Genomic DNA, 576,716 nt, shown 5'->3' with positions numbered 1-576,716 from the left:
AGGAATTTTGTTCAGCTCCAGATACAACTTTGATGAGCACTGCAACTGAAAGAATTGGTAATGGGTAGGGAAGAAAAGGGCCATCCCCAGGTATGAATAGCTGGGATTTTCTGAAGTCCCACTCCTGGGCAGGCATGTCTATTGTAGCAGCAAAAGAATAACAGAACTTTTGTTGCCACTGCACTTACATAGGTCCCTTGCATAAGTCACCCCTGCTTCTTGCCTGATCATGTACTACTGACAAGGCTGGTTGTGAAACAGAGAAAGTCCTATTATGCCTGCTTCCACTTCTCCCTATGAAGCCCCTGGATATGCATCAGTGTCTAATCAGAGAACAAGTGCTTCAGTCCCCTTGCCACTACAGGAGCAGCCAGTACCAGAGACCAATTCAAATAGCAGTGCCACTATCAAGCATGCCCAAGGAAACACCCATCACATAATAAGAAATAATATTGAATTGAATAACTGGATATGAATATAACCATCTTAATTATCCACTTAAAGACATAAACATAGACTGAAACTTGATAGACTGAATGGATTAAAAAACAAGACCTTGCTGCGCCCCTCCCCTGACTCAGGCAATGGCAAGGCCCTACTGAGGTGGATGGCGCAAGGCGTCCATCCTCTGGAGGAGCGCAGTATGTTTCTGGGAATGGGCTGATTTGTTTTTGTATTCCTTTAATAAGTATAGTTGCGACTTCTCATATGACCATTAAGTATGAAGGAAAAAACATGACTTTCCCAATTAATGCAACTACTTCTAAAGAATAGATCTATTTGCTCTAAATGCAATGATTCAGCTGTGGAGTGTAAATTGTTAATATCTAATGAAAAACTCCCTGTATTCCTGTCAAGGAAGTTTTTGAGAAATTAAATTAAAATCTAGAGAAGAAAAATTAATGTTAAGAAGACAGATTAGTGCTTAGTACCGGGCAAATTGTTTTTGTTCCTGTGCACAATGGTTTGTGCTCTTACTCTTGTTTGATTAAAATTAATAACAAGTTAATCACTTGCCGTAACCATGGCACCGGTTCCAGTCAGTAAGTCAAGAAAGAATAGTCAAGGTATAGGCCAATAGTTTGGGACATTTCTAACTATTATTAAAAGTTAACTAAGCAGAAAAAGCTCAAAGCAAAACGCAAACTGAAAGTACAAATGCTTGCTTATGCATAAGCCAAGATACATTCTTCTATTCTAATTGTAGCTACGTAATATTTTGTTTCTTTGAATAATGATTCCTGTTTTGTAACCATAAAGTACTGTGAGCCTGCCAAAATGAAAAGTATATATGATCAACTTCACAAGTAAAGATTGGGATCAACACCTTCACTTTGGTGTCTGTGTTGTTTCTCCACTCCCCTTTAGCCGACTCCTCACCATCCATTCGTCTCCTGAGACCCCCTGTTGGAGCTGGACTCTGACAAGACCTAACAATGGGTACCTAGAACAAACTTGCCATGAACAGAGACCGAAACTGAAAGAATAGAAAATAACATTCTAAGCAAATTGAATCCAAAAAACATGCAGCAGGAGCTATACCTACATCTGAAAGTAATAGACTTTAACACAAAAATTATAGGATTAGAAAAAAAGTCACTGCATAATGATCAAAGTTTAATGATAAAAGTTTCAATTTATCAAAAATATGATGATAAATCTATGTGTACCTAATACTAGAACACTCAATTTTATAAAACAAACATTATTAGAAAGTAAAAAGGTAGACTCAGTTAAAATAATAGTGGGGAACTTCAACACCCAACTTTTACCAATGACTAGATTATCCAGCCAAAAATATTAACATAGAAATATTAGATTTAAACTACACTATTGATCAAGTGGACTTGGCATTTACAGAACATTCCAATAGCTACAATAGCTACAGGATACATATTCATTTCATCAGCACATGCAATTTTCTCTAGTGTTCATCATTGACAATATACTAAGCCATGAAACAAGTCTTAACAAATTAAAAATTATTGGAATCATATCCTATATCTTTTCTGGTCATAAAAGAATGGAAGTAGAAATCAATAGCAAGAGAGACTTTACAAATTATACAAATACAAGAAACTTAATAACACGCTTTTGAATGAACAGTGGATCATTGAGGAAGTTGGAAGAGAAACTGAAAAATTCCTTGAAATAAATGAAAATGAAATATAACATATCAAAACTGTGGAATATAGAAAGAAAAATGGTATTAAGAGATTTATAGTAACAAGTGTTTACATAAAAGGAACATTCTAGCTGGGCATGGTGGTCACACCTGTAATCCCAATGGCTCAGGAGGCTAAGGCAGGATTGCAAGTTCAAAGCCAGCCTCAGCAACTTAGCAAGGCCCTAAGCAACTCAGTGAGACCCTGTTTCTAAATAAAATACGAAATAGGGCTAGGGCTGTGGCTGTGGCTCAGGGGGTAAGTACCCTGGGTTCAATCACTGGTACAAAAAAAAAAAAAAACATTCCAAATAAAGTAATGATGAATCTCAATTACTTAGAAAAGTAAGAACAAACTAAATCCCAAAGTAAAAAAAAATAATAATAAAGATCAGAGCATAAATGAAATAGAATCTAAAAGAATAAAAATGATCAATGAAACAGAGTTGGTTCTTTGAAAATATGAACAAAATTGACAAATGTTTATTAAAACTAACCAAGAGAGAAAAGATCCAAATAAATAAAATTTGAGATGAAAAGGGAGACATTACAACTGATACCACATAAATTCAAATAATTATTTAGGATTATTTTGAAAAACTATAGACTAAAAAAAAATAAAAAAGAAAAACTATAGACTAACAATGTAGAAAATCCAGAAGAAATAGAGAAATTTCTGGACATACATGACCTACCCAAATTGAACCAAGTGAATATAAAAAAAACCTGTATGGACCAATAACAAATATTGAGAATGAAACAGTGATAAAACAGTCTTCTAACAACCACCAAAAAAAAAGCCAAAAACTGAAGGGCTTCGCTGCAGAATTTTACCAAACTTTTACATATGAAGTAACATCAATGTTTTTCAAACTATTCCTCAGAATCGAGAGAGAGAGAACCCTTTTGAACTCATTTTATGAGGCCAGCATTACCTGTTATCAAAAGTACATACATACATAACAATAACTAAAAAATAAAACTATATACTAATATCCCTAACATACATAAATGCAAAAGTTCTCAACAAAATGTTGGCAAATTTAATTCAACAGCACATCAAAAAGTTGATACACCATGATCAAGTTGGTTTCATTCCAGGAATCAAAGGATGGTCAACATATGCAAATCAATAAATGTAACACATCATAAATATAGTGAAGGATAAAAATCATATGTTCACTTCAAAAGATGCCTAATAAGCCTTAATAAAATACAGCTTCCTTCATGATAAAAATCCCTGAACAAATTAAGTATTATACCTCAACATAATAAAGCTTGTTTATGGCAAACCCTTAAGCCAACATAATACTGAATGAGGAAAAATTGAAAGCATTTATCTAAAAGCAAGAACAAGACAAAGGCATCCACTCTCACTGCTCTTGTTCAATATAGTACTAGAAACTTTAACCATATCAAGTAGGCAAGACAAAGAAATAAAAGGCATATGATTAGGAAAGGAGGAAGTCAAATTGTTCCTGTTTGTGAAGTATATGATTCTCTACATAGCAAACCTAAAAATCTACCAGCAGATTATGAGAACTGATAAATGAGTTCAATAAGATGTCAGGATACAAAATGAACACATAAAAATCAGTAGCTTCTGTATACACCAATAATTAATTTTCTGGAAATGAAATCATAAAAACAATCCTATTAAAAATGGCCACAGAATAAACAAAATATCTAAGAATAAACTAAGAAAATGAAAGACATCTATATTTAAAATGATAAAATACTTAAAAAAGTAAATAAAAGAAGACACTAAAATATGGGAAGAATTCCCATGCTCATGAAGAATATTCCCATGCTTGGAAGAATCAATATTGTTAAAGTGTCCAAACAAAACAAAAGTGATGTACAAATTCAATCAATCCCTATTACAATGTCAATGACATTCTTCACAGGACTAGGAAAACCAATCCTAAAAATTCATCTGGGAACATAAAAGACCCCAGATAGACAAAGCAATCCTGAGCAAAATGAAAAGTTGGAGGCATCAAAATACCCGATTTTAAGACATACCACAGAGCCATAGTAACAAAAACAGTATGGTATCGGTATAAAATAGACACATAGACCAATGGAACATAATAGAATTCCAAAAAAATAAACCCACCCATCTATAGCCAACTGATTCTTAAGGAAGTTGTCAAAAACACACATTGTAGAAAGGGCAATCTCTAACAAATGGTATTGGAAAAGCAGGATATCCATGTGTAAAACGATTGAAATGTGACCTGTATCTCTCACCCTATACAAAAACTAACTCAAAAGGGATCAAAGATCATAATGTAAAACAAATGTAAAAAAAAAATGAAACAAATAAAGGAAAACAGGAGAAGCACTTAAAGACACTGGCATGGGAAGGATTTTCTGGATAGGACTCTAAAACCACAAGAAAAAAGATAAAAAATTGAATAAAGGGATTATATCAAGCTAAAAAGCTTCTGCACAGCAAAGGAAACAATCCACAGAGTGAAAAGACAGCCTACAGAATGGGAGAAAACGTTTCTAGCTCTTCTTCTGATAGAGAGTTAATATTCAGAATATATAAAGAACTTCAACAACTTAAGAAAAAGCCAAGTAATTGAATTTTAAAAATGGGCAAATAATCAGAATAGACATTTCTCAAAAGAAGAAATACTATGGCCACTAAATATAAGAATAAATGTTCCATATCATTAGGCATCAGGAAAATGAAAATTAAAACTATAATGAGTTACCATGTCACCCTAGTTACAATGGCTAATAGAAAAAAAAAAAGCAAGTTCTGGTAAGGATGTGGAGAAAAAGAACACTTATGTACATTCCCACACTGTTGGTGGGAATGTAAATTAGTGTAGCTACTATGGAAGATAGTATGGAGTTTTCTCAAAAAAATTAAAACAGCTAGGCATGATGGTACATGCCTGTAATCTCGAGGTTCAGGGAGGCTGAGACAGGAGGATCGCAAGTTCAAAGCCAGTCTCAGCAATTTAGTGAAGCCCTAAGCAACTTAGTGAGACCCTGTCTCAAAATAAAAATAAAGGGCTGGGATGTGGCTCAGTGGTTAAGTGCCCATGGGTTCAATTCCTGGTACCAAAAATTTTTAAAAATAATAAAAAAGAATAACTAAAACTTAGAACTATCTTACGATCCCAGTATACAACTTCTGGTTCTTTATCTAAAGGAAATGAAGGCAGCATTATAAAGAGATCCAGCACATCCATGTTTACATGAATTCACAATAACTAAGATATATATGGAATCAGCTTAGGTATCCATCAAAAAATAAATGGATAAAGATAATATGATTTATAAACACAATGGAGTATTATTCAGACATAAAGAATAGAATCCTGCCATTTGTAGCAAAATGGATAGAACTGGAGGCCGTAATATTAAGTGAAATAAAACAAAGATATGGAAGTATTGCATATTCTCTTTCATATGAGGAAACTAAAAAACAAATCAACAATAACAAGCCAAATGTAAAATATATATATATATATATAAATAAAAATATATACCTGAAAGTAGAAGGGAGATTACCAGGGAATGGAAAGGGTATCAGGCATGGGGGAATGGGATAGGAGGGTTCCATAAAAGAAGGGTGAATGGACATCATGAATGTGTGATGTATGAGTGTATGGAGCTATCACAGTGATTCCTATTAATTTGTTCAATCAATGTGTTAATAATACATAAAATAAAAACAAATGGCAAGAGACTTATGCTTCCTATCAAGATATGTTAACTGGATATACCCTTGCAAACAAAGCAACTAAAGAAAACTGACCAAAATATATGAAACATTTGCTTTGACAGCATTAAATTTCATGCAATAAGGTACAATAATCCCTGAGAGTTGGAAAAGGAACTAGTCAGCCTAAGTATTGTTATGATGGGGGTAATTATGATTTAAAAGTAGGACCAGATTTAAAGGTTTGAGAAATGGGATAGTTCACATGTTATCAAAATAAAAAGCACTTAGATATGCAAAACTGAAAAGAAAAATGAATGCTTTAGTTTAATTTTTCCTTTCTTTTTCTTTTTTTCCTTTTATCTTCTACATACACATTCTAATTTAGAGGTGAGATGGAGAGGCCATAAATGTGATGTAATTTGTAGCTGAAGATCAACAAATTTAGACCAAGAAAGATGAATTTTAAAAAACATACATTGCTGGCAAATGTACTTTTAAGTGATCTGAGTTCTGCAAGGGAGCTCAAACCAATAGAGTTGGACCTTAAAACTGACCCATTTTCTGCAGAGATTTGTGATGTAATTCATTTTATCTTATGTTAGATCTTTGTAGCTCAAACCATCATGAAGGAATGGCAATTGTCCACTGAGTTAAGGTAGCAAATAACTCAGCTTGAATCCTAGTATGCTTTCAATTTCTAAATAATAGAAGTAAAAAAAAAAAAAAACAGGTGTCCAAGAAATAGGTCTCATGTGTCTATTTGTGACATTTTCATCTTATCATTATCAGTGACCTAAGTAAGAAGAAATTTCAGAAGCTATAAAAATTATTTAAATAGCCACAAAATAACAAAGAAAACTCCTGTGGTTTTATCATAAACACTTAGGCACTCCTTCCCACTAAATGCTGTCCCCATTTTTATGGCATTCATTTGCTCATTTTTATCTGGGATATCTGCCAAGTGTCTAGTGAAATCAGACATGTTTATGACCAAGACTTACTTTCATAGCTTCAAAAAAACTTTCAACTAGATACTTTAGAAACTTGACATTATCTCCCTTCCCGAAGGTGACAGTAATTCATGGAGGTATCAATGTCAAGCAATTTGAATTTTCTTGTGGTTTCCAGAGTTACAATCAGGATTTTATGATTAGAGAATCTATTAGGAATGCCTTTAGTTCTCCTAAGTTGGCTAGAAGAGAAACCTGATTTCTTTGACATATTCTCATATGTTTCACCTTATGCTCTTGTGCCATGGGCTTTAGCATTACTTTGCCCAATGGAAAATATAAAAGGCTTTCCTAGGTGAGGGATAGTTCTTGCTTCAGAAGCTTTCTATCTGGCAATGAGTTACAGGACCGCACTGTCACTAACTATGAACGGTATTTAATTTTTCAAATTTGCTTCACTCACAAGGTTAATGAACATAGATAATATGTTTTGTTTCTGAGCATGTTATCAGCAGAATATTAATTCTTGGATAGTGGAATTCAAAGATGATTTCCTGAATAAATTTGGCAATATCCATGTGTTGTTCAGCTTCCCATGGCTATGATAAAATGCCTGTAAAAATCAACTTAAGAAAAATTTATTTTGGCTCATGGTTTCAGAGGTTTCATTTCATGGTTGGCTGGCTCCATTGCTGTGGGCCTGTGGCAAGGTAGAATATTATGAAGGGGAGTGTATGGTGGAATATAGTTGCTCATATCATGGATGCGAAGTGGAGGGGGGGGGAGAGAGAGAGAGAGAGAGAGAGAAGAAGAAGGAGGAGGAGGAGGAGGAGGAGGAGGAGGAGGAAAGAAGGAGGAGGAGGGAGAGAGAGGGCCCAAGGACAATGTATACCCTTCAGTATCACACCTTTAGTGACCTAACTCTTGCAACTAGGCCTCACTTGCTGAAGATTCCACCACCTTCCAATAGCCCATTTAATCATGAATTCATCAATGATTTAATCCAATTGTGAGGTCAGCGTTCTCATGATTTAGTCCCATTCCAAAGGCCCTGCTAATTAACACTGCCACACCAGGACAAAGCCTTCCATACAGGAGTTTTAGCGGACCTGTTAGATCTGAACCATGACAACTCACATGTGAATATAACAGATTATAATGAGAAACAAATATATTCCTCCCATAACCTCAAGCTTCAAGTGGTAGTTTAGATCAACAAGAAAGTAGAGTAGTAAAGAAAATAATGTTGTGTCCAGACATGGTAGCACATGCCTGTAATCCCAGGAGCTGAGGCTGCAGCAGGAGGATGATAAGTTTGAAGCCAGAATCAGGAACTTAAAGAGGTCCTAAGCAACTTAGCAAGACCCTGCTGCAAAATGTGAAGTAAATAAAACAGGCTAGGAATAAGGCTCAGTGATTAAGTACCCCTGGGCTCAATCTCTAGTACCAAATTAATAAATAAATAAGATGGGGTCTTGCTGTGTTGCCAACAAACTCCTGGCTTAGCCTCCCAAGTAGCTGGGACTATAGGTATGTATTGCTGTGCCTGGCTTTAAAAACAATTTTAATGAGTTCGTAATAATACATCCTATGCAGGTAATTCATACTTTATTTAATCACAAAGCTATAAGTAGGTATCTGCATTTAACATTTTAAAATATTGTAATGTGGTACCTGCTTTGGAACATAATCCTCTCACTCAGAAAAGACATGTGCTTTATTTATCTCTTTCTCATTTTTTAATCTTCTAGCAACCTTGTTTTGGCTAATTGGTACTCCATCCCATTCTCTTGGAACCAATGATTGGTCAGGCATGTTCACATGACCTAAGTACATCAGTTCAAAATCTTTTCAGTATTGATAGATGCTAAAAGAGGAGAAAGATTCTTTTACCTCTGGAGTTTCCAAGCAGATAAAATGGGGATCTGCAGCTACTGGGGGCCATATTTTCTTGTTGAAAGGAAAACTACATGAAGAATGAAATTAGGGCTGGGGATGTGGCTCAAGCAGTATCGTGCTCACCTGGCATGGGTCCGATCCTTAGCACCACATAAAAATAAAGATGTTGTGTCCACCGAAAACTAAAAAACAAATATTAAAAATTCTCTCTCTCTCAAAAAAAAAATGAACTTAATTGAAGTCCAAGGCAGGAGGATTGCAAGTTTGAGGTCAGCCTCAGTAACTTAGTGAATCCCTAAGCAACTTAGTGAGACCCTGTCTCTAAATAAAAAAATAATAAGAAGAAGAAGAAGAAGAAGGGGACTTGGGATATACCTTAGTGATTAAGTGCCCCTGGGTTCAATCCCTGGTACCAAAACAAACAATAACAAAAAACCAAATGAACTTAAGTGAAACTGCAGAATGATAGCAGTGATTAGGAGATCTCTGACAATACTGGCCCCTACTGTTTGACCTTGAACCCTGACTACTGCAACTCTTCCTTCAATTTTGTGAACTCACATAGTATTCTTTCTAGTTTTAACACTATGTACATGTCCACTTGTTTTTTTCAACTATTTTGGGTTGAGTATACATTAAATACAACTGAAAATCTTATTTTTCAAATTTTGGCATCTATGATTGCCTTTTGAGGGTTGCATTTTAGAAGTAGAATTTATGGCTCAAGGAACAGCAATATTTCAAGGCTTTTGATACATATTTGAAAACTGCATTCCAGAAAATTGACATCAGTATTCACTCTATTAGTAGTGAATGTTTGCCACAGATAAGTTTCTGAAAAACCTCCAAATGATGATGCATCTGTGTGCTTGAGTCTGTTTATAATTGTGAATCTTCATTTTGTTTATTTCACCAATATTTATAGAACAGATGCTACAGTGTTCCAGAAATTGGCCACGAATTAGAGTACAAAAATGAAAAAAGACATAGGCCTAGCTTAAAGAAGCTCACATTCAGTGAATAAGAAGTGTTTTCATCTAAATATATCATGGCCTGATCAGTGACATGACAATATGAGGAAAGGACTTACAAAGCTGGTTATAATTAATCTTGAATAGAATTTCAATGATGATAGAAACGAGAAAGGCAGGGAGAATTACAGGAAGAACAAAACCCAGAGGGGTAAAAAATTACTAGCCCACTATGAATAAATAATTTAGCTTATAAGTAGTAATGTCATAAAATGATACTTAGATTGAAATCTGGCATTGAGGCTCAAGGTGGGTCATACTATAGGATTGGTTTCTTCTATTGTAAACACTAGATAAATGAATGGTTATTAGAAGTGAATGGTTTTAAGTAGAAAAGCAATAATAACATACTTTTATTTTAGCAAATATAATGCATGAACGATATGAAAGATGAATTAAAGTAAAACTATCTCACATAGTAAGGCTAATTGGTGAAGAATTACAATAGTCCTGGGTAGACATGAAAAATATCTGAAAGATTTTTTAAAATAATAAAATTTAGGAGCAAAATTAAAGGAAGATATGTCAAGAATATTTCTATATTTATTTACTTATGAAAGCCTCTGTTGATTTAAACTGTGGTCTTCTTGTGCAGGTTAGAATATCATAACTCAGGCTATGGAAAAGGGGGAAGAATCCAGAGTTGTTCTAGTAGTAGAACATGATAGTAAATTGTTCTAGTTGAATGTACAAACTGGATGCGTCATATGTGCTATTTGCTGTGCATGTCGGAATACTCACATGTGGGCATAAATAAGGGACAGAACTAAAATGGGAAAAATAGCATAACAGGTTCTCCAGACTACAGTTGGTATTGAGTTCTATGATATGAGTTATGGGTCTCTAGGATTAAGAAAATTTAGATCTGTTTCCAGTCATTGAGATAAAGAATAAAGGAAAACTATACACAGAATATTTATCAGAATAGGTACCCAGGCTCAGCCTGACATGCCAGATTTTCTGCCTGGATGTTCTTTTTTTATTGAAACTTTAGTAGTGAGGTATCTATTGTCTTGCTGAACATTTTGCTTGTAGGTCTGTCAATATTTGCTTCATATATTTAGGTACTCTGAGGTTGGGTATACATACATTTATATCTTTCATATGTTCTTGATAAATTTCTCTTTTATCATCTGCAATATCTTTCCTCATTATAGGTTTTTTTCTTACTTGAAGTCTATTTTGCCTCATATAAATATAGCTACCTCTGCTCTCTTTTACTTGCCATTGAATGGAATATTTTTTACATCACTTCACTTTTGGGCTCTGTGCATCCTTAAATATAAAGCAAGGCTCTTGTAAAGAATATAACATTGGATTTTTAGAAAACATATATTCAGGAAGATAGAAGATGATGGAATGGAGGAAAGCTGTGTCCCAAAATGTGCCACTTAAAGTGAGTTTTTAATTTGATTGTGTCTTTCATTTCTAGGAGTTCCACTTGGCTTCTTTTCACTATTTCTATTTTTTATTGAAGTTATATTTTATCTCTTTGATATCTGAAGGAGGGGAAAATAGAAAAAGCAAGATATTAGGAAAGACGGAGTGAGAACAATGGAATTTGGCCATTAGCAGGAGAAGATGAGAGAGAAACAAGATAAATAAACAGATTATAGCATATAGAAAATAGAACCTCAGCCCTAGTAGACAGAATTTTCAGCCTTGAAGACAGGCTATACAGTCTTAGGTACACAGAAGACAGAAAAGGGAAAAAAATTACAGAACATGACCAGAATACACAAGAACTCTGGTACAATTTTAAAAGACCAAACCTGAGAATCATTGAGAAAAAAGAGAATATTGAGACACAAACTAAAGGCATAAAGATCATTTAAAAAATTTTTTAGTTGTGAATAGACCTTTATTTTATTTATATGTGGTGCTGAAAATCGAACCCAGTGCCTCACACATGCTAGGCAAGCGCTCTACCACTGAGCTATAACCCGAGCCCATAAAGATCATTTTTAGTGAGATAGTTAAAGAAAACTTTCCCATCTCAGAAATGAGATAGACATACATTACAGAAGGCTTACAAATAGACCTAGTCAAATATGAAGCTCATCATGACATTTCATAATCAAAATGCCTAACATAAAAATAAGAAAAGACTACTAAAATCCACAAGAGAGAAACATCAGGTCACATTTAGAGGCAAACCAACAAAGCTCACTTCTGATTTCTCAGCTGAGAACATAAAATTAAAGAGGACCTGGAATAAGATATTCCAAGTCCTAAAAGAAAACAACTGTTAGCCAAAGTTACTATACCCAGTAAAGCTCAGTTTCAAATTCAAGGGGGAAATAAAAACTTTCCATGATAAGAATAAACAAGAATTCATGAGCATCAAGCCAGCACAACAAGAAATACTCAAAAGATAAATTGTACACAAAGAAACTGGAAAACAATTCTGAAAGAGAGAAAGTTAAACAGAAGAATAAACCACTTAATGAGATTCAAGACAGGATAAAATATATCAAAAAATCAAACTGGCTTGAAACCACAAACACATATCTATATTAATTTTGAATGTTAATAGTCTCACCCCCCCAACTAAAAGACACAGATTAGCAGAATGGATTTTTAAAAAGATCTAGCAATATACTATTTATAAGAGACTCGTCTTATGGGCAAAGTCATCTACAGACTGGAATTAAAAGGATGGCAAAATATATTCGATGCATATAGCCCAAGAAAACAAGCAGGAATAGCTATTGTCAAATCTGCCAAAGCAGATTTCAAGCAAAAATTAATCAGAAGAGACAAAGAAGACCACTACATTCTAGTAAAGGGGAAAATCCAACAAGAAGATAAAACAATAGCAAACATTTATGCCCCAAGTATCAACACACCCAAATACATGGAAAAAATACCCCATGATATAAATTCCCACATAGACCCCAACACGATAATACTAGGTGATTTCAAAATACCCTTATTACCAATAGATAAGTCAACAAAACAAACTCAATAAAGACAGCTCCAACCTAAACAACACTATAAATCAAATGGACCTAAGGGACATCTACAGAATATTCCACCTCAAAGCACCTGAATTTACCTTCTTCTTAGCTGTGCATGGAAATTTTCCAAAATAGATCACAAAGCAAATCTTAGCAAATACAAAAAATATCAATATAATTATCTCAGATCATAATGGAATGAAGCTAGAAATCAACAGCAAGAAAATAATAGAAACCAAATAAACACATGGAGATTTAACAATACTCTCTTAAATGAGGGATAGATCAAAGAAAACATGAGAATAAAAATCAAGAAACTCTTAGAAAGGAACAAGAACAGAGATAAAAATAACAAAATCTCTGGGGCAGTATGAAAGCAGTCCTGAGAGGAAAAATCCAAAGCACTGAGTGCCTACATTAAAAAAAAAATAGATCCTCAAAAAATAAGTTTATGCTCCACCTCAAGGCCTTAGTAAAAGAAGAACAAACTAACCAGAAAACCCATAAAAGACAGGAAACAATTAAGATTAGTGTTGAAATCCATGAAATTGAGAATAAGAAAATAATACACAGGATCAATGCAGCAAACAGTTGGTACTTTGAAAAGACAAATAAGATCAAAAAACCCTTAGCCAAAATAACAAAAAGAAAGTAGAAGACCTAAATCAATAAGATCAGAGATAAAAAAGGAGATATCACCATAGACCCTTCTGAAATCCAGAAGATTATCAGAACCTATTTTTGAAAATTTACACTCCAATAAACTGAAAACTCTGGAAGACATTGACACATTTCTAGACACATGACCTGCCCAAATTGAATCAGGAAGATATAGAAAACCAAAACAGACCAATCTTAAGTAATGAAATTGAAACAGCAATTAAAAGCCTTCTAAGAAAGAAAAGCCTAGGACCTATGGATTCTCAGCTGAGTTCTACCAGACCTTTGGAGAAGAACTATACCAGGCTTTTATCAAATTATCCCACAAAATTGAAAGGAAGGAAATTCTCCCAAATATATTTTATGAAGCTAGTAGAATCCTGATACCAAAACCAGTCAAAGATGCATCAAGAAAACTTCAGATCAATACCCCTGATAAACATAGATGCAAAAATCCTTAATAAAATATTAGCAAACCACATTAAAAAACACATCAAAAAGATAATACACCATGATCAAGTGGGTTTCATTCCAAGGATGCAAGGTTGTTTCAACATATGCAAATCAACACGTATAATTCATCACTTAAACATATTAAGGACAAAGATCACATATTTATCCCAATAGATACAGAAAAAGCCTTTGATAAAATCCAACATCTATTCATGTTAAAAAATTCTGGAGAAGCTAGGGATCAAAGGAACTCCACATCATAGAGGTCACTTATGACAAACTCAAAGCCAACATAACACTAAATGGAGAAAAACTAAAAGCATTTCCTCTAAAATCAGAAACAAGAAAAGGCTGCCCATTTTCATCACTCCTATTCAATATAGTCCTTGAAACATCAGCCAGAACAATCAGGCAATCAAACAGATACAACTAGGAAAAAAAGAAGTCAAACTATCTCTGTTTGCAAAGGACAGGATCCTTTATCTAGAAGATCCCTGCCCCCCCCCAAAAAAAAAAGACAACCCTCCACCAGAAGATTTCTAGAGCTTATATAGGAGTTTAGAAAAATAGCAGAATACAAAATGAACACCCATAACTTATATACTCCAACAGTGATTCAGCCAAGGAGGAAATTAGAAAAACCATCCCATTCACAATGACCTAAAAAAATTAAATACTCAGGAATTAATCTAACCAAGGATGTAAAAGAGCTCTACAATGAAAGTTATAGAATACTGAAGATGGAAATTAAAGAAGACATTACAAATGGAAATACTGTACTTTTCCTTGGATAAACAGAATCAATATTGTCAAAATGGCTGTAATACCAAAAGCAATATACAGACAGATTCAAATTTCCATGAAAATACCAATGACATTCTTCAAAGAATTGGAAAAAACAATTCTTAAATTTATTTGAAAGAACGAGAGACTCAGAATAGCCAAAGCAATACTAAGCAAGAAAAGCAAAGTAGAAGGCATCACAATATCTGTTGGGAAATTATACTACAGAGCTGTAGCAACAAAAACAACAGGATATTAGCATCAAAACAGACATGAAGACCAATGGAAGAGAATAGAAAATACAGAGACAAACCCACATACATCAGTTGTCTGATATTTGACAAAGGTGCCAAAAACATCTTGGAGAAATCCTTTTAAACAAACGGTGCTGGGAAAACTGGATAGCTGGGAAAATTCTATATGCAGAAAAATGATATTTGACCCTAGTCTTTCACCCTGCACAAAACTCAAATCAAAATGTATCAAAGACTTAGGAATTAGACCAGAAACTTTACAACTTCTAGAAGAAAATGTAGGGTCAACATTCCATCATATAGGTGCTAGCACCAATTTCCTTAACAAGACCCCCAAAATGCAAGAAATAAAACCAAGAATCAATAAGTTGGATGCCATCAAACTGAAAAGCTCCTGCACAGCAAAGGAAATGATTAAGAGTGTGAAGAGAGAGTTTACAGAATGGGAAAATATTTTGGCAGGCTACTCCTCTGATAGCGAAATATACAATGAACTAAAAAAACTTAACATTAAAAAAAAGAAAAACACAATAAATGGGCAAAAGAACAAAACTTCTCAAAAGAAACACAAATGGCCAACAAATATATAATAAATGTTCAACATCTTTAGCAATATTAGGGAAACACAAATCAAAACTACACCAAGGTTTTGTCTCACTTCAGTTAGAATGGCAATGATCAAGAGTACAATTAATAATAAATGCTGGTGTGGATGTGTGTGTGGGGGGGAATGTCACACTTGTACACTGTTGGTGAAACTCCAGACTAGTACAACCACTCTGGAAAGCAATATGGAGATTCCTCAAAAAAATTAGGAATGGAATCATCATATGACCTAGCTATGTTTCTCTTTGGTATTTTTCCCAAAGATCTAAATTGGCATACTACAGCTATTTTACAGCCACATCATTCTTTATTGCAACACAATTCACAATAGCTAAATTATGGAATCAACCCAGATGCCTGTCAATAGACAAATGGAGTTCTATGTAGTCATAAAAAAGAATGAAATTATGGCATTTGCTGGTAAATGGATAGAAATGGAGAATATCATGCTAAGTGAAATTAACCAAACTCAGAAACTCAAATGTTAAATGTTTTCTCTCATTTGAAGAAGCTAGAGTAAAATAAAAGGGGGATAGAAGGATTGGATAACATAAAGAACCAATCAAATATAAATAGATAAGCAAAAGGAAGTCTAGTAGAGAAAGAAGAATGGGAGAGGGAAGGGAGGACAGCAGGGAAAATGGTGAGATCATGAATTGAAATCGATTTCTATGCATTATCAGTTTGTTGGGTTGGACCCAACTACTATATATAACTAGAAAGGACTTATTAAAAAATCTATTCAGCTACTACTCTATATATCTTGATTTAGGGAGTTTAAAACATTTATGTTTAAAGTATCTATTGAAATAGAAAAAAACTTATTGCCATTTTATACACTGGTTTATGTTTTATAATTGTTTTTGTGTTTTTCCTCTCTTGCTATGTTACTTTAAGATATTTTATACTGATGTGCTTTGGTTTGTCTCTCTTTTCTTTTGTGTATTTTCTGTAGATATTTTGTGGTTAACATTATACTTATATAAAATATCTTCTTGTTATAATAGTCTATTTTAAGTTAATAACAAGTTAAATCACATGCAAAACTTCTACACTTCTATCCCCTACACTCACTTTATGTTATTAATGCCATAGTTTACACCTTTGTGAATTACATATTCACATAGTTTATGTTTATAATTACTTTTAATACTTTTAACTTTTTTTGAGAGAGAGAGAGAGAGAGAATTTTAATATTTATTTTTCTTTAGTTTTCGGCAGACACAACATCTTTGTTTGTATGTGGTGCTGAGGATCGAACCCGGGCCGCACTCATGCCAGGCGAGCGCGCTACCGCTTGAGCCACATCCCCAGCCCAATACTTTTAACTTTTATACAGGAATTAAAATTGATTGACACCAAGTCATCACAATATTAAATATTCTGTTTGTCTATAAATTTACTTTTACGAGTGAGATTTACACTTCCATTTTGCTTTCTTGCATTCATTTGTTTTCCACTTGAAGGACTCCTGTTAGCGTTTCTTCTAGGGGCTTTATTTGGGAAAGTCTTATATTTTCTTCATTTTTGGAAAACTTTTTTTTTTTAGAACATAATACCATTTTTTTCTTTCATTTATTTGAATATATCATCCCAATCCCTTCTGGCTTGCAGGTTTCTGTTAAGAAATCCAATGAGAGTCTCACGGTGGCTTCCTTATATATAATAAATAACTTCTCTTGCTGCTTTCAAATCTCTTCTTTGATTTTTGACAATTTGCATTGCTAGTCAGTTCAGAATGATTTGTGTTCATTCTTTCTGAGATTCTTTGGGTTTTACGAATCTGGAAATTTCATTTCCCTCCCCAGATCCGTGATGTTTCTGGCAATCGTTCATTCTTATAAGCTTTTTGCCCCCTTTTCTGTTTTTACCTTTGGAACTCACACAGTGTCTGTGTTGGTTAGCTTGAATGAAATTCTATAATTTCATTAGGATTTATTCATTCTTTTAATTTTTTTCTTTTCGTTTCTCTGACTCAATATTTCAAATGATCTATCTTTGAGATTGCTCATTCTTTATTCTGCTTGAGCAGGTCTGTTATTGAAACCTTCCAGTGAATTTTTTCCATTTACTATATTCTTCAGTGTCATGATTTGTCTTTTTTAATAGGTGCTTTCTCTTGGTTGATATTCTCAATTTATCATTTTCCTGATTTCATTTAGTTATTTATCTGTGTTCTTTTGTGACTCTCTGACCATTTTTAAGATGATTATTTTGAATTTATCATCTGATATTGCATAGATCTCCATTTCCTTAGAGTCTATGTCTGGAGATTTATTTTGTACATTTGATTACATCATGTTTCTCTGATATTTTGTGTTCCTTACAGCTTTGATTTTTTAAATGCACAGATACAAAAATCAGCCACCTCTTTTAGTCTTTACAAACCGGTTGTAACCTGGAAAACCCTTGACCAATGAGCTGACTAGAGGTTATAGAGGCCTCTTAACCTTTTTCTATGGATTTATCTTCTTTGGAATCGATTACATTTTAAGTCAAAGGGATTTATTATTTTGAGCTCCTCTCTTTCTTCCTCGATGTCTGACTTCTGTACTTTGTGATGAGATGTTGGAAGCATACTCCTTGCTTTTACTGCTTTCCTTGTGGAGAAATTTTTCACATTCTCCCAATCTTACAGAGGAGTGCAAAAAGCCCCCTTTCAGTTGTTCTTAGCTGCCAGTCTTCAGCACTATGGGTGAGGCAAGAAAGAATCTGGTCCATGGCCAGCATACTGAAAGGATTGGGCACTGAAAATATGCTGCAATCCTCCTCCTTCTCATGACTCTGGTTCTGTGCTTTCTCTCAGTGTCACAGAACTTTTTTCAGTTGCAGCAAACCACCAGCTCATTGTCCGTTGTACTTAACTGCCCAAGCATTTCAACTGCCAATTCTGCCTGTGCTTCATAGGAGTCAAAAATAGAAAACAACTTCTCTGGAAGTGCAAGGAAACACTGGATGCTAGAGCTATGTACCACTGTCACTTTCCTCCCAATGGAAAATTTGTTGGTCAAGGCAATCTCTCTCCATGTTGAACTGTTCTATGCATGAGATAGGCTGGTATGAATAAACAGATATCACTCCTTTTACACTTTTCAATTCTCAGTATGGCTGTTTTCAGTTATGGTGCTCATCTGGAGTCTCAAAACTTCTTAGATTTATGACTTCCCATAAAAGTATTCTGACCCATCTATCATCAATAACTTAGTGTTTCTGTGGAAGAATGAGGGCTGGGGTATCGTATTCCTCCATCTTTCTCATGTCTGTGGATTTTATTTTATACATTTCTTCCACTTATACTTCTGCCAGTTCATGTCTGCCCTCTTCCCCCAAATGTGATTAAACCTGGTAGTTTATAAAATATTGACACCTAAGTGACATTACTTTTCCTTTTTAATTCAGAGAATTTATATATTAGGCCTCCTTAGAGTTACACTCTGATGAGTGCAAATACTATGATATATTGCAAACAATAAGTGAATAAACAATTTCTAGGTGTACTTTTTCATCTAGATAAGTATTTATATTCTCAACAGCCTCCTTCTGTCACCCTTCCACACATGCCATCCCCAAGACAGAGTAAAGTTTGTACTGGATGTTGCCATGTGTTATCTTTTCTGCTCATCCACCTAGATGTTAGCATGTCTCACTCCTTATTTTACTCAAGTCCCTACTCAATTGACCATTTCTCATTATTTCTACATACAACTTACAAAAATAGCTCCTACTCCCTCGTTATCTCTCTCCTTTTTAGTTATACTTTATTTTACATTATTTGTTTATTGTATTCTCCCAAAATTCTATGAGCTCCAATGTGTGAACATTATTTATCTTATTTACAACCATATTTGGCAATATTGCCTAAAATGGTGTCTGTCACTAGAAAACACTCATATTTGTTGAATAAATGCTCTGATTTACAAAAGAGTTTTAGAATGTAGTATATAAAAAAAGAGAAGATCCACCTTACCTCCATAATTGAATTAAATGAGTAGAAAACTGGAGTGAGTCTTTTTAATTTGGGCATCCAAAGGTACAGGGACTGTAGTCTCCATATTAGTTTTATAGGGCTGCTATAACAAAGTACCACAAACTAGGTCTTTAAACAACAAAAATATTTTTTTTTTCATGTATCTGGAGTCTAAGATCAATGTGTTGGCAAGACTGGCTCCTTGGAGAATCTTCCATGCTTTGCCTTTAAATCCTGGTGGTTGTTTGGCAATATTTGTCATCTCCCAGTTTATGGAAACATCACTCTGATATTTGCCTTTATTTTCATGTGGCTTTTTCCTAATATGCATGTCAATATTCAAATATGGATACCAGTCATATTAAAATAGGGCCCCAAATGAACTTTCTCTACATTATGCCCTTCCAAAGGTCACTTTTGTTTATTTTCTCATTAGGGCAAATCAGGTTACACCAGGAGTCATGACCACAGTCACCCTAAAATTCCTGTTCCATGTTCTTCATGTGAGTTGACTCAGAACAGTGTGAATTCTATCTGCCTTCTCTTAATTCCCTTCCAATTTATCTATAATCATTCCATTCCCACTTATTGGTAATATATTCCTTACTAACAATAGGAAATTTAGGTCTTCCTCTACAAAAAAAATCTTGTACACTCAAGTTTTATGTCTTTGATGGTTCTTACAATAACGTTTAAGAAAAAAAGAATGGTTTTCCAAACAAGCCACATGTTGCACAACATGCAGATATCACAGAGTATTGTTCCCTTCAATTTTCTTTCTTTTTTATATTCCTTCTATGATAATACCATCTTTTCCTTTTGGAAACATTACCTGCTCTTTGTGAGGATGAGACATACAAGGTTTCTAAGACTATCTCTTGATGCTCCATTTATGCTTCTTACACCAGTGCAGCACAAATCAAAGTCCCAATTAGTGAAAAAGTTTCCCCTTACTGATCACCAAGCTGGGCATACAATTTCAGAGCAACCCAAGAAATAAGAACATTCTTGATGCACAAGTCCAAGACCTTGGAAAACAGGAAGAAAAAGGCAAACAAGTCTCTCCCCCCCAATTTACAGTCCCCCAGTGAAGGAACCCACAGGTATGGAAGTAGATGAAACTGCAGAGAAAGAAACTGATTATTAAAATGTTCAATGAGTGAAGTGAATGAGGAGAGCAAATACAGGAAGTAAAAGATCATTTCAATAAAGAAATAGAGATACTGAAAACAAAATCATCAGAACTTCTGGAAATGAAAAATGCAATGAATCAAATTAAAATTACACTTGAAAGTATCACTAGCAGATTAGATTACGTAGAAAATAGAACTTCAGGCCTTGAAGACAGAATTTCATACCTTGAAGACAAGGTATATGAACTTGAATATTCAATAAACAGAAAAAAAGACCATGATCAGAATGTACAACAACACTGAGACAACGTAAGAGGCCAAACCTGAGAATCATAGGCATTATGGCATTTGTTGGTAAATGGATGGAAATGAAGAACATCATACAAATTTAAATATTATTATATCAAAATGAACTTCACTGTTATGTATAACTGTATTTCTTTTTAAAAATCACATTTGGCACTATGTGTGTGTGTATAATTTTAGTTTGTAAACTATACCTCAATAAAGCTGGGGGAAAAAAGAAAACATTAAAAAGGGAACAATCTTGATATCTTACTCTTTTGTTGATTGATCCTTTCTTCTAAGCCAATAGCCCTAATCAATTTAGTTCTTTAGTTTTCTTAGAATCAACACACAACCTTGAGGAATGCTTCCTTTCTGCCCTCATCTAATTTATGAGAATCTGTACACTTAATCATCCAACAAGATATACGACCCTCTCTTTTTAAGGACCTTTGTGTATTCTAATATTTAAAAACAAGAATGGGAACTTGTCCTGTTGCTTAGGACTTTTATAAAGGAACATATAGCCTGCATTTATGGAAATGATGGGTTTACTGAAGAGATCTGACATCAATTTGTGAGGGACAAAGAATGCTTTGGTTTTGCTTTTTTATTCTTGTTAAATAAAATGAGAAACAGCTCACAAGATATTTATGGCCATTGTACTGATCTAAGAAAGGAGTGGTCTATTACCAATAATTAATAATTATAGTTATCATTCATTCTGCCCTGTTATATAAATATCAATTTAAGTGTTTATGCACATTGTAAGATGAATTTTTAACTCCTCCAAAAAAGAGGCAGATTTTATAATGTGTTTTAATTTTATCTAGGGCACACAGCAAAGAGCTTTTCACATAGAGGAGCTTTCATATATATGAATTGTATGTGCATACACACATACACACATATATACTAAATATGTTAATATATTCATAGGCTATCTCATATTTATATCTTTAATGTTTTCTAAATTGGTGTGGTTGTTATTTTGAATAGGTTTCATAATTTTTTCCTAGGACGTGAAAAATAAAGAAAAATCATCTAGAATCTTACAAAGACTCATGTTAGATTTTAATCATTAATGATGCTATGAATTTTTAAGCTGTGTGCTAAACACATACACACAATTAAAAATGGCTCTGTTAAAATGTTGGGATATAGCTCAGTTGGTAGAGTGCTTGCCTTACATGCACAAGGCCCTGGGTTCAATCCCTGGTACCACAAAAAATAAAAATAAAATGTGAAACTCTTGATGAGAGAAAAAATAAGAACTATTGTTTGCAAAAAATCCCTCACTCTCAGGGCAGTAGGGTGAAGAGAGGATAATAGAACATAAGGTATGGCCATTTGAACAAGAAATTGTGCATTATTCTACTAATAATAAATGTTATAGTTCATTTTGCCTTGTCATGTAATTGTCAATTTAAGTGTCTGTGTGCATTAAAAATTTTAGGGTCTGGGGTTGTGGCTCAGTGGTAGAGTGCTCACCTAGCATGTGTGAGGCCCTGGGTTCGGTCCTCAGCACCACATAAAGATAAGTAAATAAAGATATTGTGTCCATCTACAACTAAAAAGTATTTTTTAAAAATTTTAAACTCCTCTAATAAAGGGATGGTATTTATTCTGGGTTCTATTTTCATCCAAAACCCTAGCAAAGGTGCATATATTTATATATGTATGTATATGCTAAATATATTGCAGATGTATAATGTATGCATATCTTATACACACACAAATTATCTCATATATTTTATAATATATCTTATATGTCTATAATATATGAATATAATATATCTCACACATAAATCCTATAATTAATATTTCCAGACTTGGTATGATTCTCATTCCTAACAATTTTTTTTTTGTTAGGAAGCTAAAACCAAAGAAAAATCATGTTAGACGTAATGATTCTATAAATTCTTAAGCTGTGTGCTAACCAAACACACAATTAAAATGTCCCATTAAAATACTGTGAAAACTATGGAAATCAGTATGGAGATTCCTCAGAAAACTTGGGAGGGACCCACCACTTGACCCAGGTATCCCACTCATCAGTTTATACCCAAAGGACTTAAAATATGCATGAGACAGTGATGAAGCTACATCAATGTTTATAGTAGCTCCATTCATAATAGCTACTATGGAACCAACATAGTTGCTCGTCAACAGATTAATGGATAAAGAAAATGTGGTATATATACATGGTGGAATATTACTCAGCCTTAAAGAATAAAAAATTATGGCATTTGCCAGTAAATGGATGGAGCTGAAGAATAAAATGCTAAGTGAAATAAGCCAAACTAAAAGAACCAAAGGCCAAATGTTTTCTTGATATGCAGATACTAATTTACAATAAGAGGGGAGGGCTAGGGAAGAATACTTCGGATTAGACAGAGGGTTGAGAAGGGAAGGGAGGGGGTACGGGGGTAGGAAGTATGGTAGAATGAATCAGACATTATTATCCTATGTATATATGATTACATGACTGGTGCAACCCTACATCATATACAATCACAAGAATAAGGAGTTACATTCCATTTATGTATCATGTGTCCAAATGCATTCTATTGTCATGTATACTAATTAGAACAAATAAAAAATGTAGGGACAGGGAAGTGCAGACTTATTACATAATTAGATGACATTACCTTGTCAAACTAAAAATGCATATTCAAAGGAAATGTGCAAATATGTATAAGAATGCAATGAAATATCCAAATATGGCTCAATTTTGAAATATGATTAAATATAGACATGATTCTTTTTGGGGGGTGGGTGCTGGGGATTGAACTGAGGGGCACTCAGCCTTATTTTGTGTTTTATTTAGAGACAGGGTCTCACTGAGTTGCTTAGGGTCTTGCTTTTGCCGAGGCTGGGTTTGAACTCGTGATCCTCCTGTCAGCCTCCCAAGCCGCTGGGATTACAGGTGTGCACCAGTACACCCAGCAACATGATTCTTTTTTAAAAATCATTCAAGTTCTCAAATGAGCAGAAAGTTATTATAGTTTGTGAACTTCTAAAATAAATATTATATAAGCATAAATATTTTCAGTATTAAAAAATAAAATCCTGTGAAAATACTTGGGAGAAAAATAAAGAACTATTGTTTGGGGAAAAAAACATTCTCAGGAGTGCAGGGTAAAAGAAGGATGATAGCACATAAGATGATTTGATGTAACTGTGAATTCTTCCTGGGGCAGGATTCAAACCCCTCCTGTTACATATTTTGATGCCCTCAATAGAGTTTATTTCCCCATAACTCAAAAATCCCTCATAATTCTTTCACATAATGGCAGACCAGTCTCTTGCAGTTTTATGTGGCGCTCTTAGTCTAGACAGGCGTGATTTGCTTTGATATGGAAAGGTGAAGGGGCAAACCCCAGAAGGCTCCCTCATGAATTTCTCAGACAGGCCTCTTTAACTACTTGCTTGTTGGACCTGCCAACACAAATAAGTGTGAGAGGAATAGAATCAGCTGTCCTGCAAGAGGCTAGAATGCTGGCTTAATCTCAGCCTAATATCAAGTGTGATTGTGTTTTAATGCAGTGGAAGCAATTCCAGAGGGAGATGGACCTGTAGCAACTTGTTTGGATCTAAAAATTAGGCTTCAAGGCATGCCTCAGAAGGCTTGAGCTGGGAATAGTCTCTGTGCCATGTCCTGTGGAGAGACTGCCTTGGCATGCTGTCTTTACATTTGCACGTTGTGGTTGTCAACCTGCCATCCTTGGCTGTAATTACCTCTTTCTAACTTATTCTCAAATCAGTATCACATACACTGTAAATTGCCTAGTTCCCATTGCACTTCCTCCACTGGATTCTTAGTGACTCCCATACCCAGTATGCTGTATTAAACAAACTCATCACCTCAGATTACTGGCAGTGCTTTCTGAAATGGGTATCCCTCATTACTATTTCCCTACCTCCCTCTTTCTCATTTAAATGAGAATCATTTATATGTTCTACTTAAGACCTAATACACTCATACATTGCTGGTGGGACTGCAAATTGGTGCAACCACTATGGAAAGCATAGTGATTCCTCAGAAAACTTGGAATGGAACCACCATTTGACCCAGTTATCCCACTCCTCAGCATATCCCACTCCTCAGCATATACCCCAAAGACTTAAAGTCAACATACTACAGTGACAAAGCCACATCAATTTTATAGCACCTCAATTCACAACAGCTAAACTATGGAACCAACCTAGGTGTCCTACAACAGACAGATGGATAAAGAAAATACGATATTTTTATATATATATATATATATATATATATATATATATATATATATATATATATATTATATATAAAATATACACACACATATACATACATACACACAATGGAAGATTACTTAGCCTTAAAGAATAATGAAATTATGGCATTTGCTGGGAAATGGTTGGAACTGGAGACTATCATGCTAAATAAGCCAATCCCAAAAACCCAAAGGCCAAATGTTCTCTCTGATATGCAGATGCTAACACATAATAAGGGGGCAAAGAATAGAAGAAGCTCAGTAGACTGGACAAAGGGGAATGAAGGGAAGTGAGGGGGACAGGAATTAGTAAAGACAGCAGAATGAATCTGTCTTGACTTATCTATGAACACCATAGGAAATATATGCCACAGTGAATCTCTACATCATGTGCAACCACAAGACTGAGATCTTAATTAGAATAAGGTATACTCCATGTTTGTATAAATATGTCAAATTATACTATACTGTCATGTATAACTGCAAAGAACTAACTTAAAAAAAGATCTAAAATTACCTTCCACCATACATGCTTTGGTCCCTTTAGAACCAGAAATGAATTATCTTTGCCTTATTTTTCCTCCTCTGGTGAGGATTTAGGAGAGATCTTGTAGGCAAACCAAGTAGAACAATAAACCAAATTCTTACCCACTGCAAATTTTAAAAACGTGGATTATTAAACACAAATTGCTAATTACATTTCTCTGTTTATGAGAGATGGTAAGGGGGGTGGTGAATAAAGATGTCATTAAGCACCACTAATTACCAATGAAATGATACCAGCGGGGAAAAAAATCCCACTGTACTAAAATAGTATAGGAAAAAATAAAGAAGCCTGATAATATTATTTGATGCATTCATCCAATAAAGAAAACACATTTTGAGCCTTTCTTCAGAAGACTCCTAGAGGTAATGATGGATGTTGACAATTCATTTTTTTAAACCAATGTTTAAACTGTATTATTAATACATATTTGAAATAAAAGGACTCATGGAATGGAAAAATCTTCCTGGTACAGACAAAAAAGAAAAAAGGTCTTAATAATTTCATAGCAATTTTTTAACCACTAAGATAGGAGAGATGCATATTGCTATCCTCAGTATAAATGGGTGCAATTTCTAGCTAAGAATACAATACCATCTCCCCCATTTTCATGGTGTTCAGAGTGACATTTTAATTCTCATTTCTTTCCTCCTCGATTTCTGCCCATTATTACTGCTTCTGTATAGTACTATTTCCTCATAATGTCTTAAACTTTATGCCATCTAAACATATTTCCTTGTCCAGTATAATTTTGAAACTTTATTAGTCATGCTAAATTAATTTTAGCCTACAGTATAAAATACATGTTCTCGTGCTTCTGAAATGTATTTGTTCATTTTTAGGTGTTTCAAAGAATAAATTATATTACTGGATAATGCAACATAACAATTTCATGCCTCATTGTGCTTTTTATACTGATTGAACTTGTATGCTAAGGGAGCGGTTTTGAAAGTTAACAGCCACAGAGCTTCAAACCCAATGAATTAATGTTATTTATCAAACAAACATGTTGTGGCCTGCAGAACTGACAAGAAAACACAACGTAAGACAATTCCAGAAAGCAAATTGCTTTCCAATTTCTCTAAATCTCCAAATCATTAAGGAATATAATTCTTTTCATTTAAGACCATAGTTTTTAATTAGATCAGGAGAAAATAAATTTTTCAAAAACAATGACATTGGCTTTATTTTTCCTTGCACATGAGGAGGAGCTAAGATCCTAAGGAAAACAAAATTATGTATGTATTTTCCTTTTTACTCCATTTCCCTTCATTCCAGCGAGGCTATGACTTTTGTCCCCACGAATCTGCTGCATGGTGCTTTGGGAAGAAAATGCCTTTCAGAGGTGAAAAAATAAAAATACTGTTTTCTGTCTGCCATCTTTGACAGGTTATGTAGCATTTCTTTTTTTTTATAGTTTTAGTAAGGTGAAATTGGCATGAAATACATAACATTTGTTTAAAATATATAGTTTGACATGTTTTGACAGCTGTATGTATACTCATATAGCCATCATCACAGTTCAGGTAATAAAAATATCAATAACCTCAAAATGCTTCCACATACCCGTTATGGTAGAAGTTAATAAAATATAGATAAAAATATTGATAAAAAGTATATGTATCAGTTAATGAGTTTGTGTTAGATCCTCACCCCCTGTTGCATTAAGTCAATATTAATGAATAGTTAAGTTCTCAGTGAATCTACTATTTTATGGCTTATTCTTTTCTACCAATAAGTCAAATCTTTTTTCATGACTGTAAGCCTTAAAGTCTCTGGTCTAAGAGACCGAGCTAGTTGGGGAGGAGAGAGCTGGACATTGTAATAAACATACAGACGCAAGCCCCAGTGAGCATGGGGCGAGGGGGCGGGTGTGTGCATCAAAGGCATTAATGTCATTATTGGAAGTGGACCTGAACTTCATCAACATATGATACCAAGGGATGGGGATTTGCAAAATTTTATTGCAAGGAAACCATTGTCTGATGGAACAAAATGGTGTACTGAGACCCTTAGCTCCCAAAAGGAAACTTTGTTTATGAGTCTCCATGGAGGCAGTTGGTATAATTGTGTACATGTTCTCAATCAAAATGTCTGAGATTCATCACTTGTAGGATAACAGACCATGCACAAGTACTTGTATAGAAAAAAAAAACACAAGAAATTTATAAACAATCTATTTGTGTGTGAGAAAAGGAATGGATGTGGAAAAGAAAAAGATAAGATTTATACTACATTTTTCAGAGTTAGAAAGAATTCCATGTCGACTGTAACTGTTCCCTGATTTAAAAATGCCATTCAGTGGTTAGATTGTTTTAAATTCAATCTCACTAGCTTTCTGTTAAAATGCATTTATATAAAGCTACTTTCTATTTTTTATGCTCATTACAGAGGTCTCAAGTCAAAACCTAGAATTTACCAACCTCCTTTGCCACTGTCCTTTTTCTTTTTTACAGTCTGACTTGCTCATTTTCACTCAATATTCTGCTGTCAATGACAAGAAAGTACTAAAACCACCATGTAAGGTTTAAGTCTACCAACAGTGTGGCAAAGAATGGTATGACCTAGGTAATACATATCATTCCACACAACCAGCAAGGTAACTGATGCTTTTTTTTTTTTTTTTTTAAACACAATATCTTTATTTGGTTTTTTTATGTGGTGCTGAGGATGGAACCCAGTGCCTCATGCATGGTAGGCGAGAGCTCTACCTCTGAGCCACAACCCCAGCCCCCTGATGCTTTTTGATTTTTGTTTAAAGATTTGAGTTTGAAAAAAAAATTGTGTTTGCTACACACAGGCTAAAACTATTGTAATCCATAATCTATATGTTCTATGACATTAAGTCTGAAATTAATGCAGAGCAATTCAACTTAAATGTGGTATTTCAATACCACCAAATGTTACATTATCTCTTTTAAAACCCTGGTTTACTAATCATTTTGTTAAAATTAAGGAATGATTTGCTCAGACAAATCACATTTGCTGAAGCTTTATGTTTCTTGGACTCCCGTCCTGAAAACCACAGGAATGTTATAGGAAAGACACAAAAATAATTTTTTAAAAAGAATTATATATTTTGATTTTTTTTTCAAGTTACCAACTACCTGCAAAATGAACCAGCACAATTTCAAAACAGTTTATAAAAAATGAGGTTGCTTATGAAGGCCATAGCTTTGGTGACAACTTAGAACCAAATTTTGGAACTGCAGTTGATCTAGACCTAAACTGTTTGCTCATGCCTGATGACCCCATTTATTTGCAGGGATTTATGGCTACAACATATTCTTCACTCACTGCACATGTGACAGATCCCTGAACATCTTCAACTGCATTGTACTTCGTTCTATTTCTTTGCCTAGTTCACCTTCTGGCAGTTTAAGATCCTCATGAACTTCACTAGTTTCTGTCAGCAGGGAAAGGTAACCATCCTGAATGCATATCAGTTGATAATCATTTCTCTTAATATTTGGAACATCCATATTGTGAGTAGAAGAGCAAACATCTTGGGCTGGGACTATAACTCAGTTGGTAGAGTGCTTGCCTTGCACGCACAAGGCTCTGGATTCAATCCCCAGCCACACACACACACACACACACACACAAAAGAGCAAATATCTTCATGTTTTTTGCCTGTGAAAATATCAATTCCAACAAGGTATACCTTGGCATGACCGTGTTTTCCACTTTGGGAATTTGACATCTCCACTATTTTGCATTGTCGTCCTTTGAGCACCACGAAGTCATTTTTGCTCAGGGCCAAACAATGCATAAGATAAGTGCTGGAAGCCCCAAAATCTCTGGTAGTGAAATCAATATCGTCCACCATGGTGGGCTGGGGAAATGATAAGTTTTTGAAAGAACCTCAGCAGGCACAGAACGCCTTCTTCTGCATACCCGCACTAGTTCCTTGTAGCTACCTAAAATGCATATATTTAAATAATGTTTAAATAACAGATGATTGAAAGTGGTATAAGTGGACTTTTGGAAATTTATTTTAAAATCACACTATTTTTTAATATTTATTTTTTGGTGTAGTTGGACACAATACCTTTACTTTATTTATTTTTATGTGGTGCTGAGGATCAAACCTAGGGCCTTGGACGTGCTACGCAAGCACTCTACCCCTGAGTCACAACCCCCGCCCCTACACTGTTATTGAAAGATCCACACTAGAACACTCACAGAGCTATAAAGTTATAATTATTTTTCAGCTGTGGATCTCATAGTTCTACCACAGTTCCTTTTATTGTGCTTTTAAAATAGTTTAATATGGAGCCAGGCATGGTGATGCACACCTGTCATTCCAGAGGCTTCGGAGACTGAGGCAGGAAAATTGCAAGTTCAAAGCTAGCCTCAGCAACTTAGCGAGACCCTAAAGAACTTGGTAAGCCCTTGTTTATAAATAAAATACAAAACTGGCTGGGGATGTGGCTCAGTGGTTAAGCACCTCTGGGTTCAACCCCCCCACCCCCCAAAAAAGTATAATAGGGAGCATTGGATAGAGTATAGCTGAAACAATTTAAAATTTATGAGAATAGTTGAAATGATATTAGGCCAAACCATAAAAAATGTCACTTCTATAGGTCAATATCATCTAAATATGGGTGATTTAATATAATTAAATGTAATTTACATTATATATTATATAATTTAATATAATTAATTTAATATAATTTACACTAATAGCCATTTGACTACTCTCAGGTTAGCTTTCCTAAAATATTGAAATGGTAACTGTGCATATTTATCTTATCTGTTCTTTTAAAATATATTACTTTACTTGTTTCTACCTCCTTGAGTGATGTGTCTTAATTATGAACTAAGTCTAAAGTTGCACAGGAAGCTTGTGTCATGTCCTAGTCATTGTGGATGTGGGAACAAAAAAATTGTCATTTAAAGACAATTTTAGAATGAATACTAAATGACTAATTTTTGAAGCCATATTATATGCTTATATATGTTTTACCAACAAAAATTTTGTAATAATTCTGTGAGGTTCATTAGACAATGAGTATTTTAAAGAGGAGGACCTAAAATCCACCAAGACTGAGGAATTTAAGAGAAGACTAAATATGTGATTTATCCCTCATGTTTCAAACTCGTTATGCTCTCACTAGTTTTTCTCTTTTTCATATATTTTGCACTTCAATTTAAGTAGAATAGCAGTAGTTTAATTGTATGAAGGTGAGAAAATATGGGTTATATGAAAAGAACGGTTGTGTTCTGGGAAAAATAAATATGATTAACAATTTTATGCATACGGCATACTGACAAGTCATAAAAAAGAACATACAAAAAGCCATTAGGAGAATTTTCTCTTCATCATGAAACTTTTTTAGTTACACATTTTTTGATGATAGAAAGACCATAATTTTTCTGTTTACAAAGGCTAAAGTACCCTGAACTTGAGCTTAATGTTATGTAATTTAGTGGACTCCAATTTATAAGCAATGTGGGGAAAACACCTGCTTCTCTAATGCAGAGGTAATGAGATTCACATTTTGTCAGCGAGTTCTTCCCCTCCTCAGATGCCAGTCACTGCTCTAGGAACAAGTCTGAGTTGGAAAAACTTTGTTGTCTTTTATGAATTACACCTCAACTGTATGTTCATTTTTCCCTGAGGAATTTGAAAGCCGTAATTGGAGGGAACTCTTTTTTTTCAGCTTCTCTGTAAGGCATATGTCTTTATTGATGGCACTCAGCTGCTGCAGGGCAAAACTCCAGCATCCAGCATGCTGAGAAATGAGCAATATACCAGACAAAAATGATTTGGCAATGTTGAAAATCCTCAGGGAAAATTTATGTAGTTCCACCAAAGACCATTAAATTCTACAATACAAATTGTGCTCTAACATCAAATTAGATTTAACATAGACCATGAATGTTTAATATAGCTCAGAACAACCATCATATAGAAATTTAGTGTGTAAAGGGGACAGAGAAGGGTCCCGAAGAGAAACATATTTATCAGAGGTAAAAGTTTGAATTTTGAAGGTGTAAAATATTACTACTGGCACATAAAGACCATTCTGTCTCCAAACTGCAGAATGCACATGGAATATTATTCAGAAAAGACCATATGTTCGGCCCCCAAACTAGGAGTAACAAATTTTAAAAGGCTAAAATCACATTTTTTTCCTGATCTCAAATAGAATTCACTAAAAGAAGATTGGAAAATTCACAAATACCTGGGACTTGAACATTATACTCTTAAACAACCAATGGTTTAAAAAGATATAATAGTGAAAATGAAAAATACCTTGAGACAAATGAATGGAAAACACAATAAACAAAAAGAGGAAGCAGTAAAAGTAGTTCTATGAGGGAAATTTGCAGCTATAAGCAAATCCTAACAGAAGAAAGATGTCTAATCAATACCTAACTTTACATCATAAGGAACTAGAAAAAGCAAACTAAAATAAAAAATACCATAAGAAAGAAAGAATAAAGATTCAAGGAAGGACATATAAAACCAACAAAATTAAAAGCTGATTCTTTGAAAATACCAACAAAATAAAAAATCTTTAGTTAGATTAAGAATGAAGTAGAGAAGACTCAAATTAATAAAAATCAAAAATGAATGAGGATAATACTATTAATTTTACAAAATTTTAAAAAGATTATAAAATAGTATGAGAAATTTTATGTCATCAAATTGGATAAAGTAGGTAAAATGGACAAATTCTAAAACACACAAGCTACCAAGAAAGAGTTATGAAAATCTAGAAAAATCTGTACAGACCTATAACCAGTAAGGAAATTAAATCAGCAATCAAAGCCTCAAAACAATTCATGGAGGGCTTTACTGGTGAATTCTATCAAACATTTAAAAAACTACCCATCTTTTATAAACACTTCCAAAAAAGGTAAGAGTATACTTAATTCATTCTAACAAAAAGACACCACAAGAAAGGAAAAACTACTAACCAATTCCCTTCAGAATATTGATGCAAAAATCTTAAAAAGAATACTAGCAAGCAGAATTCAGTAGCATATTAAAATAATTATGCATGATGACCAGTTGGTATTTATTCCTGAAATGCAAAGATGGTTCAATATGCAATCAGTATAAAACAAAAGAGGAAATTCATGTGTTTATCTCAATTGAATCAGAAAGTATTTGACAATATTCTATACCCTTTCATTATAAAAGCAATGAACAAACTAGGAATCAAGAGATACTTAATATGATAGAAACTATAGAAAACCTCATATCTATCATATCTAATGGTGAAAAACTGAAAGGTTTCTCCTAATACTGGGAACAAAACAAGGATGCCCACTTTGGCCACTTATATTCAACATGGAATTGAAAATTCTAGCCAGTGCAATAAGGCAATAAAAACAGATATAAACTGGTAATAAAAACTGGAATATAAACTGGAAATTAAGAAGTAATATCTCTCAGCAGGTGATATGATATTATATATAGAAAACCTTAAATATTTCACAAAAATATAGCTAAGAAATAAGTGCAGCAAAGTTGAGGAATACAAAATAAATATACAAAATTCAGTTGCATTTCTATATAATTAACAGTCCAATAGGAAAATAAGAAAACAATTCTTTTTATAATAACATCAAAATGAATGAAATACTTGAACTTAATCACAGAAGCAAAAGACTTGTATACTGAAAACTGGAGAATATTGTTGAAAGAAATTGAAGACATAAATAAGTAGAAAGCAATTTCTTATTTCACAAATATGTGGAGGCTAAATATTAAATAGCAACACTACCCAAATATATCTATAGATTCAACACAATTCCTATCAAAACCACAATGACTTTTTATTTTTTTGCCCAAACAAAAAAAAATCCATCCTAAAATTCATATGGAATTTTAAAGGAGCCTAAAGAGTCAAACCAATCCTAAAAAAGATTAAATAAGCCTCTCCCCTACAGCATATGAGCCTTTTCACACAGTCGGTTATTTCCCTGGCTTCTGTATATCAGTATGAAATTAGGCTATTAAATCCCCTGGAAATTGATCAGGTAGAAGGATTACCAGGGCCAGGAATTGATTGTTATAGTTCACATATGAGGTGCTCCAGAAGCTCAGACTTCCTAAATTAAAAACTTATCACAAGCTGTGCATGATGGTGCATGCCTATAATCCCAGTGACTCAAGAGGCTAAGACAGAGGATCACAAGTTCAAGGCCAGCCTCAGCAATTTAGTGAGGCCGTAAGCAACTTAGTGAGATCTTTTCTCAAATAAAAATTAAAAAGGGCTTCAGACGCCTTAAAGAAGAATGAAATTATGGCATTTTCAGGTAAATGGATGGACTGGAGAATATTATGCTAAGCAAAATAAGCCAATCCCAAAGAACCAAAGGCCAAATGTTTTATCTGATATGTGGATGCTAACTCTCAATAATTGAGGGGGAGGGGTTATGCTAGGGAAGAATAGAGGTACTTTGGATTAGACAAGGGGAGTGAAAGGAGGGGAGGGAATATGGGTGTAGGAACAATAATAGAATGAATTGGACATTATTACCCTATGTACATATATGATTATGTGACCTGTGTAACTTTACATCATATACAGCCAGACAAATGAGAAGTAATACTCCATTTATGTATGATGTGTCAACATGCATTCTACTGTCATATATAACTAATTAGTACAAATAAATTTTTTTTTAAAAAAAGGGCTGCAGATGTAGCTCAGTGGTAAAGCATCCCTGGGTTAAATCCCTAGTACCAAGAAAACAAAAACTTACTACAAAGCTACAGTAATCAACAGTAATCAATACAGTGTGGTATTGGCATACAGACAGGTGATATAGACCAATGGAAAATAATAAAGCATCCAAAATAGATCCTCTTATATATATCCAAATGAACTTTGACAAAAGTTCCAAGATCAATAAGTAAGAAAATGTAGTCTTTTAAGAAAATGATTCTGGAAAAAAATTGAATACTCACATGCAAAAAAAAAAATGCAGTTGTGTCCTTCCTTTAAACTATTCATAAAAATCAACTCAAAACGGATCAAAAACCTTAATCTCTAATACATAATCTCTAATACTCTTAGAAGAAAACAGGGGGAAGTTCAAATTTAGTTATAAAGCACCACAGAATAATACAATTAGATATTATTTAATTTTATTTTAATTGATATTTTATACTCCAAAATATATACATTTATCAGATAATTTTTTGCTTATAAAATTATCCAATATTTTGTTTGTGCTGAAATTTCTCATTTGCTCATTGTTGATGCAAACTCTCTGAAAGACAATTTAATGATGTATAACAAAATACTTAAAATATACCTACATTTTGATACATAAATTAGAAATATGGGAATATATTCTAAGTAGGTAACTAAGAATTGCTTCAATGCTCAGTACCAAAAATAAAAATAAAAAATATGAGCTTATGTTTATGATCATTTGCACTTTATAGATGAGGATACAAAAACATTGAAATTCAAGTAGCTAGTAAAGGACTGCCCTAGTATAACATTTTCAGAGTTTTTGAGGAGGTTAAATACAGAGCAGAGGCATGAGATATTTGTGTATCCAAATAAATCCAGGGAATGGGGATTCTGAATCCAATGTAGGCAAGTTTGGCCTATGAGCTTTAAGTGATGTATTGCTCTGAGACAAAACCGTTAGAAATTGGCATTTCGGTAAGCCAAAACCACGGGGAGAGTTTCAACCTTTATATATTGGTTATATGTTATTTCTAAAATTTAAAAATTTTAAATGTACCTTTAAGTGTGCTAACTAGGGATGGTGGTATCTGTGCAGTGGCAGGGAAGGGAATAACATATAGAAAAATAAGGGACTCTATAGAAAGAGCATCAGAGTCTTAGCATATTTTATATTATTTAATCCTCAAAAATAAAAACAAGAAATTATGAAATAAGAATTATTAGCATCATTGAGAGTTGAAGAGGTTTATTTTCTCAAAAATGATAAGAAATTTTTCCAGGGCCAAAGTGCTAGTAAATGATGGAGTCGGAATTTTTTTCTCAAAAAATAAACATCAGAATGAATAACAACTCAAAATGTCCATCAACTGATGAATGACTAAATAAAGTGTGGTATATCCATTATAAAGATATATCATTTGAGCCCAGGTGCGGTGGCACATGCCTGTCATCCCAGCAACTTGGGAGGCTGAGGCAGGAGGATCACGAGTTCAAAGCTAGCCTTAGTAGATTAGCAAGGCATTTAGCAACTCAGTGAGACTCTGTCTCTAAATACAAAAAAAGGGCTGGGATGTGGCACAGTGGTTAAGCACTCCTGGGTTATCCCTGATAAATCCTCTTTTTTTGTTGTTGTTGTTATCACTTGTTAATTAAAAGGAATAAAATACTAATAACTGAATTAACCTTGAAAACATTATGCTAAGTGAAAGAAGTCAGTCACAAAATAAAACATGCTATATGATTCCATTTATAACAAATGTCTAGAATAGAAAAATATGTGGACACAGAAACTAGATTCACCATGGCAGGGGCAGGGTAAGTAAAGAATGGGTAATGGTTGCTAAAGAGCATAGAGTTTCACTATACCCAATGTTCTGCAATCAGATACTGGTTTTGATTTCAAAACCTTATATACATACTTTCTACTAAAGTCCAATAAATTGTATTCTTTAAAATGATGAATTTCATTAGGTGTGAATTATAGCTCAATAATAAAAAAGAACCATGATAATGATGTTATGTTGTACTGGGTTCTTATGAATTAGTTAACCATAGCACAGAAATTTTGGAAAAGATAAAACTAACTTTTAAAATGAAAAGAAAAGAAAAAGTCAGACATTAGGTCTAAATAGAACCAGTAGTACTGGGGACAAATATATCATAACAAATTACCAGATGTGTTCTCAGCTAAAACTGGAAAGAAGGGATTATCACTCCACAGGAAATGAGTTTCTGAGCAGCTGCTCTCTGTCGCCATGACAACTCAGAGGTCCTGACCTCCTTAAGATGCAGTGCCAAGTAAAATCTACCAAATTCTTGCTAAAAAATGCATTCAGTCCTTCCACTTTTAATAGTCAGTCAACTAACCAGTTCACCCTAAGAGACTTATGTCTCACCCCTTTGATTATGTTGAGGACAATGGATAAGGTGGGATGTGCCTTGTATTTAGTGAGTTGGGCAATAGTGGAGCTTTAGATTCATGAACATTATCTTGGACTAGTGTTGGTGTGGGATCTTGGACAAATTATGTGACTTCTGAGCCTGAATCTCCTAACTTGTTACATGGAGATAATCCCTGTAGGGAAAGCTGTTACAGGGAATTATGGATAGGTTAGCATGCAAAGTGCTTAGCGCTTTGCCAGACTCCAAGGGAGTGCTTAAAGATATGGCTGGTTCCATTACAGAATTTTACCCTTTCTTCCATTCCCTTGACAAATATGCACTGGTTGCTAACTCTTTGCCAAGCATGATTCTTATCATTGGGAATGCAGCAAAGAACAAACACATAAAGTTTATGGTGCTTACATGTTGGTGGAGTAGACACGCAATTAAGATTAAAAAGTTATATATATATTATATATAGTGTATTAGGCAATGATTTAAGAGTTAAACAGAAAAAAATAAAAGAGGGAAGTATAAAGTTTTAGTACAGTGAGCTGAATTTTAGTTTAGAGACCAGGAAAGTCCTCACTGAAATGGGATTTTGAATAAACACATGAAGGAAGAAAGCAAGGAGCCATAAAGGTTTCTTGTGGAAAAGCATTTCAAAAGCAGCACAATATTTATATGAAAATAAGTTCAACATTTTTAGACATCAGAGAAAGGCAAATCAAACCACACTAAGAATGCATCTCACTTCAGTCAGAATGGCCATCATCAAGAATACAAATATAATAATAATAATAATAATAATAATAATAATAATAATAATAATAATAATAATAAAAATAATGCTGGTGAGGATGCCAGGGGGAAAAGGAACCCTTGTACACTGTTTGTAGGAATGTATATTAGTACAGCCACTATGGAAATCAGTATGGAGGACCCTTTAAAAACTAAAAATAGAACTACCATATTATCCAGATATACCACTCCTGAATGTGTACCCAAAGGGATTAAAATCAGCACACTATAGATATACTTTCATACTCGTATCTATCCCAGCATAATTCACAACAACCAAGTCATGGAACCAACCTAGGCGCCAGTCAATGAGTGAATGGATAAAGAAAATGTGGTACATGTCCAAAATGGAGTATTGTTCAGGTGTAAAAAAATGCAGTCGGGTCATTTGCAGGAAAAAGTGGATGGAACTGGAGATCATAATAGTAAGCAAAGTAAGTGAGATTCAAAAAGACAAGTATGTTTTTCCTCAGATGGATGGAAACTAGGGGGAAAAAGAGGATATGAAAGTAATAGGGAGACTATTAGAGAAAAGGATTGATGAAAGGAAAGGAAGTGCAATGGGGGGTGGAGATGATGAAAGTATGTTATTTGAATTACATATATGCCACAATGAAACCTATTATTCTGCATAATTAAAATGCACTAAAAAGAGATTATATCTGAAAATAATGATAAGCACTCTAAAAATATAACTCCCAACTAGGAACTGTTCTCCTTGAAACATTTCACCAACTTATGGCCTGGAATTATCCTTAAAAACATAAACTTGTTTTAAATTTTGTTTTTAAAAATCATGTCACTTGATGGGAGAAAACATAAGTAACATGAGATGAAGATATTTTCCCAAAGTCTATTATAACATGAGCCCATAACTTTTTCTTATTCTACTTCCTGCAAATATAATTCAGAAGTGATTTTTTTCCAGTATGTTTCTTTCTCAAGTCTCCATTTATTAGTCTTAGCTAAACTTATACTATTCTTTTGGTTTTACTCTTTTCTATTTGTGTTATTTGTCATTTTTTTCTGCACAAAATCTTGGAGATATGGGTCTTCTTTACATAACACTAATATCCCCCATCTCTTTGTTTTAAAGTAAAGCATACAACTTTCTAGGGGATGTGATTTGTGAAATTTCTTCTCTTAAAATTAATTTGAAATCCATACTGGCAACTTCAATTGTTTTAAAACAGATGAAGCTTTTATTTTGTAATTTTAGGATAGTCATCAAAATGGAAATAGTGTCAATATTTTTAGATTCAATATCCATCAACTATTAATGACTGATGAAATCCTTTTTATAAAAATCATAATTTGCTATTGAAAAAAAGAGAGGAGGTCACAATGCTGCCTAAAATGGTCAGACACCATGAAATTGCAAACTCTATAAAGTTAGACATCTTTATTTCTGTTATTTCTTTCTGGAAACCAGACACACTACCAACAACAGGATACCATAGTGTCTAATATTTAGTCGCACCAGCCTTACTGGTCCCAGCCATGTCCCCATCCTGGATCTTCAAACACTGATCTTGCTCTATAGCCACCCACCTTTTAGGAGAGGGCCTTCATTATGACTTAAACTAAGAATTTGAATATGTATCCTTTTACTAAGGAAATCTCCTCTATGCCATCTAACCAATGATTCATCTGAGATCTCTCTTCGGAAGGTGGAGGGATTGCAAATGATAAATAAGAAGGATAGTACCTTGCTTTTGCCTGGTTTCAGAGGACTCTCTGGCTGCCTTTATACTTCATAGGTGGTTTGAAGTATAGGTGCTGAGTTCTGTCTTTCATCACTACAATTTTCACTTAAGAGTAACACATTTTATATTTATAGGCCAATAGATTTCTGAGAAGTTTCAATGGGTGTATGGAAATATCTATAGCAAAGAATTTGGATGTAGACCACAAGATGGCTAAGGACATGAACATACATCATGTTTGCTTGAGAGTCTGGGTAAAATTGAAATTGATACTGGTCTTAGAGATCAGGAACAGGTCCTTGTTCCCCAATGTTGAAGATTAAGCACCTAAGAAACATTGAGGCAAGCACAGAAAGCAAGTTTTATTTAAGAAAAGGACAGAGATAGACTTTTCTGAAGAGATGAGTCCCCAGAGCCGGGTGTCCATGGAAGGGGGTATGTCTTGCTTTTTTTATAGACCCCAGAGACCCTCTCTTAATTATTGACTTCTCTTTTTTATATTTATTTTTTAGTTGTAGTTGGACACAATACCGTTGTTTTATCTATTTTTATGTGGTTCTGAGTATTGAACCCAGGGCCTTGCACATGCTAGGCGAGCACTCTGCTACTGAGCCCCAGCCCCAGCTTTTATTTTTTTCTCTGTGTATGTGCCTAAGAGCAGGGACACAAAGGTTAACTGTTAGCCCAGGAGCACAATTGCAGAGGTTAACAACCCAGTTTCCTTTGTTTGATAACCAGTGATAACCCGTCATCATCCTCTCTCAACCCCCATCATCCATTTAATCAACTATTGTGCTGCTGTGACTAAAAGATCTGACCAGAACAACTGTAGAAGAGGAAAAGTTTGAGGGCTCACGTTTTCAGAGATCTTAGTTCATAGAAGGCCAGGTCAATTCCTTGAGGCTTGAGGTGGGGCTGAGCATCATAGCAGGAGAGGGTGGAGGAGGGAAGCAGCCACATCAAGCAGAGAGACTCCCCCTCCAGATACAAACTATATACCCCATGGCCCCGCCCCCCAATTAACCACTTGCTCCAGCCACACCCCACCTGCTTTCAATGACTACTCAGTTAATCCCACCAGGGATCAATTAACTGATTAGGTTAATACTCTCACAACCCCATCATTTCTCCTCCAAACCTTCTTATATTATTAATTATACCAGCCATGGAATATAATTTGTAAACCTCACATCCAAACCATAACAATTACCTACACCAATTGCCTGACCTAGGCAAGGCGGGGCTGCAGGCAGATTACTTTTTGGCAAACAAAGCATGTGAGAGGTCAGCATAGTGGGCCCATTTTATAGAATTATTCTCTTAACTTCATGTTCCCACTATTCTCATCTAACTGTCCGCTTGCAAAATGATGGCCACTGTGAAAGGGAGCCTTCCTCAAATGTTCACTCAGTGACTGGTCCAGGCAATTCAAGGTGTCTTGAAAACAGAGGTTGGATGGTTACATGCTGATGATTCAACTTTAACAGGATTTCTGTGTAATTATACAATGTTCAAGTACTGTGGTGATTTGCTACACTGTCATTCCCTTCTTACTGGATACTCTGTTCAAGGACCTTCCTGCTCCTCCAAGTCTCCACTGATTTGTCCTTTTATTCCATTGCTTCTTTTATTCTTCAACCCCTAGGAATTTCTGTAAGCCTGAATATGAAGCCTCTTACCATTTCCAAATTCCAAATTCTCAAATGTAACTTTCCAGTCTGTATGGTTACTAGCTTTTAAATATAAAAGCCTGCATATGAATTTTCTGTTTTAGAATTAATGGATAGATGCTCTATTGTCTTTTTAGTTATTTTATTAGTGCATTAGTTATACATAATATTGGGGTTCATTTTGACATAATTATACTAGAATGGAATATAATTTGCCTCAATTCAGTCTTTGATTATATTCTATGACTAATGTCATTATGAAAATGAAAATGGATTTTCAACATTTTTCAAGTCTCAATAAATTTAGTGAAAATGCCTCAATTTAAGAAAACACACATTTTATTTCAGGGAAGAGTCAAAGATTGCCTTCCTTCATGCAAAATAGCAGTCTGTTGCTGCTAGAAACAGACTTTATAATGCTTTCTGTGGGAAAAATGACTTGTTTTCTATTTAGACCACTGCTTCTCAATCTGTCTGCTCAGATCTTAAAAAAACAAAACAAAACAAAAAAACAAACAAACAAACAAAAAAAAAACAACTGATGCCTAAGTCTCACCCTCAGATTGATTTAATGAATCTGAACTGAGGCCAGGATTTTTGAGTTTTTGTAAACTGTAATGTACAGCCAAGATATAAGCCACTGGTCTAATCCCTTTTTACCAAACTCTCTTGAGTTATGGAGAAACAGAGCTATTCATCTCATAACCTATATAGCCTGTATTTTAAGACAAACTCTACCCTATCATATGGCTACTCTTACTTTGATTGGATAATCCAAACAGCAATTTTTCAATGTCTCATTGACTTCTAACAGCAGATATTCAGAGAAATGCTTGAGGGCTCACATTTGTCTTAAGGGTTGGGGGGAGAGATACATATATGCTTCAGTATTTTTTTTTCTTCTATGGAACAGAAGGAAGGCAAAAGATAACTCAGCTAACCCATCCAGATTGTTCTCCAGAAAGGCTTAATTTATGCTTATGCAGCAGAAAAACTGCTACCAGATGGAACCACTTACTTACAGCACAATAACGCTACTGCTAGCTATTTATGAAACACCTATTTTAAAAATTAACTTTCAAATGTTCAAGAAACTAAGTGGGAAAATTATTTTTAGCAGTGCAACTTAAATCTTCCTAAAACAGTCCTGGCTCTAAATTTGAAATTTGTTCTTCTAACAGTCTCTGTAGGATATTCAGTGACAGAATTTCTTATAATCATAAATTTTAAAATTATATATCTTTTGACTCAAACATAGTATCACTCTTCCAATATTTGGTCCCCAGATTGGCAACATCAGAATCTTCTGGAATTTTTTTTTAATTTTGGATTTTCAGTACTGCCTCTAAGTACTAAATTAGAAACTGTGGATGCAGAGTCCAGCAAGCTAGGTTTTAATAAACTCTTAATTCCGATTCATAATAATGTTTGAGAATCAATGATATAGAAGATATAGGCATTTATACTTGTGCTCTGGCTCCAGAGAACTTTTAAACTTGTTACTGTCTCTAAGCCAAAATTCAAATAAACTTGAAAAGAAAACCCTTAAAGGGATATTTTGAATATTCTTTGACCTCAGTTTTTTTCTTCTCATTCACTTTTCAAGTAAATAGGCAAAGTCATGCTTCAGCTTTTGTTTTATCTCAACTTATAATATGTTGTTTTTGACATAAACATCTACATAGAATTCTTTTAAAAAATTACTATGGCAGAAAGGAAGAGAGATTCCTGATAGCCTGGCTCCTTCTGGGACTTTATATCTCTTTTTCTATCAACAATACTCTCCACTTTATATTCAAAATTTATTACCTTTCCTTTCTCTTAAGAAATATCTCAAGGGAAGTTTAATGCTCAAATCTGGTGAGTAATTTTCTCACTTCTTTCCACCCGTATTTGTTTTCTTTATCTTCTACTTCATGCATCTTGCACCACCTCCTTTCTTCCTGTGATTTTTCATATTATTGACTTCTTGTTCCTTTTTCTGACAAGAAGTTTTCCATATCTTCCCAGAATTTCCTTGTACAGACAACCTAAATTTATGCATGCACAAAGAATACCTTTACCTTAGTCCAGATTCCTTAGAAAACAGCTAATTTGCAGCAAAGCTTAAATTCTCATATTTCATTGAGAGTGAAGTGGAAGGAAGTGTGAAATATCATGGAAGAGGTGAGAGAGGGGAGGAATTGAGACAAAAAAGAAAACAGATGCAAAAGAAAAAGTGCAACACGCTGTATTATCACACTGAATACAGCTTCATAAGAAAAGTTAGCTATTTGATTGATCACATGGACTAACACCTGAGAATTATATGAGAATACTGCACCTCAAAAGAGTCTGTAGAAGAAGAAAATGAGCAAGATTTATCAAATTGAACCTTCTTGCTTATTGTATCATTCTAGTCCAAGCTTGCCCCACAGAATATTAACATCTGAAATCTTCAGGTTGTGTTACTGAGCTTCTCTAGGCAACCACTAGGAAAGTCAGACTCCCCTTTTAATGATGCAGGACTTCATCCAAATGAGGAAGGGGTGTGAGTAACAATAGCTTCCATAGATTATAGGACTTTGATGTCTGAGCTGTGGGGGTTCCTTCTCCGAGTCCTCATGCAGGCCTGGGGTCACCCTGGGAGGCTGTGTTAGGAAATATTTCCATGAAAGCATCTTATTAAGGTGGTAGTGGAGGCATCTAGGTCCAAGAGAGTCTGGAGAAGTACATAAACTTGGTTAGTCAATTGTACCTTTCTAATCTACTTGCACAATTTGCATAGCATTGTTTAGTAGCTAGTCAGCCATGAATGGATGAGCAGGGAAGGACAGTGAAGGGCAACAGAAAACCACAGGGAGCCTCATCTGACAGATAATCAAGCACCTGGAAGATGCAGACTTGTTATGTTAAAACCTCCCCTAGCCATAGTTTCTCCTTAAGAAAAACTTGCTTGGAAATAATGTCACACACTATCAGGTGGCCCTTCCTTATCATCAAAACTATCCCCCCCCCCAAAAAAAAAAAAAAAAAAAAAAAAACCCTGATACTAAAACATCAAAACCCTCACAAAGAAAACTTGGTGGGGGTGATTCAAAGGGTAATGAACTGATTAAGGGGGGCAAAAAACTGAGACAAAAACAGAGGAACTCAATTTCCTTAAACGTTAACTCTGAGCACCATACCATTCTCTCTTGGCGGCAGTCCATGCAATTCCTATGCTTTCAGTCAAAAGTCAGAAGGTAGACTTGGGGAGGATTCTGGAAATTTCCCTGGGACTCCCAATTAAACTAGAAGGCAGGAGGGACACACCATCCCCCTCCTCTATGAGAAGATCCACTCTTTCTTGTGAGAATATCCCCTTTCCCATTTCCTATCCTTTCTAGTAAACTCATACCTGTAATTCTGAGTAAAGGCCTAAAATCTTGCTGACCTCATTGCAAGAATTGGGATGAAGGGTGTGGCATGGGAATATGAGGAGTCATGCACTTCAGTTTCCCAGAAGGCCCCAGCCCTGTAAAAGCATTAATCCTTGACAATCCAATCCTTGACAATTGTAACCTCTTATGAAGTTCTAAATAATTTTACGACTGCTGTTTTACCTGACTTTGAAGGTGGAATATATTCACCACCTTCTGTTTTATCAGAACTCCAGATTTTCATCATCATGAACAAGCACTTAGCCTCTTGTTTGAATGGGAGAGTAAATCAGAACTTTATTTCTGAGGGATCTAAGTCCTTAAGTTTTTCAAGGTCTACAGATATTGAGAGTAAGAGAGAATTCTTGATATACCAAAGCCAACTGATGACTAAATGGGACTAGCCTAAGGTATTCTTTCCATTAAGGCACCTGGCTGCATTTAAAAGCAGAGAAAATAAATCAAATCTGAAGGCTCCATTTCATAAATCCAGCTACTTGGTTAAGGACAATATTCACATTTCAATTTAACATACCATTCAATACCTTCATATTGTTGCCAAGGAAGGTTTCAATGATGTCATAAAGCACACAACTATATAAAAATGAATGATCTTGCATCTTTGTGGAAGAATTGGTAGTTTCTTTTTGTGTCTAATATGAGTAAGAGCAAAAAAAAAATTGTAAATAAGGACGAGGAAGAAAGCTGGTCTAATTATCTATTTCATTTGGAAAAGCAATTGTATAGATCTTACTCTATCAGCGCTTCATAGAGTGTTTACAGTGTTTACTCATTTAAGATCATAATAAATTTACAAAGTAAGTTCCATTATCACTCTCTTTTTACAGATAAGAAAACTTTGTGACCTAGAACAATTGAGTTTATGTTTTTATGTCTTAGTTTTGTTATCTGAAGTTGTTAACTACATAGCACTGAAGCAATAAAATGTCCTTATTCTTTGGAAATCCTGTCAGGATGAAAACAGTGGGAAATATTTCATTTTCATTTTCATAGAACATACTAGGTACAATTAAAAAGTTTCAGTCAGGCACGGTGACTTACTCCTGTAATCCTAGCCACTTGGGAGGCTGGGGCAGGAGGATCACAAATTAAAGGCCAGCTTCAGCAACTTAGTGAGGCTCTAAGCAATTTTTACGACCCTATCTCAAAGCAAAAATAAAAAGGGATGGGGATATGGCTCATTGGTAAAGTACTTTGAGTTCAATCTCCAGTACCAAAAAAAAAAAAAAAAAAGTTTTAAAATTAGGGCTGGGGATGTAGCCTAGTGGTAGAGTACTTGCCCAGCATGTGTGAAACCCAGAGTTGGATCCCCAGCATTGCCCCCACAAAAATTTCAAAATTATCACAAATCAGAAAAAGAAATCCCTGCCAGAGTTTAGCTTTTATAAGATCTCAAATGATAAAGGAAGATCTATAACCCTGTCATGACATAATTAACTGTTTTTCATTCATAAAACAATGCTAAAATAAAACTCATGTTTTAGTAACTGAAATATTAGCAAATCTGTTGCAAAACTGTATGTCATTGCAAAACTATGTTCTCAAACTACAGAGAAAAATAAGTTTATAGATAATGCAAATGATACATATTTGCAGCAATAAGAATAAAGTGTTTTATCTGAGTTGAACTTGTTAATAACATCACCACTGAGATTCATTTCTTGGGGAAAAGCTAAAATCTATTTTTCTCCAAAGATCTAACTCTGATAGAAAATCAAGTTACAGAGACAATAATGATAATGTTGGGAAAGTATCTCATCTGAGAGACTCAGTGGGGAAGAAAACCATCCCTCTGGCTGTTGGCATATTGTGTTAAGCAGTGGACCATGACATAGAACAATAACCTTCTACCATGCACTAAGCATGCAGCTCAGAAATTGCCACACACTGAAAATTCCCAATGAGCCCAAGAGATATTAGTGGGAAACTTAATGAGCAGCAAGTTTCCTAAATAGGTGTCTGTCATACAGTGTAGAAATACTAGTATATTCTGCAAAATGTTGTATCTGGCCTCCAGCTCTATTCCATATGATAATCCCAGGGAAACTGTATTGGCTTGCTTAGTGGCCTTCTAAGAGGAGCTATTAAAGATTTCTGAATCAGGGGCTGGGGTTGTAGCTCAGTGGTAGAGCGCTTGCCTAGCATGTGTGAGGCACTGGGTTTGATTCTCAGCAACACATATAAATAAATAAAACAAAGATCCATCAACAACTAAAAACAAGAATTAAAAAAAAGATTTCTGAATCAGTGGTCTAGATTGTTCTAGGTAGGGATTAGAAGTTTTTCACCTTTGGTTTGAGCCCCTTAACTAATAATCTTGGTACCTGTTATGGTTTAAATATATGGTATCCCTCAAAAGTAGTATGTATAAGACAGTGCCTGAGAATTTAGGTTATGGTAGTCTTAACACAATCAGTGAATTAATCCCCTGATAGGGATTAATTGAGTGGTAACTGAAGGCTGGTAGGGTGTGGCTAGAGGAGGTGGGTCCCTAGGGGTGTGCCTTTTGAGTATATATTTTGTCCTTGTTGAGCTGAGCTCTCCCTCTCCCTCTCCCTCTCCCCCTCTCCTCCCAGCCTTCCTGGTGAGCAGCTTCCCTCTGCCACACTCTTCCACAATGATGTTCTGCCTGGCCTCAGACTCTGAGGAATAGAGCTGGATGTCTATGAACTGAGACCTCTAGAACCATGAGTCCCCAAATAAACTTTTCCTCTTTTTATTGTTCTTGTCATGTCTTTTGATCACAGTGATCAAAAAGCTGAGTAAAACAGTAACCTACCCCTTCACTCATCGTTTATCTCAATATGCTAAAGTCAGCTTACTGCACACTCCCTACTCTGACAGGGCTTTGTTGGAAGCTAACTTAGAGTCTATAAGGGGCAGGACAAAACACCCCAAGAGGTTAGTAACCTCAAGAAGCAATGGTCAACCAATGACAGCTAGGCCATAGGTCCCTGGTGGGATTGAGCACTAATTGCCCTCAGTAGTGACTACCTGATTAACATAGCCACCATGGCCTCCTCCCTTCCTTGTCTTACTTCCCTATTGCCTAAATGTTACCTTTCACTTGGTGCTTTGGGCATTGTGACTTCTCAGAGAAGATGAAACTAATTAGATATCCTTTCAAGGGAATTTAAGAAGTCCCCAAGTGTGATTCTTCAAGCCATTAATGCCATTCTATTCCATTTCTACAATTTTGTTTCCTCTATGAAATTATTACTCGGTGGCAGAGAAGAATGGCTCCCCTATGGTGTAGTGCATGTGATTTCAGGTAGAGATAGGGAAGTGGAAGATATCATTTACAAAGGATCCTCATAGAAAAGCCCTAATTAATTAAGCAATGACATCTGACTGGCCTCCTCTGTGTACTCTGCACGGGATGCCATGAGAAATAGCACTTCAAGTAGATATAATCCACAGGCTCTACCCTGCCCACGGCACTCAATTGCTGTTAGGAAATGGCATTCCTAAATAAAATTAAAAGAAAATGCCAGAACCTTTTTATTTCCTGGGCATTATTAATGTGAGCTTGATAATTACTGACAGGTAGTCAGAATATTGTTTATGTTTTTTGCTCTCTGGGCATTTCCTAATTATGAATAATAATTCCATTAATCATGCACTTGAAGCAAGCAAATTATCCAGCAGAGCATCACAATTAGTTGTATCAAAGAGCTTTTCCAAGAAGCCTCCATTTGGCTTTTTTTTTTTTTTTTTTTTTTTTTTTTTTAATCTTCCCCACTTGAAGCTCTCCTCAGTTACCTTCAGGAGATAAGAAGTGAATAATTTGGCTCCTAGAACTGAAAAGAATCTACTAGTAGATGCCTTTGTGAATAAATCCACATTCTTTGAAAGAATTGGATGTTGTTCATTATTTGGGTTTTATGTCAGCATTCTGACTTGGCAGACATACTCTGTAAATGACCAACAGGGAATGCTGACAGTGAGCATTTTCTCCCTTTTCTAAAGTTTGCAAAGGACAGGTCTTTCCTTAGCAGCTCCTTGGGGCTCCTGACATTCATGCTTTATCCCAGCTACCAGCTGGACCTCCTTGATGTATTTAGAAATCCTGATCCTGGAAATAAACATCTCACTATCAAAATTATCCTCAATCAACCAACCAAAAGAAAGTTGTTATTAAATTTACAAAGACAGGCCTCCCAACCTTCATATATTTGTAAATGATTCTTTTCTTTTTTTGTACCAGGGATTGGACCCAGGGGCACTTTATCACTGAACTACATTATGGTTCTTTTTATTTTTTATTTTGAGACAGGGTTTACCTAAGTTGCTTAGAGCCTCACTAAGTTGCTGAGGTTGGCCATCTTCCTGCTTCAGCCTCCCAAGTTGCTGGGATTACAGGTGTGCAACATGCCTTGCAACAATTATTATGTATAATTTCTGCCCTTCCTTCCTTCCCTCCCTCTTAAAACTTTTGTTAGCATATTATGAAAGTTATCAGTATCAAAATGGAGTCATTAATATCAAACCCTAAAAATAATGGAGGCAGAGGCCATGGAAGAGATGCTCTTAGAGGAGGGGTTCTTGCACCACATGCCTATGAGATAGGAACTATCCAAATAATTCCTTAAAATTTCAGTACTCCAGATAACTGCTTGGATAAGGACACTTGCCTAATAATGGCTGTATCCGCAATGAGCTCATGACAACTTTTGCAACAAGCCTTTGTAACCAATATTCTTTGTTTCCAGATAGCTTACCTGGATGCCTTATTTTTTCAAAGGTTCTCCTTTCTCCCAACCCCTTTGAAAGCATCTGTGGTCTGCCATGGTAGGCTTGTCCCAGATTGCAATTTCCTATTATTCTCAGAAAAAGTCTTTGCTTTGGAGAATCGGTCTTTATGTTATTCATTTCTTTGACTCCCTTGGTCTGTAACACACTTTGCTCCCAATTATTGTTGTGCTGTGCTGGACAGGAAGTTATCTTTTTGGAGATGTCACTGGAAACACAGGTCCCTGAAAATGGTTGTCTAATCCATTTTTCCCAAATGTAATGTTTCTTCTTCTTAATATCATTTTATTTATATTGTTTGTACAACTAGGGATTTTAATCCCTCTTTCATAAAGGAGAAAATAAACAAATGCATTGATTTCAAAACAAGTCAGAACTACCAGCAAGAGCAAGTGACAAAAAAGCTGTTTATGGGCTGGGGATGTAGCCCAGTTGGTAGAGTGCTTGCCTTGCATGCAAAAGGCCCTGGGTTCAATCCCCAATCTCCAATCCCCAGCAACACACACACACACATACACACAAAAAGCTGTTTATATTGACATGAAGTGAGGGCAAGAAGATAAGCCATTTTAATTATTCATTCTATTAAACACGACATTTACTGTGGCTCACTTGGGCAGCAGGTATTCTTCTACATTCTGTTCTTTTTGATGTGGGGCGAAAAGGTAATGGGAAGATACAACTAAGAATAAAGGTAGGTCCCTTTGTTAGGGAATTCATACACCATATGACCAAAAGGAAGCTGGGATGTGGATCAAAGACCTAGGAATTAGACCAGAGACCCTGGGCCTAAAAGAAGAAAAATTAAGCCCAAATCTTTGTCATGTTGGCTTAGGATCCGACTTCCTTAACGTGACTCCAAAAGCACAAGAAATAAATTCCAGAATCAATAAATGGGATGGACTCAAACTAAAACACTTCTTTTCAGCAAAGGAAAAAATAATGTGTAGAGAGAACCTACAGAACAGGAGAAAATCTTTACCACATGCACATCAGTTAGTGCACTAATCTCCAAGATATATAAAGAACGTAAAAAAACTCCAAAAAAACAAATAACCCAATCAATAAATGGGCTAAAGTATTAAACAGACATTTCACAGAAGAAGATATATAATCTATCATCAAATATATGAAAAAATGTTCAATTTCTCTAGCAATTAGAGAAATGCAAATCGAAACTACTCTAAGATTTTATCTCACTCCAGTCAGAATGGCAATTGTCCAGACTATAAGCAACAATAAATGTTGGAAAGGATGTGAAGAAAAAGGTACACTTGTACATTGCTAGTGGGATTTCAAATTGGTGCAACAATTATGGAAAGCAGTGTGGAGATTCCTCAGAAAACTAGGGATGGAACCACTATTTGATCCAGTTACCTCACTCCTTAGCATATACCCAAAGGACTTAAAATCAGCATACTAAAGCAATGCAGCCACATCAATGTTTACATCAGCTCAATTCACAATAGCCAAGTTATGGAACCAACCTAGGTGCCCATAGAAAGATGAATGGATAAAGAAAATATGGTATGTATACACAATGGAATATTACTTAGCCTTAAAGAAGAGTGAAATTATGGAATTTGCCAATAAATGGATGGAGGTGGAAAATATCATGCTAGGCTAAATAAGCCAATCCCCGAAACCCAAAGGCCAAATGTTTTTTTGTTTTTTTTTTTTTTTTTCTGATATGTGGATGCTAATTCACAATAAGGGGGTGGAGGCTAGGGAAGAATAGAGGTACTTTGGATTAGACAGAGGGGAGTGAAAGGAGGGGAGGGGGTATGAGGATAAGAATGATAGTAGAATGAATTGGACATTATTTCCCTATGTGCATATGTGGTTACATGACCTGTGTAACTCTACATCATGTACAACCAGAAGAATGAGAAGTTATACATGTATGATGTGTCAAAGTGCATTCCGCTGTCATATATAAATAATTAGAACAACAATAAAAGATGGTGTTCATACAAAGCCCTCGTGGGATTAAAAGGATTGCTAGGGTTTTGTTCTTGTCATTGTTTATCAATTGTTTTTCTTTGTAGTTAAGTCTGGACTAACAGAGGAAATCCCACTTGGTACCAAATTGCTCTAGTTTCTCACATATAAAATGGAAGATCAGAAAATAATGTCTAAAAGTTTATTTCATTTTCAATAATGCATGAATCAGGGATCTCTTACCCAAACCAGGATTAGATCACTTCATTTCTGTAAAACTCATTTATTTACCCATCAAACATTTATTAAATCCTCCCAATGGCTCTATATCTCATCTCTACATTATTTGTTTATATATTTTTTTTCCTATATTATACCATGAAAGCTTCAATGGCAGCAGGATTGTATTTATATTATTCTTATGTCCCTACCATGCAATAGACACCCAATAACTCTTGTTTGAAAGATGTTTTCAATGTAAATTTCAGGTAACTGACTGTAAGCAGTAGCTGTGGATAGAAAGAACAGTATCAATGAAAAAAACAATGTTTGTTATCCCCTTCCCCTGAGGCTGGCACTATGCCATGATTCTACAAGATCAAGGGGAAGCAGAAGACCAAGTTCTTGACCTAATGAAGCACAAACTCTAACTGGGAAAGCAAAATGAAACTAAGGAAGATAGAGACATGTCTTAACACACAAGCTGTAGAATATTTCCTAAGAAACATATAAGCAGAGATCAAAAAGAAAATATACTTCCAGCCACATGCTCTTACAACTAGTATAATATAATAGAAAGGAAAATAATTATCCTTTCACTGAAAACAAAAGAGTAAGCATTTATAGCTGAGTATTACATATATTATTAATATATAAAACTTAATAATATATTAACATATTACATATAACTGAGTATTTATATCAAAATTAAATAATTTCTACTCTGATGAGTATAAATTGTGAGTTGGTGCAGCTTGGTGAGGCACTAGACTTTGTACTTCAGGCCCAGAGTCTCTGACGCCAATACATACCTTATTTCCTTGGATAAGTTAATGCTCTCTGTATCTCAGCTTCTTCATATGTAAACTAGGGATAATACAATTTTCCTCATAGATTCATTGTGAACACCAAATATGTAGACACAAGTAAAGAATTTAGCTTTTTCACACATCTACTATCATTCTCTCCTGTCATTACTACCAAGCATATCACATTATTGAGGTTGTGAAAACACTAATGCAGAATTTGGGATAATCTTAAACAACTAATAATCAGTCACTGACAGCAGTCCAACATACCTGTATATATGTATATATTCACACACAACTTATAAGAACAGTGAAAATTTGTAACACGTGATCTTGAAGTAATCTGTGCTATAGCTCCTCGGGGTCCCTCAGTTAGATGGGATCTTGACAATGTCAGAATTTTCTGGGAGATACAGAGTATTCTGGGTGGGGAGAGGAAGTCAGGTTGTAAAAAAGGAAACCTATCTACATAAATATGGCCAACTAATTTTCTAAAGTTTCTCAGAGAAAGCAATCTGAATTTGAAAGACAATAGACAATTATTTCTTTTTTCATTTAAGATATATATTCAACTTCCTGCCTAACTTTGTATTCATAATCCTGTCTTATTTTTTTCTTAAAGGGCACCCACAAATTCTGTAAACTTTAAATTTCACAAAACCTGAACTTTCCCTTTGCTACTAACTACTTAGCTTTTTTGGCTAACTTTTACTTGCTTTCAGACCCTTTCTTCATGCTACTTTCCCTGTTTAATTTCTATTGGTTTCCCCAATTCTAAATAGCACATGAAAGGTAAATATTCCCAAACCATTATTATTACTATTATTGATACCAGGGATTGAACCCAGGGGCACTCAACCACTGAGCCACATCTTCCAACTTTTTAAAAATATATTTTTAGTTGTAGATAGACACAATACCTTTATTTTATTTATTTATTTTTATGTGTGCTGAGGATCGAACCGAGTACCTCATGCTAGGTGAGTGCTCTATCACAGAGCCACAATCCCAGCCCCAGTCCTTTTGATTTATTATTTTTTTTAAGAGAGAGAGAGAGAGAGAGAGAGAGAGAGAGAGAGAGAGAGAGAATTTTTTTAATATTTATTTTTCAGTTTTCGGTGGACACAACATCTTTATTTTATTGTTATGTGGTACTAAGGATTGAACCCAGCACCCTGCACATGCCAGGCAAGCGCGCTACCACCCAATTTCTTATTTTGAGACAGTGTTTTGCTAAGTAGCTGAGGCTGGCTTTGAACTTGTCCTCCTTCTGCTTCAATCTCCTGAGCCACTGGAATCACAAGCATGCCCCACTGCACCTGGCCCACATTATTTTCTTTTTAATAAATCAGTAAGACTTTATGTAAACCAAGCTGCTAATTTGATTTTAAATGTCAATGAAAGAAAGAGATATTGGTTTGTTTACAACAGCATTATATTAAAGTTGATGCTAAAGTAGATTTAGCTATGTATCTTTGTGTCTATCCAAAAACAAGTAATCTAGGTCACCAAGGCCATACCATGTGTAGATCAATAATAGTCTTTCCAACTGATTTTGGGGTAATTCAGTATATTAGTTTATACCATGCAATTCTCTTATATTTTTTTAATATTTATTTTTTTAGGTGTAGATGGACACAACACAATGCCTTTATTTTTATGTGGTGCTGAGGATCGAACCCGGGTCCCGCCTGTGCTATGTGAGCGCTCTACCACTGAGCCATAATCCCAGCCCCCCTCTTATATTTTATTAACATGTATTACTTTGCACCTTTGTGCCTGAGATTATACAAATTTGGTGGCAGTTTGCAAAGCTAACATTTGTGGACACTCAGAAGACAGTCAATGGCAAGGCAAACATAAATATATGACATGTATTGTGTGGTCAGAGACCTATAGAATAAATCCAGGGTGTAACTTATTTCTTAGATTTTCCAAATCAGTCTTAGAACCATAATTGTCCCTTTATTGAGTTAAGAAAATTAGTATTTGAGTAGAGAAATTGAACTACTTGGTTGAAATAAGGAGAATGCTATGGGATGAAGTAGGAGCCAGTCATCCTTGGGACTCCAATGTAGATAGCACAATACAATTAGAGTTTGGCTGACTTGCACTTTCAGGGAAATAGCAGTACCCAGAAATGCAGTGTAGGCAAAAATTGGGTCATCAAATTTCCTCCTTTTCCTGAAAGTTTTCCAGGAAAATATTTATTTTCAGACTGTAATCCTGACTCTTCAGTTCCTAGCCAGACTTAGCTGAAACTATTAAAAGGAGGAACCAGTGAAGAATTTCAGCCGTATTCCAGTGGCCTAGCTAGGAGACAATAAACATCCAAATTGACATTTACATATACTTAAGAACCCCCATATACAGGTACATTCTATTTATCTTAAACAAGCATCAGAAACATACTTATTCTTTCACTCTCCAAACACTTTACATTGCCACAAATCCCTTTACATTGTTTTTCAGCTTTGTGCTCTCAAATCACAACTAGCTGAAACAGACCTATCCAAGGGATTGGAAATTTTTACTCCTAGACTCAGGCACAACCATAGTCACTTTGAACCTTTCCTGGATGAAGACTAGCCCACAGAAATAGAGTATTTCTTTCTACTTCTTTTGATTACACAACTATTTACCCTAAAGAACTGATTTCTCAAAGTGGTCAGCCTAAAATACCTCATTATATGTACTGATGAAAAAATATGGATAACTCAGCTGTTGAAATATATAATGTTTGCATTTATCACCATCACCATCATTATCTATTATACATATAAAATAGCATGCATGGTATATATAACATGAAAAATAATGAAGCAAACAGTATGATCACTAATCAATAAAAGCCTCTGTATGGTTAGAGGAAGTTCTGCTTCAGACTGTGAGCCCAATTCATGTCTTCTGATATGTCTTGTTCTAGGGCACAGGTTGAAGGGGCTGTGTCTACCTGGGGCATATTCTTCTCATGGAAGACACCTAAATTTCCCTGAGGTGAGGTAGAAACACATAATGCCTCTTAAAACTTATATTTGAGGGCTGAGGATATAGCTCAATTGTAGAGTGCTTGCCTTGCATGCACAAGGCCTTGGGTTCAATCCCCACCACTACAAAACAAAAGCCAACAAACAAACAAACAAACAAAACACTTACGTTTAAGATTGGAAAACTGTCATTTCCATACAGTTTTGTGAGTCAAAACTAGTGTCTGATGGCCTGTGGGTGCTGTTTATAATTGCCTTTGGCAGAGCAATACATGTTTGGAAAAAGTCTTCCTAGGTTTCTGTGTACAGGCACCTGTCTCTGGCTTCACTGTGAGTTACTTGGTACCTGCTTCCAGTGCTGGATGCAGAATTACTTGACTTCTAGTTGTGTTTCAGCTCCAGACATGAGGTAGTTTTCACAAAATCCATATTCCAGCAAGTGTTCTCTGAGCAATGTACCAGTAGTGAGATGGTCTGGTGATGGGCTTTATGTGGGGAGGGGTGGATAGTCTTGTAGCTTTGATAGGAAAACTCACAGAAGTGTTGAATTGATTATTATAACCACAGTGACCTTTGTCTGTGCCCCTAGCATATGATGAGGTCTTTTTCTGTTATTGTTATAATTAGAAAACTTTCACTGCTGTCGGTTGTAGAAAAAAAAAAAAAAATTGATCATTATGGAGTATGCCCACATTTTGTTGCCAGAGAGAAATAGTTGTGCACATCCACAGTTTGCATGTCTACTTGACAGGGCTGTGATCTTCCACAGCTAATAAGTCCTCTGAAGCAGCACACAGATGTCTACAGGAGCTGACTTTTCTTCACTCAGAAAGAAACTGACCTTGAACATTGCCATCAGCTAGAAAAATAATGATCCCATTTCCTGTCTAGACAAGCTATTTATTTGCTGTATTATAGACTAGGAAATAAAATAAAAGTCAAAAGTGCTCTGAACTAAAAAGGCTTGAGTTTACAAATAACATAGTTTGTATCCTGCCTGATGGAGGTGCTGTTTCAGGCCAGCCCTTCTTGTTTTGTTTTGGTGGGCCTGCAAGGTTGCCAATCCTGTGGTTGAACAGTTGTGAGCCAATGATATCCTGAGAAACATCTGGCTGAAGTTCACTTTCATTTATATATCTTGCCAAAATAGTTTTAAAATATTTTTTAATTGTATAGGAACACATAGTATCTTTGTTTATTAATTTATTTTCTATGTGGTGCTGAGGATTGAACCAGTGCCTGACACATGCTAGGCAAGTGCTCTGCCACTGAGCCCCAGCCCCAGCCCCTCCCCAGAATTTCTTACTTGCATTTCTCCATAGCAATTGCAGGATATTCTTCTTTAGGCTCATTGTGCCTGAAGAAGATGTAACTTACAATAGAGCCTCAAATTGGAAGCTCACATCCTGGGTTGCACTTTCTGTAACCTAGACCAGGTCATAAATCCTTGACTTTGGGCCATGAAATATCTATCCTCATAGCACCAAACCATATGCTCATAACTCCATAGATGCTTAAGACTTCACTGACTTATTATGATGTATCACTTTTTGTCTTTGACCTCTGAGAATTTTGATATTAGTAGACATTATATATAACATAGAACTAGAAGTTGCGTCCTAGAATTTAAATTGCAGACATTCTGCTTTGCATTTTGAAAATATTCCCAGAACAGAAAGAAGAATTAGGTGGGTGTTTAAATAAGCAAGGGAGACCCAAATCTCAAATTTTCAGAATGAGATAGAAATTAATGCTACATTGAAATAATAAAGATGAAATAAACTGCTTTTATTGGTAAGGATTTGAACAAAAGTCCCCCAAAAGTCCCACAAATTCAAGAAAAAGTGATGCTGGAGTCTGTCTATGACAAAAGCCCCCAAGAATTACTATGTAAACAATTCTAGTTTACTGTAAACCAAAAGAACACTGGTTATATTCCAGGTTGTGTCTTCTCTACACATGTCATAGAGATGAGGCTCAGCAACATGTGTGCACATCTCAAATGAACTTCCAGAGAAGGCCAAGTGAACAAGAGTCCTATGCTATATTCTTGAGAAGAAAGTCAGAATGTGTCATGTACATTTGCATTTAGGGAACCAATTTCAAATGAAGGCCAATTAAATGGGAGTCTTAGGATTAACAAGACAGAAGTTCTTGGGTAGGTCTGCTAGGGCACATTCTAGGAATTAGTTCTCAGAGAGGGCTAAGAAAAAAAAGAATTCCTACTCTGGATTCCTAAGAGGATCAAACAGTAAGTGCCAGTTTGTGTACATAGGAATTATAGAAAAGACTAGAAAAGGAATGGCAAAATGGCATCCAATGCAGGATGGCTAAGATTATAGGCAGGAAGGGACCTGCATGTTTGCACTCAGGAATCAGACTCCAGAAAAACCAAGTGAGGGCTGGGGCTGGAGCTCAGTGGTAGAGCGCTTGCCTAGCATGTATAAGGTACTGGGTTTGATCCTCAGCACCACATAAAAATAAACAAATAAAATAAAGGCATTCTGTCCATCTACAACTACAAAAAAAGAAAGAAAGAAAGAAAAAGAAAAACCAAGTGAAAGGAATTTTATGTTGGGTAAGTGGACATTGGGGAAGGCACTCAGGACACTTAACCCTTGGAAAAATCCAAGTGAAAAGGGACCTAACATATTCCTAAGGAGTAAGTATGGAAGGTATTCTGCATGTGTACATTTCACAGAATCAGCCCCAAGGAAAGGTCTATTGAAAGTGAGTTCTAAACTTGATTCCTGAGAGAAAAAGACAAGAAAGGCCCCTGCATGCTTATACTCTGGAAGCAGCCCAGAGAGCAAGCCAAGTGAAAGAGGCCCAATGTGGAATTCCTAAGAAAGGGCAAGAAAGGCCTTGCATCTGTGTACCCAAGGAACCAACTTTCAGAAAAGACCAAGTGGAAAGGAATTTTACACACATTTCTAAATGGAAAAGGCCCGAAGAGGCTGCCTGTTTGCTGTCTGGGGGGAGAAAACCAAGAATAGTCCAAGAGAATGAAGTTGTTGCCTGGATGCTTTAAAAGTAAGGAAACAAAGTGTCCTTTGTGTGTGTGTGTGTACTCAGGGGATCAGCAAAGAGTGGGAAGAGGAGAGAGTATGATTATAGGTGCTCTTAGACACATCTGTTATTAACTAGAGAAGAGAATCTGTTTTAAATGTCATACAAAAGGAATAGGGTCATATATATATCACAAATGGTCAGAAACCATTTGCAGCTGGGTACAGTGGCACACACCTGTAATCCAAGCAGCTCAGAGGCTGAGGCAGGAGGATCATGAGTTCAAAGCCAGCCTCAGCAACTTGGTGAGGCCCTAAAAAACTCAGTAAATAAAATATAAAAAAGGGCTGGGGATGTGGTTTAGTGTTTGAGCACCCCTGAGTTGAAAGGAAGGAAGGAAGGAAGGAAGGAAGGAAGGAAGGAAGGAAGGAAGGAAGGAAGGAAGGAAAGGAAGGAAGGAAGAAAGAGAAAGGAATGAAGGAACTATTGGGATCCTAAGGGTTTTAGTTACAACTACATACAGTACAAAATAACATTTTTTTTACCACTGACCTTGGTAAGTCCTTTTTTACCCCACCTTCCCACTATCTTTGTGCAGGATAATTCTGTATCAAAACACTCAGGTTTACACGCATCTTTGTTCACATTTTTTAAGATTAATTTTCTATTACCATTCTTTATTCCCATTGCTTTAAAAATTAGCTGGCTCTATAAATGCATCACGAAGGTCATCCTCATGTTTTTAAATGCATTTCCAATAAGACCTCTAGGTTTCAAAGTTGACTGCATTTCAACTCCTCTATATGTGAAGGGTTTGGGAAGATTTTTTTTTTTAACTCAAATGTTATTAAGTCCCCATTGGCAAAATGAATACAATAATGCAATTTTCCTTTGTTATAATGATTAGAGAGATAATCTATAGAAAGGATTCTGGTGACTAATGAATGTTAAGTAAAGGCTAGCAATGTTGATGATGAAGATGATTGTGATGGGAGGTTGAGGTCAGATCATGAAGGGGCTTGAGAGTTCAAACAAAAAGGTTTTATCTAGATACAATGTACAAATATTGGAGATAGAAATTTTTACAGCTTCAAATACAGTAGAACATAGTACCATGAGCAAACAATGAGGTATCAGAGAAAAGGAATCAAGACCTGGACAATGAATGCCATGGATGTTGTCAATCTACTATGGTCAATACATAATACAGATCATTCTCAAGCAACATTGTAGAACCTGGAATTTTCATAGTCAACCAACAGTAATTGGATCTCACTCCCTATGATTTCTACTGAACTTCATCACAGAGACCTGTTTAAAATGTATAATTCATACCAGAAAAGAACAATAAGAATTTTGCAAATTGTTGGAAGGGCATATAACTGTAGCTCTCTCATATTGTTCAGATAACTAATTTAAGAGATCCATCTGTCTTTCCACGCTCTTTTAGCCCCCTGTCAGAAATCCATTCCTATGAAGATAAAGTCCTGTCTTGATTAGTATTAGTCCGTCCAATGCAGAGGGGTTTCGATTTTTCTAGTCACTGGAAAATAGAAGTCTTTTCTGTGTAGACTGCAACCATTTGATTTGGGCTTCTGTTTAAAGGGATTCTATCTACCAGACTTGGCCCTTAGCATTCCAAATAATCCTCTTCTCTGGCCTGGGCATGTGAGTTTCCAGTCAGCTTCCATCTCCATGCCAAATATCCTTTTGACTAACCTCATCTCTTCCCTTCTAGCCATCAGATTATGGAATCCATATAAGGTCCACCTTGGCCTCTATTTCAGTTTCCTGTCTTCTCCTAAGTCTTAACTCAACCCTCTCATCCAGTTTCCTACTGAGAAATTCTCAATATCCTTTCTGGGATATCACTTTGATTTCTACTCCTCTTTTAATACCTTTAGAACCAAGCTTCTTTGTTATAAAATAAGACAGAACATATGGCTACTACATATATCTCAGACTATGCAATACCCTAGCATCCCACAGTGAAGGAGAGGGAGATTATTATATGAGATAGGGGACATGAAGATTGCTATAGTTTATGGGGATCCATCTATCAAAAATCACTCTTAGTTCTTGTTCCACTCAGTCCTAGTTGAGACAGAGTTAACCAAGAACAACTCAGAAGAGGTTATAAAAGACCATTTTACTAAAAGACCACCACACACACACACACGTACACACACAAAGTGTGGGGTGGGTATGTGGAAGAGGTACCATAAATGTACCATAAAATGGTTTGGCAATTCTAAAATCCAAAGTGTACCTTCTAATAGAAAGGTAATTAGATATTTGAAACCCAACAGCAGTATCATTCTTAGAGGAAAATGGTAATAATTCACTTATGATTATAATTCTACATATAACATTCAGAATTCATTATCATGAAAAAATATTTGTGTATGTATTCTTCCTTCTGAAATGGGACTCAAAGGTTTTGTTTTTCAAATATTTTTTAGTTATTGATAAACCTTTATTTTATTTATTTATATATGGTGTTGAGAATCACACCCAAGTGCCTCACACATGCCACGCAAGTGCACTACTGCTGAGCCATAGCCCCAGCCCTCAAAGGTTTTTTAATGCAGTTATTAGGAGTCTAAACAACACCCTTACTGTTTTTATTTTCTCTACCTCTTTCAATATCTGAATAAACTTGAACCATTTACTTATTATTAAGCAAGGAAATAGCACTAAAACATCTTTCATAGCCTCTTTTTAGAGAGAAATGACAAAATTGTGGGCCAAAACACTTTTGAGGTAAAAATTAAAGATGATTTTGCAATAAAAGTTACACTTGTTCTTAATTATTCTAACTTCTGCAAAGTCTCACTTGACATGTTTGCCCAGAGTTGAGAGAAGAATGGAATAAAATTGCCCACACAGATATTTGTATAGCATCTGCCACTGGGCTCTTTGCTTTCGGCATTTCTTAGAAGACTAAGATAAGTGGGATTCACGATATGAATAAATGAACTCGAGGTGTTTTAGGTCCACTTGGCCATAGGACCATCATGACTCTATTCTTATGGTGTTTGATGATTTCCATACCCATACCAACAAGTAGCAAATGTTCCCTTTGACTAGCAGTTGTCATGGTAACCATCTAAATTCACTCTAAGCACACTTCAACACTTGACACTTGATATATATAATCTCTTCTTCCACATGTGCAGCTCCTTGGGGGAATCTAGCCTTTCGGCCATGCCATGCACTAAAGACTAAGAAAGTTCCCCCTCACCTACAGTTGCTATTGTCGAGTCACTGATACTGTCACAGCTGGTGCAAATGTAGTTTTCTCACTTATTAAAAGGAGTAAGTCTTGAGACTTGATTTTAGATCACACTTCTGACTGATGGTGCCATATCTGTCTTTTGTGATTTAATTTTCTCTTTGAATGGAATATAAAATATGATTTTTTTTTGTTATCTCCACTACAAAACATCATTGCTCCTTGTTTTAGAAGGGAAAAAGAATAGTTTCTTGGGCTAAGACCGATCAGGGAGAGCAAATGACTCTGACAGTTCTGCATCCAACAGCAGTGCTCTTTATTGCCTTTAGAACACATATCTGACAAGATTTTCCAATTCTTGGTGTCTATTACAATGAAAGCTGGGCAAGATATGTGAGAGACAAAGCCACAGTTTGTTCCCTTTATAAAAGTAAGTTTGTTGAGTGTGAGATTTGTGCTAGGGCCCCAAAATAACAAAAGAGGTAAAGAAGTTTTGGAGAGGAGCTATCTCCTTTCTTGCTTGATCATCTCTAGTTAATGATTTTGTAACCAAATGCAATGGGTTCACCTCTTGTTGAGTGCAAAGTCAACAGGCAGAACCAGGAGAAAAAGAGATCTATTATATCAAGTAGGGAATGCACTGGAGATAATTCTCAAATCAGTGTCTCCCCAAACAAAGAAAACAATGGGCAAATTTACACATTTTGGGAAACTTATACCTATTCATATAGAAAAGACTCATCATCACATGTAGAGGCTGGCACATTCCTGAACATGCTCAGTTTGAGGTCATGCTGTGCGTGTTCAAAAATGGCAGCCCATAATGCCTCCTGGGAGGACAATTTATGCTATAATGAACAAAGTTTACTCTAGGATACCTGAAAAGAGTGACCCAAGGTGAATTAGTGATTTTGACTGTTCATTGTTAGTTTATTTGGAAGGCCTTCGCTGAAAACAACCAAACAAAATGAAACAAAACTTTGAAGCAGTGTGAACAGTCATTTAAAGGAGCAGCAGTCCCCCACTACCACAAGCATAGGCGATCGTCCCTAAGAGCATCTGCTTAGCTGCTAACAGTATTTATTTTATTTTTAAAATTTTTATTTCTTTTGGTTTCCACTAATCTCCTGACTGTTTCCAGCATTGACCATCTGCTTTCATTATTCTGATTTACCTACTTACGAACACTTGAATGCATTGGTTTGGTCTTTGATTCATGGCTTCCCTTCTTCCTTGACCCCACATATGGTCCCACTCCCTGCCTGCCTGCCAGATTTCTGCCCTCCACCGTCCTCCTCTGCATCTGGACCACAAAATTTCCAGCTTTCATTTCTAAGTGCCCCATGCTGTGTCGGGTCCTCATTTCTCAGTTCAGGCCATTTATGGTCAGGCTCAGGGCAAAATCAGCAGCCCTTACTATGCTCATCTTTTCTAGTCCTTTGCTCCTTCATTCTACTCTGATGTTACCAATCCCCAGACACATTTATAGAGATTTTTTTCAAAGGTAAAACAAACCACAGAATAAAACATACATCCCTGGAACATATGATCATTGTGATGGCTGATATTGTGTGTTAACTTGACTAGGCCACAGAATTCCTAGAGAGCTGGTTAAACACTATTTCTGGGTAGGTTCTGAGGGTGTTTTCAGAATTAATTAGCATTTGAATTGGTGGACAAAGTAAAACAGATTGCCCTCCTTAAATGTGGGTGCACATCATTCAGTCTGCTAAGGGCCTGAATAGAACATAAAGGTAGAAGAAGGTTGGATATGTGTTTCCTCTGACTGGTTGGAACATAGATTATTTTGTTCATGGTGCTTCTGGTTCTTAGGTCTTCACATCCACACAGAATGTACACCATTGATTCTCCAGCTCTAGTCCTTCATGCTCTACAACTTTTTTTTTTTTTTTTAAGATCTCCAGCTTGCATACAGCAGGTTGTGGACCTTCTCAATCTCCATAATAATAATAAATCTCGTCTCTTTCTCTCTCTCTTCTGTTTCTCTGCAGAATCTTGGCTTACACAATTATGAATACCTACAGATAGGGTGAGACTTTCTTCACCTTACTTTAGGAAACGAAAGATGGACTTAATTGCTGATTAAATGTACATCTTAGTATTTACAAATTTTAGAAACTGATAACAACCTGCTATATAATCAATTGGGGATTTTGTCAAAGTTTAGTCAAATTACCTTTCCTCATAAAAATTATATATATGTGCATCATCAGTGATCAATAAAGAAGTGACACAAATTCAGGAATACAAAATGTGAGACATTTTAGTGAAATGTCATAAGATACATTATTTAATTTTCTGTCAGTGTCTGTTCTGTTTTTTCTTTGGAGAACATTGACTTAAAAGGCAAAAATAGAGTTATTTCTTGGAATTTAAATAATTTCTTCAAAAAATTTTAGGAAGGACAATTAGCATAATTCTATCGCTATATACCATCTCCTCCCCCCAAAATTTTAGACATTTCCCATTTCCTCTCAATAGTTACCCAGATGGAAGATATAAATATATGGTTGAGATAAAATGTTAATCACAGAATGCCAGAATTTGTGTTAATGGCAGAAATTGTACATGCTAACATATCATTTATCTGTGAGAATAATATTTTAGACAGGACTATTAAGTTCTTAAAATATGTTCCTTGCTATAAAAATACTAGGACCATATGGACTATAAGTAACCTGATATGGCATTTTAATGTCTGTTTTGGTTATCTGTTGTGGCATTACAAACCAGTCCAAAGTGTAGTGGCTTAAAAGACACTATAAAAGACATTTAAATGACGCTATAAAAGACTTAAAGACATTTTACTATTTCCGACAGTTTTGAGGGTTGACTAAGGCTCGCTTAGTTATTTATCTGTTTTAGTCAGCTTTTTTGCTGCTGTGACTGAAATACCCCACTAGCACAATTGTAGAGGACGAAAAGTTTATTTGGTAGCTCACAGTTTCAGAGGTCTCAGTCCATAGACAGCAGGCTCCATTCCACAGAGCTGGAGGCGAAGCAGGACATCATGGTGGAAGAGTGTGGCAGAGGGAAGCAGCTCACATGATGATCAGGAAGCAGAGAGAAACACCCCTGCCAGATACAGATATATACCCCAAAGCCACAGCCCCAATGCCTACCTCCTCCAGCCACAACCCATCTGCCTCTAATTACCACTCAATTAATCCCACACATGTGATTGATTCACTGATGGGCTAAGGCTCACCTAACCCAATCATTTCTCCTCCAAATCTTCTTGCTTTGTCTCACACATGAGCTTTTGGGGACACCTCACATCCAAACCATAACAATGGTTTTATTTAAGACCACTCATGCTGTTACGGTCACATGGTGACTGGGAACATTTAAGATGGTTCATTTATAGGTCTGGCTCCTTGTGAATACCTTGGAATGTTGGGCTCATCTGGTATATCAAGATGGCTGATTCTCTTTCTCATACAGTTCTGAGGAAAAAGTAAGAATACACCTCTTTCAATTTATTTCCAAACAAAGAAGGAAGTAAAGAAATATTTTCCTTCTTCAATACAAGTTTATTTATCAAGAAACAGATTTTCCCTGAAGCCTTGGAAAATAGTATCCCTCTGTGGAAACAAAGGCAGTTTCACTTACTAATTAATTCAGAAACACAATTTTTCCCTCTGGACCAAAGGGCAGAAATGCTTACTGCTCATTATATAATGATTAGGGTTCCCTAAACTCAGGGTTGTACTTCTGAAATGCAACCCACTTTTTGTGAAAGCATCCATATGGGCCTATTTTTTTTGTCCCTGTGGAACTTGGAATAGTGGCAACTGATGCAAATATTTTGATGAGCACAGTGCTTGTTCTGAGTAATAATTCTGATTACTTCTGACATAAGCATCTCATCTCATGTTTTCTGAGTGTATCTTTGAAACAGATCAACTTATTTGTTTGCAAGCAGAGGAAATTCTGAATCTCTTACAGTTCTCAACATAGCCTACATAGGAACTTGAGCTACTAGCTCAGATACACAAATATTAGTAAGCTAAAGTTTTCACTGTAGGGTACTTCTAGTGCTGTAAAAAGTTGATTACTCATCAAGAACTCAAGATCTATATCTCATATATAATTCTATTATAGATTTACTTATGACAAGTGTTGAATTGTTAATTTGAATGAAATTATGAAGTTGAGAATAAAAGACAAGTTGTAGGTTACACATCAAATTACCCGAGAAAAAATATTTGAGTCTAGTTTATAATATGCTCATACTGATATCTGAAAATAAATCAATGAAGGGGACAGATAGAAAAGAAAGTAGCAGAAGAAAGTTTGGTGCATATTTCATTTAAGTAAATTCAATGTTATGTTTAGAAGAAAAAGAGTAATAGTAATAATGAGAGTAACAAAAATTGTGAATTGGTAGACAGAGAGAGAGAAAGAATAAAAGTTAAAATATGTCTACCATTCTGATGAACACAAATCAAAGAAGGAAACTAATGTGAGACATGTGACTTTGCTATTAAATGGGTTGGTCCCAGGTCAAGCATATCTCCCAGAAAGTAAACAGCTATTTGTTTTGAGTGGGATTGTAGTTTTTAAGTGTGTGTTATTTTGTATGGTATAGCTTCTAAAAGCCAGCCAACCACTTTGGTGTTCAACAAATGAAGTAGCAACCTGCCTCCCTTGCTTTGGAAAAAAACATGTGCAGGACTTTTTAGGTAATTTTTATTCTCCTAATAGATCCCCTTCCTAGGGATTTTTCAAGTGTGTTTTTTTAATTTAATGTGATGACTTTTATTCCTAACTTTCCACATGATCTTTAGCATAAAAATATGGATATATGACTGTTTTAATTGAAATCAGTGAGTATGACAGATGACACTCTGAACATCTCAAGTAGAAGGGATTTTAAGACATGGAATTAGAGTATTAAATAATCATTGAAATACTGGAAAACTAAGTCAGAGAAATAGCACTGTTGGTTTTTAGGAAATCTGGAAGTACAATAATCAGAGCAGCACCTGATGTAATCTCAGCTGTGTGTAGGACTAAAGCAAGTGATTTAGAGGATCTCACCTAAGTCTGCTGCAAATTCATGTTAGAAATTTCTCAAGAGCCTGCCTATACTGCTTTTGAATAATAACAGCTTCTTCTATTTCTCTACCACCTTCAAAATCTGATATAGATATTTCTTATAGGAAAAGTTAAATGTGGAACTCCACTGGCAGTGGAGCCTCCATTGTGATTTAGAAGTGAATATAAATCGGGGTCTGTATCATGTTGATATCATGCAATCTGGCATGGTCTACCCCTTTGACAAGTCAATAATCATCCACATCCTTTTGTCCATATTTAATGTTCAAAAGACAAATATAGTAACATAATTCTTCCACCTAATGTGATGCTGCTATCTCTGATATAAATAAGACACCTTCACTTTCTATCCAAACTCTAAACTCCCAATAGTCCAACATTCATTATTGGATGAGATTTATTCATTTTCTACTTTGATATTCTGCATTCTTAAGATTAAATTTTAAGTTTAAACTCCTTGAATCCACATTATAAAAAATAGTAGGTGAAGACAAAATGAGAACATAAATTGTGTAATATATATAAATATAAGACAAAGCAGCAGGCAAAAGGCTTAAAATGTAAGATATTGATTCTACAGTTGGTCACAATATCATATTTGATGTTTATATTACCTTCTCTCACTACCCAGTCACTTGTTTCTAAACATGGTTGTTTACCTTTATATCTAAAATCTCAAAGTCCTTAAAAATTCTGTCTGCATTGGGTTGCTATATATTCCCTCAATTTGTATTATAATTATTAGCATATATGATTTATGCAGAATAATGTGTTTCATTGTGACAATTTCATACATGCAAAAAAATACATTATTATATCCACTCTCCCTAATACTCTCTTAATCCTCATGCCCCTCCCTGGTGTCCTCTCTCCCCTCCTAAATAGTCCCCTTTATACTTTCTTCTCATCTTTTCTCAGATTCCACATGGGAGAAAAACATGTGATACTTTTCTTCCTAAGTCAGGCTTATTTCTCTTAACACGATGATCTCTATTTTCATTCATTTTCCTGAAAATGACATGATTTTGTTTATATTTATGGATGAAAAACACTCCACTCTGTCTATATATGACATTTCCTTTATCTACTCATCCATTGATGGATATCCAGGCAGATTCTATAGTTTATCTATTGTGCATAGTACCATGATAAACATGGGTTAAGCAGGTACATTTATTGCATGCTGAGTTTCATTTCCATCATGTATATCCTCAAGAGTGGTATAGCTGCTTCATAGGGTAGTTCTATTTTTAGCCTTTTGAGGCACATCCATACTGATTTCCATAGTGGCTGTACTAATTTAGATTCCCCAACAGTGTTCAGAGTTTCCTCCCTCCCCATCCTTGCCAGCATTTTTTCTCTTGATAATAGGTCTCTTTTGAAAAATGTTTACTCAGCTAATTTGCCCATTTATTTTCTTATATTTTCCTTATTTTTTTAAGTCAACTTACCTTTAATTTCTTACATTTTTTGGTATCTGTTGTGGTTTGAGTTGCATCTCCCAAAAAGATGTATCAAAGTCCTCCTAATCCTTGTACTCAAGAAGGTGACCTTATTTGGAAATAGGATCCTTTTAATTCTAATGAAGTGAAGATGAGGTCATACCGGCCTACAGTAGGCCTTAAATACTTAGTCCTTATACTGTAGCTCTTAGAGTCATAGATTGGAGAGAAAGAAGGTCATGTGACAATGGAGGCAGAATTAGAGTCATATATCTACGACCCAAAGAATGACACTTGCTGACATCCACCAAAAGCAAGCAAGAGACAAAGAAGTGCCGCAGCCCGGCTGGCTGGGCAAACTAACCAGGGGGGTGACTGAGGAACTTGTGAAGGTTGATGCAGCAGGAGTGGGAGCCATTTATTGTAGGACAACAGAGGTATATATACATTACACACAGCTTATCTAATTAACATAAACTCGATACAGCAGTCAACCAATAAGAAATCTCCACACTTAATGGCTCGCCGAAGTTACTTCACAAACCACTCCCTCTGGCAAAATGCCAGGCGCCATCCAGACTTGTTTACAGACCTTAACATTTCCCCCTTTTGTTTAATTTAAATAACGATCATAGTGGTTTTTACACAAACACCATAAATAATCTGCTACAAGCAGAAGGGGAGAATACAAAATGTCACAATACCAAGCCACTTGATGGCTCCATGCAAGAAGCCCTTAGAAAAATTATACCAGCAATGACACCGTTAGCAAAGATACTGAGTTAAAATTTGTTGTAGATTACAGTTTGTTGTCTCAGTCCAGGTAAAGCAGTGTCTCAATAGATTAACTCACAGTCCAGGTAAATCACAGTCCAGGAAAGTTCACAGGCAGCTAGCTTAAATCACAGTCCAGGTAAATTCTGCAGGCAGCTAGCTTGATCTGAAGTCTCGTCCGGTTTTCAGCAACACTGGAAATTCTTCCATCCTCGTCCTCACCGGCACTGGGACAAAGCAGGAACTAGCTTCCAGGTGTGGGAGAACCATTGTAGTTACTGGCCTTGGAAATGAAGTACTGATATGCACAACAACATGGATTTCAAAAACATGATTATTGAGAGATGTCAATAGTACACACACACACACACACACTGATCTAGTGTCCTGGACTCAGACTCAAACTGCCACCGGGTCCAGGGAGCAAGAGCCTGTGAGACCGTGCCTCCGGGTCAGGTCTGGATTTGGGCTCTCCCAGTGGTGTCTGGCTCCCCGCTCCCCGCTCCCCGGTGTGGGGGGGGGCGGCAGGGAAGAGCCAGCTGCCACCGCTTGGAAAGTCCTGGCTCGCGCACGTGGCAGCTGCCGTGCCCATTCATGCACCCTCCGGTAACGAAAAGTATTTAGTAATAGCCTTTTGCTGCAACTTTTTTCTTGATAATCCTTCCTCCTCTGAACTTTCTTTTTCTTTCTGACTAGAGTTCCTGGGCTTCCATCAACACATGCCCTAACTATTCTTGGTTCCACTGGGGTGCCTCCTTCCCTTAGTAATTTACTTAACACCCCTTCCATATTTTCGTCACAAAGACAATACAATACACCAAGACAAAACAAGACACAAACATACTGTATCAATCTTCTCCATTTTCTCAAAATGGCCATTTTTCCTCTCGCCCTATCTGCCTAGGGACGAGCAGATTTGCTCCTGTCCTATCTATGGACAGGAAGCTTTTTTTTTCGTCACTTACCCCCGAGTGTCCCAGGGCTCCCCGTAACAGGCCACCATCTGCCAGAGTACGGCTGCAGCAAAATAACCAGGGGGTGACGAATAACTCGTGTACATTGATACAGCTGGAGTGGGAGCCATTTATTGTAGGACAACAGAGGTATTTATACATTCCACACAGCTTATCTAATTAACATAAACTCGATACAGCAGTCAACCAATCAGGAATCTCCAAACTTAATGGCTCACTGGAGCAAAAAGCCAGGCGCCATCCAAACTTGTTTACAGACCTTAACAAAGAAGGAATTTTTTCTAGAGCCTTCTTGGAAGCATAACCCATGGACATCTTGATTTTGAATTTCTAGCCTGCAAAACTGTGATAAACTTTTGTTGCTTTATGCCCGAAATAGCTGCTTTTATTTTGTTATGGCAGCTTTCAGAACCTTAAATTATTCTTTCTTTGTCTTATTCTTTAAATCTTCTTGTGAATGATTATAAAAACAGACACTGAGTTTATCTGATTCAATGTGGCCATAATCCAAGAAAAATTTATTTCATCTACTATAATTTGTGTTCTAATTTTATCTTACCCCAATATATTTTATCTATTCTTACAAATTTTATATTACTATAAAGAAAATTTCCAAATCAAAGTCATGCTTCTAATCTCAGCTGGGCTTTCACAACTATTCTTTGTGTGTGTGTGTGTATTTATATTTATATATACATTTTAATGTGCTACTTAATGATCATTGATATTGCTTTTTTCATCAGTTATACCAGACCTCTAATGTCATTTCTCAAGCATTCGATTCTATCTCTACAAAATTCTGATAATCATCTGATGCTAAAGTGCATGTTTTTTTAAGACTTAATTCCTTTAGAGTGATTTTAGGTTCACAATAAAATTGAAAAGAAAGTTCAGAGATTTTCCATATGCCCTCTTCCCCTCCCTGACATGCAGAGCCTCCTCTGTTATCACTACCCTCCACCAGGCAGTATATTTGTTACAGTCGATTAACCTATATTAACATATTAATATTATTTATTTATTTTTTGGTACCAGGGATTGAATTCAGGGGCACTCAACCACTGAGCCACAACCCCAGCCCTATTTTGTATTTTATTTCGAGACAGGGTCTCACTGAGTTGCTTAGCACCTTGCTCTTGCTGAGGCTGGCTTTGAACTCAAGATCTTCCTGTGTCAGCCTCCAGAGCCACTGGGATTTCAGGATTACTGGTGCCACAACCCCAGCCCAGCGTCCAGAGCCCAGCTTAACATATTATTATTGTTCACAGTCTACTTTAGGGTTCAACTCTTATTGCTTTACATTATATGGGTTCAGATAAACTATAGTGAAATATTTCCACCATTATAATATCCTACAGAGTATTTTCACTGCCCCCAAATTCTCTGTGCTTTACTTATTCATTCCTGTCAACCCCTAGCCCCTGGTCTTATTTCTGTCTCCATGATTTTGTACTTTCCATGTAGTTGGAATCTTAAAATGTGTAGCCTTTTCAGATTGACTTTGATGGGGTTTAGGGCATGTCACTCCAAAACATGATTATAGAAAACCAAGATGTGACACCCCAAATGTGCTTTTGTGCATAAAGATTATTTTGAGCTAGTTGTTTTGAGAAACTGCGGACACAGGAGGAGCTGTGCAAACAAGACTGGAGGTTGTTAGAGACACTTCCATCTATAAAGGAAATCTCCATTTGTTTGTCTCCTTCTTTGTGCCAGAAAGAGAGGGATTATTATGTCACTAGAGAATCTTAATCAATAGAGAAGACATGAACTTAAATCTACATAATAAAACTTACCTTTTTTATGGTACATTAACTGGACAGCTTCTCTTAACTGGGACTTTCCTCATATTCTTCTTTTCTTGCCTTCAGAGAAGAATATATTCAAACCTGAAATTGAAAACAGCTTTTTGAGAGCTAGCCTAGAATTTTCCTCATTTCTTTGGATTTTCTCAGGTATTCAGGATGTGTACATGTTATTGAATTTCTGCCTACTTTTCTCTCATTAATCTGTCTTTTGTTACAGGGAATTCAAGCTAAGAACACAAAAAGGGTGGAGGAGAAATTCTGAAAACAACAAATAAATGGGTTAAACAGAATATATTATATACTCATAGAAAACTATTCATCAATAAAAAGAAATGAAGTACTGATATGCACAACATGGATTTCAAAAACATGATTATTGAGAGATGTCAATAGTACACATACACACACACACACTGATCTAGTTTTATTTAGATATGTATTTTGAAAGGGAAAAATTAATTCATAGTTATAGAAATCACAGCAAATGTTATCAAGGGTTGATATGCATGGAACCAGAGTGAACTTTCTGGGATAATGGAAAGGGTTATATGTTGATTAGAGTGCTAGTCAATGTGATCTATGTTTTCCCAATTCCTAAAATCATGACCTTAAAAAGAGTGCATATACATTGGGCTGGGGATGTGGCTCAAGCGGTAGCGGCTTGCCTGGCATGCGTGCGGCCTGGGTTCGATCCTCAGCACCACATACAAACAAAGAAAACTAAAAGATAAAAAAATATATTAAAATTCTCTCTATCTATCTTTAAAAAAGAGTGCATATATGATATGCGAATAATACTGTAATAGAGTTTATTTTGTAAAATAAAGTAAAACAGTTATTTGGTGAACAACTGTTAGGTAGAATAACATTCATATTAACAACACTACACATAAAAGCTGTGGAAGAAATAGAAAAAATAAAAATGTGTTATATTTGTTTGGTAGGGCTGCTGTAATCAAGTACCACAGAGTGACTTAAGTAATAAAAACTTGTCATCACAGAATTCTGGAGACTAAAAATCTGAGAACAAGGTGTCCACAGGACCATACTCCCTCTGAAGATGCTAGGAGTAGGTCTATTCCAGGTTTCTCCCTGAGCTTCTAATAATCATTTGACTTGTGACAACATGATTCATATTTTCTCATGGTGGTGTCCCTGTGTACATGTATGTCTGTGTATTTTTAAAGAAAGGACACCAGTAATATTTGATTATGGGCTACCATCCACCACTTTAACTTCCTGTTGATGAGTTACACCTATAAAGCCTTAGTTCCAAATAATGTCACAATCTGAGGTACTGGTATTAGAATTTCAACAAATGCAATTCACCCCATGCTATATTTAAAATTATAGTGCACATATAAGTCCTATTATAAATCATATTCACAATTATAATTAAATATGGTGTAAAATACTGAGTTATGTTATTGAGTAAAATATAATTAATATATCTGCATATATGTGTATATGCATGTATAAATAAATATCAGTTCTTAAATCTACATGTGTATGTGTGATATATGTATTATGATTTTTTAATATTTATTTTTTAATTGTAGTTGGATGAAATACCTTTATTTTATTTATTTTTATGTGGTGCCAAGAATCGAACCCAGGGCCTCGCACATGCTAGGCAAGTGCTCCACTGCTGAGCTACAACCCCAGCCCCATGTATTATGATTTTTTGTAAGCACAATTCTATGCATAAGGTAAGCACCATAATATTAATATTTCTTATTTTTTGGTGACACAACTATAAACTTTTTGAATGATAAACTAACACATCATAGGGATGGGTTTATTTTTCAGAGACTTACTTATTCATCATTCATACACCTGCACATGGAATATGAATAGCTAACTACTTTAGATGACAGCTGGAAGCTCTTCCATTCTGTGGAAATAATCTGTGTCAATAAGCCTATTGTATTTCTGCTTGAAAGAAAGTTCTCTAAATGTCCATAGATGTTAGGAGAATAATAGAAACATTTGATTTTAGATATCAACAGATGAAAGTTTGTGTGATTGTTTCATTAAGTCCAAAAATTCAAATCCTGTAAATGACTCATTAAATTTCTTTAAAACTCAAGGCTAGCCATCTTTAATTCATAATATTATTTCCACTCAAAGCAAAGAATAGCAAGGTTTGACAGGAAAGCAGCAACTGAGACAGAAAACATTTAAAAAGTAAGATTTTCTGAGCATGGCAATAGCAGTTACTTGACCTTAAGTGTACTTTAGACACTTTACATTCATATACTGATGTAAGGTAAGAAAACAATCGAAACTTTGAGGTACAATTAGATGCAATAGAAAAAAGAATCTTTTTTCTTCTAACATTTAAAAAGCTCCAAGTGTATTTTTAGTAGACTAGTAAGTTTATTCAATTACTCCAACAAAACTGAGAAGATTAAGAGAGAAAAAAATTCCTAAAAGGTCAAGATTCATTTTGTACCTTCTGGATGAAGAGAAGTCTGATGGCATTAACACTACATTTAACAAACAATAACATAATAGCTCCAGCCCCTACATACATAACACTCTTTATCATTAATAACACAGATTTGGTAATCATTAATTATTTTGTTTCAACTTAAATAAAAATCACATCCATAGTTTTTCTGTGAAAATATGTTTTCATAATATATAAATATATAGACACTATTTTACACAAACACTGATTTTTGTGTGTGTATAATTTGCATATGGAACCTTGAATTGGACTGAACAGAGACCAAGAGAATAGCTAGGAATCCCTAGGAGTTATTGATTTAAAGCCTTGATTACTCCATTTGGACTAATAAAAATCATATCCTAGGTGGCCTATAAACAACAGAAATTTAGTTCTGACAGTTCCAAAGTTAGGCGATTCCAAGAAGGGTTTGGTTGCTGATGAGTGTCCACTTTCTGTTTTATAGACAGCAGCTTTTCTGTGTCCACACATGATGAAACATGGGTTAACCAGCTTTTTATCAAAGTGACCAAAATACCCGCCAAGAACAATTTCGAGGAGGAAATCTTTATCTTGGGCTTGTAGTTTCAGAGGTCTCTATTCTTAGTTGGCTGATTACATTGTTCTGAGCCTGAGGTGAGGAAGAACATCATGGTAGAAGGGCCTAGTGGAGAAAAGATGCTCAGTTCATGGTAGTCAGGAAGGAGGGAAGGACTGGGTTGGAGGGGTGGGGAGGCACCAGCAATAGATTCAGTTTAAGGCTACACTCCCAGTGACCTGCTTCCTCCAGCCACACCCCACCTGTCTATAGTTATCACCCATAGTACATTCAGCTATCAATGGTCAGAGCCCTAATCATTGCCTGAAGCCTCACCTCTGAACCTTACTATATTGGAAATAATGTTTTCAACACATGAACTCTGGGGGGGGGCATTCCAGAAATAAACCATAATAGAAGGGATACAGGGACTCTGGGGTCTTTTTTGTAGGGGTCTAATCACTTCCCAAAGTGATTAGTGCCTCCTAATACCATTACCTGTGGGTAGGATTCCAATATATGAAGTTTTGGGGACATAGACATTCAGAGCATAGCAAAGGCTGAAAATCTTTCTTGCATAACCTCTGCGTTTACATGTTTAGTTTCAGTGTTCATTATGGCCGCATAACATTGTCCTGGCGGTGTCAGAAATCTAAGTATTTTACTGAGATTGATTGCTAAATTTATTTTTACCAGACAAAATTTAGATGTGGAATTGCATAGTCCTTCAAATTACTGTGCTTAAAATATGCTGGCATTCCTCACCTGTGATAAGTTTATCTACATTTTATTTATCTTATCAGACAAAGGGATGACAATTAATTCATTGTGTTTATTTCTTCCTGCCATCATTCTAATGCATTTGAGATATTCTCTTGCAAGTATGGAATCTCATCAAAACTTTAGATTACTTTTTTTTCTGTTAGTGCTTTTGTGTGTGTGTGTGCATGTGCATTGGTGTATGGGTTCATTTATGAGTTTAATGTTGGATATGAGGAATTTGAGCTCTGCATACCTCTAGATGAAGATGAAAGAACTGAACGTGCAGAATTGAAACTCAAAAGAGAGCTCTTAGATACAAATCAAAGTGAGGGTTCATCAAATTCTAAGAATCAGGAGGAGATGAAGGACCAGAGTAGTGCAAGAGAAGATGGAATTTAATAAATAAAATAGCATTATAAATAAGTTTAACAAATAAAATGGCATTATAAATGTTCTTTGCTGAGGTATACATGCAGAAGATATTTTGGATAACAACTGCATCATGAAAGTACCAATCATCAGAAACTTTTCTACATTGAAGTATATTTCACCAAGGAATTATTTCCAAAATCGGTTACATATATCTATTAACTTTGTAGTATTTCTTATAAATAATTATAAGTTGTCAGGAGAGTATTTTTTCTTAAAAAGTTATAATGAGCAGATCAAGGAACATCCTTAAACTTTGAAGTAAATATAATGAATTGTTAGCCATCTGTCTCATTATATCTTTTCCAGGAATTGTAGCATGACCTGCCCATTTAGTTGGCTATATTCTTGCTTCAAGGGTTTGCAAGACTGCTCTTGTTTCTCTTTAATGTTGATTTAAAGAACAGATTTCATACAAAACCACTTAATATGTCCAAGAGCAAGTTACTAAATATCATTGCCAAATGGCATGGGCAGGACTAGCAAACTGAAGGTCATGTCAGTAGCAGATTTGGACTTACATTCCTCCACTAATACCTAGCCAAAACTGGAAATAAAGACTGTGTATTTTTACACCATGGAATTATAGACTATAAAAAAATGATGCTCCCTAGCTACTGTGGGTTTTCTGGCTTAGAACACAAAAGATTAAAAAGTGATACACAAAGTCATATGGCAAATGGACATTAGGAATTTGTTGGACTTTTCCATTAACACACTAGCTGCAATGGCTCACAAAAGCCAGAATATTCAAAGCTGACACTTTGGAGAGTGTGACTTTAACCAGATGGATGTAGTGCTGGGCTGATATGTTGGTTATTGCATTTCCTGGTTTTAACTATACCACTAAATGCATTAGGTGAGTGGCTTAAAGCTCTACAGGGACAAGACAAAACAGAAAATTACTTTAGCAACTCCCTGGCAACATAGCTAACTATGAATTTGGATTTAAATAGGGTCCTCAAGACAGCTTCTATTTTCAGGTGTGTAAGTCTAGCAATAGGTGTTACATTCATCACTGTTGACAATAATGAGACACCATCAGTGTTCCTGGCCTCCCGGTGCAGTTGCACATGGGTTGTAGGTAGAAGAGGCATACTTCCTGGAGAGAGGGAAGATCATCCTGGGTTCCTAGTTCAGGCCAGATCTTGACACAAAAATTCATGGTGGGAAGAACAACTCTTAGAACTTAACAGTTTTTATGAATAGAACACTGCTTATATTTGTCTCAGCAAAATTCTGAATAGGAATGAGAAAATTACGAATGACTCATAATAATGTCTTTAGATTTATGTCCTTAGTATAAGGATAGGGTATTTAGCTAGTTGATCATTAAAATACTCAAATTATCAAAGATATTTTAACTGAATTTGGCTTTGGTGTTCATTTCATATAATGCTGCTTTTAAATTTTTGGAAATAGTTCCTTTAAGAATTAGCACATGATAGGCAAAGTGGGGCACGCTTGTAATCCCAGTGACTTGGGAGGCTGAGGAAGGAGAATTGTAAGTTCAAGACCAACCTCAGCAGTTTAGTGAGGCCATAAGGACTTAGCAAGACCCTTTCTCCAAATAAAATATTAAAAAAAAGAACTGGGGATGTGTCGCAGTAGTTAAGAAACTTGGGTTCAATCCCCACTACCCCAAAATTTATTTTTGACATACTATTCTAGAGTAAGAGACAATCTGATTAAAATCTTGGTTTTTATCATTTACTAGCAGTGTAACTTTGGTTCTGAGTTAAGGGGTAGGGGTAGAGCAGTTGTTGATCAGATAAACATACACAATTCAATAAATATGATTCACCACATTATCAAAGTGAAGGATATAAATCATACGATCATTTCAATAGATGCATAAAAATAATTTGACAAAATTTGATAGCCTTTCATGATAAAAATTCAACAGTGTTATAATATTTATGGGGCAAATATGATATTTTGATATATTTATATGATATGTAATGATAGTGTATCTATAACCTTGCTTACCTATCATTTTTAATGGTGAAACATTTAAAAAATTCTTTTGGTGTGTTCTTTCTTTTTCTTTTTTCTTTTTTTTTTGTTGTTGTTTGAGTTATTTGTGGAGCTAGAAATCAAGCACAGGACCTCCTGCATGTTAGACAAGTACTCTACCACTGAGCTACATCCCCAGCCCTTAATGTGTACTTCAGTTTGCTAATATTTTTGAGGATCTTTTTCATATATGTTTATCAGGGATATTAACCTTTAGTTTTCTTTTGTAGTTTTATTTTTAGCTCTGGTATGAGGGTAATATTAGCTTTATAAAATTAGTTTGTAAGTGTTCCCTCTACTTTGATTTTTTGGAAGCATTTGAGAAGAAATAGTATTAGTTCTTTAAAATGTTTGTTTGAATTCATCAATGAAGCCATCTATTCCTGAGCCTGTCTTTAATTTTTAAACATTTTATTACTGATTTGATCTCCTTTTTAATTTTTTTATTATGGAAGTTTTTATTTCATCTTCAAATCTGAAGCTTAATTTTGCTGGATATAGGATTCTTGGTTGGCTCTTATATTTGATTTTCCATTTCATTTTTTAGATTTGGGAAATTTTCTGATATTATTTCATTGAAAAGATTATGCATTCTGTTGGTTTGGGTCTCCATGCCTTTATCTATCCAGATAAATCTTAAATTTGGTCTTTTCATGATATCTCATAATTCTTGGGAGTTCTGTTCATGGTTTCTTAACATTTTCTCTTTGTGGCCAACTCTATTTTCAAGGTTGTATATTTTGTCTTCATTGCCTGAGGTTCTGTTTTCCAAAGGGTCTAGTCTGTTGGTGATGCTTTCTTTTGAATTTTTAATTGGGTTTATTGTTTTATTTATTTCAAGGATTTCTGGTTGGTTTATTTTCAGAATCTCTCTTTGTTGAAGTGGTCTTTTGCTACCTGCATTTGCTCTCTTACATCATCCTTTACTTCACCGATCAGTTTAATTATGTACATTCTAAACTCCTTCTTCCTCTGCAGTGTCCATGGATTCTGTTATTGGAGTATCTTGATTTGCTTAGGTCAGTTTGTTCCCTTGCTTTTTCATGTTGTTTGTGTGTCTACCCATCTAACAGTATGGATCTGAGGCAGCAGAGTTTCTATCTTGTGGACTTATAGTGTCCCTGAAGGTTTTCAATACCTCACTGTTTAGGGGGAGACAAATAATAACAACCAATGCAAATAATTTACAGCATTAAACCAAATAGGTCCTATTGTGATGTCTACAATGTTAATTATCACAATTAACAGAAATTATATGATTAGTTATTGCCTATAATAAAAACAAGTTTGCAAAATTTTCAAATGGTAGATAGGGGGAGAACAGAAGTGATATAGGATGTGATGATTATGGGGGAGCATGACGAAAGACAGAAGTAAAAGATTAAAGTAAAAGTGAAGGACAGAACAATAGAATTTGGTTGTTAGCAGAAGAAAAGAGAAAATCAAGGGAAACAGGAGAAAAAATATATAAAGCAAAAATTTTTAAAAAGCTAAAAATAAGAGAATATAAAACACAACTAAAATATACTAATCAAACATCCTTGTTAACAAAAAACTAATCCATGTAAAATAACTGGCTTCAAAAATGCTAGAAATGAGAAAAAATATGAAACTGTATAAATGTCTATGTACCATTAATGTCAGAATTAAACAGTGAAAATAATTTTAAAAAATTGTGATGAAAAATTAAAGAATTCTTTCCATTGGAGTTCAAAATATTCTCAGCTTCTCTTCTCAGAAGTTTTAGGTAGGCTTGTCTGGAGTGTGATGCTCCACTTTCTAGATTGCTAGAATGAGAGGTAATCCTGTAGGTGGACTTTCTGGAGGCAGGGTTTAGGCTTAGACGGGCTCTAGGCTCTTTGCTGAAAGCTAATTGGCCTAGAGATTTTAAATCAGCACATCTCCAGCACCCAGTACTTGCTGGTCCACTCTGGAAGACTAAAGTCTCCAGGGATCTCCCCTGGGTTCCATTCGTGTGGTAAGGGAGCCAATTCTTAGTCCCCTATGTCACCTGTAGTCCCCTATGTCACCTGGAGACCCTGGTCTCAGGTTTAGTCTCCAAACAATTTCCTGGTCTTGGGTTCAGTCTCCATACAATCTCTCCCACCTCTGCTTTTCCAAGTTCCTGGCCAGATAGATGCCTCTCTCCCAGCAGGTCCTGAAAGCAGCCAAATTGAAGGGGGTGAGTAGAACTGGGTGAGTTTCTGAGACCAGTTGTCCCCTATGTAAACCTCTCTCCATGTTTGACCCTTTAAGCACACTTGGTCGCTTAAGCACCCTCTAAGTCATGCAGTGTGTGTTTAGTGGGCCTGAATTTCAGGCCAAACTCAGGTTTGCCAAGAATTGGCTCCCTCAGTTTCCAGCCTCCGTGCTGCATCTGCAAAATGCTTCCTTCCTTTGTCTTCTGCATGCTGCCTGAAGGGATGGAGGCTTTTTTCCCATACACAGATATCATGCAGCACATCCTTCAGTTTTGTTGGGCAATGTCCTTAATCTCAAAAAGCTACTTACCCAGACATGCCTCAGGCCTCCCCCAAATTCGGGTTCCTTTAATTCCCTTATCCCTCCTCTTTGCTCACAGAGGGACTCCTCTGGCTGGAGTTTCTGGCCTGGCTGTGGCAGTGACTCTGCTGCTGGGGATTCTTTTCTTTATTTTATTATATCCAACCTCCTGAGTCCGCAGTCTACTTTGAATGTCCAGTTTTGGGTTCCAGTAAAGTACCCCACCCCTTCTTTATGTTCACTCATCTTACAGAGAATCTTCCTGTCTGCTTTCTTGGTTTCATGTCATGGAGTAGCCAGGAACAAGACTGCCTCTATTCCACCATCTTGGATCTCTCCTACTGATGCGACCTCCTTATTCATTATTGGTCTGTTTAGATTTTTCTAGTTCTTTATATAATTCATTATTGGTAAGTTGTATGTGTCTAGCTTCAAGTTTATTAATTTTGAATAATAATAAATAGTTATAGTAAATTTTATGAATTAACAATTGCTTTTACATATGATTATGAAGAAAAGTAAAAAATATCTAATCCGTAATGTTTTTTTTTTTTTACTTTTTTAAATTAGAAGTTTGCTGCTAATTAAATTTTTAATTGATATAGGTAAATAAAAATATACTTAGTCATTATGAAATGCAAGTTTGAACTTCACTGAGGTATCAATAGAGTATTCTACAAGAATAGTGAAAATTAAAAGGACAAACAATACCACATGTTGGCAGTGGTATAGAGTGATAAGAACTTTTATACATTGCCAGTTAAGGGATATACTAGTAAAACTGCTTCGAAAAACACTTTCAGACCAAGTAGTAAAGCTAAAAGAAATACACTAGCATCCAGTATTTCTACTTTTGTCTATGGATACAACAGAAATGTGTACATGTGCACAACAGAAAAAAAAAATGGGTAAAAACGTTTTGGGTAGTTTTCTACATAATGGTCAAAAAGTGCAAACAACATAAATGTTCATTCATAAGTAAAAATATAAATATATGTATAAATGCATATATACTGAACTATAACAGAGCAATAAAAAGAACTAACTGTTGGAAGCTGCAAATGAACTGTGGGAATGCCTGAGTCATCTCTAAGGGGAAGTGAGCTTCATGGAGAACTCTTTGTATAATCTCACCTATCTAAGACTGTTTCATTGCCTTGGCAAATGTCCTGCTCAAAGAGAATTCTGTGATACCTCAGAATTTATTGGCTCAGACAGCCCTAGATTCAAACACAACTCCCTGGAAGTGGAGAGAGATACCAGTGCCCCAAATAGCCTTGAGGCACCAGCTGCCTGGAGGAGGAATTACTACACATGTGATAAGTCCCCAACCAGGCCAACTTCCCCACAGCCTCTTGCTTCTTGTTCACCTTGAAGAACCCGTCCTCACAATAAATTCCCTTGGTGTGTTTTACTATAAATAAAATGTTCCTGGGCTTTTTCCCTTTGTTAGGATCAGACCAATCAGGTCTTTTCCACCTGTCAAGCCCTTGCTTTAAATTACATTTCTTGTGTCCTTTGTTTCTTGATATTACTTTTTCAGACTTTTATCTCCAGCTGGCCCATAACTCCAAGGGTTACTTCTTCCCTCTCTGTGCAGGATGTGGGTGAGAATTAACTACTGGTATATGCAAAAACATTAATGAGTCTCACAGAAAAAAATTAAATTGGTCCTTGCCTTTGTCGGTTCTGCATCCGTGAATTCAACTCATTGTGGCTTGAAGATATTTTTAAAAAATTATGTAGAACTATGATTTCTACTTGGGCTAGACTACCCTACAAAGTCACACAAGACAGGAAAGTGAACTCAGTGAAGAAATTCAGATCACCAAGACATCCACTAAGGTGGTAAATTTTGCTTTTGCTAAAGTTTTGCTCAGTTCTCTGTGAATGACTGTCCCAGATACACAATCACACAGAGAATTGATTCCCAAGGATGAAAGTGAAGTCACAGGTTTTGTTTGTCTTTGGAAACCTCTTCTTCAGCACTGCCTTTCTGATCTTTGAATTGGAGCAAATCTTCATTCCCCAAGGATGATTTTTACACTAGAGACACTCTTGAATGTCATTTTTATTTTGAGGCCTGTCAGTCCCTTAAGGTAACCTTGACATATTACTAAATGTGTCACTTCTCCCATTAAAAGATCCTGTTACAAGCCGAGTGCCACTCTCAGCATTACCTTGGCTGAAACAAGGTAGAATATGGAAGATTTTTTCACATCAATAGAAGTGGTAGAGCCAGAGAATGAACTGAATTCCTTTCACATGAATCTCTTATGGGTCACCAGAATTATTCCCAGTTACTTAAAAAGCAGTTAACCTACCATTTGCAATAATCTGTGATCTGTGTCAGCAGTACACGACTTTCTTCAGTCATTTATTTTAGTGCAAGAAGTTATGGAAGGGGCCGGGATTGTGGCTTAGTGGCAGAGCACTTGCCTAGCATGCGTGAGGCACTGAGTTCGATCCCCAGCACCACATAAAAATAAACAAATAAAATAACGGTATTGTGCCCATCTACAATAAAAAAAAATATTTAAAAAAAAAGAAATTGTGGCAGAAAAGAAATGCAATTTAGCTGATTTATTTTGGTCAATAAGGTTATGATAAGGAAAGATGAAGTGTGTTTTTTAAAGAATACTAAAGTTAACATAATTTTACAAATTTCACAGCAATTTAAGTTACAATTGCTTAGAGCTATTATACAAACCAGATAGCAAATGTTTGTTAGGGTTTCCCCAAGCCTTTGTTTTGTTTTCCCTTTTTTATTTATTTGTTTTGGTGGGATTCTTTTTTGGGGGGGGGTCTTTTCTTTTTTGGAACCAGGGAGTAAACCCTGGGGTTTCTGTATGCAAGACAAGCACTTTGCCACTGAGCTACATCCCAGCCCTTTCCCAAGCCTTTGTGTGGGACAGAGGGACTATTAGGCATGAAGAAAATCCTGGTGTAAAATGCTGGGGAATCTTTGAAAAGATAGAATTCAGAAGCTCATAGCTTCAGATTATTCTTTACCTTGTGGTATTGGCCTAAATCTCAGGCTCCTACACTTTAGAAATTCTCTACATTGTAGAATTTACAGATTCCAGTACATACCAAAGGTATCATCTATGAATTCATGCTGAAAAGTGACTTCCAGAATGGAGCAGAGATTAATAGAAAAAAATCAGGGAGATACTTTCATGGCTGTGGAAAGAGAGGTGAATAAACTTATGAAAAGATGTTGAACAACATTTACCATTTATAAAATGCAAATGAAATCACAATGAGGTATCACTATCAGGATGATAGTGATCAAAATAGGGACAACTGCCATATTGATATACATAATTTTTATGTTTTTATGTACCTGTTAAAGTAAATTTAATTAAAAAATAGTGAAATACCAAATGCTGGTGGAAATGTAGAGAAATTGGATCACACATAAAATGCTGGTGGGAATTGAAAAGGATATAGCTGCTCTGGAGACAATTCACCAGTTATTTGTAAAACAAACATGAAAATACTACATGACTCACCAATTGCACTCTTGACCATTCGTCCCTGAAAAAAAAAAAAACATAGGTTCATGGAGAAATCTGTTCACCATACACATACACACACACAAACCACACAGAAATCTGCACGTGAAAGTTGAGTGTATATTTATTGATAATAGCCAAAAATATAAACAACACATATATCCTTCAATATTTGAGTGGGTTAAACATATTATGGTAGATTCATGCCACTGAGTACTACTGTAAAATAAAAAGGAACAAATTATTTATACTCACAAGTTGAAAAACTCTCCAGAGAATTACGTTAAATAAAAGAGTCAATCCCTAAATTGTACATACTGTATAATTCAATTTATCCTTGAAATGGCAAAATTATAGAAATGGAGAACTCATTATTGGTTGCTAGGGGTGAAAGAGTAGATTGAAATAGGATAGAAGGGAGCTTGGCTATGAAAGGACAATATTAAGGGATCCTTCTAATGGAACTGCTATGTATCTTAACTGTATCAATGTTAGTATCTTTTTGTGATAACATAAAGTTTTGCAAGGTACGATCATAGGGAAACTGGGTAAAGGGCATAAGAAATCTTTCTTTATATTTATAACTGCATGTAAATATAAAATTTCAACTAAGAAAAGAATATTTTAAAAACACACTTTTAAATTTAACTACTGAAAATTTCTGGTGGATGTGGGAAGCCGTTCTCGCACGTGATTGGGCACCTCCCTGACTGGGTGTGAGGTGTTCTGGCCAAGCTGTGTCGGAACTAATCCCCACCCTTTTTAGGTGCGAGAGCCCGTCCATGTGGGGGCATGACTGATCATTGACCCTGAGACCAATCACTGACCCTGACCTTGGAATGCTGTCCCCCTCGACCTTCACTGGATGGAATTTTCCCCTGAATTTCTTGTTCCCCAATAAAAGGCCACTCCCTGGCGTGCTCTCTCTCTCCTGCTAGTCTCTTTTTTTTAAATTTTTTATTGTTGGCTATTCAAAACATTACATAGTTCTTGATATATCATATTTCACACTTTGATTCAAGTGGGTTATGAGCTCCCATTTTTACCCCATATACAGATTGCAGAATCACATCAGTTACACATCCATTGATTTACATATTGCCATACTAGTGTCTGTTGTGTTCTGCTGCATTTCCTATCCTCTACTATCCCCCCTCCCCTCCCCTCCCCTCGCCTCTTCTCTCTCTGCCCCCTCGACTGACATTCATTTGTCCCCCTTGTATTATTTTTCCCTTTCCCCTCACTTCCTCTTGTATGTAGTTTTGTATAACTCTGAGGGTCTCCTTCCATTTCCATACAATTTCCCTTCTCTCTCCCTTTTCCTCCCACCTCTCATCCCTGTTTAATGTTAATCTTCTTCTCATGCTCTTCGACCCTACTCTGTTCTTAGTTACTCTCCTTATATCAATGAAGACATTTGGCATTTGTTTTTTAGGGATTGGCTAGCTTCACTTAGCATAATCTGCTCTAATGCCATCCATTTCCCTGTAAATTCTATGATTTTGTCATTTTTTAATGCAGAGTAATAATCCATTGTGTATAAATGTCACATTTTTTTTATCCATTCATCTATTGAAGGGCATCTAGGTTGGTTCCACAGTCTTGCTATTGTGAATTGTGCTGCTATGAACATCGATGTAGCAGTGTCCCTGTAGCATGCTCTTTTTAGGTCTTTAGGGAATAGACCGAGAAGGGGAATAGCTGGGTCAAATGGTGGCTCCATTCCCAGCTTTCCAAGAAATCTCCATACTGCTTTCCAAATTGGCTGCACCAATTTGCAGTCCCACCAGCAATGTACAAGTGTACCCTTTTCCCCACATCCTCGCCAGCACTTGTTGTTGTTTGACTTCATAATGGCTGCCAATCTTACTGGAGTGAGATGGTATCTTAGGGTGGTTTTGATTTGCATTTCTCTGACTGCTAGAGATGGTGAGCATTTTTTCATGTACTTGTTGATTGATTGTATGTCCTCCTCTGAGAAGTGTCTGTTCAGGTCCTTGGCCCATTTGTTGATTGGGTTGTTTGTTCTCTTATTGTGTAATTTTTTTGAGTTCTTTGTATACTCTGGATATTAGGGCTCAATCTGAAGTGTGAGGAGTAAAGATTTGTTCCCAGGATGTAGGCTCTCTATTTACCTCTCTTATTGTTTCTTTTGCTGAGAAAAAACTTTTTAGTTTGAGTAAGTCCCATTTGTTGATTCTAGTTATTAACTTTTGTGCTATGGGTGTCCTATTGAGGAATTTGGAGCCTGACCCCACAGTATGTAGATCGTAGCCAACTTTTTCTTCTATCAGACGGCGTGTCTCTGATTTGACATCAAGCTCCTTGATCCATTTTGAATTCACTTTTGTGCATGGCGAGAGAAAGGGATTCAGTTTCATTTTGTTGCATATGGATTTCCAGTTTTCCCAGCACCATTTGTTGAAGATGCTATCCTTCCTCCATTGCATGCTTTTAGCCCCTTTATCAAATATAAGGTAGTTGTAGTTTTGTGGATTGGTTTCTGTGTCCTCTATTCTGTACCATTGGTCCACCCGCCTGTTTTGGTACCAGTACCATGCTGTTTTTGTTACTATTGCTCTGTAGTATAGTTTGAAGTCTGGTATCGCTATACCGCCTGATTCACACTTCCTGCTTAGCATTGTTTTTGCTATTCTGGGTCGTTTATTTTTCCATATGAATTTCATGATTGCTTTCTCTATTTCTACAAGAAATGCCGTTGGGATTTTGATTGGCATTGCATTAAACCTACAGAGAACTTTTGGTAATATTGCCATTTTGATGATGTTAGTTCTGCCTATCCATGAACAGGGTATATTTTTCCATCTTCTAAGATCTTCTTCTATTTCTCTCTTTAGGGTTCTGTAGTTTTCATTGTATAAGTCTTTCACCACTTTTCTTAGGTTGATTCCCAAGTATTTTATTTTTTTTGAAGATATTGTGAATAGAGTAGTTGTCCTCATTTCCATTTCAGAGGATTTGTCGCTGATATACAGGAATGCCTTTGATTTATGCGTGTTGATTTTATATCCTACCACTTTGCTGAATTCATTTATTAGCTCTAATAGTTTCTTTGTAGACCCTTTTGGGTCTGCTAGGTATAGAATCATGTCATCTGCAAATAGTGATAATTTAAGTTCTTCTTTTCCTATTTTTATGCCTTTAATTTCTTTCATCTGTCTAATTGCTCTGGCCAGTGTTTCGAGAACTATATTGAACAGAAGTGGTGAGAGAGGGCATACCTGTCTTGTTCCAGATTTTAGAGGGAATGCCTTCAATTTTTCTCCATTCAGAATGATGCTAGCCTGAGGCTTAGCATAGATTGCGTTTACAATATTGAGTATGTTCCTGTTATCCCTAGTTTTTCTAGAGTTTTGAACATAAAGGGATGCTGTACTTTGTCGAATGCTTTTTCCGCATCTATCGAGATGATCATATGGTTCTTATTTTTAAGTCTATTGATGTGGTGAATAACATTTATTGATTTCCGTATATTGAACCAGCCTTGCATCCCAGGGATGAATCCTACTTGATCATGGTGCACAATTTTTTTGATATGTTTTTGTATCTGATTCGCCAGAATTTTATTGAGGATTTTTGCATCTAGGTTCATTAGAGATATTGGTCTGTAGTTTTTTTTCTTTGAAGTGTCTTTGTCTGGTTTAGGTATCAGGGTGATGTTGGCCTCGTAGAATGAATTTGGAAGTTCTCCCTCTTTTTCTATTTCCTGAAGTAGCTTGAAAAGTATTGGTATTAGTTCCTCTTTAAAGGTTTTGTAAAACTCTGCTGTATACCCATCCGGTCCTGGGCTTTTCTTAGTTGGTAGTCTTTTGATGGTTTCTTCTATTTCCTCAATTGATATTGGTCTGTTTAGGTTGTCTATATCCTCCTGACTCAATCTGGGCAGATCATATGACTTAAGAAATTTATCGATGCCTTCACTATCTTCTTTTTATTTTTATTTTTTTTTAATTTTTTTTTTTTAATTTTTTATTGTGGGTTGTTCAAAACATTACAAATTTCTTGACATATCATATTCCGCACTTTGATTCAAGTGGGTTATGAACTCCCACCTTCACCCCATACACAGATTGCAGAATCACATCAGTTACACATCCATTGATTTACAAATTGCCATACTAGTGTCTGTTGTGCTCCGCTGCCTTTCCCATCCTCCCCCCTCCCCCCTCCCAACCTCTCCCCTCCCCTCCCCTCCTCTCTCTCTACCTCCTCCACTGTATAACCCTGAGGGTCTCCTTCCATTACCATGCAATTTCCCTTGTCTCTCCCTTTCCCTCCCACCTCTCATCCCTGTTAAATGTTAATCTTCTTCTCCTGCTCTTCATCCCTACTCTGTTCTTAGTTACTTTCCTTACATCAAAGAAGACATTTAGCATTTGTTTTTTAGGGATTGGCTAGCTTCACTTAGCATAATCTGCTCTAATGCCATCCATTTCCCTGTAAATTCTATGATTTTGTCATTTTTTAATGCAGAGTAATACTCCATTGTGCATAAATGCCACATTTTTTTTATCCATTCATCTATTGAAGGGCATCTAGGTTGGTTCCACAGTCTTGCTATCGTGAACTGTGCTGCTATGAACATCGATGTAGCAGTGTCCCTGTAGCATGCTCTTTTTAGGTCTTTAGGGAATAGACCGAGAAGGGGAATAGCTGGGTCAAATGGTGGCTCCATTCCCAGCTTTCCAAGAAATCTCCATACTGCTTTCCAAATTGGCTGCACCAATTTGCAGTCCCACCAGCAATGTACAAGTGTACCCTTTTCCCCACATCCTCGCCAGCACTTGTTGTTGTTTGACTTCATAATGGCTGCCAATCTTACTGGAGTGAGATGGTATCTTAGGGTGGTTTTGATTTGCATTTCTCTGACAGCTAGAGATGTTGAGCATTTTTTCATGTACTTGTTGATTGACTGTATGTCCTCCTCTGAGAAGTGTCTGTTCAGGTCCTTGGCCCATTTGTTGATTGGGTTGTTTGTTCTCTTATTGTCTAATTTTTTGAGTTCTTTGTATACTCTGGATATTAGGGCTCTATCTGAAGTGTGAGGAGTAAAGAGTTGTTCCCAGGGTGTAGGCTCCCTATTTACCTCTCTTATTGTTTCTTTTGCTGAGAAAAAACTTTTAGTTTGAGTAAGTCCCATTTGTTGATTCTAGTTATTAACTTTTGTGCTATGGGTGTCCTATTGAGGAATTTGGAGCCTGACCCCACAGTATGTAGATCGTAGCCAACTTTTTCTTCTATCAGACGGCGTGTCTCTGATTTGATATCAAGCTCCTTGATCCATTTTGAATTCACTTTTGTGCATGGCGAGAGAAAGGGATTCAGTTTCATTTTGTTGCATATGGATTTCCAGTTTTCCCAGCACCATTTGTTGAAGATGCTATCCTTCCTCCATTGCATGCTTTTAGCCCCTTTATCAAATATAAGATAGTTGTAGTTTTGTGGATTGGTTTCTGTGTCCTCTATTCTGTACCATTGGTCCACCCGCCTGTTTTGGTACCAGTACCATGCTGTTTTTGTTACTATTGCTCTGTAGTATAGTTTGAAGTCTGGTATCGCTATACCGCCTGATTCACACTTCCTGCTTAGCATTGTTTTTGCTATTCTGGGTCGTTTATTTTTCCATATGAATTTCATGATTGCTTTCTCTATTTCTACAAGAAATGCCGTTGGGATTTTGATTGGCATTGCATTAAACCTATAGAGAACTTTTGGTAATATCGCCATTTTGATGATGTTAGTTCTGCCTATCCATGAACAGGGTATATTTTTCCATCTTCTAAGATCTTCTTCTATTTCTCTCTTTAGGGTTCTGTAGTTTTCATTGTATAAGTCTTTCACCTCTTTTGTTAGGTTGATTCCCAAGTATTTTATTTTTTTTGAAGATATTTTGAATGGAGTGGTTGTCCTCATTTCCATTTCAGAGGATTTGTCGCTGATATACAGGAATGCCTTTGATTTATGCGTGTTGATTTTAAATCCTGCCACTTTGCTGAATTCATTTATTAGCTCTAATAGTTTCTTTGTAGAGCCTTTTGGGTCTGCTAGATATAGAATCATGTCATCTGCAAATAGTGATAATTTAAGTTCTTCTTTTCCTATTTTTATGCCTTTAATTTCTTTTGTCTGTCTAATTGCTCTGGCCAGTGTTTCGAGAACTATGTTGAAGAGAAGTGGAGAGAGAGGGCATCCCTGTCTTGTTCCAGATTTTAGAGGGAATGCCTTCAGTTTTTCTCCATTCAGAATGATGCTAGCCTGAGGCTTGGCATAGATTGCTTTTACAATATTGAGGTATGTTCCTGTTATCCCTAGTTTTTCTAGAGTTTTGAACATAAAGGGATGCTGTACTTTGTCGAATGCTTTTTCCGCATCTATCGAGATGATCATATGGTTCTTATTTTTAAGTCTATTGATGTGGTGAATAACATTTATTGATTTCCGTATATTGAACCAGCCTTGCATCCCAGGGATGAATCCTACTTGATCATGGTGCACAATTTTTTTGATATGTTTTTGTATCCGATTCGCCAGAATTTTATTGAGGATTTTTGCATCTAGGTTCATTAGAGATATTGGTCTGTAGTTTTCTTTCTTTGAAGTGTCTTTGTCTGGTTTAGGTATCAGGGTGATGTTGGCGTCATAGAATGAATTTGGAAGTTCTCCCTCCTTTTCTATTTCCTGAAGTAGCTTGAAAAGTATTGGTATTAGTTCTTCTTTAAAGGTTTTGTACAATTCTGCTGTATACCCATCTGGACCTGGGCTTTTCTTAGTTGGTAGTCTTTTGATGGTTTCTTCTATTTCCTCAATTGATATTGGTCTGTTTAGGTTTTCTATATCCTCCTGACTCAATCTGGGCAGATCATATGACTTAAGAAATTTATCTATGCCTTCACTCTCTTCTAATTTATTGGAGTATAAGGATTCAAAATAGTTTTTGATTATCTTCTGTATTTCTGAAGTGTCTGTTGTGATATTGCCTTTTTCATCCCGTATGCTAGTAATTTGAGTTCTCTCTCTTCTTCTCTTCGCTAGCATCGCTAAGGGTCTGTTGATTTTGTTTATTTTTTCAAAGAACCAACTTTTAGTTTTGTCAATTTTTTCAATTGTTTCTTTTGTTTCGATTTCATTAATTTCAGCTCTGATTTTAATTATTTCTTGCCTTCTACTTCTTTTGCTGTTGTTTTGCTCTTCTTTTTCAAGGATTTTGAGATGAAGTATGAGATCATTTATTTGTTGTTTTTTTTTCTTTTTTTAAGGAATGAACTCCAAGCAATGAATTTTCCTCTTAGAACTGCTTTCAATGTGTCCCATAGATTCCGATATGTTGTATCTGTGTTTTCATTTATCTCTAAGAATTTTTTAATTTCCTCCTTGATGTCTTCTATAACCCATTGATCATTCAGTAACCTATTGTTCATTCTCCAAGTGATGTATGCTTTTTCCTTCCTTCTTTTATCGTTGATTTTCAGTTTCATTCCATTATGATCAGATACGATGCATGGTATTATCTCTACTCCTTTATATTGTCTAAGAGTTGCCCTGTGACATAATATATGATCTATTTTTGAGAAGGATCCATGTGCTGCTGAGAAAAAAGTGTAACTGCTTGATGTTGGGTGGTATACTCTATATATGTCAATTAGGTCTAGGTTATTAATAGTGTTATTGAGTTCTATAGTTTCCTTATTCAACTTTTGTTTGGAAGATCTGTCCAGTGGCGAGAGAGGTGTGTTGAAGTCTCCCATGATAATGGTGTGGTGGTCTATTAGACTCTTGAACTTGAGAAGAGTTTGTTTGACGAACATAGCTGCACCATTGTTTGGGGCTTAAATATTTATGATTGTTATGTCTAGTTGGTGTATGGTTCCCTTAAGCAGTATGTACTGTCCCTCTTTATCCCTTTTGATTAACTTTGGCTTGAAATCTATTTTATTTGATATGAGTATGGACACTCCTGCTTGTTTCCGAAGTCCATATGAGTGATATGATTTTTCCCAACCTTTCACCTTCAGCCTATGTATGTCTTTTCCTATCAAATGCATCTCCTGTAGGCAGCATATTGTTGGGTCTTGTTTTGTGATCCATTCTACTAGCCTGTGTCTCTTGATTGGTGAGTTTAAGCCATTAACATTTAGGGTTATTATTAAGATATGGGTTGTTCTTCCAGCCATATTTGTTTATTTATGTTACTAAACATGGTTTGTTTTCCTCTATGATTATCCCCCCCCCTTTACTGTCCTACCTCCCACTGTTGGTTTTCATTGTTATTTTCCATTTCCTCTTCCTGTAATGTTTTGCCAAGGATGTTTTGAAGAGATGGTTTTCTAGCTGCAAATTCTTTTAACTTTTGTTTATCGTGGAAGGTTTTAATTTCATCTTCCATCCTGAAGCTTAATTTCGCTGGATACACAATTCTTGGTTGGAACCCCTTTTCTTTCAGTGTTTGAAATATGTTATTCCAGGATCTTCTAGCTTTCAGAGTCTGTGTTGAAAGATCAGCTGTTATCCTGATTGGCTTACCCCTAAATGTGATCTGCTTCCTTTCTCTTGTAGCTTTTAAAATTCTCTCCTTATTCTGTATGTTGGGCATCTTCATTATAATGTGTCTAGGTGTGGGTCTCTTATGATTTTGCACATTCGGCGTCCTGTAGGCTTCTAGGATTTGGGATTCTGTCTCATTCTTCAAGTCTGGGAAGTTTTCTCATATTATTTCATTGAATAGGTTGCTCATTGCTTTGGTTTGAAACTCTGTCCCTTCCTGTATCCCAATGACTCTTAAATTTGGTCTCTTGATGTTATCCTATATTTCTTGGATGTTCTGCTCATGGTTTCTTAACAGTCTTGCTGAGCTGTCTATGTTCTTTTCAAGTTGAAATACTTTATCTTCATTGTCTGATGTTCTATCTTCTAAGTGTTCTACTCTGCTGGTAGTATTCTCCATTGAGTTTTTAAGTTGGTTTATTTCTTCCTGCATTTCTAGGATTTCTGTTTGTTTTTTATAACCTCTATCTCCCTGTATAGTTGATCTTTTGCTTCTTGGATTTGTTTATGTAATTCATTGTTGAAGTGATCTTTCATTGTCTGATTTTGCTGTCTGATGTCTTCCTTGAGACTCCAGATCATCTGAAGCATGTATATCCTGAATTCTTTATCTGACATTCCATCTGCTGCAGCTATTACCTCTTCTAACGTTGAGTTGACCTGCAATGCTTGTGGTCCTTTCTTTCCTTGTCTCTTCATACTGTTCGCGTTCCTTTCTACTTGGTGAAACTGTTGTGCTATTGTATTTTCCCCCTATATATTTATATTGGTCTTGTATAGTTGCAACGTCTCCCTCACAGGCGCAGGCGGCGGCTCTGCCCCTCCTCCAATTGGGGCAATGTGCCTACCACGCCGGCAGGCTGCTGGGCCTGCTCTGCTGGTCGGAAGCAGGTCCGCCTACCTTGCAGGCGCGGGCGGTGGCTCTGTCCCTCTGCTGGCCGCTAGGCTTGTTCTGTCGGTGGTCGCAGTTCTGCCTACTTTGCAGGCGCAGGCAGCGGCACTGCCCCTCTGCAGGCCTCTGGGGCTGTTCTGCCAGTGGGTCTCAGGTCCCCCTACCTTGCAGGCTCGGGGGGGGGGCGGCGGCTCTACCCTTCCTCAGGCCACTGGGCCTGTTCTGTCTGTCGGTTGCAGGTCTGGCCTGTTCTGTTGGTGGTCACAGTTCCATCTACCTTGCAGGTGCGGGGGGGGAGGGGGCGGCTTTGCCTCTCAGCAGGCCGCTGCTCCTCTTCTGCCGGTGGGTCGCAGGCTCGCCTACCTTGCAGGAGTGATTGGAAGCTCTGCCCCTCCGCGGGCCACTGGGCCTTTTCTGTAGGTGGTCACAGTTCCGCCTACCTGGCAGGCGCGGGGGGTGGGGGGGCGGCTCTGCCCCTCAGCAGGCCGCTGGGCCTGCTCTGTGGGTGGTCACAGTTCCGTCTACCTTGCTGGCGCATGGGGAGGGGGCGGCTCTGCCTCTCAGCAGGCCACTGCTCCTCTTCTGCCGGTGGGTCGCAGGCCTGCCTACCTTGCAGGAGTGATTGGAAGCTCTGCCCCTCCGCGGGCCACTGGGCCTTTTCTGTCGGTGGTCACAGTTCCGCCTACCTGGCAGGCGTGGGGGGTGGGGGGCGGCTCTGCCCCTCTCCTGCTAGTCTCTTGTGTAAACCTTGCTACCCCACCTGGTGGCTCCAGGCAGGAGCCAGAGGGAGGGCCATCTCAGACCTGGTCAAAGAAAAAGGTAAATTGAGTTTATGTGTGTTTATTTTGATCTCATTAGTTAACTTCTATGCTTAGAACCTCTAGTATGAAGCTAGTGTGCTTATCACACGGCAGAGGTGGAGGACTTTCTTTTGCCACTGTGTTAATATCATAAGAAAGTTAATGCCCCTAGGGAGTAGCCCTTAGCAATGACAACTGTGGACAGAAAAATAAGAATGTGTAACCCTAAACTTCTCTTCACTGAAGATACAATAAGTCTCCACTAAAAATCATTTGACTTACCTGACAAGGATATACTGATATTTATGCATTGCCAATGCTAATGTTAATTGGTGCAGGAACTTTGGAAAACAGTATGGCATTTCCTCAAAAAATTAGAAATAGAATTACCATATGGTCTATTAATTCCACTTCTGGGTATATACCCAAAAGAACTGAAAGAAAAAAAAAACTCAAATAGATATCCATACACCCATGTTCATAGCAGCATTATTCAAAATAACCAAATGATGCAAGCAACCCAAGTGTCCATCAGTGGATGAAAAGATAAACAAAATTTAGTATATATATATACACACACACACACACACACACACACACACAACAGATCATAATTTAGCATTAAAAAGGAGGGAATTCTGACTTATTTTCCAACATGAATTAACATTGAAGACATGCCAAGTGAAATAAACTAGTGTTTCCACTAAACTGAAATACCTACTGGTCAAATTAATTTATAGAAGTAGAAAATAGAATTTATGTAAAATTACTGTCAGTAAAACAAAAAAAATCCTTCTTCTATAAAAAAGAAAATAGAATGTTGTTTTCCTGTGGTTATAGGAAAGAGGAATGGATAATCAGTGTTTAATGAGTACAGAATTTCAACTTGGAAGGATGAAAAGAATTCTGGAGGCAGATAATAGTGATGGTTGTACAGCAATGTGAAGGCACCTAAAGCCACAGAACTGTATACCTAGAAGTGGTTAAAGGGTGAATTTTATGTTAAGTGTATTTTATCACAATAAAATGTTAAAATGAATGAATATACTCGATTCAGTTATGTTAACAAAGGAATCCACAGTATTTATTTCTTTCTGTACCTGGTTACATGCTTCATTTCTCTCACCTCAGCATGTTCTGACCCTTATAAAAAATGGAGGCCATCAAGCTCCTATCTCTATTATCCATATGCCAGTATTGTGCTTCCTCTTTAAACAGGCCCAGAAAGAAATCCATCTGCTAAGTACTTTCAGAGTAAAGAATTAGTGCTTGAAGTTGAAGGAAAAATTTAACATAGGTTCCAGGCATAATCCATGAATCTCAAGGATAAGCAATACGTAAGACTTCCTGAGAAATATAACAAGCTATTGGGTTGTTGTCAGTAAATGTATATCTCCAATTTGTCTCTATATATTCACCTCATTTCTTTATCTGAACTTAGGTCTTATTGGTGTTTTCCTGCTGCATACATTGCTACCCCTTAGTCCCACAATTTTCCTAACTGAATAACTGAGACCAAATAGCTTCTCTAGTTCCAATGCCATGTTCCTAGAAAGATAATTTGATGATTTTGTCCCAGGTCAATTTCATGCTCTTTATACAACTAACTGTGGGGTCATGTGGGAAGATAAACATGGATGCTGAGGACAAATTCAGTGATATTTGCTTTTTGATAGAGATGATGTACAACATGAAAATTATTGATAGGAAATTAGTATAAGCATGGACAAAACAGAAACTTTGCATTATCCTTTCTTGATGTTATATAAATATCAATGCTGGATAATCTGTACCTGGAATGGGGATAGTCTTATCTCTCTGTTAAATATATGCCAAAAGTTTCTTTATCAATATCAGAGGACAAGAGTGTTTTATCAGCTCCTCTTAGTACCTACTCTATACCTTTTTTTCTTTTCTTTTTTTTGGTACTGGGGATTAAACCTAGATATGCTTAACCACTGAGCTACACCCCAAGCTTTTTTATTTACTATTTTGAGACAGGATCTCTTACTAAGTTGCTCAGGGCCTTGGGCCTACTAAGTTGCTGAGGCTGGCCTCAAACTTGCATTTTGTCTGTCTCAGTCTCCAGAACCTCTGGGATTATAGGCATGCACCACAGGTTTGGTACCTACTCTATACTTTCTAAACATTCCTACTGAAAATTTCTGCTTAAGGGCTTCTTTTACCCATGCATGGGTTAATGTCCCTTAGAAATTTAATGTTTTTAGGGAGCAGCTATTAGCAATGACAGATGGGAATTACAAAATAAATATGCACCCAACTTCTCCTGAGAAAAAAGGAGGATAGCTCTGAAGCATATTCTTTCCAAGATTCCAGAGATCTCCAGTAAAAGTGAGCTGAACTTGCCCATACCATTCACTCTATAATAGTACAATCTTTTGACTTCTTCCCTTTTTGCATTTTAGTTTTTACTCTTTTAATTTCCTAATATCAACTCTCAAACTATGTGACCTCAACTTCCTGTCTAAGGGTTTTCTTCTTTCAGAATGTAATGTAATATAAGAGCAAAGGAGATGAACAGCCAACTGACTTATATTCAGGGCTGAATGATGAAGTGGAACAGGAGAAGCCTGTAATTGACAAAGATAAAATAAATAAAAATGAGACATGAGAAAGCTTCAGTGCTAATGTGAATGTAGATGAGATAGGGTGCAGAGCTTGAATATGCCTGGATCACTGGAGAAAGATCTGATTTGTGCAGAGCAAGAGAGAAGAATCTTTGGAGAACAGAATAGTTGGAGAAAAAAGATCAAATTATTTCAGGTAGATCATGAAGCAAGACCAATAAGTGATAAACCCAGTAAGATTCATCCCTTAGAATTTTTTAAAATGTGTTCTTTTTAGATATACATGACATTAGTGTATATTTTGACATATCATGCATACATGAAGTAAACTTATTAGGATCCCATTCTTGTAGTTGTGTATGATGTGGAGTTTCACTGGTCATGTTTTCATATATGAACATAGGAAAGTTCTGTCCAATTCATTCTATTGTCTTTCATATTCCCATCCCCCATGCACTCTGAAAAGCAGTATGGAGATTCCTCAGAAAACTTGGAATAGAAACACCATTTGACCCAGTTATCCCTTAGAATCTTAGCCGATGGGAACTTAGAGGAAGAAGTGCCCTGGTAGCTGCCTGAAGACATAGTGGACCTGCAGTATAATAGGAAAATTTGTCAACAGAGGTCAAGGGGAGTAATTAAATACACTTAGTTTACTTAAATAATTGCTAACCTGTCTAGAAAGGAAGTTGCAGCCTTACAAATAAATTCATTGGCTTATGTCTCATTTCATATTTAATGAAGTGCTTTTTCTATATTTATTTTTTAGTTGTAATTGGACACAATACCTTTATTTTTTTATTATTTTTACATGGTGCTGATGATCGAACCCAGGGCCTTGCACATGGTAGGCAAGCGCTCTACTGCTGAGCCACAACCCCAGCTCTAATGAAGTGCTTCTTATAAGAGGAAATAATTCTTTCCTTATAGAGATAGATGATATAGATTGTTAGATAAATAGATGATTCTTTTAAATAAAGCATTCAGTTTTAAGCTCTATAAAAGACACTATTTTCAGGCTTAAAAACAGAGTACTCCAGGGGCTGCAGCTGTGTGGTTCAGTGGTAGAGTGCTGAGCTAGCACTTATGAGGCATTAGGTTCAATTCTCAGCACTACATTAAAACAAATAAATAAAAATAATAGATGGAGTAAAAAAAGAACAAAGTACTTTAGACTTTTACCTAGGCCCATCTTAATTTATAAACAAAGTTAAATACCTAACAATCTCATGTTCCATTAGATTCACTCACTCTGGTGGAAAAGGACATAAGAATTACATAAGCAGCCCTAAAATATAGCTAAGTCTCCTCTTAATGATAGTGAATGTGGAGGAGTCAGTATCAATGTTCTTAACTAGCTGATTGAATGGCAAAGTTTTACAAAAATCTTTGAATTCTAAGCACCTCCTGAAATGGAGCAAAAAAGAATTTAGTAACTCATTATACTCTGTATGTTTAGGTCTCTGAAAACTCCACAGCCATTTCCACTTGAAAGTGGTTGGGTTTATCTCTTTTTTTATGAATCACTGTGGCAAAAATCTAATGGAATGCGTAGCTAAAAATTGAGACACCAGTGAAAATAGTATAATGTGTTTCTTCTTTGATGTACATCCTCCTCCTTTACAAACATATCAAAGATGGAAACAATATAAAAATAAAGAATGAAAGACAAGGTAAATATCTTCATGAACAAGAGGAAAAACAGAAAGCTGGAGTGGTTAACATGGAGCTGAAGTTTCATATTCTAAAGCAGCCAGTGGGAGTTGCTATCGCTTTGCCTCCTATGAGTAAGAAGGACCAGAGGTCTTCTGTGTGAAATGAAGAAATAGAATTGGCCTCACTGCTTAAATCCAAGAGCTCTGATTCATAAAAGCAGGGTGAAAACTACTGACAACTGCTGCCTGAGGCAACAACTTACATGGAACTCCCAGGCAATGTTGGCCTGAGGATACTGACATAGCCTCAGGACAGGGCTGCCAGGCTCGAGGCTCCCTAACCAGTGTGTAAATCCTTCACATCCCTATACAGGAGGGAGGCCCAACTCTTGATGATGCAGGAGTTTCTGAACTTCTTATCAGGGAGGGAGGAGCCTAGAGGATTAAAGGAAGATAAAGCAATGCAAAGCCAAAATTATACCCCCTTTAAATACTCTGATTCACAATTCTAAAATGCATAAAGAATTCTAAAGCTAGGAAATACAATTCAAAATTTTAGATGTTCGCACCACATACACACACACACACACACACACACAAAGTATTTTTTTAAATGCATATGTTAATTAACTAGAATAAATAGTTAATTAAATAGTTCCTAAATTTAAAGAATAAATTAATTTAAAAATAAAAGGAATAGAAGCAACAAAATAAATATCAGAAGAGAGCAGAAATGATCTCTTCATGATGTCAAATTTATGAGTTAATTTGACAAAAGATTTTATAATAAGTATTATTAAGATACTCAGATAAAAATATAACATTCATGGATGTGCAAGAAAATGTTGAACAAGAACTTACATATAGGGGCTGGAGTAGTGGCTCAGCAGTAGAGCACTCGCCTAGCACATGCAGGGCCCTGGGTTAGACCCTCAGCACTATATAAAAGTAAATAAATAAAATGAAGGTATTGTGTCCAACTACAACTAAAAAATAAATATAAAAAAAAGAACTTACAGGGCTGGGCATGTAGCTCAAGTGGTAGTGTGCTCGCCTGGCATGCGCGCAGCGCTGGGTTCGATCCTCAGCACCACATAAAAAATATAAAATAAAATAAAGATGTGTGTCCATCGAAAACTAAAAAAATAAATATTAAAAAAATTCTCTCTTTCTTAAAAAAGAACTTACATATAAAAAGATGAATATGAAAAATAATCAAATTGAAATATGAGTAATAAAAATATCAAAATAAAAAAATAAAATCAATAGGATAAACTCAAAACAAAATATCCCTGAATAGATTGGTACTGACTAGAAAATAACAAAGGCACTCCAATTGCCTCACAATAAAGAAATAAAAGATTTAAAATATATGCAGGAGCAATTAAGATTGTCATACGATCTATTGAGATCATTTACACTTAAACTTCAGGAAGTAATCTCTTGGGACCTCTGTTCCAGAATATAGAAGAAGCAGGCAATAGCAGAGAAGAAATATTTAATAAGATATTAACTGACAATATTCTGACATAGATGAAAGATCCAAGTACTCAGTTAATACTGCACTTAATACCAACCAGAATAATGATCATGATGATGATGATAACAACATAATGAGATTCACTACTGTAGATATAATAGAGAAATTTCAGAAAATCAAGAAAAAAGCAAAAACCAAATGAGCTACAATATGTCAATTTATTTAAAAGTTAATAATTTGATATACAACAAATTTCTCATTATCAATAAGTAAAGCCAAAGAAACCGAGGTAATAACTTCAAAGTCTTGAGGAGCAAAATGATTATGAACTCAAAATTATACACCTAGCAAAGTGTAACTTGAAAGTATAGACAAATTGAAGACATTTTTAGGAATAAAAAGACTAAAAGAAGTTGGAACAAACCCTTAAAATATTTCTTTTTGAGCTGGGCATGTTGGCATACCTCTGTAATCTCAGTGGTTTGGGAGGCTGAGGCAGGAGGATCGAGAGTTCAAAGCCAGCCTCAGCAATTTAGCAAGCCCCTAGGCAACTCAGTGAGATGCTGTCTCTAAATAAAATACAAAATAGAGCTGGGGATGTGACTCAGTGTTAAGTGCCTCTGGGTTCAATCCCCAGTTCCCCAAAACAAACAAACAAAAAGCTCAACTGCTGTTCTAAGGAAGAACAAACATGAATGCCAGTTTTTGTTCCTGTAACTAAATTTCAATAATATGTTTATGGGGAGGTTAGTTTGGACTCAAAACTTTCCTCAGGCTTCTTAAAAATCCCCTTTACCTTTTCCTTTCCAGGAATATTGACCCACGTTGTCTAGTGTATTCTGTAGGATGTGTGCCTTGCTATGATTGGCTCAGTGGGGTCAGGACCCATGTTTAGAGATTCCCTCACTTCCCAAGCAGGATCTAGATGTTTCTCCTCAGTGAACACCAGCTCATCTTCTTTCTGCCTGCAGCTATTTCAATGTTTGTTTTTCTGAGTTGTATCTGTGTTCTCTCTTACACCATTTTTTGTCTTAATGTGTGAACCTTGGTATCACCTGGAGAGCTTGTTAACATTCTTGCTTCTAGCTCCAAAAGTGTGACAGAATACTGAGCTAGTTATAGGGAGAGAGATTTCAGAACTGTCTCTGCTGCTAGCTTCAGGCTTTTGATGAATATGCTAAGTTCACTTCAAATACAAAGACATGTAATGAAAGCCATATAAAAGGAACAGAATTAAATAATGTGGTAGATACAAAGATAATTCCTTTAAAATCCTTCTATTCTAAGAGCTCAGAAATCAAGTGGGAGAAACATCTCAAAGTGATAATGAGGCATAGTGTGACAAGCACTACAATAGTATAAAGCACTGAGAGAAAGAGTTGGGGAAAAATAAGTTAATTGAGATGGAAAACATGTTATATAACATTTTTTTTCTGTGGGAAAATTTTGAGCAGAGTTCAAAAGATGGAAAGTGTTTTGTTGGACAGGTATGAGAAAGAAATATACATTAAGCACAAAGCAGTCCAAGCAAAGGCACTGGGCAGGAGATCAGTGGGACCTAAGCTCTGGTGTTTGAATTTGAGGCAGATGAGGCCAAAATAGTGAAAAGATAATAAATTGAAGGGAGACAGATGATTGAACTCTTTATTGCCAGCTGAGGAAGTTAATTTACTCTGTAAGGAATAAGAAACCACTGGCAAGCTTATGAATATAATATGAATATTATGAATATAATATGAAAAAACTGTATTGTAACTGTATTGCAGAGTGACAGGCTACAGCAATCTAGACATGCCAATCTGAACAAGGCAGGTGCATTAGGTGCACAATGGAAAAATGGTTAAATGCCACTCTACAGAAGGTAAATAAATAGGGTTTGTGGGCTGGGGATGTGGCTCAAGTGGTAACGCGCTCGTCTGGCATGTGCGGGGCACTGGGTTCGATCCTCAGCACCACATCAAAATAAAATAAAGATGTTGTGTCCAATGAAAACTGAAAAATAAATATTAAAAAATTCTCTCTTTCTCTTTTCTCTTTCTCTAAAAAATAAATAGGGGTTGTAAAAAATTCTGAAGAGGGAAATGAAAATTTTGCAGACAACTTGTTAAATCTGTGACTTTTAACAAGACCCTGTCTCAACATAAAAATGACTGGGAATGCAGTTCAGTGGCTAAGCACCCCTGGGTCCAATCCCTGGTACAAAAAAAACCAAAAAACAAAAAACAAACAAAAAAAAACTCTGTGGAAGACTTGGTTCCATTGGGTCTCTCAAGAACCAAGTTGTGTTAAAGGAGTGGGTCATAAGTAAACTTGATTAACTCTGCATGTTGCTGGGTTTCTGTGTACAGCATTTTTTTTTTTTTTGGTACTGGGGATTGAACCCAGGGGTACTTAAACACTGAGCCACATCCCCATCCTTTTTTTAATTTTTTTTTTGTAGTTGAACAGAATGCCTTTATTCTATTTGTTTATTTTCATGTGGTGCTAAGGATTGAACCCAGTGCCTCACACAGGCGAAACAAGTGCTCTGCCACTGACTGAGCTACAGCCCCAGCCCATCCCCAGCCCTTTTTATTTAGAGAATGGGTCTTGCTAAGTTGCTCAGGACCTCACTAAGTTGCTGAGGCTGGCTTTGAATTCATGATCGTCCTGTCTCAGGCTCCTGAGATGCTGGGATTACAGGTGTGCACCACCATGCCCAGCTTGGTTTGTGTACAACTTTCTTTGATAGAAGTTTTCTGCCAAATGCAAACTATAATTTGTAAATTTCTATGGTAAATTAAGGATGTAGACCATGAACTTTAAGGATGTTTTCAATGCAAATATGCTAAACATCTGCTTTATCTTCATGTTATGTAAGAAATCACTGAAAATATGTCCCTCAGCTGTTCCAAAGGTACCTTAAACATGTGGCAACCTTAAAGCACTTAATTATATCTGGCATTTCCTGGTTGTCTTATTTGATCTGATACTACAGCAATCAAACTTGTAGTATTGAATAAACAGAAGTGATGAGACATTTTGAAATTGGGAAATGTTGGATAAACGCATAATATGAAAAATGTCTTTCCCTGAAAAACTACTATCATCAATATTAACAAATGTGTATTGAGCCTTTGCTATTCTGAGTGCAGCTAAAAAAAAGAAAAGAGAGAAATAAATAATTCTGAGTACATTAGGTTGTCTTTGGGATATTTGCAGAAAGTACAAGTAGACACTGGTTCAGACTACTTGTATCAACTTTAAAAGATGATTATGGCCCTTATAGCACCAACATGTATTACCTCCCCCTCAACATTTTTAGATTTCATGTATAAGCAATTACAGTTGTTCATATTATCATATTCATATTTTAATTTTTATCAACTATTCATGATGTTCTGTTGATTTAGTTACTGCTGAGTCTTTAGGTTCAAAGAAAAACTCCTTTGGGATTTAGGAACACAATATAGTGGAGTGAGAAGGTTACTGCAAATCAATTAATTATAGATCTGGAGCTCATCCTGCCACTAGTTTTGTAGGAGAGAGGCTAATCTATATTGATTTTTAATGTTTTTATTAGTGCAATATAATTATACATAATAGTGAGGTTCCATTTTGACATAATCATACATGCATGGAATATTCAGTCTCCCACACTTCCTCTTTCCCTTTCCTCCTCCCTCCCCATACTGTATATTGGTCTTCCAATTTTTTTTTTTTTAATTTGGGTTATGGTTTAGATATGAAGTATTCCCTACTTTAGAGGTGAAATGATTTGGTTAGGAGAACTTTAACCTAATCTGTGAATTAATCCACTGATAGGAATAAACTGGGCAGTCACCGTAGGCAGGTGGGGAGTAACTGGAGGAGGCAGACCACTGGGAGTGTAACTTTGGGGTTTATATTTTGTACCTGGTGAGTACAGCTCTCTGTTTCCTGATTGCCATGTTCTGAGCTGCAATCCTCCTCCACACCATTCTGCCATGATGTTCAGCCTGCACTCTGACCCACAGCAATGGAGTCAGCTGTCAGTGAACTGAGACCTCAAAAACTGTGAGGCCCAAATAAGCTTTTCCTCCCCTAAAATTGTTCTTGTCAGGTCTTTTGGTCACAGTAATGAAAAAGCTGACTAAAACACTGTGCTTCATAAGTTACACTTAAAGGTGGCATTCATGATGGTGTGTGTATATATATATATACACACACACACACACACACACACACACACACACACACATAGCATAACTTGGTAAATTTCATTCCAAATTTCCTCCCTTTCCTCTCTTCTCCTTCCCCCTCAGTCCCTTCCTCTATTTCATTGAGATCCCTTCTGTTTTCATGGGGTCTCCCTCCTCTTTTCCCCTTAATTTGCTCTAGCTTCTGTGTATGAGAGACAACACAGAACCCTTGACTTTGAGTCTGGTTTATTTCACTTATCATGATGTTCTTTAGTTCCATGCATTTTCTTGCAAATGCCATAATTTTATTCCTCTTTATAGCTGAGTAGAACTCCATTGTGCACATTTTCTTTATTCATCTGTTGACAGGCATCTACGTTGTTTTTGAATGTTAAGTTTCAGGAGTCTCTTAGATTGGTATCTTACAAATTAGACATTGATGAAAAGTTTTAGTGTGGATAGTTTATTTGGGAGGTGACTACAGGAAACACCATAAAGGAATGAGGAAGGGAAGATAGCTAATTCAGCATGTGTCCTTGACAAAGTTACCACTGCAGGCAATGAAAGCTCAATCCTGTTGTAAACTTTGAGAACCTAGAGAAAACACCTCAGAGTTGTCCCACTCAGAGGGCTAGGATACAGTAGTATTGTTAAGCTCCCCTTGTCATTATTGATTCATTACTGATCAAGGTCACGTCCCAAGGGCATTAACTCTCTGGCACTTTTAGCTGAACTCTGCCCTTTCAGGTAAAGCATGCTCATGTGATCAGAGAAAGAACAGAGACAGTCACTGGTGCTCACAGAAGCCTTCAATCTATCCTAAAACAGTGACTGCCATGGGGAAGTGGGCAGGACCCCTACCCTCTGTGTCCTTCTTGCAGTCCAAAACATATTTAAGCAAAGATTATGCTCTCATGGATCTTAGGATGTTATTGACTATTAAATTTGATCTACTGGAGTTGTCCCCACCCAACTTTCCTTTGGACATATAACAGTTTGCACTGATATTTCAAATTAAGATCCTTATTTTAAGAAGATAACATCCAGGTTAAAATTTGAAACATGACAATTTAGTATTACAATTTGGAGTATTTTTGAAACAGTTCCAACATGAAATAAATTGATAGCATGTTTCTCATGATCTCATCCTCACTTCCTACTCTTAGAAAAGTCAAATTCAAATGCATTCCATGCTGGGCACCTTAATTTAAAATTTTGGAGCTTTTCAGTTAACAGAGCAATTGTGGTTTTTAGAATGTCAAAGATAAAAGGTTTATGTTTATAGCACCTGAATTCACAATAGCTAAACTATTGAACCAACCTAGGTGCCCTTCAGTAAGTGAATAGATAAAGAAAATGTGGTATATGTATTTGATGGAATATTACTCAGCTTTAAAGAAGAATGAAATTATGGCATTTGCTGGTACATGGATGGAGTTGGACAATATCATGCTAAGTGAAATAAGCCAATTCCAAAAAACCAAAGACTGAATGTTTTCTCTGATATATGGATGTTAATTCACAATAAGCAGGGCTGCTAGGGAAGAATAGAGTTATTTTAGATTAGGTAGAGGGGAGTGAAGGGAGGGGAGGGGATATGGGGATAGGAAGGGTGGTAGAATGAAACAGACATTATTACCTTACTTCCATATATGATTGCATGACCAATGTGATTCTAGAACATGTATAATCAGAAAAATGAGAAATTATACCTCATTTATGTATGATATATTAAGTGCATAAGTTCATTCTACTGTCCTGTATAACTAATTGAAACAAATTAAAAAATTATAAAAGAAAAAATAATTCACCAAGTGAAATAAAAGATAAAAGGTTTAAAATTACTTAATATTATTCATCATTATAAAAACCAAAACATAATACAATTAGATTTCTAAGTACATTCACAGCAAAGGCAATTTTACTTTCTGAAGGGATTTGAGAGATTTCACAAAAGCTTTGTTAGAAATATATTCAGACATTGACCATCTCCCTACCTTTCCCCCACAGCATAGTTGTGGGAAGAACAAAATACCTTTAGGAGGACAGAGAATGAGAAAGTCTTTTGAAAATTCACAGAATTTTAGTTCTTATTTCTTCAGGAAGAGCAAACCCAAAGTCTATGGGCTTTCACTCCACTCTACCCCAATTGCTGCAGATAATACTAATTAATTAATCCCATAGATGTGTTTCCAGAATTCTGCTTAACACAATGCAAGAAAATTACAATTTGTAGATTCACAGTAGTTCCTAAAGTTGATTTGTAGCCTAATACAGGTTGTGTGGGCAACATATAAAGAAATGACTGTGCTGTTTCAATAAAACTTGATTTATAGAAAATGAAATATGAATTTTCTGCAACTTTTTTCTGTCACACAATTCTTCTATTGAATTTTTCCACCATTTAAAAATGTAAAAATTACTTCTAGCTAGGGGGCTATACAAAAACAGGTGATAGGCTAGATTTTTCCCACAGACCATAGATTGCAAACCCCCATCCTAGTACAATTCCTTCATTTTGTATACAATGAAATTAAGTACGAAAAGGATAAGCAGCAAATTCTTACATAAAAATTATGTAAATAGTTTGTAGCAGAGCCAAACATTTTGTGTGAAAAATGTCTTAAAACTGGTCCATTATGGCTATTTTCTATTATATTTCCCCTCATTTATAGTTCCCAAACAACATATTATTTTTCACTTTGATTAATGACTCATTCTCAAGGATTAGATGCGCATCAAAATAAACTTTACCCTGAATCATTTTGAGGTATGCCCATGTTTTCAAAAAACTGCAGTATAGGAACATATGGTCTACACATATGTATTTTTAAATTAATTACTTATTAAATAGTACATAATATTCCAAATAACATATATAAGAAATGGTGACTTCTATCTTATATGCTAATTTTATTATTAATATTTTAAAGACTTGTAAGGACCATCTACATGAAAAAATTGAGTTTGATAGCAACACCGGTATTTAAAGTATAATAGAATAGTATTCAACCTTAAAAAAGAAGGAATTCCTGTTATTTATGCCAACATGGATGAACTTGGAGGATATTATGCTAAATGGAAGAAGCCAAGCACAGAAATTTAGTTCTTGTTCTTTCAGGAACAGCAAATATTCTCACTTGTATTTGGAGTATTATAAAAGTGAACTCATAGAAACAGAAAGAATATTGATTATCAGGGGTGAGAGTGGGCAGGGATAACTGAGGAGATGTTGGTAAAAGGATATAAAGATAGAAGGAATAAATTCAAGAGATCTACAGTTAAAGATGGTGACTAGGATAAATAACAATATATTGTATACTGGAAAATCACTAAGAATGTACATTTTAAATGTGTCTACCACAAAAGAATAACAAATATGTGAAAGAATACATAAATTAATTAGCTTAAGTTAGCCATTCTGCAATGTATATTTCAAAACATAGTTGCATATAATAAATATATACACCTTTTAGTTGTCAATTTAAAAAAATAAAGACTCATAAGCAACATCTACATGAGTAATTGAGCTTTAATAGCAACACTAATATTTGAAATATTGTAATCACTGAAATCATGTTCCAGTTTTACTACAAATGTACTCCTGCACTTACAAAAGTAAACCAACTCCAAAATTTGCAACCCAAGTCCATTTAAAAAAACATAGACAACTCAGAAATGAAGTATGACATATTCAGAGAACAGATTAAGTCAGTATTTTAAAAGACAAGAAAATATAGAAGGCCTACTATAATTAAACCATTATTCCTCAGAAATATTCCTGAAGATGAAATATCATGAAAATATTCAATTCTACTTGAGACCAAGAAATGTTTTGAAAAAAGATTTTATTTATTCTTCATCATCAAAGGAGCACCCTTGATTGTAGAAGATACTCCTGTTCTTATGAGTTTAGTATTTTCACGGACAAAATTGTGCTGACGAATTGGCATGTTGTCATATCTCTTGTTAGTAGAATCGATTTTGGCTTTTACATTTATCAGTGATGTACTTGCTGGGGGCAATCCATTGATTTCATACAACCAGTACATATCTTCTGTCTGGAAATAAAGAGGGAGATATTTTATGTACAATATCTGGGGATTCTGAAAAATGCAGGGAAGTGAAAGGAAAAATGAAGTATATTGCAATTAATACCTTCTCTTTGCCACAAAGGGTATGGGGAAGTTATAAAAATGAAACTGCATGTATAATGACAGATATTTAATGTAAAAATAAATTAAGAAGAGCTTTGGCTTTTCTTTCTTTTCTTTTCTTTTTTTTTTTTTTGGTACTGGGGATTGAACTCAGGGGTACTCAACCACTGATCCAAGTCCCCATTCCTATTTTTTTATCTAGTGGTTGCAGTATTATGTATTCAGAGTCAGTGATTCAAAAGTGGACCAAGCCAAACATCATAATATAACTGAGTTAAGTACTCCTTTACTTTGTATAAGGATGCTCAATTTGAAAAACAGATCCAGATTTTGGTGATTGTGCATATATCATTGTGAATTTTTCTCCAGTAAAAGTAACTCACTTCATGGGTCCAAATGAATGAGCTAAATGAAGAGACACACACACCCATATATCTGGTACTTGGTACTAATATGTGAGCTATAAGAAGTGACTGGTACTCATGTCCAGCACTTCGTGAATTCACATGAGTGAGCCACATGACAACATCTACATTCACACCTGGTACCTAATGTGTACAAATAGGAGCTACAAGTAGGTAGGGGCTTTCATCTTCATCTGACACTTAGTTCTAGACTCCCTCAAAAATTATTACATATAAAGACATTATTTTAAAAGTCCCATTATATTACAGGTAAGATTCCAACAATTTTATAATGTGACAGAGAGAGAGAGAGAGAGAGAGAGAGAGAGAGAGAGAGAGAGAGAGAATGTATGAATTTTTAATTTTTTGTAGTTGTAGATGGAAAGGATGCCTTTATTTTATTTGTTTATTTTTATGTGGTGCTGAGGATTGAACCCAGTGCCTCATGCATACTAGGCAAGCACTTTACCACTGAGCTACAGCCCCAGCCCTATATGTGCACTTTTTAAAGAAGTTATCCATGCCCTTTTCCCAATATGTTATATAACAGTAAGAACAATACGCTTATTTTACAAAATAGTGATTAAACATTAGTTTTTTAACCTATTGTTAAGTTTCTCCAACCCAGTTATGAATATAAACAATTATCCATTTATATTTTCAAAAACATTTTAAAGATATAGCTCTATATCTTCTTCCCAAAACTCTCTTTGAAAATATAAATAAAAAGCAAAAGTTAAAATAATATAAGAATAAACTAATATCTCCATACCACTACTACCTCATAGAATCTGTGTTGATTTTTTTTACTTTCTATCATTTTTCTACCCTTTCAACCATATACTTTTTTTTTTTTTCGTATCAGGGATTGAACCCAGGGCCCTTTACCACTGAGCCACATCCCCAGACCTTTTTTTTTTTGTATTTTATTTAGAGGCAGGGTCTTGCTGAGTTGCTTAGGGTCTCACTAAGTTACTGAGGCTAACTTTGAACTTGTGATTCTCCTGCCTCAGCCTCCCAAGGTGCTGGAATTACAGGCATGAGCCACCACGCCCAACTTTGGGTTAATTTTTACAATGAATATTAAATTGATCATTGTACTTTACAACTATTTTTTAAAGAAATAAAAGTAGTACTTTTCTAAGTTGAAAAGTTCACTTTTAAGTAGTGACTCCATATTCTGAAAAGAGATCAGGCAAAGCCTTATAGAATGAATGACCAAGGCTATATTTTTAAGTGCATATTTCTTTCTGTGAATGGAGACAATTGATAATTATTCATTAGTAGATGTGGTCTGTGGCCACCCACATCCCTCAGGAGTTTCCATTTCTCTGTTCGCTCCAACTTTACATTGTCAGTACCTGCAACTCCATGATTAAGAGTTTTTCAGAAACTCCAGAAGGATTCTCTCTTGGCATCAAAGTATTAATTGTCCCTGGAAGCATTCCTCAATCAATGATTAGAATGGTATCAAGAAGTGCATAAATACCCTAACTTCCTGGCCCTGTTGGGTGTGAAAATTCTGAGGTGTGCATGCTACACTATTTCCCAGAGGTCTCTCATGGGATTAATTTCTAGTTGCTCACTGTGGCAGATGCCTTGATAAAGCACCCTTTACTGATTTTTCTTCCTTCTGTACATCAAATCCTGGCTTTCCTATACCCATTTCTTGAGATCACAGAGCAACTATGGTACTTGAATTTGAATTCTTATTTGAGAATACTCTTCTAAGGGAATACAAACCAAGACATATATTTACACTAACATTTTCTACTGCTTTATGCTAATGGTAGATTCCTTTAAAAGCAATGAACATTTACCTATAGTACCTATGCGTGGTTATGTTTCTAATTATAACATGGGCATTTACATATAAATATGACATATTATATATTCCTATATATATGTATAATATTATATAAACAAGATGAAGCATCATATGTTTCATCTTGGAGAAATCTGATAGTTCTCACATTTTTGTAAACTACTTAAAATTTACTATGTACACTATGGAAAACTCAACAGACTTATTACTCTCTGAGTAACACAGATTTTTGTAAAACATTTTGAATTGGTCCCTCAAAGCTAATGCTATTTGCCTTATTTACTAATTGGGAAAGATAGCTTTTAATCATTCTAAACGCGATTTAATTACATGAGAAATTATGAAGCTTGCTAATATGATTGTTGAGATTTGTTTGGGCTAAGATTTAATTAAGCTATCCCTTAAAATCATTTTTATTTCCAAGAGAAGCACAATGAACATCATATTGCTGCAAATATTGACTCGATGCTTAAAATCAATAATTTAAAAATGATGATAATGTAAACAATAATTTTCATTTAGATAATGATTTAACTTTTTAAATTGTCTTCACATTTATTATGGGAGTCATTGTGGTGTTGAAATTAAGAACTGGGATTTGGAGTCAAATAGACTGAACCATGATTTTAAGATCATTGATTTGATATACACAATTATTCTTATGAATCTCCAGGGCATTATACTTAGAATAAAAAGCCAGTTTCAAAAGGTCATGGAGTGTACTATTCCATTTGTATAATATTCTATCAGTGACAGAACCATAGATATAGAGAAAAGATTAGCATATGTCAGGGTTATGGCAGGAATTTCAGTGTTGGACACAACTATAAAGGATTAGCACAAGGTAGTTCCTCTGTGGTGGTGGAAAAGCTCTATATCTCAGCTTTGGTTGTACTTATATTCACCTTATACTTGGGTTGTAATGGCCTAGAATCACACACAAATGCATAAATGTAAAAAAAATATGCTAAAAATAGAATAAGGTCTCTACTCTAATTAACAGTGTTTTTACCAATATCAATCAGTTTTCTTGTTTTGATATTTTACTGTAGATATTAAGATGTCACCATTGGAGGAAATTCAAGGAAGGCTTCACAAGACTCTGTACTTTTGCAACTTCTTGTAAGTCTGTACATTTTTAAAGTTAAAAATATATGAGATTTAGAAGTCACCTGAAAACTTGAAAACTAAATGGATATTTGACATGTATTAATACTATGGAATCATTGTTAATTTTTAGTTCCTGATAATGGTAGCATGGTTATGATTTTTATCATTTAGAGAATAGTAGGAAGTATTTACAAATAATACAATGTTTTGGATTTTCTTTAATGTGGAAGGTGAGAAAGGCCGTGGGTGTGAAGGTGAAGCAGAAGTGGCTATGAGTTTATAATTGTTCATACTGTATGATGAGTGTATGGAGGTTATTCTATTTCTGCAAATATTTGGAATTTTCCATAATAAAAACTGAATCAACAAAAGTACTAATTTCTTAAACATATTTCAATCTCAATTTGATTCTCAGGTAAGCTTTATCAAATTGTGCCATTTCAAACTAACTAAAAATGACAAGAGTCTCAGTTGATTCCATATACCATCACATAAAACCTTTAATTATGCCACCAATAATTTAATTATCAAATCACAAGGAAACTAGGCACCTATTTTGTTCATAAAACTTGATAAATAGTTAATTTAAGAAACTGCCCATTGTATGCTAGATAAAATGAGTACCGTTTTAATTTGCAAATCTTTTTAAGGATACCATTTAATCCCCTTAGAGTATGTAAGCAAGTACAACATGATCATCTTAAGTACCAATGCAGGCAATGGGATATGCAGTGCAAGGCAAAAGAGGCTTTATCTTCTTTATTATTTAGGTTGTACATACTCTTCAAAAGATGAAAAACAGAAATAACTTTTTCAAATACTATTCAACATTTTCTCTTTTTCATTAAAATAAAAAGAGTATTTTTCTGATTATAGCCCTACATAATAATTGTTTGATATAAAAGTTTAGAAATCCCTTTGGCATTAGGATTTGTGTATTATAAGATGACAACATATCTTTTGAGTCTGTGCTACTGAAAGTAAACTGTGGTAATAAGTATCTTTTCCAAAATAATACGAAAATATCTTTGGCCTAAAAGTTCTTACTATAAAATGCATATGAAATCTTATAGAGAAATTTTCCTTACTGGATAAAATTTTAAAATTGTATTTGCCTTGACTATTAATAAAATGGCCACCTTAACAGAATCCTTTATAAATAGTACATTTTATACCATGTTTTTCGATTCTAAATAAAATTTACCTTCATATTCTTCATTTTAGTTTCAACATTTGACAGTACTGTATGCCTTAATCAAAGGTTCCAAAATTTCTATCTCAAATAATCTAAAGTTAATGTTTTTAACAGCTATATTACACAAAATGATACATAGCTATACATATCACTTCACAGTTGTTATTTGTTTCTTCCACATTTCCTTAGTATGAAGGAGAAGTGATTTCTTACTTTCCCCTGGTATTGACAACCTTTATGTTATATTCAATATTTAAGTTCTTTTACTACACAAAAGAAAAGTAAAATAATACACAGCAGTTGAAATAAGTTCACTTTTGCAAGGTTGCTATTCTCTCTGATCAATGGTAAAACACTTTCTTCTTCATATAATGCTTTTAGTGATATCACACATTCTTGATTATTGTCATTATAGAACTCACCTCTATTACTAATGTTGCTTTGTATTTCTTACTGTACATTCGGGGTTTAAATCCTACAATGACGAGGATTCCTTTAGTGTTATAAGGAGGAAGTTCTCCAGTCTGAGGTTTTACAAAAAACTCCGGATCACTGCCAGGTAGGAAGTATGCAGTGAATGGCTCAGAATATCTGGAATAAAAGTATAGATATCAACCTGTCAAATTAGATTGTGATCTAATTCTTTTTGTGAGTATTGATGTATAAAGTTTGAATCCTGCTGCAAAAGGCATACATTTAAATATGAATGCTGAATACTAATAGAGTAAGAGTGAGAAGGCATTTTTATAATGAAGTGTCATTCTTCCCAGGGTGACAAAATAGAATCCTAAAGCGTTTTTTTTTTTTTTTTTTTCATTCACGTTGCATTCATAGTGTACAAATAAAATATACTATCTCTATAAAAATTGTCAGAATTTATGTCCCAAGTGAAAAGTTAGCCAATTGCAAATACGTTCATATGTAAAATAACTAACCCCTAAAGCTATGATAAAGTCTTTTGTTTCCAGTAATATTTCATTATGGATCCAACATGGCGGCGAGAGGGGAGGCAGCGCTTTCAGTACCTCCTCAACAACGGGGTCAGAGAGACGCATGGATACGCTTAGATTCGACCTGCTGAGGAACTCCTAGCAAAATTCCACTAAAGAGAGACCGGCCGGGAATCAGTAGGATTTTTGGAGGTGACAGTTTGCGCTAGACGAGTGAATCTCCGCCACGCAGTGCAGAGGTCCAGACCCGTCAGCTGCTGCCAGCGCGACTCGGCGACTGTCAGCTGCCTGCACCGGCCCCCTCGTCAGGGCGGATAGCCTCCGAGGCGCAGCGCAGCAGGAGCGGTGCAGGGACTCTAGGAAGAGGTCTCTCGCCAAGCCTTCATGAAATAGCAAACCGAGAGCTTAAACCAACCAGAAACAGACCAGTCCCACCCCTCCCTTTGGACACTCCGGCAAGGAGCCTGGGGCCTGCCATAGCAGAGAGGTGACATCACCAAAGTTCCGCCGACAGAATTCCTTCCCAGCGGAATCCACGTTAGCAGGTGTGTGACTCCCACCCCCTCCAGATACAAGCAGCCAGGAAACCTCGGGAATCTCTCCGGGGGCGTGTCTGTAGGGAAGCAGAGGGGATTCCAGATCCCCACCTCCCCTTAACACCAGCGGTGACACCCAAGATCTTAGCCGCCAGTTTCTGGGGGCGTGCCCACCAAAGGGGTCCGGAAAAATTAAACTGTTGGTTCCCAGATCACCCCACCACAGCACTGGGGCTTAGATGAATGACAGAGAGGGTGTTCATTGTTCAGGATATAGGACACGCGGTGGGGCTGCAAGTGTAATCAGATCCTTGGGGAACCGCCTCTGGTGAACAGGACCTGGCTGGCTGGCTGGGAGGAGGAACAGGGGGAGGGGACGGATAAGTGAAAGGGCTCTGGACTAACAGGATTGAGAGACTCCCAGGAGCCACCTTACAGGGATTTCTGTCAGCACATAGAGGGCAGAAGCTCGGCTCAGAGGGCACAGCTCCACCTATTGGAAGAGAAGAAAATGGGATTCAGCCATAGAACAGGGGATGCCAGCATGGCAGAGATCTGATGTCATCGGAGAGCGGCCGAGGAGAGAACTTCATTGGTGCCACCGGAGACGGAAACAGTTGGTCCCCTGGTAGGGAGGGTGAGTCACAGATACCCGAGTCTCTCTCGCTTTGTCGTGGAGCCAGAGGGGAGGAGCGGGGCCACCGCCCGCGCCTGCAAGGTAGGCAGACCTGCGACCAACCTGCAGATCAGGCCCAGCGGTCTGCAGGCGTGGTAGGAGGGGCAGGGCAGAGCCACCGCCCGCGCCGACAAGGTAAGCAGACCTGCGACAGACCGGCGGAACAGGCCCAGCGGCCTGCCAGCGTGGTACACACTTCACCCCAACTGGAGTAGGGGCAGAGCAGAGCCTTCGCCCGCACCCAGATCAGGCCCAGCGGCCCGCCTGTGTGGTGGTCAAGTGACCCCAATTGGAGTGGGGGCGGAGCAGAACTGACACCCATGCCCGCAAGGTGGGCAGACAGGCGACCAACCTGCAGATCAGGCCTAGCGGTCCCCGGGCATGGTAGGAGGGGCAGGGCAGAGCCTTCGCCCCCACCTGCAAGGTAGGCAGACCTGCGACAGAACGGTGGATCAGGCCCAGGGGTCCGCGGGCGTGGTAGACACCTCACACCAATTGGAAGAGGTGCAGAGCAGAGCCCCCGCCCGCACCTGCAAGGGAGACTTTTCAACTATACAAGAGCAATATAAATATATAGGGGAGGAAAAAATTTCAAAAACACAACAGTTTCACCAAGAAGAAAGAAACGCAAGCAGTATGAAAAGACAAGGAAAGAAAGGACCACAAGCAATGCAGGTCAACTCAACTTTAGAAGAGGTAACAGCTGCAGCAGATGGAATGTCAGATAAAGAATTCAGGATATATATGCTTCCGATGATCTGGAGTATCAAGGAAGACATTAGACAGCAAAATCAGACAATGAAAGATCACTTCGACAAGGAATTACACAAACAAATCCAGGAAGCAAAGGATCAACTATACAGGGAGATAGAGGTTATAAAAAACAAACAAACAGAAATCCTAGAAATGCAGGAAGCAATAAACCAACTTAAAAACTCAATGGAGAATACTACCAGCAGAGTAGAACACTTAGAAGATAGAACATCAGACAATGAAGACAAAGTATTTCAACTTGAAAAGAACATAGACAGCTCAGCAAGACTGTTAAGAAACCATGAGCAGAACATCCAAGAAATATGGGATAACATTAAGAGACCAAACTTAAGAGTCATTGGGATACAGGAAGGTATAGAACTCCATACCAAAGGAATGAGCAATTTATTCAATGAAATAATATGAGAAAACTTCCCAGACTTGAAGAATGAGAGAGAATCCCAAATCCTAGAAGCCTACAGGACGCCGAATGTGCAAAATTATAAGAGATCCACACCTAGACACATTATAATGAAGATGCCCAACATACAGAATAAGGAGAGAATTTTAAAAGCTACAAGAGAAAGGAAGCAGATTACATTTAGGGTCAAGCCAATCAGGATAACAGCTGATCTTTCAACACAGACTCTGAAAGCTAGAAGATCCTGGAATAACATATTTCAAACACTGAAAGAAAATGGGTTCCAACCAAGAATTGTGTTTCCAGCGAAATTAAGCTTCAGGATGGAAGATGAAATTAAAACCTTCCACGACAAACAAAAGTTAAAAGAATATGCAGCTAGAAAACCATCTCTTCAAAACATCCTCGGCAAAACATTACAGGAAGAGGAAATGGAAAATAACAATGAAAACCTACAGTGGGAGGTAGGACAGTAAAGGGGGGGGGGATAATCATAGAGGAAAACAAACCATGTTTAGTAACATAAATAAACAAATATGGCTGGAACAACAACCCATATCTCAATAATAACCCTAAATGTTAATGGCTTAAACTCACCAATTAAGAGACACAGGCTAGTAGAATGGATCACAAAACAAGACCCAACAATATGGTGCCTACAGGAGACGCATTTGATAGGAAAAGACATACATAGGCTGAAGGTGAAAGGTTGGGAAAAATCATATCACTCATATGGACTTCGGAAACAAGCAGGAGTGTCCATACTCATATCAAATAAAATAGATTTCAAGCCAAAGTTAATCAAAAGGGATAAAGAGGGACACTACATACTGCTTAAGGGAACCATACACCGACAAGACATAACAATCATAAATATATATGCCCCAAACAATGGTGCAGCTATGTTCATCAAACAAACTCTTCACAAGTTCAAGAGTCTAATAGACCAGCATACAATAATCATGGGAGACTTCAACACACCTCTCTCTCCACTGGACAGATCTTCCAAACAAAAGTTGAATAAGGAAACTATAGAACTCAATAACACAATTAATAACCTAGACTTAATTGACATATATAGAATATACCACCCAACATCAAGCAGTTACACTTTTTTCTCAGCAGCACATGGATCCTTCTCAAAAATAGATCATATATTATGTCACAGGGCAACTCTTAGACAATATAAAGGAGTAGAGATAATACCATGCATCCTATCTGATCATAATGGAATGGAACTGAAAATCAACGATAAAAGAAGGAAGGAAAAAGCATACATCACTTGGAGAATGAACAATAGGTTACTGAATGATCAATGGGTTATAGAAGACATCAAGGAGGAAATTAAAAAATTCTTAGAGATAAATGAAAACACAGACACAACATATCGGAATCTATGGGACACATTGAAAGCAGTTCTAAGAGGAAAATTCATTGCTTGGAGTTCATTCCTTAAAAAAAGAAAAAACCAACAAATAAATGATCTCATACTTCATCTCAAAATCCTAGAAAAAGAAGAGCAAAACAACAGCAAAAGAAGTAGAAGGCAAGAAATAATTAAAATCAGAGCTGAAATTAATGAAATCGAAACAAAAGAAACAATTGAAAAAATTGACAAAACTAAAAGTTGGTTCTTTGAAAAAATAAACAAAATCGACAGACCCTTAGCGATGCTAGCGAAGAGAAGAAGAGAGAGAACTCAAATTACTAGCATACGGGATGAAAAAGGCAATATCACAACAGACACTTCAGAAATACAGAAGATAATCAAAAATTATTTTGAATCCTTATACTCCAATAAATTAGAAGATAGTGAAAGCATAGATAAATTTCTTAAGTCATATGATCTGCCCAGATTGAGTCAGGAGGATATAGACAACCTAAACAGACCAATATCAATCGAGGAAACAGAAGAAACCATCAAAAGACTACCAACTAAGAAAAGCCCAGGACCGGATGGGTATACAGCAGAATTTTACAAAACCTTTAAAGAGGAACTAATACCAATACTTTTCAAGCTACTTCAGGAAATAGAAAAAGAGGGAGAACTTCCAAATTCATTCTACGAGGCCAACATCACCCTGATACCTAAACCAGACAAAGACACTTCAAAGAAAGAAAACTTCAGACCAATATCTCTAATGAACCTAGATGCAAAAATCCTCAATAAAATTCTGGCAAATCGGATACAAAAACATATCAAAAAAATTGTGCACCATGATCAAGTAGGATTCATCCCTGGGATGCAAGGCTGGTTCAATATATGGAAATCAATAAATGTTATTCACCACATCAATAGACTTAAAAATAAGAACCATATGATCATCTCGATAGATGCGGAAAAAGCATTCGACAAAGTACAGCATCCCTTTATGTTCAGAACTCTAGAAAAACTAGGGATAACAGGAACATACCTCAATATTGTAAAAGCAATCTATGCCAAGCCTCAGGCTAACATCATTCTGAATGGAGAAAAATTGAAGGCATTCCCTCTAAAATCTGGAACAAGACAGGGATGCCCTCTTTCACCACTTCTGTTCAACATAGTTCTCGAAATGCTGGCCAGAGCAATTAGACAGATGAAAGAAATTAAAGGCATAAAAATAGGAAAAGAAGAACTTAAATTATCACTATTTGCAGATGATATGATTCTATACCTAGCAGACCCAAAAGGCTCTACAAAGAAACTATTAGAGCTAATAAATGAATTCAGCAAAGTGGCAGGATATAAAATCAACACGCATAAATCAAAGGCATTCCTGTATATCAGTGACAAATCCTCTGAAATGGAAATGAGGACAACCACTCCATTCACAATATCTTCAAAAAAAATAAAATACTTGGGAATCAACCTAAGAAAAGAGGTGAAAGACTTATACAATGAAAACTACAGAATCCTAAAGAGAGAAATAGAAGAAGATCTTAGAAGATGGAAGAATATACCCTGTTCATGGATAGGCAGAACTAACATCATCAAAATGGCGATATTACCAAAAGTTCTCTATAGGTTTAATGCAATGCCAATCAAAATCCCAACGGCATTTCTTGTAGAAATAGAGAAAGCAATCATGAAATTCATATGGAAAAATAAAAGACCCAGAATAGCAAAAACAATGCTAAGCAGGAAGTGTGAATCAGGCGGTATAGCGATACCAGACTTCAAACTATACTACAGAGCAATAGTAACAAAAACAGCATGGTACTGGTACCAAAACAGGCAGGTGGACCAATGGTACAGAATAGAGGACACAGAAACCAATCCACAAAACTACAACTATCTTATATTTGATAAAGGGGCTAAAAGCATGCAATGGAGGAAGGATAGCATCTTCAACAAATGGTGCTGGGAAAACTGGAAATCCATATGCAACAAAATGAAACTGAATCCCTTTCTCTTGCCATGCACAAAAGTTAATTCATAATGGATCAAGGAGCTTGATATCAAATCAGAGACACGCCATCTGATAGAAGAAAAAGTTGGCTACGATCTACATACTGTGGGGTCGGGCTCCAAATTCCTCAATAGGACACCCATAGCACAAAAGTTAATAACTAGAATCAACAAATGGGACTTACTCAAACTAAAAAGTTTTTTCTCAGCTAAAGAAACAATAAGAGAGGTAAATAGAGAGCCTACATCCTGGGAACAAATCTTTACTCCTCACACTTCAGATAGAGCCCTAATATCCAGAGTATACAAAGTATTCCAAAAATTAGACAATAAGAGAACAAACAACCCAATCAACAAATGGGCCAAGGACCTGAACAGACACTTCTCAGAGGAGGACATACAATCAATCAACAAGTACATGAAAAAATGCTCACCATCTCTAGCAGTCAGAGAAATGCAAATCTAAACCACCCTAAGATACCATCTCACTCCAGTAAGATTGGCAGCCATTAGGAAGTCAAACAACAACAAGTGCTGGCGAGGATGTGGGGAAAAGGGTACACTTGTACATTGCTGGTGGGACTGCTAATTGGTGCGGCCAATTTGGAAAGCAGTATGGAGATTTCTTGGAAAGCTGGGAATAGAGCCACCATTTGACCCAGCTATTCCCCTTCTTGGTCTATTCCCTAAAGACCTAAAAAGAGCATGTTACAGGGACACTGCTACATCGATGTTCATAGCAGCTCAATTCACAATTGCAAGACTGTGGAACCAACCCAGATGCCCTTCAATAGACGAATGGATTAAAAAAAATGTGGCATTTATACACAATGGAGTATTACTCTGCATTAAGATATGACAAAATCATAGAATTTGCAGGGAAATGGATGTCATTAGAGCAGATTATGCTAAGTGAAGCTAGCCAATCCCTAAAAAACAAATGCCAAACGTCTTCTTTGATATAAGGAGAGTAACTAAGTACAGAGTAGGGACGAAGAGCATGAGAAGAAGATTAACATTAAACAGAGATGAGAGGTGGGAGGGAAAGGGAGAGAAAAGGGAAATTGCATGGAAATGGAAGGAGACCCTCAGGGTTATACAAAAGAACATACAAGAGGAAATGAGGGGAAAGGGAAAAATAATACAAGGGGGAGAAATGAATGACAGTAGAGGGGGTAGAGAGAGAAGAGGGGAGGGGAGGGGAGGGGAGGGGAGGGGAGGGGGGATAGTAGAGGATAGGAAAGGCAGCAGAACACGACAGTCACTAGTATGGCAATATGTAAATCAATGGATGTGTAACTGATGTGATTCTGCAATCTGTATATGGGCTAAAAATGGGAGTTCATAACCCACTTGAAGCAAAGTGTGAAAGATGATATATCAAGAACTATGTAATGTTTTGAACAACCAACAATAATAAAAAAAGGAAAAAAAATATTTCATTATGATATTTGCTTACTTTCTTTCAGCTCTCCACTTGTTAAGTGAGGTGAAAACCCTTTAGAGTCTCATTAAAGTTTTTTGGTCCTGAAGATGGTCTATGATCTGAAGTGAACTGAATGACATTTTGGATTCCAGTGACTATCTATCTTCATGTCAAGGTTGGCTACATTTGAGGTGAAGACTGTGAAAGAAGTTTAAGGATTTCCTGGTAGAATAAAGCAGGGCAGCCACACACTGCATAAGAGGTTGTAAGTGAGGAATTTAAAATTCAAATTGACAGGGAAAGTGCATGTAACATGTCAGGTATGGCTTCTGAAAACAATTTCAATAGTGAAACATAGAAGAAAACACAGGAAAAATTCAGGTTGGAACTCACTGATCCATTCAACAAATATGTACTGAGTATCATGATGGAATATCGAGAACGTGGTCTGTGGATATGGATGGCTTAGATTGGAATCATAGCTCTATTTTGGTCCATGAGTTTAGAAAATATACTTAATCTTTATGTTTCTCAGTTTCGTCACCTGTTAAATTAATAACCATAGTAAATTGACTTTATCAATGCCTGGCACATGGAAATTGGTAAGGATTAGCCAGTGTTACTTTAATCACTGCTATTGTTTTTAAATATTTTTTAAACAGTGCTGGAAAATGATGAATGATCCAATAAATAAAGTCTATGAAGATTATATCAGGAAGATGGCAGAAAAGGAACTCACAAATTCTCCTACCCCTCAGTGGAGACACCAATTCAAAATAATATATGGAAAATTTCCCTTGTTGGAATACAAAAGTCAATTACAAGTCTTTGTGCCATAATAGAGCAAGAAACAAGCCACACAAAATTCAAGGAATTTCTTGGTACCTTTTTGACATACTTCCTTCCCCTGGCACAGTGCAGCTACATGATAGGAGAAAAAAGCCAGCTGGCTCCTGGATTTTTCCTGAAGAGGAAAATGGGAGACTGCACCTGGGCATCCAAAGTTCTAATTTTACACTGAGGTGGGGCTGTATAAGGAATTGGCTTATGACTTGCCTATCTCTTAAGGCTCATGGAACTCAGCATGCTCTAGATTTCTGGGGGCTATCAAGAACCAAACAGAAAGTCTGGAGCTGAAGAAAACAATTGATGAAAAGAAAAAATGTAACAAGAAGAATCAACAACAAACTTGATCAAGCCAAAGAAAGAACCTGTGTACTTGAAGAAAGATCAATTTGAAGAGAAATCAGCTCTAAACATCTAGTCAAAGGATGAATGGGAAAAGAGTAAAAAGGGATGAATAAAGCCTTTGGAATTTGTAGGACACTATCAAGAGAGCTAACCTTTGGGAAGGTGACATCAGCAAGATGGTGTAGTAGGAGATCCCAGCCTTATTTCCTTCCACAAAGAATGATTTGTCAGATCTATGATTTGCCTGATGCTATGGTTTGACTGCTCCAAAACACATGTTAAAATTTAATCCCTGATGCAATAGTGTTGGTGGTGGGGCCTAATGAGAGGTGATTGGATCATGAGAGTGGCGCCCTCAGGAATGGATTAGTGCCACTGTCATTGGAGTAGGGAAAATCAGTTGTTATAAAAGTGACCTGATCTCATCCTTGCTCTTCTTGCTATCTCATTCTAACCCTTTCACCTTCTACTGCAAAAATATACAGTACAAGATCACTGCCAGATGCTTGTGCCATGTTCTCGTACTTTCTAGTCTCCAGAATCAGGTCTGTGGTATTCTGTTATAGCAGCAGAAAATGGACTAAGACACCTGACAAAGAGCTCAAAATAATTGTTTTAAGGAAGCTCAGCAAACTATGAAGACAGATAGACAACTCAACAAAATTAGAGAAGCTCAATAAAGAGAAAGAAATTATTTTAAAAGAATAATATAGTAGCTATTCATGAATCAAAATAAGCCTGAAAGAGTTCAAGAGCCCATTTAAGATGCAGCAGCAATACAGTAGAAGAAAAAAAAGCAATGAATAATTATACATTTTGACTGTACCACCCATCCTCTAGATAGCACACAGAGGGAACTCCTTGGTTTGCAAGTCCCCCTAACAGGGAAAAAAAGTGGGTTGAATAACTAACTTCCTTAATCCTTTGGGGGTACTTTCTGGGATAGTAGTTTCAATTTCATTCTCCCTAGGTCACTGTAGAGATTAGCATAATTGTTAAGTCTAAAGACAGCTGGAAATAAAGATGGAAGATATCAATAGCAGCCATGGGGCAGGAGACATCATGATCCTCAATGTCCTGTTTTTGCACAAGACTTCATCAGTCTTCTTTACTGAAGATCACCAAAGTCCTTTTGGTGGTTATGTATCATTCACATTTTCATGGCCAAGGACCCCACAGTGTTTGCTATCAAAGACCACCAGGTGGCTTGCTCTCTCGGGCTTTCTGTATATTTCACTGCTGAGGAAGCAAACAGCCAGCACAGACACCACAGATTTCCTGAATATTTCACCACTGAAGGCCCCACAGAGTTTTGCCTTCATGGTCTCCCAGTGCTGAGCCAAATCTACCCTTCCCCATCTACAACCATTTCAGCTGCTGCTGTTGTGGATGTTCTGGCTTAGTACCCACACAACAGCCACATGTGTACTTGCAAATGGGCTCAAGCTCTCTGCTGCAAACCCCAGCATACATTTAAATATGAATGCTGAATGCTAATAGAGTAAGAGTGAGAAGGTATTTTTATAATTAAATGTCATTCTTCCCAGGGTGACAAAATAGAATCCTAAAGGGTTTTTTTTTTTTTTTTCACTCCCATAGCATTCATAGTGTACCAATAAAATATACCGTCTGTATAAAAATTGTCAGAATTTATGTCCCAAGTGAAAATTTAGCCAATTGCAAATACGTTCATATGTAAAATAACTAAATTCCCACTCTTGTGCACTGATAGCTAACACCTGCCAACTGGGCTGGTGCACAATGCTAGCTCCAAGTACTGCAATTGCAAGTGCACTAGCAGCTACCCTTGCCCCTTGGAGGCTGCTTCTTGCCACTGTGTTGAACATACAGCTGGTTCCTATAGCTGCACTCACATGTATGCCTCCAGCTGGGGCCTGTGTCTGCCCTTTCACATGCAACTGGCTACACTCCATTCCACAGCTGACCCATACAAATTGCTCAAGTACACACTGACAGCCTAACTACCCCGTATGTGTCTGCAGTTAGCTTCATCCGTTATCTGGATTTATCATCTGAGCATGGGCTTCCAACTGCCGCCTGTCTTGGCCACTTGGCAGTGGACCCAGTGTTACCACTAAAGAATCCAAGAGCCTTCAAAGATACCTGGACCTCTCATAGCTCTTGTGTCCATGGGCCACACCGTTGCTGATGTTACAGACCTCAACTGTCCAAGCCCATGAGACATCATTTCCTCAAAGACTTGAAAATACTGTATGCCACCAAACATGGCACCCTCTGCCATTAGACATAGTGCTATAGCATACACCCACCCACGTGTCCTGTTCCCCCTTTCTGAAGGTGAAAGTTTTTTTACTGATGCCAATCTATAAAAAGTCTGTAAGAGGTGACTACTTTTTCAAATGAACTGACACCTGTGCAAGGTTATAATGATTATGAAGAATCATGGAAACATGACACCACCAGAGCAACAAAATAAACTTCTAGCACAGACCCCAAAGAACTGAAGGTCACTGAATTGCCTGAGAAAGAAGTAAAAATAATTATTTAAAAGAAGTTCCATAAACTAAAAGAGAAAAAAGATAAACAGTTTAATAAAATCATGAAAACACACAAGACAAAAATAAACAGCTCAACCAAAAGATTGAAAATAAATAAAGGAACCAAACAGGAATATTAGTGATGAAATATATGATTGCTGAATTTAAAAATTCAGTTGATAGCTTCTAAAGCAGACTAGATCAACAGAAGAAAGAATAAACAAACTGGAACAGAAATTTGAAATGAACCATTTAGAGGAGAAAACAGAAAGAATGAAAACTTGTGTGGGATCTGAGAAAACATGAAGAAAGCTAATACTTGTATATAAGGATGGAAATAAGAAAAAGACAGAGAAAAAGGAACAGAAAACTTATTAAAATGGCTAAAAACTATCCCAATCCTAGGAAAAATATGAGCATCTGGCACATAAATTTCAAAGGTCTACAATAAGTTTTAATCCAAAATAGTTCACCAAGGCACATTATATTGAAACTGTCAAAAATTAAAGGCAAATACATAATCTTAAAATCACAAAGAGAAAAGGAACCTTAACACAAACAAAGGAATTCTAATAAGTCTACCTGTGGTCTTCTTAGTTGCAACTATGCAGATCAGAAGAGCGTGAGGATGATATATTTAAAGTGTTGAGGGAAAAAACTAAACCTGACAACCAAAAATTCTCAGCAAAGCTGTCTTTCAGAGAGAAGGGGGGGGGAAATAAAGAATTTAATTCAAAATCTGCCACAAGAAATAAATTGCCACATTATTGTACAAAGATAAAGGGGTCAACTTACTAAGAGGATTAAACCATTGTAAATATATATTAAACCCAATACTAGAGCCCATAAATATATAAAGCAAATATTAATAGATCTTAAGGGAGATAGAGACAGCAATGCAATAATATCATGGTATATTTATGCCCTACTTTCAACAATGGACAGATCATTTAGACTGAAAATTGATAAAGAAACATTAGGTTTGAACTGTACTTTAGGTCGACTGAACTTAATGGATAAATATAGAACATTTCATTTAACAGCAGCAGAATATACATGTTTCTCAAAAGTATATAGAACTCTCCAGGATAGATAGTGTGTTAGGTCACAAGTCAAGTCAGCATATTTAAGAACATGGAAATCATATCAAGAATGTTTTCCAACCACAGTGCCATGAAACTAGAAATCAATAACAGGAAGAATTTAGAAAAGTTCACAAATGTGGCAAATTAAGCATGCTCCCGAACAACAATTTCTTTGTCAAAAAAGGAAATCAAAAGGAAAATTTTTAAAATCTTAAGTCAAATGAAAATGGAAACAATATATGAAATATTAATGGATGCTATAAATGTAGTTTACAAGTAAAATTTATAGAGGTAAATGCTCAAGTAAAGAAGAAAGCTCTCAAATAAACAAACTAACATTATGCTTCACTTATCTATAAGAAAAACCTAAACCAAAAGTTGATAGAAAGAAGGAAATAGTAAAAATAAAAAATAAGGTTCATACCCATAGGAAAAAATATCAACAAAACTAAGTTCTTTGCTTTTAAATTAACAAATTCAAATAAATAAGAAAGAAAAATAGACATTACAGTGGATGCCTCAGAAATTAAAAGGAAAAATAAGAATTATTATAAACAATGCATGCAAGCAAATTGAAAAACTAAGATGTCAATTAATAAATTCCTAGAAGTATACAACCTATCAAAATTGGACCAAGAAGAAATAAACTAGTTGATGAAGTCAGTTAAAAAAATTGTAGTAGTAAGTAAAAAAATTTCCATTGAAGAAATTTCCAGCACCAGATGTCTTCACAGCTGAATTTTATCAAACATTCCAAGAAAAATTAACATCAGTCCTTATTAAACTCTTCTAAAAAATGAAAGTCCCAATATTATACCTCCACAAACTAGAAGAAAAAACTAAAGCCAAAGTTAGCTGAAGGCAGAATATAGAAATTAGAGCAGAAATAAATGAAATAAGGAACCAAAAAAAATTGATAAAAATCAACAAAACTGTGAGTGTTGAAAAGGTCAACAAAGTTGACAATGCTTTAACTAGACTAACTTAAAAAAGAAAATATTCAAATAAATAAAGAATGAAAGAGACATTATATATAATTGATTCTGTTGTTAAAAGGATTATAAGAAACCACTGTGAATAATTATAAGCCAAAATAATTGAGAAATGGATAAGTGCCTAGAATTACATAACCAATAAAGACTGACTCATAAAGAAATAGAAAATATGACTAGGAAGGATATTAAATCAGTAGCCAAAAAACTCCAATGAAAGAAAAGTACAGGGTCAGATGACTTTCACTAGTGAATTTTACCATTCTTTTAAAGGAGAATTTTGTGTGCCAATAAGGATCTAGCAATTTCTGTGATATCATGAAAATTTAAGAGAGATCAGTAGAATCGAGGAAAGGAACCAGGGGTAGGGAGGAAGGAAGGGAAAGCGGAAATACTGGGGAATGATATTGGCCAAATTATATTGTTATATTGTGTGCATGTACAAATATGAAACAATAAATCCCACAATTACATGCAACTATAATACACCAATAAAATATGTGGAAAAAAAATAAAGGAGAATTAACAATGATCCTTCTCAAACTCTTCCAAAAAATTGAGGAGAAGGGTACACTTCCAAACTCATTTTATGAGGCCAGAATCACCCTGATACCAAAAGCAGTAACAAGAAAATAAAACTAGGTTAATAGGCCTGATGAACATATATAAACAATTTTTTTTTTAACGAGCAAAATGAATTCAACATCACTTTCAATGAATCGTATGCCATAACCAAATGGGACTGTGGGAGGCAATAATTTTTGATATATAAAAAAATCAAACAATGTGATATGTTAATGCAATGAAGTATAAAAATAAACAATTATTGTAACAGATACAGAAAAATTATTTGACAAATGGAACACTATTTCATGATTCAAAGAGTCAACAAACTAGGAATACAAGGAATTTTCTATCATATCATGCAGGCCTATGCAAAAAGCCCACAACTAAAACTATACTCAACAGTGAAACATTGAAAGCTTTCTGTCCAAGATCAGGAACAAGACAAGGATGCCCATTCTTGCCACTTCTATTCAGTATTGGACAAGATGTTTTACCACAGCAATGATGTAAAAAATAAAAGACATTCAAATATGAAAGGAAAAAGTAAAAATTGTTCCTGGTCACAGATGACATAAACTTATGTGTAGAAAACCCTCACAGAATCCAAAGACTTTTGAAAGTCATAAGTAAATTCAGCAACAGTGCAGGACATTCAAAAACCAGTTGCAATTTTTTTTTTTTTTTTGGTACCAGGGATTGATTCCAGCCAGAGATGCTTAACCATTGAGCCATGTCCCCAGCCATTTTTAATATATTTTATTTAAAGACAGGATCTCACTAAGTTGCTTAGGACCTCACTAAGTTGCTGAGGCTAGCCTTGAACTTGTGATCCTCCTGCCTCAGACTCCTGAGTTGCTGGATTTACAGGAGTGAGTTACCATGCCCAGCTATGTTTAATCTGATTTAAACATTACATAGTATATACATGAAACCCATGAACATGTACAATTTTTGTTTTTATATATCAATTAAAAATAAATTTCACAAAATATCAGTTTCATTTGTACATAATGAATAAATGGAAAAGGAGAATAAAAAATCCCATTTACATTAGCATCATAAATAATAAAATACTTATATATAAACTTAACCAAGTAGATTAAAGACTTGTTCACTGAAAAATCTTATATATATATATATATATATATGTGTGTGTGTGTGTGTGTGTGTGTGTGTGTGTATATCTCCAGTTCACACTCAGGGAACCCTACATTGTGGTTTATTGGTTTATTTTCTCTATATATGATTTATTTGTTTTATATATAATATATATATATACCATATATATATACACACTATATATATATATATATATATATATATATATATATATATATATATATATATATATATATATCGTCTCTAAAAGAGTCAAAGTGAAAAAACAAAAAACATAGTAAAACAAAAACCCAAGAATACAATAGTGTTTGCCAGGAGCAGCTGATAATGAAGGGTTACTCTTGAATAGAAATGAAGTTTTAATCCTGCAAGATGAACATTCTGCTGTAAAAAATTGTGCTTATAATTAATAATATTGTACTGTAGCCTTAAATATTTGTTAAGAGAATTGATCTTATGCTATGTGTATCTTACTGCAATAGAAGAAAAAAAAGACGAAGTACCTATTATTAAGAAGATGAATATAATGCAGTGTTTTTAACTTGTTGATTCAAAAGAAGTAAACTCACGGTTAAAATGATTTATATATATTTCCAAAATATAAACAATATACATGATATATAAAATATTAATGAATTGCTTTAGTCAAAGTTGAAATGAGGAACCAGCCAGGATATGTTGTACAGTTACAACGTTTATTCTTCAGTTTCTAATCATTTGGTCATTAAGAATCGAGATTGTGTCCTTAGGTAACTCAGTGTTTCACAGTATTTTGCCAGCATCCTTACATAAATCACTACGTAGGGAGTTCCCTGAGTCTAAACTGGTTTCATTATCTTTTGATTTCTAACATCTTTAAGTTCCTACAAAACTATCTAAGAAGACCATACAAACAAAAAATTTGATCTTAACTAAAAACATTCAGAATAAGAAAAATCTTACAGCAAAATTCTTACTGACATAAGAATTATAGTTATTTGAAGTTTATTCAGATACTCATGGGGATGGTAGTTGGTGATCAATGCAGAACAACTATATAATCAGTTCATGAAATAATGAGGCTTCATTAGGAAAGGTTTAAAATATTAACTCACTAGTAAAGAAGCTTTATAGCAGAAGTTCAGAATTTAGTATATTTCTAAAGAACAACTGCTTATAGAATATTTTGACCCTCTTCTGTTCTTCTAAAGTCCATGCACAGGAATAAAGTCTGGAATCTTTGGGAGAAATGTTGATGGCCAGTGATGAGCTTTATAATTTATCCTTCTTCAATACATGCTGCTATATTTCTAAAACAAGATTTAAATAAAGCCATAAAGCTAGTCCTTGGACTGAGAAAATAAGTGTTGAATGGCTCAAAGTATTCAGTGCCCTGGAACCCAGAACTGTATTCCTGGTGGGAATGAGGAAAGAAGATCCTCTCTGGAGAAGGAAGATGCAAGGCCTGCTATCTTGATGTGGGAGAGATGGCCAGATGGATTGGGATATTTGGTCCTGGGTCTATGTTGTGGTTGTCTGCCCTTGATACACAACAGCACCTATTTATTGTGAACTCGGTCATCACTACTTTGGGGAAAGTCATGACCTATCCCTGTCTCCTCTGATGATAAATGTATACCAGCTTTTTCAGGCTCCCCTGGAAGCCTGGGCATTCAAGGAAGAAAAAGACTGAGAAGAGATGATATCAGTCTTGAGAAAGATGGAAACATGAGTGGACCAACAAGTCTTCAGGAAGCCATGGGGCCTGTGGTGAACTGATGTGAGTCAAGAAGGCAGCACCTTCCCTAATAAAGGCAGAGAAGAGAAATAGGAAGAGCCCAGATCAGATAAACAGATGTGTTCTAAATGTACATCTGGCCTGTAATCTATATTTCAGGCCCTGGGAAAATCCTGTCACACAGATGACCACCAGTATACTAGTTAAAATTGTAGTTTAGCCACTATGATAGTCAGATCTGATAGCCTATTAATATGATGATCTAGGTTTCCTTTGTAAGATAATTTAAAAAAAATAATGGCTTGTAAGCCGACTTCTCAATTACACAGCTTTGATCCCTGGTATTGACACATGTGACTTTTGTAGTCTCAAGTATTCATAAGAAGCACTGACATTGCACTACTAGAGAGATACTAATTTTACAGAGGCCCAGAATTAAATTACAGCAATTGGGGGTGAGGTTACAAGTCATTGTGCCTCTCCAACACTTGAGTTTCCTTAAGAAAAACACTTTTTTCCTGCATGAGTCCTCCCATATACAATAGTAAAAACAATGTTTTTGTTCTGAAAACTAAATACAAAATTAAAGATGCCAGCTACTGCTGATGAAGGGATAGGCTAAAAATCAAATAATCTATGAAAATGATTTTTATAACAAAAATATTGTTAACAATAGAGAATGCAATGTAGCAGCAATAGCTTCAACTTGTTATTTCTGATATGAATGGGTGTTCTATAGGTTATATGAGGAAACAAGACAAAGGGTTTGCTAAAATCACTTTAGTGGATGCTCTGACCTGTATAACTCTAAATCATCCAGTGGGGGAAATGGTTTAATGAAAAGTGAAGATTCATTTTGCTTGTAGTTCAGGAAATTTATGGGTTTCAAGAGAAATACAACTCAAGAGACAGCAAATATTACATCATCATCTTGCCAGGGTTAATGCAGGAAATAGTAACATTAGATTAGGTGTTGAAGGGGAGTTTCTAGGATGTGTTTAGAGACTGCATCAAGGAAGACTAGTAAAGGGGCATTTTCATGGCATGAGCTTTAATGCTGTTGTTTGGGGGAGGAAGAAAATGAATGACATGGAGTCTCAATAGTGAGGAGATACCTGTCCCAAAGATATATAGGTCTAGGTGGTCTGTAGAGTCCTAAGGATGACAGAAAGTTTAGTATCCTTTTTCTGAGGCTTTCAATGTTGACAGCACCCAGCCAACACTCCTTTATGAATTTTCAAATGTCACCTAAGGAGGTGTTATTACCTCTGGTTAAGGACTATTGGACCTACTTTCAAAACTCATTTTCTTGCCCTTATTTTCCATTGCCTGAACTATATGACCCTTTCAACTTGTAAAGCCCTATACACATTTACACAAAGATTTCTGTTACATAATCCCAGTAATCTCATTTTAAGTTGGCATGGCTTCCAGAAGGTTCTTCTTCATTCAGTTATTTCCAAGACTTCTGTTTTATTGATTCATATTTTTAACCATGGATTCTTTTGTTCAAACATTTACATTGAAGCACAGGTGAAGAAATGAAATGAAAATAGTGCTCCATTGTTTTAATACTAAGGGTTTGTGTGCATTTTGATGGAGAAGAGGGTTAGGGTTTGGAATAGTAAAGCACTATTTAAAAATGACCATCTTTGGGGGCTGGGGTTGTGGCTCAGTGGTAGAGTGCTTGCCTAGTATGTGTGAGGCACTGGGTTCGATTCTCAGCACCACATATAAATAAATAAATAAAATAAAGGTCCATGAAACTCTAAAAAAAGTTTAAAAAAATGATCATCTTGGAGCTGTAAGTCTAGCTCATTGTAAGAGCATATGCTGATCATGTCAAAGCCCTGAGCTTGATTTACAAAGCAAGAAAAAAAGAATGATCACTTATCTCCTCTGGAATGTGGCATTCCTAATTTATACTAGCCAATAGTGTGTGTGTGTGTGTGTATGTATGTATGTGTGTGCGTGTGTGTATATATATATACACTATAGCTGACAGAGCCAATGCTGGAGGTAGGAATAGGAATGTTTAACAGCTTTTTTAGAGCTGTTGGTATTGAATATGTATCTGAGCAAGTCTGACTTGTTTATTAGCCTAACAAAATTCAGAAGTCCCTGAATCTGAGGCTCACAAGACACCAGCCTGGAGTAGGGATGTGAACAAGAGTTTAGTCTCTACTGGGATGGGACTAGAGGGAGGGGAGGCAGGAGCTGAGGCATCTTACCTAAATGGCCACCCAGCTCACTAAGCACTGCCAAAGTCTAGTAACTTCCATCATTCTTCACTGTCATTGTGTAAACATGTATCTATGTGTGGGTATGCAAATGTTTTGGTAAATCAGAGACCATGATATCAATTTTGTAGTACTGTAAAATTTAAATTATATAATTTTACATATGCTAAATAGTAGGCATACAATGAACATTTATTATTATTATTGTGTTGTTCTTAGACAGGGCAGATAAGGGACTAAAGAAACTGTAACGATCATGAATAATCACTAAAGTGGGCTGATAGTGTCCTACATTTGACATAGCTCTGATCTTTATTGGAAAGAAATTATTTTCTGTTTTTTTCTTGATAATAACATCATTAACCATGATAGAAAACTGTATCTGGGGAAATATCCCTTTCTATATGTTTATGACAAAAATATGGCAATCATTCTCAAAGGTAAAAATAACTGTATTCGGAAAATTGAAATAGCTTCTCAGATAAATGCTGACTCTAGAGATATGATGTTAATGCATAGAGGAAAGAGAGAAGATTTCTGAAGGGGAAAAGTTGTCATTAAATTTTAAAGGGTTTCTAGAGGTTTTAAAATACTTTTTGCTTTCCATCTGGAGCATTTGAAAGCTATTTATTTCAGTCAGTGGAAAGTCCTTGAGAAAACTGCTTACAAAACAATTTCATCAGTTTTTTTTTATATGTCATCATTTTTTAAAGGATGGTAGTTTTATTGTTATTGTTGGGAATAAATGGATACTCAGCTGTGGTGTAAGATAGTTGATGAATTAAAGATGGTTTAAACAATGTAAGCAGTATGAGTCCCAAAAGATTTCTTAAATTACATGTATTTAATGTGTGTGTTTATAAAAAGGTACACATAAAACCCTATAATTTATTTTTGAAAATCAGAATCCTTGTCCACAATAGATATTAATTTTACAATATGAAAATTTCTATGTAGCATGATCCAAAATGACTCTTCAAAAACTGGTTAGTTCATACAATTAGGAATCGATTTCTAATTCCTATAGTTTAGCAGAACTGAGTTGTAATTAGTGTTTATGGTCAGAAGATGGCACACTACTATTTCTTAAGATTTACAACATAGACCTTTGTGTAATTCATGTTCTGTATTTTTAATGCTATCACAAATGACAGATGTGAGTGAAAAATAAGACAGAAAAAAAGAAAAGCAAATTTCTCAAAAGTTTTACTTATTACTAATCATTTATGTGCAAATAAAATTTTAAAAATAAGATTAGCAGGTAAGCTGTTTTGACACTTGGTAATGTTTTTATCCTTCAGAACACTTTGTAGCTCTAAAACATGCCTAAAATTGCTTGACAAACACTAGGCCTTTTAAATACTTAAAACATAAAAAGTGAAATGTATTCCTTAAAGTATCTTCTCTTTCCTATTGTCCTAGGGACATTGTGTTTTATATAATTAATTTAGGATACAGAGAAACCACCATGGGGAAGTGGTCAAATCTTGAATATGATTGCATAATTCTGTTTTCTTATCTCATCTTTTTTCTTTCTTCTATACTCCCTACTAGTTTTCTAGATGTTCAGAATGACCTGAGATTTTTAATACCTACTTAGGTATAGCCTACCCAGGATTGGATAATAAGCTAAATATATTCAGTAGCTTATTTACAGCATTGGATCTTTAAAATAAGTTCAAAAACAGATTTGACATAGGGAAGTGGGTAGTTTCCAATTATCCTAGAAAACTGACCTACAAAAAGAAAATAAACCCATCCTTTTCTGTGATTTGCACACCACTATCTGAGCCTTGACACTCAAAGACTACCAGGTGGTTACAATATTCAGGAAGAATCTAGGGAGAGTATACTGACTTAGGAGAAGCTTAAAATGTTCAAGTAAGCATTACTTGATTACCATAGCATGCTTGTATTTCCTTTAACAATTTCACATTGAAAAAAGTGGCCAGTGTTCCCTTTTTTATATCCATGTCAACATAGTGACTCTCTGGTAACCAATTGAATGTAACTAAAGTGACACTGTGGAACTTTTGGTATCTATGTCAGAAAATGCCAATCATCTCCTACCTGGTTCTCTTGGAATAAAAACTGTGGGAAACCAGTCAAGATGTACAATCCAATTATTGGGGACAAACACAGTAGAGAGTTTATGTATAGGTACTACTGCTGACAGCCCCAGTTCAGCTTTCTGACAACAACCAGTATGTACTGCCAGTTGTGAGAGTAAGCCATTTTGATCACCCAACTCTGTCAAGTCTTCAGATGACTGCAGACATGGTCAACATGTTATTACCATTTGCATGAGGGACCCTCAGTCATTAAAATATACCAAAAATGTTCCCCCAAATCTGCACACTAAATGCACTTATTGAAGATAATAATTCTATTTACTGTTTAATATTTTTTAAAAAACTCATTTTGATATCAATATTACAAGGGGTACGATATTACATCCTCAGAACCAAAATTGAACAAAATAAAAATCTATAGAAAATATTCTGATAGAATTTTTGGATTCTCTGTAATACTAAGCAGTTCACTCAATATAAAAGAGCTCAAAACAAAAAGTCAGTATTTTTCATTTTTGAATGCATTTGTCCTACATGACTTTATATACTAGAATTTCTGATAAATGCATTCATTCCCTAGGAAAATGTTTATGGAAATGTTTATTGAAACAAAGTAGGTCTATTTTTGGTTTCTATTGAGACTTTCTTTGAACTTAATGTTAGCAGAAATGCATCAGAATAAGAGATACATGCTACTTCTAATTCTAACAAAACATCTAAGAGAATGTTAGTAATATTAGTTATAATGAACCCAGAATGATTGTATTGTAATGAAGCAGAATGACTTTCTGTTTTGCTTCTTTCATAAATATATACTGTCATATTTTCCTTTTCAGTACATTTAAAAAATTACCAAGGCATAAGGAAGCAGATCTTACTGTTAGAGACTGAATCATATGTCATAAATTTTTTCATTTTTTCATAGTGCTCATAAAACAAACCTCAAAGACATTTAAAAAATCAAGACATCCAATGAAGATACAAAAATAAATTGAATAGCAATTTGATGAAATTGACTTTGTAACTGCCTCATGTTTCTCAAAAGGCCTACTGAAAGTATAAATTTATGCTCTGAGGGGAATCAAGAAAGCAAGAACTGATTGCTGTGATAAGACTGAGTGAGAAATAGATGCAATCTTGACCTTTCATTATAGGAAATAGGAAATAGTAGGTTCAGCATATCTGCAAAATATCTATTATAGTATAAATAGTATAAAATACTAAAAGTCTACCCAAATTAGGATGATATTCTCAAAATACTGGGAGTAAAAATCATAATGGCATCTAAATTAAATTATTCAGCAGGATATAACATGCTACTGTTCTGTCCTTTTTCTGATAGTAAACATGGTCCTTGGTCTGTGTCTCCAATTAATTCAATGCAGGCAATTTCCAATTAGATTTAGAGACAAAGCAGAATAATGAAAATAATTTTTCAATTTAGACACAAATAATCATGGTGAGATCTTTATTGGGAGTTTTCCTTTGTGAGTTCATACAAAAATTTGAGACTTTCCTTTTGATTGTAATCTTTTATAACTAATGATTGCATTATTTAATTGCATCTGTCAAGAGCAATCAGAAGTGAGGTGATGAAGGATGAAACTTTGATTATTTTCAATTCAAATAATTTAGTTCATATGCTTTCATTAAAATAAGTGCAGAATAATATTATAGAGTGATTAACAAGGATACAATATAACTCAATTATTATGAATTATGTGTATTATTTGCTTCCTACAATGACACAAAAGAAATATTTTACTCATTAAAGGTCCTTACAAGTTATGAAATGAATTCACATTCTCATGTATTAGATGGAAACTATCTTGCCTTTCTTTCTTTTTTTTTTTCATCTTTATACGAAATTTCTGTTGTAGAATATTTAAAACAAAACCCTAGTCCCAAAGACTATGGGAGAAGCCCAAGTGTGATGTAAGCTATGTGCATATATGGAACTGATGAAGAAATCTGATTTCCAGCCCAAGAGATAGGTTTCTCTGAGTAAACAGTATGGTATTAAAATATATGGCCCATCAAAAAAGTAGAAATTCATTTTTATACTCTGAAGTACACGGAAAATATGTTAAACCTGACCAAGCTAGGAAAATTGTACAGGCCAATGAGTAAAGAACATTTAAATTACTAGAAGAGCAGAGTTCTAACCATGTCCATAATGATGTTTACTTAGAACTAGTTAACTGATTAAACATTTCTGTGGATTACATTAGATAATTAACTTTGAAAAATTTCCAAATATATTGATATGATGCTTTGTTACAGTAAATAAGGACACAAATTGTCATATCCTTTTAAAAATATGACAGATATTTTAAAATGATTTTAGAAACTTTGCAACATCTCTGAATAGAAACAGCAAATTGTTTATGCCATTATTCTCTATAAATCTAATAAACACATTAAGTTTCTTTTTGGTCTTCAAGGCAAATTTATATTCAATAATCACCATGGATACTGCCCATTTATTTTTTTCTTATTATCATAGAAATGAAAGTATTTAGGGATTTCCTTCTTACATGGCAGAATTATTAAACATCCCTTACATGTCTAGCACTAAACTAAATAATCCCAGTCCCTTTCCTCATTTAATTCAGTTTAATGATGACCGCAAACAGTATAGACATTATGTGGCACAATACATCATCAACAAATTTCTGAAAATTAAAGTGAAAGAATCTTCTTGAAAGATACTGGAGAAAGACGAAATGTTACTTAATAGGGGAGCAACAATTTGAATGGCAGATTTCCTCTCATAAACCAAATGCCGGTAGGAAGTGCTAAAAGAAAAGAACTCTGAATCATGAATTCTGTATTAATGAATTACTAATTAAATTAATCAATTAATAATTAAATTATTATTAATTGTTGTGATTCTTCAATAATGAAGGGAAAATAAAAAATAACCTCAGATTAAGGAAAGCTAAGAGAACATATTATAAACAGAACTAACCTTAAAGAATAGTTAAGGGGTATTCTTGTATGTATAATATGTCAAAATACACTCTCATGTATATCTAAAAAGAACAAATAAAAATTAAAAATAAATTTAGAAAACAGTTTGAAGTAGAAAATAATTAAATGAAGATGGAAAGTAGATAGAACTTCAGAAGGAAAGAAAAGCAATGGAATGCATTAAAGAAAAGCATTTAAAAGCATTTGAAAACTGAAGGGAAAATTATAACATAATTGTGCATGGTGTTCGATGTATATAGTGGAAAAATTTAAGAGATTTACATTTAAAAAGTGGAAGGGTAGCAGGGTGCGGTGGCACATGCCTATAGTCCCAGTGGCTCTGGAAGCTGAGGCAGGAGGATCACGAGTTCAAAGCCAGCCTCAGCAACAGCAAGGTGCTAAGCAACCCAGTGAGACCCTGTCTCTAAATATAATACAAAATAGGGCTGAGGATGTGGCTCAGTGGTCGAGTGCCCCTGAGTTCAATTCCTGGTAACCCCTCTCCAAAAAATGTAGTAGGGCAGAGGGAAGAAAATGGAAGTGAGGTTTCCACATTTCTCTTAAAGCAGAAAAATGTTTATATCGGTAGACTGTGATTTGTTGATCATTAATATTGTAATACTGACAGCAACTGTTAAAAATACACAATGAAATACATTTAAAGCACATAAAAACAGTAGATTCTAAAAATTCTTCTGGTAACCAATAATAAGGAAAGAAAAGGAAAACAGCAATAAGAAAAAAAAATCAACAAGCAGAAAAAGAAAACTAAAGTGGTGAAAACAAGACCTAAAATATTAATAATCGCTTTAAATGTAAATGATGTAAATGGACACAAATACAAATTAAGAGATAAGTGGATTTAAAGATGATCACATTACAGGCTATTTATAAAAAGTAACCTAAAATATAATATCATAGGAAAACTGAAAATATAAGAATGAAAAATGTATACTGTACAAATATTTATTTCTAAAAGAACAGAAGTGGCTATATTTGCCGCAGTCCGGCTGCAGCAAAATAACTGGGGGGTGACGAGCAACTTGTGTACATTGATACAGCAGGAGTGGGAGCCGTTTATTGTAGGACAGGAGGGGTATTTATACATTCCACACAGCTTATCTAATTAACATAAACTCGATACAGCAGTCAACCAATAAGGAATCTCCACACTTAATGGCTCGCTGGCGCCACCTCATAAACCACTCCCTCTGGCAAAATGCCAGGCGCCATCCAGACTTGTTTACAGACTCTAACATATATTAATATCAGTTAAACTAGACTTCAATGCTGATATATTTGTCAGAGAAGGAGGGACATTATAAGATGATAAAAGAATAAATACACCAAAAAGACCCAGTAATCATATATTTTCATTCACCAAAAAATTAGAGCTTCAGACATGCTTATGGCAAAAAAGCACTGGAAAAATAAATAAATAAATTTACAATTACATCCATGAATATCAACACCCCTTTTTCATCAATTGATAGACTTATTAAACAGAAAATCAGTTAAGGAAGCATAAGAACTGAACAATACATCATCAATTAACAGCAGGCTCCAAGAGATACTTGTAGAACACTCCATCTTCTATTTTGTTTGTTTATACTTCTACCCATAGATCTGTCTGATGAAATAGGTTACTTAGAAACACGAATAATTAAATTTATGCAGAGTATGTTTTCTAACCACAATGAAATCAAACTAAAAATCAAGAGAAAGACAACAGAAATTTTAAGATTGTAAATTAAATGAAACTCTTCTAAATAACCCGTGTGTCAAAGAAGAAGTCTCAAAGAAAGTAAAAGGTACATTTAGAACTGAATGAATGTGAAAATACAACATACCAATGCCATAAAATTCAAGTAAAGCAGTACCCTAAGGGGAATAATAGACTAGTAAATACAGCAGGAAAAAGGAAAGTCCACAAATTAATAATCTAAACTACTTCAAGAAAGTAGAGAGATCAAAATAAATCCATAGCAAGTAAAAGAAAACAAAAATAAGCATAGAAATCTATTATAACCCTAACAGAAAAACAATAGGAAAAAATCAATGAAGCAAATAGCTAGTTTTTTAAAAAAAGGTCAATAAAATTGACAAACCTCTAAGATGACTAACAGTGATAAAAGAGAGAAGCTGTAAATGACCAATTTGAGAAATAAAAGAGATTGCATAGTCTCTGCAGATATCAACAGAAAAATAAGGGAGTATTATAAATAAGTCTTTACACAAACTACCAAACTCTCCCAATATTAAATTAAAAATCTATTAAAGTAATTACATCATAAATTTTAGAAAGCTTCTGAAAAAAATCTTCAGACCCAAATGATTTCACTGGCTAATTCTAACAAACATTTCTAGGAGAATCATATCCAATTATAAACATTATCTTCCATGGAATAGAAAAAGAGGGATTATTTCCTAACTATTTTTTTGAGGATAACATTACATAGATAACAAAATCAGACATAGAGATGATGATGATAATAATAATAATAATAATAATAACAACAACAAAGAACCACAGGCTAAAATCTCTCATGAGGTTAAGACACTAAAATCATGACCAAATTATAGCAAATGTGTATCAGTGTATAAAAGGTAATGTGTACCAAGAGCAAATAGGGTTTATGCCAGGAATACATATCTAGTTTAAGACATATTTGCAATTCAATCAGTGCAATCCACCACATCAACAGACTACAGAAGAAAAATGGAAGATATTATCAACTGGTGCAGAAGAAACATTTGGCAAAATTCACTAGTCATTCTTAATAAAGTCTTTCAGAAAATCAGAAATACTAAAACTGAAAACTGTGTTTCCCCAAATCCTAATCTCTTGTGCCTGAGAATATGACCTTATTTGAAAATAGGGTCATTGCAGAGGCAATCAATCAAGATGAAGTCATTCTGAATTAGGGTATGCCATAATTCAATATGACTGGTGTTTTTATAAAAAGAGAAGGGGCTCAGAGAGAAACACACAGTGAGAAAGTCATGTGACTATGCAGGCAGAGAGTACAGTGATGTGTGCACAAGCCAAGGAATCCTAAGGATCACCATCAACACTAGAAGCTAAAATAAAGGCATAGACCAGATTCTTCCCTAGAGTCTATAAAGAAAATGTGGCTCTGCCCAAGCCTAGATTTTTTACTTCTAGTTTCCATAACTGTGAGAAAAGAAATTTCTGTTGTTTTAAAGCCACTGATTTTGTGCTAATTTCTTACTTTAGCCCTAGGAACCCAACATGGAGAAAAACGTCCTTGACTTGATGAAAATCACCTTAAAAAAATCCTACAGCTAACAACTAATGGTGAAAGGCTGAATGCTTTCCACCTAAGTTGGAAAGAAGTAAGTGATGTCTACTCTCATCACTCTTGTTCAATATAGTACTGAAAGTCCTAGCCAGTACAATAGGCATAAAAGGAAAAACAGTCATACATATTGGAAAATCTGTGGGAGGCATGAATGTCTATGTAGGAAATGCCACAGAGCACAAAAACAATGCTTATAGAATATATGATTGCTTCACAAATTCTGAGGATATAAAGCAAATACAAAAATATCAATTGTATCCTCTCTGAACTAGCAATAAACATGTGAAGACTGAAATTAAAAACACAATGCCATTTACACCTACTCCAAAAATGAAATGTCTATCTATAAATATTGAAAACTTATACAGGATTTATAAGCTGAAAATTAGGAAACACTGATACAAAAAAGTCAAAGGTCTAAATAAATCAAGAACTGTACCATATATGGTATAGTTTCAGAAATATAGTAAATACATAATTTAGTGAACTAATATATTAAATACTATAGTGGAAATTATAGATATCAGTAATTTGATCTATGGGTTTAATACAGTCTTTTCAAAATAAAGAAGAAATTTTGTAGACAGACAAGCTTATGTTAAAATTTATATAGAAAGGTAATGGAAATAAATAAAATAAATAAATAAATATGAGAGGGAACCACACTACTTGAGTATAGCATTGGCAGAGGATAAGTGGAACAGAATTGAAAATCCAGAACCAGATCAATATAAATAATTTTTGACAAAGTAGCAAAATCAGTTTCATGGGAGGAAGGACAGTCTTTTTAACAAATACATTTTTAAAAATATTTATTTTATAGTTGTAGTTGGACACAATACCCTTATTTATCTATTTTTATGTGGTGCTGAGGATCTAATCCAGAGCCGCACATGTGTGAGGCGAGCGCTCTACCACTGAGCCACAACCCCAGCCCTTTAACAAATATTGCTGAACATTCATAGAAAAAATAGTAAGCTTCTACTTCAAACACAACCATACATATATGATAAATTCCATTATTGTTTTAAGTTTGAAATAATTTTTTAAGCAAATACAGAAGAAAGTTTTTGGTATTTAATGGTAAGAGTTCTTAGACAATGACTACAGAAGTATGTTACAAAAAGGGGAAAATGATAAATTGGACTTCATACAAGATTAAAATCTCTGGCATCCCCAAAATTCTGTTAAGAGGTTGATATCAAGAATTACAAAGAACTTTCAAAACAACAGTAAAAAAATCCAACTATGAAATGCAAAAAAGAAATGAGTAGATATTTCACTGAAGAGAAGATACAAATGGTGAGTAAGTACATGAAAGTGTGTTTGATGACTTAAAATTCCTTTTTTGATAAATAGCAAAGATCTTATTATGCTCTATAAAAACAGTAACAGTAAGAGCTGGTTTTGCTTAGATATGTCCCAGTTTATTTGCAGAGAGCCTAATTATGAATTGAGTGCTTGATAAATAAAATTTTCAAGAAAGTTCAAGTTCGGAAACAATGAATTTTATGGTCACTCTCCCTTGTGTCATTGGTCTCCAAATAAAACAGGTAACTATACATTTTGCTGTCATTCATTTTTGACCAAAATGTATAGAATGCTTGCCTGCACATCCAGTCCTTTTGGCAAATTCATTTTGGAGGCAAATACAGTGCACAGCTGTAGTCATCAAGAAATACAGACATTCAAGTGATCAGTTTTATAAAAAAGAGAAATAGTAACTTTAGTACTTTTTTCTCATATTCCTGCTTCTCAGGTTTTGTACAGATCACTATGACCCAGTAATATGAAACCCTTATTTCTCCTCTCACCAAAGTTTAGCTCTCTGTGTTGAGTGGACAATCTTACTCTTATTTAGAAAGGATCTGGCTCTTTGCTTTCTTATTGCTATATCCTGAGCTATTTTCTCTGCCATGCCCTTCTGCCGAGATATTCTGTGTCACCTTGGGCCCAGAACTATGGAATTGTCAGACCATGGACTGAACTCTGAAGCTATAAGCTAAAATAAACTTTTTTTCCTCTAAAGTTGTTCTTGTCAGGACATTTGGTCAGAGCAAAGAAAGAAGCAAATTGGTACTGAGACATGGGATTGTTGCTTTGACTAAAGTGACCATGTAGTTCAGAAGACTTTGGAGCTGGTCTGTGGGGTGGGGGTGGGGGATTTTGAAAAGTTTAGAGACGCAGGCTGAAGAAGCTTTAGAATGTTGTAGGCAGAGCTTAGTAAGTGATTCTGGTAGGAGCTCAGAAGACCAGAATGCCAAAACATATTACTGTGACAGGGAAAACTGGGCTCATGAGGTTTCAGAGGGGGAAGACTCTATTGCAAACAGGACTACAGCCATTCATGTTACGTTCTGGCAAAGAAATTGTGTATATTTTGCCTATATCCTGAAACTCTATGTGAGGCTGATTTTAAAGGTAATGGACTAATTAATTTGGTGGAGGAAATTTCAAGGGAGCACAGCATTCAGGGATGACATGAGAACTGCTAGTAGCTTTAGCCAAATTTACTGTCATAATCAGGAGCAGAAAGCACAACAGAAAAATTTGAAAAACTTGCAGTTTGGCCAGAAAAGTATAAGACTAGTGATTTGCTAAAGAACTTGTGGCTGTTAAAGAGATTACAGTCACTAACTTTGCCTAGCAACAATAGGAAAGATGGTTTGAGGGCATCTTGGCAAGACCACACCCATTTTAGGCTCAAAAGTGTAAAAGTAAATTCCTTTGATAAGAGCCCATATAGGCACTCTGCTTGCACAGGGGGTCATGGTTTCACTGTGATCAGCCACCCAGGTACTTGGAGGCAATTGCATCCGTGGTCCCAGAAGGTCTGGCAACTACTTGAGAAAGTGGCAGATCTTGGTGTGAACAACATGGTGCGAAGTCTGAAGGCATACAGAATGCTGAAAGTCATGAAGGCTTCCACCGAGATTTCAAAGGAAGGCCTGGGAGGCCAGGAAAAGTGCGGTAGAAATAGATTTCCTGTGGGCTGCCTGGGAGAGGGTAATATGTGAAGAAGTGAGAAGGAAGCCAAAGGTGCAACAGAGACCCCTGAGATTAAGAAAGGCCAGTAACATGTGACATCTGCTGAAGAAAGAAGTAGGAATGGAGCAGAAACAAGACAAGAGAGAGGCCATGTGGACTGCAACAAGCAAGGACATAGGGGCAGAGCTGCATAAACTCCTTGAACAGAATATCACAATGCCATTTGCCCTAGATACTTGAAATGGAGCTACAGAATTTGTTTGCCCAGCTGGATTTTGGTATTATTTTGGTCTCATCCCTTCTGTATGTGCTTCTATTTCTCATGTGGAATGGAAATGTTTATTTTGTGCCATTATGTATTGAATATATATAACTTGCTTTTTTAAAAAAATATTTTTTTAGTTGTAGATGGACACAATGCATTTATTTTATTTGCTTATTTTTATATGGTACCAAGGATCGAACCCAGTGCCTCATGCATGCTAGGCAAGCACTCTACCACTGAGCTATAACCCTGGCCCCTGTAACTTCCTTTTGATCTGTATAGTAGAAAAGAGCTAAGAGTTTCATTCATGTCTCAGAAGAGATTTTGGACTTGAAATTTTGGTAATGGTGTAACTTATGTTAAGACTATGGGTACTCTTGGAAATGGACTGAATATATTTTGCACTGTGAGATGGGCATCAGCTTTGGGAAACCAGGGGTGGAACATTATGGTTTAGATATGAGGCATCCTGTGAAAGCTCATGTGTGAGACTATGGAAAAATTTTCAGAGGTGAAACGATTAGATTATAAAAGTTGTAACCTAATCAGTGAATTGATCCTCTTAAATGGATTAGGTGGGCTGCAACTCCAGGTAGATAGGGTGTGACTGAAGGAGACTGGTATCTGGGGGTATGCTTTTTCTCTGCTTCCTTGGCACCACGCTCTGAGCTGCTTTCCTCTACCACGCCCTTCCACCATGATGCCATGCCTTGCCTTAGGCCCAAAGCTATGGAGTGAACTACCATGGACTGAACCCCTGAAACCATGAGTCAAAATAAATTTTCCTTAAAAAAAAGAAGGAATCTGACTTACATGAACGCTGTAGTAAAGTAAAATTAAAATAATTAGCAACAGATCTTAGTACTTTAAGTACAAAATCTCAGGGAGCATTCATATGAAACTCTAGTGTAATTTAAAATATACAGAATTCTCTTCCACTGGACTGGATGAGGTAAACAAATCCTCTCCCCCAGTAGTAACTGTAAGATGAACAACCATTAAAAACAACAATTTCAGTACTCTGGAAACTGACCAAATGCAAACAACAGACCGAGAGGTACTTTTTCATGAAAACTACTGAACTTCAGATAAAAACAATGTAAGAAATTATATGTGAAAGACCACATATTATGTGGTTTCATTGATATAAAATATCCAGAAAAGGCAATGCTGAAGAGATAGAAAAGAAATCAGTGTTTTCCTGAGACTAGGTTTGAGAACAAGAGTTGGCTACAAAGTGAATCTGTATAGGCTACTCAAGTATCTATACTTAGTTAAACCATTTGATTTCCTAATACCATTAAAATTTACTGAAAAATGATCCATCTATCTTTGAAATAATATATTGAAACATCTTTTGAAAACAAATAGAAATATTATCTTAAATTCAAATGTCTAAATATTTATCTTTGCTTCTCTTTTCTAATCTTCCCATTGTAGACTCTATATTCCAAGTTTTAAATAAATATTTATGAAATCTATAAAGCTTTGAATCACAGCAGCAATACCACTCAGGCTTAACCAGGAAAACATGACCTATAGGATTTTCTATCTTAAATTTTATTCCATAATTCAGCATAAATTACATTAATAAAACCAGTTACATATTTTTTGCTTGATACATTACCTTGTCTGACTTGTCAGTCTAAAGTCAGTGGTAGATTCCTTAAGTAAACCAATTCCTTCAATGTCAATGACATCATCCACTTCAGGCTTAGTAGCAATCAACAGCATGGGAAACTTCCAGATTCCATCTGTTAAGCACTCTATTTTCAGTGTAATATGAGACCTTGAATATAAAAGGAGATTTTAAAAGCTACTATAGAAACACAAGAGAACAAACATAGCAAATCAATATCTAAGATCAAAATGTAAGTAAACTTTGAGGTTTCAGCAAAAGCACTGGGTCATGTAATTCTTACATAATGCAGATGACTGTTAATTACATTTTAGAAATACTTTGTAGATAATGTTTAGATTGTCATTATCCCTTTGAGGCAATTATTTTGTAGCACATCTTATCTGGTATTTATTTATGTTCTAAAAATCAGTAGTTTATGCATAAAGAACTGTGCAAATTTTTATAACCACCATAGAATATCATAGTACTGAAGAATGTAAGGGTAGATTGGGCAAATGGTTTCAAGTTTTATAATAAAATTCCATTTGGGAATTTTCTGTCAAAATGAATCATTGTCAGAAATATGGTTTGTTAACATCTGAAAAGTTCCAAATTAATTGAATCTTTTTTAAAAGTAAACTAATTGGTAAAGATCACATACACCCTACTGAATAGCATATCATTGAAAGGCAGTTAAGTTAAGGAATAAAATCCAAAGGTAGACTTTGAAAGCATTTGGCTATGGTGAAGAATGGAGAGAGAGGATAGCAGTTGGAGTTGAACAATGGTTTTGTTTGTTTGCCTGCCTATAGTGGAAATGACTCAAATGTGCAAGAATGTGGTTTCAAATCCTAATTCAGGATTGAAAAATGAAATCTAAAACTGCTTACCTAAAAGTGTCAGAAAGGACAGCACTGGAAACTCTTTTCCTTTGTAAGTAGGTGTATAAAATTGGTTAGTCATTTGGGCAGCAATTAGTCAATATTTTACCAAATTTGAACACTACACACAGTAAACCAGCAATTCCACTCAGTAATTTCCCTAGAGATATGCTTCCAATAGTTCAAGTGATATGTATCATGTTTATTGCTGCATTTTTTATAGCATTGTTTATATTGCCAAAAAAGTGGGAGTGGCTGGGCATAGTGGTAGCATACACCTATAATTCCAATGATTCAGGAAGCTGAGGCAGGAGGATCACAAGTTCAAAGCCAGCTACAGCAATTTGGTGAGGCCCTAAGCAATTTAGTGGGACCCTGTCTCAAAATAAAAAATAAAAAGGGCTGGGGATGTGGCTCAGTGGTAAAGAACCCCTGGGTTCAATCCCTGGTGTCAAAAAAGAAAAAAGTGGGAGCAAAAATTTAAATTGTTCTTTCAATAGAGTGCTGGTTAAAAAAAGTGCATTATATAGAAAAAATGGAATACTACGCAGTATAACTTAGCCAATGTCTAGTGATATATCATTAAAGTTAAAATATCTAAAATATAAATCCTAAATGTATACTCTCTCATACACTCTTGTTATAGAAAGTAAAACTATATTCCTCTCTGTACTGTTTTCAAGACTTAATTTTCACACTTCTATTTTTTCTGTCTTACAAGGAAGAGAGAGAACTTCCATAATTTAGAGCTATTGTTTTATTTTGGTTTTTCATATTTTACTATGTCTCTTCCAGTGAACTGTCACAAATATATTTCAAACAGGGAATGGTAGAAATAAATGAACAGGTACTGATGTGTATAAAACACAATTGTTAAGTTACATCAGATTACCATCCAACATCATCCATTCATTTTATGAATGATGTATACATGTTTTCCTAAATCAATTCTCCAAATATTTGTCCTTCAATAGTTTCCTATTGTTTCTAGCATAAATATGGACCTATTGCATCAAAACCCTAAATGATAAGAACTCAACTACTCTTTCCAATCTTATTTCCTCCTTTGTTCAATATATTAGAGAAGCATTGGCCTTCTTACTATTCATTGCTCATGCCAAAAATTTCTCGTTTCATGTCTCTGCATTTATTCTTTCCTCACCTTAAATGCTCTTCCCAGCTGTTATCAGCCATAAGATTTTAATTCAGACATCACTTCATAGAAGCCTAACAATCCCCCTTGTCAGAAGCAGATCTTTCAATAGTTCTATTTACCCTATTTATTTCCTTCTCAGGACATTCTGAAATTTGCTTGCTTACTTATACATTTATTTCTGTTATCTGTCACTCTCACTGAGTGAAACACTCCAAAAGTGCAGGAATTTTGTTTCTTTGTAGAAATTAAATGATTTTTTAGTAAAGTAGTATACGTACTCAAATGACTATTGCTGAATACTTCCATTCAACAGGTCAATTCTTTGAGTTAGCATGAAATTACCATGTCAACATTTTAGGGCCATAGAGGGGAAGACTACTTAATTTCACAGATGGCACAGATTCATAGCAATGTATATATGTGATATCATCTATTCTAAATTATCTCCTCCAAACTGCATCAGAATTTGGGGTTCTCATTATGTTCAGCTCTTCAACAGGTAAAATTTTCCAGAAAAATGTCAAGCTAAGATAATTAGTGTTTCTGTAGATAAAACATGACGAATGATAAAAATTCTCAATTTAAAAAACTTGTTTAGACCTGTGTTACATATTCACCAATGATAATATTGTTCTCCTTCTAGCTGTTGCTGAATATTCCATATCATTAAACTAATGAAATTACATAACTAAATAAAAAATACTAGCAAATGAACATAGAAAACTACAAAAATGAAATGGAAAAGAGGGCAATGTCAGCATTTATAGTGCACTATTTTCTTGTAGCTTGCATTTATTACTGCTTCCTGAAAATGATTCTAGTATTATTTTGTTATTAGAATACATATTCATAGCCACTTCAAATATATGCATACCTATATCAAATACATAGTTGCAAAGTTTAGAGGCAATTAAAGCACAAGTAATATTTTCAGATGTTTTGTGCATTACCAAGTTTTATATTTTGTATATATTGATTCTGATCAGTATCTCTGCATTCAGACACAAATAAATCCCTATCTCAGATTTGACATACATATAATATTTATAAATGCTAAGTGTCAGTAGCCCAAAGAGTAAATATAAAGACATTGGATGAGATTTCCTAAAGGGGAAACATCCAAAGCCTACTATTCTTACACATCCACATACGTCTTAGTAACAGATGTGTAATGTTATGGTGTTAAGTGGTAAAGGGTAATGAAAGCAGTTGCAATGTAGAACATAATGTAGGCATTCTCATCATCTGAACTGGTTCTGTTCTGGAAAGCAGCATCAAGAAATATGTTGCCATTGTACATCCCTTGGTCAGTTTCTTTAAAAAAGATATTATAAAATAGGCAATTGTTATCTTTTGTTAAAAGGACACTCTAATGACTTAGGGAGGTCAGTTTCTGAAAAATAGCTTAGACTTCCAACCATTAGACATTAGAATATTTTTCATAGTTTATTAGCTGAAAATAATTGAGCCCCAAACATTTCCCTTAATAGCATCAAAGAAGTAATATGATCCAAATATTGAAAGATGGAAATAAAAACCAAACATTTAATTTAGTTAGATTGGTTTAGTTAGCAATATTAGATAATTTAGTTAGTTGAGAATAATAATATTATTTAAAGAAAAAGAGAAGTAAAGCAGGTTTACCTCAATGGTTTCTTTGGTGTAAATGTCAGATTGAAGACCAATGATATCATTTGGTGTTTGATATTATAACTTTTTTTGATCAAATATAAAGCCAAACAGGATTCCAAGTTAGACTTCATAACTTCATTTTCAAACTCTATTTCATATTCAAATTCACGTAGTTTAGGAATTGCTAGGAAAATCAAGATTAAAATATATTTCAATTTAATTAAATATGCAGAGATTGAACATCAATTTATATATCAACACAAGTCATGCATAGGTATTTAGTGGAAGGGAGAGGCCATAATTATCTAGCTCTGTGTTCATAATGTCTAGTACATTTTCAGCTATATAATACTATGTATATTTTATTAAAAGATAAATAAATAAATGAATGAATGTAAAAAGTAACATAGAAGACAATTCTTGCCCTTCGTAAATCCTTACAGTTCTGGATTATGGAGTAGGAAAAGCCCAATAGAAATTAATGGTCAATATTAACTATGAAATAAAAAATGACATGAGATGTACTCTATATTATAAATGTATATTAAAAGCTATAGATGTGAAATATATAAAAAGATTTAAATTTAATTCAATTTAAACAATTCCAAAACAGCATCTCAAATTATTAGATCAGAATTCTCAATTTCAGATATATTTCAATAAAAGAGTGTTCTTTATGTTTTAGTCTTAAAATTTAAAGACAATATGTTTAGCAACATTTTTTTTAACCAGCAGGTTACCAGAGGTAACTAATATTAGAGTTTTGTCCACTGCAGAAGAAGAATATCCTAAATTCAGGATTATAATGGAGATAAATGGCAAAAATCTGTATTAAATTTACTCTTCATTTACATGTAAGGGGCTCAAACCACAAATCAAGAAGTCTATTGAATGTGGTTAATAGAAGAAAGATCAAAGAATCATGACTTCACTTAATCCACAACTAAGCTCACTTCTAAAGTCTATCTCTGGTGTATAAAGCTATTCCTTATTATATTACTTTAATTCAGAATATATAGCACTTTCTAACCAATTTTAATAGACAACACCAGACCACTTTTTAGAAGTACTTAATGTTAAATTTTCTACTAAACTCTAAATGAAAGCTTGGCTATGACAGCACACATAAGAATAAATCTCTAATCTCCTAAATTTCTGATCTTCAAATGACCAAAATTATAAATTATTATCCCTGTCATAACCATCTCTGAAATAGCAAAATCAGTGTGTCTACATATAATGTGTCTACTTGTTCTGACACTGGAATATGGAAATGTTCCATAGGAATACATAATCCATGCAGAGAAAATAACGTTTAAGAATATTGAAGTGTTTTAGGAGAGATGAGCTTCCATTTTATTCAAATAACATAATAAAGATTTTTTTTAAAGTGCTGGAGCTTGAGAGCCAAGGCCTTCTGCATGATAAGAAAGTGTTCTACCATTGAGCTACACCCCCAGCTAAAGTTTTCTTTTTTTTTTTTAAAGCATGTCTTTTTTTTTTTTTTTTTTTTTTTTTTTTTTTTAGTAAATAATGCCAGGCTTAAAATTTTATTGCTCTTGGAATAGCTGCTAAAATCCACCAGGTGGTGGAATAAAATGAGGTAACAGTGCAATTTAGCTTACATATTTTCCTAGCCGGAGATGTAATTTTACAGAGAAAGCCACAATTACATATCCACATTTTTTAGTCTATTTATGAATTTTCTGTTATGTCTTTAATTCTTACAAATCAGAATGTATGTGTTGAAAGATCAAAGATTTTTAGCCACCTAATATTCTTTCTAGTGAGAGGCAGTATAATAAACAAACAAAAAAGAGGCCTAGTTTAAATAGATCCAAGAATACAATTTTTTTTTTTTTTTTTTAATTTTTTTTATTGGTTGTTCAAAACATTATAAAGCTCTTCACATATCATATTTCATACATTAGATTCAAGTTGGTTATGAACTCCCAATTTTACCCCAAATACAGATTGCAGAATCACATCGGTTACACATCCACATTTTTACATAATGCCCTATTAGTAACTGTTGTATTCTGCTACCTTTCCTATCCTCTACCATCCCCCCTCGCTCCCCTCCCATCTTCTCTCTCTACCCCATCCACTGTAATTCATATCTCTCCTTGTTTATTTTCCCATTCCCCTCACAACCTCTTATATGTAATTTTGTATAACAATGAGGGTCTCCCTCCATTACCATGCAATTTCCCTTTTCTCTCCCTTTCCATCCCACCTCATGTATCTGCTTTCGGCATCTGTTTCTGCTTAATTATTGAATCCTTTCTGGGAATGGTGGTTGCAGAATGAAACTAGGGAATGAGAAGTTAATTTTAGTTTCAGAAGCTTTGAACCACCTCTAGAGATCTGTTATTATGGATGTCATAATTAAATTCATAAAAAAGTTCTGTTAGTATAAGATACATTCATGCTTATTGGCTAGGAGACAAAAGGTGAGACAAGGAGGAATCAGTGTAAGAAAAGGTATAGTTCTTGCCCCTCCAGAGCTTATGATCAAGGGAAGGAACTGACAGTTGCTAATATGAACACTAATTTTAAATTATTTCTGTAGTAACTGCTACCACAGAGAAGTAAAGGAGGCTATGAGAGTAATACTGTCTTGGAGACTTGATTACTAAGGATTCCTGTGGAGGAGACCAATATACCAAAACTGAAGGGTGAGTGAGGGAGGAAACTTCTATTCATTGAAGAGATCTATGGGAATTGTTCATGGTGCATAAACCAGGAAGGCCCATTGAGGAAGAATTTATGTGGGTGGAGCAGACAGAGTGGGAGGACCTTGTACAAAAAATGCAGCTAACAAAATAAGCAAGAGCTAGACCATGTTGGGGTTTGGGAATGATTTCTAAGAATGATGAGAGGGAACTGGTGATTATCATCCAATTTCAGATCTTTTCCAACATTTAGGCATCATGTCTTTGCACTTTTTTCATAGATGATTCTTTTGTATACTTCTGAGAAAAATCATTGAATGCAATTGAGAGGATTAGGTTTTCATTTCAAAATGTCATTTGTCAGTTATTCAAAATGTACCTTCTAGTACATTCTATCCCATAATACCCAACCAGAGCTTTAAATTATAACAATGGTAGTATCTTATACTTATGGAGCACACATTGAGAACCAGGCATTTTCTAAAGATTTCACATGCGTTTATACATTTAATCCTCAAAAAACTCTATAAGAGGAATACTATTATTATTTCCACATTACAGCACTCAGATATTTATATTCTTGTCAGAGGATGACAGCAAACAACAGAGATGGAGAAAAGGGACCATTAGTAAGATAGTAAATTAATACCAAGAGCAAAACTCCTTCAATTTGCTGACAGACTAAGCTATGAGCACAAATTTGTCCATTATATTAGGTATACAGGAAAAGTAAGGCTGATGGTATTCTCTCTCTTGTTTTGTTTTTTTAGTACCGGGCATTGAACCCAGGGGCATTAACTACTGAGCCTTTTTACATTATATTTTGAGACAGGGTCTCACTACGTTTCTTAGGCTGGCTTTTTTAAAACAGTTTTTTAAAAATATTTATTTATTTATTATAATTAGGTATATATGACAGCAGAATGCATTTTGATTCATTGTACACAATTGCAGCACAACTTTTCATTTTTCTGGTTATACATATGTAGTGTTGCACCAAATGTGCAGTCATACATGTACCTAGGGTAATGATATCCATCTCATTCTATCATCTTTCCTGTCCCCATGCTCCCTCTTCTATCCTCCCTCCCCTTTGCCCAATTAAAGACCCCCCCCCCCGCATTATGGTTCAGCATCCACTTATCAGAGAGAACATTCACTTAGGCTGGTTTTGAACTCACAATCCTCCTGCCTCAGCCTCCCAAGCCTCTGGGATTACAAGTACGCACAACCATGCCTGAGAGGTTGACAGTATTCTTAAGGGTATTCTTATTAGAGCAGGTAGGACAGGAGTTGATCAGAGAAAATAAAGTGAAGAGGAGCAGAGAAAAGCTTTAAAGACTGGAGGCCAATGTGGGCTCACAAGAGTATCACTGAAAAGTTCCTCAAGATATATTTGTGATTATAGACCAAATCTGACATGGGAGTTTACATACAGCATTCAAAAAAGATAGCAAGGTGATTAGCCTAGGGTGAAATGAGACAATTGTGACACACAAATCAGCAAATCAGACAAAAATATAACAGCTTAATTTAAGAACAAAAGTTTTGAATTATAGAACACCTGGGAAATAAAAAGCATGATTCTGATGGACAATTACATAGTGAAACTACTCCTAGATTAAAAAGTCCTATAGAGAAAGTCACTGAACAAATCCCTAGAGAAGCACAAACAACACATGGGCCAAGAACTACTTAGGAAGAAGAAATACAATTACAGGGGATATCCTGCCCAGAGAGAATGATTTGTAATCTTCTAGAAGTGACATTACAAACTACAGTCTAAAAAGAGAAGTATGATAATATCCCAGTAGGGTAACATCAATTGATTTGTATAATATAGGCATACAAATCCAACATATTAAATAGGGTTTTTCTTAATCCCTTGACAACCGAGTCTGTGTCTTGTTAATTTTGGCATCTTTGGGACCGAGAATAATATCTAGTAGCAAAGATGCTTGCTAGAATGTTGTTCAATGATAAAGGTATAAAAGCAACCAATCCCAGTTAATTCAAAGATGAGTATGAGGAGTTCAGGTAGAGAGGTCACAGCATTTTTATTTAACATGGCTTAGTATTTTTCTTTGGTTTAAAAAATATATGATAAAGATAAAGGGTGGGTGATGGGAAGAGAATGCTGGGGATTCTTAACTACTCCTACTTATCACAGAGAGGCCTATTCACACACGAAAGGGTGAGGGGACATAGTAGGGGGAAAAAATCAGCTTCGACCTGTCTCTTCTATCATGACTTGCCCTTAGAGTAAAAGCAACATATCTGACTAGTGAATCCAGTCACTAATGAAAAATGGAAATGGAACATGAGCACATGAGCCAGCCTCTCTCTTTCTTCCCCAATGTTTTGAATCTAGGATTCATACTTTATTTTCCTCCCTCATGTGTAGATTGTTTGTCTCTGCAGGGAGTCTACAACTGGTCAGTTTGCTATGAATGCAATTGTTACTGTGGAAGGTACTAATAAGCTCAAATAAGTCCATAGAGCCATCTCACTTTCAAATTCATATTTATAATTAATAAAGCTAACACTTTGGTCTCCATCTGCCTTATTTCTACATCTGTTCCTCAGTTAGTTTTAAACTCAGATGAGAGAAGAAAAGGATGTGATTAAATTTCACTCCGAAAATCCAATCAGAGTCCAAGCCACAGAAGAGTGCTTTAATTTCCATCCTAAGAGACTTAAGAGATAACAGGAAGCAGAAAATGGCCTGGACAACATAACTCCTGGATATTATTTCATGTGTGGTATGCACTGTAATTAAATTACACAAGGGGGAAACAGTCAATTTGCTTTTGCATATACTAAAGACTAAAATAGCATTCAGACTTATCAGTCAGAATTGTCCCTTCAAAAAGAAAATAGGCGGGAAGGGAGGGCCAAAACAAATATAGAGTGCAAGCACGTTCATTATGTCCTTGAAATAGGGCAGGGAAAGAAAACAACTTATTGCCATATACCCTTAAGAAGAGGATGAGGTCAACTAATTTATCAAATATTTAGATACCATAGAGACAGAAAATATTAAATCGGGAGGGAACTGATTCATTTCTATACAGCAAAACACACTTCATGTAAACAATAAAAGAGATTTACAAATTAAAATGTAGAGAAAAACAGATGAGCTTGTTGAGTTTGGGGTATTGAACAGAGAAAAAGGATATTTTAGAGAGAATAATGGGTGGAGAAAAGCTTGCAAACCTTCCATGTAGTTATTTTCAATATTAGGTATTCTTTTTCATCATGAAAAGTAATGAAGCAGTAAAATGAGAGTCATATCAAAATATGTATTTTCAAGAGCTACTTGAGAGATTGTTTTCTTAATATGACTTTCAATGTTTCTGAAATGATGGAAGTAGCTTCCTGACAGACCTTGATTATTTTGGAGGATATGCTTTTTTTCTGGTAGTAAGCTTTAATCAATTTAATTAGCAGAATTAGGGATTCTATGGTTTACAACCTGACAAAGTACAACTTAGGCAATTTAAAGTAGTGAGACAAGCAGAAAAGGCCCCTAGGTCTATTTCTGTAGCTTCCTTTACACTTAGTGTAACATGATATTTGCACTCTTCATAAATTTTTTTAAAAGCACAATACACTATTGTTCACTGTAGGCACTATGCTGTACAATAGGTCTCTAGAACTTATTCATCTTGCACAACTGAAACTTTATACCCATTTCTCCCTCCTTACATACCCTGGCAACTACTGTTATACTCTGTTTCTATGAATTTGACTAATTTAAATTTATTATAAAGTAGTATGTCTTTCTGTAGTTGGCTATTTCAATTACTATAAAGTCCTCTAGTTTCACTCATGTTCTTACATACAATAGAATTTCCTTTAAAAAAAAAAAACTCAATATCATTCCATTGTATGTTTATACCACATTTTTTTCTATCTACTCATCTGTTGATGGACATTTAGGTTGTTTCTATATCTTAGTTACTGTGAATAATGTTTCAATGAATATGGAAATATGGATATCTCTTTGAGATCCTGATTTCAATTCTTTCGGTTAAGTATCCAGAGGTAGAATTGCTAGATCATACAATTGTTCTATTTTTATTTTTTTGAGGAGCCTTCATACTATTTTTAGTAGCAATTGCACCATTCTTTGTTCTTCACAGCAGTGTGTAAAGTTTAAAAAAGTTTCCCCACATCCTTGCCAACACTCATTTCTATTTGCATTTTAAAAAAGAATAATAGTCATGCTGATATGTCATGGTGGTTTTGATTTGTATTTCCCTGATGATTAGTAATGTTGCCTATTTTTCACATAGCCATTGTACATTCTTTGGAGAAATGTCTATCAAAGTTCTTTAGCATGTCTTAAAAACTGGTTTTAGGCCTTTTTTTATTGAGTTGTAGGAGTTCCTTATGTATTTTCCAGATTAACCCCTTACCAGATAGGTGATTTGTAAATATTTTCTCTCATTCTAGGCTGCTTGTTTTCATCATGTTCATTATTTACTTTAAAGAAGCTTTTGAGTTTGATTCAGTCCTATTTGTTGATGATTGTTTTGTCTACTGTGATTTTGGTTATATCTATGAAATCATTGCCAGGACCATCATCATGAGAAGTCCTTTGAAATGGACAAGATCTCTGAAAAGAGCATGTTCCAAATCTCCCTACAGGCTTTGATGAGTCTGGTTACACATTCCACTAAGGTGCAGGGAACCTTTAAAATCATTACTGCTTTCTTAAAAAGGAAATTTGTCCATGAATTGCTGCTGAATTCGTATGTGTGGATAGGAGGAGGGTCCAGATCTCCTTACTCCATCCTGTTGCTCTCACTCAGTGCCATGTGATATACCAATTATTTGCATCACATAGGTGCTCAAAAAGTTTCAGACTTTGGAGCAGTTTGGATTTGAGGTTTTAGATTAGGGATGCTCTACTTGTAACATATATTAAAGTAATTTGAGATTTTACATAAAAATATGGAATACAAAGTAAAAGCATACAATAAACTTAATTAACTTTATTATCTGAAAACCATTTGGGCATTGCATTTAATTTGTCCATTTTTCTATATTTTAAATAAGATACATTCATTCAAGATTTTGTTTCTAAATTTAAAACTGTAAGTTATAGCTTCAATCAGATTCCTTAAATCGGAAGACAGAGTTTTGGAACAAATTAAAGTTGAGAAGAAGTAGAAATTACAGTTACTATAGCTTTTTCCTTTCTCATCGTTGACAGAATCACAATCCATGTCTTATAAATCCAACAATAACATAACTATTGTCATTTTTGAGCTAACTGCTATGTGGAAACAACAAGCATAATAGAGCAGTCTTTAAGCACTAACTTAAATATTATATTGTAAATGAAAATTAAATGGGGGGCTGTAGTTGTAGCTTAGTGGTAGAGCACTTGTCTGGCATGTGTGAGGCACTGGGTTTGATCTTCAGCACCACATAAAAATAAAAAAAATTATAGGTATTGTATCCATCTATAACTTAAAAAAATTTAAAAACTATAAAATATTAAATAAAAAAATTAAATGGGCATGATTCTTTATAACTGAGCAGTCAGCAACCTATGATTCAAGATGAGCTTTAATTTATTTATTTTTTATATCCATAATTATGTTTCTCTTACCAATGAAATCTTCAAAAGCATTACTATATGAATTTCTTTTTGGAAGCACTAAAAATTCTGTCAATTCTGGGGCAGGACTTGGTCCAAAAAAATCACCAATAAGTGTGACTTCCATCTTCTCTTCTACTCGCTTCCTGGATTGACATTTTATGACAACTATAGGAGAGAAATATTTTCAGTTAAATTAACTATTAGGTTATATGATCATTCTTGACAGAATAAAATGAACCATGTCATGAAAAATAAAACTTATTTTGAAATACTTTAAATTCTCATTATCTGGCCTTAACAGACAGACAGACAGACACACACACACACACACAAACCACTGATGCAATATCTACATATATTGACATCTATGAAACAAGTATGAATATTAAAGAAATATTTAAAAACAGTATGACAAGAGGTAAATCTGTAATATATATATATATATATATATATATATATATATATATATATATATATATATATATATATATACTAGATTACAAAAGACTACATTAGAATGCAGAAATTTGATTCAGAAACTGAAATAGCCATATCAATAACTCAAACGGCAATTGTGGACATTTAAATTTGTATTTTTTTAAAAATCTGGATGTTCATTTGGTAATATCAAGTTCCATTTTTATATATTATATACTTTTATATATTATAGAAAATGGCTTCAAATGAGTTTAGTAACATTTATTTTGTAATAACCTTTAAAATATTTCTATTAGATTTATTTATAGGCATATTAAAATTCACATTTAAATTATTTAAGTAAAATATTTAAATTTTCTTTTTTTTTTCAGTACTGGGATTCAACCCAGGGTCAAGCTACCACTGAGCTATACCCCCATTCTTTTCTTTCTTATATTTTATTTTGACACAAAATCTTGTCATGTTGCCTAGGCTGACCTCAAATTGTGATTTTCCTGCCTCCGTCACTGGAGTAGCTGAGAGTACAGTTGTGCACCACCACACCCTGCTTAAATTTTCATTTGAATTACTTTTTTAAATTTACAAAATGTACCTTTTTTAGTAGTGAAAAACAAAATTATAATAAATTATTTAAAATCAATGTTAAAATTTAACTGCATATTTAAAATACAGCATTAAAGATTTATCTTATATTTAATTCTAATAATTTCATATAGAAAGTACAAGAAAAGCTTTCAATTATCTTATTAGAAATCAAAATATTATTTATATGTGCAATCACTAATTATAAAAAGAAGTATTAATATATTTTTTTGGCATTAACTCTATGGTACCATGAGGCCATGCCTACTAGAGTCCACATAAATAAGAATATCATTTCTTTCAAACATAATATATTCTACTTTTATTAAGTCAAATGCATGTAGAATCTAAATTGAATATAAGGGGAAAAGGGAATTAATATAAAAAAGCTTTGAAATGTATTATGGGATGGTTTATGGTATCAATAATAATACATTCATATAAACTGCAAAATTAATTGATGTCCTCAGATATATGTTTTCACAATACATATGATATTGCAATATAAAATACTGTAATAAGTTAATTTTTCATTAAATTTATGTAGATTTTTATTGAACAATATGGACTCACAATAAACAATGTGGATGTATAATAAGGGTAAAAAGTTAGATGTAATTTAAAGAAGATCATTGGTGAAATGGCTGGAAAAACTGTACAAGCTTTTCTAGTTATAATTAAGTTCAGTCTTAAAGCATTAAATTGGACATTTAAATTTGTGATCAAAGTTACAATTGGTATCATATACTGGTCTTTTCCTATAGTCCTTAGGAAATTAGTGCCCTGGCAATGCAAGGCTCACTCAATCACAGCAGGTTCATTTTCCATTGTCTTCACAGTGTGACAGGGAGTGGAGTCCTTTTCCAATTATCTGCCCCAATGGAGAGTAGTAGGCCAGAATGCACAAAGAGAAAAGGTGGCTCACAGAACAACAAAAGCATCTTGGGTTTGCAAATAATCTGAGTGATAGATACACGAAAAAGGAAAGAAATAATGAACTTTGACAGTGATAAAACTGAGCAAGGAAAGTAGTAGTTTATATCTGATTAGTTATTAAATGAAAAAGTGGAGAATGGACTGTACAAAAGCACAAATAATATGTATGTATAAAATTAAACCAACTTGCCTCTCAAGGGCATTTGTAGAGAAAAGTAATTGCCAACAGATTTTAGATTTTCAATAAAAAAAGATTTAGTAACTAATATGCAATCTTTTTGAGAACACTGATGTTGCTATTAGGTTGGGCTATTTACAGAACTCATATTTGATTTAAAAATCAAGTAATTACCAAGAAAAGTGACTCAAAGGAAAAATGCCCTGGAGCATGTTTAACTTTCTTTGAAGAAAATATGCAAGAAATTTATGTTGTTATGTTCTCATAGGCTTTGTTATAGACTGAAAAATTCTGCTTTATGTTTTTAATCTGGGAAAAACAAGACTGTTTCTGTAGTGGATACAAGCAACACTACTATTAGCATTCCAACAGCGTGATGTATAGGCTTTATTACATCACTTTTATCAGATGACTGCGTATTATAAATTTCAAATAGTACAGCTCTATGGAAAATATACAATGACCTATCTTATAGAATGAAATAAAAGACATTTGGACATGTATGTGAAATGTTCTGAAGATAATTTATTATATTTGAAACATTTATATATTTGTTGATAATTTTTTTAACTTGAATAAAAATATTTCAAGGGAAACAAATGACATGTATTGTTAAAGGTATTACTATGTATGTGGATTTTTTCCAGTTAAAATTAAACTGCCCAAGGAAATATGTCATCTTGGTCTTTCTTTTAAGCAATGTATCTTGGGAAATATTTTATTTACAAGCAAAACTTACTACTTTCTCCTTTTTCTAAGAGTGTGGACATAATTTATGTCAGCATAAGTCAAATTCTTTTTTGTTGTTGTTGCTGGGGATCAAACTCAGAGCCTCACAAAGGCTGGGTAAGCACTCTAACATGAAGCTATACCACCACCCTGGAAATCTGATTCTTTACATTTGCAATGATTAGTATTAGAAAGAGAAGAATAAAAGCAAAATTTCAAGACTTTTTAAAACATCTGTGTTTCTCAAGACAGAGATCTAAAACAGCCCTTTGCTTTGCAGATTAATTTAATGGATGTTAGATATAAGGAACTGTACCTAGAGACTGGTAAGGGCTGGGATACTAAATTTCTCTATATGAGTTATCTAAGTGGAATTTTATTTCTTAGTGTGATCCTGGGAAGAAAATGGGAAAATTAAGGAATATAGAAGAAATGAGCAAATTATGGGGAAAGAGAACACACAGAAACTTGAGAGAAGCCTAGAATATGTGGGAAAAAAACAAAGGTATTTAAGGGCAGGGATTTAATGTTGTATCTTGGCAAAGTACACCTCCCTGAAAACTTTGGTACATTCAAGAACATCATAAAGATTTGTTTTATATCTAGTATAACTAAGAGAAATGAATCAGCATCCTCACAGGAGAGTTTTTAGATGACTAAGATGACTGTCTTAGATGACGTCACAGAAACTGAAATATGATGATTAAAAGTGACCTGGTAAATGGACGGAATTGGAGAACATCATGCTCAGTGGAATAAGCCAGACTCAGAAAGTCAAGGGTCGAATGTTTCTCTCATAGGCGGAAGGTATCCCAAAATAAGGGCAAAAAGGTGGGTGGAGGGGAAGCCCATGAAAATAGAAGAGAGATCAGTGGAGCAGAGGAAGGGGATGGGAAGAAAGGAAGGAGGGACTGAAAAGACAGGAAGAGTGAAATGAAATTGACCAAACTATGCTTATGAATATACCACAGCAAACTCCACCTTTAAGTATATCTATAAAGCACTAATTTTAAAAAGTATAAATAAATACAAGGAAGACCAGTAGAGTAGAGGAAAGGGAACAGGGAAATTGAGGAGGAAAGGGCAAGAGGAAGGACTGAAATGGAGCAAATTATATTCTAAGCATGTGTGATTATGTTAAAATGAACCCCAATATTATGTATGAGTAAAAGGCACTAAAGAAATATAAAAAGTGACCTGAGAACAAAAGTACCCAGGAATCTTATAGGTCTAATGCAGAGTTCTATGGGCTGAAAGGGTGAGAATTTTATTTCAACTTCAACTGATATCTGGGTTTTACTAATGGGATGGCACCAACAAATGATTGGTTTTGTGAAAAGTTATCAGACTCTTTTTTGAGAGAGGGAGTTAGTTATATTCTAGCATTCCCACCAATTTCACTACTTATTTTCACTGGACCTTGAATTTCTTATCTGCATAAGGAAGAGGTGAGATTGGAAGATGGCTAAGGTCCCTTTGAATTCTGATGTATTTTGACTCCAAAATATACCTACCTGAAGGACTTTTAGGGAGTGGTGCCTGTGGGAGTCCAATAAAGGGGTATATCCACTGTATTGTTTGGATTTCTTGATTGTCTACTCCCATAGTTCTAAGTAGAAATTAAAATATTAAGAGTAAACAAAAATGCTTTCAATATTAGCACAAAAGAGCTTATTCTTTATTAACCTGATGGCATTTTAGTAACACTTGTAAATTTAAACTTAGGCAGAGAGAAACTGAAAAAAATAGAAAACATATCTTGCAAATATTAATTTTATAAACATCTCTGAGCAAACATTGGGAAATTATTACAAAGAAAACCATAATAAGATATAAGTTAAAGTTAAGGAGCTTCTGTTCTCTATTTTTACAGGATGCAAGTGGATACATCCATGTTACTAAATGATGATTAATAAAAGATAATACAGTTCTCATGGATTACATTCTAAATTGAACATATAAAACACAAAACACACACACAAAAAAATCTCATGAAGCATAGGACTTCAGAAAGTGATGAAGAATTTACTTTATAGAATTCCAGTCAAAAGAAAGGGGGGCCAGGCTCAGTGGCACATGCCTGTAATCCCAGCAGCTCTGGAGGCTGAGGCAGGAGGATTGTGAGTTCAAAGTCAGCCTCAGCAACTTATTGAGGCAGTTAGCAACTCAGTGAGACCCTGTCTCTAAAGAAAACACAAAATAGGGCTGGGGATGGGGCTTAGTGGTTGAGCATCCCTGGGTTCAATCTTCAGAACCAACCCCCCCCCCAAAAAAAAAAAAAAAAAAAACAAAGGGGCATATGTCTAAATATTCTAGGTCCATCATATATCATTAGGAGAATAGCAGTACTAGAAAATATTACTGATCATTGCTGAAGATGGAATTTTCTTGTTAAAATGAAAAGTAAAACACTGCAGTTATAAGACCAGTTGTGCAAGTGACTTGTGCAACTGTGTATGACCCCACATTTAGGACTATGCTTGTTTAGTGTACTACCAAAACTGTCTTGAAATTCTTGATCTTTTTTTAACAAGGATTTCCTTGTTTTCATTTTTCACTGAGGCCCACAAATTATGTAGTCAGCTAAGAGTGGTAAAATGCTTAGCAGAATGGATACTAATGGAACCAAAGTTAAAAAAAACTAATTATATGCAGGAAAAAATATTAAAATCGAGGAGAAAATGAGAATTTCTTTTTAATTAAGAATTCTACTATTATTTAAATAAACTATAATAGCAGAGAAAACATTTAAATTTCGCACCATTAGAAGAGTTTGCTTAAATTTCAGCTAAGAAAAGAGAATACAAATTATCTGCATTTTGGCAATGTTATATCAGAATGTCATACCCACCTGGCATAATGCCATCACTTGGTGAATGCTAGCATCAGAAGTCCTACACTGTGCCCAGATAAGCAGCTTCAGGTTGTCTTCAGAATATTTATTATTATTGTCCTAGCAGTTATTATTTTCCCAGTCAAAAGGGAGTACCTTTACATACCACTGACTAATTGATAATGGTATTTAAGACGGAACTTGTTCATTACTCTAAACTACAAATTAACAAATATATATATATATATATATATATATATATATATATATATCTCCATGTAACAAATGTATTTTCCTCCTCTGAACATATGGGTTTCAGCAGCTCAGAAAATATTAAATCATGAACTTTATAGCATTTATATATAACATGTAAAAAAAACCTATTACATCAATGCCAGTCAAAAAAAATCATTTTCCTGTCTTTAATTAAATGTTACCTTTTAATCTCTGTATCCAATTCATCAAAATTGTCAATATGCCATTTTTCTCCATTTGCTCTCATCATTTGAACAATGACCATTGTTTTGCATAATTTCATAATTTTGGGCATAAATAACACTGGGATATCTATATTTCCTTTAGGTGGTAATGCAATTCCTGAAAAATACACAAAAAAAATTTAAATATTATAAAAACTTACAGAATGTGAATTTAACAGTACAAAGTACTCATCTAATTCTTTCAGTAATTCTTTTAAGTTTTTCAAAATTGCTTCTGAACAAAAAAATATGTTATGTCAAATTCAATGTGTACTTCACTATTTTCCCTCAAATGTCATTGACACCGTACAAAACCACATTTTATCCTGAGGTGAGAAATTTATCTTGAAAAGTTTCGTTGTACTGAGGAAATGTTGAAAGTAAAGGCTGGGTTTTCCCAGAATGATAAGAGAACCATAAAACCCATGAGTCTTTTCAAGTTTTACCACATTTTCTAGGAGAAAGTGCAGCATTTTTACAGAGGAAAAAATACAGTGATTTTTGATCCTTTAATTTCTTGTGTATTTTTTTCTAGACTATAACATGATCATGTTTCTATTTGGAACCCCCAAATTGTGGCAAGTATATCTGTGTAATTATTTAATAGATCCACAGGGAAAGCCAAAGCTTATTTGGAAAAGAAAGGTGTCTTTGCTCCTAGTTATTAAAACAAGAAGGCAGACAAGCTGAAAGCATTTTCTTGTGCTCTGATTTGAATTGTTCAACCCTTTACAATTGCTAAGAAACATGTTATCCATGAAGCCTGCTGAGTCCCAACTCTAGAGATTCTGATTTATTACCTCTGAGCTGGGGCCCAGGAAACTGCTACTTAAGTAGCACCCATTGTATCTGGAAGCAGATGGTTATGAGACCATATTTTGAAAGAAAAAAGTCTTTTGGATAAGTATGAAGAGATTAGAGGAGTGGTGAGCTTCAGGCCATTTTCAACAATGAGGGTATCCATGTGATGAGTGTCTACCTTTATTTGATGAGTAAAGCTACTTCTTTACACCATAATAAAGAATTATTGAGTACACTGTTTTTTAAAAAAAATATTTGTTATAAGACCATTAATCAAAGCCATTTGACTCAGATAAAAATACTAAACTATTAAGAAGATAAAAAATGGAAATAGAAAATGACACCACTGCAAAATATCCAAATTCAAAATTTTAAAATTTTCATATTTTAATTGTATTTCCCAAGGAAAGGAAAATGTTCTAAGGTCTAATACCATAGTTAATAATCATGAATAATTAATAAGATTAATAGTTAATATCTACTGGATATTGACTATACTCTAGGATCTGTGCTGTTATTTATTCAATATTTTATTTAATTCTCAGAAAACCAACAAAAATTAAGCGTTATTATGTTTTTCATTGTAGATATGGCAAAACTGAGAGAATATGTTTAAATAACTTGTCGAAAATCTCACTGAAAGATTGTATTGTTTTCTAATAATGATAGACATCTAAAATGTCTATTATTTTCAACTCTGTCTTTATGAGCTTTATATTTTAATGAATCATTGTTGTGTGAAAGAGTTAATTAAAATAGATATGCACTCTAAAGAATTATCAGTCTTATATAATATGAATATCATTATATTTTGCATGCACAGAGATGTTGGTAAGAAGTTGTAAGGTATGTTTGAATTTTGGATCTACTCTTTGGTTTTCTATTGGAATTTTTATTGTGGTTCTCATTCTTAGTACAATAAAAGAGATCTTCTATTGCTTCTTTAAAACTATAAACTTCTTTCCAAGGTAATGAAAAAGTAAGCTAGATGAATGTATATTTCAAAGGTCATAAGTGCAAATCCTATTAAGTCTAAAGCATATAGAAATTTTGGTCTTCTTTTTAATTAAAGTGAAATTACAGACTAATTCATTTTAAAACACGTTTGGATATAAACAGCAAGCACTGAGTCAAATAAACCATGCCTGTATTGCCAAGCAAGCCAAGCTTAGGAATTATCATTTGCTCCTACAAAGATTGTATTATCACTATAGATTATGTTATCACTAAAAATAAACTTAGGCTTTCAATAGTATAAGAGTCAAGACAGATAAAACAAGGTAATTCATTATTTATACTACTGTGCTTTCTTGTAACATTTAAATTGAAAGCATGGAAAGATAATGCCATGACAAATAAGTCCATTTAATTAAAAATCTAGTAGAATATTTGTGGTTGTAATCTTTTACCAAGCCTACAAGTAGAACTATAGTTGACTCCTGAATTTACTGCAAGATTCTTCTTAATATATTTATTATATTATTGTATATTATTGAAGTATATAATAATATATACTATATAATATAGTCACAATATATTATATAGTAAATGAAACATATGTGTAATATATTATAATAAAACAATATATACCATTATATATTATATATTATTATACCCTTGAATTGTTAAAATTGTGGTTTGTAGAAGAGTGCTTTCATTGGGTATTCTGAGATATTATGAGCTGAATTATGCCCCCTCTAACACCCGAGCAAATTCACATGAGAAGTCCTAACCCCCAATATCTCAAAATGTGTGTATATTTGAAGACAGGAACATTAAAAAGTGATTAAATTAAAATGAGGCTATTATGGTGGGCCTTAATTGAATATGTCTAGTGTCCTTAAAAGGAAAGGAAATTTGGAAAGAGAAAGAGACAACAGAGACATGCACAGTAAAAAGACCACAAGAAGGCACAGTGAGAAGCTGGCCCCATCTATAAGCCAAGGGTAGAGGCCTCAGAAGAAATCCAACCTGATGGTACCTTGAACTTTTAACCTCTAGAGCTGAGGGAGAATTTATTTCTCTTGGTTATGTAATTGTTATGACAGCCCTAGAAAATGAATACATAAAATTTTCTTTTATATGTTAATCCAGATATTGTGGCATGGGATTCCATTAAGTTTACTTTCAGACTCTTAACTCCAGACTCTCACAATATAGGGAAGATAGAAAAACTTGACTCTGAGTGCTGTTTGCCTACTTTGATGATGGAAAAGCTAACGACGAAACATTTTTCCTTTCCTACTTAGATCTCCTTCACTAAATGGGGATATTTATTAAATAGTCATAAGGGCATTAGGGGACTAAATTTGCCTCCGGAAGGATTATAGGCTATTGCTACTTTACCCTGTCCATTTTTAATAGAGCTGGCTAATATTTGAGATTCAATAAATGGTTGTTCAAAGTGGATGCTATCAAAGGGACTACTGCAGAAAAAGCTAAGCATTAAGTGGAAAGTCATAGCACTTATGGAGGCCACTGGGAAAAAACAGAAATCCATGCTCTTCAAAAAAAATGTTCAGTTTGAAACTTAACACAGTGCTTTTTAAGTAGCTTTTGGGGTTATTCTGTGCAAACATGATTGCTAAGGTAAATTTTACACAATGAGCAAAGTACTTATAAATTAAAGTACTATGTTTTCTTTTTTAGAATACATTAGTAAACATTGAAAAGAATACATTTAATGTGTTCTTTTGAAGACTACATTAGTAAATATTTTATCATTAGCCAAAATGAGTGAAAAATCCAATATAAGAGACTTCTGATGGAGAGACAAGTGAAGGAGACTTCTGTCATGGAAGACTACCAAATACATACTATATAACCACTGGCAGATAGGAGAGAAGTGTTTCAAGCTTTACATGAATGTTTGAAATAGAATATCTTAATGTTCTTATTAGTCCTACTATTCTATAACATTTTCCTTATAAATGGAAAAGATAATTAAGATTAGAAAAATAATGTTAGAGAACTGAACATTTTTATTGGAAAGTGGCTAATTTTAATTTTAATTAAAATTACCCAAGAAGATTTTAAGATAAAATAATGTCTGCTACCACTACTATTATTACAACTAGTATATCTTATTGATCAATCATTATGTCTTCTTTTATTCTGCACTGTATTAAAAAAACCTTCAAATCTGTGGTTTATTATTCACTATCTCTGGGAAACTGGGTAACTCATTTAAATTTCTAAGTGAGATTTTTCTCATATAAAATAGAAAGCTAATATAATATACAGTGCAGAGGTTTTGTTATGGCAATGACATTACTCCAGTTGCATTCAGATAATTACATATTGTACAGTATAATTTTATTCTATGCTATTTTATTCTTTCACTTAATTGTCAAAAAATACTTATGTGCTACGCATTTTAACAAGTGCTGTGACTAAAACAGTGAAGAAAACAAACCTCCTGCTTTTCCTGAGTCAAAAATGTATTGGGAAGTGGGACTAAGAGTAGAAGTTTAAAAATAAAATATATACTATGTATGTTGTTATGTAAAACAGTAAAGGGTTAGAGAGTGATGTGAATCTTAATGCAGGGTGTTCCAGGATGGCCCTCTGATAAGGTATCATTGGAGCAGAGTAGGAAGTGTGAAAAGCCTCACAGACATCTGTATGGGGGATATTGAGACATCATGTAGATATGAGTCTGGAATTATAGGAAAGACTGAGGCTGGGCCTATCAATTTAGAAGCAGTATGACAGAATGAGATCTCCTCAGAAACAAATGTGGACATAAGTGAGGAAGACAGAAGACTGAGTCCTGGGCCTCTACAAAGGCAGGAAGACAGGATGAGCAAAAAAGGATGAGCAGGACTTTGTAGATAAAGAGAGAAGAATCATGGGAAAATTGAGTCCTGGAGGCCAACTGTTACCAAAACAAGGAGAGATGACTTGTCAAGTAGAGCTTCTGGATTGAGCAAGATGAGGACTGCATATGGATGATTAGAGCTGGTTATGTTAGATTGCTGGTGAACTAAAACATTTTTTCTAAATGCTGATGCTAGAACTCTGCTTATTTAGCTCTGGAAATTAGCAATAATATAAATGAAGCATATTTTATCTTTTAAAAATACATATAATATTTATTGTTATGAATTATTTTTAATTTGGTCTTGAGGTCCCTCTATCAAGAGTGATTAAATTCCAAGATACAAGATAGCCACTCTCTATAAGAACATTGATAGAGGTAATTCTGGTTTGTATGTCAGGTAAGGCACAACAAGGAGGTAAAACCAAAATACATGCAGAAATTTATTATTCATAAGTGAAGAGAGGTTAGGGGTGCTGGCAAGGTACTAACGGGAAGCCAGGAAGGCAGTAGGGAGATTGCAACCAGTAGAGGGGTAGAGAAGACAGTAATCGGGGGTTGGAGGGGTTGGGGGAAGGTAGTCAGATGGAGAACCTATGGGACTATGCCTTTATTAAGGTCCATGGCATCATCCTTTAGGTTTTCCTACAAGGGGCCCAGATTAGTTAGCTTAAATAAAACATGCACAAAGGGGCTTACATGATTCTTGTGTTGACTGTTAAACTTTATCATGGTTAGTAGCTATGAGATGTGTTGGGTTTTGAATCAGTGATGTGAAGAAAAAGCAGGCTATATACAAACAACCACATAGAGAGAGGAAGTTTTATCTAGGTCAAAGGTGATGGAATATGATTGAGTCTCAAATAATTTATGTCAATCCTACAAATGGATGCTGAGGTGGCAACTATATTAAAAATATGACAAATGTAGTGTAATCTCTATCTTTTTCATTTTTCTCTTATGGTATAATCCTTATCCAATACAATATTTATGGTAATGATAGATTTCACATGCAGTTGTAAGAAATAAAAGAGAGATCCCATGTGCTATGGCTTGTATACATAAACCCCAAAGTCCATGTGTTACAGTTTTCTGGTCTCCAGCCCATGGCATTATTAAAGGTAGTGAAACCTTCAAGAAGTGGAGCCTAGTAGGAGGTTGTCAGGTCATTAGGGATATATGACTGTGAAGGAGACAGTGGGACACTAAACACTTGTTCTTCCTCTTTTGCTTCCTGGCCATGAAGTGAGTAACTTTGCTCCATCATGCACTCCTACTATGATGTGTGGCCTTGCCACAGGTCTAAAACCAATAGAATCCATCAATCATCAATTGGAAACTCCTAAAGTATGAGCCAAATTAACCTTTTTCTCTTTATAAGTTGATTATCTTGGGTATTTGTTATAGTAATAGCTAATTAATACACCATGTCTTCTTTATCCAGTTATCTCCAATAGTAGCATCTTGTCAAATTATAACAGAACACAAAAATTCCAGAATATTAATAAAGTCTACATATATATGTACACACACACATATGTGAGAAGCATTGTGTCACAGAGAGTGTTGTGATTTTTATTCAACCATCAAATGTGATTTAAGAAACTTCAGAGAAGTAGGATAGTCCTATTATATTAATCCTTACTTTTTAACTATTCTAATATTTTTCCATTTCTGAAGTTCTAATCTTTCCATGTTATTATCTCCTAAATGTTTAGATAACATGCTTTAGCTATTCTTTAAGGACTAATTTGATTATAATCAACTTGCTTTCCTTTCCTTAGTTGGAGAATGTCTATATTTCCCTTTATTCAAAATGGATATCTTATCTGAATACAGTATTCATAGTTTACTTCCTTTCAGTACTTGAAAAATGAATACCATTTCCTTTAGGCCTCCACGGTTTCAGATGAGAAACTTCCTGTCATTTGAATTGGTGCTTCCCTATAAGTAATGTACTGTTTCTCTCTAGCTGCTTTCAAGATTTGTTTGTCTTTAGTTTTCAGAAATTAATGATGATGTTTCTTGCCATGGATTTTTTTTCTGCTTCAAAATGATTGGAGATTACTTAGTCTCTTGAATCTGTACGGTTATGTATTTCATCAAATTCAGCAAGTCTTCAGACATTATTTCTTTGAATAATTTTTCAGTCATACTCCTATCTCTCTGGAGATCTATAAATGTTAGCTCTGTTGTTATCTTCCTACAGATTCCTGGAACTCTGTTCCTTATTTTTTAAATGTAAGTTCTTTCTGTTGTTCAGATTGTGTAAATTTTATTAATCTGTCTTCACCTTCACTGATTCAATTCTCCATCATCTCCATTCCACTCTTCAGTCCATCCAGCAAGACATTTATTTAACATTCATTTAATCAATTCTAAAATTTCCATGTGGTTTTAAAATTCAATATATTTTTCCTGAGATTGTCTATTTTTTTCATTGGCTTCATGGGAACTGAAAATTGTGTTTTGAAGCACACTATGATGCACTGACTCATATTACCTTTTTGAAGATGGGTAGGATAGAAGTTCTGCTCCCTTCTGAGCCCCACTGAAACCAAGAGAAGAGATGGGAGAAAGCAAAGCACGATCTAGCTCACCTTTTACCACCTCATTGATGCCAGGTTGGATTGGAAGCTCAGTTTTCACTGTTACAAAGAAAAGAAGCATAATGCTAACTACCTTGCCATACATATCTTTGTCCTTCCTTGCTGATGCTTGATAGGGTATAGGCTGTGGTTCCTATTGAACTCCACTGACTCCAGGGGTTAGAGTAGGGTAGGGCAGGAGTACCTATTGATTTTACTTCTTGCCTTGGTGGATCTTCATGTCAGAGCATTCAGAAGAAAAATGTATTGCTTATTAGCTCAACTTATACCAATCTCCTTAATCTCAATGACAACATGTACGGATAGAGGTGGCAGTCCTTCTAGGAACCAGCTCTTTAAATATCATTGCTTTTAGATGGAGATGGAATCTCATCTTGAAACTTAATCCTGCTGGTATTTACTACCTTAGTGGGGTACTAAGCTCCTTGTGTCTGCCAGGAAGAAAAAGGAAGATCATCTCTCTTCACACCATCAGTACCACTATTCTGGCTGGGCAATCAAAGCATTGCCAGCTTCTGAGGGATGGCAGACTAGTTTCCTGTCTCACCCCATGAATACTACAGACAATAGGGAGGAAGGGGAAAAGAGTGGGATAGAAAACTGACCACCTGCTTGGCCACACTGAGACAGTAGGGGTGGGAAAATGTGTTTTTTTCCCACTAATATTTGGCTGGAATAAGGTTGATATTACCAAAAGGCTATCGGTTGCTAGGCCACCCTTTTTTAGATCCTTTGGCTAGGGGAAGCAGACTTTTGGAGGAAACTTTTTTTTGTTTTTGCCTGTGGCAGCTCTAGATGGGATGCTTCTGGAGCTCCCTGTGTGAGATTTAGGAGAACTGATAAAAACAAAAAATCAGGAATTTGTTGTTATGTCATTTCTCAATTCTGAGATCCATAAACAGTTCACATTTTCCTTGCCATCTTTTTCCTTCCTATGTTTATTTGTTGTGTTATGTGGATTTTGGTTGTAAGTGGGAGGAATGGTGCTAGTTGATGTTGGTTAAGCCAGAATTCTGGAGGGATTGAAATTACTAGGAATGACTAGTATGAACATAGGCATGACTAAGGTTGAATGAAGAGCAAAGCAATCAGGGGAAAGTAGAGCAGTTAAAGAGATCAGCTATGTGGCTCTAAAAGTTCAAAGGATTTTTTAAAAAATAGTGTTTGAGCTAGAGATATTTTATTTGATGGCCTAAGAATCAAATTCAAAGAGTTGTAGGAGAAAGAGAGAATGGTCTGGTTACAGAGATGCAGAAGGAAGAGGATACACTCTTTAACTCCATGTCGAGGGTTGTGACAGTAAGAGAGATAAAGAGCCATCACTTCAAAAGGGAAAGACATGGCCTCTGAGGAAAGAGTCATACTTCAAGAAACTACAGAAAGTGTTCAGAAAAGTTGATGTAGGAGAAGAGGATGTATTTCTGATGGAAAATCACAAGTTCAGAGGATGGTATGGTAAAGTTGTAGGGTTAAGGAAGGAATGATAATTGTGATAAAAAAATTACAAGTATGCTACATCTGGTGACAAAAATACAGGGGACAATGAATCTCTCAGAAGAACTGGTGTTCATAAGATAACAGAACCAAAGAGGTATAAATGTATAATGAGATGTTTCCACATAGAAGAAATACAGTTTCTTTGGGAATGAGACTTTGGGGTAGAAAAGGAATATATATAAGAATTTGCTGACAGCTTGAAAATAACCCACTAACTAACTATTCAACACTCTATAATTACCTAAAGTATATCTACACTGTGCTGTATATGAGCTTAGCATTTTCAAAATTCAGCCCTCACCAAAACAAACTAATGCCATATGCAGAGAATTTGTTAAAGTACCCAGGAATTAAGGGTTGGCTGCAAGATAGCTCACTATTTGTCTTTTTATTCCTATTAGTTTTCTTCCCGATAGAAGCTGTAGTAAATATTATAGCACCATTTACATGTGATTATAAGATGAAAAACATTCGATAATGGCTTCTTCTGCTTCTTGATAGGGGACAGAGATTCCAGTACATGCCCAATTGCTATAGGAAAGGACATCCAATATAGTTACCAGAATTCAATAATAAAAGTGGCAAAAAGTAATGAGTGGTTATGCACAGTCAAAATAGAGAAATCTTAGAATAAACATTTTCATAAAATGTATTCATCATTCTCCATCTGTGAGATAACTGAAAAAATATAAATTTAATTCTATCTGCAAGATTAACTTTTGACTTGCCTGCAAAACTGGTAATAGTAGAAAGTTTCATTTGTGTACTTATTTCCTACCTACTCATGGAGACATAACAACTTATATCCATTTGATCTTTCTTTTAGACCTAAATATACATGGGGATGTTAAATAAAAAATAACAATTTCAGTTCAGGTATAATTGAATTTTTGACATATCAGATAGAGTTCCAATTACATTTGACAGATTCATATTGATTTTCATTTTAAAATCTTATCCACCATACTTTTGTGTGTTCTAGAATTTTTTACTTTAAATTAAATAAAGGCTTGAAGTGATAGAATATTTTAATTAACCTGACTGACTGAATATAACTTTTAACCTGGAACTGAAGTCTGGTATTAAACATTTTTTTTTTCAATCAAAAGCAAACATCAAAAGAAACTTAGTATTTGTACAGCATAAAAGAGGAATTTTGTTTTAAAGAATGTACCAGTCAGGTCATAACACATGGCTTAAAACATATGTTAGCTTATCAGACACTAAGAATTAAAATGAAAATGCCAAGTCTACAAAATTACATTAAATTTCTTAAAATAACCCAAATGTGCTTAAGTTGTCTCTACCTGTACTGTCTCTAATTTTTATTCACAATTTCCATCTCTTGAGGACCTTGTACAAAAACTAATACATTCTATGTTCTATGCAAGTGTCTTCTATTCCAGTTATCTACACTATTTTTGCCCTATATCTATGAATCCATATATCGACCTATTGACATATTTCATCTATAGATTTATTATATTATATCAATGTGGATAAGTTGCATGATTTTCATCAAGACAAATACTTAATATTGGATTCCAACATATTAAGGACATTATTAGACCAACAAAAATAGAATGAGGTTTTACAAAATGAAATCTCTCTCCAACTGACACTTGTTTGTTCAGAAACTAGTAAAAATTATATAGTTATATAATATATATAACTAATAATTTTATATTGTATAATATTATAGAATATATAAAATTATATAATTTGTATTTTAGTCTACATGAGCACTTTTGTTCTAAAACTTTCTTATGTCATTTCTAACACCAAGAAAAAAATGGAATTATTTGTAAAGAAAGAAAACATTCTAAGTAGCACTAAAATTTTAAAATTGGCTCTAAATGCCAAAAGACTGATAGGATACTGCTATTAATAATATCATTATGTAAATCAGATAATGGCAATATCTTTGAGTCCTCATTTAAAGATCCTTATTAATAATTTCCCACTATATGCAGAAACGTGTTCTAAGAAGTTCTACAGTTGTTGGGTCCTCAGCAAATATTTGGACCCATCATTTGATGAGCAGCTCCTATTTCTTTTTTTTTAAAGAGAGTGAGAGAGAGGGAGAGAGAGAGAGGACTTTAATATTTATTTTTTAGTATTTGGCGGACACAACATCTTTGTTTGTATGTGGTGCTGAGGATCGAACCCGGGCCACATGCATGCCAGGCAAGTGCGCTACCACTTGAGCCACATCCCCAGCCCAGAGCAGCTCCTATTTCTTAAGGCAGCCTGTTACTTTGTAAAAGATAATTAGAAAATTCTTCCTTGTTTTAGTCCCTAGTTCCATTTCCTGGAGAAATCAGTCTCTAGTTGGTGTTCTGCTCTCAGAAGCAATACAAACAATTAAACTCCTTCTTCTATACTGAAGAAGCAACTTTTCTAGGCTAAACATAATGAATTCATTTAAGTTCCAGGCTCAGTTTTAACCAATGCCTTGGCTAGTTATCTGGACTTCTAAGGATTTATAATCCAGACTGTCTTGTTTTTATGGGTCTTTCAACAGTCAACCTCAAATCAGTAAGGTCAGCTACCTGTTATATTTTACCTATGATTAGTTGTTATTTGGAATCTCCAAATTTTGCCCTGAATTCCTATCTCCATGGAGTCCATGATCATTGGGACATCATCATTTATATCTAGACTATAACATGTTGACTGTTGCCTTATCCTTAATGTAACATTTTCTAAATTTCTAACTTCACCCTTTCCAAAAAATATAACTATGTCCAGTTTCTGCAGTACCAATGGAAACTCAACCAGTTGGTTTCATTTCTACAGAGTTGTCTATCCACTTATATACTTACTAGACACTTCCTGAAATATGACAATATTACAAGAGATCCTTCATCACTTATAACCTATGAAAGTATCTTAATATATAGCATGTTTAACTGACCTGGTTATTCAAGTGTGGTTTAATCATCACAAAGAAGTTTGTAGCAGTTATTTCTATTCTTTCACTTTTAAACAGCAATTTTACTCTTATAGCTCAAATTTTCTTTAGATATTTAGATAATCTCACTACAAAGTATGTTTTTCTCAAATGAAGTTAAAAAAAATCCAAAAAGTGTTTGGGAGCCATGAATTACAGTATTCATTTTATTAAAGTTTTGAACCCACATGTCAGAATCCATAATATTTTGTCATAAAGACTTCATTCAAACATTATAGAACTCTGAAACTATATATTTGACATCTAATATAGTGGGTCTCTTTTCTTTCCTTTTTATTTGTTTTTGTGAAATGTGAATTTGCTAAATATTCCATGATTTTACACAAAACATAGATGGCACAGACTGAGACAAGAACATCTCAGAAATTTATTATAGCCACACCTGGAAACTAATCCATTCATTAATGTCAATTCATATATATATATATATATATATATATATATATATATATATATATATATATATATATTTTTTTTTTTTTTTTTTTTTTGAGTACCAGGGATTGTGCTCAGGGGAGGGATTGTGCTCAGGGGCACTCGATCACTGAGCCACATCCCCAGCCCTATTTTGTATTAATTTAGAGACAGAGTCTTACTGAGTTGCTTAGCACCTTGCTTTTGCTGAAACTGGCTTTGAACTCTGGATCCTCCTACCTTAGTCTCCCAAGCTGCTAGGATTACAGGCATGTGCCACCATGCCCAGCTTCAGTAAGAATTTTTCTAGACTCCTTATCCAAAATTATATCACCAACATCATGACATTCTTTATTCTCTTTCCCTGCCCATTTTCTCTTTTTTGTTTATTTTTTCTCTCTTCTCATTAGCATGCAAACTCCAGGAGAGCATAGATTTTTGTCTACTTGGCTCCCTGATGTATTCACAGAACTTAGAACAGAGTCTTAGCATCTAATAGTTTTCAGTAAATGTTAGTGCTTAAATGTATTGAGCTAGGTGGTTGTTAGGGAGAGTTTAGTAAATGAGACTGAAAATATCCCTTGCCTAATGGACCATAGCTTCTACTGGAGAAGAAAAGATAAGGAACAAATAAATAGAAAACTAATTAATAGGTTTTACATTAATTATTTAGGGAAAGAGCATCAGTGGAGAGTATTTTCAGCAAAAATTTATCTAAAAAGGCAACACATCTAAAAGATGTGAAATAAGTTAAACAAAAAGTTAGTTTATGAGTGTTCCAAGTAGAAACATTAACAATTTCAAAGCTTATATAAGGAATTGGCTCAGAATGTTGATACAGCAGCACAGTGAAGATTGGGGGTAATGGAAGGGGGTGAAATCAGAAAATAAAGAAAAAAAGAAGCCTGAAACAGATGTACAGATCTTTGATCTCATCTCTTACAGTTGATCTGGAAGATGCGAGGAGATTTTAAAGAGCACAGTAACATAACCTAATGTCCTTTTTACAAATTACTACTCTGGATTATGTATAGAGATCAGATTGTAGGAAAAAAAGATTGGAATAAAGTAAACGATTGCAGTAGTTCAGATGGTATAGACTAGGGTAAAAACACTGGAAGTGGTAAGAAGGGGGTCTGAAATGGATCGCTCTTTATGGCTTTGCTATCAGTATTTATTTATGTGTTGGAAATTTGCAGTGAGAAAAGGAATCAAGTCTGACTTCATGGTTTTTGACAAAATAAAACTGGATAAATAATGATGCCATTCACTGAGTTGGAGAAATTATTAGGGAATGAAGTAGCTTGAGAGGATGATGGTGACAAATAAATCAGAGTAATATTTAGAGTTCATCTTATGGCACATGCTGTAGTCCTAGCTACTCTGGAGGCTCAAAAGGGACAATCACTTGAGCCCAGGAGTTTGAGGACAGCCTGGGCAACATAAGTGAAAATCCTTCTCTACAAAGTGTGATATTTAGTTTGAGAAACATATTAAATATATATGTGAAGAAGAAAATGCACAGTTGTAACTCAGTAGAGAGTTTGGAGTTGGAGATAAAAATTAGGAGGTTACAAAGTATAGTTGTTATCCACAAGCCTGACATAAATCATAAGAAAAATAATTTAAAGAGAGAAGAGGCAGGACTGAGCTAAATTCAACCCAAAATTTGGAGTTAGATTAGATGATATAAAAAAGAATAAGACTCAGAAAGAGTGAATAATGATCAAGTAAAAAATTTAAAAGCCAAGTGAATATGGCATTTCAAAGACAGAAAAGTCAACTAAATCAACTGTTATTGTGAGTTAAAGTAAGAGGAGGACATAGTATTTGGTCTTGGAATTTGCAGTATGGAAACTCTGTTTTCCCTAACAAAATAATTCCAGTCATGTTAGCAGTATTAAATCCTTACTGAATTGAGTTAGATTATTGGTGGTAAAGAAATGGAGACAGAACAGGCGCAGTAGGACACACTTATAATCCCAGTGGCTCTGGAGGCTGAGCCAGGCGAATCTCAAGTTCAAATCCAACCTCAGCAGCTTAGTGATGCCCTAAGCAACTTCTCAAAACCCTGTCTCAAAATAAAAAATAAAAAAGTTTGGGGATGTAGCTCAGTGGTTATGTGCCCCTGGGTTCAATTCCTGGTACAAACAAAAAAAAACGAAAAGAAAGAGATGGTGAGTAGGTGAGTATAGATAATTCCTTCTAGGAATTCTGCTTCAAATAAGAAAAAAATTAAAAAATAAGCAAAGAAGCAATGGCAGAGCCCATGTAATTACAGTGTTTATTTACATATGTTGATATTACAACATGCTGATATATGCTGTGAAAATCATCTAGGAGTAGGGAAGGTAGACATAGGTGAGATGAGGAATAATAGAAGTACAGTCATTAAAAAATGAGAAGAGGCAGGATCTGGGGCTCAAATATAGGGGTGAGGTTGAGATGAGAGCAGAGACAATTTGATCCTAGCAATGAATGCAAAGTCAGACCTTTCTTTTTGTCTCCCACACGTTTTGCTATTTGTGTACAATTGTAGAAGAGACAGAGGGTTGATCTGTGCCTGATGGCTATAGACAGGATACTGTTCCTAAAACTTTATTCTTCCATTTATTTATTTATTTATTTTTATTAATTGTTAAAAACATTACAAAGCTCTTGACATATCATATTTTATACATTTGATTCAAGTGGGTTATGAACTCCCATTTTTACCCCATATACAGACTGCAGAATCACATCGGTTATACATCCAAGTTTTTACATACTGCCATCCTAGTGACTGTTGTATTCTGCTGCCTTTCCTATCCTCTACTATCCCCTTCCCCTCCCCTCCCCTCCCATCTTATCTCTCCACCCCATCTTCTGTAATACATTTCTATCTCTTGTTTTTTATCCCTTTCCCCTCACCCCCTCTTATATGTAATTTTGTATAACAATGAGGCTCTCCTTCCATTTCCATGCAATTTCCCTTTTCTCTCCCTTTCCCTCCCACCTCTCATCCCTGTTAAATGGCAATCTTCTTCTCATGCTCTTCCTCCCTGCTCTGTTCTTATTTGCTCTCCTTATATCAAAGAAGACATTTGGCATTTGTTTTTTAGGGATTGGCTAGCTTCACTTAGCATAATCTGCTCTAATGCCATCCATTTCCCAGCAAATGACATAATTTTGTCATTTTTTAGTGCTGAGTAATACTCCATTGTGTATAAATGCCACATTTTTTGTATCCACTCATCTATTGAAGGGCATCTAGGTTGGTTCCACAGTCTAGCTATTGTGAATTGTGCTGCTATGAACATCGATGTAGCAGTATCTCTATAGTACGCTCTTTTAAGGTCTTTGGGGAATAGTCTGAGAAGGGGAATAGCTGAGTCAAATGGTGGTTCCATTCCCAGCTTTCCATGGAATCTCCATACTGCTTTCCAAATTGGCCGCACCAATTTGCAGTCCCACCAGCAATGTTCAAGTGTACCCTTTTTCCCACATCCTCGCCAGCACTTATTGTTGTTTGACTTCATAATGGCTGCCAATCTTACTGGAGTGAGATGGTATCTTAGGGTGGTTTTGATTTGCATTTCTCTGACTGCTAGAGATGGTGAGCATTTTTTTTTGTGTACTTGTTGAATGATTGTATGTCCTCCTCTGAGAAGTGTCTGTTCAGGTCCTTGGCCCATTTGTTGATTGGGTTATTTGTTTTCTTATTGTTTAATTTTTTGAGTTCTTTGTATAGTCTGGATACTAGGGCTCTATCTGAAGTGTGAGGAGTAAAAATTTGTTCCTAGGATGTAGGCTCCCTATTTACCTCTCTTATTGTTTCTCTTCCTGAGAAAAAAACTTTTTAGTTTGAGTAAGTCCCATTTGTTGATTCTTGTTTTTAACTCTTGTGCTATAGGTGTTCTATTAAGGAATTTGGAGCCCGACCCCACAATATGTAGATTAGAGCCAACTTTTTCTTCTATCAGACGCAGTCTGTTTTGATATCAAGCTCCTTGATCCATTTTGAGTTAACTTTTGTGCATGGTGAGAGAAAGGGATTCAGATTCATTTTGTTGCATATGGATTTCCAGTTTTCCCAGCACCATTTGTTGAAGATGCTATCCTTCCTCCATTGCATGCTTTTAGCATCTTTGTCAAATATAAGATCGTTGTAGTTTTGTGGATTGGTCTCTGTGTCCTCTATTCTGTACCATTGGTCCACCTGCCTGTTTTGGTACCAGTACCATGCTCTTTTTGTTACTATTGCTCTGTAGTATAGTTTAAAGTCTGATATCGCTATATGACCTGTTTCCTCTTCCTGCTTAGAATTGCTTTTGCTATTCTGGGTCTTTTATTTTTCCAGATGAATTTCATGATTGCTTTCTCTATTTCTACAAGAAATGCTGTTGGGATTTTGATTGGCATTGCATTAAACCTATAGAGAACTTTTGGTAATATTGCCATTTTGATGATGTTAGTTCTGCCTATCCATGAACAGGGTATATTTTTCCATCTTCTAAGATCTTCTTCTATTTCTCTCTTTAGGGTTCTGTAGTTTTCATTGTATAAATCTTTCACCTCTTTTGTTAGGTTGGTTCCCAAGTATTTTATTTTATTTTTTTGAAGATATTGTGAATGGGGTGGTTGTCCTCGTTTCCATTTCAGAAGATTTGTCGCTGATATACAGGAATGCCTTTGATTTATGTGTGTTGATTTTTTATCCTGCCACTTTGCTGAATTCATTTATTAGCTCTAGTAGTTTTTTTGTAGAATCTTTTGGGTCTTCTAGGTATAGGATCATGTCATTCACAAATAGTGATAATTTAAGTTCTTCTTTTCCTATCTTTATGCCTTTAATTTCTTTCATCTGTCTAATTGCTCTGGCCAGTATTTCGAGAACTATATTGAATAGAAGTGGTGAGAGAGGGCATCCCTGTCTTGTTCCAGATTTTAGAAGGAATGCCTTCAGTTTTTCTCCATTTAGAATGATGCTAGCCTGAGGCTTAGCATAGATAGCTTTTACAATGTTGAGGTAAGTTCCTGTTATCCCTAGTTTTTCTAGAGTTTTGAACATAAAGAGATGCTGTACTTTGTCGAATGCTTTTTCTGCATCTATCAAGATGATCATATGGTTCTTTCTTTAAGTCTATTGATGTGATGAATAACATTTATTGATTTCCATATATTGAACCAGCCTTGCATCCCAGGGATGAATCCTACTTGATCATGGTGCACAATTTTTTTTGATATGTTTTTGTATCTGATGCACCAGAATCTTATTGAAGATTTTTGCATCTTTGTTCATTAGAGATATTGGTCTGTAGTTTTCTTTCTTTGAAGTGTTTTTGCCTGGTTTCAGAATCAGGGTGATGTTGGCCTCGTAGAATGAATTTGGAAGTTCTCCCTCTTTTTCTATTTCCTGAAATAACTTGAAAAGTATTGGTATGAATTCTTCTTTAAAGGTTTTGTAAAACTCCGTTGTATACCCATCCGGTCCTGGGCTTTTCTTGGTTGGTAGTCTTTTGATGGCTTCTTCTATTTCCTCCATTGATATTGGTCTGTTTAAATTGTGTGTATCCTCCTGACTCAATCAGGGCAAATCATATGACTTAAGAAATTTATCCATGTCTTCACTATCTTTTATTTTATTGGAATATAGGGTTTCAAAATAATTTCTAATTATCTTCTGTATTTCTGTAGTGTCTGTTGTGATATTGCCTTTTTCATCCCGTATATTAGTAATTTGAGTTCTCTCTCTTCTTCTCTTCATTAGCATGGCTAAGGGTCTGTTGATCTTATTTATTTTTTCAAAGAACCAACTTTTAGTTTTGTCAATTTTTTCAATAGTTTCTTTTGTTTCAATTTCGTTGATTTCAGCTCTGATTTTAATTATTTCTTGCCTTCTGCTACATTTGCTGTTGTATTGCTCTTCCTTTTCTAGGGTTTTGAGATGAAGTGTGAGCTCATTTATTTGTTGTTTTTTTTTTTTCTTTTTTTGAGGAATGAACTCCAGGCAATGAATTTCCCTCTTAAAACTGCTTTCATTGTGTCCCATAGATTCCGATATGTTGTGTCTGTATTTTCATTTATCTCTAAGAATTTTTTGATTTCCTCCTTTATGTCTTCTGTAACCTATTGATCATTCAGTAACATATTGTTCATTTTCCAAGTGATGTATGCTTTTTCCTTCCTTCTTTTATCGTTGATTTTCAGTTTCATTCCATTATTATCAGATAAGATGCTTGGTATTATCTCCACACCTTTATATTTACTAAGGGTTGCCCTATGGCATAATACATGGTCTATTTTTGAGAAGGATCCCTGTGCTACTGAGAAAAAAGTATATCCACTTGATGATGGTTGATATATTCTATATATGTCAGTTAAATCTATGTTATTGATTGTGTTATTGAGTTCTATAGTTTCTTTATTCAACTTTTGTTTGGAGGATCTGTCCAATGGTGACAGAGGTTTGTTGAATTCACCCATAATTATTGTGTTGTGGTCTATTTGATTCTTGAATTGAGGAGAGTTTGTTTTATAAACGTTACAGCACCATTATTTGGTGCATAAATATTGATAATTGTTATGTCTTTTTGGTGAATGGTTCCTTTTAACAGTATATAATGTCCCTCCTTATCCCTTTTGATTAACTTAGTCTTGAAGTCTATTTTATTCAATATGAGGATGGCCACCCCTGCTTGCTTCCGAGGATGTGTGCGTGGTATGATTTTTCCCAACCTTTCACCTTCAGCCTGTGTATGTGTTTTCCAATCAGATGTGTCTCCTGAAGGCAGCATATTTTTGGATCTGTTTTCTTAATCCAGGTTACCAGCCTATGTTGCTTTATTGGTGAGTTTAAACCATTAACGTTTAGAGTTACTATTGATATATGGTTTGCATTTCCAGTCATGTTTGATTATTTTGCTTTTTTTTTATTTGGTTTGTTTCTCCATGATTAGCTTTTTTTCTCCCCCACTCTTGCTTTACTGAGGTACTTCCCACTATTGGTTTTGGTTATTGTTTTTCAATTCTTCCTTGTGTAGTGTTTTGCTCAAGATGCTTTGCAAAGCTGGTTTTCTAGCTGCAAATTCTTTTAACTTTTGTTTATCATGAAAGATTTTTATTTCGTTGTTGTACCTGAAGCTTAATTTTGCTGGATACAAAATTCTTGGTTGGCATCCATTGTCTTTCAGTGTTTGAAATACATTGTTCCAGGATCTTCTCACTTTCAGCGTCTGATGAAAAATCAGCCGTTAACCTTATTGGTTTACCCCTGAATGTAATCTGCCTCCTTTCTCTTGTAGCTTTTAATATTCTCTCTTTGTTCTGTATATTGGATATCTTCATAACAATGTGTCTTGGAGTTGGTCTACTGTGATTTTGTATGCTTGGTTTCATGTATACATCTACAATTTGTACATCTGTTTCCTTTTTTATATCTGGAAATTTTCTAAAATTATTTCATTCAACAGATTGCTCATTCCCTTGGTTTGGACCTCTATACCTTCCTCTATCCTGGTGACTCTTAAGTTTGGTTTTTTTATGTTATCCCATATATCTTGAATGTTTTTCTCGTGATTTCTTACCAGCTTTTCTGAGTTGGCTAGACTCTTTTCAAGATGTTATATTTTGTCTTCATTGTCTGACGTTCTGACTTCTACTTGCTCCACTCTTCTAGTGATACTCTCGTTTGAGTTTTTAATTTGGTTTATAGTTTCCTTCATTTCTAGGATTATTGTTTGATTTTTTTTATAATCTCTATCTCATGGTAAAGTTTCTTATTTGCTTCTTGAATCTGTTTATGTAATTTATTTTTAATGTGTTCTTTCATTGTTTGAATTTGCTGTCTCATGTCCTCTTTAAGATTCCATTCCATCAGTATAAGGTATTCCTTGAGTTCTTTATTTGACCATTTTTCTGATGCCTCTAGGTTCTCCTATAGATTTAGGCTGTCCTGCATTGTTTGTACTCCTTTTCTTCCTTGCTTTTTCATGATGCTCATATTACTTCCGGCTCTGTTTGACTGCTAAGTTACTGTTTACTCCTATAAATTCATTTTGGTTTTGTGTATCTCTGGGGTCTCTCCTTTGTGATGGGAGACTATGACTAGAGATGATGAATTTTATTGCACTTTAAAGCAGATTCGTTCATTTCATGAAATGCGTATGGATTCTGATGGCATATAGCGATCTGCGGTTTTGTCTTGGGACTTATGTTTAGGTCAAGTGATGTGATGGTATAGAGGTTGGTATATCTTGGCAACCTTGGAAGATTGACAAGGGATATTAACAGGAGAATGGGTCTGGAGTATTTGGGGGTAGCTAGGGAATTGGTAGCACTATATAATGCCTTGGAACATTTACCTATACACATTTAGTAAATTACACATAAACAGCGTTGTAGTGCTTGGGAGGAAAGGTATTAGAAGGGGAGAGAAGAAGTTGCTAAAGAGAATGAGAGTAAATAAGTAGAATTCAAGAAAAGGGGAATAAGGAAATTGAAAAGACAAAAAAAAAAGAAGAAAAAAATAATGCAGTCTTATGAGTTTGATTAACTTCTCTTCCAGTAGGTGGAGCTGTGCCCACCAGGCCAAGCTTCTCCTCTCCATATGCAGGAACCAATCCCTGTGAGGCGACTCTTCCTCCCCCACTGGGCAGCTCTCCAATCCTGGGTGCCCAGGGCCTTTCCTGGTCTCCAGCCACTTCCCCGCTTTTCCTCCAGCCAAGCCCCACTCATGGGTGGTGTTCACCACAAAACTGACTACACGCCAGGTCTGCCGCTCCCGGGAGCCCTATTTTCTTGAACGACTGGGCACTCTCTCTCTGTTTGCCATTCCCCCAGACCCCAAGGTTGTGGAGCGTGGGGCTGGGAACTGTCAGCTTATTTTGCCTGCTTCCCTCCGGTAGCCATGCCCCCAGGAGCTGGCGTAAGAGACCTCCGTAGCCGGGGGTCAGGCGCAACTCCTGACTCCCTCGGTCTGACAATCACGCTCACGGGAGAGCTGGGGGGAGGGCCCTTGAGATTTCCCTGCTGTGTGAAGATGATGGGCCCCGGGGTCATACACCTGCAAGTCACCGGTTTCGATGAAGCTATCCCCTCCACTGAATTCTGGTGACGTCAGTTCTCTGCCATGGTGGTGTCCAATGTGAAGGGCGGCCATTTGTTCCCTGTGCTGGGTGTCCGATGTGAAGGGTGGGTCCGGACCAGCTCTCCCAGGCCCTGTCTCAATCCTGTGCCCGCTGCCTACGGAGGCTCGGTTGGTATCACCTCAAAAGATTCACGGAGGAACTGAAGAGTTGTTTCTCTATTCTGCTGGAGTGTCTGTAGCGCTGAGTCGCGGCGGTTTGGCGGCAAGATGCAGACAATCAACCAGAGACTGCGCGCGGGCAGCCTGAATTCACCAGCTCCAGGCTCGATGTGGGCTCTGAGGAGCACAAATTGCTCGCCCTCAGTCCACTTCAGCCCAGCATTGCCAAGTGATTCTGAGCAAACAGCATTCAGTCAGTTTAAGACTCCCTTTGCCCGCGCAGCTGAAGAGGTCACAGAATTGATCTCTCAGCGCCCACCGCCATATTGGATCTCTCTTTTTTCTTCCTTTTTATTGTAATTATATAATCATGGCCTTTGCTTTGATTTTGATTTAACTTTATTGTCTCCCATGTTAAGGTAGACAGAGAATACGTCTCATTTTTACTGATATTAAGCATGACCATATGTGACTTAATTTGGCCAATGAAATGTGGTTTAGATGATAATATATAAGTGGAAAACTTAAGAGATAGTTTTGAATCTCCATTTGTCCTCTAATGCTTATTCTAGCCACAAGAAAGGAACATTCTAGGTATGTCCCACAGTGAGTAAATATATAGAGCAGTCCTTAACAGGATGGGTGAGGAGTGGGTAGGGAAGTATGAAGGAACTTTGGTTTGTGTAGAGGGGAGTTAGGGTAAGGATGGGGTTGTGGGGATGGGAAGGACAGTAGAAAGAGACAGACATTATTACCCTATATACATGTATGATAACACTAGTGGAGTGACTCTGAACCATGTATAGCCAGAGGAATGAGAACTTGTGCTCCATTTGTGTACTATATGTCAAAATGTATTCTACTGTATAATAAATTAATTATTAATTAATTTAAAAATATATTCTCTTTGTCTATGAATTTTGGCAGCTTATTTGATCATCCATCAGTGGATCTTCCTTGTCTCAATTAGATATTTAGTATTTCTTAAGAACTCAAATCACTCAGTTAATTGTGTGTGTGTTTACATCTGGATTTTCTCTTATGCTCATATGATTGTGTTTATCTTTGTTCAATATAAAATTTCTGTCTATGTTTAACCAACAAAAATTATGTAGGTTATCTAAAACTGTATTAGTGTTAAGTCTTCCAATTTTGCTAATCTTTCATAAAAATTTTATTTTTATATTCTAGTTGTTTGGTCTTTTCATGTATATTTTAGAATCAGTTTGTGAATCCTCATAAAAAAATCTAATAGGAAATAGAAGGGGAAGGTATTTGATCAATACATCAAATTGGGGAGCACTAACATTTTAACAATACTGAGTTTTCCTATCAATGAACATAATAAATCTTCCATTTATATAAACTTACTGGATTTTTTTTCATCAGCATTTTATAGTATTCAGTATGTGAAATCTGCACATTTTGTTAGATTTTTATAGAAATATTGCAGTGTTCTTTTTTGATATTGTAAATGACATTTTAATGCCAAGTTCTAATGGTCTTTTGCTAAAATTAGAAATGTAATTGGGCTTTGTACATTGATCTGAAGAAATCTTTAATTCTGTATCTTGAAAGATATTGTTGGTATGTAGAGACTTCTGGACTGACAGTATTATTTTTTCTTTAATCTCTACATTACCTTGTAGTTTTCGAAAGTCTTTATTTTTGTCTGTGTAATGTCTTTTTTTCCCCTAATCAAGGAACGTCTAAGACTTTATTTACATTGTTTTCAGCAGATTAAATATGATTTCCCAAGGTTTGTGAATACTCACCTATTATTTTTTCTAATATTTTTTCTTTCCTCTGCACTGGTCCTACAATCTCTTTGCCTTCTAAAATTGCAATTATTATACTTTAGACTCATTACAGCTCACAACTCTTCAGTGCTCTTTTTTCTCTTATTTTATCTATAAGTTACTGCTATTTCTACTGACAATTTTTGGAGATTACTGATTCTTGGTTATGTCAAATCTACTCTTGTGATCATTGGAAACATTATTTCTCACTGTTTCTGTGTTTTCATTTCTAGTATTTCCATGTTAGTTTAAAAAATTTTCATCTCATTGCTGAAATTACCCATCTAATCTATCACCTTGTCCATTTATTCCAATCAAAATTTAACTACATTAGTCATTGCTTCTTTGAATGTCCTGTCCCATAGTTCTCACTAAACTGTTTCATGTTGAAGTTTGGTTTCTATCCTTGTTTTTCCTCTTAAAGTGTGTAATGTTCTTCTTGTCTTTTATACTCCTCATGATTTTTTGGTTGATATGATTTAGATATTTGGTGTCTCCTAAAAGCTCATGTGAGACAATGCAAGAAAAAGTAGAAATGAAATGATTGGGTTATGAGAGCCTTAATCCTGATAGAGATTAATTGAGTGGTGACTATAGGTAATTAGGGTGTGGCATGAATGTAGGTACGTCATTGGGAACTTTCCTTTGGAGTATACTTGTTATGAGCAGAGAGTTCTCTCTCTCTCTCCCCCTCTCTCCCTCTCCCTCTCCTTCCTGGTACAAGCTCCCTCGCTATCCTCCACCACATACTTCTACCATGATGTTCAGCCTTTCCTCAGGCCCAGAGCAATGAAGTTGGTCTTCTATGAACAGAGCCCTCTGAAACTGTGAGCCCCTTAAATAACTTTTTCCTCCTCTAATTGTTCTGGTCACAGTAGTGCAAAAGCTGACTAAAACAGAAATTACCTGTGGTTTAGAAGCTTTTGGAGCTTTTTGGAATTTGTGAGGAATTTTGAAAAGTTTAGGGATACAAGCTGGAAAAGCTTTAGATTGTTGTAAACAGAGCTTAATGAGCAAGTCTGGCGGGAGTTCAAAAGATCAGAACACCGATAGGACTGAGGAAAGTAAAAACTGGGCTCATGAGGTCTCAGAGGAAAAGGAGAACTCCAGTGGAAATTGGATGAGAGGCCATTGGAGTTACGTTCTGGCTAAGAAGTTGTCTGCATTTAGCTCATGTCCTGAAACTTTCTGTGTGGCTGAATTTATTAAATTCAATGGACTTCTTAATCTGGTGGAAGAAATTGCTAAGCAGTATAGGATTTAGGTGTTGGCATGGATATTGCTGGCAGCTTTTAGCCAAGTTTATTATGATAATCAGAAGAGCAGAAAGCAAAGCAGAAAGATTTGAAAATCTTTGGCCAGAAAACTGCTACTAAAATTTGGAATAAGTTGCAGTTGTTAAAGACATTACAGCCACTAAAGAAATATTAAAGACTTTGCCCAGAGACCTAATAAAGATGGTTTGAGGGCAATTCAGGAATTGGCAAGACCACACACTTCTGAGGCTTAAGGGAGTAAAAGTAAAAATTCCTTTGAGAAGAGTACAATGGGGCACTCTGCTTGCACAGCATTACCTAGGAAGTTGCTTCAGGTGCTCAGCCACTCAGGTATGCAGAGGCTAATGTAGCCATTGTCCCTGGAGGCTTGACTACTGCTCAAGATGGTGGCAGACCTCCATGTCAATCACATGGTGTTGGTTCTGCAGGACTGCAGGATGCTGGAGTCATTTGGGGGTCATTCTACCAAGATTTTAAAAGAAGGCTTGGGAGGCTAGGCCAAGTGCCCCAGGGTCAGAGTCTCTATAGGCAGCCTCTGAGAGAGTGATGTGTGGACAAGTGAGAAGGAAAGTGAAGCTGCAGTGGAGATCCTTGAGATTAAAAAATGCCGGTACTGTGGGATGTCTGCCCATGAATATTGCAGGAATCTATTAGAGACAAGCCAAGAGAGGGGTCATGTAGCCTGCAACCAGCAAAGCCATAGGGGTGGAGCTACATCAGCCTTTTGGAGAGAACATTACAATGCCATGTGCTCCAGATGCTAGATATAGAGCTAGAGAATTTATTTGCCCAGCTGGATTATGGTCTTGCTTTGGTCCCATCCTTTCCTTCTATGCCCCCATTTCTTCACATGGAAATGTTTACTTTGTGTCTTTATATATTGGATAATATATAACTGGATTTGTTTGGTTTGGTTTGGTTTTTTACAGGGGCTTATGCTGAGAGTTTGCCTTAAGTTTCAGAGGAAACTTTGGACTTGGACTTTTGGGCAATGCTAACACTGTTGAGACTAGAGGACTCTTGAAAATGGATTGAATGCATTTTGCATTATTATATGAGCATGAGCTTTGGGGGCCAGAGGTGGAATGTTATGGTTTATATATTAGGTGTCCCTCAAAAGCTCCTGTGTGAGACAATGCAAGAAAGTTTAGAAATGAAATGATTGGGCTTTGAGAGCCTTAACCTAATCACTGCATTAATCCCAGATAGGGATTAACCAAGTGGTGACTGTAGGTAGGTAGGGTGAACCTAGAGGAGGTGGGTCATTGGGGAAGTACCTTTGAGTTATATATGTTGTGAACTGAGCTTAGTCTCTCTTTGCTTCCTGGTGCCATGTTCCCAGCTGCTTTCCTTTACCATACTCTTCCACCATAATGTTCTCCTCATCTCAGGTCCTTAGAAATGGTGTCGGCCATATATGGACGGAGACCTCTGAAACCATGAGCACCAAAATAAACCTTTACTTCTCTAATTGCTCTTGTCAGGTCTTTTGGTCACAGCAGTGAAAAAGTTGACTAAAACAGCTGAGATTGATAGAATTGTGCTTAGTGTGGGGGCTAACTTTACCAAAGGCTTTTTCTCAATGTCAACTTCATTCTCAGCTTTAACTTTTCCCATGCACTTTACCTCATATAGAATCAGCTTTTTTGCAACTCATTCAGTGCTAGTTGGCACACAATATTTGTTAATCTAGCAGTGGAATTGTGAGGGCAGTGTTTTCTGGTGTTCTGAGTAAGTTTCATTCTTAGCCAGTAATCATGTCCCTGAACTTTAGGACTTGTCCTTCTCAGTTTTCTTGCCCCTTCCCTAGCTGTATGCACATTGTGTTTCAATAGATCCCTACATCTTCCAAATGTGCCAATGTAGTTTTATCCATAAAACTTGCAGTTAGTATAGCTCTGAAGGTACCTGTCTTGGCTTAGATTTTTAGGTGACTTGATTTTCCTATTACTTCAATTATGTGATTTTTTTTTTTTAAATCACGAAGGTTTGTATTTTTCATCATTTTATTGTGTCGTAAAATAGGAACAATATCTTTTCCATTGCCAAACACTTGAACATTGCTGAGTAGAAGCTGGAAGTGCCAAGTGACATATTTTAAAATGAGAAAACTCAAAAGGTCTAGAGGGTAAGTTTCTTGCCTGCAGTTATATTAATTGGTGACAGGGCAGAGTTCCCTGTAACCTTGTCAGCAAATCACTGTTTCTATGAACTAGTTACTGGCTCAGGAAAATATTTTATTACAAAGAAATTTTCTCTGAAGCACACTTCTCTTAAATGGTGATTGTGATAACGGCACTTTGTTTATATAATGATATATAATTTTTAATACATTTTAGTCTGTTTCTGTTATGGAAATATATTTATTTTACTTTTGGAAACCATATCAGTAATGAACCTTTTTAAATGCAGTAGCTTTTATTTCTGGATGAACTTGGTTTCACTACCAAGAAATTATTGATATATTCTTTTAAAAAGCTGTCATTTTACCCTTTGTTACTTAAATGAGTAATAACAGAAAACATGGTTGTTGCATTTAAAGCTAGTAAATTCTAAAATACACCTTCTTTGAGCAATTTCTGTTGTTCATGTAAGGGATTGCAAAATTAGAACAACAACAATATTTATAATGAAACTAACAGCAGTGGCAATAAAAACAAAAGTACCCTAAATTTGTATATCTCACGGCTGTGGGGTAGCTCAGTGGTAGAATAGGGATTTAGCATGTGTGTGTGTGTGTGTGTGTGTGTGTATCCTTATATCAAATGCTTGAAATGCAGTTTATTGTTGCCACATTTACTACCTAGATTAATGCTGAATTAGAATAGTTTCTTGGCCCAACTCACATTGCTTAAAAGTATACTTTTCTGGTTTTGAGGGTAATATCATTAATTTATTCATATACATACTGCATGATCTATTCATGATCTTTCTATATACTGTTTCATTAATTAATTTAAATAAAAATTTTACTTAAAAATACAACATCATAAACTAAGGGACAAATTATATATTATTTTGGAGAAGGATTTTTAGCTTTAATTCACAGCCAATAATATAGCTTGGCTGTGAATTAAAACCAAATAATTGTAACTATGAAGTCCTCTCTCGAACACTTATGGAATCATTTTGTGAAAATAATCATTTAAGTTGAGTAATATGTATCACCATTTAAATATTATAGGCATGTAGTAAGTAGGAAGAAAAATAGTTTATCATAAAGCACATGTGAAACAGTAATAATTAAAGTCCTCAGATAAAATGATAAGGTTACTGGCAGAATTTTGTCTTTATTCTATGCTGTTGATGGGCTATTTTTTTAGATAAAAGCATCAAATTTATTATTTAAAAATCTGGGTTTTGATGTATTATATTAAGAACAGAGTAAGAGGCTACCCTGATCTGATAATAACATATTGTGAACTAAAAAAAAATTAAGTAAGATACTGGTTATAGATAAATTAATTAATGAAACAATATATGGAAAGATCATAAATTATCATGCAATATGTATATGAATAAATTAATAAAATTAGCCTGAGTTAATATAGATTATATGTTTCAGTCAAAACCAGAACATACATTCTCTGCCTACAAACCTAATTCTCAATCCTTGTACCTTGGCAACCTTTCTAGGTTCTATATCAAATTATGTGTATATATTTATAAAGTGACACCTCCTTCTCTAGTGTTACAGTATAATATGTAATAATGCTAATCCATTGCCCTTTTTGAAATATTATAATCAGAGGACCCAGGAAGATGTTTCAGGTAAGATTTGTTTCAAAGATTTAATCTTGATTTTGCTTCAGTGCCATTTGATTCCTTGCCCATAAAAGAGAGAAAAAGGACAGGAAGTCTTATAAATTTATCAACTTTGTAGAAGGATGTCCTCTGAAATCACAATTTACATTCAGTCTTGTCTCATTCTTGGTTACTCAACCTAATTAAGTTCATAGACAAAAGTTTCAAAGTGAAGACTGGCAAGCTAATATTTAGCACTGATAGAAACACCATTTCTTTTCCTCCTGCCTAGTTCTTATCATCAGTTTTGAAAGATAACAAAAAGAACTACAAATCTGCTAAAAATAAAATGAAGTATTTAGCTACCTACACATAACCAGAAATTAAAGAGCAATAAAGATGATATAAATGCTTTTTCCAGTAAGAAAACAATAGTGTCAATGGCTAGAGTTCTAGTCTAGGTCACTATCTAACTATATATAGGTCTAAATGACATCATAAGTGCAAAGGAATTAAAAATTTATGAAAGAAGTTAATATGAGCAATGTTTACAGAAATTATTTTTCTTCATATCCTTTAGTCACATACAGGCCACAATTTTGGTAAAGTCAGCTTTAGATAGGAAAGGTGAATTGAATAGCTCCTGCCATGGAATGAAGCAGCACCATTCACATTTAGGGAACATATAACTATATATCACCAAGGAAATGTTGCACGTTGAAGTAGAAAAACTTAGTTTTAGGATTATAAGTGCTTTTCTTGTTCAGAATAATATCTCTAAAGGAAAGTTTTACGGTATGGCCAAAAATGTCCCAATGTCTCAAAAAATGTCAATAGCAGTATAAGAAGCTGAGCTCCCATTTTTGTTGTAATTTTAATGTTTATAATCCCTAATTCAGTAGAAAAAAAAACCCTAAGACTAATATTATAGCATATAAGAATGTCAGAGAAAACAAGGAATTCCTAGAAAATAAGCCCCTTTGGAGATTTTATTATATAGAGCGGTAGGGAGTACATCTTGAACTATACTCTACACAGGCAGGGTATACATTGTTTATCATAACAATCAACTCATAATGGAAGCTAGAAAAGTCAATAAGCAATCCAGCAGAAAATTGGATTAAATTTGAAACCTATTTGAAGACAATAAAAGCAATATAAGTCATAATTAAATAAGTGCATTTAACCACTACTTATCAAATTGGAAATATTAATATAGGGACAAAAAATTCTTGGTTTCTATGTTGTATAGAAATTGCATTATATGTAATTACTAACTGGATTATTTAAAACAATAGTACTGCTACTGAAAGCTTTATAATTTTGTCATGCAAACATGGGCTTTATTGACATTTATAAATACTATACTGCAAAATATTAAGAAAATGAATAGTTCTGAATAAGAAGATTAAATATCATAAAGATATAGTTCTCTCCAAGTTTGTCTATAGGTTTAATGTAACTGCAATATGTTACTGAGATTTATTTTGGAATTTGATAAAAAAAGTTATTCTAAAGTTTTTACAGAAAGATAAATAGATGAAGAGAGGAAATAAATAATTTTAAAGAAACTGTAAAGAAAGAAATAGAATAATAAAACAAAACCATGGGGTTTAAACTATGGCACTGGCACAAGACCTAAACTACTGATCCATGGAACAAAATGTATATGATCCAAATATAGGATGTTACACTGCAAAAACAAATAGCAACAAAATGACTATTATTGTTCAACAAGAAGAGAAGTGAAAGGAATTAAGAAAATGAATATCCCTGAGTAATGAAAGGCAAAATGAAATAAAAAGTTGCCTACCCATCTGTGATATTTCCCTATTAAACATAGAGAAGAAAAAAAATGTAGTTGAATTTTCCATTGATTTCACAATGGGAAAAAAAACATTTGTAGAATAAATGGAAGAAATTTTGAAAAAAAAATAAAATGGCTTATATATTTAATAAGTAAGTAAAACTAAGTATACACAGATGAATTAAATGTTTCTACAAATATAACAAACTTATTATTTGGCATTAAGGCTGTTTTCAATTGCTTTTTGCTATCATAGAAGATGCAATATCAAATATATTTTGGCATGAATCAACCATATTTTGATTATTTTTAAAAAATATTTCACCAGAATTGGTATTTGTATTAAATAATGATCATTTCAGAGTTTCATTCTATACATTACACAAAGTGCTTTCTAGACTCTATGCAATGATTTATATTCCTATTAGCACTGTTTTTTCCAATTTCACATAGAAACTTTAACATTGGTAGTGCCATTAAAATACAAAAAAATACAAAATTGCAAAACAAACAAAAAAAAAAGAAAAAAGAATAATTAGGTAGTCATTGTTTAAATCAATATTTATTAATTAAACATCTATGTTAATTAAATTATTTAACATCGATGTCATTAATAACCAGAGATCAGTGTCTATTTGGTTAAAATGGAACTAAATATATTTTCAACCATTCTTTTGCCATCTCTATTTTCTCTTTTACAAACTGTTGTTTGTACTCCTTTTAATGCATTGCAAAGAAATATAAAGAAGGGGCTGGGGCTGTAGCTCAGTGGCAGAGTGCTTGCCTAGCATGTATGAGGCCCTAGGTTCCATCTTCAGCAGCAAATAAAAAAATAAACAAATAAAATAAAGGTATTCTGTCCTTCTACAACTACAAAAAAAAATTTAAAAAGAAATATAAAGCAAAGATTTTGAAATCAGACATAGGCAATTCACCTCTGCCATTAAACAAGTGTTTAGAATCTGTGTAAGTTAATTTTTCTGAATTTCAATTTTCTCAATTCAATGAGAATAATAATACCTATATCATGAAATTTTGCATTAAATTAGATAAATCAATAATACTCAAGAATAAGCAATTATAGTAAATGGAAGAAAGTCATTAACCCTTTCAGAAGGATGCTAATAGTCATGATTTCAATTAGTATGTTTGCATTAACTACATTAACAAAATTTGTCCTTTATTATATAAACCAAAATCATTTTTTGTAATTTAAAAATATTTTAAGCAAATTCATAATTTTTGAGCTTTGGATTTTTAAGCAACTTCATTATATCTTAGATTGTTTTCCTATTCATTAATATTCACATGGGTTAAATGTACAGAAGAAACATATGTACAACTTTTAATACATTTGCAAGTAATCATTAGCTATGCAAAGATGTAATTATTTTTCCTGAGATCGAGTAGTCTTAGCACACTAGTTATTTTTAATTTTCCAAAATTTTCCTTGACTCACACACACCCAAGTATTAAGTGGCATGACTTACAAACATTCAAAATTTCAAAAATAGGAGGCTAAGGCAACTGGCAACATAATAAGATCCAGTTCATTGAAGTAGGAAGAAGAGGGAGAAGGAAAAGGAGGGTAAAGAAGGTAAAGAAGAAAGAGGAAGAGAAAAAGAAAGAGAAGAAGGGGAAGAAGAGGAGGAAGAAAAATACAAAAGTAAAATATTTGGCAAGAGTTACTTAGGTGCTACATTTCAAAAGAAAAACAATGTAAATGCTCTACAGATGCATAAAGTTTACACTATCCATGATTTTCTATCAATTTACATAAATTCGTTTCAAAAATTTTAAATTGTATTTTAATTTGTATCAAATATTTATTAAGACAATGGAAAGAAGCATTAAATCTTAAATGTAGTAGTATACATAATGACAGAATATAAGGCAGACATTCTATACCTTGTATATGACTCAGAGAATTAAACTGGAAAGCAGAATTCTCATTGATGAAGCTATCCCAACATTGGTCGATGAGAAGATGCCTGAGCTGTTCATGATCTAATTTAAAAAATAAAGTGATATTACATTTCAATGTCACATTCAAGAAGACAAACATCAGTGGAAATGGAAATATTCATCTAATGGGAAATTTCTTAGACAAATATTTTTCAAAGTATATTTTGACATGAATTTTAAATGACATTTTTGAAGAACGTATCCAACATTATAAAAGGTATTCTCTATAATATTAAAGTCGTATAAAATCTACTCATAAACTTTTGAAATTTTAACTATTCAAATAATAAATGTTATTGAGAACCTGTTTGAGCCTGCTATCTAAAAATGAAATGCAATGCTATATATATATATATATATATATATATATACACACATATATATGTCAGAGAATGTGTGTATTTATGTATATATAAAGATTTATGCAACAATAAAACAATATACATAAATGTGCATTAATTTTTTATAAAAATGATAAGCTCTCTTGATATTAAATACATGTTAATTGTGTTACATGTATATATTTCAAAAGTCAATATGCATATATTGAAAATGCTAAAAAGTTTCCACTAAGATACGTGCATGATTTAAAAAAAAACTGTTTAGAGGTGATTTTGTAAAGATGAGTGTTTTGAAAAGTGTAATTTCCCAATAACTTATATAGAAATAGCTTATGATAGTAGGACCTAAATCTAGACCTAACAAAAAGGAGTAACTGAGTGTGGCCCTGGGAATCTGAATTTTGATAAGTTCCCAGTTATTGCTTCCTGGACTTCAGGAGATAGTTATTAATCAAGAATCAGGTAAGGAACTACAAGTATTAAGGTATCTGAATACTACCTAAAAATAAATTATAAGCAAGGTGAGTTTTAGATTGTTCATCTAAAAAGTAGTTATAATTAGTTATAATTAGTCTACATCGATTTTACTTAATATAAAAATATTAGTTTTTGTCATAAGCAAAGTGAACTTGGATGTATAATCTAATTGAACTAAGGTATTAAAGAGACTATTAATATATTCAAAATTGCAACTTCCTTGCTTAAGTTTCAAATCTCCCAATACTATTTATTTATTAATTCCAAAGTATAAAATCTTGAATTTGGGAAGGATTTTGAGGGCATGGAACATTTTCTTACACCTATTTAGCTCTCTTCTTATGTATAAAACTGTGTTCACACTGATTGGCAATTTGTTATGATTACTATATAGTTAACATAAACATTTATTCAACTCTGAATGTGCTTTAGGTAAGATTCAGAGGGCCTTCAGGGACAAGATTTTCATAAACTAATCTACCCTGTGAAATGAAATGCACTGAGTCATCTCTGTGTCCCCAAAGTGTGATTAACTTATCATAATTATGCTACACTGTATGCTTTATTACTTTACTGCTACTGAACACCACAGTCATAATTAACCCAAAGTCAACAAGAACTCATCACAGTACTTTATTTACACTGATCAATCACCAAAATGGAAAGTGATATTTGTAAATCTAATATGCTATGTTAATTGACGTGCACATCTTTTCCCCTAATGTTATTTTGTTTTACTCTTCAATTAACTATTGATGTCTGAAACAGAATCCATGGTTATTTAAATATTTAAATCAAATCATTCATATTACATTTAAATTTAGATTAAGTAGAGTGAAGAATTTCCAGACTATAACCATTTCAGAGGAAAAATAATCAAAACACCTCATTTTTATGCATTAATTATTGCTTCGTTCATTTTTGCAACTTTTTAGGTATCTAATCCACAATGAAATTTCACTTACAGAATACTATATAAAGTAAAAAACTATGTATTTGTATATATTTCCTTCAAATGTGAAATAGTTTTGAAATGTACGTACAATAGTTTTCAGATCAAAATAGGTACTCAACAAAGAGACAGTGACAAAACATTTAACTCCTGTTTTATCAGCATGTATGCTAAAATGCAAATATTCATTTAGGAAGGAATTAAGCTATGAATTAAGGTAACCCCTGACATTAAAAAGCTCACAAATTAGCAGGTTTAGAATATGGTTTGATGAGCAAGGAAACCAACATCTAATAGAGATATGTCCTTAAATTCATAATATGTGTACATTAGGCCATAATTTCTAATGGTTTAACTTAGATCCTTGCTTCCCACTCATGGCTACTCTTCCATTCTCTGCCTTTATTCCCAGCTATGTGTGGCAGAAACTTAAGAGAAGAGAAGGGGTTTCAAAATGGGGACATAATTACAGATAAAAATTACTGATGAGAATAATTGTGAGAATTGAGTCCATGGACAGTCACCGAGAGGTACATGTCTATGCCAAATAAGGGCAAGGTGCAACCCTAAGCATGTGTGGATCAGATGGATTCAGTATCTTATGGCCGAGAGCAAAAGAGAAAGAAGAGATCAGAAGATATGAAAAGAGGAGAAAGCAGTGGCAGTAAGGGGTATTTCTTGAGGACTTTTTCTAGAATAGGGGAAGCCTGTTCCACTGTCATGTAAAGACAATGTAAGTTCTTTAAAGCCTTCACTGGTCTTTAAAAGTACCACCTCTGAGCAGATGACTTAGAATGACAGGTGGTCTTGAAGAAGACAGCCAGACACCATCAGTTCAAGATCTTGTTCTATTTACTGCTGTGGCTTTGGGGAATTTCTAAGCCTAGAGTTCCACATCTGAAAAGTAGGAATATTGACTTCCTTCTTGGAAGAGTTGTCTTGAAGATTGGGTATGGTCATGTTAATAGAGGTCCAGGGTGGCATATAGTAGGTTCATAACACATCTTCTCTTCTCAGGGTATTTAAAAGTTTTGCTGTAGCATCCTGTTCTTCATCATACTCATTAATTATCTGCTTTGAAGGAATTTTTACCATCCTCAGGGTATTTAGACCATCTCTTCTCTAGCCAGCTTCTCTCATTTATCTTTTGAAGTTAGCATGGATTAAGACATGGAGGATCCCTGAAGCATCATCTTCTCTCACTTTGCCTTGCATAATGTTCAACTGAAAGCTCTTCAAAGAGCTCGCCCTGTTCCTATTGGCATTGTTTGTACAGCTCCTTTCCTGGAGATATCTGTTCCCAAACTGGGTAAGATAGAAGTACAGGAGAAGTTGAGAGCTACAGTCTAATCTTATGGGCTTATCTTGTCATGGGAAAGAGATTTCTGGGGCAATCAAAAACTTTGAAATATTGCAAACTATTATCTTTGTGGGCACATATGTGTATTTATATGCCCTCATCTTTTACAAAAACTTTTAAAGACATCACAGAGATATAAAATCCAAGAAAAGACGAATTACAAGTAATTTTTTAGAAAATTGAAACAAGATTAGGGACATAACCTGCAGTCAGGGATGAGATATAGCGTGGGCATTTCACTTGCTCCAGACAAGCCAAAATATTTTCTTAGCAGCCAGTGTATGGAGGAGAAATGAAATGACACCATCAGTCTCTGTGGGATGAAAACAAACTACTGGCTCAAAAAAGCAATAATTCTTCTTGATAGTAATAACTGAAAGAAATTTCTCCCAATAATTTTGTAAAAAAAGACTGTGCAATGTACCAGGAAAGCCTTTGATAACACCTCCATGAACACATTATGACAAATTCTTTAGAATATTTCTATGTTATCTGATCTTGTGAGTGTGTGGTATTACAACAGTAAAATGGAATGATAAGATTTTTTTATGTGATTCTTTTCCAAACAGCACCAACATAATGATCTTTAGCTTGGGACTATTTTAAAGTACCCATAACCAAATACTCATCTGGGTTATAAAAAGTACTGGGAATGTAAGCAAGCCTTTAAGAACATTTGTTTAGGCAGCACAGTATAGTTATTTGAAAAAGGGTAGTCTGGGCACATGAAATGTAAAATGTTTGCTAAATGAATGAATTCTCTCAGAGATTTGGGAAACTTCTAGAAATATATTGTGTGCTTTTCCATTGATATGGATTTAAACCTTCTAAGCATTAGCTCTCAACACCAGTCTATTCTCCCAAGCCATATCCATTGTCAACAAATATTTTTAGAGTTAGTTTTTAAAATGCTATAGAATATAGTTTATAAATACATAAAACACAGGAAATATTTTCAAAACTCACTAAGGAATTAAACCTGGATTCCTTATCACAGCATTTAGCAATTTTGCAATATCCTGATATGTCTCCACCCCTCCTCCAACACACGTATAGAAATATATAGATATTTTTCAAAACTCACTGTTTTCCCAGGAAAGCAGCATCTTTGGAATGTCAAACTCATTATCAAACTTCTAGATTACCTAATTCTCTATCATTTTTCCTGCTGCTATCTTAGCTATTTTCATGTTTATCACTTCTCCCAGAAATAATACCTTTCAATATTCAAAGGATCTTTGGCACTTTATTTCTACTACATGTTGTCTCTAGTTATCAGAATCTTAATATTTTTGTGGACCACTCTGTCCTGTTTGCTATATAAGTGACCAATACACAAACCTTGCTCACAAAGATCCCACAAATATTAACTACAATAACAAATGTTTAAATAAAGCTGTATATATGCTGCCATGCTATTCAGTAGGGAAAATAATTATTCCAGGTTCAGGATTCCAGGTGCAGGAAACACACACACACACACACACACACACACTCACACGTGGGATAGGGGGGAGATATGCAGGATCTGCAATTCTGTGAGATCATTCACACTGAGTATCACCTCTTGGTGATGTATTCTGAATCTTGCCATCAACTTCCCTAAGGAAACTCCATGAATTCTGTATTATCTCCAGGAATATCTATATTGCTTCCTTTTGAAAGATAGCAACAGGTTGTATAGTTCCATTGTTAAATAATTTAAAGACATTTACAAATATTTAAATGAGAAGGTATCAACATAGCACCTTTTGTAATGTGTATATTTGGCATACATGTTAAATATTTTATTCTTCTCATCAGTCCCATTTTCCCATAAATGTTCAACAATTCAGGCCAAATTGTGTGAGCTTATTTACCAAGGAATATGAACACAAAGTAGGTGTATGGCACCTAGCAAAACAGAGTCCAAAAGAGGGAGAAGGAGGAGGATATGACACAAAGGAAGATGTCATCAATAAGAAAAGGGAAAGAGGAACTGTTGGGGGTGGAGGGAGGGAGTGTGGACAAGTGCTAAGATATCTGAGGTCAATAATTTTCTTTGCCCCATCTTATCAGCTTAAAGAAAGGAGGAGGGAGAAATTAAGAGTTTTAACATTTCCCCTACAGAGAGTAAGTTTACTTAAAAGAGAATGTTTCAATTGCAAATGACTGACAAAAGTTTTAATTGATAAGTTTGCTGTATTTTCTTATTACAAAGAAGGAAGAATTTTAGGCAGATTTTCAAAAACTAAGAGGCCACAAATTATTTCATATTTTTAAAGTCAAAATCTTGACTCCAGTATGTTTTTAAAACACTTATAATTATGAAGATATTTAACTATATCTGCCCTGAGAAGTTCATTCCCTGGAAAGATCCTTTGGCCTGCCTCAAGTTCCCACACCAGAGATTTCGAGTTGTACAATTGATACAAGCTTCACAACATCTTTTTGGTGCCTATCTAAATGTGTGGTTTCTAAACCCAAAGGACACAATGCCTTTTGTATTTGAATTTTTTTCAGCTACCTATTCCTTTTCCTCCAGCAGTTATTCCAAATCACTAACTCTCCAAATTTCCTACTCTATCTCCTTTCTTCAGCAGAAGAAAATGTAAACATGACTGCTCTTAATTCCCAAGCCCCTCTACCTCATAACAAGATATCTATATTTGCATTTCTTTTCTCTTATTCCCACCTGTCCAAAGGAAGAAATGTTCCTCCTGTTCAAGGTTAACGTGTATACCTTGACCATGAGCTCAGTCTACCAAGAGCCTCAGCTCATCATTTAAACATTCCCTCCTTTATACCATTAACTCCTGTTCAACTCTAGCTTCTTCCTTCTGCTTATACATATGCTCTAGTCTCTTCTACCTTAAAATGATGAGTTCCTTGAGTCTTCAATCAGCTTTTACTAAATACTGCACATCTCTCCTCATAACAACCAAAGTATTTATAAGGATTTTATATGACATGACATTATTTTTATAGTTTAAAAAATTATTTCATACAAAGAGCATGAAGGGATGATCAGGAAAAACCAAAATGCCAACAGGTAAATAATATTCAGGATAAGCGTTAATCAAAAATAATAAATAAATAAAGGAGGATAGAAGATTAGAAAGATGTAGAGTAGAAGGAGATTGAGAGGGAGAGAGGAGGGATGGGAAAGGAAGAAAATGTGGAATGAATTTTTAAAAAATAATTCTATGTGCATATATAAATAAACCACAGGGAATTCCCCCTTTATGTATAAATAGAAAGAACCAATCAAAAATAAATAAATAGATGAATAAAAGGAAGATCAATAGAGAAAGGAGAATGGGGGAAAGAGGAAGGGGAGGGAAAAGGGGAAAAACATGAACTACAATTGAATTCCATGCATGTAGGAATTTGTCGAGATGAAACCAGCTCCTATGCATAACTATAATGTGCTAATAAAAAATAGTAAATTTGCAATGATGATAAAATACAATTTTCCCTCAATCAGATTGATGGAGATTAAGGAGAATATTGCTATTCAGAGTTGATTAGACTCAAGAAAACAGGTGACATCTATAATATATTTTGATGAGTATGAATTACAATATTATAACCATTCTGGAAAGCAAGTAGGTTTTTATATCAAAAGGTTTAATATATAAAACTATAATCACTAAATTACCAATTACTATAGTAGCAATAGTAGTTGAAAGTAATAATATTAATACTAATAGTAGAAATAGGAATAATAATCAAAAACACATTGATAATGTCCAATATTGGACTTAAATGTGCTTCAGAAAACTCATGATGAATTAATTTTTATTTTGGACTCACAGTATTAAATAATTTACTATAAAGTGATTAAATACTTTATGCAATCTAATTTAAAAGCATGCATCTTCAAAAAGACTGGTTGAAACAAATACTTAATCAGATATACTACCTATTTATTTAAAAAAAAAGAGGGGAGAAACAGAATCATAACACAAGAATTTCCATAAACTTTCAAAGAATAAATACTGGCATATTTGCTTAATATCATAATAATCTTACAGATTTACTGTATATTTAAGTTTACAGACAATATTGGAAGAAATTGACTTGGTACATAAATACCTGATTCTGGCTCCACCATTTGTAAGCTGTGATTTATAAACCAACATATTCCATATCTCTCTCCATGTTTTCTCTTTTATATAATGATTTTTTATTCTATGATAAAATAAGTTTGATTACTAGCTACAAAATTACATGTAAATACAAGAAAAACAACGTACTTGTTAACATGATGTTGATGACAACATCTTCCTCAGTGGGATTTTTGAAAGGTATAATGAAAGATGACTGAAGACCAAGAGGGGTGGTTATTTTTTCTATGTCTGCAGGCTGGGGGAGTAGTCCTACTCCATAGAGGCAGAATTTCCATTCTTTAAACTGTTTGAGGATAAACATTTGTAAGATAATCCTAATCACACACATTATATTTACAACCATTAATAAATGTAATACACATACAAAATTGGCAAGAAAAGGTTCATTGTCAATATTTAACATGTACTCTTTCATCTCTCTTTTTCAAATTCCTTTTGATTTTATTGAAAAATCAGTCTGTTTTTACACTGAAAAAAGAGGAGACAAAGGGCCAGTAATCAAATATGCAACATATTTCAATACATATAATGTTATTTAAGGCACAAAAAAGAATCTTTAATGGGATATCTTGCATTTATGTTCATGGTATGTTTTAATATCAACTTATCTAAAAACCTGGATACTAAACATTGCATATAGTTTCCAAAATTGCAGGGCGAATTCCAAATGAAATTAAGATACTCACTGCATGAAGGCAAGTAAGGTGAAGCACATATTAAATTCCCATTAAAAGGAAGTGTTTATAACTGCATGGGATGTTATTTATCCTCACCATCTAATACATTGAATACATTTTCTGTTATCACATGAAATGGATGAATGGCTTAAAAATATTTGAAGGAGATTGAATGTAGCCCTTGTTTTGACCTGGGTTTCATAAGCTGCTAAGTGCTGTTTGAAAATGTTTTCTTTGTGTCCATTTAGAATAAAAATCCCTTGAAAGTATAACAGATTATGATTTGGTTCTAGATGTTTTATACTTATACATCAAACCCTTTGTTCATATTATAGATGAATGAAAAGGTCATTTGCAAAAGCCAGTGATTGTCCTGATTTTTAATCTCTCGAACTACATAGATGTTTCCAGGCTTGAATTCCAATAAAAAGAAGGAAACTTTCTTTAAGGTTGCTTCAAATTAGGATAAGCAGTGGCAGGAATTCCATAAAATGCCATCTTTTAATAGGAAGAATTAAAGGCAAGTTAGAGCTTCATATTATATTCAAATAACTATATTACTGTTAGTCAAAGATTCTATTCACATGATATAAGTTTAGTATACTTTCAGTTATGTTGTCCTAACCTGATTTTATATAATTGACCCACAAATGAAATCCAGTTACTTTCAACCATTAGGGATGAGCTAAACTACGAAAAGAAGGTCATGTTTCATGTTTCCTTAAGCGACATGGAATATTGAGTTTTTATGTTAAACCACATCCTGTCATTTTTGAGTGCTGATATCGTACAGTTGTCCTGGCATTGATTAAATTATCCACTTAAATTCAGACAGGGAAATTAAAAAAATAACCCAGCAAACATGTGCATTAAAAATAATATTTTCAGCTCATATTTATCTCAACCTTCTACTACAGGAGAGACAATAAAAATATAATTCTGATGTTCTTAAAACATAAAGCAAGGGGAAGTAAAAGATAGTAAATCTAGCTTGTACATTGAGCAGGGCCTCCAGAAAATTAAAACTTGCTGAGAATCAACAGAACTTTCCATAGATGTAGGCTTCAAGGATCATACACTCAAGCTGGGTTATAAAACCATTCTGAATTTTTATCTTTTCAATTTTTGCTATTCTGACCTTTAGAGGAAACAAATCACAGAACTGTATATAAGTGCAATAAACAAGGGCAACTGTTTGAAAATTAAAATGAAACATCTGAAAACTAAAAAAGAAAATCTCAACATGTTTGAAACCAATGAAAAGTTCCAATTAGCACATCTGGTGCTTCCAACTGTTATGCAGTAATGTAATCTCATTGAGAGACTCTGGTAGCATAATAAATTCATGATATCTGAAGTTGTGATTACCTAACACTTAATCTGAGGATTCAAAATCTGCACAAATAACTTGAGCCCAGAGTTAGATTTTTAGACTGCAGAGCTCTTCATATAGACCTAAACAGAAGCCAACAAAGTAAACAATAAAACAAAACCATTTCCCTCAGGTCAGCAAAAATGAACAATTGGAAATAGTTTACATTTATCCTATGAGCACTGCCAACAGTTAATTTTAGATTAATCAGCTACTCACCTGTGCATGTCAGTTCAGATAGATTTGATCAATCAAAAACTGAGAGGGATAGAAATCTATGAGTTTTCCCCTGAAGGTAATAAGGTATTCCAAACTCTGAGATGAAGAAATATAATCTATAAAGTTTATTTTGAAAACACCTTCTTTAGATGCTTGCTCATACATAATATATACTGTTTTTTTTTCAAAACTTCATTCAATTAATACTTTATGTTGAACTAGTTTTGCTTGCAAAAGATGTCAACTGAATGAATTAAATAAAAGAGTAAGACTGAATCATTCAGAGATAAAAAGGGTAACAAAAATCACAGAGGTTAGAAAGATATATCGAAAAGGTTTAAGAGGTCTGGACCCAGAAGCTGAACAGAGGAATTATTGATTAAAGTCTAACCATAAATGAACCCTCAGAGATTTATACTACAACTTGAAATGGAGATATTAAGAAATACTGAAATCAAGCCCACTGTTCAACTTATTCACAAACAGTTTGAGATGATTATTTACTTGTTTGAGTTCTTTTCTGTTTAATAAAGAATTAATAGTCAATATCTAGGCTATTCTAAAGCAATTAAGATGCCAACCTGATAATAGCCCTGCTGATGTGCAAGACTATCCTTGAAAAGATACAATTTCCACTAGAAATGCAAGCAACTAAAATGTCCCCAATAATTAAGAGGATAGAGCTCTAAACCCCCCATGAAGCAAAAGATCAGCCTTAGGGCTGGGGTTGTAGCTCAGTGGTAGAAGGCTTGTCTAGCACATGTGAGGCACTGGGTTCAATCCTCAGCACCACATAAAAATAAATAAATAAAATAAATGTATTGTGTCTATCTACACAGTTTTTTTTTTAAATCAGCCTTGATAGAAGTATTTATTTACAAGATAGTAATATCCACTATACTTCTCCCTTCTGTATGAGAAGGATTACTATTGGTTTTCTTTAATATTTTCTGGAATCTATAGTACTTATGTCATGTATAAGTGAGCTATCATTTAGAAAATTTGACAGTTTCAATATTTTTTTCTAAAAATAAATGAAAATGTTTTTTGAAAAAGAGGACACTTCAGTCACTATAGGTCCCAAATTGACATGGGGATCCCTGAATTATATTTGTTTCTACTGTCACTTGAACATCAGGCATCTATGACTTCCTTGGTGTCACTTATGATACACAGTACATTTGTCTATTTCTTTTCCTCCCCATAAATATTTGAGTAGGTAAAAATAATAATAAATGTAAAATATTGTGCAAGTTTTCATTGGCAATTAAAGAGTTACCAATCACTTGGTAAACTATAGGTAGCTGTGAAAAGCAGCCATAAAAATGAAATGAAGCCAGATATCCTGAGTCTAGTTCTCGGTTCAACATTTTACTGACTACTTAATCTTAATTTCTCTGTCTCAGAATCCTGATCCATAAAATTGTTAATGACAATACTTCCTGTATAGAACTATAGTGATAATGAATTAAGTTGATTCTTAGAATGACATATATCACATTTAAAGGTGCTTCCAAAATGATAATTATTTAAAAAAAATAATTATTATTCAGGAACACTATACAGAGGAAATGGAATGAAAAATATAATACAATATTTGCAAGACTGTACTCTTTACATTTTTATATGTAAGTCCATGGAAAGTTGAGTAGTAAAACTCAACTCAGAGAATGAACATATATACCAGTGATTTGACTTTTACTTTGAAATTTTGATGTTTTAAGCCTAGGTAGATATTCTCCTTCATTCAAGTGATATAAAGATTTATAAATACCTTATTTAGGTGCTTGCACATGGATATTATATACTGTATTTTCAAAAGTTCATTAATGATTTACAATGAACTCATTTTACTTGTGAATGATGTCAACTGAATGACTTGAATTTATTTATGAATTTTGAAATTTCATTAACTTGACTTAGTCCACAAATACTCTTATCATACCTGAGCACAGCCGAAGTTGATACAAGTTTCATGACCAGCTCTTCCAAGTGCAGAAGGATAAAAATAAACAGATATCTCTGTGGTAGAGTGAGGAAGTATAATCAGCTGCGTAGATTCAGAAAGAAGTAAAAGAGAAACAAAAATCAACATTTTTGTTTGAGGTGGCTACTTGAATACAAATATTATGTTTGAGTGATGAATGTGTGGCCTTGTGTACATTATCTGTTCTCAGTATGGCTGTTTATGAATATTGATAAAAGAGCCTGTGGTGAACACTATTGCATGGATCTCCTGACATGTCCTATCCCCAAACAATGACTACAGGGTTATTCACTGTGTCAAAGTAAGTCGGGATTAAATTTTACAAGTTTGCCTCCCTAATAACAGATATATGCATTTAACTGAAGAGTCCATGGCCTATTGGCCATCTCATGGTACATGTCAAGCCACCAGGAACCTAACCTGTAGCCTTGGTAATGTCAAAAGAAACAAACTGTTTCTAAGCATAGAGGGAAGATATGTTTTTTAAATGTATGATAAAGTTTTCCTCTTCATACTATAATATACACTCTCAGGGTGTGACCTGTGGTTGGTATGATAGGAGCTTGAATTCTCTCCTTAAAGAGAGGGAAAAAAACCCAAATGACTCCATCACAATGTAATGAAGCCTTGGGTATCTTATGTAATCTAAATGCTATTCTGCAAATAATACAGTATTTAATATCAACATATAAAATAATAGAATGACTGACACATGTCTGAAAAGTGAGTCAATTATTTTTCAGTAATACATTTTTCCACAAAGGCCTTGAAAAAACAAGATTGCAATTTAGTAGCATTATTAAATCCCTGTAAAACACATCATTTTGTGCTTGATAAACTCTGATAATGACCATAAAATGCAAATTCAGATTTAATTTTATATTTACTACTATGAAGTCACCTCCTGAATAAATATGTATGGTTTTATCTCTAGCAAATATTTTTTTTTTTCTCAGACTGGTTCTCTAATATCTCCAATGTTTTGGGGTTATCAGAAAATAAACACTTCAGGGATGTAAAATAGTTTTAATAATATCCTTAGCAAAAACAAGAAAAAATTCATAAATTCTTTTAACTTAGCAAATATGACTAAATATTTTGTTCTCTCTATAAATACTGACAGATAAGGATATGTATATATGTGTGTATGTACTTATCTGTATGGACAAATGTGTACTGAGATAGAGGAGAGAGATCTTTTCTTATTGAAATGATCATGCAATACTACATTAACTTGGATTTTAATTCTAGTTCTAGCCATATGGTTTAATTTTTACTAACCATGTGGTTTAATTTTTAGCCTATCCAGCCTCAAATTCCTCTTCTATAAACATATGACAGAGGCTTGTGTTTAAAAATGAAGGAATTTATATCATCAAATAGCAATTCTATTAAAAACCCTTGTTTCCACTTAAACCTCACTGAAATTCATTGAAGAATGTATTATTTCCCATGGTTTCAAAGACAGAAGGCTAAATACCATTGGTAGAAATGAGCTACAGTAAACCTGTGGTTTCATGTAATGTGGTATATTTGATATGCTAAATGTAGGACCATTTTGAAATTTAAGATCATTTCATTACAAGCATCATCATGATAACTAATACCAATATGTGAGTACTGAGTCCTAGTTCAAGAGGGAAGAAAAATTTTGTGACAGTTGAGTAAACTTGAATTCTCATGAATATGAGATAATTTAGGAGAATAATATGCTTTTAAGAAACATTCTGAAGTATTTAGGTTGAAATGACATGTGATCTACAATTTCCTTTCAAATTTAATAGCAAGATATGTAAGAAAGAAAAAAAAAGAGAAAAAATGTGACAAATCATTAATAATTTATGAACCAAGATGGAAAGTACAAGATTGTTCACTGCATTATTATTTCAACTTCTGTATCCATTTGAAATTTTTGATTATATATAGTTGGAAGGAAGCAAGTTTTTCATATCATTATTTGACTTCCTAATCATTGAAGTGTTTATGAAAAATAATCAAGATTTAAAAATATTTACTTATGTGAACACACACGTTATGTAATGAAAGGCATGAATAAAGTACTATATATATATATATATATATATATATATATATATACACACACACTTTTATATCATATAATTATATAAATGCATATATTATTTATATAGTTCTAAAATAAATTTTATATTATTTTCCATTTTTTATCATTTCTATTTGTTAATGTGTCTCCTATTTTATATAAGTGTTTTCTCATACATAACTTTTTGAGTTATTTCCTAATATTAGCTTACTTGAATAGTCAGTATTCAGTAAAAGAATGAATAAATTAGCAAGTCATGAATGGAAAGGATAAGAAAATAAGCTATTCTTTTTTTAATTTTAAATATTTATTTTTTAGTTGGACATAATATCTTTATTTTATTTGTTTATTTTTATGTGGTGCTGAGGATTGAACCCAGGGCCTCGCACATGCTAGGCACGTGCTCTACTGCTGAGCCACAACCTCAGCCCTATTCTTAATTATGTGATTCAGGTGGCATGCATATATTGCTTTTGGTTTTCCTTGGGTTGAAGATTAGACTCTTCTGGCGCTGGGGTTGTGCCTCAGCAGTAGAGCACTCGCCTAGCATGAGTGAGATGCTGAGTTTGATTCTCAGCACCACATAAAAATAAATAAATAAATAGAGGTATTGTGTCCATCTACTATATATATATATTAGACTCTTCTTTAAAAATAGAGATAAAAAACACCACTTTATAATGAGGAATTCCAGTTATAGGCAAACAATATCTTAAACCCCATGCTCTTTATAATTTATAGAAAATATAATTTTAAAAGATACAACCATGTATGATCATTTTACTATACTTTTGATTTTGGTAGTGGGGATTTAACCCAGGGGGGCACAGTACCACTGAATTACATCTCCAGTCCTCTTTTTAAATTTTTTTTCTCTTGAGCCAGTGTCCTGTCAAGTTGATGAGATTGGCCTCAAACTTGTAATCTTCCTGCCTCAACCTCCTGAGTAGCTGGAATTCCAAGCATGTGTCAATGTGCATGGCATTAATACACTTTTTCTAAGATGAAAGTGTATCCATGAATTTTATCAGTATAATAATTAGTGATTTCTAATTTAACACATTATAGAAGAACTAATTTAATATTATATTATTACCTGGCAACTAGTGACTGCCATTTATATATAAAGAAATAAAATTATAGATTTGTTAAATAGTCATTAAGCAGCAAATAATAACAGCCTTTATTTAAATATCATACATATTAACAGAGCTCTATGATTTACTGTGAGGTCTTGTGATGAAAATAAACTACTCTAATTATCTTCTTCTTTTTTTTTTTTTCCCAAGACAGGGTGTCACTATGCTGCCCAGGCTGGCATTGAACTCCATAGCTGAAGCCATCTGCCTGCCTCAGCCTCCAGAGAAGCAGGGATTACAGTTGTGCACCACTACATCTGGCTTGTAATTATCTTGAGGTTTATCTGAAAGTATGTGGTTTCACATTCACTATAAATAATTGGTGTCCTATGCTTTGGAAACACAGAAAGTCATATTAAATTTTAGGTACTTGTTTTGTAACTTGGAGGCAGAAGAAAAATATTTTGGCCCATTGACTTGATCCTAATCTTTGCAAGGACCCAGGAATGAGAAAATGGGAAAGATACAGGAATGGGGACGAGGAACAAGCAGATCTGTCAGCACTATCTGGAAGGGTATGTGTGGGGCAAGGGGCAGGAACTCAAGAGGGGCTAGAAAAGAAGTGGTCTCTTGCCTGAACATATATAGTAACTGTTAAGTTAAAATTCTGATACTGGAAAACTATTACAAAACTTGATTATTAAAATGGTGAGAAATAAAATCAGTTTATTTAGAATTCAGTGACAATGAGCATGATTTTAGCATATATAATCTTAAAAATTTATATTAACACATTAGTGTTTTAATGATTTTTAAAATTCAAGGGACAATGTATATAATAGAAAATTATATTTTAAAAAAATTTTAAAGAATTTTAAAACTTATTAATTAAAATGATTGTGTCCTAAACTCAGAATTACAAAATGCTCTAGTAGCAGTAGGTCTCATGACTTTCTGAATGTACTTACTGGTGATCTTCTGTCAATTTCCAGGACAAAATTTTCAGGATTACTGTTTGTTACTTGAAGTTCTAAAGTTTCGTGTGTAGGATTATATAAGGGAATAGTCTGTATGACATACCTGGGAGGAAATACAAAAATAGTGAAGTTGCTGTATTCACAAACTTCTTCAATAATAATTCCATAAATTGACCATTACAGGTTGAATTATATCCTCCCCAAAAATATGTTGGCACATAAAAAATTATAAAATTTATGGGGTACAATGTTATGCTTTGATTGTGCAACAAATAACTGTCAATCAAAAATTAAAATATATTACTCAAAAAAGATAAAATTCTGTCCATCTGCTATCTATGCCAAATTAGTCAAACTGTCTAGTAAATTTATGTAGCATTCAAAATACATTTTTTGAAGTCCTAATTCCCAGTGCCCTCATGACCTCAGAATGTAATGTTATTTGTTATCTGGAATCCATGTAATTTATTAAGCCCAACTGAAGTCATAATGGAATAGGGTGGGCCCATAGAAAAATATGAAAGAAATCTCAAACTAGTTTTCCATGCTACTGTAAGAAAAAAAGTACAAATACAATGCACAATCCAATATGATGCATACATTTGATGCAAAACTTTTTGGGTTTTTAATAGCATTTAGTTATTTATGTTTCAACTCAGATATGGATGATTTCAATTATTTTCTCTTCCCTGATCAGTTTCAAGCAGCTTGTGATTAGTTGAAATTGAAAAATGTTTATTCTGACACCCTTACATTATTTAAATATTGGAGCTGCAGGTATATGCCTTGGATTTGGCTATGAGTAAATCATGTTGGAAATATATTAGTGGGCTGGGGATGTAGCTCAGTGGTAGAGCTCTTGTCTAGCAAGCATAAGGTCTTGGATTCAATCCCCAAAACTACAAAAAATATACATACTATTATGAATAAAGTCCATTTTCCTATTTCTATTTTCTTGATTGACAAGTGGCTCATCTAATTACTATAAAAAAATTGAAAGTGCTAAAGGGAAATTGTTCATAATTTCCTAAATCCAATTTATCAGCTCATTAAAATTATATGTACACCTATGAAATTTAATTCAAATATAATCAGCATTTAAATCTTAGTCTGGGGTAGATTAATTACTTCACATGGTATGGCACTAGTTACATTTATATTTATTTTCAGCAAGCACATTTTTCAGATATTTGTGATTTAGCATATCAATTTTTTGGTACTGCCTCAGCCTCCTGAGTCACTGGGATTATAAGTGTATGCCCACCATGCCTGGCAATATATTATTTTTTAAATAATCTGTGTCTTGCAAGCTTTCAATAGTGATTAAGCAACAAAACTCAATAGCCATGTAAAAGTGAAATTGAAATAGTTTCCATGTGATAAGAAAACAAAAATTGAGAAATTAAGGACATTTCCTTAGCTACATTTTTATAGGCTCTCAGATATTCAAACCCTAGGGAATCAAATAGAATTTTCAGGGTAATGTTCTGGGCAATACATATTTTCTTAAAGATTCTTGCTATTAACACTTTGACGTTTACCTTTCACTACTGAGTTTCCTGATACAAGATGAAAAAAATTGAAGAAAGAATTTGAAAAAAAATATCCAATTAGATGACTATATAGCAATAGTTTATGCTTATTTTCAAATATAATTCACAGAAAACAAAGGTCTCTTATAGTGGAGCCACATTCAGTTGTAATGGGAGAGGCATAGTTATTTCTGTTAATCAAAGTAAAAATTAAGAGGTATCCCATCAGTCTCAGTTCATTAATATGCAAAGTGATTTTAATGTGAGGAGGTTTAAAATCAGTTCTGAATGATGCTCATGGTATAGCCAGTTTACTGCCTCAGGGAGGAAAAAACAAATACAATATGGTATTGCTATTGGATCTACAAGTAGTGGCTGGAATGAGGTTGAACAATAGGTAGGACGAAAGAATAGGAAGGGCCTCACATAGCATTCTAAGGCACTTTCATTTCTATTTAAAGGCAATAAAGTAAGCTGAAGTGGTTGGTTGTCTCTTAAGTGGAAATATGGCATTCTTAATTATATATGCCAAAAAATTCTTGGCAACTAGTTAGAAATCAAACTGCAGTTGGAAAGGAGGGCAGACACCAAATCTAATTATAATTATAGTATGATAATCCAGGTGAGAGACAATGAGGACTTGAGCAGTAGGAACAGAGAGGAGGCAAAAGCTTTCTGAGATATTAGGTAGGGAGGAGAAATGCAAAATGGTGAAAGTCTGTGTTTGGAAACAGAAGTGACAAGAAGCACTGAGACCCTGTATAGGGACCTATAGAGAATGTGGATGGCCCACTGCTGAACTGTTAGATTTATTCTGTAAGTAGCAATTAGCATAATGTTCTAAAATGGAAATTGACACAAGAGGTAATATACATATGATTTTGTTTTTACATAATATGTAAAATATATAGAAAACCAATTAGCTGGGCACAGTGGCGCATGCCTGTAATCCCAGCGGCTCGGGAGGCTGAGGCAGGAGGATCACAAGTTCAAATCCAGCCTCAGCAATGGTGAGGCCCTAAGCAACTCAGTGAGACACTGTCTCTAAATAAAATACAAAATAGGGCTGGGGATGGGGCTCAGTGGCTGAGTGCCCCTGAGTTCAATCCCTGGTGCACATCTCCCCCCCCCCCCAAAAAAAAGAAAGCCAATTAGTGTTTTCCAGGATCTGTGAGGAGGGGGCAAGTTACAGTGACTGCTTCATAGATAAGGAGTTTCCTGTTGGGGTGATGAAAATGTTTTTGAAAGTTGACAGAGGTGTTGTTGAACAACAGTTTAAATGTACTTTAATGGCCCAACAGTTTGAATGCACTGAGTTATTTACTTTAAAATTGTTACCTTTATTTTATATGGAGTTCTCCTCACAAAATAGAAACAAAAATAGAAAAATGAGTGAAGTAAATAATATCAGTTTACCACACATGATGTGAGTAGGTATTGTTCATGATGCTCCCATTTCAAATGTATGTGTGTGTGTGTGTGTTTAGGGTTGCACACTAAAGCAGACTTTTTAATGGGGGGTACAGTCAAGATAGTTTTAAAGCCATGGCTTGGATGTCTGCTTGCATGGTGAGGACACTAAATGAGAGAAAACACACAGCAGGAAGCTTTGCTGGGAGATAATTTAGATGGTAGCAAATTTAATTAAATGTCTACCATACAGATGGAGACATGAGTCTGAAGTTCAAGAGGGGTTCCAGCTGTAGCCACAGAGTCTCAATTCAAAATAAAACAAAATATATTTGGTCCAAAATGTGTACTTAAAACACTCCTAATTATAACTCAAATAGAATCCTATTTATATTTTCTTAATAAGAAATCACTTTGCAAAAATAAAACTACAATTGACAGTCTGCCAACACATGTTGTAATTATGAAATAAAGTGAACTATATTTTAAAATATTCACTAAAGAAGCAAATGAAAAAACAACATAAGATTTATGGATATTAAAGTCTATTTCATTGCAAACTATTATTATAACTTGACATTTGAAATGTTTTTTGTATCATCTCCATTTCAAGCATATCAAATGCAAGAAAAACTGCAATCACCATGGGCTAAAGAGAAAAATACAAACTAAAGACATATTTGAATGACATGAAAGTAGCAGGGAGACTATTAGAGAAGAGGAAGAGAAAAAGGAGAGGGATGTGAAGGGCAATGGTGGGTGGATATGATCGAAGTATGCTATTTGCATATATGACTATGCCACAATCAAAGTCATTATTCTGTATAATTAAAATGTACTAATAAAAAATAAATGCTGATTCATTGTTCATCCAGTAAGTTTTTTAAATTGAAGTGAATCTAATAGTTTCTTACATGCAAGGTTTCCAATAATTAGAGATGGAAAATTGTAGATTGTACATGTGTATATTCAGGATTGTTGATACATATATTATTTAGGGGACAAAATTCAATTTCTGAAGTGTTCAAAATGTTACTATTTAGTTTTATATTTCTTTATAGCTATGAGAATTTTTTTCATCAAAATCATTTCAAACTTGTTAATATAGTATAGGAAGAGGAAAATCAACATATGAACAATGTAAAACAAAAAAAATGATAATTTTAATAAATCAAATAAAACAAGAAGTAGCATCTTCAAAACCAATTATAGGGTAAAGTATACATGGGAACTCTGCCCTGTTGTTTTTCAACTTCTTTATAGTCTTAAACTATTTCATAATAAAAAATTAAAACAAGGCTGTGGCTGTGGCTATGGCTCAGTGGTAGAGTGCTTGCCTAGCATGTGTGAGGCATTGGGTTCAATCCCCAGCACCACATTAAAAAAAACTAAATAAACAAGATAAAGCTATTGTGTCCATCTACAACTAAAAAAAAATTTAAAAAATTAAAACACATTATACAGAATCCAAGTGATGATAAAATATCATGAATCCACAAGGATAAATGTACTTACTATAAAATTCATAAATCAAAAGATACCTCTAATATGTGAAAGTTCCTTGCATAACTAAATGGAATTAATTTCATTAATTAATTTAATTAATGATTTATTAATTGACTACTATCAATCTTTCTGAGACTCATTAATAATAATCTATAAGGCCAACTATGGATGATAATTAAGGTTGTCTCTGACATAGAAGTGCAAATACATAGTCCTTTTATTTACCTTGCTCTTCTCTTTAACTTAAAACAAACCCAGGAACAACTAAATGTGTAGCCCCAAACAATGTTTCCACTGCACTCCAAACTTTTTATGACTTCCTACTTATTATACATGTCTAACTGTCTCCCATATAATAACAACAAAATGATATTGATAGCTGACATAAAAACTAAATAGAAGGACTGTAAAATAAAATTGAGTTAATCTGTCTGAATACAAATACTAGGGAAAAGGGTAAACAAAAGGAACATTTAAAATCAGCCCCCAAATACTAAATCAAAACAGAGATATAGGAAGTAAAGAGAAAATAGAGATGGTATAATTCAAGAATTCTAAGAACTGAAATTCACAAATCTCCTTATTTTAAGAGATCTTCAATGACTGGGTTGTAGCTCAGTGGTAGAGCACTTGCTTAGCATGTGTGAGGCACTGGGTTTGATTGTTAGCACCGCATATAAATAAAGGTCCATTGACGACCAAAAAAATATTGACAAAAAAAATAGAGATCTCCAAATTGGGCACAGTGGCTTATCCTACAATCCCAGTGATTCAGGAGACTGAGGCAGGGGGATTTCAGGTTCAAGGCCAACCTCACCAATTTAATGGGAACCTGTCTAAAATAAGAAATAATAGCCAGGTGCAGTGGCGCACACCTGTAATCCCAACAGCTCCAGAGCCTGAGGCAGGAGGATCTCTGAGTTCAAAGCCAGCCTCATCAACTTAGTGACGCACTAAGCAACTCAATGAGATCCTGTCTCTAAATAAAATACAAAATAAGGCTGGGGATGTGGCTCAGTGGTTGAGTGCTCCTGAGTTCAATTCCCAGTATCAAAAAAGAAAAAGAAAAAGGGCTGGGGATATAGCTTAGTGATAGAGTGCTCCTGGATTGAATCTCCAGGATCCCAGTACCAAAAACAAAACAAATAAATAAATAAATTTAAAAACCAGCAGTCTCTAGTTATCTAGAAAAATATACGAAAATAGAGTCATGGCAAGACATATCATTAAGAATTTTAAGGTAAGGATACCGGATGAAAAGATCTTACAAACTTCCAAAAAGGATAAGGATACAGGATGAGCTGGTTAAAAGATAGTTATTATCAAACACCTTTTAGTATTATGATTATTGGCCTTTTAATCATAGATAAGTATGACTTTCATAAAAAATAAATTTTAGAAAAATGTGCTTAAAAATAACTAGAGAACTTTAAAAGAAAAATTCTAGCACTTTTTACTAGAATGAAAAAATAATGAGAAAAGTGAGTCGAATTTTCACATAATTGTTTTATATTTGTTAATAACATTTATATATGGTTATTATATATTAACATTTTAAAATTAGAAATATGTATATAACTAGGATTTAGTTTGTAAATAACTTGTTGAATCAGACATGCTGGTGTCCCACACTCAGCTACCCTAGTAGATTATTATTATTATTATTATTTTTACCAGTTATCTGCCCTCATCCTATTTTTCTGCATGCTTGCTGTTAATCTCTCATCTAAGTGCTTTAGATGATTTTTCATGGATCCAGGAACCCCCTCAACACTACAGAAAGCAGACATGCCTGGGAGTTTATGCGTCATTCCAAAGAATGCTTGTAGTGACTAGTTTAGGAGTTCAAAAGCCCACAATACAATACAGTTATGTATTGTATATCTCAAAATAGCTAAAAATTTTTAAATGTTCTCACAATTTGAGGTGGTAGATATGCTATTTAGCCTTATTTGATCATTTTACAGTGTACAAAAATCACATTTATACCCCATAAATATACATAATTACTATCTACCAAATAAAAAGTAGAATAGGGATCAGACTACAAAAAAGGCCCCAAACAACAATAACCAGTTCCTTTGCTTCAAGGCATGGCAAACTGTGTCTTTAGAACTAGGGTCCAGATATCTCTCTCTCTCTCTCTCCCCTCTCTCTGTCTCTCTTCAGAATCAGGCAGTCAGGGACTATATATGCAATTACATTCACACTTAGCTTCTTCTCCTTTCTTATCCTTTTTTCTCTATTCTCCTACTGATTTCTCTCAAATCACTTCCTTAATGAATCACTCGTAGTGATATTTTGATTCAAGATCTGATACTGGAAGAATTCAACACTTTTGATGTGCTGTGGGAGAGAAATCAACTAAAAGGCACCGATTTGCCTACTAGAGTATATACTTTTAAAAAGTTTATCATGACTTGTTTACCAGCACCAAATTTGGTGCCAGACATGTAATAGGAACTTGATCACATAAATATGAATGGTCATATGTCAAGGGAACATGCTATTAACCAAATGATCAAGTGTTCACAGTTGCCCATTGCCTATCCTCTGCTTTGAGTTAAATAAACTTTCATCAGGCTTCCCTCTTTCCTATAAGCCCTTGAACTCTGCTTATTTCCAAGTGTAAGCAAGTGTGTGTCACACACACACACACGCACACATGAACACGCTTCCTCTCTCAGCCTGTGTGAATCAATTTATCGTGGTGAGACACTTTTCCTATTAGACCCCACTGACCATTTCCCCTTGTTTGTCTAGCATTCCCTCCAAAAGATTCTGTTTATATCTGCTTTCCTCTTCCTTTACTCTATAAGAGTACAATCTCTTTTCAATTTGATTTTGTGGCCCTTTCAGATTTCTGAAGCATTCTTTCTATTGGAATCATCCCTTTCCCTCTTTTGCAATAATCCTTTTGAACAAAAGTCTTTACTTACTAAGCTCTGATTTTTTTTTACAAGTTTTCTACTAGAAATAAATTTAGTTCTTATTTTAACATATTAAGGCTAGGGTTGTAGCTCAGAGGTAAAGTGCTTGCCTAACATGCCTGAGGTCTGTTAAAAAAAAGTATTGTTAAAAAAAGATTAAATGCATTAAAACAGTGATGTTGTATATAATTTTTTAATATAAATAATCTTTCTGTTAAAGAGAACTTACTTTCCAAGGTCACATTGTATTTCTGGTATTGTGTTTGTTTTTGGAAGTTCAGTAGTTAATTTCAGTAAATACCAGAACTCTTCCCCCATTTCAGGCTGGAAAATAATGCTGGTAAAAATATACAAAATACTGTTAGTAAAATGGAAGGAAGACCAATAGAGTAGAGAAAGAGGATGGAGAGGAAGGGACAAGGGGAGGATATGGGAAAGTAATGGTGAATGACATCTACCAAATTATGCTATGTCTATGTATGAATATACCACAATAAATCATAAATCTATATAATTATAATGCACTAATTAAAATAACACCCGCCTGTAATCCCAGCAGCAGGAGGATCTCAAGTTCAAAGCCTCAGCAAAAATCAGATGCTAAGCCAATCAGTGAGACCCTGTCTCTAAATAAAATATAAAATAGGGCTGGGGATGTGGCTTAGTGGTCGAGTGCCCCTGAGTTCAATCCCTGGTATCTAAAATAAAATAACAATAATAGAAGGCAGATCAGTAGAGTAGAGGAAAGGGATCAGGAAAGGAAGGAGAGAAGGGAGGAGAAAGTGGGGGAAACAAGATTGATCAAATTATGTTGTGTGACTATTTGAATATGGCATAATGAATTCCACTATTATGTTTAATTGTAATGAATTGATACGAAAAAATTCCTGTCAGTGGTTTTAGATTGTGTAATAGGCTTGGCAAGAAAAATAAAATATCTCAATTTGGTAGAAATAGTTGGTATCAAACATAATATTTGACAAGTACTCCGTGATGCACTCTACTGTTATTGTGAATATATTTTTAAACTTTTTACTATTTGGTGAGTAAATCACGTCATTATTCAAGAAAAATAATGATATCATTAATATCTATTTAATAGATGTTTGTTCAATTAGTGGAAAATGTTTATGAGTATTTTCAACATTGTGCAGGATCAATAAGAGCTAAAGTCCATTTTTTAACCATCACTGAACCAAATTTAGTTTGTTGAAGTGAATGCAAATGTACTTTCATGGGAAGGCTATCAAGTGACATGTGTTTTTTAAGAGCTTCCTTTATTATGTGCTCAGCTCTGGGGAAACAGAGCTTGTGGTAGTCTAAAAGTATAACTGATATGTCAGCTCCGTCATTTTTAATTTGTATAACTTCAAACAAGTCATTTGCTTTTTGAGCTTCAATTTCATCATATATAAAATGAGAGGAATCAGTTCTACCTCTTAGAGTTGTTATGAGAATTTTATGTGTTTATTATGTAAAATATATGCTGCAATGATAATAATAAGGTAGGCAGTCAATAAGCATTAGCCCAGGTTGTGCCTTTTAATATATACTGATTTTAAAAATCCAAGATTCATTCTGTGCTCACAAAGCCTATACAGTCACATGGCAGAGATGGGATGAGCCAACATTTCTTAAGGGAATCTATTAAAATAACATCTTTTCTAATATGCTAAGTTCTTCTTTTCTGTTTTACATTCTAATCTTTATCCTTTAAAATTTCTCAAATATATTCATCTATTCATAAATAACAATTACTTAATTCCTATTAAAGGATATTGTGCTAGAAGCAGCAATAGTTTATCTTGGATTGTATTATATTAAGTGAAATAAGCCAGGCACAGAAATACAAATACCACATGATCTCACTTATATGTAAATCTGCAAAACTCAAACTCACAAGCAGAGAGTAGAATGGTAGTTGCAGGAGACTAGGACAGAATGGTTGGTGGGGGGATTTGGTTAAAGGATAACGATATTTCACTTAGACTAGAAGACTAAGTTCATCTATTTTATGACAAGATGACTATAGTTAATAACAATATTGTATACTTGACAACTGCAGAGAGAGTACATTTTAAGTATTCTCAGATGATGAGCATGTGAGGAGGTAAGGCACATGTCATTCAACTTGATTTAATCATTAAACAGTATATACGTATTTCAAATCATTGCATTGTATACCATAAATATATCCAATTTTTATTTATTAAGATAAGTTAATGAATTAATCACAAAATGAATTATCCTCAAAAAAGCACTTCATGGAATATACTTCATGGAATATATTTCATGGACTATAATAATGGAATACATTAAACACAAATACTAAGTCAATTACAAAGTTGAAAACTGTAATAAGTAACCTGGATATTACTATTGAAACAAATAAAGTTGATTGTTTCAGTACATTTTTGAGATAATTATATTTTTGTGTGTTTACATATATGAATATATAATTCAAAAGTTTTTCACAATTATCATTCTATAAGAACAATAATCATTATACTAGTAGTATTTGTGTATGTATGTGTATATTTTCACTATAGTATAACAACATTAATTTAACTTTATCTCTGTTCTCCAAGTGAATGAATTTCACTTAATTGTGAAAAAATATAAAGAGTAATTTTCCTCAAGGAAATTGAAAGTTTAGTCCCTAGTCCTCATGAAATAAGTTTCATTTGGTTCAGTTGCTGCACTCAGAATGATCTGGTTACTAAAAAGTGTAATAGAGGGTCAAAGGAGAAATTTAGGAATTATTTAACTTAATATACCAATAAATAATAATTTCACACTGAAGTAAACAAAAGCTCACTCCAAATTAGCACCTTTTAATCAGGAATAGTAAAGCATGTAATGAAAGAATTTTAAAAGCTTATTTTCAAAGGGTCAATAATAAACAATAATGGCATATTCATGTCATACCTTTCTTCTTTATAGCCTGTTGTTGCTGGAGAATACCAGACAATATAGTTAACACACTCTAATGGATTCAGTGTGAGTTCCTGGAGTCCACTAAGGGCATCATTTGTTAATTTCACATCTATGTGGATAATTTTTTCTTTTGGATTAGAGATAGATATTTCAATGCAAACAGTCTCCTAGAAATGCAAAACAATCAGCTTTAAGTGTCAGCATAGTCATTGTTCTATGAAAGCAAATGTAAAGAAAACTATTATAGGAGTCCATTTGTTATATTTTATTCTTGATCCACAATTGAATATATCTTATTCATTTTTAATTTCTTGTACATCTTTCTTTATTAATCTTGGTAAACAGTAGGATTATTATTTTTAACAGCAAACAGTACAAAGAGATCCATGTGGCTAAATGGTAAGACAACTATTTATAAAATTATATTTAAAATATTTTTCTACCAGTATTATTACTACTATGAGGTTGATTTTTCAGTGTTTCCTTTGGCAGTAACTTGATTATGTTAGAGTTCACTCATTTTCTAGGCAACCTCACAAATTTTGTAAAACTATTATCAGACTTAGACTCCTAGGATGTTTCCAAGGATCAAACTCACAAAAACCTAAAGGAAGGAAATTTGGGTAGAAACTTTTCCTAGGGCTTAAGATAGAAAACTAAAATGAAACATTTTGGCCTAAACATTTGTCCTGGATTGCTACTCAGATATTTTTCAGTGAAGATCATTTTCAGTTCAGGAAAAATGCTACAGATCTTTCACAGAAGGAAAAATACTAGAATCTAAGCCCCTGATTTTCAACCTGTTTAATAATAACCCAGAATAATTCAATTTTCAGTACAATCCTTTGTATCTACACACATCACAAACGTTTTACAAAATAATCCCTGTTCTTACTATATGTGATGCTCTCTGATACTTTGTTTTATTACATTCTAATTCTTAAAAAAATAAGGCTAGATTTGACAGACTCACATTTTGAGACCTATATGCATTAGATATTTAGACCCTGGTCTAAGGAGGAATAAAATACTGGGATATAGAACTGTCTAGGTCTTATCACATATAAGCCTTGAACAGAAAATAAAGCAAAACCACTGCAAAGCTATGATTTTCTCTGTTATCTACAACCCATCAACCCAACAGGAGCAAGCCCTCATGTTACAAAGAGGATATAACATTCTAATGTTGTTTGGATCTAAAGAGTAGGAACAGGGAATGGCAACTATGAGGCACTTATATTATAATTTCTCCTTAGCATCCTTGCCACATCCATGACAAATATCACTAACTGACCACTTCATTCTTATTCAGTAGGTCTAGACAACATCCTCAAAATCCTTTAGAGAGCAGCTTTCACACAGTAATCACCGAATGCTTAGAACTGTGGGTACTGCAATCTCTTGAGAAGCTCTGAAATTAAATTCTCTGGAGTCTCAAAAACAGCAACAGACGCATCAGAAACATGTTTCATTATAATCAAAAGTTTTAAGTTCCTATAAATCCAATATATTTCTAATAATGGTTGAAAATGCTTTAAACTTGAGTATAATAATATTTTGAATTTTCATAAGGTTCGAATATCATTTTCTTCCAAGCTGAAACAGATAAAAATCACATAAATGACACTTTAAAAAGGTGGCATGATATGAATAATTTGTATTGTAGATATCCACCTGACAAACCATTGTGAAAAAACTTAGACAAGATTAATTTTTTAACTATAAATATTTCTTAATGTTATAAAATTAGATATTTTTAAAATATTTGATGTGATTGATAACTTAAAGGAAGGAAATTTGTCATTGTTATTTTATGAGATGAACAAAATTTATGTTTATTTTTGGAACACTTTGCTTTGTTATCTATATAATTTCATAAATGCATAATCATCCTAAATAAATAAACAATAAAACATAAAAATAATTGCATCTGAAAAAATGGTTAAGTGTTGTTTAAAGTGGCTTGCCATATCCTCAATTCAATTTTATAATAAATAACTCTTTCTCAATGAGAAGTACAGAGTCAGGTGAATTTATGTGAACACTTTATTAAAAAATTTGAAATATTTCGCTATTATCTGTCTTGCCAATGGCATATTCCTCTACTTTGATGAGTAGCTTCTAAGGTTAATTTATGTTTGGAATTAAAAACCATATTTCAGTTTTGACTGATTTGTTTTGAAACTCAAGTAAAATAGTAATGACTGTACATGGGGACTTCTAAAGCTGTCTTTCATCTTCACATGGGTTCTTTTAGGTTCAATAGAGAGTGTTCTTTTATAAGGTATCCAATATTTTTCTCTTGCTTGTACTTTAGGAACATTTTAGCCAACATAATTGCTGTTTTAAAAATTGCTTCCATTTCTCAAGTTCCTTTATTAAATGACTAAAATATGCATATTTAATCCTGTGGAATAGAAATCAATATTTTAAAACAGAAAGAACATGCACAAGATGTTGGAATTTAGAATGATGAAAAATTCAAATACATAATAATGAAATACTATTTTAAAATATGTGTGAACAGGTATATTGAATTTTTCATTATAAACCTTTTCTGAGGAAATATGAATGCATGTGTATATTTAAAAACAAATGTAAGATATTTTCAGCATTTAAATTTTATTTACATATATATTATTTTCTTACAATATAAGAAACATTTTGAGAAGTTTAGAAACATAATTTATGTCAGTTTATTTCCCTTTCTGTATCTTCTAGTGGCTAAACTGCATATGGACTAAAATCTCTTATCTTGCTCTTTGAGTCACTAGGAGATTTGGCACCAAGGACAACCTGATCACAAGTCATCTCCTCACATATTTTTTGTTCAAAATCCAGTCTCACAAGGCTCTTTTCTTCTCCCTGCTAGGTCCCTTCCTACCAAGCTCATTTTGTATTTGTGCATTTACTATTCTCTCTTCCCAGGTACACTGCCCTAGTCTTCAAGCCACCCTCAATGTCACCTCAGACTATTTTTGTTCATAGAATTATCACCATCTAGATTTATCTCATTCATTTCTTGTAACAGTAATGGGTACACTGAATGGTGGTGTGAAACCTGACAAGTTTCTTCTATGACTACTCTCAAAGTTAACAAAGGATCTTTGGATTCCTTCACCCCCTGTTGTTTTCTCAGGGATGTTTGCTAGTGTGAAAAGGTTTCATTTTGAGGTATTTTTAAAAACCCAAATTCAATCATTACTTTCATCTCTTACCCTATTGAATGCTTTTCCTGATCTTTCTTCTCTGGCACACCATTCTAATCCTCAAGACTATCTAGTAATTTTTCAGATCATTTGTGGGGAGAAGGTATATATGACCTGCTATTTTCAAGCCTTTTATTCTCACTTTCTCTCCTGCAATCATCATTCTAATATGGCTGCTTCACATTACAGGATGTATATTGGATGAGAGGCAAAAGAACAGAGGCCATTCATTTTTGCTGGTTGATCTTCTCCAATTGACTTGGTAGGTTCCTCTTCTCTTTCATTTTGAATTACTCTGTGGACTCTTTCTCCTGGGGTTTCCCACACTAATAGAATGTATCATTAGGCTAGGTCCTTTCACACAAGCCCAGGCCCAGCCACCTTCCATTGATTCAAATAAACTTTGATCCATGAGGTCTTATCTTATGGGAGTGGAAGTGCATTTTCCTTTTATTCTAACAATTGTTCTTCCCTTTGTGGTCCTTTCTGTTTACAGGAAATCTCCAAAAAGTCAGGCAACATTAAATTTTTAGTATCTTCTTTCTGAAAAATACTCCCACTGTTGTGTTCTGACCATCACATATATTTTCCAGAAATGGGTAATAGTCTAAAAGATTTCTCACTTCCCTTGATATGCCAGAAACATCATCTTTCCACTAAATTTCTGTGCTCCCCCTTCACAGAATGAAGATAACACTGGGCAGCAACTGTCCAACCAGAGATTAGATGTCCCAAACACTCTTGCACTATGCTATACCTGTGTTACTACTTTTCTTCAATGGTATGTGAACGGAAGTGAAGTGTCACCTATAGACCAAGACAATTAAAAACCTAGTGGAAATTCTCTTCTCTTAGTTTTCTTCCTCCAACTATATGTAGGAATCTCTGAATCCCTAAAGAATGAAGGAATCACAAGATGGAAGAAGCTTGGCTCCCTGAATCACAACATGGAGGAGGATGCTACCAACCAATCAGGAATATATATATATATATATATATATATATATATATATATATATATATATATATGAGATTCTTAAATTATTAAATCTTTTATTACATCAAACTATTGAAAACCTGGGGTTTATTTGTTATATCAGCTAGAAATACTCTAATGTTCCCTAATGACTCTTAGATAAATTGTAGCCATGCTTTTCAGAACATGGAAAAAGAATTACATATGATTCTCAGGTTAGTGACTTTATTTGAAAATCCAAATGACAGAAAAACTTCCTATGAAATATCTCATTTTGGTTATTTTGTTTGTTTTCTAACTCCATTAGAATGTTTTCTAACTCCCATAAATGGGGACCTTGCTTATATTGTTCATTACTACTCCTGAGCATCTAAACAGTGCCAAAAATAGAGACACTTAATAAATATTCATTAAAAAACAAAATGTGTAACTTATAAAAAGATTTTGTATTTGTATATAAATCAATTATTAATATGTCTGATGTTCTGGATAATCACAACTTTTAACAAAATAATAAATCATCATGTTTAAACATGACTTGGGGAATTTGAAAATCTCAAATTAATTCAGGTTGCCTTCTTACTTTATCACCTTATTATTTTATCACTTGGTTAACTTTGTCACTTGGTTGCCAGTTCATACCTTCTCCAAGAAGAAAAATTTAATTCACTGAGTGTTTGCACTGAAAACTTCATCACTTCCTGCTGGGTTCAAGTAAATAAAGATTATGTTTTGGGCCATAAAAGCTTAATTGAGTCACTGTCAATTCAAAATGTACCAGCAGGAAATATTTTTCACTATATCCTCTCTCAGAAGATAATCATGAGTTCATTATAAAAGGATTATTTCTGAGGTATAAAACACACAATAATATTAATTTAAGGAAAGTATATTATTGAGGAAATCTTCAATTTTAATTTTATCCAATTTGAAAACATTACCAAGTCAATAAACAAGCTGAACTAAAGGGCATTTTGAAAGTATCATGTAATTCAGAGGAAGTGATAACTATAATCTGTCTCAATAATTTTCCTAAATTGAAAAGTTAGTTGTAGTAGTAGTTCAGAATTCAGGAATCAGGGAAGCAGCTGTAAAATAGAAATTTCATTGTCATTCCTCTGCTACTCCCATCTGCACATTACTTTATGCAGAAAATCATGCCTCATGTCTTACCCCCTTTCCCCCAAACCACCACTGACCTGTAGCATGAAGAATATAAAAGTGTTATCAAGGTTAGCTGTTAATATCAGTTAGAGTAAATGTACACTGAGGATGTGACTATGAAAAAGTCAGAAACCACTAGAAGAATCTTTGGGCTTATTCATTTGTATTCAGATATATCCTATATCCTCAGGGAAAAAACCATGAGAAGCTGCAATGAATAGTAATATATGTAATTTCAGGGGACAGAGCCCTAGGAAGTGTATTCCTAGTTAACTATTTAAGAAAAGAGTCTGTGTGTGTGTGTTTGTATATTTATGTGTTTATGTGTGTGTATGTATGTGTGTGTGTGCATGCATGCAGATGCATGAAGGCCATTTGGAATAGTATTTGTCACAAGTTAAGAAAACAGTGCTCAGGTACAGTTCAAATGCTTTAAAGAACCAGTGTGCAGTAATTCTAAATACAATGAGTGGGTATTTTCAATTTTTTCCCTTCCTTCCTTCTTTTTATTTCCTTCCTTCTTTCTTCAAGCATTTGTATTTGCATAAATAAATCCAGTGTTATATTTAGTCACTTCCTCTGCTGAATTTATGGAAGAAGGCAGAGGCAGGAATTGTTTATGGCGACAGAGTATCCAAAAATTATTCACCTTTAACTTTGGAATGTTTTTCTGAATTTGTATTGAAAATATGGTGTTTCAAAGAGTTATGATGTTGATTTTAACTAATTAATGTACTCCTGACTTGAACACTTATATGAAAAGGTATTGGAAGTGGTGATCTTCTTATGTGAACTCTCCCTTTCCATCCTCTGAAAACTTTTTACCCAGAGATATAGAGATATCTCACAATAGTCATAACTTCCCCTTTCAAAATTTCCAGTCTTTGAAAAGCCTTCTTTATTGATTATGTAAAATTAGTACTTGTCAACAAAATCATCGATTCAGTAGTTTACCTTACAAGCTAGTGTTAGGTTTTCCTCATAAAGAATAACAGTATAATGGTTTGTCGTATTAACACAGGTCAATCCCCAAACCCCCTCCCTCTCCACCTAATGCCTAATGCTAAAACCTTCTAAACTCATTGTACAATGAACAGGGTTGCTACAGCCTGAATGCAAGGGGAGGAAATTTCCTCTTTTGTTTTCTAAAATAAACTTTTGTTGATACACTTTAAATTTTATTATATATTGATTCTAATGTTATGAGATAAACCATCATTTTTGAAGGATGCATGCCTAGCCAGGTTTATAATCAATAAAGAGGAAATTAAATTTTTTCCAGTTAGTGGGAAAGACAGAATACACAAGTTTACTCAAGACTTAAACTACCTCCTGAAGACACAACCCATTCCAGCTCTTTCAGAGACATTTTCAGTGGCTTTTGGGAAGCTTTGGGTATGCTCTTCTGATCATCTTTGGGATAACAAGAAATTTGATGGGAAAAAAAAATCCTTGAGATTCAATGACTAGTAAGTAAAACTTATATTGTTGATGTTAAGACATGACGGTAAGGACCAAGTGCCCTCCAACTTGGATATTGGAGTGATGGTGTCCCTGCTAGTTCCCTCTTGAGCCTACTGTAACCATAGGAAGAAGGAAGCAAAAACCCTTGTCATAACTGAAAAGGAGCTGAATCTGACTGAGTTTACTGGAGAGTAGAGACAAAGTCTGATGGTGGATCTCACTGCCTTTGGAAGAGTTAGCAGTTGAATTCCTAGTCCAGTGTCATGTGCAAGTCACCCTGGTTAACATAGTATCTAATCAGAATAGCAATATAAGTAATTATAAAGAAGGAGTATAAAAATGATTCATTGTGGCCATGTAGATAGTCTATAAATACAGGCCAACATTCTTGCTGTAAAGCAGAAAAAAATCTCTTGAAGAGCTCTCTGTGTTGAAATTTTATTCAGTTATTGCTGGAAGAAAAATTAGTGTATCCAAATTAGTAAAGAAATCAGTCTTCAGAGCACAGGGTTTGGCCAGCACAGGTAACTTTGATACAAAACTAAAAAGAATGGGCAAGATAGGAAGGAAGGAGGGAAAAAGAGAGGATGGAAGGGTGTGAGGAGAGGAGGGAGAGAAGGAGGAATGGGAGAGAAAGAGAGAAATTGATTAAAAGCATCCTTCTCCTTTGCAAGACTTGATTTGGAGAGCAGAACACCCCCTGGCCCCTCTGTGAGATACTTCAGTGAAGTGCAGATAGTTTAATTCTAGGTCATGTCCTTGACTCCATTGTCAGTTTAAATAAAAGTGGATAATTACTGCTGTTTTTTAAATCCATAGACATTATGCAAGGCCAATTAAGAATTCATTAATAAGTAAATAATTCAGGAAATACTCTATCAGTTTAAGCAGTTATTAAAGCCATATATTAGCTGTATAACTTTAGGAAAAAAGCATTATATCTTTTGTGAGCCAACCAATGTTTTAAAATTGATATATAAGAGTATAAGCAGCATAACAGAGGTAAGAGTTTATACAAATTTGAATCTTTGCAGATTTTTTTGGAATATGGATGTATACAATATTTACTTAAAATAATCGTCCATGCTTGTATCTATACATTTTTCATATTTAGTCCAAATTGGGTTAAATTTTAGTGTACTTGTAAAAGTACTAAGAAAATATATTTTTCAAGAAATGCACAAAGATTTTATTTGATGGCATTACTTAAAAGAAAATATATCATCTCTATCAAATAAATCTTCACATCTGAAAGTTAAGGAGGGAGTAAGTTTCTGTGATTAGAAAGGAAAACTTAATGACTTAGCAACACATCACTTTCATTGGGATCCTAGGTGAGTAGAGTTAGTTGAGAGACTTCCCCCATTCCCACCAACCTCAGTTGAAAGTGAACATTTAATTAAAACAGCAAACATGACTACATAGTCACAAAGAAAGTAATCTAGTAGCTACATCACTTATGAAAGTAATATATTCATGAAAGGGTAATGCAAATTTTAATTGCAAAAAAGAAAACATATTGGAAATGTCTCATTAAAAGAGACAAGTGGTGGCTTCTTTTCACTTTTTGCTCAGTCTTCTTACATAGACACATGAAGTACCCCGTGGTTTGTACATTTCTCAACCTGCATGGCAATCTTCATCATTCAAAGTTGAAAGTTATAGAAACTTCAATTTATTTTTTTAATTTTTAATTTATATATGACAGCAGAATGCATTACAATTCTTATTACACATATAGAACACAATTTTTCATATCTTTGGTTGTATACACAGTATATTCATACCAATTAATGTTTTTATACCTGTACTTTGTATAATAATTATCATCACATTCCACCATCATTAATAACCCCATGCCCCCTCCCTTCCCCACCAACCCCTCTGCCCTATCTAGAGTTCATCCATTCCTCCCATGCTCCCGCTCTCTATTCCACTATGAATCAGCCTCCTTATATCAAAGAAAACATTCAGCATTTGGTTTTTTGGGATTGGCTAACTAAACCTCAATTTCTATAAGTATTTTCTCAAAGGGCTAGTAACCCTTTTGGAGAGAAGAACACATCATGCTTCATTTAATGAGAAGATGTAACAGATATGTATAAGTGATTATTAGAATTACATCTGTTTGCTAGTTTATCTTATACATTTCAAGTCATCTCTATCCCTATTTTAAACACATAGTCAATAAGGAAGTCAATATCCTCTCTTCTGAGGTACTATCTCATGTTTCCAATTTCTTCAGGGCCCATTTAAATTTTTTTCATTTATGTTCTGATAAAGAGATGCATTTTAATTTAGTAATCACTTTCCACAGCAAGAGGCTGTGTAGCTAAATTCATGTCATTTAAAAATATACTTTAAGAAAGATTTTATGCTACAGAAATAGGTCAAAGAAATAGGGCATTTCATTGAGTAAAATGATCCTACCATCATTATATTAAATTATTTTCTACTTAGAAGATAATACTTTTGCAAGCCTTAATTGAGTGCATTTCAATATTTTAACCATTCATTTTTCTATGCCTCAGTGGAGATTTACCCAGAAATCTGGTGGGCAAATGCTCAATATATAGACTTAAGAGTATTTTAAACATTTCTTTATTTTCTATATATTGAAGCCAAAGTCAATTCTATGAATAAATCTATCTGCATATTTGAAAGTAAAAACAATATTTATTTCATCATGATCAAATGTTCAAATATAAACAATAAGGCAATTACATCTAATTAAAACATTATCAATATCAGTTAACTTTGTCCTTATGATTTATTTAAAATCCAGATACTTATAAGTAGTTTTAGAATTACCTCTGTTAGTTTGTGTTATATATTCAACTCATCTCTATTCCCATTTTAAACTTATAGTGAATGAGGACGTGAATGTCCTCTTTTCTGAGATACTATTCATTTTATCCAGAAATCAGGTGGGCAAATGATCAACATATTCATTTAAAATATTTTAAAGTATTTTTATGTATTTGATATTTGACTCTACTAAATAAATTTGGGCACAGATTTAGTGATAATTCATGTTAGAAAAATCTATTCTCAGTCACAGTTACACCAAATCTATGCCAGTTGCTCCAAATATTTCAGTGAAAAGCCTACTGTAGAAACCAGGAATAATCAATAATAAAGGAGTGTAGAAAGCACAATCTGCTTTTACCATATATGTGAGAACAAGCATGTAGGCTAAGGTTAAGTTTGTTCTGGTAACTCTTGACACATGTAGGTAGAATGTTAATTAGAGTGGTCATTATAAGATGTCATATAACTAAAAGATGTTTTCCAAAAACATTTAAGGTGCATCGTACTGGATTTATTTTTTTATAATTGCTATGATTAAATGATTCACCTCAATATACTCATTTGATAAAGATGTTTTTAGGGGCTAGAAATTTAATATACAACAAAAATTTAATATACAACAAAAGCTCTGTTTGCCAAATGACAGAATTTATGAACATTTGATGGGTTCTTACCAGAGCAATACACTGCATTTCAATGGTGCTTAGAGGTGGTCCAGGAGAGCTATGGATCTCAAGGTGATACCAGATTCTTAAATTGCTAAAATTATCATCTGAAAACAAAACAAAACAAAAACTTAAGGAAAAAAAAACAGTGCTTCTTAATATAGACTTTAGAATACTATATTTAACATACAAATTTAAGAATCAAGAATAGACATAATTGTTAAATTCTTTTTAGTGGATTCTTTGTCAAGAGAGCTGAGGGCAGAATAAGAAGTCACTCTCATCACAATTTGTGAGCAATAAAGGAATCCCTATCCTGCATGGCCATGAGACTATCTTATCAAATCTCCTGGTCCTATGTCTGTCCCAGTAACTCACTAAGTTTTCCACTGAAACACACTTAAGAAATAAACTTTTATTCTAATTGTCCAAACATTCATAGGTTTGAAAACAGAATTGTCTAAAGAATGCATTAAAATTTCCAAGGGTACATTTTCAGTATCATAAGAATTTAGACTGAGGAGAAAGTCAGGTATGTGAAATTTCAGGTTTCTTGGGAGCATGAGAAAGGGTGCTAGCAATTCAGCTCAAGGAAAGCCAGAAACGGGTTTGCACCAAGTAATGAGACAATGATGTTTACATCTAGGTTCCTGATGGTTCTTAGAAAAAGCAGGCAATTCTGCCACTACTGTTGTCCAAAGCCATGCCCTTCACCCTGAAACTAGAACCCTGCTCCACCACTAAGTTCCTGCATAGCAGGATCTTATACATGGATCAAATTCATTTTCTTTCTCTCCATTTTTCTCCCTCATCTTTTCAGCTTCTCATTTTGATACTGTTTGTCTTCCAGTGTTGAGCTAACTCATCATGTTTTAAGATGTCCTTTAGTTATAGTAAATCATATGCATATTCACATTATCATTGTCATGATTCAAAAATTTCAAAAACTGTTATGTTAGATTCTTTTACTGAGGTAAGTTAATAACCTCTTTGGGCTTCACTTTCCTCATCTATGAAGTAAGGGACCCATACTAGTAGCATTCACAGTATTTCTGTTTTCTGAAAATCTTCTCCAGAAGTATATTACTTTCCATTGTACTGCATTATGTTGTATTTGTATGGCATTGTGTGACACTGAATGTCATTGAATGACATATTGTACTGAATTGCATGATGGTATTTTACTGCACTATACTGTTCTGTGCCATCCTTATTGTACTACATTTTATTATATTACATCCCATTCTAATACTTTATTTATTTAAAAAAATAACACTTAAAATTGATAGATTTGAACTGGGCATGGTGGCGCATGCCTATAGTCCCAGTGGCTCGGGAGGCTGAGGCAGGAGGATTGCAAGTTCCAGGACAGCCTTAATAACTTAGCAAGGCCCTAAGCAACTTAGCGAGATCTTGTCTCAAAAAAGAAAAAAAAAAGTGTTAGGAATGAGGTTCAGTGGTTGAGAGACTCTGGCTTCATCACCAGTACAAAAAAAGAAAAACAAATGATGTATCTGGGAAGCATTCAGAGCAATGAGCTAAAGGGAGTAGTAGAAGAGCTCTAGGTAAGTTCTGATTCCAAATACCTGTGAAAAGTTAAGGGTAAACTTACCTACATGTTCTGAACCTGTGCTTATTTATTTTGCAGATACCAGTTCATTTCCTTATAACCATCAATGTGCACAGAATAAGGTCACCACATTTATACTGATGTGAGATTATGAAGGAAAATTCTGCTCACATTTGTATGAACTGTTCCTTCAATTTCAGGAAGGTACTTTTGTGACATTTAAATGTAACTCCCCCCACCCTAAATAAAAAATCCCAAAGTTTTAAAAATAAAAACTATTTCCTCTTCTAGGTAGCTCACAATCATTTTTATCTGGGTTTTTCCAATGCTTTAACTCACACTGAACTCACAGAGAAGAGAAACAGTATCTACAAGTAAGGAGATTATTTTTTGTGGCTCTCTGTAAATACAATGAACATCAGAATTACCTGAGATTAGAAGGCCAGGGTTCAAACCCCAATCTCAACTTGACCACCATTATCTTACGATCTATTTGGCAAACTATCTCAACAGTCTATCCATCTGTGGAATGGGTACTATATTAGTCAAGGCTATCCAGAACAGAACCAAAAAGATAGGGGTGTTTGAGAGATGAGCAGGACGGGGGGTGGGGTGGGAGGGAAATTCTATTCTTTCTATTTCTCTTAAGAACTCTGGCTAATACAAATTCATTCAATAAAAATGTCTTCTTAGGTATACCTCTTTGTCTCCTCAACTTGGCTTTTAGTGAACATCTCTTTCTAATAACCTCTTAAGTCAGTGCTACTCACCAAAGAACAACTCATTCTCCAGGAAACCTGTCCTGACTACTCCAATTCTTCATTATCACATTTTCCTTTGGACTTATTAAAAAATATGATGTTTAACAATGTTCTAACAAAGCTTTATAATATAGGAAGGTAAAACAATAACATTTACTTTCTTTGGTATGAGAATGATCACCATGATCTTCTATTAAAATCAAACCACATCACATTGTTAAAGTAACACAACTCATTAATATTTTATCACAAATTTTCTGTTTTAGTAACAGAAAAATATGCAATGCTTTTCACTTATGGTAGGCAGCTTCAAGCTGAAGTATTATAATCTTTTGATAGTAATAGTAGTAAAAATCCAGAAAGTAGGCTATGTAAAGTTAATCCTGAACTAATACAATAAAATTCTTATAGACATATGCAACACAAATTTGTATGTGTTTATGTATGTGAAGTATATATTTTATTTAAAAGTGAATAATGATGAAGGTTTGTGCAGACTAATCATGAAACTCTCATCATAATTAATTTACCTGAGTCTTCCTCAAGAAAAATGGGAGATAGTTCTGATGGTGACTTTTGAATGGAGAATTCTTGATCTGTATCTGGCTCTTCCTGAGACTCAACATCATCTCTGCTTTTAACAGAAAATGAAATTATACCTATAATACAAGATGTAAGATGTCAGATTAACCAGGAAATAGTTTTTAAAACTGACAGGTTAGTCCCAAGTATTAAAGTAACTTTGGCTTGAAACATAAATATAAAGTCAAACATAAATTCTAGATGTTGGTATCAGAATTAAACCTCACAGAGGTATAGAACAATTCAATGGAAAATTCAAGAAAATATTTTCAAAATCTCCATTAAAATGGTAATTTTTCAACAGCTTTTCTGCAAAATTAAGAAAAAGGGGTAAATAACAGAACTGTATTAGCTTTCAGAAAACTTATTGATCCTGGGTTACTCTTTAGACATATTTACTTCTTAAGAAATGTTTAATGCTCAAGGCTGGGGTTGTGGCTCAGTGCCTAGCATGTGTGAGGCCCTGGGTTTGATTCTCAGCACTATATTTAAATAAATGAATAAAATAAAGATCCATCAACATCTAAACAATTTTTTAAATGTTTAATGTTCTATTTATTGTCTTATTTAAAATTCTTAATTTTGTTTTATATATCATAATTCTCCAGGTACAAATTTTCATATGAACATTTAATATGTAAAATACTAAATATTGTGTGATTAAGGTTGTTAGTGTCAAAAATTGTCACTATCTGGAATTTTTGTTAAATTAAAATTTACTTTTATAAGATTGGTATTCATTTTTAAAACTAGGGATAATATACTTACAGAAATAATGCATAAATTGGCCTTGATCTTTCCGTATGAACTTAACATAAACAAGGCTTTGTACATAAACCATGTGTTCCTAGCCATGAATCATAATCAAATAGCTTAGATCAATGTTTACCAATATTCTGTAATTGAATTATGGTAGTCTCCATATTTTATTTGTTGTAAAGACAATTAAAATTGAAATTAAAAATCCAGATTATCTTAGTTTTGAGAGTGAACACCCTTCTGGGAAAAAAAAGATTTTGAAGGAATTATATATAATACACACACATACACACACACACACGAGTCATATCCCCAGCCCGTGTGTGTTTGTCTAATGTATGTGTGTGTGTGTGTGTGTGTGTGTGTGTGTGTGTGTATGGGCTAGGGATTTGGCTCAGTGGTTAAACACCCCTGGGTTCAATCACTAGTACAAAAAAAGGAATTGAAAATAGACATTCTCTATTCTTACTCATTTCGGTCCATTATAAACTCAGCATATTTTTCCTTCCTCCAATTCATTTCTCAAAGTTTTATTACACTTTTATTTCTTTTAACAAATAGAAATTGGGCAATCACTGGTAAAAACAATTCTAGAGCCTTGTATGATTATCAAAAGACCATATTTTATAGAATAGAATGAGAAATTAAATTTAGTATTTATCTTAATGAATAGAAATAAGTGAAGAGAACTATGTAAGCAATTATGGGTCTATTCTGTAAGTTTAAGTTTTAATTGAAGGGACATTTTTAAACCATGCCTAGTAGAATTATGCCACTAATTTACACTTTTTTCTAATGTAAAACCTTTTTCTTGGAAATGCCATTTTAAATTTAATTTTATTTCTAAACAATTAGCTTTTTAAGTTTAACTTTATTTTTAGTTATTAATTAACTGTTGTGGAACAAATAAGAAGTTGCATTATTAGGTACTTATTACAAAGCATACCATTAGGCTTAACAATTTATTCTCAGCAATGAATCTTTGAACCAAACACAGTAAATAATAAATTTGCACAGAATATGAGTTTGTAAAACATGATAATTTTTTTCACAATATATGTACATGTGATTATTTTGTTCCCTATATTGCAGTATTCAGGCTAAGGTCAACTGATACAAAAAGAAACAAACATGAATTAAACATCTGATTCTTATTGTTTGAATTTGTCAGAGTGATAGGAAAATTATTAGACTGCTTTGGTAAAGATATAAACATAATAAATAATGGTAGTGTGTCAAAACAACTCTACATTAAGATACAGCATTTTTGACTTAATAGAAATGTTCAGTTTGTCTAAAGAGTATGAGAAAAAAAATCTAATAATAGAAATTATAGCCATTAAAGTTTCTAAAGCACAATCTTTTATTTTAAAAAATTGTTTTTCCCCTTTATAAACCCTTTATATAGTTGATTAAAAAAACTTGTTTCTTTCAACAACTAGTAAGACAAACATTTCCTAGAATACAAGTTTTTTTTTTTAATTGGGGATGGCTTTTCTCTAATTTCATATTAGTTTGTGAAAAACCCAGACTTAAGTCCCCTCATAGTTATCCTGCCCTCTCCCCTAGCTTCATGCCTCATCACTCCCTATTTTTATAGAGAAGGGCTCTGGAGGAACATTCTTGTATGACTGAGATTTATCAATTTGTGAATTTCTCAGAGCTTATTACTTCAATCAAGAAGTTTTTTTTTCTTTCATATGTGTTTGTTCTGTGCATACACATGATCAAATGAACTTAAATAATTATTGTTTCTCTAATCTCATACTATTTAATATAATCTAAGTAGGAAGGCTAAGATGGCCTCAGGAATATTTGCCAAACCTCCTCTTCTTTTTTTTTTTTCTTTTTCTTTTTTTTCTTTTTGAGAGGGATCTTCTTAAGTTGTCCCAAGCTAAACTCAAATTCCTGGGTTCAAGTGATCCTCCTGCCTCAGTCCTAAGTACTAGCACTATAGGTGTGTACCATTGTGCCTAGATCTCCCTTGATTTTTTCTCGCTTTATTTTAAGCTTATTTTAAACTTATTTTCTTCATTAGGGGACCAAAGAAAGAAAGAAAGAAAAAGGGAATGTGAGAAAAACAAAATTAGGGGTGATAAACAGAGCCTGGAGCAAAATATTTAAGCAGTGATGGTCCAGTTGGCTATGAAAACTCTAATTCTTCCTGGTCTATATAAGAAAAAAAATAAAAGGATAAATTTAAGCAAAAAAATAAAAACTTCTCTTCAATAGACACTGTGAAGAAAATTAAAAGGAAAGCAACAGAATAGAACAAATTTTTTGAAAACATGTCTCTGATAAAAAAAAAAAAAACATGTATCCAGACTATACATGTATATATAAGCATATTTGTTTTTATTGTGTTTTTCTTTATTGTGCTTTGCAGACATTGCATTTCTGAAAAATTGAAGGTTTGTGGAAACCTTGCTTGGAGCAAATCTACCAGAGCCATTTTTTCCCACAGCTCAGATGATTGCTAGCATTTTTCCATAAATTATTTTTTAATTAAAGTATGTACACTGTTTTTTAGACATAATATTATTGTACAATAGACTACAGTATAGTGTAAACATAACTTGTATATGCACTGAGAAAGCAAAAAAATTCATGTCACTTGCTTTATTTCAATAATATGCTTTAGTGTGGTGACCTAGAACTGAATCTGCAATATATCTAAGGTATTTTAAAACTCTCGAAATTTAGCTAGGCACAGTGGCACACTCCTGTAATGCCAATGGCTTGGGAGGATGAGGTAGGAGTTTTGAAATTTTGAAGACAGCCTCAGCAACTAATTATGATCCTGTCTCAAAATTTAAAAAAATAGGGCTAGGGATGTGGCTATGTGATAAACATCCCTGGGTTGAATAGCCAGTACCAAAAACAAATAACAAACAAAAATCTGTGAAAATTTAATAACAAGAAAATAAACAACCCAATAGAGGCAGAAGGCAAAAGGGAAAGGATTTGAAAAGACATTTCAGTAAAGAAAATATATGGTGACAGATAAGGACATAAAAAAATGTTCAATATCATTATTCATTAAAGAAATGCAAAATAAGAGTACAGTGTAATACCATTATACACAAATTTAAAGGGCTAAAATTAAAATAACTAACCCTCCTAAATATGCTCATGGTTGTAAAGGAACTAAAACACTAACCTACTGCTGGTGGAGATGGAAAAAAAAAGTAACCTCTTTGGGAAACTGGCAGTTCCTTTACACATTATGCACTCAGTTGCCAGGTGATCTGGCCATTTCATTCATAAGTATTATATGCCAGAAGAATAAAAGCATATGTCCATACAAAGACTTACACATGAATGTGCATAGCAACTTATTTTTTAATGTTTTTATGTGTGTGTGTGTGTGGGGGGGTGCTGGGAATGGAATCAGGGCCTTGCATATGCTAGTAAAGAGCTCTACCCCTGAGCTATATCCTCAACCCACAGCTTTATTTTTAATTAAAATAGGAAAACCTTACAAATGTTCATCAATAAACAAATGTTGATATATCTTCCATAGAATACTGTTCAGCATTAAAAGGAATAAACTATTAATAAACCATGTGGATGGATCTCAAAATAATCACTTTGTACAAATACAGCAGCCATAAAGGATGCACACTTTATGATTCATTTTTATGTAATGTTATAAAATATGTGTAAAATGATAGGTAACATAATTGGTTGCCTATAGTTAGGGTAGCTTGAGGTATGAGAGATCAAGTGGGACAAAAGGACCAAAAATGAGCACAAGGAAAGTTTTTGGAGCGATAGGTATATTTATTATCTCAATTGTGTTAAAGGCTTCATAGATATATATGTATGTTAAATATTTTCAAAATGTATACTTTAAATAAGTGTGATTTATTGTCAGTTCTACAACAATAAACCTGTTAAAAATTATCCTGCCAGTTTCAGAGATTATACCTGCCACTCCCTGGCCAGCATTGCTCATAAGTAAAACAATAGAAATTTTGAGTCATCCCAAATCAGAAGTATAAATAAGATGCTCAATTGAGCTAGTTCAAAATAAAGAAAAGAAAAAGGGGAAGGGTCCATCAAAGTAGAAGAAAGATCATTGTAGTACAGGAAGGGGACTGGAGGGCAGGGAGGAGCAACAGGGTAAGGGAAGAACAGTGGAATGAATCTGACCTCACTTTCCTATGTATATATATGAATATACCACAGTGAAATCTCACCATCATGTACATCCACAAGACAGTAGTTAAAATCAATCAATCAATAAGTAAATAGCAGAATGTTCAGTAGACTAGAGGGAAGGGAATGGGGAAGGGAGGAGGGAAAAGAAAAGAAAATACTGGGGACTGAATTAGAGCAAATTATATTCCATTCTTTTATAATTATGTCAAAATGAATCCTAATGTTATATATAACTAAAAAGAATCAATTAAAAAAAGATATATGGGGCTGGGGATGCAGCTCAAGCGGTAGCATGCTCGCCTGGCATGCGCGGGGCGCTGGGTTCGATCCTCAGCACCACATAAAAATAAAATAAAGATGTTGTGTCCACCAAAAACTAAAAAATAAATATTAAAAAATCTCTCTCTCTCTCTCTCTCTCTCTCTCTCTCTCTCTCTCTCTCTCTTAAAAAAAGACATGCAAGTGGAATTCAGAGTCACTTATGGGAGGTCTTCCTATGTCATGTGCAAGATAATTAATGAAGTATGATTAATGGTGCCACCATATCTAGATACCCAGAACTTTAATCTATGAATGTATCATATCTCCCTCCCTCCCTCTCCCACCCCACCTCTTTCTCTCCCTCTCTAATTTCTATTAATCAATATTTCCCTAGTTTCATAAAGAACTGATTCACTAGTATCAAGGGTAAATGTTTGGTTATTTGTTTGGATTCACTACACTATGAATTTGACTTCCTAATTCTTCATGTAAAAACCTTTATTTTATTATTGTTTTCATTCAGATGTAACCTTATTTAATAAATTATGAGTCAGAAAAGAATTTTAGCATAACAAGGCATCTTTAAATTTTTTATCCCTGGAATAACAAACAAAGGTGATTGATCACTCTTCACAAAATTGCAAAAGTGGTCAAGAACAGAGGTTTGCCAGTATTTGTAAACTATTTTGAAGAATTTTGATGTTCAAAAAGTATTTAAAAGCCACTATCAGGTGTATCTCCCTCTGGAGACAGCCTACATTCTCCCTTGAATGCATATTCTTTGTTTTACCCCAAAGGCATCTCTCTCTTGAGATTGTCATCATTCTCTCTCGAAAATGTATCTACTCTCTGAAATAAATCTCTGTCTATGCCTTTGGGAAAAAAAAGCTATTATCTTTTAATATTTCATAATTTCTGAGTGATCTCCTAATTATACTAATTGTAGTAAGTTTGGGTTAATTACTCACATATAAGGAAAGTATCTTTGAAGGGTGTTTTAAATTAGAAAAGTTTCTAAAAATATTTTCTAGAAACAGTATGAATAAATATTTTATAATAAACCCCTGTATCTGAGATTCTTATGTCTTCTCTGAGAAAAACCATTGACCTACTAGATCATATTTCACTTGACTATAAATAACTGTAAAACCAACTAAAATTCTTTTGATTAGCCAAGAAAAAAAAAACCCACTCACTCACAAACACACACACACACACACACACACACACAGTGAGATCCAGAGAGTGAGAATGAACATGTATTAGAGAAAAAAAATTAATATTTATAAAAAAATGCTAAGTGTGACTTAGTAGTTCAACGTTCAAATATAAAGACTTTAATTAGAATATCCTGGGTGAATTCATCAGCCACTGGATCGTTCTTCCTAAAACAACTTGAATTTATACTCAATAGAGCATCTACTGTCTGCCTTACACTCCCAGGGAGAACTATGCCTCCTATACATAATTGAGAATTACAAGTGAGCTCTGTGTCAATTTAACATGGGCCTCATGGTAAACACTCAAGTTGCAGGAGTGTATTTCCTTTATCCTGACAAAGTGTATGCCCTTGCCAAATTTATGCCCTTGCCAAATTTATGCTGCACTTCAAGGTCTAAATCTTCCTTGATGGTGGTTCTTATATTTTATTGCACTCCTATTTTTGCATTACTGACTATGCTTTTTAATATTTTAGAAACAATTTCTGAAATACATTACTTCTGTCATTCAATATTGACTATATACCTGCTGCTATGTGGCCTAGAGGCTGATTCTGGCCTGGCTGTGTAAAGGCAGAGAAAGCCGTATGAGACATCACTCACTGATCTATTAACGTGAATAAATCTATCTCTAGCCAATCTTTTAAATTGGAGTTGGGGTTAGAATTAGCACATATCTTGTTTCGAGGTATGTGGGTCTGGAAGAAAAGATCTAGTGCTCAAAAATCCTTGAGAGTAATATCTTGCAGGTGGCTAAAATCATCATGAAACATAGCTCAAGCTGTTTGGGAAAGCAGAGAAGATAAAAGCAGAGGAGAATCCAAAGATCCATGAGAGGATCCAAGCAAAACTAATCTATTCTCTCTGCAGTGCCTCAAGGCCCTGCTTTTATAAAACATTCCTTTCATCTAAAAGACCACGAAATACTTTTTTTGCAACCAACACTTGTTTTCACAGAGCAGTGGCACCTGACTAGTTTGTATGCTTCCACAGCTATTTCAGTCCAAGCTGGTAATGGGAATAAGCCAACAAGATCCCAACTCAGTTTTGGCCAGGTGTTTTAATTGTACTCTTCCTGGCTTTTCCATTGAGAAAAGTAAAGATAGAGTAGGGACCACAGCTCCAAATTCCCCATATTCCTATATCCTGTTAAGATATTTTCAAAACAGGAATACATAGTCATCTGGCATTTTAGCCATTTGCCTGCCAAATTAGGAAGGGAATACTAAGGAGTAAAAGAATACAGAAAAAGCAAAACTCTATGTTTAATAATATCTTAAGATTTTTTGTGGTGTTATATTTACTAAGTTTCTTTCAACATTAAAGAGAGACAATACAGTAGAGTGATACAAAGCAAATATTCTGGAACCAAACTTTACAGGTTCAAATCCACGTCTGCCATTGACAAGTGATATTACTGTCAACAAGTGAAGTTTTCTCCACCTCCGTTTCCTCTTAAGTAAAACAAGATAAATAATAGTACCTATATCAAACACTGTTTGAAGATTAGAGAAGTATATGTAGTGTTAGTAGTTATTATTAATAAAGAAAATATGTTTTGTTCAATAGTTAGTAAAACACATAAAAAACTAAACTGATAATAATTAGAATTCTAATAAACTTTAAAGAGTATGCACAGTATATATATATATATATGAATGATAGATTTTACATTTATATCATGCATCTCTAAAGCCGGATAGATTCTTAAATAGCTTTCTTCTAGGACCTGCTATATTAAAAGAATAGAGGTAAATTTATATTAACACAGTGTTCATGTGCAAATGATGCTTCTACACATTTTTTTTGCAATGTCAGAAAAGACTCTTTTTTCAAACGGGAAGGGTAGATGAGTGGAGATGGGAGATAAGTATATTTAATATGAATAATAGAGATTAACAAATCATCTACTAGATGGACACTTTTCATATATTCCCATTTAATGCCCATATCCATCTTGAAAGGTTAAATATTACCCATAATTTAAAAGTATATTTTAAATTTATATTATAAATTTAAAATTTATATTATATTTTAAAATTATTGACATTCAGTGAGGTTATGTGAATTACACAGAGTTACATAATATGAGAAAGACATATGGGTATTGAAATCATATTTGTCAAATCATATAAAATAATGAGAGGAGCTAATATTTGTTTATTAATTTCTTTGCATTCTGATTTAGGGACTCTGCTGTATTAACAACCACTGATAGAACAACAGCTGGTGATTTGGAGAGTATGCATATTGTCATTCCATGAATGAAAAAAATTGAGGCTCTGGGGTTTGAATAACCTAGTGGTGTGTCCAGAAATTGAAAGTGGGAGTAGGAAGGGGATTCTAAGTCTGTTCTCCATGTAACATTAAATTATAAAAAAACAATCATATTGATGATGGCCTTTGTTTTAAAAAGTTGCAATTATTTGAGAAAATATTAGATATTCCTAAAATAGATAAACTCAAAAAAATGAGATTTTATGTAAAGCAATCCTCAATTGTTATAGTAGTATTCTTTGAAGTTCTGATATAGTTAGACATTATTTAAATGGCAAAAATCAAAGAATGGATCACTTAGGATATAAAAAGTAACTTGGTTTGTAGTTTAGAAGAAAGGCAAATCTCAAAGAGCTCTTTTTATAAAGGAAATTATTTCTTGATACTTTACAAAGAAATATGTAAAATTATTTTATAAAAGCAGAAATGAAATAAGGCTTTTATGATTATATTTAGCGTTAAACTTTTTTCTTAAACTAATTCTATTGGTTTTGAAATCTTAAGATACAAGCTAAATCTAAAATACATACATAATATTAATTTTATCCTGAAAAATTTTAAAGGGAAATATTATGAAAACATTGAAAATCAAATTTTTTAATGTATGAATATACTCTTTTGAAACAAAATAACAGTTAAACAAGAAATAGTAATGCACAAGATATGCATTTTTGCCATGTAACATGGTGGATGACTTGAACACACTGCCCAAGCTTTAAATGAAAATGTTAATGACACTACTTTTGCTCAGCATCACATTCTGAAAATACATGACAAGCAGCATTCTTCAAACATAAATATGGTGGAATGAGATAGACATCAGTACTCTAGGTACATGTATGATTGCACGAATTTTGTACCTCTATACCGTGTACAACCAGAGAATTGAAATGTTGCACTCCATTTGTGTATGATGAATTGAAATGCATTCTGCTGTCATGTACAACTAAGTAGGACAAATAAAAAAATTTAAAAAAAAGAAATCATATTTGGAACTGAATTTATCATCTTAAAAGCTGGTCATTGGTAAAACATGTCTTTGAAATAAATATTGAGAATAGCAGAATGCCAATAAGAATAACTACTTCTATCCTGTTTAAATGTGGGCTTAATATAAGAAAAACTTTGCCTGGCATGGTGGCACACATCTGTACTCCCAGCAGCTTGAGAGGCTGAGGCAGGAGGATTGCAAGTTCAAAGCCAGCCTCTGCAACTTAGCAAGACCTTGCCTCACAGTAAAAAATAAAAAGGGCTGGGGATGTGTTTCAATGGGTAAGAGACTCTGGGTTCAATCACAGGTACCAAAAAAAGAGAAATTTATTGCTACACATTAAACATTTTACTTTGACATTAAGCAGAAGATCACTGAAAAGAAATTTTAAGATTGACTAAAAGTTTTTTTTCAATTGTTTAGATGAGGCTTTCTCTCTCTCTCTCTCTCTCTCTCTCTCTCTCTCTCTCTCTCTCTCTCTCTCTCTTTCTTTCTTTTTTTGATGAGGCTTTCTTGTGCCAGCATCATAACAGATCTCATTCCAGTGTGCTAACTCATGAATTGCAAATTTTTATAAATGAATCGTGGCTATAATTTATACTTGTGCTGAACTAAATGAACATAATCACTTTTCAGCAAGTAAAAAAAAAGCTCTTTTGGGTGTGACTGAGCCAAATATAAAGTGATTGCTGATATTGTCAAAATTGATAATTGTTATCTACTTTTTGGAGTTGCCAGGTTACTAAAGATCATGAACAGTAGGAGAGAATTTCCCATTACTGTATCAAGAATGTTTAGGCCAAGGTTAATACATGCCATTAGTATCCCCACTGATATCCCCCGTTATAACTCTTTTTGGCTGTGAAGATTCACTGTCATGGGAACCGGCCTTAATAACACACTAGTCATTAATGGACAGAAGTTAGAGGATAAATGCCCCAATTTACTTGCCATTCAGTGTGATGATTCCATCTGGAGGTCTCAGGTAAGGTCTCCTAGTTTTCAGAAATAATCTACTAGATACCTTACTTTTTATTAGCTTTATCCTTCAGCATCTTCCTTTCCATTCTCTCAGAATGCTTCCTTTGATCATCTCTTAGATAAAGTACTTGCAATTAAACTCTTATTTTAGGATCTGTCTTTCAAAGTGGGGTCACAAGCTAATATTAAGAACTGATTACTTGGCATACTGTCAAAGAACTGTAACTGATCTCCCAGATTTAACTACCCTGTCTCTCTCCTCCCATTTGCTTTATTATCTCCAGACTTTTCCTTATCAGCACTCAGTCAACTCATGCCTTGTACTTCCTCAGACATTTTCAATAGCTCCCACTGCAATAGGTAAAACAAAACTCTTCCCCAAAAAGTCTACCTGTATTTCTAACTGTATGTCACTCTGCATTCCAATCAAATACTCATAAACCCCAGCACAAGCATTTTTAAAATTTTATTTAAACTTTTTTTCTGCCTTCTGATCATCATGTGAGCTGCTTCCCTCCACCACACTCTTCCGCCATGATGTTCTGTCTCACCTCAAATCCTAAGGAAGGAAGCCAGCTGTCTATGGATTGAGACCTCTGAACTGTGAGCCCCCAAATAAACTTTTCCTCCTCTCAAAAAAAAATTATTTAAAGAAATTGTCTTTGTTTTTTCTATAAGGTTGTTTTCTCTGCAGGAATGTCCTTCTCACCCATATTAGCTGATAAATCTCAGATCATCATTCAAGGTCCCAATCAAACCAATATCCCCTGTGAAATTCTCTAAAATTTTGGTATATCATAGTATACCCTGATTGAGATGGTTCATGTATATACATTCCTACAATCAGTTATAAATTCCTGGGAGGTTGGAGCTATATCATATCCATCTTTGTATTTAGTGGTAACATTCAAAATAATTAGAAAATTTATGTTCCAGTTCTGACCAATCTAAAAGGATGCCTGATTAAGGTTCTGATGTCTTATGCATTAAAGAGTATCTTAACTATATCTGATTAGTGAAAATAAGTACTGAAATTTAATGATCTTACAAAACCTGACAAAAATCAAGGAAACAATTATACAAGGAAAAGGCATGTCAAATCTAATCAGGCAATTTTTTCTTAGGTTCATTTCAACAACTTAGAGACCTTTTCATGGACCAGGGGCTTTAGTTGACACATTCATAAACATTTCCAATTCAATGATGTTCCACAGTTTGTGGTTCCTTTTATGTTCCTTCTCACGAGTAACATAACTGGCTGCTTTCTATAGAACATGAAATTGATATTCATTATGTTTTATGAAAAAGAATCATGAAAATTTGAATGACATGATGCTTTTACAAAAGGCTAGCTAAAATTGTAAACCTAAGGAAGATCCACCACCAACTATTAAGATTTATCATAGATCATTACAATTAAAATTGAAATAACATTTTCTTGAATCCAATTTATATCTTCTGGATTACCTAAAAAATGGCAAAATGTGACTTCACTGACATGTTTGGAAATAGGGTCATTATAGCTCAAATGTACCTACCAGGCGATTTATTCACAGACTTTATAAAGCTCATTATCTCAAAAAGTAGTGGGAAGATTTCAGAAAATGCTAAGCACTGTTGCTATGTTGACATTTGAGGTTAAGCACATTAAAAGGCAGAGAGTGGGGATGGGTATGTAGATTCTTCTTACACATTGCATTCTGTCACAGCTGTAGGAACTGGAGCATTGTGGTTGCTATTCTGAAATTTCCCTTCTACTTGATAATAACATTGGCATTTAGAATATTCTCTGTACTTTCTGCTTTGCAGCATCTTCCTATACCTTCTATGCTAGATGTAGATCCTTTCCTCAAATAGTGTTTGTTGAGGTACACAGGGATAAGAGGCTAGTACTTCCATGGAGCACAAGAAAACTTCTAGGTGTATGTTTTCTACACTTCTAAAGTTGTATCTAGTTACCTCCATTTTAATAATTTCCTTAGTAGATTCCATCTTTCAATGGATTTAATTCTCTCCCAATTAGGAAAACCATTTCCTTTGATGAATCATAGCTCTTTAGTTCTAGCTATTTATCTTCTATCACATCTTATCTTCCTCCCTTCAAAAGCTTGTAGGAATACCTATCACCCCCATTTCCAGGCAAGTAATTCTGTTCAGGAACCTTTCAGAAAACTTGTATAAATTAATGCTTTATTAGAGATAAAGTAAGAAAATTTCACACATACCAAGTCTTTAAACTATTTTCAAAATATCAATTATGTTCATATAGATGTTTTATAAGACACAACTCTGTAAACAGACATTCTCATAAAATATTATTCAGTTTGTACATTTATACAAGTATTTGAATGTGTTTATCAAATTTTAAACATAAATACTCTTAACTACTTCTAAAAATTGTTGACAAATAAAATTGAATAAATGATAAAGATAATACAGCACTACCACTTGGGAAAGCAGTATGAAGTTTCCACCCAGCTATCCCTCTCCTTTGGATTTATCCAAAAGAACTATAATCAGCATGCTACAGTGATAAATGCAGCACAATCCACAATAACCAAGTTACAAAACCAGCCTAGGTATCTGTCAATAGATGAATGGATAAAGAAAACGTGGTATATATACACAATAGAGTTCTACTCATCCATGAAGAAAAATGAAATTGTGTCATTTGCTGGTAAATGGTTGGAAATGGAGAACATCATACTAAGTGAAATAATCCAGATTCAGAAAGTCAAGAGCTGAATGTTTTCTCTCATACGTGGAAGCTAGAGGGAAGTAAGGAATTTTAAAAAGGGGATCTTATGAAAATGGAAGGCAGATCAGTAGAGGAGAGATGGGGGCCCAAGAAGGAGGGAGGAGGAAAAAGAGAGGGGAAGATCTGAGGAATGAAGTTGATCAAATTATGTTATGTGCATGTGTGAATAGATCACAGTGCATTTCAATTCTATATATACCTATAATGCATCAATTTAAAAAAAAAATAAGTAGAAGAAGACCAATAGAGAAGAGGAAAGGGTCAAAGCATAGGAGGAGGGGAGAGAAAAAGGAGGTACTAGGTATTGAAATGGAGAAAAATGTTATATGCATTTATGAATATGTCAAAATGAGCTTCACTATTATGTATAACAAAAATGCACTAACAAAAAATTAAAAAGATAATCTAGAACCAGGCATAAAATAAATGACCTAAAGGTCAGATTGTTTAGAAAGCTAATTACAGAAATGCAAAACTAAATCTCACTCTGAGACATTTAGAAAGGAAAATATAAATTATAATTAAAATTCTTATCGTATTTCCATCTAGTGTGAGCTATAATAATATTTTATTAATGGATTTGATACCTTTGAATACACCACGTTTCCAAGGGCACACATGTAGAATATATGGAACTGAATTATCAGGGTCTATAGTGATATATGGATTTCCCCACACTATTGATAGATCTGATGATACCTAAAAAAGAGAATTGAAAAATAAGAATTATATAATTTTTTTATGTTTTAATATGTAATACTGTTGTGTTCTTCATGACTAAAACACTCAAGGTCACTCCAGGGGAATTGGGCTGCATGAAATAACCACACAAGAGACAGTGATACCTTTTTCTTTGGGGTCCTGTGATGGCTCCTCTGACCTTAGGGGTCTGCAGAAAGAGAGAGAGCCATTTGTTGAACCCTTTTATTGGGGAGAAGCCATTCAAATGAGGCAAGGGGTCAGGTTTCAGGGGTTTGAGTATAGCTTTGTGATGTCTGCTGTCAGCAGACTGACTGACATCTAGGAAGGCCACACTCAAAAGCAGAGCAAGAGAAGGGGACACACAAAGGGCGTTTCCATGGAATATTCTATCCCAAACAGGGCAAAGGAGTAATATCACAAAGGAACAGGTAAGCATAGCTCAATCCATGGGACGACATGCCTACGTCTGAAGATGCTTCCTCAAACTTCCGGGACCAGGGCAATGTCCAAGTCACTATGAGATGTAGTAACCATCAAAGCCTCTCCACTCCAGGAAGGAGAATATGAATCATTCAGATTGGTTCCTCACATTATACTACATGAAATTAGTGTGACAAACTAAAATATAGAACTACTAAAATTTAATTTGAATACTTCCATTAAAATTATTCACTTTTAAAAGAAAAACAATCACAAAAATATATAGTGGAAAAAATCTAAGAAGAGACTTATTAAAAAATAGAACAAAGGAAATTATTCTTACAGAAAACCAATGTTTATTTTGTACTGCTACTTTTATCAAGGTCATTGATGCTTAGAAAATATAAATATCCTTTATAGGCCATGCACAAATTATTTATGGATTAATTCTAGAAATCTACATTCATAATACATAATATGTGCCTACTAAAGTCCCTGCTTAGCTACTAGCTCAGTAATCAGCAATGATTTGTCACAGGTTCTTTAAATGCCCTGAACCAATAAGTGTTCTACCCATTGCAAAGGAGCACCATATATATATATGTTGTGGTATACCATCAACATTGAGGTAGTTTAAAACTCAGTTGTAGCTTTAATTTCCATTTCAAGAAGTACATTTATGTCAGCCAGAGGCAAAATACTTGGATGCCCTCATGTCTTTCTTGAACATGCACACACATATATATATGCACATATAATGCACATATATATGATCTGCTTGATCCACAGGATATTTCAGAGGTTTTAAATTTTCCTAGTGGTATTTCATGTTCCAGATACTCCTTTCAAGTTTTGAACCAAACTTTTATTGTTTGCTACTGTTACTGCAGTCTCTGGATACTGTAATTTGAACAATTGTTGCTGAAGATTTTTTGACAAATACTCTAAACATAGGATTCTTTGATCAAATAAAACTCTGAGACAAGTCAAATGAGATAATACCTTGCTAATGAGATGTTTCCAGGAAACTTTGAGAAAAGTCAAATAGTGATCCATACACAATCTGCCTATTTTCTTGTTTGAAAGGCCTCTGGTTTTAACTACTACTATAGTTGTTAAGATTGCAGAGCTGAGGGAGATAGGAGTAGATCAAGCTAAAAGCCACAAATCATTCTACTTTCACCATGATTTAGAGGTTTTTTTTAAAATAAAAATTTACTCAGATTGTTTTACTTCTTTAATTTCCAGATTTCTAAAAAATTTGATTTTGACAGTTTTTGCCACTGTTACTACTACTTTAAAGAAATAGGTTTACAAAACTCCTTGCACCACATTTTTGGAAGTCCCTCATTGCTTCTCTTCCTTATTGTGTAATTATTTTCTACTACTTTTTTGGTTTGATAACATTCCATAGCATTTTACCTATATGTCAACTAGGCTTTCTAAATTTTTATTTTCTCTCTCATATTGTTAGTCTCAATCTTCTATTTCAAACTGTTCTTGTAGGAATAAGATAAAATGCATATTTTAAAAATATAAAATGGAGATTTACTCAGCCATAAACAAGAATGAAAGTATGTCATTTGCTAGAAAATCGCTGGTACTGGGGAACATCATGCTGAGTGAAATAAGCCAGACTCAGAAAGTCAAGGTTATCTCTTTTATGTGGAAGCTAGAGAGATGGGAAAAAAGGACAAGATAAATAATAATCAAGAAATGTCTGATGTGATTCTGCAATCTGTATATGGGCTAAAAATGGGAGTTCATAACCCACTTGAAGCAAAGTGTGAAAGATGATATATCAAGAACTATGCAATGTTTTGAACAACCAACAATAAAAAATAAAAAAAATAAAAAAATTAAAAAAAGAGAAATGTCAGTAAACAATATAGAATGATATACAATAAAAGGTAAAGAGTGTTAGAAGGCAGGTTAACAGTGTCAAACACTACAGGGATCTTGAGGCAGATAACTTGGGAAAGGAACTGCTCAAAGTCATAAGTGATCTCAGATGTAGTGATTGTTAACAGAGTATAGGAGCCACAAATGGACTGCCATGAAATAAGAAGTGATCATATAAATACTGTTCTTTCAAAAAGTTTAGAAATTATTGAAAATAAAGAGGATAGTAACTGAAGAAGGAATATGATTAGAGGGAAATTTTCTTTCATAATGGAAAAAATAAGAATATAGGTTAAAGGAAATAATTTAACAAAGCTAAAAATATTGGAAGATGAAAAAGAAAAGGAAATAAAGTGAATAGGCCTTTGAATGCATAGAAGTCAACTGCATTTTACAGATGGTGGATTAGAAGCATTTAAGTGGCTCCCCCCAAAACAAGTATATGATGAAACCACACACTATGAAGATTCTCAGTCTACCCTTTCTCTTAGAAGCAACTCAATTGTTCATCAGTAGAATTCACATCAAAATACAAACAATAAGGGGCTGAGGTTATAGCTCAGTTGGTAGAGTTCTTGCCTCACATGCATAAGGCCCTGGGTTCAAGCCCCAGCACCACAAAAACAAACAAACAAAACCCAAGTAATAAACCCAAATATTATGAGTGAAAAAAATAGCAAATTGGCTATGCAAATGAATCATCATTTTGGTACATATACCTTAACATTTATGGTAACTTTCTAATTAAGGAAGGTGCCCTGCCCTCTCTATATATCTTGGTGGGGGAAGGTACTGGGGATTGAACCCAGGGGAGCTTAACCACTGAGTCATATCCCCAAACCTTTATGTGTATGAGTGTGTGTGTGTGTGTGTGTATGTATGTGTGTGTGGGGGGGGGGCAGGAGGGGGAGACAGGGTCTATCTAATTTGATTAAGGCTTTGCTGAATTGCTGAGGCTGGCTTTGAATTTGTAATCCTCCTGCCTCAGCCTCTGGAGTTGCTGGGATTACTAGCATGCAACACAATACCGGGCTAAGAATGGTGATATTTTATCTATTGATAATAACCATATGCACAAACATTCTGAGGCCATAGATAATGTTTCTCTTCTTTTGTAATTGTTAGAGCTATTTAAATATAGACATGTAAAAATATTGGCAAATTTGGAATATATGAACAATATTATTAATATTTTAATCAACTAATATTTCATTACTTTATCATTTAATATCTAATTACAGAAATATATTCACTGCAATTTTATACTCTGAAAATAATCCAAGTCTTTAGGAGTTCTTAAGCCCAAATTATTGTATCAAGATTTTCAAGTAGTGAAAAGCTTCTGATGGGAGAGAAATCAAGGTATCAGGGCTCTGTCCTGTCTGCTCATGTGGCTTTGATGATCTAAAAGACCTAATCTCCAGTCAGGCACAGTGGTGCACACCTGTAATTCCAGCAACTCAGGAGGCTGAGGCAGGATGCTCACAAGTTTGAGGCCATCCTCAGGAACTTAACAAATCCATTTCAAATTAAAAAGGGTTGGGGATGTAGCTCAGTGGTAAAACACCTCTAAGTTCAATCCCCAGTACCAAATAAATAAATAAAAACCTAGACTCATAATCATCATCCCTTATTCTATTTCAGCAAGAATGGGGGTTAAACTATTCTTCCCTTTTAGTTCCTTTTCTCTGATATCGACATGACTTAGTATTCAATGATTTTAAATAGCATTGACACTACCTGTGTAAAACCATCTATGACATGCTTTATGAAAAATGGTAAAAGAGTAAATATTCAAACTAAGCTAATGTACTATTCCTATTAAAGTTAAGGATTTTTTTAACCAATGTTGGGTCTATATTAGTTAGATTTTTTCTTTTTGTTTTTCTACCCTTGATCTAAAATTGATAAATATGAATTGCATGTATTTAAGGTGTATAATGTGAGGATTTGATATACATGGATAATGTGAAATTATTACCACAATCAAGTCAATTAATATATCCATCACCTCATACTATATAACATGATTATAACACACTATATAACATTATTAACTAGAGTTAGTTACCCTATGTACATTAATTTTCCCCAAATTATTCTTTGTATACTTAAAAGTATACACTCTTTGATCAACATCTCCCCATCTCCTCCAGCCCCCAGACTCTGGCTTATTTCACCTAATGTGATGTTCTCCAAGTTATCCATGTTGTTGCAAGTGACAAGATTTCTTTCTTTATATGGCTAAATAATATCTCATTACAATGCACACATGCGCATGCACATGCACACACACCATATATTGTGCACCCATTCATCCATTGATGGGCATTTAGGGTTTTTTTCCATATCTTGGCTGTTGTGAATAATGCTACAATGAACATGGAAATTAAATTATTTCAAATACTGGTTTCATTTCCAATGGAATCATTGCCAAAGCAATCTTGAGAACAAAGAACAAGTTTGGAGGCATCACAGTTCCTGATTTCAAATTACATTACATACCCATAGTAATCAAAATAGTATGGTGCCAGTATGGGAACACACATATGGACCAATTGATCAGAAAAAAAGACTCAGAAATAAACTCACATATATAGGGCCAGCTAAACTTTGACAGGGGCACCAAAGATACACAATGGAGAAAGGACAGTTGTGCACAAAAGTTTACTTGAGATGGATTAAAGACTTAGGTATAAGACCTGAACCTGTAAAACTCTTAGAAGAAAGTATAGGGGAAATTTTCCTTGACATTATTCTTGGTAATGATTTTCTGCATATGACACCAAAAGCAGGGCCCCAAAAGAAAACAAACAAATGGAGCCACATCGAATTTTAAAAGCTTATACATAATAAAGGAAATAATAAAATGACAAAACAACCTATAAACTGGAAGAAAATATTTGGAAGTCATACTGATTAGGGTATAATATACAAAATATATAAGGAACACATGTAGTTCAATAGCAAAAAGCCAAGTAACTTAATTAATTACAAAGGACCTGAATAGACATTTATTCCAAAGAAGACATGATTACCAGGCATATTTTTTAAAGTTCTAAACATGCCTTTTCACTAAGTTGGCCCCTAAAGCAAGAAGGACATTCTTGTACCTCTCAAGGAGGAAGCCAAAGAAAAGGGTTCAAAGGCCAAAAGACAGTGCTGAAATATATCTACAGCCATAAAGAAAAGATCACTGTATTACGCATTTTCTGGCTGTCTAAGATATTGTGGCTCCTGAGGCAGTCCAAATATCCTGGGAATAGCACCTTCAGGAGGAACAAGATTGACCACTATGCCATTATCAACATACTTATATTTATAACCACCAAACCAAACACATATCCTATGACACTGATGGGTCCAAGGTCAATAATCAAATCTGGTCTAATGGATCTAAAAAGGCATAATCTTTGACTGACTCCAGAATATGATGCTTTGGATGTTGCCAACAAAAATGGCATCATATGAACTTAGTGCAGCAAGCTACTTCTAAATATACTTTTTTTTAACCATAAAAAGTATACAAAATCAGCCAGGCACAGTAACTCATGCCTATAATCCCAGCAGCTCCTGAGGCTGAGGCAGGAGGATTGCAAATTCAAAGCCAGCCTCAGCAAAATCAAGGCACTAAGCAACTCAGTGAGACCCTGTCTCTAAATAAAATACAAAATAGGGCTGGGGATGTGGCTTAGTGGTTAAGCACCTATGGGTTCAAACCCTCGTACAAAAAAAGTACACAAAATCAATAATCCTCAAGGAAAGGCAAATAAAAATCACAATTAGATATCATCCCACACCTGTTAAGATGGCTACTATCAACAAGACAGGAGATAACAAGTGTTTGTGAATATGTGGGGGAAAAGGAAATATTTTATGCTATTGGTGGGAATGTAAATTAGTACAGCCATTATGGAAAACAATATGGAAGTTCCTCAAAAAATTAAAAATAGAATTACTATGTGATTTAGCAATCATATTTCTGTACAATATTATTTCAGTATTATTTGTGTAATAAAGTGATGAAAAAATCACAGTTACTGTTGCCTATGATAATAATTTTATTAATTCCACTTTTATAATTAGACAGTATAGTTAATATAGCATAAGTATTAGTTTTTAAAGTCACATCATTTTAAAAGTTCAATGATTATGAAAAATAAAATTAAATAAAAATATCATCTCTGTCATGAAAACAAAACAAAATAACCAATGTTAAGAAATTGTTCTGTAATTTGGTTTCATCAAATTTTTGACAGGCTTCCTTGCTCATTAGTAAATTCTGGAAGTAGAAAAGAAGTGGTGCAAAAATCATGTTTTCTTTATTTATAGCCAATCCAAATAGTCATGAATTTTTCTCTTCTTCTTTCCTTCCCACTCCACCTATTCCCTTCCCTTCCCTTCCCTTCCCTTCCCTTTTCCTTCCTTCCTTCCTTCCTTCCTTCCTTCCTTCCTTCCTTCCTTCCTTCCTCTTAACTTCCCTTCCTTACCCTCCTCCACCCTTCCCTCCAGGTTCTTCCATCCTTCTTTCTTTGTTTCCACATTTCTTTCCTTTTTTTTCTTTCTTCTAAATTCCACGTGTTATTTTTATCTATTCATTATACACTATTATGTATGTGCTAAATACTATGTTTTATGCCAGGTATAAAAATGTGGGTAAGATTGCCTTGTTCTCACAATATATAATCTGGTGAGGAACAGTAAATAGGTAATAGCAATATGAAGTAATAGGTATGATGGTAAGGCAGTACAAAAATTCTGTAGTGGCAGAAGACTGTTACCCAGGTTTATGAATAGGGAAAAGTTCTCGGAAAAAGTAGACTTTTAACCTTATAAGAGAGAATGACAAAGTGTTAGATACAGATAAATGGAAGATAGGAATTTGGGCAGAGAGTTCCAGGCAGCAGAAAAAGGAAATACTGTTGATAAAGGATTAAGTGTTGTTGGAGATACAGGTGGCAAGAGATGAAGTTAATTAAACATTATGATGAGCAAAGGCAAGCCACTGAAGTAGGACTTGATCCTGAAGGTCAGAGAAGACACTGAAGGGTTTCAGCTGGGAATGAGAAGAGGAGATTTTCATTTAGAATATTCACTTCATTTATAATTCAGAAAGGAAAGAGAAAACCTAGGTGCACATATTTTAAGACTATATAAAAAAGTAGAAGACAAGCCCAGAGTTTCCAAACTTCTACAGACCCTTCTAAAACTGAATCAAGGCGCCTAGAATGGGTAAATAGTTGATGTTTCTTTTGAGGAATATATTGGACACATATTTTGTAGATAAAAGTGGAGGCAGCAATTTCTTCTTTCTTTCCTTTTTTTTGGACTGAGGATTAAACAGAGGGTCTTGCACATGCTGAGCATACACCCAGTTCAGAGAATTTTATATAGGGATTAGTATAAACAAATCAATGGAGGAGGGCAAACTACAAAAACTTCATAAAATATAAGTATATGAGCAGCTATGCACTTCTTCGCATTTCAACTATTATTCAACTGGTAAATCATAGGATAGACTGTGCCTACAGATTGCACATCCAAAATTTTAAGGATATTTCTAAAGTTTTTTGAAAACATCCTTTGTTATCATGCACCATTTCTTCAAGCAAAAATACATGTGACTCAAACAAGTGGTTTTTAATGTATTTTATGATTATATTCAAATACTTAAGTATGAATCTTGTTTGGTGCTAATTGAAATTAAAATGAGTAGTTGTGAACTAATAAAAGGTAGAATTGTATACATCTCTAAACATATCATTATTTTACCTGATTAAATAAAGTGTTTAAAATTTTTCATGTAATTATTATTTTAATAATAATTCAATATACATTCAGAATAAAATATTTTTCAAATGAAAAAAAAAAACCTTACCTTAAATGTTATGATAGTCCTTGTATAATTAGGCACCATTATGGATTTATTTGTCACATTCCCCACTTCACAATCAACACTGATATGTTCTAAGGCCAGTGGTTTTTTCCCAATCCCTTTTATGTCAAAGATGTGCTCCATACCATCTACTTCATTTTGTAGAATAAGTTTACCCTATGATGAACCAGCCAAAATCAGCACTACATGTCATAGTTCAATGCCAAACAACTTCAGCAATCCTATTCATCTTGAGTCTAATTAATAAAATGAGCTTCTAAGGAAATGTTAGTCATTGACTTTTCCAACTCATATATAAATGCTTCTACTGAACAAATGAATTACTGGTGAAAAGCTTTTTATTTCTCTCTACTTTCCATAAATTATAGAATTTATATAGGCATTCTCATATATAGCAATTATATGCATGCTTACTTCCTTGTTAAAAAATATTCTTAAGAAAAAAATTTTCTGAGGTCTGAATTTCCTTAATGACTAAGAACAAAAGAAGTGATGATTTTACATTGTTCATGGTGTTGTGTAAAAATAATCCAGACATAAGTACAGATAACAGCATTTGACTTTCACAATATTTATCCAGTAAATAAAAGTATTAAAGTTTCAAGCAAAAAAAAATTATCAAATTTTTAGAAAATACAAACTGTCTGAAAAATGTTTTATTACCAATTAAATAGATTAATATCACACATCGTTCATGTACATATTAATAATGGGGAAAAGAATCAGTAAATTCATACCATAATCTCACATTCCAAAATAGGTTTAAATGTGAGAGGGTATTGCACTGTTTCACCTGGTCCAACATATAAGATAGGAGGTCCATAAAACCATTCTCCTTCTATGTTAACTTGACATTTCCATTCAGTCTTTGTCTTATTATTCTAAAACATAAAACAAAAAGGTACAAAAATATCAGAAGGATGATGCTGATGAAGTTCAATTATATGTTAATTCTTGGTACTTTTAATAAAAGTGTATATTGTATTTTTGTTATATTTCCTAAGAATCATAATTTGAAAATCATATTGTTAAGAATGACTATGAAAAATGTGAACAAAAGGCACAAGGAGGACTTCATGTTCTTTTTTTGTCACATAGAAACATTGTTTGATAGGCCTAACCAAGGATCATTGAATATAGAGACATATTCCTTTATTGGACTTACTACTGTTAAATGGCAAAATTGTGTTGGAGGACAGAAATTTATGCCTAATTAAGGAAAATAAATGGTGTTCTGTTAGATTTCTCAGATAACAAAGATTACATATCTCATCAGAACAGATTTTTGTGCTTTCATCTGACTTTTGTTATGTCTTTAATAATTAAACAACCAAAAACCAATTTATCATGCTGAAAACCCAAAGTTCCTTACAATTACATTATCTACTTCAATGCTGGATTGTCACTTTGACTAATAGGTAGCCAAGTTGCAGCCAGCCATTTTTTTTTTCTGTATCCATGAACTCATTTAGTCAAATGTTAAAATCACAACAGAATTTGGAGCAAAGTGATCTGAGATTCCACAATTCAGCTTGGAGAAGTCAGGAGCCATAGTTTTTAGTTAGAGATTTAATGATAGGTTAAAGATATTAGAGTTGATTTCTGAAGCAAAAAGTGGTTGATCATGTAACATTGGCCCACTTTATACTTTTAATATAGCCCTTGCTACTCTGCCACTGCAACTTATGTTTAAAATGGACATGTTTCTTTCTCTTCCTCTCCTCCTGCTCCAACATAATCTCTCCCCCTCCCTAATTTCAGGGGAAACAGGATTACCTTTCCTCCCCATTTTAAGCAGATTTATCTATCTTTGAGTACTCACTCACCATATAGGAAGGAAATAATCCAGACTTTGGGGATTTTACCAGAAGATCTCAGAAATGACTGTCTCCCAAATTAACAAGTGAATTACATCTCTAACAGAGAACAGGTGGAATATAGCCTTTGAATCTCTCCTATGAAAGCCCCCTGTTCCTGCTGATGGGCAGAATCACAGCCTTTGGGATAGGAGTCCCCCATGCTTCTCCTTTGCCAGCAAAGCAATGAAACCTCTTTTTCCTTTATCTCAAAACCATGTCATCCTTATTGGGTTAGCATCAGGGACAAAGACCAAGTTTTCAGCAACAATCAGGTGATAACATTTACATTTAGAAAGGAACTCTAACATAAATGAGGAGAAATAATTGGCAATAGATAGTAAAATTAATCTGTAGTAATTCAAGTTGGGAGAACTGAGGGATATTTATTGAGGCAGTCATACCTCAATAAACCCCAAAATATGCTACCTTGAAGATTGTTTCTTTAGAATATTTTAAGATAAATGTTGTGAGTATGAAAACCCAAAATATTCTACCCTGAAGATTATTTCTTTGGAATATTTCATGATAGCTATTCTGAGAAACTGAAGACATAATTAACTCTGAAAGACTGCCCTTTTATAAAATAAATTTACATCTATAAAGAAAATAAACAGTAGATGCATGCAGAGGCTTTTCTGTTTTCTTATTTCTTCCTAGGAAAGATCTTTTGACAGGAAGTAGAGGTTGGGAGTCTGACACCTGGCTCAGAAAGATAAAGACAAGTGGCTGTTACCTGGGAGACTTTATTTACATAATAAGACAATCCTTTTTCCCTGTGCACCCCCACCCCTCAACCTGAGTCAAGCACTGCCTCCCTTCTTCCTAGAAGCCCAAATTCCAATCCTTTTGTTTAGCTTCTACAACTATCTTTTCCATCTTTTACATTGTGTAGAGTTCTCTTATTCCTGAATGTTAATAAATTTATGTTTTCCCTGCTAATTTCTTTATTGTCAGTTAATTTTATAGAGTAATAGTATAAAACCTTCAGAGAAAAAAGGTAAATTTAAAACTCTACACAGAAATGAAGACAAGTATTTTTAAAAAGTTTGCACTTACTATTGGAATATTCTGAACAAGGGGTTCAAATGCTGGTGTCTGGAACTCAAATTTGGCCTCTGGATATTCTTCATTTACCACACCTTCAACGCAATAGAGACGTACATCATACCTTGATGTCAACAAAATTTTACAAGGGTAGCGGCCAGGACTGAGAGGAGCAAATCGTAAAGGAACTGAAACACATCCATCAGCAGCTGTCAAAATATTTAAAATAGTTCAGTCATTTTAAATGGCATAATTCCTAAAATTCATTTTGATTAGTAATATTATTTTTAAAGTTGCCAACTTAGAATAGACTACATATTACTGAAGAAATACACCACACCTAAATCGCCAGGGCTTATCATGCAAGTTTATTTACGAATGAGCGAATATATCTTGTATAAATTGGAGGACAGTCTGCTCCACAAGTTCACTCAGGGCCCCATGCTTAAAAAGATACCACTGTCTTGCTGCTGTATTATCAGGATCAACTCTGTACATTGGTGGACAGATCAGGGGAGAAGAATCTGCTCAAAGGCTTTTCAGTGCTTAGCCCCAAATTAATATATATTACATTATAATTATATGTATGTGTGTATGTAAATAAAATCATACTTCATGTTTGAGTTGCAGGAAAAAAGATAATTGGGTGGGTGGGCAAGTGGCCAGGATCCAGCCATTCTGTGCTGTCATTTTCTAGTGCAAAACTCTGAAGAGTCCAAGAATCATAAGTTCAAAAAACTTGGTCTTCCAGGCTGGTATACAGTTCTTTTTGTCAAGGGGAGATAATAAAATGTTTTATACCTAAAAGTGTATTCATTTGATTTATGATTTCAAAAATTTAGACAGGTGGTATGTGGGCTTCCATCTGTAATTTTGAATTGGGTATTGTAGATGTTAGGGACAAGCAGGATCTCTCCCTTCCAGCCTTACCCTACTCAGGTGTAGATTATTTGGGCCTTAGCTTTTCATTTCATTTTACCCCCTTTTTCCAAATGGAAAGGGAAGGGGAGTAGAGATGGGAGTTAATATACTAAAAATGAGTAACCAACACTAACTGAATGCCTACTAAATGAGAACTTTCCATATATCCCCATGTGATACCCACAACCATATTGAAAAGATACATATTACCTATAATATACAAATAGGACACCTGACATTCACTGGGGTCAAGTGAATTACTCAAGGTTACATAATTTGAGAATACGGTAGGTAGTTGAAGAGATGTTTGACAAATCTCATAAAATAATGAAAATAAGGGGGTTTTGTTGTTTTCTTGTTTGGCAAAGGGTAAAATCCAGGGCCTTGGAAATGCTAGGCAACTGTTCTACATGGAGCTATACCCCTAACCTTTGCTACTCTTTCTTTACAGGTGATATTCACAACTGCAGCAGTTGCCACAATTCTATAGTTAAAGATAACCAAATATATTTAATTTACCAGATTATAGTTACTAAAGAAAATAAATGAGTATGAAGAATATCTTGAAAGAATACTTAATTTTATATAACTTGGACTATTGGAAATAATTAGTGTGATCTACATATCTGCAAATAACCCATAAAAATGTACAATGCTCAACTCCTAGAGTTGTTCATGGTTGAGACAATAAGTCAATACTGCACTTTTGGTCAGCTATCACTGCAGAAATACCCTCAAAATTTGTGGTTTGAACAACAAACTTAATTGCTCATGGTTCTTTGGAGTGAGCTTATATGGGACAGCTTTTCTGTTCCATGTGGTACTGGATAGGTATCAGTGTATCATAGTTAGGTACTCTGTCCATGAGCTCTCTAATCTTTTATGAGCTGCATCCAATTTTTTTTCTCTTTTTTCCACATTTAACAAAATTTTAAATTAATTAATTAATTTTAATTAGGTATATATTACAGCAGAATAAATTTTGATTCATTGTATCTTTCCACATTTAAAAAAAAATTTGTTGTTGTAGATGGATAGCATGTCTTTATTTTATTTGTTTATTTTTATGTGGTGCTGAGGATTGAACCCAGTGCCTCACATGTGCAAGGCAAGCGCTCTGCCACTGAGCTACAGCCCCAGCCCATCTTTCCACATTTTTATTGGTACATTACAGGTGTACATAATGATGGGATTTGTTGTTGCATATTCATATTTGCACAGAATATAACAATATAATTTCGCCAAATCACTCCCCAGCACTGACTTCCCTCCTCCTCCTGCCCCTCTGGTCCTTTTCCCTATACTGATCTTTCTTTGATTTTCATGATATAACCTCATCACCTTCCTTTTCCTAACTCCCACATATGAGAGAAAACATACAACCCTTGACCTTCTCAGTTTGGCTTATTTCATTTAACATAATGGTCTCAAGTTCCATCCATTCTCATGAAAATGACAGAATTTCATTTTTCTTTATGGCTGAACAAAACTCCATTGTGTGTGTGTGGTGTGTGTGTGTATATATATTTATAAATATATATACACACACACACACATACATACACACCATATATACATACACACCACATTTTATTTACCCATTTATTTGTTGATAGACACCTAGGCTGGTTCCATAGTTTGGCTGTTGTGAATTGTGCAGCTATAAAAATGTGTATGAATGTATCTTTATAGTATGATGACTTTCATTGTTTAGGATAAAGACCAAGGATTGGTGTAGTTGAGTCATATGGTGATTCCATGCCTAGCCTTTTGAGGAACCTCCACACTGATTTCCATAATAGTTGTAGTAATTTATAATCCAACCAGTAGTATAAAGCTGTTTATTTTTCTCCACATCCTCTTTAGCATTTATTATTGTTTGTATTCTTCATGACTACCATTCTGTCTGGTGTGAGGTTAAATTTCAGTGTAGTTTTGTTTTGCATTTCCTAATTACCAGCAATGTTAAATTTTTTTCATATATTTGTTGGTAATTTGTATTTATTCTTTTGAGAAGTACCTGTTTAATTCATTTGCCCATTCTATTAACTGGGTTATTTGGCTTTTTGTGGTTAAGTTTTTCGAGTTCTTTCTGTCAGAAGAGTAGCTAGCAAAGATTTTCTCCCATTCTGTAGGTTCTATCTTCACATTTATAATTCTTTCCTTTGCTGTGCAGAAGTTTTCAATTTGATTTTTGTCCCATTTAATAACTCCTGGCATTATTTCCTGAGCTTTAGGATTCCTACTGAGAAAGTCTATGCCTATATCTGAAGTGTTGATCCTACATTTCTCCTAGGAGTTGCATACTTTCTGGTTTAATTCCTGGTCTTCAATCCATTTTGAGTTGATTTTTATGCAGGGTGAGAGATAAAGATCTAGTTTCATTCTTCTACATATGGATGACCAGTTTTCTGGGCAGCATTTGTTTAAAAGGCTGTCTTATCTCCAATGTATCTTTTTGTACTTGGAGATGGACATCATGCCTTTATTTTATTTGTTTATTTTTATGTGGTGCTAAAGATAGAACCCAGTGCCTTACAAATGCTAGGCAAGTGCTCTGCTACTGAGCTACAGCCCCAGCCCCAAACTTTTACTCATTTTTTAAAAATTTTTTTGCAGTACTGGGTACTGAACCCAGGGCCTTGCAGATGCTAGGCAAACACTCTACGACTGAGCCACTTCCCCAGCATGCTTAACTACCTTATCTTAACTGCAAAGGAAAATACAAATGTGAAACTATCTGGTAATATGAAAATGGTGAAATCAATCTCAGAATTAATTTTGTTTTCTAGTTGGGTTCCTCACATTTTTGTTTTTGAAACTAGGGATTGAATCCAGAGGTGCTTTACCTCTGGGCTATATCCCCAGTCCTTTTCATTTTTTACTTATTTATTTTATTTTGGTGCGGATACCAGAGATTGAACTCAGGAGCACTTGACCACTGAGCCACATTCCCAGCCCTATTTTGTATTTTATTTAGAGACAAGATCTTAGTGAGTTAATTAGCATCTTGCCTTTGCTGAGACTGGCTTTGAATTTGCAATCCTCCTGCCTCAGCCTCTGGAGCTGCTGGGATTACAGGAATGCGCCACTATGCCATCCTTCATCTTTTATTTTGTGACAAGGTCTCACTAAGTTTTGGAGGGTCTTGCTAAATTGCTGAGGAGGGCCTTGAACTATGATCTTCCTGCCTTGGCTCCATGTCACTGGGATTGCCAGGGCTCCAGGTTCTCATTTACATTTTGTGACCTTGGCAAACAAAGTACTTTTTTAGAAGTTCTTAATCAGCTTACATTAATGAGTAGTATTTGAGCAATGACTTTCTAACACTATTTTTTTTTAACTTAGAGATACTCAGAACTGTATCTTACACATAATCCCAACATATAAAATATGTGAAGCTGGGGTTTCTGTGGTTGAAGCAAAATGAGAGCCTGAAGCTCTCATTAATTGAAGTAGATTCCTAATAAACAAACCAAAGCACTTGAGAAGAATTTGAAGAATACAATTTGATTAACTCATTTTTGATTTTTCCTGTTCTAATTTGCCATGATTATATGAAAACATATCAAACATGTGGAAGAGATTAAGTAATATAGTAAATTGCTCATTCTCTCCTATAGTTAAGCTTTTAGGTATATTATTAGCAAACAATAATCACAAGCTCTCATTTCAGAAAATGAGCTAACAAGAGTAAATAATTCCTGGGCAGGATAATGTACACCTATAATCCCAGTGACTGGGGAGGCTGATGCAAGAGGAATGCCAGGTTTGAGGCCAGCCTGGGAAATTTGGTGAGACCCTATCCCAAATTAAAATATAAAAAGGGCTGGGAATGTAGCTCAGTAGTAGAGTGTAGCTGGGTTCATTCCCTAGTATAACACCCCCCCCCACACACACACACGCCTACACACACACCCACACATACATACACACAGTAGTTATATTTGTCATGTTAACTTATATAAATAAAATTTTAAAATATTAATTATAAATAAATATATGAATGATTATATTTTCAGGGATTTTTTTGGTTGACCTACAACTGAAAAGTTTGAAAAGTTTTTTTTTAATATATATATATATATATATATATATATATTTAAAAACTACATTCATTACAATTTTCCCTATTTTATTACTTTATTATATTATTAAAGGCACATGATAATCTGTCTCACAAATACTCAAGTGAAGCAAATAATATGTTAACAACTGCTCATTACTGAGTTTCCTCATTTAATAATAAAAGCATGAAATATGATCATAGACTCCATGTGAAAATAAAAGGATCCAACAACTAAAAATTTTACAGTATGCTTGATTTATTTTCTAAAAAATTTTCATTAATATAAATGTAGTTTAATATCATCCACTGAGGAAAAGCCATTTTGTGAATAAAATAACAATAATTTAAAATGATAAAAACCTATACTAATTATCAACTAATTTAATTTTTGAAATGTTAGTCAACTTTGTCTGGGGGTATAGTTCAGTAATAGATTCCTTGCCTACCATGAGTAAGGCCCTAGGTTCAATCCCCAGCACCACATAAAAAATACTACATGTATATTATATAGACATATAAAATAGATATACTTTCCTTTTCTATCACCAGAAAAAAAAATCTAAACTAATAGTTAGGGGTGAAAAGACAGAGATGGGGAGAGAGATAAGAAAAAAAGGATGATAAAATTAAATGAGAGAATCCAAGAAGGAAAACTAAGTATTTATGTTTGTGATGTAAAGAGAATGGCATAAATGTGACACTTTTTTTTTTTTTTGATGCCAGGGATTAAACCCAGGGGCACTTAATCACTGAGCCACACCCCCAGCTCTTTTGTCTATTTTACTTAGAGATAAGGTGAGGTCTCACTGAGTTGCATAGGGCCTCATTAAGTTATTGAGGCTGTCTTTGAACTCAATCCTTCTGTCCCCCAAGCCGCTGGGATTACAGGCATGTGCCACCACATCTGGCAAATGTGACACTTTTTTTTTTCTTTTTATGGTTCTGGGGATTGAACCCAATTCCTTGTGCATGAGAGGTAAGCAGTCTACCAACTGAGCTATATCCCCAACCCGAATGTGACACTTTTTAACTGACAAATCCCCAATGGCAAGAATACTGGAAATGCCTCCCTATAAAGTTTGTTAAGTGTACATAAGCAGGGAAAACTGGTATGCAGTTCCCTGTTTGACTTTGCTGAAAATTACAACTACATATTCTCCCAGGTTTCCTAAAGCTTAAGAAAAAAAGGCCACAGAGAAATGTCAAAATGTTGTAGTACATAAATGGTAAGGATTGTCAGTTATTTCCAGTATAGCCAAGTAAGGCTTAATAAATATAGAAAAGCCTAATCTTATTAAATTTGTTGTTCAAATCTAGTAGGGCTTCACTAATTTTCTGTCTGCTTGATCTATCAATTATTGAAATAGATATAATAAGTTCTCCCACTGTCATTGAGAATTTCTTCATTTCCTCTTTTATATTTGCTGCTTTATTTTATATATTTTGAGTATATGTGATTAGATGGAAATAAGTTCCTAACTGTTTTCTAGGTTGGATTTTCCCTTTTTAATTAAGTAATGCATTTATTTGCCTAAATGTGTGTTTATTCTAATATTAATGTATCAATTCCAGCTATATTTTGATTAATAAATACCTGACATAAATTTCTGGATGTTTTACCAGGTAATTTAATGAATTGTATAAAGCTCTATTTTCCATTGTGAAAATATAAACTTTTATAGTTTAGTCTGTCTATATTTATTGTGATTAATGATATTGAAGTTGCCTAATGGGTTAACTTGTCCTTTGCAATTTGTCCTTTGCAAAGTGTCTTTTTTCCTTTTTTTAAAATCTTTTCCCCATATCCTAAATTCTAAAGGAAAGTCACATATAAATGAAAGTATTAATTGTTACAGTCAGCTACAATTGGTGGACAAAGGAACAGGAGAAACATTGGTGATGAGATGTTATAATCTGTAATCTTTCTTTAGATTTACAGAACCCAGAACGAACATCTGGTGACTTTAAGACATCATTAGAATGTGCATGAAAGATATGGACCACTACTGGATTAATGATTACTATAGTATCCACCTATTTGTGGCTAAAAGTATACTTCCTTAATTTTCCTATATAAGCTCTTTGATTGGAGTTGTTAGCTAAGATGATCCTTAAGATATAATCTGGCCAATTTATGATCAGATTGCTAATCATAAAGTTCTTTCCCTGCCACTGCCTTGCCTTTGGACTAATTGGCTTCCATCATGCAGTAAGCAAGCAAATGGAACCTCTTGTGAAGTGACAATACATGTTTATTATAGCATCTTATTCTGTGTCTCTCTTTACCACATCCTCTCCCTACTTCATCGGTGTTCCCATATTTTAAAAAAAAATTTAGTTGTTGATGGACTTTTATTTCATGTATTTATTTATATATGGTGCTTAGAATCAAACTCAGTGCCTTACATATGCTAGGCAAGAACTCTACCACTGAGCCACAACCCCAGCCCCCCATGTTTTTATTAGATTCATCAAGTTTTCTTTATTTCCTTTTATGCCACCACAGGCTTAAAAATTATGCATTCTATCTCATAGTTTTGGGTTATCCCAATTTCAATATTCATACTTCATTTAAAAATATTTTAAAATAGTTCAACCCTGGTTCCCCCAAATCTAAGAACCTTACATGTCTATAATGACAATAAATCCTTCCTTATATAGTTGTCTAGTAATTGAGTTTAGTTCATTTTTATAACAACTGAATTATTCATTCTATAGTCAGTGCTCATGGGATTTATCCACATTTACTGATTATTTTATTAACTAATGTGCTTAGATTCTAAACTACTCTGAATTCAATTTAATTTAACTATAAGTAGATCTTAAATTTGTTGCTAGCAAATTACTTAGAGTTTTAAGTTGTCTCAATTTCTTTGTTAGGTTGCAATGGTTAGGTTTCATCCTGACTCTTGAATGATATTTTACTAGAATATAAAATGCTATACTGACAGTTCATTTGCATCAGCACCATAGATATACAATCTTTTGGTTTCTAATGTTACTGTTGGTAATTCTGGCTGCAGCATAATTTTTGTTCCTTTGCAAAATGGTCTGTTATTTTCCTCCTATTACTTCTCAGAATTTCTCTTGTCTTTGCTATTCTATTATCTCACTATACAACCTTATCTGTATGAATTTAGGTGTCACTCTATTGTCTTCTGACATCCTAAAAATATTTCTGCCGTTTCTTTTCTCTTTTGCTCCTAGAAATAGAAATTTGTCATTCCTAAATGCTCATTCCTACATGTCTTATTCTCCTTTCATTTTCCAGTAATATCTTAGACATAAATGTGGAGATAGTTGAATGTACATCCCTTGGACCAATTTCCTCCATCAAATAAGTATCCATCTATTAAATGTAGATCAGATATATCCAATTGCAATTTTCTAATAATTCAGAGGAAAATTTCCACCATGGAAAATCTCTTTAACTTCTGGTTAATTGACAACTTTATTTCTACCAAAAACATGCGCCATAACTCACTGAATGCTTCGTATCTCAGCCATCACCATCATTACCAGGTCTACATGTCAGAGACTGTACAGCCTTGATAGGATAATGTTCCTCTACATTTTCCCCCTAATGGTTGTACTTATTGAGTACAGGGGGGTTTGTTTCCTCAGGAGGAATGCAAAAGAGAAAAGTCAATAGAGTGCCACAGTAATACATAAAGCAAGACTCATTCCACATTCATTCATTAGGAAAAAAAAATCATTTTAAACACCTACTATGTGCTAGGAGGTATGCAATGAGGAGGCAGATTCCTGACTTTCTAGTAGGTGCAAATAATACATTTTTGAGGAAAAAGATGATCATGGGGTAGACTGTTTCCTCTTTATACCTAAATTATGTTTTAATTGGGCTTGAGTCGACAGAGGCCATTAAATGTGTTTTTCAATCTGGCCACATCAGCTTAGTAATTAGGGGGAATTCCTCATAGGATTCATGTAAATAGCTGGCTGATATCTTTCCTTTCCATTTCTGTTTAATATTTGAATTTCTGAATGTCTTCATGGATCATTTAATGGAAAATTAAGAGAGAGCCTATCAAGGAGTGCTAGCATGCCAGCATTTAGTTAAAAAGTTGTGGGGTTTTTTTTCATATATAATTTTCTAAGAAGACAAAATTTCCAAAAGAAAAGAACTGAAATAAGATTTCACTTTCTAATTAACCCCTCCATGGGGATAGAAGCAAGGGATTGCTGACAGCAAATTAACTTTGTGCTTTGCATTTTCATTTCTGAATACCATAAACTTTCTCTAATTGTCTTGTATTAAAAATCAACTCTTTTTTGAACATAGTTGGTTTGTAAGTTCTTGCTGATTGATTTACTAAGTGTGCAAATTAGTTTGAATGAGCTGTGAGCAAGCCAATAAACAGTATGTTCTCTAGGACTTAAACTAGGGGAAAAGGCTTATAAAATTTCTGATTAAATGCTTCTCTAAATGTATTATTGCAGAGCATATGTTCACTGTTGAAGACCTAATAGAAAGAAAAACTATTTTAAAGTTCACATTTCTTTTACTTGTGGGCTCTGTGTCCAGAGATTAAAAATGAAAAAAAAAGTTAAAATGAGTTATTTATCAGACTGAAAATATCTTATATTAAAACTAAAATGACAAAGAATATATTCAGTCTTAGAAATAACAATTATAGCACGCCTGTAATCCCAGAGGCTCAGGAGGCTGAGGCAGGATTGCAAGTTCAAAACCCACCTTAGCAACAGCGAGGCACTAAGCAACTCAGAGAGACCCTGTCTGTAAATAAAATACAAAATAGGGCTGGGGATGTGGCTCAGTGGGCAAGTGCCCCTGAGTTCAATCCCTAGTACCAAAAAAAAATCATGTTTAAATGGTTATATTAAATTATTTGTCTTAAGATGTATTATTTTAATAATACAAGACACAATATTGTCTTACTGATGGCATGGTATGAAGTAACAGCCTGGAGTGGGTAGAAAATCCAAATGTTAGAACATGATGTAGACTGGCAACTGAATAAGCTATAGACTCTGAACGTGAGAGGACAGATGTTGGGGCTCAAAGAATAATACTACCAGAATAGGATGCTTTTTTAGCATGTTGAGCAACTCGAACTAAAGAAAATTAAAAGGCCTTAAAAGCACTTTTGCTCCTCTCATTCCAAAAGCAGGGAAGAGCTTTCTCTGGAATTCTCATTTGCATTAAGGGAACACAATTTCCTTCCATCCCACACTGAAATCCCGTTTTCTGACTCAGAAAAGAAGACAAATATAACCACACCTGCAGCTGGATGGACTTCTATTATAAGGTAATGTTTATCTCTTAGGCTCATTCAAATTCTAAAAATAATCTTTTACAAGCTCATCTCTGTCTTTGGGACTATTCATTCCCCATTCTTCTCTTCCCCAATAGAAAAGGGATATAGAAATTTGTGAACAATATTAAGGGAGTGGGTAATCATACTCCTGTGATTTTTATCCCTATTTGCATGCTAAAAAATTTGTATGCCTTTTCTTCTTCATAATATTTATCAATTTATTCCAATGAACCTGGAGAGGGCAAAGGGAAAATTTCCTTTTGTCCTTTCTCAAATATGGGAAGGCAACCAAGAGAGAAACTTTCAGTTATCACTGGGATAATCAAAAGTAGGAAGTAAGCATATAATCAGGCAAGTGTCACAGAGAAAAGAGAAAATAGATACAGCTGATATCAAGCCAGTTTCATAGTTAAGAAAGACCTAGGATTTCAAATTGAGTTTGAGGGTGTCTAGGTTTGGCAGGAATAATAAACCAAAATCTGAGAAGGAGCCTGGCAGGAACAAACCAGGATTTAAGAAATAAAGTAGAAACTTATTCCAGGATGCCGAGAAATAAGACAGAGAGTGATGCATTATAAGGATGAAGTCATGTAAAAGGGGAGCCAGGGCTATAAGACCTAGCATCAGATTGGTATGCACGACCCTCAAGTACGACACAAAGCTGGTACTAAGCACATATCAGGCTTCAGATTCCACTCCTGAGATGAAAATTGACTTGGGGATTGGGATGGAACTTCTCAATAGGGATGGCAGCAGGAAGAGAAAGAAATTGGAAATTTTCCATATTCAATGCTACTGAAAGTGTACCTAGTGGACTTCTTTAAAATATTAACAATAAGAAAATATTACTGTAAAGGGCTGTGAACTGAAGTTCTCTAAAGCAGCCTCATCTATATTAAAGATGCTATAGAATGAACTGGGCTGACTAGAACATTGTGATTGTGGAGAGATGGAATGTTTTAGGTCAGGAGTCAAAATTACCTTGGGCTGTCTAACTCCCTTTAATAGGCATTTGCTTTCAACCTCTGTATCTGTAAAACTCTTGGAATGTATCACTAAGCATAACCAACTCTAGCCTCCACCAACCCTAAAGCTAAGAATGTTATAACATTTGAAACCTATAGAAAAGATTGCTCCATCTTGTTGTGTTGCCCACTTACCAATGTATTTGTGTAATGTATTGATTCACAACATCTTTGGTCTGTGGCTATAAAGTTCATGTAAAACCTTCTAGAACACTCTTTCAAAGCAAGTTCAATTTGTGTTTCCAGGCCTAAATCACTCATATTTCACTCAGAATATTATTCTCTTATTTTCCATTAAAGCATAGTCATTATTTTGCATGGACAGGATACATTTTATGTGTTTTTTCAGATCCCCTTGATTCTAGCAGCCTCAATCACTTGTCCTATTTCCATATTCCTCTACCTGGAGATGACCTATATCTTGCATCAGAAGTTACAAAAACAAGCCTTGGCTGCCACTTTACAGTCAGAAAAATCAGCCCCATATGTAGTTTCAGATTCCTTCTACCATGGTAAGTCATGGAACTTGACACTCCATGGGCCAGGAAGTGCCACCTTGAAGGCTAGAGCAATTTATTAACTCCTCATGGAGTAAAACGTGGCAAAAGGAATAGAAGACAGGACATAAAAATGTTGATAAAATCCTTTTCCTCCCTTTCTCATATTGATTGCTCAGGAGCACTTTTCATATGGTTTTTCTAGGGATGCATCCTGAGAGACTTTTGTATATAATCATGGAAGTAAGTAATGGACATAATGGTAACAGCTCATGTATCAAGCATTTTGTATTTTCTGTTTTTCCCTTCCTGTTTCTCTTATTTTTCTACTCTAAGTGCCCTGGGTTTTCACCATCCAAGTAAAACATCATGACCTCATTCTTGCTTCAAGCTTCATTTCCAGGGGACTTAAATTGAACTAATTTATTAACTTAAGAATAAATGGCACTGTGACTTATTATTTTATATAGCATAGAATAATGGAATAGCAATAGACAAAAAATTAGTAGTTTTACTTTAATTATTCAGTAGTCTTAGGTGCTTACTCAGAAGACTTTGAAATTGGGTAAGACCTGGAAATACCCAAAATAGCAAAGTGCTCAAATTGTTTTTCAGGAAAAGCCTCCAGATCCTCTCAAGGATAGTTTGGAACCTGCTTTGTAAGAACTGACATGTGCAGCCTGATTATGTCCATGACCTTCTGATGGTACAAGCTTAAAATACCCCCCAATAGGACATGATAACTCCCCTTGGAAAGAATCATGAAATGTGGGAGTAGGCAAGATGACCATTTACACCTGTGTAAAAGGACATTAAATCATCCCCCTTTAACCATCCAATTTAAAAAACAACTCTTTTCTTTCTTCTTTTTCCTATTTATTTTTTTTAAATACCAGAGATTGAACCCAGGGGTGGCTTAACCAATGAGCCACATCCCTAGACTTTTTTATTTATTTTTTTATTTTGAGACAGGGTCTTACTAAATTGCTTAGGGCCTTGCTAAATTGCTGAGGCTGGCAATTATCAACTCACAATTCTCCTGCCTCCGCTTCCTGCATGGCTAGGATTATGGCCCCTTCTTTCCTCCATAAATTTTCCTCCTACCAACTGATTGGGAAGACAGATTCAAGCTTCTTTTTAGCTCCTGACCTCTTTGCTGGTGGACTGTGCAATAAAGTCTAATCATTTTGCAAAAATCTGGTACCAAGTATTGGCTTCTCTGTGCATAGGTCAGTAATTCCTTGCTCAATGTCAATTTCTGGAAACTCAGCTAGGACTCTGAGTCCTTTAACTGCCTGTCCTAGACTCTGTGGTCCCTTAATAGTGTGGCTATGACCTGCAGTGGCCAGCTGGACTGATACCAATCTGGAAGCATCAGCTTCCTGAATCTGTTTTCCCACTGTGCCACTGTCAGCCCTCAACATCAACTTCACTTTTGCAAAAATAAAACAAACTTATCTGGGAGCCAGGTGTGGTGGCACATGCTTGTAATCCCAGCGGTTTGGGCGGCTGAGGCAGGAGGATCGCGAGTTCAAAGCCAGCCTCAGCAAAGGCAAGGCACTAAACAATTCAGTGAGACCCTGTCTCTAAATAAAGTACAAAATAGGGCTGGGGATGTGGCTCAGTGATCAAGTGCCCCTAAGTTCAATCCCAGTACCAAAAAAAAAAAAAAGAAAGAAAGAAAAAGAAAAGAAAAGAAAAAGAAAGAAAGAAACTTATCTGGGAAGACGACATTTCTGAGTGGGTAATCCTACTAGGACAACTGTTCTTTGAACTGCCTTTCTGGTTTAGGGGCATAAACTACAACTCTGGTTTTGACTTTTTTTTTAGTAGCAGGGATTGAACTCAGGGGCACTTAACCACTGAGCCACATTCCCAGCCCCTTTACTTTTTTTTTTTTTTTTGAGACAGTCTCAGTAAGTTGATTAAGGCCTCACTGAGGCTGGCTTTGAACTTGCAATCCTCTTGCCTTAGCATCCCATGTAACTGGGATTATAGTCGTGTGCTACTATGCCAGCTTGGTTTTGAGTTTGGGGTGTTATAGGTTAGATATGGAATGTTCAAAAAGACTCATGTGCTGAAGGCTTAGTCCCTAATGCAGCAATGTTTTGAAGTGAGACTTTTGAGAATTTCTTGCATTATGAGGGCTCTAACCTCATCAGTGGATTAATCCATTGACAGATTCATAATTGTATGGACTATTGAGATATGGTGGAAACTGTAAGAGGCGGGTCCTAGTTGGAGGTAGTAGGTCACAGGGACCATGCCCTGGAAGGGATTATCTAGTATCTAGTCCTTAGTCTCTTCCTTTCTTTCCTTCTCCCCCTATCCCTCCCTCTCTCACTCCCCCCCATTCCCTCTCCCCCTCCCTCCTGGCTACCACCATTATGTGAGAAGATTTGTTCTGCCATGCCATTTCACCAGGATGTACTATCTCATCACAGGTCCAGAAACAACAGAGCCAAGTGGACATGGATTGAAACCTCTGAAACTGTGAGACAAAATAAATGTTTCCTCCTCGAAGGTGATTTTCTTAAGTATTTTATTAGCAACAAAAAGCTAGCTAACACAGAAAATTAGTTCTACAAACAGGGTGAAATAATCTTTTGGGGAGTCATGGAATAGTTCAGTCACCTGGACTGGTCTGGTATGGTATGAAAATGCACTCTGGTTTAATGTAATTGTTCATTGTTTTATGTATCCTTTTGCTTATTAGTGTGTTTGTTAGTCTCTGTTTTATTAGTTTGTTTTTGTGATAATTGACTTGATAGACTAAGATATTTGGTGGCTGTGGCATTATCCATTTGAAATTTTTCTATATGAAGATCTTTTGGCGTACAGAGAAAACAGATGAATGCTCCCTCTGGCTCAATCTGGGCACCTATAGGTGAATAAAAAGTCTTGACAGAGCTTACATGGTAACACACCCATGATGTGAGGTGATTTTAGAGGGAACCACCTCAGAAGAACTGGGTTTGGGGACCTCTAGCAGCTAAACCCAGAGTTACACAGAAGGGAGTGATCAATCTCATTATATTCTGAGCTGCCCCACACCCCTTAATGTTTAGGGTTTTTTGAGACATATGAAAGGCAATGTTCAGTTCATTGGTGACTCTCTGGCAAGGAATCCCCATAAGCAGCATATTATTGACCCAAAACATTTCCTGAGCACCAATTCTTGTTCTGGCCCACCAGATAAGCCTCTTACAAAAATAGATCCTAAAGATAGCTTGGGCAGAATTTAGTTCAAACACATCAAGGTAAACTTTCCCCAGAATTCTGATGAATTGTTTTGAAGAGATTTTTTGCAGCTGTATCCCTATTGCTGGGAGGAGTTTCTCTGGCACTTTTTAACAAAATTGAGATCATGGTAATATCTTATGGCTTTTTTCTGGTGTGTTCACTTTTAGTTCTGCACACCTCGTTTATTTGTTTGTTTGATCTGTGTGCCTCATTAAAATTTTTCTTATAAATACATTTAAGATAATTCTTAAACTGTAGTTTAGATTTGACATGTAAGGATTTTTAACTCTATGTTCTGCCTATTTTAAATCTGTTGATTATTCAAGGTTGCTTGGAAGTTTGTTTAGCCAGTCCTAGCTAAAATGCAAACATCTAAGTGTTAATTCCTAAACTCATTTGAAAGTAAGGAAGGGAAAAAAGATATGAAGTTTTTTTGTAAATAATAATAATAATAATAATAATAATAATAACAAGGTGTTATGAGAATTGTTTTATCTGAAACAATTTGTCCCATAGCCTATAAGACTGTCAAGTGAAAATAATTTAATAAGCTAATCAATCAATAGATGCCTTTTGAATCTATGTATGAAAATATAAATCTGCTTATGAAATAAAATTGCAAAACAATTTTATTTTCCTAAAAATAAAACATAGAGGGTGACTTATACTAAAACCTTCAAGTGTTAGAAGAAAAAAAATCAACAAAAAATGAAAGAATATCATATAAAAATTGTTAATCAGAAATTATGTAGGTAGAAATTAGTGACTGAAAATTATGGAGACAATTGATAAATATAGACATCTAAGATGTCAAGATGATAATTTATGAGATATCATTTTGGCTTGAAAACCAGAGTAGCAAAGCCTTTTTATTGAAACAATATTTCCAAAGTCAAAATTGGGTGAATTCTCATATGACTAATCAAATTTCTCTCTCTATGGTTTACTGTCAATAAAATTCATTGGCTAATGACATAGATGGAGTGAGACTAAACCACAGAAGAGTAGAAACTGATACTGAAAATGCCAAAGTATATGACTCAAAGATGAACATTGGAAATACCTTTTTTATCAAAGTTCTCAAAAGGTGAAAGCCTTCTTTACTGTGTTCACTTCTTTATCTCTGGTTCCTGAACATCACCTGTACGTATTAAACTCTCAATAAATATTCGTTGAATGAAATATCTCATCATCTAATATCTTAGATATATGTTCTGGATATTTAATCTCTCTGAAACATAGAGGTTGAACTAGATCAAAGGCTTTCAAAGTATGTTCATTGGAACTCTGACCCTATGAGAGTCTGCTTTATGAATCACTGCTGAGGATACAACAGGGGATAGAGGATATTAGTAGATGGAGTCCTAAAGGATTTTCTCTAGTTTTAAACAGAAAAGCTTTATAAACTGAATATTTCATAATATTTGAGCTTGCCTCCCAAAATATTAAATGTACATGTCCAACACATACTCTCAAACATAGCACAAGGCAATTTCTGAGGGTCCATAATGGCCTCATAACCTTGATATATTAGGATTTCTACATTTATGATTGTTTTAGTCAGCTTTTTTGATGCAGTGACTAAAATATCCCACCAGAACAATTGTAGAGGAGGAAAAGTTTACTTGGGGGCTCATGATTTCAGAGGTCTCAGTCCATAGACAGCCAGCTCCATTCCCCAGGGCTCCAGGTAAGGCTGAATATCATGGCAGAAGAGTGTGGCAGGGGGAAGCAGCTCACATGATGATCAGAAAGCAGAGACACTCCACTCACCAGATACAAAATATATACCCTGAAGCCATGCCTCCCAATGCCCACCTCCTCCAGCCACATCTCCAGCCACTTGGTTAATCACATCAGGGGATTAATTCACTAATTGGGTTAAGACTCTCACAACCCAATCATTTCTCCTCTAAATCTTCTTGCATTGCTTCACACATGAGCTTTTGGGGGACACCTCATATCCAAACCATAACAATGGCTTCATAAATAATTCCAGGTAAATTTCAATAGGTACAAACTGAATTATAAAAGATTGAGAAAACTTAAGAATTTCCAGTCAAATTATGGCATGCTGGCTCCAGTGAACTATAATAGGGGGGAAAAAACTAAATTGCATAAGTATTGATATTATTGATGTATCTTCTATGGTTATTAAAATCATCCTCAAAATTTTAGCCATTAAATCACTATGACTAAAAGAATTCGTAAGTGTGTTCTATATCATTCTATAGAAATAACCAAAAATTCTATCCATAGTTTCTGAGAGAATCATCACAGTTATAAAAGATATGGTAAAAAGAATAAGAAGTAGTTTCACTTCCAACATTACAGCATGAAGATGCCCATGCCACACTTCCCAGCAAAGTGGAGATATTATAAAAAATAAAATCTAAATAAGGACACTTTTGATGTTTCTGTATATTAAAGGAATATAGTTAATGGTCCTTAATTTATTCAAGGAAATACATGAAAACTTGATTAAAAAGAATGAGTCTGTAGTATTTGTACCAACAGGTGCCCCCAATCCTCTCCACTCTTAAATTACAAAGATGGAAATCATTCCAGATGGATCCAAGCAAAAACAAATGATAATATTTATCATTTCACATGGTAGGAGGTATATACTTCCTCTCATCTTATATACCTGAGCATACTGCTTGAAGCTTTTTCTCTTTTGCATGCATACCTGCAATCCATATTGTAGTCCTAATTTTGTGTTATTTACTCACAACAGTTTCTTATCAATGAGTCCTTCAAAGGGAAGAACTTGAAAATTTTGATAATTTTTCCCAAGGGAATTAATGTTCAATAGTATCATTCAATTAGTGGCTAAATAAATAAATGGCTTAGATTGACAATTTTAGTTGTATTTTAAAATAGTCTCAGATTTATCTAGTTCTCTCAAAGGGGATTTAAAAGTTATGAAAATAAGTTACTCATTTAAAATTCTAATAGCACATTGAAAAGTTGGAGTTATTAAAGATAAAAATGTAACATATGATGAGTGGTTTCAAACTATTGGGAAGACAAATTTGCCCTTACAGCTGTGTGGCTGACTCAGGATTTTATTTTTATTTTTTGAATTTGAATGTTTAGACAAGGCATCTATACTCTAGTCAACATAGAATTCATCATTCCTATTGCCTTAGACCAAACATAACCCTTAAATTATCATTACCTGCTTGGCTACTTGGCGTTTGCATTTGGGATCTCAGTTCTCCTAGGAAGGTAAAGTGAACAGATTATCTTATAATTTACAACTTATAACCACCCTTTCAGACGTAGAGATATTTTACAGTCAGCATAAATGCACAGAGTAACAAATAAAATGTGTCTTTTTGAATGCTAAGAATTGAACTTATGGCCTCCCACATGCTCCTACTGAACCTCCACCCCAAATAAAACTGTAATGCAACCAACTTTAGCAAAAATGTAACTTGGAACCCATAATACTAGAGTTATTCTAGTATTAGCCCTGGTAAGAAATTATGCTCTTATTATTATCTAGCAACTTGAAAGAAACTAAAATTAAAGGAAATTTTAAATAGTTAAACATATTTAGTATCATTTTTTACATCTTATCACTTGCAATGAATCATGTCAGTGTATCAATATTGATAATAAATCTGGCTTATACATTCTTGATCACCACAACAGAATAAAAGGGCACCTGGAAACAAATAGTAAATACTTAAGTAATAAAGACCATGGTTTGGATCAAATATAAATTACACATAAATGACACATGATTCACTTTTCATATGTTCTTGCTATTAACATTCCTGGAACAGAGCTAGATAATCCACTCAAGATATTGTTGATTACCTGTTGTATCTGAAGTTTTAAATCCTTTAGGCTGAGTCAATTTAGCTTGAGTTTCTGAAATCTGAGGTATGTAGATTTTCCTGGGGATATCAAAATGTTCTGGAAGGCTCAGTTCTGTTCTATATAAAATGGACTTAGGCTTCTTCAACCTTGACATATTAAACAGCATAAGAGACTGCAAATAAATGGGAAAGTTGGAATTAAGTCTCTTAAATTTTACCTTCAAAACACAAAAAATAGTATTATGTATTTAGATAATAAATTTGGGAAAAAACAAAGCAAAGGGCAGAATTTTTATTTCTTTAGAGATATTATTATGTAATTGATGGAAGGCAGCACTAACACATTTCACAGAACCAATGTACTTATCCTTTACTGAGATATGGTCAAGGTCCCCTGCTCTAATGCTTTTTTAAAAAAATATTTATTTTTTAGTTGTAATATTTATTTATTTATTTATTTTTATGTGGTGCTGAGGATCCAATGGGCCTTGCACATGCTAGGTGAATGCTCTACTGCTGAGCCACAACCTCAGCCCTGCTCTAATGCTTTTAGTGTTGAGGAATTATTTGCCTGGGGAGGAAACCATTCTAAAAGTGAATAGCAATGAAAAAGTACTTCCCTCCTTGAGTTAGAAACTATGCTGTTTCACATCTATCCATCATATATAGTTCTTATTAGCAGTAGAGACTCAGTCCTCCTCTTTCACTAATGATCATTTTGTGATTATATGAAAATATTTAGCTCCACCTTCTCTACAGATATGCAAATATTCTTCATATATAGGTTTGATATTTTTAGTTCCTTCAACTTTTACTCATATAATGTGGATTACTTCAATTCACTTTCATGCATATACTTCTCTAGACACAGTATTTTCTTTCTTAAAATACAAGAGTGAAGATAAACCCAGCTCTCACAATGTAAGTGAAGTAGGTTACAAGTGATACTTTTAATTAAGTTAAAAATCAACAGGATACATATCATGCTGTACATGTCAAAGGATAGCCAAAAATACATGAGAAAAGTTCTTCACATTTCTAGGAGTTCATAATATGACAGGAGAAAGAGGAAAAATAAAAGCAAATCTAATATGTAGAATAATTTATTAAATGCAATTATAAATATAAAAACTTTATTGGGTTTTAGGGAGAAAGAAAGGAAGGAGAAGATAGAACTATATATATATATATATATATATATATATATATATATATATATATATATATATATATATATATATATATAATGGAAAGGGATGTCATGGTCAAAACCCACTTCCCTAAACCATTTTTTATTTAAATAAATGGCTTTCAGAAGAATTAATAATGAAAAATAAATAGATAAAAAGGGAGAAAGACACAGAGCACTATGATAGGCTGAAAGTTGGAAATGGTCAGTCTTTAAAAAGATTTATTCTAATAATGTACTGATAACTAAATAAGTCTTCCTCAATTCACTGTTATATAGAAGTAAACATTTTGGTTTAAGCTGAAGAAAATGATCAGATTCTTCAAAACATAGTACAGATAAGTTAGTCAAGAGAATGTCAAAGCCTCAGTCTTTAATACTTCTGAGCCTATCAGACCTTAAAATATAAGTCATCTTTAAAAATCATCATTAATTGTTAGAAATCTGTGGTTAGCCTGCATTGATTCTGGCATTCTGACAAATAAATCATCAATACAATGTCAAGTATTCTATTTAAATATATGTAAATGTAGGCATAAAGCTTAAACAACAAGGATGAAAAATATATAAGTGTATATAATTTGTTAAAGCAGAATCTCATTCATTTTAATAGAGACCAGAAGTAATAGAGGGAGGCTGTTCTCTGATATCTAGGGAAAAGTAACAGAGGAAATTCAAAAGCTACAGGGAGCATGCCTCATGAGTTTGGAGCAAGGAGGCCTGTGCTGAAGAAGTGACCCTGGGTCAATGTGCTCCACTGGAGGAGTTGAGATCAGAGAAGGCAAGACTGACCAGGAGGATCATATAGACCATCCTGAGGATTTTGGCTTCTATCTGACAGGAGCTATAATGTCAGAGAGGAGCAACATGAGGAGGTTTGTATTTAGAAGAATCACTTTGGCTTGCCCTTGAGAACAGATTAAACCTTATTTCAGTCATAAAAATAGATTGTACCATATTTCAAGCTATTAGAGTCTGTAATAATAGTACCAGTAGTGATAATAATCATAATCATCACAACAGTATTCATAAAGAGAACACTTACTATATATCACGTAATATACTAAGTATTTCACATATACACCTCAGTTTTCATAAATTACCAACATCTCTATATTAAAAAATATAAAAATGGAGGTTTGAGGAGATTTAGGTAACCAGGCCATGGTTACAGAACTGGCAGTGTAATTCTCAGCCTGGTAAACTAACATCAGACATGATCCTCTTTGGATGTGCAGCATAATATCCTTGGCAACTTGTAGAACATGTCTCCATTTATCCCCTTCCAGAAATTTGTATTTAATTGTTCTGGAGTGGGGCCTAGATGCTGGTGCTATTTAAAGTTCTCCAAAGCAGTCTAATAAATCCAGCCAGAATTGACAAGTACTTGAATTAAAGACTACAATGTACAAAATGATACCTTACAATAGTTTTATTAAAATATATTACTTAATGAGCTTTAAAATGCTACTGTGTAAAAACGCAACAGCTCGGCATATTTTAAGAGTTAGTAACTACCTCAATTTTGGTCAGCCCCAGGAGGGCGATGGCCACACGGACGCTACTGCTCTCCAGAGTGCCTGTGATCAACCTTCGCTCATACTCAATAGTTGACATCTGTTGTTGTGCTGCAAAAGCCAAAGCCTTTTCCTTGGCTTCATTGGTCAGTGGCAATTTAAGGTCCACATCTAGGATTTGACGGAGTTCACATTTCAAATATAGAACTGGATCTTCCCTATTATAATCTAAGGAAATAAAAAATGTTAATTAATGCAACGAACATTGGTGCTTTTGACACTGTTATCCAGTATGGACTTGTGATGGACTTTCGTATTAAAAAAAAAAAATCAAACTATACGAAACTACAGTTATGGTCTTCATTAAACAGAGTAAAAATAATAGGTAACACATTTCTATTAGGAATAATTTAGAGCTTCAAGAGAAAGTATTTGAGAATTAAAGATACTTTATTATATTCATCAAAAAAAGTTCTAGTCAAATCATTCTTTCATAAAAACATTAATATACTCAAAAATTTGGTAACCTTCATGCTCTTATTGGTATTAAGTAGGTAGGGGGAGCAAAAATAAATATTACACACAAACACAAACACACACACGCGCGCGCACACATGCACACATGCACACATGCACACACACACTTGAGGACTGGCAAGAAAAGCCATTTTATTTCATTAACAACCTTACATCTAAGTCCTTAATTCTTTCAGAGTTAATGATCAAGAGCTGCAGAGTAAGGTAGAATTCCAGCTTATATAACAGTACACGAATTTTTGAGAGTACAGTGATTTCCAAATTATTTGAGAAATGGAGAGTTTGTTGAGTAATATTTTGTATGTCAAATTCTAATATTTATCTGAAGACTGAAAAAGAGCCTTTGAAAATAATCACGGTCGAGATACATCTGTGAACTGTGTGTAGACCAGATTTGCATGGAAGCCAATGAGTGGGAAACTCTGGTATTGGGAATTCACAGCAGCACTCCTGCTGATGAGATGGCCCAAATACATGTGAACTCCCACCAGCTCTGCCAAAGGTCCTGCACAGCTCTGGAGATGGGGTGACCTGCTGCAGCCGCATAGCAACACAGCCTCTCAGAGATGGGTGTGGCTTATCAAGATGCCAGTCAACCTGTTGACTATAAGACACCATGAAGTAAGACTCTACCCCCTGAAACCTTATCCCTTCCTTTGATGCTCTCCCTTAAATAAAGAATCTGAGCCACTTTTAACTGTTCTGTTCCAGCTCCTACCAGGCCTGGAAGAATCTATCAGATGCTCTACTTCAAAATCTAACCTTGTCTCTTATTTCTTCACTAATTACTTCAGACTTTATTTTTCTCAGGTGGCTTATCCCCTTCCTGAGCAGGAAGCATTACCCTGGCAAAGTGCTGGCCTCCTCATGATAAATCATCACTGATACTTTTAAATTGGTAAATGGTGCTCTATTTCATGGATGCTAACATAATAACGTTAAAAGGAAGCCTTTCAAGATCAAATTACATACCAAAGAAACTTGCTATGAGAGGATGCTTACATGACTGAAGGATGAATAGTCCCATTTCAATATTATAAATGAAAAAATCAGAAACATGCATACTATACCTTCTTCTAGAGGACTGCTATAGTTAATGGTAGTTGAAAGCTTCATTGGAAGAAAATTGGAAGGCAAGGGGATCAATCCTTTTCCTTCCACAATATATATTAATTCTCCAATCTAAAACACAAGCATACAATAGTACTAAATTTTAAGAGCTCTTAAAAACATGATGAATCTTTATGTTACAAGGAAAATCTGTATACTATAAGAACTTTCATGTGGGTTTTCATAAGCAACATAGGCTCTAAATGGGTAGACAAAGGTAAAGTTTAAATAGAGCCCTATCATAGGGTGGGGGAAATTTTACATCAGTCAGACAGGAGGTCCTGATTAAGAAGGTCCCAGATTATCTTTATATCCACATATATCCTTGGGTGGTCAAATAAGCAAGCAAGAAATTTTTTCCTTCATTCTGTAACATATTATTGGAAGGGATGCATTATTTTTGCAAGGTGTCTGAGTCCCTAAGAGTCTATATTTTAAAGTGTCACCTTTCAAAATGAGCACAACAGGGCCTTAAATATTTTAGAACCAATATTTAGGAAAGAAATACAAAGGGTTAAACAAAGAAAGCAAAAATAAAATTGGAGGGCTGGAGTTGTGGCTCAGAGGTAAAGCTCTTACCTGGCATGCGTGAGGCACTGGGGTTTAATCCTCAGCACCACATAAAAAAAATAAAATAAAGGTATTGTGTCCACCTATAACTAAAAAATAAATGTTTTAAAAAAACAAAAGTGGGAACAATGGGAGGGCAGCAACATGATTCAGTGAGAGATCAATAGAAGTGGGTATGCCTAATTTTAATTGTCACTGTCCCTATGAGCTATTAGGCCTCAGGCAGGTTTACTAAATCTCTGAGTTCCAGTTTCCTCCTCTAGAAAACAAGATGAACAATACCTTTATTTTAGAAGCTTAGAATTTAGTTGAAAAATATTTGGAGAGAGGAAGTCTTAAAAGACATATCCTGCCAACAATCACAATAGATGAATTTGATTTAGATCTTGATTCAAAGACACTTAAAATGAATGGGAGAAAAAACATAAACAGCCATGAGACATTCAAGGAATTTAACACTGTGTGGGTATTTGGTGGCATTAAGAAAAATACTGACAATATTTTAGTTGTAATGGTATCGTTGGCCATGTCAAAAAAGTGAGTGTTGTAGATACATTTATTGAACTATTTATGAATAAAATGATGTAGTGATTGGGATTTACTCCATTATAATAATAAAACATGTTTGGCTAGGTACTATGAAAATAAGTGAAAGCAAAGGGGAGATTTATTGTAGTTTTATCTATATAGTACTATGTGTAAGAAACCAGGATATGACACCCAAAATTATGATTCATTTGCTCAGGGATTATTTTGACCTGAAGGCAATGGAAAAGCAGCAGATAAAAGAAAAACTCTCAGCTCTCACCCATTTGCCTAAAAGCAGGATATAAATTTCAAAAGGTATTTATAATTTTAAACCCTCTTCTGCCTGGAGATGACACTAGATTAATCTACAAAACACTCCTGTTTATTTGACTTCCTACAATTTGCCTCTCCTACAGATTCAAACTCCTTTTCCTTTGTTTTGTCACCTCTCTAAAAATTTACATTCTTGGGGTGGGGTTGTAGCTCAGTGCTAGAGTGCTCTTCGAGCACAGGTGAGATACAGGGTTTGAGCCTCAGCAACATATAAAAATAAATAAAATAAAGGTTAAATTCTAAAACACAAAAAATTACATTCTTTGTTGAAGATATTATACATTTGAAATTTTTAAGTCATCCCTTTGAGATTTTCTCATACCCTGTGTATCATATATATATATATATATATATATATATATATATATATATATGTATATGAAATATATATGTTAATAAACTTTTGTGTTTTTTCTTGTCTTTTGTTATAAGAGTCTGTCCTAGTTAAGAACTGTGAAGGGTAGAGAAAAAATTACTTTTCCTTCTTCTATATGTATTTTCCATAATAAAACATTTTGAGAAATCTCTATATTGTAGGAAGTGGAATGATAAAAGGTGGTGAGGACTACATGAAATCACACATATTACAAACATGGCCCTTAACCTGGTGTTTACCAGGCACTTAAGACAATGCATTTAAACAATATATTCATTCTTTGAGAACAGAAATTCATAAACTTTTATGTGCATATAAATCACCTGAAGATGTCCTGAAAATTAAGACCTTACACAAAAGATCAAGGGTGGGGCCAAGACTTGCAAGGATCTATGAAAATAAAGGCTGGCAAATTTAGATACAATGGAGAATCATGTATTAGAACTGGCTTGTGACAGGCATTCATACCTGAAAATCAAAACAAAACAAAACTAGTTTTGAATCTAGGATGGTAACTAGTTTACTAGTTTGAAGTGTTTCACGATCTTTTTTGGGGGGGAGGGGCACAGTACTAATGACTGAACCCAGGGTACTTAATCACTAAGGCACATTTGCAGTCCTTTTTATTTTTTATTTTGAGACAGGGTCTTACTGAGTTGCTTTGGGCCTCTCTAAATTGCTGAGCCTGGCTTCAAACTTGTGCCTCAGCCTCATGAGTTGCTGGGATTACAGGCATGCATGCCTGGCAGTGTTCCACAATCCTAACACAATATTATCTTCACGACAAAGAGACCATTCTAAAGATATCTTTAAACAGGCAATATCTATGCAAATTATGTAAATTTATCAAGTAATGGAAATATATATTCTAAAATATAAATATCATAAATAAGTAAAATGGTAAAAGATTGAAACTTAATCTGAAAACAATATTAAGAATGAACAATTTCTGATTTTCAGGTCAATTTTAATATAACTTTATTATCTCCCTGGTGGGATTGTATTTACAATTAATTTGTTGGTCTATTTCAAATGATAGTATTACACAAAATTTCATTAATTAAGATCCACAATTATCTAAAATTCATGTTGAGAAAAGGAATATGGAAAACTCTGAATTTTTAAAATTGTTTAGCATTTAAATTCACATATTTTGGTAATGAATATATATATATATATATATAATAATTATATATAATATATATCATACAATACTTTTGTTATGTAGCCATGAACTTTGCAAACAAAAATCCAAGCCTGCCATTTGAATTATAATTTCTCTTTCTTTTTGTATTTGTTTCATTATAAACATAACCTGATCAATAATGTAAAATCTGTAATAATAATTCAAGTAGATGACAAATATGTCAGTCAATGCAGTAGAGACTGAAAAAAAGAAAATATTATTTTGTTTATTTCTACTTTAATTTTTATTACATCCTTATTTTTATCTAAAATTAAGTTATTTTACTCAAAATATAGTTCTTATGAGAAATTAAACTCAGTGAATAGTTATCATAATTATCTGTTTGTTTTAATGTGAGCCTGAATGAAACCTGTCTTCCTCTTGAAAACTACTATTGTATGCACAAACCTATAATAGTCAATTCAATTTGCCAGAGTATTTTTTCCAAATATAAATTATAAACAGCTTTCTAGTCATTAATTAGACAGTAATATATTAACTGGTTTCATTCAATTCCTCATTTCTATATCTAATACACACAGTATATTTTGAGCTCTCAAAAATTATTTTACCTAACTCATTCATTTTCAATGTTCTTTTTATTTAAAAATAATCACCTGATGTAACTGAAAATTATGTCTGTCTTGTCTGTGTCAGAATATTATTCAGAAAAGCTATAATCCAGAGTGTAGAGTAATTATTTTTCTTGGAATAAAATTAGACCAGGAAAGCAACATGAATGCAATAAGAACTGATTTAAAGTGGAGATTTCCCCTATGTTCCAAATCTAGAGGCTGTGATAAGAGAAATAAAATTATCTGACACTTGTCATTGTGAGCTGTTCTAATAGTTATCTAAACAAGTTCCATCCTGCTTGTAATTTCATATCTTTCAGTTGGCATACTTAATTGGAATTGTATTTATTTCCCAGAAAGATGCCAAGTCCCATTGACAATTCTAAGAAACCCTCATAGAAGATATTTTGTTCCTCTTCTGTTATCTAGTTACAGTTACATGGAACTTTATAAGAAGACCAGCTATTAATTACCTGGAAAGGAGGAAAACAAACACTGAATTGTCAGAAAGTTTTGATCCTAGCTTTTCCACTAATTAGCTGGGTAACCTTGGACAAGTCATGGAGCCCCTTCAGATACAAATAAACTCAGTCTTATAAAAGAAAATAAAATGAGGGCTGGGGTTGTAGCTCAGTGGGACTGAACTTGCTTAGCACATGTGAGGTAACAGTTTCAATCCTCAGCACCACATAAAAGTAAACAAGTAAAACAAAGGTAGTATGTCCATCTACAACTATAAACCTTAAAAGAAAAGATATCATTGACCTAGACAAAAAGCCTCCAGATTTTTTTTCATGCATCTTAAATTCTATCTATTCTCTTATCTTGGGTCTAGATCTTTCCAGGATTTTTAATTTAGTTGTTTGAATTGATTGAGCACTATTACATTATTTCAATGGCCAAACAGGCACATGAGACTTTAGCTAAAATTCTAAAATGTTAAACTACATACACTTGCATAAGACCATTAATCATTATAGGTGACTATTTGACTTTGCCATAATTACAATGTGAACCTGACCAGTAAGAGCAATCAATGTTTTTAAAACAATTTATAATAATTAAGTCAGAGAGATGAGCTAAAACACAGTGAGGATGAGAATAAGACTGATAATAAGATTTGTATGCCTATACTAAAAAATTAACGTTCTTAATAAAATTTTAGCAAATTCTAATAAAATCCCTGAGAGATTCTTCCATAAACATTTTGAGAAAGCAAAAATATACTTAAATGACCTAAAATATGAATGGATTTTTTGATAGAAATACATGGTACATTATAAGATATCATTTCATCTAACATCAGGGAGCTATACATGGACTTCAGAAATCAATGTGGCAAGGAAATAAACAATCACTCTTTCCTTTAATATCATATTTTTGTGTGTTGCTGGGGACTGAGTCCTAGGCCTCATGCATACTAAGCAAGAACTCTAACATTGATCTACATCCCCAGTCCCTATCATCACATTTTTCAGAACCATTTCTATTTTAAATATTGCCACCAATTTTCCTTCCAGTCAATGAAAACTATTTTTTCCCTTCAAGTGTGAGCATTATCCAAACTGTAATCAAAATTGATCTTTAGACATCAGCAAGATGGTGAAACAGGAAGATGACTGTTCATATCCTACCACCACAACAAGAATTCTACATCCATCCACAAAGAAAAGTTTCTATGGGAACATTGAGATACAGGTAAGAGGTTGTGAATCCCCACTGGAACTCAAGATTTAAGAAGGCCATGTTGAGAGTGTAGCTTAATTTTTCTGGATACAAGTTTCTTGGTTGGCACCCATTTTCTTTCAGAGCTTGATATATGTTGTTCCCGGATCTGTGTTGAAAAATCTGCTGTAATCCTAATTGGTTTTCCCATATATGTAATCTGATTCCTTTCTCTCATGGCTTTTAAAATTCTCTCCTTATTCTGTACGTTGGGTATTTTCATTATAATGTGCCTTGGTGTGGATCTCTTGTGATTTTGTACATTTGGCGTCCTGTAGGCTTCTTGAATTTGGATTTCCAATTCATTCTTCATGTTTTGAAAGTTTTCTGATATTAATTCATTGAATAGAATTTTCATTCATTTGGTTTGGACCTCTATGCCTTCCTTTATCCTAATAACTCTTAAATTTGGTTTCTTTATAATATCCCATAATTCTTAAATGTTCTGCTCGTGGTTTCTTACCATTATTGCTGTGAGGTCTATGTTCTTTTCAAGATTATATATTTTATCTTCACTGAGTGATGTCCTATCTTCTAAGTGGTCAATTCTGTTGGTGATGCTTTCATTTGGTTTATTGTTCCTTTCATTTCAAAGATTTCTTTCTTTTTTTTTTAGAACCTCTATCTCCCTGTTGATGTGATCTTTTGCTTCTTGGATTTGTTTATGTAGCTCCTTGTCAAAGTGATCTTTCATTGCTTATATTTGTTTTCTTATATCTTCCTTGAGGTCACAGAACATTTTAACCATGTATATCCTGAAATTTTTCTCTTGTCATTTTTTTCTGATGTGGCTGCTAATGATTCTAATAATGCTGTGTCTTGATTTTTTTGTGGTATTTTCTTCCCTTATCTTTTCATGTTGCTCGTGTGTCTTCCTTTCTAGCTCTGTGAGTCTGGGGTGTTATTTTTTTTTTACCCTATAGATCTGTAGTGCTCTTATAGAGTTCCAAGATCCCTCCATTGTGGGGAAGGACAATATTAACTGATCCCATTATCAAAAATATATCCCTATGAACAATTTATTGATATTAAAACATTTACAGTTTAGTCTCAATGTACAGAGATGTTGGATTCAATTATTATCTAAAATATAATCAGTAGTTTTGTAAAAAGGTTTACAGTTTCTGATGGTGGACAATGAACTGGGAGTGGGGCGTAGGACGATATGCTGAAGGGGAAATACATGAGGGTATAGAGTTAATATACCTTAGGAAGTGTGAAAGAGAAATTTTAATGAAGAGGTTTAGTAGCAAGAGAATAGACAGGAAATGATTTAGGGTAGACAAGTACATGGAAAGAAAGTAGAGTACATAAAATAAACACATATGTATTTAGAAAAATACAGATGTTAAAACAGTAAAATTTGGAGGGGGAAAGAAAAATGAAAGAATATAAAGGAAAAGAAAAAAGGGCATGTACAACACCTCTATATTATATTATTCAGATGACTCAGTCTTCAAAGTCCTATTTTATGCAAAGTTCTTGGTTTCACATGTTGGCGATGTGAGGGACAGAGGATAGAGAGGTAAAAGAGAAAAAAAATACTTGAAAGAAGAAACCAGGATTGTTGCTAGTTTTAGAGATCCATTTCTTTTCTGTTTCTCTTCTCATCCAATAGGTGGCTGTCTGTTTTAAGCTGGTGTCTCTACCCTCAGGATGGTGTAGGTAACCAGGGTGGGAAGATTGATCCCAGTGTAGAATGTTTGAAAGTGAGGAGTGCCTCCTGACAGTCTCTGCAGGAAGACTGCACCTCATGGGTCTCTTTTGGGGACAACTTGTCTGAATTGAGCACCCAGTATTGTCTCCCTCTCTTGCCTGGAGATTTCCCAGCTCCTGGTCTCTCTGTTACGCTCCAAACTTTAGTCCCATCCCCTCTCACTTAGCAGTTCCCACCTACAGGACCTCTCACACCCAGGCTCACACCAGGTGGGTGGTGCCCTGGGCACACTGCACACCTGCCCAATTGGGAGCTGTTTTTGTGTTGAATGGTCACTGTGCCAAAATCGCCGCTGGAGAGGGGTGGGGAGTTGGATACCTGGTACCTGGCCAGATGGAGATCTGATCTGAGAGCTAACAGCTGCCCCCACCAAATATGGTGAAAAAGGTTATCCAAGATGGAGTCAGTCTGCTTCTAGTGCTGGGGTGTCTGGTGAGGTGGGGGGAGGAGGGAGATGGCATTGTGCTGTGGGCAAGTAATAGCCGAGTGACCTGCGTGGGAGCAGAGCACAGTCTGGAGTTCTGCAGAGGTACTGAGAGGTGATTCTGCTAAGCCGCATGAGAGCCGTGCATGAGTGAGCTATAACTACGGGCTTTAGGTTTCTGGTGCTAGGGGTTGGGAGTCCTACTTGAATGCTAAAACTCTGAGCCCTGCACAGGGGTCACAGCGCTGGTGATTTCTGTGGAAATCAGCTATATAGGGGTCCTCTTACATTCTCTGGGTCACGGACCGACAGGGGATGCAGCCTTCCTCTGGCCCGCCATCTTGGAATCTGTACTCCCAGGTTTAAATCTGGAAACAGCCCTGTTCCTCAAAGGACTAGGTTATATAGCCTTGTTTGGACTTGAGCCTACAGGCCAAACAATGGGCCAAGGGGTCCAGAAAGAATCATACCCACTAGTGCCTCAGGAGGAAGGTTCATATGCCCACAGATATGTCTTGACAGTAGACCTGAAAGTTACCCTTGACTCTAGCAACTCTCCCCCAATCATGTGGTTTTAGCTTATTACTATTCATACAGAGACCCAGAAGGAGACCTGCCCTTCTGTCTCACAGTCTGGGAATTACTCATTTGTCTGAGACTATATGACATATTCTTAGCCTCTGTACCACAATAGTCTGAAGTGGCCTTGTCTTAGCCCAGGTCCCTCTATTTGCACTCAGAGAATATTCCTTCCTGTACAGAGAAATTCCAAGGGATGCATATCCTCCTAGGTACCAAAGAGGGCATTTCATCCTCCATCTCACTAAAGATCTTAAGAGAGCATAGTCAGCCCAGATCCTCTTATTGCAGTTGATAAACTGTTCTTTGGAGGAAATTGCTAGTAAATGTATGCATCTTGGCCACTGCAACAGGTTCATCAGCCTCTATCCTACAGCAGATTGAGTGGGGGGTCCAGTATCACCTCTAGCTCCTACTGCTGAAGTTGAGGCACTGTTTTGCCTATGCAGAAAACTTCCAGGAAACATGTATGTGGGCCCAAAGCACAGGTTTATAGACCTGGGTACATGTCCAGTTCTCCCTCACAAAATGAGAAATATTAATAGATTGAAAAGGAGAGATGAGCTGCATTTCAACAACAGTAGGGGGTTTCAACACCCACTTTCAGCAAGGGACAGATCATCCAGACAGAAAATCAACAAAGAAACACCAAAGTTAAATTTTGCTCTAGAGCAAATGTACCTAACATTTACAGAACATTTCCACACAACAGCTTCAGATACATATTCTTCTCAACAACATATGTGACATTTTCCTGGATACATTATGTTAGACTACAAAAGAAGTCTTAATTTTTTTTTTTTTAATCAAAATAACATTAAGCATCTTTGCTCACCAAAATCTAATAAAAATAGAAATCAATAAGAGGAGCATCTATGAAAATCATACATATACACAGAACATAAACAAAACAACAAACGGGATGACAAAATGAAAAAAAGGAAATTTTAAAAAAATTATTAAGACAAATGAAAATGGTGAGCTAGAGATATAATTCAGTGGTAGAGTGCTTGCCTAGCATGCATAAGGCCCTGGGTTCAACCCCTGGCAGTAAAAAAGAAAAAAGAGAGAGAGAGAAAAAAAAAGACAATGAAAATGGAAATACAGAATAACTAAGCCTATGAGATACAGCAGAATGAGATCTAACAGGGAAGGTTTTAGCAATAAATGGTTATCTCAAAAAAACTAGAAAGATCTCAAACAACCTAACATTACACATCTAGGAACTAGAGAAACAAAAACAACTTAATTTCAAAATTAGTAGAAGGAAAGAAAGCATAAATATTTAGCAGAAATAAGCAAAACAGACACCACAAAACAGTACAAAAGGTCAATGAAGTAGAGTTGGTTTCTTAAAAAGATTAAAAAAAAATGGCAGGCCATTATCTAGACTAAGAAAAAAAGAAGTATGGCCAAAATAAACATAAGCAGATATGAAAAAGAGACATTACAAATGATATGAAAGAAATAAAAAAAGGACACAAGAGATTATTATAAACAATGATACAACAACAAATCAGAAAACCCAAATGAAATGAACACATTCCTGCACACATACAACCTACCAAGATTGGATCATGAAGAAATGGAAAACCTAAAGAGACCAATAAGAAATAACAAAATTGAATCAGTAATAAAAAGTCTTTCATCAAAACAAAAGAAAACATGGTGAGAGATAGAGGTTTAATATCATTTTGTTACATGTGGATTTCCAGTTTTCCCAGCACCATTTGTTGAAGAGGCTATCTTTTTTCCAGTGTACATTTTTGGCACTTTTAGTTATGTGGATTAGACTCTGTGTCTTCTATTTGGTACCATTGATCTACTAGTCTATTTTGGTGCCAATACCATGTTGTTTTTGTTACTATTGCTCTGTATTATAGTTTAAGGTCTGGAATAGTAATGCCACCAGTTTCATTCCTCTTTCTAAGAATTGCTTTGGCTATTCTGTGTCTCTTATTTTTCCAGATGAATTTCATAATTGCTTTTTCTATTTATATAAGAAATGCCATTAGGATTTTGATTGCGATTGCATTGAATCTATATAGTGCTTTTGGTAGTATGGTCATTTGACAATACTCTCACCATGTACTAAACTCAACTCAAAGTGGATCAAGGACCTAGGAATTAAACCAGAGACCTTGCACCTAATGGAAGAAAAAGTAGGCCCAAATCTCCATCATGTTGGATTAGGCCCCAGCTTCCTTAATAAGACTCCTATAGAGCAAGAATTAAAATCAAGAATCAACAAATGGGATGGATTCAAACTCAAAAGCTTCTTCTCAGCAAAATAAACTATCAGTGAAGTGAATAGAGAGCCTACAGAATGGGAGCAAATTTTTACCACAAACATATCAGATAGAGCACTAATCTCTAGGGTATATAAAGAACTCAAAAACCTTAACACCAAACAAACAAACAAACAAACAAACAAACAATGACCCAATCAATAAATGGGCCAAGGAACAGAATAGACACACTGATATACAATCAATCAATCAATATATATATATGAAAAAATGTTCAACATCTCTAGTAATTAGAGAAATGCAAATCAAAACTACTCTAAGATTTTATCTCACTCCAGTCAGAATGGCAGCTATCAATAACACAAACACCAATAAGTGTTAGCAAGGATGTGGGGAAAAAAGGCACACTCATACATTGCTGATGGGACTGCAAATTGGTGCAGCCAATATGGAAAGCAATCTGGAGATTCCTTGGAAAACTGGAAATGGAACCACCATTTGACCCAACTATCCCACGCTTCGGTTTATACCCGGAGAACTTAAAAACATCATACTATAGGGACACAGCCATATTGATGTTTATACCAGCACAATTCACGATAGCTAAATTATGGAACCAACCTAGATGCCCTTAAGTAGATGAATGGATAGGGAAACTTTGATATATATATATACACAATGGAAGATTACTCAGCATTAAAAGAGAATAAAATCATGGCATTTGCAGGTAAATGGATGAAGTTGGAGAATATCATGCTAAGTGAAGTAAGCCAATCCCAAAAAAAACAAAGGCCAAATGTTTTCTTTGATATGCGGATGCTGATTCATAATGGTGATGGGGAGGATCATGGGAGGAATGGAGGAACTTTAGATAGAGCAAAGGGGAGGGAGGGGAACAGAGGGGGCAAGGGGTAGGAAAGATTTAGACATTATTACCCTAAGTACATGTATGAAGACATGAGTGGTGTGAAAATACTTTGTGTACAATCAGTGACTTAAAAAATTGTGCTCTATATGTGTAATATGAAATGAATTACACTCTGCCATCAAGTATAAGAAATTAGAATAAATAAAATAATTTAATTAAACAAAACAAACAAGCAAAAACCCCAAGACCTCATGGCTTCACTGCTGTTTCATACAAACCAAACTTTTAAAGAACTAATACCAATGCTCAAACTAATCCCACAAACTGAAGGAGATGAGATTCTTTCAAATCCATTCTTTCAGGCCAGCATTATTCTGATATCAAAACCAGAAAAGGATACAACAATAATTTAAAAACAGACACTAGTATGGCAATTTGTAAATCAATGGATGTGTAACTGATGTGATTCTGCAATCTGTGTATGGGGTGAAGGTGGGAGTTCATAACCCACTTGAATCAAAGTGTGGAATATGATATGTCAAGAAATTTGTAATGTTTTGAACAACCCACAATAAAAAATTAAAAAAAAAAAAATAAAAAGGCCAGTAATCTGATGAACATAGATGCAAAAAATTATCAACAAAATACTAGCAAACCAAACTCAACAGCACTTCTATAAGATCATTCAGCATGATCAAAGGAGATTCATCCCTGAGATGCAAGTCTGGTTCAACACACACAAATCAATAAATGTGATATATCACATTATCACGACAATGAACAAATATCATGAAATTATTTCAATAGAAAAAGAAAAAGCATTTGATAAAACTCAATACCCTTTCATCACAAATACTCTCAAAATAATAAGTATAAAGGGAATGTATCTTAACCAATAAAAACCATATCTGACAAACTAGCAGCTAACCTCACTGAACAGGGAAAAGTTGAAAGCTTTCCCCCTAAAATCCAGAATAAGATAAGGATATCTGTTTTCAGCAGTTATATTCAAAATAATACTAGAAGCCTTAGCCAGTGCGATTAAAACAGAAGAAGGAAATAAAAAGCATTCAAATTGGAAATGGGATGTCAAATTGTCCCTGCTTGTAGATAACATGGTTTTATAGAGAGAAAACTTTAATAATCCCCCCAAACTACTCGAAACTAATAAACAAGTTTTATAAAGTTTTAGGATAAAAAAAATCAACATAAAGAGCTAGAGCTAAGTATAGCGCTGTGTGCCAGTAATCCCAGCTACTCAGGAGGTTGAGGCATGTGGATAGTGAGTTTGAGGTCAGTCTTGGCAATTTAGCAGGATCCCATGTCAAAAGAAAAAAAAATCAACATAAAAATCAGTAATGTTTCTATGTGGTAACAGTGAACAACTATCTGGAAAAGAAACTAAGAAAACAACCCCTTTAATAATAGGTATAAAAAGCAAAACACCTAGAAATAAATGTATCCCAAGGAGGTGAAAGCTCTCTATAGTGAAAACTATAAAATATTGATGAAAAAATTGAAGAAAACATAAATAAATGAAAAGATGTCACATGTTCATCAATTGGAAGAATTAATAGTTAAAATATCTATACAACCAAAAGCAATCTATAGATTCAATGTAATCTCTGTGAAAATACCAATGACATTCTTCACAGAAATTGTAAAATAAAATCCTCAAATTGATGTGGAACTATAAAAAAAACTTGAAGAGCCTAAGTAATCTTGAGTAAAAGGAACAAAGCTAGATGTATTATCTTAGCTACCTTTAAAATATAATACAAAGATACACACACAAACACACACACACACAGAGACTAGTGGAACAGGATAGAAAACCAGAAATCAACCCACACATCTATAGCTAAGTTCTTTTCAACTAAGGTGCCAATAACACACACTGGGGGAAGGGATAGTCTCTTTAATAAATGGTGCTGGGGAAACTGGATAACTATGTGCTGAATAATAAAGCTAGACTCCTATTTCTCACTATATATAAAAATTAAATCTAAATGCATTAAATACTTAAAGACTAAGAACCAAAACTATGAAACTACTAGAAGAAAACATTGGTGAAACACTTTATGACATTGTCCAAATAACAATTATTTTGGAGAAGACCTCAAAAGCATAAGTTTAGAAAGTAAAAAAAAATTAAAAAATAAAAATCAAAAAAATCAAAAAACCCAACCAAACAAACAAACAAAAAAGGACAAATGGAATTACATTAAACCAAAAAGCCCCTACACAGCAAAGGAAACAATACAGTGAAGAGACAACTTAGAGATTGGGAAAAATATTTGTGAACTGCATTTGGCAAGAAGTTAATACCTGGAATATACAAGGAACACAACTAATAATAAAAAAGGAAAGAAAGGGAAGAAGGGAGAAAGAGAAAAGAAAAAATCAAATTTAAAAAACTGGGCAAATGATCTGAATAGACATTTCTCAACATAAAACATGCAAATGGCCAATAGGTAAATGACAAAAATGGTCAACATCACTATTTACTAGGACAATGCAAATCAGGAACACAAAGATGTATCACCTCAACCCAGTTAGAATACCAATTGTCAAAAAGACAAAAAGTAAGTGGCAAAGATGTGGGGAAAGGAGAACTATTATAACACTATTGGTGGAAGTGTAAATTATTACAGCCATTGTGGATAATAGTATGGAAATTCCTCAAAAAGTTAATGATATAACTACTATGTGGTCAAGAAATCCCTAATACATATATGTCCAAAGGAAATGAAATCAATATGTGGAAGACATATCTGAATTCTCTTGCTTAACTGCAGAATAATTCACAACAGCCAAGATATTGAATCAACCCAAGTGTTCATCAGTGGATGGGTGGACTTAAAAAAAAACATGGTAGATGTATACAGTGGGATAATATTCAGCCTTAGAAGGGAAGGAAATTCTGTCTATTGCCACAACATGGATGAACCTGGAAGACATTATGTTATGTGCAATAAGCCAGGAATCTAAAAAATCTAAAAAAGTTGATCTCATAGAAGTACAGAGGAGAATAGTCATTGTGAAAGGCTACGGAGGACAGGAGGATGGGAGGATGAAGAGAAGGTGGTCAAAAGACACAAAGTTACAGTTAGAAAGGATAAATTTTATTGCTCTGCGGTACAGTAGAGTAAATATAGTTAATAATTGTTGATTTCAAAATAGCTTGAAGGAAGGATTTTTAGTGTTTTCACCATGAAGAAAATATAAGTGTTTGATGTGATGGATATGCTAAATACCTTGATTTGATCATTACACAAATTATACATGTATTGAAATAACACACTATAGTCCATACATGTGTACAATTACTATGTATTAATTTAAATAAACAAAAAAATTAAAAAGCTTCATATTTATATCAGTAGAATCGCTACAGTTCTTTTTTGCCCTCTACTTTGTTTTTCCTCCTTCTTCCCACAATATAATTTCTTCTCTCACCATTGAGTTCCACATTCTTCTCTTTCTCTATGCTAGTGATCACATTGTAGTCCTTGTTGTTCCATATCAGATTTACAGAGCAGAAAAACGGAGGGCCATATAGAATACTGGTTTGTGGACTCATGTAATAGATTGCAAGAATCTCTCAGCCAATCTCCCTGCTTCTAGTTTCTGTCTCTAACTCTTAATCTATTCTCTGTTTTGCTACCAGAAATGTTTTTAGAAACAAACATGAAATCAGGCCCTGTCTATGTTTCAATGAGGTACTTGCTTTCAATAATAACAGCAACAATAATAATAATAGCTAAGCTTTGAACTTAAAACTAAGTCTTCTCCTTAATATCTATCTGATCTTCCCAGTCAAATAATTTTCTGCCACTTTCAACAAACCAATCTGACAATTCATATTTCAAGCATCCGTGAAATTTCATAAATATCTGTTTTGCCTCATGTTTTTAGAAGTTTTTCTAGAACATACTTTTCCCTTCTCCAACTTTTCTTTTTTTAATTTTTTTCTTCTAATTTTTATATATGATAGCAGAATACACTACAATTCATATTACACACATAGAGCACAATTTTTCATACCTCTGGTTGTACACAAAGTAGAGTCACAACATTAGTGTCTTCATACATGTACTTAGGGTAATGATGTCCATCTCATTCCACCATCTGTTTTACAACTTTTCTTTTTAACTGAAATGTTTCTATTCATCCATATTGAACAAACTCCTCTATAAGTCAATTATCCCTGTCTCTACTATAATATAGAGATGCATTCTTCCTCTATTCTAGAAATTGTCAAGTCTGACTGTTTTATAGAAATTAATAGACATTCCAGGATACTATGCACATTAGCAAATATTATGCCTTGCAAGGGGGCATGTTGAGGGCCACGTTGTTCCAGCACAAGGTAAGTGATGTGTGTTTCTTTTATAGGAATGTGCTGTACATTCAGCAAGCTTTCCTCACCAACCTGGAGGGGGGTATCTATACTTCAAATCCACACCAAGTTTCTGTGTGAGCTGTTTGAGGGTGGCAAATTTAAAATTTCCTATAGTTATTCTCTGTATAAACAGTTTCCTTCAAGAATGAGAGGGTTTGTGGGTCTGGGGAGGTGGCTTAGTAGTAGAACACTAGCCCAGCATTCACAAGGCCGTGGGTTTGATCCACAGCATTGAAAGAAAAAAGAAAAGAAGAAAAGTATGGGAGAGTTCATAAAAGAAACAAAAATTTGGGAAAATAGAAAGTATTGTTTCTTCATTTACTATGTGTCATTTGAGATAGTGTCCCCTGGAGCTAAAATGTTGGTACCCCAGGGATGTAGGATCTTTACAATCTAGTTGGTAGTACTTTTTATAAAGAACCCAGAAGGTATCCTCAAGAATAAGTATGCAACAGGTACAAATTTTCATCATCAGATTTTCGCCTTATATTTTACATGGAAAAGGCTATAGTATTTAGGGTAAGACAAAGATTTTACAGTTAATAGGAGAAAGGAAGGTGGGTGAACTGGGAAATGGCCTTGCAGTGGGGGAGAAGTCTGAAACTCTGTGTATCTTTGTGAATATTTACCACATAGATGGAGACTTAATGGTTTACATAATTCCAGATTCCTAGGGGTCATTATGAGGTTGCAAAGTATTTTATGGGCCTGAGAGTATTTTATCTTACCTGTTTTCCCAAGAGGTTAAGGGTGTGCTTTATGGGATGGGGTGTATGATACCCTCTCCCATAACAAAGAAAAGAAGTAGCTGGGTGTGATGGCACATGCCTGTATTCCCAGTGACTTGGGAGGCTGAGACAGGAAGATTACAAGTTTGAGGCCAGCCTCAGTAACTCAGCAAGGCCCTGTCTCAAAATTAAAAAAAAATAAAAATAAAAAGGGCTAGGGTTGTGGGTCAGTGGTAAAGCACTCCTGGGTTCAATCCCTGATTCCTTGCCCCACAAAAAAGAAAAGCAATTGTGACAAATTGAATAAAAAATTTAATGAGCGAATGAAATGTGCCTTGCCATTTAAAAATAAAAAATAAAAAGAAATAACCTTCAAATAAAACTCATTCCAAGTTATCTTTAACAAAACTTCAGCTAGTTTGACTAAATTTAAAATTACATAAAGATTTCAGCATAATATGATTTCAAGTTTTTACCTTCATATTTGATAAATGGAATCACAAATCAGTATTACTAAGTTCTGAACCTTAATTATGATTGAAAAAAATTTACATTTGTTGTAGAATGTCTAAAATAAATTTTATTTGAAATAAAGATTGTCAACTTAATCTGAGCATGAGCACAGACAGAAAGACATAATAGACTAAAAGACACTGAACTGATGCACAGTATAAAGAGTCAGAGAAGTGGCCCCATATATTTATGCACATATATGGCAGATGACCAGAGTGATATTCAATATTTTTTAAAACTATTGTGAATCACTGTAAACTAAATTATTATAGACCATAAATCCAAAAGAAGGTCTTATGAGGTCTTTTATTTGGAAGGAAGCATGCTTACCCTGATAATTTTTAGCTTAACTTGGGGAAACTAAAAGTTGTATTGATATAGGGAATCCTGCTATGGTACTGGACTGATTTACATGAGTTGCTCAGGCAGGGTGGCTCCCATCCAGGCTGCCACATGTCAACAATACTTGCATTTGGTCTCAATTTCTTCTGATTAAGGTTTGTAAACAGAAGAGGACAACCAAGGCTGGGAAGATAAATCTACCAGAGGGAAGGTAGGTGCTAGATTGGCTAAATGAAAGTGCTCAAGGGTTGGTGGGAAAGAGTTGGTATATCACAGCAAGTAGCTGCACTGGAAGCCACTCTTAATCCAGCTCCCAAGAGAAGGATCTCTGCTTGATTACCCCATTGCCCTGAAACAGCTGAGTTTAGCAATGCCAGTGATTTCTTACTTGGTAAACAGATGTTCATATGCTGGGCACCAAAGTGAAAACCAGGAAATGGTCAATATCCTGCTGTGTGCTTTGCAGTGTTTGTGTGTTTTGTAAAGTGGTCTGTTAACCTCTCCTTCCTGGAGGTACAATTCCTAAGGCACTGAGTCGTGATTCCACTTGAGGTTCCTCTATTTAATCTGCCCATTCCACATTACAGAATAAATTAGTTTGGGTTTCTGGCGCCTAATAAAATAACTTTTCAGAGCTTTCATAGGTTTTCTTCTAAGCTAAGAATTTTTGTGAACATTGATAGAAGTATTATAAAACTGTTTCTACTTTCTTTTTTTAACATTATTTTTAGTTGTAGATGGACACAATACCTTTATTTTAATTTTTTTTTATGTGGAGCTGGGGAATGAACCCAGTGCTTCACGCATGCTAGGCAAGCACTCTACCACTGAACCTCAACCCCAGCCCTATTTCTACTTTCAAACAGTTGTTAAATACATAAATTACTTCATCTCTCTGAAAGTTCAAATGGAACAGCCAAACTGAAACAAATAGCAGTTCCTTGATAGCACTCTTACTAGAAATGTTTTTTATTGTAAAGCTACCAAATAGAGGACTAAGTATTTTATAGTTTTCAACAGGTGAGTCTCAATGACAAAGGAGTTATAACACACTTAATAAGATACAGGAGCTAACTAGGTGGGCTTGGATATTTTATTATCTAGTTAAGCATATAATTGCATTTTTCTATGTAATTAGCAATATAATTGAATGTGTAAATTGATACATGTGTTTCCCCATATATGTCATTATAATTAAATATAATCCTTTAAATTGGGGCATTATCTCTCAATAGATAGCCATATATTTCCAAGATTATTTTTTTTATTATTGATTCTCTGACAAGGACAAAATATAGGCAATCAAAGTCATGTTTTAATAAATTTAGATATCAAATTAAGTATAATTATATTTTTATTAATTTAGATTAGATTTGTATAAACAATCTAATTGTGTAATCTATTAGTCTATTTTTTTTAAAAATGATCAACCTCATTACTAGGCTATTGAGAATTAATCCCAGTATTCTGAAAAAGGGATTTTAAAGCACTTGATCAAACTACTGGTTGCTATTATTTTGCACAAATCTTACATAGGGAGGAATGTGTTTAAATCCTGCATTACTTTTTGTTGCTGTTAACTGTGATGCTGGAGATGGAACCCAGAGCCTTGTGCATAATAGACCCATACTCTACTACTGACTTACATCCCCAGCCCCTAAACTTCTTTAAAGGAAATAAAGCCAAGTTTTAGTATTGTCATAAAAAGGGATTTTAAATGGCAATTTATGTGTAAAATTGGAATGTATTTTACATGTTTATTAAGCTGTGTTATATTTCATCTCTAAATGAGTCTATAAATGCCAGAAAAGTACAATACCTCTTTCCAACTACCAAATGGTAATTTTCATTATGTATGTACTCAATATAGGGTATATATAATGGACACATTGGGGCTTTATCATGGGGATTATAAATTCCCTCCTCTGGTCAGCACATAGCTGTGCTTTCTGAAAGAGGGTAACTCTATTATAACTTACATACAGATGGAGCCACAGCAAGGTTAGGCATACACCACTCGGCTCCCATGTTACTTCCCTGTGCAACTACCATAAAATTTACCCACAACTAGTAGAACACTTTGAATATTTTTGAGGATGAGCTCCTTTCCTAGCAACTTGGATACTGAAATTATCTATATTTCTATAGTATTCAGCTGCCTTTAAGTGGTCTGTACTAGTGACCTCATTACAGTGGCAGGCCATGATAGTAGCATAAACCAGTTCTGTTCTCACCTCTTTGTTGTGCAAGATGATGGCACAGTAGCGTATGTGGATGTCAAACGGAAGATAGTAGAGCTCCAGGTTTGAAGATCCTTTTCCTTCCAGGGAAAGATTTTGTACAGAGCAGAAGAACTCTCTGATGAAATTGGATTTAATTGCTACCAAAACATGACACAGAGCTAGTTGATATATGATATTATAACTGCTATTCAAATAAAGGAGCTGCTTAAATTAGTATGCATTTTGGGATCTACAGGATATTTATAACATTAGAACACAGAATTAGAAGATGATACATTATATTTTTAAATGAAAGTACGGGTGACTCCAGGTCAAGCAGGTTATAACAAAATGGATAATGATGACCCCCTATATTAAAAATTTCTTAACAAAAGGAACTTCACTACTATTTAAAATTAATCTGGCTACACATAGAATCACTCATGAATCTCCAACTTTTTGTGGATTGTTTAATAGTTTATATTACAAAGTGTAACAATTTGAACAGGAAATGAAGGACTGTCTTATATACTGAAATATATACACACTTCTGTTTTTAGTAGTTTTAAAATGAGTCCATTCATTCTTTGTGTAGAGAATCAGACGTGACTGCATGCATGCTTGCAAACGAGCTGCTTTGCAGTCTTTGGTGGAGCTTGCCTGCAAATGGGATGTTCTGCCAAGTGGGCTAGGAGGGCTCTGAGAAAATTTGTATCTGTTCTTAACAAAGAGCAGAACTCAGAATGCTCCAGCCCAAGAGTAGATTAAGTCTTTAGAAGCAGGTTACTTCTGATTAGTAAGTTACTTCTGCATACAATATTTTGCTAGCTTAGAGACATGAGTCAGTGCTGTTGGAATGCTGCCTTCTTTGTTCACAATACTATAAAAAAAAACTGCTATATTCAATAAAGGGGCTTCTTCTTCTTCCTTGCTCATGCTGACTTGTGTTTGAGTTATTTGCGGCACTCTGATACTGCCTTGAATGTGGGGATATGGTGCACCAGCCTTAGTAACATCATCCCAACAAACAGTATGCTAAAATGTGGCAGTGGTGAAGCAATGGGATTTCTGACACTAGGACAGATAATATAATATAATTTTTGCCTAGTTCTCTCACTTTCTTGGATCACTTGCTTTTAGAACCCAGTTTCCGTTCTATGAAGAAGCCTGGGCCACAAGGAAAAGCTACCTGTAAGTGTCCAGGCCAATGGCCCCAATTGAGATCCAGGTCAAAAGGTAGCATTAACAATCAGGCATGTGAATGACAAAGCCTTTGAGATGAGTCAAGTCCCAGTATCCATCTCAAGGGATACCTTGAGAGACCTTGAACTAGAATCATCCAGCTGAGCCCAGTCACCCCCCAAATATGGGAGATAATGACTATAATTTGTTTTCATTGTTTCATACCATTACATTTGGGGTGGTCTGTTCTGTAGCTAGGAATAACCAGAACTTTCCTATATTGATTTTCCAGTCATTTCTAGACCTATAGTTTTTTCATAAAACAAAGTAAACCTGTGCTATCCTTACAATTCTAAACTTAGTAATATTTGTCAGGTGAGTATGTTTAAGCAGTACAAAATAATCCAAAAGAGACAAAAAAGTCACATATCTAAATACATTCCTTATGCAGTAGAGGGAACTAAAACTTAGTAAAAGGAGAGATGTGGGCAGAATCCCTTACAGGGTTAACAATAGAAAAGGTAGGGAGCCAACACTTCAGCCTCTAATCCTACCTGAGATCCCCAGGGTTTGCCATTCTGACTATAGTTGAAAACATCTCTTGATGAATATTTCATTTTATATTATGCTTTGTGCATAAATGTCAGACATGAAAACCCATAAAAACTTATTTAAGATACTCACAGGTTTTTAAGCCCATTGTGCTATGGGAAGAGTCCTGAGCACCATCACATCCATTGCTAATCACACCATCACCATCACAAGAAAACAGAAAAACAATATCAACAGCAAATAAAAAAATTCAGAAACAATTATCTATCTTAATTAAATCTTATGGAGCCCTAAAAATTATGACTTCGTACAATATGACATGCAAAGTTCACAGATGTATTTTATATATCATTTCATGCTTATATAGTTTGATAAAGTAAAAGAAAAATAATAAGGGAAACACCAATTGACCATATTTCTACTACTCTTTTAAAAAAATTTGATAAAAATGATACACTTTTACCTTTGTAGGGAAGTAAACATTTGATAATAATAACCCTAAGCCAGAGACTCAAAGAAACAATTTATTTACTTAAAAAGTAAGTAAATAAATACACTCTCCTTTTGGAGTGTTAGAGTGTTTCTATAGCTTGATTACTTGAAAAAAAATAATCTTTTCTAAGTTTATTATTTCCACATTTGGCTTGGGAGGCTAGGGAAGGAGGGCCATGAATTCAAAGCCAGCCTTAGCAACTTAGTGAGGCCCTTAGCAATTTATCAAGAACCTGTCTCAGTATAAAAAAAGAGAAGTAACAGGGAAGTAGTTCAATAGTTAAGCGCCCCTGTGTTCAATCTCTGGTGCCAAAATAATAAATAAATATATGTTTGTGTGTGTGTGTATGTAAAATTTCCATATTTGCTTCTTTTTAATAATTGGTTACATTTCTAGGAATGAAGTAGCAAATCACAGCTTGAAGCAACTGCCTTCTTTGACAGGTTCTATGTCTTCTAGAACCCTCACCAATTTCCTGCATATTGTACTTCTTTAGTATTCAGGACAACTTTGCTCAACAAGCTGTCAATTAATATTTGGGATCAAACACATTGATTGACTTATTTTTTTTCTGAGAATACAAAAATTTCATAATTACTCACTTTGTCATTTGTTTTCATCTGAGTCAGATGCTCTAAAAATGTACTTTTCAAGTAACATTATCCTAAATACCTCCATTACTTTTTTCCCATTTTTATTTTATGAATAACACTGTCTTTTCATTACATCATACTCAATGATGTTATTTACCACTTGTAATTGTTCAGTGCTTTTTTTCTACTCACAGGCATTCTGGCTAGCACCTTAGGTACTGTAATGCTTTTTTTTTAAAAAAAGTAAAATGCATTTAATATTTTACTTAATTTGGGCATTTGATAGACACTTTAATTTAAGGCTGCCATAGACATAATAATAATAGATGGACATTTTACATTCATAAGGAAGACCATACACAGAGTAGAAAGAATAACAAAGAGTGCTTATTATTTCTCCTTATATGGCTCCATTGTCATCTTTTTGATAATGGAGCTCTCGGTAGAATGCCTGATTAAAATCCACATTTAGTTCAATACTTGCAATTTCTAGTCCTTCAATCATTTTTATCATAGTGTGTAGAAAAGCACACCAATCTGGACTTCATATCCTTTTTCTTTTCCTTGCCTTTTTTTTCAGAAACAAGTAATAAAAGTGCCTTTGAAGAAGTCAAGAATTGCCTCATTTCAAAGAAATGTCTCAAACTTGGATAAATTAAGATACCTGTCCTCTTTGTGGTAAAGACAGACAGAAAACTTTGTGGATTTAGAAATTTGTCCTGGCTTTTTCATGAAACAAATGATTATCATGATTGTTAAAGACATCAGAAAATAATTTTATTAAAATTACTAGCTTGTGAAAATTCCATTATACTTGATTAATGTTCCTGAGTCTAGAAAGTCAATGATATACCTAATTTATTTATCCAAACCAGTATCTTGGATATCCTACAGACAAAACAGAAAATAATTAATTTACCTTTTTATTATTCCCTACACATAGATCTATGCAACCATTTTTATACATATTTCAAGATTATGGTTGAAACTATAGTAGAGGGAGCATGTTTAAATGCTTTCTGGTTTTAAGGAAAAATAGCATCAAAAGAGGCTAAAATTATATAAACTTCTGTGATCAAATGATGGAATAGTTCCTGGTAATTCAGGGAGTGAGAGTCAGGGAGTAGAAGCTAGTTTTGAGATGCAAAGGGGTGAAATTTATTTTTTCCTATGCAGTAGTGGTATGTAGCTCTTCTCAAGCTAAAATAATTAAAATGTCATTGGGTTGGTTAGCTTCCAGGCATGAATAAATAGCCCTAAAGATTATTTCCTACTTAAGCCTTTAATAAATGGAAACTCTTTATTGTAGCTTCCACAAAATTACCATAGGGGATTATATTGGGATTGTGTCTAAACCAAATAGCAATATATCTGGTTCAAGTCTAGTTTTCATACATCATGGAAGGATGTATGAGAGAATCAAGTTTTAGACTCATTCTATCCTCCATGTAATCTAGTAGCTCCTCAAAAATGGGGTGGGGGGATGTCTCAGTGGCCATGTAGAGAACAGTAACAATGGTATGTTTGCTGTTTTTTGTACCATTTTGGCCTCTGAGCAGATGAAAAATATCTAAAGAAGGGGCCCTAACAGGACGTCTAAGGGTACAGTGGATTTGGAAATTTGAATGGTGAAAATTCCATCTTGATTTCCACTAACTTATAACCAAAGCCAGCCTCAGCAACTTAGTAAGACCCTAAGCAACTCAGTGAGATCCTGTCTCAAAATAAAAAATAAAAAGGGCTAGGGATATGTTTCAGTGGTTAAGTGCCCCTGGGTTCAATCCCTGGTATGGAAAAAATTAAACTAAACTAAACTTAATTGAATTTTTAAAAGATAAGAAACCATAAAAAAGAAAGTTTCTTTACTTATAACTTCAGAGTCCAAGGATTTAATAATTCTAAAACTTTGGATGCAATAAAAGTTATTATAGAATATTATATAAAGTAAACATGCTAAAATTTGAGATACAGAATTACTATTGTGTATTGCAAATCATGAAAGTAGACTCAATTTTGATTTTGAGTTATTTATGCTCACAGATTGCTACAACATTGATTTGCGATCTAACTCTAATTTAATACATAATATATAATTTTTTTCATATGTAATGTGAATAAATTATTTCAAGGGTATTCAGGCAAAGTCTATGACAACAAAACAGCCACTTTATTCAAGAAAAAGCAAGAGACTAAAAAGATAAAAAAATATCTAGGAGAACTGTTAACTGAAGTGTTTTCAGCAATATTAATATTCATATCTACAAAGAAAATTTTTTAAAAAATACCTTATTCCTCTTATTATTATGGTATCCATAGTGCTATCTTACAGATCAAAGTATTAATTCATGTTTTATTGTCCACTAAAGCAAAATATGTAAGCAAAACTTTGAATGTCCTACTTAAGCATTTAATTAGCATTCAGTAAAACAATGCAATGAGACAAAAATTGTTTTCTTCTTTAACAACTTTTCTCATAGAATAGCCATTGAATAAATCAAATATAATAGATAAAACCCTTATGTTTTCCCAGAAATATTGATTTAATATATTTAAATATAATTTACCATTGGAAAATAACCTATACTCATTTTAATTTTATCAAAATTTGCAAAAGCACTTTAACAGTTTCTGATGACATTAACACTGGAAATTCCTATGTTATCAAAACTGCCAATTTCTTGCCTCCTAATACTTTTTTGCCTAAAAAATGACATTGATACTGTCAAGGACTACACAGAGATGAACGAAGGTATAAAATATACTAACATCATAATATTAATGATGAACATACACATGGTTTTCATGAGTAGAAAAACTATTTTCTTTCTGCCATTCTTTAATCTAGATAATACTGTTTAAAACATACTTCATTTTAAACACCTATTATGTAGCTTAAAATAGGTGAGAAATATAAAATAATCTTAACTTTTAAAAAATTATGCTTCTCTATTCAGGACTCAAAGTTATTTTTCAACCTAAATAAAGACCTCATGATGTAGGCAGAACAAGTTTAAACACAGTCGATCATAATTATACATGAATTCTGTTTCCAAATTTGCTCATTTGCAAAATTTATTTGTAACCCTAAAATCAACACTCATGGTATTTCACAGTGTTCAAGGACATGTGCAGAGTTCTAGTCAGTGATTGCTCCAATTCCCTATTAAGTCCAAATTCTAGGGCTAGGTGGACAGGTTTTGAATCATTTCCATGGCACCTAGTAGTTGGACACCATCAGGCAAGTCATTTGTAAAATAAGGAAAATAGAATCTACCAATATGGGTTATTTCTAAGACTCAAGATTATAAACTATGAAATTCTTTCTTCTAGGAGCAAAGGTCCAGTATTCACATTGAGTATTCATGACAAATTTGTAGAACATGCCTCTCATGAATAATGAAAATATACTGTATTTAATCAAGTGCATATTTATACAGTTTTCTTGCACATGATCCTAGTAACACCTAACATATATTTGAATGAGAGTGTAAATAATGTCAAATAAACATTTTGAATAAATCAAAACTATGGTATAATAAATATAACAAGCTTCCTTGAGTGCTAATCTCTCAGAACTTTTACTCAGATACTTTTGAATATAAAATATGTAGACATTTACTTGTGGCTCATGTGTTGTCCATATTCAGTTAATTGTGATGGCAAATAGACAAATGTTGTGGATTCCACCAAAATGACACTGAAAAAAATAAAGAATTATTTTCAAATGTATTGCAACAAACTGTAGATGACCCAAAAATATTCTTTTACTTTCTTTCCATCATTCATAAAACATAAAACATTAGGATCAGAATAAACCACAATTTAAGATGTTCACGTTTTCTCATTCTGCAACTAAAAGCATATATGTTAGAAGGTAATGATCTAGAATGGAAATATGTGAAATATTATTTTATACTGAAAATAAATATAATATTCTTTTATATGGAAAGGCAACACTGAATTTTCACAGCAAGGAAATTCAGAACATAAATCACTGCTCAAATTATATTTCAGAAGTAAGCCAAATCACAAACTGGTCTTAAGGCATAGCCAGAATTATATACATTTCACAATTCCTAATCTTATTTCAAAAAAAGAGAAATATATATTTTAGGAATAGACATGTACATGAGATATGGGTAGCTAATTAATCATTAAGTTATCAAGATGTAGCTCATTGGTAGAGCTTTTGCCTAGAAGGTACAGGCCCTGGATTCCATGCCCAGCACTGCAAAAAAAAAAGAATGAAAAAAAAAATTTACAGAACATTACTGATTATACCATTTTCTGAAATCACATAGCAATGCAATTGTTTTGGTATGACTGTTATAGTTTGAATATGAGGTGCCCCTCCAAAACTCCTATGTAAATGCAGGAATGTTAGGAGATAAAAATGATTGGACTATGAGAGCTGTAAGCTAATTAGTCCATCCTTGTTTGAAGGATTAATGCTCCCATTGACTTACCTCCTTCGGCAAAGAAAACCTAAACCTGTAATCTCTGGTATTTGAATTAAGAAACCGTTCTCCCTCCTTCCCAGTTTGGTAAGACCACTACTGCCAAGGACACAGGGCTCCCTCCTCCCCAGGCTTCCATTTGAAGAACTATCTTTCTGGGAGAGTTAGGACTTCAAAATTTCTTATACTTCCCCCATTACATGTTGCTGAAGCCAGGTTCTGGGCAAGTGCAGCTGAGGAGATAAGGGTCTCCCATCTTACACTCAGGCTCCACTCAGGGAACAGAGGTTTTAACCACAGTTGTGGCACTGCTCATAATAATGAGACACCCCCCCCCTCCCCCGCCTCAACTGCCCTTATCTCAGCTTGTAAAATGCTAGTTCCAAGCTAGGATCGGATATTTTACCCCAGGAAAGAAGCAAGCTTTAAAGCAGATAACTCCTAATCTCCTCCCCAAGGTGCCCATTTCATTCTCAAGAAAGTGATTAGAAGTTCAAGCCAAAGCATGCTTTTAAGACAGGTGGGTTATGATGAAAGACAATTGGGAGAAGATAGACTCAATAAAAATACCAGCTTAATTGTAGGCCTGTAGGAGAAAACTGTGGAAAGAGAGAGCTAGGAGGAGCCCCTTTAGAGTTATAATAAACTCAAACACTGATTTAGAGAAATATTAATTCAAAAAAGCATGAATTTGATTGGATTAGTCTGAAGAGCAATTTATGTTCCCCTTGGGCATTGGAATTAATGGAGTTTAACGTTTGGGCAGGAAGAGATATGCATCACTAAAATAACCCAGCCAGTCAGTGAAAATGTAGAATATATATTAACAGCCTTGGGGAGACAGAACTAATACCCAAATTTGATACAATATATTTTCTAAAATACCCAAATTCCTTAAAAAAATTATGAAATATGCAAAGAAATAGAAAAAGAAGCAAGCAACAGAAACTGCTGTTCGAATGAGAAAAACATTGGATTTAACAGAGAACAAATTCAAAACAGTCATTACAAATATCTTCAAAGGACTAAAGGAAAGTATGATAAAAGAAGTAAAGGAAGATGTGATGACAATGTAGTGCCAAGTAGAAAATACCAATAAAGACTGACACTATCAAAAATAATCAAATAGAAATTATGGAGTTAGAAACCACAATAATTGATATGGGAAATTCACTGGCAGATTCAACAGTAGATTTGAACTGGCAGAAAAAAAATAATTAATAAACTTAAAGATTGATGGATTATAAAATCAGAAGAACAGAGACAAAAATGCAGAAAATAAACAGAATTTCACACACAGATGGGAGAGATATACAATAAGAACAATACGTGGGGTAATGGAATTTCATAAAAGAAAGGCAGGAGAAAGGAAAAGAAAAAATGTCCAAAAAGTAAAGTGGGTTAAGAACAAAGCTGGATCAGAAAACAAACAAACAAACAAACAAACAAACAAACAAACCAGAAATGATAAATAAGAAAGCTAATATAAATAAAAACTATAAATATATGAATATTGTCAGTTATAGGCTTAATTATATCTCCTCAAATTTCATATATTGAAGCCCTAATTCCTACTACCTTAGAATGTGGATGTATTTGGAAATAGAGCCTTTATATAAATGATTAATTCAAAATGAGGCTAAGTGGATGCTGATCTGATCTGACTAGTCTGACTTAAAGAATGTGGATGTATTTGGAAATAGAGCCTTTATATAAATGATTAATTCAAAATGAGGCTAAGGTGGATGCTGATCTGATCTGACTAGTCTGACTTAAAGAGGAAGAAATTTGGACACACAGAAAGAGATACCAGAGATACCAGGGGAATTGAGTTACTATTAATTGGAAGCTGATTATGATATGTTAAGAAGTCTATGGTAATACCTACAGTAATCACTAGGGAAACAAATCCACAATATATTTAATATATCATTTAAAAATTAAAATACTACATTAGAAAATATTCACTAATGTAAAAGAAAGAATTTATGGCACAATGGAGTAAAAAAGAAAGATAAAATATACAGAAAGCCAAATGAAAACTGGCAAAAGTAAATCCACTACATCAATAATAGCAAAAAAATGTGAATGAATTAAGCAACACAAACACATGACTTTTAAAAAGTTTTGCCATTTTCATCAACATGGATGAATCTGGAGAATGTTAGGCTAAATGTAATAAGCCAGTAGGAAAATCACAAATACTGCATGATTTCACATATATGAAGTATATATAATAGTTGAACTCAGAAAAGCAGATATATCATAGTAGTTGCCTGGGACTGGGGGTTTAGGGAAATGGGAAAGCATTGTTGAATGGGTATAAAGTTTCAGTTATATTAGAGGAACTAGGTTTTAAAATCTGCTATTACAACATGGTTCCTATAGTTAACAATATGATATTGTACACCTCAAAATTTGTTAGAAAGATAGATATCATATTAAGTGTTTTTACTACACAAAAAGCAAGGAAGCAAACAAACCTAAGAGTTAAGAGGAAATTTTGGGACATATTGGTTATCTTTACTATTTTGACTGTGGTGACAGTGTCATGGGTATGTGTCACTCATCACTCATCAAATTGTACACATGAAATATGTTAAATTTTTTTGTATATGAATTATAATTTAATAAATCTAGTTAAACAAACAAACAAAACCCTAAGAACCAAAAATGCATGCTGGCTATAGGAGACATACTTAGATTCAGGATATAAATAAATCAAAAATAGTAAGGTTAGAAAAAAATATATAGCACATAGTAATTATAAAAATGCTGGAGTGCTTATACTAATATAAAACATGATAACATTTTTAAAAAAATGTAATTATATATGAAGTGAGACCATTTGTAATATCTAAAGGGTCAACTATGAAGCTAAAACAATTATAAATATATACATACCTGGCTACAGAATACCAAAGTACAGAAAGCAAAAACTGGCATATATGGAAAAATAGTCAATAATAATATATATTTAAATATCTCACTTTCAATAATGAAGGAAATATTTAGGCAGAAGGATTACAAGGAAATATAGAGCTTAGAAAATACTATAAACCAACCAACCAGAATGAACAGATACTTCTAGAGTATCACTCAAAAACAGTAGAAAATGGGGCTAGGGTTGTGGCTCAGTGGTAGAGCGCTTGCCTAGCATGTGTGAAGCACTGGGTTCGATTCTTAGCACTGCATATAAATAAATGAATAAAATGAAGGTCCATCAACAACTAAAGATATATATATATATATATATATATATATATATATATATATATATATAATTTTTAAATAAACAATACTGCTCTTGTGAACATTCTATGTTACAAATCTAATGGTAGGCCATGAGATAATCCTTGATCAAATTGAAGTGATTGAAGAAATACAAAATATGTTCTCTGGCTAAAATGAAATAAAATTAAAAATCAATACAGAAAGAAATTTGGAAATTCACAAATATGGGAAAATTAAAGAACCTACCCTCAAAAAATAGTAAGTTCGGAATAAGTCAAAAGTAAAATTAGAAAGCACCTTTAGATTAGCAAAATTAAACTCAAAATACATAAAAAGTGAGATGTTGTTCAAGCAGTGTCCAGAGTAAAATATATAGATACAAATGCACATATGAATAAAGAAGAAAGATTTAAAATAATAACGCTAACTTTTTACATTAAGAAACTAGGAAAATAACAAAAAGTCTAAACCCAAATCAGACAGAAGAAAATAAGTAATAACAGAAAAAAAAATAAATGTTAGTGAGGAAATGAAATAGGAAATAGAAAAATAATATACAACACCAAGGAAATCAGGGGTTTCTTTGAAAAGATCAATAAGATAACAAGTTTAAATTTATATAGATTGATCAAGAATGAAAGAAGAATCAAATTAGTAAAATGAATGATGGAATAAGGGAAACCATATTTATTTGACAAATAATAAAAAGATTATAACAGAATACTATGAAAACCTCCATGCCAATGAGTTACATAACTTAAAAAAATATACAAATTCCTAGAATGAAGCAAAGTACAAAACCTTATTCAACAAGAAATAGGAATTCTGAATAGGCTCATAAGAAACAGAAGAAATCAGTAATGAAATAAACTTCCCACAAAGCAGAGCCCAGAATCAAAGGGCTTCAGTTGTGAATTCTACCAAACATTAAAACAATTAATACCAATCTTCACAAACTCTTCCAAAAAATAGAATACAAAGGAACATTTCCCAATTCATTCTCTAAGGGTAGTATTAATTATGTGAAAAACAGAGACATCACAAGAAAAGGGAAAAAATCACTGCTAAATGTCATAATATGAAGACAAAATCCTCAACAAGATACTGACAAAACGAATCTTAATCATGCTTTTGAAAGTATTATGGAGTATTAAATAGTGGTGTTTTGTGAAAGAAAAATTTTAAAACCTCCAATCTTGTAGACAGTCACGGAGTCAGCAACCTAGCCAACTAACCCTATCTCTGTTAAATCTATGCTAGACTGCATTAAAGGTTAAAAATAACAATAACGTACAATGAAAATTGATCGAATTCAGTCATTGTGCTAACTATAATTTTGGGGAATGCATATGGAGATATTTCATTTTAAAGTATGTTAAATATGAGATTTTAATATTTTTTAATTATTAAATTTCATTTTTTTAGTATAACTAAAATTTAATATAACTAAAAAATGATCATTTTTTACTATAACTTGAAAAAGATCACTTGTTATACTGGTTATAACTCTAAAATAGTCTCTATAATTAATTGGCATTAAATTTCTTTCTTATTTATTTTCTTTAATTATTATATTTTGCACATAATACATGGCTATTTTTGATTTTTGATTGCTTTTAAATGTTTCAGTTTATTTCACAGTTGTCTAAGTTTGAGAGCATATTCATTCAAGGAAGGATGGAGTAAAAATAATATTAATTTTTCTGCTCTGAACCAAACCACACACCTCTCACAGTCATTTTAATTTAACCTAAGAGAAACCATAAAGACATATTAAAATATCATCAGTTTTTTGTGAAATATGTTTCTTTTATTCTTCTTATTTCTGGAAAATTCAAATTTAACACTAGAATGAAAGATGAAATATGCTTTATCCTGTTTATTTTTTTTTTCTGAAGGACTGCATCCATTTGGTTCAATTAAGGGCATATTTTAATACTGGATTAACACCACATATTCACTTTTTATATTCTTTACACTCCAACATAACACTTTCATAAAATTTCAGTCTATAATATTCTCCCTTATATGCACATGAAAACCATAAACATACCAGTAACTTTTTCTACATAACAAATTTTGTTTTGTCAACAATGACTGATCTTATTAATAATAAAATACCAAAAAGGCTTGACAGACAATGATTAGAGAAATGGAAAATTATCAAATGTTAAATATAAGTATGTATATATATTTGTGTATATGTCTGGAATAATGAGTCCCTAATTTAATCAGTACATGAGGCATATCATTTTTCATATTCTCCCACAACATGTAAACTTTTAAGTAGTAATGTTTTGTTTTGTTTTGTTTTTTTAAATATTTATTTTTTAGTTATAGATGGACACAATATCTTTATGTGGTGCTGAGGATTGAACCCAGTGCCTCAGGCATGTTAGGTGAGCACTCTACCTCTGAGCCACAATCCCAGCCCCGGTAGTAATGTTTTTATTGTGTCTTTAAATAATAGTAAAGAATTTTCTTTTCATTGCAAATTTTTGTTGTTATCATTAAAACTCAAAACAGACACATGCACATTGAATGTACAGTATAAATTAATCCTGATGCTTCAAGCAAAAATATATTTTTAATGTAATCAATATTTCAGTTTTGGATATTAGCAGATGCAATAGAATTAGATACAAAGTGTCTATTAATTCAAAAATTTTAAAAAATTAAAAGAACACCAAATCCGAATAAACAGAAAGCTTATAGACAAAATTTTTAAACTTGTATGATCAAGTACCAGTTCAAGAAAAAAATTATTTATTTTCATTATTTGTTCTATTTTATATGATGATGCTTATAAGTTTATAGGAATATAAACACATTTAATTATTTAATTTCTTTTCAAAATGGTTCGTGTAAAAAAGGTAAAGAATACTAGATAGTCCTTTTAAGAGTGAAAATAGCTAATTGCAATAAATTTACACCCACCAATAACTTACCTAAAGTCTCCAGCAGTCGGGAAGGGGTTTTTCACATTTATAATAACTTCCTTCCATTGATAACATGGAGTTTTGCATTTCAGAATTTCCTAAAGTAAAATGAAATAAAGCATACTATATGATAATATCAAAAAATCCTTAATTATATATAATATGAAGTTAAAATCTACAAATTGTCCATTTAAATATTAAACTGACGCTAATTTATTAAATTCCCCTTATCCCATAAATATTATACTGCTAAAATCTGGGTGGAAAGGATAAAAATATATTTAATCTCAATAATGATCCATAGTACTATGCTAAAATTAAACCATTTGTCAAAGCAGTGTTTCTCAAATTGATCTCTTTAAAATTGGTTTGTTAATGACTGGACATGGTTTCTATTTTCAAATAATCAGTCACACACACACACACACACACACACACACACATACACACATTTATATATATGGCTCCATAAGGCAGAGACAGCTGTGCTGTGGATGTGCATGTGGGGATAAATATTTGTGTATAAGACTATATGTGAGTATGACATGTCTGCATTTATAATGTGGTGGAAACACTTATATTTATATTGTAATAAAAGCACATATACAAAATAAAAACTTCAAATTATCCAAGGGAATTTCATAAAGTAGAATTTTCTGGAAATTTTCATTTTTAAGCTGATTATGTTATTGACCTATTTCATTTCTATATTATTATCTAATTTACTTCTAAGTTTTCTAAGACCATAGTGAACAGATGGGGAAGTAACCAGAGTTTCAGGACCTTCAAGTGTCAGCTTTTCTCCCCTGAGGTAACATTAATGACAGGCTAAAACTAGCCATGTCTTTAACCACATATGGCAGAGCATTATGCTGTTTCAGAGAATTTATGTGGGAGAGTTGGAAAGTATTAAGCATTCATTATTTAAAAGGAAATCAGAAGACAAGAACATATATCTTGGTGACAAATGCCCACTTCCTGTTCTGGGCATCACTGTCTAATGAGCCTGTCTGTCCATGTGAGCAACTTCTTGTTCTCCACACACAACTTGCCACTAATTGAGCCTCCTAGAGTGAGTGTCTTTTTCCCAATCTTATTTTGCATCCCCCAAATTCTTTGTCATCCATAGGACAATCTGGCAATAATAAATTTGCTTGTTCTTTACCATATACCCATGGTAGAAAATAAGATAATGGTTAAGAAAGGCAATCATTAACAATGTCACAGCCATTTTATAAAAATGTAAAAATCATTCTCCCCCATCCTTTCAGGTATAAACACTTTGAACTCTGTTAAGAACATCATCACCTTTCAATAAATGCCAGCATTAGCATTAACTTTTACAATGGATTTTTTCCACAAGACAGTCCAGACAAATTAATAATGTTCCTGTCAGAGAAAATAAGAATCTATTTTTGATGCATAAACTCTCCACCCTTAGTCTAAAAAATCCCATAAACACAGGCCCAGAGCTGCTTTAACTTAAATCACAAGTCTTCAGAGCAAAAGGAAGATCTCAAGGATCAAGAGCTACATAGAAATAAAACATGGAAGAACATCTATGGTCATGACATGCCAGGGTTGGGAAACAGAAGCAAGGATATACAAAAATAAGTAAAATTTACTTACAATTGCTTTAAAATCAAGGACTTCACCTTTTAGAGCAAAAGTCATTGTAACACCTCCTATTCCACACTTAGGTTTAGAAATTAAGAGCAGTGAAGCTTCAGCAGGATGGAGGAAGCGACTGGTAAATTTCAGAGTGATATTAATTTGGTTTCTATAATTAATAAAAGAAAATAGTTTATTGAAAAAGGCAAGAAGTATTTTATTCAGTGTAGAACATGTGCTTACACCCCTAGACTCTAAATATATTTACTTTTACAAAAGATATAGAGGCTGTTGAAGTCTTGATACAGCCTCTAAAATCTAAATTTACCTCCCAAATGTATGTATAATATGCCAAATATTAGATTTTGTAACAGTGCTCCACAGGAAATCATCTATGCATTTTTGTACAAAATTCTTAGTACATTGTTTGCTAATGTTTAGCCAAATTCATAGTCATGTCATTTGGTTTTGTTTACGTGGAGAAAAAAAAACAATTTAAAAAATACCTAAAGCCATGGTTGCAAATAAAATTTGAAGTTCAAATTCACATGTTTCAGAGGAATATTCAATTTAAAGAAAGAATAAAGAAAATATGCCAATTCCCCTTAATCTTTACCTCTGTAGTATAAAATATGGCATAATGCAAAGAGTCTAAAAATTTGGAGAAATTTCTATTTATCAATTTGTAGGAAAATTACTATAGCATGGCACTCTAGCAAACTTGCATGCCTCCACATTGGAGACACATATGTGTGGCTAACTGCAGCTGACATAAGACTTAGGAGAAAGCCCCATGAACTTGCCACAATGTAATAGTGTGGAGGCTCATGAGGAGCTGCTGTCAGAACATTTCTCAATTGCCTCCCTAACTCCCCAAACAAATTGTCACCAGTCAGTTTCTCATTGCCTCCTGGATTCTGATGAGGTAGTGAGGTCTGCTACATCACTCTCTTTACAGTTACAGGCTAGGAAAATGCTTAATGGCACCATAAAGTGGGTTCTCACCAACAGGGTGATTTACCGTCCTTGATGCAGTCATCAGACCCCTTTTATCTAGGTGTTACTCTACACAGAGGACATGAAAGACTGGGCACCTTTGAATAGTCTTATATTTGCTATTTATATAAACAATGAACTCCCTGAATCAAGAATGAAATCACTGTTCCCTTACTGGCTCAATCTTTCAGGCTGGCTTCCCCTTGACACAGCTGTGGGTGATAAATCTTGGGGAAATTTTACCATTGATTTTACTGTAGCTTTTAGCATGGTTAGCATTATACATCAGATGACAGTCATTCCTTTTACAAACTACCACCTATTATCTTCTCTTACAGTATACTTATTGTAGAATGGAGTGGGGAATAGATTTCCCTTAGTGTTAAACCTTGTACCTGCCGCAGTCTGGCTGGGCACAATCAGGAGCCACTTGTCAAAAGAAACTAACTTTATTTTTAGAACCACACACACCAAACAAAACAGCCTCTCAGGAAAAACCCTCAGAGCCCCAACTGCCACCACCGGCTTTCCACAAGCCTCTCTCTCCCACACAAGCTTCTCTCCACCTCCCACAATCCTCCTGCTCTTGAGGCCGATTGGCTGGGTCACGTGGGCGGAGCCAAAAAAGTCCCCCAGTGAGCAGCTCAGTGGTCTGAAAGGGCAGGGAAACAGCCCAATGAGCATCACCGCAGAGGAGCCAATCAGCTAGATGTTGCTGGGGCCGCTGTGAGCCAATCATCAGCCGGCAGCTGGAAGTTTGCTGGCAGCTGGAAGTTTGCTGGGGCCCCTTCGGCTGTGGCTCTCAACATGTACCAACTTCTCTATAAACTTGTGCAATTGCTATTGAATGGGTGAGAATGGGGAGCAGCAAAGAGCATGTTTTTTTTTTTTTTTTTGAAAGAGTAAGTTTCAAAATCAATAGAAATGTTCTAAAATTGATTTTGCAGGGAAAATTACAACTCACATCTAACAGCAGTAAGGGGGACTTTTATTCAGATATGCGTCCTCACCAATCTCCTTACTTTTATGTAAAAGGACTCATGGGCTTGAACTTAACTGAGAACAAAGAACATTTAATATTGAAATTTTTTCTGGGTATGTGCAGGCTCAAATTTCATGTTAGGATTCCTGTGAGTGATTTAGGAATTTTGTAGATATTCTAAAAATCACAATTAGATAAAGCCATTCATTCAATAATTGACTCCCTTGATTGATAATTATAATTTATAATGTTTCAGGCATTGTTTTAGATTTTATGGAATTTAGTAGTTAGAAAACAAACATACTATTCCTGATTTCCTGGATGATACATTATAGAGTATATGGACGATATTGCCACATCACAAAATAAATTTGAAAGTTACGAATCACAGATGTGCCACAAAGTGGTATAACAGTATGCAGTGGTGAGTGAGATACAGCCTGTAGGGTCAGAAGAAGTAATATGTAAGGTGAGATAAGAAAAATGAGATTGACAAAAATCCCAATAACATTCCTCATAGAAATAGAAAAAGCAGTCATGAAATTCATCTGGAAAAATGAGACACCCAGAGTAGCTAAAGCAATCCTTTGCAAGAAGAGTGAAGCAGGTGGCATCAGTGTAAAAGACCTTAAACCATACTACTTCTTAAATTATAGAGCTACAATAACAAAACCAGCATGGTATTGGCACCAAAATAGACTGGTAGACCAATGGTACAGAATAGAAGGCACAGAGAAAAACTCACATAAATATAAGCATCTTACATTAGACAATGGCTCCAAAAACATATATTGGAGAAAACATATCTTCTTCAACAAATGGTGCTGGAAAAACTGGAAATTCATATGCAAAAAAATGAAATTAAACTCCTATCTGTCACCATGCACAAAACTCAACTCAAAGTGGATCAAAGACCTAGGAATTAAACCAGAGACCCTGCACCTAGTAGAAGAAAAAGTAGGCCCAAATCTCCATCATGTTGGATTAGGTCCCAACTTCCTTAATAAGACTCCTATAGAGCAAGAATTAAAGTCAAGAATCAATAAATGGGATGGATTCAAACGCAAAAGCTTCTTCTCAGCAAAAGTAAATAGAGAACCTACAGAATGAGAGCAAATCTTTACCACATGCACATCAGATACAGCACTAATCTCTAGGATATATAAAGAACTCAAAAATCTTAAAGAACTCAAAAATCTTAACACCAAAGAAACAAATAATCCAATCAACAAATGGGCCAAGGAACTGAAAAGACACTCCTCAGAAGATGATGTACAATCAATCAACAAATATATGAAAAATGTTCAACATCTCTAGCAATTAGAGAAATGCAAATCAAAACTACTATAAGATTTCATCTCATTCCAGTCAGAATGACAGCTATTAAGAATACAAACAACAATAAGTGTTGGCGAGGATGTGGGGAAAAAGGCACACCCATAATTGCTGATGGTACTGCAAATTGGTGCAGCCAATCTGGAAAGCAGTATGGATATTCCTTGCAAAACTGTGAATGGAATCACCATTTGACCCAGTTAGCCCATTCCTCATTTATATCTGAAGAACTTAAAAACAGCATACTACAGGGACACAGCCACATCAATATTTATAGCAGCACAATTCACAATAGCTAAACTGTGGAACCAACCTAGATGCCCTCCAGTAGATGAATGGAAAAAAATGTGGTATATATACACAATGGAATATTACTCAGCAATAAAATAGAATAAAATCATGGCATTTGCAGATAAATAGATGGATTGGAAAAATATAATGCTAAGTGAAGTTAGCCAATCCCAAAAAACCAAATGCTGAATGTTTTCTCTGATATAAGGAGGCTGATTCACAGTGGGGTTGGGAGGGAGAGCATGGGAGGATTAAATGATCTCCAGATAGGACAAAGGGGTGGGAGGGGAAGAGAGGGGGCATGGGAGTACAAAAGATGGTGGAATGAGATGCACATCATTACCCTAAGTACATGTGTGAAGACACGAGTGGTGTGATTATACTTTGTATACAACCAGAGATATGAAAAAATATGTTCTATATATGTATTATGAATGTAATGCATTCTACTGTCATATATGACAAATTAGAAGAAAAAATAAATTTAAAAGTATTTTTAAAAAAGCAAATACAAACAACAATAAGTGTTGACAAGGATGTGGGGAAAAGGGCACACTCTTACATTGCTGGTGGGACTGCAAATTGGTGCAACCAATCTGGAAAGCTGTATGGAGATTCCTTGGAAAACTGGGAATTTGACTCAGCTATCCCACTCCTTGGTTTATACCCAAAGAAATCAAAATCAGCATACTACAGGGACACAGCCATATCAATGTTTATAGCAGCACAATTCACAATAGCTAAATTGTGGATCCAACCTAGATAACCTTCAGTAGATGAATGGATAAAGAAAAAGTGATTTTATATATATATATATATATATATATATATATATATATATATATATATATATATATATATATATATATATCATGGCATTTACAGGTAAATGGGTGGAGTTGGAGAATATAATGCTAAGTTAAGTAAGCCAATCCCCAAAAAAACAAATGCCGAATGTCTTCTCTGATATAAGGATGCTGATTCATAAGGCGGATGAGGGGGAGCATGGGAGGAACAGACAAACTTTAGATAGGGAAAAGGGGAGGGAAGGGAAGGGAGGGGGCATGGGGGTAGGAAAGATGGTGAAATGAGATGGACATCTTTACCCTAAGTACATATATGAAAACATGAATGGTGTGACTCTACTTTGTGTACAACCAGAGATATGAAAAATTATGCTCTGTTTGTATAATATGAATTGAATTGCATTCTATCATATATAGCAAATTAGAATAAATAAAATGAAATAATTTTTAAAATTGAGATTAAAATCATGGCATTTGCAAATTAGAATACATAAATAAATTTTTTTAAATGAGATTGAATTAGGTATATTGAAGAGAGGAGGAAAGAAGGTAGAATTACAATATATTGGAAGAACTAATCAAAGACCAGTAGCACTAAAGCATAAGGAATGAGGAGATTAGTGATACAAGTTTTAGCTAAGAGCAAGTCATGAAAACCATAAAATTTCATAAAAATGAAAGTATTCCCAATTACTTGAGAGGCCAAGGCTGAATGACCACAAATTCAAGGACAGTTTGGAGAACTTAATGAGACCCTGCCTCAGAATTGTTTTTTTAAAAGGACTAGGGATGTAGCTCAATGGTACAGTACTTGCCTAGTGTTCAAGAGGCCCTGGATTCCAATACTTAGTACCATATAAAAGTAAAAGTATTCCTTGGACTCTGATGATATACTAGATCTATGATGGGAAGATGGGAAGCTATGAGAATATTTTAAGCAAAGAGTATCATAATTAAATTTACATTAAAATATTTGCCATTCTAATATATAGAATGGCTTGCAAAGAAGCCCTTTAGGAGTCTGTCATGGCAGTCTACATAAAAATGGTCGAAGCATTAAATTAGGGTGGAAGAGGTGTAGAAGAAGAGAAGATGCTAATTTTAAAATAAAATTGGTAAACTTAATAGGACCTGGTAATGTATTGGATCCTTATGGAAATTTATTTTTTAAAAAGGGGGGGTTCAAAAATAACCAAAAAAATATTCAAAAAAATAACATAATGAATGATCTGATGGACATATACTTAAGTCCAGTGAAACACATTTCATAATAGAGTACCCTTTTAATGAGATAAATGGCTTGTTTCAGGACCAGAGAGATTTGGGCTTCTCTTGAATATGTGTAATCCTTTTAAAAAATTTTTAGTCATATAGAAGAATCGAAATGACCAAGATCCCTTCCCAAATTTGTTAGAGATATCAGAATCAAATATGTAGTAAAGTTCAAGTAAGGGTTCCAGGTCCCCAGTCAGTGTATCATAATTGTAGGCTTCATCTTAATTTTCATAATGTTTATTTGCTTTTTGCTCTAATTGTCTCTCCTCATTTTTTTTAAAAAACAACTCCTTAATATTACATGTACCTTGCAAGCTACTTCAAATTGACTTTGGAGAGAGATTAAGAATATATATATATATAAAACACATCAATGTCAGTGTGCATATGGCTCAATGAGAATAAAAAAAGAAAAAAAGAAACAAAATAGTTTTCTAAAATTGTGCTTTCATTTTTTTATAGTCATTCTGTGGTTAGAGCTACACCTAGTCATCAAATTATATGCAGAAATAAATGTTTGTTTATATGATAATATAGCTTTTAATCTTTTGTATATAAATTACATCTCTGGGAATTTCAATCCATAGCTGGCAGAAAGACAAGTTATTTGAGACAAAATCTAAGATGAAATGTGGTACAGATAATTATATAATCTTTTGTAATTACAAAGCTATGCATTTTTTGTTTAAGAAAACAATATTTTCTGAGTCTTATTTGTAAAAACCAAATACTATGAAATTTATTCTAGCTAACAATATACTTTAAAAACTACCAAATAACAATATTCAATCCTATAAAATAAAATGCATTTAGACAAATGAATAATTGTTTTCCATATACATTCAGAATCGAGCATTAACTCTTCTAGGAACTCTTTTTGGGTTTCCCTCTAAGTACTCATTTGCCTTGTTCTCCTTTTTTCCTCTAGGTCGATACACATATCACAAATAAAACAATTATCAAATCACACTTTCATTGTATATTTGCTTTTCTGACATTCTGCTAGATTGTAAAAATTTGTAACATTGATATATTTTCAACCAGTACTTCAAATTGGGGAAGAGGGGAAATTTACTGGCTGCTTCCTATAAGTTCCAGTTATAGTGCCAGGGTGTTTTCCTTGCATAATTATGTTTATTACTGACAACACTGTGGGTAAATATTCTGATCCACATTTTCCAAATGAGGCTGAATCACAAGAGCCTTTAAATGTCAGGACTGAAACCCAGCATTTAATTTTTAAATGACATGGGAGAAGTTCTAAACACAATCAAGTTTGAAAACCAGATTCATAATCTCTTTTCCTAAAAGAAATCTCATCAAAATTATAATAAAGGAATTTAAAAAGGCATCTAGTTGGAGGAAGCCATTATTGCATAATGGGCAGGATGGGGTTCAGACAACCTCAATCTCTCTAGTGCCATCATAGAATGCCAAACAATTAATTGAGCATAAAAGCAGAATATTTTTAACCCTAAAATGAAGCCTACCAATTGACAAACCCAAGCATATGTAGAATCATAATTTACTTTTTATATTACCATGTTATTACATATAAATGGATAACCAAGTCTTATCAAATATTAGAATAAATCCTTCAACAGGAAAGACTTAGACCAAGGTTAAAAAATGCAAATGACCTCTGAGAACATAGAGATAATTTGGCTAATAACAAGAACTTAAAAGTAAGAGATATTTAAGAAGATACTGTACTACCAATTTAAGAACAGGTACTATAAAATAAGGCTATGCAAAGAATATCAAAGTGCGTGTGTGTGTGTGTGTATGAAAAAATTGGAAAAGAGACTTGTTGATAAAAAGAGGAGAAATCAATGAGATCAAAAGTTGAAGTAATAATATAGGTCTATAGAGGATCCAACTATCAGGTTCAATATAAGACAAATAAAGGTTGCAAAATCTCAGGAAAGAAAGTTATCAAGTAAATAATTTAAGAGAATATTCCAGGGCTTATGAAAACAACTTCACAATTAAAGCATTTACTGTTTATTCAGCACAGTGAATAATAAGACACCCCCCATTAATACATTCTAGAATAATACCAGATTATGATGGAAGATCCTAAAAACTTCCAGAGTAGGGAAGAACAGATGCATAGCAGAATTTCTCATAACAAATAATGAATGATGCAGGGCAGTGGAGATTTATTTTGAGTTATAAGGAAAAATAATTACAACTTAGATAATATCCTGAGCAAAATATAAATCAAGCATAGGAATAATATAAGGACATTCTCAGAAGTGAAAAATCTTGGGAAATTTACCTATCTATACTTTTTCTTAGAAGTTTTCATAAAGGTGAGTTCATAAGGATGAAGCGAGTAAATTATTAAAGAAAAATATCTTATTTTCCATCTAAGGAGAAATAATGTTCAAGAATCACATTGCTCCAGTAGGTCCAAAAACAATCAGTTAAAATAAGTATTATACTAGAAGAAAAGGGACTTCAAAGATTTTATGTACTTCTTTAGCATTTACTATTTTTTCAGTTAAAATGATGGTGTCAAAATATATTGTGTATATATTAATAGTATAAGAAATAGGGAGGTTATGAATGTAGCTTAGTGGTAGAACATATATTTACCATGTGTGAAGCCCTGAGTTCAATGTCCAGCACCAAGGGAAAAAAGAAATAGGAATAAAATATATTTTATTGTAGGAAAAGTAACGAATAAAAGATAAAATTAATGATATTGGGAGAAAGTAATATAAGGAAATAAGTGAGCTAGATCAAGTTGAATTAACAAAATAGTCACAAAGATATATGAATTACTTACATTTATGGAGGTGACCATTTGAAAAACTAAAATTATGCATAACTGAAAAAAATAAAAGTAAGTGCCTCAGGGACAGGATCTCAGGAGGCTGGAGTTTGCTTATTTCAAACTCTTATGCATATTTAAAATATTAAAGCATGTGCAAGTTAAATTTTGAGAAAAAAATTAAAATTAGGTGAAAATGAGAAGATATATGTATATGTACAATATGATCACTATGCTACAGGCACAAATTACTACATGTGTGAGTAAATATACATGTACACATGCTCAATTAATGTATACTTTCCAAATATTAAAAGCTTCAAGAAGCATCATAAATAATGCAATAATGAAAAAGGAGAAAAAAGAAAGCACTCATGAAAAGTTCATGGGAGACTTTTAGGTTCAGCTGAGGATATATTTTCACAAACCATCTCTTGGAAAAACAATATACAGATTTCTATGGGCTGAATTCTTATGTCAAAAACTTAAATCACCAATGTAATGATATTAGGATAGGGAAACTTTTGGAGGTAAATACAACATGGAACAGAGATCTCATGAATTAAATTAATACCCTCATATAAGTGGCTTCTTCTACCATAATAAAGGCACAGGAAGGCAAAAGGGACTATGTTTGAAGTAGAACTTGGGTCCTTGCCAGATACTGAATCTGAGGGCATCTTGTCCTTCAACATATCAGACGTCAGAACTGTGAGAAATAAATTTCTGGTTGTAATCTACCCAATTTACAGTATTTCATCATAACATCCCAAATGCGCTAAGATGGAAAATTGGTGATAAGATGTAGAGATGTTTGTGTAACAAATATCTAAAAATATGGAAGTGGCTTTGGAACTGAAAGTGGAGCTATAAAAATTTTGAGGTGCATGCTCAGCATAAACTATATAGGGTGATTCTGATAAAGGCTCAGAAGAAGAAAGCTGGAGGGAAAGCTCTAGCCTTCTTAGAGATTATCTGAGAGAATATGGACAGAATATAGGAGGAAATATGAACCAAAAAAGGACATTTTGATGAGTTTTTATATGAAAATAAGAAGCACATTATTGAACAGTGGAAGGAGATCCTTTAAAAAATTTGCAAAGAACTTGGCTTAATATGCTTGTATCTTAGTGTTGAAGACAGAAATTGGGAGTAATGAAATAGGATATTTAGCTAAAGAACGTTCTAAGAAAAATGTTAAAAGTGTGACTTCTCTTAAATGCTTATGGTAAAATTCAAGGAGACGGAAATAACTTAAAGATGAAATTTTTAAGTAAAGAGAAAGTAGATCTCAAAATTTTAGAAAACTATCAGCTTATCTATATTGAATGGAAGGATAAAATATATTTGAAGAGAGAACAAAGATGTGGCAGAGCAATTTGTTTAACAAGAAAATTAGTATGGATCAGCCATGTTTATGGAAGCCAGATGCTATTCTTAACATAAAGGGAAAACTGACTCTGAAACATTTCAGAGACCATCAGTGCTGCCTCTTCCATCATAAGCCCAGATTTCCAGGTCCTAGAGGATGTAACAATAGGGGGAGTGGTGCACACAAGGACTTCCATGGGACCTTGGTGCTTGCTGCCCAGCAATATTTCTAGGCTCTGCTCTCCACATTTCAGTGTCATGATACTTTGCTGCCCCAATATATAGCTCTTCAGCGAGCCAAGGTCTTATCTGGTATGTGGTGGCTGCCCTTGTGGAGGGAATAGGCCATAAATCTTAAGTATCTTCATGTGGTATCATCTCCATAGGCACAGAGTTCAGGAGCTACCTGTACCACAAAAAGTACATGTCTCCACCTACATCTCAAATGGTGCCCTGGAGAGCCTTGGGACTCAGACACAGAACTTCCATGATGTAGGACCACTATAGAGAGCCCCAACTAAGGCAATGCAGAGCAGAGATGTGGTAGCAGAGTCTCCCCAAGACCCCATCCAGTAAAACCACAGGAGCAAGACTGCAGCTTTGGATAATCATGAATACATGATCCAGGCACACAGCCACCACAGAGATGAGGCCACCACAGAGAACTGCCATGAGGACAAAGTTCAGGCATAGAACTGTGAAAGAGACTGAATTACTCAAAATAATGGGGATAGAGAAGAATGGCAACATTGGAGCTTCTTTAAGGTTGAATTTTGTTCCTGTTCTTTCATAGTTTCTAAATTTTCTATAATAACCACATATTGTTTTTGTAACAAAATTATTGTAAGTGTCATATAGCCTACAAAGGTTATATATCTATAATTATGTAATTTTGGTATATACTACTTCTAGCTTCCAACAGGAAACAGAACTGTGTACATAAATAAACAACTTATAATATTATCTCTATGACTCATACACATGCAAAATAAAATTAAATGCATGTATAAGAACAGCTGTTTTATGTTGTTGGAATTATTTTTACAAAATTAGTGAGGAACCTCAAAAACATGAATATTTTATCTCTCAGTGATGTTATTTTACTTTATATATATTAATTAAAAAATCCAAGTCACATTTTTAAAATAACAACAAATATTAAATGACTGGAGTTGATATGCTCAATAAATTAAAACAAACAAACAAACAAAACACTTACTTTGGAGAAATAGTCACAACATTCCCTGCTTGGGCAAGAGAGAAGTCAGCAGCATCTCTTCCAACAATTGTTGCATTATACACTAAGTTTTTCATGCTTGAATTTTTCAATACAATCTATATAGAAGTAGAATAGGGTATAAATAAGATAATAAATTTAAAAACCATACAACTATATCATCTCTTATTTTAACCAGAAGGTTATACATTCTAATGGTGGAAATACGTATTGCACACTAACTGGGGTAAGGCAGACTTTGTGTTTAAATACAGCACCTCTATGTAACTATGTATATATGTATCTATCAATCCATTCATCCATCCATCTATTCATCCATATAGTTTATCTGAAGTTGGCAGTAAGGATCTTTCAACAAAGGAAATGACACATGGAAAAATCAGTTGATCATCAAGAAGTTCAAGACGAAAATTAACAATCTATATTTAACTGTTATTGCAAAGGGAAATAATTGGAGTATTTTAAACAGAGAACTTGCCTATTATAATTTTAAAAAAGGATAATCTGACTGCTCAATTCATAAAGTATTATAAGGATGTAAGTTTAAAAACATAGCTTCAGTCTGGAAATGATCATGGCCTTGTCTAGAAGCAATAGTTTAGTTAGCATTGGCTGTCTCTTCCTAAACCAGTCAGGTACAAAGTATCAGACAATCATTAGTGATTGTTATTAGTGAGAATATTTTTTGAATAATGTCAGTCCACAAAGTGTTTATGTAGAATATATTGGGGATTCAAAAAATAAATGAACAAAGAAACAAATATATTAAGAATTGACAAAGGGTTTGGGGTTGTAGTTCAGTGGTAGAGCACTTGCCTAGCATGTATGAAGCACTGGGTTAGATCCTCAGCACCACATAAATATAAATAAATAAAATAAAGGTACTGCCATATACAACTAAAAGTATTATAAAAACGGAAAGAAAATAAATTGACAAAGATTTTTTAGTCCTTGATGAAATTCTAGCCAGGCTCCTTTGAGCTGTTTCACTAGGTTCTATCTTTGGGCATGTCCTTAAGAGTCCTATTATCTATCTATCTATCTATCTATCCATCTATCTATCTGTCACTGGGGGCTGAAAAGGGGCACACTCCCATTGAGCTACATCCCCAGACCTTTTTATTTTTTATTTTGAGTCAGGGTCTCATTAAGTTGCTGAGGATGACTTCGAACTTATGATCCTCTTTCCTTAATCTCATTTATTGCTGGGATTATATACATGTGCCACCAAGCCTGATGATAGTTCGATTCTAGCAGAATCTTGCTAAGTTAGTTTAGTCAGAATCCTCTTCCTTTAATATCTAATCATCCTTCATATTGGACCAAATTCTTCATCCTCCACCATGTCCCAAGTAGGTGTCTTCTGATCATCCTGGCCTTCCTGCAGCAAGAATTTTGTTAGGTTGGATTACCCAGAATTTTTCTTTGACCCTAATGTTTCCTCTTAATAACTCTCCATTCCTTTCTTGGCCATAAATTCTTACTTAATCTTCTTATATTCAGAGTTGAGTTCAATCTCTCTCTCTCTCCTACTGCAAAATTGCATTGCAGTCCCTATACCTATTGCGACAGTACTAAATAAATTCTGCCTTATTGTTTTAACTATTGTCATGAATATTTTTTTACCAAGATGCCAGGATATCATGAAAATTACTGACCAAAAGAGGGAGAAGCCTTGGTTAAAGTGATGACCGTGAAAATTAGAGTGAGGCAAAGGTGACTAAAACATAAGTAGTCCCCAGGAGCTGTGGTCTCAGATATTTGAAAAACAGAAAAGTAACAGTATGTGTAGTTATAGTGGATCATCAGGAATATGGTAGAGATTTGGTGAAAGATTAAATTACATAATTTCCCATTCAATGAGAATTTTGGTAACTACTAGAACAAGAGTGTTGATGCTCGAGAATTCGTCCCTTCCCTCTGCCTCCAAGAATATTGGGATTTCATGTTACTTAACAATTAAAGATATTATTTCTAATGATGGAAAGACCATTCTAGTGTAGTATTTTTTATGTATGTACATATTTATGCACACTATATGCATGTATATATGTCTCTATTTCAAGTATTCATTAATGGAACAAGTGATTTTGAAGTCTCAGAGAGCTCATTTCCATTTTCTTTTTGGAAAATGATGAAAATAATAGCGGATTCTTTATGGACTATTACTGGCTTACAGTCTTGGAACTTTCATAGCCATTGCTTAGATCTTAAGGAAGCCACTTATTCTCCTTTTGTCATATTAGATATATGAAACAAAGGTATTAGATTCATCTGATGTAAGACTGTTCCAGTGATCTCAGTGTGAAATTTATTCAAAAAAAAGAAGAAAAGTTCAATTGCTTTTGAAAATTCTCAGAAAATCACTATACTTTGTTGCTTTTTTTCAATGACCACTATATTTTTTTTACTAGTTCCATCATTTATGTTTCTCTTACTGACACATAGGCATAGAGATATTTTTTTTTTCAATTTGAGAAGCCATTTGATAAGTTTTGTCTATATTTGGGAGGGTTGATAGGGTTGATAATAATGATGTTCTCTGACTTAGGCACTACCATTTATGGGGTTGATTCATAAGAGCAAAATACATCAAAGAGTCTCAATGATTTCCAAGTCACTGATTTTCTTAAATTAAAGACAAAAGCAAAGCATGTTGTAATTTAAGTTTTACATTGCATTTATATTTAATTTTTGTTTTGTTTCTTGAAAAACTTACCTGATATGTGTGAAAAGCAAAAGCTACCTCTTTATATTTAATACATAATCTTAAGGTCTGAAGATTACTTCTAGTAAAGAGATAAATGAGGAAATAAATCATTTTTTCATTTAAATATGTTTTTAATTTTTAACATTGTTATTGTTTGGATATGAGGTGTCCCCTGAAAAGCTCATGTGTTAGGCAATGCAGTAATCGCCAGAGAGGGACAACTGGGTGGTAACTGTAGACAAGTGTGGTATGGCTAAAGGAAGTAGCTCACAGGATGCATTGCTTGGACTATATCAGTCCATGGCTCCTTCCTTTCTCTTTGTTTCCTGGTGCCATGAGCTGAGCAGCTTTCCTCCAACATGCCCTTCCACCATGAGGTTCTCTCTCACTTCAGGTCCTGAACAAGAGTTGACCGACCATGGACTGAACCTCTGAAACCATAAACCCAAATAACCTTTTTCTTCTCTAAGTTGTTATAAGGTATTTTGGGCACAGTAACAAAAAAACTTAGTATACAAACATCATAATTAATGTTTATGCTTATGTATTAGCTAGTGTTAGTATTAACTTTCTCTTTTTATGGTGCTGGGGATCAAAAAAATGGCCTGGTGCATGCTAAGCATTCACTTAACCACTGAAAACATCCATAACCCAATATTAATAATATTTGATAAATGAAAGTGATTAAGTGCTATAAAGAAATATGAAGATGATATAAAGAAATATAAACAGATTTAGAAAATGGGAAATAATAGTTAACTGTAATAAATTTTGTTTTGGGAAAGAAACATCCAAAACCTTACTTAAGTGTTTAATGCCATATGTCTTGTGGCCCCACAGATATCCTTACCTGTCTTATTACAGTGTCATAGAGAGTACAATGAAATGGCACCACCTTCTTGGGGAGATATGTAGGGAGCCTTTCATACATATAGACACAAAGCATGAGCATCAGGATTGGATTTGGATCACAGATGTCAGTGGCCTAGTTCCAAAGAAGAGAAACATAAATTAGAGGATATACAGACAAAAAATACAAAGAAAGAATAGGTGTAATATACCAATATTGGATTATTTAAGACATTTTTAGCATGCTTTTGATGGACAATGACACTGAAACATAGATACAGAGAACAAAATAGTATTCTGACTTAGAAGAGCTTTACCTAAGTGTTAAAGATGATATACTCTAATCAGAACACTGACCTCACATCACAAAGATGCTGAAGTAAAAGATGACAAGAAATTTTCAAGTAAAAGTCTACAGGAGTAAATGGCACATGAAATGTGGCATAAACAATGATTGGCACCTGTAATTTTGGCTCCTCAAGAAGCTGAGATAGGAGGGTCACAATTTCAAGGCCAGCCTGGGCAACTTAGCAAGACTCTGTCTCAAAATAAATTGTTTTAACAGAAGGGCTGGGGATGCAGCTCAGTGGCAGAGTACTTGCCTAGCATTCACCAGACATGGGTTCAGTAACCAGTATTGGAAAAAAATAATTCTTGGACTTTAAATAGGTTGTGACTGGTAATGGAGAAGGTACATTCTATCAGAAAAGCAGAGCACCATGGCAGAGTACCATGGAGCAAGGATATAAAGAAGCACAGAGTTTGTTCAGGAAAGGAGAACAATTTATATCATGCATAAGGTTAGAAGGGATAAGCAGTGGGAGAAGAGTGAGTTTCGGGTCACATTGTGGAGGTTCTGGATGCCAAGATGAGGGATTTGATTTGATTTGTTTGGTACTGAGGATTGAACCCAGGGATGCTTTACTACTGAGCTACATCCACAGCCCTGTTTATTTTTTATGGCACAGGGCTCACTAAGCTGCTTAGGGCCTTGCTAAATTTCAGATGATGGCCTTAAACATGTGATCCTCCTACCTCAGCCTCTGGAGTCACTGTAATTACAGGCATGTGCCACCATGCCAGGCAGGATTTGGTTTTTGAACAAGGAATAATGAGATAAAAAGCAACAATTCAGGCAGATCAAGCTTATGGTTATTGGGAAAGTGTCTTATGCAGAACGAACAATTATAATGCAGAAAATGTAACTTCACTGATAAACAAGATAAATTAGAGATGGCTGTTAAAATTGATATAAGATAAAATTCAAAGTTACAAAGGAATAATAGCTGGGGCAATAAATGTATCCAAAATGTAAGCATGAAGATAAAAACGTAGAATCATGCAGTTGTAGGAAGGACTCTATCAGTTTATGTAGTGCATGTGATCTCTTTGAAAAAGGTGAAAGTAGTGGGGAAGATTTTTCACAGAAAAGAGGTATTGGGATTGGTGAGAGGCAGGCATCCAAAGACATACAAGACCACTAATAAATGAGCAGTTCTGTCATTGTCAATGCAAAGGGAGCTCTCAGCAGTCCCATGAAGATCTACTATGACTTAATGGCACACAACCAAGTTTATAACTGAAAATGATCTGGGCCTAGTCTGGAAGTACAAACAGTGTGAGCCAGGTTCTAATGTATTATGCAAGTGATTCTGAACTTCGGCAGCAGTTTCCAGAGAATAATGATAGCCCCTCTGGTCATCTGCTAGTTTATATTTCCTAATATACTCTTGTCTTCTTTGGAAGAAGTAAGGATTTGTTCTTTTTTGTTTTGCCAATTAGGAATAACGTTTGCCAATGAAGGTGCCTGGGGAGGAGACTGATTTAAAAATAAGCAAGTAAGTAAGTAAGTAAATAAATAAATAAATAAATAAATAAGGAATTGTCCTGCCTGCCTTAGCAGCATAGAAAGTTGCCTGAGGGTACGATTTGAGAATAACTTGGAAATATACCAAGTTACCCAAGTTTCTCATCAGTAGTCTATGACCTCACATCCCTCAATAAAGATAGTATTAAACAATAGACAAAAGTAAGTGGTTCAAGAACAAATTAAAGACAAAATATAGAACATAGAGTTTAAGTCCCACATGCATCTTTAAAGTGTAAGAAGGTAAATTTCAAAGTGAAGAATATGTCCTGGCTGGACCCTATGTATTGAACCAGTCCATGAAAGATATGATCCCAAGAGGGGCTATCTAAGGTGAGGAGAGATTTGTTTGTTGGAAAAAAAGGGAAAACTAGTAGAAAAACACTATGTATGGGCTTACATGTGGGGTTAATAAAAGTCTTTTGAACCTGCTTTAGTATCTATGATACAAAATTGTATTAGTAGAAATATAGAAATAATGTAAAAATGTACCTTTGAAAATATGATAAAAATCCAGTAATTTGGTAATTTAAAAATGTTTCTCTTAATGGAAAAACATGCCACTATACTTAGAAATAAAATAAAGGAACATTCTCATCTTTATGATACATTTAACTGAAAATAACCTAAAGCAATTTAATCCTAGACTTTTTAAAAAGGCAAATGGTAAAACATGTTTCTTTTAAAAATTTTTTATTTGATCTTTTTAGAAATACATGAGATGCTATACATACATAGAGTATAACTGGTTCTAATTAGAACACAATTCTTGGTGTTGTATACGATGTGGATTTTCACTCATGTTGTATTCATATATGAACATAAGAAAGTGATGTCTGATTCATTCTACTGTCTTTCCTATTTCCATCCTTCCTCAATGGATTAGAAAAAGGGGAATGAAAGCAAGTTATGTTTCTCTGAAAAAATATTTTCATGTGAAATTCCTTTTAAAAATATAATAATAACTTTTCCTATATAGATCCAACCTTCTAGAACATCAATTGTATTAGTCCTTTTTCCCCATGAAGATAGCATTTTTCTATTGCATTAACAAAAGAACAGGGAAGTAAACTGCTATCGTTTTGATGTTGAATATACCTTCAAAATTCCATGTGTTAAAGTCTTGGTGCCCAGCGTGGCATTACTGGAAAGTAGTGGAACTTTAATGGATGAGGATAAGTGAGAGGTCTTAGGTCAATGGGGGTGTACCCTTGGAGGGGATAGTGGGACACTGTCTCTTCCTTTTTCTCTTTCATTTCTAAACCATGAGATAAACACTTTGTTCCTTCCCATACTACTGCTGTGATGTGCTACCCTTATCAGAAGCCCAAAACAATGGGGTCTCTTGATTTTAGACTAGAACTTCCAAAAACATGAGGCAAAATAACTCTTCTATCTTTACAATTTAATTATTTCAGGCATTGTAGTAATGGAAAGTTGACTAATACAAATAAGCAAACAAAATAATAATAGAAAAAAATGCAAAAGTAGAATCTGGTAAACTAAATTCAAGTTCTACTTCTATAGAGTGCCATGCTCTTGACTGACTGAACTGGATTTCCTAGGCCTCAGTTTCATCATCAGTAGCTAGAAGAGGTGATGTGGTCCTGGCTTTATGATGGATTTAACGTGCCATTACTAACATTGCCCAAAGACATACTGCAATCCTACAGATACCACTGTTGATTTCCCAGCAGCCAATTCCTTCTTTCATCTTTACTAAGAATCCCACTTTTTGTAGGAGTTCTATTCCTTTTATCCACCACTGGTTTAGTCACAAACATGACACAATTCTTATCAATGATATGCAATTAGAAATATGCTGTGAGGTCATTGGAAGAGGTTTAGTTTTTGCAAAATGAAAAGCACAATAAGAAGTGCTACTCAGTCTCAGATCTAGCTACATGAATGATGGTGCTATGTGAAAATTTCAGCAGGAATTTTGGATTTCTTAGTGTACATGTCTAAAGGAAGCCACAAGGCTGAGAATGGCTGAGCAAAAAGAGTCCTTCATAACTTTATTGGAACACCTGAATTCCTAGAATTTTTACTGCCTGGTTAAATCTGATGCAAAATATTCCATTTCCTTATTTTTCATTAAACCTACTTTTATACTCATAAATTTGGCTATTTTAGACTTAAAGTATCCTAGGTAACAAGACAAAAGCAAACAATAAATTTTAAGGACATAGATTATCTATTCACCCTTAGCTCCCATCATTACTCATTAAATTATATACAACCTGTATAAATTATTTATTAGCTTTATTTTCTTATGTCCAATTTTACATGAGGGAATAAAATATACATGTTATCCTGAGATCAAACAATTCCCACAATATTTCTGCTTTAAGTAAAAACTATATAATTAAAAAGGAGAATACTTAATAGCTGTATCTTCCTGTTAGAAGGATTCTACAAGAGGATATAACATATACACAGCAACTTATCCAGCTGATTTTCCAGTTGTAACAAAGGGCATAATGAAAATGAAACTTAAATATTAATAAATAAGTCCAGTGCTAAATGTCACAGGAATCGAATGTGGACCAGTATAAACATCTGCATTAATTTACTACTGATGAGTTAAATTAAGGATGACATTTCTAAATCTGCCAATTGACCTGGTTGGTAACTTTGGCATCACAACTGGCTAATAAAGCCTTGGTTATTATCTTCTATGTTAATTGTCAATTTCCTCATTAATCAAATCTTGAAATGCCTCCACATTTTATCTCGCAGATATTTATTTTTAAGTATTTTCTCTATATAATAATATAGACAGCTTGACTCAACATATCTGAGGAAATCATAAAGAAAAGGAGTGAATCATAATGTTTGACGGATTATATTTCTTTGTTAATATAATATTTTATTTTATTTTTTATTGTTGGTTACTCAAAACATTACATAGTTCTTGATATATCATATTTCACATTTTTATTCAAGTGGGTTATGAAATCCCATTTTTACCCCATATACAGATTGCAGAATCACATCAGTTACACATCCACTGATTTACATATTGCCATACTAGTGTCTGTTGTATTCTGCTGCCTTTCCTATCCTCTACTATCCCCCCTCCCCTCCCCTCCCCTCCACTCTTCTCTCTCTACCCCATCTATTGTAATTCATTTCTCCCCCTTGTTATTTTTTTCCCTTTCCCCTCACTTCCTCTTGTATGTAATTTTGTATAACCCTGAGGGTCTCCTTCCATTTCCATGCAATTTCCCTTCTCTTTCCCTTTCCCTCCCACCTCTCATCCCTGTTTAATGTTAATCTTCTTCTCATGTTCTTCCTCCCTACTCTGTACTTAGTTACTCTCCTTATATCAAAGAAGACATTTGGCATTTGTTTTTTAGGGATTGGCTAGCTTCACTTAGCATAATCTGCTCTAATGCCATCCATTTCCCTGCAAATTCTATGATTTTGTCATTTTTTAATGCAGAGTAATACTCCATCATTGTGTATAAATGCCACATTTTTTTTATCCATTCATCTATTGAAGGGCATGTAGGTTGGTTCCACAGTCTTGCTATTGTGAATTATGCTGCTATGAACATTGATGTAGCAGTGTCCCTGTAGTATGCTCTTTTTAGGTCTTTAGGGAATAGACCGAGAAGGGGAATAACTGGGTCAAATGGTGGTTACATTCCAAGCTTTCCAAGAAATCTCCATACTGCTTTCCAAATTGGCCGCACCAATTTGCAGTCCCACCAGCAATGTACAAGTGTACCCTTTTTCCCACATCCTCGCCAGCACTTGTTGCTGTTTGACTTCATAATGGCTGCCAATCTTACTGGAGTGAGATGGTATCTTAGGGTGTTTTTGATTTGAATTTCTCTGACTGCTAGAGATGGTGAGCATTTTTTCATGTACTTGTTGATTGATTGTATGTCCTCCTCTGAGAAGTGTCTGCTCAGGTTCTTGGCCCATTTGTTGATTGAATTATTTGTTTTCTTATTGTTTAATTTTTTGAGTTCTTTGTATACTCTGGATATTAGGGCTCTATCTGAAGTGTGAGGAGTAAAGATTTGTTCCCAGGATGTAGGCTCCCTATTTACCTCTCTTATTGTTTCTTTTGCTGAGAAAAAAACTTTTCAGTGTGAGTAAGTCCCATTTGTTGATTCTAGTTATTAACTCTTTTGCTATGGGTGTCCTATTGAGGAATTTGGAGCCCGACCCCACAGTATGTAGATCATAGCCAACTTTTTCTTCTATCAGACGCCGTGTCTCTGATTTGATATCAAGCTCCTTGATCCATTTTGAGTTAACTTTTGTGCATGGCGAGAGAAAGGGATTCAGTTTCATTTTGTTGCATATGGATTTCCAGTTTTCCCAGCACCATCTTTGTTGAAGATGCTATCCTTCCTCCATTGCATGCTTTTAGCCCCTTTATCAAATATAAGATAGTTGTAGTTTTGTGGATTGGTTTCTGTGTCCTCTATTCTGTACCATTGGTCCACCCGCCTGTTTTGGTACCAGTACCATGCTGTTTTTGTTACTATTGCTCTGTAGTACACTCTGAAGTCTGGTATCGCTATACCGCCTGATTCACACTTCCTGCTTAGCATTGTTTTTGCTATTCTGGGTCTTTTATTTTTCCATATGAATTTCATGATTGCTTTCTCTATTTCTACAAGAAATGCCGTTGGGATTTTGATTGGCATTGCATTAAACCTATAGAGAACTTTTGGTAATATCGCCATTTTGATGATGTTAGTTCTGCCTTTCCATGAACAGGGAATATTTTTCCATCTTCTAACATCTTCTTCTATTTCTCTCTTTAGGGTTCTGTAGTTTTCATTTTATAAGTCTTTCACCTCTTTTGTTAGGTTGATTCCCAAGTATTTTATTTTTTTTGAGGATATTGTGAATGGAGTGGTTGTCCTAATTTCCATTTCAGAGGATTTGTCGCTGATATACAGGAATGCCTGTGATTTATGTGTGTTGATTTTATATCTTGCCACTTTGCTGAATTCATTTATTAGCTCTAATAGTTTCTTTGTAGACACTTTTGGGTCTGCTAGGTATAGAATCATGTATTCTGCAAATAGTGATAATTTAAGTTCTTCTTTTCCTATTTTTATGCCTTTAATTTCTTTAATCTGTCTAATTGCTCTGGCCAGTGTTTTGAGAACTATGTTGAACAGAAGTGGTGAGAGAGGGCATCCCTGTCTTGTTCCAAATTTTAGAGGGAATACCTTCAATTTTTCTCCATTCAGAATGATGCTAGCCTGAGGCTTAGCATAGATAGCTTTTACAATATTGAGGTATTTTCCTGTTATCCCTAGTTTTTCTAGAGTTTTGAACATAAAGGGATGCTGTACTTTGTCGAATGCTTTTTCTGCATCTATCGAGATGATCATATGTTTCTTATCTTTAAGTCTATTGATGTGGTGAATAACATTTATTGATTTCCGTATATTGAACCAGCCTTGTATCCCAGGGATGAATCCTACTTGATCATGGTGCACAATTTTTTTGATATGTTTTTGTATCCAATTCGCCAGAATTTTTTTGAGGATTTTTGCATCTAGATTCATTAGAGATATTGGTCTGTAGTTTTCTTTCTTTGAAGTATCTTTGTCTGGTTTAGGAATCAGGGTGATGTTGGCCTCGTAGAATGAATTTGGAAGTTCTCCCTCTTTTTCTATTTCCTGGAATAGCTTGAAAAGTATTGGTATTAGTTCTTCTTTAAAGGTTTTGTAAAACTCTGCTGTATACCCATTTGGTCCTGGGCTTTTCTTAGTTGGTAGTCTTTTGATGGCTTCTTCTATTTCCTCAATTGATATTGGTCTGTTTAGGTTGTCTATATCCTCCTGACTCAATCTGGGTAGATCATATGACTTAAGAAATTTATCGATGCCTTCACTATCTTCTATTTTGTTGGAGTATAAGGATTCAAAATAATTTCTAATTATCTTCTGTATTTCTGAAGTGTCTGTTGTGATATTGCGTTTTTCATCCCATATGCTAGTAATTTGATTTCTCTCTCTTCTCTTCGTTAGCATGGCTAAGGGTCTGCCGATCTTATTTATTTTTTCAAAGAACCAACTTTTAGTTTTGTCAATTTTTTCAATTGTTTCTTTTGTTTCAATTTCATTAACTTCAGCTCTGATTTTAATTATTTCTTGCCTTCTACTTCTTTTGCTGTTGTTTTGCTCTTCTTTTTCTAGGATTTTGAGATGAAGTGTGAGATCAGTTATTTGTTGGTTTTTCCTTTTTTAAAGGAATGAACTCCAGGCAATGAATTTTCCTCTTAGAACTGCTTTCATTGTGTCCAATAGATTCCGATATGTTGTGTCTTTGTTTTCATTTATCTCTAAGAATTTTTTAATTTCCTCCTTGATGTCTTCTATAACCCATTGATCATTCAGTAACCTATTGTTCATTCTCCAAGTGATGCATAATTTTTCCTTCCTTCTTTTATCGTTGATTTCCAGTTTCATTCTATTATGATCAGATAAGATGCATGGTATTATCTCTACTCCTTTATATTGTCTAAGAGTTGCCCTGTGACATAATATATGATCTATTTTTGAGAAGGATCCATGTGCTGCTGAGAAAAAAGTGTAACTGCTTGATGTTGGGTGGTATATTCTATATATGTCAATTAAGTCTAGGTTATTAATTGTGTTATTGAGTTCTATAGTTTCTTTATTCAACTTTTGTTTGGAAGATCTGTCCAGTGGTGAGAGAGGTGTGTTGAAGTCTCCCATGATTATTGTGTGGTGGTCTATTAGACTCTTGAACTTGAGAAGAGTTTGTTTGATGAACATAGCTGCACCATTGTTTGGGGCATATATATTTATGATTGTTATGTCTTGTTGGTGTATGGTTCCCTTGAGCAGTATGTAGTGTCCCTCTTTATCCCTTTTGATTAACTTAGGCTTGAAATCTATTTTATTTGATATGAGTATGGACACTTCTGCTTGTTTCCGAAGTCCATATGAGTGATATGATTTTTCCCAACCTTTCACCTTCAGTCTATGTATGTCTTTTCCTATCAAATGCGTCTCCTGTAGGCAGCATATTGTTGGATCTTTTTTTTTTTTGATCCACTCTACTAGCCTGTGTTTCTTAATTGGTGAGTTTACGCCACTAACATTTAGGGTTATTACTGAGATATGGATTGTTCTTCCAGCCATATTTGTTTATTTATGTTACTTAACATGGTTTGTTTTTCCTCTTTGATTATTTTTTCCCTTTACTGTACTACCTCCCACTGTTGGTTTTCATTGTTATTTTCCATTTCCTCTTCCTGTAATGTTTTGCCAAGGATGTTTTGAAGAGATGGTTTTCTAGCTGCGAATTCTTTTAGCTTTTGTTTATCGTGGAAGGTTTTAATTTCATCTTCCATCCTGAAGCTTAATTTCGCTGGATACACAATTCTTGGTTGGAACCCATTTTCTTTCAGTGTTTGAAATATGTTGTTCCAGGATCTTCTAGCTTTCAGAGTCTGTGTTGAAAGATCAGCTGTTATCCTGATTGGTTTACCCCTAAATCTAATCTGCTTCCTTTCTCTTGAAGCTTTTAAAATTCTCTCCTTATTCTGTATGTTGGGCATCTTCATTATAATGTGTCTAGGTGTGGATCTCTTATGATTTTGCACGTTCGGCATCCTGTAGGCTTCTAGGATTTGGGATTCTGTCTCATTCTTCAAGTCTGGGAAGTTTTCTCGTATTATTTCGTTGAACAGATTGCTCATTCCTTTGGTTTGGACCTCTATACCTTCCTGTATCCCAATGACTCTTAAGTTTGGTCTCTTGATGTTATCCCATATTTCTTGGATGTTCTGCTCATGGTTTCTTAAGAGTCTCGCTGAGTTGTCTATGTTCTTTTCAAGTTGAAATACTTTGTCTTCATTGTCTGATGTTCTATCTTCTAAGTGTTCTACTCTGCTGGTAGTATTCTCATTTGAGTTTTTAAGTTGGTTTATTGCTTCCTGCATTTCTAGGATTTCTGTTTGTTTGTTTTTTATAACCTCTATCTCCCTGTATAGTTGATCTTTTGCTTCTTGGATTTGTTTATGTAATTCATTGTTGAAGTGATCTTTCATTGTCTGATTTTGCTGTCTGATGTCTTCCTTGAGACTCCAGATCATCTGAAGCATGTAAATCCTGAATTCTTTATCTGACATTCCATCTGCTGCAGCTATTACCTCTTCTAAGGCTGAATTGACCTGCATTGCTTGTGGTCTTTTCGTTCCTTGTCTTTTCATACTGCTCGCGTTTCTTTCTGCTTGGTGAAACTGTTGTGTTCTTGAATTTTCCCCCTATATATTTATATTGCTCTTGTATAGTTGCAAAGTCTCCCTTGCAGGGGCGGGCAGCGGCTGTGCTCCTCCTCCAATTGGGGTGATCTGTCTATCACGCCGGCGGGCCGCTGGGCCCCTTCTCCAGGTCGCGTGGTCTGCCTACCTTGCGGGCAACGGCTGAGCCCCTCCTCCAATAGGGGTGATATGTCTACCACGCTGGCGGGCCGCTGGGCCTGTTCTCCAGGTTGCAGGTCTGCCTAACTTGCAGGCGCGGGCGGCGGGCAGCGGCTCTGCTCTGCCCCTCCTCCAATTGGGGTGATGTGTCTACCACGCCGGCGGGCCGCTGGGCCTGTTCTGCCGGTCAGTTGCAGGTCTGCCTACCTTGCAGGCGCGGGCAGCGGGCGGCGGCTCTGCTCTGCCCCACCTCCAATCGGGGTGACGTGTCTACCACGCCGGCAGGCCACTGGGCCTGTTCTGTGGGTCCGGATTATATTTCTAAACAAAGATATTTGAAGTTTCTTGGGAACTGCCACCAAAGTCTCAAGAGCCAGCTTAAACACTGGGTCCCATGTAACTTTTCCTGGTTTCTTTATTATAATGATTTCTTGCCTCTGAGTCTCATAGTACATTGTTTCTTTATTACCCCATTAACTGTCTTCTTTGCATCAGTCTTTTCTCATTTGCCTATTATTAGTGTGAAAAATCTTTCATTATGTTTTATGTATGAAATGTCTCCCCAAAGCTAACAATAGGATTATGAGAGTTGTAACCTAATCAGCAGATTAATCCATTTGATATATCAATATTTTGAAAGGACTTTAGTACTGGGTGATAACTGTTGGCAGGTTGAGCATGGCTGGAGTAAGTAGGTCACTGGGGGCATGCATGCCTTTGGGGTTTACATTTTCTCCTCAAAATGTAATGCCCTTCTTGTTAGCTCTCTCTGCTTCCTGGCTACCTGAACTGAGCAGTTTTTCTCTACTACACCCTTCTGCCATGCTGTTCTGCCTCATCTCAGGCCCAGAGCCATGGTGTTAGCCAACTATGGTCTAAACCTCTAAAACCATAATGCCAAAATAAACTTTTAAACCTCCTATAAATCATTCTGGTTAGGGATTTTGGTCATGGCAACACAAAGCTGACTAACACACCTTTGAAGATGTAGGTAGAGTTTAACTATATATGTACCTCTGTAGGGTCTATCCTGTATCATTCATGAAGGAGATTCAATAATTTTTGAATTGATGGATACTGTAAACATTTCATTCTTCCAAACCAAGGTCTTTTTTAAGATGTTGTCTTTAAAACTGCACTATTAAAAAGAACTCTCTGACCAAAAATTTCTCTTTACACCTCTACCAATAGGAAAGAATTTAATTTTCAGGCCTGTTGCAAAATGACTTTAGTATGCAAATTACTTTAACATAGAAAGAAAGTAAGCAATTGCAAAGCTCATTTCTCCAGCAATTATAAAGAACAATTATATATAGACTATATTTGGACCTGAGCATCAATCTTTCTGGAAGATATAATGAAAAATTCATTACTGTCCTTTCTTTTTGCTCTTCTTTTGTAGCTAGCCACCAGATCTAGACAACCTCATGATTTCTCTTACATCAACTTATTATTAGCAGTTACCATTCAAAATGATATGACTAGATATGACTAGAAAAGTAATTTCTGTGCTCTTGGACTAATTGAAATTACATTCTGCTTGATCTGTGCTCCCTGTGGATAGCTTTTCTCCTCTCAGTCCATCCTGATCATTGTTACAAAAGTAAAAGCCTTTATTCCCATAATGTACACAGTAACCTCCTGACTTTTTCTGCTGATATCCAATATCCCATATGTACCTATATTTACATCTCTAACACCAAACTTCAACTATGGAAACCTATTCACAAAATATCCTTAATGGACATCATTTTCCCATACAACCAGTCTGTTTATGCTATTTCCTCTGAGCAAACAACTTCTTTCACCCCTTGAAATCCAAATACAATTTACCTTTTATGATCCCAACTTAGTCATCCCTTCTTCACAATGTCATTGGTGTACAGACTACCTCACATTGATCTCTTCCTTCGTCTGAATTCTTACTACATATTTTGCAAATATTCATATTGATATTTGATTAAATGAGCAAAACATCTTTTAACAGATATGCATCATGATGACTCAATAAATTTATATATTTTTCAAAGTTAGGAATCATTTATTATATCATTTCATTATCCCTAAGTAACAAAGGGGTCATAAGATAGTAAATACATAATATATTTTTGAATATTGCCATTGAAAACTTGGTGTGAAAGGTCAAATGGAATTATTACTTGCAATTCAATTTATATAATGAAAATGTATATTGCCATTGTGACCTCTATATAGATATTTATTTCAAACCAAAAGTGAAAACTTTCATTATCTGATACTAAATTACAAGACAATTCAACATCTATATTCCTATAATTACCTCTCCTTTTAATTCATTTTTAGACAAAGAGTAATGTTAATAATGTACCTAGGCTTTGTTCTTATGGTTTCAGACACCTAGACTAGAAGTTCTTTTTATTACATATACTTGAAGAGATATAATCATTATATTATATGTAACATCAAATAATTATATACTATAACTTTTAACATCTAGTAGGGTTTTGTAGAGTCATGTTTCAATTACCAAACTTTAAGAAAAGTATGAATTTTTTCAATTTATATTTAAAATTTGGGAACAAAGGAAGATTATAAAGGAGTAAACAAAAAAGAAACTCATAAAATATATATAGAATGTGTGCTATAAAGGAACCAACCTGTATGTTCAAGTCAAAGCCAATTTCATAAAGACTATTTATAATAATCAGACAATTGTGAAGATACTGTTCAGGACGTCTTGGTCGTGTGTACATATTTACAAAATGAGACTTGATCTGGAAAAGGAAACAATCCTTATTAATAGAATAAAACTGCTGCTTTTCAAGTGTCTTCTGTAGTGCAGCAAGGACTCATGTAAATATTAACATTTGTAAGTAACAGATTATTGCAATAAAGTGCACAAATAAGCAAAAAGGCAATGCTAGTCATTCAGATTCATCTTTTTGAATTAAAACTAAGACATTTAAAATAATAAATTTGCAGAATATTATGCTTCAGCCTTTAATCACCAAGTTCTGTTAAATGACTTACCAAAAATGGGCAGTAGGCTGCCAACTGTGTTGCCAAAACAAGGCCATCTAAAAGGTCTTTGTCAAAATTTACTATCCATCTTTCAGAGGGAACAGAATCTATTTCAAAGAAAAAGAGTAAACAACAGTAGTTTTACTTTGTTAAAAGATACCTTATAGCAAATTGAGCTATAATGAGAGAAAATTTTGCCTTTGTTTAGAGAACAAAAAGCATATTATTTTGCTAAGAAAAATAAATTTCAAACAGAGTTTAGTACCATGAAATATATCTATCTGTAAGGCTTTAAAGACAAGCTGTCCCCTTCATTTCAATATGAAACTCTTTGAAAAACATACTATCATGCATTAATGTAAGAGAAATCCAATATTTAAAGACTATTCATCTTGTTGAGTATCTTGAGGTTCATATGTTTAATCAACAATCATGAACATGCATGTGTAAGAGGTTCAAAAGATGTGCTACTACTTGAATCTCTAGAGTTGTAGTGTCAGATTTCTTTATTTGTTGTAGAAATTCTTACACATGTAGAACATGTGGAAGAGGTTGGAGATTTATGGTTTAAACAAATCAGAACTGACCTATAAAAGATAATACAAGGGACTGGGTATGTACTACAGTGGTAGAGCACTTGCCTAGCATGCATGAGGCCTTAGTTTCTATACCCAGAACTACATAAAACAAAAAGAATATAAGATGGAGGAATAATGAAAGAATCCTCAACTACAGAAATGATCACTATGCCGAGACTGGAACAAAAAGTATCTGCATATTAAGTAAGTATCTGAAAAACTTTCCTAAATTGGGAAGAGGGGTAGAAATAATTGCTAGGTTGAATGCAACATTTTAAGTTTCCAAAACAGCTAAGATTCTTCTTAGTTTGAGGATAAATTCCAATCAGAAATCAAAGAGAAAAAATGGTGATCATCACAAATACCCCCAAATTCCTTGAATCCCATTTTATATGAAGAACAATCCAAAATAGGATGTATTCATGATGCATATTTTAATTTCACAAACTAGGATTGGTTTACATCTGCAAGGGGAAGACTTCAGTTTTTCTCTTGAACTATAGATATTCCCTACTTCACAGAAAGTTCTTGGAACTTTTTCACCTGAAATGCTCCAATTTTTTTTTTCTGATGGAATCTTACAACTTTATGTTTGATAACAGGTATAGTGTCATCAAAACAATTATTTTAAATGCAGATTGCTGGTTGGCTGAATAATGATAAACCAAATGTGCTTCTCCTCTTTTCCAGCCTTGAGGCATAATTGACAAATAAAAGTTGTACATCTTTAAGGCATATGTGGTATTTTGATATAGGCATATCTTCTGTAAAGATTCCCATAATCAAGCTAATTAATATACCTGTCACTACATGGTTACCATTGTATATGTGTGTATGGGGGTGGGGATCACTTAAAATCTACTCTCAGCAAATCTAAATGTGTTTCTCTTAATTTACCATCTACGGATTTCAATAAATAATAAAGATTTTTCACTTTTATAACCAGTATTTCTTTTTCTCAGAAGATATGAAGTAATATCCTTTCATCTGAAAAAGGCAATTTACTAGCCGTTTACATTGATAGTAATCAGTCAGCCAGCAATGGATATAAATTGCATCCACCAGAGAGCAAATGCACATCCTGTATAGACATTAGCGAAAGGATAAAAACTCCATTGCAAGAGTTTAGTCTTCATCATCTGGCGCTTTTTTTCCAAGCCCACCATTGCCCACCAAATTCCTTAATGCAATCCAACCCTGGCAAGGGTACATAGGAGTCTTCCTTGTCCCTATACCAGGTCTGCACTATGGAGAACATGATCTACGGATTCACTCCAGTTATCTCTGTGAGTCACCAGTGGATGAAGTTCAGGGAGTGAAACTTGCAAGAGAATGCAGCATACTTGAAGTGTGGCCCCTTGGAGCTTAATACTCTCACTGGACTCAATCAATTAAACAAACACCCTAACTCAATTCTTCTAGTTGTATTTACCATAAGTACACCATGGTTATCATCTCATCTGTTCTTGTAAGAATCCAGTCCCTCCACGGATTTTGGACTACTTTCTTGCCTTGCAGCCCCAGTTTTCTGGATATTTTAAGAAAAATCTAGAATTTGTTGTTTGTCTCGATTTTGCTGTTATTACAAGGGTGGGAGCAGAGATTTTTCTAGTTTTCCATTCTCTTCAGCAGAAATCAGTGACACCTATTTTTTGTTCAACCTATCACAACTTTGGAGCTGCTTTGATTATTACTTACCAGTAGTCATAAGCTGTTGATGCTCAAACATGGCTTTCAGTAAGAATAGAATGGCAGTGATATTTCAGAACAATGTTGGGAAAAAGTAAAACAAAACTTTAAAGCTCTTCTTTAATCTCACATCCCATGCCTGTATCTTGTCTTTTATATCCAAGGCTGCTGCCAAGCCCTCACTACAGTTACCATAGCCTTAGGAATGTCAAAGATTCTCTTTGCTTTCATGATAGTTCTTTTGATACAAAATATTCTTTCTTGTATACTCCCCCTAAGGTTTTGCTTCTCAATGTGAGCTAGGCGAATCAGCAATACCAGCATCAAATGGAAGCCTGCTGAAAATGCAGAATTTTAGGTCCAATCCAGCATTTAACTAAGGTATAAAAATAGCTTAATAAAAATCTCTCCAGGTGAGAAGAACTCTTCCATCTGAGAAGAGTTGGACTAGGTTGTTCTGTTTTGTTTGTTTGAGAGGGAACCAGCAATCTACTCTAGTGACCATTTGTCAGGAACCAGAAAATTCAAATGATGATTGACACGTTTTAAAATTTTATTTTGCAAGTTACACTTTTGTCTATTTTTACTTGACATTACCTTAAATATAAAGATACATTAAAATAGTAATAAAAATGCTGATCCTAAATGGTATTAAGAATTAAGAGATTTTGAGATTAAACATAAAATTGAATCATTTAATACATGCTCTCACTTACTTTTTAGTATAATTTCTATGTAAATTCTATTTTTAGCTTATTATAACTAGATTTTTAAAAAAATTTACTTGAACATGGACACAATACCTTTGTTTTATTTATTTATTTATTTTATGTGGTGCTGAGGATCAAAGCCAGTGTTTCACACATGCTAGGAAAGCACTCTACCACTGAGCAACAACCCCAACCTCTATACTAGATATTTATAACAGAAATAATTCATATAACAAATTTCACCCACTTTTAATTGTTCAATTTATTGCCATTTAATACATTCAGAGTTGTATGATCATTTCTACTATGTTTAGACTATTTTAACTCATTTTTTACTTATCAAAAAATAATTCTATATACTTAACAGGTAGAGTGCAAAATTTCAATACATGAACACAATGTTTGATACTCAAATTAGGAAAATCAGCACATCCATAATCTAAAACATTTATCATTTATTTGTGTTGAGAACATTCAAATTCCTCTCTTGTAGCTATTTTGAAATAAATATACAGTAAATTATATAGTTACCTTATTATGCCATATAACTTATTTTTATCAACACAAAGAAATCCCATAAAAAAATTCTTAGAGTCTCCATATTCTAGAAAAACAAATCTGCTGTATGAAATTGCCTATTCTGGGCATGTCAAAAAAATGGAATCATAAAATATGTGCTATCTTGTATTCCAGTGTTTTCACTCAGCATATTTTGATCCATGTTTTAGCATGTATCAAAGCTTCACTACTTTATATGGCTAAATAACATTAGAACTTTTGAATGCATATATATTTAATACATATATTCACATAGTATAATATTATTATTATGTATATTAATAAAGTAGAATATATGCACACACACACAAATAAAATGGTTTGTTTATCCCTTTATAAGTTTATGGGCATTTGTGTTGTCTCTGATGTTTGGCTATTATGAATAATGATGTTATGGACATTCATACAAGGTTTCTGTGTGGATATATGTTTTCTATTATCTTGAGTAAACAAACTAATGAGTGAAATTGCTGGATCATATCACTAATCTAGTTTTTAAGACTTTGTTTTTTAAAAGAACTTTTAGAGTCATAGCAAAACTGCTGAGAAAGTACAAAGATTTCCCATATATTCTGTGCCCCAATGCATGCACATCCTCTCTTATTGGTTAATTTATTTTTTAACATTTTGAGAAACCACCAAACTATTTTCTAAAGTGATTCTACCATTTTACAATCCATTTAGCAATGCATGTAGAGTTCCAATTTCTACAAATCTTTGCCAATACTTGCTATATTCTCCCTTCCTCCTCCTCCTCCTCCTCCTCCTCCTCCTCTTTTTTTTTTTTTTTTTTTTTTTTTTTTTTTGCAGTGCTAGGGATAAAACTCTCTTTTTTAAATTTCAGTTATGCAAGTTGGTGTCAAGTGCCATCTCATTGCTGATTTGCTTTGCAATTCCCTAATGAGTAATTATGTTGAGTGTCTTTCCATGTATTTATGAACTATTTACTTATCTTCATTTTAGAAATGTTTTTTGAAATCCTTTGCCCATTTTTCAATTGGGTTATTTTTCTTTATATCTTAATGCGAGGTTTATATATATTCTCAAAACAAGTGCCTTGTTGCATATATGATTTTCTGTTTCTGCATCCATTGAAATATTCATTTGCCTTGTTTTTACTGTGATATTCTGTATTACAGAATCCACTTTGCACACGAGATAAATTTCATCTGGTAATTATTGTTTAACTCTTTGTATATGTTGCTGGATTCTGTTTGCTAGTAATTTTGAGGATTTTTTTAATATGTATCCTGAAAGATAACAGTACACTTTTTGTTTTAAAACACATTTGAAATGCAATGTAATATATGCTTCAATGTAAAAATAAATCACACTGTAGAGGAAGTTAAATTATGAAAATATGTAAATTAATGTTCATAAGATAATTATGTACAAAGATATAAGTTCAGCTCAATCATGTGAAAGTAAAATAACATATGTGATACTTTGTAGAATTTCCACATAAATGATCATTAAACTGGAAGAAAAGTAAAAAAAATTTAAAACCAAGATGATAATTACTATGGAGAAAGAATAAATTAAAAAATGAAGGCATAAGAAAACAGTATTGAAAATAAAGAAAATAATTTAGAAGTCATAAATGATTCAACATATACAATAATTTACAAATAATATTGTGCTAATATTTTTTTAGAGAGAGAGAGAGAGAATTTTTTAATATTTATTTTTTAGTTTTCGGTGGACACAACATCTTTATTTTTTTATTATAATTTTTTTTTTCTGTGGTGCTGAGGATCGAACCCAGCACCCTGTGCATGCCATGCAAGCACACTACCGCTTGAGCCACATCCCCAGCCCCTGGGCTAATATTTTTAATTTGATCAAAGACACTGATTTCATAAAAATATGCTATCAAGTCTCACAAAAGGGGAAATTAAAAATGAGAATAATTACATAAAAGTTAAATAGCTGGTTTGTTATTAAAAATAACTCCACAAAGAAAACAAAAGTCTCAATGGTTTTACTAATGAATTCTACAGAATTCAAGAAATAGATAAATGTCACTTTTACAGAAACTTTTTCAAAATTACAAAAGAAGGAATGTTCTTCTAGAAATTGGTTGAGATTTGTATGAACTGCAAAAAAATGCAGAAAAAAATCATAGGCGAATTATCATATGGGGTCCCACATTTGTATTTTATTCCCAAGTTGATTCCAATGTGAATTCTCAAAGTAGCAATAAATTAAAATATAAGGAAGATACCAGCAAGGTGTAAGAGGACACTATCAGGAAAAATATATTTCTAAGGTTAGTTAATATTTAAAAGTCAATTTTAATTTAGCAAATTAAGATATATAGTTAATACCATTCCTTATAAAATTCCTAGAGAACTAAGGAGAGAACTTTTGGCATAGTGAAAATAATCTACAAAATAATCCTACAGTAAATATCACTGAATGTACTCTTTTGAGTATGAAAAAGATCAGCTATAATAAAAGATCATCTATAGTTATAAAAAGTTAGAAAATGCTATTAATTTCTCAGTTTCAACAAGTATCTGAGACTTATGAGGAATATCAAAAATAGCTCATATGTCAAATTTACAAAGGGGATAACTTAGAACAGCTTTCAAATTTTTCAACATCTCACTCACTCTGAGAACATAAAAATGTTTAGAGGCAAGTAAAGCAATTCATTGATAGGGGAGGAGTGATCAGGCTGATATCTAATTTTCAAAGCTATTTTGCACATGTAACACAATAGAGCACTATTCAGGATTCAGAGAACAATAAAGAATGATCATCAAATTTTATATTTAGTTAAGATGTCATTCACATATAAATAAGATTAAGATGTTTACAAAAAGAACTAAGAGACTAGAGACCCTTGAAGTGACAATTAGAAAAAGAAGATGATTTTGGAATTCAACCATCTAATAATTGAATAAAAAATAAAAATTACTTCAGATAACATTATACTTGCACAATGATTACAGAACATAAATGCTATAGGTATTGACAATATGTATAATAAAGAACAAAAATGATTACATAGGAAGGTAGGTGAGAGAAAATTAGGGTAATCTGTCTCAACTGTCGTGGCAATGATTATTAATACTATGTAAAATCAAAATGTGGCAATATTTTTAAAAATCTCAGAATTCATAATGTTAGTCAAAATTATTCCTTTTAAATTAAAGACATATTTCAGGAAATTTTATTTCTTACAGTGCAAACATTTATCTTATATGGAGTCTCTACACACACTAATCTTATCTATTATTTCTAAATTTACCCACATTAGGGTTTTTAGCCTTCACAGTGCTTCAGAATCAACAAAAATCTTCTAAAAGCTTCACATGTACAGGGAATATTCCAAATATTCAGTTTTAATTGACCTGTGGTGGGGTCCCATATTTGTTTTTTATTCCCAAATTGACTCCAATGTGCATTCAGACTTGAAAAATCAGTACTGTGGATAAAAAAAAAATTGAAACACATCTGGGGCTATCAGGAAAGAATTATAACAATTCTACACATTTATATTAAAGAAGCCTATGATTTATATTTTGAGGGGCAGTCTTATACAATGATACTTAATATGAACCCTGAAGTAAACTGCTTGGACTCAGTTTCCAGCTGCACCCTTTCCTGGGAAAAATTAATAGACCATTCTGTTTTAGTTTTCCTGTTAAATAATATTAATATTTAATTACAAACATTAAATAAATGAAGATATATAAAATACTGGAGTCAGGCAAGAAAACATCAGATGGCAAATCAATGTATATTTATTTATGTGTTTGTCTATATTTAAAAACACAATATATACATATATATGTACTTATTATGTATATAAATATACATATTTATCAATTTTTTTCAGTTCAGTGAGCAACTGAACTGAAATCAGGGGCAACTTTAAATAGTACATAAAAGATAAATGTTACCAAAATACTCAGAACTCTCCAAAACAAATAGTATTTTTCATTTATAATAACTATAATTGTCACAATGAAAAACTGTTGAAATAAGTGTAAGTCAAACAGTATACAGAGCTCCTTTGAATAGACAGTACAAAATGCTCCAATTTTAGGATTTTGTTACCATATAGTTAAATGAAGGTTCTTAATCCTGTCAGAAATTCCACTTTACACTACAAAGTAGTATTTGCTGCTCTCAGAGTCACCAGATAATTACAGGATGATAAAATTTCTATTAGCAATCCAATATAGCAATTGAAGCAAAGGATCCAACAGAATACGACAGAGGATACTTTATTACAGGCATAACCTACTGAAGAAGACACTGTCACTAAAGTCTGAAAAACTGGTTAATTGGTAAAAAAGTTAACTACACTGCAGTGCTAATGATAAAACAACTTAACTTCACATAATACAAACAGCAACTGGAAACAAAAGGCTGGGTATATAAGAATAAATTTACCTCCTGGCAATTACTGTCCCATATTTACATGAGACAGATGCCCATTTACTACATAGAAGATGTTTTTTATTGATTTTAACAACTTTTTAAAAAATTACCACATTCCATGGAGTTTCAAACATGGGATGAATCTCTTTTTATATAAGTAAGGATAAACTATAAACTAATAAGCTAATGGATACTCAACTATCTGGAATAAGGTAGAAAGTGTCTAAAACCTGCATGTTCCACTTTATTTATTTACTTATTCAACCAACATTGTTACTTGCTATAATCCAATGTGTCTTTCAGAATATATGTGTTGTAAATAATCTGGAATGCTATAGTGTAGGGAGGTGGGGGCCTTTTGGGATGTGTTTAGGTCATGACAGTTCCACCTTCTTTAATGGATTAATGTTGCTATAAAAGGCTTAGTGGATGGGGTTTGTCCCTTTTACCCTTCTGTTTTCTATGAAGACACAATATTCCTCCCCTTTGAAAGTATAGCACCAAAGTGCCATCTTGGCAGTACAGAGCAGCTTAACACAATACAGAAGCTGCTGGTGTCTTAACTTCAATGTATTATTGTCTAGAACTGTGAGAAATAAACTTATATTCTTTATAATTTATCCAGTCTCAGGTATTCTATTATAACAGCACAAAACTAAGTCTGCTATTTTTCAGTAAAAAAGGTAGGCTCTAGGAATACAGCACTGAAAAAAATAGATATCACCTCTAAAGGAGCCTATATTCTACTGAAAGAGACAGACAATAAACAGATACATGTGTTATGTTGTAAAGTGCTACTGAGAAAAAAAAAAAAAACACAACAGGGAAAGAGAAGGACCAAAGTATATGCCATTTTAGAGAGGGTGTTGGGAGAACTTCTCAGATAAGTTGACATTTCAGCAGTGACATGAATTAAATGAAAAAGAAAACAATGAAGAATTTGGGAAGATAATATTCTGGGCAGAAGGAACAGGAAGAACAAAGCCTTTGCAAAGGCATAGACCTCAAGTGCTAACAAACAAGAAAGGAACAAATGCCTATAATAAGTTATCTTAAAAAACACAACAAGTTTCTTAAAACTAACTTGTATGAACTATTCTGTTGATAAAAATATAAGCATAATTTTATAACAGGTTAGCTTATTAATTTCAATATATGTACATATTTTGTAACACTTTGTTAAAAGTGTCCACAGTTACCAAACTAATTTTTATGTATGTTTTCACAGGCCAACCTAATACTATTTGCACTCATGTGTGTGGGTGTGATGATGGGGATGGAGCCAAATATCTTGTGCATGCCAAGCAAGCACAGTAACACTGAAGAATATACCTCACCCCTATTTGCACCTCATTCTTCATATTTTTAACAGAAAAAAATAATCTTATAAAATATGGATCTTGAGTTTCATCATTTTAACTGGAAAAAAATTTCTATGTCTATTATTCTCAAAAAACAATATTTAAATATATCTTTCAATCTTCATGTCACCATGTTTTTAAAAATAATACCTTCAAGTTAAGAGCATCTTGTAATTCAAAGAATCTCATTTGAAATAAACCTCTTAATCTTTGCCTTAATTATAAAATTTGGATTAAACTCTGAAGGTTGAACATAGCAAAAAGTACTAGAATTTAAAATGAATCCTACTCTAAACACAACAGGTGTGCATGTATTTGGAAGAGGAGAGCTGAATTCAAGCTAAAGAAACAATGATCGATCAATACCAGTGGCGACATAAACAGTTGGTCTCCTGGTAGGGGGGGTGAGGCACAGACACCCGAGTCTCCTCAATTTGTCGTCGAGCCAGAGGGGAGGAGCCGGGCCGCCGCCAGCGCCCGGAGCAGGCCCAGTGGCTCGCCAGCGTGGTGACCGCGTGACCCCAATTGGAGAGGGGGCGGAGCGGAGCTGCCACCCGCACCCGCAAGGTGGGCAGACCCGCGACCCAGTGGTACATGGGCGTGGTAGGAGGGGCAGGGCAGAGCCGCCGTTCGTGCTTGCAAGGTAAACAGACCTGTGACAGACTGGCGGGTCAGGCCCAGTGGCCTGCCAGTGTGGTACACACGTCACCCCAACTGGAGTAGGGGCAGAGCAGATCCTTCTCCCACGCCCGGATCAGGCCCTGCTGGTGTGGTGGCCACGTGACCCCAATTGGAGTGGGGGCGGAGCGGAACCGCCACCCGTGCCCGCAGGGTGAGCAGACCTGTGACCAACCTACAGATCAGGCCCAGGGGTCCGCAGGCGTGGTAGGAGGGGCAGGGCAGATCCGCCGCCCGCGCCTCCAAGGTAGGCAGACCTGCAACAGACCGGCGGATCAGGCCCAGGAGCCTGCCGGCGTGGTACACACACCACCCTAATTGGAGTAGGGGCAGAGCAGAGTCGCCGCCCGTGCCAGGAACAGGCCCAGCGTCCTGCAGGCGGGGTAGTCACGACACCCCAATTGGAGTAGGGGCAGAGCAGAGCCTCCACCCGTGCCCGAAAGGTGGGCAGATCTGCGACCGACCAGCGGGACAGGCCCAGTGGCCTGCCGGTACGACAGACACGTCACCCCATTTGGAGTAGGGGCAGAGTAGAGCCGCCGCCCGCGCCTGCAGGGTAGGCAAACCTGCAACCGACCGGCGGATCAGGCTGGGTGGCCTGCCGGCGTGGTACACTCATCACCCCAATTGGAGTAGGGGCAGAACAGAGCCGCCGCCAGCGCCCAGAACAGGCCCAGTGACCTGCCGGCGTGGTAGCCACGACACCCCAATTGGAATAAGGAGAGAGCAGAGCCGCCGCCCGCGCCTGCAGGAAAGATACGCAAGCAGTATGAAAGGACAAGGAAAGAAAGGACCACAAGCAATGCAGGTCAACACAACTTTAGAAGAGGTAACGGCTGTAGCAGATGGAATGTCAGATAAAGAATTCAGGATATACATGCTTCAGATGATCTAGAGTATCAAGGAAGACATTAAACAGCAAAATCAGACAATGAAAGATCACTTCGACAATGAATTATGCAAACAAATCGAGGAAGCAAAGGATCAACTATACAGGGAGATAGAGGTTATAAAAAACAAACAAACAGAAATCCTAGAAATGAAGGAAGCAATAAACCAACTTAAAAACTCAATGGAGAATACTACCAGCAGAGTAGAACACTTACAAGATAGAACATCAGACAATGAAGATAAAGTATTTCAACTTGAAAAGAACATAGACAGCTCAGCAAGACTGTTAAGAAACCATGAGCAGAACATCCAAGAAATATGGGATAACATTAAGAGACCAAACTTAAGAGTCATTGGGATACAGGAAGGTACAGAGCTCCAAACCAAAGGAATGAGCAGTCTATTCAATGAAATAATACGAGAAAACTTCCCAGACTTGAAGAATGAGACAGAATCCCAAATCCTAGAAGCCTACAGGACGCCGAATGTGCAAAATCATAAGAGATCCACACCTAGACACATTATAATGAAGATGCCCAACATACAGCATAAGGAGAGAATTTTAAAAGCTACAAGAGAAAGGAAGCAGATTACATTTAGGGGTAAGCCAATCAGGATAACAGCTGATCTTTCAACACAGACTCTGAAAGCTAGAAGATCCTGGAATAACATATTTCAAACACTGAAAGAAAAGGGGTTCCAACCAAGAATTGTGTATCCAGCGAAATTAAGCTTCAGGATGGAAGATGAAATTAAAACCTTCCACGATAAACAAAAGTTTAAAGAATTCGCAGCTAGAAAACCATCTCTTCAAAACATCCTCGCCAAAGCATTACAGGAAGAGGAAATGGAAAATAACAATGAAAACCAACAGTGGGAGGTAGGACAGTAAAGGGGGGGGAAATAATCAAAGAGGAAAACAAACCATGTTTAGTAACAGAAATAAACAAATATGGCTGGAAGAACAACCCATATCTCAATAATAACCCTAAATGTTAATGGCTTAAACTCACCAATTAAGAGACACAGGCTAGTAGAATGGATCACAAAACAAGACCCAACAATATGCTGCCTAGAGGAGACGCATTTGATAGGAAAAGACATACATAGACTGAAGGTGAAAGGTTGGGAAAAATCATATCACTCATATGGACTTCGGAAACAAGCAGGAGTGTCCATACTCATATCAAATAAAATACATTTCAAGCCTAAGTTAATCAAAAGGGATAAAGAGGGACACTACATACTGCTTAAGGGAACCATACACCAACAAGACATAACAATCATAAATATTTATGCCCCAAACAATGGTGCAGCTATGTTCGTCAAACAAACTCTTCTCAAGTTCAAGAGTCTAATAGACCACCATACCATAATCATGGGAGACTTCAACACACCTCTCTCGCCACTGGACAGATCTTCCAAACAAAAGTTGAATAAGGAAACTATAGAACTCAATAACATTATTAATAACCTAGACCTAATTGACATATATAGAGTATACCACCCAACATCAAGCAGTTACACTTTTTTCTCAGCAGCACATGGATCCTTCTCAAAAATAGATCATATATTATGTCACAGGGCAACTCTTAGACAATATAAAGGAGTAGAGATAATACCATGCATCTTATCTGATCATAATGGAATGAAACTGAAAATCAACGATAAAAGAAGGAAGGAAAAAGCATACATCACTTGGAGAATGAACAATAGTTACTGAATGATCAATGGGTTATAGAAGACATCAAGGAGGAAATTAAAAAATTCTTAGAGATTAATGAAAACACAGACACAACATATCGGAATCTATGGGACACATTGAAAGCAGTTCTAAGAGGAAAATTCATTGCTTGGAGTTAATTCCTTAAAAAAAGAAAAAAACAACAAATAAATGATCTCATACTTCATCTCAAAATCCTTGAAAAAGAAGAGCAAAACAACAGCAAAAGAAGTAGAAGGCAAGAAATAATTAAAATCAGAGCTGAAATTAATGAAATCGAAACAAAAGAAACAATTGAAAAAATTGACAAAACTAAAAGTTGGTTCTTTGAAAAAAAAAAAATCGACAGACCCTTAGCCATGCTAGCGAAGAGAAGAAGAGAGAGAACTCAAATTACTAGCATACGGGATGAAAAAGGCAATATCACAACAGACACTTCAGAAATACAGAAGATAATCAAAAACTATTTTGAATCCTTATACTCCAATAAATTAGAAGATAGTGAAGGCATAGATAAATTTCTTAAGTCATATGATCTGCCCAGATTGAGTCAGGAGGATATAGAAAACCTAAACAGACCAATATCAATTGAGGAAATAGAAGAAACCATAAAAAGACTACCAACTAAGAAAAGCCCAGGACCGGATGGGTATACAGCAGAATTTTACAAAACCTTTAAAGAAGAACTAATACCAATACTTTTCAAGCTACTTCAGGAAATAGAAAAAGAGGGAGAACTTCCAAATTCATTCTATGAGGCCAACATCACCCTGATACCTAAACCAGACAAAGATATTTCAAAGAAAGAAAACTACAGACCAATATCTCTAATGAACCTAGATGCAAAAATCCTCAATAAAATTCTGGCGAATCGGATACAAAAACATATCAAAAAAATTGTACACCATGATCAAGTAGGATTCATCCCTGGGATGCAAGGCTGGTACAATATACGGAAATCAATAAATGTTATTCACCACATCAATAGACTTAAAAATAAGAACCATATGATCATCTCGATAGATGCGGAAAAAGCATTCGACAAAGTACAGCATCCCTTTATGTTCAAAACTCTAGAAAAACTAGGGATAACAGGAACATACCTCAATATTGTAAAAGCAATCTATGCTAAGCCTCAGGCTAGCATCATTCTGAATGGAGAAAAACTGAAGGCATTCCCTCTAAAATCTGGAACAAGACAGGGATGCCCTCTCTCTCCACTTCTCTTCAACATAGTTCTCGAAACACTGGCCAGAGCAATTAGACAGACGAAAGAAATTAAAGGCATAAAAATAGGAAAAGAAGAACTTAAATTATCACTATTTGCAGATGATATGATTCTATACCTAGCAGACCCAAAAGGCTCTACAAAGAATCTATTAGAGCTAATAAATGAATTCAGCAAAGTGGCAGGATATAAAGTCAACACGAATAAATCAAAGGCATTCCTGTGTATCAGTGACAAATCCTCTGAAATGGAAATGAGGACAACCACTCCATTCAAAATATCTTCAAAAAAAATAAAATACTTGGAAATCAACCTAACAAAAGAGGTGAGAGACTTATACAATGAAAACTACAGAACCCTAAAGAGAGAAATAGAAGAAGATCTTAGAAGATGGAAAAATATACCCTGTTCATGGATAGGCAGAACTAACATCATCAAAATGGCGATATTACCAAAAGTTCTCTATAGGTTTAATGCAATGCCAATCAAAATCCCAACGGCATTTCTTGTAGAAATAGAGAAAGCAATCATGAAATTCATATGGAAAAATAAACGACCCAGAATAGCAAAAACAATGCTAAGCAGGAAGTGTGAATCAGGCGGTATAGCGATACCAGACTTCAAACTATACTACGGAGCAATAGTAACAAAAACAGCATGGTACTGGTACCAAAACAGGCGGGTGGACCAATGGTACAGAATAGAGGACACAGAAACCAATCCACAAAACTACAACTATCTTATATTTGATAAAGGGGCTAAAAGCATGCAATGGAGGAAGGATAGCATCTTCAACAAATGGTGCTGGGAAAACTGGAAATCCATATGCAACAAAATGAAACTGAATCCCTTTCTCTCGCCATGCACAAAAGTGAATTCAAAATGGATCAAGGAGCTTGATATCAAATCAGAGACACGCCGTCTGATAGAAGAAAAAGTTGGCTACGATCTACATACTGTGGGCTCGGGCTCCAAATTCCTCAATAGGACACCCATAGCACAAAAGTTAATAACTAGAATCAACAAATGGGACTTACTCAAACTAAAAAGTTTTTTCTCAGCAAAAGAAACAATAAGAGAGGTAAATAGGGAGCCTACATCCTGGGAACAAATCTTTACTCCTCACACTTCAGATAGAGCCCTAATATCCAGAGTATACAAAGAACTCAAAAAATTAGACAATAAGAGAACAAACAACCCAATCAACAAATGGGCCAAGGACCTGAACAGACACTTCTCAGAGGAGGACATACAGTCAATCAACAAGTACATGAAAAAATGCTCAACATCTCTAGCTGTCAGAGAAATGCAAATCAAAACCACCCTAAGATACCATCTCACTCCAGTAAGATTGGCAGCCATTAGGAAGTCAAACAACAAGTGCTGGCGAGGATGTGGGGAAAAGGGTACACTAGTACATTGCTGGTGGGACTGCAGATTGGTGCAGCCAATTTGGAAAGCAGTATGGAGATTTCTTGGAAAGCTGGGAATGGAGCCACCATTTGACCCAGCTATTCCCCTTCTTGGTCTATTCCCTAAAGACCTAAAAAGAGCATGCTACAGGGACACTGCTACATCACATCGATGTTCATAGCAGCACAGTTCACAATAGCAAGACTGTGGAACCAACCTAGATGCCCTTCAATAGACGAATGGATAAAAAAAATGTGGCATTTATACACAATGGAGTATTACTCTGCATTAAAAAATGACAAAATCATAGAATTTACAGGGAAATGGATGGCATTAGAGCAGATTATGCTAAGTGAAGCTAGCCAATCCCTAAAAAACAAATGCCAAATGTCTTCTTTGATACAAGGAGAGTAACTAAGATCAGAGTAGGGACGAAGAGCAGGAGAAGAAGATTAACATTTAACAGGGATGAGAGGTGGGAGGGAAAGGGAGAGAGAAGGGAAATTGCATGGTAATGGAAGGAGACCCTCAGGGTTATACAGTGGAGGGGGTAGAGAGAGAGGAGGGGAGGGGAGGGGAGAGGTGGGGAGGGGGGAGGTTGGAGGATGGGAAAGGCAGCGGAGCACAACAGACACTAGTATGGCAATATGTAAATCAATGGATGTGTAACTGATGTGATTCTGCAATTTGTGTATGGCGTGAAGGTGGGAGTTCATAACCCACTTGAATCAAAGTGTGGAATATGATATGTCAAGAAATTTGTAATGTTTTGAACAACCCACAATAAAAAATTAAAAATAAAAAAAAAATAAACAATGATCATACACAGTGTAAACACTACAATCGATGCTTATGACTAAGAAAAAGTGCACTATATTAGCGATTAGGATTTTCAAAAAGAGTTTAAGGCTCCTGGGATAAAAATTGATAGAGTATCATCTTGCAAGTCAGAATTAGAGAGTGCCCACTGGGGCTGGCCCATCTATGAATACTTACATATCTCAATGTTTGGATCTAACATAACCTACCCTCCAAAAAATAAATGAAGCATTATTGCACTTAAGTGATGTCCAGTATATCCTCATATGACATGCAAGATGATTCCTCATCAAATTTTACTTGATCTCAACTAATTATGTACAAGATTTTAACACTGTCACCTAAATTTAATACTTCATATATAGCTAAAAATGCTAGCAACAATATTAGTACTATCTTTCATTTTCAGAATGAAAATGAAATGAAATGAAATTTATATATTTCAAATATATATATATATATATATATATATATATATATATATATAATTTATTCTTCAAGATAAATGAAGAAAGCATCTTTTATTATTTCATCTTGAAGATGTTGAAAAGACATCCTTTTTGCAGAACCAAGAATAAATGCTGGAGTTAGGTCTTGAATCCATGGATTCCAAGTATGGTTTCATGGCTCCTTTTATGTTGTCACATAACAATTGGCAATGATTTATTTAAAGAAAAAATAACTTTTTACCTTTCTGACAGTTTTCCCATATAATATGTCGAGTATTCTCATAATTTGTGTTTAACCAACTTAGCAGAATCCTCTCGGAACTAGAATATATATTGCTGGATATGAAAGTAGGATTGATTATTGGTGTATTTTTCACATGTATGTGGGGTGCATTACTGCTACAATATGGTGTAACTCGGGATAGGACCAGAACCTGAAATTGGAAAGAAAGAGACAACTTTTCTCAGATTAAATAGAAAATTAACAAAATAATATTTGATGAGTAATAAAAGATGATGGGTAAATGAATGTACCAGTATTTTCTGGCTAAATTTAACCATTCTGGAGTAAGACATGTATGCCACTTATGTATATATGCATGTTCATTTAGAGTTCCCAACATTTTTCTTTTATAGCATTTATTCAATAAGGCACCATACTACACAATTTAAAAGAAACGTTACTAATTAAAAAATAACTACCTTTGACTACAGATGTTAGAATGATAATTCATTTAAAACACAAGAATTTAAAATGCTTTTTTAAAATCTCTTTACTACATCAGGAATAAAAATTAAAAATTTGAGCCAGGTATTGTGAAACATACCTGTAATCCCAGCATCTCAGGAGGCTGAGGCAGGAGGATTGCAAGTTCAATGCTAGCCTCAGCAACTTAGTGAGGCCCTAAGCAACTAAATGAGACTGTTTCAAATTAAAAATAAAAAGAGGTGGAGATATAGCTCAGTTGCAAACCATCTCTGGGTTTGATCTCCAGTACCCACCCCCACCAAAAAAAAATTAAAAATCAAAGTAGTAAGTTATTCAGTCAAAACTGATTTTCAAATTGATACATATTGGAGAGGTCTGTTTTTAAGATGATAAAGTGCATACAATTTTATAATTCGACATATTTTCATCCTATACCATGAAGATTAGCATATTTATATCACATTGCCATTTACAACATGCACACCACATGTTATCATGAAATAATTTATCTGGATATAAATACATAATATTAAGTGAAAGATTCTGTGTCTGATTAGTAGAGCACAACAGCCAAAGTCTACTCAAAGTTACACATTTTTATTGTTACTTTTCAGTTATATATGATAGTAGAGTCTATTTTGACATTTATACGGGCATAGGACCCTATTCTTGTAGTGGTGAGATTCACTATATATATATATACATAGGAAAGTTATGTCAGATTCATTCCACTATCTTTCCTTTTCCTATTCCCCTTCCATGCCCTTCATTCCCCTTTGTCTAATCTACTGAAATTCTATTCTTCCCCTCCCTCACTAATTGTGAGTTAGCTTCCACATCTCAGAGAAAACATTTGACCTTTGGCTATTGGGAATTGGCTTATTTCACTTAGCACAATAGTCCCAATATCCATCCATTTACTGGCAAGTGTCATAAAGTCATCCTTCTTAATGGCTGAGTAATACTCCATTGTGAATATATAACACAATTTCTTTATCCTTTCATTTGTTGAAGGGCACTGATGTTGGCTCCATAGCTTAGCTATTGTAAGTTGTGCTGCTATAAACAGTGATGTGGTTTCATCACTATAGTATGCTGATTTTGAATCTTTGGCTACATACTGAAGAGTGGGATAACTGGGTCAAATGGTGGTTCCATTCCTAATTTTGGGGGGAATCTCCATACTGCTTTCCAGAGTGGTTGCACAAATTTGCAGTCCCACATGCAATGTGAGTGGACCCTTTCCTCACATCCTCATCAACATGTATTGTTCCTTATATTCTTGATAATTGCCATTCTGGCTGGAGTGAAATGAAATCTCAGTATAGTTTCAATTTGCATTTCTCTAATTGCTAAAGATGTTGAACATTTTTTTCCATATATTTGTTGAATCTGTTTAGTTCCTTTGCTCATTTACTGTTTTTTTTTTTTGGGGGGGGGGGGGTGGAATTAGACCAGAAACCCTGCACTTACTGGAAGAAAATGTAGCCCACACTCCAACATGCTGACTTAGGAACTGATTTCCTTAACAAGACTCCTAAACTGATTTCCTTAACAAGACTCCTCAAGTGCAAAATGTAAAATAAAAAATGAATGGGATGGCATAAAACAAACTTCTACAGAGCAAAGGAAACAATAAAGAGCATGAAAAGAGAGCCTACAGAATGGAAAAAAAATTTTGCCAACTGTATCTCAAACAGGGCATTAATTTTTAGGATATACAAAGAACTCGTAAACCTTAACACCAAAAACTCCCTGAATAACTTAATCAATAAATAGACAAAGGAACTAAACAGGCACTTCTCAAAGTTATACTTTAACTTGCCATTTGGCACAGATTCTAATCTGCTACCTAGAACATACACACTATATATATCTAGATATCTAGATAGATATATAGATAGATATACATACACACAAACACACAATATTAAGACATTGTGAATGAAGAAGTCAGAATGTGGTTTACATTACAGTACACATTACAAGCTCAGCTCATTGTTTCATACCAGATATTTAATAGATAGTTCTCCAGTGACATGGGTGTGAAGACCATAGTTTGAGTGACATATGTTATAGATATATACTGGAGGTATCCTGTTCATATTCACCCAGCATTCACTTCTACATTACGAAAACTGATTATTATGAACACCTTCATATACTTGCAGGAAGAATTTTTTAATTGCATATTGGAGCACATGTAACCAGCAGAAAGCAAGCCCAGAGTGCCAAAGCATAATGAGCCCAGAAGTAGACCCAACACAAAAAGGTCAGGGAACTGGTAGTTAAATACTCTGGCTTCCTCATCACTGCATTGGGATAAATCTCAGATGTGTTCTAAAATGTCTCCCCTAAAACTCTGCTGGGACTGAGCCTCAGTTGCCCATGATAAAACCTGATTGAAATCACGTGTTATTAGCTTAATTATATTCTCTATTTCAGTTCCCTACTCTACTACTCTTGCTTCTTGACATCACTCTGAAGCAAACTAAATGAACTCAAATATTTTTCTCAGAGTCTGCTTCTAGGAGACTCCAACCTAAAAAGCATTTTTGTAGTCTAGAATGTTAATTATAACTTTGAAAAAAAGTGCTCACTTCTTTATGTAGTATATATCCATACTACTACATAGTATCTCAAATAACTACAGTTTAAAAAATATTAAGATATTTATGACAATCCTAAAACTGTTCTTTTCTTTTTTATTATGGGAAATAGTTTAAAATTTCATCAAAAATCCATTACTGAGTGTTGAATATTTATTTGGTGTATGTCTAGAGAGAATAGCCATCCACAAATGTGAATTGCACCACTTTTGGCATTTTTAAGAGAAGTGTAACAAAATTACCTTCTCCTTTTATTCTGGCAGTTATGTGATCTAGAACTCTTAAGTTTCAAATGTCATATACTATAAAAATACTAAATGCCTTTGAAAAGGACTCCCATCCCTTTCTAGGGAATATTAAATGATGAATTATCTCAGTCCAGCCAACGAAATAAATGTTTCAGGCTAATAACCTGAGCTGGCACAGGATTCATCTGTCATCTGTCACCTCTACTCCGCAAATGAGGCAAGATCTGCAAATGACCCTTGACTAAGAACACAAATTTAATGATGGACCCACATGGAGCACAGATGTAACGTTTAATACAGAAAGAACCACCATCCAGAGTACTTAATTCTACCGAAGGGCTTTTGAAACTATTCGTAGTGAAAGACCTGCTAGTTTTGACTCTGCCACAGAATGATAGTTCTGTCAAATATTTCAAAAATAAATTGCCAGAAAAACAAAATATATAATAAATTCATGTATAAAGCATATGACCTCATCTCAAGCAAACCAAATGCACCATGGAAAAGCATATGACCTCATCTCAAGCAAACCAAATGCACCATGGAAAAGCATTTCTATTTATTACTTAATATCCAAACCACATAATACATGAGCTGAAGGAAAGGAATGAGAATTACAGAAGACACAATTCTTTGTTAGCTGTCTGCTAATACATGAAGTTTATATAAATCAGTTTCAGTGATTTATACTTAGGAAATGCTTTCCTGCTATCACAAAACATTGTCTACACATCCAATTTTGTTAAATGTCTGATTCAAGAAATGTGATAAACAGTAGTTTGGCCACGTGATAGATTAGAGTCCTTAGCTATGTCACAATGGAGCATATTGAAGACAAAAATAAAATGACAAAATTATTATTGATAATATGTATGTACATATATTGATTGCTTCTCCACCACTGCCATATGCTCTTCCATTTCCACATGAATTTTGGTATTCTATTTGGCTTATTGTTTCTTAATGACTTTTTAAAAAAATATTGTCTTCAATGTATTGGCATAGAAAACAGATGACAATTTTCATATTTAAGTTGCCCATAAATCCCTAGATATTTTAGACAATTGCAATAGTTGGATTTCTCCTGAAGAATCATCTTGAATACAACTAGGTTGACTAGAAGGAAAGAATCAATAGCCAGCTCATGACATTCCTTTTAGACTTAGAAGTGCCTAATATTTTAACATGGGGTTTAAATCTCTTTACATCATTAACTCAAGGAATTGACAAAAATAAATTTATAGGAGATCCAAGTTAATTGAGGGTCCAGATGAGGATCATATACAGGATCAAGAACTCATAACTCAGGGTCAAGATATTGAATTAAGTAATGAGGATGCTGCCATACTAGAAAATTGAAAGGTCTTCACATTTAAATGTTTCCCTACATTGAAATGACCCAGGCCCACTAGGCCCTAACTTTTGTGAACATTTCAGTCTTGGGTGTAGAGTGAGTGCAACACTTAAGCTATGCCCTGAGCCACAAGAACCCTGCATTGTTGTTGCTGTGCATTTATTTACCTATCTTGTGTAATTTCTTAAGCTAAGTTAATGTGTCACAATATGAAGTCTACAATATATCCTACATTTGATTAACCAAACAAACCTAAGACCATATGGCTGGTGAAGCAGAGTAGGCCTATGCAACTGATGATGCAAAAGGTAATATTCCTAGCATATATTTGTCTATGGGAAAGACAATTTAGAAACTAGTAACCAATCAGCATTAGACTGAATTTTCCCATAGTCTTTGTGCCCATAAGAGGGAAATTTTCTTGAAGATTTAAAGGACATTGGCATGTTCAGATATGGCTGGGCAAAGTAGATTTTAAAATGTCATATGTAATATGGACTATTACTGTGTTACAATAAAGATGAAAACCAAAGCACATGCAGGAAAAATTCCTCTATCCAAATCTCAAGTATATGGACAAATCCTCATTGAGGCAAGACTGAAAATATATAATTCAAAACCATGGTTCTTGCATATGTAAATACTCTGAGCTACAATCCTTGGTATCAAAGTTAACTTCCTTCTTTTTTTAAAAAAGGGAGAGAGAGAGAGAGAATGAATTTTAATATTTATTTTTTAGTTTTCAGCGGACACAACATCTTTGTTTGTATGTGGTGCTGAGGATTGAACCCTAGCCGCATGCATGCCAGGCAAGCGCGCTACTGCTTGAGCCACATCCCCAGCCCTAACTTTCTTCTTAATTTATAAATATTTGTGTACTTTAAGTCAGAGTCTATTTGCTTTTATTTTATAGAAAAGTTTAATAAGTCTGCATATCTAGTTTCTTAGACCACAACAAAACGAATAGGAAAATGAACTACTAAAAGTACGCACATTGATAACAGCAATAAAAAGCAGGAGAGACAACAGTCACATGCCAAGAGAATGAAGAAAAACTATTAAAAACTAAAAAAATAAAAATGAGTCATGTGGTTATCACTGTACCTAGGAAATGCAAATGCAATTCTGGATAATGACTGTAGATTTGTCATCTTGTCCACCTTCAGCAACAAATATTCCAATATTATATTATACAAATTTTGAACCAATTTGAGAAAAAGGTTTAGTCAGAAAGACTACTTCTCTTTGTCTGAAAATACTAAAATATTTGATAGAATCATGCTACTATTTTTAAAAAGACCTTATAACAGAAAATGCACTGGAAACAAATGAATAAATGAATTGATAAAAATTATTCAGATGTTTGTTTCTGATCATTTTTTCAGTCTTCTGTAAACACATCACATTCATATCTTTTAGCACATACAGAGTCATCCTTAATATTCATTTGAGATCCTTATTTATATTAACATTTAGAACAACATTCTGACTTTAAGTGTTTCTGTTGGTTCTGTTAGTTCACTTTTTGTATGTTTCAGTAATCCAATATTTAGCCACCAATGCATTTTTGTGACTTGGGAATATCATGCAGGAAAATAGCTATAATTCAAAATGCAGGTTTAACACACAGAAGTAATAAATGATACACAATTAAATTGGGCAAAATAACCTATAACCTGTATCTAACTATTGGACAAGAAGAAATGAAAAATGTAGTCCTAGTATACATGCATGAGTTCAAGGAATATAACAGTCAGAACCTAAGTGAACTTGTGAAAATCAGAACCTTCCATTTCTAACCTGTGAAACGTATCTAAACAACATTGTTTTCTTTTTTCATGTGAAATCACCAATTCATTTCTAATTTAATCTAGTGTCTGGAGTTACCCATGATTTAGACACAGTTTATGGAGAAATACAGCTCTGCAGATGGTTTTATTCATTCCTATAACTTTACCATAGGATGAATGAAAAATCCCAAATTTGTGTTGCCACCAGATCTCTCCAGACTAATGAATATGCCACCCTGGTAATTATGCAGGGCTCTTCAAACACAATAGGAACAAAATTAATTTACCATGTCTTCTCGCCCTGTCACACCTTCTGCCTCCCCTCCCAAATCCTGTTCTTTTTTCTTGTCTTGTATTTCAGGGACTAGATTCAAACTCCTCTCAGTATCCAAGCAAGAATTCCACAGTTATTTTTTACTTCTGTGATTCCATCAATTCTAAAGATCTAGCCATTCAGAAGACTCTATTGAGTTTTATTTGTAATATTCATTAAAGTTGCCATTGCCTCATCATTCCTACTATTACCAGAATTCCCATTTGGGTCATAGCACCTGATGCTGAAACACATCCCCCAACAGTTTCCATACTTTACCACAGTGATATCTCTAGAAGGCAAAGCTTATTATGTCACCCTTGTGTTTACAACCCTTCAATAGTTCTGTACAATCTCAGCATAATATCTAAAAAGTCCAGATTCCTTAGATTGGCTTATGTAGTAGCAAAAATTCTTCCTCTGAGCAAACTTTAGTTAAGCTCCTGAACTTTCTTTTAGGTAATTTGTGAGTATCTGGTAAAATCCAGTTTTACTAACACCCCTGCTAAATCCACTTAGGACAGATCTCCCACCCTCAATGTCTGATCACTATTGACATCTGACTTGGTTCTGAATCTTTCACTATTTCCCCAGGAGATGTTTAATCACCCTGGCCTGTTTTAAGCAAGAATCCTGTTGAGCTGGTTTAGCCAGAATCCCCTCTTGCTGCAGATTCTTCCTGATAGTCTTTATCTACTAGCTGACTCCATCTTGTTCTTTTACTATGAATTTCCACTTTCCCATGCTGTACTCAGAATTTAGCCCAATCTTTTTCTGCTATTAGAAAATCACACTGCAGTGGTCCCTGTACATATCCTACTGGTTCCAAATAAAGTTTGCCCTACTTTGCTTTACTAAGTGCCATTACCACTCCCTTCACACAAATCATATTACCTCTCTCCAAGTTTGTCTCACCTTGCTTAGCAAATTCCTAGTCATATTTAAGAGTTCAATGCCCTTAAATTTATGCTCCTCTCTATGTGAAATCATTTGTAGTTTCTTTGTCTTTCCCTATCTTAGCATTTGTTCATTTCCTTCTAATTATTCATTTAGTTGCTTATAACCTCCTCCAGATCATATTTGAGGAGACAGATCATATCAATTTTACTCAGATATTCCCTGAGCCTGGTATAGAGTCTCGGCCACAATAGTTGTTGAATAAATTCATTCAACAAATATTTGTTGAGCATATATTATGCACCTGACATTCTATTAAATTCTGCATTTACAAGTGATGCCTGATATCTAAATCCACATAGATAACTGATTGGGAAAGATGGATTAAACAAATTAAATATACAAATGATTGTGTGAATGAATGAATAAGTAAATAAAATTCATAAGCCAACATTATGTCTAATTTCCCCCCAAAAATAGTGAATTTGCCACTCTTTGGCTTTAGATTTGCTCCTTCCATTAGTGGGTAAGAATGGAACCTGCTGTCTGTAGATTGAGACCTCTGAAACCATGAGCCACCAAATAAGCGTTTCATCCTAAGATTATTCTGGTCAGATGTTTTAGTCACAGCAGTGAAAAAGCTGACTAAATCAGAGTTGGAAGGCATAATTTAATGTATGTTCATCTATCTATAAATGTAATTTTGCTAGAAGTAAATTTTGAGAATCTCATTAAAACTGGACTTGCCTTCAGCTATGTGAACCCTAATGAGTATCACTCCAGAAAAACTTAATGGTGTACTGTGTATAAGAGGCAGAAAATATAATTTTCAGTACTGTTTATTTAGGTCTTCTAGTTAATACCAGAATATGCTTGTAGCTGCCCATTCCAGAGATTATATTTCTCAACTTTCCTTGAAGATACCCATGTTGATATGACTAAATTCACATCAGTATGTGAAAAGGGAAATGACACATTTTTCAGGTGACATCCTTTAAAGGTATCTCCTTGCCCTCTATTACTCCTTTACCTACTCTTTGTTCTGAGAAATTAGACCCATAGATGAAAGCCTAGTAGTGGGGATGGAAGGGAAACTCCTAGCTCCAAATCACTCATTTCTCAATATTTATACAGAAGAAAAAAAACTTACATTACTTTAGCCACTGTATTTTTAAATCTTTTATAACAGCATTACTTACACTTTAAATAACACTATTTAACACTAGTCATGTGAATTAACTGAAAAAGAGCAGCAAACAAGAGTGGAAGTATTACCTTGTATATTTGAAGAAATACATCTGTCCATGCCCGTTTACTCCAGTCTTCAAACTTATCCATATCTATAATAACAGAACACTTTTCCTTAGATGCACAAGAACTCAGAGGCGTGGTATTACTGGAAGACTTTAAGAAACAAAATGTTACAAGATAAATTAAAATGCAAGGCAATATACATCTAAAATTTTAACCACTCAGCGTAGGATTTTTTTTTAACAGCAAATTTTCTTGCCCTTTTTATATATTCATCAAGAGCTCTAATTTCCAACGTACCAATATTAGAAACTATCAACACAGGTAACTTTCCAGAGCATACAGTCCCTTATTTAGGTGATAGATATATTCACCCAATGCATTTATTAGCTCCCTCTATAGTAGAAGTAGCAGAACAAGATGCAAAATTCTCCTGAAACCTGAGCCCAGATGAAGCCACACCCTTTGGATTAGCTAGAGGAACTCAGCATGGTGCTAAACAACAGGTACCTGCTTTTCTTCTCATGTCATATGGTAAGCATAGTGACAGTGACAAAACTAAAGCACATTTACCTAAAAGCCTTCAGAATCCTCAAAATCAATTCCCTTTCTCTATAGGTTTTCATCAAGTGAATTGTCTACTTTAAGAAAACTATGCATTTATTGCTTAACTTCTCTCTATTCTCCCTTAAAACAGAAGAAAGGAAGTGACAAGTGGTGGTGAAATTGTCATTTGAAACTCTTTCTTTGTAATGTATACATTCTAAAATTTTAAGAACACGAATTACATAAGTTCACACCATTTTTCCTTTGTAAATCCCCCTCCAAAGCAATGAAAAGTTATGTAATCATTTTTGCATAGGAATCACATATTTTTAGATCAATGTAGAGACATACAAAAATCATCTGTCTAAAGAAGCTTAAACCTTAGTATATTTTATACATAAAAATCTGAACTCTAAAATGAAATCTTTAAAAAATCCAAATATCCATACATTTAATAATACATATAGATTGGTTCTAGAAATTATATTCTCTTACTGATATTTCAAGCCACTTCTTATAATCTTGGGGTTCAAGCAGAAATTCTGGCAGTACATGAGAAATACATCCTCCCTGAGAACTAAGATTATAAAAGAAAACCCAAATTATGATATTATAATACACATTTGTACTGACTTTCAGTTAAATTATTCCAATGTCATACTTTTTTATATTTGTTGGTTTGATTTTCAAATTTAAAATTTGTATTATTAATTTTTAAAACTTCCCTTAATAATGAAATGATGTTTCCTTTAAAGAAACTGATTAATGAGTAAGAACTTACAAAGTAACTATAATCATATTGTCTATGCATATAAGCTAACCAAACATTAAGAGTCATATGACTTGGTCCTTGTAGTCAGTGCAGTAACCTTTTTTATTGTCATTGTAACATTACAGATTTTTAAAAAATCTGGAAAAATTTTGACTACAACAAAGCTAGTAATAGATCATTAGTCATATAATATTTATTGAATGGCTATCAGAACACAGGTCTGAATACAGAAAACTCCAAATATAAAGTAATCCATAACCTATTTTTTCTCCAAAAGGAGTATGCAAATATTGGGAAATCTTTTATTTTGCAAATGTATGATGTATATCTGAACCAGTAAATACGTTATATAATACAGTTAAAATAATGAATGCATATATGTGTACAACTTACTACATTAAGATTTATATATGTATATATACTTTTGTACTCTAAAGTTTTAAAGATAATTTTATGTAAACTCTTCATATTAATGTCTATAATCACCAGAGCCACTACAGAAACCCAGTACAGTTTTGTGAAAAGTGTTTCCAAATAAAGATTTGGGAGTTTAGATCCAGCTCATTTATTGAACATACACCTCCACTCATCAATAATGGATTTAACAGAGAAGAACGTCTATAGTGCTTAATTCAGGAGGCACCTTCAGTACTTTATGGTTGATTACTGAAAAGCGAGGAAAAGAAAAAGGAGAAAAGAGGCTTAAAGATGATGCTGAAAACTCAAATCCTGAAGATAGAAAGATAAATGAGATGAGAGATGTTAAGAAGGAAACTTCTGTCGGCATGGAAGCAGGGGGCAGAGTTCTGCAGCTGTTCAGTGTGATGTGGCACTTGGTCAGTCTAAGCTAGTGGAGGAAATCTACTGCCTACACGAAGCTCCTTTGTTTGGAAATCAGTCATCCTTTCTCTTTGATTGTCACACAATTCCTATCCTCATGTACAAATTATCATTATGTTTGAGTTATTAGAGTAGTACACAAAATTTTATTTTAATGTAACACTGCTCTTCAGCAAGTACTGTCAACCTAAAGCCTACATAAGAATGCAATGACGTAATGTCCCTATTAGCTGGAAATCCTGTACAGTGCAACAAAGGCAGACCACTCAGAAACATATGAAGAAACTGAATACTTTCTTGTAACCAAAGCCAAGACAGGATTTCACATGAGGGTTGTTGCTTTTGTTGTTGTTTTATTGTTTTGTCTGTGCATATGTGTGTGTGTGTGTGTGTGTGTGCAGTGTGTGGTGGTGGGGATGAAACCCAGAGCCTAGCACATGCTAGGCAAATGCTCAATCACTGAGAACATTCCAGCACCCAAGACAGGATTTCAGAAGAAAGTGATTACTTCTATCAAATGCTATTGAGAGCTTAAGGAAAATGATGAGGGAACCATTAAAACAGAAGTTTCTTGAGAAGGGGGCCATATGTCATTCATTTGAGTATTTATATAGTGTGTAGCAGAAAGTAGACCTTGGTAAAAGTTCAGGGTGAAAAATATAATCAACACTTGCTTTCTTTTCTTTTTTTTTATTCTGAATCTATCTCAAGGCCTGCTTTCATGAATCCATAAGACAGTATTATCTTTACATTTTTCAGTAGATTTTATATCTGGAAGGTAGCTTTTACTAGAGAATTTTCATTAATAATTTATTCTGTTACACTTTTACACACTAGGTTTTTCTAATGTATTTCCACATTTAGAGTGTTCAAAATAAATTTACATGCCATGAGTTATAAATTCAAAGCTTAATCTTCAAAAATTAGCTTTGTAAAAAATTCTAAAAATCTTTAAGAATTAATTTCTATATATTGCATAAAGTGATATTTAACTCGTGTAAAAGTCCTCAACCACTATGTCATCAAATTTAATTGGAAAGCTAATAGCATTTATGACTATTTTGAATTTTAATACATTTATTTCCAGCATAAAACACATATACATATCTTGAATTAATGACCCCATTTTATTAACCATACTGCCGCTTTCTAAATGTTAAGTAATTTTATCACACTCAACATATCCTTATAGGCATGTATTTGCTGATAAAGAACAAATAAATCTGAATGTCTTAGCTTTAATGCCAAAATCATTCTTCCATGCCTGCATCTTCACATCATAAAATGTCAAAACAGAAACAACTCCTGTTAATGTCAACACTACTGGCAGATATGCCAAGAAGAATACAACTAAATAACACAATATTCATAAGTACCATAAAGTATAATAATGCTATCACAAAATTGTTTAATTTCAAAAACATACATATCATAAGGATTTACATGAGTATTTAAAACTTCTTTTGCTCCTGTTTTATATTTCATTAGATTTTAACCACACAAATAACTTGCAGAAATTAATGCATCTAAATTTTTACCTGATTGAATTACTGGGCTTACCTCATTTGATCAATCTTTAAGTATCAAAAGTAGGAAATGAAAAATCAAAAGAAAATTTGTGTGCTTTATATCTTAAACATAAAAATTTCAACAAACTTTCTCCCATCATATCTATTTAATGTAAGGACATATTTGATAAAAACTGGTTCTCTGACATTTTCAGGTCAATAGGATATTCATTTCTAATATAAAAGTATTTTTTAATAAAAAACTATTTTAGCAACAATGATATCACCTCTAGACAGTTCTCAGAATATCACTAATGACTAATTATATTGGAATAATATAAGAATACAACCTTAGAGCATACTGCATTGCATTTAAATCAACAATAATTATAATATTCCATGTCATGTAATGCATATTTGACTACTTATAACTGTTTTATTAATCATATAACTTTGGGAATTATTATTCTTGACTTTACAGATTTTGACCTTGTACAGGGTCACATCGGCACAAAAGAGCTAGAATATAAAGCTTGCATCTACTTGATTAAAAAACCATGTTCTTTTAGCTCAGTTCAGTGTACTCTTGCAGAATCACATATTAGATTGTTGCTTGAAATATATTCATTCTTTGATTCAATTATATTAAATAATATTACATAATGCTTATACATTAGTAAGAAGGGTATGAAGTTTTTAAATATAAAAAAATAAAAACCACAAGTGGAATTAAAGTTATCTATAAGGGATATGAGTTGCTTTTTCTAAATGTATTTATTTTTGGTGAATGAATTATTTATTTGAAAACTCAATGGAATTAAAAAATAAGTTATAGTAATTTTATATTCTTATAATGTCTTACTTTATAGTTTGAATATGGGACACATTTTATTCATACTATGCTTCTGTTTTAGTTTTAAAATATGCAAATTATAAATAAAATTTATTTTTTCTAATTAAAATGAATCATGTTATAAAATTATTAATCACAAATAAGCAAAATTATATCAAAGAATATTAATCTTTGTTGTGGTCTTCCCTAAATAAATACAATAGGCAGAGTAGCTAAAACAGAAATTTATTTTCTTTACAGATGGCCACCTTTTTCAATGAGTCTTTACTAAGAGTTTTGAGAGAAAGACTTTCTTCTTCTTCTTATAAAGATATACCATTCCTACCAGATTAACACCCCAACCTTATGACATAATCTAACCTTAATAACTTCTTTAAAAGTCTTAATGCCAAATGTCTTCTTTGATATAAGGAGAGTAACTAAGAACAGAGTAGGGAGGAAGAGCATGAGAAGAAGATTAACATTAAACTGGGATGAGAGGTGGGAGGGAAAGGGAGAGAGAAGGGAAACTGCATGGAAATGGAAGGAGACCCTCAGGGTTATACAAAATTTCATACAAGAGGAAGTGAGGGGAAAATAATACAAGGGGGAGAAATGAATGACAGTAGAGGGGGTAGAGAGAGAAGAGGGGAGGGGAGGGGAGGGGAGGGGGGATAGTAGAGGATAGGAAAGGCAGCAGAATACAACAGACACTAGTATGGCAATATGTAAATCAATGGATATGTAACTGATGTGATTCTGCAATTTGTATACGGGGTAAAAATGGGAGTTCATAACCCACTTGAATCAAAGAGTGAAATATGATATATCAAGAACTATGTAATGTTTTGAACAACCAACAATAAAAAAAAAATTAAAAAAAAGTCTTATCTCCAAATGCAGTCATATTGGGGGTTAGGGGTTCCACATGTGAATTTGGAATGGGGCACAACTTAGTCCATAAAGGCACAGATTACAAGAAAAATAAGATTATTACAAATATGCTCATGAAATCTATTATAAAATATAATATCTGATTACATAATATTTTTATAATACAACATATATGGTATTTTAGTTGTCTGTCCCCCCAAATTCATGTTAAAACCATAAACTTCAGTACCTCCCAATGTGACTGTACTTAAGTTAGGGTCTTAAAGAAGTGACGAATGTAAAAAGAAATCATTACAGTGATTTCTTTTTACATTCATCAACCAATATGGTTGATGTCCTAATAGTAAGATGAAGTTTGAACACACAGAAACACTAGATTCATATGTACACAAAGGAAAGAATATTTGAGGATACAGTAAGAAGAGGTCCTTGGCAAGGTAAGCAGACTGCTCTCTGAAGAAAATAAAACCTGGTGAAACTTTGATCTTGGCCTTTGGTGGTGGAGAATGGGGACTGAAATGGAGTGAACTAAATTCCATGCATGTATGATTTTGTCAAAATAAACCAAACTACTATGGATGACTATAATGCTCTTTTAAAAAAAGATGTACCTTAAAAACAAAAGAAAGAAAGAAAGAAAGAAAGAAAGAAAGAAAGAAAGAAAGAAAGAAAGAAAGAAAGAAAGAAAGAAAGAAAGAAAGAAATTAATTTAGTGGACATTGACCTCATTTTGACTCTGGGCTTTAAAGACACCAGATGAATTAGATGTGCTAAGATGCTCATAAATTAGTGAGATCGACTGTCCCAATGATGAGGCAGTGGAGTTAAAAATGATTTACATAATTCCAGTTGGGCTATTTTTCTATAACTGATATAATCTTTCACATTCTCTCATCTAGATTATGTATAGAGGAATAGAGAGGAAATGAAAACTTTCATCTTCATATATCTTTGCCTTTTTTTTGTTTTATAACCACTACAGTTTTGTTAAGGTAATTCTGTTCTTTTGATAAATACTTAAAATTTCAGCATCACATCTCTAATTCAAGATGGCATTTGGGAAGATGTAGATGAAAATTCACTGCCAAGTAAATAAAGCTTCAACTCCAGGCTTCTTTACATTCATGATACCTTCTAAAACCATGAATCTATTATTATTTTAAAAGAGGGCCCCAATTGTACAAGAGCCTCTCAGAACATGTATTAGCTATATATTTGGGTTAACATAAGATAGGGGAGAGGGATCTGTGTATCTGTACATATAAAGGTCTATTACTGCTTTTCTTGATCCTTGGTCTCTTCAAAAATGTCCCCTTTCTGCTGGGAACCTATTAGTCATGTGATCATATATTGTTGATGTCTAAGATGGGGATCTCATGTCTGTTTTTTTTTTTTGGACCAGGGATAGAACTCAGGGGCACTTGACCACTGAGCCACATCCCCAGCCCTATTTTGTATTTTATTTAGAGACAGGGTCTCACTGAGTTGCTTAGGGCCTCACTAAGTTGCTAAAGCTGGCTTTGAACTTTCGATCTTCCTGCCTCAGCCTCCTGAGACCCCTGGGATTACAGGCGTGGGCCACTGTGCCTTGCGTTCTCATGTCTCTTAACTCCACCAAGGATCAAGAGGTCCCCATCACTGACTCTGTCACTTCCCTTTGTCAAATATTTGTAATTTATATTATAACTTCAGAGCCAGCCATCTGCCACTCTTCTTCCTCTTCAGTGGGGTGGGTCCCTCTAGTGTTCTATCATGGCAACTTTCATGACAAGCTACCTGGGTTTTGAACTAAAGTCATTTTCAGTGACTTAGAAACTACTGGCATTATTGCAAGTCAAAAGGAGTCTAAGCCAGTTTGAACTAGTACTATGATAGTGAGTCTAATAAATGAAAAAAAAATATTTTGTTCAGAACTATGTCCAATACATAGTACTGCTAGAGACTCAAAAAAATCCTGACTTGTAAATAAAAGAACTGAATGTCAAATCTTTCATTTGCATTCAAGCTCTAAGAATCTACTTGACCTTCATTGCCAATCCTTAATAAGATAGATGAATATCTCTGGCCAACTGTGGGACAGATTCTATAAACAAAGATACAAAAGTACATTAATATATTTCAAGATAAATTAACACTATAATATAAATAATTATGAGTTACCAATGCTATTTTGGTGATGAAAGAACATGAAAGTAATAACACTGCCTATGGATATAGGGCATTTTAGTGAACAAGGGTGCTATAAATGCAGGCAAAAGAAGCAATATAAATTCAGCAGTCCTCCTCTCAGACTTTTAATATATGCTGCTCTTCTATTTTTGGCCACTTGCCATTCAATCTCTGTAGAGGAACATAGACGTTATGATGACACATATTTTCTCCCATAGTTTATACTAACCATTTGTGAAATTTTTGCCTGCCTATTATTTTAATATCCAAGACTTTATTAATGGAAATGAAAAGTTCACAGTATCCATAATACATTAACAGTTATCTGAGAAACAAAGATTACTGGTTTCATTCCTCTTTTGCTCAGTGCTTTTAGATATGTGCAATAGATCAGAATTTTAAAAATAAGGTCATAGACCAGCACTATCAGCATTACCTTGTAACTTGTTATAAATGCCAAGTAACATCATAAACTCCATAGGTAAGGGCCAGCAAATTGTTTTAACAAGTTCTACCAGTGATTTGGATGAATTATAATAAAATTTGAGAATGAATGCCTTAGATTGTAAATCCAAAATATTATGGAATGATTATTTTCTATTAACTAGTATGAATTTTTCTATGATGTATATTACAGGGTGTATAACAATAAATATTTGGTTAAAATACAAGTAATTTCAAAATCAGTCTATCAATCTATTTACCTATTTATCTATCTATCCTCCTAAGCCATAATTAGAAGCTTAAATTAAGCACATTCATGCTCTTACTTGAGAAATTCCAGAAGTGAGGAATGTTGCAAATGCAGTTGAGTTATTCTTTCAGGGTTATCCATGGGTAAAGATTGACTTGAATTAATTCCAGGTGGCATTCTTCCACTCAAGTGGAGCAGCACATCATAAATAGTCTTATTATATTTGGTAAAATCATTCTGCCTGGCATATTTCTTGGATGATGAGGTTGATGAGTAAAATTGTATTTTTTGTACATCCCTATAGAGAAAAGACTTTAAGTTAAATTTTGTTTTGAAATTTTACACTATAAAACAAAACATGCCCAATAACTAAATAAAATCCTATTAAAATCAACTACATAAGAAATTCCTAATTAGAATAAGTTATATTCCATGTATGTATAATAGGTAAAAATACACTCTATTATATATATTCCATGTATGTATAATATATTAAAATACATTCAAATATATCTAAAAAGAACAAATATAAAAATTGACATAAAAATCTTCAAATAACTAAAAGAAAAGAAATTCCAAAATATAGTTCACTCAGCTACTGTTAATCACAATTTGAGTTTTAAACATTCCCAGAGATTTCTAGTATCTTGCTTGAACACACATTACTATTGAATATTGCAATTGTCAAGTCAGAATTATTGGATTGTGAATAAACTGGATTTGAGAAAGAGACCAGGGATTGGTTACTGGATTCATTACCTTCTAGCTGTGATTTAAAGTAATTAAGCCTAATTTTGTATGCTATAGACTTGAGGTTGCCAGGGAAGATTTCAAACATTCATGATGCATGCATATACAAAATAATTTACACACCTTTTCTTGATATTTGTATTTCAATGCTTAGAAGGGTATAGTCTGAACATGATACTAATGAGTAGGGATTCTCATTTAAAATATAAATTTCAGAGATCTATTGATCCACATATCCCTCTCATGTTTAAACAAGACACTGAAAACTCTATTCTATAGGTTGTGATGCATTCTAATTTTTGAATGGAGTAAAAAAATTCAATCTATTTTTGCTTTCCACAATTTATCAAATGTCTCATACTACATTGTTTAATTATTTGTTAAAATTGGAATCACAAAATTATTACTAGCTTAGACTGGAAAACAGCAAGTTCCCAAGGGGCCATTTTGAATAGCAGTTCTAGAGTTTGGTGGTCTGTGTAGCATAATATTGGAGAAAGCAAATTGTATTGGTAAGATTAATACTAGTAAGCTCAAAATCTGGCTCTGTCACTTACTATGTAACCTTACAGTTGTTACTTGATTTTTCTGATCCTCAGCTTCCTTGAAAGTATTGAGTAGACTAAAGCTAGTGTATCTTGGCAATTATCACCAAAGAAACATAAATACTTTCTAGGGAAAATTAACACCATCATAGACTAAGATGTGTGTGTTTGTGTATACATGTACATACTCACATAAAATAAAGACATATACAATAAAGACAGATACATAGAAGCGCTAGATATTATAAGTGCAACACAGATTTAAAATTAACTACATGTACTATGTTCTAGATTGAGAATTTAATTGAGTTATAAATTACCTAAAAATTAACCAAGGATAAAATTTAGAAATAAAAAATGCAATTAATAAAGTTGAGAAATCAATGGACAAGTTGAATAGCAGATTAGATCATGTAAATAGAGAGTTAATGCACTGAAATGTAGGTTAATCCTATTCCTGGATACATATCTAAAGAAATGGAATTGATGTTGAGGAGATATCCATACTCCTATGTTCTTTGCAGCACTATTTACAATAGCCAGGAAATGGAAACAGCCAAATTGTCCATCAACTGATGAATGGGTAATGAAATTGTGGTACATATACACAATCTATTCTGGCATAAAATGAACAATCTATTCTGGCATAAAATGTCATTTGCAGCAACATGGATATAATTGGAGATAATTTCATTAAGTGAAATAAGTCAGGTATGGAAAAACAAATGCTGTATGATCTGACTTTATATGTGAAATCTAAAAATGCTGATCTCATAGAAGTTGAGAGTAGAATAGTGGTCACCAGAGGCCAGGGAAAGTGGGGTGGGAGAATGAGGAAAGGTTCAACAATGGGTACTAATTACAGTGGGAAAGAGCAAGAAGCTCCAGGCGTACCACTGTAAGTATGGTGACAATAAATAACAATTTTTTACCACACATTTCAAAAACCTAGAAGAAATGATTTGAAAAGTATTAAACACAAAAAATGATAAGTGTTTGAGTAGATAAATTTTACCTTATTTAAACATTACACCATGTATACATGTATCAAACATTACATGGTACCTACTAATATGTACTACTTTCATGCTTTTTAATATCAGTTAAAATAAAAATGTGCTATATATGTTAACTAGAAGAAAATGAATATACCTGTAATCATGGAAGCAAAGTGGCACTTAGGACACAGAGCATCACCAGGTATAAAAGTAATTTCATAGGCATAAAAGTTTCAATATGCCATGAAGATATTATAATTGCACAAATGAAGGCTCGTGGTAACAACCTCAACAATGTATGAAGTAAAATTGACTAAATTGTTAGAGTATACAAATATAAGTAAAAATTTTAAAAATTTAATGTAGTAATTTTTAAACAATTCTTTGTAAACAAGAATCAATAAACACATATTACTTGAAAAGCACAATAAGCAAATGTGGTTTAATATAATTCCATGGAAAATAACATTTGACACATACAAAATACAAAATATGTTCAAGCTGAAATTCTTATAAAAACTAATTAAATGCTGGCCAATAAACAAATGTCAAAAAAATTAAAAGGGGATTATCTTTGATCTTAATGAAACTACATTGAATAGCAACAGTATAATAGCCTCATGTAAACTTCTAAATAATATTTTAAAGTAAATCACTTTGAAAATGAAAAATATATTCATTAGGCCAAAGTTAGAAGGAAATCTATTGCTTAAAAATTAAATATCTGTTCAACTTGAAAACATGTAAGTGCTAGAAATAAAAATAAACTTCAAAACCTGATCAAATTTTCTATAAGAAACATCCAGCAAATCTTGTACCCAATGGTAAATGTTGGAAGGTTTTCCCATAAAACTGAACAATAGGTTGCACGCTATTCTATATTTAATTGAAGACCCATGCAAAGATAGTAAGGCAAAAAAAAAAAAATAAACATGTAATGATTGGAAAGGGAGAAAAACAGTTATATGGTATTTAAAGATAACATATTATTCAAAATTACCCCCAAAACCCAATTAAAAATAGGATTAGTAAATTGCCTTATCAACAAATTAGTCTGATATATAACTGCATGCAATAATCAACTTTATTTTTAGATAGCATATAAAAATATAGAAAATCAAATTGATAAATACCATTAACAATACCTTCAAACGATGTTAAATATCCAGGGAAAAATCTACCAAAATATGTGCAAAAGTTATACACAGAAAACTATGAAACATCACTAAGATGAACTTGAAAAGACCTTAATAAGAGGAGGAATATTGTAAAGATGTCAATTTTTTTTAATTTGATTAAAGATGAATCATAATCAAAATATCATAAAGGTACTTTTTGGTGGAAATTTATAAGTGATCCTAACATTTATGTAGAAATGAAAATGGAAGATATAAGAAAACACTAGAGAAAAGCCACAAACTTTGAATGCTTATACTACTACATATCAAGAACTATAAAATAATAGTACTTAAGCCAATTTGGTTTTGATGCAACACAATACAAATGCATCAAAGGAATAAACCACACAAATTCTCAAAAATATGGATACTTGACTTAGGAGTAAAGAAACATTATAGAGCAGACAAGGAATAGAAGAATGATATTTTCCATAATGGCATTGAATCAATTGGATAAAACCCAAAATAGTATGTAGTCATTTGGAAAAACACCTAAGAGGAATGGAGAAGACTGGTATTGAAAAAATAGGGAAAAATAGAATATCTCATGCTTTTTCTCATATCTACAAAAAAGTAAATTCGAGGAGAATCAAACATCAAATGTAAAAGACAAAACATAAACGTGCATATGCATACACATACACACAAAGGTTTCAAAAATAACAAAGGATGATATTGTTATGCATAAGGAAGAGAAAGACAAAATAACAATTAAGGTAAATATTCATAAATTAGAGTGCATGTCAAATTAGGGAGAATATATTTGTAGTACAAATAACCAACAAATAATTCTCATAAAAATACATTAAAATAATCTAAAAAATCAAATTTTTAAAAAGTAGGAAAAACAAATAAACAGATACTTTATGAAAAAGCATTCCAAATTAACAAGAATATATAAGAATTCATTTAGCAGACATAGCAACAAAATTCCTATTCATACCACACCCAATGGAAGAGTTAATATTGAAAAGACTGATTATATATATTAGGTATAAAGAACTGAACTATTTGGGTACTGCTTGTGGAAACTGACAAACATACCTTGACAAATTGGAAATATATCTTAAAACGAATTGTATTTCTATCTTATGATCTAGCAGTGTTACTCTTACATACATGTATTTCAGAAATACAAACCAAAAGAGAAAATTTCCAAAGCAGCATTATTCTTAATAGAAAAATCTTTAAACCATTCAAGTATCTTTTAACAGGAGATTGGATAAATGGGATACTCATACAATGACTAGTACATAGCATTAAAAATTACTATGCCAGCCAGGTACAGTGGTGCATTCCTATAATCTCAGCAGCTGAGGAGGCTAAGGAAGGAGTATTGCAAGTTCAAAGCCAGCCTCATCAACTTAGCGACTCTCCTAAGCAAATTACTGAGATCCTGTCTCAAAATCTAAAAAATAATAAAGACTGGGGATATAGTTCAGTGGTTAAGCACCCCTAGGTTTAACCCTGGTACAACAAAAAGAAAGAAAATTAAAATAAAATAACTATGCCTACATGTAAATAAGTAAATAAATATATGAATCCCATGAACATAATACTGATCCAAAAGATACAGCACAAAGCAATGCAAACTGTATGATTCTCCCTATAAAAAGTTCAAAAACAGAAAAACCAACAAATGATTTATAATTTAGGATAATGGTTGTCTTCTTGGAAGGTTAAAGAGAAGGGTGGAACTCTGAGATGCTATTTTTTGTTCTGGTATACATGGGTCTATGTGTGGGTCTATACTTGGTTTGTGGGCCTCTGTCCATGCATGTCTTATTTCTTGATTTAAAAGAGTTAAGGGGAAACAGACTGTACCTTCACAGTTCCTCTAGCACATGAAAATTAATTTAAATTAACAAGTTAAAATTAGTGCCCAGAGGTCTGTTAGTGGAAAAAGCAATATTGTTAGTCATATAACTTAATTGCTCATTGGAAGAACAAATTATGATTTAAAAACTATCCACTCTTTTCTACATATTCCACAAATGAAGACTTTACTAAGTAAAAGACTAATAATTATAGCCATATTCTTTCCCCTCTTGTTTAAGTATTACAATATTAAAAGATTTTAAGTTTCTTTTCAATTATGAGAATTCATATACTTTGGAGATGGAAGCGTACTCATGCAAAAGGTTCAGTGTACTTACTATCTATCTTTTACATTAAAGAAATCCATCACAATTTACTGCTATAGCCAACACAACAGCTGCAATATGGTTAAAGAAGGAATCTATTTTGAAAATAAAAATTTTAAAATGTTTCATTACTCTGTAATGTGCAGAAGTGGGAAGAAATCAAGGAACTCAACTCTAATTAGTTATTACAACCACTTTCACTTTAATTTTTAGTTTAAATTTAAAATCAAGTTTCTGTACCTTTATTGGGTACTACTGGCAGTCTGAATGGGCAAAATGCTCAGAAATGACAGTGACATTTTGTCATATTATTAAATCTATCAATGAGCTTGTCAGCTCAAAGCTTCAAAACACAATGCTTTCTCACTCCTCACTTTCTCTCTTCAAATGTGTGTGTTTGTGTATACATATACACACATAAAATTTTAAAATTATTAAAAATCTTCAAATAAAGAATTAGAATTAATAAATTCCTATGTCAAGCTTGGGGAAAATCCTAAGGGAAGGTAAAATATTCATGAAATATAATTTGAACAAATACTCAAATGATGAGTTTTAAACGAACTCTCCAATGCCAAATAGAAGAAGAGTTGTCAAAAGTGATTAATGAAACTCAGAAATATATAACATGATTAACATAATCCTATTAAACTTATTAATAATAGATAACATTTACTGAACACTTACTAGATCTGAAGCTCTATTCTAATATGACTTTAAAGGGGCTGGGAATGTAACTCAGTGGTAGGGCATTTGCTAAACATTCTCTGTGTCTAGGATTTGATTTCTAGCACCCCAAAAAATAAAATTAAATTAAAAAGTTACATATGACAATATAACTTTAAGGTATTAACTCTTCTAAATATAAGAGCAGCTCTATAAAGTAGGCATTATGTCCATTTTGCAGATGAGATAAAAGAAAGCATAAAAAACACACTGTCCTCATTTTGTATGCTCTCATTGTGAATGATAAACATTTCACTGGTGAATGTTTCTTTGTAAGAATATATATACTTATACTAAATGAGAGACCCTGAGATGGAACAACATAAACTCTTCCCCCTAAGATTCCTGACTGGCATTGAAGGATTTGGTGTATGGTAGCTGTAGGGAGGTATCAGAGTGAAATTCTAGAACAGCATTAATGCATACTACAATTACTTATCTTAGATAAAGTGGGATATCCAATATGACTTAAATGATTCTAAGATCACTTGCTTAGAGATCTCTCCAGTTGTGTTGAGAGAAAATACTAATTCCTACAATTCATCAAAACTGAAGTGAGCAGATTGTAATATTTAGTGTGTTTTCTCTGATAATTTCTGAAATAAAAACTGCATTACCTTGTCTTTTTCAAGTTATTCTCATCTTTTAGTGATTTGGGGAAAACTAAAAAGAAATAATACTTTTTGGCCTCCAGAAAGTACAGAAAGGCTAAAAATTAATCAATAAGTAGGAACACCCTTCAAATAATTTCTTTGGTTTTTCCTTTCTACCTGAATATTTAGTGAATTGGCAATAGAACTGGGCCTCATTGCCCTTGCTGCCACAATTTGGTATTTGTAGAGAGTAAAATTAATTCATATACCAACAAAGCAAGCTTTCTGACAACAGTCATCATTAGATTCAGGAAAGGGGATACACAAACATGTCAAAAATGTTTCAGTAATTTTGGAAAGACATAAAACCTATTTTAGAGGGGACAAGATGGCAGATCAGAGGTGAAGCACCATTTATCAAGCAGCAGAAATACTGCTTTTCCTTGAGGCTGAGAATGAAAAATCCTGAGACTGGAGGAGCAGTTTGCCCTAGCCAACCCAGAGACTGTTCAACTTATTAAACTGGTCTAAAAAAAGTTGCCCTGAGTTTATCAATCATTTGCAGAGAACTGATCCAGGGATCATCTTGGGACTACAGTGCTATGCAATAACAAGAACTGGAAACCCAGATCCCTGAGTTCATGAATAGATCCACATAAACCTGAGACTGCCAAAGACTTAACTGAGCCTAACAAGCCCCTGGAAAATCAGAAACCAAGAACATTTTTCCTGGAGGGAATGCAAGTTGAATAGACAGGAGATAAGCTGACTCTCCCCATCTTGTGAGTCCAAGAAGGGAAGTTTGGAAGTCTTAAACCTCAACCTTCAACTTGGTGAGTAACATAATAAAAAAGGAAGGACTTGACAACTTATAGTCCATATTCCCATTCTCACTTCATACCTCAAGAAGAAATGAAAAGAAAATCAATTGGGCATAGACTGTGAACATATTTGCTATTTTGTCCACCATACTAGAAATGACTCCTTAATTTCTTAACTTTTCAACAAGATTCCCCCCCACACACCATTTTTGTTGTTGTTCTATTTTACTTTTCCCAATTTGGTTTTTGTTTTATTGGAATGTGCACTGATTGATTCAATGACACCTATACATCTAGTCTGTTGGTGATGCTTTCCAATGAATTTTCAAGTTGGTTTATTGTTTTATTGTTTCCTTCATTTTTGAGGATTTCTGCTTCATTTGTTTTCACAATCTGTATTTGTTTCTCCTCATTTCTAGCCCTTGTTTTAAGGTGTTATTTTCCCATGCTCTATATTTTGAGGGTTAGGGTTTGTGATTAGCATGTTTTAATTTTGTTTGTGTAGTCTTTGCACTACTCTAAATCCTTTGTGTTCTTCTCTCTTTTTTGAATTTCTGACAGCCAAATTCCATTCTCTCTCCTCCTTTATAATCTTAATTCTATTTTCTTCTTCCCCTTCCTCATTAACAACATATCCTAAGTTACCACTGCATCTGCCCTATTCACCCTTTCAAATTGCAAACACTTTTTTACCCTCCTATCTTCTTTCCTCATACTCAATTTAACACCTCTTAAGACTATGTATAGAACATCTGCCCCTACCACCAATGCTACAGCAATAATTAATTCAACAGAAGTTATAGACAACACTTATTGTTTGATTTTATGCCAGACATAATTCACGATTATTTACTGTTTTTACTGATGGAAATTGCTGATTCTAATATTTCTCCATATTGTACCAATTAACACTGTAGATATAAAAATATGAACCAAGTACCTAGTCTACCATTATATATTGTTTGCATACTTTGTTGCTATCATTAGGCTTCCTCACAAACTGTGAGGTACTAGTAACAGAGAGGGACACTATAAACTCATAAGGTAGAAAATCTACAGCTTCAGATCCATCCAGATAGCTGGTGAGACACAAAGCAATATGAAAAAGCAAGGGAACAAACCATCCGGAAAAAACATAGAATATTTCAACAACAGACTCCATTGACACCTCACTGGAGGAAATGGCAGAGACAGAATTCATTAAGTTCATGGTTAAACTGATCTATGAGGTAAAAGAAATGACAGAGATACAAGAAGTGAAATATCACTGCAATAAAGAGATAAAGATTGTGGAAAAAAATCAAGCAGAAATCCTCAAAATGAAGGAAACAATAATCAACTTGAAAATTCATTGGAAAGCATCACCAACAGACTAGACTACTTGGAAGACAGAGTTTCAAGCATAAAGATAAAATATATAATCTTGAAAATAAAGTTGACCACAGAGAAAAGTCTTTAAGAGACCATGGACCAAATTTCCAAATAAATTGGAATAGCATGAAAAGACCAAACCTAAGATTTATTAGGATACATGAAGGCTTGAATGCACAACCTTTTCAAAGAAATAATATCAGAAAATTTCCCAACCCTTAAGAATTAAATGGAAAAAATCAAATACAGAAGGCTTACAGGACCCCAAATATACAAAATGACAAAAGGCCCACACCAAGGAACATTATTATAACAATACCTAAAATACAGAATATACAGAATAAGGGTAGAAATTTAAAGGCTGCTATAGAAAAACAATGGATCACGTTTAGATGGAGAACAATCTGAACCTCAGCTGATTTCTTAACTCAGACACTCAAAAGATATATATGGCCAGATTGGATTAAAATACAAGACCCAGCAAATAAGCTGTGTCTCCAAGAGACTCACCTTATAGGCAAAGACGTCCACAGACTGAAGGTAAAAAATACAATATTCAGAATGGGGTTGTGGCTCAGTGGTAGAACACTTGCCTGGCATGTGTAAGGCACTGGGTTCAAACCCCAGCACCACATAAAAAAATGAAAATACTAAATAAAGGTATTGTGTCCATCTACAACTAAAAAAATGTTTTAAAAATACATCATTCACATGTATCTCATAAAAAATCAGGAGTTTCTATCCTCATATCAGATAAAGCGAACTTCAAGCCAAAGTTAATCAGAAGGGAGAAAGGAGGACATTTCATATGGCTTAAGGGAAATATACAGCAAGACATAACAATTAAAAATATTTATGCTCCAAATAATGGAGCATCTACATACATCATACAAACTCTTCTCAATTTCAAGAAGCAAACAGACAACAACACAATAATACTGGGTGACTTTAACATACCTGTCTCACCACTTGATAGATCCTCCAAACAAAAACTAAATAAAGAAGCAACAGAACTGAAAGTTGCAATTAATAATTTCGACTTAACAGAAATATATAAAATAATTCATCTGTCAATGACTGAATATATTTTTTTCTCAGCACCACATGGATACTTCTCTCAATAGACATCTCTCAGCAAATAAAAAAAAAATAATATTACCCTGCATTCTATCTGATCATAATGGAATTAAATTAGAAATCAATGACAAATTAAAAAATAGAAGCTACTGTAATACCTAGAGACTAAATAATACACTATTGAATGACCAATGAATAGTAGAATAAATCAGGGATGAAATTAAAAAATACTTAGAGGTAAATGAAAATAGCGACATAACATATCGAAATCTCTGGGATACTATAAAAGCAGGTTCTAAGAGGAAAGTTCATTGCTTTGAACTCATTCATTAAAAGAATAGAAACCCAACAATTAAATAATCTAATTATACATCTCAAAACTCTATAAAAATAAGAGTAAATCAGCACCAAAACAATAGAAGACAGGAAATAATTAAACACAGAGCTGAAAACAATAAAATTGAAACAAAAGAACAATTAAAAAAAATCAATGAAACAAAAAATTGGTTCTTTGAAAAAATAAATAAGGCTAGTAAACCCTTAGCCAATCTAATGAAGGAAGACGAAACTCAAATTACTAAAATTCATGATGAAATTGGAAATATCATGACAGATACTACTGAAATACAAATGATAATCAGAAACTATTTTCAAAATATATGCTCCAATAAAACAGAAAATCTTAAAGACATTGACAAATTTTTGGAGCTATAAACCATCTAAATTGAACCAGGAGGACACAGAAAATTTAAACAGATCAACTTCAAGCAATGAAATTGAAGACACCATCCAAAGCCCACCAACAAAAAAACCCCAAAGATCAGACAGATTCTCAGCAGAGTTCTATCAGACCTTCAAGAAGAATTAATGCTAATCCTTCTCAAATTATTCCATGAAATAAAAAAGGGAATCTTTCCAAACTCATTCAATGAAGCTAGTATCACCTTGCTACCAAAACCAAAGACACATTAAGAAAAGAAAACTTCAGACCAACATCCCTGCTGAACATAGATGCAAAAATTCTTAATAAAAACTAGCAAATTGCATATAAAATGTAATAAAAAGACAGTGCACCATAATCAAGTGGGGTTTATCTCAGGGATGCAAGGTTGGTTAAATATACGGAAATTAATAAACGTAATTCATCACATCGATAGACTTAAAGACAAGAATCACATGATTATCTCGATAGATGAATGAAAAACATTTTACAGAATACAGCACACATTCATACTCAAAACACTAGAAAAACTAGGGATAGTAGAAATAGACCTCAACATTGTAAAAGCTATATATGCTAAACCCAAGACCAACCTCATTTTCAATGGAGAAAAAAATGAAAACTTTCCCTGTAAAAATTGGAACAACACAGTGATGCTCTCTTTCACCACTTCTATTCAACATTAGTCCTTGAAGTCCTAGGCCATAGCAATTAGACACAGGAAAGAGATTAAATGGATCTGAATAGTTAAAGAAGAACTCAAACTATCCCTAATTGTCAACAACATGATTCTATATTTAGAAGACCCAAAAACTGCACCAAAAAGCTTCTTGAACTCATAAATGAATTCAGAAAAGTAGCAGGATGTAAAATTAACACCCATAAATCAACTGTGTTCCTATATAACAATGATGAATCAGCTGAAAGAGAAATTAGAAAAAACTATCCCATTCACAACAGCCTCAAAAAATAAGAGAATTCCCACAGACCTCTCCTCCCCATTAGTTCCACCTCCCTACCTATTCCCACCTCTTTCTCTTCTCTTTTCTTCTCTTCTCTCCCCAGTTCCCAAATTCAGACATTTAACTGTCTAGTGCTCTTCTTCTAACTTCTTGGATGTAACTCAAGGCCCACTTGCAACATACAGCGGACACTTTAAAAATTCCATCTTGGAGGGAGGGAGGAAGATGGCAGGATAGAAGAAGTCCTGTTTCTGGCTGCTCTGTGGCATGAAGCTGGGAGAACAGAGGAGCAGCTTCTCCACAGGGTTTCGCCTAGACAGGGTACAACATCTTAGAGAGTGTGGGAAGACCCCTAAACAGTGGATTTTCGCAGAAATCACCAGCGCTGCAATCACCAGCGCAGAAATCAGAAATTCTGGGCATGAGTAGTTCTCCAGACTCCAGCCCCAAAGCCCGCAGTTCTAGCTCAAGCATGGATCACAAATGGCTTAGCGGAAATACCTACCTCTGCAGAACTCCAGCCTGTGCACCGCTCCCATGCAGGTCACCCCGATGCTGCCTATCCATAGCACAAGGCCGTCACCCAGCTTCCACCACATCACCAGACACCCTGGCACTGGAGGCAGACCGACTACATCTTGGAAAACCTTCCTCGCCATTTTTTTAGGTGGGCGTGGCTATCAGACCGGATCACCATTTGAGCAGGTACCTGATTTCCAGCCCCCCACCCCCTCCAGCTGTGGTAACCCAACACAGTGACCACCCAACACAAAAATAGCTCTCAGTTGGACAGGAGTGCAGTGTGAAGAGGGCGCTGCCCACATGGAGTGAGCCTAGGAGTGACAGGTCCCACAATTGGGACCTGATAAGTAAGACAGGGGAGGGGACTAAAGTCTGGAGCATAACAGAGAGACCTGGATCTGGGAAATCTCCAGGCAAGACAGGGAGATGATACCAGGGGCACAAGTCAGATGAGTGGTAGTAAAGAAAGACCCATGAGGCACTATTTCCCTTCTGGGACTTGTGGGCTGTACGCCCTGCTTCCAGACACTCCACACCAAGTCCAGTCTTCACACCCTGGTTACTACACCATCCTGAGGGCAGAGACATCTACTGGATGAGAAGACAAAGAAACATATCTCTAAAGAGTTTTTTTTTTTCTTCTTTTGTTTCTCTTCTACCCTTCTATCCTCCAGCCCTCACATCCCCAACATATGTGAAACCAAGAACCTTGCGTGAAATAGGACTTTGAGGACTGAATCACCTGAATTGCATAAGCCCCTTTTTTCTTTCTCTTTTATTTTTCTTTCATTCTTTCTTTCCCTTTTTTTCTCTTTCATCTTCCTTCACCTGCCAAATTTTACTATTTTTACATCCTGTGTTTTTATAAATACATGTGTGTTTGTTTTATGTATTCTACTGTCTTGCCATGTAATTGTCTACCTCAAATTACTTCCTATCTATTCTCCTGCTACTAAACCTACTCACTAGATTTCTCTCCTTCTCATTTCCTAAGATACATTAACTCTATACCCTCACATCTTTTCCCTTCAGCATATTGTTCTACGCCTGATCCCCAGTTCAATGTCCACTGCCAGAAACTATAAACCTTTTTATGAAACTACTAATTATATTTTAAGTAATAATTGAATCCAACATTTCTGGACATTGAGACTAATCTGTATATGTCTTGATAACAACAATTTGTTCATAGGTGATGTACTGCTGATATTGGGATCTGTTAACATTGTCCTTCCCAACAAAGGAGCGATCTTGGAACCCTACAAGAGCACTACAAATCTATAGAGTAAAAACAATAACACACCAGAGGCACAGAGCTAGAAAGGAAAACACGTAAGCAACATGAAAAGAAAAGGGAAGAAAGTACCACAAACAAATCACAACAACACATCATTACAAGCATTGGCAGCTACAGCAGAAAAAATTACAGAAAGTTTTCAGGTATACATGGTTAAAATGTTTTAGGATGTCAAAGAAGACATAAGAGAACAAATACAGGCAGTGAAAGATCACTTTGACAATGAGCTACATAAACAAATCCAAGGGAGATAGAGGTTCTACCAAAAACAAAAACAAAAAAAATAGAAATCCTTGAAATGAAAGAAATAATAAACCAAATTAAAAACTCAAATAAAAGCATCACCAACAGAGTAGACCACTTAGAAACTTAGAAGATAGGACATCAGACAATGAAGATCAAATAAATCATCTTGAAAAGAACATACACCACACAGCGAAAATGATAAGAAACCACACGTAGAACATTCAAGAAATATGGGACAGCATAAAAAGACCAAATTTAAGAGTCATTGAGATAGAGGAAGACACAGAATTTCAAACCAAAGGAATGCACAATCTATTCAATGAGATAATATCAGAAAATTTCCCAAGCATGAAGAATGAATTGGAAAACCAAATACAAGAGGCTTAAAGGACAACAAATGTACAAAATTACAACAGATCTACACCAAGGCATATTATAATGAAAATGCCTAGCATACAGTATAAGCATCTTAAAAGCCACAAGAGAGAGGAATCAGATCACATATAAGGGGAGACCAAATCGTATCTTAGCAGATTTTTCAATCCAGAACCTCAAAGCCAGGAGATTGTGGAACAACACATTCCAAGCTCTGAAAGAACATGGATGCCAACCAAGAATCTTATATCCAGCAAAACTAAGTTTTAGATTTGATGATGAAATAGAAACCTTCCATGATAAACAAAAGTTAAAAGAATTTACAACTAGAAAGCCTGCACTTCAGAACATCCTCAGTAACATATCCAAAGAAGAGGAAATGAAAAACAATGAGGAAAATCAAGCAGAGGGAGGGATTACCCTAAAGGAAAATATAATCAGAGGAGAAACCAAATCATGTGAAATACCAAAAATAAACAAAAATGGCTGGGAATACAAATCATGTCTCAATAATAACCCTGAATATTAATGGCCTAAACTCACCAATCAAAAGACATAGACTAGCAGACTGGATTAAAAAAAAGACCCAACAATATGCTTCCTCCAAGAGACTCCTCTCATAGAAAAAGATATACACACACTGAAGGTGAAAGGTTGGCAAAAATCATACCACTCACACGGACTGCAGAAGCAAGCAGGGGTTTCCATACTCATATCAAATAAAGTCAGATGTCAAGCCAAGGTTAAACGAAAAAGATAAAGATGAAAATTACATACTGCTCAAGGGAACCATACACCAACAAGACATAACAATCATAAATACACATGCCCCAAACAATGGAACAGCTATGTTCATCAAACAAACTCTTCTCAAGAGTCATAATGACCAAAATACAAAAATCTTGGGTGACTTTAACACACCTCTCTCACCACTGCATAGATCTTCCAAACAAAAGTTGAATAAAGAAACTATTGAACTCAATAACACAATCAATAACTTAGACTTAATTTACATATATAGAACATTTCAACCTGCATCAAGCAGATACACTTTTTTCTCAGCAGCACATAGATCCTTCTCTAAAATACACCATAAGCAACTCTTAGCAAATACAAAAAAGTAGAGATACTACCAGGCATTTTATCAGATCATAATGGAATGAAATTAGAAATCAATGACAAAATAAAAAATAAAAATTTCTCCATCACCTGGAGAATAAACAATATGCTACTAAATGAACAATGGGTCATAGAAGATATCAAAGAGGAGATTAAAAAATTCTTAGTGGTAAATGAGAACATAGACACAACCTATCGGAATCTCTGAGACACTATGAAAGTAGTACTAAAAGGAAAATTCATTGCATGGAGTTCATTCCTTAAAAGAAGAAAAAATTAACAAATAAATGACCTCACATTACATCTCAATGACCTAGTAAAAGAAGAACAAATCAAAAGCAGTAAAAGGCAAGAAATAATTAAAATTAGAGCTGAAATCAATGAAATCGAAACAAAAGAAACAATTGAAAAAATTGACAAAACTAAAATTAGTTCTTTGAAAAAATAAATAAAATTGACAGACCATTAGCCATGCTAATGAAGATAAGGAGAGAGAGAATTCAAATTACCAGCATATGTGATGAAAAAGGCAATATCACAACAGACACTACAGAAATACAGAGGATAATTAGAAATTATTTTGAAATCTTATACTCCAATAAAATAGAAGACATTGAAGGCATCGACAAATTTCTTAAATCATACGATTTGCCCAGATTGAGTCAGGAAGATACATACAATTTAAACAGACCAATATCAAGTGAGGAAATAGAAGAAGCCATCAAAAGCTTACCAACCAAGAAAAGCGCAGGACCAGATGTATACACAGCCAAGTTCTATAAGACCTTTAAAGAAGAAGTAATACCAATACTCTTCAATTTATTTTAGGAAATAGAAAAAGAGGCAGTAATTCCAAACTCATTCTATGAGGCCAATATCACCCTGATCCCAAAACCAGGCAAAGACACTTTAAAGAAAGAAAACTTCAGACCAATATCTCTAATGAACATAGATGCAAAAATTCTCAATAAAATCCTGGCAAATCAAATACAAAAACATATCAAAAAGATTGTGTACCATGATCAAGTGGGATTCATCCCAGAAATGCAAGGTTGGTTCAACATACGGAAATCAATAAATGTAATTCATCACATCAATAGACTTAAAACAAGAATCATATGATCACCTCAATAGATGTATAAAAAGCATTTGACAAAATACAGCAGCCCTTTATGTTCAAAACACTAGAAAAACTAGGGATAACAGAAACATATCTCAACATTGTAAAGGCTATCTGTGCTAAGCCTCAGGCCAACATCATTCTAAATGAAGAAAAATTGAAGGCATTCCCTCTAAAAACTGGAACAAGACAGGGATGCCCTTTTTCACCACTTCTATTCAACATAGTTCTTGAAACACTGGCCAGAGCGATTAGACAGACAAAAGAAATCAAAGGGATATGTATAGGAAAAGAAGGACTTAAGTTAGCACTATTTGCTGACAATATGATTCTATACCTAGAAGACCCAAAAACTCCACCAGAAAACTTCTAGAACTAGTAAATGAATTCAGCAAAGTAGCAGGATAAAAAATCAACACCCATAAATCAAAGGCATTTCTGTATATCAGTGACAAAGCCTTTGATAAGGAAATGAGGAAAACTAACCCATTCACAATATCCTAAAAAAAAAATAAGATACTTGGGAATCAACTTAACGAAAGAGGTGAATGATCTATACAATGAAAGCTACAGAACCCTAAAGAGAGAAATCAAAGAAGACCTTAGAAGATAGAAAGATCTACCTTGCTCTTGGATAGGCAGAATTAATATTATCAAAATGACCATACTACCAAAAGCACTATGCAGACTTAATGCAATTCTGATCAAAATCCCAATGGCATTCTTCATAGAAATAGAAAAAGCAATCATGAAATTCATCTGGAAAAATAAAAGACTCAGAATAGCTAAAGCAATCCTTAGCAGGAAGAGCAAAGCAAAGGAGGTGACATCACTATACCAGACTTTAAACCATACTACAGTACAATAGTAACAAAAACAGCATGGTATTGGCACCAAAACAGACTGGTAGTCCAATGGTACAGAATAGAGAACACAGAGACTAACCCACAAAATTACAATTATCTTATATTAGACAAAGGTGCCAAAAACATGCATTGGAGAAAAGATACATTTTCAACAAATGGTGCTAGGAAAACTGGAAATCCATGTGCAACAAAATGAAATTGAACCCATATCTGTCACCATGCACAAAACTTAACTCAAAATGGATCAAGGACCTAGGAATTAAACCAGAGACGCTGCATCTAATTGAAGAAAAAGTAGGCCCTAATATTCATCATGTGGGATTAGGCCCCAACTTCCTTAATAAGACTCCTATAGCATAAGAATTAAAACCAATAATCAATTAATGAGATGCAATCAAACTAAAAAGTTTCTTTTCAGCAAAAGAAATAATCTGTGAGGTGAACAGAGAGCCTATCCTGGGAGCAAATTTTCACCCCTCACACATTAGATAGAGCACTAATCTCTAGGGTATATAAAGAACTCAAAAAGCTAAACACCAAAAAAAAAAAAACCCAAATAACCCAATCCAAATGGGCCAGGGACCTGAACAGATACTTCTCAGAAGAGGATATACAATCAATCAACAAATATATGAAAAAATGCTCATCATCTCTAGCAATCAGAGAAATGCAAATCAAAACTACTCTAAGATTTCATCTCACTCCAGTCAGAATGGCAGCTATTATAAAGACAAACAACAATAAGTGTTGGCGAGTATGTGGGGGAAAAGGGACACCCATACATTGCTGGTGGGACTGCAAATTGGTGCAGCCAATATGGAAAACAGTATGGAGATTACTTGGAAATCCGGGAATGGAATGACCATTTGACTCAGCTATCCCTCTCTTTGGACTATACCCAAAGGACTTAAAAACAGCATACTACAGGGACACAGCCACATCAATGTTTATAGCAGCACAATAGCTAAACTGTGGAGCCAACCTAGATGACCTTCAGTGGATGAATGGAATAAAAAAATGTGGCATATGTACACAATGGAATTTTACCCAGCAATAAAAGAGAATAAAATCATGGCATTTGCAGGTAAATGGATGGCTTTAGAGAGGATAATACTAAATGAAGTTAGTCAATCCCAAAAAAAAAAACAAATGCTGAATGTTTTCTCTCCCTGATATAAGGAGGCTGACTCATAGTGGGGTAGGGAGAGGGAGCATGAGATAAATAGGTGAATTATAGATATGGAAGAGGGGTGGGAGGGGAAGGGAGGAGGCAGGGAATTAGGAAGGATGGAGGAATGTGATGGATATCATTATCCAACGTACATGTATGAAGACACGAATCGGGTGTCAATCTACTTTATATACAAACAGAGATAGGAAAAATTGTGGTATATATGTGTAATAAGAACTGTAATGCAAAAAAAAAACCCAAAGTACATGTATAAAGACATGAATTGACATGAACACACTTTATATACAAAGATATAAAAAATTGTGCTCTATATGTGTAATAAGAATTGTAATGCATTCCGCTGTCATGTATTTAAAAAAATAAAATCAATTAAATTTTTAAAAAGCCATCTTCCCTTAATGACTATGTAACCTGAAAAAAATTAAAATAAAAAAATATTTGAGAATCAATCAAACAAAAGAGGTGAAAGACTTCTACAATGAAAACTACAGAACATTAAGGAAAGAAATTGAAGAAGGCCTTAGAATGTGGAAATATCTCCCATGTTCATGCATGGGCAGAATTAATATTGTCAAAATGGCCATACTCCCAAAAGCACTATACAGATTTAATGCAATTCCAATTAAAATGCCAATGATGTTCTTCATAAAAAGAAAAAGCTGGGCTGGGGATGTGGCTCAAGTGGTAGTGTGCTCGCCTAGCATAAGTGAGGCACTGGGTTCGATTCTTAGCACCACATAAAAATAAAATAAAGATATTGTGTCCACCTAAAACTAAAACATAAATATGTTTTAAAAAGAAAAAGCTGTCATGAAATTCATTTGGAAAAATAAGAGGCCCAGAATAGATAAAGCAATCCTCAGCGAGAAAAGTGAAGCAAGAGGCATTACAATACTAGACCTTAAATTATACTACAGAGCTGTGGTAACAAAAAATGGCATGGTATTGGCACCAAAACAGATATGAACACTAATAGAATAGAATAGAAGACAGAGTAGACAAACCCACATAAATACAATTATCTCATACTAGACAAGGCACCAAAAACACACTGGAGAAAAGACAGCCCTTCAAATGGTGCTAGGAAAAGTAGAAATCCTCACATAGTAGAATGAAACTGAACCCCTATATCTCACCCAGCACAAAACTCAACTCAAGGTGGATCAAGGACCTTGGCATTAGACCAGAGACCCTGCACATACTAGAAGAAAAAGCAGGCCCAACTCTCCATTATGTCAGTTTAGGAACTAACTTCCTCAGTAAGACTCCTAAAGGGCAAAAAGTAAAATCAAGAATCAATAAATGGGATGGCATCAAACTAAAAAGCTTCTTCACAGCAAAGGAAACAATCAAGAACATGAAGAGAGACCCAACAGAATGGGAGAAAATCTTTGCCACCTATACCTCAGATAGAACATTAACCTCCAGGATATACAAAGAACTAAAAAAAAACACCAAAAAAACAAATAACCCAATCAATAAACTGGCAAAGAACTGAACAAGCACTTCACAGAAGTTGAAATAGAAATGGTCAACAAATATAAGAAAAAATTTTGAACACCTCCAATAATTAGAAAAATGCAAATTAAAACCACACTGAGGTTTCCTCTCACTCCAGTCAGAATGGCAATTATCAAGAATATTAAGAATAGTAAATATTGGTGAGGATGAGGGGAGAAAGGTACACTTATACATTGCTGCTGGGACTGCAAATTGGTGCAGACACTCTGGAAAGCAGTAGATATTCATCAGAAAACTTGGAATGGAACCATTATTTTACCTAGTTATCACACTCCTTGGTATATATCCAAAGGACTTAAAATCAGTATACTATAATGACACAGCCACTTCAATGTATATAGCAGGTCAATTCACAATAAACTATGGAACCAACCTAGGTGCCCTTCAACAGTTGAATGGCTAAAGAAAATGTGGTACATATACACAATGGAATATTATTCGGCTATAAAGAATGAAATTATGGCATTTGCCAGTAAATGGATGGAACTAGAGAATATCATGCTAAGTGAAACAAGCCAATCACAAATAACCAAAAGCTGAATGTTCTCTCCAATATGTGGATGCTGACTCACAATAGGCTGGGGGTGTGGGGGTGAGCGAAGGAGAGGCTCACCAGATTGGAAAGAGTATAATTGCGGGAAGGGGAAATGGGAAAAAAAATAGTAGAATGCATTGGACGTAAGTTTCCAGTGCTCATATATGAATACACAACCAGTGTAACTTCACATCATATACAACCACAAAAATGGGAAGTTATACTCCATTTATATATGATATGTCAAAATATACTCTACTGTAATGTATAACTAAAAAGAACAAATTTTTAAAAAAGAATAAATTTAATACCCATAAAACATATATAATGATTCCTTGCCTAATCTATATTAATCATTATTAGTAGTAAACTCATCACAAAAATATTTAAAAGGAAGAAAATAAGACAGATAATGCAAAGTAAATTCAATGGTGCATGGATCATTAGATTATAGTAATGAAAGCAATAACTAAAATAATGAGTCATTATGATGGGAGTAAAAGAAGATAATAGGAAGAGTGAAACAGAAATGTTTGAGAAGGAAGGGCAACTCCGTGTTCAGGAAAAATAAATTGAACACATGCACTCATCTTCTCTCCCTCTCAAAATATTTCTAACATGTCAGAAAAATGGGAGAAAGGGAATAAGCCTATAATGACATTGAAATTGGGAAAGAGACCATGAGTATACCAGAAAATTTGAAGGGTATCTATTAGACAGAGAATGGATAGAACTGAATTGAGGGATCAATAGAATTGATACACTGTATAGCAGTATGCTATAGGGGAAACAATAAACCCTTTTCCTAGAGGAATAAAACGAGGCTCCAACTTTAGTGTTGACAGAGAAGAAGACAGTCACACATGGTACAGTGATCATTACAGTTAACTGCTATATATGGAAAATCCAGGATTGATCTACTATCCCACAAAACATGTAAAGGACACAAAAGTAGTCTTTGCCTTCAGGAAAAATTGGAGATCTCTCAAAATAAAATCAACCCCCAGCTATCTGGGAAATTTATGGCACCTACAGTGGATGTTCATGTTTTAAATTCCCCCTTCCTTTTGCATTCTGTCTGGTCTAGAACCCTAAAGTATGTATGTTACCATGAATTGGCAACTTGCTAACAACTTTTGTCTGATTTTTAATTTGGGAAAATAGTTCATGGAAAAACAAACATTCAGAGTATCCAGAGAAACCCTTGTCCTCTGCTTATAGCAAAAAACAAATCTTTTGTGTGTGTGTGTGTGTGTGTGTGTGTGTGTATATATATATATATATATATATATATATATATATATAAATGAATGATAATCAAAACTAGAAATAATTAAGGAAAACCATTAACAACTGAAACAAAAATCAAATTAAAAATATAAAATAATGAAGAACTCAGGAGAGATGATATGATTCAATGAAAATTAAAACTGATGAAAACACTCATACTATAAATGAGCTACTCAAAATTTCTGCATGTATCTATAATTCAAAAACAGAATGGTATATAAGACATAAAGAAGAAGGGAAGAAAAGGAAAAAGGGGAAGGAATAGGGAGAAAAGAATAAGAGATCAGGGAAGGAGAAAGGGAATAATTAAAGAAAAACAGCATGTTTGGAAAATGAACTATAAATACTGATTAAAATATTTACAGAAAAAGTAGATTGCTACAAGCATAAGAAATTAAAGTACGAGAAAGGTGAAAGACAAAAAGTAATTGAGAGCAAAATGAAGGATCAGTAAAATAGTTCCCATATCCTTGTAATAGAAGATTGAGAGAATAGAAAAAAACAGAGGGAAGCAAATAATAGAACAGGAGGCAGAAAATAAGGGTTAAATGATTAGTTTTCAATACATAGGGCTTAATGAATGCCAAGGATATTGAATGATGATGAAGAACTTGATGCTGACATTTTAATCTAATAAATTACAAAACTACAGAATAACAGAGAAATAGGAACTATGAAAGAGATCTAAAAGAATGAACATATCATTCCCCAAATGTGACATTAAACTTCTCATGAGAAACACTGGATGCTTCCCCATGATGGAGTAATGCAAGAGATATTGAAAGGGGCTTTCAATATTGGTAACAATACATGACCTTGGAGAACTCTTCTTAGCCTGAGCGCCCATAATCCAGAAATTCCAAATCAAGAAATGGCTTTGAATAACTTTGTTATCTGGACAAAGTTAATCTTTGTTCAAAGTTTTTGGTTGTAGGCAGCTTTTCTTCCCAGGAATAGAAAGGCTTCATTCTCATCAAGAATAGTCTTTTTCTAGGCAATACCCAATGATGAGGTCTGTTTCTCGCTTATCAAAATAGTACAGTAAAGATTTTAAACTGTTACAGTAGTCAACTTCATTAGGAAACAGCCAGCCATTCAATGTATCTCATTAGTGAGGTTAATAATATAGAATGCTTAATAGAAAATTGTCCCAGAATGCATTGAAGAGACTTTTACAAGTGTGTGTTGTTTGCTCTCATCATATCACCTCTGAGACATTTTCTATTTAATATCAAAAAATGCCTGCTACTATTTATAAACAAATGTATTCATCTCTGCATTATTTATACAAACAAAATATAATGAAATAGCATAAGTAAATGCCCCCTGATGAATGTGAATTGGCAAGTAAATAATGCTGTATGTTTATAATAATATATTGTACATTACCAATCAGTATAATAGTAAAAGGCATGCAGAAAATTAAAACCAAAATCCTAAGGCTTATAAAAACAACAAAAATTAGAATGCTTAGTGGCAAAATTTCTGCATTGCAGCCAAAGTGGAATAAAGAGAAATTTTTAGGCTTGAAAATAGTTAAAAACACAACTCAAATTTAAAGCAAACATGAATCATAAGAAAAAAAAAACAAAACAGCATCACGTGATTTAAGAAACACAGAAATGGATAAATGTATCCAAGAACTTATATGAGACCAAATAGATAAATAAATAAATTGATAAAACCTAAAATGAAGAAAAAATAAAATTATAATTTTAAATTAAGATCAGACTAAAACTTCATAAAGGAGAATTTTAAAACAGAAACACTAGTCACAAGTGATGAACAATAATTTTTAAATGCTTAATCAATGCTTTTCCCCAAAATGAAAATAAATCATTAAGGTATAATGACTTTAAATTTTTAACTCAGGTAAAATGTTTAGTGAAACAAACACCAAAGCAAAAAACTGAAAAGTTTCTGAAAAATTCCCTCTAGCCAGTTGATTTTATGATCAAATATGGAAATTTTCAGTTTCTGTTGCATTAATTTTCCCCACAGCATAAAGAAATATTTGTCAATTAAGTCAGTGAAATTGAAATTGTCCATTAAAAAAAAAGAAAAGCAATAACATATTGGAAAATTATTATAGATTTAGCTAAACCTACAAGTGCTGAGAAAGGAGGCAAAAAAGTGTTCTGAGGTTCCATTATAACAGCAACACTGAAACAAGGGAGGTGCCCAAATGCTTGTTTAAATGAACAGCAGAGGTTAGTAATTTGATAAAACTGAAGAAGTTTAACAATTTTAGACATGGTGAGTAATAAAACACTTGAAAGGAGGAATGTAAATGTGTTGTCAAAGAGGAGACAGTGTTAAAGGAAATCTGGCCTTGTTCACTAATACTGCCATCTAAGGGCCGGGATTGTGGTAAGCAGTAGAGAGCTCCCCTGGAACATGCGAGTCCCTAGGTTGGATCCTAGCACCACATAAAAATAAATAAATAAAATAAAAGTATCATATCCATCTACAACTAAAAAAATGTTTTTTTTAAATACTACCATCTGTATACCGAACTATACTCTGGATCTAGAACTGATAGCTTATTTATATTAAAATGTATGATTTCCTAATTTTTTTTAATTTAAAAGGACTTTTTCTACTCATAGTTTACCCTTCTTAATTCACACATCAGGAAATTGAGGTCCAGTGATTTTTCAGTACTTTCCTAAAATTATCAGATATTTAGAAGAAATTTAAAATTATGTAGCCTAATATGTAAATATGTAGCCTAAAGAATTTATATTTCCATTTTTTACTCTTTCTAGCTTATTTATAACATCACTTTTAATAGCTTACCAATAATTTAATATTTCATTTCACTTAAAATTAACCCAATAAACAGATCATATTTCAGAATATGATATGAAGAAAGAAATTTAGAGAAACATATAACTATCACCTTCTTATAGTCTCTGGAATGGAAAGAGAATGAGGTCCTTCAGGCCAGCCAAAGAGACTGAACCATGTCTGGGCTGCATTTACAACCTTCTGAAAGAAGTTGTATGCCTTTGATCCTTCTTCCAGAGAAAAGAATTGCTCATTTTTCTCCTCCTTTCCATCATCTGCCCTTTTTGGTGTTTTGCTTTCATCAAAGTCCAAATCTTCTTGTAATGTGTCCATTCCTAAAATTCACATTTGTTTATAAAAATGATTACTTGACAACAGAGCAAAATATTCTTACAGCTATATCTATTCCTCTGAGTCAATTTACTATATTGCAAAATAAATAATGAGAATATACTTACATTCAAATACTCAAATAATGTTTTTAAAATTTATGAATTTCAAAAGGAAACAATTCTATTTTCTTTTTGCCTTAATGGTATATGAAAATATTCCCAAAGTGGAAGCTTTTACTTCTAACTACATAAGAAAAATGTCTTGACAATTCTTTACCTTTGTTTATTAGACAAAACTAAACTTCAGCTGAAAGAATTATAGGAACAAAAATATTGATTTCAGATTCAAAATGATGTTCTCTTTAAATTAAGTATTTAAATAAAACAAAATACTTTTTGAATTACGGAAAATTTCAAAAATATAGAATGATATTATCAATTTTCTTTTCAAAAATATCTGCCTATTACATGACACAAAAGCAAACTAACTGGAAACTATCTTCACACTATTTAAGTTGGTTTGGTCCATTCAATAAAAAGAAAAAGTTTCAATATTACCCATATCTAGGGAAAGAAATATTTGTGCAGTTAATTGCAAGTAATATCAAATGCATATTTAGCAGTGTTCACTTTTTAAAAGATGGTTTAACCATGGGTCCACCTAGATAATGAAATGACAAAACCGTAGTTCTGCAGTTCCCAAACTCTGTACAGAGGTCTCCTATAATGTCACAAAAAATTTACAGAACATCCACTGGATATTTTGCTTGTTTGTTAAATATTACTGAAACATCTGTTAGGCAGCATACATAAGCAACTCAAGGTTTTTTGGTACTAAACCAGTTAATAAATGCAACTATTTTTACTTTTTGGCCTAGGGAAATGTATTTAAATACTAGAGGTGTTGCAAATCAAGATCTGCTATTGCTCATTGGAGAGAACTCTTGAAGCAGATGACCTACTTAAAACTACTGACAAATCCATGGATTTCTTACTAGAAAAGAATTAACTTTTAAAAAAGATATTAAGCAGACCACATCGAGGACTGAATTTGAGAAATACACTATATTTGCCACATACCAACAAATAAGTTTCCACTTGTAAGTTCGGCATCATTAAATTTAGTAGCAGTGGATGTCATATTTATTGAAGCAGAAGAGGGTAATTCGACATCCTGGTGGGGAAACATAAAACTGCCTCTAGACTTCATAGGACTTCCATCTTTATCTACAAGTGACACATTGGGCAATAGTAAGTAAAATAAATATTCATGGAATTCACCAGCAAATTACTTAACCTGAATTTCATATTTATATAAAAATAATAGAAAAAAGTCTAAAATATTTATTATACTTCAAATAAGATGACAAAAAGTTAATATTGATAATGACTTTCTAAACTAAAATTTATTTGATAAGGCAATTATTATAGTATATCAAAGTTATTGAAGAATAAGCAACATTCAACTTTAGGATAAATAAAAATATGTAAAACATTTTAAATTTTCAATACCCCCAAAATGGAATTATTACATATGATGTTCAAAAAAAGATAAAAGAAAATTATTACTAACAAAAGTAATTTTTTCCTAGTTAACTCACTCAAGTGAAATCACTGCTTGGTTATGAGCTGATAAACAAATTTAATGTATCTTCCTGCTAGATTTACTATGTATATTTAGAGAGGGGGTTTGCAAAGCAGAAATCTCAACCAACCAAAGGCAGTGCTGATCAAAGCCAGTACATGTTTATGTAAGTCCAGGCATCAGAATATACAACTGTATGTGTGTGTGTGTGTGTGTGTGTGTGTGTTACAGAATCTCATAGACATTTTTAACTATTTTACACTCAATAGGTATCCATATTCCCCTGAAAGCTATGCCATGATAGTCTACATAGGAGTAACTTTTAGATAGTTCAGTGATAAAACTATTTGAAGATGCATTAGGCAAGGTTTTAAATTTATCAAATGATAAAAAGTTCCTACAGTGAGTACAAAGCCCCAATTCCATCCTTTTAACCAAAGTCATTTGTTCACATCATTCTGTTTAAATCTAGCATATAAGCAGTAACCAATTAATTATACTGCCTTGCTTTAGGGGTATACTTAATTTAAGATTTCACCTTTATTGGGCATGCTATCTTATAGAGCACAGTAGCTAAATACGTATATCCTGAAGTCTCACAAACTTGGATAGAATCCCCTGGGACAAGCTTCTCAGCCTCTCCATTAGTCACCTTCTTAATCTGTAAAGTGAGATCTATAAGGGTATCTAACTTAGAATTTTGGGGAGGACTAAATTATGTAACAAATGCAAGGAAATTAGCAGAACATCACATACCTGGAAAGCATTAAATATATACTAGAAATTATTATACATACTTCTACAAATATTTCCCCAAATGGATGTATTATTTTTAGTCCACGCATTTCATGTTCAATCATCAAAGAAACACAAAGAATTTATACATTTTTTTCTTTTAAAGCTGTAACAATATTACCAATTATATAGCAATTACTCATTTTTATAGGATATTATAAAAATACAAAAGTGATAAAGCAATCACCATCAGTGATAATAGCAGTAGTAATGAAACCATAGTAAAAATAATACCTTCTAGGTATTTATAGTCTATGAGTTATCACAAAAGCCCTTTGAATAGATAAAACACATATTATTAATATCCTGCTATTCTCTTATATATACATGTTGTTTAATGAAAGATGATAAATTTGAGCACCTGAGAATTAAAAATAAAATCATATGGCAAAATAATGAGTTTAAAACACAAAAGAGAATTTCTCTCCAGGTTGTGTGAGTCTGAACCCAATCCTATTCCTTTATATTGCATTCTAGAAATTCTCTCCTACTATTAGAAGAATATAAAAATATAACATATTAGAATTAGTCAGAAAAATCTTTTAAATTTTGACAATATGTCAAAATTCTGAGATCTTTGTACTTCTCTTCATCCTGCCAATTAGATAATTCCATAAACTGCTTTCAATGATTTTTTTAATGCTCAGAAGACACTATTCCACATATAACCACTCTCTTATGAAAATGTATAGCTAAGAGATGCCTTTCTGATGTTCTATAATTCAGATGACCCATTCTGTAATATTGAATAAATACCTTTTATCTACCACACACTGTGTGAGGCATTGTGGATACAAGAGTGAAAAGGAGAGAAATGATTCCCATTCTCAATGCCTTATAGATAACAATATCTAGAAAGGGATACAGGTAATAGGCATATTAATTAAAAATGTGTTAAGGGCAGTGATGGAAATTGCTCAAAACTATGAACATTTACCAGAGAATGCAAAACCCTTGCTTGTAGAGGCAGGAATGATGTTAGGTATGCAGATGATGTAGAGTTTTGTACAAAAATGCTCCAGATAGGAAAGATTATTAGTAATATCTGGATGCTAGAAAAACTTACAGAAGTTTATTGTGGCTTGAGCATAAAGGGAAAGTTGTCTGGAATGAGAATAAGGTCATTGTGTAGGGTAATGCCATATGGGGTCTTCAGAGGAGGCAGGAGAATAGTTTAGAAATCTGCATTGGGAATGGAACCACCATTTGACCCAGATATTGCCCTTCTTGGACTTTTCCCTGAAGACCTTAAAAGAGCGTACTACAGGGATACTGCTACATCAATGTTCATAGCAGCACAATTCACAATTGCTAGACTGTGGAACCAACCCAGATGCCCTTCAATAGATGAATGGATTAAAAAAATGTGGCATTTATACACCATGGAGTATTACGCAGCACTAAAAAATGACAAAATCATAGAATTTGCAGGGAAATGGATGGCACTAGAGGAGATTATGCTTAGTGAAGCTAGCCAATCCCTAAAAAACAAATACCAAATGTCTTCTTTGATATAATGAGAGCAACTAAGAACAGAGCAGGGAGGAAGAGCAGGAAGAAAAGATTAACATTAAACAGATACATGAGGTGGGATGGAAAGGGAGAGAAAAGGGAAATTGCATGGTAATGGAGGGAGACCCTCATTGTTATACAAAATTACATATAAGAGGTTGTGAGGGGAATGGGAAAATAAACAAGGAGAGATATGAATTACAGTGGATGGGGTAGAGAGAGAAGATGGGAGGGGAGGGAGGGGGGATGGTAGAGGATAGGAAAGGTAGCAGAATACAACAGTTACTAATAGGGCATTATGTAAAAATGTGGATGTGTAACTGATGTGATTCTGCAATCTGTATTTGGGGTAAAATTGGGAGTTCATAACCAACTTGAATCTAATGTATGAAATATGATATGTCAAGAGCTTTATAATGTTTTGAACAACCAATAAAAAAAATTAAAAAAAAATGTAAAAAAAAAAAAAAAGAAATCTGCATTGATCCTAAGAAGACATTACAGGAACTTGAATGTATGTACTGTCACTGGAGAGAGAAAGAAGTGAGATGATTTGAGAGGCATTTAGAAGGCAAAGTAATAGGATTTGTTGGACTGGAAGTGTAGTATGATAGAGAGATGACATCATTAAGGATGACAGTTTAGTATCTGGATAAGGACCTACCTAATCTGTTGTAGGTAAATCTACAGAAGTAGGATATACAGAAGGATGAGAAAATTCCAGAAAGGGGAGTTTAGTTTTGGTCATGCTGTTTGGGGGAGGCCTGTGGGAATACAATGAAAGGCGTCCAGAATTCAGTTGAATTCTGAATTCCTGAATCTCTGAAAGGGATTAGCATTGGAGATATATCCCATGTATTATAATTGAAGCCATAGAAGGGAGAAGAGGGGTCAGAACTCCAACAGATGAAAAGAATTAAAAAATACAGAGAGAAGAAGAAGAATTCATGAAAGATGCTTGGAAGGAATAGTCTTAAGTTAGAGAAAACCGAGAAGTATGGCATGTAGAAGCCCAGAGATAGTCTCAAGAAAGAGAACTGGGGAATAATCAACACTCTTAGACATGCTCAGTAGGCAAATAATGTTTCTTGATCACCCCTATTGTTGAGAGCCACAGCCGAAGGGGCCCCCCAAACTTCCAGCTGCCAGCAAACTTCCAGCTGCCAGCTGATGATTGGCTTACAGCGGCCCAAGCGAACTTCTAGCTGCCAACTGATTGGCTCCTCTGCAGTGATGCTCATTGGGCTGTTTCCCCACCCTTTCAGACCACGGAGCTGCTCATTGGGGGACTTTTTTTGGCTCCGCCCATGTGACCCAGCCAATCGGCCTCAAGAGCAGGAGGAGTGGGGGAGGTTGAGAGGCTTGTGGGAAGCCCGTTGTGGCAGTTGGACTCTGAAGGTTTTCCTGAAGAGCTTTGTGGTTTGGCATGTGTTCTAAAAGTAAAGTTTGTTTCTTTTGACAAGTGGCTCCTGAATTGTGCCCAGCCAGACTGCGGCACCCTATAATCCATGTGCTGTTAAAGGGAGGTGAGGTACTCTAATTGCTTACTTTCCTCTGCTACTTTTCTCCCTATCTCTGGGAATTTGACAGTAAGTAAGGAATAAGTAAGGAATAAATACATGGCTTAAATCTTCCCTGTTTACTCCTTGGAATTTTCCTAAAAATATAAAGTATAAAGTCTCCCTTATCCTCCCTGCTGACTTCCTGGAAACTGAACTAAAGCAGGTAAGAGGGAGGCAAAAATTGATAAGCAAGTATAAGCAAGGTTATTCGATATATTAGAGTTTCTGGGTAATGAGATTTAGATAAAGGAAGGGCCTGAGGTAGAACAGCATACTGCTTCTGTCCTTGTGACTAGAGGAAAAGGAGGTATGATGGGTTCCAGCACATGCTTGGTATTTGGAACTTCAGAGCGTTATTGTCTGATGGTCTCTATCTCTTTTCAACAGTCAGAAAAATGGCATTCTCTGAGATTGAGACAGAACAGTTTGAATGGGTTTCATCAGATTGGTAAATGTTTGAAGAAGCAAGTGGAAAAAATGAGAAAACTGGTTAAAACACAGAAAAGCCCTCTAACCCAGCACTAAAAATTAAGGACTTGACAGACTACTAAGATGGAGTCTTTTCCCCCATGCTTCAGCTTTTCTCTTCGCTGGGACTTACTCCATCATTCGTTCTCTTCTGTGTCTTTCATTTCAATTTCTCCCTATTCACTAACTTTTTTTTTTCTATTACATTTTTGCTTTTTTTCTTTTCCTTATTTTCTTTTTAATTAATTCATTAATTGTTTTTTATTCGTTTCTTCGTTTATACTTTTGCTGAGGATTAAACCAAGAGCCTCACACACGCTAGGAAATTACCACTGAGCCATATGCTCAGCTCTAATTAATAAATTTTAATTGACAGATAACTTTCTATATTTATTGTGTCTACCCTGTTATTTTGAAGCATACATTGTGAAATGGTTATATCTAGCTAATTTATAAATACATTATCTCATATAGTTATCAATTTTGTGATGAGAACACTTTTTTTATATCCACCACTTTCTTTACATTTTTTAAGAACACAATGTGTAATTATTAACTACAGTAACGTTTCTGACAACTGATCTGAAATTTATTCCTGCTTTCAATTTGTAATTATGTACCTTTGATCTTAGCTTTTCTCACAATCTCTCCTGCAGCAATCTCAGCTGTTCTACTGACTATTCTCTATGCTACCTTAATTTATTTTATATGAATATATCCCAGCAACTGCTCCCTTTATAAATCATTGATATTCAAAAATCCACAGAATGTTCCCAGTACTATAAAATAAAGGGCTAAACAGTATGGCCCTGCACCTCCATCTCATGCCTTATGTCTCCCATTACAACCCTATGTTTTTGCTATTTCACTGTTCACACAAAACATCCTGGTAAAGATCATCATTTGTCAAGCTCTACATGAATGTCATCTCTTCTATAAATCATTCCAGAACCCCAACATCAGCAATAATCTCTGTACTACCTCCACATGCCCAACACTTCAACTGGCTCATATATAAAGCCCTTAATTAAATATTCTTAGTAAATAATTTATTTATGTAACTTTTATTAGATTGTTAACTTTTGGAATCAAGAGACATTGTCATATTCTACTACTGATAAGAAATACAAGTCCTGGCAATGGCAGCTGTTTAATAAACACCTGTTAATTTAAAATTCACTCTATATCTAGATATTGGCCCTGGGTAACAAGAATCTATACAATGAGTTAGAGAGAAAACAATCCTAAGCAACTTACCATCCTTTAAAATAATTTTTTGCTTATCAAGATGAATTGCCAAATATGGATATATAGTAAGAATACAGTTTTCTGCTGTTGCTGTAACTGGAAGTGAAAACCTAAAAGTGAAAACATTATATTTCAATAAAATAAAATTTTCATAAGCAGTAAATACAGTGAAATATTTCTAAGTATCCCAGATTCCTTTAATGATGTTGACACGAATTATTTATCTTTTTCTTCCCACTGCCTTTGTCTTTATTAACAACATATCTATCTTAAAAGGTTTGAAAACTTTTATTTTAAAAATTTTAACAAAGATTGTAAATTCCACTTTCAAGTGTGTTCTATAATATAGATTGTCACTATGCAGGTATATAAACACAGATTTGGGTCATTTTAGAGTTGAAGTGGACCCCGAGTTAATTTATTCAAAGTAATAATTGTTTAGATTAAATAACATAGTTTACCCAAAGATACCATTATCATTGCCATTATGGAAAAAATTGTTAGTTTTTGTTTTAACTATGAATATAGAAGGGTGAGATAAAAGAGAAAAGCAAATGCTGTGGATGCTCTGCCCTTAAGCCCTTATCACCTAAGATATTATATACTTGTGCTATGCTCCTTTTCTCTGGGTGGACACAGTGTAACTTTCTTCAGAGAACTTCCCTTAGGCTACTAAAGCTGCTCAAAATCAGAAGAGCCTGGAAGTTTAGGTTCCTTAGGGAATGCCCATAAGCAATGACTCCGTGGTATGGGCTTTTCAAATCCCAGCTCCTTTGCCTCAAATAGGAAAAAAAAAAGTGGGGGTGGGAGGACAAAAACAAAACTGGTGTCATCTTAGTTTCTCCGAATACCAAAAGATCAGGCTGAGCCTGGGACTTTGATTTAAATGTCATTTATTTGTGGTGATTCATTCTCTGTTCTGTTTATACTAGTCTCTTGTGTTTTCATAAGAATACTTCTATATCACATATCCCTGACTGTTCGTTTAAAAGCCAGTTTGTGGACAATACTACAAAAGATAACTACCAAAATAACAAAGAAGCACTATCACTTCCTATTTGTAAAATGCTAAATAATTAATGAAAATAAATTTCTTTCCAAGGGCAAAAAAAACACCAAAACCAGAAATAAACTGTTGGTTTACATTCTCTTGTAAAACTAGTTAACTGAAGATTATAACATTCAATTTTAGATGTTCTTTAGAGCAAAGAATAATCAACATATAAAATGCCATAAGAAGGAAGGAAATTGTGTCATTTACTGGTAAATGAATAGAACTAGAGAACATCATGCTAAGCCAAATACAGAAATTCAAGGGTTGAATGTTTTCTCTTATATGTGAAAGCAAGAGAGAAATAAGTAATTTATTTATTTATTATTTTTGATTCATGGGATTGAACCCAGGGAGACTTTACCACTGAGCCACATTCACAGTTTATTTACTTTATTTTATTTTGAGACATTGTATCACTAAGTTGCTTAGGACCTCACTGAATTGCCAAAGCTGACCTCAAAAATGCAATCATCTTGCCTTACTCAGCCTCCCAAGTAACTGGGATTACAGATATGTGCCACTGTGACCAGAAATAAATAATTTATAAAGGGATCTCATGAAAACAGAAGGGAGAAAAGTAGGGTAGAGAAAGATGGTTGAAGGGGAGGGAGAAAAACTGAAGAATGAAATTAACCAAATTATGTTATGTGCTTGCATGTATATATCACAATTAGTTCCGCTTTTATAGAATAGCTATAATGTTCCAAGTAAAAACAATAAATAAATCGAAGTAAGACCAACAAAGTAGAGGAAGAGGATTAGGAAAAGGGAAGAAGGAAAGGAAAGAGGAAGTACTGGGGATTGAAATGCAGGAAATCATGTTCTACACATTTATGAATATGTCAAAATGAACCATGCTATTATGTATAACTATGATGCACTAACAGAAAAATTTTTAAAGAATAACCAACATATACAAAATTTACTTAGCCACATTCTTCTAGGGAGCATATAGTACAGAAAATGTACAAGCATAGAGAGGCAAGATGGCAGATTAGCGTGAGGAAGCATTTCTCTTGTAAGGGGCTACCCAGAACTGAAACCGTGAGAATACCATATCTCCCACAGGCTTAGAGTAAAAAAATCCTGAGACTGGAGGGATTCAGAGACTGTTTGACTCATTAATCAGATAAAAACAAAACAAAAACCTCTCCACTAGCCAGTGTAGCCTATGGAAACTGGAAACCCAGATCTGTGAGTTTGCAGCTAGGTCTGTGTAGGCCTGTGTAAGCCTAGCAAACCTGTGGAAAGTCAGAAGCTGGGAATATATCACCTAGGGAAGCACAGGTTAGAGAGGCTGGAGAGAATCAGGCTCTCCCCAGCTCTGTGAATTCTGAGGCTGGTGGGGATTGACAGGGCTGGCTATAGTGGGTCAGATGGTTGTAAAAGGGCATTAGGGCATTTTGCTTTCAGCTTGCGCAACCAACAGGTACAGTATGTACCAGGTTCCTGTGGCTCACCTAGGCTGGCACTCACGGGGTCCCAGCACCAGCCAAGTCCCTGACTCCCTCCCCAGTTCAGTATCCACTAGTTCCTGGGACCCACCAGGTCCGGCATCAGTTTGGTACCCAATAGGGCCTTCCAGCTCCCTAGACTCCCAACCCCTCCCTGGCCCCTTGCTTGCAATTTTGTGGCTAGCCTGCAGGTCCTGGGGCCAGCCTTGATCCACCCAGCTGCTTTGCCAAAAGACCCACCTGGTCCAGCATGAAGTTTCATGACTGGCCAGTCCCCAGGATCAAGCACCAGGCCCTGATCCACCTGCCTCATGGAGATGGCTAGCTGCTTTGCTGCCAGCCTGCAATTCAGCTTCCCCAGCATTCTACTCTGCCTCCAGGTCTGCAGCCTAGCCTGCCCACAATAATCTCCCAAGAAGGGGAATTAGGAAGTCTTAAACCCCAACCTTCAATACGGTGAGCAACACAATAAAAAGGAAAGACACACAACCCACAGCCCATAGATCATACTTGAAGAGGAAACAAAAAGAAAACCAAGTGGGCACAGTCAGTGCACACATACACTCACTATTTTGCCCACCACAGTGGATACGACTCCTTAATTTCTTAATATTTCACCAAGATTTTTCTTTTTTTGTTCTTGTTGTTGCTGTTGTGGCTTGTTTATTGTGGCAGTAGTTCTGTTTTGCTTTCTGATTTAAGGTTTCCATATTGGATTTTTCTTGTATTTGAATGTGTACTGACTGATTCAAGGACTCCTATGCATAATCATATTTGTTTCTCTCTCTCCTTATTTCTAGCTTTATTTTTGTTGTTGTTGTTGTTATTTAATTCATTTTTGGGGGGGGGTCTGTTGTTGTTGTAGATTTTGTTGTTGTTGTTGTTTTATCATTTTTTTCCCCAAAGGTGTTATTTTCCCATGCTCTGTATTTTGAGGTTAGGGGTTATGATTAGCTTATTTTGATTTTGTTCTGTATCATCTTTATCAAGACCATCACCCTTGTCTCCCCTTCTCATTTCTACATTCTTGACACCAAATTCCATTATCTCTCTCTCTCCTCCTTTATATTCTTCTATTTTTGGTACCCTTCCAAGCCAACAACATATCCTAAGTTACCACTGCATCAGCCCTATTCACCCTTTGAAATTATAAACATTTTTCTATCCTCCTATCTCTTATTCTTTACATGTACTAAACTCTATCCCTAACACTTCCTAACACTAACTGAAGTATAGAACACCTCCCCTTACCACCAATGTCACATCAATAATTAATACAGCAGAAGCCATGGACAGCACCTATTGTTTGATTTTAAGCCAGCCATAATACATGACTATATACTATTTTTACTGTTGGAAATTCAGGATTCTACTGTCAACGTATTGTACCAATTAACACTAGATATTAAAATAGGAATTAAGGATCTAGTCTACTGCTATATATTGTTTGCATAACTCGTTGCTATAAGGGACTCCCCCCAATCTGTGAAATACTAGTAACATAGAAGAACAGTATAAATCCATAACATAGAAACTCTACATCATCAGATCCATCCAGATAGATGAGTAGACACACAAATAACATGAAAAAGCAGGGTAACAAATCACCCCAAACAAACAAAGATACTTCAATAACAGATTCTAATGACACCACAGTGGAAGAAATGTCAGAGATGGAATTTAAAATAAACATAGTCAAACTGATCTGCAAAATAAAGGGCAATGTAAGGTGTGAAATCAGAAACAAAATATGGAAATTGAAAGATCACTTCAATGAACATATAGAGATTCTGAAAGAAAATCAAACAGAAAGCCTTGAAATGAAGGAATCAATAAATCAAATTAAGAATTCAATGGAAAGCATCACCAACAGAATAGACCTTTGGAAGACAGCAATGAAGATGAAATATATAATCTTGAAAACAAAGTTGACCATGGAGAAAAGATGTTAAGAGACTGGTCATGGTAGTGCACCATCCAGGCATGTTAGTGTATGCCTGTAACCCCAGGGGCAATTGTCAATAATACAAGGAACAATAAATGTTGGCAAGGATATGGGGAAGAAGGTACACTGATACAGTGCTGGTGGGACTGCAATTTTGTCCAACCACTCTGGAAAGTAGTATGGGTATTCCTTAGAACACTTACATTGAAACCACCACTTGACCCAGTTATCCCACTCCTGTGCTTATACCCAAAGGTCTTAAAATCAGCACAGTGACACAGCTACATCAATGTTTATAGCAGCTCAATTCACAATAGCTAGACTATGGAACAAAACTATGTGTTCTTCAACAGATGAATCAATAAAGAAAATGTGGTACATACATACAATGGAATATTACTTAGCCTTTAAGAAGAATGAAATTATGGCATTTGCGGGTAAATGGATGGAACTGGAGAATATCATGCTAAGTGAAATAAACCAGACCCCCCCAAAACAATAGTTGAATGTTCTCTCTGATATGTGGATGCTAACCCATAACAAGGGAGGGTAGGGAGAGGAAGTATAGAAGTTCATTGACTTAGACAAAGGAAACTGAAGAGAATGGAGGAGAATGGGAATAGAAAAGATAGTAGAATGAATCAGACATAACTCTCCTAGTTCATATATGAATATATGACCAGTATAATGTCACATTATATTCAACCACAAAAAAATGATATCGATATTGTAATGGGTTGAACCCTATGTATGTATAATATGTCAAAATACACCCTATTGTTATATACATATCTAAAAATAAAAATGTTCATGTAAAAAATTTTCATATTGAAAGAAGAAAATACACATGTTATGCAGCATGAAAACAGAATGGACACTTCATTCATTGATATTATCATTAAAAATATATCAAAACAGAAAATAAATTTATAGTTAGTAATCCTAATACCACACCATTTAATAAGAGTATCTGTGGAAAAGAGCCATTTAGACTACCATGTCAGGGAAAAATGGCAATGTTTATGAAATTATGGCATTTGATGGTAAATGAGAATATCATGCTAAGTGAAATAAACCAGACCCCCACAAAACAATAGTTGAATATTCTCTCTGATATGTGGATGCTAACCCATAACAAGGGAGGGTAGGGAGAGGAAGTATAGAAGTATGTATTCCTGTAGGAATACATACAGAGAAGAACCATTAACAATAGAGGATTTCCCTAAAAATACTCAGCATTATAATAACAGTAAAATGAAAGGCACAACGATGTTACGGATTTCAATTCCATTCTGGAATTTAAATAGCAACCTTCAGGCATGAGTGATTTATAATGGTTCCACTGGGCAAAAATCAGGATAGACATTCCTGGTAAAAACAAAGTTGGTGATATGATGTGGAATGTTGATGAAAGTGATGTGAATCGCCTTATAGTATTTGTGACAATGTTCTCCAGTATTGGTGATACTGAGTTTGATCATTTGGTTATGGCTGTGTCCATCAGATATCTTCTTTTTAATAGCAGCTTTTTAAATATAAAATGTATATGCCATAAAATCCATCTTTTTCAGGTATACAAATATATTAATATATTAAGTGTTTTTAATATATTCACATAATTGCACAACCATCACTGCTATCTAATTTTAGTATTCCTTCATCACCCTTACATCAAAATTCTTTCCAATTAAAGTCATTCCCTATTCACCCCTCTCCCTAGCCAGTGGAAACTACCAATCTGTTTTCTATAGCTATGGATTTGCCTACTCTGGATATTTCCCCTTTGAAAATTAATAAGAAATCTATAGATGAGATTTTGAGACTGTGTGGGCATCCTTCCCTCACCAACCTTTCCTATTTCGATATTGAATGGCATGATGTCCACATACAGTTCATTAAATAAGGTGTGGAAAGGCTCATCATTCATCTCCCTGGTCATTAGTTGGTGAATAATTAATACTCTAATCATACATCTCTAATTATTTCTCCATCATTAGTGAAGGTGAGAGAGTCTTATACTTGCCTGCCCCATTTTTTTAATAGATGAAACAGTGAAGCTTTATGTTAAATTTCTGAGATAAATGGCCTGGTAATTACAATATTTTATCATTTTCCAATAACATGTGAAATACTGTGATGTCCTGTCAAAATGTCAAGCATCATGAGAAATATTATGATATTATTTTATATTTATCATCTTTACTACGTTCTACTCCTATCTGTACTATTTCAAGACTAATCTTCCATTCTAAAAGCAGTCCTATTGAATAGTTTTTAATTCACAGAAGGGCAGAGCAAGAAGTAAGTGGGAGCCTCCAGGTTTTGGAAAACATGTCTCTCATCTTTGTCCTAATATTTTGCTACAAGGCATCTAGAAAAAAATACATGTTACCAATTTGGCATTTAAATGTATAATGCTATACATTGCTACTTATAGGGCTGAATAAAGTGGGACATAGGAGGAGAAAAGATGTTGTGTCAGTTCTTCAAAAATGCATTTCATGCCAGGCATAATTCCAGCAACTCTGGTGGCTGAGGCAGGAGGATTGTGAGTTCAAAGCCAGTCTAGCAATTTAGTGAGGCACTTAGCAACTGAGCAAGACCCTGTCTCAAAGTAAAAAAAAAATGACTGAGAATGTGATTATGTGGTAAAGAGTCCCTGGGTTCAATCGTTGGTACCAAAAAAAATGCATGTCATTGTGAAACCAACTATAATCAACATCAGCACCAAAATAAGTGCTTAGTATGCTTATAGTATTTAAATGAAGACTTTCAATCAATGGAATAATTGGATAAATGTATTTACTTCAGGGAAATGTACTGCACAGGATAAACTTCCTTCAGTAACATTTCTAAAGTGGTTTATCCAAATATATTCACAATGTTTTAATTCATTAACTGCTAGCAGAATATTTCACAAGTAAGCTTATTCACATACAAAAAAATGTTCAGCAATATGTTTATTTAAATGTTTAGTGCTTACTATAGCTAGTACTTTGTTAGGCCAACAATGGGAGAAATGAATTTTAATTCTGGTGCTATAATATATAATAATAGAGTTTATTCACAATGATGCAAGACACAAAAATCTCCACATCACAAATGAGGTGTACATGATACATTATTTTGCTAATCAGTAACAAGGTACAGTGTTTGGAATTTATTTTTAAAAGATTGAATAGACTGAGAAGATTCCTAATTATAATATTCTCATTTATTTGATTTCCAGTGTCCTTTCTTGGTGGTAATGGGGGTGAGGGGAAAAATAAAGTTATAGCTATTCTTCTGGGCATTGCAATAACTCATATTATCTATAGCACTCAGGGTACTGTTACTTATGAACATTAATAATTCCAGAAAATATATATTATTAACCAATTTAATGCCCTAAGTAGATTTTAGACTTGATCTAAATGTGTCTAGGTTCATGGAGTATGTTTCACATATGAATATCATCCATTGATTTGTATCACAGTAGAGTAAGTTAAAGGCAGAGAATTCTTTTCAGATCACATGAGACATCCATAGATAGTCATCAAGTATGGAAATACATATTGATGTAGCAATTCTCTAAGTGTATATCAATTCAAGAATCATCTCATTTATTTTATGTCCAATAATTTGGAAATTATCTATGATTTATGTAAGCCACTTTTGACATCTCAAAATCTCTGTTTGGGGACATTTTTTACAATTTTAAATGATTGACATATATCAATAAATGTTTTATTTTTTTGTATTCCTATAGAAATACACAATAGTTGTTATTGTACTTTTTAATGAGGTTACCAGAAAGGAATTGTGGTAAAATTAAAATTTATTGCTTTTGAAATATATTTGGAAAAATTATCTATACATACATATTGTATATATGTATAATGTAGATATTATATATACATATATGCAGAAACATTTGTGTGTATGAATATTTATGTAAAGTATTGATATACAAACCTCATGTTTATATTTTCTCAAAGAGGGTATATAAATTTATTTTATTAAAAAAAGGAAGAAACTTACCTTCAGTCAGAAAGAAACAGATTAATTTAACATAGTAAATAGCATTGCCTTCACCCCAAAGAGTAGAATCGCTAACTATGGTGCCTTGATTTGTCAGGCAATCAGTGCAATAATGCCTAATAAATCTGAGTTGAGTAATTATTTCTAAGTAGTGTGACTCATTAGCCATTCTGCTTTTTGTATACTTACATGCTTGATTGTTAATTAAAAAAAAATAAGAGCATAGGCACTGTTAGATGATTTTTATGGGTTAAAATTTACAACCTGATAGAATCAAACACTAAAATGTCTCCCTGTGATGATATGAACAAATACAAAACAATAAGCTCATTTTAACTAAATAATAGAATATTGAGGGCATTTTACTATAGAGGACTGACTTGATCTTGCTAAAACAGACTAGGTAATTTTACAAGGTATTTTCCTTGTATTTTTAAGAATATTTCAGGATGTATTTTTTAAATGAACATAAAACAAAAATGTGATAGCAATGCTTTGAAACAGCTGGAATTGATCTAATCTAATGAAATTTTTTATGCATAAACATTTACAGACGAAGGTTAGACCTGGTCTTACAAGTTGGAGATCATTATCAAATGTGTGTCATGAAATTTCCTCTGATAGAACTACCTTGTTAAAAATATTGCCCCAACCATCTGGTCAAAGACCTGAAATCCTACCCTGAAATATATATTCTCACCACTTAGAGTAATGCAGTCCAGAAGTATATTTGGTGCTTATAAATTAGTAGCTTGAGGCTTACATATTAACTTCTAAGCAAGGGCACAGTTTTAGACATATTGAAATGACCATATGGGTTTAGGAAATTAGGTGATGATCCGGCATCACTTTCTTTCTTCAAAAGAAAGATGGCCACAGAGGTATGTGGACAAATTTCTTTTTATTAATAATAAATCAATAATATCAATATGCTTGTCTGGAGGAATCTGGGATGCATAACCAGACCAATAAGTTAGGGTGTATCTTTAAAAAGACCAAGTATTCCACATAAATACAAAATAATAAACACAACTAATCAGGAAAATTCAGAAAAGTTGAAGCCAGCATACAGAGTCATATCATTCCCATACAGATCCTGCTGAGACAACTACTAAGAATAGCCTGCTGGTAGAGAGCAGGTACCAGAGTCCAGGATCTTACAGAACTTCTGGTGAAAAAAAAAATATATGCATTGGCTAAATTGCAAGGTTGTTTGATAATTAGAACACCAAGAAGGGTTTATAGAATCTTTTTTAAAAACTTACAATTTAGTAAAGTATTGGAAATAAGGAGAAAGAAGTCTTATAATTTGGGGCAGAATCAGAACCCATTCTTCTATTCTTTATAGAAATATAATTCCCTTCCCTAGTGTCAGCAAGACCCATAGCCGTGTAGGTATACATACTTCACCTAGGTGTGTCCATGGGACTAAACTTGGATCAATGTCATATTAGCAAAGGTGATGAATGCATGTTCAATGTCCTTATAGATTTTTGTCCTAGATTCACTATCTTCTATTCCATTAGGTTGGAAATAATAACACCAGAAAGCCACATCAAAGTCATGTGATACAATTGATAGAACTGTCCTACAAATCCCAGACTGCCTTCACACTATATTCTATTAAGTGACACATGAGGAAAAAATCATGGATTACTCAGTATAATATTGCATTATTTTAAAAGTATTTCACATATATACAGACATATATCTCTGTACATACATGCACATATAGAAAATTATATATATTTGCATAAGTGAAGGTAATTTATGAAAATAACACATTTTAATACATGTCTGTGGGGTAGAAAGGTGGAAAAATTGACCATTAATGACATTTTTTTTAAGTTTGGCACTTTTGAATTGTTATAATGAACATTTTCATTTTTTTAATTTAAATTCTTGATTTTCTGTTTACAGACCAAGTATGACAATCAAACATATAACTTTATTAATAAAATTTCTTGATTAACCAGTTCATTGATCAGTTGGGGTGTTGCATAAGCAAGGCAGGGTCTGAGGAAAGTAAGATTGGAGAGGGCCATACTAGGAGATTCCACGGCGGCAGCTGACTGCATGAGTATCTGCCTTCTAAGATCTCTGTGAAGATGAGCAGTCATTCAGGTGTCTGTACCCACTAAGGGGGATATACAGAACAAAACAGTGGAACCTCCTTCAAAAAAACCTTCTAAGCCTGGCAGAGGCTCTTCAACCAACTCTTACTGCCCCCCGGCCTCCCAAACCAAAGAGGATGGGGGGTAGAGGAAAGAAAAAGGAAACTGGAGAAACCACATCTATGACTAACCCTTTTATTCTGCCCTCTGATGTTAAAAGTACTATGATTTTAATAATCTGACAAGACATGGTAAACGCTACCTTGAAGTTTGTGGGCTTTTGGCAATTTACATGTGAATTTTAGACACCACTATTTTGTAACCAGTGAATGATGAATAAATTACAATCATGATCATTTCATGTTTATAGTTCATGATAATATACTGTTATTCAATTTTGTTAGATATAAATGAAACATTCTACTTTATGATGGAGACTATACTATAATCCTGTAATTTGTTTTCATTGATCTACATTTTTTTGAAAGAATGAAGGTACCATTACAAACAGTTTTTCATAGGACTAGGCCAAGGAATAAGGAACAAAGAATGCTATCAGAATACAGTGTGGTCCCTTATGAATTCTATTTTCCTCCCTTCAGGGCCTATTCTATTTCACACATAAAACCAAGAAGGATGGACAAGTACATGGTATTATGCCTAACCCAGGCCCCTAAAACACAATGGTGATTTTAGGCAATATTCTAACACTGACTCCAGTTACAATCAATTAGATGGTTATTAAAATTCTTTGAGATTTTGCATCGCCTGCCTTTTAGCAGCAATACTGCTATAATTCTAGAAGGCTCATTGTAAAAGAGCAGCCGTTTTGTGCTAAGAATGGAATCTCCAAAGGATGAATATGTCCTAAAAATCTCTTCCTAATATATAAGAATTCTTCTGAGTACCTCAAAATACCTCAAAGAAAATAGCTATATTAGTTTTCATAACATCAAGAACAGTGGTCCTGTACATTTGTGATTGGCTGGTGTTCAGAAGCACTGGTTTCTTTAACAGCAAAGTTGTCATTGAAATGACATAGCTTCTAGCTATGCGATTGTATCCATTAGAGGTACCTAACTCACTGCTTATTTTAGATAATAACTTAAACACATGTTTAAATGTATATCTACATATCTTTAAAAATATCCAAATACCCTAAAAAGGCACATACAGAACAGATATTACTTTATTCTATAGTTACTAGGGTGGTATTGCCCACTCATCTGATTGCATTAATACTTTAACTGATTTAACTCTGTGTCTGATTCAATCTGTGATAGTATCCTTTATGTATGCAGTTTCCTATCTATTCAAAACCAGCAATGTACTTGCAATAGGCATGCTAATGCACTTTAAAAAATACTATAAATGAACCCAAAGGTGCTAGGTGTATTCTATACAAATACCAAAAATTATGCATTGAGTGAAACAATAATCAGAATTAGCTTTCATTATTTCTCATTTCTTTTTTATTGTAATGAATGCTTTTTAAAAATAGTTTCCCATTTAAGTGATAGTCAATGTCCTACTATTTTCATGAAAGAAAGCAAACAAGCTTATTATGCATCAAAAGTATTTATAAATTCAAAACAAGGCTGGTAATGTACTACTGTATACAGGAAGAATCAATATATTTAATGGTTATCTGTTAATAAAATTAATGGGTTGTTTACTCTCAGTTTTAAACATCAGAATGCACATTTTTTAAAAAAATATTTATTCTTAAGTTTTAGGTGGACATAATATCTTTATTTTACATTTACGTGGTGCTGAGGATTGAACGCAGTGCCTCATGCATGCTAGGCGAGCACTCTACCTCTGAGACACAACCCCAGCCCCAAGAATGCACACTTTAAAATATATCTCTTAAAAATTTCAGTATATTTGTAATTATGACATAAATTTAGGATGAGATAATAAATAATGTAGAATTATTTCATCATTATAAAACCCTAGAAATGCATTAATTGACCTGGATGTGCAAAGTCCTTATTGTAATCTTCAAAAGTCATGAGATCTATACAAACCAGTTCCTCAGAACCAGCAAAGTTACAAGAGTAAACTAGATTGCATTTAGTCTTTTTTAAGAAGGCGAAGAATTTTCTTACACCATATCTCATTCATGATAATGAAAATTACAAAATTTTATTGGTTTTGAGTGGATAACTAAAATCTAGCACTACTCAGGAGCTTGTGTGCCAAGCATTTCATAGAGGAGTCATTTCAATGACAACTCTGCTGTTAATGAAACCAGTGCTTCTGAACACCAGCCAATCACAAATGTACAGGACCACTATTCTTGATGTTATGAAAACTAATACAGCTATTTTTCTTTGAATACAAAATCATGTTTTATATGGAAAAGGGGGGTGATATTTAAAAGCTGAATATTCAAATTTCAATGAATCCTACAGCCTAGAAGGAGCTGTAAAAAAAAAAAAAAAAAAAAAAAACAGCACAGTACCCTGAAGAACCCTAGCTATGACAAGACATTAACCTTTAGTTACTAGGACTTACTAGGACCAAGTCCAAGGTCTAGAGGAAGTGTTTGAGGCAGTTGAGGACTTGGAAGTGGACAGTAAGGACAGTGACTGGTTTTTCAACAAAGAAGTGTTTCAAGGTTCTATCCACTGATGCAGATACGCCTCTGCATGTCAACTTATAACTAACCTTGATTTTAGTTCAGCTTCATCTACTAAATAAATACCCCTGTACTATTCTTACTGTACATTTTTAATGTGCTTCTTATTTAGTACATAATATATAGCTTACTAAACCATCAAATTCTTCCTATTCAATTAAGTGATTATATACCATGTGACTCATCAAATCTTAAAAAAAGAAATGTTATTCAATATTCTTAGTAAACTGATCATGGTATAATAATAAAATCCAAAAACTTGATTTTTAAACAGAATCAAAATTGTGCAATAGAAATAATGAGTTTTCACATCAAATCTAGATTCTCTTACTTTACATTGGGTAAAGCTGCAAAAGATAAATGACATGGTAGAGTTCCAGTTTCATCTGCTATAAATTTGAGATTACACTTGATGACAGATTTTTTTGAAGATTAAGTTAGATAATGTATTACCAGACTAAATTAAAACCATCCCTAAAAGAAAGATGGGTATCTCACCTAAAGACTACCAAAGCAACACATTTTTCTAGTGGTAAGGCTATTTCCTGAAAAAATTGACCACTGTTCCACTATTTAATCCCTTTTGATGGCATTTCCCATGTTCAGTTTTTATAGGTCGTGTGCTTCACAAACCTTACCATGTATATTAATCATCTGGGGGATCTTTTTGAAGTACAGATGCTGATTTCTTAGATATAGAGTGGGACATGATAATCCTACCTTTCAAACAAGCTCAGTCTCTAGCAATCTCAGTATCAGATAGGAACTTATTAGATATGCACAATTTAGCAATCTCAGTATCAGATAGGAACTTGTTAGACATGCACAATTACAGGTTTTACTCTAGACTTACTAAACCATGACCTCTGGGGTATGATTCAGAACCTGTTTTTATTGAATACTTGGGGTTTGTCACATGCAGAATAACATTTGAGAACCTCTGTTCTACATCAAGGGTTCTCAACTTTGGCTTCCCATTAGAATTGCCTGGCTTTTAAACTTTCAGTGTCCATCTTCAATAAATTATATTAGAGATTCTCAGTGATAAGAAGATGTGTGTAGTCTAAAACCTCCCATTTGCTGGGTACAGTGGCACACATCTGTAATCCAGTGACTTAGGAGGCTGAGGCAGGAGTATTGCGAGTTCAAAGCCAGCCTCTGCAACTTAATGAGGCCCTAAGCAACTCAGTGAGACTCTGTTTCTAAATAAAATACAAAATAGGCCTGAGGATGTGAACTCAGTGATAGAGTGTCCCTAAATTCAATCCCTGATCCCCTCCCCTAAATAAATAAATAAAACATCCCATTTGATTCTAATGCCTAGCTAATGTTGAGAACCAGTGCTCTAGAACAGGAAAATGGCTAATATCTGAATAATATCCCTGTGCTTATTTGATAGATATCATTTACATTTATTTCCTTTGGTTTAAATTTTAATTTTCAGCTACCCATACCAGCTCTCCCATAAAACAATTTATTTTTTCTCTCTTTCCTCTAACAATTTATTCTAAACTGGAGTACTAAAACCTAGAAAACTTATATTCAATTTTGAGAATAACAGACATGTGTTAACTATTTTGGGGATTAAAAGGTGCTTAGATTCCTTCTTCTATTTCTATAAGGAATGACTTTAGGATTTTAATTCGAATTGCATTGAATTTGTATAGTGCTTTGGGTAGTATGGCCATTTTGACAATATTGATTCTGCCTATCCAAGAGCATGGGAGATCTTTTCATCTTCTAAGGTCTTCTTCAGTTTCTTTCTTTAGTGTTCTGTAGTTTTCCTTGTAGAGGTCTTTCACCTCTCCTGTTAGATTGATTCCCAAGTATTTTATTTTTTAGGCTACTGTGAATGGGGTAGTTTTCCTAATTTCTCTTTCAGAGGATTCATCACTGATGTATAGAAATGCATTTGATTCATGGGTTTTGATTTTATATCTTGCTACTTTGCTGAATTCATTTATTAATTCTAGAAGTTTCCTGGTGGAATTTTTTTGGAACTCCAAGCATAAAATCATGTTGTTGGCAAATAATAATAGTTTTGAGTTCTTCTTTTCCTATTTGTACCCATTTAATTTCTTTCATTTGTCTAATTGCTATGGATAGACTTTCAAAGATTATGTTGGATAGAAGTAGTAAAAGAGGGCATCTGTGTCTTGTTCCTGTTTTTAGAGTGAATGCTTCCAATTTTCTCCATTTAGAATGATGTTGGCCTTGGGTTTAGCATAGATAGCTTTTACAATGTTGAGGTATATTCCTACTATCCCTATGTTTTTCTAATGTTTTGAACATGAAAGGGTGCTGTATTTTATTTTGTCATTTAAATACAGCACCCTTTCATGTTCAAAACATTAGAAAAACCTAGGGATAGTAGGAATATATGCATCAATTGATACAATCATATGATTCTTATCTTTAATTCTACTGGTGTGAAGGATTATGTTGATTTCTATATGTTAACCAACCTTGTATCCCTGGAATGAACCCCAACTTGATCATGGTGCACTAATTTTTCAATATGTTTTTATATGTGATTTGCCAAAATTTTATTGAGAATTTTTGCATCTGTGTTCATCAGAAATATTGGTCTTCTTTGATGTGTCTCTGGTTTTAGTCTCAGGGTGATATTAATCTCTTAGAATGAGTTTGAAAGGGTTTCCTGCTTTTCTATCTTATGGAATAATTCGAGGAGTATTAATTCTTCTTTGTAGGTTTTGTAGACTCCATCTAGTCCTGGGCTTTTCTTTGTTGGTAAGCTTTTGATAGCATCTTTTATTTCCTTCCTTGAAATTGATCTGTTTAAGTTGTATATGTCCTCCTGGTTCAGTTTGGGTAGGTCATATGCCTCTAGAAATTTGTTAGTGTCTTTGAGGTTTTATATTTTACTGGAGTATAAATTTTCAAAATAGTTTCCAATTATCTTCTGTATTTCAATAGTGTTTGTCATGATATTTCCTTTTTCATCATAACTTTTAGTGACTTGAGTTTTCTTTCTCCTTCTTTTCATTAGGATAGCTAAGGGTTTGTCAAATTTATTTATTTTTTCAAAGAACCAGTTTTTTGTTTTGTCAATTTTTTGAATTGTTTCTTTTGTTTCTATTTCATTGATTTCAGCCCTAATTTTAGTTATTTCCTGTCTTCTGCTTCTTTTGGTGTTGGTTTATTCTTCTTTTTCTAGGCTTTGAGAAATGTCAGGTCGTTTATTTGTTGACTTTTTCTTCTTTTAATGAATGAGCTTAATGCATTGAACTTTTCTCCTAGTATTGCCTTCCTAGTGTCCCAGAGATTTTGATATGTTGTATCAGAGTTCTTATTTACCTCTAAGAATTCTTTTTATCTCCTCAATGATGTCTTCTGCTATCCATGAAATTCATTTGGAAAAATAAGAGACCCAAATAGCCAAAGAAATCCTTAGCAAAAGGAGTGAAATAGGAGGAATCACAATACCAGACCTTAAACTATACCACAAAGCTATAGTAACAAAAATTGCATGGTCCTGGCACCAAAATAGACTTGTAGACCAAAGGTAGATAATAGAAGACACAGAGAAAAACCCACATAAACATAGTTATCTCATACTACATAAAGGTGCCAAAAACATACATTGAAGAACAATGTATTTGTTAGCCTCCTCAACAAATGGTTGAAGAAAACTGGAAATCCATTTGCAGCAAAATGAAATTAAACCCCTCTCCCTCACCATGAAAAAAAAATTCAACCCAAAGTGGATCAAGGACCTGGGAATTAGACCAGAGACCCCACACCTAATAGAAGAAAAAGTAGGCCCAAATAAATCATGTCAAATTAGGCCCCATCTTCCTTACAAGACTCAAAGCACAAGAAATAAAAACAAGAATCAATAAATGGGATGGATTCAAACTGAAAAGCTTCTCAGCAAAAGAAACAATCAATGAGGTGAAGAGATAGCCTACATTTTGAGAGCAAAGTTTTGCCACACTCACATGTCAGATAGCACACTAAACTCCAGTGTATATAAAGAACTCAAAAAACTTAACATCAAAAAAACAAACAACCCAATCAATAAATAGGTCAAGGAGCTGAATAGACACTTATCAGAAGAAGAAGTACAATCAATCAACAAATATATAAAAACATGTTCACCATCTCTAGTAATTAGAGAAATGAAAATCAAAACTACTCTAAGATTTCATCTCACACCAGTCAGAATAGAAGTTATCAACAGCAAGAGTAAGTGTTGGCAAGGATATGGGGGAAAAGACACACTCACATATTGCTGGTGGGACTGAAAATTGGTACAACCAATCTGAAAAGCAGTATGGAGATTCCTTAGAATACTTAGAATGGAACCACCATTTGACCCAGCTATCCCATTCCTTGGTCTCTACACTAAAGATTTAAAAACAGCATACTACAGTATCACAGTCACTTCAATATTTACAGCAGCACAATTCACAATTGCTAAACTATGAAAGCAAACTTGATTCCCCCTTCAGTAGATGAACAGATAAAGAAACTGTGGTTCATATACACAATGGAATATTAGTTAGCATTAAAAGAGAATAAAATTATGACATTTGCAGGTAAATGGATGTAGTTGGAGAATATCATGCTAAGCAAAGTAAGCCAATCCCCCCCAAAACAAAGGCTTAATGTTCTCTCAGATAAGTGGATGCTGACCCATAATGGGGGGTAGGCATGGGGAGAATGGAAGAACTCTGATTAGGCAAAGGGGAGGGAGAAGGCATGGGGGCAGGAAAGATGGTGGAATAAGATGAACATCATTACCCTAGGTACATGTATGACTGCACATGTGGTGTGACTCTATATCGTGTAAAACCAGAGAAGTGAAAAGTTGTGCTCCATTTGCATCTAATGAATCAAAATGCATTCTGCTATTATGTATAACTAATTAGGATAAAAAAATAAACTTAAAAAAGATTCACACTATAAAAAATGGTGCTTAGAACACCTCAGAGTTCATTCTTCATTTTTAATTATGAACCCTCAATATGTGTTTGCTATTTGTTCCATGAGGAATTCTAACTCAAGTTAAACTTTTAGTTACCTGAAATGTGTATTTGGAATCAACTCTTGATTCTATAAAACACCCTAGGTTGGAGGTTAATAATGGGAAATATTAAGTTTCCTTTGGTATTTTTAGGATTCCTATGAAATTAATCATTTAAAACTTAACTTTCATTCTTTTCAAGGTCTAGCTAAACTGGCAGTCAGGCTATGAATTTATTAAGCAAGTGCAAGTGGCACTACTTCATTCTGATAATGACACATTTCTACCAGATATAATGCTTCCTCTCAGCATAAAGTGGAGACCATGATGCAAAATAGGGAATTTCAACATTCTGGCACTGCTTAAAGTCATCTGAACTCTGTGTGGATTCCAAGAACAGAGATATTTTCAAAGCCAAGAATAAACAACAATTCTGAAATGCAATATAAATGATTTGGAGATTATCCAAAGAAATCTTCATCCCCATGACAAATGAATTCCTGCCCCTGCCCCTTCTTCCCTGCCTGTGCAAATCTCTCTGTCTTAGGAAGATAATATTTTGCCTCAGAATAGACTCAATTACTTACTTAATAGAAGAATGGCCATATATCTATAGTAGCTACTGAGATCATTCTGGAAAACCACAATACTAATTCTAAAATTAATGCTGATTCTAAAAACATTACTCAGTTATTGCTTAAGTGTTTAGATTTTTCTAAACACTTTATAAGCATGTTCTCATTCAGTTCTCACAATAACCATCTACTGAAATTAATACACCTCCTGGTATGCTTCCTCTATTTAATGCATTGAGTTATCCCTTCCTCTTTATCATTAAGTTGGGTATGGTGGTGCAGGTTTGTAGCCTCTCAACTACTCAGGAGGCTTAGGCAGAAGGACTACTTGAGTCCAGGAGTTTGAGACCAGCCTGGATAACATAGTGAGACCCGCTATTCAAAACAAAATGAAACAAAAACTCTTTTTCTCATTAAAATGATTTCTTTTCTTTGAGAAATTATGACATTATTTATCAATTTTTGTATCTTTCATTACAAATGAAGTTCTATGAGGACAGGAGTTTATTGTTACCTTAGTGTCAAAAGAAAACTAGGTATATAGGGGCTGGGGTTGTGGCTCAGTGGCAGAGCACTTGCCTCTCATGCATGAAGCACTGGGTTCAATCCTTAGCACCACATAAAAATAAATAAATCAAATAAAAATGTTCTCTCAATCTATAACTAAAAAGATATTTTTAAAAAATAACCAAAACTAGGTATATACTTATCATTCAGTAAAGATCAAATGGATAAATAAAAAAGTAAGAAAAAAAATCAACTTGATAAGAATCTTTTTCATAAATAAAGGGAATAAGATACACCAGGAGCAGGAACACAAGCTTTTTTCTTTCTCCTATAGATTCTATTAATTACCACATACTAGAAAATTTATATTGTATTGTGCTTTCATGTGTTCATTGTTTATCATTTGTTTCCCTCTCTAGACTCTAAGCTCCATAACCAGAGATCATGTTCTGATCCTTGATATAGTCTCCAGTGCTTTGAACAGTGTGTGGTACATGAAAGACATTCAGTGTATGTTTGTTGAATGAATAAGTGAATAAACGTCTCGATATTTATCCAGAATGTCCGGTTGCTAATTAATAAAATTAAAAGAAGGGCTGGGGATATATAACTCAGTTGGTAGAGTGCTTTCCTTGCATACACATGGCCATGGGTTCAATCCTCAGCACCACAAAAAAAAAGGAAAGAGAAGGAAAGTCAAGATGAAAAAGGCTGAATTTGTGAGGAAAAAAAAAAAGAATAAGTTGACCTAGCATAGAGCTTGATTTTCAAAGCAGCAATGAGAGGAATTATATTTTATCACTGCATTTATGTCTTGGCTCACTCAAAAACTATTTCTACCAGCACTTAAAGATATTTTACAAATAGGCACAAAACTTTACATAAATCCATAAACTTATAAAATAATACATATTTTGTTTAATAAACGTGCTTTGAGTACTGTAGAAAATAATAAAATATTTAATTTTTGCAAGAAATGCATATTTTCAATTTGAAATATTACTTTAACAGCACTTTAACAGCTGTTTTGTTACTGAATTTCAGTGTATTATATTTATTTGATGTCCTTCGCAAACTATTAATTTAAAATATTTGAGTTTTGTGATATTTTATGTGTACCCATACATAATAAATTTATTTTTAAATAAGACATCTAAAGCTTTGCTGGTAGAAGTTGTAACTTTTTTTAATGAATGCATAAATATTCCTTTGATTTATGCTATTACCATGGAGACAATTTATGAATTTTTGACTAGTAAATTTATATATCAATAAAAATAAATGAATAATATTCCTGCCCTTATTGAGTAGACCTTAGTAACTATCATTACTATTTGTCAAACATGGAATTTTAATTTTGTGTACAGAGTGGGGGAGAAAAAGACAAAAACACAGAAAAGAGCAGGATGGAAAGAAAAGAGAACATCTTTTCTTATTCTTTAGAAAGTCTATATATGACATATGATAGTGCTAATCACAAAAGAATATGCCCATAATAAAAATTTCTATATGATTCTACTATTACCCTTCCGCATCATCTCTGAGCCTGTTTTAAGAGAATCCATCAAACCAAATCACCAAAAACACCATCAAAACAAGAGGCTACTTTATCTGCCATACCTCGTGCACTATTTTACTACTTACAATAGAGTTATCCATATCACCATCCCTGTTGAGAGCCACAGCCGAAGGGGCCCCAGCAAACTTCCAGCTGCCGGCTGATGATTGGCTCACAGCGGCCCCAGCAACATCTAGCTGATTGGCTCCTCGGCCCCAGCAACATCTAGCTGATTGGCTCCTCTGTGGTGATGCTCATTGGACTGTTTCCCTGCCCTTTCAGACCACGGAGCTGCTCATTGGGGGACTTTTTTGGCTCCGCCCACGTGACCCAGCCAATCGGCCTCAAGAGCAGGAGGATTGGGGGAGGTGGAGAGAAGCTTGTGTGGGAGAGAGAGGCTTGTGAAAAGCCGGTGGTGGCAGTTGAGGCTCTGAGGGTTTTTCCTGAGAGGCTATTTTGTTTGGCCTGTGTGGTTCTAAAAATAAAGTTAGTTTCTTTTGACAAGTGGCTCCTGATTGTGCCCAGCCAGACTGCGGCACATCCCATTTTACAGAAGAGGACACTAAGTAGTCCATAAGTAAGGTTAACAAATCCAGAATTTGACCCTAGGCAGCCTAACTCCAGAATAAATGCCAGTAAACCAGTACTCTGCTGTTTCTTATGAGACCAAATGTGTATGTGGAACTTAAAAAAAAAAAAAAAAAAACACTTTATGCTCAAAGCCATTATATTAAATTGCCCCCTTCTAACATTTTATAATGATATAGAATATAAAACTATTATTCTTCACTGTTAAGTATAAAAGTATCTACATTTAAATATCTTACCAGTTATCTCTATCATCATAGAAAAGAAGGTTGGTGAAAAATGACACTGGTTTAGATGATTTGAAACTGAGGTGGCAAAACAGCTCATTATTAATTCCATTGTTGGATCCTGTGATGATTCTGCCTTTTGGAAACATCACAGAAAGAGGGTGAATCTCATCATTGTCAAGAAGCCTTGCTGAAGGAATCTGGAAATTTAGAGTTGAACTTCTGTTTAAAATGAAAAAGGAAAAAAAATTAGCTCAAAATACCAGCGAGGAATTAGACTTAAATATGTATTGCTTTGTTTTTTAAATCATCCCAAAAATTGAAATGACAAATATTTATATTATATACTTTACTGATATGTAGCATTTTGATTGTTATATATTTGTATAATTCAATACGGTTTTTTCATTGACTCCCTATAGAAGTTTGTTTTAACATTTCCTTACTTATGGGGGATCTTAATCTTCATTTGCTTTTAATTTATTATACTTAGTATCAGAGAACATAGCCTACAAAACGTTAAGTCTAAAATTTTTGAGGCTTACCCTATAACTATAGAATCATACCCTGTCAATTTTTAAAATTGTCCATGTTTGACGTAGAAAAATGTATACTATCTAGTTGTAAAGTTTAGTACTTTATACATGGTAAAATAATGAAGCTTGTTAAGTATCTTGTTCAAATATTTTGCCTTCTAGACCCATCAATATTTGAGATATGGTTTGGAATATCCTACAATGATTAAGGTCTATTTAACTTTCACTGTTATTTAAACTCAGGGTTTATTTATTTTAAGACTATTTTAATTATGCATACAATTTTAGAATTCTGATTGCTTCTATGTGAACTGTAACTTTTATAATTCATTAGTGACTTTGATTATATTAAAAATGTGCTTATTAAAGTTCTTTGCATGTGAAATTAATACTGCTTCCCAGATGTATTTTGGTTATGACCTTATATTTTTTCCCTCATTTCCCTATAGTGTTTCTCAACTGAGGGTGGTTTTACTCCCCTTGGGGACACAAAGCAATGGGTTGAGATTTTTTTTTTGCCACAATGTGGGAAAGATGCTATTGAGAAGAGACTAAACATATTGCTAAGCATTCTATAATGCACAGGATAGGGTTCCATAAAATTAAAAAAAGAATTATCCTCCCTTAAATGTCAACGGTTCTGAGGGTGAGAAATTCTGGCTTTATGTTTTTTCCTTTGTCCCTCTGCTTCATCTACACCTCTTTTAATAAGCAGTTGGGTATTTTTCTAATATACTTGAACATTACCCTTTACTCAGAGTAGTTCATTTACATTTTATTATAGTTTCTCTATTTAGAGATGTTCTATAATTTTTGGTTTAATTTTCTCCTGCTGTTTTTATTATTCTTTTTTCTCCCTTTCATTTTTAAAGTTAACTGAGGTATTGTTCATTAGTTTGTTTCTGTACTGTTTTGTTAGCTATGTACACTCTTAGTATTAGCAGATGCCCTTAAAATTTTATCCTGCAAACCTTTTTAAAATTTCTAAAAGCTTTGTTGGATTAGTTTTCAAACCAATTAATAATTGGAATATTGGAATTTCAGATAATTCCAATACCTGGATTGCTTAGGGATCTAAACCTCATGCTGGTTATTTCTGCTGAGTGTAACTTATAGTGTCAGCTATATTGGAAATTTGACCTTTTTGTAAATCCAACAGACTGAATTGTACCATACTGTCTAAATGTGACAGGCAGAAATCTGAGATAATCCCCAAGAGGCCTTCACCTTGGTGTACAAACTTTGTGTAAACTGTACCCCTTGAATGGGTATGTGACCTTTAAATACGATAGGATATCACTTCTGAGAGTAGGTAATATTATATGGCAATGGCAAAGGAAATTTCCAGGTGTAATTAAGGTTCCTAATGATTGACTTTTAGTAAATCTGACTTAATCAGGTACAATCTTAAAAGGTTTGCAGGTCAGAAACAAAGAAGTCTGATAGATGTTAGACTTTTGTCCTTGGATGAGTTAGCTAGTATGCTGTGAGTAATGGCCACATGGCTAGAACTTTAGGTTGAAATTGGAGAGCTGAGTGTTTCCAGTTAAAAAATGGCACACTAGTCTTAAAAGTACAAGGAAATTAATTCTGCCAACAACCTGATAGATCAGAGCAAGACTAGATGAGACTGATGCTTTGGCCAACAGCTTGATTTCTGCTGATTAAAACATTGAATAGAGAAGTCAGCTAAGCCAACCTGGACTCCTAAACTCACAGAAAGTGGAAGATAATAAATTCATGTTGTGTGAGATATCAGGTGTTTGGTTTTTTAAAAATATCTTTATTTTGTTTATTTATTTTTATGTGGTGCTGACGATCAAACCCAGTGCCTCACATGTGTGAGGTAAATTCTCTGCCACTGAGCCATAATCCCAGCCCCTCAGGTATTTTTTTTTGAAGGCACCAAGTTTGTAGTAATTTGTCACAAAGGAACATAAAACTAACTTGCTGGAACTTCAAGCTTCTTATTCCATAAAGAGACATCAAAAATTTTTACAAGAAAATATAGTGAGTGTTATAGATAGCTATAAAGGATTATTTTGTATTTTTAAATATTAATACACAAATATTTTAATACTTCTTTTCAACTATAAAAACAAGTGAAACATTACATATATCTCTTATATAACAGATGCAAATAAAATAGCACATAAAGATCTGATAAATTCACATTAAGAATTTACCTGAAATAGTTCTGGGGTAAAATGTTGATATCCATCCCAGTTGTTACATCCAAAGGAACAGGAGTAAAAAATATAAATGGTGGATCAAACAATAATTTTGGTGATTGTATCTCTCCAGTCAGACATAATACTCTGTAGCAAACTGGATTATCATTTAAATACATAGGAATATTAACTGTGTATTTTATACGCTCACCTAATTTTAAAAAAAATTAAATTGCATTAGATTTGGTCACAAGCAAAAAAAATTAAATATTGCTAAAACTTACTAAACATTAAAACATACTATGATGTATAGCTCAATGAAGCCGACCAGATTGCCCAGAAACTAGATTTTGCCTGCTGAAGAATTTAATGCCTAATGACGTATTTTTGAAAGAAAAATATTTTAAAGTGTACCTTGTCTAGAAATGGAGTACTCTCCTTAAAGTAACTTTTCTCTATTTTGGGGGAAATAAATGTACCTCGAGGAAGCACTGCAACAGGACTTCCTTTTAAAATTGTTTTCTCACTTTATTAAAACTACCCATCCCTTTACAATATGCAGGATGAAGATGAGGTCAGACTGCCATAGGAACCTAAGGCACTACTGAGAACAGGATGTGCTGAGAACAAAAGAATGTGCCTTCTCTCAGAGTTTTAAGATAGGGAGATGCTGCCATAGTAGATTGGCGAATTTCCCCTATTAGGGAAAGACAAGAAACTCTCCTGTGGCAATTTAATTGAAGGAGAGGCAGTTTGCATTTGAGAACCTGGCTCAAGATAGGAAAATGCAGGTTAGTTCCTGAGGATAGGTTCTATCACAGAAAGTGGTCAAGGTCCTTTCACACCTGAATTTCCTATGATGATAGTGTCTCAAAGAGAGAAAAAAAGTTATCTGGTGATTGAGAATTCAAGCTTATTACAACCTAAAAATGGGTTGCCAGTGTGGCCTTGCAGGATTGGGGCCATTAAGCGTATTGCCAGAGCAAAGGATGAGAATATAATGGATGATGCAGGACCATGTTCAAAAGTGAAATTGTTTGCCAGAAACAGAAGCAATGAAGTCACTGAAATCATCAGACTCACTATTTCTCTGTATACTGGATGACTTTACTTAATCAAATAAGACCATTATTTGATCAGTCTATGATCCTCAGAAAAACAGTGGTGTCTGGAGATACAAGGGGAAGATAAATAAGAAAATAATGGGTTTCATACTAATGGTGACAAATGAGTATTAGAAACACTGAGAAAAGTAAAAGGCTGTATTTGTATCTTCAGAAGATAAAATGAGTTATATTGGACTATATGTATTTAAATATTACAACTCTGTAGGGAAAAGTTGATTTACTGTAATGAATTTAATGTTGCAAATTTTTTAAAAATATTTCCATTAGTGCTTTATAATTATACATATTAGTGGGTTCATTGTTAAATACTCATATATGCACATAATTTAATTTGTTCCAATTCATTCCTCACTACTTCCACTTCCCTCCATGCCTGTGCTACCTTGATCCCCTTCTTCTAATCTTTTGGACTTCCTTCTATTTATTTATGTCTATATTTTTATAAGTACATTATAATTATACATATAATGGGATTCACTGTGGTATATTCACACATGCACATAGCACAATGTGGTCGATTTTATTACCCAGTTCTTCCTCTTTTCCTTTCTTCCTCCCTCCTTCTCCCCTACTTCTCTACTGATCACCCTGCTATTTTTGTGAGATAAAAAAATGTTCAACATAATTAATGTTGTTTAATTATTTTGAAGAGAGGAAAAATCAAGTTAATAAATTTCAGAGTTGGGCAAAGCTTTGAGATTTACTGAATTCTGGATTTTGACAAGGCTACATTGAAATTATTATGGATTTCATTTTCTAATGAAAAGACAATGGCTGAATGGATATAAAATTTCCTATAAGAGACTCACTTCACCTTTAAGGGTATACACACAGAATGACAGTAAAAGAACAACGACAAAAAAATTTCACCTAAATGGAACCAAAAGAGAGCAGAGATGGCTATACTCATAATAGACAAATTATACACCAAGTCAAAAACTCTAAAATAAGATAAAATCACTACATTAGTAGTGGGATGAATTCATCAATAAGATATAATAACTAAAAATATGCAAACACCCAATATCAGAGCACCTAAATGTATAAGCAAATAGTAATATATGTGAAGAGAGAGACAGATTGCAATGTAATAATAGTGTGGAGAAACTTGACTTCAATATTTCATTTTCAGAATGCAATGATCATCCAGACAGAAGATCAATAAGGAAATACTGGACTAGAACTAAACTTTAGACTAAATGGACCTAATAGCCTATGTGGAATATTTCATCAAATAATAAAAATACATGTCCTTTTCAAGTATACATGGAACATTCTTCAGAATATATGTTAGACCACAAAATAAGTCTTAACAAATTTAGATAGATTGAAATCATCTCAAATGTCCTTTTCAACTAAAATGGTATAAAACTAAAAGTCAACAAAAGGAAGAATTTTGAAAAGTCCTAATATGCAGAAATTAAATCACATGCTTCAAAACAACCAATGGGTCCAAGATGGAAAAAAGGTGGGGGGGGGGAGGTTAAAAAGAAATCTTGAGATGAATTAGAATGGAAATAGAATATATGAAAACTTAAGTAACAGAGCAAAATCAGTTCTAAGAATGAAGTTTATATCAATAAATATGCCAAGAAATAATAAGTATCTCAAGTTAACAATCTACTGTTACAATTCAAGGAACTAGATAAAGAAGAAAAATCTAAGCCCAAAATTAGAAAATGGAAAGAACTAATGTTTCAGAGCAAAAATAAATGAAACAAAGAAGGAAAACAATATAAGAGATAAATGAATCTAAGAGTTGGGTTTTTTTAATATGATGCACAAAATTGAAAGACTAATCTAGACTATGTAATTTAACTAGACTAATTAAAAAAGAGAAGATTCAAATAAGTAAATCAGAAATGAAAGAGGAGATAGTACATTAATACTATGGAAGTACAAAGGGTCATCAGATCTTACTATGAACAATTATTGTCAATAAATTGAAAAACCTAGAAGAAATGAATCAATTCCTAGAAACCAGGCCTATCAAGACTGAATCATGCAGAAATAGAAAATCTGAACAGACCAAAAATAAATAAGGAGATTGAGTCAATAAATAAATTTTCCACTAAAGAAAAGCCCAGAACCTAATAGATTCACTGCTAAATTCTACCAAATATTTAAAGAACACACCAATCCTTCTCAAGATCATCTAAAATAATTGAAGACAAGGGAATACTTTCAAATGCATTTTATGAGACAAGCATTGCTCTGATTCCAAGGTCAGTCAAAGAAACCACAAGTAAACAAGTAAAGAAAACTACAGGTGAATCTGCCTGATAAACAGATACAAAAGTCTTCAGCAAAACACTAGCAAACTGAATGCAACAGCACATTAAAAGGATCATACATCATGACCGAACAGGATTTTTCCTTGTGATGCAAGCAATATTTCAACATATAAAAATAAAAATATGTGATACATCATGTTAACACAATGATAAAAATATGGAATCATCTCAATGATTTCAGAAACAGCATTTGACAAAATTTAACATTGACTGATTTAAAAAAAAAAACAAATTAGGTATTAAAGGGATGTATCACTGGGCATGGTGACACATGCTTGTAATTCCAGTGACTCAGAAGGTTGAGACAGCAGGATCACAAGTTCAAGGCTAGCCTCAGGAACTTAGTAAGGCTCCAAGCAATTTAGTAAGGCCCTGTTTCAAAAGGCAGGATGCAGCTCAGGCAAAGCATCCCCAGGTTCAAGCCCCAGTACTGCCCCCTTCCAAAAAAGGAATGTATTCAACAAAAGAAAGACCAAATATGGCAAACCTATAGCTCCTCATATACCAAACTGCATAATTGAAGGGTTTAGTATGGAGATTCCTCAGAAAACTTGGAATGGATCCACCATTTGACCTAGCTATCCCATTCCTCAGTTTAAATACAAAGGACTTAAAATCAGCATACTACAGTGATGCAGCCACAATGTTTATAGCAGCTCAATTCACAATAGCTAAACTGTGGAAGCAACTTAGATGCGCTTCAATAGATGAACATATAAAGAAAATGTGGCATATATACACAATGAACTATTACTCTGTCCTAAAGAGGAATGAAATTACAGCATTTGCAGGTTTGCTTGAATCTAGAGGACATTGTTTTAGGTGAAATATTTTATGATTTTGGTCATACAGAATCTAGAAAGTCATATTCAAAGAAGCAGAGGAGAAGATGATACTCATCAGGGGCTTGCAGGTAGAGAAAATGGGAAGATAATAATCAAAGGGTTTAAACTTTCAATTATAAAATTAACAGATTTGGGGGATTTAATATACAGCATGGGTAATGGTGGCAGTGTCAGTCAATCTGTGGTAATAACTGTACAATATATATCAAATCATTTTGTTGTATACCTTGAATGTATATAATTTTTGTCAATTAAGTATCTTAAAAGACAAAAATGAGATAAAATTACATTAGTATTGGTTATTCAAATAACAAAGAACATACAATAGATAATCTAAACTTTTTGCAACTGTATTAAATACTTAACATATGAATAATAAATTGAAATTGTATCAAAAATATAGGAGAAAAGTACTTACTTGGACAGAAAGTTATGGTAACATTACACTTTTCATCTGGTTGCAGATGACCAGTCAGTATACTAAACTCAAATGTGCCATTTTTGAAAGGTTTATCATTATCACTAAAATCCAAAGTCCATTGTACATCTTGTTTTGAGATATTATGTAAGAGAAGATCCTGCTCACACATACACAAAAAGTTTTTGGACAAAAATAATAATATGCATTATAAAATTTAGTTCTATTATGATATCAAATGATGGGACTATGCACAAAGTAAAATGATTAAAAATTCTAATCATAGATAAAGTGTTTTCAGTGATGTTAGGCAAACAAAGAGTATGAAAATTAGTTCAGAGTGTATTTTAACAACTATGAAAAGAACACAAAAGATACAGACTGAAATAAAATAAACTGAAAAGATAAAAACCAACTATTCTAGCTAGCAACAATAAAATTAATAAAAATCCTCATTTACTGATTGTGAGAATGTAAAATGGTACTGCCAGTTTGGAAGACAGCTGGGCCCTTTCTTGTGATGTTAACCACACAACTACCATAAAAATCCTTTAACCCCAAGTATAAATATTTACATAAGTGACTTGAAAAATTATGTGTATACAAAAAGCTATGTGAATGTTCACAATAACTTTGTGCATAATCACCAAACACTGGAAGAAAAAAATAGAACCAGATTTCCTTTAATTAATGAATAGATAAGTAAACTGTAATATATTCACAAATTTAAAAAAATTCAGTGATAAAAAGGTAAACGATTAATTCATATGAAATGTGAGTAGATATTCAATAAACTTTTATAAGTGAAAAGTGTCAGAGCCAAATAACTAAATATTTTATAATTAAATTGATCTGTCATTTTATTGAGTTTGTATGTATGCACATGCACGTGTGCTTGAAAATGAGATAGTACACATACAAATTTTTCCTGGCTTTATTTGCTTAAAAAGCCTATTATCTGTCACAGATCAGAAGCAACCAGCACATTCAATAACCAGATGTTGGTTTCTAAATATCATTCTACCACAAAAGGTTCTAGGGTGTCTTGGAGAAAATGTTGTTTGTAGAACTGAAGTAAAAGATGAGCCTGGAACATCTGGTAGTGACAGTAATTAAGAAAATGCTTAAAAATAACGATGATGGGAGCATGTCAAAGGGCTGACCTAAAAGAACACCTAATGGCCAAAGCTGGAAATTTTTTTAGCAACAAAATAAATGACATCATATTGGAGTATAACTAAAAGTATAAAGTAAATGCTATAGGTGAACTCATACAGATATGCTTAGTAATTAATTAAATAAAAGGGGGAGAGAATATTCTTTCTTACAGAAAAACTACAAATAGTATATGCTGGGGCTGGGGTTGTTGCTCAGCGGTAGAGCGCTTGCCTAGCATGTGCGAGGCCCTGGATTCAATCCTCAGAACCACATTAAAAATAAATAAATAAAGGTATTTTGTCCTACAACTAAAGAATAATTTTTTTTTCAAAAAACAAATAGTGTATGATAATGCTCCTTTTCAAAACCCTCTATTCTTTATGGACTAAAACTGATCACTCACTTCCATAATTTCCATAGTACAGAGTATGAAAAGGGGAAAATACTAACTTTACAGTGGAGAAATCCAGAAGATATCACTAGTGATGAGTCTTTTTGGTATCATGAACTTCTTTCATATGAATTATAAAAAGTACATTTCACCTTTGTGACATTCCCCCAAACCAATGGAAAATATGAACTCAGTATAGTCCAGTGAAAACATCAGACACACATGAAGGACCTTCTGAAAAAATTGTTAGGTAAATTTAAAAATTCTCAAGGTTATAAAAATGTATCAAGATTGAGAGCCTGTTGCATATCAGAGGACACTAAATGGAATGTGGTATCCTGGTTTAAACTCTTGAAAAGTAAAAGTACATTAGTAGTCAATTCCAGACAGACTATTCTTTAGTTAATAACATCATATTAACATTAATTTCTTAGTATGGGAAATGCTTTAGGGAAAAAGAGTGAAGGGTATATACAAATTCTGTACTGTCTTTGTAACATTTTAGTAAGTCTGGGAGTTATGGGCATGACTTTCATGTAGACTTATCTTTTCAATGCAATGCACCATCAAACTAAAACTATCAACCAGATTTTAAAATTAATTTTAGTTTTTCAAAATTTAAAAAGTACAAAATAATCCATACAACTGTTACTACAACAAAATATCATTCTTCTTTCTAAAGAATGATTGATTCAAAACATATAAGATAAAATGAACACATTTTAATACCAATGCCTCAAGTATTTAAGCATCTAATTAGTTCTAATATTTGTATATCTTAACCATAACAAAGCAAATTTACATATTTTCAAGAAACTTTTAATATAGGTGGGCACAAAAATCATAGCAGCCATTTGAATACCTTATTATAGCATTCTAAAATGAGGAAAAGTTATATCTCTTAATTATTTCTATCTATAGCATGGCAAACAACAATAAAAGTATCAACTTCTATTTTCTATAATTATGAGAATGGAACTAATAGTTATCCATAGAGAAACACTTATTACATTGTATATTTAGTATTGTGTTAGTTTTTCTTCATACTTTTATCAAAATGATACATAAATGTACCTTAAAGAGAGTTCAAAAATGCTTATTAAAAGAAGTTGTTCACCTCAGCGCCTTCCCATCAACAGTTCTGCAACTGATTTTAGCCAATGCTGGTTCGAGCTTTTATCTAGATAGCCTTATTCTAAATGTAATGTTGATAGAGTTTCTGTTGGGTTTCTATCGCTGCTATAACATGCTGCCCCAAACATAGTGGCTTAAAGAACAGAAAAATTATTACATTACATCCCTGTAGGGTAGAAATTCAACACAATATCACTTAAGTAAGATCCAAGGTATAGGGGTTTTATGTTTGGGATTGGAGTCCCTGATGACTTCATGGCTGTGGCATGCTTGGTGCCTGGGTAAGTTTCTGTGCAAAGGCATAGGATGCCAGGTGGCTATGGTAATGCCCCCCATGCTAGACCTTAATCTTAGGCACATAACTCCTGTGAATAAAGGAACTTGTTTCCTTGATAACTACAATGTTTCACCAAGCTCCTGGAGCTGCCCACCTAACAGTAACTTCAGACAATGGACTTTCTTGAGAACTGCACAAAGATCCTAATATTGCATTTGTAACTGTGAACTCTTAACTCCAGAATAAGCAACCTTACTGATACTCTAAACAATAATGTGGTTACGATGCTAATAGCTTAATATAACCTATTTGGTATAAAAAAACGTGGCCACTTGGACAAAGAGCCACTCTGTCACCTTCCCTGCCTCTGCACCTTGTCTCTGTGTCTCTCTTTATTATTATTCCTTATACCAAGGTGTTGGCAGGAACTGTTTTCCTTTCTGAAAACTCTGGGGAAGAGTCCCTTTCATTGCCTTTTTCAGTTTCTAGAGGCCAACTGCATTCCTTGGCTGGTGGCCTCCTTCTGTCTTCAAAGCCTGCAACACAGCAAATCTTTCTGACCCTTCCTCTGTTGTCACATTCCCCTCTGATACAGTCAGAAAAGGTTCAGTACTTTTAACCACTCAAATAATTAGAATGGAATCGCCGAGATAATCCAAGACAATTTCCACTTCTCAGCGTCCTTAAAACACATCATCAAAGCATCTTTTGCAATGTAAGCTAATGTACTTGTGAATTCTGGATATTAGGATTTAATCATGTTTGAGAGCCATTATTCTGTCTGCCATGTGGCTATTTCATGATGTATCAGCTTCAGATTATTGTTTCTTGACTGCCCCAAGAAAGACAAGTATTTAGTCCATTTATACTACATCCAGTCTTGTCCTCACTTCCTATTTTTTTGGATATTTATATTATTTTTTGGATATTTATATTATTTTAATTTTTCTATTAGTCAACTAATAGTTTTAAGCAATACATTTATATCTCTAGTTCTTTTCCTGTCAACTTTTGATACTATCCTTTAATTACTCACTGTGTAAAATGAGCTTTACTACTCCTTCCAGGATTTCCCAACTTTTCCATCCACTTATGTATTGATGCATGCCATTTCACATATGACAAGTTATAAATGATAATATTTTAATTCTGTTCCATAAACATATTAAGTTTTCTCTGTATATATTGTGTGGTCTGTGCAAATATCATTCATAGGGAATACAAGTAGTATATTAAAGACACATTTTCTTCCCCCTGGGGTCAGTGTGACCCCTTTGCCTCTTAAAGAGAAGGATGTTGGGATCTAGATCTTTTTTTTCTTACAGAACAAAGTTTTAATGATATGAAATAATCTCACATGTAATAAGGGATTTTCAATATCTGAAATTAAATTCATTTCACTTCACTAAAATTCCCTTTCTAGTGCTACATACAAGAGGTGGTTTGTATGCTCAAAATTCTATTAGAAAAAGTCTTATTGACTTTTTTTGTAAACATTTTTCTTTATAGATGGACACAATGATTTTATTTTATTTATTTATTTTTATGTGGTGCTGAGGCTTGAACCCAGTGCCTCACATATGCTAGGCAAGTGTTCTACCACTGAACTACAACCCCAGCCCTATTATTGACATTTTAGGCCCTAAAAAATCACATTTTAATTGCCAAAGATACTGATCTCTAACTATAATTTCATATAGAATTCTGCTATTTTTTACAGATATAACATTAAATATTTTCTCCGTATACCTCTTCAGCACTACAGAAGTTCATAAATGGTAATAGGAATAATAATGTATTAGGAAAAAAGGGTAACTCAAATACAAATGCCTATGACATGTATGTACATGCTCTCCTTTCTTATAGGCTCCTATTTTAGAAGAAAGGCAGAGAGATTCAGTAAGCAAAAAGAGTCGATCAATGTACAAATTATTTTATACCTCAATTTTTCACTTTTATTATTGCTACTTGACAATTTTTCTTATATGTATGGAATATAGTTCACATTAATTTAAATCATAGCTTCCATTTTATTAAGAAAATAATTAAATTTTATTCAAATATTTTGAATATTCTTATTAAATATATTCGTCTATTTATAAGGTATTTATAAGATACATAGCTTTATATGTGACTATATGCTTTGAAAATTACTTTGAAAAATTATACAAGCACACACTACACACATATATACCCTTTTTAAAAGTGCCAGTATTCTTGCTCCAAATAGCATAAATATTAGGGAAAATATTGCTCATAGGGAATATTTCAAATCATTCAAAATCCATTTAGTAAACTAAAAATCATAATTAAAAAACCATAATTATAAAACAATTATAAACTGTATAGATTCTCTATACATACCTGAGTTTTATTGACCTTTTTATTAGCCTCCATCTCATGTAAAGGAATGTGAAATACAAACTCAGTACTGGATAAATTCAATGGTGCTTGTAATACTTTGAAAGAAAAGTAAATATTCTGATAAGGTATTAATAGATATAAGCTCATAGGCACTTAGTATATTTATCTACATGAAACATTGAGAAAATAAGGCTTGCTTCTGTGATTACATTTCTAGCTAGGAAATAAAATTATGTTTAAAAATATTTCAAAAATATCCTGCTTTTCATACTTACAACATTCAACTTTATGAATTTAATAATCAATTACCATTAAATGTTATCAATGAGATGATAAAAAGTATGCAATATACTTAATATTGAGCTATACAGTTAAAGTATGCAATATACTTAATATTGAGTATACAGTTAAAATGATACCCATAGTAAAGTTTGATCAATGACAAAATGAGGAGAAATGAAGAAAAAAATCACTGGAATTCAGGACAATATATAGATGGCATATCATATAATATTTCCTAGATAAAACAAGAAAGTGTTAAGAGTAAATGGCTTATTCTATAGAAAATTAGGAATGGGTAGCTATAAAAATACTTAAATGTCTTAGAAGTTATTGTTACCTGCTAGAAAAACCTATACTTTTTGAAAAGTATAGCTGAGACATTTGAATTTTTAATAGAAACTAAAAGATCTCATAAGCAATTAGGAAAACAAGTGTATAAAATGCATTAATTGATGATCCTGAACATGTATGCATCTCACACATGCTTTATTACATCACTGGAATTAATGGATATTTTGCAGGGAGCTTAGGATCTGTGGGATAACAGAAATTTGTAGATCGTGGTCACCATTGTATCACACACAATATCTGTCATGAGAAATTATGGAAAAGATAACATTATGACAGAAATACAAAAAGTAGTACATATAATATGGCCTTTGTAAATACAAACTGGCAATAGGGGATAGACAGAAAAAAACAGGGTGTTTATATCTTTAAAAAGTGGGCATTGTTTCGGCATGTTACTTCACAAGTTAGAAAGTCTTATTTCATTTAAACAAAGAAGTTATATTCTCCCTAGAATAGATTATTAGAGAATCATGTTCTGGAGAAACTGAGCCATCAGGTGACTCACCAACTAACACTTCAGACCACCCTACTCCCTCACATTAAAAACGTTCATTGGTATCCTGGCTGCTAGATACAGTACTTGGTGCCAAAGCTAGCCTTTTGAGAGTCACTAATAAGCATGAAAGAACAGGTAAAGGTCAACAGAAATAAAAGGAACTACTCAACATGAAAAAAAAAGGCATAAAGGAAAAATAAATCCACTAAAAATACAAACAACGTAATCAACAGAAGAGAATGTCAAAGAAATAATCATAAAATAGTAATAAAAGGAACTGTTTATATACACATACACACACACACACCAGCAAGGCAAGGAATTATCCAAAAATATTAAGAACTCTTGGTAATTTAAAATTGCTAAAGACCATTAAAAATGGGGACAAACAGAAATTCATATTTCTCAAACCTCTAACATTTAAAACAATGCTAGAAACCAAGGGGGAAAGATAGCTAGATTTAACATCAAATTAATAAAAAGATCTATTGAAAAGATGAATGAAACTAAAGGCAAAAACCAATCTTGTGAAACAGTCACATAAAAAATGAAAAAGCCAATATAATGAATGAGGAACTCATGATGAGTGATAACCTACCTAATTTAGACAGCAAAAAACAGACAATGTTGATTTTATTTTTTTAAAAAGATACTTTAAAACAGGATTTTTAAAAATGTTAACTTCTTAGAGTTTCCATACCAGCTCTGTACTTTCTAATTAGGGATTTTAAATGAGAGTGAAATAAATTTCTATCATGCACATGCTATTTTAGTGAGGCCTGTCTAATGAAATGCCATGCATAATTATTAACTGATATGATACTCATTCACTATAATTAATGACAATTTAACTCAGTATCAGAACTATAAAAACAAGTATAGGCTTCTTTACTTTCCAGGGGAAAAACATTCAAGCTCATATGATAAAAAGCAAAGCCAAAGCTTGCTGAAAGTGTTTGCAGTATACTTCAGTTTTATTCAAGAATATTTGTAAATAGTAAGTAAATATTCAAAAACCTAACTCAAAATTTGATTGTACTTAATAATTGTCTTTAAATGTACCAACTTTTCTAGTAAACCCAATCTTTTGGAATAAAAAAACATTTTCTAAAATGAAATTGTCAGTTTTTTTCATTTTATTTTCAATTCCTTTTATTTCAATAACTTATAATTTGCCTTAATAAATTTAAATCTTCCCACACAATAAAGTACTAAATCTAATTTTATTCTCTTCTAATTTATTTTAGCAATTAGTCACTTACCTACAAATATATCTGTGGTTTTAATTAACATTTAATTCTATGTACTCAAAACTTAAATGACATGCAAGAAAATCATATCATAATCTTACCTTCTCATAAGTCTATTTTTGAAAAATGAATATTACTCTGATTTTTTAAACTTTTAGATGCTTAAGTAAAAAATTTTGTTTTACCCACATCAGTTGCCTATTTCTTATTACATACCAGTTGCTTGAACAGAACATGGTTTGATAAGTGGTGTGGTCTTTGGCAAATCAGAATTTTTCTTTGACAAATATTCAGTGTAGAGTTCTGAAGCCTTAAAGGAATTAACATAAATTTGAATGCTGAAGTCATATGTTGCCACCTGAGACCAAAAAAAAAAAAAAAACATTATACTGTGACTTTTTTTGAGGAATATGTGATATCATTGATTTAGCAACAGTTTATAAGAACAGTTTTCAAATTAAAATTATCTTGTGATAGTGAAGCCACATTTACTGAAAATAAGAATACTTTTGTGAGGTTAAAATTGTTCTAAAAATAAAAAAATACATAAATATTTAAACAATTCCTATTTATTTTAAGTGAACTAAAAATCCAAATACACAACCTATAGTTATAAAACTATAGGGAGAAATTTAAGAAACCATGATTAATTTTATAATTTAAAACATCTGTACTGTTAAAGACATTTGTTAAGGAAATAAAATTATAAGCCAAAATACACAGTTTTCTCTCTCTCTCTCTCTCTCTCTCTCTCTCTCTCTCTCTCTCTCTCACACACACACACACACACACACATATACACACATACACACACACACACACCAAAAAAAAAAAACTGTATCCAAAATACATTAAAAAGATTCAAAGGTCAACCAAAAAAAAAATGTTCTAGTTAATAAAAACACAGGTGAAAGATTTGAAGACAATTTAGAAAAGAAGATATGCACATAATGACACATTAGCACATGAAACTATGACATTTACTGGTAAACAGATAGAACTGAGAATATCATGCTAAGTGAAATAAGCCAGACTCAGAAATAAAGTGTCTGCCAGGCGCAGTGGCACATGCCTGTAATTCCAGCGGCTCAGAAGGCTGAAGCAAGAGGATCATGAGTTCAAAGCCAGCCTCAGCAAAAGCGAGGTGGTAAGCAACTCAGTGAGACCCTGTGTCTAAACAAAATACAAAATAGGGCTAGGAATGTGGCTCAGTGATTGAGTGGTCCTAGGTTCAATCTCCAGTTCCAAAAAAGATAGAAAATAAAGTGTCAAATGTTTTCTCTGATATGCAGAAGCTAGAGAGAAATAAATGGGGGGGGAATGGAAGGGGGTTCCATGAAAATAGAAAGGAAATCAGTAGAGGAAGAGGACCAAGGGGAAGGGCAAAGGGACAGGAAAAGGGAAGGAAACGTAAAATGAAATTGACCAAATGATGCTATGTACATATATGAATATATCACAGTGAATTTCACTTTATTTGTATCTATGAAGCACTGATTGAAAAAATATTAAATACAAGGAAGACCAGAATAGCAAAAGGAAGGGGGCGGCAGGTGGTAGGGTAAAGAGGAATTACTCAGGACTGAAATGGAACAAATTATATTGCATGCATGTATGATTATATCAAAATTAAAAATAATATAAAAATGATATTATGATATAATATCAAAATGATTGTATCAAAATTTATATCATGTATGACTATAATACATTAATAAAAAACATTTTTAAAAGATGTAACATCATTAGACATTAGGAAAATAAATACAAATTGAAATCACAAGAAATATCATCTCCCATCTATCAAATTGATTAAACAAAAGTAACAATACTAAGTGCTGGTAAAGATGTGAACACTTAGTACATCCATTCATTGCTGACAGGAATAAAAAATTTATAGTAACTTTGGAAAATAGTTTTCCTTTTTATTAGAAAGTCACATATGTATAGTTAACATGAGGCTCAGGTCTTCTGTGGACACAGGATATCTTTCAATATTTGCATTTCCTCTAATTTCTTTCATCAATATTTTGTAGTTATATTTCATTTCCTTGGTTAAGTCAATTCCTAAGGATTTGGTTCTTTTTTATACTACTGCAAATGGTATTGTTTATTTTTTATTTTTATTTATTTCTTTATTTATCAGTACTGGGGATTCATCTCAGGGGCACTCAACTACTGAGCCACATCCTCAGCCCTATTTTGTATTTTATTTAGAGACAGTGTCTCACTGACTTGCTTAGCGCCTTGCCTTTGCTGGGGCTGGCTCTGAACTCGCGACCCTCCTGCCTCAGCCTCCTGAACTGCTGGAATTATAGGCATGTGCCACGGACCCTGGCTGGTATTGTTTCTTAATTTCATTTTTGATGGTTCCTTGATAGTGAATAAAAACACAACTAATTTTAATAGGCTTTGCATCCTGCAACTTTACTGAATTTATTTAATGGGTCTCAGAGTTTTGTCCAAAGTCTTTAGAGTTTTTACCATTTGCCACTTCTTCTAAACAGAGTACTGCAAGTTCAAGCCAGAACAATTATTTCTTTTTTTATGTAAATTTTTTAATTTATATATGACAGAAGAATGCATTATAATTATTATTAATATAGAGCACAATTTTTCATATCTCTAGTTGTATACATAGTATATTCACACCAATTCATGTCTTCATACATGTACTTTGGATAGTAATGATCATCAATATTTCACCATCATTAATTACCCCCTCGCTTCCCCTTCAACCCCTCTGCCCTATCTAGAGTTCTCTATTCCTCCCATGCTCCTGCTCCCACTATTAATCAGCCTCCTTATATCAAAGAAAACATTCAGCATTCCAGTGGTGCGACTGGTTAGCATGCAGTACTTACACAGCAGCACAATTATTTCTTAGCAAGAAAAAGAAATGAAAGGAATCTAAGTCAGAAAGGAAAAAGTAAAATTGTCTCTCTTTTCAATGATATGATCCCATATGTAGAAAACCCTAAATACTACACACACACACACACACACACACACAATCTTGCCCTGTGTTTCCTTGCTAAGTTTCTGGAGATAAGCAGTGGAAAATGGCAAGAATGTGAATATTTTGAACGTGAAGAAGTAAGAATAATAGTCCTCTGACCTACCAAAAGCCTTCAAAATTAAGACAACAATGATGGGCTTCAGAGGTACATACATTTAGTTCTGTGCTCTACTTATAAAGTTCATGCTGACAATCAGAAAAGTTTCAAATAAAATGAAGAGTTAAATAATATAAAAGTTATATTTTGGTTGTACTCATTTGTAATGCCCTACAATGGAAAACACTTGGGTTTTCATTTTGTTTTTATTTAACTTTAGCTACTAATTCCATCTCCTGTCACAGAATCTTATGTAAACAGTCTGTTCTCATAACAGAATTATAGAAGCATAAAATACTGCAGCATGTGTTATTTTAATGGCTGTTTCATTTCTTTGACAAAACAAAGCAAGCAACTCATTCCCACAATAATCTATTTCTGCAGTAGCACCAGCAAGCAGACGTCAAAGAGAAAATTGCATAAAGATGTAGTATTTCATGTACAAATACAACCTGCTTTGATATTTTACACACAAAGAAAAATACAATAAAGTTCTTTTTTTAATCTTATTTTTCTGGAATTTCTTATTATTTATTCTTCCAGTAACTAGTTACATCTTATGTCTGATATCTATTTTTCATCTTTTGGTCCATCTGCCTTTTTCTTAATTTGTTATTAATATAAATCAATATTTTGTATTATATATGTTTTAACATTATTTACAGTCATCCTTCAGTATCCATGGGGTATTGGTTCCAGGAAATACCTCACCTCTCCTTCCCACACTGTGGATACCAAAATGAAGTGATTTATACAGAGAAAAGAACATTAGACTTACCACAACAAAACCACCACAGTATCCAAAGAAGAAAAACTTGGAAAGTTTGCATGTTGTTCTAAGTGCTTTCCCAGATGTTGTTATTCAAAGACAGGAATACCTCAAATTGAAAAAGGATATTCTAACAAAGGACAAATTTTAGTCCTGATGAAGCCAGAATTAGACAGGCAGTCAGTAAAGATGGGTAAATCCGTAAATAAACCTTGCTTTATATGCTTGCCTCAGCATGCTTCTTTAATGTTCAAACTTCAACATATGGGGAAGGAGGACTTGTTACCCATAACCAGTGGTATCACTGAAACCAGGGTTGATAGAAAAAACTGCTTATGAATCAAAACAGAGCAGTTATCAAATGTCCTGCCTTTATATCTTTGAGGCACTACTTTCAGAATAACAATTATAAAAGATCACCCAAAGGTTTGCAAATCCTTAAAGGGCTGACAAATGTTGGTAGAAAAAAGAGGGGCAAACAATTCTACCTAATATTCCAAAACTTCAGGGCAAATATAGAACAGCAGAGTTGAGACTTTAGAACAAATGAGCCACTGAAGATTAACCAGCCTATGGCATAGTGCTGCCACATAGTAGCAGGAAAACTTAGGATAATAATATGGAATGATCTATATCACTGTTGTCCAATGTCATTTTCTGTAGTAATGAAAATGTTCTGCACTATACAAAAGTCACATGTGGATAATAAGAAATTGAAATGAGACAATTGTGAGGAATAAACTACTTCTTAAAAGTCAGTTAATTTTAATCAAATTAAACTTTAAATATCTACATGTAGCTAGTAGCTAACATATACATATACAACTGTACATACAGGATGAGTAGACATGTGAGTCACCCATAAGGAAAGGGGGAGCTTGAGTGACAGTAAAGACACCAGTCCAATCAATGTCAAATATAATGGCAATTGACCACCAATATTTTCTAAATTTTTATTTGCTCTTTTTAGTTATATGACAGTAGAATATATTTTGACATATCATACATACATGGAGTACAATTTCCCATACTTGTGGTTGTACATGATGTAGATTTATACTGGTCATGTTTTCACATATGAACATAGGAAAGTTACGTCCGATTCATTCTACTGTTTTCTTCATTCTAATACCCTCCCCCTTCCCCCCATTCCCCCTGTCCAATCAGTGAAACTCCACTCCTACCTCCCCACAACCTATTGTGAGTCCGCATCCACATATCAGAGAGAACATTTGGCCTTTGCTTTTTTGGAATTGGTTTATTTCACTTAGCATAATAGTCTCCAGTTTGATCCATTTACCAGCAAATGCCAATGTTTCATTTTTCTTTATAGCTGAACAATATTCCATTGTGTGTATGTACCACATTTTTTTTATCCATTCATCAGTTGAAGGTCACCTAGGCTGGTTCCATAGCTTAGCTTTGGTGAATTGAGCTGCTATAAATATTGATATGGCCACATCAGTATAGTATGTGTGTATATAGTTGTAGTTGGACACAAAACCTTTTATTTATTTATTTTTATGTGGTGCTGAGGATGGAAGCCAGTGCCTCCCACATGCTAGGCAAGTGCTCTACTGATGAGCCACAACCCCAGCCTCTCAGTGTAGTTTTAATTTGCATTTCTCTAATTGTTAGTGATGTTGAACCTTTTTTTCATATATTTGTTGACTATTTGTATATTTTCTTCTGTGAAGTGCCTGTTCAGTTACTTTACCCATTTATTGATTGGGTTATTTGGGGTTTTATTTGGTGCTAAGTTTTTTGAGTTTTTTATATATCCTGGAGATTAATGCTCTGAGGTCCAAGTGGCAAAGATTTTCTCATATTCTGTAGGCTCTCTCTTCACTTTCTTTGTTTCCTTTGCAGTGAAGAAGTTTTTTAGTTTGATATCATCCCATTTACTGATTCTTGATTTTACTTCTTGAATTTTAGGAGTCTTGCTGAGGAATTAGATCTCTAAGCCAACATGACAGATTTGGGCCTACTTTTCTTCTAGTAAGTGCAGAGTCTTTTATCTAATGCATAGGCACGTGATCCACTTTGAGTTGATTTTTTTGCAGGGTGAGAGAGAGGGTTTTAATTTTATTCTATTATATACAGATTTCCAGTTTTCCTAGCACCATTTGTTGAAGGGGCTATCTTTTCTTCAATGTATGTTTATGGCACCCTTATCTAGTATGAGATAACTTTATTTATGTGTGTTTGTCTATCTTCTATTCTGTTCCATTGGTCTACGTGTTTGTTTTGATGCCAATACCATACCATTTTTGTTACTATATCTCTGTAGTATAATTTAAAGTTTTTTGGTATTGTAATGCCTCCTTCTTCACTTCTCTTGCTCAGGATTGCTTTACCTATTCTGGGCTTCTTATTCTTCCAAATTAATTTTTATTATATATCTTTAATTTTATTTATTTATTTTTCTGTGGTGCTGAGTATTGAACACAGTGCCTCACAAGTGCCAGATGAGTGCCCTACCACTGAGCCACAACCTCAGCCCCCAAATGAAATTCATGATTACCTTTTATATTTCTGTGAAGATCATCATCAGAACCTTAATAGGAACTGCATTAAATCTGTAATGCTTTTGGTGGTAGGACCATTTTGACAATATAAATTCTGCCTATGCAACAACATGGGACAACTTTCCATCTTCTAAATTTTTTTTTAATTTCTTTCTTTAGTCTTCTATAGTTTTCATTGTAGAGGTCTTTCACCTCTTTTGTTAGATTGATTCCAAAAATATTTTATTTTTTTGAGTATATTGTGAATCTCTTTCAGTTGATTCATCACTGATGTATAGGAATGTAATTATTTACAGGTGTTAATTTTATATCCTGTTAATTTGCTGAATTCATTTATGAGTTCTAGAAGCTTTTTGGTGAAGTTTTTGGGGCTTCTAAATATAGAATCCTGTCATCCACAAATAGGGATAGTTTGAGTTCTTTTCCTACTCGTATCCCTTTGATTTCTTTCTTTGTCTAGTTGCTCTAGCTAGAGTTTCTAGAACTATTTGAATAGAAGTGGGAAAAGAGGGTATCATTGTGTTGTTCTAGTTTTTTAGAGGAATGCTTTCATTTTTTCCCATTTAGAATGATGTTAGCCTTCGGTTTAGCATATATAGCTTTTATGATGTTGAGTTATGTTCCTACTATCCCTAGTTTTTTGTAGTGTTTTGAGTATGAATGGAGCTCTATTTTGTCTAATGCTTTTTCTGCATCTATTGAGATAATCATGTGATTCTTGTGTTTAAGTCTATTGATGTATTGAATTACCTTTATTGATTTCTATATGTTGAACCAACCTTGCATCCCTGGGATGAACCCCACTTGACCATGGTGCAGTAACTTTTTAATGTATTTATATGTGATTTACCAGTATTTTATTAAAAATTTTTGCATCTATATTCATTAGAGGTATTAGTCTGATGTTTTCTTTCATTGATGTGTCTGATTTTCAGATCAGAGTGATGCTAGCTTCATAGAATGAGTTTGGAAGGCTTCCCTCCTTTTCTATTTCTTGGAATAATTTGAGGAGGATTTGTGTTAATTCTTCTTTGAAGGTCTGATAGAACTTGTCTGAGAATCCATCTGGTACTGAGGTTTTCTTTGTTGGTAGGCTTTTGATGGCTTCTTTAATTACATTGCTTGAAACTAATCTGTTTAAATATTCAATGTCCTCCTGATTCAATATGGGTAGATCACGTCTCTAGAAACTTGTCAATGTCTTCAAAATTTTCTATTTTATTAGAGTATGAATTTTCAAAATAATTTCTATTGTTTATATTTCAGTAGTGTCCATTGTAGTATTTCCTTTTTAAAAAATATTTTTAGCATTAGGTAGACATAATATTTTTATTTTATATTTATGTGGTATTGAAAATCGAACCTAGTGCTTCATGCATACTAATTGAGAGCACTCTATCACTGAGCCACAACCCCAGCCCCATGATATTTCCTTATCTATCAAATATTTTAGTAATTTGAGTTTTCTCTTTCTCTGTTATCTTGGCTAAGGGTTTATCAATTTTATTTATTTTTTTTCAAAGAATTAATTGAGGTCTCTGATGACCTCATGGCTGTGGCATGCGTGGTGCCTAGGAATGTTTCTGTGCAAAGGTGCAGGATGCCTCACTGCTGTGGTAATTCTCTCCACTAGGATGCTCTGTGCTAGAGTCTTATCAGTCTTGACCTTGATCCCAGGCACATAGCTCCTGGGAATAAAGGAACTTTCTTGCTAGACAACCATAATGTTTCACTAGCTCTGCTACTCCTGAAACTGCCCGCCTAACAGTAACATTAAACAATGGACTTTCTTGAGAGCTACACAAAGCTCCCAACATTGCATATTGCAACTGTAGAATGTAACTGCAGAAAAGCTTTATAATGTTTCTAGCCCTGTAACTTTCTGAGTACAAAGAATAATGCTTGAATAGTCTTTAACCTGATGAAGAGACATATATAAAGATTGTTGCCAAAACTCTTTAGGCCTGCTTCTCCATCAGAGAGTAGCACTCCATCCAACCCCAGCTTTATCTTCAAAAACATCTGAACGTGTGTGAGTTCTTATTTTTCTTATCCCCCTCCACCCCTCGCCAGAACCTGCTAGATTGGCCACGCTGGTCACAGTATTTGTTAATTTTTTGGATTTTTTTGTTTTCCTTCAATTCCATTGATTTCAGCTCTGATTTTAATTATTTCCTGTCTTCTTACTGCTTTTGATGTTGATTTGTTCTTCCTTTTCTAGGGTTTAGAGATGTAATGTTAGGCTATTTACCAACAGTACTTTTGATTGTGCTCAAATCTGGTGCAGTGTTGAAAAGGGTTACAACTAGAAATAAATCAACTCTTCTGGCTGATTTCACATTTTCCTATTATATGGTTCACCAAAAGAGCACCCATTGGCTATTTACATTTTCACATATACTCACACAAAGACAAACAACTTATACCTAACTTTAAACAGAGTAAAGGGCATCTGAAATGACTGGAACTCAGAAAATTAATCTTGCCTTGCTGGCACTAATTCATAAAGTAAATTCTCATAGGGTGTGCTGTCTCTGCAGTATTTTACATGTTCTTTTCATTGCTGTACTAAATTACACTCCAGTACAATGAGAAAATTTCCCTTTCAATTTAGAATGATTCAAAATATTAAGCAAAGTATATAACTGCACAGAAATTATATATATATATATATATATATATATATATATATACACACACACACACACACACACACACACACACGCACACATCTAAATATAATTGTATAATCAATTTCTAGAATCCTGGAAGAGCCACAATCTAAACACTAATAAATAGATTTCTAAGTATTTAATTGTTGACTGTGTTAAACAGTGAGCAGAGTCAAAATATCATATTGCATATGCATTTACCCACAAAATCATGTAAGACATTTAAACTGAATTACGGATTTTTTTAATTTTCTGTGATTCTTAAGTAAAACATTTTTATATACATTTCCATTATATGAAAATGTAAACTCACGATATAGACTTATTAAGAACAAATCCTTAACATACTTTTAAAAATATGGATTAAATTACTGTACAGAAGGTAAGATTCATTTCTTCCTTATTGAAAAGTGTGTTTGTGTGTGAATGCTTCTATGAACATGCAAGATGCAAGCATTGTGCAGAATGATGTATCTTAATTTTTCAAAAATTTTAAATGTCACAAAATTACTTTGTTTTCTTTAATTTAGGGATGTTAAATCAAAATTATAACAATATATATTTGAAAATCATCCTACAAAGATTATTTTTAATAAACTTTAATTATTAAAATTATTAATTATTTTAAGCAATTTATTCCTTCTGTGATTACACACACAGACATGCACCATCATACAGATAACACATCACATGTAATCATTTCTAACTCCTATAGTTTTAAGTTTAACATAATTAACCTACAGAGTGTAATAAAACAACCCAAAATCAATTTAACTTAAATGTAACAATATGCCTTTTAACTATAATAGGATTATATTAGGAGTAACAAAATGAAATGATAAATTCATAGGTAAGTGGAAATTAACTACACCTAAATAATCAATGAGTTCAAAATAAATTACATAGGACATTTTGATGAATAAAAATGAAAACACAATATATTAAAACTCTTGAGCTAAATGTAAAGCAGTGCTTAGAGGGAAATATATAGCACTAAGCCTATATAAAAAAATGAGAAGGATCTCTAGTCAATGCCCTAACATTCTACCCTTAAATATAAGAAAACATAAGAGCAAATCAAGTCCAAAGCAAATAAAAGAAAATAAATAAGATAAAAATTAATAAAACAAAAAATACAGAAAATCAATACCAAAAGTTGGATCTTGAAAATATTAACAAAATTCATAAAACTTAAAGTAGGTTGACCAAGATAAAAAGAAATGACTTAAATTCGTAAAATCAGGAATGAAAGAAATGACATTATTAACTATTTAGGTAAATAAAAAAGAACAACACAATGAATACCTGCATGCCAAGAAATTACTTACGTAAAATATCTCAAGAAGAAATAGATATTTTGAATAGACCTATAACAGGCTAATAGAATTGACAACATATTGAATTAATAATTTTTGAAAATCCGACAAAGAAAAGGCCAGGACAAGATGACTTCAATGATGAAATAAACTAATTTCAGGAAGAGTTAATCAAATCCCTTACATATTATGATAAAAATGAAAGATCTGAAACCACTTTCCAACTCATTATAAAGAGTCAATATTGCCCTAATACCAAAACCAGACAAAGACACCCAAAGGGAAACAAAATAAAAACAAATATCTGGGGATGGAAGCAAGACTCCTCAACAAAACAGGAGAATACAGAATCTGATACGAGATAAATACAAGAGACAAAACAAAATATTGCCAGTAGTCATTATTATTAAAATTTAGAATTTTGTTTATTTTTCTTTCTACTCTAATGAATTTCCCATTTAAATGGGGTAGTAAACTTTAAGATATATGAGAGAGAAAGTAGCTTTTATAAGATATTAGAAGAATATAAAATTAAAAAGATAAATATCCTCTGAAGCTCTCCATATTACTTTTGTTAATTATGCTTTTTGTCTGAATTAGATAGACAAATGAGATTTTGCCTAATTTAACAAATATTGAAATAATTTGACAACATTTAATGTACCAAAATATCCTTCACTGAAAAAATAGAAGAAAAATCTAAATAGTAATATTTCCATTTGATAATACTTCTTAGCCTAAATTAGGCTGAAGGAAAACATCCTTGGGATGATTTTTTTTAAGTCAAAGATGTTCTGTCCTTTCTTGGCAATCTTGCTAAACTGTACCTACCTAAATATCACTACTCAGGAATCAGGACAAATAATTACTTTATACTAAACCCAAGGAAAATGAATAGTTTAGGATACATCTGAGTACACTTAATGTTGGATATAAAAGAATTTTCATTTGTTTTGATGTTGGAAAAACAGCCTTTGCCACCTCTTTCACTACTGTTGTCCAAAATTGGAATAAACAGAAGAATGGATCTTGAGGACAATATCACCCCATGTGAATCATAGGTGCACAAACCCACAAAACTTATCCCAATTAATGTACCATACTTAAGAATGACAAAATTTAATCACCTGAACTTGTCCATAAGTTCTTTACTTTTTCTTCCTGAGAGCTCAATAGTAGCTATCATTGTTCCTAAAATAACATTTCAATCTGAGTAAAAAATTACATTAGTAAAAAATGCAACATTAAAGATAGTGATTTTTATTACTTTGACTTACTCAATGCTATTTTCACTTTCAGGTCATAAAGCATCAATTTGTGGAATATTTGTTTAACAGTTGTACGTATACATCTTACACTCTGATTGTGTCATACAGAAGTTTGATTCTTATTTGGAATGATGCAGCAGCATACCATTTCACAGTATGTATAGAGAGAAACTGTCTCCTTGACATTTTTATTTTAGAACATCTGAAGCAAAAGCATACCAGAGCTCACTCCTGAAACTTAACCAGTGGTATCACTTCCTTTCAGGTTTTTCTTTAATTTAGTTTATTTTTTGAAAATCACTAAACACCAAGGGGACAATATAAAACAAATATTATAGCAACCCCTCTTAAGTGTTTACAACATGTCTTTATTAATTTCAGGTAATGATTGTAAAGCACTAAGCATACACCATTCAACCATAAGTGTAAAGCACAAGTTGGCTTGAGTATAAGTGATTTCTTTGATAAGCTTAAACTTTTCCTCTCCTGCACAACACGTCATATCTTGAATTTTCCAGAGAGCATAGCAAAAGATCATACAATCATAGAGTCCCTGCATGTGCCCTCTATTCCTTTTGAGAGAGACTGTAAGCATACTAGATACTGCTAGTAATAATTTTACTGAATTCAAGAGTACACCTAGGCATGCTGACTAGCCAGAAAAAGACACACTATACACAGAACTTGGATGATCTTTGATAGGTTTTTGGCTAGAATTATCTGTAATTCTACTACTCTTGAGTAGTGGAAAGCTGAACTTACTTCTTTGGGAGAAAATGCTATGCCACATTCCAAAGATGTGTTTTCCTCTATCTCCAAGGAATATATACCAGGAACTGCAGGGCTTGGAACTTCTCCTATAAGACAGGAAAAAGTACATATAAAATATAGCACCCAGATATATATTAGTTGTTGTTTTTTTTTTTTTTTAACTCATGCTAGGGATCCATCCTAGGGCCTCATACATGCCAAGCAAGCACTCTACCACTGAGCCACATCCCCAATACAGCCAGATACATATATAAAGAGCATTATTTAATAGAAAACTGTGAAATTAGAAAAATCTTATGAATATATTCATAACAATCAAAAAAGCAAAGCAAGTATTGACATAACTGGGAAGGGCTACATGAAGTTGCTAGGTAAAGATGGTTCTTAATACTAAGATTCTAATCAGCAAAACTGATATCCAAACTTGCAACATTCATTCAGTCAGAAAATCAGAGACAATAAATCCATTTAAAAGCTCTCCAAAATTCACGAAATACAGTCATATTCAAAAATAAATACGGAAAGGAATAAAGGGCAAGATCCATATATCCATCACCTCATTTACTCATTCTTCTTTGTGATGAGACATTTGAAATTTATTCTCAGCTACTTTGAAATATACATTATTGTTTTTTTATACCTTTATGTATTTATTTTTATGTGATGCTGAGGATCAAACCTCACACGTGCTAGGCGAGTGCTCTGCCGCTAAGCCACAACCCCAGCCCGAAATTATTGTTAACTATGATCATTCTGCTATGAAATAGATCTCAGAAAGGTCAATTAAAATAATATAAATAACAAGAAAAATTCTTTTAAAAAATGGAATGATTCTAGGAACAAAATCATTAGGTAATGATACAGAAACAATTGTACCACACTAATGAAAACTTCAAGATAAAAAAATGATAAACACTTAAATAAATTCCTGAATGATTAAATGAAAGTTGCAGTGGAACTTCTCATCTAAACAATTATAAAAATCCTATTTTCTTCCTAAAGTTTTCCGATTAACTTTAAAAATCCTACAAATTTCGATTGTTCCTATCTGGAAATAAAATTTAATAACTTATTTCATTCTATTGTTCCCAATTTCATACACCCTTGGCATGATGGGAAAACCATTTAACAAACAAATGAATAAAATCACTATATTATTTGTAGTGTAGTAAAAATACAAATATTATATAGCAAAGAATAACCATCTAGAATAGATGTGTATCTAGAAAATAGAAACTATTAAATGGATGATTTAAATCAATATTCACAAGTCAATTTGGAGTATACATAAACATACAGCTTATAAAATATAATAATTCAAGCTTGCTTCAATAAATACTTCCTGAGTGAGTATTAAACCCATAGCATCATATTGGACAACTCCAGAATAAAACAAAAATTTAAGTGTGCTCTTTAAGTTCATAGAGCTTACCATCTAGTAGATACATGTATTAACATGTACACAGCTCCCTTTGATACCAGACAGAATTCAGTTATTGCTATAACAAAACTTACACAATGTCCTATGGATCAATGCTTAAAAAAATTGATTTTTACCAACTGGGTTACAGTGCAGAGGGGACTAATAATTCACAGGACTTAAGAGGTTGAAACTAGTTTATAACAGAAGGTGGCATTTTGAGGAGCAGAAAGAGAATGAAATCATCCTAGAAGGGAAGCTCAGTGAAAGAAAATATGTAATAATACAACATGGCTCTAGCAGAGACAGCCTATGCTTACTGTAATGGGAGAGATGACTGGAAAGACAAGGTGAGGTCATACCCAAATATATCACAACATTTCCTTTCCCATAAATCACTCTATCGAATAATCAATCCTAAAGTGATCATTTTGAAAATCAATAAGTGGTAAAAGAAGAGAATTGACCTATTAAAACATTTATAATGATTAAAATTTTAGGACATTTTAAGAATAAATTTTATTGTAAATAGTTAATTGTTACTTATGTACTACCTTGTCTTCTGCCCCTGGTTGGGTTTCATCATGGACCAGCAAAATATCACAGGGTAGGAGGGTGAAAGAAAGATCAAATATCTATGCTCCCACATCAACACTGTCTTAGTTGGAGGTCTGGCAATGACTTCATTTCTTTATAACTATACCACTTTGGGATTGGCTCCTCTTACAGTTTGACCTTCCACTAGACTGTAATAATATCTGCTTTATTCTTGCTCCTTCAAGCCTAGAGGTGGCAGCAGCTACCTTCCCTTGTTGGTTTCTTTTAATCCTGCCCAAACCTCAATAGATAATTCCTTTATTAAATTCTTTTCAGTTAAATCCTCTGAGTGAGTCATCTGTTTACTTCTGAGATTCTGGCACAAACTTATTGTTCACTTCTTAAGGACATTTAAGATGTCTCACTTATCTTCGCAGACTCAAAGTCTAGTATGTAGCCTGTAATTGGGATTCAATCAATATTCATTGAAGAAGAAATGACTCAACCAATGGTGAGGAAACTTTCCGTAGGAGCCCAGATGGTAAATATTTTAGATTTTATAAGACATATGTTTTCTATCACAACTATTCAACTGCCATTATAACATAAAGGCAGCCATTAAAAATATACAAATGAGTGTGTCTGTGTTCTAATAAAACTTTACAAAAACAGGTGTTAGACCAGACATGGCCCATAGGCCTTAGTTTGTCAACTCCTGGAGTAAACAGATGAATTGCACTTATAAAAATGCATATTTTGTTTAAATCAAATTTAATATAAAGAGACCTATTACATGAATAAACCTACAGAGAGAACTCTCCAGAGACATTTACTTAAAATTCTTGAGCATTTAACACTAACAATTAAAGGCTGGGGATATAGCTTAGTGGTAGAGTATTTGCCTAGCATGCTCAAGGACCTAGGTTCAATCCCCAGAACTACCAAAAATAAAAACTGATAATTTTATTTTCATTTATAGTATATACTTACATGTAATACTTAAATTACTGTATTATGACAACTAATAAGTAAGGTTATATCATGTGTCACCAAAGGTTCTACAATTCAAATTGATACATTTCTAGAAATACAATAATGATGAGTCAGAGTATAAGAAAAGCACGCATTGAGTCATTAAAAATATATGTGAAATAACTGCCCCTGATTTAAAATTTTAACAATTTCACTTCAGGGCTATTTAGAATAATTTTGCTTTACAATAATACAATTATGGCACAAAATGCATACCTGATTTGTCCTTAAAATCCATTGAAAAATCTAGAAAGTTTTTAAAATCAAAGTCCACTATGGCACGTGTTATACCTTTGTTTTTTATTACAAAGGGAATAATTTGGGTAGCACCAACATAAGTGCCACTGAAATTAAATACATTCTAAAATTTAAAAAGAAACAATCATTAGAAAACATAGCAATGGCTTATGAAAAATATATACTCAAATTATGTTTACTCAAAATTACGTTTTTATGTTTATCAAAGAAAATAACATCAAAGGAGAACTCTACAAAAATTAGTCATTTCCTCTTCCCATCTCCTATATATAATCAATTACCACGTTCCATTAATTCTGTATCCTTCCTCACCTCTTACCCTCATTTTAACTGGATGAAATGAGTAACTTGTCACTTTTCATTTAGTTTCCAGATTTTAACTTTCTCAAATTCTTCTCTCTATAACTAAGCCACTATTAAACTAATTGAGAGACTGATCATTTCACTGCCTGTCTTAAAATCTTATGGTCCCCCACCAACTACAGGACAACATACGAGCTCATTAGCAAGGTCATAAAACTCCTCCTGACCTTTCCTGCCTCATGTCACAGCCTCAACTAGCTCCACTCTCACCTTAGCACTTAATATTTCAGCAAGCTACATGACTTGTCATTTCTAACCAGCACCTGATGCTTCACCTTTCTGTGTCTTGTGGTACCTCTTCTGCTAGAAAGGTCCTTCCCTAACTATTAATTGCCTAATAAAATGTTATATAGTGATCAAACCCCAGTTAGATAAACCACAATTAAGCACATTGTGCACATGATCACTTCTGTTCCTTATATTGACTTACATTGTGAGATCACACAGTCTGTTTACATTACCTGAATCTCCTGCTGAAGAAGAGCCTGATTCATTTTTGTATCTTTAGCACCTAATACCTACCTTAAATATATAAAGAATGTTTATCCAATATATCTGAACTTCAGCTCATATACCAAGCATGAACCCACATCACAAAATTCTCCCTATGGCAAAATTCTCCCTACAGTTCTTTAGCAAAAGAATTACATAGAACATTAAAAGGAAATTAAGGCAGGAGTATTGCAATATTGTGGAGAATACTAAATTAAGCTCAACTGACTACTAGTCACTTAAATTAAAGTGTTAGCCCATGTAAAATTCTACATATAAAATTTATAAAGTCCAAAATGGATAATGAAAATTATATATATATATATATATATATATATATATATATATATATATATATATATATAATTTTTTTAAATCACTCCTCTTATCCCATTCTTATCTTGCTAATACATTAATTTGGATAAAATTTCCTAATTGTTATCAAGATACATAGTCAATTAAATAGCCATTAGCTAGTAGTTATTAAATGCATTTTTAAAAATATCTGGTGATGCTAAAATACTATTTGTAAGAGGCAACTACATCTAAAACTCAAAATATTAAGGGCATTTTGATAAACATAGTAATCCAAAGTCCCATAAACCATTAAACTGTACTATAACATGCAAAGCATGCACCAAATGACTTTAGAATGAAGAAATAAAGTAATAGAAGTCTCAATATTATCTAATTTTTTCAAGGAGTAATACAATAGCAATGGAATAAAACACTCTGGAAACTACTGGATCTAATCTTCAGCAATCACCATAGCCTTGGACAAGCTAACTTAGTATCTGTCAATTTGTCTGGACTTATCATGCCTTCATCACTTAATAACAGAGGGCAAAAAAATTATAAATTAAAACCAGACCTTAGAATTTTGGTGATGCCATTAAAGGACAGACTAGAAGTAAGTCCCTACCTGAGGCAGCCACATTACCTCTTTAAACAGCAACTGCTGCTCACTTTAATTTAGTGCAAGGTGCTGTGGCATGAGAAAACAAAATCAAAAGTACAGGTAACCCAAGAATAATATGACAACTGTTATGACAGAGATGTTCCCAGAGTTCTATTCATAAAATGTAATAAATATGTATGTTCATATTCATAACATCTAGTAAATGTCACAATGAAGGAGAAGCATACAGGCCTGCTTTTAAGAATCAAAGAAAGCTTCTTTGGGTGGATAACACCAGATCTTATTCTTAAAGGACGGGCCAAGAGAAAAAGGGATGTGTGTGTGTGTGTGTGTGTGTGTGTGTGTGTGTTTATGTACTTTATCAACTGTAGCACAAAATTGTACTGGTGTACAGACAATAATTTCAAAATAAATGTGACTACAGTTCAGAAAATATAAATTGAGAACATCATGTGATACCATTTCATACACAATTGATTGTCAAAAATTCAAATCTGACATTCCAATTTGTAGAGCAATGGAATTTGAAGCAATGGCAATTCAAGAAGAAATTTCAGAAATTATCTTGATAATCCAGACATGTACAAATTGTATGTCTTAGGAACTCTATTCCTAGAAGCCCTTGTATATGTACTTCTTAATATATGCATATAAATGGGCACAGGTAAAGTAATTTTATTAACAACAAGAAGAAACACCTAATTGGATGGCCAACAGAATAAGTATATAAACTATAGTATATCAACACAAGGAACAATTGTATAGCAATGACAATGAATAACATACAGTTACAAATTAAATAATGTTGGAAACACAATGTTCAATTACTATCAGCTACAAACAGTCTGTCTTATTTGTAAAGCTCAAAAACGAACAAACAAATGAATGATTGAGGTGATTTATACATATGTGGTCATTATAGGAAAGTGATTATCTGTTATGATGTATAGGATCATTATGAAGCCTACAGATGATTTTAATCATACTGGCAGTGTTCTAATACCTAGTTCAGTGGGGAATTTTTAAAAATTCTTTTAATATTTTATTACATCATTTATATATATATATATATATATATATATATATAATCTATGTTAATTTTTATGTCAAATTACTTCATAGTAAAATATTTTTAAACATAAATGAGCTAATTCAGGGTATATATAACAAATAAAAGTCACCATACTTAAAAACTGACCACACAAATGGGCAACATACTCACCGGATTTATTTCAATATTAGCAATCTCAACAGATCCACCAATCCTAAGGTCTATGACATTTGCATGGCGAATAGCAACCTTATTTAAGAGAAATATAACATATTGTAGAAACCACATTAAAATATAATTATATATTGCTGAAGAATTTCTTGGCATTTACAAAAAACTTTATAATTTAAATAATAGTGACATAATATAAATGTACAAACTTATTTTGGCAATTATCATCGTATTTGTTTTGCAGAACTGATACACCTAACAGTGTTCAACAATTAAAACTCTCAAATGGGATCAGTTGGTGGTTTGTAAATTTGACTTTAGAGTTTTACCCATTTGACTAGACCTTATTGCAACTCTGTAATATTTTTTTTAATTTAATCTCAATGGATTATTCAAAATTAAAGAAAAACAGGAGACCAAGTAAAAATAGTTCTTCCCACAGAAAGAGTATATAATACATATAATATTTCACTAAAATCTTAAGCAGCATAACTTAATGATTCAGAGGATATTACAAATTGACATGCTTTTCATTGATTAACCCATATATAAGTCTTAACATTCATGGCTTCCTTTTACTCACTTCCCCCATCATTATTTCCAATGAATGTACAAATGTACATTATTCCTCATTTACCACCCTTAGCCCATTGGCCTCTTGACCTTCTCATCTCCAGAGACTTAAAATTCCCTCTGGACAATACCACCCCTCATAAATACACAGCTTCTGAAACCATACATTCATTCATCTTTCTTTTTCCCATAATCCCCCCATCCCTTTCTCACTCATTTACAAAGCCAATATTTTCTGAATATCACAATAGCAGATAATTTCAAGCCTGTGATGGATTATGATCCCTTGAGCAGCCCCAATTCACCCGTCTCCATATTCCCTTCATTCAACTTCCTCCAAAATTTATCTAACTTCTCACATAATGATTTATATTTGATCCACTTACACTCATGTATATGCTCACAACAACATTAGAAAAATTCTCTGCCATCTATAAGATTTATGTTTAGCATTCAGACTAATATGCACAGTGTATGTAACTGACTTAGGCATCTCTATGTGATCTGAAAGCTGCCTCGAACTCAAACATATAAAAATGCTATTATTCTGTCATTCTGTCTTATACTGAATGTTGCCACCATCTGCCTCAACCTTGACTCACCCCCTCACTTATATATGATCCCTTTTCAATCACCAAGCCCTAAGCATTAATCTCCTAAATTTGACTAGAATTTTCCTAGAATCTGATTTTCTGACGGAGGAAACTGTTCTCAGTTTCTTAAAAGCTGAAAACACCAGGTTTTTTCTTATCTGGACATTTTCATCAGACTAATAACTCTGCAGTCAATCTTGTCAGTTCTAGCTTATTGCTCTAAAACCCAAGCAATCTCTAATAAATGTAAATATCATTGTGAAATCTTCATGGTTAAAACTCCTATCTCTTAAAATGAAGCTTGTATTTCTTAATGCTGATAAAGGCCTTGTATGACCTGAAACTCACACAGATCTCCGTCTTTCATCTACTATCATCCATGTAGTCTGTAAATCCAGCCATGCTCAACTTTAAGTTTCTCATATATGTCTTAAAGCTCTGTCTCTTCCCCAAGTCTGAACATGTGCTGTTTGTACTTCCTTAAATATTCTTTCCTTTTCTCCTTCTCTACACCATTATCATCCTTTTAATCTGGCTGATTCTCAAACTTAGGTGTCTTTTAGATGTATCTTCCTCTAGAAACCCTGTCAAATATGTTAAGCCTAGGGTATATATCTCTCCTGTCTCTTAGCCTGGGGCATTTTTCCATTTCATTATTTTCTAAAATATATTTTTATAATTCATAATTTAATTATTGACTTTCATGTATCTCCACCAGACTGTAAACTCTTCAAAATAAAGAACCCTGATTATCTTGTTCAACATTGTGTCTTTAGCATATACAAAAGAGATTGATGTATAATGTGACTGTTAAATGGAAGAATAAATAAAACTTATAATGTTAAAAAAGTAAGATTTGTTAAAAAGAAAGCATAATCCTTTAAAATGCAGTGGAATTTTAATAAAATTCTTACTTTTTATTTTTACCAGAATATTATGTTTAAAAATATTCTGCCCAAGATTCATATCACATATCACAATATCTAATTTATAAATGTCTTTCAACACATACTTATTTATAAAATTAAGATAACATTCTTAGGTTATTTATTTATTTTCATGCCAGGCAAATCAGTGTTCATTACTTTAAGCTACATATTTCTTAGTCATTAATTGCTATGGTACATTGAGAGATAAAGTGGAAGATATGTATGAAACTACTCCCTTCCATCTCATGACAGTATACATACATACTATGTTTTTAAGCTAAATGCACACATCTGATCACTGAATTGAAGATAAAAAGCATTCCATTCCTTGTGTTTTACAATTGAAAGAAATTTTACACAAACTGGTCCTGTATGTTTTATTTTGTTTAAGGAGCACTTACAGAAGTACCTAAAATTAGTAATTTCATTTACATAATTCCTAGAAATAAAGTAGTAAAACAATTTATGTAATAAAATATAGATGTTATATTGTATTGAATTTGCATACAATTCATATAGTTATCAATTAGCATCCTATCATTGACTATTTTTCCCTTGAGCAACCTAAGTAATGCCATGAAAAAGGCCATTCTTTTCTCTATGACTAGTGAGGATTTGTCAAAACTCGAGAGATGCCAAATATTACAATTTCAAGTGAAAGTGTCCCATATTAATGGAAGGTATTCATTTCATGTAGAAATTTCCATCATCAACTTTCACCAGAAATATTTTCTGCAAATTGTCTCCAAGTTCTGCTATACAACTTTATATTAGATGATTTATGTAAGTTTGCCTTTTTATATTTCTAACAATGACATATTTTAGAGCTAATTCAATTTCTAAAATAGTAGAAATCTAAAAATTTGACCTTTAGTGTCATTAAATTTAAACTCCATTTCCAATAAGAAATTTAAAATACATTTTATAAAAACAAATGTGTGCATATTTTATAGTACTATAACTAGTATTGTGCATATTTTAAAGAACCAAACAAACCCATATAGATATATAAAAAGTACAAGATACATATATAGAGAGGCACATATACAAACAAACATACCTTTGCTCTTGTATCAAATTTTTCTGCCACAGTGGGTGTATAGGAGATATTAAGAATAGTTATTCCCCCAAATGGAATTATTCCTTTTGATGGAATAATCTTAATGGTAGGCAAAAGACTCTGATCATAAACCTGTAATTAAAAACGTACAGAAATGCTACATTATCCCTAAAATTATTGCTTCAAAGCTTTCACAGGAAAGCATCCACACCACTGGACATAGGAAATAAGGTATTATAATGTTGTTTGGAAACATCAAACACCAAATAGCTTGGACTACAAGAAGGAATTGCAGCCCTCGTTCATTAAAAAGAAACTTCAATAGTGGCACCTTCCAATTCAAATAGGATGATGAAGTTTATTACCTCAAGTGCATTCAAAACTGCAACTATTTTTCTTTCTTAAAATTCGTTTTTAATTGATGAATTGTGGTTATACATAAAAGTGAAATTAATTGTAATATTTTCATACATACACATTGCATAATTTGGTTAATTTCATTCTTCACTCTCTTCCCGGTACCCCTTTCTCTACCCAACTCTTCTCCTTTCTATTTTCATGAGATTCCCCCTTTTAAAATTCCTTATTTCTCCAGCTTCCACATACAAGACAAAACATTTGACCCTTGACTTTTTATATCAGGATTATTTCACTTAGCATATTGTTCTCAGTTCCATCCATTTACCAGCAAATGGTATAATTTCATTCTTCTTTATGGCTAAGTAAAATGCCATTATGTATATAAACCACATTTTCTCTATCCAATCTTCTATTGAAGGACTCCTAGGCTGGTTCTATAACTTGGCTGCTATAAATTGAGCTGTTATAAGCATTAATGTGCATGTATTATATATTATGCTGATTTTGGTTCTTTGGGATAAATACCAAGGAGTGCGAGAGCTAGGTCATATGGTGGGTCCATTCCTAGTCTTTTGAGGAATCTCTGTACTAGTTTCTATAGTGGTTGTAGTAATTAAAGCTGCAAAATTTAGAAGATTGAGATATATTTGTTAGAGACCATGACAACATTGTATGTACATACAACATTGATAGCTTTCTTTTCCCTGATACTGAAAAGTTTAAGCAAAGTTAGCAGAGAGGCAGGATGCTGAAGTAATCTCTTATTTATGTCTCCTTGATAGAATGCATAATATCTAAGATATCATTTTCATCTTCAAAAAGTCATAAGGCTTTTGGTTGTGCTTTGTTAGAGAACAGTTTAAACCTATTTACCATTCTTAAAGTCAGAATAATTTAAAGGGAAATTGGCCAAAATATTTTGGAGAAGAGGACAAATAGACTATCCAGGTAAGAACAAATTCTGAAATAAGCATGGTAGAAAAAGGATCTATTCATTTGTTTATTTTGGCAAGAATTGATTTGGGCAGAAAGACATGCTAATATAGTATGGCAATATGTAAATTAATGGATGTGTAACTGATGTGATTCTGCAATCTGTGTATGGGGTGAAGGTGGGAGTTCATAACCCACTTGAATCAAAGTGTGGAATATGATATGTCAAGAAATTTGTAATGTTTTGAACAACCCACAATAAAAAAAAAGAAAAAATCTTAAATGCTAATCTCTAATATCACTATTTGGGGTGGTGTTTAATGTATTTGTTTTAGCAAAAATAAAACAACTCTATCACCACTTATCCCCTCCCTCCATTTAAATAAGGAGCAACAATTATATACAGACTATCTGCAGACTTGCCTCCATTTATGTCTCAGTAGCTATTATAAGTCCTGCAAATGAGGAGAAAAGTAAAATCACATAACTAAATATAAAGTGTAAATTAATTATAATTTATATTTAAACATTTAAAAATATTTCTCAGTGAAATCAAATAACTGAAAGTAAAAACTGGAGTAGACCAGAAGAAAGGGAGTAACTAAGTAAGGAAGTGAGTAAACCATTTTTCTGAGAATTTAAAAGGTACTCAGAAAATTCTTACATAAATATAATATCTAAAATTAGCATAAATCTATTTATATGGAATAAAGCATTACTCTGATATAATTCATGGCACCAACAAATTAAATCTAATCATAATATGATCTGATTCAAATAAGAAATGACCAAAATTCTATAGTACCTTGAAGTAAGCATGGTTTTTTCCTACATTGTGTAATATGGCTTTCCTCCAAGTTGTTAAGCCTTGAGGACTATTACCGAACAGTATTCTTGGCTCCAAAAATGCAACCTTGGTGTGACCAATCTAGTAATGAGAGGAGGAAAGGAGAAAAATGTAAATGACATAATAGCAAATAAAATAATTGATCACAAAAAAAGGGTTTTATTAACCAAAGATATGATTATTGAATGAAACATGACAATCTTCCTTATATTATTTATTCAGTATATTCTAACATAAAAACAAATCACATATCAAGTTATTTCATTGTTATTTTGATTAAAAAGTACTCAAGGTATTATATTGTTTTCTTAAATTTAAACAACATCTGTGACAATTCAGTCAAGATAGAGTAATAATATCATTGGAGAGGGCTGGGGTTGTGGTTCAGTGGCAGAGCACTTGCCTCACACATGTGAGGCACTGGGTTCAATCCTCAACACCACATAAAAATAAATAAACAAAATAAAAATTAAAAATATATAAAAATCATAGGAGAGATTTTACTTAGGTATTTGGGTTGTATTTTATTAGCAATTAGGTATTTATAATTTAGGTATTTAAATATTTTTAGACAAAAATACCTAAGTATTTCAGTGGTAATATGACAACAATAATAGTAATCAAATTACTATGTTCCCAGTGTGAGACAAATATATTAGTTCTTTACTTATATTTTTACTATGGTCTACCAGTCCAGAAAGTACCTAGGGAAAAGCTAGACCATGTCTATATTGCTCATCTTTAAATACACAGTCTGCATAGGGCCTGATACAAAGTATGGAGTTAGTAAATAATAGTGAAATGAATGGATGAATGAAACTCACAACTTTCACCAAAAGTAGGGTGATTAAGAATTTTGTCTAAGTCATACAATGGGTAAGTAACATTAATCAACTTCACAAAATATGAATAAATATATTTCAACAAATATACACAATTGTTCTATATATTAATCTCTTGCAACCTTTACAGGTAAGAAAAACCCACTCTATGAACAAAGAAGCAAAGTTAACACTACTCAACAGCAAAGAAGAGAAATAAGAGCAGTAATAAAAATACACTTTCACCCCTACAATATACCTCCATTTTTAAGCTTCATGGAGATTTTAAATTTAAATTATAAAGTGTAATTAGATTGTGTGTTATGTTAAAGAAAAAAATAGAATGGTATATTTAAAATGTATTCCCAAACTACAGAAGGCAGAGTGAGTAAGATAACTCTATGGAGGAAGGGAATTCAGAACTAAGAAACCTATTGATTCATCATTGGAAGGAACTTAGAGATATTATCCACCCAATCACGTACAGGGTGTTACTGTGTGATTTGCAAATGGAAAGATTTGAAGGGCCAAAAGTATGGAAAGAAAGCTGCCAAATGAAATTATCTAGCCATGTTTACTGCAAGCTTTCTCATAGAGCATAATATAATGATAATATACACTTTGCTTATCTGAGAATGGGGACATAGTTTATTGTGATTCACAGGTCTCTCTGCTCCCCTTTCTGCACAAAGCACTTCATAAAACACTTTTCTTATAATTACAAAGCACTAATAAACATTTTTAAAAATTGAAAAGAATACTTTTTGGAAATGTTGGTATTATGTACCTGTCCAATCATATAGGAAAGCAAGATATATCCAAGAAGAAATAGAACACAAATTTTCCAGTGCCTTATTCAGTGTCCTTTATACCAGGTACTATATGGTCTTTAATCTATGAAATATTATTTCTTAAGTTTAATGCATCCTTATAATTATTTATTAGAAAAATCATAATTTGGATAATTGGAATGATAAATTGTTAAACTAAGAGAAGAGGAAATAGTCAAGTCAGTCAGTCCTTACAAAAGAAATGACAAACCTAAAATGAACATCTTATTTATTCATTTAATGTTCCTTTCTATTTGCTTTTGTAAGAGTTACTTTTCAAAGCTTCAAAAAGGTTCCTAAAATAACTAATTATCATGATATCTCAGAGTTTAATTGTTATCCAATGCTGGTCTAGGAAATACAAAAAGCAAATTTTATCATAGGGTAATAATAAAGGATGTGGAAGCAGTTGGCTATAAATTCCAACTAAGGTGTTTACTATACATGTGAAATTGTATTAGTTATTTAAGCATTCTAATACTCTATTTTTTTCACTCATCAACTGAGTTAATAGTGTCTCACAGGGTTGTTATAAGAATTAAATTAGCTAACAAATGAGCACATTTAGCACAGCACCTGGCACACAGTAATTATTCAATAAATGGTATCCTCAATGCTAATTCTAAATTAGTAAATTGTCATCTTTTATCTGTTAGAAAAAATACATATGAGGTATGTTAGCAAATTTATAGTAGTAAAGTCGTTAAGCACAATTACATAAAGAACAGTTAAAAATCTGTGTGCATATATTCACCACAAGGCAATTATAAGAATGATGATAGAGACATTATTATATTAGCTAAACATTTGAAATAAGCTAAATCCCTATCAGTTGTATAGAGGATAAATGATAGTATGGTCACACAGTGGGATACTATTCAGGAATGAGAATGAACAATCTATGACCGTATGAATCGGCATAGACAAATCCCACAAACCTAATGATGATAAAACAAGGTGTACATATGAGAGAATAAATGGTTTAATTCCATGTATATGAAGTTCAAAATCAAAATTAATCTGTGCTCTTAGAAGTAAGGAGAGTGATGATCTTGAGATGGATACAGTGAATGAAAATGTGAACTGGGGTGGCTCTTTTGTTGTATTAATCACATTATGTTTCTAGATCTAGCTCATCTAGGAATGGGTTACAAAAGTGTTACCAGTTTGTGAAGATTAAGGGATACATGATTTTCTGTCTGTGTACCTTTTTATGCATATTATATTTCAACATAAAGTTTAAGAAAGAATACTAAGTAATTTATACATATTGAAAACCAGTAGGATTCAGCTTATTTCAAGCTTGGACCAGAGGAAAAAAAACATACTGTGTTCTGACTGCCACTTTATGCCACTCAAGTTTCTGAATCTCTCTTCTTTTTAGACTACAAGTTTTGTCACAGCTAAAATATGTAAAACTATCATCATGCCCCATAGATTGAGATGAAGTTTAGTAAAATAGCCTTTGGCTTGTTTTAAATTTCTAAGAACATTGGGTGGAGCCAGGCACAGTGGTACATGCCTATAGTCCCAGAGATTTGGGAGGCTGAGGCAGGAGGATCTCCAGTTCTAGGCCAGCCTCATCAATTTAGCAAGGCCCTCAGCAATTTAATGAAACCCTGTCTCAACATAAAAAATAAAAAGGGCTGGTGATGTGACTGAATGGTTAATCATCCCTGGATTCAATCCCCAATACCAAAAAGTAAAAACAAAATTTAAAAATAGCTCAGCAATTGGGCTGGGGATGTGGCTCAAGTGGTAGCGCGCTCGCCTGGCATGTGTGTGGCCCGGGTTCAATTCTTAGCACCACATACAAAGATGTTGTGTCCGCCGAAAACTAAAAAATAAATATTAAAAAAATTTCTCTCTCTCTCTCTCTCTCTCTCTCTCTCTCTCTCTCTCTCTCACACACACACACACACACACACACACACACACTCTCTCTCTCTCTCTCAAAAAAAAAAAAAAAAAAAAAAGAGCTCAGCAAGTAGAGTGCTTGCCTAGCAGCCTAGCACATGCGAGGCCCTGGGTTCAATCCCCAGCACCACATAAAGATAAATAAATAAAATAAAGGTATTGTGTCCAACTATAACTAAAAAATAAATATTAAAAAAAGGAGCTGGGGATTTTAGCTCAGTGGTTAAGCCCCTCTGGATTAAATTCCAATACCAAAAAAAAAAAAAAAAAAAGAACACTGGATGGAAAATTTGGCATATTAGTAAAGTGCATTCTTGGTGATAGGAAGCCATAAAGTTAAGGCCTTCTAGACTCTACCACAGAAAGAAGCTTAAAAATTATGTATTGCAGCTTTTGCTTTGTTCACATTTTTATTACAAGATGTATATTCCATAAAAATTTAAAAATATATATTTTCCTACTATGTAAATTACATGATCTATTTCATACTGAATTATTAACTACTACTACTAGAATATTAAATGCAATACAGTAGAGCAAAATATAATTTTCTCACTTCTTCTTTGGTGTCTATTAGTGAAACAATTTAATTTTCAGTTGCTTCCATGATGGTATCATAGATTTATAGAGATTCTGACAGTCTAGTATTGTTTTCATAAAACTCTTATATTTTTTAGCTAATTCTAGATACCTAACACATTTTTTAACAAATTCTTCATTTATGATAGACAAGAGGCTCCATGAAGGAGCTAAGACAATTTAGTTACTGAAGTATTTCATGAAAAGTCAGTTTTTCCATACACTTTATGTGTGTATATGTAGTGTATGTTTACATACATTATATATGTATATATATACACACACATATATACAGCACACATATGCATACCCAATCAATTTATAGCCCTCAAAATAAAAATTATTTCAAAGGAAATAATTACATGTGCAACACATTTTAGTGTCAATGTGTTTCCTTCAGAGACATTAAGAATAAAATCTCCCTTTTCTGGAGAATTGAAACTTGGCTGCCACATTACTTCACATTCCAGTGATGAATATGCTTCAACAGTGCCTACAGAGAATACAGAGAGAAAAGAAAACATTTACCACATTTTTATCACATTGAATTTTTTTTGTTAATATTCAAAAGATGAACTGGCCTAAAATTTAATTGCATTATACAACAAATTCTTAAAATTAAACTCTAATAATAGGGAAATGCTAAATGGGATATTATCAAATGGGCATAATCATATAGGATTTGATTGAAATCTAAAATGCAAACCTTATTTCTTTTTTTTTTTTTTTTGTATCTGGGATTAAACCCAGGGGTGCTTAACCACTGAGCCACATCCCCAGCCCTTTGTATTTTTTGAGACAAGGTCTTGCTAAGTAAGTTGCTTTAGGCCTCACAAAGTTGCTGAGTCTTGCTATGAACAGGTAATCCTCTTGCCTCAGCCTCCCAAGCCTGCTGGGATTACGGGCATGCACCACCACACCTGGCATATTTCCCAATTTTAACAGGTCAATAAAAATATACAACAAAAATATAACAATGTTTAAAAAACAACACAAAATTTAAAATGAAACAATCACCCTAGGATTAGTGATGGCTTTACATATAGATACATACAGACAATATAGTGCCCCCACATATAAAGAGGATAAAGCCAAAGGAAATCTCTGTTCATATTGTTTTGACAAGGGAAGCTGGAGCAAAGAGCTTTCTAGATAAGATCACTGCTACATCATCCCCCAAATTAGAGTCTTGTTATGAAGGGAAATGGATATCAGATATGAGTTTAGCAATGTCTACAACAAAAGGAGGCAGATAAAAACAAATATTTGGAGCTGGCAAAAACAAATACATATCCTCAGCACCACATAAAAATAAATATAAAATGAAGACATTCAACTAAAAAATAAATATTTAAAAACAAATGCATAATAATAGCAAAAAAAGATGGAGGAAACCTTGTATAGTTCAATGAAATAGAAGAAACATCACTATATGGAGATGGCATTTGAGTTGGGACATGAAGAGTGAGTTAGATCTTTGCAGGACAAAACTTGAGGGAAGCCTAAGTGTCATTACATTAAAGTACAAGAAGACAGTGGGTGTGGAGAAAACTATGATGGAAAGTACTTTTAAAAAAGAAGATTCAATGCTACAAATAAAGCCATCTGAGTGCCCCAAGAAAAGCAGAGACAGTAAAAGCATTATATAATCCTGTTGAAGGGTCCATTTGAAGAGATTTTGTTTTTCTTCCAATCAGTGTGCTTATATATTTTTCTCTAGGAACATTACATGTATCAGGAAACAGGGGAAATAAATTGAATGGCTAGACTGAGCAAGTGTGGGACTGGTAAGACAGGTACTTTATATGGCCAAGGATTGTCAAAATTGAGAAAGACAATGAGAGTAAAATGACTGAAGCAAGCTCAAGGATTCACTTGGTATTTTAGTAATGGTAAAGAAACAAAGAAGAAAACAAAATAAGCAGAAGCATAAACAATACATATTTTAAAAATCAAATTAGAACTGAGTTCTACCTCAGAAAATATCAATTCACTCTTATTTTCTTCTCTTACAACATATGCTACCCAAATACAAATCCAAAATATATCATGTCTCAGGAAGAAAGGACAAACAAAATATAAATATCAATTTAGAATTGTTCATGTTAGTTTACCCCAAAAGGCAAAAAAGCATATAATTAAATGTATTATCCAGGATGCAAAATCAATAGAGCATAAGAAAAATAATCTAGTGAAAAGTCACTTCCTATTCATACAAAGACGAAAACAACATAAAATTCAGTAATTATCATATAAGTATTCTGAGGAAAACAACAAACAAATCTATATATATGACACAAGTAACACTTTCTTCAATGCTATATAAAATAGTTTTGAGAGCATTGTTATCATTTGTATTCTTAAAATAGAAAATGAATTTACATACTAATGGTCTTTTTCATACAAACATTTTCTTTGGAATTTAGCGTCTTAGTGCCTTGGTGATATTTTTTTAGTTAAAAAAATATAAGAGGGGTCATTGGCAACCTAAAGGGAAAAAAAGTAAATGCTAAAATCTCCCTACAAAAATAAGACTTCTAAAGACCAATAAAGCATAACGGTGGTCCAGTTTATATTATAATTCTACTAGTATTTGGTACAAATTAAGTATCATCATTATATCTCCATGGCTATCAGGGACAATTTCAATGCATTCAGCCTTGTTTCGGATGGAGAAATACAAAGAAAAGTATTAGTGCACTGTGTATTTTAGACACTCTTGGGGCAATATCAGTGGTTGGTCAAAAATTATAGCTGGAATATTGATATCAAACTACCACTGTTCTTATATCTGTTCAAACAAACTGAAGAAGGGTTATCTAGAATCTCTGAAATGTATAGAAATATGAATTTACAGAAAAATGATCACTTTCTTCTCTGATTATTTTACCACAACAGAATCCAGTATTATTGGTATTACGTTTGGGGAGCAGGTTACCAGGGATTGAACTCAGGGGAACTTATCCACTGAACAACACCCCCAGCCATAAGAGATAAAATATCTTTTATTTTGAGACGGAGTCTCACTAAGTTGCTTAGGGCCTCACTAAATTGCTGAAGCTGGCTTAAATTTGAGATTTTCCTGCCTCAGCTCGAATTATAGGCATGTGCCACCATACCCAGCTTATCAGTATTGTAATTTTTTAAAAAATTTTCTAGTTGTTGAAGATACTTTATTTTATTCATTTATTTATTCATGGTGTTGTGAATCGAACCCAGGACCTCATACATGCCAGGTAATTGAGTGTTCTACCACTGAGCCACAACTCTAGCCCCAGTATTGTAATTTTAAAAGAGCTTGGTTAAATGAATATGAGAAATATTGAGCTTAGTTAAATGAATATGAGAAATATTGATGAAAGTATAACTCAGATGCTTAATAGATTATAATGTGAGATTATGTTAAATAAATCCAGGTTAATCAAAAGATTAAACAGCTGTATCAATTATCTCCAACTCTACTCTTTTCACCTGTTAAATTTGTCAACACCTCTATCTACAATGCACATTAAAATTGATTGAATTTAATTTAATACATAAGATTGTTTTTGTAACACCATGATCCTTTTGAAAACTCTTGCAGAAATATATAAAAATTCTGATTTGGAAATGACTAATATTCACAAGAAAAGAAATTTGAGGCAAGATTTCTACAAACCAAGGCTCCTCTGTAATCCGAATATAGTATATTTAGATCTATTCCTAAATTAGAAATAAATAAAATGAGGGAGGGGGAGGGAAAAAGAAAGGGAAAGGCGAAAAGGAAAGAAAGGAGGAAGCAAGGAGTTGGAAAGCAAGATGCATGATAGGTTGTGTTGCTTGGAGGACACTTTCAGGGGTAATAAAAGCCAAAACAGAATAAGAAAATTTTCATAATCACACAGCTACCTGTGCATTTGGCACCTCTCTGCCAAATATTATAGAAGGTTTTCTTTTTTTTATTTTTTTAATATTTATTTTTTAGTTGTAACTGGAAACAATACCTTTATTCTATTTATTTATTTTTATGTGGTGCTAAGGATTGAACCCAGGCCTTCACACATGCTAGGCGAGTGCTCTACCCCTGAGCCACAATCAGCCCCATAGAAGGTTTCCATAATTTAATCTTTATGGACTATATCATCTCACCATTTTATAGGTGTCTGACAATTGTTTGGTCTAGCACCAGTCTAGATGCTATTGTGAAGCTGCTATTTAGATTGACACTTAAATCAATAGACTTTCAAAAACATTTAATTGACAAAGATTCTATATAGTCCAAGTATATATCATGATGATTTGGTACATTAGTATATTGTCACAAGCAAATTAATTAACATGCACATTACCTTTCATAATATCTGTGGATCTCAGGCAATAAGTTAAAAGTCTTAAAAGGCTGAAAGCTCTTGAGAAATAATTAATTCTGCCTCCAGAATGACTTTGGATTGAAGAGAGCACAATTCAACTCTTTCCTGGATCTCCAACCTGCCCTGTAGACTTACCAATCCACACAACTGTGTGAGCAAGAGCCAGTTCTATAAGATCCTCCTCTCTCTCTGCTTCTCCCTCTTCATGTCCATCTCCTATTGGTTCTATCTCTCTGGAGAATTCTGACTAAAATAGTTTCCATATTTTAAAATAATATTTATGTCTGTAAAAATAAATGCTCCTATGACAGTAGCTAATTTACTTCATGCTCTTAGCACAAGTGCACAGTATACAATAAGTGGTTCATGCCTGCATGCACAAATGAATGAATATATGAATGTCTAAATCAAACAAAATAAACCATTACCTGTAGCTGGGCGAATGGAAAATGCCATCCCTTTTATTGTGTTTACTGGTTGCCATCCAAATTGGGCAGACCGATTCTGACGATTATACAATCTAACTGTTCCCCGAAAACATGTTTTCATCAAGAAGCTTTGTGGTCTCAATACTAATTCCTTAAGCGATAGCTCAAGTGTTACTGGCATGATATTTGCCATCACTAAGATATGCCCTCCAGGTATGCTGTTCACTGTAAAGGTAAAAGATCTGTAAAACAAAAAGCATCTAAATGTAACTAATAGAAGCTATTTGTAATCATAGAATCCAGTTATGTGGAAAAATGTGTAAACCATAGTGTAATGTACACAATATGTAGTACTTAATATTTCAAAATAATTATGAAAGAGAATTAAAATATCCACTACAATTTGAACCTACCAGTCTACAAACTCATGCACATATAGTTTCTATGTTATGCAACCAAATACACATTACAATTACTTATATAAACAAATACATACTTGACAAATCATTCTAGCAAACAAATTCAAAAATCAATCTTACTTCCAAAATTTTCCAGTTGTAGGAGATTCAAATATCATTGAAATATAAGTATTAGATATAGGTGGAATCACATATGAAAACTGTTTGGTTTTCTGAAGTTCCTCCAAATTAGTATCTAACTTGATCAAAATATACATAGGTAGCATATTAATGACATGTAATAGATGAGTATTTGTAGAGTTCACAGAAACATCACCAAAGTTAAGGACAGAGGGCCCTAAAATAATGAAAAATTACTTATTAAGTTTAATGTTGGCAAACATTTATTTTTTTAGGTTTGCAAGATTATTTGGATCAACTAAGTTGTATAAAAATGACAGATAAATATTTACCATAGCATCAGAAATTAATCTTTTTATCTGAAAAACTATAATTTGATATTTGGAGAATATTGGCTGAAATTCAAGATGAACACATTATAAGGAAAATTATATGACAAAATAATAAGCACAATACAACTCAGCACACTAATTTGTAACATCCCAACAACCTCTCTATTTCCTCCAAGAAAACAGCAATCAAGTTAAAAAATGGAGAAAAGATTTGAGCAGACAGTTCATCAAAAAAGATAGGCATTTTTCTATGTACTTGTTTATCATTTGTATATCATTAGAAAAACAAAACAATGAGATATTTCCACAGATTAATTAGGTGGGTAGACTTAAACAATTAACAAAAATCTATTTAAATTGTTCCCTAACATGAAACTGTAACTCATGCTATATACAGCTAATGGGAATGTGAAATCATGAAATCATTTTAAAACAGCTTTATGAGTTATGTTTTAGCCAGAAAAAAGGTGTGTAATATTGTTACCAATATAAACATGTACCAGCTTATTTCATTCACTTATCCAGAAGTTACAGAAATTAATAATTTTCCCATGGGACACTGCCTGTTTATCCCTTCAAATGTCAAAGGTTTTGTATTGAAACAATTTGAATTATTTTAAGTCTCAGCCTGCCCTTAAGAGCTTAATTCATTCATAAGTGATGTCAAGTGTATATTTAGAGTGTAGACTTTCATTAATGTTAATACACGAATACATCTGTGAAATAGTGACCACAATAAAGAGTGAATAATATTCATCACTCCAAAACATTTTCTCACAGTCCTTCATATTCCTTCCCTCCCACCACTGTGCATACAATCATTTCCTAGACAACTTCACTGCATTACGTCACTGTAGATCACTTTGCTCTTTCTAGAGTTTTATAAGAATGTCACCATGTAGTATGTAACATTTTTCTGGGTTTCTTTCATTTGGTGAATTTCCTGGAGCTTCATCTATATTGTTACATGTGTCAATAATCTGTTCCTTTTTATTTCTAGGTAATATTCCACAGTGTGCTTATACAACAATTATGTTTGTCTATTCAACTGTTGATTGACACTTGGATTTTTAAAGCTACTATAAACATTTACAAGTGTTTGTTTGAACATATGATTTTATTTCTTTTGGATATATATCTAGGACTGGAATGGGTGGATTATGTGATAGGCAGCATATGTCTAAAAACTGAAAAACTCATAAACCTGTTTTAAAATGGTTTAGTGATTTCACATTCTCATTAGCTATATACAGCATGAGTTACAGTTTCTTCACATGTTGGGGAACAATTTAAATAGATTTTTGTTAATTGTTTAAGTCTATCCACCTAATTAATTTGTGAAAGTACCTCATTGTTTTGTTTCTCTAATGATATACAAATGATAAACAAGCACATAGAAAAATGCATATGTTTTTTGATGAACTGTCTGCTCAAATATTCTCTCCATTTTTTAACTTGATTGCTTAAAATTGAGTCTCGAAACTTTTATTACATGTTGTGGTTAAAAATTCTTTGTCTGACATAAAATTTTCAAGTAGTTTCTGAATCTATGTATTTGTTTTTATCCTCCTGTTAGTATCTAAGGAACAGCAAACATATTAAAATTTGATAAATTCCAATTTATCTATTTGTTCTTTGATTGTTTTTCATGTCATATCTAAGACATTTACTTTTCCCAAGGTCACAGATTTTTTTTCCTATGATTCCCCTTACAGGGAAGAAAACATGGCTTATAATCCATTTTTCTCCAATTTTCTTAGGACATAATTGACAAATTAAGATGGCAGATTTTAGCCAGGCATGGTGGTACACACCTGTAATCCCAGTGGCTCAGGGAGGCTGAGGCAGGAGGAGAGTTCAAAGCCAACTTCAGCAATTTAGCAAGGCCCTAAGGAACTTAGCGAGACCCTGTCTCAAAAATAAAATATAAAAAAGGCTGAGGATGTGACTCAGTGGTTAAGCACCCCTGAGTACCATCCCTGGTACAAAAAAAATGTATATTTTTAAATATATACCATAATGTTTCAATATGCATACACATTTTCATATGATTAAGCCAATCTCAGTAAGTAATCTATCACCTTACACACATTTTTTTCTGGCTAAAGCATTTTGGATCAACTCTCAATAATTTTTAGTTATAAGTTATCGTTAACTATAGTCACCATGCTAAATAATAGTTCTCCAGCACTTATTAAACCTGTCTAATGAAACTTTTGACAAATACTTCCCCATCCTTCCCCATCCCCAGCCAACCTTGGTAATAACCATTTTGTTCTTTGCTTGTATGAGTCCAATTTTTTTTTAGATTCCACACATAAATGAAATCATGCAATATTTATCTTTCTCTGCCTGGCTTATTTCACTAAATACAATGGTCTCCATGTCTATGCATGTTGCTGCAAAGGAGAGAATTTTCTTCATTTTTAAGACTGGGTAATATTCCATTGTGCATATATGTGCCACATTTTCTTATTTTATTTTTCATTACAAATATTTATGCCATATAATATGTTTGATATTAATATGCATTGTGGAATGTTTAAATCATGCTAATTAACAACATGCATTACCACACATACTTGCTCTTTTTTTTGGTTGAAATTTATAGTACAACAGACTCTTTAAAAGTTCTTATATAAAAATCTTTAATTATGTCTTTCTCTGAATATAATGGGTTCTATTATCATAAAATAAATTACTTAACTTTACCATCTCTGAAAGAAAAGTCAAGTTCAAAAAACAGAAAACATAAAATCTATTCTTAACAATTTTCAAGTATACAATATGTAGTTAACTATAATTACCATGATGTACAACAGATCCTGATGACAAGATTCAGTCTGAATATGGCCATAGTTGAGGGGAATGGGGATGTTTGTGATTTGAACCTGGCATTACAGTTAGTGAACCTGCACAAGGATACCCTCTTAAATTGGCCTTCCTAGGTCCTAGGTTCCACTGGGGTTTTACAACTTCCTATCAGAATCCCAAAGCTCTCACAATGGCACTTTTGCCTATGATGGCTGAAAAATTGTTGTTTTAAGGGAAAATGGGCCAGTCTACCATCTTGATGAGATCTGCTTTTGATTCATTTGCATTTGTATGTGGGGTGCTGGGAATCTAATCCAGGGCCTTGTGCATGCCAGGCAAGTCTTCTGTCACTGAGCTATAGCCCCATCCCTGATTTTGGTTCATTTTGATTCAATTTTTATATATGATATAATTTGTGGATAAAGATTTTTTGGCTGGGCACAGTGGCACATACCTGTAATCCCAGCAACTCAGGAGGCTAAGGCAGGAGAATTGCAAGGAATACAGTGGGTTTTGTTTATTCAGTCATGTCTGGAAATATTCTTGAAATATGGAACAGAGGTATCATTCTAAAATGTTATTCCTTTGCTAATTACAAATAAAAAATATTGGCAAAATTCATGAAGTAACTAGCAGAAATATTTGGAAAGTAACAAAAAGAAATTAGACTGGCTAGGGATCTTAGTAATCAAAGAATGAAACCAGGGTATTTCCTGGGTTCTTTTTGTCCTCTACATATCTTGGTCTAAACACTTGAGTAGCCTTTCTATCTAGGTACCAGGAAGAGGGTGAATGTTCAGAGTCAAATCAACTTCACTATACCTGTCCTATTCTAGACCAAGAAAAAATTGTTGCCCTAAATACTAGGTGGTATTGTTGAGGGCTACAACCAAGTTAAGATGGCGCCTGGCAGTGTGCCAGGAGGAGTGGTTTGTGAGCCAATGCCAGCGAGCCATTATGATGAGGATTCCTTAATGACTGACTGCTGTATCTAGATGATGTTAATTAAGTTAAGCTGTGTGTAATTAGTTGGGTATATGTACCTCTGCTGTCCGGCAGAGAGGGGGCTCCCGCTGTTTCAATCTTCACAAGTTGCTTGTCACTCCCCGGTTATTTTGCCCAGCCAGACTGCAGCATGGTATGAAGATTGCAGAGTTGAGTTTGATAAAAGTGGCTCTGATATGCACTAAGGCAAGAAAAGACATGCACTCTCTCATCTCCACTAAATGCTGTGGAGTTCCTGGGGTAGAATCCTGTCAATTGTCCTTTCACTGCCCTAAGGTTAATGGGTACAGTTCCCTTTCTCCCTGTGGACCAGGCACTTAAGGAGACTAGATTGAAGGCCTGTTGAACAGCTCTAAGAGAAGCACTGTTGATATTCCTTAATTCATCACTAGGCACTGAAGAGTCTGTAAGATGGAGCAAATCTGCTCTATCCTAAATTAGAGAGAAAACAAAATATAGTGAAAAGAGACTACCTCTCCCTCCCTATTGGCACAGTGGCCATTAAAATTGTGGCATATAATCCCTGTTGACTATCTCTACATCTCACTAAAGTAAGCAAAGAATTGTCATTACTCCTTTTCCCATCTACAAGGGGAAGGAGGGATACAAAGAGTTAGGGTTTAGAGAAGGAGACATTTTAAATCCATGCATGAAGTTATGGCCATATCCTGATGGTATAGTTTGCAACAATGGACTTCATATGGTCCTCTGGGTAGTAAACAAACAGGGAAAAACAAATTAGCACTGCAAAAACCTTGGAAACCTATTTGACATGTGTAACACAGCACACAAATGTGGGCTATAATATGTATAAATGACATTGAATGAACTGAATGTGTGTTAAAATAGAGGATTTAATCTATCTAGGGTAAAAACTAGGCTTGGAAAATCTCAAAAACTACAAAGACTGAGATGATACAGATATTGAAATTTTTTGACAAGCATTTTAAAGAAACTATTGTTAAAATATAGAATATGCAATTGTGAACACTCATGAAACAAGTGAAAAAAGCATTTCAACAAATATACAAAGAAATAAGAGTATACAAAGAAATAAGCAGAAATTCTAACGTGAAAATATCCAAACAGGGCAACAGAACACTAAGGAGTAGAGGCAATAACAAAATGAGATGGTAGAATCAAAAGTTGTTAAACTTGGAAAAAAAAATTGATAGGCTTTATCCAATTTAAAAAAACAAAAAGGAAAAAATTGAAAAAAGGTGGAGGGTCACAGGGAAATGTGGAATAAAAGTAAAAGGTATAAAATCCATGTCATTGAAATTCCAGAATAAGAAGATAAAGAGCCGAAGGCAGGGGCTGGAAAATATTTGAAGAAATTATGTCTAAAAATGCCCAAATTCAGCAAAAGATATAAACCCACAGATTCAAGGAGATCAACGAAATGAAAACATGATATCTCCCCCACCAAAAAAAATCTGTCTATATTTTTCAAAATTTTGAGATCTAACGACAATCCTGAATTTTTTTCTTGTAGTGCTTCGGATTGAACCCAGGGCCCTCCACATGCTAATAAAGCACTATACCATTGAGCTATATTCTCAATCCTTGCAACTAAAGAACTAAAGACAATTTTAAGAAAGTGAAGACAAAGAAGAAAACCTCAAATGGCTTTCTAAAACCCTGACATATTAATATTTACATCATGTGTAAGATCCAAATACACCAATTAAAAACACACTTTCAAAATGGATAAAAAGCTATTATTCTTTCCCTGGAATCTCACCTCAATTATAGTAAGATAGGAGGGTCAAAAGTACAATGAAGGGAAAATGTAGACAATGCAAGCACTAAAAAATAGAAAGCATGGTAGCTATATGAATATCAGATAAACAACATTTCAGAACAAAGAAAATTACCAGGGACTAAGAGGGACATTACATAATGATAAAAGAGGCCAGGAAGACCTTGCAATCCTAAGTGTGTATGCACTAAAAAACAGTTTCAAAATACATGCATAAAGAAAAAACAAAAAAATCCTGACAGAACTAAAAAGAAAAATAGAAAAATCCACCATTATAGTTTGAGACTGCAATCACCATTGTTGGTAATTGATAGACTTGATACACAGAACAGCAGTAAGGATTTAGAATAATGGCACAATATCATTTACTAATTGGGATTTGATTGACATTTGAAGAATATTCCATTCAATAATAGCAAGAATGCACTTCATTTCAAGATGCATGGAACCTTCAACAAAAGTGCCTGTATCTTTGATCAAGCTTAAGAAATCTTCACAAATTTAAAAGAATTGAATTATAAATATGTATACTCTGACCACAATGAAATCAAATTAGAAATCTCTTAATAGAAAACAGAAAAATCTTAGAATATAAATAGCATACTTCTAAATAATTACCCATGGATCAAAGAGAGTTTTAAGGAAAAATAGACAATACATTGATTGAACTGAATGAGATTTAAGATGTAGCAAAATATATGAGATGCAGCTACAGGACTGCTTAGTGAAAACTTGGTCATGTTAAAAGATTCTGTTAGTAAAAACAAAGGGTCTAAATCAATAATTTAAGTTTCTTCTAGGTACTAGAAAAAATAGAGCAACATAAATCTAAGCAAATGGAAGACAATCATAAGTACTAGAAAAAATTGATGAATGAAAAACTACAGAGAAAAGTAATGAAATCTAATGCTACTTCTTTGGAATAAACAATAAAATTGATAAACCTCTGCTGAGACTGAAAAAGAAAAATAATAAAGACACAAATTTCCCACATCAAAAAGAGAAAGGTTATATCACTACAGACTCTGCTGACACATACTGAAAGGAAAATTGAGAATGTTACAAATAACTCTGTGCACATAAATGTGACAACTTAGAAGTAAAAAAAATTCCACAAAACTCACAAACTACCAAAACTCTCAGAATGTTGCACAGAATATCTAAACAGTACTACAACTATTAAATATATTGAATTTGCAATTAAATATCTTCTGAAAATGAAATCTCCTTCTTCAGAGAAATTACCTAACATTTAAAGAAGAATAGCAATTCAACAGAATGTAGAAGGATTATTGAACAATCTTTTAGACTATAGCAGAGGAAGGAACACTTTCCAACTCTTCTAACTCATTTTATGAGGATGAAATTATTTTTATGTTGAAACAAAGCACAGATAAAACAGAACAAATGAAAAAACTGGATTGATAATATTTTAGGAAAACAGATGAAAAAATTCTGTATTTTGATTTAACAATATTATTGAGTAGAGAAAGATGAAGAAAACCTTGATTAACTTTAGAGAAAAATATAGATTGTAAATTAGAAATGAAAAATCAAAACAAAATATATGGCCAGAGAAACCCAATTTCAAATTCTTTCTTTTCCACTAAATATTTGGACATTTTGACTAAGGTATTCATTTGGCTTGATTTTATTAATCTCTAAAGTGGATAGAAACCTAGTTAATTTGTAAGTTTCTCATGTTAATTAAAAAACTAAATGAGATCATGTTTATAAATTGCTCAATACCATGCCTGGCTTTAAACTGCATCAATAAATGCCAGCATAAAAATCAAAATGATTAGACACATGCAGATGAAGAAAACAATACTTTATATAACTTTCAATGTAATACAGACTACTGTAAATTTTTTTTACTAATTGATTTGAATAATTTCCAAATTATCTACTGTGTTTCTTATTATTTTAATTTTGAAAAAAATAGTATGATTACAGGTCCATTTTATCTGAAACTACAATCTGCTTTGATGGTGCCAGTCCCTGCTCTGTACAGAGGCTCACAAAGCATCTTTAGAGTGTAAAAATAAGAGTGACTCTCCTACCAGGTTCATAGACCACTTCCTCCAATCGACACAAAATTTCCATCTGCATAGTTGCTAACTTTGTAAATTCAAAGTCTCTGTCATAGAGGATCATTAATAAACTGCCTAGGACACTAGATGAAGAACAGACAGAAACTGGTGGAGAAGTCATAGAAGAGACAATACTCATTGTCTCCTAACTTTCTTTTGTATTTGTATAGATCTGCTTATCTGTTCAGTTAGCGACTTGACTAATTTGGGAAGCACAGAATATTTATCACTCAATAGTAAAAAGTAAATTCTTGAAGCTATAAAACTCAGTACCTATATACCTGGCACAAAACAGGTGTACAGTAAGTGTTTGTCCTGTACTGAACTACATAAACAATTAAGCATTGAGCTAATAAGACTCTGATGCCAAAGTGCCCTATTGTCACCGTGTGGCGGGGAGGTTCAACTCCAGTGCTCTTAGGATGTTGGATTCTATTATCTCAACAAATGGTGGGACAATACAACTCTCTTTATCAGCCCATGCCAATTCCTTTCCCCAGACATTGCTTTGGGCATTTCCTATAGGCCATACTGACCTGAGACTTGGCCAATGACTGGTGATAAAAAGTCACCAAAATCCAGATATATAATCACTTCCTTTGCTTTGCCTCTGACCTTGTACCTTCTTAAAAATCACATATCCAGACAATTTCAGAGTTGGTATGTGATGTATTGTGTTCTAGATTACCCCCAAAAGGAGAATCAGTCTATCCATGATAATTAATCATCATTTGCCCATGTCTCTTTCATGGCCCCTAACTATTAGAATGAAATGGGAACACTCTCTTCAGACCGGTTTAGCCACTATATCTTTAACTACAATATTTCTTTAACAGGCTTGGTAGAAACGAATCTAGGAAGGGACCTTGTACAACATTTCTGCAAGTTTAAGAAGGAGCTGTCAGCAGGGTGTGGTGGGACAGACCTATAATCCCAACAACTAGGGAAGCTGAGGCAGGAAGATCACAAGTTTGAGGCCAGTCTCAGCAATTTGGCAAAATTCTGTCTCGAAAATACAAAAAAGAATGGAGATGTAGCTTAGTGATAAAGCACCCCTGGGTTCAAACAAACTAAAGAGTTTTACTAACTCACTGTCAACCCAGATGCCTAAAGTCTTCATTTCACACAGGTATTGTCACTGATCAAATGTACATCTTAGTGACCCTGACTAAACTGGTGTAAAATAGACTGTACACAAAAACACCTTATTTTTATCTATCTACTTCTCCTGCTTTGTTTCCTCATCATTGTATACCAAAGTCATATTACATGAAGATAAACTTATTACTCCCCTCCTATCTCAAGCAAATATAATCTCTCTGAGAGCAGGACTCAGTATTACTATTTTCTTTAGGGCTGTATCCCCCAAACCCAGACTGTCCCTAATACATGGTAGTCATTCAATTAAGACTCATGAAAGGACTGGATAAAGAGATTAAAGGTCGACATTAACCATTTTCTAATGTAATGTGCTCATTTAGTGGATGAAGAGTTTGCATAAAAACTTCTTAAACTACATGTGAGATAATGGGGGCAAAGTGTGTTTCATATTATTGCACTCATGATCACAGTATGAGGTATGTAATATTATTATCATCCATCTCACTAATGAAGAAACTGAGATTTACAGAGATAGAGCCTAATGTCATAGAACTAGTAAGTTCTAGAACCAAACTTATGATGGCCTCATTACAGAGTCTTCCTACTCTGTTGCACAGTGTGTTCATGAAAGACACACTGAGAAAGAACTGAGCTAATAACCTAAATGTCAATCATCTACATTACATACAAACATCTAAAGTACACATAAACACAGCATTTTAAAATTTTAACAGTTTAGATATTATTGTCACCTAAGCATGTATAAAATAGAAACAAAAATCAATACATTAAAGTAAAATTTAACTTTAAAATGCTCAATTTTTACTGACATGACTAGAAAATTCTTATTTTTCAAAAGCCATTCAATGGATGATTGAGAAGCACAGTAAATCTCCTCCAAAAGCAACAATAAATCTTGACAAAATTTCTTGAGCTAGGGGTGTGTGGCTCAGTGGAAGAGTTCTTGCCTGGCATTTGTGAGGTCCTGGGTTCAACATCCACAGCACCACAAAGGAAGGAAAAAAAAATTTTTTTTTTCAAAGACAACCATCTAAAAACTGAAAATTGGCCAAAAGGACAGAACAAATTGAGAAACATTAGTTTAAGAATATCTCTAAAACCTCATTGTTAGCAGTCAAAGTCTGTAGAATTTTAGTCTAAGACTGCTCCTGTTGTCCACACCCAGCTTTGTGGTGCAGACGTGTTATCAGAACAATGGAAGGAAATTAACTATATTTGGAACAGAGTTGGAAATTTTCATACGTAGGGATGTTGTCAAAATAATGATTTTCTCACTGGAAAACATTTAAGAAAGGCCAACATTGTGACCTGAAATCTCAATAAAGAGAGCAATAGAAAAGTGAGAGGGACTGAAGATCAAGCTCTCGGCACAAGAAAGACAAAGTAGGCCATTATAAGACCCTATTTGTGCCCAGTACAGGTAAAGCATTCTTGGAAAAAAAAATGTAAATCTGAAGAACTTACTAATTTCAACTTACTAATATCCAAGACAATGTAGAACTGTCACAAAGATGTGCATATATATTAGTGGAATGGAATGAGAATTTAGAAATAAATTCTGACATATATGGTTGATCAATTTAGACAAAAGTGCCAGGAAGTTCAATGAGGAATAATATCTTAGCAAATGGTGCTGAGACAATTGCATATCACATAAAAATAAAAATGTAGACCTTTAACTCATACCACAAACATACAAGTTAATTCAAAGTGGATTGTAGACCTAATTATAGTATCCAAACTTATAAAAAATTTTAGGAGAAAATATTAGTGACCTTGACTTAGGCAAAGATTTCTTGGGCATGACAAGAAAAACATAATCCATAAAAGGAAAAGTTGGATAAGTTCAATTTCATCTACATTTAAAACTTTTGTGCTTTAAATAACATGAAAAAATGAAAGAAAATCACCCATGAACTTAGAAAAATGTTTGGAAATTATATATCTGATAACTGTCTTGTATCGAGAATATCCAAATAATTCTTATAATTCTATAAGAAGAAAGCAAATATTCAAATTAAAAACTGGGCAAGGGATTTGAAATATTCCAAAGAAGATGTATGATATAAATAGACATTTCTCTAAGTACAAGAAAACATATTCATAAGCCTAGTCATTAGAGAAATGCTAATCAAATCCATAATGAGGTAACACTTCACCCCCACTAAAATGGCTATAATCAAACAGAAAATAACAAATGGTGGTAAGAATGTGGAGAAATTTTAACCCTCATACATTGCTAGTGGAATTGTCATTTGATATAGTCACTTTGAAAAACATTTAGAAGTCTCTCAATAGTTTATATATAAAATTTCCATACAGCCCAGCAATTCCATCCTGGGAATCTAACCCAAAGCATTGAAAATATATGTTCACTTGAAGAATTTTATGTGAATATTACAGCATCAATATTCATAATAGCCTCAAACTAGAAATAGATCAATGTCCACCAACTGATAAATGAATAAACAAAATGTGATATAGTCATAAAATGGGATGCTATTTAGATATAAAAAGGAACAAAATATTGATAAGTATTACCATGTGAATTAGCATCAAAAATATTTTGCTAAGTGAAAGAAGCAACATTGGAAATTACATATTATATAACTCCATTTACAGGAACTGTTCCAAACAAGGGAAACCTATAGAAATAGATAGAAGGTTAATGGCTTCCTGGAGTTGGGGGTAGAAATAAGGAATGACTACATTGAGGCATGAAGGTGATGGCAGCATTCTAAAATAGAATTATGATGGTGATAATGTAACTATAAATTGCCAAAAGTTATTGGTTTGTATACATTGATGAATTTTATGGAATATAAATTATAATTTGTTAAATATTTTTTAACCAAACAAGGAATGTAGTAGATTTCTATATATCCTTACCAACAATTACTTGATGAATTTGCTTTGGTGTCAATATTAAGCTGCAATCATATTTTTCATGGAGTGTGGATGGGTATGCCTTAAGTCCTTTGGGAACCTGAGAAAAAAAACACATTTTCCCAAAATTAAACATTCAATATTAGCAAAAGCCATTATAATTCTCATGGCATAACAAAATGTAAATGTAAAATATTGCACATGCCTTTCTTTCCAGGGATTCCATTTCCTTGGATGCTATTTTCTTGGTACTTAACAATTGATTAGCTTTGATCAAACACTCAGCTGAAGATTGGGACTCTTCTATTTCCACTTCTGAGAGTGAGGGTGACTTTAGACCTGATGCTGGCTCTATGCCTATGTCTGTATAGTCATATGAATACATGCATTTCCTATCAAAATAATAATAAGTAATTGAGGCCAAGTCTTTTAGAAAATACTTGTATATATTCAAATATTTCCTAGTATATGCAATTACTGTCCCACTAATATCTACTTAATCATATTGGTGCACTAGTTTGCAGAAAATTTTCTTTGCTGAAGGCACTCCTCTTTCTCAAACACCTCACAAAGAAAGTTTATGTGCTCCACCCTCACCCTACTGCCACTCAGGGACAGTTCATAATCAAAGCCTGGTATGGAACACAAAAGACAAGCCCCCCTCTGGCTCAATGCAGAAACATCTACGTGGTATAATATATGCTCAAGAGACTCTAGGCAGGAGGCTGTTTAAACTTTATTTGAAACATGGCCTATATCATTTCCCTTCCCTTCCCTTCCCTTCCCTATTCTGCTTCTTTTATCCTGTAAAGTTTTTTCCTGACAGCATACTCTCCATAAATCACATACACTAAAATCCCTGTCTTAGGATTTGCTTCTAGAGAAACTTAGATGAGATATCCCCAAATCAAAAAGTAACAATATGGTTTAATATTTTGCTTTTACTCTATATTAATTGTTTAAATCATTAAAAATGGAAAGGAAACTAAGGAATGAAGAAAAATTCAGATATTCACATGCAGGAGACTGAACTTTGACCCTATCTTTTATGCTACACAAAATCAACATAAAATGAATCAAAATCCTACATGTAAGACCTGAAACTATGAAACTACTAGAAGAAAACAAAGAGGAAACACTTCAAGACACTGGCATAGGCAACAATTTTTTTGACAAGATTCCCAAAACAACAGCAACAAAAATGAAGAGAGACAAATGGGATTATATCAAACCAAGAAGCTCCTGCATAGCAAGGAAACAATCAAGAGAGTGAACCGGCAAGCTACAAAATGGGGAAAAAAATTGCAAACTACTCATCTGACAAAGGATTCATATCCAAAATACATAAAGAATTAAAAATAAAATTAATAACAACCACGAAAACTAATCCAACTTAAACTGGGCAAAAACTTCTCGAAGGAACAAATTCAAATGGCTAAAAATTTTTAAAATGTTCAACATCATTGCTTATCAGGAAAATGCAAATCAAAACTATGATAAGATAACATATCACCTCAATGAGAATTGCTATTATTAAAAATAGCAATATGAGGCTGGGGTTGTGACTCAAGTGGTAGAGTGTTCACCTAGCACATGTGAGGCACTGGGTTCGATCCTCAACACCACATAAAAATAAAATAAAGCTATTGTATCCACCTAAAACTAAAAAATAAATATTTTTTTTTAAAATGTTGGAAAGATGTGGAGAAAAAGGAATTAAATATACTGTTGGTGAGAATATAAATTAGTATAGCCATGACTAAGAACGTTATGTAGGTTCCTCATAAAAATAAAAATAAATCTACCATATGATCCAATTACCCACTCCTAGGTTTATATCCAAAGGAAATAAAATCAACCTAATGAAGAGATGGCTTTCATACTTGTTGTTTATCATGGCATTATTGATAATAGTTAAGTTACAGAATCAGCCTAGGTGACCATCAACAGATGAATGGAGAGAGAGAATGTGGTATATAAACACACAGTGGAATATTATTTGGCCATCATGTTGTACCTCATATGTTGATGCTAAAAAGTATCTATATGAATGTAGAATAGTAATTACTAGAGACTGAGAAGAGTTGGGGAGGTTGGATGACAGATACCAAAACATAGTTGGGTAGATAGACACAATATGTTTTAGTGTTCTACAGCACAGTGGAGTGACTATAGTTCACAATAACCTATTGTATATTTTAGTAAGAATTAGAAGAGAGGAACTTGAAGACTCTAAACACAAAGTAATGATAAGGAGATGGAAATGCTAATTACCCTGATATGATCATTACACATTATATACATGTACTGAAACATCCCATTGTATTTCATAAATATGTATGATTATTATGTTAATTAAAAATAAGGAGATGGAGATACTAACTATTCTGATTTGATCATTACAGGTATCAAATTAACAAATTGTGCTTTATAAGTTTGTACAATTAAAATAATAATACTTAATTTTAAAAAGGAAAAGAAAAAATTCTGGCTCTTTAGTTACTGTGATTTGCTGCATATGGTTTGAGGAATTGAACTTTACCTCTCTTCTTCTTTCTGTAGGCGTACACTTCTTAAATATTTAATATAATTGTCATAGTAATTTTTATGTGCTTTCTTTTCGAGTTTTTCAAAGTCAGTATATGCAAAATCAGGATCCACATAAGTATGTCTTGGAATCTTTGTGAAAATTGTCCTACAATATGAGCAACTCTGTTAAAATTCATATGTATGCATTTGCTCAATCAGTACTTATGGAGTGCCTACTAACCAATTTCTATGTCAGGTGTTAAACACAGACTGGAGAATAGGACAGACTCTAGTCCTTTTTCTCATATCCTAACCTGAATTAAGACACTATTACATGCAGAACTTCTAGGATACCTATTTTTTTTTCCTTAAGCTAGTAAGAAAAAAAATTCCTCTTAAGGGTATTGCAATGTAAGTGTATGTACTTTAAACCCATCTTTCAGGAGCTGGACAAGTAGGAAATTTAAACAATTCTAGATTATAGATCAATCTTTAAGAAACTAGATCTGACCCAGCTATTCCCCTTCTTGGTCTATTCCCTAAAGACCTAAAAAGAGCATGCTATAGGGACACTGCTACATCGATGTTCATAGCAGCACAATTCACAATAGCAAGACTGTGGAACCAACCTAGATGCCCTTCAATAGACGAATGGATTAAAAAAAAAATGTGGCATTTATACACAATGGAGTATTACTCTGCATTAAAAAATGACAAAATCATAGAATTTGCAGGGGAATGGATGGCATTAGAGCAGATTATGCTAAGTGAAGCTAGCCAATCCCTAAAAAACAAATGCCAAATGTATTCTTTGATATAAGGAGAGTAACTAAGATCAGAGTAGGGACGAAGAGCAGGAGAAGAAGATTAACATTTAACAGGGATGAGAGGTGGGAGGGAAAGGGAGAGAGAAGGGAAATTGCATGGAAATGGAAGGAGACCCTCAGGGTTATACAGTGGAGGGGGTAGAGAGAGAGGAGGGGAGGGGAGGGGAGAGGTGGGGAGGGGGGAGGGGGGAGGATGGGAAAGGCAGCGGAGCACAACAGACACTAGTATGGCAATACGTAAATCAATGGATGTGTAACTGATGTGATTCTGCAATCTGTGTATGGGGGGAAGGTGGGAGTTCATAACCCACTTGAATCAAAGTGTGGAATATGATATGTCAAGAAATTTGTAATGTTTTGAACAACCAACAATAAAAAAATTAAAAAAAAAAAAAGAAACTAGATCTGAATCTGATTAATGTTTCCTAAGTTTCTTGCCCTTAGATCAGCCTTATATTCACTCAACTTGCCTCATGCTCTTCCATTTTACCCACCATGTATTTTCAATAAAAACATAAAATGCATTATTTACACCTTCAGGCATTGGTCTACCTCAATCCTCAGTAAGTTTTATCAATCAATAGTCTCACCCTCAATAATGAACTCATCAGTATGAACTTATTAGTCTCATGGTCAAGTGAATATTAATAAAAATTAATGTTTTCTTCATTTTCCATAATTCCTCAATGTTGAAAACTAAAAGTCATCTTCCTATAAACAGAGTAATACAGTAAGAGGAAAAGTACTTAGTCATTCAAAGATAGTTGTTGATATTTAAATTTCCCTTTAGACTAAGACTCTTTTTGCCATTTTTAGAACCTAGAAATAATTCCTATATCTAAAGTCCTGAGGTCTCTAAGGAGAAAGGGAGGAACATGGAAAGCAGTAGTGAAGTAAATCCCTGAGGAGCAGATGACTAATAACAAATCTAAATTCTCATTAGAACTTTAAAGAATATACATCTAGAAGTATCTTTGCAGCTTGGAGTAGGTGATTTTTTTTTTAAATGCAATAAATGGGAACGAAAATGTAAATAAAAATTTCATTTATTTATTTAAAAAATTACTGAGTGCCAACTATGTGCCTGATGGAGGTCTAAGCACAGGGCATACTGCTGTAAAGAAAAATTAGACAAAAATTCTTCCTTTATTTTCTTCTCAAAATTTGAAAAGGTAAAATTCATTAAATATAATAGCAATTACAATGAACAAAAAAGCACACTATAATAAATTTCTTTCTTTACTTAAAGTTACTAATTACTAGCCAGAAAATATACTACTAAATGTCTTTTCTATTAATGTGAAAATAGTTCATTAAACCCCTTTGAGAAAAATAAATATGGCTATGGAAAAAATATGAACTGCTAATCTATTTTTTTTAAATTCTGGCAATTTTAGATGATCTAATTAATACACACTGATATTATATTAAAGCATTATATCTCTGTATACACATATTTATTTAAGCTTTAGAAAGAGTTGAAGCTACCACTGAAAGGTAGGAGGAGATGCAATGTGTCAGAAGGAAAGATACAATTTTCTATTTATAATATATAATTATTTTAAATGAAGTCTGAGTAATCTTTACATTTCTCTGTTTTATAACACTTGTCAAATGTGAATAGAATTTTCTAAATAAAACTATTAAGACAGTCTATAGGAAAAACCCAGACTTTTCCAACTGTAGAAGGCTTCAAAAATATGCCCTAAAATCAAATGGGATTATAAGAAAATGCCTGCAAAATTAGGTGAGCTTAATGACTCCTAAGATAAAGAGACAAGTGGATAAACTCCAGGGCCATTACCAAGTTTAGATATTCTATTCATAGCAAACAAACAGACCCAAAAGAAAACTAGTTCTGAAAGTTTCAAGTTTTGAAAACATTTCTGGGCTCAGGACCAGAAAAAGATGTCAAGAAGCCTTGGTCACGTCTAATTAACCATTGGTAAAATAGCAATTTCTTTGAGGTTTGGATAAATTTAAATTGAAGTCTAACACTCCTTACTAACCTTATTGGGAAAGTTCAGTTTGGGTAAGGTTATTGGAAATGTGTCTTTGAGTGTGTAAACAAAGATGAAGATAATCGTTTTTAATCACAATTTTAATTTTTTTACTTAGATAAATTCAAAGTTTTAACTATATTTAATAAACATGACTATTCTGAAGATTTCTTACATTTCCAAAGGTGATCATTTCTATTGTTCTTCTAGAGTTGTCAATGATATATTTTAAGAATTATTTTGTATACCATTCGCTTTGTGGCAAATAAATAGAAGTGATAAGAGGTTGGATAAAGCAAATACAGTGGCATGCAAAAACCATCTCATAAGATATTACTATTATTATTGCCATCATTAGTTTCTTATATCAGGTTCTGATCAGACCTCTGCATATCATCTTAAATATTATGTCTTTCAAAATTTCAGTTTTTAATATTACATGTTACCTGAAATGTTTACGGTTGTCTTCAGACCTGATACTTGCAGCTCGGTCATTAGGAAAGGCTATTAGTGCATCCTTCATTGACTCCTCATTTGTTCGATGATCATGAATGTGTGTCCTGGCTGATTGAAGCATTGCTACAGGTGCCTGGACCTTATAATTTTCCAAATCACTGACCACCAAATGTCCGATGGGATTAGTGATCAAAGGGGATATACCTTTTATAGAATTGAATATTAAGTTTATATATTGTACTTTGAATTTTAGTTTAAAAAATGCTATGTAATAGTTAATATACTAGAGAATTGGTTTTAACTTAAATATTAAATCCTCAAAAACCACAGAAATAACATATATGCTATCCCACACAAAACAATTTATCAAAATAATACTTAAATAATGCATAAAAATAAAATATGATAACTTAAAGGATTTACATTGATCCATATGAAAGTGCAATTTTTGTAGGTTAAAGACAGCTATGTATCAGTGACTTTACATGTTTTAGTACATAAAAGATTATAAAGGAATGGATAAAACAGCAGCAAGAAAAATCTATGAAATGGTCAAATCTAGTTTATATTATAAGCTCAAGTAAACAAAGTAGAAAAAATAAAATGTAAAAAAAACAGAAACATTAAAATATTTAGAAGTTATATAGGTTACTAAACCATGTGATACTCAGAATAGGAACACAACCTCTGCTGGGAATAAAGTAGAAATGCAAATATTTGGGCCCCAACACAGACCTATTTAATAATCAGTGCTGGGATGGAGGTCAGTGACATGTATTTGAACAGATCTACTAAAGGATTTTGATACATTCTAAACGAACCACTGAAGTAGGTCATATTTGATATAGAGCTAAGCAATTAGTATATTAATATTACATTAACAACTAAATCAAAAGTAGGTGAAAATCATAATAGCATACCAGGATTAATTTTCATCACAACTTTCTTAGTGAAAGGTTTGCAGATGCTATTGAATTCTAAATATATGTGATAAAACGGTTTCATTGATGAAGACTGCAAATTTTCATCTGCCACTGGGCCAATAATATCTATAACCTGCTTCACTTTAAAGTTTCCAATTTGATGTGGAATAAATGAGCACATCACATTCTAAAAGTAATAAATAAATAAAATAAAAAAGAAAAAAAAGAAGAGGAAAAGTAATCAATATACTATTGTTCAGAAAAAAATAAAAGCAAACCAGGAAAACCAATTCACTTTAGTTTCAAGGAATGCTAGTTCATCATGATAACATGAAGCACTTTAGCAACATTCAGCATTGACAAATATTTAAGATACTCATTATTGGAAATTTATCTAAGAAAAATTAAGAACATAATACCAAAGTGCTTCAAGAATGGCAAATTAAGGCAGGGCATGGTGGCACATGACTGTAATCCCAGCAGCTCAGAAGCCTGAGACAAGAGGACCACAAGTTCAAGCCAGCCTCAGAAACTTAGTGAGGCTCTAAAGCAACTTACAGAGATGCGGTCTAAAAATAAAAAAAAATAAAATAAAAAGGGCTGGGGATGTAGCTCAGTAGCTTGAGCATACCTGGGTTCAATCCCCAGTGCAAAACAACAACAACAACAACAAAAAAAACACTAAGAACCTCCAAAATTCCGCTTCTCCACAGAAAATACTGGCAAAAATTTTGCCAAAATCTATTTTTGAGATATACAGAAATTATCTAAAGGGATACAAAACTCCAGGGAGTACTTTTTTTTAAAAGTTGCTGAATCTATAAGAGAATAGAAGTCTTTGTGGCATTTTTACTTTTTATAATTGCATTCTCCTAAACACAGTTTTGTGTTCTTCTTGAAAAACAGCATTGCAACTAAGGTAGCTGTGAAAATCATTAGCCTAGCAAATTGGAAGGGAGAAGAATGGGTTTGGAGATTTCTAGACATTCCATCTCTAGAACTTGTATCGATTTGTTCTGTCTGGCTGCTGGCTAAAAAGCCTATGAGGTCACATCTTCATTTGATGTGAATCAGAACTCATTCCCCATGAAGAACCCTTTCCCCAGGATTTCTTCAGAAAAGCACATACATGTATATAAAAATGATATATATAAATAACAATTTTTAAATATCACAGCAACTTGAGGTGACATCATGTAAGTTTAAAAAAGAATCTAATAATGGAAAAAGAAAGGATTAAGCATATAAATTTAAAAAACACTTGAGAATAAGGTATTCATATTGTATTTGGAAATCTCTGTCATATTTCTGGGTATCTGGATTGCCACACACATGTGCAGACTGTGTACATGCCTGGGAAAACTTGAGATAGCTCTAATCTCTCACCTCTGGTTGACTCTGAGACTCCTTATAGGGAGGAATTGAAAGTTAAAACGAGTTGGAAACTACCTGCTAAAATTTTGAAGACATGCCTCAACAGACTTACAAAGAGGTTTCTGACATAGGCTGAGACTTGTAAATTCAAGCAATTTGAGCAAAGCTCTGTCCAATCATTAGATGAAGACTTAATTAACTGAGTAGAGACTTGATTGGCAGCAAACGATAAAGAAAATAATACAAAATTAGTCTAAAAAGTCATTAAATAAACAAAACAACAACAAAATCAGAAGTAACAGTAAACCTTGGAGTAATTTAATTTTCATAGTTGTCAAATGATATTACTTAAAATGCCCAGTTTTCAAAAGAAAAATATGACACAACAAAAGAAACAAGAAATTATGACCAATACAGTATTAGATAATGTCCCTAAGGAAATTCAAATGTAGGACCTATTAGACTAAGATGATAAATCATCTATTATAAATATGCTGTAAGAATTAATGGAAAACAGGTCTAAAGATTTAAAATAAAATTGAGAACAATATCTAATGAAATAGATAATTTCAGTGAAATATAAAATATATTTTTTAAAAAGAACAAATAAATATTCTAGTGAGCACAGAAACTAAAATTTTAAAATTCACTAAAAAAGCTCAATGAGAGATTTGAACTAGCACCAGAAATAATCAATAAACTTGAAAATATGAGATTATCTAGACTGAAAAAGAGAGAGAAAGATGAACAAAAAAAGAGGCATCTCAGACTTTTGGGACACCATCAAGTATAGTGCTATATGAATAATAGAAGTCTTCATAGGAGAAGAGAGAAAAGAGCAGGAAGAGAATTTGAAGAAATAATAACTGGAAAGTTCAGAAACTTAGATGAAAATATTAATCTGTATAACAAAGAAGCTCAACAAAACCCAAGTAGAATAAGTCAAAGATATCAACACCTAGACACATTAGAGTCAAATTGTCAATGACCAATGACAAAAAGAATGTTGTAAACATCAAGAAACAGTGACTTATCTCATACAAAGGATTCAAAAGCATAAATAGCTAATTTTGAAATGGAAATATTGGAGGCAAGATGGCATTGGTGATGATACATTCAAATACCAAATGAAAAAGACAAGTCAACACAAAATTCTGTAACTAGTAAAACTCTCAGTCAAGGCGTGGTCATGCATCCCTGTAATCCCAGTGGCTCAGGAGGCTGAGTCAGGAAGATACTGAGTTCAAAGCCAGTCTCAGCAAAAAGTGAGGCTGTATGCAACTCAGTGAGACCCTGTCTGTAAATAAAATACAAAATAGGGCTGGGGATGTGGCTCAGTGGTCGAGTGCCCCTGAGTTCAATCCCCAGTAACACCCCCCCACACACACACACACACCAAAATCTCAGTCAAACTGTATGAGTTAGGACATCTCCAATACATGTGGAGAGAATGTGTCACTAGAAAATTTGCATTAGAACAGTACTAAAGGGACTCATTCAGGATGAAATAAAAGACACTTGACAATTATGTAAATTTAGACAAAGCAATTAGGAGCATGGCTAAAGGTAACTATATACATACATAAAAAACATCATAAATGTATTTTTATTTGTAATGCTTTCCTATTCATCTGATTTAAAAAATCAATGCATAAAACAATTATTGAAGAGAAATGACAGGCTTTTAAAAATAATAAATTTATATGACAGTAACAGCACAAAGGAAGAGGAAACAATTATATTGAAGTAAATTTTCATATATAATTGAAATTAAGCTGATATTGAAATCACTTTGAGACAAAACTAAATTTCACCAATTTCCTTCTGGGTTCTTGTCTAGAAAAATTGAAAAATAAAATCTACAGGCAATAATGGAAGGCAAGAGTGAACAGAGTAGGATTTATTTAAGTAGGGGAAAAAAAAGAACTCCCCACAAGGCAAGAGGGAGACTAATAGCAAGTTTTCCACCTAAATGTACTAGTCTAGGTGCTTATTTAACTTCTGAGTAGAGGCACTGATTAAACTCCTTGCTAAGGAGGTACTGAAAAACTGTTAAGGCTATTGGCTTGGTCTGCAACCCTTCAATTGGCTGTGTCCTTTGAGTTTGAACTTTCCTATAATCTCCATTTGGGTCCACCCCCACTTCCACTCTCCCTCCACTCCAGGACACTCCACTCCAGGAGTTGGCTGGAATGATTGAAAAGTTTCTACAGGTTAACCTCCTGGAATGGTCTTTACAAATGAAAACAAACTTAATTGAGGTCCCTTATGGTGATTGCCTACAAAACCAGTAGTTTCTTTCATTATCCCTGATTTTATTAAGGTATAATTGACAAAAGTTGTATACACTTGAGGTATATAACTTAGCATTGTGATGTGTGTATATGTTGTGAAATAGTTCAACCAAGCCAATTAACATACCCATACATTTTTGTGGTAATGAGATGTAAAGCCAGATCAGGTTGTAAAATGAAAGCGCTTCCCCTCCCTTTCTAAGAGACTTTCTTCAGGAAACCTAATTAACCAGGTTTCTTACTCTAACCTTTTGGAATGTAAAATAACTTTTTAGAGTCTGGATTTCACCCTTTTTGAAATGTAAACACCCCTGTGCCAGGCCCTGAGGCACACAGGAAGGCTAGAAGTTTAACAGATGCCTGTGAAAAGAACAATTTCCCCTCATCTCTTCTGCATTTATAAACAGCTTCCTTCAGTCACTTGTAGATTAGAAATTTTATGACACCAAATAGTGGGGTGTAGCAGGCCTCTGATCAAAAAATGGCATAAACCAGTTAGGTTTAAAATACATCTATAGAACATCCAACCCAACAATAGCAGAATGCATTGCACATAGATCTATGTTAAGCCATGAAATAGGTAATAGTACTGAAATCTACACAGTATGTTTTCCAACCAAAATTCAATGAGATTAGAAATCAAAAGAGAGAACATGAAAAACTCAAATGTTGAAAATTAATATCATTCTAAACAACAACCAACTGATCAAAGAAGAAATCACAGAGGAAATTTGAGAATACTTTAAGATGAAGGAAAAACTAAAACATACCAAAATGTATGAAATACAGGAAAAGTGTAACAGTGGTCCACCTCATGCTTTGAATATAACCCTTTCTGCTCTGCCACTGGGACTTATTTTTTAAATGGACATTTTTTTTTCTCTCTTCTCCCTCTCCTTCTCCCTACCTCTAGAGAAACAGGATTATCTTTCTTTCCCATCCTAGGCCAAGTTATCTGTCCAGGAACACAGATACTAAGGAACTAAGTAATTCATACTTTGATATGGTGCCAGAAGATCTCAGAAATGACTATCTCACAAATTAAAAAGTGAATTATAACACTCCTCATCACCCACAGGGAACACCTTTGAATCACCTCTTTAAAAGCCCCCTGTTCCTTCTGATGGACAGAACCACAACCTTGGGGACAGGAGTCTCCTTTGCTAGCAAAGCAATAAAACTTCTTTTTCCTTTTTCTCAAAACCATGTTTTCATTATTGGATTGCCATTGGGGACAAGGACCAAGCTTTGAGTAACAGGATGTCACTATCATCTTTAGTGACATCAATAAAAAGGAGAATAAGGGAATATAATCAAATGTATGCCAATAGATAAGATAATCTAGATGACACAGGCAAATTCTAGAAAGACCCAAACTACTTAAATAGACCCAGAAAGGAAGAAAGAAAATTGAATAATTCTATAGAAAGTAAAGAGATTGATTACTAAAAAAAATCTAACAAAGAAAATCCAGAACCAATGGATTCAATAGTGGATTACATTTAAAGAAAAATTAGCACCAATCCTTCACAAATCATTTAAAAAATCAAAGATGAGAGAGAATATTCCAGTTTGTTCTGATGCCAGTTTAACTCTGAAGTTGAAACCACAAAAACTATAAATAAATAGCAGAAGGACCAGTAGTCCAGAGAAGAGGGAACAAGGGGAGGGAAGAGGGTAAGAAAATGAGTACAGGGGTCTGAATTGGGCAAATTATATTGTATGCATGAATGATTATATTAAAATGAACCCAGTATTATATATAACTATAATAAACTAATAAAAATGACACCCTTTAAAAAATCCAATTTGGAGAACTCACTTATCTCAATTTCAAATATAATTACAAACTTATAGGAAGAAATATACAAAGGAAATGGCATCGGGATAAACATAAATATATAAAACAAAACTGTAAGTCCAGAAATCTTTATATATATGGTCAAATGGTTTTTGATGAATGTGACAAAATTCTGAGATAGCTGGACATCTATATATAAAAGAATGTACTTGAATTTCTAAATTACATTATATACAAAAACAAATTCAAACTGGATAATAGATTTAAATGTTTAAGCTAAAATTCGTAGAGGAAAGCATAGGGACAAAACTTAGTAACTTTGGTTACTCCATAACTACTTAGATATAATATACTAAAAGCATAAAACAAAATAGATAAATTGGACTTAAAGTTAAAACTTCAAAGATACTATCCAGGAAGTAAAAAGATACCCTCAGAATGGAAGAGAATATTTGTAATTCATATATGCAATAGGGACTTTTATCCAGAATACATAAAGAACTCTTAATTCACCAACTAAAAGAACACTCAAATAACAACTGGGAAATGATATTGTATCAGTCTCTAAATTTGCTATAACAAATCATTTAAAATTACTTGGGTGAAAACAACTCAAAATTTCTTATTTAACACCTGTGTAGGTGGGAAGGCTGAGACAGATCTCAATGGACTAAAATCTAAGCGGCAGTGGAACTCATTTACTTCTGGAAGCTCTAGTGGAGAACCTGTTTTATTTTAGATTATTTATTTTTTAATAATTGTCATTTCTAGCTTCTAGAGGTGATCTCACATTCTATTCCTTAGTTTATGGTCCCCCTTTGCATTTTCAAAGCCACCAAAGGTCACTGACATCTTTTTTTTTTTCATTTCATATCACTTTAATATTGATCTTTGTTTTGCCTCCCTTTTCCACTTCTAAGGACCCTTCTGATTTTATGCACCCACTTTGGCAATCCAACCTATTTCCCCTATTTTAAGGTCAATTGATTATCCATCTTAACTCTAACACAAACCTGAATTCTTTACCATGGAACGTCACATGCTCATGAAATTGAGATTGAGATAGGGATATTTTTAGGAGTCTATTATTCTGCCCATCATAGATATGAATAAACATTTCTCCATAGAAAATATACAAATGAAGAATAGCACATGAAAAGACATTCATCATCCTTAGTCACTGGGGAGATGGGGATGAAAACTGCAATGACATGCTGCTTTGTATCCACTAGAATGGCTATAATAACAAAGAAGGACATTGACATATGTGGGCACAGAGGCGGAGAAATTGGAATGCTCATTCAAAGCTGGGGAGAATATATAATAATGTATCACTTTGGCAAATGGTATGAGAATTTCTCAAAAAGTTAAACAGAGCTTTCATATGACCCAACTATTCCACTCCTAGGTGTATTTCATGAGGATTAAAAATATATCCACACAAAAATCTGTGCATGAATGTTTAGAGCACATTATTTATAATGCTAATATCACTGAATTATACACTTTAAATGTGTAAGTTTGTCGTGTGTAACTAAAAAGAACAAATTAAACATCAAAAATAGAATGAATGTGTAAGTTTTATGGCATGTAAATTATATTTTAATAAAGCTGTTATTCTAAAAAGAATAATTTTACCACATTTCCAAGTAGTCAAAAGCCACTTGACTAGTCTGTGTACATCACAGTTCTCCGGTGTCTACCACACTTCCTGCATTCACATTTTTAACTAAGTTGAAAATTATATGTGCTAGAGAAATCCACAATCATAGAGGGTTAAAAATATTAGGGAAATAGCTATTAGATATGTTTTGATAGATATGCATGCTGTTGGAAGAAAAAAATGATTTCGTGGATTAAAGAGGCTTGGACTAAAAATCTAGGAAAGAGTTCAAAAGAAAATATTTTGTATAATGTATTTAACATTTGCTGTTATTCTATGAAAATTGATTAAATCTATCCATATGGGGGAAATCACACTAATGAAGTAGTGAGAGATATAAATAGAAGCTACGTGTATATGAACATGTATACAATAGTTCTTGATTACAATTAAAAGAAAGCTTCCGTCAAGAACTTTATGAGCTCTGCAGTGGAGAAAGACTATGACATAACAAAGGTGAAACTGAAAGCACTCATGTTTACTGTTTAGAGTAGGATTTGGCAAACTTATTCCTGTAAACTACCAGACATTAAATAGTCTAGGCTTTGGGGGGGGCTGAGAGTATAGCTCAGTGGTTCAAACCCCAGCACCAAAAAAAAAAAAAAAAAAAAAAAGGCTTTATGAACCATCTTCTCAAAAACTGTTCAACTCTGACTTTGGAGCATGAAAACTGCTCTAGACAGTAAGTGAAAAAATGAGTGGCTATGTTCCAATAACACTACTTATCAAGACAGACGTTGGGGCAGATTTGACCTTCAGACCATTTCCTTCCAATCCCTGGCTTAGAGGATCTGGGAAAGAGTTGTCTGAATAACAGTTATGAGTAAAATAGCCCCTGACATCCAGAAGCTGTTCTGGTGTCCATGGGAATCCCTTGGTGTTCTTTCTGCTTTTTATCAGCCGTACAAGTCTCAGACTAAAGTATCACCACTTTCAAATTTCCAAATTCTTCTCAGTCTTTAAGGTATCCTATGAAGACCTTTCTACCTGGTTTTAAGTAATCACGCTGTGTTCTCTGAGTTTCTATATCACTGTGGTATAGCTCTAATGTATATTCTACATTCTTATGTCATAGATCTGTATGTCTTACATATACATAAGACATTGTATATATCTTACAATTCTGTTCTACCCTAAAAAATCTTAGAATAACTATGTTTTGTACATCTTTAACTTCCCTAGAATAGAAAATGTTTTTTTCCGACATGTGACAAGTACTTAATTATAGATTCTACATGACAACACATGAAAGTGTTCATAACTAATAGAAGTAACTAATAAGAGATATACTTTATAAACATTGGTACAATAATGTGCTTTTTAATCCTCTACATAGCATTGCAACAGACCTTAAAATGTTTGAAGCAATATGGAAAAAAAGTAGAGAAAAATTACCTTACCTGGATACATCCTTCATCTATCTTGCCCTTTTCAGGATCAATTTTAAAATGTGCAGTTTTTTGAAAACGGTATGTCACAGGAAGGGATTTAGATCGATTTTGTACAATGCACAGAATGTCTGAACGTTCACCCATGAAACAAGGTGTAAAATTAAGGACTTCTCCTGGATCAAAATGTAATAAGACAGGAAGTCCTGAGCCTGTCAGTGCTAATTCCACTTTCTGAAATTGATCACCTGTAAAAGCAATAATAGCTATTGAACATAAAAAGTGGGGAATCCAGAATATATTTACTTAGTACATATAGTGTCATTTAAAGGACCTGATGAGAAATAGGTAGCTCATTTAATTTTTTCATTCAAGAAAAATATTGAGTGCCTTCTCTGTGCTAGGCACTCGTCTGGGCCTTGGGTCTACAACAATGAATATAAAAACCTTGTTCTCAAACTTTACATTCTAGTGAGGTGATATTGATAATGAACAACTAAGCAATACACTTATTTTTATTAGAGGATAAGTGCTATAAGGATAAGTAGGGTAAGACAGATTGAATACAAGGTCTTCGGGATGTTATTTTATGCAAAAAAGTCAAAAAGGCCTCTCTCAGGCTATGGTTGTGGCTCGCCAAGTGCTCGCCAAGCATGCATGAGGCACTGGGTTCAATCCTCAGCACCACATAAATATAAAATAAAGATATTAAAAAATAAAAATAAAATAAAAAGGCCTCTCTTTTGGACATTTGAACAAAAATATAAGGGAATCGGGAAGCAAATCACATGAACATCCAGAAAAGTCTATTCTAGGCAGAAAGAACAGAAAATACAAATACTCTAAGGTAGGAACTTGGTTGGCAGTTTAAAAAGACCCCAAGGAAACAAATATGGCTAGGGGAAAGGAATAGAAGAATGATGAGAAATGGTCATACTTTAGATAGATTTTTGAGGGTAGAGTAAGATTTGCTGACAGAATGGATGTAGGAAAGTGATAAAGGATGACACTAATTTTTTTGGCCTGAGCAATGAAATGATGAAGTTGCCATTTCCTGAAACAGAAAACATTGAAGAGGGTGGGGTTATGGGGAAACTGGGAATTCCATTTGGCACATATTAAGCTTGAGAGGCCTTCTAGATAACTGTAGTGGTTCTGATCTTTAGTGTCCCCTGAAAAGCTCATGTATTTGGTATTACAGCTATGTTTAGAGGTAAAATTATTAGATTATGAGAGTTGAAACCTTACCAGTGGATTAATTAATTTGATGGATTACTAATTTGAATGGATGACCAGGTGTACTGGGTGATAATTGTAGGCAGGTGGGACATGGCTGGGAGCATGACCTTGGGGATTATTTATCCCTGGAATCTCCCCATCTACCCCCCCTCCCTCCCTCTGTCTCTCTCTCTCTCACACCTGCCCTCCCCTTTCTGGTTCTGGTGAACTGATGCTTTCCTCTACTACACCCTTCCACCATCATGATTTGCTTCACCTCAGGCCCACAGCAATTGAGCCAGCAGACCATGACCTGAACCTCTAAAAGCATGAGGCCAAAATAAATTTTTCCACCTCTAAGTTGTTCTTGTCAGGTATTTTGGTCACAGCCACAAAAAGCAGACTAACACAATGTCCTAATAGAAATACCTAGAAGGCCACTTAAAGTGTTTATAAGCTTAGAGTAAAGATTAAGGAGAAAAAATGGGATACTTGAAGAAAAAATAAAAGGTGTGTGATATTCATCTTGGAATGTGACAAACAATGAATGGAAGAACACAGTGGGAATACCAAATATCTTAAAGAATCCATTTGGTTCGTGGTTACATGTTTTTCTCCAACACAATCAACTTTCCACATACAGATCCAGAGTAGAAAAAAAAGTTGAATTTACTAGGATTAGAATACTTCCACTCATTCAATATTGGGAAAGAATAAAGATTTAAATGTACATGGAAAAGAGTGATTAAAATAATGGGACAATGGAATATAAATTGGGCAGGAATAAACATGAAGTTTTTGAGACACAAGAAATAAGACAGAACCTATGGATTATAGTTTTTAGTTTTATAGACAGTAATATAACTAGAACCAAAAGAGTTGTATTTCTTCACTGATGCTCTTATTGGATGATACTTGATTCTAAATTACCTTTTAAGGTAAATGTAGCATCTCCATCACTAGCTATTCAAAGTTAGATTAATCTGCAAATATTCTATGATCAGCATCTTTCAATATCACAAACTATGACAAAATTAATGATGTAATAAATTTCTGTTCTGGGAACACAGTTAAAACTTGCTCAATATCACTTGTATTGACCTGCATATCTTCTAGACTTTTGAAATTCCTAAGTATCCAGGATGAACCTACCTCCTCTTGGGCACAGTTTATTTTTCTGGATTTTAATCCCTAACCTGTTTATTTTATCTGTTCTGTCTTGCTGAAGTGATCCAAGTCTTGTTTCATCGTTTTCCTTACTACAACCAGCCCAATATTAACTGAGAATATAAAAAGTATAATGTACTTTCACGTGTGACCTATAAAACATGTGCCCTTATCAGTATCCTATGACAAGATACAACACCTATTTATTACACTCTAAGTCTTAGTCTTTGAGAGTTATTGTATAGAGTCTAAGAGAGATGAAGGTCTGGTAGAAATGGAATGAGTCATTTGTTCCCATGCCAAGCCCTAAAAACAAATCTAGGCATACATAGAAAAATAAAACCAGTTTTTTTAAAAAAAATCCAACTCTTTAGTATCATGTTTATCTAATGATATAAAGTTATCTAAATTCTAACCTAGAAAATTAGCATGTAAATGATTCTAAGGTTGATTTCATTCTTAACATATGCCAAAGTCACTTAAATATGCTTGTATTTTTGTTCAGTCTAATAATTACAATTTTATTAAAGTGCCTCCACAAATCGATGTCAAAATTTTAAACAATTTTAATTGCTATACATTTTATGGTTTTGTTAATTTTATACTTACTTTTGATGGTTTTATAGTTATCATTTCTCAAAAATCCATCTTTACTTCCTACAGATTCAAATCTCAAAAAGACAGCATAGTCTTGCCTGTGTGAAGGGTCAATATCTTTTTTACCATCAAATACTAGCCTGTAAAAATTATAATCAGTTATTTTTAAAGCAAAGGTGATATACATTACCACCTCTCAAAGAAAATATCGACTCAATCCTTAAATCTATGCAAGCAAATGAAAGTTAATAGAAATATAACTGGTATCTATTTTCCAAAATTACTGAACAGATACAGACTTGACAAAAAAAAAAAGGCCACAGAGTATAAAGTTCAGAAAAAATGAGTTCATGCCAACATTTGTAAGACAAGAGTAACTTAAATGCACTAAGTCATCAAGATCTACCTCAAATGCCACTTTCTCTGTAAAGGATTTTCTTTCCAGGCAGAATTCATTGCTGACCAAGGACTCTGATCAATTTTCTACAATAGTCTATCTCACTCTTGAGAGTAACTGAAAACTTCTGTTACGTATTTTTTTCCTCCAGGTTACTAAATGCATATTGCAAGCCAACTTCTTATTCATGGACAACAAGTGATTTTGAGAACAAGATTTGTACGAGTTAAATCTTGTTAGAGAAAAAGGAAGGGTGGAGAGAAGGGAAGTAAGATCAAAGACAGAGATGGGTTACATCATGGGCCTGCTCACTGACTATCTTTATGTGCCTTACCTAGAGGTTAGCTTTCTTGCAGTTGATTCACAAATACACAAAAGAATGATATGTAAGATGAAAAAGGAATGCAAATGGTGTGCTCAAACACATTTGACTAAGATTTCAAATCATACTCATACCTACAGGTTCATGCCAGACTCTCAAAGTTAACATGCTGCCATGGAAAAGAATATTTGGAATTTAAAATATTGCTTATTAAACAGAATCTTATAGATTCACCAAATAAATTTCCTATAGGAAGCTATCATTAGTAAGGCAATTTTAGATTGGACAAGTGGGACAATTACTTAGTAGCTTCCTTAAAATTAAAACATAACTCAGTCTTCAAAAAGCAATTGAACCAGGCATAGTGGCACAGGCCTGTAATCCCAGGAACTTGGGAGACTGAGGCAAGAGGAGGGCAAGTTCAAAGCCAGCCTCACCAATTTAGCGAGGCCCTAAGCAATTTAGTGAGACCCTGTCTCAAAATAAAAAAAAAAAATTTAAAAAGGGCTGGGATATGTCTCAGTGGTTAAGCACCACTGAGTTCAATCTTCAGTAACCCCCCCCTCCAAAAAAAGGAAATTGATATCACCAAGTGACTCTACTGCAACAAAAAAGCCCATTGAATATCATCCTCTCATAAATAAGAATAAACATACTTGCAATAGGATCTGTTACTGACACACACTGCATCATACCAAGGTGTCACTACAATTGCTGCTATATATTAAAAGTAACACTTCCAAAAATCTTTCCAGTCTAAATAATAAAACCAAGAACATTAAAATAAAAAATATATTGGTCTAAGTATCAAAAATTTGTATGCATTTCAGAAAACAGTTGTGGTTAATCCCAGCAGGTACTATATATTTAATACTTAAAATACTCAGTCATCAAAGATTCTGCCCTACCATGAGTATTGCATCCTATTTGGAGATCTCTCTACATACTGCACGTACCTATTTCTGCAGGGACAACACGTTCTGGACAGCACAAATCAGTTTGTGGTTATAATGAGGAAAAAAAAACCCAAAAACTTGGCACTTCCACCACCACATTTCCACAAGGTCTAGAGTAATTTTTTAGCACTATATTCACAAATATTGGATGTTATGTGCATATATAAATATACCATAGTGAATTCCACCTTTATGTATATCTATAAAGCATCAATCAAAAATAAATAAGTGAGTGAAAGGAAGACCAGTATAGTAAAGGAAGGAGAATAGGGAAAGGGAACAGGGGAGGAAAGAGGGGTACCAGTACTGAAAGAGTAAATCAAATTCCATGCATGTATAATTTTGTCAAAATGAAAACAAGCATTAAGTCTAATTACGATGTGCTAATAAAAGAAAATTATTGGCAATAATATTAACCATGATGGAAATATTTAGAACAATAACAAGAAAAATCTGATTTATGCCTTCAGGCAAGCTTTATTATGACAGTATTAAAATCAATTTGGTTAAAGTGTAGCTAACACAATTTCCATTAGTACTTAATAATATTATAATGGAATAAATTTTGGACTTACTTACTTCGGGCTGAAACAAAATGTAATTATAACCTTTTGATAAGGTAGTAAAGTCCCTTCATTTGGGACACAGGAGATAAAATTGGTAATATCTATATTCTTTATTTTGTTTAAGTAGGTGAGATTATTTAAAGCAACATCTGTTCTTTGTCGAATATTTGTACCCTGTAACATAAAATCAGAAATAAAAGCATATAAAAGCATATAAAAGGCAAGCCACAAAAATATTTTAAGAGGAGCTCATAAAACAATCATTGAAATTTTAGAATCTAGAAAATAGAAAATATCTGTCTTTAAAATAACACATACCTAAATTTGACCAAGTAAGGTACATGATAAAATTTAAAGGATATTGAAAAATTGATGAGAACAAAAATCACTACAATTAGTCACTGATCCATGATACTTAACTGGTTTACTTTGGATACACATTATTATAAATGTTAGCTTAATTTATTAAAGTTTTTAAGGTTAATCTGGAATACACATGAAATCACATCTATCTGCCCATGTTAGCATAATTAAACAGCTTGTGGATATTAGTAGGTTCAGAACGACCTGTTTTAAATCATAATATGTACTATGCCATTTACTGTTGCGCCATTTACTTACCATTTCTCCTCCAACAGAATCATCTTGAATTATTGCCACCCAATTTATGGATTCTGGGCTATTATTATATAGAACTGCCTGTTCAATTTTTGATGTTCCAAAGAAAACAGAACCAAAGCGTATGCATTCCAACTTTTTATCACTGTTCATGTTCAACAATTCAATAATCTGTTCAACTACATGAGCTTTGATACTGAAGTGTATATCAGGACATCCTTGCAAACTCACTCTATAGGATAATAAAATAAACACATATATAAATATTTTATTAGAATTTTAAGTACTTTATTTTTTCTTCTAAATGTATAGATAAAATCTTACAAAATCGTATTATAATCAAAATTCAATAGCCTAACACCAATTTATTTCACATACATGCCAAAGGTTCACAGGCATCGTTGTCTGAATCTATACAGTGGAATGGCATGTTTGCAACCTAGTTAACTGTCTACTGGAAATAACAAAGTTGGAAAATAAACTCATGAATTGACCCCAGAAAGAACTCAATGGTATATCCATATCACCAATTATTTCATTAATTCTGGAGTTAGATGATTTACATGATTACCTCTAGCTCTAGAATTCTGAGCTAACTCAATCTACACCTCAAGTCTAACAGCCAATCTCATGCATATTCTAATACCCCAATATAAAGTATCTCAGCACAACCCAACTACTTTGCTGAAAAGAATATTTCCCATAAAACCATAAAACTCCCTATATTAATTTCAATTATCTTTTACAACTGCATTTCCATATTTATCCTTCTTTGGCATAAATGCAATCTTTTTAATCTAGTCCTATCATATAACATGAATAACTGGCTACTCCTCACATATCACCTAAGCACTTATTTTACATCACAGCCAATAAATTGGGCATTGTTAATCTCATCTATTTACACCTCTATCCTCCCTTAGCTTCCTTGACACCATATTTCCTGGTTTTCCTTCTACATCACTTATTCCCTGCCTGCTCATTCTAAGACTTGGATCCTTTGTAAACTCCATGTACAGTGAGTGACATTTCTCTCCTACTCTTTCACACTTTACCTTCCTTCTTAGAGTTATTCTTAATACCTTCCTGTTTCATCTACCACTTATACATTGATGACCCTTCACCCAATATACCTAGACTAAACTACTTTCTCAGACTCAAGACAAGGGAATGTAATAGGTCTTAGTCAGCTCTACTAGGATTCTGAAAAGCAAGTCAATCCCCAAATGTCAAATCTGAACTCAAGATCTTCTTCCACAGACATGTTTCTTTTGTCTTTTCTTTCTACAATCAGTCATCAACTCTAGTGAAATTTACCTCCTTAACATATCTCAATCACACTTTTCTCAGTCCTCCCAATTTGTTACTTAGCTCAGGCCTTTATCATTTCCCTCTTGTTTTATTATAATTTCTAATCAGACTGCCCACTCTACATTTGTGTACCCTGATCTGTTTTGCACACTGCTACCTGCACGACTTTTCTAAAATGCAAACTAGTCAAGACATTCTCATCCTAAAGCCGTCCTGAGGCTTCACAGCCTTCACAATAAAACCTATGCTCCTATCAGGATCACAAAATTTTCTCACACATTTATGACTGTGGTCTTCAGTAAGAAATATATTTTATATTGCAATGTAGTCACACACGCATACACACACACACACACACACACACACACAAAGAGAAATAATTATAAGACAGAATTTCCCTTGCTATTTGAGACACATTCTGATATTTTTTACTTCATTCTTTTAAATACTGGTGATGACCCATTGTACTGCTTGCACCTTCCATTAATAAATGCAGAAATACTTCATAAAATGTTCTGGATCTATGTCATTCTGTTTATCTGATCTCATTTGGCATTGTTGGCATAATTACAGCCACCTTCCTTTCCCCCACCCCCATTTTATTAACACTGTTCTTATTCTCAAGAAATAGAAACAAACCCAAGTTAAAACTTACCGGTATGGAGACATGCTGGCCTCTCTCTGTTCTCTTATTGAGATAGGAGACAACTTACCAGCCCCTGAGATGGAGTTGTGCTGGTTTCTCTGTTCTCTCCTTGAGAGATAAAGTGACCTGCTAGTTTCCTTGTTCCCTCTTTGAGAGATAGGAAAATTGCCTGTCTCTGTTCCTGAGAAACAAACTTGCCTTCTACAAAATCAGGGGATGCTTGTTATGCCAATCACCAAGACTAAGCCCACCCCTAATGCCCGGCCATGATTTTAGCCTATAAAAGGTAACATTCAAGAGGGAGTTGCTGCTGCTCTCTTGCTTGCTTCTTATCCCAGGTGTGTCTTTGATCAGCCCAGCACCACTTTTCTTTCAAGCATCACTTTGCATCTCTATTTCTTTGACTCTGCATTGCCTCAGATCCCACAATATGTAAAACCACCATTTCTCCTCTAGGATTTTAAGTCTGCTACTTGCTCTACCTGAAATGACTCCTCCAACTCACTTCCATCACCAACACTCATTTCCCCGACACACAGACATACACCACATACCCAATCACATCACTGCTGTTTGCTAGCTAATTCTTCCTCACTGATAATTCTTTGGTTCATCTATTGCCTTGTAGGTGGAGTCCTTCCCTGATCCACTCCACAAAATTCAAGATAGCAGCTCCTGTTTTGTGTACCAATATTCTATTCTCTAGTTCTTCCCATTTCTGAGACCCTGGTGGTTAGCAAATAGTAGAACCTCAATGAATGACTGCTGAATGAAAGAAAAAGAAGCTCACATACAATCAAAGGTACACCTGAAGAGTAAACAGGGCAGTTATTAAGACCCATATTAGAATTAAGAACCATAATATATACTTACTTTGCCAATTCATTTACAATTCTGGGCTGGTCTGCACAGAAATTCACTCTGAGAATCATTGATGACTTAGCCTCCACAACACCACTAGCTGGAGACATGAGGATGGGTAGTTGGCCCTGGTAGTCTGTTTTAAATATACCTAAGGGGAATAAGAGTAATGGTTTACATATGGACCGTAACAATGTTTCATTCACAGTCTTAGTAGGGGACAGATATTACAGAGAAGATAGTCTAGTGTCGACCAAGAATGACAGACTTAGTTGTAATTCCAGATGCCAGGGTAAGCCAACAAACATGAGCCTTATGTTAGGACTTAAGTCTTACAGATAGCTGAACAATATTATCCTCTTACTATGTTTAGACAGTTATACTAAGAACTTTACATATTTTATTCAATTTAATCCTCAACAATTCTATGATATAGGTTCAATCATTTATCTTCATTTTACAAATATGAAAATAGACACCCAGAAATGTTGAGTTACTTCTTCCAAAGTGCAACAGCTGGTGTGGAAGATTAGATTCTTGATTCCCAATTTTTCACCCTTCTCTGCATTCAAACTCTTACTCGACCATGTACAATGTATGTTTTCCCATCTCCTGACACTGAGCTTCTTTGTGTGATTTGCTTTACCAACAACATGTGGATAGAATCAGTAGCATGTGTTTCAGTTAGCATTTTGCTACTGGGACTAAAAGACCCAACCAGAACAATTTTAGGGAGGAAAAGTTTATATGAGGGCTCACGGTTTCAGAGGTCTCAATCCATAGAGAGTAGGCTCCATTCCTTGGGGCTCAAGGTGAGGCTAAACTTCATGGCAGCAGAATGTGGAAGAAGGAAGCAGCTCGATGATCAAGAAGCAGAGAGAAATCTCCACTTGCCAAATACAAATATATACCCCAAAGCCACACCCCCACTGCCCAGGTCCTCCAGCCACACCCCACCTGCCTTCAATTACCACTCAATTAATCCCATCAGGTGAGTGATTCACTGATTGGGTTAAAGCTTTCACAGCCCAGTCATTTCTTCTCCAAGCCTTCTTGCATTATCTCACATGTGAGCTTTAATGGCAGGCCAGTTTCAATCCATATGTATTCCATTAGGGAAGTGGGAAATGTTTTTCCTGAGTAATTGCTATCCCTTCGGCCTATGCCCCAGAATATGAAACTGTGGAGCAAATCCATCCAGTTGACCCACAGACCTTCAGTAAGAAACAGAACAGCTCAGCTTCCTTGGCTTGAAGCCATACACCCAGCCGAGCTGAACCTAGATTTGTCAAGTTCCAGTCAAACTGCATCTATTTAAACAATAATAAAATGCATACCATACTCTCTGGCTTACATTGTGTTCAATAAAAATCAGCTATTAATGTTATAATTCTCTTTCTACAACCTCTACCCCTATTTATTTCTCTTTTGTGAACTGCTGTTCCTTTTTTTTGTACATTAAATATAAGGGTTCCTTAGGGGTTTGCCACACTTTAGCGAGTGCTGTCCATTATATTATGCTATAAAAATCTATTCAAATCACTGAGATTGGTCAGCAAAGAAGGAAATGACTGCAGTTTAAAGCATGCTAAAATAATATTTTTTCAACCTTCAAAGATAAAAACTGAAAGACAATAGGGGTATTATCCATACCATAAAATTATGAAAGGGAACATGGAGTTCATCAACTTACAATGTACTAATATTAGAGACACCTTAAATAATGAACCATATCTTCCCAGAAAGAAAAGGCAAACACAACTTTGAAGTCAGGAGAAAACTTAGAAATCATTTTTATAAATGGTGAGAAAAAAATGTATTCAATAATTTTTGGCTAAATCCCTGGATGTTTACACCATAATGGGCTATAACAATAAACCATAAGAAATTGTTACGTGGATAAGCTTTTGGGTCTACAAAACCAAAGATAACATCTCTAGCAACACGACAAGAAAGAGAAAAAACAAAGCTGTAAAAATCATAAAACTTCTGTGTTTTTTCATTGTCTTTTTAAGTACAGATATAAATCTGTAAGCATTTTAACATTGACTCTAAAACTATAAAATATTTGTCATGTGAAATGCTTTTTAAAATTTTATTAAAATCATCTTTGGTTTTGGAATCTATTTTCTGTAGAAGTGTTTTTCTTAATGAATATACATTGCTATTATCATTAATTTGTATATGTACTTGTAGATAATAAGGACTTTATGACACTTTAGAGGCATCACTACTGTGAATATAATACATACTATCAATTTTGGTAATGGTAGAAAAATAATCAAATTCAAGAGTGAGGGACAAAGTCATAAGAAAATCTAATTCATTGATAACAATTTGTTTCAGTTTGTAAGTTAATAGTTATCATTTCACAGTACTCAGTTATAATATACCTCACCAAGTTAGTACAAATATTACATATAAAATTTTAATACAATACTAAAAGCCAATTTGGATTATTTTTCCAAAAATATATGAACCCAGGCCTGTAGCTTAATTTTATTTCTTTTATTTCACTTAGTAAAATTATATTAAGTATTCAATTAAAATTAAATCCATATTTCTCTTTTACCAAGGGATTTCAGTTGTAATAAAACTATTTAATTTGGTGAGATTTTAGAATAAAAAAGATATATAATTGTGATTTAAACTCTGAAGGATTATGAATGAACAATAGTTAAGAGAAATTCTGAACAGTAAAATAATACAAATAAAAATCTCTCAGTTGCATATCATTGCTTTAAATTATAATCACAGTCCACAGGACCATATGGTCCATAATCACTTGCAATGAGTCTATCCTTCACAATGGAATAAGACTACAAATGAGCCTAATATTTCATCAACTCACAGGTACTGGACATTCAATCATTTTAAAAATTAAAACATTATAAGTATAATAAGCAATATTCAATGAAAAACAGTTATCAGTTTTATTTTTTCACACCCTAGGAAAAAATCAGTAATGTGATATATCACCTTTGTCTTAACAATTCCCAATGATCAATCAGGCAACCCCAGATAACTACCACAGTTAGTAGAAAAGAGTTTTGGGATTAAGATCTGGTTTATGTGTTCCTTAAGCTATCTCAAAGAGAGATCCGGTCCTGTCTAGCACTAAAAGAGGATAAATACTTACTGAGTGCCTAGGATGAGCCAAACACCACGCCACAATTTTAAGGTGTACATAATTAACAATCATACATTGTATTAGTCTCAGTTTATAAACAATCTAAAATTTAACAAAAAAGACTTGCCCCAGCTCACACAGATAGCAAGGCACTGTGCCCTAAATTCTGCTGTTTGATAGTGCTAAGGACAATGTCACCTCTATGACACCTTCCTTCTCCCTTTTCTCAGGGTATTCACCAATCATCTGAGAGTCAGGCTGTATTAATTAGTATCATAAGAAGGCAGGTTCATTTTTCCTGAATTATTGCATTATCTGCCCTTTTACAGTCATGCTATTTAAGGGCTTTTGGTTTGAGCTATTTCAAATGATAGGCATATTTTTGATGATTCAGAGAACCTATTAATAAAACAAGGCATACATTTAAAAAATGACCCATAATGGGGGGGCATAGGGAGAATGGGACTTTGGGCAAGGGGGAGGGAGGTAAGGGGAGGGGGTATGGGGGTAGAAAAGATGGTGGAATGAGATGAGCATCATTACCCTAGGTACATGTGCTGTGACTCTATATCATGTACAGCCAGAGAAATGAAAAGTTGTGCTCCACTTGTGTTTAATGAATTAAAATGCATTCTCCTATCATGTATAACTAATTAGAACAAATAAAATAAATAAATAAAAATAATTCTAATACTTCCAAAATTGTAAGTGAATTTATATGACAGAAAATATTTACCTGGAGCTTTGCCATGGTTAATAATTCTAATCTCTTTAAAATACACTTTACTATTGGCAACTAATGTGCCAAAATCAACTAATGATGCAACTTCCAATTCACAAGATGGAATCATCCTAAGAGAGGAGAAAGAGGTCCACATAATTAATTTTAACAATCAAACAAATTCATAGTTAAATCTATAAGGGGACAAATATAGATACTTTTATCTCCTAAAAACACATTTTGATTTCCTTACAGGTCTACAGATAGCATAGTTGTCATCAAAAGGAATTAAGAAATAAAGACGTGAAGACAAGATAATGAGATACATTTTTTAATAAAATTTAGGTTTTATGCATATAAGTACATGGTATACCCTCTTAAATACTCACCTTGAAAGACTACCCACTTAATATATGTATTGCTCAAAACATATTTGGAATTCATTTTGGGAATCTCCATTTAAGTAGATAATACATTCATCTGACCCTCAGAAAAGCTGGAATTGATCTTAAGAAAATAGTTTGAAAGATGCAAAATATAATGAAATAAAAGAAGGTTGTGGGGCTGCAGCTATGGCTCTATGGCAGAGTGATTGCCTGGCATATGTGAGGCACTGTGTTTGATCCTTAGCACACATAAAAATAATTTTTAAAAATAAAATAAAATAAAGGTATACTGTCCATCTACAACTACAAAAAATAAAAATAAAAACTACAAAAAATAAAAAAATAACATTGTGATGTTATAACATATCATTCAGGGTATAAAAGAATATCTAAGGACAAAATGATACAAATGACTTTTCATATATGCCTCTAAAGTTCACCATATCCTACTATAACATGTGTTTTCCTAAATGTGCATAAAAATCCATTATTATCCTAACTGCACATTTCCTAAGTATACATTTATTTTATAGCTGGATAGTGATTTATAGTTTACAAAGTACCCTGTTTGGTACTAAATTCCCCCAAATTTCCCGAAGTAGGGAAAATATTATTATCACTCCTATGTTACAAAAAGCCAGACTCACGACTTTCCTAAGTAATTATTTGGAAATAAATTAGCCTAATTTAGAATTTATTTTGTTAGGCTTTAAATATATTATGCTTACAAATCTAACAATGATAACAATAATACCAATAATAAGTATAGTAAAAATGAATCTGTATTGAGTTCTTGGGTTATGTGCAATAAACATGCATTAAGTCATAGTAGTATTAATCTATCAGGAAAACATGATCATGAATGTTTACACATTAAACAAGAGAAACCCAAAATATACTCACCAAAATTTGACAAAGCTGGAAGGAGAAAAACAAAAACAAAAAAATAGTAGTTGGAAATATCAAAATTCTCATCTAAAGGCTCCCTTTGATTTGGACCCACTAACCCATAAATCATAAAGATAGATTGCCAGAAAAAACAAGTACTCAATAATACTTAATTTACATATATAGAACAATCTGCCCAAGAAAAGAAGAATGGACATTTGTCTCAAGCACTTATGGAATATTCACCAAAATAGACTGTATTCTTAACCATAAAAGTGAACAAATTTAAGGTATTTGAAATCATGCCCAATGTTTTAGCGAATCATAACAGAATAAAATACAGACCAATAAAAGAAAAAACAACAGGAAACTCTTTAAATGTGCAGAAATTAATTAACACACTTATAATCCACAAGTCAAAGAAGTTTCAAAGATATCTAAAAAACATATACAAGTGAACAAAAACAAAAATGCATCATATAAATACATGGGACAAAAATAAACAGTGCTGCCAAGCACAGTGGCTCACGCCTGTCATCCCAGTATTTCAGGAAGCTGAGGCAGGAAGGTCACGAGTTCAAAGCCAGTCTCAGCAACTTAAGAGAAGCTCTAAGCAATTAGACCTTGTTTCTAATGAAATATAAAAAAGGGCTGGGGATGTGGCTCAGTGGTTAAGTGCCCCTGGTTTCAATCCCTGATACAAAAACAAACAAACAAAAAAGTAGGTGGGAATGTTTTAAATCAATGACTTAATTTCCAACATCAAGAAACTAGAAAAAGACAGTAACATAAACTCAACTCAAGAAGGAAATAAACAATAGAGAGCAGCAATCAATGGAATGTAAAATAAAATGATAAAATCAATAAGAAATTAAGATTTTTTAAAAATAAATAAAGTTGATAAACCAATAGCAATATTTAAAAAGTAAATAAATAAAAAGATGAATCACTGACATCAGGAATAACAAAGGGGATATCACTATGCTGCTACAGTCATTTAAAAAGAAAAAAAAATACTGAAAACTTCATATTCATATATTTGACAATATAAAACTGTAAGAATTCCTGGAAAACCGCAAACTATAATAACTCCACCAAGATGAAACAGGCAATATGAACAGCCCACTAGACATCAAAAATCGAACTCATCATTTATAACATCCTGAAAAAGAAATCTCCAGGCCCAGACAAATTCACTCTTTAAATAATTAGTATCAATATTAAACAAGCTCTTTCAGTGTCTGTGGTTGTAGCTCAGTGGTAGAGCACTTGCCAAGTACATGTAGGGCCCTGGGTTTGATCCTCAGCACCACATAAAAATGAATAAATAAAATAAAGGTATTGTGTCCATCTACAAATAAAAAATATTGAAGAAGAAGGAGGAGGAGGAGGAGGAGGAGGAGGAGGAGGAGGAGGAGGAGGAGAAGCTTCTTTTCCAGAAAATAAAAGAGAAAATATTTCTTAATTCATTTTATGAGGTTGGTACTACCCTGACACCAAAGCCAGACAAAGGCAATACAAAACAAACAAAAAAATAAATAAAACAAACTATAGACCAATATCTCTCAAGAATTGGGACCCAGCAATCTCAAATATAACATTAGCAAACCAAATTCTAGCATATAGGAAAAGTATGATACTGTATAACCAAGAGGAATTCATCCCATGTATACAAGGACAAGTCCAGTTCAACATTCAAAAATTAGTCTATGTAGTCCACCATATAAATAAGTTGCAAAAAAATCATGATCATCAGGGCACAGTGGCTCATGCCTATAATCCCAGCAACTCAGGAGGCTGAGGCAGGAGGATCAATAGTTCAAAGCCAGCCTCAGCAACTTAGCAAAGCTGTAAGCAACTTAGCGAGACCCTGTCTCTAAATAAAATATAAAAAGGACTGGGGATGTGGCTCAGTGGTTCACTCATAGGTTCAATCCTTGGTACCAAAATCATCATCATCATCATCATCATCATCATCATCATATGAATTTTCACAGAAAAAGCTTTTGATAAAATTCCACATTTCTGGGGCTGGGGTTGTAGCTCAGTGATAGAGTGTTTGCCTAGCACGTGCGAGGCCCTGGGTTCAATCCTCAGTGCCACATAAAAATAAATAAACAAAATAAAGGTATTATGTCCAACTATAACTAAAAAATAAAATATTAAAAAAATCCACATTTATTCATGATAAAGACTCTTGTAAAGTTAAAATAGATGGGACAGACAATAACAAGGAATCTAAAAATACAAACACACAAAAATCTCCTAGAAATTGAGGTCAGCAAGGTGAGATGATAAAATATCAACTCACAGAAATCAATCGTATTTACATACTATCAAGGAACATTTACAAACACTCCAAAAAATGAAATACCAGGATGCACATTAAGACACTCATGCAGGATCTTTGTATTGAAAAATGACAATATGCTGGTAAAAGACATCAAAGTAGACCTAAATAAATGGGAAGACATAGCATGTTCATAAATTGGGAAATTTACATAATAAAGATGTTAGTTCTCAAATTGTTCTACATGCTAAATTTAAATCTTATCAAAATCCCAACATATTTTTTGTGGGCTCAGAAAACTTATTCTGAAATTCGTATGGAAAGGCTGAGACATTAAAATAGCTAAAATAATCTTATCAAAACAGTGAAGTGTGAAGAATTGCTTTGTTACATTTTAAGAAACACTTTGCAGTAAAGGTAATTAAGATAGCATGATGTTGGTAAAGGTATGGACACATAGGCAGTAGAACAAACTACAGAACTCAGAAAGAAATCAACACTAACATGCTCACTGATTTTGTGTGTGTGTGTGTATTTGAGAGAGAGACTGAGAATTGAACACGAGTATGCTAGGTGAGCACTCTACCACTGAGCAACACTCCTAGCCCCTCCACTGACTTTTTTTCCAAAGGTTCACAATCAATTCAATGGAAAAGGTTAGCTTTTTCAACAATGGGGGTCAAAGCAATTGGATATCTACTGGGAAAAGAGAAACTTTGATATAAACTTCACATTTCATACAAAAATTAATTATAAAAGTACCACTAATCTAAATGTAAAACTTAAAAATAGCAGAAAATCTTCATGATCAAGGCTTAGGCAAAGAGTTCTTAGTCTTGACATTAAAATCATGAACCATTAAAATACTGATAAATTGAAATCAAAATTTAAAAAGAAAAAATATTGCTGTACAAAATATTATGTTGAAAGGATGCAAAGTCAATTCATAGACTGGGAAAAATATTTTCAAGCCACATATCCATCAAAAAACTTGTATCCAGAATATAAAGAAATTGTAAAAACTTAATAAAACAAATAAACAATATAATTTTAAAATGAGCAAAACACATTCATAAACATTTCATCAGAGAAGATATTCAGATGACAGAAAAACACATGAAAACATGTTCAGCGTTATCAGTCATCAGGGAAATGCAAATTAAAACTACAATGAGATTCCACTATCTGTCAGAATGGCTAAAATTTAAACATAGTGACAGCAACAAACACTGGAAAGAATGTGGGCAAAGTGTATCACTCACATTGCTCATTGGAGTGCAAAATGGTACAGCCACTATGGGAAGCAATTTGGGATTCTCTACTAAAGTAAATATGCAATTACCATATGACCTAGCAATTGCACTAATGGGCATTTTTCCCAGAGAAATGAAAACTTATGTTCACATAAAACTTGTGCGAGAATATTAAAGCAGTGTACTTATAATAACTAAAAACTGCTATCAGTCTCTATTCTTCAAAAGATCGATGGTTTAAAAAAAAACTGTCGAATTAAAAAAATGTTCCCTTTCCCTAGAAATGCCATGACAAATAATATAGCACATTAAATATTTTCATGAAAATGGCAAAAATAAATAAATAAATAAATAAAAACTGCAGTATATACATACCATACTATGGAATAGTACTTAGTAATACGAAGGAACAAAAATATAGTCAACAACATGGCTGAATCTCTGAGGAGTTTGCTGAATGAAAAAAAAAAAAGCCAATCCATAAAGATTATATGCTGCATGATTTAATTTATACAAACTATTTGAAAAAACAAATTTTCAAAGTGGAAGACAGATTACAGTTTCCACAGTTTCAGGGATGGCAAATGTGAGGCAAAAGTGTGGTAGGTGGAGCTGTAATAAAGCAACAGGAAAGATCGTTGTGGTATTAGAACCCTTTCAGTGTCTTGCCTGGTGGTGAATATCTGAACCTAGGTAGATGATAAAATTGTTTAGCACTTAATAACACAGACACACACAGACAAACAGACATGCACAGGAGTTCAAGCACGCTATGGGAATCTTTTTTTTTTTTCTTTTTGTGGTGCTGGGGATTGAACCCAGGACCTTATGCATGAGAGGCAAGTCTTCTACCAACTGAGCTATATCCCTAGCCCAGCTATGGCAATATTAATAAGATAGATCATATTTATGACTATTTCTCCATTGTGGTATTATCCTATACTTTTGCAAAATGGTACAATTGGGGAAAACTGGAAAAAATGCATAAGGGCTCTGTTTTATTTAATATAATTGGATGTGAATTTTCAATCATCTGAATCAAAAATACATACAACAGCAACTCTCTGTGACACACACACACACACACACACACACACACACACACACACACCTTCCTTCAGTCTTGTCCCACACATCAAGAGGGTAATGGGTAATGCTGTGCTTATGCTGCAACTTTGGTGAGAAATGGACTCTGATGAGAGACGGTATACATTGTGTGAACAAGACAAAATCTTTTCAAGACCAAAGGCATACTCAACCCTTCTCTCCATACACAGAATAAGCAAGCAAATATGAATGCCACTGTCATGGTTATGCCAAAATAAAAAGTGCACTAAAAATGGCCCTACTTAAAAATTTAAAAGTAACAATGCATGCAATAATTAATACCTTTCCTACTATGTGTAAACTATTTGATTACTAGGTAGAATGGAATTGTATGTTAAATCAGAACTTCTCAATAACATGGAGAACCAAAATAATTGCAGATCTAAATTTAGTTTATATTAATGAAAAAATATAAGGGAAATTATTAAGAAATATACATCTAAAACTATATAATAGAAAATATTCCAATATTAAATCTTAAAGTGGTAGATAAACATAGACAAAAGAATAATACCTATAGAACCACATTTTGCTGGGGTAAAGGAAGATCGTGTGTGTGTGTGTGTGTGTGTGTGTGTGTATAAATAAAACTGTTTTAAATTTAAACAATAACTTTAATGGGCAATTTAACAATAAAACAAAATATGCTTTTATTTGGGACCAGGAATTGAACCCAGGGGCACTTAAACACTGAGTCACATTGCTAGCCTCTTTATATTTTATTTTGAGACAGACTCACTAAGTTGCTTAGGGCCAAAATATACTTTTTCAAGTACAAAAGAGAAAAGGAATCATTATTCATCTTTGTCAAATAAATAATGTATATCAAAATTAATCTCAAATCAATTACTTATATCCATTATATTCATTCACATTTTTTCTCTTTTTAATATTTTTAGTTGTAGATGGACACAATATCTTTATTTATTTATTTATTCATTCATTCATTTATTTTTATGTGGTGCTGAGGATTAAACCCAGGGCCTCACATGTGCGAGGCAAGTTCTCTACCACTAGCCACAACCCCAGCTGTCATCCACACTTTTCAAACAATCTCAAAAGAGCAACATTTTGACCTTTAAGCCAAAAATCTGCCCTATTTAAAATTCAGTGAAGTGAATATGACAATACTTTGAAATTAATATGAATATAAACTTGCAAAAATCTAATAACATTCAATTATTTGATACTTATATTTAAATAAAAATACTTGGGAATGCTGTAAACACTACAATTTTCTAGAAAATTTTTTTCAAGTTCAGCTATATGAAAACAATAGATACAAGTCAGAGAAAATACAGACTATGAATATTACATACCCTATTAGAGGAACTTCTATTACTTTATTTCCTATTAAAATATGTAGTTGGTCAAATGTGTTTTCATCTTTATCAGGATGATATTCCACCATAGCTGTCATATGAAGACCAGAAGCAAGTGCCTTATCCAGATTGGTCAACATCAGTTTGAACTTCAGTGGGGAAAAAAAAAAGATTCAAATTATACATCATTGTGTGTGTGCATATGTATGTTCCTGGAGACCGAACTCAGAGCCTTGCACCTGCTCAACAAGCACTCTATCAGTGAATCACATTTACCACTGAGCTGTATTTCCAGCCCCCAGATTATACACCTTAACTCCTTAAAAGAATGTAATGTGAGCAAATGTAGTTAGGAGTGTACATTATTATCAAATCATAGTCCTTATTCCTGCCCTAAAAGCAAAAATCTTTCAATTTTATTTTAATTGACACATAATCATTTTATATATGTATGTGGTAGAATGTGATGTTCTGATACATGTATATATTGTGGAATGAGCAAATACAGCTAATTAACATGCATTGCCTCACAGACTCATTTTTGTCATGAGAACATTCATAATCCTCTCTTAGCAATTTAAAAATATACATTATTAACTATAGTCATCTAGTTGTTTTAGTAGATCACCAGAACTTATTCCTGCATGCATATGTACATACACACATTGTGTACACACATGTGTATGTATATTAAATACAGGAAGTACACAATATTTCATATACTTTCTGCATGGGGACCTGGGCTTCATAACTTGGAGGAAACAGAAAGAAAGAATAGACCAAAGAGGAAAAAACATTTGATAGCTTCAGGAAAATATTAAGGTAGAAAGAGGAGAACTGATAACTGTTGATCACTTATGATGTGTCAAGCAATTATACATCTATTATCTCAATACACTTCTAAAGTCCTATGAGGTTGATATTAAGGCTCTCAGCAGACAGATTGACTCTGACTGTAGAGTGAAACCAATATCTAAAGTCACTCAGAAGTGAGGATGCCATAACAACTAATCTACCTGACTGTAAAACTTAATACCTTCCTCCTTCACCCTCAATCAGTAACAATAGAGATCGTATTGAAATTAATTATTCTAAGCCAAATGCTTTGCATCCTACTCTTAGCATCTTATGAGCTGACCAATTAGGCAAAACTAACATTTACCAAGAGTCCTTGAGACTCAAGTCCAAAATATAAGGAATGTTAGTAAATGCAGTAAGTATCCTGGAGGGTAGAAATAATATGGGGAGATATGACAATTAATGGAACCTCACATTGACCTTAAAAGGTGGATGAGATTTAGGAAAATGGGGAGCAGGGGGGTCTTGTAGATGAGGGAAGTAAAAATGTGAGTCAAAAGAAAAGGAAGTCTGAGCAATAGGCAAGAGGGAGAAATTACGAATAAGACTGGCTTAACCAAACCAGAGGCCACACAAATTAGCAAAGCAATATTAAATGGATAGTGGGAAACTGAAAAATAGTATTGAAATCAAGCACAGAACTATCAACTGTATGACCCTGGAAAATAAGAACTTTGTATTCTTTTTCTACCAACTACCTACAAATAGATGGTGTGCAACATTGTATATGGTGCATAGTGCACACTTAATATATAGATATTCAGATATCTAACAAATCTGTGTTAGTAGATATCAGAATAGTGGTTAATCACCTCCATGGGGTGATTACTCCAGGTACTGTAGGGAAGGGGCACTAGCAACCTTCTAGTGTGCTAAATATATTTAATGATTTGATACAGGTGGTGGCTTCATAAGTATATACATATATACACACTAATCCATCAAGCTTTACTTTGAGATTTGTGCATATCCATGTAGATAAACACTGTATTTTTTTGAAGAATAGAAAACAGAACATGAAAATTCTTTTTTTATTGCTCTCCTAGTCACTAACAGGTTTGCCTATGTATATACAAACACTTTAACTTTAAAATTATGGACATATTTTATGCATTCAGATGAATTCACTAGGAATATCTTCTGAAAAATCCCAGTTATTTATTGCTTACTTATCAAAACTTATACATTTCCTATATCAAAAGTCTTGTGAACTAATAGACACCCATTCACATATATGATCTAAAATAACAGTAAGAGAGATGAAATTCTCTCCACTTTGAAGTCAGAAGACAGAGACAATCTCTCAGAACACTAATATTCATGATGGATAAACTTGTACTAAAATGTTCCCATTAGGTTCTAGGTCCTACAAGAGCAGCAATTTGTCCAGTCAGTATTCCTCACATCTCTTGACTGTTACATAATATGTGCTCAACAAACATTTGTTAATATGTGAAATTTTTTTAAAAAAAAAGCTTTCCAGTAATTCCATAGTTCTGGAGAAATCAAATACTTTATGACTTAAAGGGTTAATAGAGAATTTTATTCTCATGGTGCTTAAGCCAAGGTGCACAGATTCCGGGTTCGTACAAGTAGTCAAAGAACCCCTTCCTTTCTTTCCAAACTCGGGATGAAGAAACAGATTCTACATCAGCTTCAAGCAAAGAGGGTGGGGAGTGGGGGTACAGCAGCACATATAGAAACACACCTGCTAAACTACTGGACCTGGGGAAGTTCAATCCTACCCCCACCTCCTCAGGAGCCCACTGCTGGGCCAAAGGGAGGTGTTAGGTGAGAAGACATTCTCAGACTCCCCGCCCTCCAGAGGTACTGGTTCCAGCACCTCTCAGTGTGTCACCTGTGGTTTAATTGGCTCTTGAAACCTTATCTTCTGGTTCCAACGGCCGAGATTGTGTACAGTAACTGGGAGGCGGTAAACTTTCCCAGCCACCGTGTTCAGGAACTTCAGCTCCGACGGGGTCACCCACAGCTGAACGTCCTTCTTCTGGCTGTCTGTGTCCCAGGGGATGGGGGAGGCCCTCTCAATGTCCATGGCTGACTTCTCCATAGTGGACAAATAGTTGTGGACTTGGCCGACCCAGGACAAACTTGGTCTAGTTGCTAGGCGACCATCGCTAGGCAACCGTTGGACTCGGAGCTCTTGCTTGGGCTCGCGCAGGCGCACTATCCCTTCCTCCATTGTCTACGTGCAAGTCGCGCGAGTTGGCTTCTGAAATAGAAGCCGCGGGTGCCTGGCAAAAGAATCCGGGGTGGCAGGTGTCACCAGAGCAACGGAAAAACATGTTACGACAGCCCCAAACACAGAAACTGCTCACTTATTTGTCGTGGTTTGGCAGAATTTTATGATGGCATTTGGTGTAGTGGGCATTTTCCTGGACCTCTCTTCAGACCAAGCTTTTAAGATCAATAAAATAATTTGCACATGGGGTCAATTAAGGCAAGAAGATGTTACAGAAACGGAGGATTTCAGTGGAAAACAGAGTCAGGGTCCCTAAGTGTCCTGCTCAATGGCCTTTAGACCAGCATTTCTCAATTAGTGTTGCTTATAATACCAGAATCTTAGATTGATATGAAAACCAATCAATAGGGTCAAGTAAAATAATTTACAATCTACCCCTGATTGATAATTATGTAGATTTATGTGTATTGACATAGAAAGATATACATTACACAGTATTAAATTTTGAAAAGTGACCAAATGGTATGTATATTATGAGACATATTTCTTTTTACACATATACGCACACACTAAAACCAATCCTTTGGATCTTTGTTAAGATGCCAATTTAAAAAAAAATGCCAATTTCATTTCAATATATATGGAGCAGAGTCTAATAATCTATACATATAACAAATTCCCAGGTGATAACAATGCTGCTGGTCCAGGAACAATATACTGAGGACAGAGGTATTAGGAACTTTGTTAACTACGCCAGGTATAAGCTTCTTCATTTGTGAAATGAAAGTTACTCAAGATATAGTGATCCAACATATTAATTGCTAGATGAAGACCTTTTCAACAGGCTTGAATTTACACTGTGCAATGCCTACTCTCTCCTCATCCTTCCTCTACTATGATCTCAGAGTTTCAAAACCTATCAGGTGTTTTCATTTCCTCCTTGATAACACACATGATGTTCACTCTGAGATGAATGACCTCTCCAACTTCCAACCAGTTAATCTTTTAAGACTTAAGTACTTTTATAAAATCTTTCCCATAACAGTTTTACAAGATTTTCATGGTACCAAGATGATAAGTAAATTATTTCTTTCTACAAGGAGGAAGAGATTTGTAAGTAATATAAAAGAAAGTTGACAAGTTTCTTGAAATGGTTGTTGTAAATAGTTGAAAATAGTGTTTGTAGTACTAATGGTGATTATTATGTGCAAAATTCTTAGGAAGCCATAGATTAAAAACATCTGCATCCTCTTTCAATAGTTTGTCTTAGCTTAACAAATAGGAGATGTGGATCACCCCTGGACTTTTTATGCCAATCTCTATATCATGTCATAGTACACATCTCGTCTATATCCCTGAGCCCTAAAGCAGGACAATTTTATAACACTGAAAGGAACACAGTGGGTCACAGAATTTGACTGAATCAAGACCACAGTCCATGCATAGCCTCCTAAACAGTCTCTGGGGGAAAAAAGATGGAAATTTTAGAATTCCATTTTGTCTATTCTCAGGGAGAAAAGTAGCCCAAGTCTGGACTTCTGGGTAGAACCTAAAGATACAATGATACATATCAATTAGAGAAAAATATTGTTTATGTTTTGTTGGTATTCCCATCAACTAAGGAAGAGTATCACAGTCTGCTGTGCTTAGGTAAATTTAAATTGTTTAATCTACTCTTTTATCAACTGAAAATGTCACTTTCACATGAAGTATTCTAACATCAATCTACATCACATATTTACCTCTAAATTCTCTAATTTCTATATTGAATAATGTTCACCTAAGGGTTTTTTTAACCTTTTCAACTCTGCATGATAATGCAATTACTTGGACAAATAACATATGAAATTTTATATAACAGTAATTCAAAGCAGAAATAGGAAGCAGAGCAAGATGGTAGCTGAGTAAGATCCCTCAGCAACCATCTCCCTATATCCACAGAAATTGGAACAGTTATTCACACACTACATTACTTTTACAACAACTAGAAAGTCAGGTGAGAGATCATAGAATCTGGTTTTAGTATCATAAGAAGCGAAAATTCACTGAAAAAGGCAAGAAGGAAATAGTTGCCAATGTCACTCTTCCTGCAACTCCAAGCAGCACAGAGAGATACCTCCCACTTGGGAAAGAGAAATATTTAAATTTAGGCCTTATACTTGAAACCCAATACCAGGCCCAACATGGTGTACACCCAGCGCTAGGGTGAGTCCTACAACTGCCGCCTCCACTACAGTAATTACAGACTGAGCCAATGGAATTACATTAGAAAGGCAGGGTATTATGGTTTAGATATGAGGTATCCCCCAAAAGCTCATGTGTTAGACAATGCAAGAATTTTCAGAGGTGAAAAGATTAGATTATGAGGGTTGAACCTAATCAGTGGGTTAATCTACTGAAATGAATTAGTTGGGTGGTAACTATAGATAGGAAGGGTGTGACTAGAGGAGATAGATCACTGGAGGCATGCCTTTGGGGTTGATAGTTTGTCCCTGGTGAACAGAGCTATTTCTTTGCATCCTGGCTTTTATGTCCTGAGCTGCTTCCCTCCACCATGCCCTTTTGCCTCACTTAAGGCCCAGAGCTATAAAAATCAGACAATCATAAACTGAACTTCTGAAACCATGAGCCCCAAATTGTTATTATAAAGTCTTTTGGTCACAGCAACAAAAATGCTGCTAAAATGGAGGGTTAAGTGACTGGTTCTGCAACCCTTGACCCAAACTTGGGCAGCAGAGAGGGGAGCAGGACTCTACTTGCTGGAAAACAGAGCATGAAAGCTAGTGCCAGATTTTGCCTTGGAGCTAAATAATAGGCCCACCGCAGTAGAACCCAGCATTACACAGAAACCAAGGAGCCTTTATACCCAGGCCGGAGCTCACAAATGGAGCCTTCTGTGCTGCCCCAACATTAGGCAGAGATTTATGTGCCATATATATGGAGGCCATAGGAGAGATGACTCCATGAAGATTGAAGCGATAGAATGGTTTTTGAGTTTGAATGTGTCAAGAAGTAATTTAGACTATTAGGGCTTCTTGGAATAAGAAAGTAGGGTATGGAAATAAATTACTGTTAAAGCACACAGAATCAAACTAAAAACAACAAAAATGTTGATTACTTAGAAAGTGGAAGGTTATGCATAACAATAACAATAACAATGACCTCTTACTTGGCTTAAAAGTGAATATCACTTATTGATATATATATATATATATATATATATATATATATATATATATACATACATAAAATCAGAATGTTCATCCAAAAAAAATTAAGTTATAGCTATATTGGGTAATTACCTAGATGGGAAGTATATGTGATGGTGAGCTAGTTGATAAGAGAACACTATATTATCATCTTCTAAAGTAAAAACTAATGACAACATCAAATCTAATGAGAATGAGAGCAACTAGATCAGTCATAAATTTCTGATGAGAATGTAGTATTTTACAACCTCTCTGGAAAACAGTTTTATATTTTCTTATTAAACCAAACATGTAATTTCATACATCCCACTAATTGCAGTTATGGACATTCATCCTAGAGAAACCCAAACTTATTTGCACACAAAATGTAAATATCATGAATAGCAGCTTTATTCGTTATAGCCCAAACCTGGAAACAGTCCAATGTTCTTCAAGAGATGAATAAACAACCTACAATGCATTCATATATAAAATATTACTCAACAATGAGAAGGAATGAATGATGGATACATGCAAAACCATGGGTGATTCTCCAGAGAATTACGGTCAGTGAAAATATATATTTCCAAAAGGTTACAAGCACATGATTCCTTTATGTTATGTGTTTCAAATGACATTTTGAAAATGGAGGACATATCCAGTGGTTAGGTATGGAGTGAAACAGAAGAGAGCCAGGTATGGTTTATAAAAGAGAAAGATAAGGGATTCTTATATTGAAGCAGTGACCGTGACTATGACCATGCATACATGAACCTACATAGGTGATAAAATTGTATAGAACTAAACACACACACATAGACAAATACAAACAAACAAAATGAGGACTGGTATAACTGACGATCTAATATAGATGTCTTATATAAGTCTTAAAATCTTGGTTATGATAGTAAATTATAGTTTTTGCAAAATGTTATCATTAAGGGAAATGTGGAAAATTTTTAATGGTACTAGGGATGTAAACTTGGAAAATTTTACAGAAGAGATCTCTATTATTTCTTACAAATGCATATGAATCTATAATTATCTTAACAAAAATCAAATTTAAAATAGAAATTAAATAAAAGGAAATTCAAGTAAATAAAGTTTAAATGCTACTCCCAAAAATGTTCCTATTGGGACATCTGGAGGAATTGTACATAAGGTCTAAAAAACTGAAATAAAAACTCATTGTGTTTGTTCACAATATTCTGGATGGCAAGTGTAGCACTTTGCTCAAAATTCTAAAACATTCCACTTTTGGTGTGCATTTACAGGGAGATTTACTTCGTGTATAGGAGTGCAATTCAGCAAGACATTGAGAAGAGCATATAAAATTCTGCAGAGACAGTGCACCCTGTGAGAATTTGCCCAATAAATTTGTGCCTGGCAGGAAGATTGATTATCTGGTTTCTAGTTGTTCCCAGTGTCTTCCACTATATTTATAGATAGCTGTAAGTTGTCTATTGTTTTCTTGTAGAAATGTACATGGCCAGCGGTTGCTCTTTTGGTTGACCTTTATGGTGGAAAAATGTAAAATCAGTAATAAAGCCCTTGATTTATTTTTAGTTGCAACCCATTCTTTCCTATGCTTCATGAAATTTTGGTATAATCAAAAATGCTAGTAGGTAATTTCCATTGTATTTGGCATCCTTGACTAGACTGATCATTTCAAGCCTCTCATTCCTTGTGAGTCATTTACATGTGTTCTTTGCCAGTATAAGGAGTTGTGCTTCCTGACCCATATGCAGATTCCCCCCCACCCCCGCTCTGCAGGAATTTAACTTGTTTAATGAAAAACTGCTTTCAGATCATTTCAACATAGCCACTAACATACATTGGATTGAAAATTAGAAATGAATCTGGTGTATTCATCTATACAAGCTATTGCTAAGGCTACATTTCTTTTTTTAACTCTTTTTTATTTGCTCTAATTAGCTATACATGACAGTAGAATGCATTTTAACACATTGTACACAAATGGAGCATGACTTCTCATTCCTCTGGCTGTACATGGTGCTGAGTCACACCAGTAGTGTAATCATACATGTATGCAGGGTAATAATGTCTATCTCATTCTACCATCCTTCCTATCCCCACTACCCCACCCCTCCCCTTACTCCCCTCTGCACAATCCAAATTTCCTTCATTCTTCCCTACCCCCACCCCCACCTATGGATCAGCATTGCTTATCAGAGAAAACATTCAGCCTTTGTTTTTTTGGGATTGGCTTATTTCACTTAGCATGATATTCTCTAGTTCCATCCATTTACTGGCAAATGCCATAATTTCATTCTTCTTTAAGGCTGAGTAATATTCCATTGTGTATATGTACCACATTTTCTTTGTCCATTCATCTGTTGAAGGGCATCTAGGTTAGTTCTCTAGTTTAGCTATTACAAATATTTTAACTAAAAATTACATTAATTAAAATGAAATGAAATGAAAAGGTAGCTCATTGATCACAATTGCCATATATGCAGGACTTAATAGCCAGTAATAGTCTGATGTTTTATGCTTCTATTATTTTCTTATTAAAAAAAAATTTTTCAAAAGGTTCCAGGATAGGAAAATAACTTGACAATGGTATGACTAATACTGGTTAAATAATGAACAAAAAGCTAGAGTTTATCCCAGCAGGACAATGTACATGACAGGAGCTGAAAGGATATACTTTATACTGTTTAGCTGTTTATTTCATTTAGAAACTTTATCTACAAGTATAGCACATCACTAGGTATATGTGCTTCTGAAAACATCAATGCTTATCATGACCTTGGAGGCCTAGGTAGATCAGTTGTACTATTATTCTCCCTTTTAAAATAATTGTCATTCTTTATTGTTTTTCTCTATCTGCTTTTAGACACTGACCAAGGAACTACAGAGGAAGAATTACAGAGTGGACTTTTTAACTCATTTCTAAAATAGTCAGTTACTGCTGGGATAAAATTTTGTTTAAATGTATACATAAGAAAATTAAGATGGTCATTAGAAAAGAGAGTCCCTTGGATATTATTCAGTTTCCAAAGTTAAGAAACTTTTCCCTAGTCTTGTGGAGTCTTTGTATAGAAGTCACAGAAGAGGAAGATATTTACCCTCAAGTTGTTCCCAGTGTCGAGGCAAAATAATATACTCTCTTACTCAAACAGCCCAATTCCTCAATTATTAATTTTTTGAGGAGCTTGAAGTGAGAGGAAAATTCAAGTTAGAATTTGTGGGTTTAGATTACATCGTGTTTCAAATAAACTACTTATGTGGCAGTAATTAATCCTTCTGAAGATGGAAGAATATTAGAAAGATTAGTTAACCTCTTTAAAATCAATAAACAAAATATTCCTTTGAAGTCTCATATTCACCCATGATCTAACTCGAGATTCTCAGTCATTTCTCAAGGCTTTATTTTAAGTTCCTCTTTGTTTAGCACCTGGAGTTAATCAAATTGTGGGTGACAGGAAAGTGCCTGTCAGCTCAAGTCATTCCCTCCATACTATTTGATGTGGGCCTCAAAGGATCAAGATTAATTTTTCCTGCCCCTTGTTGCAGATATCTTCATGTTTCCATCAATGTTTAACTTCTGATTTTCGTTCATAAAGTGAGGTTTCATCAATTGGCAGGAGTTTTTAACAGATCTACATTTCATTTTTCTATGGTGTTTTAATCTAGGAAATTATAGTATGCCTGTTTTGTGTCTTGAAACTGCATGTATAAAAACCACAGGTAAAGAATTTATATTTATATGTTTTAAAATATTTTAAGTGTATATAAGTAAAATCCACTCCTTTGGTACACAGTGGTGAATTGACAAATGCATATACTCACATGATCATCATCACAAAATTAGGATATAAAACTTTGATCACCCCAAAATATTTCCTCATGATCTCCACTATTGTCAACCTCTAGCACTGATCTGCTTTCTATTCCTAAAATGCTCTTTTCTTTAAACTCAAATAAATGGATTTATGAAATATTTAGCCTTAAGTCTGACTTATCTCAGTTTGATGAATTTTCACTTCATCCATGTTGTTATGTTTATTAATAGTTGATACATTTTTATTGCTGAGTGATATTTCATTGGCTGGCCTGGCATTAGAGTGCTACCCAACAGGGCACTAAACACTGAATAGTAAGTGGTTAAAATTTAAGATAATGGTAAAAAAGCCATTGAGTGGTACAAGCCAGGAGTAACAGGAACCTCAAATTAGAGCAGCTAAGGAGAAGAAATGTGATATTCAGGATCTACAGGATAAACCAGCAATAGGTAACCATTCTTAGGAGAAACCAATGCCTGAATTGCTAAGACTGTTGGATTTGATTGGCAATTCAATTACAGATGAGTTCTGGCTCTGTGGCTATTGTTCCTGTCTTCTGTTTAGCATTGAAACACACACACACACACACACACACACAACCACAACAAACAAAAAACTGAGCATGTGTCTTGCAAACCAAAAGAGCCAAACATATTTACAGAAAACCATATTACAAAATGGAACAAATTAATCTCTTACAATACCAATATTCTTGAGTTTGGTGTTCATTTTGATAATATATGGAAAATAAAAGCTCTACTTGGTTTTTAAATCATTTTTTTCTGACCCTCTTTTTTTCTTTTTTAATTGACCAGACAACTCCTTTATTTTCAATAGCCTTTTAAATATAAGACTTATTCTTACTATTGCAATTGTTTGTTTTTACTATTTAATTATGGGTGCCCTGAAGGAAAAGACAGTGTCTTATTTACCTTTATGTAATAAACACTTTAGTTTAATGACACAGGAAACAAATGTTCCATAAGTATTTGTTGAATGATGAAATGAATGTGGCATAACAGTTTGGAAATGATTCATATCACCTTCTAATGTTTTTATTCATGTGTCCTAATTTAAAGGACCTTAATTTTTATAGAAGCATATTCAGCGTTGGTTTTTTTCATATTTGTCATTGGGTTATATCTGTTCTTTGATGTTTAAAGAATTATCTTGTAAATCACATGTTTGGGGTTCTAGTCTTTTGTTTTTAAAACTTTTATATTGTTCTGAATTAACCTTTCATTTTTCAATTAAACAATGTACAATGACATTGTCTAACTGATAAATTTTCTACTTTAAATTCATATATTGCTAAAATGAAGTTTGATACTAAAATAATTAAAGGAAAATTTTATTTGCTGATAATACTACCCTTTAATATAACCATTTGGATTTATTGTACCACAATCTTTATTCATTCTTCACTTTAAATAGTAGTTAATACCACATATAATAATTGTATGCATCTTTATTTACCTAATATTGGTTTTACAGTATTTTCTCTGTAATTCTCACTTTTTAATCTTTTGAAGTGATGCACGAGACCCATCAGTATGCTATGCTAATATGATATAAATATTCTATTGCAACTCATGATTTTATAAATTTATTTCCATTTTTTTATCATAATTATGTTAGCCTCCAAGATGGCCCCAATAGTCCTTACCTCCCAATATTTATGTTCTTATGAAGTGCCCTCCAATATTCAATAAAGCAAAATTTTGATCTATGGAACACTGTAAATTTGATGATGTGTAACTTCAAAGGCTAAGTCATAAAGGACGTGAGGCTGGGGTTATGGCTCAGCGGTAGAGCACTCACCTAGCATGTGCAAGGCCATAGGTTCGATCCTAAGCACCACATAAAAATAAATTAATAAAACAAAGGTATTGTGTCCAACTACAACTAAAAAATAAATATTAAAAAATAAAGGACATTATCGCTTCTTCTTTGTACTATTGAATTATTAATGTAAGAGAAACTGGTAGGCACATATTAAGTACATGCAAGCAACCCTAAGGTAGCTGTCCTCACCAGGAGAGGAACTGAGGTCTTTTTCCAGGAGCTAGCACCACCTTCCCAGGCATATGAGTGAGCCACCTTGGAATCTGATCTTTCAGTCTTAGACAAGTCTTCCCATGACTATAGATCAGCCTGACATTTAACTGCAATCTCACAGGAGACCCCGGACCAAAAGCAACCAGCCAAGCTATTCCCAAATTTCTGACCCATAGCAACTGTAGTAGATAGCAAATGATTATTATCTTAAGCCATTATGTTTGGGATAATTTGTTTTGCAGCAATACCTACCTAATACAATTATTTACATTTTAGTTACAGGTAACACAAAACATAGCTTTTGTTAATGGAAAAATAGTTTCTATACAAAAATTACTGTCATTTAAGAAATAGATTTGTTATTTCATTCAATTGTGAAGTTAGGTCAGACAATATAGAAAACAATATGAGGGAGAATGCAAATAAATTTCACAAGCATAATATATCATACCTGAACTTACCATTATCAGCAGACTGATCTTTTTCTAAATATACATTAACATATATAGTTTTTTAATTAAAATGTTCACATACTCTAATTACCTTTTTAAAATTTTCCCTTTAATGATACATACTAATCATTTTTGTACTATATATGTAAATCATTATTGTTGAAGGTTCTATATTATGCAGTTTTACAGATGCATCCTAATTTATTTTATAATTCCCTCTTTGGATATTTAGGTCATCTCCATCTATTTAGTGTTATACTAATGCTACAGTCAGTAACTTTTCATTGTCATTCATTTCATACTTGTTTATATGTTTTTCTTATGATTAATTTCTTGGAGCTTAGAGGAAAGCATATGCACAGACATTTATGATAATGTACATTTAAATGTAGTCTTATGGAGGGTGTGGGGTAGAGGTCTACTAATATTTGTTCTCTAAACTTTCCCTGATATCCCAGCATTATTTATTGAACAACATTCAGTATCTGAAGTGATTTAAAATGAGTTTTTATTATATACCAAAGTCCCTTATATACTTAGGCCTGCTTCTAGAATATAAATTGATAATGTACTTTTGACTTCTCAGTCTGTTTCATACCTGGTGTTTCAATTTTTTCATTTTAAATAATAGCAACTTTATACCATCCTTTATCATTTTGTATAGTAAGTTCTACTTCACAATCATTAATAACATGATTTCTTGACTCTTCTCATAGACTGACCTGTCTAAATGCTAGAATATTTTTTTCCTATTTCAAGAAATAAAAGGCTTTTTGTGACATGGAATTGACATGGTCTCAAATATCTAATTTTTGGAAAACTGGTATTTTATGACATTGAGTTTTCACATTTGAGAATAGCCTGTTTTATCATAGTGTGGAGGAATATCTTTTATAGTATCATTGTTAATTATCCTTTAAAATTATTCTTTATCACAAGTTATGGATAGCATAAAATTTTTATTTTATTAATTTCTATTCCATCTGACATCTAGTTATCTTACTGATCTTCTCTGCTTAGTTCTAGCATATTTTCTGTTACTCTTCAAGGTTTCTAAAATAAACATTTTGTTAATCTCTTATAATAATAATTGTTTAAATGTTTTTCTCTATGTCAAGTGTTTATATATTTCTATCATCAGACTGGGGTTGTGGCTCAGTGGTAGAGAGCTTGCCTAACATGTGTGAGGCCCTGGGTTCAATTCTCAGTAGTAAATAAATAAATAAATAAAGGTATTGTGTCCATCTACAACTAAAAATTTTGAAAACTATTTGTATCATCATCATCATCATCTCCTTTTTCATGGTTGTATTGTTTTGGTCAAAATATTCAGAATTATGCTAAATCTTTATGTTGATGCTAGGAATCTTGATCTTATTCCCACCTAATTTTGGAATTATTATTTCAGTTGAGGACCCATAGTGAAAACTCAAAGATGAGTTATTTTAATACAATATATATCTACATATAGATATAGATAGATAGACAGAGATATTTATATATACCCCCCATCTACTGTTCAATCCCAAATTCCAATATACTCATACCATTCTTCAAAAGGACAAATCCAATGGACACGTTTCAATCTTTTTTGCTAATGGAATTTACTGCAGTATTTTATACTATTGGCCTCTTCTATGATTTATAATTTCCTTTTTAATCTGGGTTTCCCAAAACCTTTCTCCTTTTTCCTTCTATTTCTCTTCATTTTCCTCAAGACTTCCTTCAATTCACTCACAAAAAGTCAGGCCTCTCTTCTCTTCACAAGATACCCTCTGAGGGTTTTCTTATCCACTGATAGGTTTATGGAACTGATCATACAGGGAAATAGTTTTGATCTCTGAACATATTCAAGAACACTACAGGTTAAAAAAAAACTTTTTTCATAGCCTTTGATTCCATCATAACATGTACCTACAGTGCACCTGGCTTGTTAGCTCTTGCCCACAACTTTGTGATGAAATGCCTTAGAAACTTCAAGAGTGTTGCTCAAGATTGTTAGTTTCTTCTGGCTCAAACCAATTTTCTCAAAAGTTTCAGGATTCCAATTTCAGCCCTAAATAGCCATTGAGAAACTTGGCAAGCCTGTGAACTTTACTGTCATTATAATTCAGCAACCCACATACTGAAATTTTGTGTTTGATTTTCAGCAACATAAGCCCTGTGAATATAAGAAATAAGAGCTTCTTTTAGGACTGTCATGGAAGCTCTTTGATTCATGGACTATAACTTGAGCTGGGATTTAACAATCTTGAGCTTGTCATTTTCTCTTTGTAAGCACTCAAGTGAACTCAAAGACTCTATTCCACTCTAGTCTTTTCAGTCATCATTACTGTCATAATAATCAAGTGAAGCAGCTACTTGGTCTCCTAAGGCACAAATTTCAGTTAGCATTTCATCACAATCAAGCACAAGTGATAGCCCGATTAATTTTGAGGCCACACAATATGAAAGGAGCTCAGCACTGTGGCCCAGCCCAAAAGGATAATCAAACTAAAATCCCATTTTTGATAGTCTGTCTCCTGGGACCACTGAGAGAACTGAAAGAAATCACATTATAATTTGGATGGGAAAAAGCTTAATAAAAATAATTATTAACTATAACATAACAGTAACTACACAATTGGCATTATAAGCAATTGACTAATGGGATCGAAGGATTACTTTAAAGAATACAGAAATACTAGGTGTACCGAGTAGTCATTACATTAGTTCTAAGACAGAGCACCTTAGGAAGAGCGCTGCCCCCCAGTGCAGTGCTGAGATTCAGACCACAGTCATGCTTCATTGAATGGCAGAAAAGCTGGTACCTTGACAACAGAACTTTCTGGAAACCTTCCCTCTAGGGTAAGGAGGAACATTCTTATGGAGAGGTATTTCATCAGAGGCACTCTGTTTCCTTTTTTTTTATTATTGGTTGTTCAAAACATTACAAAGTTCTTGACATATCATATTTCATACATTAGATTCAAGTTGGTTATGAACTCCCAATTTTACCCCAAATACAGATTGCAGAATCACATTGGTTACACATCCACATTTTTACATAATGCCCTATTAGTAATTGTCGTATTCTGCTACCTTTCCTATCCTCAACTATCCCCCCTCCCCTCCCCTCCCATCTTCTCTCTCTACCCCATCTACTGTAATTCATTTCTCTCCTTGTTTATTTTCCCATTCCCCTCACAACCTCTTATATGTAATTTTGTATAACAATGAGGGTCTCCCTCCATTACCCTGCAATTTCCCTTTTCTCTCCCTTTGCCTCCCACCTCATGTCTCTGTTTAATGTTAATCTTTTCTTCCTGCTCTTCCTCCCTGCTCTGTTCTTAGTTGCTCTCATTATATCAAAGAAGACATTTGGTATTTGTTTTTTAGGGATTGGCTAGCTTCACTAAGCACAATCTGCTCTAGTGCCATCCATTTCCCTGCAAATTCCATGATTTTGTCATTTTTTAGTGCTGCGTAATGCTCCATGATGTATAAATGCCACATTTTTTTATCCATTCATCTATCAAGGAGCTAGATATCAAATCAGAGACTCTGCACCTGATAGAAGAAAAAGTTGGCTCCGATCTACATATTGTGGGGTCGGGCTTCAAATTCCTTAATAGGACACCCATAGCACAAGAGTTAATAGCAAGAATCAACAAATGGGACTTACTCAAACTGAAAAGTTTTTTCTCAGCAAGAGAAACAATAAGAGAGGTAAATAGGGAGCCTACATCCTGGGAACAAATTTTTACTCCTCACACTTCAGATAGAGCCCTAATATCCAGAGTATACAAAGAACTCAAAAAATTAGACAATAAGAAAACAAATAACCCAATCAACAAATGGGCCAAAGACCTGAACAGACACTTCTCAGAGGAGGACATACAATCAATCAACAAGTACATGAAAAAATGCTCACCATCTCTAGCAGTCAGAGAAATGCAAATCAAAACCACCCTAAGATACCATCTCACTCCAGTAAGATGGGCAGCCATTATGAAGTCAAACAACAACATGTGCTGGCGAGGATGTGGGGAAAAGGGTACACTTGTACATTGCTGGTGGGACTGCAAATTGGTGCAGCCAATTTGGAAAGCAGTATGGAGATTTCTTGGAAAGCTGGGAATGGAACCACCATTTGACCCAGCTATTGCCCTTCTCGGACTATTCCCTGAAGACCTTAAAAGAGCGTACTACAGGGATACTGCCACATCGATGTTCATAGCAGCACAATTCACAATTGCTAGACTGTGGAACCAACCCAGATGCCCTTCAATAGAAGCACTCTGTTTCAAGACTGCTTGAGGAAGGGTGTCAGGGGAAGCTACTTACTGCTGAATGTTGCTGGCCACTGAGTACTGCAAGAGCTAAGCACTGGAGAAAATGCTGGACTGCAGGAGCCTGATGTGGGAGAAAACCCTGCAAGTTGCAGGAGCCTGCTGAGTCAGTCCACTGGAACCAGGAAGCAGAACCCCTTTCATCTTGCAGTGTATCTTCAGCGCCCTCTACTGAGATAAATTCAGTGTCAACTGACAAAAGAAAATTATTTAAAGAACCCTCATTTACATAGAGCAGGTGAAAATTTCGCATTTGGAGCTGAATGTTAATAAATTGATAACCAGCACAAGAATATATGACATAGAAAGGATTACTACCAATGCAAACATTTTATTCCAGTGTTATTTGAGTAAATATTGTTTAGGTTGGTTTTCACTTTGAAAATTTTTAAATTTGTAGACTGTCAGAGTTGGATTTTTCTTTGTTTTATAGATAGTTTAAGTGTGATAAAAGAATACCACTTACATGAAGAGTACAAAATTACTCTCTAAAATTTCCTCATATCTATTTTAAGCTTAATTATAGTGATTATCTTTGCAATGTCTACATGTCAGATAAAATATCTGCAGACCATTTGAATTCTTGCAGTTTCAATTCCTTCATCTGAAACAGGGGAGCGTAACAATATTTACCCAAGACAGTTGCTAAACAGATTAGATAGATTTTATCTGAAACACTTATTTGAGGGACTGGCACATAGTAGGGGCCTACTACAGAATACTGATTAATATTTTTAGCAATAAACTTTATTATTATTAATATTAACATTGAGTTTATAGCATCTGTAAATAATTTTGCATGCTCAAAATCATAATGTGTCATTATAAAAAACATTTCCAGAATTTAATTATTTCATTTAGTTCTTTTGAAATTAATTTTTTTAAATTATTTAATTTTATAGGTTATATAATATATCAATGTTAATTATTTTGATCAAAAGATAGCTAAGGCAGTGTTATTCATTACAAAGAAAAGTTTTGTAGTGACTTCTTACAATATAACTTTCCTGTTTCTAACTTATCTCAAAATCACAAGATAATTTTTCATTCTTGACTGCTATACAATTTCTGCTCTATCTTGTATAATCAAAATATTTAAATTATTCATTTTCTATTAGAATTTGAATATCTCTATGCTTTGAAAGAATTATTATACTTGGTTTTGTGCAATTTTATTGGCTATTTCAGGAAATCTTGTATTGGATTACCCAGGGTGTTAGATTTTTGGATATGTAACCTTGACTATGCTGAAGTTCCCAGTTCAATTCAAAGTCTATTTCTAGATGTTGTTTTAAAGAATTTTAATGACGTGATATAAGTCTCATAATCAGTTTAAATAGGTTAGATTATGCAAGATAATTGGGGTTGGCATGATTCAATCAGTTGAGGGACATTAAAAGCACAACTGAGACTTCCCTATAGAAGAATTGATTCTGCCTGTGTACAACAATTTTTGCTCAAGTGTTCCAATCTTCTCCTAGTGGCCAGCTCTTATGGCCATCAGTCTTGAATACCCACACCTACAATCATGTAAGCCAATTCCTTATAATAAGTCTCTCTCTGTCTCTCTGTGCCTTTGAGAGAATGCGAGAGCAGTGTCTGAGATTGGGGTCTCTGATGACTTCATGGCTGTGGTATGCCTGGTGCCTGGGAATGTTTCTGTGCAAAGGTGCAGGATGCCTTGCTGCTGTGGTAATGCCCTTCATGAGGAGGCTCTGTGCTAGAGTCTTATCAGCCTTGAAATTGATCTAAGGCACATAGCTCCTGGGAATAAAGGAACTTTCTTTCTAGACAACCAGGATTTTTCACCAGCTCTGCTACTCCTGAAACTGCCCACCTAACAGTAACTTTAAACAATGGACTTTCTTGAGAGCTACATAAAGCTCCTAACATTGCACATTGCAACTGGAGAATGTAATTGCAGAAAAGCTACTATGCTAGTACTGTAACATACTGTGATGACATCTCACATGCTAGTACTGTAACTTTCTGAGTACAAAAAATAATGCTTGCATAGTCTTTAACCTGATGAAGAGACATATATAAAGATTGCTGGCATAAGTCTTTAGACCTCCTTCTCCATCAGAGAGCAGCATTCCACCCAAGCCCAGCTTTATCTTCAAAATCATCTGTGTGTGTGTGTCTTCATTTTTCTTATCCCGCTTCACCTGTCACTGAAACCCACAAGTTTGGTCACTCTGGACATGGCATGCCTCTCTGACTCAAATATATATATATATATATATATATATATATATATATATATATATATTTTTTTTTTTTTTCATTCTATTGGTACTCCTGCCTCTCTGGTCATATCTTGACTGATATACTCAGAAAAAGGTAGAGTATTTTACTTTTTCAAAAATCTCTTTCTTCTCAAAAGAAAGATGAGCTGGGGCTGGAGTTGTAGCCCAGTGGTAGAGCACTTGCCTTGCATGTGTGAGGCACTGGGTATGATCCTCAGCACCTTATATAAATAAAGATATTGTATCTATCCACAACTAAAAATATTTTTAAAAAGAAAGATAAGCTGTAATTTCCTAAACAGAGTAGTTAAGAATTTATAGAGGCAGAAATATAAGCAAAATTGAGTCTAGACAACACTTAGGAAGCACATTTAGTAATTCAATTAAAAATGTGCTTGTGTCTTCACAGAATTAATATAATGCAGTGTTAGAATATTGGTAGAAATAAAAGCTTTCCCTGTGCATGTAGGTGTGAGATGTCATCACAGTATATTACAAATTTGTTTTTCAAAAGCTTGCTTGAACTTTAGTTCTAGAAAAAAATTTGCACATTTTCTTGTTACAATGCATACAGCTAAAAATCCCCTATACAAATACATAAAAATAAAACAACATAGAAACATCTTCCCAAAATGTGGAAGAATCGGACAAATTTCCTTGACACATTAGGACTTAAAAAACAGTATGGCAGTGAGTTCCCTGGGTTTTCATTTTTTTTCTTGTTTCCATGTACCTACAATAGGATGCTCAAAGAACTCACAACCCAGATACAGAACAAAGAGGCATAATAAAAGAGTGTTCTTCATAGCTTAAACATAGAAAGGGCAGAAAGCATTTTTATAATAAGCACCCTTCTTCAGTTTAACACCATTGATGAGAAACATAATCCTGTTCCTGCTGTCCACACAGTGTCATTGGAGGCTGAAGTGGAATGTGGATTTTCATGCACCACCCAATAGTAATGAAGTAGTGTTACCCTCCCAAAGTTAGCAAAGACTAAGTGGGAAACCTAGCATCACATCCTTACAAAGCAACATTGAGGCAGTGACATTTTTTTGTGGTTGGTGTGGTATCAGCCCTCTGAATAGTAAGCTCAGATATTTGCTCTCTGCCTGATGATAACAAGGAGGTACCTCTCCCTTCTCCCACTGCTCCTTTGGAGTCAGCAGAGGCTAAATAGGGAACATGGAGTACATTCTTTTCCAGTAGAAATTCAGAATGGTCCTATTTCCCCACACTTCACTCTCAGAGAGGGAGAGAGAGGAGAATTATGGAGATGCTGAAACTGGAAAAAGGAACTCATTAAACCAAATATGAAGTCCCATACAAATGCCTGAGTAAGCCTCATGTGAAACTGACCAGAATCAAAATGTCAGAAGGATTATGGACTAAATAACTATATGGAATTTGCCAAGATTTGAATTGCTATCTGGGCAGTACACAAAAGAAGCAGACAAGAATAACACTGAAAGGATTCTGAAACCTTAAATTTGAACCACAAAGCTTAAAAGTAGGCTAAGGCCTGTGTGTTAAATCAAAATTGAGTTTTGCCTACTAAAATGGAATATTTACATTGGAATAAGAGTCTTAAAATGTAATACTGAAATATACAGACATTTTTTAAAAAATCACAATATACTAAAACCCAGAAAAATCTCAATTTGAAAGAGAAAAATATCAACAGACATCAACATGAACTTGATATAGATGTTGTAATTATCTGATGAGGACTTTAAAGCAGATGTTATTAAAATAACTAAAGGGCAATCAAAGACACTTTTTGAAACAAAAAGAAATAGTAAAATATCTTAGCAAAACATTTTAAAAAGAAAAATATAAAGAACAATGGAAAACTTAAAAATAACAAATATAACCACTAAATCAAAAAATGTACAGGATGGATGAATTCAATAACAGAAGGGAGATGGTGAAAGAACGAATCAGTGACCTCAAACAGATAAAAATAAAACAATCTGAATAATAGGAAAAAGACAGACTAAAAATAAAGAAAATAATAGAACCTTCAAATCCTATGAGTCAACAGAAGAACATCTAATATTTATATCATTGGAGTCTAAGAAAGTGAGGAGAAAGAATATAGGCCTGAAAAAAAATTGAAGAAATAATGATAGAAAATTTTCCAAATATTTGAAAATAATGAGAATCTAGGAACTAAGGAAACAAACAAACTCCAGATAAGTTAAATCCCAAACAATTCAACATCAACACACATAATTGTTAAATTTCTGACAACTAAAGACAGAGAGATTCTAAAACTGCCACTGAAATATGGCATATTACTTATACAGGAATAACATATTGGATGAGAACATATTTTTATTCAGACAACGGAGTCCAGAAAGGAGTAACACAGAGTTTTTCAAATCCAAAATTCTATATACAATAAAAATACATTCAAGAAAGTGAAACATAGACATTACCACACGAATGAAAGCAAACAGAATCCATTACTAGCAGTCAGTCCCAAAGAGTAAAGAAAGTTCTTCAAATAGACAAGAAAAAATAAAATTTTGAACATTAAAAATAATAAAAACAGGAAAGATGAAAATAGGGGCAACTATAACAAATTATTTTTCTCCCCTTGAGTTTTTAAAATTATGTTTGATGGTTGAAACAAAAAATATAACTTTGTTAAAAGGGAAGATGGTGGAAAGGCCTAAATGGATGTTTGTACATCTCTATATAAATAAACTTCACTTCTCTCTCTCTCTCTCTCTCTCTCTCTCTCTATATATATATATATATATATATATATATATATATATATATATATATAATCCTAAAATTGTATATAGATACCAACATAAAAGGTACATCACAATGGAATTCTAAAATTATCCACTTAGCCCATAGGATGGTAACATATGGGAAGAGACGACAAATGGAAGAAACAAATTATAAAATATCAAATTTAGTTCTAACTTAGATATGTTAAATATAAATCATCTAAATATATCAATTTTAAAAGAAAGTTGATATTTAAAACTCCTTTAAATTTCGTGATATAAGAAAGTTGAAACTAAAAGGATAAAATAAGTTATGCCATGCAAATGTTCATCAAAAATATCAGAAATTATTATTCCATAGATAGAAAAATAGCTAGATATAGGTATATGGACTTTATATGCATATATATATATATATATATATATATATATATATACACATACATACATAGATTTAGGTATATTGATGTAGATGTATATAGATGAATGATATAGATGTATTGTGTGTATAGATTCATACTTGTATATTTGTTGAAGATACATGAATATATCATAAAGTAGTCCTCATTACTATGAAAATTATCAATGACAGAGAAGGATACAGGACATCACTTATTGGTAAAATGACATATACACTTTGACAACACAGCAATTTTAAATGCACACGCACACAAATAACAGCTAGAAAATACATTAAGCAATTTTGTTAGAATGAAATTAGCAAGTGAGTTGGATATTTCAGCACACTCATCTGTTGAACTGACAGAACTACTAGACAGTTACTCATTAAATATATAGAATAACTGAACAATATCATCAATCAACACATCAAACTGACACAACACCAACACCAGAATGCTGGGAAAAATATTTGCAAAATAATTTGTGCATAGAATAGATAAAGAACTTTCAAAAGCTAACAATAAAAAAATTCAAACAGGAAATGGTTAAAAGACACAAACAGACATTTTACTGAAAAGTTTTTAAGTATGGCTGATAAGCACAGGAAAAATTGTTCAACATTTTAGCCACTAGGGATATAAAAATAAAACACCGTTCTATGCTATTACTACACTCCTACCAGAATGACTGCCAACTACTGGCAAGAATGTGGAGAAACTGGATCATTTGTGCAATATTGGTGGGAATGTAAAATACTATAGTCATTCTAGAAAATGATAGGAATTTGGATAAACTGGGGTTGTAGCTCAGTAGTAGAGCACTTGCCTGACATGTGTGAGACACTAGGTCCAATCCTTAGCACCACATAAAAATAAATAAATAAAGGTATCGTTTCAATCTGAAACTAAAAATATTTTTTTAAAAATAGAAATTTTCTTATAACATTATACATACTGTTACTTATATGACAAAATGATCACACTTGGGGGAATATGTCCATACAAAAACCTGTAATAAGTGTACGTACACAAAGTTTGTACTTTTTATAGCATCTTCATTTGTAATAATCCCAAACTTAAAAAGTTCATATATCCTTCAATGAGTAAGTACTTAAAGTTGTACCATGAAATATTGCTCAGCAATAAAATTAATAAACTATTGAAATACAAAACAAATTGGCTTGGTCCCAAAGGCAGTTATACTGAATGAACGAAAAAGTCAATCTCAAATGTTGCATATTATGTGATTACATTTATATAAAATTCTTGAAGTGACAAAATTATACAGATAAAGAACTGATTAATGGTTACCAGTGGTGATGGACATAGGCAAGGATGTGGTTATAATATGGTAGCACGAATTTCTTTGTAATTTTGGAGCTGTTCTGTATCTTGACTGCTATGGTAGTTACCTGAATCTATGCATTTGAAAAAATTGGTACCTATAAAAACTGGTGAAATCTGAATAAATCTGTAATGTGACTAGGTTTTTTTTTTTTCTAGTAGGATGTATATTGGGAATTAACCCCAGCATGCTTTAACATTGAGCTACATCTCAGCCCATCTATTTATTTATTGATTTATTGATTGATTTATTTTTGAGACAGGGTCTTGTTAAATTGCTTAAGGCTTTGCTATGCTTCTGAAGCTGTCCTTGAACTTGAAATCCTCCTGTGTCAGCCTCCAGAATCACTGGGATTACAGGTTTGCACCATGATGCCTGGCTACTGTAATTAATGGCACTGTACTGATGTTGATTTCCTGGTTTCCATATGGCAGTATAATTATGTAAAATAGTACAATCAGGGGAATCTGGAAGAAGTACACAGGGACCTCCATATTACTTTTGCAACTTCCTTTGTTTCTATAATTATGTAAAAATAAAAATTACAAAAATAACACATCAGATACATATATTCAGGTCATAGCATTTCCCACTTGAACAGCTTTGTATGTAAGAAAGTTATCACTATTCATTTGTATCCCTCTATCTAAAGATGCTCTAGCAAATGTTAAAATCACACGATTACTAGCAGTAGCACAACAATATATGTGTGGGTGCAGTGAAGAAACTTTAAGTCTGTAGAAGTCAAATAGTACATGATTTTATCTTTATGAAATAAAGAATTATGGTAGATTCATACCTGAATAATATTGGAGATATAATATTATAATATTACAAATAATATTGGTAATACTATTACCAAGCACATTTGTAGATTTTAAACATGGAGTTTTTCTAAATAATAAATATGGAGTAAAATTAATATGTTATTATTTCAAAGAACAATTCATCTAAGACATTTTATGCCAGTGTCTATGTATATTAAATATGTGTAGTGGGAAAGGAATATCGATTTCCTATTTTGACTTTAAAATGTTCATGATTCAATTCTGTTGCAAGTAACAGAAAGTGCAATTCAAACAAATAAATAAATGTTGGTAGAAACCTGGGTAGACTACAATGTAATAGATAAATGAAAGAATGAAGGTTCAAACCTTCTTAACAGAGTAAGTAAATGAACTGAAACTAAAAATACTACATTATATTGAAAAATTAAAACAGAAAGCAGACAAAAATCTTGACGGGGTAATATTTATTGCTGTGTGTTAGAGCACAGGTACAGTGATCATCCTATCAGGATTGATTTCCTGGTGCCACTATCAACTGGCAATGAATTGTTGGCAATGACACTTACTACTCTGCATCAGCTTCCTCATTGGTTAAATGTGAATGATGATGATGTGATAATGGTGATGATGAGGATGATGCTTACCCAGAGGGTGACGGTGCATATTAAGCAAAATAATATAGAAAAGCCACGTAAAGTGGTCTCTGGCACCCACTTAGCTCTCAATAAGTTGTTGTTGAATTAATAGATACTGTTGTTGCTTGAAAAGTTTGCATGAATATAAAGCCTTGAACATTACATACAGTTAAAATTGAGAAATCTGAAGAAACCATGAAGAATGAGCCATTACCACTTCAATTTGGGCCAATCATCCAAGGTGACTTGGGAAGTGTAATAACTGTAGGGCCTGGGCTTTGGAATATGCCTGACCCAGAAGTACTTCCTGACTCTGACATTTACCAGTTATCTGACTCTTGGAAAATTGCTAAACCTCTCTAAGCCTTTTTAAAAATTTGTAATGGGGAGTAATAGTAGTGACTGCATCATAGACTTGTTTCAATGATTCAAAGAGACATTACGCAAACTTGGAAATGAGTGATAGCTCAACCATTATATCTTCTTTTACTTATATTTTGTGATTACTATAAAGGCCATCCTTTATTTCTAGAATGCACTCTAAGAAATGACTGTTGCCATATTCTGGGGAACTTTTTGAATTTTTTAATCATGTGAAGAAATATTTCCTAAACTCTTAGCTATGTTAATAGAGTATTTTTACAATACCAAATCTGTCCTTTCTTTGTTCATTCATTTTCTTGTTTCCATCCCTTATTTCTATTCTTAAATACTGTCTCCTATTTTCATCCAAATTCTTGACAACTTTGGCCTGAATTATGGCAGTTACCTTCTAATTTTTTTCCAGTTTCTAAAGATAGGATAGCTCAAGATCATGGGAAGGTAGGCTAGGGTCAGTCATGAGAATCATTATTTTTCAGTGGAGAAGGTTGATTGATATCAGATTGTGCCCACACAACTACCACTATCCTTCTACCTCCATCAGATTTTATCCCCATAGCATCCTTAACCAACACAGAATGTTTATATTGCAGGTTCTTTTTATTATTGTTCTTTTTAGTTATACATGGCAATAGAATGTATTTTGACATATTATACACACATGGAGTACAACTTCCCATTCTTCTGGTTGTACATGATGTGGAGTTACATTGGTTGTGTATTCATATATGAACAGAGGAAAGTAATGTCCAATTCATTCTACTATCTTTCCTATTCCCATTCCCCCTCCCTTCCCTTAATTCCCCTTTGTCTAATCCAAAGTACTTCTATTCTTCCCTACACCACCCTCCTTATTGTGAGTTAGCATCTGCGTATCAGAGAGAACATTCAGCCTTTGGTTTTGGGGGATTGGCTTATTTCACTTAGCATGATACTCTCCAGCCCCATCCATTTACCAACAAATGCCATAATTTCATTCTTCTTTATGGCAGAGTAATATTCTATTGTATATGTGTACCACATTTCCTTTATCCATTCATCTGTTGAAGGGCACCTAGGCTGGTCCCATAGTTTAGCTATTGTGAATTGAGCTGCTATAAACATTGATGTGGCAGTGTCACTATAGTATGATGATTTTAAGTCCCTTCAGTATATGCCAAGGAATGGGATAACTGGGTAAAATCGTGGTTCCACTCCAAGTTTTCTAAGAAATCTCCATACCACTTGATGGGAATTTGGTAAACATGTCTTTCCACCTGTTGTTAGGTTAGGCTTTCAAAAATAATGCCTTCAATTATGGATTTATAGATTAATAATAGTGCATTTACTGAGCACTCACTATTTGTCAGGCATATAGTATCACATTATATCCTTAGGTGAGAATAGTTACTATGTCCATTTTAACATTGAGGAAAATGACATGAAGATATAATAACCCTAGTGGAGAAGAATGAAGTTGAGATCAAGTGCCAGGTCTGTCAATCAGCACTGAAAGCCCAGGAAAAAAAAATGACTATTTCTTGTATGTAGCTTGTGTTGTGGTTGGCTTCATACAGATTACCATGAATGTATAAGATACAGTCCTTGTTCTTGACCTCCAGTTGCCTTTAAATAAATTGATGCAGAAGTATTAAAAACCTAAAATATTCAGAATATTTCATTACTATTATATATGGTATTTTCTAATTGCAGCAGCAGGAGTATAAAGAAGACAGACCCTAATTTATCAAAGATAATTTATTGGAAAAAGTGGAGTTTGGACAGAATTATGGAAGGTAGAGTAAACAGGTTAGAAAAAAATTTAACCAGTCCTAAAAGTGGAATAGATAGAAGTACTTGGCAATGGTCTTGTTGGTAATGAAACTTAGGAATTAGGAAATAGCAAATTAGTGAAATTAGGATTTATTGAACTATTTAATTGCCATAATTTATTCATAGGCCTCAGAGAGTCATTTCAAGTTATTGAGCAAGAGACTTGAAATGCTTATGGTATATTTTTAGAAAATTAGTCTGCTAGTGAAGTATTGGAGAAATTGGTCACAAGAGAACAAGATGGTAGGTGAAATAGTTATGTTGGTTACCATGCTGATGGCATAGGCAAAGCAAATCTTAAAGTCAGAGTGGTGTGATCTATGTGCCCATCAATCTCAGTGCAACTGTCATACATTAACATTCTGGACAATCTTTAACATGTACTTATACCTCTATTTAAGATTTTGAGTAATTGATCCTTATCATTTAAGTTATAAACTGCAGAAATCATTTTCCTCTATTATTTTAAAAGCATGGAAACCAGAGCAATTTCTGTTCATCCATGTATCTCAGATGAATCAAAACTGTTCTAAGGCATTTTACTTGGGAAACAGAACTAAAGACCTCAGACTTTGAACAGTTTTCTACATAACAATCTTCAGCAATACCAGTTTTCTCTTTTAATATCTGGTCTTCTAGTTCTTCAAGATTTTCCCTAAATCTGATTTACTCCCCATCCCTTTTTATGACCTTCCACTTATTCTCAGATCATGATTCCACTAATTCTCACTTCCAGGTCACAAGGGTTTATGTGTAAAAATTAGATCATAAACACCACAAAAAAACAGCTTGTATACTTCCTCTCTTTCTCTTATAATTGAAGAATGTAAATCTCTGACTGACTTAAAAATACTTTCTAATTACACGTTCTGGGGCATCACATTTGTTCTTTGAGCTATCTCTTAGCATCAGCCATTTTCTTATAGAATGCATTGGTGACTCATTACACTTCTGTCATTTTGTCCTCCTGCAATCTGAATGTGACTTGATCTTTCTGTTCCACCACATAGTCAGACGCTTGATGTTCGTTTCCATTTTCTTTACTTTGTACAGGCAACCCTTACTGTAAATATTACCTAAAATAGAGGCCTGGGTGGCCCTGTTATAGTGGCTGCAAAGCAAGGCTGCCTAATATGCTCAAGTTTTTCAGGAATTTTAGTGAGGTGTTTTTTACTCTTCACTCCCTCTTTAGTGTTCCTTCAGGGTATTGCCCAGGCATCAGAAGGCTGGGGCTTAATAGTACTTAGCTCTATCCACATCTTTTACCCTTTGCAAATAAGAGTCATTCTTGAAACTTATTTTTGTGGCTAGACTTTCATTCATCTTGGATAAGTTTATTCTCAGAATCTTCTTATTTCTCTTGTAAATAGTCTCAATATTAGGCAAGCCAGACACCCACAGTGCACATAGCTTAGAAAATTCTCAAGCTGAGAACCCCTGCTACATAAAGATATAGAATTTTTCTTGTAATGAACATCTGAGAATGAGGGCATTGAAAACTAGTTTATTTAAGCAAAGGTTGCAGCAAAGGAACAGCAGGAAGAAGCAAAAGAAAAAAAAATCTAGTAAGATGTTTTGCCTCTTTTTGAGAAAGCTTATACTAGTATTTGTCTTTGATTTAAAGCATCTGCCTCAGTCCTTTAATCTCTCATACCTCATATAAGAATTCACATATCAAATGCAATTTTTAAATTATTCTTTGCCTCTTAAAGAAGCATTATAGGGTTGGGGTTGTGACTTAGTGATAGAGCACTCACCTCGCACATGTGAGGTGCTGGGTTCGATCCTCAGCACCACATAAAAATAAATACAATAAAGGCATTGTACTGTGTCCATCTACAAATAATTTTTTAAAAATTAAAGAAGCATTATAATAACTAATTTATTCTTCATAATCAGGCTTACATTAGGATTATCACCTCTTGCAAATGTCTTTTGAACCCACCCATATCTCCATTGCTGGGCTTCTTCATCCACCTCTCTCTCATTTGTGGGTGTTTGCTCCTGATAGGCAATGTCTGCCCCACTGTCTGTCCAAAGGAGTGTCTTTGGCTGAAGGGAGATGTCTCTTACAGAAATGACTGTCACATTAAACTCTGCCACCACCAAAACCTCAACATATGTGCATCACACTAAACACAAAAAACTGTTATTGATAGATTAAACAACAGGGAAGAATTTCTTAAACCAGTCATTATAATGTGTTAAAAATAAAAGAACTAACTAATTAGAAGTAATAAGAAAAACTATAAATATATTCTATAGAAAAGTTATCAAAACAATCAGATATTTAACATAGAAGGAACATTGACATAAAATAACCATATGAAAATATAATTAATTCCTCTTTTGTTCTTGAAAAAGAAAACTAAGACTACAGTAGCATATTATTTTTCTGCCCTAGGAAAAGCAAAAACTAACCCTAATAATACTAAATGTTGGTGAATACTCATCATATTATCAATGGATACAACCTTGCTGAGCAGAATTATAATAATATTTGTGTATCCTACACTCCAGTAATTACACTTCTAAGTATAAATAAAAATAGTATACATGTGTACAATGAGGAATGTTCATTTTTCTTCTTAGTACCAATTTTCAGAACAGCAAATCTGGAAGTATACAAACATCCTTTGACAGAAGGGATTAATAATTTATATTTATGTACATTTGAATATTATACAGCTATGAAAGTTAATGAACTTCAGGTAGCAGAACTACTGTATCATGAACTTAGCAACATAATAAAATTGTTGTTAGGATAACATTTTATAAAACAAAAAATGCACAAAGTCAAACATTTATTTTAAGGATATGTACCTACATAAAGATATAATTAAATTAAAAATTTAAAAAGCTGGGTGGGTTGTAGCTCAGTGGTAGAGGGCTTGCATAAAGTAAGCATGTATGATTTTATTGAAAAAGTCTGTTTTACAATCTCCATGAGAAACTCTGTAATTGATTTTTAACTGTTGAGAGCCACAGCCGAAGGGGCCCCAGCAAACTTCCAGCTGCCAGCAAACTTCCAGCTGCCAGCTGATGATTGGCTCACAGCGGCCCCAGCAACATCTAGCTGATTGGCTCCTCTGCGGTGATGCTCATTGGGCTGTTTCCCTGCCCTTTCAGACCACGGAGCTGCTCATTGGGGGACTTTTTTGGCTCCGCCCACGTGACCCAGCCAATCGGCCTCAAGAGCAGGAGGATTGTGGGAGGTGGGGAGAAGCTTGTGTGGGAGAGAGAGGCTTGTGGGAAGCCGGTGGTGGCAGTTGAGGCTCTGAGGGTTTTTCCTGAGAGGCTGTTTTGTTTGGCGTGTGTGGTTCTAAAAATAAAGTTAGTTTCTTTTGACAAGTGGCTCCTGATTGTGCCCAGCCAGACTGCGGCATTAACCTAATAACATATTTAGTGTATATATATATATATATATATATATATATATATATATACACATATATATACATATATATGTATATATACATATATATGTATATATATATACATACTTACTATGTCTTAATATAAACTATATTAGACTTAACATATATTATAGAATATTAGCCTTAATACATAACTACTACTTTTAATGTATATCTTAATATACAATTATAGTATATATGTCTTAGTATAATGGGCTTATATAAGTATCTATACTTATAAAATGTTATCCTAACAACATATTTATTATGTTGCTGAGTTCATGATACAGTAGTTCTGTTACCTGAAGTTCATTAACTTTCATAGCTGTATAATATTCAAATTAACAATGCTTACAAAATACTTCAAATTGATATACTAGAGTAAAATTTTTACCAAAATAGTTATGGACGTGCTTTTTCAAATCATGTATTTCTTTTTAAATTTTTTTTAGTTGTTGATAGACCTTTATTTATTTATACATGGTACTGAGAATTGAACCCAGTGCCTCACACATGCCAGACAAGTGCACTACCACTGAGCCCCAGCCCCAGCCCATCAATTCATGTATTTCTTATCAATACATTTTTAATGTTCATAATTTCTTTTAAACTTCATTTTTTTATCGTGGAAAAGTATAAAAATATAAAATTTACCATTTTAACAATGCTTAAGTTCAGTGGCTTCCACTGCATTCACATTGTTGTGCAACCATCACCACCAACCATCTCCAGAATTCACATCTTCCTCAACTGAAATTTTGTACCCATTAAACATAATTCTCTCTTTCCCCTCCCTCCAGTCCCTGGCACCATCATTATCCTTTCTGTCCCTATGATTTTGACTACACTATGTATGGTCTAGGAGTATAATCATACACTATTTATCCTTTTGTGATTAGCCAGTTCTAAAGTTTCACATAACATGTCTTCAGGTTTCATCCATGTTATACCATGTATCAGAATTTCCTTTGTATCATGTACAGTGTTACATATCTGTAATCCCAGCAACTAGGGAGGCTGAGGCAAGAGGATCATAAGTTTGATGTCAGCCTCAGTGAGTTAGCAAATAAAAATATAAAATAAAAAGGGCTGGGGATGTAGCTCAATGGTAAAACATCCCCCCCAAAAAATAATTTCCTTCTTTTTTAAGGCTAAATAATAATTCATTATATGTATCTATAAATGTTGTTTACCCATTCATTTGTTGATGAGTACAGGTTGCTTTCACTTTTTTGCTCTGGTGAATAATGCTGCTATAAACATGGGTATAACTTTTTTTACATTCCTCTTTCCATTTTTTTTAAGGAGCAGCAACTTGGGTGCATTTACTTCCTCCTGGACTGGCAGACTGTGAGAAGAGTACATGCAAAGACACTGTATATGCAGGCCCGTAATGGCCTGGAGTTTATTTGGCTGACTGGGTGGTAACTTGAATGATGGGCCAGGGTGTGTGGGGTCTGGAATGATCTTCCTAAAACTGAGATGAGACGGGTTGTTGGCACATGGAAGCCATAAGAATATTTGTTTTGGCATAGGTGCAGGAAAGAGGTAATGAAGAGTGTGAGATGCGTGTGGTGGGGGTGGGGTGACCTTGGAGCAGTACCTGCGAGGCCATCTTAGAGCCAGGGCTAACTCAGTGTATGGCATGTTGGGTCCTGGCTATTGATTGAGAAGCTGGTTGTCAAGGGCTGGGTGAAGGAAAGGCCTGCAAGTAGTACATTTTGTATCTATTTGCAAAATTAAACAATATTAGAAATAATACTGCTATTGCCAATAAACACAACACTAAAATATAATTTCTCCCATGTATAAATACCTTGTTATACATTCATGAATTGGTCTGTTTTATAGGTTAATTTGTTAACATCTTTATTTTACCCATCAATTCATACATTTTTGTTGACTTTTCCTATTTTTACTTTTGTGTATGAGGTCACAATATAGAGATTTGAGTATGTGAAAGAGGGAATATATGATACATGCCTTTGGGTGGGGGGATGTTGGTGTTGAGAACTGAACCCAGAGCTTCACACAAGCTAGTCAAGTGTTCTACCACTGAGCTTTGCTCGTTAATTATGAGGAAATACCATTCCTGAGTACCCAAAACATATTGTCTGTGTTTATTTCTTTTGCATATTTGAAATATTATTCCCTGCTTTTCCTCGGTGCATCAATTTAATTTCTAAGGATCTGAAGTATATTTTGGGATAGAGAGCTCAAATAGACTGTATTCTCTAGAATTAGAGAATGGATCAAATTCCACTTGAGTAGGATAAAAGGAATTCCCACTAGCTAGATGTGTACATACAATTGTGGAAATTATCCTAAAAAACAATCTGCCTTGAATGATAGATGTGAATTGATTTTGATAAAATTAGTGAACTTCCTATATGTCCTATGCAGGTGGCCCCTTGTGCCTCCTTAATTGATCTCACATATCAATTATATCTAATAAAGTAGAAGTGAGAAGTAGAGAGTAGAATGATGATTACCAGTTGCTCAGGGAGATGGGTGGTGGGGAAAGGAAAGATAATCAAAGGGCACAAAGAAGGAATAAACTTTAGTGATCTATTGCACAATATGTGACTATAATAAATAATAATGCATTGTATATTTCAAAATTACTAAAATAAACTATAATTTTTTGCCACAAAATAAGTATGTGAGGTAATAAGTTGGGTAATATACTTTGATTTAATAATTCCACAATGTATGTGTGTGCGTATATATGTATATATACACACATATATGTGTGTGTGTGTGTGTGTGTGTGTGTATATATATATATATATATATATCACATTGCATCCCATAACTATATACAATTATTATTTTCCAATTAAAATACAATTTAAAACCATATCATTAATATATAACTAAGAAGAGAATACAATTTTAGAAATTGTGTTTTTGATTACTCATGCTTTAAATAATAAGCAGAAGATGAGTAACTAATATTTGTAGCTACATAATAAGACTGAATTGGTATTTTAGACAAAATGCAGTCACATATAAGACTACCATTAAGTCTTAAAAGTAAGAAAATTCTGATACATGCTACAACATGGATGAACATAGAAGACTTTATGCTAAGTAAAATAAATCAGTCACAATGGGACAAATATTGTATGGTTTTATTTATATGAGGTACCTGGAGTAGTCAAATTCATAGGAATAAAATGCCATTTTCCAGAGGTTGGGATGAGGTATAATGGTGAGTTATTATTGAAAGTTGTGAAATTGGGGAAGATAAAAATATTCTGGAGATGAATGATGGTAATGATTGTAGAATAGTGTGAATATAACTAATGCTGTGGAGTTGTATGCTTAAAAATGGTTATATTAGTAAATTTCATGTTATGCATATGCTACCAAAATATAAATATCTTTAAATGATGATTATGATGTATTTTCAACATCATTATCAACAAAACATTGTCTAGAATTTCTTGTAGCTATTTCAAAGCTGTAACTTCATATAAAACATTCTATTCACACAAAACAGAAAGAATATGCAATTGCACACCAAAACATAAGTCCTTTGCCATCATTTCTTCACCTGGGTAGTTTTTGGAACCTTAATATCAACTTTGTAGGGGATTCTCATGCTTCTTGCACACTCTCTCCAAGAGGTCTTTGGGACTATTCAAGGAAGTACTCGTCCAACTTTAGGAACAATATCTTTGCAACACATAAGTGTTCCTCCCAACCCCCAGCCTTGTGCAGCATTTATTGTTTTTTGTATTCTTTTAAAAATGTTTTTACTAGTACATTATAGTTATACATAATAGTGGGGTTCATTTTGACATAATCATACATGCATGGAATATATTTTGCTCCATTTCAGTTCCCTGCTTTTATATTCTCAACGATAGCCATTGTGACTGAGGTGAGATGGAATCTCATGTAGTTTTGAGTTGCATTTCCCTAATGGATAATGATACTGAACAATTTTTTTCATATAATTACTGGCCATTTGTACGTCTTTTGAAAAGAGTCTTTTAATTTGTCTATTTATTGACTGGGTTGTTTTTGGTATTTAAGTTTTTTGAATTCTTTATTTATTCTGGATATTAATCCTCTATAGGTAAAGTAGCTGGCAAAGATTTTCTCCCATTTTGTATGCCATCTCTTCACTGTGTTAATTATTTTCTTTGCTGGGCAGATTGAGGTTGATCATTTTAGAAATAAGAGCTTGAAAATAACCTGGGGGAATCTTTTTCATCATTGACCCACTGAATAGCTTCTGCATGTTAAGATTTCCATCAGGCCACCTACTCTTGGCTGCCAAAACCCTAAACTGATCTTCATATTTTCTTTGAGCTTTTAATTTATCTGCAATAGAACAAAGTGTGTAACTTTCACCAGTTCGTTTCTTGTTTCCTTCAAATAGTATTGCTATTTCTTATTCATATACTTTATTCCATATGGATGTAGATATATATATCTTTTATCATGTCTCCTGCCTATTAAATTTCATTATGCTATTTATTTTTATAATTTCTCTTTCAACTATAATGTCTATTGCTGATGTCTTTCTGAAATATCTCCCTCCCTCACTTCTTCCCTCTTTCCTTCCTTTTTTCCTTTCTTCCTTCCTTCTTTCCTTTCTCTTTTAAGACATGGGAGACTTCGTGTTCAACACATTTCTCTTCATGAAATAAGGATTTTGTTCTCAAGTTCAGTTTTTATTTTTGAAATTTCCCATCATTCTCAGGTGGCACCTGATTTCTGGTCTCCTTGCTTTATCATGAGGTCCTCAAGCTCAGCAATGGTATCCTTAATTTGACCTTCTTGCTCTTTCCTGAAAACCCCAGAACTGAGAATTTCCTGCTCTATGAAGTCAATCATAACCACTTTCACCCATCAGTTTTTGTCACTAAACTTTCAGAAAACTTACTTCTGGAAGCTGGATTCTACCATGTATTCACTGAGCTGTGAGAACACCTGGAGGGCCAACTTTCCCTACTGATGGACATCTTTGAGTTCTTGGATGTGGGATTTTAGGGTTTCTGAATGTGAAAGGACTCAGATTCCCATTAGCAGCAAAATTCAGTACTTCAGGAGTCTACTGCTTTTCTAATACTTTCAGTCTAAGTACAGAATCTCTGTGCTTTGGGCAACGTGTTACTGCATTCTCAAGTTCTCTCCGGAAATGAAAATTTTCTGCTTTTTAAAGCAATGTCAGTACACTGAGGATTTTCATTGCATGAATTTGTTTAGTGTTCATTTTGATAACAATCTCATAGAAGACATCATTTCTGATGAGATCAGTTATATCATTCTTCTGGTTGAAGATGCATTTCCTTCATCAGCTTTCTAAATGGTTTAGTGCACCCAAGAAACTCATCATATATATGAGAAACTTGGCTACATGATTATTATAGCACAGGCAGAGATAGCCACCAAACAGTATCTCTATGTTCAGAGGGCTCTTTACGTATATTATTTGGAAGTGTTCTTCAAGGAAGATTTGCCTATTCTCTTCTGTTTACTTTTATTTATTCAAATTATTTATATTCCTGTGGGTTCTGATACTTATTTTATGACAAGTTATAATCCTATTCTTCTTTATGTTGTTGATCAAATTGTTTCAGCATTGACCATTGGAAACTGTTCCAAGACTGTCTTCTGTATTTTTTATAATATTCTTTGAGGTTATTTTCAAAATATCTTCTTACTTTCTATCACTATAAGGTACTCCTTGTTCATCTTACAAGTTGTTCTGGTCCTAGCATCAGCCATTCTCTAAGGAGATCTGATTCCTTTTATTGGAAAAAGGTATTATTTGTTGGAAAATGGATACTTAGGTGTGTTCACTGTTACTGGTGCTTTTAGATTTTCTAAGTTGACAGAACAAGGAAATATATGTGCAAATGCTAATCCTTGCATATTCATATACTTATAATTACTTCTGTATGCATACATCTGCCTCCGTATTAAACATGAGTTAATTTTGGCATCTTCAATTCTAATTCAATACCATGTAGATAAGTCTGTCATTACCTTCTTTCCTGTATGAAACATTCCAATCCAACAGTGAGAAACCTATATCTGTTATATGCCATCCATTTATTTAATTGTTAAATCAATTTCCATGTATAGTGCTTTCAGTGTTATTAACCTTTAACACCATGGGAAGCAGTTTTAGCAACCATAATTGTGTTGCAATTACCTAATCCATTTACTAAACAATTGTATAAAATTATTTTTAAAACATGATATGCCATGTGGCATAAAATTCATTACATACATATTAAAACTTTGATGTTTCAATGGAGATTAAACCATACATTATGTTTTAAATGAAAAGCAAGTTAGAAATGTACTGTGAAATATTGTAAAGTGCATTCTCTTTTATCCACTGCTCTAGTCAGAAAATTGCATACTACAGATGCCCCAGGAGTCTACTGTGTATCCCTTCCCTATCACAACATGGTATAAATTTTGTAGTCACTAGGTTTCTATAACTATTGTTTTCTGTAATGTTGGGAATTTCACATTAGAGAAATTCAACTTTGTTCTTTAGGCTCATTAAGGGTGTTACAGGAAATCAAAGTTTATTTACTTCCTTCAGGCTAAAAATAAAGATAGAAGTAATGGAAATATTTTGTTCTGTTTATAAATTTACATCCAATATAAAACTACCTGTATTTCTCCCATTCTGTTAGTTGCTTTAATTCAGTATATTTAACTCTCTTAATTTAATACTCTTAGCTTTATTTAATTTCAGTATTTAATTTTGTTTGACCTTTATCTATAACCTGAACATTTTCTGTATTCCAATGGAACAGAAATCAATATAGAAAGTGCTTTAATAAAATTGTTTCAGAAATTCAGAAGACTCAAATTCATTATTTAAATGCTTGGATTTTATTTAAAGATTAATATCATTTTGAAGACTCTTGCAGTACTTATTCCTGTTCTTACTTTAAAAATAAAAGTATTATCTATTTGTTTTGTTGTCTCTCACTTAATGAAATCATAGTTGTAAATGCCATTTTGGATCACCCTAGTCATTAAATATACAAATAATACTTACTGTTATAGATGAATGATAGGTGACATTTGCAGTGAACAATGACCTATGAATAAGAGCTAGACATGAAGATATTTGACTAAAGAGGGTATTTCATGATTTACATTCAGTGGAATTTTGATTAGTGCAGCAAGAAGCCATGCCTTACAATGAGTTTCACAGACATGGGAAGGATGTGAAGTCACTGAATAGCCACCCAGGTTCTTACTTAACGGAGCTGTCTGCATGGTATACTGACCAACACGTCTCTATCTGCTCTGCCTATTGTACACAAAAGGATTGAGGTTAGCATATAGTATGGCTCAATATGATAAGTTATCATCTTTCTGATATATTTTGTTTCTGATTTATAAATCAAGATCAAAGTGGGTTGTGATTAACGTGGAAGACGTGGTATTATATTTCCTAATACCCTTTCAAGGTAAGACATGCTGCTCAACTGTGTGGACTGTATTTAGGTGACTGCCTCTACCTGGCAGCTACTACAATACCTGCTTCAGCCACTTGGTCTGAGGTTGTGCCCCAGCCATGCAGCCTCCTGGACTGAGGTTATACTCCAACAGGTCCTTGTATCTCCAAGCTGACTAAGGCAGAGTGTAGAGGCTCATCCATTTCAGCCTAATGCCAGAAATTCTAAAGTATCATCTAGAGTTGCAGTTATGTTGGCCAAGTCCTCATGGGGCCCGCATAGCTGTTTTACTTCTTACTCTTAACCAATTCTGCTTGTTTCCTATTTCTTACACAGAAATCAATCTGTAATAAACTCCTAATATCACAGACTCTTTCTATTTCTGATGACCTCAAGTTTAGGAATAAATATCTCACTTTTTAGATCTCTGATGATGGTTACAAAGCAGTCTTTTCTTGGAGTTCAAATGTGTCTTGAACGAAAATGTCAAACTCTTTATATATCCATGTATCTTCCCACCTACCCAGTCATCCATCTATCTTCAATCCAAGTTGTCATAGCTTCCAAGTACTGTGTGTTGGTCTTGGATTTAAAAGGGAAAATATGAGATATTTATGTGCAAGGTGATTGTGAAAGGACAAAGGACAGAAGTAGAAAGACTTGTAAATAAGTAACACCTATCGATGGGAAATAAAAATGATTAATGATATGCCAGGGTACAGAAGTACAGAGGTGATGGTAGACTTAAGAGGAGGGGATGGATTAGAAAGGAGTGATTTCTGATAGAGTTCTTGATAGAACACTGCGACTAATGGCAGTGTTAGATGTCTAAAATCCTTTTACAAGAAAGAGTACTAAAAAGCATTTTATGTGCATGTAGGCAGGGCCACATTGCACTTGTGTATCAATCTCTATAGCTTGCTGTGAGCATATTAAAAGTTTATTTATAAAAAATATTTAAGCCTTGGTAATGAAAGTCAGTTTCTAGTTCTACCTAGTACATGGCTTCAAATATACCAGGATTTTCTCATTGATTTGCTTTGATTAATGGAGTATTTCTTCTCTTTTATTAGTTAATAAAATGCACTATTTCTACTACTCTCCAAAATATAACCCTTTGTAGTGGTTAGTAAAACTCCAAACCTTATCAGTTAATTTATTGAATTGTCCATGAAATTGATTATATTTTATATTCTCCTTGATGCCTCTTTCCTCACTTCTTCACTATTATCCTCTTCACTCTCAGATCTAGAGTTGGTTATGTTTTAAAGGTTTTATTTTCCAATTTCCCAAGACCAGCAGCAAATGTTATCTCCATGATCTTAAAAACACGTCCTCTGTAACTGTGAGAATCAATCTTCAACTGCATTTTTTAGTAAGCACGTAAGTGTTTGTAGATATTGGAATCTGACCTTTTCCAGTGTCTTGCAAGACATGCTGCTTTCCTGTTACTACTAGAAAAGTATACAGGAAAAAAAGCATTGATGGAAGGAAGTTGAGTTTATTTCTCTGCTACTAAAATGCAAAAGGTAGTTCAGAACTTTTCCTGCAGTGATACCTGCCTTCCTTCCAATCTAAATGACCTTTATGTCCACCTTGAATAAACTTGATAAATCCTGATGGGCTCCATTTTAGCCTATATTCAGTCTGAAAAGGATTGGTTTCATGTTTTACAAGTTCTACAAACACTTCAAACCTCAAACCCATTACCTGACACTTGAAACTCGTGTCTTTTCATTTTATTCTGTGTTGTTTGATAAAACCTATGGCAAAAAATTACTCCAAATTAAGCAACAATCTAAAGTAAAATTTCATTTTATGAACCATGAGAGAAGGTGCCAACATCAGTTGGCAAGATCATGTTCAAAAGCATGTGTTAGAAAAATTACTTATCTGACTGTAACACTGTTCTCAAGTACATGTGGAACCTCAACTGCTTCTTAGAGATCTATAGCCTAGAATTTGTGAACCACTTTCATAGATGGAAACTGGTCAGTAATTTCACTATTAAATGTATTATTGGGCTGGGGTTGTGGCTTAGTGGTAGAGTGCTTGCCTAGCATGTGCAAGGCACTGGATTCAATCCTTAGCACTGCATATAAATAAGTAAATAAAATAAAGATCCATCAACAACTAATAAAAGTATTTTTAAAAATGTATTATTGACGTTGAGAAGAGATGTTTTAGGTGGATTTCATTGACTCCTGACATTGACAAAATAATGTAGTATTGATTAAGAATAGTCAATGGTCAATAATTAGAAGTGATGGGCCCTGCCAGGCCTGGTGGCACACACCTGTAATCCCTGTGGCTCAGGAGGCTGAGACAGGAGGGTCAGGAATTCAAAGCCAGACTTAGCAAAAGCGTGGTGATGATCAACTCAGTTAGACTCTGTCTGAAATAAAATACAAAATAGGGCTGAGGATGTGGGTCAGTGGTCGAGTGCCCTAAACTCAATCACTAGTACAAGAAAAAGAAAGGAAGGAAGGAAGGAAGGAAGGAAGGAAGGAAGGAAGGAAGGAAGGAAGGGATGCTACATCATCTCCTGGCTTCTTAAATGCCTGTGATGATTTCATTGTAGTTCTATTATTCTCTAGTAACTGTTCCCTGGCTTAAGTGTCAGCATTTAGCTTCCATGCTAATAATTTATAGTGAACAAGAAATTATGCTTCATTTATTCTTGCCCTAACCAAACAGAATACACATTTCATGGTGAGAATTTTAGGGGATTTGACAGATGGTGGAGGAAATACATTTGGAACAAGGATTCTGTCAGAGAGAATTTCATCATGACACAATGTTGATAGCCTCTTTGAATGACTTGTAAAGTCAGTTCTAAATGTAATCCATGTTACCATCTTTATATAAAAAAATAAAAAGAACTCTGCATTAGAAAAGATTAATGTCAGGTGTTTTGATGCATAACTATCTCTTCTTTATATATTTTTAATGCTCATTTAAAATATCCTGAAATTTCTAAGACATAAAATTAAAATAATCCATAAAAATTATCTAGTCTGTTTTGGTTACTTTGTGATTGTCTTTCTGAAACAAGTACAAACACATTTCTAAGTAATGGTTTAATGAATATGAGCTTGCTGTGTTTATATGGGTTCATGTCGTCAGTGGGGATTTTAGCTTTTGGTTACCAGCAGGTACCAGATATTGATACACATAATATATTTAATGCCTATTGCCTCTGCTGAGAATTATATGGGATTAATATTAAAGATGTACAGAAGCAAAATAGCATCCTTAGAAATCATAGTTCTTAGTTTTACAAATAATTTTTCAACTTAGCTTTATTAGTCATTATAAGTCTGATTGCATTACCAGAGAAATCTACCACATGTAGAAGTTATATTCTTTGGGGCCTAACACAGTACTTTTTATTCTGTTGAAATGATCTGAATATTTTTCTGAATACTTAATATGTATGTCTTCCTTTGTAGAATTTTATAATCATCTGTCTCTCTCCTCTCTCTGTTTTCCTCCCTGACTCTGAGAGGAAAATCTGAGAGAGAGATATGGAAACTGGTCTGTAATTTCATTATTAAATGCATTTAATATTGACCACTGACTCACATTCCCAGCCCTATTTTGTATTTTATTTCAGTCAGGGTCTAACTGAGCTGATCAGTGCCTTGCTTTTGCTAAGGCTGGCTTTGAATTTCTTTTTTTTTTCAATATTTATATTTTAGTTATCGGCGGACACAACATCTTTGTTTGTATGTGATGCTGAGGATCCAACCCGGACCACATGCATGCCAGGCGAGCGCGCTACCGCTTGAGCCACATCCCCAGCCCTGGCTTTGAATTTCAGATCCTCCTGTCTCAGCCTCCCCAGCCACAGGAATTACAGATGTGTGCTCCAGGCCTGGTGGGGCCTATCAATAAATTTTTGTGTGTGTTTCTGGGCATCAAACCCAGGGACTTGAACCTTACATCTGATAGGTAAGTGATCTACCACTGAGTTCAACCTCTGATCCTAAGTGTTTATGAATTTATAGTATTTATGCATATATATATATATATATATATATGTGTGTGTGTGTGTGTGTGTGTGTGTGTGTGTGTGTGTGTTTAGTATATTTAGGGAATCAAAATTTTTCATTTTTTCCACAATTTATTCCTTAAAATTATATTTTAAACTGTGTTAACAGATTATAGAATTTTCCCATAGGTATATCTTTTTGAAAAGAAAATATGTATTAATAGATTTTAACCAAAGATAATGATTTAAAATAGTAAAAGTATGCCTTAAGAGAGATTTTCAGATTTCTCAAATGTTTCATTGAAATTGCAGTCTCTGCTTATCTTACTAAACTATTAGGTGATCTAACAAATCATACAATTAATGTGAAATAACATACATTTAATATTTTAATGAGTGAGCATATAGTTCTGTTCATGGTGAATATTCATGAAACTCTTGATATTGCCTGAAGAAGAATTCTCAGATCTTATTCTCCCATAATGAAGATAAACACTTGCCTGGACTTGGGTAAATTGGGATCAAAGTAGGGTACTAAATTAGTTCATTTACAATGAGTTTAGGAATGCTCATTTTTATTAAAAAAAAACAGTGGCATTTTGGTCTGCAGATAACATTTAGTCCGTATTATTATAATGTCTGGAAGAATATCTCTAACTGCACTTCTTGTACCCTTCATTCAAGGATATTGAAAAACAGATGAGTAAAAATTACATATTAGAGATAAACTCATCTTTTTGATTTGTTAAAAATCAGTAAGTTGAAATTCTACAAATTTATAACAACTAACAAAACAACTTTTTCTCATCTCACATGATAGAGATATTCTTTTCATGCTGAAACATCATGGATGAGCTATACTGTCACAAATATAAACATTACACTCTCAGAACTAAAATTTACTTGTTCTATAAATTGACTTAATCAATTATCTACTAGTTATGGTAAACACTAAACGTTTAAATAAATGTAATGATTAATTATTTTGTGTATAAAGTTACATACAAATAAACTTGTTACCAGTTATCAAATTAAGAAATTTTTGTATAGTGTAGATTGTATAAGCTGCATTAGAAAGCTTGCTGAAGAAAGTTTGTTTTCTGTAATAACCTTCCCTTAAGCAAGTATAGTCATTCAAAATGTTTTTAACTCTTTCCTTAAAACTTTATGAATAGTAATAAGCATTTGTTTTTGTTGGTGATGATGGTAGTAGTGGTTTTCACAATGACGAACAATTTCAAAGGACTGCCTCAGTGTTTTTTTCTTCTTCACCTGTTTTTCACTTTATTCAGCCTGATAAAATTATAGATCATTTCTCCAAAGCAATTTACATGATAAAATTCTTACCCATATATAGGCATAGACAGTTTGCCAACATGTCACTTTGGATATAGCAATCTTGAGGAGAAAGGTGTAAACAAACAACCATATGAAGACTAAGGAGACTTGTTTCTAGAAACTATATCATAAAGTGCTGCTCATTTTCTTGATCTGTTCCTGTCTCTATGTATTAAAGTCAGTTTCAATAGAACTGCTTTTTGAACATAAGATCTATTTTCCAATAATACACATTGGAACAGAACCTCTGTTAAGATCATATATATATACACCATAACACCATAATTTTTAGTATGTAGAATATATTTGGTAGTATTTCATGTACCTCATATACCATTGAAAATTAATAAAATACCTTATTTACAAAGCAATTTATCATAGAAATTTAATTTAAAACTTCAAAATTCTATCCCTAACATAATTTTGGAAGGCAAGAATAAAACTGTCCTAATTTCACTTAATGATGGAGAAAGATTTAGTTAAGAGACTTGAGATTAGAGTGTTATTATTCCTCTGGTAATGAATGAAGTGATTAACAGGGAATCTTTATATATTTTCTGTAATGTCTTACATATGGTCGTGTAATTTATTTTCAGAATTGTGGTTTCTAAACATATTATTAGTATTTCATTGGTTATACTCTATTGTGTACTTAAAAATTCTTGATTGACCTAGTGACATGGGAGGTTGAGGCAAGATCACAAGTTCAAAACCAGCCTCAGCAACTTAGTGAGGCCCTAAGCTATTTAGTGAGACCCTATCTCAAAATTAAAAAAAAAAGATAAAAAGGACTGGGGATGTGGCTTAGTGATTAAATACCCCTGGGTTCAATTCCCAGTACAAAAAAAAAAAAAACAAAACTATTTGATTGATTAACTTTAGGTTATGGGTTTTTTTGCCCCCACCCTCCATTTGGATATTTTTGTATGCTTTCATATTTTATAGCAACCATTGACTTCTTTCCTACAATCTAGCAGTAGGGGGAACTGTGAAATAGAATTGAGAGTATTTTATGCTTAGGCTTGAGCTGGCAGTGGAGGGAATGATGGGGGGGCAGGTGCATGTGTATCAGTAAATGTGTGCATTAAAATTGGGAAGACAAATGTATTGGGCTTTATCAAATAAATTTCCATTTTTGTAGTTATCAGTTTCATATCATTCAACATAACATTTAAAAATCTTTTAGATGCCTGTAGCCTTCTTATAGATCAATAGGTGCCACTGTAGTTTCAGACATAACCCATAATTAGATTTGTGATATTCAGAAGCATCTTTTTTTTTTGTAGCAGGAAATAGTATTAACTCTCAAGAAGCATCATAAGGATAAAGTAGTCCCCAAGATGTCTCTATGGAGGATACATTCTAAGATCTCCAGTGGATACCTGAAATCTCAGATAGAATTGAGCCCTACATGTACTGTTTTTTCCTACATACAAACATACAATAAAGTTTAATTTAGAAATTAGGCTTAGTAAGACTAACAACAATAACTAATAAAAAAAGTAAACAAGCCAGGTGTGGTAGTACATGCATGCCTTTTGTCCCAGTTACTCTGGAGGCTGAGGTGCAAGGATCACTTGAGCCTAGGAGTTTGAGATCAGCCCAGACAACATAAGGAGATCATGGCTCACAATAAATAAATAGATAGATAGATAGATAAAATAATATAGAACAATTATAGTACTATATTATATTAAAAGTTATCTTAGGACTTATTTAAATATTTTTGGGCTACAGAATCTACAGGGACAAAGGGGGATTATTGTATTAATATACAATACAATATTTCTGGAGAGTTGCAACATTCTCCAAAAATTTGAGCCAGATTTAACTCATTACAAACAAATACAACCTTCAGAAATCTCTGGTACTTTATTACCAGCTAATGAAATGAATCATGACAACCTCACAAGGGTTGAGATATTCTTACATGTTGCAACAACAAAAGTATTTATAGCCTCCAGGTGAGAGGTTAATGAGGAAAGGGATGTTCATGTAGTCTCAATGTTCACCCACAGATTACTTATTAATTTTATGATACATTTCCTTCAAAGAAAATATTGATATCTCTATTACCATATTTATATAAGATTTATATACACATTAGAACAATACACTAGAATTGATAAATTCTTTAGAAACGAATGAAGCAAATAAATCAGAATTTCTTAATAGCAATGTAAAATGATTTACTGATTTATAGAGCTCTTGAATTTCACTCAAAACTCATTGGTTATTGATGTGATCTGAAATACATTTGAATTCTGCTTTAATTTTTCTTACATTATTTGTATAAGAAAACAAGAATAAAAAGGCTAAGACTTGGAAGTTTTTAATCCTAGTTTTCTGAATTTAAAAGGAGGTTGAGAGCATTCATTGTGTAAAAGCACAAGCATTATAAAATATATTTTTAGAATAATCATGATGATAGAACTATGATATTTATTGTGTACTGATTTATACTAGAAGTCAACAGATTCTTGTCATTAAATTTCTAGCAGAAGTTAGCCAAATGATTTTTTTGGATGGACTAACTCAAATCCTATGAAATGTGAATCAACAAAAGATTAATATAATGTTTGGAAATGAAGTTATTAAAAAAGGATGCATCATACTAAAACTATTAACATAAGGATAATTGATTTGAATAGAAACAGATCAACTGTAGCATAATTCTTAGTTTCTTGTGGTTCTAAAAGACTGATATATTTTGGGGCATCCTTTGGAAAAATGTAGAAGTGTTGATTTCCTGTGGTTTCAGAGGACAGCATGCACAGACCAAAGTTTGCATAAAAGAATGATACTAGATTCTTACTGATTAATTTAAATGAAGATCTACTGATTCTGGAAATTTATAATAATACATAAAACAACACCTTCATTTCCTCATAGGGCTGCAAAAGACATTTGGTTTCCTTTTCATCTTATGCTGCTGACTTGCACTCCACCTTTTGGTTCCGGGACCTGGTTCAGTAGTTCTCAGCCCTGAGATCCACTGACTTAAATGCTTGAAGGAGCCCTTCCAATAGGCTTTACATAGCCCACACAGAAAGCAAACATTTAATCTGCAGTATTATTGGGAGAGGCTCATACAAACTCAAATTTACTTTGAGATACTTATTGGTTACCTAGGAGGAAAAGCAGCTTTAACAGGAAGTTACCTGGTGGACCCCACAATACCAAATGACCAAAATCTTCACCACTAATAACATGCCACTCTGACTTGCTATGCCTCCTGATGGGACAAAATGAGAACTATACTTAGACATATATGATTTTTTTTTCTAGTCAGAAATGTTTAAACTATATCCAGTCATGAGAGGACAATCAGAGAAATCAGTTAGCTGGGCTTCAACTCTTTAAAAAAAATTCAGTGCCATGAAGGATCAGACAAAGCTGGAAGGCTGTACTGGTTAAAAGGAGAACAAGTTCAATGAACAATCCCAGTTTTGACTCTGACAACATTGAGACTTTAGGGTTGGGCTATAAATTAGATAAAGTTGCTGTTTCATTGTGAAATTCTTAGTTGTGATGATGGCATTGTTATTATATGATAGAATTTTTGTTTTGAAAGATAGCAAATATTTACATATGAATTTGTATGTGTTTGTGTGTGCATACATGAATATACTTTAAGAAAATAAATTGAAAACAAAAGAAATGATGATGAAGAGGAAGAGAGAAAACAGGTATGGCTCAATGTTAATTGGTAAACTTGTGCAGGATGTTTGTTTATTGTTCTAATTTTTCGATTCTTCTGTAAGTTCAAAAAAATTAAAAAATTGGAGTGGGGCTTTAAAAATTTACAACTAAGTTGGGTGTGTCTGGGAAAGGATAAAAATAGTACATTTGATTTATGCTTTTGTATTCATTATAATTATTGTTTAAAATTTTCACTTAAATATCAGTATTTTGCACATAGAATTTATATCTGAAGCATGACATAAAAATTGGCCAGGATTTCTGTTTTTTTTTTTTTTGTGTGTGTGTGTGTGTGTGGTGACATGAGGATTTCTGTTTTAATGTCACATTTTATAATGCTCTTTAGCATTCAAAGTATAATTTTTAAATATATTTTTAAATTGTTGATAGACCTTTATTTTATTCATTTATTTATTTGTGGTGCTGTGAATAAAACCGAGTGCCTCACACAAGTGAGACAAGGGCACTACCACTGAGCCACTACCCCAGCCCCAATATTTTTAACTGTTTGAAACTATAAACATTCCAGCTCGATAAGAATTTATCATATTCTCCATAAATACATTTTATCAAGATAATTTTAATTATGTTAGCTAATATGTACTCTGGGCAGCATCTAAAATCAAATGTATTTCTTTCTGAGAACCCAGGAAAATATTTATAGCTTCTAGCACCAAGGCTTTTAAAAACTATTTTCTAATATGAAATGTAAATTACACATTATGGAACACTTAGAAATTATTAAAATGTATTTTGTTTAATAACATAATTACAATTTTAATGAAAAAGTTTTAAAGTGCTTAATCCTTTTGGTCCCATTTTACCAGATGTGAAACATCTATAAAAATGTAGATATAGTATATAAAACATAATATAATTATGCAATATAATTATAGAATAAGAAGAGTATAACTATACTATAGTAAGGTAATATAACAATATTAATATAATAATATAC

General features: G+C 34.0%; 2 protein-coding genes across 7 annotated transcripts; both read right to left on the bottom strand.

Annotated features, from left to right (window-relative positions):
- Window positions 1-28,932: 28,932 nt before the first annotated feature.
- Window positions 28,933-29,468, bottom strand: LOC124107112 (eukaryotic translation initiation factor 5A-2-like). Its single transcript, XM_046465024.1, has 2 exons — window positions 29,240-29,468; window positions 28,933-29,144 (listed from the first exon to the last, which is right to left on the bottom strand). The coding sequence occupies exons 1-2, from the start codon at window positions 29,466-29,468 to the stop codon at window positions 28,933-28,935; spliced, it is 441 nt and encodes a 146-aa protein (XP_046320980.1).
- Window positions 29,469-107,117: 77,649 nt separating this feature from the next.
- Cfap47 (cilia and flagella associated protein 47) lies at window positions 107,118-531,567 on the bottom strand. 6 transcript variants are annotated; one of them, XM_046465022.2, is made up of 65 exons: window positions 531,323-531,567; window positions 528,604-528,755; window positions 521,376-521,491; window positions 517,522-517,660; window positions 514,695-514,923; window positions 514,087-514,247; window positions 511,845-511,972; window positions 508,863-509,098; window positions 500,328-500,517; window positions 499,398-499,611; window positions 496,138-496,290; window positions 493,801-493,987; window positions 493,599-493,695; window positions 481,582-481,798; window positions 481,043-481,284; window positions 476,628-476,758; window positions 472,077-472,199; window positions 469,979-470,110; window positions 466,824-466,901; window positions 463,786-463,930; window positions 460,572-460,666; window positions 448,357-448,498; window positions 445,762-445,856; window positions 440,438-440,597; window positions 435,769-435,964; window positions 433,059-433,268; window positions 411,380-411,480; window positions 405,281-405,427; window positions 403,981-404,203; window positions 379,186-379,407; window positions 371,896-371,977; window positions 370,879-371,007; window positions 361,925-362,117; window positions 345,201-345,298; window positions 344,828-344,944; window positions 331,892-332,026; window positions 328,314-328,429; window positions 317,278-317,428; window positions 315,658-315,746; window positions 308,638-308,715; window positions 304,065-304,120; window positions 302,211-302,356; window positions 282,819-282,930; window positions 281,213-281,439; window positions 278,504-278,678; window positions 277,857-277,898; window positions 259,633-259,829; window positions 257,455-257,598; window positions 256,700-256,873; window positions 248,385-248,496; window positions 234,335-234,463; window positions 231,483-231,580; window positions 221,176-221,351; window positions 218,477-218,584; window positions 210,861-210,972; window positions 206,710-206,814; window positions 202,623-202,779; window positions 195,198-195,296; window positions 163,280-163,439; window positions 161,524-161,618; window positions 157,156-157,311; window positions 148,870-149,041; window positions 145,195-145,356; window positions 112,786-112,954; window positions 107,119-107,733 (listed from the first exon to the last, which is right to left on the bottom strand). In XM_046465022.2, the coding sequence occupies exons 1-65, from the start codon at window positions 531,530-531,532 to the stop codon at window positions 107,521-107,523; spliced, it is 9,555 nt and encodes a 3,184-aa protein (XP_046320978.2). In that variant the 5' UTR covers window positions 531,533-531,567; the 3' UTR covers window positions 107,119-107,520. The 6 variants fall into 6 exon arrangements, 5 of the variants coding, with proteins under 5 accessions (XP_058441728.1, XP_058441729.1, XP_046320978.2 ...); XM_058585745.1 differs by lacking the exon at window positions 496,138-496,290 and having other exon boundaries at window positions 107,118-107,733; XM_058585744.1 differs by lacking the exon at window positions 277,857-277,898.
- Between the last annotated feature and the right edge of the window lie 45,149 nt (window positions 531,568-576,716).

Source organism: Marmota monax, unplaced genomic scaffold, assembly GCF_021218885.2.
Source record: "Marmota monax isolate L192 unplaced genomic scaffold, Marmota_monax_Labrador192_F-V1.1 WCK01_AAM20220418_F8-fsc00158, whole genome shotgun sequence".
Classification (NCBI taxonomy): domain Eukaryota; kingdom Metazoa; phylum Chordata; class Mammalia; order Rodentia; family Sciuridae; genus Marmota; species Marmota monax.
Note: the sequence above shows the minus strand (reverse complement) of the source record. Positions and strands in the feature narration are given on the sequence as shown.

Excerpts from the sequence above, each read along its gene's own strand:
- LOC124107112 (XM_046465024.1), bottom strand. The coding sequence starts at position 29,468 with ATGGTGGACGATATTGATTTCACTACCAGAGATTTTGGGGCTTCCAGC. Across the intron at positions 29,145-29,239 it reads AGATATTTGCTCTTTTGTGT|ATGTTTGCTCTTCTACTCAC; the intron begins GTGTGTGTGTGT and ends TCCCAGCCCAAG.
- Cfap47 (XM_046465022.2), bottom strand. The coding sequence starts at position 531,532 with ATGGAGAAGTCAGCCATGGACATTGAGAGGGCCTCCCCCATCCCCTGG. Across the intron at positions 371,978-379,185 it reads TCACTTCTGGAATTTCTCAA|TTCTCAGGGAGGATGTATTT; the intron begins GTAAGAGCATGA and ends TTATAATCTTAG. Across the intron at positions 308,716-315,657 it reads CCGACTGCTGGAGACTTTAG|TGTCATTTTGGTGGAATCCA; the intron begins GTAAGTTATTGG and ends TATTTTTTTCAG.